Genomic DNA, 565,774 nt, shown 5'->3' with positions numbered 1-565,774 from the left:
GACGAGGCTCGAGCTGCACGGAACTCGGTTCCCAGAGTGAAGGCCAGACGCCGGAGAGCCCAGGTCACCCCCAGCGCCTGGCTCATTCACTCCCGGGGTGGCATATCCGCCCCCCCCACCACCATCACCACTGTGCCCCCTTTGAAGGGAGCCAGTGCAGGGTCTTGGGCCTGGGCAGTCTGAAGACTGACCCCTCCCCACCGCCCTCTCCCACTGCACCCGACCCCACAAGCAGCTTGATTCCTGAGAGCACAGCCCCCACCCTGGTCAGGGGCCTAACCTCAGCCTCACCCTGCATCCCCATCCCCGCTGCATCCCCAGGAACCAGGGGAGGGGTGGTGGCCAAGCCATTTTCTGGGATGAGGTTTGACTTTGAGAGGAGCAGAGGAAGTCCTGCCCTTATGATTTCATGCCCGCATGTTGGGCACTGATTTTAAGGGTAGAGTGAATCCTCTGTTTCTTATATCCCTGCCATGAAGGGGTGCTCTGGGCAGGTGTATGGGGGGCTGTCCTGTCCTCCTCCACCGCAAAGCAGTGTCTGGTCGTCTCTTCCTTCTCCACCCAGGGTCAGTGAAGGGAGAGGGGTTTGTCGATGGCATGGGGGGACTGTTGCTGGTCACCATATTCCCTGGGAGCTGAGGCTTATGCCCCCAAACTGAAAAGAGGCTCCATGCCCTTGGTCTTGAGTTGGGGGGCTGAGGTGGGCATGAGGGGACCTAGACCTCCACCTCACCGTCACCCCTGAGCCCCCCTCCCAGCTGTCCATGGGACAGAAGAGGCCCAGCCCTTTTCAGGGTGGATTGTTACGCATGTATGCATGTGGCTGTGTGTGTGTGTGTGTACACATGTGAGCACATGTGGACCCATCTGTTGTCTGTGTACCACTGTGGTGGGTACATCTCTGGTAGGAGTGTGTGCAAATATACATCTTTGTGTGCAATTATCTGTACGTGAGGCTGGGTCTCACCCCCCTCTGTGAGTGCCTGCGGGTGTCAGCACGTCCGTCTTTATGAATGAATGTTTGTGGAGCGTTGGCCAAGTATGCCACTTCAGCTCTATCGTGCAGTCTCGAGCACCCTGCCGCCACCTGAAGTTCTACCTTTTATCCCCTATGGGAGACGAAGCTTACAGATGACCCTGTGGCAATGAAGGCCGCTTTGGTGGAGGTGTCACGGGGCTCCTCCTGGAGCATTTGGTGGGAACAGCTGCAGACGAGAGGCAGCACTGCGATGCCAGGAGGCAGGCAGGAAACTAAAGCAAACGTGCCCATCTCCGCTCTGCCAGGCCTGAGTTATCATCATCACCAACAGCGGGTGGGTGGCCAGGCCAGGGCTGGAGCGGGGCCTCCTGATACTAGACCAGCACGGCCGCCTTTCCGGCCCCGCCAAGGCCTGTGCTAGATGAGTGTCTCCGGGTTCCCAGGGCATGCTTCCATCGTGTCTGTGGGTGTTGTTCCTTAATTGTCCCATCTGTGCAGGATCTGCTGCCCCAACTAGACTGTGAGCTCCTCCTCTGAGCCTTCCAACCCTCCCGCGACCCCATCCCCACCTCATACCCAGCACAAGTGGGCCTGTTACGGAAACCTCTCAGCTTTGCCCAGTGGGATGGATTATAGAAATCAGTGGTTCCCGGCCTGGCTGCAGAATAGAGTCATCAGAGGGTCTTTTAGGAATCGCCAACGCTCAGGGCCCCCTCCAGAGGTGCAAGTTTAATTGGACTGGAGTGCAGCCTGGCGTCAGGAATGTTTAAAAGCTCCTCAGGAGAACCCGAGAGTGGGAACCACTGATCTGTCACCTGCCAGGTGCCTCCTCCCTGCCCTGGCTGGGGTGGGTGCTGAACATTCAGAGCAGCTCCTCCTTGGGGTTCCATGGTGCCCTGTGTCTACTGCCCTCAGATGACCTTTGAATACATCTGTCCCCGCCTCTGATTGCTCCGTGATGGGGAGCCAGTCTCCTTCGCTCACCTCCACATCTGTAGAGCTGAATACACAAAAGGGACTTGGCATATGTCAGCTGAGCTGAACCTCCCACTCATGGCCCCCGAGTTCTGGTCTGTGTGGAGAGAGGGGACATCTGGGTCACACGGACAGAGAGTGCAGGGTTGGGGAGAAACTGGGAACCGCCAGAGGTAGATCGAGGTGGACCGTGGCAGCCCTCACTGGAGGGCGGCTTGACCTGGGCTCACAGAGCGCCCAAGGGGGCCGCTGAAGTCCTTGGTCCTCGCATGTCTGCGTGTCCCAGCAGATCTGTAGGGGATGTGGGTGTTAGTGTGTGCCGACATGAGCAGTGTGTGATGTGTGCACCTAGGGGTGTGCTAGCCTCTGTGCATGTGTGTGTCTGTGTGTGCATGTGTGTGAGGGGTCTGCAAGGGATGAGTGTCAGTGCATGTCCCTGGGTAACTTGTGAGTCAGCACCTCTGTGTCAGTGTCACGTGTGTCATGTGTGTCTGTGCCAGTGAGTGTCAGCATCCATGTGTTGGTAGGTGGCCCACGAGGACCCCTGGCCCGGGGGAGACCAGACTGGCTGGATCCAGTGCATCTCCCCAGTGGCTGTCTTGGTCAGGGTGGCTGAGGCATTTTGTGGCCTTAAAATGGGGAGTCCAGGGTCCGTCCTCAGGGTGTTGGGGTCCTTCACCGCTGTCCCATCCAGGTTGGTGTCTGGGGGACAGAGGGACTTCTGGGGCCAGGTGTGGTCTGGGTGGGAGAGAGGGAGTCTCAGCTTGGCTGTCCTGCCCCGGGACGCTGTCCTGCCCTGCGGAGCTAAGCCTGCTGAGCAAGCCTCCTCCTGCTGGGACACGCCTTCCGCCTCTGCTCTTTCTGGGACGCCCTGACTCCTCTTTCTCATTCACTTTCCCCTCTCCTTGTGCTCAATGAAAGCCCCCGGCTCAGGCCGTCAGTGCTGGAAAGAGCCTCAGGGGTCCAAACTCTTCAAGGTGTGAATGAGAGTGAAGCCCAGGGAAGGGGAGGGACTTGGCCCAGCTCACACAGCCAGCTGAAGTGGAGCCGGCCTTGGAAGCCAGGCACCGCAGCCCTGGGGTTGTCACACCTGTGGCCACTGCCCTGCCAGGCAGCCAGGAGGAGCTTGGTCAAACATCCCTGTCTCCGGGTGCTGCTACAGATGTTACAGCTGTTACTAGGCCCTGCACTGGGAGGGGTACCTCCTGCCTGCCCTAATTCTGGCCTGAGTGCCACATGGAGGCTGCCACCACCCGTTGCCCACCCTGGCTACAGCTGCTGCAGCCCCCTCCCCAGGCTCCCACATGAAAGGAGCTCTGTCTCCCTTCCGCTGTGTCTTCACATGAACCTGGGCTGGGAATGAAGGTCAGTGTGTCCTGGTGTCCTCGTCCTGTTGACTTCCCCCTAAGGATCAGGGGAGCCTGGCGGGGGGTAGGCAGGGATAATCCTTGTGTTTTCTTCTCTGGACAGCTCAAGGGGGAGAGGGGGTATTTCCAGGGTCTGTCTTCAGGAATGGGATGGCTGACCCTGCCCTGGAGAGTCACCGCTTGTTGAGTTTCTGGGTGCAGGGAAGCCCTCCTCAATTCCAAAGGCAGGCTAGCACCCCCTCCCTGTTGGCTCAGCGCTGCTGTGTGTGTACCCCTGCAAGAGGATGTGTGTGTGTGTGAGAGAGAGAGGGTGTGTAAGAGTATGTGTATGTGTGAGGGTGTATGTTGGGGCAGAAGGATCCCACTTTTCTTGGGGATCCCTTGACCCTTAGAGCTGGAAGGGACCTTAGAGGCCACTTAATCCAGTGCCCCCACTGTACAAGTGAGAAAACTGAGGTCCAGAAAGGTGGCCCTTGCCCCCCCCACACCCCCTCTCCTCCTGTCTCCTGCCTTCATTTCCAAAGGGCCCCCCTGGGAATGCCCTGCCTCCTGGCACGCCCCCCCCCCCAGCCACTCACATAATCATCATCTCAGTCCAACTCTGCTGGCCCTTCTGCCCTGGTGGCCTCTGAGCATCCTTCCTGCCCCAGGGCAGGCAGCTCACCAAGGCCTTTATCCCCAACCCAGGAGAAAGCGCAGGGGAAGGAGGGGACTGCCCCAGCCCTGAGGCCTCAGGGACTCGGGAAAAAGCCAGCCCCTCCGTGCCCAGGCCCACCCCACCACCACGGTAAAAGCACAACTGGAGACCCTCATTCACGGGTGGAACGGATCGGGGTTGTTTCAGTCACACGACCCCATCCTCACCCCTTTGCCTTGCTCTCTGTCTCCACCCCAGCCTCTGCCCCCATTTTGTTCCCTGTTCACCCCTCCCCCCAGATGTAACCTCTAGTTGCGGACGCGGTTGTTTCAGTCAATAAAGCTGCAGTGTTCTAGCATCTGGGGTCAGGCTGTGTGTGTTGGCAGCAGGTGAGCCAGGCCTGGAGGGGGTGTGGGTGGGAGGCCAGGGGTCCTGCTCAGGCCCCTTCTTCCCTTTGGCCTCTGATTTCATAGATCCTGCTCTGTGGCCTGGACAGTGGGAGCCTACTCCTTGGTCTCTAGCCCAATTAACTCGGGTGCCCTTGTTCTTAAGTTCCTTCCACAAATGCTAGCTAAATGCTGCCTTTGTGGGAGCTCCTGTTTAGTGGGGGAGATGGACACTAGGTTCATAATTAAATACACTGGAAAATATATCCTTATGAACACAATTAGTGTTGTGACGGGAACTGGTACTGTGGGAAAAAGGTAAGAGGGGGGTGTTACTTGGGTTAGGGCTTCAGAGGACACTTCTCTGAAGAAGAGACACTTAGAAGACACCTAAAGAAGGATAGGAGTTTGCGTTTGGGGACAGAGGGAATCTTCCAAGCAGAGGAAACAGAATATGCACAGGCCAGGAGGGGTGAGAAAACTTAGAAGATTCAGAACTTGCTTGGTGGTCCAGTGGTTGAGAGTCCTCCTGCCAGTTCAGGGGACACAGATTTGATCCCTGGTCTGGGAACTAAGATCCTACATGCTGCAGGACAACTAAGCCTGTGAGCCACAGCTACTGGAGCCTGTGTGCTCTGTAACCACAATGAGAAGCCCGGGCACCGCAAGGAAGAGTGGCCTCTGCTTGCCGCACCTAGAGAAAGCCTGCGCTCAGCAACAAAGGCCCAGCACAGCCAAAAATCCACAAAATCTCAGAAGGGTCAAGGAAGGGGAAAGAAGCCAAAGAAAGAAATAAAGTTGACCCACTACCTGTACCAATGCTGCCCTTTCCCTTCCTGGCACTGAACCCCACCACCCCCCCTACAGGCTCCCCCTCCCTCACCCCCGTCTCTGTGTTCCCATCCTGCCCCAAAGCCCCACTCTGCACTCTCTCTGGGACTGCCTCCCTTATTCACCGCCAGTTAACTGCCTCATCCCTCAAATAATTTGGTGCCAACCTTTCCTTTTTTCGGGCTTCCCTTGTGGCTCAGCTAGTAAAGAATCCACCTGCAATGCAGGAGACCTGAGTTCGATTTCTGGGTTGGGAAGATCCCCTGGAGAAGGGAAAGGCTACCCACTCCAGTATTCTGGCCTGGAGAATTCCAAGGATGGTATAGTCCTTGGGGTTGCAAAGAGTCGGACACGACTGAGTGACTTTCGCTTCACTTCCTTTTTTCCAGACCTCTCAGAATCCTAGAAATCCTATGCTTTCCTTGAGAGAAGCAGGCTTGCCAAGATCATGGGGGCAGGCAGGGATGAGGAAAATTCACTCTCCTGTGAAGGTTTGTGAAGTGACCCCAGATCAAGGGCACATGTGTCATGAGATGACATATTAGGAGATAAAGCAAATGACGGGAAGAGAGGTGATCATGCTACTCAGTAGTAACAGGTAGAGCAGAGAGATTCATTTCCATGTTTCAGATGGGGAAACTGAGGCTCAGAAAAGTGACGAGATGGTGGGCTCCATGCCCCAGCCTTATCAGCTCACACCTCGGGTAACTTCTTGCTGCCACACCTGGGATTTCTTTTCCAGAGCTTGGAGGTTGGCTCATTGGGTACAAAGAAGAGAGACTCCCTGAAGCCCATTCATGTTCAGGAGCATTACTGTGAGGCTCTGTGTATCGAAGGGGACAGACATGCTCAGAAAGCTGAACACAAGAGCTGTTAGAGGGGTGGATTTCTTCAACCAGATGGGTATTCTGGATTCAAGGTAGTTTTGGGAGATTATATGCTCCTCACCTGGCACGGTAAGTGAAATTGAAAGCGACAGTGTTAGGCACTCAGTCGTGCCCAACCCTTTGTGACCCCATGGACTGTAGCCCACCAGGCTCCTCTGTCCATGAGATCCTCCAGGCAAGAATACTGGAGTGGGTTGCCATTCCCTTCTCCAGGGGATCTTCCCAACCCAGGGATCAAATCTGGATCTTCTGCACTACAGGCAGATTTTTTACCATCAGAGCCACCAGGGAATGGCTGCAAACCCTTTGTTATCCTACCTACTGGAAAGGGGACCCCAGCTCCCCTCCCCTCAAACCTGGGTGGGCCTTAGTGACTTGCGTTGCCCATAGAATGTGCCACTCTGAGTTGAAGATGCCTTGCAGCATCACCTCAGGCCTTCTGGGATGTTCTCTCTAGGAGCCCTGAACCGCCTTGTAGGACACCCCACTTCCCCTGAGACTGACCCCCCAGAGGGACTGAGTGAGGGGCACCAGTTAACCATCTCAGACCAGTCGAGACATCCAGCCATCTCCTGTAGAGACATGAAAGTGAAGTTGCCTCGGACCTCCCAGACCAACCCACCCACGAACTGAACACCTCTGTCAATGCCACAGGGAACAGAAGATTGTGGCCCAGCCCCAGCTTGCCCAGATTCCTGACCCACGGAGTCATGGGGTAGAATAAAATAAAATAACTGTTGTTTTAAGACTCTGAGGTTAGGGGTGGTTTGTTAGAACAGAAATCGAAAACCACCCTCTCATGACTCTGCCATTTCCCAGCATCTGCATCTTTTTACCCACACAGCTCTGTCCTGACTCAGTGTCAACTCCTTCATGACTTTCGCTTTGCAGGTACCTTCAGCACCTTCCAGGGATAGTTCCCAGCCTTCACGGACTCAGCTTCTCTAGAGAAAGAGCCCACTGGACTGGCTCCTTATTTTGTGCCCAGTCGTACTTACCTCATTGGACAACCTGCTGCTTGGTTGCCCTTGGGTAAAGTGCACCCTTGATCTAATCAGATGAATTGGAGGAAGGGGCCATGAAGACTAGAAAACGTGGAGGCTTAGGGGCTGTGGTGGACCCACTTCAGAGGGCAGGGAGCTGGCAGGCACCATGAGCGTACTCTCGTGGTTCTTCCCTCTTTCACTTCTCCTCTAAGAACAGCCTGTTCCCAGGGGCACAGTTATGAAGCAAGAACACAGTTATGAAGCATGTGCACCATGAAGCTGATCCCATCCAAGTGCAGATCTCAATGCAAATTGTACAATGGGTCAGGTAACTGAGATAACAACCTAGGAACAGAGTCTTATGTTACGCACTTCCAGTGACTCAGATATTTCTCTTCTTAAGCATTTATTTACTTGGCTGCACCCACCAGGTCTTAGCTGCAGCATGAGGGATCTTAGTTTCCTGACCAGGGATCGAACCCGGACCCCCTGCAACTGTAAGCGTGGAGTCTTTGTCACTGGACCACCAGGGAAGTCCCTCAGATATTTTTATTTTCCTGTTTACGGATGAGAAAACTGAGGCTCATAAAAGTGCTGTGATTACCCAAACTCATATAGTTACAAAGAGGAAGAGCCTGGAGATGAATCTAGATTTTTTACTTTGGGTGCAGTGTTTGTTCATGTCAGCCAGATCCTCTCCTCTTCCTCCCCTTTGGGATCACTCTGCTTTCTCTCAGCTCATCCCCAGGAGCTGGGAGAAGCATGGCCCTTTTCCTGTGTGGCCCTCCAATTCAGATGGAAATTGTCCCTGGGCCTGATTTTCTATTTCTAGCTGCCTGACCTTTTTGCATATGTCCTTTGTGGAAAGCCACTATAACACCTTTTTAGAAAGAGGTTGGGTATAAATAAATCCAAGAAAAAAGTCGAAACCCTTCTCCTTGAATTCACCCCAACACCAGTTGGAGGCATGCCTCCAGACTGCTTCTTGAACTGCCTGCTCCCAAATGCATCTTCCCTGGGCACGCAGCCCCATCAGACCCAGAAGGGGTCCCTGCTCTGAGCTCATTTTGGCAGGACCCCCCTCCCCCAGTGAAAAATTCTACAACTGGATCCATTACCCTGACTCTCTAGCAGTTTTGATCTTAAAAAATTTTTTTTGCTTTTGACTACACTGCATGGCATATGGGATCCTAGTTCCCCAACCAGGGATGGAACCCACTCCCCCTGCAGTGAAAGTGCGGAGTCTTGAACAATGGACTGCCAGGGAAGTCCTTCTTTAAACATGTTTTGAGTTTCCCGTTTCTCTCAGGCCTCATGAGGCCAGTCAAAGTTCAACCGAATGGATTCAGCACTTTGCGGGGCCCTGTTCCATCTACACGTGCTGCGCTAAGTAGAGACCCACTCTTAGCACCCCCTCCCCCACCCCAGGACACCCACCAATTCACTCTCTACTGCGAGGCAGTGAGAAGTAGGGTAAACCATGAATCATAGAGGCTGAAAGTGCCAAATGTGCCCACAGCGGGAGTTGCTGCTGCCATTTAGAGATGTCTATAATATACTGTTGAGAGAGAAAGGCAGACCAGAAAAGAGCATGCCTATTGCTCTGGCATTTTTTATTTAAAAATATCTGTGTGTACTTGTGTGTGTGTGTGCATTTTTTTCAAGTCCAGAAGAATATTCATTGGGTTATCTGTTGTTATCTCAGTGGTGAAATTTCAGATGCTTCTGACTCGTATCTTTAGACTTTTCTGTCATTGTCTGAATATTTTTACATGAACATGTATTATTTTTAATAGCCAAGAAAAAAAAAATCTATTTTCTCGAGAAAAGAAAAGCCAGAAGTCATCAAGGACTATAGATTAGAAATAAAGGTCACTTTCTATTCTTAGCACTATTTTTATAACTATACATCACAAAGATGGGGAAAGGGCTTTGAACTTAGGCCTTAAAAATCTTTTTCCTGCTGATTTATTCAAATGAAAACACTCAGTTGGGAGGAAAGGGAGAAGAATTGGCCTGCGTTGATTTGGAGTGAGGAGGGGGTATGTTAAGCTGAGTTTTGACTAAGAGAAATCCCAAGGAGAAAGGATAACACTCCTTGCAGCAACAAACACTGACATTTGAGGAATGCCCAAGTGCTGTGCATGTGTGAGTGTGTGCACGCGTGCATGGGGCAGGCACACAGGTGAGTGCATGTGCGTGTCCTGTTTTGGACGCTGCAGCATTGGCAGCCCCTGTTCAGTGCTGGCATCTCCCTCCCTCTCGTGAATGCAGGGCCATGTACTGAGCCCTCACTCTAGCCAAGGTGAGTGTGTGGGCAAACACACTCCACTGGGAGGGAAGCCTGTGTGGGCTGGGCAGGGCCTGGAGGGGACAGGCAAGAACTGCCTTTGGTCCCTTTGCAGACTCCTTTCTGACCCAGGCAGCAGAAAGCTCCTTGGAAACTTTCAGGCCCTTGACTGGAATCATCCAGGCCTCTGCTGACGTCTGCCTCAAGACTAGGGTGGGAGAAGGGGTCCTGATTCCACGGGTGGCAGGGAGAGAGGGGCTGAGGAGAGGAGGAGAGAGACAGAGTCCAGGGAGTGGAAAGAGCCCCCGGAGGAGGGACAGGGATGCTGGGCCCCAGTTCTGGCTTGTGACCTCCAATAAGGTAGCCCCATCTGGGCCTCCATTTCCCTGTAAATTGGGGGACAGAATGGGGAGGTTTGAGTTCAAAGGGTCTTCCAGCTCTGGGATTGAAGGAAATGAGGGGGGTGTGGTGTTCCTGAGCAATGCAGGGAAAGGAGTCTCCTTCAAAGGGCTTAATGGAAACCACAGAGACAGTCCTCTTTGGGGTGGGACTGAGCATCTGTCTGTCTCTGTCCCCCTCCCCAACACCGAGGACCCCGTTAGCCAGGTCCACCCTCCGTCTCTGAACTGGGCCCCATCTCCCCAAGAGGCAGGCAGGAGTCCTTGCGGGGCTCCAAGCAGGCAGGTGGCGGGCTCCATGCTTGGGGCAGGGGGCTGCCTCCTGAGTGCCAGCGGCATGGCTGGAGGTGAGCGGGACCCACCAGGTCTGGCCGAGTGAGTCCTGAAGCAGGGGTCTTAGCGGGGTGGGGTGGACGTCAGTATCGCTGTAGGGCTGAGCCACAGACAGAGAGGAAAGAGCAACACCCCTCAGGGAGGATGGCTCCAGAGCGGAAGGTGGCTGCAGGTGGACCCTGGAGGGTTTCAAGGGTGGCAGCTACTAAGATGGGGGAAGGAAGTCCTCCCCTCCATGGCTCCCCAGAGACAGCAGAAAAGCCCTCTTCAGCCCCACCTCTCTACTCCAGTGGTAGAGGCAACTTAGTGAATCCAGAAGTTCTCCAGGAGGTCATTGGCCAGCCCTGGATATCATATCCTGGAATGAGGGTGCAGGTGGGTGGGAGGTAGGGCCTAACTGGGTCTCAGAGATGTTCCTTCACCTCTTCACCTTGGGTCCAGAGGTGGGGACAAAATGGAGGAGAAGCAGGGTGGAGTGGAAATCCCCCATTTCCTCTCCCCCTAAGACAGGAATTTGAGGCCCTTTCCTTTGTCTAAAGGGCTTCCCCCAGTGGCTCAGGGGTAAAGAATCTGTCTGCAATGCAGGAGCTGCCGGAGACACAGGTCCAATCCTTGGATCAGGAAGATCCCCTGAAGGAGGGCATGGCAACCCACTCCAGTATTCTTGCCTAGAGAATCCCGTGGATAGAGGAGCCTGTAGAGGCGGGCTACAGTCCACAGGGCAGCAAAGAGTCGGACACGACTGAAGTGACTTGGTATGCACACAGCGTTTGTCTAAATCTTGAAAAACAGAGAAGGTCCCGGATGGGTCAGTCCCCCATGTCCCCCTCCACACACACGGACACACACACACACACACACACAGAGGCTGCTGGAGACTCTGGCAGGAGGCGGGCGCAGCATCCTGGTGAGTAGTGATGGTGCGGTTGGGGCGGGAGTCCCGGTCTCCATCCCTGTGTCCAGATCCCCAGTCTCTGAGGAAGGGGAGCCCCCTCCTCTGTGGGCCTGAAGCACACCATGCCTTCAGGGCCTGCGCAGCACAGGGCCACACCTCTAGAGGCCTCCCTGCCTCGCTCCTCTTGCCTCACTCTCACCCGCCAGTCTCCATGGGAACAGCCTCCAGGGCTGGCAGAGGTGTCTGCCGCCTCCAGACCTGAGCAGGGCCCGGCCACTCATGGCGGTGAGAACCGAGTCAGTGTGGGGATCTCAGCACTCCGGAGAGTCTCAGGTCACCCCCACCATGGCTGGCCGGAGTCATCCCTCCAATATCCCTTCAGCTCTGCTTGAGCTGTTCTAGTGACCAGGAGCTCAGCACTTTGCAGGCAGGGGACTCCTTCTTGGCCAGCTATTGTCCCCTACTGGCCCTCGGCGTCTTGTGTGATGATGAGGGGAGGCCGTGGCAGGATGGAGGTGAGGGCTTGCTTCTCCACGCCAACATTTCCTGGGGAACCCCAGGCTATCTGCCTTGAGTCACTCCTTGGAGGCTGTGGCTCTGCCTTGAGAAACGGTGTAACGCATTTGGGAGGGGCGGAGCCTGGGGTCCTGGGGTCTGAGTTCTGTTCCAGGCTCTGCCATGCACTTTCTTTAGCTCCTGTCTTTGAGCCTCAATCTTCCCACCTGTAAAATGGAAGGAGTTTGGACTGAGTGATTTCCTTATGCTCCTAGATCTCTGACTTCCAGTGTTTATTTGCTATTAGGGTAAAGAATTGGGCTTTCCTGGTGGCTCAGCAGTGAAGAATCTGCCTATAATGCAGGAGATGCAGGTTCAATCCCTGGGTGGGGAAGATACTTTGGAGAAAGAAATGGCAACCAACTCTAGTATTCTTGTCTGGAAAATCCTATAGATGGAGGAGCCCGGTGGCCTACTACAGTCCATGGGGTCACAAAGAGTTGGACACAACTTAGTGACTAAACAACAACAAAGAACTGGATGTGAGAAATCATCACTAATAGCCAAAATCAGTGATTATTTGTATCTCTGGGTTAGCAGAGGATAGATTCCTCACATTTAACCTGAGGGCCACTGCCCACATCCCAGACTCGGTACCCTTATCTGTCCCCCAGGCTCTGTCCAGGTCCTTAGGTTTGACTGAGTCCTGTTCCCTTTTCTAGGAACTGAATCATCTCCAGGCCAGGGTGTATTGCTCTTTCTCCCCTGTTGTCCTGTGGGTCATCTGCCCAGCTACCAGGTTTCCTGTTCAATCTGGACTCATCCAGTCAATTCTGAGCCTACTTTTCTCTCCACCTGCTCTGGCTCCAAAAACTCTGACCTCCTTCTTGCCTCTAAGCCCCAGGAGAATTTCGATTCATTTCTCTCCATTGTCTGCTTCTCCCTTCTTAGATTCTGACCCTGGAGGACATAGTAGCATTTTTTACTGTACAGTATTTTTTCATTTATTCATTCATTCACCTACTTAGTCACTGTGGCAGATGGAAGGGGCAGACATTGCTGGTTTTTGATGCCACGTGCATGTTAAATCGCTTCAGTTGTGTCCAACTCTTTACGACTCTATGGACTGTAGCCTGCCAGTCTCCTCTGTCCATGGGGATTCTCCAGGCAAGAATATAGAGTGGATTGCCATGCCTTCCTCCAGGGTATCTTCTTGACCCAGGGATTGAACCCGTGTCTCCTGTGTCTCTTGCATTGGCAGGTGGATTCTTTACCACAGCACCATCTGGGAAGCCCCAGACATGCCACAGTCTCTCCCTTTATTCTTTTGCCCACCTCCCATCATGGAGTTTGAAAAACCAAGGTACTCATTTCTCAGCCTCCCTTGCAGCTACCCGGCCTATTGACACAAATATGACCAATAAGATAAAAGAGGAAGTCCACTGGGAGCTTTTGGGAAAGGTTTTCCTCTCTATTGAAAGAAAGAAACTTGGGAGAATAATCCTATCTTACCACCCTGGCCCTTGCCCTGTTTCCTGCTCATGGGCATGATTGTGTGAGGTCATGATGCCTGGAACAGTGGCAGCTGTATGGTGACCATGAGGTACCAGGTAGAAGGATAAAACCCAACACTTTGAAGATAGTGGAGTGGAAAGGTATAATGAGTCTGGGGTCTTTAATTATTGTTTTAACTGTTGAATTATTCATGAAAATACACCTTCATACTTCTTGTTAAATAAACAAGTGTTATAATGGTTAAAGCTTTATAAATAAAATACCACTATTATTATTATTTTGCTGTCACCATGAAGTGAAGTGAAAGTCTCTCAGTCATGTCTGACTCTTTGTGACCCCATGGACTGCATAATCCATGGAATTCTCCAGGCCAGAATACTGGAGTGGGTAGCCTATCCCTTCTCCAGCAGATCTTCCCGACTCAGGAATCGAACCAGGGTCTCCTGCATCACAGGCAGAATTTTTACCAACTGAGCTATGAGGGAAACCTAACAACAACAATTTAGACATTCATTCAGTTGGTCATTTACTTACTCATGAATTCACTCATGCATGTATTCACCTTCTTGCTGAATTAATTAGGATAGTGGTTCAGATGTTCTAACAGAGACCCCACATTACAATGGCTACATTAAATAGGAATTTATTTCTGTCACTCATAATAGTCTGAGTGTAAGTAGTCAAGGGCTGGGGTGGCAGCTCTGAGAATTCAGGGACCCAGGATCCTTCTAGCTTGTTGATTCACCAGCCCTGGGGTGTTCTCTTGTCCACATGCTCCAAGATGTCCCCACCATATCACATCTCAGCTTGAGGGAAAGGAGAAAGGCAAGAGTCTCTGGTTCTTTCTTTTAAAGTTCTCTCTGGAAGTTAACATACCTCACATTTTTGTTCACATCTCTTTGGCCAGAACTAGCCACAAAGTTCTGGCCATTCCTAACCAGAAAGGAGGCTGGGAAATGCATGCGGGTCAGGAAGCAACAGTTAGAACCCTGTATGGAACAGCTGATTTGTTCAAGATCAAAAAAGGAGTACAACAGAGCTGTCTGCTGTCGCCCTGTTTAACGGATACACTGAGCACATCATGAGAAATGCTGGGCTGGATGAGTTAGAAGCTGGAATCAAAATAGATGGGAGAAACATCAACAACCTCAGATATGCAGATGGTACCACTGTAATGGCAGAAAGTGAAGAGGAACTAAAGAGCCTCTTGATGAGGGTGAAGGAAGAGACTGAAAGAGCCACCTTAAGACTAAATATTATAAAAGCTAAGATCATGGCATCCGACCCCATTACTACATGGCAAATAGAAGGGGAAAAGGTAGAAATAGTGACAGATTTCTTCTTCCTGGGCTCCAAAATCACTGCAGACAGTGACTGCAGCCATGAAATCAGAAGATGATTGCTTCTTGGCAGGAAAGCGATAGCAAACCTAGACAGTGTGTTGAAAAGCAGAGACATTACTCTGCTGACAAAGGTCCATATAGTCAAGGCTATGGTCTTCCCAGTGGTCACGTATGGTTGTGAGAGTTGGACTATAAAGAAGGCAGAATGCCAAAGAATTGATGCTTTCAAACTGTGGTACTGGAGAAAACTCCTGAAAGTCCCTTGGACAGCAAGGAGATCAAACCAGTCAATCTTCAGGGAGATCAGCCCTGAATATTCACTGGAAGGAGTGATGCTGAAGCTGAAAGTCCAGTATCTTTCACTTTTCACTTTCATGCACTGGAGGAGGAAATGGCAACCCATTCCAGTATTCTTGCCTGGAGAATCCCAGGGATGGAGGAGCCTGGTGGGCTGCCGTCTATGGGGTCGCACAGAGTCGGACACGACTGACACAACTTAGCAGCAGCAGCACATCCATCTGATGTGAACAGATGACTCAGTGGGCAAGTCCCTGATGCTGGGAGAGATTGAGGGCAGAAGGAGAAGAGAGCGTCACAGACGAGATGGCTGTATAACATCACCAATGCAATGAACATGAACTTGGGCAAACTCTGGAAGATGGTGAGGGACAGGGAGCCCTGGCATGCTGCAGTCCATGCGGTCGCAAAGAGTCAGACATGACTGGGCCACTGAATAACAACAACAAGCTACAAAGTTCTGGCCATTCCTAACCACAAAGGAGCTGGGAAATGCATGCTGTGTTGTAGGTTGCTATGTGTCTAGCAATAAATTATAATTTTTGTTTTACTGTAAAAGAAAGTGAAAACAGATGTTGGTGGGCAATTGGCAGTCCTATTGATTTTTTCACTCATTCATTCATTCACCCATTTATTCATCAAACATGTATAAATACATACTTTGTAGAAAGCACTGTGCTGTGTGCCAAGGCCCCAGATCTCAGGATCTAGTTGGAGAATTAGGCAACTCTAGACATTCAACATCCAACAAACTTCTGTGAGCACCTGCTCTGCCCAGACAGGCATCCAAACCAAAAGGCAAAGAGCACCAGTGACATTACATTTAGGGGCCATATGTCAGTCCACCTATCCTCCTGTGGTGCGACCACTTTTGAGCCCAGGAATATGGAACGAAGGAAGGGAGAACAGTGACAATGGCAAGTGAGAGCATGTCTCTTTGAACAAATCTGTGCTTAGAAAAACCCTACTGAAAAAAAAAAAGAAAAACCCTCCTGAGATTCTAATGAGAATCCTACCTGCTGAAACGTGTGCTCTCCCTTTGCTCTTGGGTGTGACAGGCATCAGTACCGGCATCTCCCTGGGGTCCTCTCCTGATGCCTCTGAAGACAGACTGTCAGTCTCTCACACTTGGGGGCAGCGAGGGGACTCACTTCCTTTGGTAAGCAGAGACTCTGTATGCACGGTCCACTCTCTGTGCTTGGCCCTCCTGGGCGCCACAGGACATTGGTAAATGGATGAAGAATCAGGGATGTGTGCAAGATTGTATTTTCCAAAATTGGCTTCAGAGGTATTTCTTCCAGAACCTGACCACACCTCATTAAAAGTGAATCTATTGTCTCTCGTCTTCAAATCGGGCAGATTGTGACTGCCTCTGTCAAGAGAACGCGACACAGCTCTGCCTGTGTCTGTCTGTCTGCCCCTCTCATTCTGTCTGTCTCTCAATACTCTCCCTGGGAACCCATCTCCATGCTGGGAGAAAGCACAGTGCAGGGAGAGACCACATATCGGTGTCCTGGACAGCAGCCCCGGGTGAGGTCCCAGCTGAGAGCCAACCTCAGCCGTCAGTCACCCTGAGTGAGTGAGTGCATTTCAGATCACTTCACCACCATCCTTCAAGCCACCCTGCCTGAACCGCTGGGTGCAGTGGAGGTGATCTGTCCCCACAAACCCTGCCCGAAGCGAAGATTCACAAGTATCATTGTTTTAAGCCACAGAGTTTTAGAGGGGCTTGTTATGCAGCAATAGATAACCATATTTTGTTGTTGCTGTTGTTTAGTCACTAAGTCGTGTCCAACTCTTTTGAGACCCCATGGACTGTAGCCCTCCAGGCTCCTCTGTTCATGGGATTTCCCAAGTAAGAATACTGGAGCAGGTTGCCATTTCCTTCTCCAGGGGATCTTCCCAACCCAGGGATTGAACCTGCATCTCCTGCATTGCAAGTGGATTCTTGACTGATGAGCCACCCACAAATTCTTTGGAGCTCCTCTGATCAAGAGTTGGAGACTACTTCCCCCACCTTGAATCTGGGCTGGCTTTGCCCAGTAGAACACAGCAGAAGTCATGGGCAATGGCCGAGCCTAGGCCTCAAGGGCCTTGCACATTCTCTTCTCACTTCTTGCTGCACAAAAATGCCACGAGAAGTAGCTGAGCTAACCTGCTAGATGCTGGAGACAAGGCCCAGCTGATAGGCAGCACCAACTTCAAGACATGTGGAAGTGAGTTCACCTGAAAGCCTCCTGTCCCAGTCAGACCACTGGCTGCAGCCACATGAGGGATCCCTGGCAAGAATCCAGCCCAAACTGCTGACCCCTCCCCGGATTGAGAGTAAATATTCTTGTTTTAAGCCCTTGAGTGTGTTACATACCTGCAGATACCTGATAATATCACCTTCCTGTTTCCGAATCAACCTACAAACTGAGAGGGATTTTGAGAGCCCAGTGCTGTACCAGGTGTGGCACAGGTGAAGTGGGTGAGATTGTTGCCCCAGAACTGATTGCCTGGTGGAATTGCAGGGAAAATGAAGTCTCACTGGAGTTAGATTGCTAGCTGACAACTCAAACCACTCTTCCCCAGTCATGGTGAGGGGATGGTATCCTGGAAGCACATGGGCTGCTTAGCTGCCAATTGCTCTCAGCCTCCCTTGCATCCATGGGACACGGGAGGAAGTGACTGAGGCCACCAGACTAAAAGCCTATAGGACAGTTGGGCTGCTTTTCACCCTGAGGGGTTTGAAGGAGCCAGGGTCTCCACGTCCCTTTTGGAGAAGAGCTTCTTACCACTCTGACATTCAAACTGCACCAAGGAAGCTACAACTCTCCTATTTGTATTTTGGGTTCTCTCTTACAGGAGTTCAGTTTTAACCGCTTTTATACAACCAGCTTCTCCTGCAAGGCAGCTTGAAGTGGCCCAGGTCTAAAGACTTGGAACTGGATGTTGGGAGAAAGGGGACAGTGTTTATTTTTAATAGAATATAAGCTTCATGAGGGCAGGGCCTTTATTCTTTTGGTTCAGACTTATTTCTCGAATCCAGTGCTAGAAAGGGAGCATGACTCCCATTAGATGCTCAATAAGTATTTGTCAAACAGGTCAGTGATCCTGAAAAAAATAGCATTTCCACATCCAAGGATGGTGCTTATGTCTCCTCTTCAGATGGGGGCTCCCGGAGGGCATGACTGTGACTTCCCCTCAGACCGGGGCTTGCCGAGGACAGTTCTGTTTCTACCTTCAGACTGGGGCTCCCCGAGGGCAGGGCTGCGTCTCTCCATAGACTCAGGCTCCCTGAAAACAGGTCTGTGTCTCCCCCTAGATGGGGGCTTCTCAAGGATAGGTCTGTGTCTCCCCTCAGACTGAAAGAAAGTGAAAGTGTTAGTCTTTCAGTTGTGTCCAATTCTCTGCCACCCCACGGAGTGTAGCCCGCCAGGCTACTCTGTCCATGGGGTTCTCCAGGCAAGAGTACTGGAGTGGGTTGCCATGCCCTCCTCCAGGGATCTTCCAGACCCAAGGATTGAACATGGGCCTCCTACATTGCAGGCAGATCCTTTACCCTCTGGGCCAGCAGGGCTGTGTCTCCACTCACACTGAGGCTTCCTGAAGGCAGGGCTAAGTCTCCCTTCAAATTGGTGCTCCCTGACTGGCTGTGTCTTCACTGATACTGGGTCTCCCTGAGGCAGGGCTGTGTCTGCCCTCAGACTGGGGCTCCTCAAAGACCTGAATACATGTGTCTGTTCCGACTGGGGCTCTTGAGAGCTGGGCTATGTCCGCCTGTCAGACCACGGGTCCCTGAGGGCTCACAGGGACTTCTTGGGCAGGGATGTTTTTCTCCCTCTGACTGGACTCCTTGTTCAGACCTGGTTCTCCTGTCAGATTAGGTCTCCCTGAAAGCAGGGCTGTGTTTCCTCTCAAACTGGGGCTACCTGAGTCAGGGCTGTGTCCCCCACCCTGCCTGAAACTCCCTGAGGGCAGGGCTTTATCTCCCCTTCATATTGGGGCTTTCTGAGGGTTGGGCTGTATCTTCCCACCTCTAGACTGGGTCTTTTCTGAGGCAAGGCTGTCTCCTCCTTCTGCTCAGCTCCATAAACCTGGAATCCCCTGAGGGCAAGTCTCCTGGTCCCTTTATTTTCTCAGGACCAGAGCAGCGCCTGGCTTCTGATACCAATGCAGGCAAGAATATTTGGTGTTCCTCCCCTGCTCCTAGCCTCCTCTAATTTGGGCAGTGACTGTAGCAGGGGCTGCAGATGGCATCCAATGATGGCAGAGGGTGGTTAAGCACCCTTGGAATGAAGCTTAGCCTCATTACAGCTTGTTTGAGAGAAGAGCCAATTAGGGAGGCAATTTTCCTTAAGCAGTCTGGAGAATGGAGTGAAACGATACCCAGACAGGAAAACAGCAGGCTCACCTAGGCTGGCTCCATGGAGGCCCCTGCCTACCCCCTCGCCTCCAAGGAGTCCCCCCGGCCACTCGGATGTGGCCAGTGGGTAGAGAGGGGCAATGAAGCCCCACTTGAGGTCAAGGTTCCAGAATTCTACATGTCCAGCTCCTCCCCTATGCTGCCCTCCACTAACTTAACATCTCACAGGAATAAATAAACACCCCCAGCTTCTGAGCTTCACGCTCATGGCATTGGGAAATTTTTCTTGATCCCTAATCAGCCTTCTTTGGGGCTGCAGTTTCTTTCTGTTATATCCTTTGTGAGGAAGGAAAACAGGAAGCATTCTCAGGAGAGGCTCAGAGGCCCTCTCGTCTCCCGGTCTTCATTCACCAAGTCCTGTCTCTTTTGTTCTCCGGCAGATTCAGGGGCGATGGTTTCCCGGGAGTTCTGTGTTGGCTGGGACTGCATGGGGAACAAACTACAGAAACCCAGCTTAAATGATGGAACTAAGGTGGGGGCGGGGGGGGACTTAGGGGAAGGATTCAGAATACCTTTCATAATCAAAGGAAGGGAGGGAGGAGCAGGCGGGAAAGCCTTGGGAACAACTGGAAGCCAGGACTCAAATGCTAACACCACATTCTCTCATTTTCCCTCTGGGTTCTTCCCCTCTGCCCGAATTCTCTTGGATTCTCTACATGAGAGCCACTATGGCTTTCTCTCTTTTGTCTCATAGCGTCTCCATCAGGGAGGAAAGGAATCTCTCCTGGCTTCGATATGAAGAACTCCCCGGGAGAACTCTGATTGGCCCAGCTTTGGCTCACTCCTCAACTGGTCATCTATGGCCAAGGGTGGGGGACGGCGCATAATATACTCTCTCTACTAGGATCCCAGAGCTGGACAAGTTGGGTGTATCCCCTAGAAGACGGGGAAGGAATGCCAATCCCAGGAGAGGGGTGGGGGCTGGGAAGACCATAAAAGAGGACTCAATTATGGGGGCACAGCTGTCACCTTCCCTCGCTGCGTGGCGACCTGTCAAATAGTTTATCTGTCTCCTTCATTGAAACCAGCATAAAATAAGTTTCTATTATTATCACTCATGGTACACAGATGAGGAAACCAAGGCTCAGTGAAGCTAAACAACTTGTCCCAGCTCACACACAGCTGTTAAGTGAGAAAGCCATGACTTGAACCTCAAACTCTGGGTGATACAGATCAGGGAGGAAGGCAAATTCAATCTATATGACAAGCTGAAGTTGGACATGTGAAGTAGAACTCCTAATATCGGGCAGATTGTGCCAGGTGTCAGCAGGGTTTACACAGAGCTGAGGGGAGCGATTCCAGGGGGCAGAGTTGAGCAGGCTCCAGCAGTCAGGACACGCTTCCCAGTGCTGTGCTGCGCTCAGACACTCAGTCATGCCCGACTCTCTTGCAACCCCATGAACTGTAGCCCTTCAGGCTCCTCTGTTTATGGGATTTTCCAGGCAAGAGTCCTGGGGTGGGTTGGGATTTTCCTCCTTCAAGGGATCTTCTGACCCAGGGATGGAACCTGCCCCAGGCTTCCCAGAGGAGGTGTCATCTGCGAGCATAGTGGGATGGTTTGGGCTGCTCCAGAGAGGGAGCACAGGCAAAGAGCTGCAAGTGCTGGCAGTTGGGAGTCAAGTGGTGCCCATCCTGTGGCAGCACAGGCATTAGACTTGGAAGCGAGCCCTTTAACTAGCTGAGCCACTCTGGAGGCACAGCTGAGCACTGTGACAAACACAGTGACAGGCACATAGTAGGTGCTCAATAAGGGGTGGTAACTATTACCCAGCTTAGGTGCTGACCACACTGCCGGCATTCCTCTGTCAGCCTGATGATCGATGGAGGCTGTGAGAGAGAGCATTCTCAACTACTGAGCACCTACTGTGTGCTATGCACTTTACCACATTCTGCAGAAGGTAAATCCTGAGAGCAGGGATTTTGCATGTTTGTTCTGTATATGTCCTGCACATAGTAGGTGCTCACTGCATACCTGATGAATCTGCAAGATAGGCCTCGTAACCCTCATTTTACAAACGGAGAAACTGAGGCTCAGAGAATTAAAGTGAACTTGTCCAAGGTCACGTGGCTAGAAAGTGAAGGAAGCAGGTTCTCTTAATTTCCCAAAGCTATTTTTTTCAGTAAGCAACCCCAGCTGCCACCTTGGGAAGAGGTGGTTTCCAGGTAGAGGAGGTGAGGTTGGGGTCCTGCCCCCCTCCCCACCCCGCCGTCAGACTCACTGATAAGAGGTGTGCTTCGCTCTCTCTCTGCCCTTGCTGGGCCCTGCTCAGAGTTTAAGCTCTTCAGACCTGGAGGAGCGGCAGAAGAGAGAGGGGACTGGCAGAGGCTTGAATGGTCTGGCGCCTGGGGATGTACAAGCTGCTGCCTGGGGAATCTGGGGAAGGCGGCCTTAGCAGCAGGGCAGCCTGCTAATTAGGACATGGTTTTTATGACTCACTACTCCAAGATGTCATTTTCTAGGCTTGGGGTTTGGGGTGGGAGTGGAGAAGGCACACACGGAGTTGTTTTTAATTACATTTGGTTTGCTAATTTCTGATAGAAAATAAATATTTACCGAGAGCCATATTTCTTCATTTCACGCCAGCTGACTTCTGAGTTTATCGGGAGCCCTAACTGGCACTTCCAGCTCACCTCCTGCCCCCACCCCACACCTCCCACTGGAGTCACACACTCAGGCTCCAGCTCCAGCTCCAAAGATGGCCCGGGAAGGGGGAGGGTTGGGAGGAGATAGAGAGATGGGAGGGGATGGAGAGATGGGAGGGGATGGAGAGATGGGAGGAGATGGAGAGATGGGAGTGGATGGAGAGATGGAGGAAATGGAGAAATGGAGAGATGGGAGGAGATGGAGAGGCAGGGGTGAAGGTGGGTTGTAGGGGAGGCCCTGCTCCTGTGTGTGGCAGATCCACTATTAGATGTAGACAGAGGGACAGGGGTCCTGAGGACGGGCGCTCCTCACTCCTGAGGCTCATGTAGCACAGTGGCTGGAGCAGGAGCAGGGGCTCTGGAGGCGGCTGGCCCCAGCCAGGAACATGCCCTCTCTTTCCACCTGTCAGGATGATCTTTAAGGGCACTTCTGGCTCCCACATCCTAACAGGTGATGATGGATCTCTCCAAGGACTGGCCTTGGAGGGCTCTTTTGAGAGATGTGAATGGCAGAGAGCTTTGAGAGGTCATCCTGTCCACTCCTCAGCCTCCTGATGGGCCCTGGGCTTGGGAGTTTGGAGTGAGGGATGGAAGTAGAAGAAGGGGAGAAGGGAAAAAGCTGTGGGAAGAGAGGAAGAAAGTCAGGGTGAAGTCCCCTAGTGGGGAGATAAGTGGTTCCCATAAAGTAAGGACATCTGCCCTTCTCTCTGTTGAGGGTGAAGGTCTTAGAATTTACATAAAATTCTAACGGGGACACATAACAAGGGGGTACCTTCCTGATGCTGAATATGGGAGAGGAAACTAGAGGCCCCTTAGCTGAAGGCTGAGCTGAGGCAGAGTGGAGAGCTAGAGTAGGGCAGAGTTTCTCACCATCGGCACTACTAACTTCTGGGGCTGAATAATTCCTAGCTGGGATGGGGGGTGGGAGTGGGGAAGGGACGTTCCTATGCACTGTGTCCTTGGTCTCCACCTTCCAGGTGCCAGGGGCCCTGCCCCACCACCCACTGTGACAGCCAAAAATGTCTCCAGACATTGGCAAACATCCCTTGGGGTGTGTATGTGTGCAAAATTGTCCCGTTTGAGAAGCACTGTCTAGGGTGCCTGGGGCTGAGGGTGGGGAGAGAGAAGAGCTGCAGGAAGATAGAGAGGAGCTCGTGGGGACTCAGGGCTGAGAGGTGACGGGGTCCCTGAGGGATGGGGAAGAGAGAAGGAGATTTGGGGACTAGAAAGCAGAGAGGCCCCTGCCCCCAGCCTGGTTTCTAAATCCACGTTAAGCCATGATTGTGTTGTTTTTTTCTTTTCCAATTACATTTCAATTTAGCTCAATTACTTTTCCATTATTGTTCAAGCCACTCGGTTTTAATTGAAGCTGCTGGTTCTTATCTCTCTCATTCTCCCACATAGAAGAGGGGGAGGGAGGGGGACGGCTGGGGTTAGAGGAAGCCCAGAGTGGTGGTGTTCCGGGGGGCAGTGGGCATCTTTAGCCAAAGGACCAAGGCCTGGAGGCGTGGGACACACCCAGGAGCTCTCTGGGGTACCCCCAGTGCTGCAGGAGGAGAAAGGGAGAGCTGTGATAGTAACAATTATCAAGTACTGGACATTTTTGTAGCTAAAACCAATGAGGTAACTACTACTGTCAAACCCATTTTATAGGTGAGAAAACTAAGGCACAGGGACATTTAAAAATGCCCTGATTCACTTACCTGATAAGTAGCAGCGATGGAAGGCAATCCAGCCCTTTGCTCCTGAGTTTCGGTGCTTAGCCTCAGGCCTTACTCCTTCTCCCTTGTGGCTGTACCCACTGACCCCCTCTCAGCTCCTGCCCCATCTCCCTGACCCTCCTCCCTCCTGCCCAAGCTCTGAGGCTCGCTCAAACTCAGTTCCCTCAAGGGTGTTTGACTTTTTGTTGTTGTTCAGTCACTGAGTTAAATCGGTCAATCCTAAAGGAAATCAACTCTGAATATTCACTGGAACATTCATTCAGCATCAGCTGATGCTGAAGCTGAAGCTCCAATACTTTGGCCATCTGATGCAAAGGGCCAACTCCATTGGGAAAGACTTTGATGCTAGGAAAGACTGACGGCAAGAGAAGGGGGCAACAGAGGAAGAGATGATTGGATGGCATCACCAACCCAAAGGACATGAGTTTGAACAAGCTCCGGGAGATAGTGAAGGACAGGGAAGCTGGGCATGCTGCAGTCCATGGGGTGGCAAAGAGTTGGACGCGACTGAGTGACTGAACAATAACAGTCACGAAGTTGTGTCTGACTCTTTGCCACCCCATGGACTGAAGCACACCAGGATCTTCTGTCCTCCACTATCTCCCAGAGTTTGCTCAAATTCATTTCCATTGAGTCAGTGATGCTATCTAACCATCTCATCCTCTGCTGCCCCTTTCCCTTCCTCTTCCAGAAAGTCTTCCCTGATTGTTTCTGGCCTCATGTACTCCCGCCAGCCCTGAGTTGCCCGTCATGATGAGGACAGGGTGTTGGGAAAGGCAATGATTTGGAGTTGGGTCGATCTGAATTAAGCAAACTAAGTTACTTAAGAGCTGTGTGATTTGGGCAAGTCACATAAACTCAGTGAACCTCTGTTTCCATGTCTGTAAACTGAGTATTAATAACACAGGATGTAGGTGGGTTAAAGTAAAAGAGATGAAATGCGTGGAGTAAAAGGCTTAAGAAGGATAAGGAGTTTTCTCAGGCAACCTTAATGTTAACCCTGAGCCACAGGTAGACCAGGGATCAACCTCCCCACTTCACAGAGCAAACAAATGAGCCTTAGAAATGCATTCAAATCCTGCAGGAGGTAGAGCAGAGACTGGGACTGGGATCCCCCTCTTAATTTTGACTTTAGCAACCCTGTGGCAATTGAGATGAAGTTTGAGTAAAAACAACTGTTAACTTCCTGAGCCTAGGAGGGTGAGGAATTTGGATTTTTATTCTCCCACCATCTTTGTCCTTCTCGAGAACCCAGTGAATTCACAAAGGGGCTGTCCCTGAAACCCTGAGGGTGGGTAAGAAATGGAGGTGAGAGCAGGCAAGCCCCTGCCATGCAATTGTGTGTACTTGGCTTTCTCAGGTAAGAGAGGTGACTTCCATTAGAAGGAGCAGAATATTAGACTGAAAGTAACTTTAAATGGTTTTTCTCAAAGAGCAAAAACTCTGGAAGTGTGTGGTTCCAAGGCTGGTCGATAACTGGGCTCTTCACAGATCCCTCTGCTCTACCACCTTCAGCGTATTCATAATATCTGCCTCATGGTCACAAGATGGCTGCTAGCGCACCACATCACAACTTCCCAAGACAGTATCCTGAGCTGTAGGAAAGAAGGGAGAAGAAGGAGGACTCCCCTCTTTAACCTCTCCTTCATCAGGAAGAAAAGTCATTCCCAGAAATTGTCCCACAGATTTCCTCTGTGTCTCATTGGTTAGAGAACTGAGTCACGCATACAGTTGTCTCAAACTGCAAGGGAGTATGGGAAAGTCAGTCTCTGGCACCTTTCCCCAGGGTAAAGGGTACACCCTTTGGGGTGAAGCCCCAGTCTCCTGGAAGCTCCTGCCACCTGGGCCGTGGCAGACCTTGACGTCTGTGCCCCTCATCTGCAGCCTCCCCTAAACCAAAGCCCAATGAGTAATGTCTACAAAGAACCTCAGGATAAGCAGTGCTGGTGCCTACCTCTCTGGTTATGAGATTTCATCTCCAAATTAGCTCGGTATTCCCTACTGTCTTTTCATCTTTTTGGAAGCTTTTAAGTTTAGTTCTTAAAATATACTTTTTCCAGTGCTTTTTGTTGTTTTTAAAAGGAAGGTTGATCTGAAAGACCTAGCAAGTCATTGCCTGGAACAGGAACTGCAGTGTCTCACAAAGAGGAGGGGGCTGTCACACTTGGCTTAAACTAGTCACTCACCCTCAAGCCTGAGCACACTGCTGAGCTCCAAGAAAACTGGGGTCTTCTGAGAGAAGGACAAGGAGGAGTGGTTGGCGTGTGGGTTATCCATAGCCCACACCACAGCAGTGATAATTATTGTTGAAATCCCAGGGGCAGGGCGCAGGAGACACAGACACGGCTTGCCTGTGAAATATGTTTTTTTTTCTCATACTTTGAGATTTATTGACATTTTCCTCCAACGAGTATTTTATTTTTTAGATTGAGACAACCACAAACTCACAGAAGGGTTGGAAGTATGTTACGAAGAACTATTTATTTTCTGAATCGTTTGAGAATAAGTTGCAGACCTGCTGTCCAACCACTTCCAAATGCATTAGTATGGCCTATACACAACAGCATTCTCTTGCATTGCCACACCACAGCCATCAAAATCAGGAAATTAAAATTGATGCATTACTACCATCTGAGCCTGACACTCTGTTCAGGTTTTGACAACTGTCCCTCTAATATGTTTTATAGCAAAAAGATGCAGTCTTTTTGCTATAAAGAGTCACGTATTGTGTTTAGTTGTCATGTTTCTGTCATGTGAATTTTCCTTCACTCCAAAACAGTTCTTTGATTTTTCCTTGACTTTTATAGCCTCAACATGTTTAAAGATTACAGGCCCGTTATTTTATACAGTGTCCCTCAGTTTCTATGTGTTTCCTCATAATCAGTTTCAAGTTATGTATCTTTTGCAAAAAAAATCAAAGAAGTGATTGTGTGCTCTTATTGCATCCTAACAGCCTTCAGTATGTGCCATTTCTGATGACGCTCACTTCCAACAAGCTTTTTTTGAACATATGTACATAAATCATGGTCTGGACTTCTCAGTGTCCTGTAACTGCTGTCTGAACCATCACTGATAAAACAAACTGAGGGCCAAGACTACCCCTGTGCCACATTGCCTGTTTTGGGCAATTCCATGGTTAATTCAGGGAAGAAAGCAATCAAGGAGAGCTTCAAGGAAGAGATTACATATGGCCTCCAAGAATGGGGAGGATTTGGCAGGGACTGAAGGAAAGCACTCCAAGGTACATGCAAAGCCTCAGAGATAAGAAAAGTAAGGCATGTGTGCCAGAGACAATGTCATGTACTCAACAAAGCAATGCCATTTCTCTCTTGGGTACTCAGAAAGACTATATTTCCCAGACTCCATTGCAGTACAGTTGGCCCATGTGACTGAGCTCTGGACAACAGAGTACAGATGAAACCAGTGAGCACTGTTTCTAGGCTTCCCATAAATTCTTCTGCTTGATCCTTCACACTCTCCTCCTCTTGCATGATAACCATGCAGACTATGACTTGAGGATGGTGATGTTACCGGATGACAGAGCCTGGCTCCCTGAATGTGTGGGACAGAACTCCACTCCTCTCCCATCAGATTGTAAGATGAGTGGGAAGTAACCTTGCTAATGATAACCCACTGAGATTTGGGAGTTATTTATTACAGGAGCTGTCATACCCTAAGCAAGAAGGTTATGTGATGGAGACCTCAAGTAAACCAGTAAGTACAATAAGCATGTGTGAAGACTATGAGACAAGATGAATCCAGTTACTAGTGGGACCTTGAATGTCAGGCTAATGAATTTGGAACTCTTTTCAGTAGAAAATGGAGAGCCACTTAAAGTTTATGAGTTGGGGAAAGACTTGAGAAAAGTAATATTTAAAGAAGAGGTAGTTTCCAGAATAGCTTAGGTTGCAATGAAAGAAGCGGGAAGGGCATTTAAAGGTTCTTGTGGTCATCCAGGTAAGGGGGGGTATTAAATAGGATTGACAGTAAACTCCAAATAATAGTAACTGTATCAAAGTGAATATTTATTTCTCTCAGACAAAAGATGTCTGAGTGTATCAGTCCAGGGCTGACCCCCAGGCCCTTCTTGTTTTGTTGCTCTGTCAGCTTTAGCAGATGGCTTCTGTGTCATGGAATGAGATTGCTGCTTGGATACCAGCAGTGAGTCATATCCACCTTCCAGTCAACAGGAAGAAGAAAGGGGCAAGGAAGGTGGTGCTCCCTCCCTTTGAGGACACCACAAAGCTACACATATCGATTCTATTTACGTATTCACCATGTGTAGCTGCCAATGAGACTGGAAGATTTAGCCTTTATTCTACATGACCCCAGTGCCCAGCTAAAATTGGGAATATGGGCAGAGTGGATGTGGAGGGATAATTAACAGTCTTTGCATGCAGGTGGTGGTGCCTAAGCCCCAGGGATGGTGCTGAGATTGCAGAAGCAAAGGGAGGACCAAGAATACTGAACAACTGAAACAAATAGTCCTCAGTTCAAATCCTGGATTCTCCACTTTACTTCTTAAGTTATTTAGTCAAGTATGTTCCTTAACCTACTTGTGCATGTTAAGTCACTTCAGTCCTGTCTGACTCTTTGTGACGCTATGGACTGTAGCCCATCAGTCTCCTCTATCCATGGGATTCTCCAGGCAAGAATACTGGAGTGGGTTGCCATTTCCTTCTCCAGGAGATCTTCCCATCCCAGGGACTGAACCCACATCCCCTATATCTCCTGCATTGGCAGGGAGATTTTTTACCACTAGCACTAAAAAAGATCTTAATGACCCAGATAACCATGATGGTGTGATCACTCAGCTCGAGCCAGACATCTTGGAGTGCAAAGTCAAGTGGCCCTTATGAAGCATCACAATGAACAAAGCTAGTGGAGGTGATGGAATGCCACCTGAGCTATTTCAAATCCTAAAAGATGATGCTGTGAAAGTGCTGCACTCAATATGCCAGCAAATTTGGAAAATTCAGCAGTGGCCACAGAACTGAAAAAGGTCAGTTTTCATTCCAATCTCAAAGAAAGGCAATGCTAAAGAATGCTCAAACTACTGCACAATTGCACTCATTTCACATGCTAGCAAGTTAATGCTCAAAATTCTCCAAACTAGGCTTCAATAGTACATGAACTGAGAACTTCTGGATGTTCAAGCTGGATTTATAAAAGGCAGAGAAACCAGAGATCAAATTGCCAATATCCATTGAATCAAAGAAAAAGCAAGAGAATTCCAGAAAAACATCTACTTCTGCTTCACTGACTATGATAAAACCTTTGACTGTGTGGATCACAAAAAACTGTGGAAAATTCTTCAAAAGATGGGAATACCAGACCACCTTACCTGCCTCTTGAGAAACCTGTATGCAGGTCAAGAAGCAACAGTTAGAACTGGACATGAAACAATGGACTGGTTCAAAATTGGGAAAGGAGTACATCAAGGCTGGATATTGTCACCCTGCTTATTTAACTTCTATGCAAAGTACATCATGTGAAATGCTTGGCTGGATGAGGCACATGCTAGAATCAAGATTGCCAGGAGAAATATCAATAACCTCAGATATGCAAATGCTACCACCCTTATGGCAGAAAGCAAAGAGGAACCAAGGAACCTCTTGATGAAGGTGAAAGAGGAAAGTGAAAAAGCTGGCCTAAAACTCAACATTCAAAAAATGAAGATCATGGCATCCAGTCCCATCGCTTCACTGCAAATAGATAGGGAAATAATGGAAACAGTGACAAAATTTATTTTCTTGGATTCCAAAATAATTGCAGATGGTGACTGCAGCCATGAAATTAAAAGATGCTTGCTCCTTGGAGGGAAAGCTATGACAAGCCTAGACAGTGTATTAAAAAGCAGAGATATTACTTTTCTGACAAAGATCCATCTAGTCAAAGCTGTGGTTTTTCTAGTAGTCATGTATGGATGTGAGAGTTGGACCATAAAGAAGGCTGAGCACTGAAGAATTGATGCTTTTGAACTGTGGTGTTGGAGAAGACTCTTGAGAGTCCCTTGGACTGCAAGGAGACCAAACCAGTCAATCCTAAAGGAAATCAGTCCTGAATATTCATTGGAAGGACTGATGCTGAAGTTCCAATACTTTGGCCACCTGATGCGAAGAGTCGACTTACTAGAAAAGATCCTGATGCTGGGAAAGATTGTAGGCAGGAGGAGAAGGGGATGACAGAGGACCAGATGGTTGGATGGCATCACTGACTCAACGGACATGAGTTTGAGCAAGCTCCGGGAGATGGTGAAGGACAGGGAAGCCTGGCATGCTGCAGTCCATGGGGTCTCAAAGAGCTGGACACGACTGAATGACTGAACAACAGCAACAACCACCACCTGGAAAGCCCAAGTTTTTAGTTAAAGAGAATGATACCACCTCCCCCATTGGGAAATTAAATGAGATATTAAATGTAAAATGTATGGCACATTGAGGATGCCCAACAAATGGTAAACTAATTTAGCCCTTGAGAGGCAAGAAAGGAGTGGAGGAAGGGGGACCAAGGGTAAAGAAGTAGATCATAACAAAATTCATTCATTCATTTACACAACCACTGATCATCTCTTTATTGACATGCTAGGCACAGTGCTGGACTGTGGAGATAAACAGAGAACAAGGCTCTGGCCCTTTTGAAGAAATTCTCCAGCCATAATGACAGACAAGTAAACAGGTGATTAAATCATGATGGAGTGGAAAGCCCTGCCTCACAGGCTCAGCCAGGTTTCCTGGTTTGTCTTCCTCCTCCCCAGGAGCGTGGCAGGAGCTCTCCAAGGTCCTGGCTTGGGTCCGCCACTCCTGCCTGGTGGGCCCTGCCAGCCATCAATCAGGGAGAGTCACTAGCAGGGGGAGAATCCTCTTATGTCTCACAGTGAGGAAAACTTGCGCTTTGGGCACACAGGAAAAGGTCAGGAAGGGCCTGAGTGGGGACGAGGGGAGAGCTGGGCACTTTCAGCAGGTTGTGCCTTGGGTTGTTGTGGGGTATAGATTGGGTATAGGTAACATAGTCCTTTAGAGGTAAACTGGCAAAATGGCTGCTGTTGTGATGGGCTTCTCTGATGGTGCACTTTCAGACATCAGCCAAAGCAGATGGGTTTTTCCTTTTTAAAAAATAAGAATTTGGCTTCTAATTCTGAGGAGATGGAGCAAGCATACCCCTTGCCTTGTCTCTCACTGCCTAAAACTATAAATCTTGGTCATGGAGCAGGTATCAGAGGATCTGAAAAATAAATGGTGGTCGGTGAATTAAGTAAGAATTAGAATTTTCACCTCTCTGATAATGCCCATCCTGGACTTAAAGGTAGCCTGAAACTCAGAAGTGCTCATTGGGTGTGGACAGAAAGAGACCCCATGACAAGCTCCTATTTCTGGACCAGGGAGTGGGAAAGGGGACCCCTATGGGCTACTGAGAGCAGGAGACATTCTCTGATGCTTTTATGTCCCCCCATTTTTTCTGACCGCAGCCTCCAGCAACACTGTGGTGGTAGTGGTGACGCTTGCACAGTGATGGAGATTTAATCAGCAGAGCAGGTGTCCCTCTCTGAGTTTATCTCTCACCAGAGGAGCTGTGATCCCAAGAGCGTAGGGCAGACTCCCCAGATTTCTGTCTGTAACTTTGGGAAGGGAGGCTGCAGGGATTTGAAAGTGTCAGGTGAATCATGGAGAAGAGGGAGCTAGAGAGAGGAATCCCATAACAGTATGTATGAATGCCAAGCCTCACTTCTGGGCTGTGTGTGCCTGGATCTGATCCTAAACAGCTTATCCAGGCTTTGAGAACTGAGCTACAGTGCAGGTCACTACCTAGATTTCAGACTGGCCACACATGGGACTGTCCCTCAAAGCACCGCAAACACTTTAAAAACTAAACTGATATCAGAACCACAACACACAGGAGGCAGAACAGAACTGAACTTGCAACCTAAACTTAACTTGGTTGATTACCGGCTAACAACAGCAAAAGCCCCCAACACAATTCTTAGGATTTAAGTACAACCCAGAATATCTAATATAAAAACCAAAATCGCTTGGCATGTTAAGAACAAAGAAAATCTTAACTCACAAGGAAAAAGAAAAGCAACAAATGCCAACCCCAAGATGACACAGATGTTGGATTATCAGGAAAACACTTTAAAGCAGCTCCAAGAAGTTAGTGTGAACACTCTTGAAATAGAAAGTTAGAAAGACTCAGCAAAGAAACAGCAGATATAAAGAAGAAGAACCAAACAGAAATTTTAGAACTAAAAAAAAAAAAACTGAATTAAAAATTCACTGAATGGGCCCAATAACAGTGTGAAAATGACAGAGGAAAGAATGAATGAACTTGGGTGACTGGTAGTTATTTAATTTGAACATCAGATAGAGAAAAAGACTTGGAAAAAAAGATGAACAGAATTTCAGAGATCTGTGGGACAATAACAAAAGCTGAACATTCGCATTAACAAATTTTTAGAAGTTGAATTCAAGGTATATTTTCTGATAGTGAATTAAAGTAAAAATCAGTAACAAAAAGGTAATTGAAACATCTCCAAACACTTTGAAATTAACACACTTCTAAGTAACTCATGAATCAAAGAGGAAATCTTAGAGAGAAAATATTTTGAACTGCATGAAAGTGAAAAATGCCAAAATATGTACTATCAGTTGAAGAAATGCTTGGAGGAAAATTTATTATTTTATTTATTTATTTTATGCATTTATTAAATACTTATATTAATAAAGAAGAAAGGTCTCAAACCCATAACCTAAGCTTTTTTCGTAAGAAACTGAGGTGGAGTGGGAAAGTATAAAATAAACTCAAAGTAAGCAGAAGGAGTAAGTAATAAAGATCAGAACAGAAATCAATGAAATTGAAACCAAGAAGAAAATAGAAAAGAATCAATTAAATTAAAATCCGATACTTTTAAAAGATCACTAAATTGATAAACCTATAGCTAGACTGACAAAGAAAAAAAAAGAAAAGGCTCAAGTTACCAATATCAGAAATGAAAGAAAGAATGTCACTACCCACCACACAGACATTAAAAAGAAAATACTGCAGACATCTCTATGTCCTTAAGTTTAACAACCTTGGTGAAAGGTCAGCAGATCAAGGCCCATGGATCAAATCAGGCCCACCACCTACTTTTGTAACTAAAGTTTTCTTGGAACATGGTTCTGCTGCTCTGAATATTACCCCCTCCCCCAAATCATGTCTACTTAGAAACTCAGACTGTGACCCTATTTGGAACTAGGGGTTTTGCAAGCACAGTTAGTTAAGATGAGGTCTTACTGGATGAGGATGGGCCCTAAAGCAAACATGACTGACGTCTTTATCAGAAGAGGAGTGGAAAATCTGGATACAGAGATACAGAAGGACATGGAGGGAAGAAGGCCAGGTGAAGACTGAATTTAAGATGGAAGTTATATTGCCACAGTGTTTCTTCTGGGGCTGAAGAAGGCTGGGAGGATTCTTCCCTAGAGTCTTTAGAGGGAGCATAGCCCTGCTAACACTTTGATTTTGGACTTCTAACCCTCCAAACTGTGAGAGAATAAATTTCTGTTGTTTTCAGCATCCCCAGGAAATGCTAAAATACGATTATGTAGACTTAATCATCGAATCTGTCTGCAATGAAAGAGACGCAGGTTCTATCCCTGGGTTGGGAAGATCCCTTGGGGAAGGAAATGGCAACCCACTGCAGTATTCTTGCCTAGAGAATTCCATGGACAGAGGAGCCTAATGGGTTACAGTCCATGGGGTCGCAAAGAGTCAGATACGACTGAGTGACTACACTTTCACTTTCAGGAAACCCACACCACAGCCATTGCTCATTCATTTATATATTGTCTATGGGCTTCCCAAGTGGTGCTAGTGGTAAAGAACTCACCTCCCAATGCAGGAGACGTAAGAGACTTGGGTTCGATCCCTGGGTCGGGAAGATCACCTGGAGGAGGGCATGGCAACCCACTTCAGTATTCTTACCTGGAGAATCCCATGGACAGAGGAGCCTGGTGGGTTACAGTCCACAGGGTCGCAAAGAATCAGACACGACTGAAGCAACTTAGCCAGCATGGTTGCTTTTGCACTGTAACAACAGAGTTGAATAGTTGTAACAGAGCTGGTATGGCCCAACGGCCAACAACATTTTCTATCTACCCTTTTACAGAAAAAGTTTGATGACCCTTTATGTAGATGAAATAAATCAAGTCCTTAAAAGTCACAAACTACCAAAAGCCACCCAATAAAAATAAAGAAATGGATTTGCAGTTTAAAAACCTCCAAAAAATCTCCTGGCCTGCGTGATTTCTCTAGTGAATTCTAACAGACATTTAAAGAAGAAATAACACCAATTCTACACACTCTCTTCCAGAAAACCGAGAGGGGAAAACTCCCCAACTCATTTTATGAAGTAAGCATTACCCTGTGAGCAAGCCAGATGAAGAAGGAAACTACAGACCAATATCCCTCATGAACATAAAAGCAAAAATCTTAAACAAGATACTAGAAAATTGAATACAGCAATATATATATATTAAGAAGAATACCCCATGACCAAGCGGAGTTTATTCTAAGAATGACAGACTGGCTCAATATTCAAAAATCGTTCGATGTAATCCATCATATTAACAGACCAAAGCAGAAAATCCACATGATCATTTCCAACTGAGATAATAGATGTATGTGGTTTTAAGATGTATGTGGTTTTGTGATAATTTTATACTCAGAAACAGCTAATTAATATTAGCAACACAGTTAACATTAATATTAGCAGCTCATCTAGTCCCCCTTTATTTCTTCTCCTACCCATCTCATTCCCCAAGAGAAAATATTTTGGTAACCTCTTGGGAACCACTAACCTGAGAGTGTTATCTGTCTCAGACTTTTAAAAATATCAGTACTTTTACTTAAATGTATACATGTCCGAACTATACATGGTATATTTTAATGTTTTCATATATAAATGGTATCACATTGTGTGCAATTCTTCTGTTACTTGTTCTTCTCTTAATATTGTATTGTGATATCCATCCATGTTCTGTGTGTAGATCTTATTCATTCATCCTTTATGCTTATAGTATTCTACTGCAGGATTATGCCACAGTTTATCCATTCTTCTGCTCATGGGCAAATATTTAATTTGTTCCCCCCCCTTTTTTTTTCCAGTGTTGCTGGGAACCTTCTTGTCTATGTCTCTCTGTATGAATTTCTCTAGGGAGGGGAAAAGCTTGGTCTAATCCCTTGGTGTTAAGGCTTCTCCCAGAGATCATAATGAAGTGGTCTCAATCCAAGTGTGTGATGAGTGTGTGTTTGTGAGGGTCTGGGACAAACAGTCACACCGTAACAATAAATGACAATGACCGGAAGTCGCTGAGCCTCATCTCTGTACCTGAACTAAGCATTTGAAGTAGTTACCATAAAATGTCTCTTCCAAGAGGATCTAGATGCTGTTTATCAAACTTCCTGAGAGCCTCCGACTCTCTCTCAACTCCTGCCTTGCTTGCATAGCTTCTTCCTCACTAACTTTCCCTATCCCAATCCTGCAACTTTTGTCAAGAGCTCAAGAGCAGGCGTTAGGGGCAGGTGCAGGAGGGAAAGAGAGCCACATGCCCAATCTCTGCTATGATGAGGGGCTGGGAGCTGCCAGTGAGACAGACAGAATGAAGAAAGGGCCCCACGTGGGAGAGAAAAAGGAGAGGCAGAAACGGGGACGCAGCATGGAAGTGAGGCAGAACGCCCTCTTCCTCCACAGAGCTCGGCTTCTGTCCGGACCAGCATCGCCCAAAGTGTATGTGAGCATCATGGGTTCCCTGAGATGCCACAACACGTGCACACTCACAACATACACTCACCCAGATAAGTAAGCACACACACCATGCACATACAACAAGCGCACACAGCATGCACACAGATACGTATAGAAACACATGTATAATACATACCCCCATGTACACAGCAAAACATATATGCATGTAGTGATACACACATAACACCTACGAATATCTCGTGTGTGCACACACACAAACATACACTCTCTCTCTCTTTCTCTTCATTAAATAATAGTAAGAAATGCTTTATCCCCTAACCCTCTCCCATAGATTCCCAGTGCACATCAGAATATCAAGGGCTTTAAGAAGTTGGGCATGAGAGAATCCCACTCTCTTCTGTTTAGGACCCTTCACTTGTTTCTTATCATTTACTTCCTAATTGTGACTTTCATATTGCCATTTGTTTTTCAAGATAGAAATGGTTTGTGTTTCTTTTTAATTAAGAAAATAATGAATGCCCAATTGCAAAAAAAAAAGTTGAAAAATCATTAGAGCAAACACAAAGTAGAAAGCACAGAGGGGAAACTATTTTAGTGTATATCTTTCCAGTATTTTTTCTCATAAATATGCACATGCTTTTCTCTTTTTCATACATTTTTATATCTTTTTTATTTGATAATATACGTTAAAATCTCTAAACGATTACATGGCATTCCACATTACATGCTGTGGCAGATTGTATTTACCAAAGATGGCTGGAACACTATCTCTCATCTCACAAGCTCACTTTGATAAATGGAGTCTGAGTCTGTCCCCTGGAACCTGGGCCAACTTTTGTGACTGCCTTGAGCACTCAACAGTATGAGGTTAGTCAAAAACATTTCCACCTTGTGCTTTTGAAATTCTGGCTTTCAGAACCAGACACAGTGCTGTCAGGAAGTCCATGAAGAGGTTCCTGAGAGAAGCAGAGGCCCCAGGGCTACAGTCCCAGCTGAACCCCTGCTTGGCAGTCAGTACCAACTTGCCAGCCAGGTGAAGAAGTCACTTTTAAGTGACTCATCCAACCTTAACTGAGTTGTCCCAGCTGGTGCCACATAGAACACACAGCTGCCTGGCTAAGCCCAGCCCAGATAGCAGATACGTGGGGAAAATAACTGATTATTGCTGTCTTAAGCCACTAACTTTTGGGGTGATTAATTACCCAGCAACAGATAACTATAGCATGGGTATATCATACTTCATATATGCATCACACTATAGATGCATATTTAAGTTGTTTCCAAGCCTCTTATTGATGTCCAGCTTTCTTCTTCACTCTGTCCTGTCTCCCAGTTGACTGCAGCCCCTTCTTCTTCTTTTTTTTTTTTTTTAGTATTCATTTATTTTTATTTATTTATTTGACTGTCCCAGGTCACAGCTGCAGGACGCAGGATCTTCCACCTCCATTGCAGCACGTGGGATCTTTTAGTTTCGGCATACAAACTCTTACTTGCAGCATGTGGGATCTAATTCCCCAACCAGGGATCAAACTGAGCCCCCTGCATTGGGAGTGTGGAGTCTGATGCATTGAGAGTGCAAAGTCATAGATGCTGGACCACCGGGGAAGTCCCTGCAGTCCAAGGGGCCCAGTACCGGTTCGGATACATGCACAGGGACTCAGGGTGTGCCCACTACAGGGGCTGGTGAGCAGACATGGAGGATCTCATGGGGATCTGGGAGGGAACATGCCTTCCTGGTCCTCTGCTCCTGGGCTGCAGCTTGTTGTCTGCTCCTGATAGAGCTCCTCTCTCACTGCACTTAGCACAGGCCCCCATGGGTCCCTGGGAAGGACAGGCAAACACAGGGGGACAAAGGCGGCTTGGGGGGATGATAGAGAGCTGTACTCCTCCAAGGCAGCAGAAACAAACCTGAGAGCCCACAGGCTTACTCTGGAGTCTGGTCTCCTGGGGTGAGCTGAGGGCTGAGTGGTGCAGAGCCAGGCTGGTGGTGCAGAGAGAGGCTGCAGCTGTGGGCAAGGATGCCCGTAGACCTGCTGAGGGGTCCTCTCTCCTCAAAGACAGTGACCCTCTCCTCACAAACACAACCTGCTGTCACAGGAAGGCGGGGGCACTCTGAGCTGGCCTGGGGGGGTGGGCAGCGTCTCTGGCCATGCTGGATCTCCTGCCGGCCAGGCAAAAGGGCTCTTGGTCTGCATTGAGCTGCTGAAGCGGGAGGCGATCCGGGAGTGGCTGGTGGAGACACTGCCCTCGGGAAAGGCGGAGCGTGAGTATCTGGGAGGAGCTGCAGGGTCCCCAAAACACAGGCACCCTGGGTGGACCACCTGCCTCTGGAATCTTAGAGGTTGGAGGAATCTCTCGGCCAGTCCAGAACCACACCCCATGCCTGGGTTCAGATCGCTGTTCCCTCTCAGTTTGGGGCCTTTCCCCACCCCAGTAAGAGTTCTCTAAAGCCAGATGGAGAAATCTGGGTGCTTTCTTCATTATAATCTCTAAAGCCAGCTCCCAGGGACTGCTATCAGCAGAGTCGAGAGTGACCTTGAGATTAGAGGGGGGCTTCCCTGGTGGCTCAGACGGTAAAGAATTCGCTTCAATGCAGGAGACCCAGGTTCGATCCCTGGGTTGGGAAGGTGCCCTGGAGGAGGGCACAGCAACCCACTCCAGCATTCTTGCCTGGAGAATTCCATGGACAGAGGAGCCTGGAGGGCTACAGACCATGGTGTTACAAAGAGTCAGACAGGACTAAATGACTAACAGTTTCACTTCTTTTTTCCCCCAAGACTAGAGAGTCCAGGGCTTTGCCTGTGTGAATGTGGACAGGAATCACTTGGGAGCTTATAAAAAGCAAATTCTGACCCAGTTAGTCTGGGGTGAGGCCCGTAAGTCTGCATTTCTAACCAGCCCCGCATGATGCTCGAGCTGCCCTCGGTGAGCCACACTTGGAGGAGCAAGGCTTTAATCCACTGCTTCAAGTTCAGGAACCCAGGGAGGCCAATGAACGGCCTCAAGGCCACACACAGAATTAGAACATGCACCCCACTTCACCCCCCACTCTGCACAGCCCAGAACAGGTACAACACTCCTTCTCAGCTACCCCTGCCAAGGGAGAAAGCGGGGAGCCCCGACTGTTAGGGGCAACATACTGACTGCAACCGCCGCCCTGACCAGGCCCTGTCGTGACCGTCCGTGTGAGTTATTTTACGACAGGAGGTCCTAGTAAGGAACGCAGAACTAACAAGCCACCACCAACTGGAAGAATTTGGGAAAGGTCAAAAGGAGAAGCCACATGTCCTTCCCCCTCCCAGAATCCTTGCTGGCATCCATTTTCCCTGAGCAACGTGTGTGCCACCAGGAAGGACCCTGAGTTAGAGTGATTGGCTAGAGAAGACCCAGAAACTAATCCCATCACTGTAAAACCCGAGACTACTAACAGAGCAGTTCTCCTGGGTTCCCTCACCCTCCTTGGTTCCCTCACCCTCCTGGGTTCCCTCACCCTCCTGGGTTCCCTCACCCTCCTCGGTTCCCTCACCCTCCTCGGTTCCCTCACCCTCCCGGGTTCCCTCACCCTCCTTGGTTCCCTCACCCTCCTGGATTCCCTCACTCTCCTGGGTCCCCTCACCCTCCTCGGTTCCCTCACCCTCCTCAGTTCCCTCACCCTCCTCGGTTCCCTCACCCTCCTCTGTTCCCTTACCCTCCTGGGTTCCCTCACCCTCCTGGGTTCCCTCACCCTCCTGCTCTCCGCTCAGGCGCCCCCTTCCCGATAAAGTCTCTTGCTCTGTCAGCACGTGTGTCTCCTCAGACAATTCATTTCTGAGGGTTAGACAAGAGCCCACTCTCAGGCCCTGGAAGGGGTCCCCCTGCCTGCAATACCAAGATGGCCAAGCTGGGAACACAGGCACTTGCTGGTAGGGGTGGGGCAGGCCAATGGGGAGATCTGTTGGGGCTGAGAAGCCCTTTCTACCTCCAGAACAGGAGAGGCAATCTTTCTGCACACAGAACACCATGCCTGGGATACCTGGTCTAAAGCAGAGAGGTGGTGAAAGAGCCTAGAGGCGCCCTCTCAGCCCCTGCAGGCCCTGTCCTCTCCCAGTGCCAGCCCACTGCAGTGCACACGTACACACACTCATATAGTCACGTCACTCTTCCTGATGAGGGTCATCTCCCATCGTTCACTCTTGGCCTAGCTGCCCCGTGCATGCATGCTAATTCGCTTAAGTTGTGTCCGACTCTTTGCGACCCTATGGACTGTAGCCCGCCAGGCTCCTCTGTCCAGAGGGTTCTCCAGGCAAGAATACTGAAGTGGGTTGCCATTTCCTTCTCCAGAGGATCTTCCTGACCCAGGAATTGAACCTGGGTCTCTATGTCTCCTGCATTGGCAGGCGGGTTGTTTACCAAAAGAGCCACCTGGGAAGCCCTCCCTAAATGCCCCAGCACAGTCTAAACGCTTACATAGGAAGAAAATCCAGACCCCAGGGCTGAGAGTTTTCTGCTCCGAGTGCGTGCAGGGTCTATGCAGCCCTGTGTGTTGGACTAAGGAGAGAATGTTGAAGAGCACAGCTAGGTTCTAGCCCTCGGTCTGAGGGAGGAGGCACAGTGCCTGCTCCTTAGGCAACACCCAGTCTAAGGGAGGAGGGGCAGCATCTGTCCTCAGGGAGCCCTCAGTCTGAGGCAGAGGAGCTCCCAGGCTGGCTGGTCATCAATCTGCACAAGGTAGAGATTGAAGACCCTGGGCCAGGAAAGATCTCTGGTTGTAGACCTAAGGTCTAGGAGGTTATTGTAACGTGTGAGAAGCCACTGATCTCTGCTTCTGCTGAGAATGTGCTGAAACAGCAGGAGAACTGGAGGCAGGTGGCAGGAAGGAGTTCCCACTCATAAGAAATGAGGGCCCTAGGACAGTGGGCTAGGGGTTTCCCAGGTGGCGCTAGTGGTAAAGAACCTGCCTGCCAATGCAGGAGACATAAGAGATGTGGATTTGATCCCTGGGTCAGGAAGATTCCCTGGAAGAGGAAATGGCAACCCACTCTACAATTCTAGCCTGGAGAATCCCATGGACAGAAGAGCGGGGTGGGCTACAGTCCATGGGGTTGCAAAGAGTCAGACACGACTGAAGCGACTTAGCAGCAGCAGGATGGTGGGGCTTGGTGCAGAGGGGACCTGCTCAAGCTGCAGGCTCTCTCCCCTGATTGGATGCTTACCCTTGAGACTCAGTTACCATCCCACAAGGAGGAAGGGGGAGGGCCGGGTTGCTTTTCAAAACTTCTTTAATCTGAGGGAAGTGTCATCCTTGAAAATGAAGAGGATCTAGCAAGAACCCCTGGCCAGGAGTCCAGGAAAAGCAGAACTGCTCACCACTCCCCCGAGCACTGCTGCCCTCGTCAGTAGCACCCTAACTCAGCATTTCCTCCACCACCAATCGCGCAATGGCCAGAACTCTGGGCTACCACCAGGAGGCCTGGGTTCAAGTCCTAGCTCTGCTGGTTTGCTGTGTGACCCCAGGCAAAAAGGCAAACTTCTCTGAGCTTATCCATCACAGAGGGAAGAGAGCCTAACACCAGGGATTATTGTAGGGTTAAATGCAATGGTTTCAGTGAAAGCAGCTGGTAGGTTGTAAATCATTGCATAAGCATGATGGCCTATTACTACAGTTAATTGTTATTATGTACCTTACTGGGGTAGCAGCATCTTGAATCCCCCGTCAAGGGTGATGTGACACCTGCCTGCCCTCTGAGGTTGCAGAGTCCAAGGCAGGAACATGGGCCTTAATGTATGGGCTCCTCTTAAGAGCCAAGGCTCATCTCCAGAAGGAAGCCAGTTAGGACCCCCTGGGCCCCGTCCCCAAAGATTTACGCAGTCTGGCCTGGAGGAGGTTGGGGCCCATGGAAGCCACGTGGCTCTATTCAGCCCTGTCCCCTAGGCCCCGGGAGCTGACAGCCCAGAACACTAAGCATTAGCTGGTCACAGTTCCTCTTTCTGAAAAAACACAACTCTATTAAAATAACAGCGTGATTTAGTTAATTATTCTCCATAGTAAGTGGGTAACTGTCGAAATACAATTCATCCAGCTCCCTGCTGCTTGATTGAGTTTCCTAAAATCCCTCTTTCCTCTTGTCACTGCATCCCCTCCCCTAAGAGTTTTTAGAGGCTCCCAAGTTTGCACAGGATAAAGTCCCAAATCCTAGCTCTGAGATTTTGGGACCTCCACCATCTGGGCCCTCCCTCCAGCCCTGCCTCACTACAGGACTCTACTTTCTGGAAAACTAGACCGTCTATCCTTTGCCCTTGTTTCTGTCTTCATCAGCTGAGCCTCCTAAAGAGTCTGGTCAAATCCAGCTTCCTCCACTAAGCCTTCTTTGACTGCTATAGCCCAGAGTTTCTCAAAGTGGGCTCACACCATTGGCCTCAGAATCACATGAAATGTATAGAAGGAGTGGGTTTAAGATGCTGATTCATGGGTCCCACTCTGGGTTTATTGGAACAGACGCTATGACGGAGGGGATGTCTGGGACTTCACTCAGTTAATCACCCCTACCCTTAGCCATCATCCACCACGGCCCCAGCTTTTGGTAGCCACCCGTCCTGCTTAAACCCCAGTAGCCCTTGTCCTGGACCTCTCACTTGATACATCACTTGCAGGAACATGACGGGTTAGACATTCTGAAGGGCTTTCTGACTATAAAACACTCAAATCCTTAACAAACCATATATAATGATGTGAGGTTTGGGAGCAGTCGAGGAGATCTTCAAGACCGTCCCAAGGGAATGTGCTGGTGTTGGCCCTGCAGTAGGGATAACTAAAGGGAAGGTAAGGAAACTGACCAGGCACTCCTGTTTTAAGTGGACAGTTGACCTGCAAGAAAAAAAGAAGTAGAGACTTGGTACTTCAAGACTGTGTCCCCTGGCTACCAGAAAAAGCTACCAAAAATCCCCTCCCAAGGAACATATACCAACTTATTACCCCCAGGATTCCTACAGATTAGGGTTAAGAAAAAAGTCTCATGAACAAAGTTCACCAAACACTTATGAAAATGAGCCACCATACCGAGAGCCAGCAGAAACAATAAGCAACAGATATGAATTCCCAGGAAGTTCAGATACCACGGTAATTAGACACTAGTTAAAAAATAATTATGCATAAAGTATTTTAAAATTATAAATAGAATTGCAAAGACAATCATGCAACAGGTCTGAAAAATGGCAAGGCAGATTTCTTTTTTTTTAATCTTTTGGCTGCACCACGTGGCATGTGAAATCTTATTACCCAACCAGGGATTGAACCTGTGCCCCCTGCATTGGAACCTCGGAGCCTTAACTACTGGACTGCCAAGGAACTCCAAGGCAGATTTTTTTTAAAGGACTGAATTCACCTCATAATAAAACAAACCCAGTAGATGAGTCGAATAGGAGATTAGATATAGCTGAAGAAAGAATTCATGAAGCAGGGACGAGAGCTGAAGACAGCATTTTGATTGCACCGCAGCAAGTCAAGGAAATGAAATATAGGAGAGGGGTTGAAAAGTGTGAAAGACTAGTTGGAGTCTCAGAAGAAGAGAGTAGATGGAGAAGAGATTGAAATGTTTAAAATTATAATGGCTAGTAATTTTCCCATTTTGATTAAAAATGTGGATTCACAGACACAGGAAGTACAGTGAAAAGGAAGATAAAATTTTAAAGCCTTATCTAAACCATCAGGCCAGGCTGCCTGAACTTTTTGGGATAACTGTCCTCCTGAAAATGCTCCTTGGCTATTAAGAGAAACTCATCAAAAGAATATCAAACAGAAAGAAAAAATTCTAAAAGCAGCTGGAGAGCAGACAGACTTCGTGTCATGCCAGCTTATAATGTCAATTGTCTGCAAATGAGTATGTCCAACCTCTCCTGCCAGATCCAGGCCCCTTAAGGCCCACACCCCATCATCTGCGAGCCTATTATAATCATTGAGTCTCAGGTTTTCCATTGGCAAAAGATGGAGGGGGTTGGTGGTTATGGCAGGAAAGAGTCCTGGCTTTAGAGTTGGGTGGGCCTGGGAGAAATCTCCAGCCCTGTGACTCACCACCTGTGGTCATTTTTGTTTTCCTGAGGCCAATGCTCACATCTAAGTCTTAAAAAAAATGAAGAGCAAGATAGCGAAACACCCATGGAAAGAGTCCTATTTTTTGAAAGATTTACTTAAATACCTGCTCCGCGCTCACATACATTCTCTCAGGAGGCCCTTGCAATATCCCGGTAAAGTAGTCATCACCGGGGGAGGGGATGTCCTGGGCCAAAGCACAAGAAAATCACCCCTAAGCCCATAGTGTGCTTTTGTTGGCCTGCGCAAGGCCCCCCATCTTCATTGTCTTTCTTTCATCCCTGACCCCCACTCTCGTTTTCTCCCTGACACCAGCACACATCCTGGTGTCCTTGATTATACATGCCTATTCTTATTAAATATGTAATGTTGGTTGCCTGAGAATGTGTTTCTAATTTCCACAAATGTTATTTTGCTATAGACCTTAATTTGTTTCTTTTTTCCCTCTCAACACTGGATGTTTAATTTCTATCCCTGTATCTGTCTATACATCTTTGTTGTTCAGTCAATAACTCATGTCTGACTCTTCACGACCCCGTGGACTGCAGCACACCAGGCTTCCCTGTCCTTCACTATCTCCTGGAGCTTTCTCAAACTCATGTCCATTGAGTCAGCGATGCTATCCAACCATCTCATCCTCTGCTGCCCCTTCTCCTCTTGCCTTCAATCTTTCCCAGCATCAGGGTCTTTTCCAATGAGTCGGCTCTTAGCATCAGGTGGCCAAAGTATTGGAACTTCAGCTTCAGCAACAGTCCTTCCAATGAATATTCAGGGTTGAGTTCCTTTAGGATTGACTGACTTGATCTCCTTGCTGGCCAAGGGACTCTCAAGATCTTTCTCTAGTCTGTACATTGGGCATGTTGTTTTTTCATTACAGCTTAGCATTCCATGGTGTCCCCACTTCTGAGGTGAGGCCATCAAGGTTCAGAGAGCCTAGACAACCTGGCCTTGATTCAATCAGGAACTGGCCTTGATTCACAGATTCAGAGAGAGATGCTCACTGCCTCGTCTCACTGGGTCCACTGACCTGCCTGCTCACTGGAAGGGGAAGGTCACTGGTCTGTCCTCTACTGGCATCTAAAATACCACTCACCCTGGTGCCTGGGTTCTGGGAAGCTCTATCCCTTCTTCTTCTGAACCTCTTCAGTGGCTTTCATTTACAGTATTTAATGGAACATATTTAATTAGGTAATATAATTTAATTGATTTAAATAGGTAATACGAGTGCATGTTTCAATATTCAGAAGATATAAAATGGGACACAGTGAAATCTCAGTCTCTGCTGACCACACCCACCAGGTTCCCCAAGCTGGAAAAACCCACTGCTCCCAGAGATATTTAATCCTTACACAAAAAGATGTTTACATGATGTTCCTATGCCCTCATTTTTATGCAAATGCTAGCACACTCTTTTTTTTTTTTTTTTTGTCTGCACTACTCAGCTTATGGGATCTTAGTTCCCCGACCAGGGATTGAACCCAGGCCCTTGGCAGTGAGAGCACAGAGAGTCCTAACCACTGGACCAGGTACTAGCATACTCTTCCCTAGCGTACTCTTGATACTGTTTTGTGAAGTGAAGTGAAAGTCGCTCAGTGGTGTTCAACTCTTTGCGACCCCATGGACTATAAAGTCCATGAAATTCTCCAGGCCAGAATACTGGAGTGGGTAGCCAGCCTTTCCCTTCTCCAGGGGATCTTCCCAACCCAGGGATCAAACCCAGGTCTCCCGCATTGCAGGTGGATTCTTTACCAGCTGAGCCACAAGGGGAGCCCTATACTGTTCTACACATTACTTTTGTCACTTCAGACTGTATCCTGGGAGTTGTTCCACATCAGTATTCTAATAGCTTCTGCTTTCTTTCCTGCTACATAGAATTCCACTGTGTGGATATACCATCATTTTTTTTCAACTAAATCCCTATTGAAGGTCATTGTCCAATCTTTTGCTAAAGAAATTGCTGCAGTAAACATCCCTGTGCACACATCACTTCTCATGCAGGCGAGTGGAATGGACTTCAAGATGCACTGCTCAGGATCCTTCAGGATCAGGACTTCGTGCTCATTCTCCCAGCTGCCTGGTCAATTGCTAACAGCTCACTGCTGAAAACCCCCTCAGGCACTGTCCTCTGCTGACGGTCACCCGAGGCTATGCCCCTGCCCAGGGGATGAACATCTATTAACCGGATCATAAAGGGCCCTGTCTCAATCTGAGACATTGCTGCAGGGCCATCCCAGCCCAGAGCTCCCGGGGGGACTGCAGGGCAGCTCAACTCTGCCCTCTGCCCACCCAGCCTCCCTCACTCCCCTGAGGGTGTCGTTTCCAAGAACGTTCCCCCAGAAAACTTCCTACGTGAAAAGCTCTGCCCCAGAGACTGTTTCCAGGGAATTCAGTCAAAGACAGAAAGTCTGTTGGTAGGATAAATTCCTAATTAGGGAATTAAAGGACCAGTGTGCTTGTAATTTGAGTAGTGAAAATGGAAAGTGAAAGTGAATCAGTCGTGTCCGACTCTTTGCGACCTCACGGACTGTCCATGGAATTCTCCAGGCCAGAATGCTGGAGTGGGTAGCCTTTCCCTTCTCCAGGGCATCTTCCCAACCCGGGGATCTAACCCAGGTCTCCCGCATTGCAGGCGGAATTCTTTACCAGTTGAGCCACAAGGGAAGCCCATAATCTGGGTAGAGCTCAACATAATTTCAAAGGACAGAACAAAAGCATATGGATGCACCTGAAGTTGGTAACCGTCCTGAATGGAGCCCTTCCACCTGACCCAGGGTAGAAAGCACTCGTGTGCAGATGGTCACATCGAGTTTTCCAGCATCCTTGTGTAGCAGGCGGGACAGATCATCCAAGGCTTTGCTGCCTTGGGGTGGCGGGGAGAGGACTGCTTGCCCTTAACGAGGCAGCTGACATAGCAAAGGCAGGGTCATAATGGTTTACCCTGGCCATGAGGATGCTGAAATGTTCGCTTTATCTGGGGACTGCAGGAAAGGGTGTTGCTGACGGGGAAAACATGCACGCAAGAGGGCAGGGGGAAGGCAGAGCTAGCAGACCTCCAGGGAGGGCCCAGCCCTTTTCTGATGTCCCCCAAAGTGCCCCAGTCTGGTCCAGCCCTCCCTCTTCTCGCCTGACCTTCCCTTCCCATTTAAACTCCAAAGGCCACTGAAGCTGTCAGATGCCTGAGTGAAAGTAGTTCAGACTCACACGAGGGCCTTGTGCAACCTTCTCCAAATGTCTCAGGTGTCTGCCCGATCTTCTGACTGTATAAAAATGAGCTCGCGCACTAAGATCACCTTTCTAACTCTTTACAGCAGCCCAGCTTGCCTCTGGAGCCTGACAGCTATATTTTGTTATCTTTTAAAAAATATTCGATTTTATTTATTTGGCTGCCACAGCTCTTAGTAGTGGCTGAGTGGGGTCTAAGTTCCCTGACGAGGGATCGAACCTGGGCCCCCTGCATTGGAAGTGCAGAGTCTTAGCCACTGGGCCAAGAAGGATAGCATGAGCCTCTCCTATATTCTGATATGAGCCCTCTGCCTGGATCGGTTTCCCATCTCCCTTCTACTTCCACCAGGCAGATGTGTCCCCTCCATGCTCCAGCTCTCACCCAGGCACCGCCTCCTTTAAGAAGCCCACCCCCAGGCTCCCCCTACCACAGACCCCAGTAACCGCCGCTCACACTCAGTGTGACAGGTTGAATTGTGTCCCTTCAAATTTGCATATTGAAGTCCTAACCACCAGTCCCTCAGAATGTGACCTTTTTTTGGGGGGGGAGTGGAAATAGGCTCATCACAGATTCAGTTAAGATGAGGTCATCCTGGAATAAGAGGGGCCCCCTAATCCAATGTGACTGGTGTCCTTAATAAGAAATGCCACATGCAGAGAAAGAGCCACATGCAGAGATGATGTGAACGTACCATCTGTAAGGAAAGCCAAGAGTTGCCAGCAGACCACCCGAAGCTGGGAGAGAGGCCTGGAACAGACTCGCTCACAGTCCTCAGAAGTCACCAACCTGCCGACACTTTGATCTCACAGCCTCCGGAGCTGGGAGAGAATGGAGTTGTGTTGTTGAAACCACCCAGCCTGTGGCGCTTTGTAACTGCAGCCCTAGGACACTAATGCCCTCACTGAGCTCTCAGCTGCGCAGACTGAGACTAAACTCCTCGCAAGGATGCGTGCGTTCCTGGGATGCTGCAAGGGGCTGCTGGAACCTTCGTCTACACTTTGGGAAACTGAGGCTTCAAGCTGATTAAGGGGTAGAGCCAAGAAACGGACTCAGGCTCCTGAGCCTGTGTGTGTGTGTGTGTCTGTGTGTGTGTGTGTGTGTGTGCGCGTGCGCGTGCTCAGTCGTTCAGTTGCGTCTAACTCTTTACGACCCCATGGACTGTAGCCCTCCAGGTTCCACTGTCCGTGGAATTCTCCAGGCAAGAATACTGGAGTGGGTTGCCATTTCTTACTCCAGGGCATCTTCCCAACCCAGGGATCAAACCCGCATCTCCTGCATTGGCAGGTAGATTCTTTACTACCACGCCACCTGGGAAGCTCAAGCCTGTATTTTTAATCACTAGCTTATATGCCTTTTAGTGGTAGCACTTACTAGTAGTAAAATTGAAGGAAGACCCACAGTACTACTCCAGGCTCTGGACTCAGTGCTGAGGCCTCCCACAGCCCCACAAGGGAAAGAAAAGAAGCCTTCCAGAGCCTCAGGGGGGCTTGCCCAGGCTCCCCGTCGGTGAGAGGCTGGGCCAGGATTTGATGTAGGGCCTTCTGTCTCCTAGAGACAGACGCGTGCCCTGGCCCGTGTGCACATCTGTCTACTGATGCAGGCGCCCAGCAGGGTGCCAGGCACACAGCAGGCGCTCCATAAATGTGGTGGGAAGAGTGACCTACACGTGCCTCCAACGCAGAGGCCTCCTTGGGTCTCATAACATTTCATATACTGCTCCAGGTATCGACAGAATTCTCATCTCAGCCTGCTAAATGCCTGCCTAATTTTCCACTCTATTGACAGACTCCATTTTACTTAACTGGCCCCTATTGTGTAGCAATTGGATGGTTTCTCATCCTTTCCTAAACTAGGGGGAGGCGTCAGGGACACCCATGCTGTGCTGGCGGTGGCTTCTGAAGGAGCCGGCCTAGGAGAACGTTTCTGTGCCCGCAGCAGCAGCAGCGGCTGGCTAGGGAGAGGCTTGGGGACACGCTTGGGCTCAGGAGGTGCCAGCCTGTCCCCGGTCACCCTTGAGTTCTGTCCTCAGTCCCTGCTCACTCCTGCTGACCCCCTCCAGGGAACAAAGGACAGAGCTCCCCCACGGATCCCCCTGTCCTCTCTTCTCCTTCTCTGACCCCTCACTCTCTTGCCCACCCTTCTCTGAAGCAGAATCCAGGAATTCTTTCCAGAATGTTCACTGAGCACCCACCCAGTGTCCAGCCCTGAACTCGATGCTGGGGATACAGCCATGAACACAAGAGACAACATCTCTGCTCTCGAAGCTGACATTCCAGAATGGAGGGACGGACTCCAGACAGAGAAATGTCAGATGGGGACATTCACTTTGGTAACAGAGGGAGAGAGGTGATCATTTAAGCAGGGTGGTCCAGGAGGGCCTCTCTGAGGAGATAACAGGCTCCTCTGTCCATGGGGTTCTCCAGGCAAGAATACTGGAGTGAGTTGCCATGCCTTCCTCCAGGGGATCTTCCTGACCCACGTATCGAACCAGCATCTCCTGCATTGGCAGGCAGACTCTTTACCATTGTACCATCTGGGAAGATCTGAGATAAACAGAGATTAGAACAAAGAGAAGGAGCTGGCCAGGCAGACCTGTGGAGGAAGAACTTTTCAAGCCAAGAAAACAGCAAGTGCAAACGTCCTGAGGTGGGTGAGTCTGGCGTGTTCCAGAAGCAGTAAGGAGGTTGGTGTGGCTGCAGTGGGTGGACCCCGGTGGTCACATGGTGGAGGGTTTCGGGACCTCCCCCTCAGCTCTGGCTTTTGGGCTTGGGGAGATGAAAGGATTTACACAGACACAGGCTTGAACTGGCTTGTCTGAAAAGATCCCAAGAGGGGATGAGGTAGATGCAGAGGCAATAACCCAGGCCAGAGACAGTGGTGGCCCCTACCAGGGTGGTAGCAAAGATGCACACACAGACACAGACACACTCACACACACAGCATCATTCTAGATCAGTTTTGAAATTGGGACTGACATCAGATGTAGAAGGAACTTCAGTGGTCATCTCTCAGCCCCATTTTTAAAATGTATTTATTTGTTTGGCTCTGCCAGGTCTTAATTGAAGCACGTGGGATCTTTAGTTGTGTTGCGTGGGATCTAGTTCTATGATCTGGTCAGGGATCAAACCTGGCCCCCCTGCATTGGGAGAGCAATATTAGCCACTGGACCACCAGGGAAGTCCCTCCCAGCCCCCTCTAATAGACTAGGCCCAGAGAGGGAGGTGACCTACCTGTGCCACACACACCCACACACGATCATTCTAGATCTAGCTTGGAATTAGGATTGATATCAGATCTAGAAGGAACTTCAGAGATCATTGCCCAGCACCATTTTAATAGACTATAAAACTGAGGCTCAGAGAGAGGAAGGGACTTATCTGTGCTCTTCCCCCCACACACACCACTGGGAACACAGATCTGGAATCTGGTCTCGGCACCTCTGCTCCCTTGCTTCTGCCCCAACATCTCTCTCCGCCTCTTGAGCGTTTGTGTGTCTGCTCCCCTCTTTGTCTCTCTCTGCTCCCAGCCTCTGTCTCCCTATCTCTGCGGATGCCTTCACATTTGTTTCTCCTCCTGTCAGGCCCAATTTAGAACATTAATTAGTGATGAATTAGCAACGTAAATCCCAGCGGTTGCTGTCGCCTGGTGCCCACGGGCTCTTGGAAGGGACCTTGCAAATCTGATCTTGATACCTCTCGCCTCCTCTCCTAGGGCAATTACTTCTCACATCATTTGTCTGTGGAGACTGTGGCCACCCACCCCCCTCCACCCTCCCAGCCCAGCTGAGGACAACAAGTTCATCTTTGTCAATTAATTATTGAATGGTTTATTTTGCACTGGAAGGTGATAAGAGAAGGGAAAGCCACATGTTGTGAAGTCATCACCGTAATTATACAGACACTGCTGCAGGCCTAGCATCACAGCACTGCAGGGGCCAGTGGGGGCAGGGAGGATAAAGGGGAGAGGCCCACCGGTGGGCAGGAGGCCTGGCTGTGTGGCCTTGGGACAACCCCTGGGCCTCTCTGGATCGTGATCAACAGGCACACCCACACTGGGCTTTCAGAGTCCCATTCCAAATGCGGAGGGGGAGCCAGGGAATTAAGCAGAGTTCTAACCATAGATGCAGGTCCATGCTTCTTCATCTAGGGCGACCTGAGGGTGGGAAGGCTGAGATTATCCTTAGAGTCCTTTCCATCTGGGCTTAGGAGCCCCATAGCATGCTCAAAATATGTTTGCTTGGTGGAGGCACTGGAGGGGGTTTCTAGCAAAGGACTCCTACAATGGATTGCAAAGCCTGGAGCATCTGTCTTACCCATGCCGCCTCATTACCTACACCCCGCCTCTGACTCCTCTCCCCTTGGCTCACTCCACTCCAGCCACACAAGTCCTCCTTGCTACTCCTTGCAAATGCCAGGCACATCTCCACCCCAGGGCCATTGCATGTACTGCTCCTTCTGGCTGCAGGGCTCTATGCTCAGAAATTTGTTTGGCTCATTCTCACCTTCTGCAGGTCATGAGCAAGCATCGCCCTACAGTAAGACTCTCCCTGAGCACCTGATTTAAATATGCACCCACCCACCAACCATCCACCCAGACACAAACATTCATTTCTCTTCCTGCTTTTTTTCCCAGAACATTTCATCACGTTTGACTCATGATGTGTTTTACTCATTTATTTGTTTATTCTCCATCTCTGTCTCTCGGCCAAGTACAAGCTCCACAAGGAGGGCTGGAGTTTTTGTCTGCTTCCTCCCTGTCCCTGACCCCTACCCCCACCACACACACCCACCAATATCTGCTCTGTGTCTGTGGCACTAGAACGCTGCCCGGCACAAAATAATCATTAGCATTATCGATATTCCTTCAATAATGATTAACAAAGAGCTAATGCATGAATGAGTATCTGTGTGGGATGCAGTCTAGATGTGGAAAGGTCAGGGGTCATTTTCTTTTCTGGGAATAGGCTGGCAAGATCCCCCGCGGCACCAGGAATTTAGGAAGATTCTCAGCAGAGATGGGGGGGCCTGGCCAGGGAGGAACACTGCTGGAAAACTCATTTTTAAAGCGAGAGTTTCAGTGGATTTCATGTCTGCGCACGCTTGGCATGTTTGATGTTGCCCCTGCATCGGTCACACACAGAACGGTCCCGGCCCTCCTTCCAGTTCTCCCAAGGGAGGGGACAAGAATAGGAGAGGCTGTGGACACTTTGATTAACTCCCCAGCAAGAGTCCCCACGCCTGTCTCCTTCTCTCCCCAAGGCTGGAATGGTGGGGGGGCAATGCACTGAGGCTGAGACCTGGGGGGTGCATCTTCACAGTGTGGGAGAAGGGGGAGCTGGAGCCTTAAAGGCAGGGGGGCACTGAGGAGCATTTGGGGGACAAGGGATGGGCTCTGCCCATCAGGGAGAGATGGAGGGGCAGTGTAAGGATACAGAGCAATAGGTAGGGAAGGAGGCCGGTTTCTCTTTGGGGCAGAAGGAGATGCAGAGAGAGTCAGGCACAGGAAGGGGCTTCGGGCACTGATAGGGGTAGCAGTGGGCCCTTGGGGGTCCCTGGTTCTTCTTCCAGGACACTGTCACCCTCAAGCTCCTCTCCCCTCCATGGAGCTATGCTGCCCTCCCCGCTTGAAATGGAGATGGTGATTTTTTAAAGCCAGTTTTCCCCCAAATCTCTGGAGATGTCGGAGCTGCTGTTTCCATGGAAACCTTCCCCCACCAACCTCCTCGGGAAGGAGGAGCTGGGCAGCGGCCCCCGCCGCCCCCGCCCCCACACCGCCCCTGCTCCAGCCTGCAGGGGAGCCCCAAGCTGAAAATAATCCCCCTCCCCCAGGTTTTCCCAGCAGGGGCTCCGCTTCTTCCCTGAGGGGAAGGTAGGTGGTTCTGTCTCTTGGCTGAGGACTAGATGGGGGGGACACTAAGACCGAGGCCAGAGAGAAATGGGGCTGCATGGAGAGGGGGCGGTGCACGATGCAGAGCAAGGTCCGCCTTCCCGAAATGACCGTCCAGGAAACCAGTCCCCAGGGACCGCCCAGGAGCAACATCTCTCCTCCCAGGAAATCCCCAAAGATCCCGTTTCTCTCTGGCCCTGAGATCTCTGGGGACTTTCCCTCCCCAGACCCCAGACCACAGACCCACCTGAACTCATCAGGGATCACACTGCAAACTGTACAAAGCAAACAAACAAAAACCTGTCCAACTCAGGCGAGGAAGGAATTTATTGGGAGAACATATCCTAGCTTCTTGAATTGATGAGAAGGCTGGAGAGGCAGGCTCAGAAAACTGGTTAGAAGAAAGAAAGGCTAGTGAAGAAGATGCAGTCAGAGTCACGCCCAGGGGCAGCCCGCCTCGCGCAGGGGTCGCTGCTGCCTCTGGACACTGGCCACCTCTGGAGGCCCACGTATCCGGACAGTGGCGCATTGTGAACAGTTTGTAATGGTCCCACTTCTCCTGATTGTGGTGGTGGTGATGGTGGTCACAGGAGACAACACCTGTGTTAAAATTCATCGAACTGTACACCAAAAAGGTTAAATCAATTTCACTACATGTCAATGTAAAAAATGAAACCCTGGGCAAAAACACCCTCTGGCCCAGACGGCTTGTGTGCCTACAGCCCTGCTGCCCGGGCCAGGGTGGGGGCCTGTCTGCACCCCTTTGGCTTCCAAAATGGGTCAAGGTTCTGCCTCCCAAGACTCACATATGGGGAGAGTCCACCAAGAAGTGGGGAGTTTGGGTGCCGAGTGGCCAGCAGATGGGAGATATCCACTTTCCCAGAGAAATATTTGGGTTCTTGGAGCTTCCTCAGAGGCCCCTGCTTCAGTCAGACCAGTCCCCTCCCAGAAGGAAGGGAGAGAGGAGGTTTCTGATGCAGTGACACACCCCACAGGCAAACGCCAGAGAAGACACACACTCAGCTCCAGCACACGCCTCTAAAGCCCCCATGGCTAGTTTGATCAGCAGGAGTGTGTGTGTGTGTGTGTGTGTGTGTGTGTGTGTGTGTGTGTGTTTTAGGTGCTCAGTTGTGTTCAACTCTTTGCGATCCCATGAACTGTAGCCCACCAGGCTCATCTGTCCATGGAGTTCTCCAGGCAAGAATACTGGAGTGGTTAGCCATTCCCTTCTCCAGGTGATCTTCCTGAACCAGGGATTGAACCAGGCTCTCCTGCATGGCAGGCAGATTCTTTACCATCTGAGCCACCAGGGAAGCCCATGATCAGCAGGAGACTTTGGTCCTAACTTTCTGCATGATCGTGAATGAGCCCCTCTCCACTCTGTGCTAAGCCGCCTCCTCTGTAGAGTGGGGGCTTCTCCGTGGGGCTGTCGACTCCAGCACGCTGAGCAAGGAGGTGGAGAATGAATGTGACTGCACTTAGAAAGCATGGGTTTCTAGTGTTAGTCTGTCCTGCTTCTGTCCTGGACCCCAGAGTGGGTGGAGGGAATGGCCCCGTGTCAGGGAGAAACCCCCTGAGGATTCCCCTGAGAAAGAGCACTCTCGTGTCAAAGGATGAGGCCCTTGGGACCAGGAGGACCCTCTCACTCCAGCTGATAGGAAAGCAATGCCTGGGAGAGCCTGCCCACTGCTCTGGAGCTTCTCTGGGAGCCTGGGTGCAGAGGGGCAAGGCGCAGAGCCTTCCCCAGGCTGGGCCCAAGGGGGGCTATGTCCCCTGAAACCCAGCCCTCAAGGGTAGTGGAGGGGCTTTATTACAGAGCTTAGGGCACCCCTGCCCTGGGCTCCACACACTCCAGCTCTCAGGGTCTTAGGGACTCGGGGAGGGAAGCCCCCCGCAATCCTCCCCCAGCGGTGCTCCCCTGACCCACAGTGAAAGTGAAAGTCACCCAGTTGAGTCCGACTCTTTGCAATCCCTTGTCCATGGGATTTCCCAGGCAAGAATACTGGAGTGGATTGTCATTTCCTTCTCCAGGGGATCTTCCCAACCCAGGAATCAAATCTGGATCTCCTGCATTGCAGGCAGATTCTTTACCTTCTGAGCCACCAGGGAAGCCCACACTAACCTCCACCAATTCCACCTGTGTCTGGGGTGGGAGCCTGGTTTCTGATGGGGAGCATCCTGAAGGCTTGTGGACAGTGCCTTCCCTGGGAAAATGTAATTCCTGACTCTCCCTGCAGGCACCTTGCCTCCTACCTCCGCCCCACCGGGCTCTAGGTGGGAGTGTCTGGGGAGGCTGAAGGCCAGGGGAACAGCCACAGAGTGACTTCCTGCACAAATCTGAGAGTCTGGACCAGATGGCTCAGCTTCTGGACAGAGCGGGCTGGGGGTGGGGTGGGGTATGTGCGTATGGGCGTGGGAGGCACACAATCCAAGTCAGGCCGTCTCTCTTCCCTTCAGTGACCCTTGGCCCTGCTCTCTCACCTCCCTGGCCTCCATCTGGAGCTCTGCTTCCTGGGCCAGGACCCCAGACAGGGAGGAGGGGAGGGAAGGCAGCAGGGGGCCCATCCTCTAGGAGGTGAGGGGAACATGTCGTGGGGCGGTGCAGGGCTTCTGGGAGCGCGTGCACCAAAAACAGTCTTTTCCACAGTTGTAAAGGTCACACATTGACTTGTCCTGTTGTTAAGACTGCATGAGAAAGTCGAGTGACGATGAGAACAAGAGACACAAAGCTGACGGTCAAAGGGGGCACCTTTTTCTAGCCAGCTCCCCCAGCAACCACAGGGCACAGCCACCTGGCTCCACCAGCTCAGAGAGGGGTTGGGGGTCCAGGAATCTGAATCTGCGTGGTTCAGGGGAATGGAGAGGGGACGAGGGTGAAAACGTCCCTAGGAACCATCATTTACTGAGGTCTCTGTGGCCTCTCTGGCAATAGAGATAAAGGTACATCTCAATTCCCTGGGATGCTCCTGGCTTGTGGAAAAGCACATGAAGAAGCCGTTAGAATCCAGTACATGGCTACTTCCCTGGTGGTCCAGTGATGGAAAGTTCACCTGCCAGTGCAGGGGACATGGACAGGTTCAATGCCTGGTCCTGGACTAAGACCCCACACGCCTCGAGCAACTAAGCCTGTGCGCCACAACTACTGAAGCCTGTGTGCCTAGAGTCTGTGCTCCACAACAAGAGAAATGACCGCAGTGACATCTGCAGCAACATGGATGGACTGAGAGGTGTCATACTGAGCAAAGTAAGTCAGACAGAGAAGGAGAAATATTGTACGACACCCCTTATGTGTGGAATCTAAAAAGAAATTATACAAATGAACTTACAAGACAGAAAGAGATTCACAGACTTCGAGAACCCACTTATGGTTGCAAGACACGGGGAAGGGAGTTTGGGATGGACATGTACCACTGCTATATTTAAAATGGATAACCAACAAGGTCCTACTGTATAGCACATGGAACTCTGCTCAATGTTATGTAGCAGCCTGGATGGGAGGAGAGTTTGGGGGAGAATGGATGCATGTGTTTGTGTGGCTGAGTCCCTGTGCCGTTCACCTGAAACTATCACAACATTGTCTGTGAATTCGCTACATCCCAATACAAAATAAAATGTTTAAACAAACAAACAAAAAAGAAACCACTGCAATGAGAAGCTCGAGCCCTGCAACTAAAGAAACACTGTGTGCTGCAAGGAAGACCCAGTGCAGTCAAAAATAAATTTTAAAAAAAGAGAATCCAGTCAACACAGTTGGGAGGGTGACCTCAGGGTCTGGAAGCACCCAGGAGGGATACCCCAGGAAGGCAGGAGACAGACCCCGAAAGTCAGGGGAGGCAGACAGGAAGGGAGAGCAAGCGGTACCTGGGAGACTGGGAGGGGGAGGGCCTCAGGATTAGACCAGCTCAGTAGGAAGCCACTTTGGTGCCCTGTGCAGCACTTCCGCCTGCCTCATATTAACTGACTCTTGACACAAAGAATGACGGAAACATTCTAGATGTGTCCCTCTCAGGCAGGTAGCCACCAGCCACACGTGACTTCCAAGCACTAGAGATATGGTTAACATGACTGAGGAGTTGAGCTTTAAGTTCCATTTCATTTTTAAAATATTTATTTATTCGACTGTGATGAGTCTTAGTTGTGGCATGCAAACTCAAAGTTGCAACATGTGGGATCTAGTTTCCTGACCAGGGATTGAACCTATGCCCCCTGCATTGGCAGCATGGAGTCTTAGCCACTGGACCACCAGGGAAGTCCCAAGTTCCCATTTATTTTAATGTAATTTACATGTAGAAGTAAACAGGCACCTGTGCCTCCTGGCTCCTGGATGGTACAGTATGGAGACACGGGGCTACATCTGTGATATTATGTCCAGTTGGAGAGACAGGCAATAAACAAGTACCTAGGCAGTCTAGGTTATGATCAATGCTATGGAGAAAAATCAAATTACAGAGGGATGTAGTGGGCTGCTAGTCTAGAAAGGTGGTCAGAGAAGGCCCCTGGAAGGAGGCGAACTGTGCAGAGACCTTAGAGAAAGGAGGGAGAGAGTCGCATGTCATGGGGAAAGGCATGATGGCTTAGGGGTTAGGGGTTGTAGCTATAAAGGCTTGAGATGAACGTTCTCAGGGGTCAGAGTGGCTGGAGCACTGTGGGTGGGTGAGGGGGTGGGGACAGGCAATGAGGCCCAGGCAGAGCCTGGGGCCCAGAGCTTAGGCCTGACAGGCCACCAAAGGAGCACAGGTTTGAGGCTGTGATGTGCAGCTCTTGTCATGGCTACGATGACTTAGGAGTTAGTAAACCTGCTGTGCCCTTAATCTGCCTGCACACGCCCCTGTTTCTGTTCTGATAAAGGAAACACACGTGCTCAGTGCTCAAACTCCTGCTGCTCCCTCCCCCCAGCTCTGGCTCTCGGAGTCTCTACCCTTGCCTATTCCCCTCTCCCTTGCTCCTCACCTCTGCCCACCTCTTGGGCTGGTATCAGTCAGGTCTCCCCAGGACTTGGTCCCCCTCTCCGGCACACCATCTGCTTACCCTGGTGGCTCAGCAGAGACAAATGTCCCTTTGGGTGCCATCATTCAGCTCCCACGGGGCCCCACAGACGGTGTCCTGCTGCAGGCTCCAGACTGAGGTCCCAGAGGTGGGAAGCTTGTCCTTTGTTGCCTCTGTCCTTGCCCTCCAGAGTTTGTGCAGCATCACAGGATCACGTGGGCTCAGGATTCATTCCTGGCTCTGCCTCTTCCTAGCAGTCATCCCTGGCGAGTCAAATTAACCTCCTTGTGCCGCAGTGTCTTCATCTGCAAAATGGGAATAATAGTAGTCCTGGCCTCCAAGGGGTTTTTTGGATGAGTATTCAGTGTCTTAATCCACATAAAGTGAAAGTGAAGCCACCCAGTCGTGTCTGACTTTTTGTGACCCCATGGACTGTAGCCCACCAGACTCCTCCATCCATGGGATTTTCCAGGCAAGAGGACTAGAGTGGATTGTCATTTCCTTCTCCAGGGGATCTTTCTGACCCAGGGATCGAACCTGGGTCTCCCGCATTGCAGGCAGACGCTTTACTGTCTGGGCCACCAGTAACCTCACCTGTCTGTTAATAAAGCGCTGGGATCAGGGTGCACAGCACACAGTGAACAGGTAAGCTGCCATCCCTGTGGCTATAATTGGTGTTACCGAGCCTCCGACAGGCTCAGCCCTATGGTAGGCATGTGGGAGCTGAGGAAGAAGGAAGAAACACATCTTGTTCTCAAGGAATTTACCATCTTATTGGGAACACAGAGGCTTACAAAAATATAGAACTTTTTATTCTGGAAGGACAGCTTCAAAAAGTATATCAGAAATGTTTATGCTGTTAATGTTTCTTCGTGAGCATCTGTGATGCATCTGTCCTTAGAGCAGCTGGTCACATTTTTCCAGTTCTCTGCCTTCTGGATATGTGGCTGAGTTTTACTCGGAGGCCTCAGTATGGGAAGGTGGGCGGATGAACTTTGGGGGCTGGTTCTAGCCAACGATTTGGGAGCAGGAGTGAAAGTCTCATTTCCAGGCCTGAGCATTTAATTATTTGTTCAAGACCCTCCCGAGTTCACTCTTTACCCCTGGCACGGCTTTTCTTTCAGTTCGATTACCCCAGTGACTACAATGAGCAGAGCCTCCCGATGAATACAAAGATTGAGTGAAAATTAAATTTGGTTGTTTTAATCCCTTGCAGTTTAGGAGTTACTGGTCACTTCAGCATAACCCAGGGCTTCCCTGATAGCTCAGTTGGAAAAGAATCCGCCTGCAATGCAGGAGACCCCTGTTCGATTCCTGGCTCGGGAAGATCCGCTGGAGAAGGGATAGGCTACCCACTCCAGTATTCCAGCCTGGAGAATTTCATGGGGTCGCAAAGAGTTGGACTTGACTGAGTGACTTCCACTCACTCAGCGTAACCCAGCCTCTCCTGACTGATTCAGCAACTGAACTGGTGGAGAGGGGAAAAAAAAAAAAAACCCAGTCAGCATCATCACACTATCATTAATGAGTCTCCCCTCAATCATGATCTCTGCGCTGACATATAGCTTACATAGTTCTGATCCATGAAGAGCATCCACTCTACTGTCCTACTTTTCCACTAAATATTTTCTCCCTACATGTATACATCAGTGGGAATTCAGTTTGGCTACTAATAACAGAAAACGCAAACTAAGAATGACTTATATACTGAAAAGAAGAAGCAAAGTCGTATCTGACTCGTGGACTGTAGCCTACCAGGCTCCTCTGTCCATGGGATTTTCCAGGCAAGAATACTGGAGTGGTTGCCATTTCCTTCTCCAGGAGATCTTCCTGATCCAGGGATTGAACCCGGGTCTTCCGCATTGTAGGCAAACACTTTACTGTCTGAGCTATAATCTCTCAAGTAAAACCTCTAGAGGGAGGCAGTAGGCGAGGGGGGCTATTGTGGCGACCCCATGTTAAAGAGGGATCCAGGCTCCATTTGTGTTACTCTGCCACTCTCATCCAGCGGCTCCCTCCAGATGACTCAAGATGGCTGCTGAGACTCAAACAATCACATCTGCATCCCAGCCAGAGGGGAGGAGGAAGTTATGGGGTGGAGGGAGGCGAGACACTCTCTCTCTATAATGACATGTCCCATATGACTGTCCTGATTATGTCCCAGTGGCTAGAATTTGGTCACAAGGCCACATCTAGTTGCTAAAGAGGTTGGGAAATGAAATTCTTATTCTGGGCAGCCAGGCTAATTACCTAAATTAGCTAAATTACCCTGCTAATTTTTTTTTTTCTAAAGTAGAAGAGAGGTGGTCCCAGGCAGGCCACTAGTGATCACTGCCACCGTATAGGGTGGTATTCTGGCACATATAAATTCCATGATTTGATAAACGCTTTGGACCTTTTCTAATTTTTTTCACATTCCAGATAACCATATTAGTGCAAATTGCTTTTCTTCCTTTGTGTTATTTCCTTGAGACTTATTTCCAAATGTGCAATAACCTGCTAGGCTGAAAGGTGTGATTTGTCCTCTCTGGCAATAGCTGCTGTTACCTCTTGCTGGACTGGATGCCCAGACATCAGCTCACACAACCCCAGAGCTGTGGGGGGTTGTGAACCAACGTTCCTGCTTCTTCCCTGTCCTACCAACATCTGCTTGTGCAATTTTATTTTTACTGATTTAATAGACGTGTTGTTTAAGGATATTTTTGTTTTCTAAGGATATTTTTGTTTTCTTGTCATTCGTTAGCAGCCAGCTGAGGTTTGGGCCTGGGCTGGTTTAACATCTATATTTTCTCAAATAACAACTGTTTGTTGACAACTGGAAGGGACACTTAAAAGCCCATTTTAGAGTTAAGAAAACTGAAGCCCTGAGGCTGAAGTGTCTTAGTCAGTCAGTCACGCCCAACTCGCTGTGACCCATGGATGGGAGCCTACCAGGCTCCTGGGTCAGTGGAATTCTCAAAGCAAGAATACTGGAGTGGGCAGCCATTCCCTTATCCAGGGGATCTTCCCAACCTAGGGACTGGATCTAGGTCTCCTGCCCTGTAAGGCAAGGGGCTAGTCTCTCACTCAACTGTACAGCTGAGGAAGCTGAGATGAGGGGGTTATGACCTCACTTAGCATGAAGGAACTGAGCCTGGGCTCTCAAACCTGTCTACTCTGCTGTTGGGCCCCAAGGGCTCCCCCAAATTCTGGCTCCGAGACTGTGTGGACAGCAAACCTCATGCAAACACTTCAAGGAATGGGGCGGGTGAGTGGTTCCAGGAGAGCTAGGGGCAGGAATAGAGAGTTAAGATTAGAAAGGTCAGGAAGAGAAAAAGAGAGAGAAAAAAATAAGATAAAACCCTAGTTTGAAAGACAGAAACTGATCAAAAAAAACTTAATTAAGCATTGATTTTTCTCTACTTTTTCTATGGTTTTTCATACATATGTATGCATATGTGTGTTTGTGTGTATATAAATGTAGAGTAGTGTTAGTTGCTCAGTCTTGTCCGACTCTTGCGATTCCATAGACTGTAGCCCTCCAGGTTCCTCTGTCCATGGAATTTTCCAGGCAAGAATACTGGAGTGGGTTGCAATTCCCTTCTCCAGGGGATCTTCCCAACCCAGGGACTGAACCCAGGTTTCCCACGTTGCATGCAGGTTCTTTACCATCTGAGCCACTAGGGAAACCCATATATAAATACATATGTATGTGCTCAAAATTCTCCAAGCCAGGCTTCAGCAATACATGAACCGTGAACTTCTAGATGTTCAAGCTGGTTTTAGAAAAGGCAGAGGAACCAGAGATCAAATTGCCAACATCTGCTGGATCATCGAAAAAGCAAGAGAGTTCCAGAAAAACATCTATTTCTGCTTTATTGACTATGCCAGAGCCTTTGACTATGTGGATCACAATAAACTGTGGAAAATTCTGAAAGAGATGGGCATACCAGACCACCTGATCTGCCTCTTGAGAAACTTGTATGCAGGTCAGGAAGCAACAGTTAGAACTGGACTAGAACAATAGACTGGTTCCAAACAGGAAAAGGAGTACATCAAGGCTGTATATTGTCACCTTGCTTATTTAACTTATATGCAGAGTACATCATGAGAAACACTGGGCTGGAAGAAGCACAAGCTGGAATCAAGATTGCCGGGAGAAATATCAATAACCTCAGATATGCGGATGACACCACCCTTATGGCAGAAAGTGAACAAGAACTAAAGAGCCTCTTGATGAAAGTGAAAGAGGAGAGTAAAAAAGTTGGCTTAAAGCTCAACATTCGGAAAAGCTAAGATCATGGCATCTGGTCCCATCACTTCATGGGAAATAGAGGGGGAAACAGTGGAAACAGTGGCTGACTTTAGCTTTTGAGGCTCTAAAATCACTGCAGATGGTGATTGCAGCAATGAAATTAAAAGACGCTTATTCCTTGGGAGGAAAGTTATGACCAACCTAGACAGCATATTAAAAAGCAGAGACATTACTTTGCCAACAAAGGTCCGTCTAGTCAAGGCTATGGTTTTTCCAGTAGTCATGTATGGATGTGAGAGTTGGACTGTGAAGAAAGCTGAGCACCAAAGAATTGATGGTTTTGAACTGTGGTGTTGGAGAAGACTCTTGAGGGTCCCTTGGACTGCAAGGAGATCCAACCAGTCCATCCTAAAGGAGATCAGTCCTGGGTGTTCATTGGAAGGACTGATGTTGAAGCTGAAACTCCAATATTTTGGCCACCTGATGCGAAGAGCTGACTCATTTGAAAAAACCCTGATGTTGGGAAAGATTGAAGGCGGGAGGAGAAGGGGAGAACAGAAGATGAGATGGTTGGATGGCATCACCAACTCAATAGATGTGAGTTTGGGTAAACTCCGGGAGTTGGTGATGGACAGGGAGGCCTGGCGTGCTGCGGTTCATGGGGTCGCAAAGAGTCGGACATGACTGAGCGACTGAACTAAACTGAACTGATGCATATATATATTTCCATACACACAAATACATATAGTAGATATGTCAAATGACATTAGGGATTTAACTTTGAAAAAGAAAGGTCAGGAGGAGAAGGACAGGCTGTTCAGAGCATGACAAAATTCTGCAAACTATTTCATATAGACTGGATAAACAAGGGCCTACTCTGTAGCATGGGGAATGGTATTCAGTATCCTGTAATAAACCACAATGGAAAAGAAAAAAAGTTTAAAATAAATAAATAAAAAATAAAGAGGGGCACTTCTGACCTGAGTCCTAGAGGGAGGGGAGGGAGGCCCACAGCCAATTAGCAACCCAGGGTCAGAGCTGCAAGGGGCCCTTCCCTTAGCTTCTCCTCCCGCCTCCCTGGGTGCCCCTCGGGGCCCCCATTGCCCCATGAACCCACCTCCTGGCCCTCTGACACTCCAGTGCTGGGCTCAGTCCCTAAATCCTTTCCCTGCTCTGTCTGCACAGCGGTCCCGCAGTCTCCTGTTGTAAATGTGTATCAACTCTTAAATTTATTGGCACCGCTCAGACCTCCTTCCTGAACTCGACTCAAATGTGTGTTTGCCTACGACGCAACATCTCCACTCGTCTGTCTAATGTACGCTGCAAACTCAGCGTGCTCGAAACTGAGGCCCTGGTTTTCCCTCCACAAACCTTTTGCACTCAGAGTGCATGCACTCTTTCCCCGCTCAGTGAATGGCAACCGCATCCTTTAGGTTGATTGCAAGCAACTGTGGAATCATCTTTGACTCGACTCTCTTACAGTCCCCTCAATCCATCAGCAAATCTGACAGGCTCTACCTGCAACATTGAGCCAGAACCCACCCACTTTGCATACCTCCACCGCTGCCCCTCACCCCTGGCCCAGTCCCCATCACCTCTGCCCTAAAGGACTCCAGAAGCCTCCTCACTGATCTCCCTGCTTCTGCTCTTGACTGCCTATCATCCACTCTCAACACAGCAGCAAGGGAGATTCTTTAAAAACACAAGTTAGCTCATGTCCTTCTTGTGCTCAGAAGGGCTGCCCATTTCACACTGAATAGAAGTACAAGCCCTCACAGTGGGCTACAAGATGTATACAATCTGGCCCCTCACCTCCTCTCTGACTTCACATCCTTGCACACTTCCCTTCGTTTAGCACACTCCAGCTTCCCTGACCTCGCTGGTGATTCTTCAAATATATGGGTACTCTCCTACTACAGGGCCTTTGCACTCACTGTTCCCCGTGCCTAGAGAGCTTTCCCCCAGATGTCTGCAGAGCTCGCACCCTTACCTCCTTTGGGTCTGCTCCATGTCACCCTCCATGACTCTATTTAAAATTTTGACTCCACCCCCATTCAGAGTTGTTGGATATTCCTCTTGCTGTTCAGTCACAACCCCATGCAACTGCAGCATGCCAGGCTTCCCTGTCCTTCCCTATCTCCTGGAGTTTGCTCAAGCTCCATTGAGTCAGTGATGCCATCCATCCATCTCATCCTCTGTCACCCCCTTCTCCTCCTGCCCTCAATCTTTCCCAGCATCAGGGTCTTTTCCAATGAGTTGACTCTTAGCATCAGGTGGCCAAAGTATTGGAGTTTCAGCTTTAGCAAAAATCCTTCCAATAAATACTCAGGGTTGATTTCCTTCAGGATTGACTAGTTTGATCTCCTTGCAGTCCAAGGGACTCTCAAGAGTCTTTTCCAGCACCACAATTTGAAAGCATCAATTCTTCAGTGCTCAGCCTTCTTTATGGTCCAACTCTCACATCCCTACATGACCACTGGAAAAACACAGCTTTGACTATATGGACATTTGCCAGCAAAGTTATGTCTCTGCTTTTTAATATGCTGTCTAGGTTTGTCATAGCTTTCCTTCCAAAGAGCAAGTGTCTTTTAATTTCATGGCTACAGTCACCTTCTGCAGTGATTTTGTAGCCCAAGAATATAAAATCTGTCACTGTCTCCGTTTTTTCCTCATCTATTTGCCATGCAGTAATGGGACTGGGTGCCATAATCTTAGTTGTTTGAATGTTGAATTTTAAGCCAGCTTTTTCACTCTCCTCTTTCACCTTCATCAAGAGGCTCTTTAGTTTGTCTTTGCTTTCTGCCATTAGAGTGGTATCATCTGCATATCTGTGGAGAAGGAAACGGCAACCCACTCCAGTGTTCTTGCGTGGAGAATCCCAGGGACAGCAGAGCCTGGTGGGCTGCCGTCTATGGGGTGGCACAGAGTCGGACACGACTGAAGCGGCTTAGCAGCAGCAGCATCTGCATATCTGAGGTTGTTGATATTTCTCCCAGCAATCTTGATTCCAGCTTGTGCTTCACCCAGATTGGCATTTTGCATGATGTACTCTGCATATAAGTTAAATAAGCAGGGTGACAATATACAGCCTTGTCATACTCTTTCCCAATTTTGAACCAGTTCTTTGTTGCATGTCTGGTTCTAACTGTTGCTTCTTGACCTTATCCCTCTTACCCTGTTTTCAATGTTTATTTTATTTTTTATTTTTTGTCTGTGTTAAGTCTTCATTGTGGTGCGTGGGCTTCTCTAGTTGTGGTGCGGGCTTAGTAGTTGTGTGTGGGCCCATTTGCCCTGCAGCACATGGGATCTTAGTTTCCCGACCGGTGATGGAACCCACATTCTCTGCATTGGAAGGTGGACTCTTAACCACTGGTGCTGTGCTTAGTCACTCAGTCATGTCCAACTCTTTGAGACCCCATGTACTGTAGCCCACTGGCATGTCTGTCCATGGGGATACTCCAGACAAGATTACTGGAGTGGGCAGCCATGCCCTCCTCCAGAGGATCTTCCCAACCCAGGGATCTTCCCAACCCAGGTCTCCCACATTGCAGGCAGATTCTTTATCATCAGAGCCACCAGGGAAGCCCCCTTAACCATTGGACCACCAGGAAAATCCCTACCCTGCTTTATATTTTATTGTACTCATAGCCTTTAATGTAGGATGTAGCACAATCATTTCTTTTGTCTCTATCAGCTATTCTCCACTAGATGTGAGCTCCATGAGGGGAGGGATGTTTATTTCTTTTGTTCACTGACATCTCCCCAGTCCCTACGGTGATATCTGGCACACAGTAGGCATGCAGGAGATATTAGCTGAATGAATGAATCTAGTCCAGCCCCTCATTTCACAGATGAGGAAACAAAGGTCCAGAGAAGTGGGTGGTTTCCCTGAGACACACAAATAAAATCAGTGTCAGGACCCAGGAGCAGACCAGGCGCCTGCAGACTCAGCCCAGTGCTCCTCCTGCCCCTCCAGGCCGGGTAACGCTGAGAGTGGCAGACACTGGTGGGACCCCCTCTGCAGTCACCCTGGATCCCTTTAACCAGTGTGTGTTCATTGCCAAGTTCAGTGCACTTTACAGCTAATGTCAGACACTGTGACCTTTTCCAGAAGTTTCCCTCAGGCTATTGGAGGCACCTCATCTGTAAGGAGAGCTGGAAGTGTCTGGGGGTTTGCATTCCTTCCCCTCCACACATATCCAGCCTGTAGACAGTGACCGATGAGAGGAAGAAAAGACCAGGAATCTCGCGTTGAAGCAGGACTAAGCCTGAGTGTGAGTTACACTCCGGCGTTCCCGCAGGATCAGTCTGATTCACCTTCCTGCACATCTATCTCCCTGTGCTTGGCTTTTTCCTCTTTCCTCCCCTGCTTCTTCCTCCCTCTTCCCAGATTCTCAAGTGAGCATTCTCATAATATATCACCTGTGTATGAATCCTCAGCACGGGGTCATTCTGGAAGAACCCAACTTAAGACACGGGCTTCTGTGCCAACCTGGGATCAGCTTGTGAACAGTCAGGTGTAAGAGAAAGACCACAAGGTTTAGAGACCCTGTTTCAAATCCAAGCTCAGCCCTTGACCTAATGCGAGATTTGGGGAAAACTACTGGGCTCTCTGACCCCAATTTCCCCAACTGGAGAAATGACATGGATCATATCTTTCCACAGATTCGCTGTGAGGATTAAATGAGTGAATATGAGAAGGACCCTGGGCCGTGGCCAGTACATAGTAGTTGCACAATAAACACTCGTTCCTTCTCGGTCTGTTCAGTCTGACCGGTCTTCTCGGTCTCCATCTGAAGTCTGTTTGTGACCCCGGTTGCCTGTTTGGCCCTCCGGATTCCTCCCCAGCAGCTGAGCAAATGCTGCATAGCTCTGAGTGTGATGAGTTAGAAACCTGTTTTTAAAATTTTTCATTAATTTTGGCTGCACTGGGTCTTAGTTGCAGCACATGGGTTCTTTGCTGTGGCACGCAGGCTTCTCTAGTTACCGTCCACGGCCTCTAGAGCACAGGGATCAATAGCTGTGGGGTCCAGGCTTAGCTGGCCCGTGGCTTGTGAGGTCTTAGTTCCCCGACTAGGGATCAAACCGGGTCCCCTGCATTGGAAAGCGCATTCTTCCTGGACCACCATGGAAGTCCCAGAAACTTGTCACTTCAGGGAATACTGGGGACATAAAAGAAGGGTATCCTGAGGCCACTGGAGCATCTCCCAAAGGACAGTAGAGTGAGGTCCAGGCAGAATAGGACTGTTCAGGAAGAAGGGTGGAAACAACACATACACACACACACACACACGCACACACACTCGACAACTCCCCATGGGTTCCCGCACTTTGCCAGCAGCTGAGTGGTATCACCAAGCAAGGAAACATTGCCAACCCATTCCAGATCATAAAAGCTGGTCCTCAGCTAGGTGGGCAGCCTGCCTTTGGGTGACATAGCGGCACCTGCTGTGGACAGAGGTGAGACCCAGGAGCCCTAGAAGCCTGGTGGCTTGAGGTCAAGGAGGGCTGTGTGACTGCACGAGCCTAGGAGGCTCCTCTGCCGGTGTCCACTGCCTCCCACGTGCAAACAACTCCAGGCTGGACGGCTCCCAACCTGCTCGGCATACTCTGCTCATCCTGCCCCTCTCCCGCATTGTATCTGTAGCCCACAGCCCTGTCCCCACGACCCCACTTCTGTTCCATGTGACCAGGCCTTCTTAGAAGCCAAGGTCAAGTTTATTTCTTTTGAAGGACAATATATTGCATTTTAAAATTATTTTATTTTTTGGCTGCTCTGGGTCTTTGTTGCTGCACCTGTTTTTGGGGGTTTTTTTCCCTAGTTTTAGAGAGCGAAGGCCACTCTCAACTTGCAGTGTGCAGGCTTCTTGTTGCCGTGGCTTCTCTTGCCGTGGAGCGTAGTCGCTCTGTGTCGTGGTGCACAGGCTTCAGTTGCTGTGGCACATGGGCTTAAGAGCACAAGCTCAGGAGTTTTGGTGCCCGGGCTTAGTTTCACCTCGGCATGTGTGATCTTCCCAGATCAGGGATTGAACCTGCGTCTCCTGCAGGCGGATTCTTTACCACTGAGCCACCAGGAAAGCCCAACAGATTGTGTTTTATAGCTAAAATTTCAATCCCTCATCAAATCCAACCCGCCCCTACGTTTTGTAAACACGACAACGGAAGCACAGAGAGGAAACACTGGCTTTCTCGGGGTCTCACTGTGAGCTGGTAGCAGAGCTAGGATAGAGTCCTGGATGCCATGCTATTTTATTTTGCCTCCACAGGGACCAGTGAGGGCAGTGCCAGAGACACACTCATCCTGCCAGGGCAAGACCCCTGACACAGCCTCTCAAGAGGCCATCTACTGAGATGGCCAGAAGTATGGACCACACAGAGAGCTATCCTCCACCAGCGCTGGGGTGGAAAAAACCTCAAGGAAGACAAGAGACCCTTACAAAGCACCTGCCAGGCATTGGGCACTGCACACACCCCAAAATATTAAATCTGAGTTTTCACTGGAGTCACCCACATAATATTAGAGGTGAAATTCCAAAGTCAGATCTTAAATACAGAGTTTACCAAGGAAGTGTTCAAGGTTTCATAACTTGCAGTGCCCTCAGCCAAGTCAAGTGCATGTTAAGAGGACAGATAGTAGAAAAGAGAGAATTTGCTGAAGAGATTACTTTGGAGAGGGCTCTTGCTGTGTGTGGACCCCATGTCACACCCACTATGATGACTCTAATGAAAAAACACAGGTAATAATAAGTGTTGGAGAAGATGTAGAGAAACTGAAACCCTTACACACTGCTAGTGCCAATGTAAAATGGTCTATTTGCTTTGTAAAATAGTCTGGCAGGCCCTCAGAAAGTTAGTTACCCTTCGACCCAGCAATTCTACTCCTGCATATATTCCCAAGTGAAATGAAAATATGTCCATGCAAAAACCTGTACATGAATGTTCATTGCATCATTACTTATAAGAGCCAAAAAGTGGAAACAACCCAAGTGTCAATCACTGATGAATGGACAAAGAATGTGGTATATCCTCACGATGGAATATTATTCAGCCATAAAAAGGAATGGAATATTGACGTATGCTACATCATGGGTGCACCTTGAAAACATTATGCTGAGTCAAAGAAGACAGCCGCAAAAGTCAACATGATTCCATTTATATGATACGTCCAGAGTAGGCAAATCCATAAAGGTAAAAAGTAGATGAATATTAATAGTTGCCCAGGGGATGGGTAAAAAGTAGATTAATATTATAGTTGTCTAGGGCAGAGGATGGGGTGGAAAGGGGGAAATGGGAAATGACTGTTAATGGGGACAGGGTTTCTTTCTGGGGTGATGAAAGTATTCCAAAATTGATTGTGGCAATGGTTGCACGACTCTGAATATAGTAAAAATCATTGAATTGTATGCTCTAAAAGGGTGAATTTTATGATGTGTGAATTATATCTCAATAAAGCTGTCATTTAAAAAAAAGTGACTGCAGAACCATCACTTACCTAAGAGGGCAGAACAAATCATAGGCCTGCCAGTGTTTTTATTTGTGCCTGGGGAAGACAACCCCCACCGAATAAATCTGAAAGACACTCTGGGACACATTTTTTAAAAGTTGCAGTATTTGTTCATCACCCCACTTATATATACGCTATCTTATTTAAGGTGCTTATCCAACCTGCTCAGGACTGAGAGCTGCTGGAATCCAGTGTTGAAAAGACCTTGACAGACTGAAATGTAAAGGAAGAAAAAGACTGGGGGAAAAACCATCTGGTATTTAATATCTACATAAATTCAGAAGAGGGTGAGGGTATTATATTCAATAGAAGTTTGTGTGAAAAAGACCTGACTTTAGTCAACCATAAGTTTGAGTTCAGTTCAGTCGCTCAGTCGTGTCCGACTCTTTGCAACCCCATGAATTGCAGCACGCCAGGCCGCTCTGTCCATCACCAACTCCCGGAGTCTACCCAAACCCACATCCATCGAGTCGGTGATGCCATCCAACCATCTCATCCTCTGTCGTCCCCTTCTCCTCCCGCCCCCAATCCTACCCAGCATTAGGGTCTTTTCCAATGAGTCAACCCTTCACATGAGGTGGCCAAAGTATAGGAGTTTCAGCTTCAACATCAGTCCTTCCAATGAACACCCAGGATTGATCTCCTTTAGGATGGATTGATTGGATCTCCTTGCAGTCCAAGGGACTCTCAAGAGTCTTCTCCAACACCACAGTTCAAAAGCATCAATTCTGCGGCGCTCAGCTTTCTTCACCGTCCAACTCTCACATCCATACATGACCACTGGAAAAACCATAGCCTTGACTAGACGGACTTTTGTTGGCAAAGTAATGTCTCTGCTTTTAAATATGCTATCTAGGTTGGCCATAACCTTCCTTCCAAGAAGTAAGCGTCTTTTAATTTCATGGCTGCAGTCACCATCAGCAGTGATTCTGGAGCCCAAAAAAATAAAGTCTGACACTGTTTCCACTGTTTCCCCATCTATTCCCATGAAGTGATGGGACCAGATGCCATGATCTTAGTTTTCTGAACGTTGAGCTTTAAGCCAACTTTTCACTCTCCTCTTTCACTTTCATCAAGAGGCTCTTTAGTTCTTCTTCACTTTCTGCCATAAGGGTGGTGTCATCCACATATCTGAGGTTATTGATATTTGTCCCAGCAATCTTGATTCCAGCCTGTGTTTCTTCCAGCCCAGCGTTTCTCATGATGTACTCTGCATAAAAGTTAAATAAGCAGGGTGACAATATACAGCGTTGACGTACTCCTTTTCCTATTTGGAACCAGTCTGTTGTTCCATGTCCAGTTCTAACTGTTGCTTCCTGACCTGCATACAGGTTTCTCAAGAGACAGGTCAGATGGTCTGGTATTCCCATCTCTTTCAGAATTTTCCACAGTTTATTGTGATCCACACAGTCAAAGGCTTTGGCATAGTCAATAAAGCAATAAGTTTAACAGCTGCTAACCATTTGGCGTGATAGCCATACAAGCTTGCTCTATTTTCAGTTCAGTGTAGTCGCTCAGTCGTGTCCAACTCTTTGTGACCCCATGGACTGCAGCACACCAGGCTTCCCTGTCCATCACCAACTCCCGGAGCTTGTTCAAACTCATGTCCATTGAGTCGGTGATGCCATCCAACCATCTCATCCTCTGTTGTCCCCTTCTCCTCCTGCCTTCAATCTTTCCCAGCATCAGGGTCTTTTCCAATGAGTCAGTTCTTCGCATCAGGTGGCCAAAGTATTGGAGTTTCGGCTTCAGCATCAGTCCTTCCAATGCTCTATTTTAGATTACGTAAAGAGAAATAACGGAGAAGGCAATGGCAACCCACTCCAGTACTCTTGCCTGGAAAATCCCACGGACAGAGGAGCCTGGTGGGCTGCAGTCTGTGGGGTCGCTAGGAGTCGGACACGGCTGAGCGACTTCCCTTTCACTTTTCACTTGCATACGTTGGAGAAGGAAATGGCAACCCACTCCAGTGTTCTTGCCTGGAGAATCCCAGGGACAGGGGAGCCTGGTGGGCTGCCATCTATGGGGTCGAACAGAGTCGGACATGACTGAAGCGACTTAGCAGCAGCAGCAGCAGCAGCAAAGAGAAATAAAGCCACTAGATCAAAGGAGGTGATGGTCTCAGTGTGGTGAGAACCCAGCTCACCTGTTGTGTTCTGTTCTGGGCATCATATAAGAAGTGCACTGGGAAACATGAAACAGTTCAGAAGAAAGTGATCAGAAATGTAAGTGCCTGGAAACTGTGTCAGATGAGAACAACAAAAATATCTGAGTGTATTTAACCAGAACACAGAAGATATATTGCTGCAAGCCATGTAACTGTCACTTGAAAGACTGAGTGGACTGGCACTCTGCCATTCTTTAGGAATGAGTAAGGATCGTGTTTGTAACTTACAGAAAGGTGGTTGATGTTTAGTCGATATGTTATGTCTGCCAGGCTCCTCTGTCCATGGGATTTCCCAGGAAAGACTACTGGAGTGGGTTGCCATTTCCTCCTCCAGGGGATCTTTCTGACCCAGGGATCGAACCTGCATCTTTTATGTCTCCTGCATTGGCAGGCAGGTTCTTTACCACTAGCGCCACCTATAGAAAGGTAGGTTTGGGTTTAATATAAGGAGCCAAACTAGTTATCAAAATACACTACCTCAAAAAGAAATTAGGCTAGCTATAGTTCATCACAAATAAGTGAAGACGCTTTTTAAAAATATGTACTTATTTGGCTGCTGCTGCTGCTAAGTCACTTCAGTCGTGTCCGACTCTGTGTGATCCCATAGATGGCAGCCCACCAGGCTCTGCCGTCCCTGGGATTCTCCAGGCAAGAACACTGGAGTGGGTTGCCATTTCCTTCTCCAATGCATGAAAGTGAAAAGTGAAAGTGAAGTCGCTCAGTCATGTCCGATTCTTCGAGACCCCATGGACTGCAGCCTACCAGGCTCCTCTGTCCATGGGATTTTCCAGGCAAGAGTACTGACTGGAGTGGGTTGCCATTGCCTTCTCCTATTTGGCTGCACCAGGTCTTAATTTTGGCAACTGGGATCTTCGATCTTCGTTGTAGCATGCAAGATCTCTTAGTGGCCTCATGCGGGATCTAGTTCCCTGGCCAGTGATCAAACCCAGCCCCCCCGCATTGGAAGCAAAGTCTCAGCCACTGGACCCCCAGGGAAGTCCCCAAAGGCACTTGTTTTTATTTGCTTGTTTTGAACTGGTAATACATTCACATGGCTCAAAAAACAACCCAACACAGAAAGGTTTACAGTGAAAAGACTTATTTCTATCCCAAGTTATCCTATACTCGTGCATACAGCTTTTCATCCTTCCAAATCTCCCATAGACGAATAAAAACATATATTCTTATCCCAACACCATCAACAGATGGCTGGGTAAAGAAACTGAAGGAATATTATTCAGCCACGCAGAGAAGGAAATCTTGCACTTGTGACAGGATAGATAGAACCTGGGGGCACTGTGCTAAATGAAACATCAGACAGAGAGAGGCAAATACTGCGTGATATCACTAATATGTGGGATCTTAACAAACAAACAAACAAAAACTGGTTCATGGAGGGACTTCCCTGGTGGTCCAGGGGTTAAGACTTTGCCTTCCAGCGCAGAGGGTTCAGGTTCAACCTCTGGTCAGGGAGCTGAAGCCCACAAGCCTCACTGCAAAAAGACCAAAACAGAAAATAGAAACAACACTGTAACAAAGTATAATAAAGTTCAGCAGAGGAACTCCCTGAACTTTTTCATGTTTAATCTTTTCTTCTGGTTTCTTGAACATATCAACCACAGCTGTTTTAAAGTCCTCCATATCCAGATCACTTGTGAGTCTGTCTCTATTTTGCTCATAATTAAAGTGATCTGGTCCTGTCTCTTGGTATGCCTGCTGCTTTTTACTGAATGCCATACATTGTGATTTTAAAACTTCATAGTATATCTTAAAGATCTGTTCGTTCATATATTGATATATAGATAAACAGATAGATATAGACATAGATATATTGAAAATTCTTCATTCTCTAGATAGGCTTTTCATTAACAGTATCTCCAAACCATACTGCAATTCTGCAAGGCACGCATTTTGTGCCTATCATACCAATCATGAACACGGGGTGCAAAAAGAATACATGACTTGCAGAGAGAAATTCCCACAACTAAAACCAAGAAGGATGGGGTTCCATGTCCAAGTCTGTCTAGCTCCAAAGTGAGCACCCACATCAGCTGTGAACAGCCATCACAGGAGGGACTCGAGGATCCCACAGGGTCAGCTGTTGTAGGGACAGTCCCAGCCAGGCTCTGCTGGTTATGAGACCCATTCAAGTCAGCTCAGGAATAAAGAGTCATATCAGTTAAGAAGTCTTATGGCTATAAAAACCATGTGTTAGTCAAGACCTCACTAGTAAGTAGGTAATTCACTCAAGTTAGGATAATTTGAGGAGGGCTTATGTACAAAAAATTAATTTTGCACCTAATAATTAATTATGTACAAAAGTATGGGTATGATTTAGGGAGACCACAGGGGAAATCAAAGAAACCAGGACTGGCAGCAATGGGGCCCAAAGCTCAAAGGGATGAGGGTTACTGGAACTCAGAGAGAAGAGAGTCATGGAGAACAGGCCACCTTAAGAGGAGCAGTGATCTCCCTCCACTCCAAGTTGACCTCAGGGGTAGAGAGCCAGAGGAGTAAACCACCTCAGGGTCACTGTTCTCCCTCTTTCTGGTCTCTATTGGCCAGGGCTTCCCAGGTGGCTCCGAGGGAAAGAATCTGCCAGCCAATGCTGTTGCTGCCAGAGACTCAGGTTCAATCCCTGGGTCAGAAGGGATCTTATGTCTCTTATGTCTCCTGCATTGGCAGGCAGGTTCTTTACCACTAGTGCCACTTGGGAAGCCCTTGAAAGGGGCTAATTCAGTGCAAAACTGACATAAAACCCTCCTGATGGTTACCTTGGTGGTGCCCCCCCCATAGGCTGACAGCTTGGCACCAGTGTCTCTCTGTCTTCCCCTCTAAATACCTCTGGGACAGACTCAAACCATGGATACCTAGTAACAAGGGCATTCTGGGGGAGGCAGTGGGTGCCATTGATGCACGCAGATCGCCTTTATCAAGCTAGTACATCCAGCCCCAGCTGCTAAGGGCTTGCTCACAACTGCTCCTTTTTCAGGAGAATGACTCTTGGTCAATAGATCCACCCTGGGCTCCAGGCTGCCAATGACTGCCTGCTTGGGGAGGAGGTGATAAAAAAACGATGCCCAGTGGTCAGCTCCCCGGTGCTGCTTGTGGGCCAGAGTCTCCTGTGGGTTACCCCTCACCCTGACCTGACTTTCTCTCCTAGCCTTGGCTACCCCTGCTCTCCTATCCCCACGTTAAGCCATCCACAAAGAACTTTTGTCTTAGGTTCCACTTGTGGGGAGACCTCAGAGAAGACATCCAAGGCCCATGCAGCATGAGATTCAAGGGGCAGGAGTTCTACATTGCACAGAGCTCCCCAGGGGCAAGAACGGCGAGCTCCTGTCTCCTCCATCTCCTTCCTCCTCTGGTTACTGCACAGAGATTCTTAGAGTGCCCTGTCTGTGCTACATACACTGCTGAGCTCTGCAAGAAGAGGCACAAGAACGAGCTTCTGCTTTCAAAGGGTTTAAATTCTCATTAGTGAGGCAGGAAATACCTGTAAAAAGGGAAACAGTCTTAGCGCAGAGCATACACCAAAGCCCAATTGTCGGCCTCCACAGACAAGAGTCCAGCAGGTATCCAGAGAACGGAGATGTGGCTGCAGTCAGGGAGGGCTCCCTGGAGGAGATGCCCATCTGGTGAAAACTTCCAGATGCAGGAAGGAGGTTGGAGGAATGAGCTAGGGGCCCAGGAGGTCCCAGGCATTAGTGAGCCATCTGGCAAAGTGGAACTCTCTGCAGTGAAACCCAGGAGATAAGATGGGAGAGGTAGGTTGCTGCCTGGGGCAGTCGGAGGGATAGGATGCGGGGGTGTGAGCAAGGTTCAGAGCTAGAGGGATTGGGAGGAGGAGCCTTAAAATAGAGGATCCACTTGTCTTGGTCATTGTTGTCCCACTTCTTCCCCCACAACACCTAGTGCTGGGCACAGGGCAAACAGGTTGTAAGTGTTTACTGAACTGGGTCCTACACAAGGAGACCCCTCACCCTCTTCCTGGGACCCATGCTTCTCTGAGCAGGAGCGAGGGCTGTGGTGTGGGAGTGGGGAGTGTGGGTGACGGATGCAACCTTCTGGATCAGCAAAACCTGGTCCCCAGAGAATCGGGGAACAGGAAAGCCCGCCCCTTCCATCCCAGCAGGAATTTAATTAGGAGAGCTAATTAGTGGACGAGAGGGAGACACTGGTGCCTGTGTGCATGCGGGAGTGTGAGCGCTGGGGATAATTTCAGGCCTGTCTGTGAGGGGGATGAAACCTGCAGGGACTGAGGCTGCTATAGATGGATAAGAGCCAGGGCTCCTGTGCTGGGCTGGCTCCAGCTCCCTCTACTAGGAATGGGCCCCAGGGGCGTGCATGTGCAGGCCTGCACCCACGTCAGACACTGACACACCCATGCACATACAGTCATATACACCTTCATACATGTGCCCTCCTCCGACATCTCCTGTGCACTCACGTACACACATAAACACACACAGAGATGCACGGGTGCAGGAAGACCAGTTTTGACCTCCATGGCTTCCCACCCAACTCTTAACTGTGTTAGAATGTTCTCAGCTGGGCCCCAGGGCCATTAGCAGAGCTGGCACCCTGCACCATACAGACACCAGCCCTCTGCCCTCACACCAGGCCCTCCACAAGCTTCTCTCCCTCTGCTTGGCTTTTTTGAAAGGAAAAGAAACTTCTCAAAGGAGATGTCAGTCTCCCTTGTTTCCAAGTCCTGCATGGTGGCCCAGTGTGAGGAAGTTCCTCCTCCCAGCTGGCATCAATCCTCTGCAAAATCAGGCAGGCCAGCTCCCGAGGACAGAGTATGTTCCCATCTGATGGCATAGCTCAGGTCCCAGGAGGGCCTGAGCCACACTCCAGAGACAGGTTACACCAAAGGGCTTTGGGTCTGGGCTCCGAGGGTTCTAACCCAGCTGTGAGTGACCTTGGATGAGTTACTAAACCTCCCTGAGCAACAGTCTCTTTGTCTGTGTTGTTATTGTTTAGTCGCTAAGTTGTGTCTGACTCGCTTGCAACCCTATGGACTGTAGCCCACCAGGCTCCTCTGTCCATGGAATTTCCCCGACAAGAATACTGGAGCGGGTTGCCATGTCCTTCTCCAGCTCCTTGTCTGTAAGTGAGGACAACTATGGTTCCAGGGTGTGCAAGGAGTGAGAGAAATTATACCTGTAACATGCTTAGCACAGAGCACGGCATTAGTATGTGCTCAACAAATTTAACACTCATCATGGGAGCCCAACCCCAGCACTCCTCACTTCCCACTCTCCAGCCGGGGTTTACTCTTGCCCCCTGGGCCTGGCACTTTCTTGCTTTCTTTCCCTGTCTCCGAATAAGAAGATAGGTTATTAGTACAAATTTGATCAAAATGACACATGGATTAGCATGTACGCTGAAAAGTCTAATTCTGTTAACTGTTCTAGGAGAGCATGCAATTATTATGGGAGCTGGGACAGAGTGTTTTTAATAACATTTCTTGTTAAGATTTAATTACAGGAAATTGTATTTTCTTAATCACTGAAAACTCAACTGGCTAGGAAAAGAATCGTGATAATTTTGTTTGCAGTTTATTAAATCCTTAGGATCTTCTTTCTCTTACATTTGCTTTTATTATGTGCTGCTAAGTGCTTTTTAACCCTTGGAGCTATGAGGAGGGAGGCCCACACGAGGCCATCCCCTATGTCTCTCACCCTCAGGCCCTCCAACCCCTGGCAAATTTGGATGCAAATAACCTCATAAACTAAAGCAACTTAGGGAGTTGAGGTGTTCAGTTTCCAGTCAGGCAAAAGGGAACAGGTACATTCCCATCCTTGATTGAAGCTGGGGGGCTGAGGGCCTTCCCTGGTGGTTTAGTGGTTAAGACTCAGAGATTTCAATGTAGGAAACTCGAGTCTGATCCCTGGTCAGGGAATTAAGATCCCACATGCCATATGGAGTGGCTAAATAAAATAAAATGAAGTTGGTGGACTGAAAAACCATCTTCTGAATGTCTGGCCCCCCCACCAGTCTGCCCTGGAAATCCGGGGTACTGCCCTACCAAGAACCCCCGAGGAAGATGACGAGAGTGATAGTGTCACCCCTTCTTCACTCACGAGGTGATCCCAAGCACCTCAGGAGGTTCAGGGCCTGGGGCGATGCCCTGAGAGCCAGATGCCTGCTGGAAAACTCTGGGAGAAGTCTCAGTCCTATAGCCGGCCTTGCCTGAGTTTCCTGACAGGACTAAGCTAAGAACTGAAGGCACAGAAATGGATGTGACAAAGCTCCGCCCAGGGTCCTCCTGCTTCCCTTTGCAGCTTCTGTGTGTGCGTCACGGGGGCACAGGGAGGCAAGGCGTGCTGGAGGGGACGGGAGGTATGAAAACCAGAGGTGCAGAGGAGCTGTAGTCTTACCAGCTCCTCCAGTTAACCACGCTCAGGGGAAAAGACATAGTATTACCCACAACATGAGGAGTGATGCTTATAAAACCAATGTGAGATGCTGGCCCACAGGGATGTGTGCGGCTGTGATTAGGTGAGTATTCCTCAGCCAAAGGAAATCATCCCCTCCTGCAAAATCCTGTGACCCCAGAAGTGTGTGCCACATGGAGGTGGGGGCAGAGGTGCGTCTAGCCTAGGGCTGGCTGTCTTGGCCCCAGTCACAGCTTCCTCTGCACCTGACCCTGTGACTAGCCAGATCTGGACCGTCTCCATTCTGCCTTTCCTCCAGAGAGCTCCTCCCTTTCAGCAGCAAGGGCAACTGTGTCTAGCCTAGGGCCCTCCTGCTGCAAACCAAACCCGTGCCCTCTCGATCCTTTGGGAGAGGTAGGAGAGAGGGACAGTGAGACAATGAATGGAATTCCCAGCAGATCAGCCTCACCTGATGCAGCTCCACGTCTTTCCACTCTCCTCTAAACTCTGAGCACCCCCCACCCCCACCCCCAGTGAGGCCTCTCTGTTCCCTCCACGTCCCTTTGTTCTCTGGGGTTTGGGGGAAGCAGGTCTGACAACCTTAACCCCTGATGGCAGAACACACCACATCAAAGAGGTGGCAAGAGAGGCTCTGGATAATAGATGGCTGGAAGCATGAATGATACATATGCAGATAAATGATGCATAATGGGCCCACATGATGTATAGGCGGCCACCCGAGTAATAGATGTGTAGATATGTATAGATTGATGGAGAGAGACAGTTTTGGAGACAACACAGGGCAGTTGGAAGGACTGATCCAGGAGCCACGATAGATGCCCTGACCTTAGATGGGCAGGGAAATGAGAGGCAGGATCGGTGCCTAGTGATACAAAGCAGAGGGATATCCTGAAGAAGGGCTTTCTGAAAAGAAGGGACTAGAGAAAAGACAACCGGCTCAGGATGGACACCCAGATGCTGCTGTCATCCTGTGGGTCACAGGATACAGGGAGCGAGGTGAAGGAACCTGCACACATGGACAAGTGATGGATGTGCCAGGAGATGACAGATGGGCAGGCCCATAGGTCAGGACACTCATCCCTGTTTCCCTTGGCCTCACTCAGCTGCTGGGTTGGGCTCCCAGACCCCTGGTGCAGACCCCTGCGGCGAGGTGCTGAGCCACTGGTAGCCGCGCGGGGGCGCCCACGGCCGGGGTGCTCGCGCGAAGGGGCGGGGCGGGGCTGCAGGCGGCTGAGGGTCCAGCACCCTGGAGCCTGTTTCCATGACGGCTGGACCCACGTGACCCGTTCCCAACTCCTCCCTCTCCATGCCTTTATAAATAATGTCCCTGGTTGAAAACTGCTCCCCAAGGCAGGGCAAGAGGAAGGCTTCTTGCTGGGCTGACTTCCCCAGAATCGAAGCAAGTCTTTGAAGGCCAGTGTCTCTGCCTTCCGGAGCTGCCCAAGTCAGTTTGTGCCTTTCCCCAGTCTCTCCCTCTGCCTCGCCCCTCTTCTCTGTTTTAAATCGTCTCCCTCCCCTTCCCCCTAGTGCTCAGGGTCTTTCCAACCCCAGCTCCTCTCTGGAACCAGCTGAGAGAGACAGTGAGATGACGCTATTGTTCTGGAAAGGCCAAGGCAAACTCCTCGGAGAACGGGGTGCTTGGGGGTGGCTGGAGCAGATAAGACCCTCTGTCAGCTGAAGCAGGGATGAAACCTAGCTGGGGTACGGGCCTGTCACAACCTGAGTCAGCAGCCCCTCCCTGGCCCCGCCCCCCGCGCCCCACCCCCAGATTCAGAATAAATGGATCTGGGATGGACAGCCGTGGATGCCCCTTCCACAGCCCCAGCTCAGATCTGTCTGCAGCTTTGATGGTAGAAAACCGCAGAGAAGGAGATAGGAGGAGCTGAGGCCCGTAGCAGTGGCCTCTGGGAGAGTTGGGTTCCTGGAGGTGGAGCTGTGGCCGCTGGAACAAAAGATCTCTTGCCTAAACCTCTGGCTCATTGTGTCCACTGTGAGCCGGAAGCACAGCCTCAAGCCCTCCAGAGGAGAGAAACTCTGCTGCTTCCAAGTCAAGCCTTCACAGTTCTTTTCAGCAACTGCTTATTACCCGACCCCAGGGCCCCTGGAAACAGAGCACCATGGAGAACCTTCTGCAGAGAGGCCAACTCGAGAGGCACAGAGAGGTTAAGTGACTTGCTCAGTGTGCTACAACCTGGAAGCTGCAGGGCTGCAGCCACCATCAAACCTGGGGAAGTCTCAGTCTTGGAAAGTTGCAGAAAGCATCAGGGAAGGAAAAGTGCAGAGAAAGCAGTCAAAATGTGGGTTATTTTTCATGTGCTGGTTCCCCACCCCCGCCCCTGCCAACCAATGGCCAAGTGCCCATCTCTGCTTCACACACCCCCTCCAGTTCATTGCCACTGAGATTTTATTTTTTTAATCTGGTTACTTTGCCTCTACCAAAGGTGACACCAAAACCGTCTTTAACAAGCAGCGGGGGGATTTCCCTGATGGTCCGGTGGTTAAGACTTCTGCCTTCCGATACAGGGAGTGTGGGTTCGATCCAGGGTCGGGGAGCTAAGATCCCATATATCTTGCGGCCAAAAACACAAAACATAAAATAGAAGCAATATAATAATAAATTAAATAAAAAGTGAGTGAAGTCACTCAGTCGTGTCCGACTCTTTGTGACTCCATGGACTGTAGCCTACCAGGCTCCTCTGTCCATAGGATTTTCCAGGCAAGAGTACTGGAGTGGGTTGTCATTTCCTTTTCCAGGAGATCTTCCCGATCCAGGGATCGAACCCAGGTCTCCCGCATTGTAGGCAGACGCTTTACCGTCTGAGCCACTGGGGAAGTCCAAAATTAAATAAAGACTTCAAAAAAAACAAGCAGTGGGGGTTGTCCAGGCTAGGCCAGAGTTGCAGGGGTGGGGGTGGGCAGAGAAGGAATTCCAGGCAGAAGGGGACAGCATAGCAAAGGCAGAGAGGCATGGAGGGTGGGGGAGGCAGCTCTGTATTTCTGGGGTGAAGTTTCAGCAGGAGCAGAGAGATTTCAGGAGAAAGAGGCAGGGCTCAGATCACAGCGGTCTTGTTCTCTATCTAATAAGCTCACGGTAGGGAACCACTGAAAGGTTTTGAGCAAAAGGATGTAACAACTTTAGATTTGTAATACGGGATGGATTGGAGGCAGGGGCTATGGACAGAGACTGAGAGGCCACTTAGGAGGCTACTGCAGTCCAGGGGAACAGTGGGGAGCCTCATCAGGGTAATAAGGACTGGGCTGGGGAGAAGGGAGGGTCAAAAATATTCCGGTGCTCAAAGCCATCAGGACGTAAGAGAATGAAGACAGAGTGAGCAAAATTGAAGTCAAGGCTGATTCCTGGGTGTCTGGCCTGGGTGTTGAGGGTACGGTCTGGCCTCTCTCCAAAGGATTAGGTGGGAGGAAAAGCAGACCTAGGAGAAGAGGTCCAGTTTGGAGCAAGTTGAGTTGGAGGTACCTGAGAATGCCTAGACCGACTATCTGGGGGTAGTTGGCTATTCTGGCCTGAGCCCCATGGATGAAGGCTGGACCAGCAATGTTTTTGGTGACTGAAATCCCTAGAGGGAGTAGAGGCAACTGTCCAGGAAAGGCTGTCCAGCAAGGGCCAAGGTCAGAAGGAGCCAACAAGGAATTGTCAGAATAGAGCATTGTGTTGGGGAGGGAGGAGAGGGGAGCTGGAGAGGTGCCAGGTCAGGGGCAGCAGAAAGACCCAGTGAGAAAAACACTGAGGCTGGCTGTGGACTTGACACTTATTCCTATTTTAAAATTTTTTATTGAAATATAATTGATTTACATTGTTGTATTCATTTCTGCCGTACAGCAAAGTGATTCAGTTATATACATATATTCTTCTTCATATCCTTTTCCATTATGGTTTATCACAGGATATTGAATAGAGTTCCTGCGCTGTGCAGCAGGACCTTATTCTTTCTCCATCCTATACATAATAGTTTGTGTCTGCTAACCCCCCACTCTCAATCCATCCCTCCCTCACTCCACCCCTTGGCAACCACAAGTCTGTTCTCTATGTCTGTGGGTCTGTTTCTGTTTCATAGATATGTTCATTTGTGTCCTATTTTAGATTCCACATGTTAGTGATATCGTACTGGTGTTTGTCTTTCTGACTTGCTTTGCTTAGTACGATCATCTCCAGGTCTACCTATATTGTGGCAAATGGCATTATTTCATTCCTATTTATGGCTGAGTAGTATTCCAGTGTGTGTGTGTGTGGGCACATGTTGTTCCCATGTCTTGGCTATTGTGAATAGTGCTGCTATGAACCTAGGGGTGCATGCACCTTTTTGAATTATAGTTTTGTCTGGATATATAGGCATCTAATTAATAATCAGGGTCTAGCTGGAAACGGAGGGGACTGCCAAACTGAGGAACTCAGAGAGAGTTTTAAGAAGGCGTGGGCAAGTGCAAAGGTGTAGGGAGGGTCTAGGGGAGTAAGCAAGGGGTGGAGAAGCTCCAGGGCTGGTGACGGTGGGAGCCAGGCCTGAGGAAGGAGAGCCATGTGGAGGGGTGGCTGGACAGGAGCCACAGTCAGTGTGGAGGGATGCAGCCAGCCCTCCACATGGCTCACAGGGAGCAAGTCAGGAGGCTAAACACCTCAGCCTCACTCTTAGCCCTCCCTCGGGCTCCTGTGTGGCTCCGCAGTGCTGGGGCCTACCCTAAGCCAGAGAGCAGGGAGCCTGGGCCAGGCAGTCCACACAGTTCAGCCCTGGAGCCCACACACCAGCCACTGGGCTGCACCACCTTGCTGAGCAAGCAGATAAAACCCTCCCTGGGTGTGACTACGAAGGGGCAGCAGCCCTGGATCTTGTTTCTTTGTTTCAGCTCCACTTCCTTCCACCCGGCTATCCCTTCCTCCAGAGCCAGGAGAGCTCCCCACTTAAGCCCTTTCTGTGTCCATCTCCCCATAGAGAGGAGGGGCTCCTTTCAGCTAGCTCCAGCAGCCAAACCCCAGAGCAGTGGTCTTGGGTCCCCTGCCCATCGCAGAGCCTGGACTGGGGGAAGAGGAGAACCATGCCAAGCAGTAGCCATCCTGGAGCCCACAGGCAGGGAAGAAAGTGGCCGCTGCTAGGAAGAGGAGATGCGGATGAGAGCTGGAAACGTGACGAGGAGAGAAGCTGGGACCAAAATGCAGCCCTTTGTGTTTCTAAATGAAACAGGAGGTGAGAAGACAGCAAGGGAAACTTTCCTTCTTTGCCTACGGCTGGGCATGGACCAAAAATACAGAGACTTGTACTCCCTCACACCCATAAACACACACGCTTGCATATATATAAAGCTCCAAATATATGTAGGCACGTACACAACACTTAAACAAACATGCTTGCTCACTTTACACTCAGGTACAAACTTATACACAGTCACCAACATATATACATACGGTAGTAGTCATGGTAGGTAAGGTTACACTTCATTAACAAACAACTCCAAAATCTCAGTGGCTTCAAAACGCAGAGACTTCATTCCTGCCCATCACAGCCTCTGCTCCTCATAGTCACTCTAGGAGCCCGACTGATGGCCCCCACTGGTCAGTGTCAGCGAGAAAGAAGACTTCTGAAAGATCTCAACACTGGCGATTAAGTCCTTCTGCCCAGGACTTCCCAAAGGTTAAGACTCCACATTTTCACTGCAGGGCACGCGGGTTTGATCCCTGATTGGGGAACTAGGATCTCACATGCTGAGGGCTGCAACCAAAAAATAGTTGTTTTTTTTTTAATTTAACAAAGTACTTAGAAAAAAATCCCTCTGCCCATAAGTGGTGCACTCTTTTCTATTCATTGGCTAGAACCAGTTATGTGATGCCACCCAAGGAAGCCAGAAACCTAGAACTTGATAGCAAATAGCACTAATTACTACAACAGAGCTCTCACACACACACACCTACACTCACTCACTGCTCTTCCCATGGGTTTCTTATTTTATCCTTTTGTTATCTTAGATTCATAACAGCTCCCTGTTCCCAGCAATCAAAGTCCGCTGCCAGAAACCAGAGGTCATGGAAACTTCCATCCCCTTTAATTTCCAGTCCTGTTTGCTGCCCCCAACTCCCTCCCTCTCACCTGGGCCTTGTCATCTATCTCCTTCCATGCCCACTGTTCCTTGCCCCACACACACACACACACACATCCCACCGCCCCATGCTTCTTCCTGCCCAGGAGAGATACAAGGGACAGCTGCGTGTTTACTCAGCATGACTTCACACACCCGGCCCACCACTTGCTTCCATTTCCCTGCTTCCTCCCTTTCTTCTTTTCGAGATTGCCTTGGGAGCTTACAAAGGGTGAGCTAGTGGCTCACAGACAGACAGGCTGCTATGGAGCTAGAGGGATGGGGAGGTGAGGCCCAGAAGGCCCCGTAGAGAGGGGAGAGCCGGCAGAGGCAAACAGAGACTCCAAAATGAGAGAAACATACAAATGGACAGTGGCAGAAGAGAGACGTAAGATAAGGCGGAGAGAAGCAGAGACACAGACGGTCATAGAGGCAGAGGGAAAGAGACCCAGACTGACAGAGACAAAACCAGAGAGAGGGGACTGAAATAGGTGGAAACAGAGACACAGGGAGTGGGCCAGAGAGGTGCGCACAGAAAAGAACAAAGAGGGACTTCCCTGGTGGTCCAGGGGTTAAGACCCTGAGCTCCCATTGCAGGGGGCCTGGGTTCGACCCCTAGTCAGGGAGCTAGATCCCACATGCTGCAACTAAGACTCAGATGTGCTCATTCAGTCATGTCTTACTCTTTGCGACCCCATGGGCTGTAGCCCGCAAGCCTCCTCTATCCATGGGATTCTCCAGGCAAGAATACTGGAGTGGGTTGCCATGCCCTTCTCCAGGGAATCTTCCCAGCCCAGGGATCGAATCTGCCTCTTTTGAGTCTTCTCATTGGCAGGCAGATACTTTATGACTGTGCCACCTGGGAAGCCCATGGAGCAGCCAAATTAAAAAGAAAAGAGAGAAAGAAAAAAAAAGACAGAAGAAGATTGCTGAGCTCCACGGTGGAAGTAGGGATGTGTCCAGGGTGAGTCTGTGTGTGTGTGTGTGTGTGTGTGTGTGTGTGTGAATTATCATACAGCTCTGGTTTTTAAGCCATGTTATGTTTCATCGAGGTGGATGCAGGAAAGTGAGCACTGAGATAGTTTTGAAGATAGGAAGAAAATGTGTCCTTTTTCAAACAAGTGGCTGGGGGTTGAGGCCAAACTCAGGGCACTGGCAGGGTTTTCTTGGAGGTTTCCTGTGCTGAGCATTGGCTCTGTTGGTTAGAGGGTCCTGGGGGTTCTGATCTACGAGCACACCCCCAGCTGTCTGCACCCCCTGTGTCCTATGCTCCAGCTCTGACCCTGGGGGAGGACAGAGGGGCCAATGCAGTCCCCGCTCTGGGCAGGGCTGGAGGGTCCAAGGCTGAAAAGAGTGGTGAACTCCTGCCTTTGGGAGCCTGGGACTGAGGAGAGATTTAAACCTCCTTCATCCATTCACCAAATAGTCATGGAACCTGTGTCAGGTTTGGTACCAGACCCTGGAGATGCAGTAGAAGACAAAAGCCACAATCTCCCAGCGTAGGTTGTAGTCTAGTGGAACAGACATACCCCAGACTAACTGCAGTTACATGATGATGTGTGCGTGCTTGCTGAGTCACTTCAGTCATGTCTGATTCTTTGTGACCCCATGGACTGTGGCCCAGCAAGCTCCTCTGTCCATGGGGATTCTCCAGGCAAGAACACTGGAGTGGGTTGCCATGCCCTCCTCCAGGGGATCTTCCCGACCCAGGGATCGAACCCACAACTTTTATGTCTCCTGCATTGGCAGGCAGATTCTTTACCATTAGCACCACCTGGGGCGCCCTTACATAATGACAGATCGGTTAAATGCTGCAAAGGAAAGGAGCATCATACAAGAGAGAGTGTTAGCAATAAGAGCCTCCTTGGGCTGCGTGTTCAGGAAGTCTCTCAAATGGGGATATTGTGACCAAGACCTTCCTGTGAGGAGCCGACCAAGAGCAAGAGGGAGTGTGGTGGTGGGGGGAGTGGGGAAGCAGGGCCCAGGAGGAGGGAGCGGCCCCAGCACAGGCCACAAAACAACACCAAGCTTGGGAGCTGTGCCAAGTCCTAAAGAGGGCCTGAACGGCGGGAGCAGGGGGCCCCCGGGGTAAGATGGGCCAAGCGGCCAGGAGCCTGCAGAGCACCCTCCAAAGAGCATGAATTTTATTCTAAGAACTGTGGGAGAGTTGTGAGTGAGTGGTGTCCATCCACACGCTTCATGCCCTTGAGTCAGGGGCTGGGACTCAGTGAAGATGTCAGCATAGAAGTAAGAGGGTTGGGACATCCCTGGCGGTCCAGTGGCTAAGACTCCATGCTCCCAATGCAGGGGGCCCAGGTTCGATCCCTGGTCAGGGAACTAGATCCCACATGTTGCAGCTAAGAGTTCACATGCTGCTGCTAAAGATCCCAAACACAGCAACAAGGGTCAAAGATCCTGTGTGCCTCAACTGAGACCTGGCACAGCCAAATAAATAAATGAAAATAAAAGGACTTTTCCAAAAAAGAGAGAATAAGTAAGAGGATTGTGGAGCAGAGGAAACCAACACATCTGATCAGGTCACCACTTTTCTTAACTCCCTTCAGGGGCCCCCCTCCACCCTCAGAAAAAGGTGTAGACCCCTTAGCGGCGCTAGCTCGGCCTTCCCAGCCTGTCCCCCGCTTCCTCCCCATCTCCTCCCCTCTGGCCATTTCTCTGCTGCAGGCTCCATGCTCAGCGCTGTGCCCTCCGCCTGGAACACCCTCCCTGCTGCTATGTCCCGCCACCTGCTGAATCCTAGCCAGGCTTCAAGACTCAGCTCCCGTCTCCTTCCCCTGCGTGAAGCTCTTGCTGAGCCTGGCTCCGTCCTCAATGAAACCGCACAGACTGCTCCCCGCTACACCCCACCATGGGCCTCAAGCACCATGTGCCCAGGTACCCTCTGCTGCCCTCAGCTGCCCATGTGCCCATCTCCAGGAAGGAGTCCTTGAGAGCAGGGCTGAGAAGGTCAGAATTCCCAGGTGAGTGACCTACCCATGGTTATGGATCTGATTAGACGCCAAGCTCTTGGTCCGGAAGGAGTTGGTTTCAACTCCTCCCGCACAACACCGTATCAGGGTAATCGGAGCTAATCCTCGGTTAGTTGGGAGAAGAGACTGGAAACCAGAGTCTAGAAGGTTAGTCAGAGAAACCTTTCCAGCCTTTTGCTTTATAAATGGAAACCCGCTCCAGTATTCTTGCCTGGAAAAATCCCATGGACAGAGAAACCTGGCAGGCTATAGTTCATGGGGTCGCGAAGAGTCAGACACGACTGAGCGACTGAGCACATCCCTGAAAACAAGCTGGGTTGCCAGCAGCTTTACTGGAGAAAGTTGGGCTAGAGTTCTCACTCTTGCCACAGTTGCTCAAACTGGCACAGTCTGATCTGGAAATATAGCTTCCACGTGTGCCAAGGTTTCTGGCAGTGCACAAAGTATACAGGCATCATTAAGCTGGATGGAGCGATCCTCCTTGAATGGATCATGTGATGCTAACTCTTCATACATAAAATGTTTTAAATGTTAAAAACTTTTTTTTGGACTTCTCTGGTGGTCCAGTGGTTGTGAGTCCACCTGCCACTGCAGACGACACTGGTTCAGTCCCTGGCCTGGGAAGATTCCACATGCCACAGGGCACCTAAACCCATGGGCCACAACTACTGAGCCCATGAGCCCTAGAGCCCGTGCTCCGCAACAAGAGAAGGCCCCAAAATGAGAAGCCCCTGCACCGCAGCTAGAGAGTAGCTCCTGCTCACCCCAACTAGAAAAAACTCGCACTCAGCAACAAAGACCCAGCACGGCCAAAAGTAAGCACATAAATACAAAAAAGCCACTTTTTTTTTTTTTTAGAAAATGAATACAGATCAGAAATCATAAGAAAGGGCAGGTCATGGTCTGGCAAATAGGGGTCAGGGGCTCCCAGCTGGGAGGGAGGTGACCAAGGGGTAGAGGTGTGCTGAGGGCTGTGGGTAACTGAGGCAGGAGCCTGGGGAGAAGGCCAAGGAGGGAAGACACCGCCCACTAGCCATCAGGTACGGGTAACTCAGGGCGGCCTCCGGGGTGGGCTAGCATGAAAGTCTGCCTAATCCTAGGAAAGCGAATCTGCCACAGGCAGATTTTTATCCAATTTGCCACCGTCTCCTCCAGGGATTGCATGTGTTGCCAGGGTAAAGGCCAGGAGAAAGCCTGTCCCCCAGGAAGTGACCTTTCCGAGACTCTTGCTGTGCTTCTATTTCAAGGAGGACATGGGCATCGGTGCCATGGAATCCCCTTGGGAGGACCTTGGGGGTGGGCAGTGGGAAACAGAGATGAAAAGTCAGGCAGAGGTGGGGAGAGGTCAGGAAAAGCAAGGCAAGGGACAGGTGAGTCAGGGAAGAAAGAAGTATCACAGAAAATGGTGAAAATTCACGAGGCCCCAGCCCATAATTGCTGGGAGGTAACAGGAGGAGCCCATGGAGGCTCTGCCCATGGAAGATGGAAAGTTGGGAGAGAGAGGATTTGGGGGCCAAGGCTAACCGCCCCCATGGCTGTTGGCTCCCCTCTCCCTGAGGAATAGGAGGGAAAATGGGGGTTTCTGAAGTCCAGCGTGGTTTGGGTGTCCATAAACCAGTTCCCAGAGGGCCGCACAGCCAAGCAAGAGCCCTAGATGGCCAGACCATCCTATCAGCATCCACTGGGGCTAGGACTGCACTTTGTACCTGAAGAGAAGGTCCCACTCTGCCCTGAGCCTGACAGTCAAGACACCTGCCTTCAGGCCCACGGTGGACAGCAGGAGAAGCAGGCCTGAAGTGGGCAGAAAGAGGGTTAGAGGGCCTGAATGGAACTACCTGGCCTAGAGGGATGTGGCAGCCTCACTTCCAGGCAGAAGGACGAACAGGAATAGAGAGAAGAGCCAGGAGGAAATAGAACAGCGAAAATAAGATGAGGCAATGGAAGCTGCTGTAACAGGCAGATCCCCACAGCTCAGTAGCCTGACCTATAAAAGTTCACTTCTCCCCCGTCGCAGTCTATTGCAAGCATCGCTCTTGAGGTGGCCTGCTGTGTGACCACAAGGGCCCAGCCCCCTCCCTCTTGTGGCTCTTCCCTCCTTTAAGCTCTCTGAGTCCTCCCTTCAGCCAGCAGACTGGAGAGACGCTTAGGAAGGTGCTCCCAACTCTGGATCTCTCTGCCTGGAAAGGGCCCTGCACACTTTCCGCTGGTGAGAGCTGGAAGTGTGGCCCCACCAGACGCAAAGGGGGTCTGAAAAGTGGGGTCACTGGCTGAGCACCTGCTCCTCAGACAAAAACTCTACACCATGGAAAGGGGGTCCTAGACTCTGGTGGATTGGGGTCAACTCTGCCTCAGTCACTAGTACTTCTTGGACCAGTATTCTGGGCCAGGTGTTTTATAAAGTGTGATTTATTCTATTCTTTACAATAACCCTTGAAAAGTAAAGACCATTAGACCTGTTTTATATGAGGAAAGGGCTTCCCAGGTGGCGCTAGTGGTAAAGAACCTGCCTGCCATTGCAGGAGACATAAGAGACGTAGGTTCGATCCCTGGGTTGGGATGATCCCCTGGAGGAGGGCATGGCAACCCACTCCAGTATTCTTGCCTGGAGAATCCCACGGACAGAGGAGCCTAGTAGGCTACAGTCCATAGGGTCACAAAGAGTTAGAGATGACTGAAGTGACTTAGCATAGCACACACATACCAGGAGAAAAGGAAGCTCAAGAGAGGCTGAGAGGCTTAGCCCAAGGGGGTGAGGTCTGGATTTGAACCCAGGTACTTAAGTATTAGGGCCCATGAATCTCCTCTTCCCAGCTCACCAGGCCGGTTCTCTAGAAAATGACAGAGATGGAGACAGACAGAGAGGCAGGGTTGGGGGTGGGAGGAGCGCGGTGGTGAGAACTAAAGGAGAGCGACCAGGGAGACAGGACAAGCAAGTTCAGTTCAGTTCATTTCAGTCACTCAGTCGTGTCCGACTCTTTGCAACCCCATGAATCGCAGCACACCAGGCCTCCCTGTCCATCACCAACTCCCAGAGTTTACCCAAACCCAAGTCCATCGAGTCGGTGATGCCATCCAGCCATCTCATCCTCTGTCGTCCCCTTCTCCTCCTACCCCCAATCCTTCCCAGCATTAGGGTCTTTTCCAATGAGTCAACTCTTCGCATGAGGTGGCCAAAGTATTGGAGTTTCAGCTTCAACATCAGTCCTTCCAATGAACACCCAGGACTGATCTCCTTTAGGATGGACTTGTTGGATCTCCTTGCAGTCCAAGGGACCCTCAAGGGTCTTCTCCAACACCACAGTTCAAAAGCATCAATTCTTCGGCGCTCAGCTTTCTTCACTGTCCCAACTCTCACATCCATACATGACCACTGGAAAAACCATAGCCTTGACTAGAAGGACCTTTGTTGGCAAAGCAATGTCTCTGCTTTTAAATATGCTATCTAGGTTGGTCATAACCTTCCTTCCAAGGAGTGTCTTTTAATTTCATGGCTGCAATCACCATCAGCAGTGATTTTGAAGCCAAAAAAATGAAGTCTGACTCTGTTTCCACTGTTTCCCCACCTATTTCCCATGAAGTGATGGGACCAGATGCCATGATCTTAGTTTTCTGAACGTTGAGCTTTAAGCCAACTTTTTCACTCTCCTCTTTCACTTTCATCAAGAGGGAGGGACAAATACAAGGGTTCTGCTGAGATTCTCACTAAGAGGGAGGAAGCAGTGAAGCTGAAGAAGAGCAAGCACTAAGGACAGAGATCCAGGAGGGCCAGGCCTCTCCCCTCTTCATACCACGTCTGGTCTCCAAGGGGGCTCAAGACTGCATGTTCTGTGGGCTTTCTCTGCCTGGCCTCACCCTTCGGGGGAAGGGTCTGCTGTCTCCCACAGGCCTGCATTTGAATCCTGCGTGTTCTAGCACCAGATCCTGAATGGTTGAGCGCTCCCTGAAGACGCAGTGGGTAAAGATGCTTTGTCAACAGTGACAGAAATGGTTCTGGGGTGTTTGCCAGAAAGAGCCACAGGATGGGGAGTGGCCGGGGCCCTGGGCAGCAGCACGAAGCCCGGCTGGAAGGAGAGGAGGGTGGAAGCAAAGCCTCTGAAGGCAGCAGTGTCTCCTAGCTGCTCTATCAGGAGCAGATCTTCCTGACGGGAAGGGTGACTCATGAAATGAAAAGTGAACGAGGCTGCTAAAATGCTTTACTTCCTGATTGCATCCCTGCGTTTGGCATGGGGCTCTAATGAGGGAGAGTGCATCACTTGACCCTCTGGCTCCGGCAGCTGATAGAGGGTGGCTGCCCCCCCCACCCCCGCCTTGCAGTCCCCAGAACAACCTCCACTGCCTGGCTAGTAAATTGTTATGGCTCATTGAAGAGCTTGCCCTTAAATGTCACTTACCCGGGGAATTAAGGTGAACACAGGCAGAGGGACCCACCTTTGGCACAGCCCGAGGCGAGGGCTGACGGGTGGTGGTCAGCCTTTTTGGGAAGCGCAGTTGGATACTAGGTCTGGAGTTAATTTTAAAAAATGCCCTTGTCCCCCAGGGGATCGTTATGTCCAACAATTATTCCTGCTCCTGAGGCAGGAGGCAGGGACAGGCTTGGAAAGCTATCATTTGAGTGGACTGATTCAGAGTATAGACCTGCACCTTGATCTGGGGGTCCCCTCCCCACCCGCCTCCTCTCTCACTCCCCACCTTTTCCCCATCCCTCCATCTCCCCAATCTCTTGCTTCCAATTTTCTCTCTCACCCCAGGTGTCTGCACGGTTCCTGGGTATCTCTTTGCCCTGCTGGACCCTGAGGGCCGAATTGAGGAGGATTTTAATGAATCTAACCCAGGCCAGAGGGCCCTGGTCGGGGACATCACCCAAGAGGGACGAACCAGCTTCCCTTTCTAGCTTCACTTGTCTACCTTTGGGGGCAAGGAGAGGTCAGCTTCCCACGACTCCCTGGAGGCCCTTCTCTGCAAGAAGGTAGACCATGAGACCAGAGACCCTGGTCCCTCCCAAAAACGACACTTCACGCTTCATCTCTCTCCTGTGATCTTTTTTTCGTTATGAAACAAATCTCACATTCAGAAAAGGGCATAAGACAAATGTTCCATTTAACAAATTATTTTAAAGCAAACTCAGAATGGTCACCCCCTCAGCCAAGGACCAGGATGCAGCCAACACCCTCCGACCCCACAGGCCCTTTCCTCCCCATCTCCATCTTCCCCCAGGTCCTGGGCAATCGCTTCTTGCTTCTCACTATAGTGCATGAGCTCCCTCAACAGTAGGGTATGGTTTTTCTGTTTCTGAACTTTACATAAATAGAATCGTGTGTTACGGATTCCTTCACGTCTGGCTTCTCCCTGGCGACCTGACGGTGTTTGTGCATCTCACCTGTGTGGTTGGCGTAATCACAATTCATTCTTATTTTCTGGGAGAGGTTGTCGCTGCCCATGTGCCCCAACCCCACCACCCGTCTCCCCAGCCCAGCTCTCCCCAGCTGCAGCCCCTTATTGCTTTGTTTTTTTAACGTTTTATTTTGTATTAGGGTATAGTCAATTAACAATGTTGTGCTGGTTTTGGGTGAACAGTGAAGGGACTCAGCCATATACACACATGTATCCATTCTCCCTCAAACCCCCCTCCTATCCAGGCTGCCACATGACATTGAGCAGAGTTCCTGTGCTATATAGCAGGACTTTGTCGGTTATCCATTTTAAATATAGCAGTGTGTACAAGTCTGTCCCAAACTCCCTAACTATCCCTTCCACCTGGCAACCAAAGTTCCTTCTCGAAGTCTGTGAGTCTCTTTCTGCTCCCCTATAGCTCTGGGGAGAAGGCACTGACCATCCTCACAGCAGATCTAGGGTCATCTGCAGACAGAGCACACAGTGAGGAGTACTGGGGTCACACTGAACCCCAGCTTCTGGACCACGGGCCCAAGCTCTCACATCCTGCTGGGGGTGCTGGATATTAGCAGGGAGCTTAGGGAGAGTTTGGTACCCGCAGAGAGAGGTTCTAATGGCATCCCAGGCATTGGCACCAGAAGCTGGGGAGAGAACTTCAAATAGCATTTGGTACCTAATTGTTGCCTGGCAGATGTTTGCCGAGTGAGTGAATGACTACCCTCCCGGGAGCCCTCAAACCAGGCTGCTGGGTGGCCAGCCCTTCTTGCCTTCCTCCCAGCTGCTGCACAACCAGTCCCTGGCACTTGCCTCTCTTTCTGAGGCTCTGCAGGCCAGCAGACCCCTCCCAGACTCATAACCCGCCTCCTGCCTTCCCTCTGGGTGAGGTTAACTGCTCTACGCTCGCTCATCGCCTGCTCCCAGGCCCAGGACGGAACTCTGTGGATGCCACCTGTCACCTGTTACTGCCTCCCACCCCCTCCTGCCTCCCACTCCCTCCTCTTAGGTCTGATCTCCAGCCCTTATCCAACTTTGCTGCTTTGCTGGCTCTGATGAACTTCAGGGAGAGGGGAGGTGTGGCAAAAATAACACATCAATTGAGTTTGCAAGGCAGTTCTTAAGGTAAAAAGCACTTCCTAATACACTAATTGAGTGAGTTGGCTACTATCATCCTGTTCTAAGTATTTTACATTTTTAACTCATTTAACCCTCAGAACCACCCCTGCAGTAGGTACTATTATTATCCCCGCATTATAGAGAAAGGAACTGAGAAGTTAAGGAGCTTGTCCAAGGTAGAGACGCCAGAGAAAATACAGAATGAGCAGTTAAATTTGAATTTCAGATAAACAAGGAATGTATAAAAGTATAAATATGTCCCAAAAGTTGCATATTAAATTCAAATAGGAACCTTGTATTTTGGATCACTAAATCTGGTGACCCTAGTCCAAGGTCACTGAGCTGGTGGTGGGCAAGTCAGATTTGAACCCCAGCTTGCCATGCTCTCAGCTCCAGTGGGATCTGCACTATGGCCCCGATAGCTGGCAAGAGAGGCAGATGGATTTGAGACTGTTTAGTAAATCAAGCCAGCATGGCTATGAAACAGATTCGATATGGAGGCTTAAAAAAGCCCAATTTCTGGCTCCTGTAGAGTCAGAGAGGAGGCTTCTTGTTGAGGATCTCTCCCGTTAACAGGAGGCAGAGCCTCCAGAGGCCAGAGCCAGGGTTTCTGGAGGGTCCAGATCACCTGGGAAATGAATGGCCACACCCTCTAATCCTGTTCTCCACTTTATCACCAAGGGAGATGGCCCAGGCCTGCCCGGCTCAAATCCAGGCGCTCCAGTCCTTCCAGCTCTCCTGCAGCTCCCGTCGTTGTTTTTCAGTCCCTAAGTTGTGTCCAACTCTTTGTGACCCCAGGCTCCCCTGTCCTCCACTATCTCCTGGAGTTTGCTCAGACTCATGTCAATTAAGTCGGTGATGCCATCCAACCATCTCATCCTCTGTCATCCCCTTCTCCCCCTGCCCTCAGTCTTTCCCAGCATCAGTCTTTTCCAGTGAGTCATCTCTTTGTGACCCCCATTTCCAGCCTTAAAACCCACAAACAAACCGTCTCATCCAAATGCCAGGTTGTCAGTAGGGCCTGCCCTCTGCCTTCCATCCTGCCTCCCACTCCCCCAGGGCTAATTGCCTCACTTAGATGTGACGTAGCCCTAAGACTCCCCAACTGTAAAAACTGCAAAAATGAATGTGACAGTGTCTGAGGCTGCAGATGCAGATATATGCTGTTATTTTGCACTAAATAACACATTTAATTACTTCTTGGCGGGGAGGCCTGTTTGGCAGATAGTGAAGGCAATGCTAATAATAGCACTTTGCACTGAGGGCCTCCAACACAGAGGAAGAACCATGAAAGGGTCCCGCTTCTGTTCCAGACAACTTGAAAGCTCCACGAACACTCATGCCTCCTTCCTCAAGAGCAGAGGGAATTGTGAAGAAAATGCTGTGGGTTTTTGCTTTTAACTCACTGTTTTGATCCTTTCCAGCCATCAGAACGTAGGACCCCTGGAGAGACTGGAGCAGGGGCCATTGTCTGGTAGAAAGAGAGTGTGGAGGTGGGGGTGTACCCCTTTTCTCCATATTTCTACCCCATCTCAAAAGGCAGGGTCGGAGGGAGCCCCCCCCAAGACAGTGCCTACCACGGCGAGGACACAATTTTGTGCCAAGAGCATAGAACAGTGAATCAGGAGAAACTGTTTTGCCAGTTTGGGCAAATTGCACTCCACATCCAGGTTCAGTCCTGCTGTGAGAAGTTGGGCCTCATGTTCCTCACCTATAAAATGGGGCTTATGATGTCTACAGTACAGGGTTGTTGTAAAGGTTAGGTCTAGGGTCCCTTCTACCATTAAAAATCTCCATGATTGGGACTTCTCTGGTGGTCCAGTGGTTAAAAATCTGCCTGCCAATGCAGGGGACAGAGGTTCGATTCCTGCTCTGGAAAGTTTCCACATGCCACGGGGCATCTAAGTCCGTGCACCACAATTTCTGAGCCCGCACTTACAGAGCCAGCGAGCAGCAACTACTGAGCCCATGTACCCTAGAGCCTGGGCTCTGCAACAAGAGAAGTTAGAGCAATGAGAAGCCAGAGCATTGCAGCTGGAGAGTAGCTCCCACTCACCACAACTAAAGAAAGCCCACGCACAGCAATGAAGACCCAATGCAGCAAAAAAAATAAATAAATAAGAAGAACATATTTAAAAACCTCCATGATTTAGGTGGCAGAATGCTCCCCTGAGCACCTGGGGCACCACTACCTACAGACCACATTCCTAGTGTACCCAGCATCTCATCTTCTCTGGGCTATTCCATGGGCAGGCTGCAGTTGGCCCTGGCCTGTCTGCGGAGTGCTGGGCAGCTGTTCCTGCAGGCCTCGGTATAGCACACAGCCAACAGGCCCAAGTGGGGTTGCCTCCCTCCCTGGCAAGGGGGTCAGCTGGAGTTTGAGATGCTGGTCCCCAGGAAGATGTCTGTCAGCCTCCTGGAGAGCTGCCTCACTATCTGCTACCTCCTGCCCAGACTGGATACTGGGGCCCCAGGGCCTGTGTTTCCAACCCAATTCTGCAACTATTTGTCTAGCTGGTGAGTGAAGGGGATGAGCAGGGTGGCAAGAGGGTCCCCAGATTCAGTGCACAAACTTACTAGGCATCCACTGGGAGAATCATCACATACACAATCTCTATGATTTATCCAGCCTCTACCATCCAAACATAGAACTACAAGTTGCCTTAGATCCCATCAGATCCAGTTAAATCCCTAACCCATTTTATAGATGAGGAAACTGAGACCCAGAGAAGGGGAGTTCCTTGTGAGCTGTATCAGTGCTAGGAACCAAACCAGGCTGCCTCTTACCCATGCAGGGCACTTTCTCACACGTATCCTGGCTTACTGCTGTGTGTTTTTGGGGAGGTCGCTGGACCTCTCCAGGCTCCATTTTTCCTTCCCTGTAGAAGAAAAGTCTTGGATTAGATGCCAAAATACTGAAGGGGATTGAGACTGAGGGGCCTGGACATAAATCCTGGCTGTGTGACCTGGGAGAGTAAAGTCAGCTTCCTGAGCCTCAAGTACTGTCACCTTCACCAACACTGTCACCCCACTAACCCCCCAAAGGGCTTGCTGTGTGGAGACCTTATGTGTTCTAAGTTGCTTTTCTTGGACAAACTCATTTGTTCCTGACAACAGTCTTGGGAAGTGAGTCCTATTGTTGTCATTGTTCAGTCTCTAAGTCACGTCCGACTCTGTGATCCCAGGCTCCTTTATCCTCCACTATCTCCTGGAGTTTGCTCAAATTCATGTCCATTGAGTTGGTGATGCTAGCTAACCATCTCATCCTCTGCTGCCCCTTTCTCCTCTTGTCTCCAATTTTTCCTGCCATCAAGGTCTTTTCCAATGAGTCAGCTCTTCAAATCAGTGGCCAAAGTATTGGAGCTTCAGCATCAGTTCTTCTGATGAATATTCAGGGTTGATTTCTTTCGGGTTGACTGTTTTGATCTCCTTGCTGTTCAAGGGATTCTCAAGAGTCTTCTCCAGCACCACAATTTGAAAGCATTAATTCTTCAGTGCTCAGCCTTCTTTATGGTCCAATTCTCACATCCATACATGACTGATGAAAAACCCATAGCTTAGACTGTGCAGACCTTGTCAGCAAAGTGATGTCTCTGCTTTTTAATATGCTGTCTAAGTTTGTCATAGCTTTCCTTCCAAGGAGCAAGCATCTTTTAATTTCATGACTGCAGTCACCGTCCGCAGTGATTTTGAAGCCCAAGAAAATAAAAACTGCCACTGTTTCCACTTTTCCCCACCTATTTGCCATGAAGTGATGGGACTAGATGCCATGATCTTAGTTTTTTAAACACTGAGTTTCAAGCCAGCATTTTCACTCTCCTCTTTTACCCTCATTAAGAGGCTCTGTAATTCCTTTCCATTTTCTACCATTAGAATGGTATCATCTGTATATCTGAGGTTGTTGATATTTCTCCTGGCAATCTTAATTCCAGCTTGTGCTTCATCCAGCCTGGCATCTCACATGATGTACTCTGCATATAATTTAAATAAGGAGGGTGACAATATACAGACTTGTCATATTTCTTTCCCAATTTTGAACCTGTCAGTTGTTCCATCTCTGGTTCTAACTGTTGCTTCTTGACCCTCATACAAGTTTCTCAGGAGATAGGTAAGGTGGTGTGGTATTCCTATCTCTTAAAGAATTTTCCAGTTTGTTGTCATCCACACAGTCAAAGACTTTAGCAATGAAGCTAATAGTCTTTGAAGCAGAAGTAGATGCTTTTCTTGAATCCCCTTGCTTTCTCTGTGACCCAGTGAATGCTGGCAATTTGACCTCTGTCTTTTCTAAACCCAGCTTGTACATCTCAATTCATGTACTGCAGAAGCCTAGCTTGAAGGATTTTGAGCATAACCTTGCTGACATGGGAAATGAGCTCAACTGTATAGTAGTTTGAACATTCTTTGGCATTGCCCTTCTTCAGGATTAGAATGAAAACACCTTTTCCAGTCCTGTGGCCATTGCTGAATTTTCCAAATTTGCTGACATATCGCAGCACTTTAACAGCATCATCTTTTAGGATTTTAAATAGCTCAGCTGGAATTCCATCACCTCCACTAGCTTTGTTCATAGTAATGCTTCCTCAGACTCACTTGACTTCACACTCCAGGATATCTGGCTCCAGGTGAGTGACCACACCATCATGGTTATCTGGGTCATTAAGATCTTTTTTGTGTAGTTCTTCTGTGTATTCTTGCCACTTCTTAGTTTCTTCTGCTTCTGTTAGATCTTTACTGTTTCTGTCCCTTATTGTGTCCATCCTTGCATGAAATGTTCCCCTGATATCTCCAATTTTCCTGAAGAGATCTCTAGTCTTTCCCATTCTGTTGTTCTTTCCATTGTTCATTTTAGAAGGCCTCCTTATCTCTCCTCACTATTCTCTGGAACTCTGTATTCAACTGAGTATATCTTTCCCTTTCTCCCTTTGCCTTTCGCTTTTCTTTTTTCCTCCTTAGATAGCCACTTTGCCTTCTTGCATTTCTTTTTCTTTGGGGTGGTTTGGGTCACTGCCTCCTGTACAACAGTACAAATCTCTGTCCATAGTTCTTCATGCTTTCTGTCTACCAGATCTAATCCCTTGAATCTGTTCATCACCTCCACTGTATAATCATAAGGGACTTGATTTAGGTCATACCCGAATGGCCTAGTGGTATTCCCTCTTTCTTAATTTAAGTCTGAATTTTGCAATAAGGAGCTCATGATCTGAACTAGAGTCAGCTCCAGGTCTTGTTTTTACTGACTGTACAGAGCTTCTCCATCTTCAGTTAAAAAGAACATAATCAACCTGATTTTGGTATTAACCATCTGGTTATGTCCATGTGTTATCTCTTGGGTTGTTGGAAAAAGGCATTTGAGTGTTTTCTTGACAAAACTCTGTTAGCTTTTGACCTGTTTCATTTTGCACTCCAAGGCCAAACTTGCCTGTCATTCAGAGTATCTCTTGACTTCCTACTTTTGCATTCTAATCTCCTTTGATGAAAAGGACATCTTTTTTTGGTAGTTCTAGAAGATGTTGGGCTTCCCAAGTGGCACTAGTTGTAAAGAAGCCACCTGCCAATGCAAAAGAGTAAGAGCTATGGGAAGTGGGTTTGATCCCTGGGTTGGGTAGATCCTCTGGAGAAGGAAATGGCAACCCACTCCAGTATTCTTGCCTGGAGAATCTCAAGGACAGGGGAGCCTCGTGGGCTACAGTCCATAGGGTTGCAAAGAGTTGGACACGACTGAAGTGACCCAGCAGCAGCTAGAAGGTGTTGCAGGTCTTCAGAGAGTCCTATTATTATCCCCAATTTATAGGTGAGACAACTGAGGCCTGTGGGGATCAAGCAACTTGCCCAAGGTCATGTACCTCTTAGGGATGTCACTCGGAAGGATTCAATGTCCATTGCGTATCCCAGTGGCCAGCACGTAGTGGGCCAGGCACACGATAAGCATCATTGCTCCACTCCCACCTCTAGTCTAGTCGGTACTTCCAGGAGTTCGTCATCACAGTCAAGACTCACAGGGGTCGGGAGACCTTGTGCACACCATATGACTATAGATTAATAAAGTGTTGTAACCAAAGATTGGAAAAGAGATTAGGGAACTCAGCTCCTGAAGCAGAACTATTAAAAAAGAAAGAAGCTCTCAGCTCTGCAGTGGAGGAGTGGGAATGGGACCCAGGCCTCCTCTTACATGCTGGGCAAATACCAGCCAAGGGAGCATCCCTAACCAGCTCAATGTGACTGCTGTCAGCCATAAAGATGCAGCTTATTGGCGTTATGGTGACGGGAGAACCGAGGAGTAACAAAAGGACCTCTTTGCAGTGGATAAGGAGGCAGGTTTATTACCCTCAGCAAAGAGGGATACTTGGGGCTGGAACACCCACTCTGATGACAGAAGACAGCCCACCTCACCAGGCCTCAGGGCTGCGACCCTCCACCAAACTTGGTCCCAGGTGGGAAGATGAATCGGACTCAGCAGGGCCTTTGCTCCTCGTCCTGGTCCTTCTAGGAACATGTCTACCCTTCATCACAATCGCAGAGACCAGAATGAGTTTCCTGACCTTTGCTGTCATCCATCCTCACTTATCTAGGCAGAACTCTTCCACCTTCCTCTGTCCTTCCTTATGCAAAAGTTGACTGCCTGGGTCCAAATCCCAGTTCTGCCTCTTGCTGGCTGTGTGAGCTTGGGCAAGTTACTTCACCTCTCTGGGCTTCAGTGTCTTCATCTGTGAAATGGGTATAATGACAGAAACCACCTCATGGGATTGGTGTGGGGATTAAACAAGGCTTGTGAAGTGTTTACTTAGCCCAGCCTGTGACACTGAGTAAGACATCACTAAATGCTGCTATTATTATTATTAAGACCAGTTTGTCTCTTAAAAAAAATATGTGTGTTAGTTGCTCAGTCCTGTCCAACTCTTTGCGACCCCATGGACCTGCAACCTGTCAGGCTCCTGTGTCCATGGAATTGTCCAGATAAGAACACTGGAGTGGGTAGCCATTCTCTTCTTCAGGGGATCTTCCCAACTCAGGGATCAAACTCAGGTCTCCCACACTGTAGGCAGATTCTTTACCATTGGAGCCTCCAGTTTGGCTCTTACCATATTATAATCTGATCATGAGTCTGTCTCTCCAACTAGACCTTGGGCTCTCGACCTTTCACATCCTCCTAACAACCTCATAACATAGTTATTATTGTCCCCATTGTAAAGGTGATGACCCTGAAGCTCAGAGCTATTAGCCAGCCACACAGTCAGTGGACAGATCTCAAAGTGGACTTTATGGCCCTTACACTTTTCTCCCAGGGACTCAGCCTGGGTGACCTCCAGAGGCTCTCAGTTCTGCTGCCTCAGCCTGTGGCTCTGTGCTGGCCTGTTAGACAGTTAGTAATCGAAGATGCTACCCTAGACTTCAGACAAGAAATAGTTAAAGAACAGCAGTCTCAGCTCCAGAGGGAACAGAGGCCAGAAGCTGGGTCTTCAGGCCCCTGGGGAGTGAGGTGCGGGGAAACTGAGCTGATCTGAACTCTGAAGGGCAGCTGCCACCACTCATACAGAAAACACCAGCCCAAGGCTTTTCATAACCAGAAAGATGCTGCTTCTGAGAGCATGTGTACACGTGTATCCAGAGACATACACAGACACACAGACACACACACACACAGAGTGATACACACACAGACACATGGGAGCACACACACACACTCTCACACATGTCCACTGACTCCCCTAAAGCCTTGTCAGAGGGAACCATTTAATTTGCTGTCTAAGGAGAGAGACTAAGCGTTGCAATGGAGATACCTGAGGCTCCTTGTCATACAGGAGGATTTGGGTGATTATGGGAAGTATAACTCAAAGACTGGCACTGCAGTGAGGGGAGGCAGGGTCACTAGAGTTGTCCTCAGCAGGATTTCAGTGTGAAAGGGTGAGAGGTCAGAGAATCACAGGATTAGCAGATCTGATCTGCTGTGACTGAGATCCATCCAAACCTCTCCCTGCAGAGGTGTCAGGTTTTAGTGGATATCAGATCCACCTGGAGAGTTAAACGTTCAGATTCCTAGGCCACCCAACCAGAGATTTTCACCCCCGCTTAGCAAGTGTGGCAACTGAGGCCCAGCAAAGCTAGATAACATGTCCAGGACCATGCAGCAGTGCTGAAATGGTCCAGGATCCACACTCTGAACCACCATGCTGAGTTCTGTCTCAGGCATCTGGAGACTCAGGCGCGAGCATCATTTAATCCCTGCAGTGGATCCTTTGGGGGAGCAAGAAGAGGAGCAAGGGGCCCAGCTGAGGGAAAAGGGTCAGGACCCCCGGCTCAGAGGCTGGAGTTCCAGGTAGGGCTCTGTTTCCCCTGGGGGCTGGAGACCAGAGAAGAAACTGAGGCTCAGGCGCAGCTGTGTGGGCTGGCTCAACTAGGCTGCAAGATACATCCCTAGTGGTCAAGGACACTGGCTCTGCAGTTTGCAGAGGCTGTATGACATCGGGCATGCGACTCAGCCTCTCTGAACCTATAGAGAAACTGAGATAACGGCGATCCCCACTACACAGGGCTGATGTGAGGACTGAATGAGCTAAGGCACACATCCCAGCCCCAGGGAGGGCCTGAGTCAGTGGCAATTTAAACTCCTACAGACTTAACCATGGGTGATTCCTCTGGCAAGGGCAGCGTACACAGCCTAGAGGCTGCCTGATCCACTCCTCCTGGCCCAACCTGGGCCACCTGGAAGCCCACCCTTGACTCACCTTCCTCTCCAGCAGGAGAGCAGAAAGGAAGTCGACCCTGGCCCCAGATACAGACAATCCGGAGCTCCTTATAGAGTTTCTTGCCCCTGCCCTGGGCTGCCATCTGTGCAGGGCTGGGTGGACCTGCCAGTCTCGGAGGGCGGTTAATTTATGACTCTCCCCACCCCTCGTCTATACCAGGCCAGCGGGGCCTCAAGCTCCAAACCTCAGCCTCTCAGAGGGAGGAGGGGAAACGGAATCTGAATGAGTTCCGGCTTAAAATCAATCCTTCCCAGCGACAGACAGCCAAAGGGGCAGAAAGGAGATGCCTGCCTCCTTTTATTTTTTTCATCTTTATTTTTTAATTTTTATTTTTTTCATCACCAAAAACATTTTGTATTGAGGTATATCCAATTAACAAAGTGTGGTAGTTTCAGGTGAACAGCCAAGGGACTCAGCTGTACATATACATGTATTCATTCTCCCCCAAACCCTGCTCCCATCCAGGTCGGCGTGTAACACTGAGCAGAGTTCCATGTTCTACACAATAGGTCCTTGTTGGTTATTCATTTTAAACACAGCAATGTGTGCGTGACCTTCCCAAAGTCCCTAACTATCCCCTCCCCCCACTTCCTAGCAACCGTAAATTCATTTTCTAAGTGTGTGAGTCTCTTTCTGTTTTGTAGGTTCACTTGTATCATGTTTTTTTTTAGATTCAACATATAAGGGATGCCATATTTCTCCTTCTCTGTCTGACTTACTTCATTCAATATGACACTCTCTAGGTCCATCCATGTTGCTACAAATGGAGGCCTGCTTCCTTTAACTCCATCTACCAAAGCTTTTGTCTCACATCTACCCCTCGTTAATCCACACAATTTACCAGGAGGCAGAAGGGTGAGCTAGCAAGAGCAGAGGCTGCCAGGGTCCAACCTCGAGTGCTTACAGGCTACGCAACCTTGGACAAATGGCTTACCCTCTCTGTGCATCTGTTTCCTCATCTATAAACCAGAGATAATAAAAGAAACCATCTTCTAATGCTGTTGTGAGCATTAAATAATAATAGAGACAGTGATTTCAAACAATCCCAGGCATATGGTAAATGTCAGTTGTCATTATGAGCTGCTGGTCCTTCTGGTGTCATTGTGGGCCCTGGGGGAGGGGGGGTGTAGATATCGAAAACGAGGCAGAAGGACTACATGGTGGTGAAGGGGAGGGGCAGAGGGTGTCTGGAAGGAGCAGCAGCAGAAGTCTTGGGGGACGGGAAGTTTCTGGAAGAGGAATTCTGGGCTGCGGCTGCCCAGCTAGGCTCCCACCTTTGTTAGTGCTCGGTTGCTCAGTCATGTCCGACTCTTTGCGACCCCATGGACTGTAGCCCGCCAGGCTCCTCTGTCCATGGGGATTCTCCAGGCAAGAATCCTGGAGCTGGAGTGGGTTGCCATTTCCTCCCTCAGGGGATCTTCCCCACCCAGGGATCAAACCCGTGTCTCCTAAGGCTCCTGTATTGGCAGGCAGATTCTTTACCTCTGAGTCACCTGGGAATCCTGGCTCCCACATTATCCTCCTTCATTCTTCACCTTCTTCCCATTCTGCTACCCTCCTGAGAGAGAAACAGACACAGAGAGAAGTCACCTGCTGTTGGGCGTCTTTCCCTCATGAGGCTGGCCTCAGGCCACCACTGTTCCTTTAGGGTCTCTGCCTTCTGGACGGGGTGGTCACTCCTGCTGGGGACAGTGGAGTGTTGAGTGGAAACCAGAAGTCACTATTCACTTCAGAAGTATCCCAGCAGGGCTGCTGATCAGAGAGCATCTGGTCCTAACCATACATGGGGGTGAGTCTCACTCCTTATGGGTATTTTCCCATTCAGACTTCCAGCTTGAAGAAATGGTGACTATTCTCTCCCCTCAGACTGGGGCTCCCTGAGGGCGGGGTTGTGTCTCCTCTCAGCCTGGGGCTCCCTGAGGCAGGGCTGTGTCTCCCCTCAGACTGGGGCTCCCTGAGGCAGGGCTGTGTCTCCTCTCAGCCTGGGGCTCCCTGAGGGCAGGGCTGTGTCTCTCCTCAGCCTGGGGCTCCCTGAGGCAGGGCTGTGTCTCCCCTCAGCCTGGGGCTCCCTGAGGCAGGGCTGTGTCTCCCCTCAGCCTGGGGCTCCCTGAGGGCAGGGCTGTGTCTCCCCTCAGCCTGGGGATCCCTGAGGCAGGGCTGTGTCTCCCCACAGACTGGGGCTCCCTGAGGCAGGGCTGTGTCTCCCCTCAGCCTGGGGCTCCCTGAGGCAGGGCTGTGTCTCCCCTCAGCCTGGGGATCCCTGAGGCAGGGCTGTGTCTCCCCTCTCAGTCTCCTTCCTGGTCGTCACCTCACTTCTCTTCTGGAACAAGACTTAAGCTTCATGGCTGCTCTAGGGAGGGAATGTTGGCTGTTTCACTTCAAAAATTCCTTTCATCCTCTCTGGGTGGGTGGACAGCAAGATAGAGAATTAAAGTCCTGCCAAGCAGTGGAAAGACCCATTGAGATCCAGAGTCCGTGTTTGGGTGGTGGAGGCTGAAGGAGGTTCTGTCCAGGCCACACCCTCTCTCCAGGTCCGGCCTCAGGCTCGGGCAGCAGCTTTCACAGGCCTGTCTCTGGCTTCAAGAGCACGGAGGAGCGTGGATGGCTCCCCACCACCCAGCCTTATCCCAAGCCCCAGAGGGAAGCCCCCAAGCTGTGGGAGCCGTAAGGTCCATCTCTGCATATGAGCTACACTGATTGCTTGAAATTGAATTTCAACTAGTGCTTATTGAATGAGTAATTGCCAACACACCGGCCAGTTATTCCCCCCAGCCTAGAAGGCTCACATCTACCAGCTTCCATCTTTCCAAATTCTCCACATTCCCAACCAGCTCAGCTGCAAATTCTCCCAACCTGCTCTGACCCCCTGTGGCACTCAAGTGTGCCCTTGGGTCTGGCCCACTAATAGACTCACTAGTGAGTTTTTCTAAAACAGTAATGCCTGGGCTCCACCACCAAGGAATTCTGATTTAATTGGCTGTGGGTGGGGCAGCAGGGTATTGATTCCATTTAACTCCCCAGGTGGTGCTGACATGCTGCCGTGGTCGAGAACCAAGGGAGCAGGCTGTGGTCTCCTCCATAGAAAAGAGGAGCTGTTGTTTATCACTAAATCCCGGTGTCCTGCACTGGGCCTGGCTCATAGCAGGGGCTCCTTGTCATTGTTCAGTCACTAAGTCATGTCTGCCTCTTTGTGACCCCATGGACTGCAACACACCAGGCTTCCCTGTCCTTCACCATCTCCCAGAGTTTGCTCAAACTCATATCCATTGAGTCGATGGTGCCATCCAACCATCTCATCCTCTGTCATCCCCTTCTCCTTCTGCCCTCAATCTTTCCCAGCATCAGGGTCTTTTCCCCTGAGTTGGGTCTTCACATCAGGTGGCCAAAGTATTAGAGCTTCAACTTCAGCATCAGTCCTTCCAGTGGACATTTGGGGTTGATTTCCTTTAGGATGGACTGGTTTGATCTCCTTGCAGTCCAAGGGAGTCTAAGAGTCTTCTCCAGCAGCACAGTTTGAAAGCATCAATTCTTCGGTGCTCAGTGCTCAGGTGCTCCATGCTGCTAAGCTGCTAAGTCACTTCAGTCGTGTCCAACTCTGTGCGACCCCACAGACAGCAGCCCACCCGACTCCCCCGTCCCTGGGATTCTCCAGGCAAGAACACTGGAGTGGGTTGCCATTTCCTTCTCCAATGCATGAAAGTGAAACGTGAAAGTGAAGTCGCTTAGTCGTGTCCGACCCTTAGCGAACCCATGGACTGCAGCCTACCAGGCTCCTCTGTCCACAGGATTTTCCAGGCAAGAGTACTGGAGTGGGTTGCCATTTCCTTCTCCGACTGGTCACACAGTATTTTGCAAAAAGAAGACAGACTATCCTATTCTGCTAAAAGTAAATGTGATAGCATTTTCACCTTTTATGATGCCTGCATGCCAAAATTTATTTGATACAAAGAACTTTACTCCCTTTAAATTCTAATTAAAATTCCTAAAAGTCTTTCATCATCCCTTTATTCTTACTTCTGTACATTATTCATAAAAATGACTTAAAATATAAAAATTATGAATACCCACCATACCTAGGTGGTAAATGGTGATTGGTTCCAACCTACCAGAGATTCAACATCAATTTTCCTCATTCTGTCATCTATATTCACTCTCTTGAAGGTTGCTACACAGCTTACATCATTTATAAATACAAAAATATATATAATTGGTTCAATTTTTACTATACAATTCATGTTGACTTTCTACAAAGAAGAAATTTCAGTTATCTTTGTATATGTTTATACTGAATAAACATAGTTTACAACAGTGAAATACTGTAAGCATTTCTCAGCTTCTTTCATTAAAAAAATAAGTATTTTAAACTAAACTGGAATTTAACTTTTGGTTTAAATAATAATCCTACACTAACAACTGGCATTCCAGATTATCTACCTACCCATGACCAAAATCACAAAAATACCCATCTTATCTGCTCCCATATGGGTAAAATGTTAGCTTTAAAAAATTCACAGAAAAGCATCATTCAGTCTTAATTTTGAAATAATGATAACAGCTTCTGTTTATTCCTGAGTCCTGACTATGGCCCTATCCCAGGTGCTCCATAAATGTTTGTAAATGAAAGATTTAGTGACAGGTGGGCCAGTCCCCTTTCTGGAGGTGCCCAAATGTACCAGGACTGGAGCCAGTCTTCCTCTGCAGCAGGTGAGGTGATGATTAAGAATTTATCTCTGTTGATGGGTAGTCTGAATTCAAATTCTGCCAGCTTTTTGGCCTTGGGCAAGTTGAGCCACAGGTTCCTCATCTGTAAATGGGACTAATCACAGCCTCTACCTCACAGAGCTGTTCTGAGGAGGATGGAGTGCATATCTGTACAGGCTTAATTCAGGCAGTTTGTGTTCATCTGGGTCTTGGCAGGAAACAGATGGTTTATTCAAACCACTGAGGAGAGTTTACCAAAGGGGGAGTTTGCAGAGAGGTGGGTAGAGTAGAGGAAGGCAGTAAGGAGGGAGTGTAGAGAACCCCAGGGCTAGCAACACTGGGGCGCTGTTAGCACCCATAGGCCTAGAGAGGCACAGAGAGGAAGCAAGAGCCCAGAGATAGAACCATGCTATGGGAGAGGAGCTGAGACAGGAGCCATGAGTACTGAGGAGGCAGCTCCTGCACCCCGAAATCCCTACCTCAACCCCACTCCCTTCCCCATCTCCTAGTGGTGCCTCGCACTGGGCAATGCCAACCAGAGTTCGCTTCACAAGGAGCCCTGTGATGCAGTCCGCGGAGGGAGGCTCCAGAGCACAGGGCAGAGGGTGGATTGGGAGGAAAAGACAGATCTCCAGCCCCTTGACATCCGGCAAACACTGATGAAATAGTATTACTATTATTACTGTTCGTGTGACTTGTGTGGACTGTCTTGTGACCTTGTACCTCGCTATTGAACAGGATTGTTGGCGCCTGTCTGGTCTCCTGAGCATAGCAAATGGCCCAGGACCCCAGCCCAGCTCCTCAGCCACCCCATCCCAGGCGCCCCAGACACACTGGGAGGGGAAGGACGGAAGGAAGGAGTAACAGTGCAGCTCCACGTTCAGCCAAGGGCTTCAGCTTGTTTGACAAGCCATCAAAATGGCTTTGCGAGAGCAAGCTTCATTAAAATGGAAGCACGGTGCTCTAGTATGCAGATGGGGCCACTTTATTACTTTTTAATTTGTTTACAGAAAGCCCATATTTAGCATACACCATCTTTGCAAATAGTAACAAATGGGCATGTTTGCTGCCTCCAAAGCCGTGTTTCCCTGGATAAATAGACTGAAACTGTGTTTGAACACTGCATTCGGTTACTCTTAATAGAATCTGACATGCTCCTCAGATTGTGTGGGAGGCTGGAGGGAGGACCCGAAGTGTGGGGGGAATGTGTGTTGTGTATGTGCGGTGTGTGATGTGTATGTGTCATAATTGCTCCAGACTTGCTTTCTTGGTCCGCATGATAAGTGACCTGGGCCAGATGGTCTCCGCAGCCTTTGAAGCTTTCCTACGCCACAGCTTCATGATTTCTCTGCCACTCTAGAAACTACAAACCTCTCTGAACCACCAGCCTTCCAATTAATTCCCAAGAGAAGCCCTCTTCACTAAAATGAAATAAAACCTACAAATTACCAAATGCATTTTGAAAATGGGTCAAATTAAATGAAGAATACTTAATGGAGTGTAACTATTCCAGTAACAGTTCAAATGCTTATACTGTAGCCCCCCAAGAGCAACAATATTCATAAATCCATTAGGACTCTCAAATGCTGGTTTCACTCATTCTTAGCTGTGTGATGTTGGGAAAGTTACTTAACCTCTCTGTGCCTCAATTTCCTCATCCATAAAGAGAGGATAACAATACCTTCCTCATGGGGCTGTTGGAGGGATTAGATGCTTCTTGCAGCCCATTCAGAAGAGGTGTGGCACCAGCAAGAGCTAAGCCATTGTTAACTACCATCGTTCTTATGCATGGTAGTGTGTTTCTATTAAAGAGAAAGAATTTAGGACAATCTCTGTTACATAAGTTGCCCATTCAGAATCTGTCCTGACCTGAGGAAGTGACCTAGCCCCCAAATCACTCCCCATCACATCCGCATGACTTACCTATCTCACAGCGCTCTTCACAACCTAAACTCCCCCTTCTTGTATCTCTCTGTGTATTATCAGTCTCTTCACATCTGGGTGTTTGGTCCACAAGGGCACGGACCTTGTAAGTCTTATTCATGGCTATCTCCCTAGCACCTAGAACATCATCTACTGGTTCTCCATAAATTCTTGTCCAATGAATGAACAACTACATCGGTAAAGCACGCGATGTTGGCCAGATGTAAGGATGAACCCTGGAAATCTTGGTCAAGGTTGGGCCCGGAGGGAATGCCACATACATACATTTCATGTTTTAATGCACACATCCAACCTGTAAAGTCTCTGTTCACGGGATTGTTCATTAACTTGATTTTTATTTTGACTTAGGATAAAGCAAGATCGGGCTTCCCCAGTGGCTCGGTGATAAAGAACCCGCCTGCAATGTAGGAGGCACAGGAGACGCAGGTTTGATTCCTGGGTTGGGAAGATCCCTTGGAGGAAGGCATGGCAACCCACTCCAGTACTCTTGTCTGGAGAATCCCATGGACAGAGGAGCCTGGTGGGCTACAGTCCATAGAGTCACAAAGAGACACAACTGAAGGGAGTGAGCACAAAGCAATATCAGAAAAGAACACAAAAAAGGAGCAAAACAACATCCTGTTTCTTGGGGTGAAGTCCCCGGGCCAGCACCCTTAGGCCATCTCCTGGGCCTCCACTGGAGAGGCCTTGGATGGGGTGACTTCTTCTCTTAGAAATGGGTTCCCAGGGGGAAGAGTCTGCCTGGAGAAAATGAGGCATACTTTTGGGTACCCAGAGCTTTAGAGTTTACAAAGTTCTCTTGGAATGCCATCCCACTTGATATCTCCTTGTGAGAAGGGAAAGCCCAGACTCCCTCCAGGCCTCATCCCCTGCTCCCCAGTTTGACAGATGCAGAAACCAGGGGTGAAGGCAGAACAGACTTGTCAGCCTTCCCCCAGCCTAGCCAGGACTCTTTCCAATAATACCTGGAGGCCTCCACACACCCTGCTGACTAAAGCAAGGAAAGAGGTTTGTGCATTTCAGATAAACTTTTCAACTACAAAGGCAATGAAACTAAAAGGAATAGTTCCTCTCAGCTGACCAGAATATTCGATTAACCAGGAGCACACCCCCCACCCCCTAGCACTCTAGCTGGAAGCAGACCTTAAAGATCAGTTCTTCTCGGGATTTTAGAAGCTGTGTTTCTAATTGATCACTGTAGCAAAGATTCAGAAGCCAGCATGATGAAAACAAAAAGCGCACCTTTCCTGAGAAGTGTTTAAAGGCATTCTGCATTGCAATTATAATCTCCAATATGTATTGACTATGCCTTTATTATGCTCCAGACACTGTTCTAAGCCCTTCAGATCACACACTTATATCATGTTCTGCTCTTTATACGTGAGGAAACTGAAGCACAGAGTGGTTAGGAACACGCTGAAAGTCAAACAGCTGGTAAGTGACAGAGCCAAGATTCATGGTCAGGTAAGTAATCAGTGTCCTGAGCTACACTCTTCACCATTACATCTGGCTGTATCTCCAAGGGGGAAAAGAAAATCTTAGTAAATGTTGAAGTAAAAAGATACAACAATATTGATAGGAATCAAATTTTATTGACAAGGTTTTAAATCACAAATATAGCAGTTAGTAGTGAAAAATCATGACTGTCCCATTGGATGTAAAATTCCCCTTTTACACGATCAGTGTGAGGCTTCAGCAGACAGCACTTTGGCTGGTGGGCCCAGCACAAAGTATGTTTGAGTTGCAGTGTGATCCACCGTGATTACTCCCAGGAATGCCATGCTCATCTCACCAATGTTCTTCTTTTATATATGAAAAAAGAGAAGCCCAGAGAGGTCAGGTGACTCGTCAGAGGTCACACAGCAAATTAGCAGGCTAACCTAACCTGCTCAGTGCCATGAACATTTCCATAACATCTGCCACATGACTGAGTCCTGTTCTTTGCACCACAAGCCAGAGAGGAAGGCAGAGTCCAGATCGCGGTGGGCCAACTGGTTAGCCAGCCGAGGGCTAGAACCAGCTCCCTCCATCATTCCAGCCACAGTTGGGGTCTATTTTCTGCCTAAGTGAAGCTGCCACTGCGGGGTAGTCACTTATGGGTTTTAGCCTTTGGTTCTACTCAGGAGAGGAAAAAGGAGAGGCCAGACGCCTACTGATCCTTTTATATGGGGGCCAATGAATCCCTTTCACTTCTCAGAAACTTCCAAATAACCCTCTCCCTTCCAGTAATTCTAGGAGAATGAAAATTGACTTCCACCTGCTTCTCCTACCACCATTCAAGCTAATCGCTCAGGGAGAGGCCAGGGACTGTTTCTTTGTGTGCCCGTGACCTCGCCTCCTTCTCCCTACGGGCCCCGGGGATATTGATAATCCTCATCAGTGATGTCACGGGACTGGGTTGGGGGGAGCTGGTGTCCTGCAGGGGGAACCTGAAGACTGAGGTCTCCAGATAAGTGCCCAGGAAATGAAGAGAACAGAGGAAGGGGACCAGGAGCCCCTCTGAGGGCCTGTGGTGGCAGCTTTCGAGTAAGGCGGCAGCGGCTTATTACAGCTAATTACCTTTTCCTTGCTGGAACCGCAAATCCACAGGGTTTTCACAGCATATTTGTGTATCTGGCACTCTCAGCTCGCCTCCCCTCGGGGACCATAAGAGATGCCAAGGAAAGAAACAACATGGTCCCCCATAATTTCAAAGTCAGTTCCAGAGTTAATAATAAATTAAGAGCTGCAGGCGGGTGGAGGAGGAGTCCACACGGAGGGCCCACTCTGTGCTGGGGCAGACCGGCCCCTCCAGGAACATCTTCTAGGAATCAGGAGAAATAGTGGAACACTGGCATCTCAGATGCTGAGGAGGTTTCTCCAAGGTCCCAGGCCCACTGACCCCAGATCTCTGTGGCACCAAAGCCAGTGGGATCCCCACCCCCACCCCCCCGTGATGGCTGTATGAGGGAGGGGAGAAGTGAAGACCATTCTCTCCCCCAGTTCCTTTATCCCTCCCAGGGGACAGTGGGAGCACTTGGAGAAAGGCAGAATAGTTTTTTAGAGAGAAATGGAAAATTCTTCCTGGCCAATGACTAAACCCATTCACCTCTGAGGAAGTTTCTAGACCAACAGCCACATCAGTTGGAAATCCAACAGTCCCAAATATCTGTGTAATTTTGTTATTCATTGTTTGGGTTGTAGGAAGACTATCTCCCAGACTGGAAGCTCCCTGAAGACCAGGGGCTCTGCCACCAGGCTGGAAGTGTCATCAGCTTTAGTCAGAGCTAAGATTGTGAAGGGACTTGGAAGTGGCAGTGTGAGGAGGCCAGGCGGGTTTAACCCTGAGAATACAGGGTGTGGTATGGACAAGATAGCCGCCCTGAACTATCAGAGGGGCTGTCCTGTGAATCCTACAGAATCCACTCCTTCTGTGTGTTAGTCCCAAGAAGAAGAGCTAGCATTAAGGGGAGGTGACTCAGGGGACTGGACTTTGGTTCCAGAAAAGGATGACCTTTCTAAGAGTGAATCAGTGAGAAATAGTGAGCCTCCTACTATGAGAAGTGAAGCTTCTGAGGAGGGGCCAGAGTACCAAGTGGCTGCTGAGCCAGGGGGCCTTTAAGATTCTTTCCAAGCCCAAGAGAAGCAGTCAGTGGTAGTGGAGGTTCTAGTCTCACCACCCCCCACCCCGCAGCAGAGCTCCTCCTGATAACCTCAGGGAGGGGCCAGAGGCAAATGAGCAGGAGGGCACAGGGAAATAAAGTGAAGCGAAGTTGCTGTCCGACTCTTCGGGACTCCATGGACTGTAGCCCACCAGGCTCCTCCGTCCATGGGATTTTCCAAGCAAGAGTACTGGAGTGGGTTGCCATTTCCTTCTCCAGGGGAATCTTCCCAACCCAGGGATCGAACCCAGGTCTCCCGCATTGCAGGCAGACGCTTTACAGTCTGAGCCACCAGGGAGGCTGGAGGACACAGGGACCAGCTCCATCCAAAGAAGCCACTCAATAAATTAATCAGGCGCTCAAACGCAACAGAGAAGGATGAACACGGTGGTGGCTGTTGTAGGCTTGCAAGACTGCCCGGAACGGACCGGCTGAACAGATAAATAAGTAGAAAAATAAGTCCTCCTTGCTAACCAGGGTAGTGTTCTGCCCTCACCTGCAGGGGGCACGGAGGCCTCGACTCACCCAGCACGCTCCCGGGGATCCACTCACTCTTCACCAGGGAACCAGCATCGGGGCAGGGAGTGACTTGCCCACAGTCACAAAGCTAGAGAGGGGCAGGGCCCCGGCAAAGCCCTAGAGCTCGAAAGCCAGTGCCCTTTCTCCTGCTCCCAGCTGCCCCCACAGCACCACCTGCTCCTGCAGTAGCTGGGATCCCTTTTAAAAATATGTTCATCTCAGACAGGCCCCAAAGTGGACAGAGATGGTATGTATTACATGTTCTCTGCTGGCCCGGGAAGAGCAGACAGAATGAGCTCCTGACATTTCTGGGATCTACTCCGGTCTTCACACTTCCTCTCACAGTCATGTTCTCTCCCAAGCAACTGCGGAGTACCTGTCACCCTTCACCTTCCCGAGCCCGCGGGCTTCCTCCCAGGAGCCCCTCCACACGCAGTTCCTCCAGGTGCTCCTGAAGGGCTGGTGAACTCCTCCACTGGAAGGCAGTGAAGATTCAAAGTATTTTCCCCCACCCAGGAGAATTCGCATTTTAAGCCAGGCTCTGTAAGAGGGAGAGGCTTAACCTGGAGTCTAAAGCATGGACGTTAAGGACTTTCTGGATGCTGGGGAGAGATGTGGGGGTCAGAGACGCCTTCCCAGGGCTCCCTGATGGGAAAGGAAGGCCAGGGTGGAAGTGGGGGTCACCATCCAGGAGGGGAAGCAGATAACAAGAACCCCGGGCGCTCTTCGCAGGGCAGGGGACAGCCCCCTCTCCACCAAGTGTGTCCTGAACCAGGCATGTCCTGCAGGGAACGATTACCTCTCCTAAATCCTAGAGAGCAGGAACTACGATGTTAACACTGATCCACAACTGGACAAATGAACCACCAGGACACACTGCAGACTATCCTCCTTCACCCCACAGAACAGACACCTCCAGCTCACCGGCTCTGGTCCCCTCCTCGGGTTCATTGACCAGACACTGGGTGCCAGAGACCCGATGCACTGACCTCTAGGGGTTCCCACAGAAGACTTCGGCTCCATCAATCCCAAGGAGCTGGAAAGACAGAGCAGATTCTCTGTAGGGGACTTGTACAGATACCAGCCAACCGGAGCTTGTTCACAGGCTCCCCGTGAGCAGGGCTCCCGGCTCCTGTCTCCTCCCCGCCAACAGGCACACCCCCGACCCAGGGCAATTTCCCCAGAAGAGCGCTCACGCTGCGCCCTGCCAGCCTCAGCACCAACTGACTGGATTTCAATCAGAAATCCGTCTCCCTTAAGGACCGCTTTGGATACAAGCAGAAGAAACCCGCAATCTAGATGCTGATGACTAGCCATAATGGGGGGAGCCGGAAGGAGGCCGCCTGCCCAATCCCGGCGCTCAGCGAGGATGGAAACCGTCCTGGGCTGCAGCCGACTCAGCTTCCCGGGACCTAGGAAGGGGCGAAGCCTGCTATCCCTGTGTCCTCGACACTGGCGGGCACAGCCGGGTCGCTGAGTCTGGCCGAGGAGAGTTAATGCGCCGCTGCAGTTAGCCAGCCTCAGGGAGCCAGCTGCGCGCTCTGGGCGAGCCCTCCGCGGGGGTTCCCTGGACGCACCGGAGAAAGGCTCTCCTAGGACGGCTACGAGGGACCAAAGGTTTCTTTCCTTCGGAGCAGGAAAAGCCGCGGGCTCGGCACTTCTCCCCCCACCCACCCCCCACCCCCAACCTCATCGCCAGCTGCCACTGTCACTCGTCCCTCTCCCGGCCTGTACTGCGGTCAGGAAAGGGTCACGCGGAGCCAGGGTGGCTGCTCCACTCCTCTCCCCACCCCAGACCCCGCACCGGGCGAGCGGAGGCGGGGCTGCGGGGATTGGAAAGACCCCGCGGAGCGCTGGCGGCTCTGGTGCGCGGCGCGGGCAGCCTCCCTGGTAAATAATGCACGCCTCCCAGCGCCGGCTGCAGCAGGTAGTGTATCAAAGTAATATCGCGCCGCGAATTGCAGTGTAATCGCCGTAATTTAGTGCCCCGTGGGTGAGCCCGTTTCGGCAAGGCTGCGCGCCCGGACGGCCAAGGTGACTGGAGCGTCTGCTCCGGCTTTGACCTCTGGATTTCCTCCAAGCTAAGTGAGGCCATAAAAAATTCAGAAGCCCAGGCTGTCTCCTAGCAAATGGGGTGTGGGCAGAGAGATTGTATTATCTATCTAGACCCAGCGAGACGGATGCACCCGCCAGAAATAAAGCGATTTCGCCGATCGCGGTTAGGCGGGCCGGCTGGGTGTCCCGTGCCCTGAGCCCATCCTCTCCCGGCTGGTCGGCTGGTCGAGCAAGGCCCAGGCAGTGTGTTGGGGGTGCCCAGACCACAGGGGGGAGACGTTTTTCATTAGACTCGGGCTGCCCCTGCCGCGAGCCAGCGGATCCGTCTCTCCCGTGGGCTGCACAGCAACCAGACCCTCCCAGGACCGGCGGGGCCGCCATGGGCCTCCCGGCTGCGCTAGGGAGTCGTTTCGGCATTAATATTCCTGCCCAGGTCCTCCCGACGGGCCTGCCGCCCTCCTGCCCTCCCCCAGCCCCATCAGGCAAAGTCTTTCTGGGCAAGAGAGATGATAACAGGAAATGCATTTGCAGGCTCCCTTCTAACTTCTTGATGGGAGCCAGTTGGAAGCGTGCAGAGCTGTGCTGTCCCTCTGAGCTCCGCTCCGCTCCCGGTGACCTCGAAGGTGATAATCATGAGCCTCTCTCAGGAAAGACAAAGAAATGGAAAAACTCATCAGGCCCTGCAGCTCTGTCACATTGCATTAGCCGAGAGCCTTTGTCTGTGGCCCCAACTCGGTGTCTGAGGGGCTGTTTTCTGTTTTCAGGAGCTCTCCACCCCATGCCTTACTCTGAGCACCCAGGAGTTCTGTCTCCTTCTCACCCCTCTCTGAATCATTTTCATCTCCCAGTGAAGAGATGTGACAGATGGCAAGCTTTCTGGAACTGACACTCTGCTGATCGTCCCCAACCCCATCCCGCCCCCCTGGTTGTTTCTCTTGCTTGGGCTGTGAACTTGGGAGCCAGGAGGGCCCTAGAAACCAGCGGTTCTGATTAAACAAGCCGTGGGGCATTCTGACAACAGAATGTTCTACAGCCCAGCAAGAAAGGAGATCTGTGTGTGAGGAAAGATGTCCAGGATATATTGTTCAATACAAAAAGCAAGTTGCAGAACAGCATACAGCGAAATATCTCATTTGTGTTACATTTTAAATAAAGGCTATATATACTCACAGGCCTGCCTGTGCAGAGAAAATGTCTGAGAAGAAAAAGAGACTGTTAATGGCGGTCCCTTGGGATAAGGAGGAGAAACGGACTTTAACCTCTCACTTTGAAATTTTTGTTCTGTTCGATTTTTTTCAAAAACAATTGCATTACTTTCACAATTTCAATATAAATTTTTTTCCAAAAAAAAATAGAAAGAAAGAAAATAAAAATAAAAAGAGACCTCCAGTCTAACTTCTTCATTTGAAACGGAGCCCAGGGAGGGAAAGGCACTTTTCCAGGTTGCACTGTGCTCACAGCTTGGCCTCAGGCCCTATCCTACGTGTCCCTTTACCAGGCTTCTTCCCAGGCACACAGCCTGGCCAGCCAGGCTCAACAGGCCCACAGGAGAATCAGGGACCCCCTTCCCAGAGCAGGAAGGGCCCCTGAGAGGAGTGTGACCTGATTTGAGGGAACAGTCTTTGATTCCAGAGACAGGAATTGAAAGCAGATTTGGACACCTGGCTGGGTGGCCTGCACTTGTCCGTGACCCTGCCTTTCTCCAGGCCCCACAGGCCCAGTCTTCTGATGGAGATAGCTTCTCTTGGTCAGGCTTTACCAGGGGTGGGTATAGAAGGGACATGCCTGGGGTGACCAACTGCTGTGATTTGTCCAGAACTGAGACAGTTCCCAGGATTTGGCCCGTGGAATTCTCCAGGCAAGAATACTGGAGTGGGTAGCCATTCCCTTCTCCAGGGGACCTTCCCAGCCCAGGGATCGAACACAGGTCTCCTGCATTGCAGGCAGATTGTGTGCTGTCTGAGCCACCAGGTAGCCCCAAATTAGGACAGTCCTAGGCTAATTGGGAAATAGTAACCCTTCTTGTGCCAGTCGTGTCTATGGCAGCCCACTGACAGTTTGGCAACTCAAGGTTGAAGATTCTAGAAGGCTGTCTCCAGGCAAGGATAGCTCGTCCTTGTTCTGACTTTTCTGAAAAGTGTGAAGCTATAAGGGTTAATTTACTTGTCAATTATGATTTCCTCTCAGTTCAAGCACACACACAAGTGTGCACGTGTACACACACACACACACACACATACACACACCACCACGCTTCCTTACCTCTCAGTCTGTCTAAAGGCACATCAGCCAGGACCCAGCAATACCCCCCTCTGTCTCTTTGAGCAACATAATCCTCAAGAAATTCTGGAGCCTTTAATTACACACGGGGCTCATTGCAATTTCTCATCTCTCCCTCCCCACCTCAGGAGACAAAAAAGAAATTTCACACCCTAGTGAGCCCAGCTCATCTTTTCCTCTTTGATGCCAGCCTGGGGTTAAAAAGCAGGGACAAGCGACACACACCTCCTCTGGGTTCTGATTCCTTTGCTGATTTTGAGATTCCAAGCATGCATCCTAAAGATCTAATCTGATTTTGCCATGCCTGCCTTACCAGCCGATTAATGGCCTCCTGGTTTCCGCACTGCAGCACCCAGGATTCTGCAGAAAGCCAACTTCCACCACCCCTCTCACCCTCTGCTGGCCCCATCTGAGACTGATAGCCCAGAGGAGCAAGGGCTAAGATTGAGAAGGTGGTGGTTGGCAGAGACCGGAGTGGGGCATAGGGTGGGGTGGGTTCAAGTTTCTGTTCTGGTGACTGTGTGACTTTGGACAAATTGCTTCTCCCCTCTGGCTATCTCATTCATAAAATGGAAAGGGTTGACCTAAGTGGTCTCTAAGGTCCCTTTAAATGCTGTATGTGCTTAGTTGTCAGTCATGTCTGACTCTTTGCGACCCCATGGACTGCAGCCCACCAGGCTCCTCTGTCCATTGGGATTCTCCAGGCAAGAGTACTGGAGTGGGTTTCCATGCCCTCCTCCAGGGGATCTTCCCAACACAGGGATCGAATCTAGGTCTCCCACATTGCAGGCGGATTCTTTACCATCTGAGCCACCAAGGAAGCCCAAGGTCCCTTTAGACCTAATAAACCAGACTTCTTCAGTTTAAATCTTGGCTCCGCCTTCTAGCTGGGGGAACTTGAGCAAGTTATTTAACCTTTCTGTGCCTTGGTGTTTTCATCGACTTCACTGGATTGTTGTTGTTGTCAGTCGCTAAGTTGTGTCTGACTCTTTGCGACCCCCACGGACTGCAGCACACCGGGCTCCACTGGATGGTAGTAAGAATTAAATGAGTTCATATTTGCAGGGTGCTTAAAACAGTGCCAGGCACATGCTAAACCCCTCATGACAGAGAGATCGGTGCCCCTGCCACCTGCCCTCAACACTTTCTAGTCCCATGTGTAGCACTTGGACTTGCTCCAGCTCCAAGCACCTGTGTCTCTCTGCCTGACAGCTTTCTCCACCCACTCACCCCCTCCCAGTCTGCTTGCCCTGAGCTCCAGGCAGGCTAGAAGTACAAGCAGTTCAAGTGCCCAGAGAAACATTTAACTGGTGATCTTAAGGCGTTTGCGTATACATACCCCAGCAAGCTTGTCCCTCATTGAGATAACCCAGGCTCATTCTACACAGTCTCCCAGAGAGTCCAACAGGACTGCGCCTGAGACCCTGGGTGGTGACTGCCCTTCAATGCACCCTTTATTATTGGATTTCCTCCTTCCCTGTCTCCCTTGTCCAGTGCTTCTCAAGATCACCCACCAAATAAACAACTCTGCACTCAAATCCTGGCCTCAGTTGGTACTCTGTGCTAGTACACCTGAAAGACAGGGTCTTTGCTCATTGCAACAAGTGAGTGTGGTCATTCCATGTCACCGATATGGAAACTGAGGCCCCACGGAGGCTCAGTGCCCTGCCCAAGATCACACAGTAGGCACGTGGCCCAGCTGGGATTTGAACCCAGGCGTTCAACCCAAGTTGACTCCATTGAATCTACATCTCCACCCGCCTCCCTCCTCTCCCTCTGAGAGGCTGAATCCTATTCCACGGTGGACACCTCATTCCTTCAGAGCCAGAGCGGCAGCTCCTTCACTCCAGGAAGGGGTGCAGAACCAGGCCGTCTGTGAAACTGCCTCCCTGGCAGACCAGAGAGGCCACCCAAGGCCTCTTTTCCAATTACATGGACACCCACAGAGCCCTGGGGTGATGCAGTCCTGGGCAGAGCAATCAGGCTCTTGGTACCACAGCCTCAGTTTAAGTGCAAACATGTGGGGACCCTTGGGGGAAAGTGGCCTCCCAAGGTGCCGGGGGTGTACTCAAACATTGCCAGTCCCGAGGGGGCACCGACCTTCTGGGCCTCCAACCAAGCCCCCTGTCTTGGCCTCTGGAAGTGTGCACTGCCAGCAAGAGCAGTGGACCATATGCTTGAGACAGAGGGAGCCAAATCTCACAGTCACCCCCAGCAGAGGACCTCACTTCAGACTTGGGCTCATTACGGTTCCTGCTGTCCTGAGTCAGGTTTTATACTTACCAATAGCTTTTATAGGCATATTGTTCCACATTCACAAAAGCCTTCCTTCCTTCTCTGCACCCTTCTTTCCCTCTCTGGAGACAACAGCCACTGTTATTGATTTACTGTGGATCCTTCCAGAGATGTTCTATGGATAGATAAGCACATATATGTAGGCGTTACAGCACCCTGTTTTTTTTCCTCCAAAACAATTTATCTTGGAGATTCTTCTTTAGGGGTATGTGAAGAAATTCCTCATTCTTTTTTACAGTTGTCTAGTATTTCATAAGCATTTATGTCTCATAACCAATTTAAACAGTCCCCACTGGATGGTTATTTTGAGTTATCCCTAATCATTTGCTAATACAAACCTTGTACCTGTGTTTAGTTGTACACTTGGAAGTATATCTATAGGAGAAATAGCTAGATGTGGGATTTCTGGGATGAGAGATACATATATATATTTGTAATTTTGAAAGATGTTGCCCAACTGACCTCCAATTACTTCAACTCCCACCAGTTGTGTGCCCTGCAGAGGGCTAACTGTGCCAAGTGTGTACAGACATTGCTGACTTTGCCCTCATGACAGCTTGGGGAAGGAGGCATTATTATCCTTGTCTGATGAGAAAATTGAAAGAAATTCAGTTTTGCCCAAGATGACCCCCCCCCAAAAAAAAAAACACTTTTGAGCAGTATTACCTGCCAGGCTCTGGGCTAAGTGCTTTATATTTGTTATCTCATTTAACCCTTCAAGTAACAGTATGAGGTGGTTACTCTTACCACCACCATTCATTCAGATGAACCAAGTGTTGGAGCTCAGAGAGACTGAGAAGCTTTCCCAGAATCACACAGCCAGTAAGTGGTAGAGTCAGATTCGAAATTTCTTAATGTGCCTCCAAAGTCTGGGCTGTAGCTGCTCCCAGGAGGCTCTTAGAGACTCCCTGTTTAGTGCCTATCAGGTGACACCAACTTTTCTAGGCACTGTGGTGCTTAGACATGTCCAGCTCTTTGTGATCCTATGGACTGTAGCCTACCAGGCTCCTCTGTCCATGAGATTTCCCAGGAAAGAACACAGGAGTGGGTTACCATTTCCTTCTCCAGAGGATCTTCCTGACCCAGGGATCGAACCCACATCTCTTGCATCTCCTTCTTTAGCAGATGGATTCTTTACCACTAACGCCACATAGGAGGCCGAGGCACTGTGGGGGCGGGGCATGAGCCAAGTCCCCGTGAGGTGTGAGACATATTCTTCAGTAGCCAGAGAAAAGATCAGAGCCAGAAAGGATTACAAAACTGTTTTTCAGGGACTTCCCTGGCAGTCCAATGGCTAAGACTCTGTGCTTCCACTGCAGGGATCCCTGCTAAGATCCCACATGCTGCAAGGTGTGAAAAATAAATTTAAAAAAAAAAGGCCAGGACTAGAAATTGCTCTGCTGACCCCCAGACTGGGGCTCGGCACTCTGAACACTGCATGGTTCTGCCTCCTGCACACAGTTAAACAAAGAGAAGCTGACCAAGCAACTTAGTGTAGCAGTAGGGAGGAGAGGTGGGCTCATTTATTAAGCACCTGCTGCATACACATAACCATAGGTCCCACAATAACCCTTTCGTCTTACAGTCCCCAGCTGAAGCGGGGTGCTAGGAGTCAAAAAGCTTGAGGGTAAGTGGAAGCAGATTTGCAAGAAGCATGAAACCCAAGCAGAGGGCTTTACATCCACTACGGCGTGAACTGCAGTGAGTGAGTGAATAGGGCTGATTATAGGTTATGAACCAGACCATGACTTCTATCAAATTCATGTTTTAGGACACTGAGCCTGGTGGCAATGTTTGGCACTTGCTATTCCTCTGCCTGGAATGCCTTTCCTAGGCTTGAGAGCTCTCTGTGAAGCACTCCCTGATACCCGGGGAATTTGACCAGGTGCACCCACACCCCCTTTGCTGGGTGAGAAATGCCCCAAGGCAGTGGCTGTCTCTGGTCCAGTGTCAGGCACATAGTGGGAGCTCCACAAAGACTTATGGAATGAATGAATGAATGGAGTGATGAAGGCCTGACTGAGACAGTGGCAGCAGGAAGAAAGAGGAAATGTGAAGCCAAGTTGAAAGAAAACGGACAGGGCCTCTTGAGTGGTTAGATCTAAGAATAGCTTGCACTTACATAGTAAGTGCTGTTACTGTATAACAGGCCCCATAAGGGAAGCACTGTTTTTTATCCCCATCTGACAGATGGGGAAACTAAAGCTCAGTGAGATTATTCAGCCAGTAAGTGCTTGAGGGCACAGCTAGTAGGTAGGAGAGTTGAGCTTTAAACTCAGTCTGGCTGAGGGTGCAAGCTCTAAACCTCTCATTTATTTTATACAGTTTTTACAAGAGTTAACTTATATGCAGAGTACATCATGAGAAATGCTGGGCTGGAAGAAACACAAGCTGGAATCAAGATTGCCAGGAGAAATATCAATAACCTCAGATATGCAGATGACACCACCCTTATGACAGAAAGTGAAGAAGAACTAAAGAGCCTCTTGATGAAGGTGAAAGGGGGGGGGTCGCTCAGTCGTGTCCGACTCTTTGCGACCCCGTGGACTGTAGCCTACCAGGCTCCTCTGTCCATGGGATTCTCCAGGCAAGAATACTGGAGTGGTTTGCCATTTCCTTCTCCAGGGGATCGTCCCGACCCAGGGATTGAACCCAGGTCTCCCGCATTGGAGGCAGACGCTTTAACCTCTGAGCCACCAGGGAAGTCCGAAGGTGAAAGAGGAGAGTGAAAAGTTGGCTTAAAGCTCAACGTTCAGAAAACTAAGATCATGGCATCTGGTCCCATCACTTCATGGGAAATAGATGGGGAAACAGTGGAAACAGTGTCAGACTTTATTTTTTTGGGCTCCAGAATCACTGCTGATGGTGACTGCAGCCATGAAATTAAAAGACGCTTACTCCTTGGAAGGAAGGTTATGGCCAACCTAGATAGCATACTTAAAAGCAGAGACATTACTTTGCCAACAAAAGTCCGTCTAGTCAAGGCTATGGTTTTTCCAGTGGTCATGTATGGATGTGAGAGTTGGACGGTGAAGAAAGCTGAGCGCCGCAGAATTGATGCTTTTGAACTGTGGTGTTGGAGAAGACTCTTGAGAGTCCCTTGGACTGCAAGGAGATCCAATCAATCCATCCTAAAGGAGATCAATCCTGGGCGTTCATTGGAAGGACTGATGTTGAAGCTGAAACTCCAATACTTTGGCCACCTCATGCGAAGGGTTGACTCATTGGAAAAGACCCTGATGCTGGGTAGGATTGGGGGCGGGAGGAGAAGGGTACGACAGAGGATGAGATGGTTGGATGGCATCACTGACTAGATGGACATGGGTTTCGGTAGACTCCGGGAGTTGGTGATGGGCAGAGAGGCCTGGCGTGCTGCAATTCATGGGGTCGCAAAGAGTCGGACATGACTGAGCGACTGAACTGAACTGAAAGCTCCATTACTTTGGGCACCTTATGCGAAGAGCTGACTCATTGGAAAAGACCCTGATGCTGGGAAAGATTGAGGGCAGGAGGAGAAGGGGATGACAGAGGATGAGATGGTTGGATGGCATCACTGACTAGATGGACATGAGTTTGAGCAAACTCCAAGAAATAGTGGAAGACAGGGAAGCCTGGCATGCTGCAGTCCAGGGGGTCTCAAAGAGTCAGACACGACTGAGCGACCAAACAGCAAGGGCTGAAAGAGGTGAGTCAAGTCAAAATCATCCATCCTGGTAAACTGGGATGATAATGCTCAGAGACCCCAGGTATTCTGACCTGTAATCAGTTGCTTTATCCTTGCCTGCTCACCTTCTTCTCATTTATCACCTCAAACATTCCGACAGGATCCAAGCTTCCGTCCCTACAGACTGAACAGCCTGGACAGAAGGGGCAGAGTCCTCTCCTCTTCGAGACCCAGAGTGCAGAAGTGGGGGCTGGGGGGCCTGGCGGAGTGCCAGCAGGAGTCAGCGCCCCGCCCAGCGGCTCCTTGCCCGCCCCAGTGGGCTCTGGGCGGACCGCCAGTCCAGCCCCTGGTGCCATCTCCGCTGCGCCTCCTCTCTCACCCAAGTCACACTCTGCACGCTCAGGTTCCTTTGTGGTGGGTGTTTTGATTAATTTTATTCTAATTAATTCAGTAATCTCAAGCTGTTTGCAAAATCTGCACCGAACGCTGCTCCGTGATGGATTTGCAGAAGGGGCTGCAAACACACGATTCATTTCTCCGTTGGCTCTGTATATATCTTACGGCTGGGAGAGGGTGGGCTGGGGAAAGAAGCAAGGCCGTTCCCTGCCTGCTGGCTCTCAATGTCATTTCCCAAATGCTGTCTCTTCCCCGGGCTGGGCTTGCTGGCTGTGGTCCCGCTCCTGCTTCTTCTTTTCGGTGGGGCCTGGGGTGGTTTGCTTAACCTCACCGACTTCAGCACCCTCACCTCAAAACTGGAGATGAAACGCCTGCCCTGGCTACCTCATAGATGCTCAGAACCAGCTAGAGTATGAGGACAGGCTTGAGAAGCTGTACAGAAACCTGAAGGGCTGCTGATGTCCTTAATGGAGAGGCAGGAGAGGGTGATGGCTGAGACGCAAATTGGATTTCCTTGATCGACGTCTTATTAGCTGGGTACCTTGGAGAGATGACATCACCTTTCTGTACCTCAGTTTCCACATCTGTAAAATGGGAGGGAGTGAAAATAGCACCCTCCTCATAGGGTTCTTGTAAAGAGTAAGTGAATATGGGTTTTTAGAACAGAGCTTGGCATGAAGTCAAGCGTTAAACAGAATATTATCACAGTTATCTTAGTCATCTTCATCCCTTTAAAATCTTTGACATGCCACCCAAATGCTCAGTTATGCAAGAAGCCTTCTCTGACTAACCATAGTGAAACTTGTCCCCGATCCCAAAGAATGCATCCTTCCCTCATTTCTCTGAATGTGCTGAAGTTTTCAGCCCTAGTCTCTGTATCTTCTTTGGGTGGCCCACTTTTCTTCTAGCTCAATGGAACACCTCAAGTTACGGGGCTCATCTTACTCTAAGTCCATAACTCTTACCAGGGTGGGATTAAAAGGGCTTGGTCCATGGCTGTTTCAGAAACCCCACCTAAAGGGATTTAGAGGCAGCAAGATAATTAGAAGTGAACTGGCCTTGAAGCTGGGTTTGCTAAGTACACACAGTGATTTTAATGTAAATCTAAATAAATATAGAGTTTTTGAAATTGAGGCAATGTCAACTGTCTATATAAAGAATGATCCTCTTTTATATGGAGGGAAATTTGGAAATGATAGAGAATAATCCTTCCCCATACACCTTTGAAATCTGTACTAGTGCTATAAAGAGGAAAACCAACCAACAAACCAACCAACCAACAAGGTAAAGGAACAAGGATGGAGGTGATGCTTTAGAGGAGTGGTCAGGGAAGGCCTCTCTGAGAAAGTGTCATCTGAGCCAAGCTTGAGAAATGAGAGAAAGCCCATTGTATGGCCATCTGGGCACCAGCACTTCAGGTCGAGGGCACAGCCTTGAAAAGTCCTTGAGACAGGAATGAGCTTGGGGTATTTGGAGGAATGTGATAGTGGCTGAGGAGGATGGCAGGATAAATCAGAGAGGCAAGGCTGCAGGTGCAGACCAATAGGCCTTGTGGGCCAGGGAAAGAAGTTAGATTTCATCCTAAACGCAGTGGCAGCCCCGGGAAGATTTTAAGCAAGAAAGTGACACAATCTTATTTATATGTACATTTTTTCTGGCTGTGACATGCAGCATGTGAAATCTTAGTTCCCCAACCAGGGACCGAACCCCTGGCCCCTGCAGTGAAGTGCAGCATCTTAACCGCTGGACCACCAGGGAAATCTCCACAACCTTATTTAGATTTTAAAAGGTCATATTAGCTGCCTTTCCAGAATTCATCCATCCATCCTTCCATTAATTCATTGACAATATTTACTGCACACATACTGTGTGCCAGTCTGTGCCAGGCACTGATGATTCAGAGTTGAGCAGGACATTACCCTCCCCTCATGGAGTTCAGCTGGAGACAAAATGAACACAGACATGCTTTAAAGGCAGAGTGGCAAGTGGCATGGTAGAGCTGTGTACAGGATTTGTCCCTAGAGGTATGGACTAGGGGTCTGGGATTGGGAACAGGAAAAGCTACTGGTTAGAGCAGTGGTTCTCCAAGTTGAGTGGCATCAGAAACCACTGAGCCCTTGTTTAAAACAGATTGCTACTGCACGCACCCTCCCACCACTGATTCTGATGCATTAACTCTGAAGTGGGGTCTGGGAATGTGCACTGCTAGCTACTTTCCAGGTGTACTGATGCTGCTGGTCTAGGGGCTGCACTTTGAGAACCCACTGGACAGGAGGCTGTCAGCTCCTGTGACCAAAACAATGCTAGTTCCAGGAATCCATTTCAGAACTGGAGGCCTGGACAGCTCCCAGCACCTCCCTTTAGAGTTCCTCTCCCACCCACGCCTGAGACAGGGGAACTCACCGAGGACAGCCATCTCCCCACCATCTCCCTCCATCCACTGCCCCCCTGGATTCCACTCACAGCCCCTCTTTCCCCTCTCCCTCCTTGGGAGGCAGGTCTTCAAACTTTGTCCTGAAACTGAAGAAGCAATTTCACTCTCAGTTGCCTCCATTGATTCCTTTCAGGATGCAGAAGACCTGTTACCACTCATCCCAGCTCCCAGCCAGCCAACCAACAGCCCTCATCTCCCTCCTTCTCAACTCAGTGCCCTGGACTGGGGAATTCCAAGTCCCTCAGCCTTCATCTGCTTGTTGCAGCCTTATTCACCTCACACCCTAGTAATTCTGCCCCCTGCCTTTCTCTGTGCCCTGAACGTCCCCTTCTCTCCCTCACCAGCCCCCACCTCCCTCACCCCTTTGCCTATCCCATCTGTGCTAAATTTGGCAAGCTCTCCCATGGAAACCTAAACTGCCAGTTTCCTGGTAACCTCAGCCCTTAGTCCCTCAAATTGATAGGGCTAAGGCTTCTAACATCAATCAGAGCCCCAAATTTCAAAATTTGCAAAAAATTCCTCAGTTGGGGGTTTTCCCAACTATCCTTCAAGACCAGGGTTCTCCTTGGATTTTCAGCAGTCAGCTGACCCTGCTCCGCACTCCCCCCACCCTCACCAGATTGTAAACTCCCCGAGAACAAGGAGCTTGGGTTGGCCGCTCAACCCTGAGATAATAATGCTCAGCACAGCACTGAGTAAATGCTCAGTAAACAGCCCCGTTATCATTACTGTTGCCATGATTGTATTGCTGTCGTTTCTGTCACCTCCTCCCCTTGTGCCTTGCCCAATGCCTGGCACGTAGGGTCTCAAAGTCTTCCAGGTAAACACGTAACAGAATGCAGAGTTGTCATTCTCACCTCCCCGGTCTCACCTCCTACTGTCTCATTCATCTGTAACAGCTTCTCCCTCATTTGCCTTTTTTTTTTCTCACTGCCTCTGTGTTCTAAGCTGGAGCCTTTGAATGATTTTTGTGCAATAACTCCCACCCCAAACAGCCAGATCTTGGAGGCCTGGGAGATGAGTGTCAGGAGATTTTGGTGGGTAATGTGTTCTGGGCAGTAGAAAACACCCCCACACCCCCCCACCGCTTACAGAGATGCAATTATACAGGTTACACTTCCTTAGCTTCAGGCACAGCCACAGAACCCAGGAAACCTGGAGTCAGCTCGGATGGTGCATGGGACCACATTATACAGAATATTCTCCTCTTGCTGTAAAGCTGTTGACAAATATATAAGAAACGAGATGGTTTTCTTTTTCTCCTCCCCCCCCCCAACACTTTTTAGCCAAACACTGCAGGCCCTCGTGAGTCACAAAAGTTTTGAGATATTACTCAGGAATATAGGAGGAAAACTCCATATTTTCCCCTGTCAAAGGTTTGGTTTTCTTATTTATTTACTAGTGTGCCACTGGGTAAATTGAACTCTGAACAACATTAAAAGGAAATAAACATATCTCTCAGCTGCTCACGGACTTGGTGCTCGCCAGGGAGTTGGGTTATCAACAAGCCTCCCCAGCCAAGGATAAACTTGCAGCCTGGAGGTGGGGTGGGGGGCCTGGGAGCATGCAAGACGGGGGACCTTCCACTGCCCACTGCGGGCATGATGGAGCTCCTTTTCCATCCACCGGCTTGCAAGACCCACAACAACCACCTTCATTCAGTGCCCACAGTAGCTCTGGGCAGGCAGAATGATTCTCTTTTATCCCCATCTTTCTAGATCTTGTGCTTCTCACCAACCCACTACACCACACACACACACACACACACACACACACACACACAAGCAATGACAAACAAGAACCACAGGAGGAATGTCATCTCAGAGTCATATCTTCATGGTTGAAATCAGAGGGTGGGATGCCTGAGAGCATTCTTATGACCTGTTTACAATCACCGAGAATCGATACTTACTTTTGGGAAAGAAAAAAAAAATATATATATATATATATATACACATACACACAGATATATATTTGTGGTGGATGGATGGATCCCTCTCACTCTGAAAACCATGACAGATGAGTTTTGTTCACCTCTCTATGCATTTTAAAGGTGCCTTTAAACTCACTAAATTAGAATCTGGGTTGGTGGTAGCACCCATCCAGCCCTGACCTGGTCTCCGCTCTTGCTCAGCAGAGTGGGGGCAGCCCACCGGGCCTCATTCGGAATTCTATCTTGCCTGAGTGCTGTGACGGCTCCTCTCTCTCTCCACTCAGTTTCCGTGATGAGAAAAGCTGGGTCCTCTCCCCAGGGGTGCAAGCTAGGCTAGGTGGGTTTACAGGGGTGAAGGCAGCAGCCCCACTGTCCCGTGGTCTTCCCAGGCCCCGGTCCCACCACAACTGTGACTCACAGTGCTTGGGATCAGGGCAAGCAGCCCCCGCAGGCTCCAGGACTACAAAACATATTCTAACACTCATTCTCCTGCTAAGGAACATGCAGTGGCTCCCATTTACCCACAGCAACTAAGTAGGCAGGGACCTCCTGAAGCTTTGGGTTGAAAAGGACTCTTAGACCGCTGTCAGGTTCAGCAGGGAGAGTGCAGTGATTGACTCGTGAATATCTGCCGTGAATGGAGGCAGGAGGTTGGAGGCACTCGTGCTGAAGAGCTATCTTCCCCGGCTTACAGAATCAAGTTCAAATACCTCTGCTGCTTGTCCACGTCTCTCCATTGTCAGGCTTCTCCAGCACCATTGCTTACTCCTGTCCAATAAGCCTAGTTAAACCAGGCTTCACTGCACACCTGGCATGTGCCACCTCGGTCCAGCCTCCGTATCTCAAGCTGATAGCCCTCTCCTCCTGCCCCTTCTCCATCTCTTATGTATGAGTTTAATTTTTACTACTTCTTGAGGTTCAGCTCAAATCCTCCTCTCCCATTAAGCCCTCCCTCACAGGGACCACAACCCCGTTCTCCCCCTCCACACATATAGCTGTTCTGCCCCGCCCTCCCCCCTGTGGCCACCATGAATGGTGATTACAAAAATTACAGGAAAATATCTGTGGCACAGTTCAATGCAGAAAGCAGGGCACAGCACAGCAGAAGCAGGAAGAGCACCATCATGTGAGAAATGCTGAGAGACCACATCCAGTAGAAGCTGAGGGGACAGACTCTGAAGCCAGACTCCCTAGGTTTAAACCTCAGCTTTGTCTCTTCTACTGTATGAGCTCTACAAGTCATGGAACCTTTCCATGCCTCAGTTTCCTCATCTGTAAAATGGAGATGACTAATATGAGTACCCTTTCAAGCGAGTTAATCTTCAGAAAGCATTAAACTCAATGCTTTGTATCACTACAGACGCCACTGAGATGTAAGCTCAGACTTTTGTGTCTTTTATCCACTGCTTTAGCCCAGCACCTAGGGTAACACCCAGCACCTAGGAGGCATCAACAAGTGTGTGTGAATGAGTGAAGGGGGGATGGGGGAACAACACATGGACCAATCAGAGGCTGCCACACATCCATTCTGATGGGAGAGGCAAACACACAATGTGACTGTCTACACAAGTCTATCCACAAACACTGCGCACTGAGCACTGGCAGGGGCACAACACACGGATGAAGGAGGCCAGGGCCCTGGGGCAGAGGTTGCTAGTTATCTTCCTTCCATTCTTCCCTCTCTCCCTAGTCCTGGAACTTTTGGCTGGTCACATAGTCAAACAGAAAAAAGACTACATTTCTCAGACTCCCTTGCAGCTAGACAGCCATGTGACTAAATTCTGACGTAGACAGTGTAAAGGGAGATGTTAAATGATGGCTTCCGGAATTCTCCTTAAGAGATAGCTGATATTCACTCTTCCTCCAGTTGACTGGAAAATGATGTAATGGCTGGAGTAGGAGCAGCCATGTTAGACTGTGAGGGGACCTTGGTCATGAGAGCCGCCCATCATAGAGCCACAGGACAGTGGAAGCCTGAGTCCCAGAGGACCATATGGAGCAGAGCTATCCTATCAGCCCTGAACTCCAAAAACTTCTAATGTATGGGCCAATATTTGGGAGTTTGCTATCACCTGCGGACCATCTCAGTCCTAACTGATACTGACTCCATCACTGGAAACTCAGTCAGCTGGGTATAGCACAGAAGGAAATAGATCTACTCGGCCAAGTATGGTGGTAATGGCTCTGCACAAGATACTGTAGGAAAAGGCTCAGAGGAGCGAGGACCAAGACCCAACTGGGAGGGGGATGTGAGGGAAGGGGATCCAAGAAGGCTTCCTGGAGGGAGTGACACCTACACTGAAATCCAAGGAATGGGAGGAATTTTCAAGATGGTGGGATGTTGAGGGGAGGAGGGGTGAATGTGGTGAGAAGGACTTGGACAAGCCAAGGCTGGGAGGAAGGGCATTCCTGGATGAGGCACAGCAAGTGCAAAGGCAAAGAGGCCGTGACTGAACAACAGGGATAATCTGGTGTAGTCTGAGCTCAGTGTGCACAGGGGTGGGGTAGGAACAATGAAGGAAGGAAGATGACTTATGAATGTTTTCATCCTTGTGTGGACGAAGACTTGGAAGCTGGGCATAGACGCCTAGTGTGTAACGTGTATGCATGAGTGCACAGTTGCTTCAGTCGTGTCTGACTCTTTGTGACCACATGCCAGGCTCCTCCATCTATGGAACTCTCCAGGCAAGAATACTGGAGTGGGCTGCCATGCCTTCCTCCAGGGTATCTTCCCAACCCAGGGATCGAAACTGCATCTCTTATGTCTTCTTCACTGGCAGGCGGGTTCTTTACCACTAGTGCCACCTGGGTGGCTTAACCTCACAACAACTGTGTGAGACAAGTACTTTTATAATCTCTTTTCGAAGATGCAGAAACCAGGCACAGGGAGATTAAACCTCTTGCCCCAGGCTTCACAGCAGGGAATGGTGGGGCTTGGTCTGGAGGCTGGGCAGTGGATTCCTCAGCCTGGTGCTCCCCTGAGCCCCTCTGCACTCTCACAGGAACATGGCTATGCAGAAACTACTCTCAGCCCTTTCCATCTACCCACCCTGACCCTCTTTCCCCCATTTGGTATCGTCTGCGGGCAATATTAGTGCCTGGCTGGCTTACAGCAATACTGTTGCAGTGGGCTCTTGTCTAGCACTCGGAAATGAATTGTCCAAGGAGACGTAAGTGCTGACAAAGCAAGAAACTTTATTGGGAAGGAGTGCCTGGGGAAGAGAGCAGGAGGGTAAGGGAGCCCAGGAGAACTGCTCTGCCACACAGTTCAGAGTCTCAGGTTTTCTGGTGATGGGGTGAGTTTCCAGGTTGTCTCTGGCCAATCATTCCGATCCAGGGTCTTCCCTAGTGGTGTGCTGATCGCTCAGCCAAGATGGATCCCGGTAATGAAGGACTCTGGGAGGTTGGTAGGACATATGGACTGATGTCTCCTACCCCTTTCGACCTTCCTTGAATTCTTCCAGTTGGTGGTAGCTTGTTAGTTTTGCATTCCTTAACTGATGTGGGTGGTTACCATGATGCCTGGACAGGACAAGCTGTTTTGGATAGTGGCTCCCTTAACAATACCAGGAGATTTTGATCTTGGTCCTGAGGGAAAGGGAACTGAAGGGGCTCCAGGGAGCAGAGAGAAAGTCCAGAGCAGCCAAAGAGAAAGGCACATCTGAAAAGCGGACACCAGATTCATTCAGGCTGGGTCCTCCTTTCATTTTAGAGGAAAGATTTCCATCAGGAAGCTTCATGTCTCTAATCCTTGTCTATAATAAGGAGATAACCATCATCCATATATCAGTGTGTTTCTCAGGTTATCTTGGTGTTTCCCCAGTGGCTCAGACAGTAAAGAATCTGTCAGCAATGCAGAAGACCCAGGTTCAGTCCGTGGGTTGGGAAGATCCCCTGGAGAAGGGAATGGCAACCCACTCCAGTATACTTGACTGGAGAATTCCATGGACTAAGTCTGGAGGGCTACAGTCCATGGGGTCACAAAGAGTTGGACGCAACTGAGCGACTAAGTACCCATGCACGTATGTTATCTTATTTTTACCCTCCCATCAATCCCATGAGGTTGACACACTTACCATCATTTTACAGATGAGACAATGCACAGAAATGCTAAGTAACTTGCCTGGCTTTGCTCGGCTCATAAATGACAGGGCCGAGAACTGCCCCTGGTCTGCATGACGCCCAAGCCCACACCCACAGTCGCCTGGCTCTTCCAAGTTCTCAGTCAGAGATCTTTCTCTCCATGACAGAATTCTGTTCAGACGCAGCTGCCTCTTCCCTCAGAAGCTCCCCTCCCCCTCCCATCCTGCTCCCACAATCTGTAGTCAACATATGCCTTGAAAAGGCGACAAAGCCACAGACATCCTCAGAGGTTTTTTTAAAATGTAGTATTATTATGCAAGAGCTGAGAGAATTGTTGCTAGAAACACCCTTTGCCTTACTCAGTCCAGGCACGTTCAGAAAACTCTTCCTAAGACATGAATCTGAGCGCCTTCGGGCACCAAAGACCTTGGACTGGCTCTCCTCTATCCCCTGCCTCTGGGAGGGAGGCCTCTTAAATACTGCTCGGATGGAGAAGGGCCTTTTCCGAGATGGAGATGTGGGCTTCCTTCCTTTTGGCCACGAGTCTGTAATAACCTCTCCACAGACAGAGGCTGTGCTGCACAACCCCAGGGGGCGCCGTCCCCATCGAGCACAGCGCGCTTCCGTCCTGGAGCTGCGGGGGTCTGCCCACCTCTTCAGCAACTGGCCTCAGCCCTCCAGCACCCCACTGCCCATCCCCTCAACCCTTCCGGGACGTAGCGCTGGCCTGAGGCCTGCTGGCTCCAGGCTCTGAGGCACCTTAAAGCCCAAGCTTGAGTCAGACTGATGGCTGGATGCTGGGCAGCCCGCGTGTCTGGAGTTCTTCCCAGGAGAAGCCCCAACTACAGCCCAGTAAATCAATAAACAAATTAATAAGCAAATACTGCTGTCTGCTGAGCTGGACTGGGACTCCTGGGCGAACAGATTTCAAATCAACAACAGACGGCCACAGGGCATGCTGGGAACCGGAGCACCATTTCTTGGTGGAATTTTCAAAGCCCCCCAAGACTCCCAGGACTAAAGCAAGGTTGGGGGGCAGGGGCCAGCAGGGAGCAGTAGGCTGTTGTCAACGAAAACGCCTTTCCATCCTCAGCGTCATCTTTCATCCTCACTTGCTCCAGTTCACTGTTCCCTGCCGAGAGCAGGGCTCTGTGCACAGCTGGCAGGAGTTTTGATTTGGGTACCAGGAATGATGATGTGGGTGACAAAGGAGCCCCGAATCACACGAGGCACCAATTAAGGGAGTTGGCCCTTTATCGCTGATAAAGGCCCTTTATTGCTATGGCAGTAGCAACCGTGTAGCTGCTTCTGCTAACTTCTGAGTGGGTCTGGCAGGTCGAGGGAGGCTGGTAGGGAACTGATCTCTATGGATGCCACCCCCATCATCCCCTTAGCTCTGGGCAGCCAGCATCCGGTCCTCCAGGCAGGGAGACCCTGGCAGAAACCTCCCTGCCAGCCCCCTCCTCCCCTCCACTCCCCGGCATGCAGAGGCCCAGGGGCCAGGGTCAGATGCAAACAGAAGTGCCTGGCCGGCTGAAAATAGACCCAACTGGACCTCAGGAGAATCTCCAGCCAGGAGGCCTGCAGCGCCCTTTTCTGAAAGGGCCTCCTGAATGCCTGCGTCCTCTCTTTTGTGCTCACAAATGCCACCCAATCGCAGCAAGGCCGCTGAAGCTGAATAATAAGAGAGAGAGAGTGTCTGCCTGGGGGGCTGGCCTCTGGGCTGCCTGCCAGGGCTGTCAGCCTGCCCAGACTTCAATACCAACAGAGTTAAGGGACAAGGAAACAGCTCCGGTAAAGGCTTGGAAGTCGGGGAGGGAAATGACCTCTCTTGTGAGGCAACAGAGTTCAGTTGCCCAGGGCTTTCTGACACGAGGCTGTCGCGAGGCCCCGCGCAGGCAGGCTCCCCTGGCCGGTGGGCGCAGACGGTGCCCGCAGTCAGTGGAGCCTGTCCCAAGGCCCTGCCCCATCTGGCTGCCCAAGGCTCACACGGCTAAGGAGCCTGGGCCCACCATTTCCTTTCTGGCCATCGGGAAAGGGGTCCAGTCAAGCTGCCACAGCTCTCAGCAAACACACTTCAGAAAGAGGGGACGATGCCTCCCCTCCCCAGACACCCTGGGACACCTGGAGAATTCTGGTCATGAAATGCATGTGCTGAAAAACCTCTGATGGCCCGCTGATGGCCCACAGAACAACATCAGGACTCACAAACATCCCTCCGTTCCTTCGCTGCTTCAAACAATCCCCGGGTGCCTCTCCGTGCCAAGCACCTTTGAGGAAGGTGTCCAGCTGGTGACAGTGAGCAGGACAGACAGACAATGGTTCCTACCCTCTCTGAGCTGGCAGTGGAAAGGGGAGCCTGGCTCTCAAATTCAAAAGGTGGGCTCATGTGGGCAGGGGGGAGATACTCCCTAGAGCAGTGGTCCCCAGACTCTGGGATCTAGTGCCTGATGATCTGACGTGGAGCTGATGTAATAATCATAGAAATAAAGTGCACAATAAATTATCCCCAAACCATCACACATACACACACACCCCATTTTCCTTGGGAAAATTGTCTTCCACAAAACTGGTCCCTGGTACTAAAAAGGTTGGGGACAGCTGCTCTAGAGGGAGGGTGAGATTTCAACTGGGCCTGGAAAGCCAGCTAGGCTGGGGGCTGGAGTGCATTGCAGAGGGTGGGGAGGGGATATTGGCTGGGGGCAGAGGTCGGGAGGATCTAATCAGCCAGGGACGGAGAAGAGGAGGCCCACTGACTGGAGGGCGAGGCTGGGGCAGACACACACCTATCCCTCTTCCATGCTGGGTGGGCGTGCAGAGGGCCCGGCCCCAGGCCTGACTCCCGCCTCTCAGGCCACTTGCTCTCAGGAGTCACCCCACTGCCGAGCCTCCCACATGACCACCGTCAACCACCATCAGCATGTGAGGGGAAGAGAGAAGGGAGCTGGAGACAGTGAGAGAGAGAAAGAGACCAGCTTCAGGGGCACAGGCCAGGTCCACTCCCTTCCCGGCCCCACGGAATATCTAAGAGAAGCCCCCACAGCCTGGGGCCAGAGCGCAGACCCTGGGGCCACGCCCTGACTCTGCCCCTTCCTAGCCGTGGGGCCTCGGGTGAATCGCTTCCCCTCTTCATGCCCCCTGTGTCACTTCTCCGTTTGGAAAAAGAAGGTAAAAATAGTATCAGTGTTCTGAAGGTTGTTGTGGGGATTAAAGGAGTTAAATGCATATTAAGTGGCTGGAGCAGCTCCCAGTTCCCAGCAAGAGCCCTGCAAGCGTGACTCTATTATCACCCGGGAGAACAAGGTGTCGGCCTTCGCCAGAGGGAGGTGCCCCGGCCAGGCCACTTCAGCAGTGTGGGGACCCAGGGACACTAGTGAGAGGAGCAGAAAGGGAGAGAAATAGCCCTGGAACAACAGGCCACTCTAGACTCCGGAGCAAACTGGGGAAAACTGGGGGCCTCTGGGCCCAGATGTGTGTGTGTGTGTGTGTGTGTGTGTGTGTGTGTGTGATTTACAACCAGGCAAATGCATTCGTCTCTAAGTGTCCAGCTTGATCAGTTTTTACACATTGCCATCACCCCAGAATGTTCCTTCAGGGACACTGGTCCTCCGCACAGGCTTCATCACAGCAGGGAGCCCACACCCCAAGGGGGATGGAATAATCTATCGGGGCTCTACTTCTATCTCTTGCATCTTATTCTTTTCAACTTCCCCTCTTGTAGGTACTTCATAATGTACATAACGTATTACCTCAGTTGTGTGTGTTTAGAATTTGTTAATAAATACACTTACATTTGCTGGGGTTATGAACGTACTATTTCCTGCTTGTCCCCTCAGCCCACCTTCACCCGGTCCTGAGAATCCCTGCCCTGGGACGTCAGGGAGGATTTGGCTAATGGGAGACTTAATGGGAAGAGGAAAGTGCAGTCAGGGGATTTATTCCCATGGCTCCCTCCCTGCAGGGCCATCGGGTGGCTGTGTCCCTCCAAACCCGGGTGCTCCACTCGCTCCCTTCCCCTGTGGACTGAGGAGTGGTCACAGCTCTGCACCACCCCTTGTAGCTTCTCTACACCCACAACTTTATGAAGAGGTTCTGGGGCTTCGCAGGTGGCACTAATAGTAAAGAACCTGCCTGCCAATGCAGGAGACATAAGAGACGCAGGTTCGATCCCTGGGTTGGGAAGATCCCCTGGAGGAGGGCATGGCAACCCACTCCAGTGTTCTTGCCTGGAGAATCCCATGGACAGAGGAGCCTGGTGGGCTACAGTCCACGGGGTCGCAAAGAGTCAGACACGACTGAAGCAACTCAGCACACTCGCACGTAAATAAACTTGCTTGAATTACGCTAAGTTAAATAGGACATCTGTTTCCTGCTGGGACCCTGACTGATATACAGACTCATTCTCAAAACTGTTTTACCCTCAGGGGTGTGTGATCAAGATATTTGGAGATCACTGTTTGCTGCACAGCAGCAATGGGTCCTGTGGGTCAGGACTCATCGGATCAGTCTTCTCCAGGCTTGAAAGCAGCAGGCATTCAGATAGTCCGCTGTGCAGGTGGAGTTGACTGGACTCCCACTCATAGCTCTCCGGGGGTCCCACCCTCTCAGAGACTGATGGCCAGGGGGTGACGGCAGCGCCCTTTTGCTCAACCAGCCTCTCTCTCTTGGTTCCCGCCATTTCCTGCTGGGGATTCAGCTGTTTCTCAAGTGGCTGCTACTTGATTAGTTCAAGGTCTTGGGAGCAATGAAGTGACAGCCTCACCTCGAATGACATGAGGAGAGTTTAATAAAGAGCTTGTTTGCAAAGGTGTATAGGCAAGGCTTAGTGAAGCTGATAAGGGGTGCTGCAGTACCCAGGGCTGGCGAGTGTGGGGAGCCCCGGAGAGAGCTGCAGTGGAGGGAAGGGCTGCCTGGCGGTGGGTAACCGTGGGCAGAGGGACGTAGCCAGCCGTGGTGACCTTGCGGAGAGGAAGCTGGGGTAATAGAGTCCCTGTCCTCACTGCCTGCATTCCTGAAGCCCAGCTGGAAGCCAGAGGACCAAGGAGCCCTTGCAGGCATCCAGAGAGGCAGCAGTCATCCCGGCCAGGGAGCCAGGCGCTGTAAACTCACATCCCTGCAGGCAGAGACAGGCAGGCAGCTAGCTAAGCAGCGATGTGGCTCACCCCAGGCTCCAGCCTCACCACCGCCAAAGGGAATCCAGGCAGGTGGTGGAAGGAGGGGTGCTCCTGCTCTCTGATTCCTTACAACCTCAAAGAGAGGAGGCGAGGGAGACAGGAGGCCATAGATAAAAACACTGGTGCCTCCAGCAAAGCGGTTTAGAAAGAGCTCCCGAGCCTTTGTTCACCGCAAAACACACAGATCAGGTTCTCGCTTCCTCAGGAGCAGGGGGAGCCTGAGTGAGAGGGGAGGGTTTCTCTCCCTCATCCCTGGGAAAACTCAAGAATCCTCAGACCCGGCTCTGCCTGTGTCTAACTGTAGCTCCAGGCAGGATCCCGTGTTTCTCTGGATCGCAGTGTCCTCCTCTGGAAAGTGGCAATAACAGCACCCGCTTCCTGGGGTTCTTGGAGAAGTGAGCGTGACAACACTTGGGGAAGCATATGTTCCTCACCAGAAGAGATGGGGGATGGCAGGCACGTGCTACTTTATGGAATACCCCAAAGGAGCACTCGTCTCTAAATGTAGCTAGTTGAAATGACAGGACCTTTCCCTCGGCCCCTAAGGGTTTACTGAACACCACTGCCTCGTGGGCTCCTGGAGAGAAGGAGGGAGTGGGAAATCAAACACCGACATGAAACAATGGGAGAACTCTGGGCCAGGGACAGGCAGGGTTTCAAGGTAGTATAAGGAATTCCGAAAGAAATATTGTCGCTCAGTCGTCTCCGACTCTTTGTGACCCGATGGACTGTAGCCTCTCAGGTGGAGCTAGTGTTAAAGAACTCGCAGAAGAGACTCAGGTTTGATCCCTACATCAGGAAGATCCCCTGGAGGAGGAAATGGCAACCCCCTCCAGTATTCTTGCCTGGAGAATTCCATGGACAGAGGAGCTTGGTGTCTACAGTCCATACTGTCACTTTAGTTGTGTCCAACTCTTTGCAACCCTTGCACTGTAGCCTGCCAGGGTCCTCTGTCCATGGGATTCTCCAGGCAAGAGTACTGGAGTCGGTTGCCATTTCCTTCTCCAGGGGATCTTCCTGACCCAGGGACTGAACCCACTTCTCTCACATTGCAGGCTTGTTCTTTACCATCTGAGCCACCAAGGAATTCTGAGCAAGGGGAAATTGGGCCGGGGGAGGCAGCTCTGGAAAGGTCAGAATTCCAGCTGAGAGGAGTCACCTGGTAGAAGCAGGAGCCTGGAACACAAACAGCACCCAGGGGGAAGGCAGGGCACAGGCTGCCCTGTGTGCTCTTCCTGTTTTTCCATCCTGACATCCTCAATTATGTCTCCTCATGACACAAGGTGGCTGCAGCAGCTCCAAGCCTTGCATACATTCTCAACAGCTTCCCAAGTAGAACTGAAGGAGTCAGACAGAGAAAAATGTGGGTGGACTTCCCTGGTGGCTCAGACGGTAAGGTGTCTGCTTACAATGTGGGAGACCTGGGTTTAATCCCTGATTCGGGAAGATCTCCTGGAGAAGGAAATGGCACCCCACTCCAGTACTCTTGCCTGGAAAATCCCATGGATGGAGGAGCCTGGTAGGCTATAGTCCATGGAGTCGCAAAGAGTCAGACATGACTGAGCGACTTCACTTTCACTTTTCAGTGGGAGAAGAGAGGATGACTTTCTTCTCACATAGGTCTCTTATTAAGGAAAAGAATTTCCTAGAAGTCCCTGTATATTATTTCTTATGTCTCATTGCCATAATGAGGCCACATGTCTACCCCTAAGCCAATTACTAGAAGAGGGAGATGGATGGTCGTCATGGATTTGCACCAATCATGATTCATCTGGGGGCTGGGCACATTGACTCCTGGAGAAAATTGAGCTCTCCTAGCAAAGAAGAAGGAATGCTGTGGGATAGGCGATGGACAGTGTCTGCCACGTCCATCCCAGTTCCCGCTGCGCCCTTCTTGGAGCACAAAGAAAACACACCACTTCAGGCTCCTTCAATCACCTGCCTGTCCTCCCACTTCATCTATCATCCTTCCAGCTGCACCCTGGAGCCCAGCTCTCAAGGCCACTGCCCCACAGAACTCACCAGTGTTCTTTCAAAACCTGCCACTCTACTGTTGGCTTTCCTGTCCCAGAAAACAGCAACACCATCCATCGGTCGAAGGCAGAAAGGTGGGTGGCCTCCTAGAGTCTACCCCCTTACTTCCTCTCCACGTTTCCTCTTTTCCTCATTTTGCCTGTGCTGGGTCTTCGTTGTTGTGTGCGAGCTTTCTCTAGTTGTAGTGTGCGGGATTCTCATTGCAGGGGCGTCTCTCGTGGAGCACAGGCTCTAGGGTGTGTGGAGTAGTTGTGTTGCACGCGCTTAGTTGCCCCGGGGCATGTGGAATCCTCCCAGACCAGGGATAGAATCCATGTCCTTTGCATTGGTAGGAAGTTTCTTAACCTCTGGACTACTAGGGAAGTCCCACATTCCCTCTTTAATCACCTCCTTCCTAGGTCTTCAAGATGTCACCCCCTTCCCATCCCTCATGTGATTGCGTTGGCTCAGGCCCTGGGCCACTGCCACCCCTCTTAACCAGGTCCCTGCCTCTAGTTTCACCCCCTTCCAGACCAGGGCTGGGAGTAAAGTGAGACAAGCGAGGCACCTGGGGGGCAAAATGTTGTGCGGTAACCCTGCTCCCCACTGTTCTCCACACTGCAACAAGCTAATGCTTCTAAAACACGAATCTGATTGCAATGCAATTTACTCTCAGACCTGCCCAAGAACTCCTCTCTACCTTGGTAAGCAATCAGACTCCTTAGAACGGTCTTCACCCATCTTCTGTTCTCCCCTAAATCTTTTTTTTTTTTCTTTTATGAGATATTTAAGACCTACACAAAAGGTGTAAATCATAATAAAATGAATACCCTTATATGAGCACCATCATTCAGCTTAAGAAACAAAATATTACCAAGTAGAAACCCCCTGGGCACCTTCCCCCAGTCACATCCATCTCCCCAAATATGGAGATAATCACTAGCCTGCTTTTTTTTTTTTTTAAGTGCAGAGTCTTAACCACTGGACTGCCAGGGAAGTCCCTAGCCTGCTTTTTTCTTCTTTTTAATAAATCTACTTTTTAAAGTAATTCTACTTATTTATTTATTTTTGGCTCTGCTGGCTCTTCATTGCTGCGAGAGCTTTTTCTCTAGTTGCAGTGAGCAGAAGCTACTTTCTAGTTGTGGTACACAGGCTTCTCACTGCAGGGGCTTCTCTTGTTGCTGAATACAGGCTCTAGGGTACTCAGACTTCAGCACTGCAGTTCCCCGGCTCTAGAGCACAGGCTCAGTAGTTGAGGCACACGGACTTAGTTGCTCTGTGGCATGTGGAATCTTCCGGGATCAGGAATGGAGCTCGTGTGTCCTGATTGACAGGCAGATTCTTTAGCACTGAGCCACCAGGGAAGCCCCTCAGCCTGCTTTTGATGTTTGCTATTTAAACAGCATATGTTTGAGCAGTGAAGCAATATATAGTATTATTTTGAATATTTTGCATGTTTTAAAACTTTAGGGAAATAGTATCATATGGTTTATGTTTCTCTGCAACTTGTTTTTTTCAAACAACATTATGTTTTCGAGATTTATCCACATTGGTGTGTGTAGCTCTAGATCAGAGGTCAGCAAACTTTTCTGGAAGAGAGACATAATAAATATTTTAAACTTTGTGGGCTGAACAGTCTGTTTAAACTATTCAGCTCTGCCACTATAATGTGAAAAAAGCCATAGACAATATGTAGATGGGCAAATGCAACTGTGTTCCTATACAACTGTAATTACAAAAACTGTAATTACAAAAAAAAAATCAAGAAGCAGGCTGGATTGGGTGTACTTTGCTAATCCCTGCTTTAGACCATCATTGCTATATAATTTTTCATTGTATGACTACACTGTAATTTATTGATCTTTTTTTCTACTGATTGATATAGGTGATTGAATTATTTTCCCAACTCTTGTGTTCACGACTACATAAAACTATATATGCACATCCTTTGCCATGTAGAGTGAATGGAGGACCTATACCTACCCCATTAACTTTGAGTTTGGCCTAATGGAATTTAACCAATAGAATGCTAGAGAATGTGATGCAAACATCATTTAAAATGATTTAATTTGGCCTCTTGCAGTCCTGCCATTTGTCATGAGAACAGCTTGCTCCCAGCAAACTGTTATCCCTTCAGCCTGAGTCCCCAGATGAGAGATACAGAGAGCAGAGGCAAACCTGGGCAGACTCACCCCAGCTAACCTGAAATCCTGTGGGCAAGGAGCACTCCCTGGGCTATGACCTGCCCATGGTGAAGGAATGGGAGCCCGACCCCATGTTCAAGGCCATTCTGGACACTGTGGATCCAAACAGGGACTCTGGACACTGTGGATCCAAACAGGGACAGCCACATCTCCCTGCACGAGTACTTGACCTTCATGATCAGCTGTGAGACCGAGAAGGGAGACTGAGAAGGGAGACCAAGAAGCTCCGAAGGGAAGCCTTACGTGACCAAGGGAGGAGCTGTACCAGAACCTGACTCGGGAACAAGCCGACTATTTCATCTCCCACATGAAGCCCTATGTGGATGGCAAGGGCTGTGAACTCCCCACTGCTTTTGCCTATGTCAAGTGTACCCACTCGCTCTTCGTGAGCTGATCCTCTGCTCCTAGGTTAGCCTGGCGCACACTGCTCACCTTGCTGTTGACTTGCTGCCTGTCATCTAATCTCTGTGCTCTTAAGAAAAATACTCCAGACAGTGACACTTTCCAATGTAACCTTAACCTGCTTAGCTTCAGATAACATTTAGTAGAAAATGGTGCTTTCATAAATTGCTTTTGGTCTAGTCACCATTGCCATGTTGCTGTGGGGACCCAATTCCTGTCTTAATGCCAGCTGACCCTTTTCAACTGCAGAAAAATCTAAGCAGTTGGCTGGTTCCCCTCTTGTTCTCCCTCTCCCAATTTTCTGTTTTCATGTAAAAAGCAAATGACTTGACTGCTCCCCCAAAAAAGGAAGTAAATATTTGTTGTTGTAAGTCACTGAGAATTATTTGTTACACAGTATGATTACAGCAGTAGCTGACTAATACAATGGGCATTTAAGTTGTTTTCAAATCTTTGCTATTACAACAAAGTACATGATTGTAATATGTCAACTGATGCACCTTCAACTTTTTTAGTTAATGCTGATTTGTTTTCCATAGTTTTGTATCAACTTACACTCCACTGAGAGTGTATCAGAGTTTCCCTGATTCCACATCCTTGTCAGTGTTTGGTTTTGTCAGATGTCTGCTAATATGATGGGTGTGAAATTGTATTCCCTGTTTAACTCTTACTCATCTTTCCTTATCTCTGAGCCTCCTTCCCTAACTCCCCAGTGTGACCTAAGCCCAACATTCTCAATGAATCCATTGCTCCTTCTGCTGCAAAGCATGTGGGATCTTAGTTCCTGGACCAGGGATTGGACCTGTGCCCCCTGCATTGGAAATGCAGAGTACTAACCACTGGACCAGTAGGGAAGTTTCAATCCATAGCTCCTTAAGCGTGCCTCTCTCACAGTGTTGGAGCATGGCATTGTATTTATCTTTTAGCCTGTCACCATACAGAGATCCTGCATCCCCCAGCCCCAGTATAGAGCTCAGAACATAATAGGCACTTAATAAATAATTGTTGAATGAAGGTTTGATGAGAAACTTTAATCGGTCTGATCAGCTCCCGTCCCAGGGGAGAGTACAAGCTGAGACAACAACTCATCACAGGTACAACACACACATCAAGGTGTGTAAAAGGTCAGAGACTGATTACTTTTCATGTGGTATCTGACCTGGGCTTTGAATGCTACTTGTTTTTATGCTAAGAATGTGATCAGACCAAGGTGGATCTCAGGGGACTAGCAGTAGCTGGAGAAGTGAGTGAAAGCTAAACCCTAAGGGTCTGGGAATGTTTTGTGAGCAAATGCAATCTAAAAAACAGGTTGCTTGCATAGTAAATAACTAGTGTTTGTTGCACACTATTCCAAGCACTTTATACATGTATGGAATCTTATGATAACCCCATGAGGGTGAATATCAGAGAAGGAAACTGAGAAAAGCAATTTGCCCAAGGTACACAGCTAATGAGTGGAGACCAGGATTGATTTGAACTCAGACAGCCTGGCCTCAGTGGCTGAACTTTTAATCACCATCCTCTCCTGCTGTTCTGGAAACCTTCACATACACCCCCAAGGCAATTGCTCTAGAGATCAAGGGACTTGGCACCTCCCAGAAACCCCTGCTCTGAACCGTGAGAACGCCTTTGGATGGTATGGTTTTGCGTGGTGTACCCAAAGGCCAGAGTTCTGAGAACTCCTTGGGAAGCATCTCGGCTGCCAGTCAATGTGATGGAAATAACACAGGTCTGGGAGCCAGGAGACAGGTTTTAATCCAAGTTCGGCCACAGTCTTAGTTTACATTATTTTTTGTTGCAAGAAGAAAGAAAAAAAAACACAATAATTTCAAAATTTCCCAAATGAAGAGGGAAGAGATAAAAAATGGGCAGTGCTGATAGAACACCCACGGGTTGATCCAAGAGACAGACCGTGGATATGACCATGCATTCATTCTGTCCCTTTCTCTCTGGGCTGAGAACAGCATCACATTCCAGGGTCAGATTTCTGGGAGGTGAAATCTGATTGGCCCAGCTTCTGTCAGGTATCTGATTGTTGTCTATTCTGGCCCAATCAGCTGTGACGAGAAAGGTGAGTTCACATAAACTTCAGAAAAGAGGGGCTGCTGTGAACTAGGCAGATAGCTCTAGATGTCTAACAAAGTTACTAACTCACTGTAGACCTTAGGGAAGCCATCCTCCTTCCTGGGACTCAGTTTTTCTCACTTGTAAAATGAGAGATTTGATCTGTGTCTTGTTCACCATAACATCTACTATGCTTGACACATAGTATATGTTTAACAAATGTTTGTTGAGTAAATGAATGGACTCGAATGACCTCTACATTACTTTCTGATTCTTGTAGTATCTGTCTTGTAGAATTCTTATATGTGAGATGCGGGGTGCTGGGAGCTGCCAGGGAGGAAGAGGAGTGCAGATAAGCACGTGCTGGAGGTGACCAGGGAAGCCAACTTAAGCAGTCTTTCCTCTGGACATCTTTCCAGTACCAATCCTCTGTCCTCAGCAAGCTGTCTTCTGGACGGAATTTGGCTTCTCTAATGGACCTTGTCCCTGGAGGGATAGTGCCCTTTACAAGCTGCTAAACTGGCTTCCTGAGAATAGCCAGCACAGAGCCATTTGGTGATAAAATCCAAAGGAGAGAACCCTGGATTTGACTCTAATAGCTAGAACCCAGACTCTTCCACTTATTTTTTTTTTTAATATTTATTTATTTATTTGGCTGTGAAGAGTCTTAGTTGCAGCATGAGCTTAGTTGCAAAATCTTCATTGCATCATGCAAAATCTTTCGCTGTGGTGCACAGACTCTCTAGTTGTGCCACGTGGGCTCAGTAGCTGTGGTATGGTGGCTTAGTTGCTCCACAGCATGTGGGATCTTAGTTCCCGGACCAGGGATCAAATCTGCATCCCCTGTACTGCAAGGTGGATTCTTAGCCACTGGATCACCAGGAAGTCCTCAGACTCTTCCACTTATTAGGTGATATGAATGGATCGCTTAACCCCTCCAAACATCAGAGTCTTCATCAGCCAAACAGATATGAGAACATTTGTTCTGCTTCATTCATAGGAGTTCTCAAGGGATAGTACATGTGAAATTGTCCAAAATACTTGAACCATATTTATGGTGTGCTAATGAGGTCTGAGGGCTTCCCTGGCAGCTCAGCTGGTAAAGAATCTGCCTGCAATGCAGGAGACCTAGGTTTAATCCCTGGGTTGGGAAGATCCTCTAGAAGAGGGCATGGTAACCCACTCCAGTATTCTTGCCTGGAGAATCCCCATGGACAGAGGAGCCTGGCCAGCCATAGACCATGGGGTCACAAACAGTTGGACATGACTGAGCGACTAAGCACAGCACAATGAGGTATGGGGCACAGCATTATGTGCTGAAATGCATTATTTTATATAATCTTCACAAGAATTGCATGAGATACCTACTATTTATTTTATCCCCATTTTACAGATGAGGCAACTGAGACTCAGAGGTTAAATAACTTTCCCAAGGTCATACAGTTGATGAGCAGCCGAGTCAGTTGCCATGCCCTGAACCACCAAGCTCTACTGCCTCTGTTTATGTTCCAATGATAGATGCCTGACAGTGTGCTGGTAATTATTATTCTTACTTCCTAGGGCCCAAGCTCCCTCGCAGAAGCTAAACACTGAAATTTAAACACTGAGTGCCCAGATGTATGAACATCCAGAAAAGCAGAACTTCAGCGTTCTCCCAGAAAAAGCAAACAAAAAAACTCAGTCTACAAATTATATGAAGTAAGAAATTTCTGGGCAATAAGTGAGAGAAACACAGCTCAAACTGGCTTACTCAAAAGGGGGGATGTGTTGGCCTCTGTCCTGGTCGGCCTCCATCCTGGGAGAGGCAAGGGCGAGGCACCTGGAACCTCAGGTCTAAACATCCACAAGGCACCATCTCTCCCACAGTCTCTCACTAGCGGCTGCCTTAAGCATTCTGCCTGCCTCCCCCCATACTCCACAGGAACTTCTTTTCATGGAAGGCAGCACAGCTAGTCACAATTCCAGGGTCACAGCACAATAGCTCTGCAACCAAAACTTAGACGAGGTCTCATTTCCCAGCTAGAGATTAACAATCTCAGTGAAGATCTCCTATCAGCCCCACTTGAGTCATGAGTTCTCCCCTCTGCACCAATCATTGTGGCCAAGAGCATATGGTTCTACGACTGGCTACCCCGCTCAGGGGGCTACATGGGCCCCTATGTGACCAGTGGGAGTGGGTTTGTTACCAAAAGTGGGGGCAGTAGAGATGGCAGCACAAATATGGACTCTGGAGGAATCTCTGAAGCCAATGGTCACCCCAATTTGTGTCCTCTCCACCTTTTCCTCTTTCTCAATCCACATCTACTAGTAAAAAGTCACCTAGTGGGCTATTAGTTTCATATTCCCATCTCCTTCAGAAGGGCTCAGGCCATCTTCTGTAAGGATGGAAGAGTGGGTCTGTCCTCCTCTGCAGGCCGTTTATCCATGGATGTACCTCAGATCCCTTGTCTGCAAAGGGCTTACAGAGCTGTGTGAGGACCACAGAGCTAATGGATGTGAAAATTTGCCTTAGAAAGAACAAAGTGCCATATTTACAAACACAGGATGTATTTATTGATTTATTTATTCTCCTTTGTGTTCTAAAAAAGGATTTGAGGTAGTTTACCAAAATGTACACAATACAGTGGGATAAAAATAAAGTGAAAGAACAAAGAGAAAACAAGGGTAGAAAAAGAAAATAAAGCCAAGGAGAATGCTAGTACATGAAAATCTATGCTTAAAATCCCTGAACAAGTTCAGATCTGAGCTTCGTCGTGAGTGCAATAGTGAGAAGTATAATCAGTTACAAAAGGTACAGTAGCCGTGAGGTAAAATCCTATTAGCATACCAGGAAGGGCCACATAGCTTATCTTGGTGCTAATATCTGATAGAAATTTCTTCTTATCAAGAAAACATTATGGAATTCCCTGGTAATGCAGTGGTTAAGAATCCACCTGCCCATGCAGAGGGCACAGGTTAGATCCCTGGTCAGGGAAGGTTCAACATGCTGAAGGGCAACTAAGCCCGTTTGCCACAACTACTGAAGCCTGCTCACCCTAGAGCCTGTGCACCACAACTAGAGGAGGGCTGCATTCAGCAACGAAGGCCTGGCGTAGCCAAAATAAATAAATTAGTTTCTAAAAATATTACGGGAAGGACTGGTCTGCATATTCAACAATATTTAGATTCCTGTCCTTTTATTTTCGTGATGTCCCCTGACATCTGCTTCAGGGTGTCAGGTGGGTTCATCATCTATTTATGATTTGCTTTAATTTAGCTAACATCACTGGATACCAACTAGGTAGAAAGCAAAAACATTTCTTTCATCTATTTTGTTTTTTCTATTTATGGGAAAATGAGGTTAGGTGCAGGAGTGGTACATGAGTTCCCCAGTGAAGTGTGGGACAAAAAAGTTTGAGCATCTTGGCTTAGCTGAAACGTATAAAAATCACTAAGACATAAAACTGATCCAAGTAGGCTATAAAGACACGGCTGCCTTTGCCTCAGAACCTGGGCTATAATCTCCTGTCCTGGAACAAAATTCAAACATAAATCAGCCTCCACTGTATTTTTAACCACCTACGAAATTCTTCATTTCCTGCCTGTGATACTTCTAACAATGAAAGATTTCATTCTCCCCCACTCCAGCTCTGAGAGGGTGCCCTTAGGGCAGTGGTAGGGGTCCAGGCCTGGGCCCTATGGGTCTGGCAAGCCCACGATGGGGCTGGGATGGAAGAATAGATCTAGGGGTCTCCATGACAAATCTGCCAGGGCTGTGCCTAGCCAATACAGTGCTTTACTGCAGGGTTGAAAAGGGCACCCCCAGCACAGGAAACCCTTGGGTTCCCACCTGGCGTGCCCTCTCCCGTCTTCCCAACTTATCCAATCTCATTTATCCTCCAAGACCCATAGCCTCCACAAAGCCACCCCGAATATGCATGCCATTCTTTTTTTACCCTGAGCTCCTAATGCATCAACAGTAAGTACCAGACAGCTGGCTTTTAATTATATGTTGTCTGGCATTCACTATTTCATGTTGTCAGTCTGTCTCTCTAACTAGATTGATGGTATCTTGAGGGTAATGACTGCTTCTTATTTTATATGTCCGCCTTACAGTCAACGAGGGTGCCTTATATCTGGGCACTTTACAAGTAACAAGGCCGTTAAAAGCAGAATCCTAGGGTGTCTAAGCTGTCTAGTCTCCCCAGTGTGCCCATTTCACAGATAAGGACATTGAGAGCCAAAGAAGAGGCTTGACCTGTGCCCAAGGTGAGGAAGTGAGAACCTGACCTGGCCGGGAGTGAATCCAGTTCTCCTGTTTGCCAGTGTGATGCTTGATTTCCCTTAAAAATTTAGCTACAGAATTCCCAAATAGACAGTTCAGGACCCCAGCTCACTGGAGAACAAAGACAGACAGACAGACAGACGGCCAACAGTAATCCATCTGCATGTGGGCAGAATTTCCAGCCCAAAGCCAGGCCAAGCTGCATTAGGCTCAGCAAACAGCCCCCATGGGAATCAAAGCTGGTCTTTGTACGTACCAGGGAGGTGAAAGGACCTCAGTGGGTTACCTGGGGTTCTTTCAACCTCCCCAGCACCACCGTTTGCAATATCTGGGCACATGAAACCCACAGTTGATGATCTCAGCAGGAAGGATGAGTAGAGAGGTGAAGAGGGCATCTCTTCTCTGAATAGAGTGTACGTTAGTGGCTGCCTTTTGCAGTAAACTACACATCCTTAATAACAGGAAATAAACCAAGTATTTGCCCCAAACTCCTAACAGCAGATGGTTTATAATAATATCAAAATTGACAGAAACTAGTATCAAAACAATAGCAAAAAATATGAATGGCAACAACTGCTAAGCAAAACCCTATAATGAAAAGCTGGAAGCAGGTGCCTTAGTCTTGCTATCTCTCCTGGTCACTCACAAACCACAGTACAAACCACTTAGTATTTCTCATAACAACTCTATAAGTCTGACATGACGAGCTTATTTTATAGTCATGGGAATCAAGGCTCAGCAAGTTTAAGTGTTTTGCCCCAAATCACACCACAGCTAAGTGGCAGAGCTGGGACTGGAATCCAGATCAGCCTCACTCCAAAATTCCCTGTTTTACTACAACCCACGTAGGCTCTCATTCCAGCTTCAATTCAAGCATTTTGTCCCATTAGCAGATAAATGGGACAAGCTCTGCTTTGGAAAATCCAAGGCTCCTTGGGGAGAAGGATGACAGCTCACCCATCAGTTCACCGGGAGTGGGGAAGAGAGACAAGGGACTGACATGAAGCATACCCATGACTTTTTCTTGGTGCCAAACAAATGCAGAAGGAATCACTTTTAAAAGAACACAGTGTTTTTCTTTCTCTTCTCACCTCCCCTGGGCCTGTGCCTATGATAATTGGGAAGCAGAGAGTCTGGTTTTTCTGGGATCAGAACCAAAGCTATGAAGAGTGTTCTGACAATAAATGCTGTTGATTGACAGTTGATGGACAGTGTTCTAGAGTCGGTTTTTCCTGGGCTGGGTGTTAAGCTAAGAACGGCACTAAACAATTGCTCAACAGCCTGCTTCCTATTCAGATAGAATTTACTACAATTTCCTGCTATGGGCCTCAGTCAGGCAGCCAGGCGAGATGGTATCTCAGGTTCCCTCCAGCTCCATCATTCAATGACTCTATCAAGAAGAGAAAACAGATCTGAAAAGACTTTTCCCCCCAAACACTGTCAAGGTTATTATTCACACACAGAAATACAGACTCCAACAGAGAGATAACTGGTCAGAAAATAAGAAGCTGCAATGCCGTTCTCATACTCTTTGACCCAATAATTCCACTTGTGCGAATTTATCTTAAAGAAATAATTCAGAAGGACAGAGCTATGTACACAAAGGTATTTGCTTTAGCATAATTTGGTGGTAACATCCAATAAAATAATACAAGAATAAGATGCATTCACTTGGTGGCAATATACCCCACTGCAAATGTTGATTTCAAAACATGGGAAAGTGGGACTTCCCTGGTGGTCCAGTGGTTAAGAATGCCCAGCCAATGCAGGGGACACAGTGGGGGAAGTGGGGGGATGGGCGGGTTTGATTCCTGGTCCCGGAAGATTCCACATGCCATGGGGCAACTAAACCCACATGCCACAACTACTGAAGCCTACACACCCTGAAGCCTGTGCTCTGTAACAAGAGAAACCAATGCAATGAGAAGCCTGTGCACTATAACTAGAGAAAACCTGTGCTCAGTAGCAAAGACCCTGTCTAGCCAAAGACGGATATAAATTAAAAAAAAAAAAAATTTAAGCTTTAAAATAAGCACATGGGAAAATGTCTATTTCAAATATCCATTAATGAGTCACGAAATAAACTTAATAGGTCTCCTGCCACTAGCTTTTTTCAGTTAAACAGACTGGATTAAAAGATATTTGAGTGCATCATAGGTGGTAAAGGTGTTTCTCAGGGAACATTAGTTTCAGTTATATGGGTAACTGGGTTACCATACAAAATTGGATCCCAGTCAAAGCATTTCAAAGGACACGGGTCTACAGCATACTGTATGGACAGGGGTGAAAGTGAAAAGTGAAAGTCGCTTGAGTTCAACCCTTTGAAATCCCAAGAACTGTAGCCTGCCAGGCTCCTCAGTCCATGAAAGTCTCCAGGCAAGGGTGCTGGAGTAGGTTGCCAATTGCTTCTCCAGGGGACCTTCCAGACCCAGGGATTGAACCCGGGTCTCCTGCATTGCAGGCAAATTCTTTAGCGTTTGAGCCACCAGGGAGGTATGATAGGACTACAACAGCATAAAATATGATGTCTGAGACCAAGCCCGGACCAGAATACACCAAGACAGGAACTGCACTGAGTGGTAGGATAAAGGAAGCTGCTTTTCACTTAAAAGTCTTCTCTGACGTTTGTAGGCTGTTGCTGTTAGAATAAAACAAGAAAAATAAGAACAAGGCGAAAAGGAGGAATAACAACAGATCATTATCAGTTCCCAAAGGACCAAAGGGCTCAAGATGGGGCTTCGAGGTGAGGCAGTGCTTCAGCATGGGCCTTGAAGGTCCATACTGAAGAAATGACAGAATTGAAGGGATGGGAGCTGGCTTCCTCAAACAGCGCAAAGTGGTCCCTAAAAGGCTGATGGACACAAATGACGATGCGGTAAAAAAAAAAAAAATAGCGTCTCTCGCGCTGTAAAGCGGCTTTGGGTAAGTAAGGAAAGGGATAGCTCCACCCCTGGGCGGGCCATCGTTCCTTCCGGACCAATCCAGGTACTCTCTCCCCACCGCCCTCTACGCTGAGGCCACAAAGAGATGTTGCCCCTCATAAACATGGCCGCACCAGGTTGGCCACGCCCCTCAGCTAGACGGCGACCGCCAGTAGTCCCGCCTCCCGCCACCTCGGCAGCCAATGAGGGAGAAGCACGAGGCTTTGCACATGCGTGGCGCCACCAGTGGGCGCGTCCAATAATGACTCCGGGAACCCGTCGAGTAACATGACTAAAAAGAAGCGGGAGAATCTGGGCGTCGCTTTAGAGGTGAGGGGAGAAACGGGGGCTACAGCACTTCGTGAACTTCTCCCCGCGGCGGGTAGTGGGTCGGCCCGGCTACTGGTTGGAGGAGGGGGTGAGGAGAAGAAATGAGGGCGACGTGGGTTTGGGAGAGGGACGCGAGGGTGAGAGACGGCCCGCTGGGAGAATCGAAGGTTGCAGAGCCCGAGGGGTCACGAGAGGTGGGAACAGAAGGTGAGGGGACTTCCAGAGGGGAAGAGACTCGCGGATAAGGGGAGCCCCAAAGAGGGCGCGGCACGGAAATTAGGCCCTGAGGGGAAACGTTTAAGTGAAAGGGGGAACCCAAAAGGGGCGGGTACTCGGAATTGAGGGGGATCCCCAAGGGGTAGAAATCTGCAGATGAGGGGACCCCCGAAGGTGAAGGATCCCTTACTGTTTAATATATTACTGGTGGCTTAGCTGTCCCCTGAGATGGGGAATTTTTCTTCTGGGGTGCTGAAGCATGGAGCTTGAAAACTACTTTGTGGGAATCTGCAGAGGATTCTGGAATGGTGGTGTTCACAAAGAGCTTACAAATAACTACATACGGAAGGGAAAGAAAATTGATGCCTATTGAGCAATTGCTATTTGTTACTTCATTTGCATTCCTGGTTAATCCTCACCACAAGCCTGTGAGATTTTTACAGATGAGGAAACTGAAGTTTCAAGTAGAGCCCCAGTGGAAATGGTTGAAGTGCCCAAAATCAAGCACAGGTGATTTGCCTTCTGCTGCATCTTGTTTCTTCCGTTTTATGGTACCCTTAGATCACCCTCCCAGTGGTTGCAGGAAAAGTACTGGGTGCTTGTCTTCTTGAACTTACTCCCAGTTCAGTGGTTCTCAGTCTTAAGAATGCATGAAGGATCATTTGTCTTGTTAAAAATGGGGAGTTGAATTCTCCCCCATCCCGGTAATTCAGTAGGACTTGGGTGTGTGTTCTTAACAAAGAATCTGTATTTTTAACAAGCTACACCCATGCTTAATGCAGGAGGTTTTAGTACCACTGCTTGAGAAATATTGGCCTACTTGGTAGGGAACAAGGTTGGTGAAAATGTGAATCTTCTTATATTGGGATGGCCGAAAATTTTGTTCAAGTTTTTCTGTAAGATGTTGTGGAAAAACACAAACAAACTTTGGGGAGACTGGGTTCAATCCCTGAGTCGGGAAGATCCACTGGAGAAGGAAATGATGACTCACTTCAGTATTCTTGCCTAGGGAATTCCACGGACAGAGGAGCCTGGCGGGATACAGTCCATGGGGTCGCAAAGTGTCAGACACAACTGAGCAAGTAACACACAATAAAATCGAATATAGATGCTGAAGTGAGATGGCACTCTGAAATGGGAAGAGCCTAGACTTTGCTGCTGTAACAGAGAAATCCCAAAATTCGAGGTTTTGTTTGTTTGTTTATAAAGGATCAGATAGTAAATGTTTTCGGCTTTATGGGCCATATGGTCTCCATTGCAACTATAGTTGACCCTCATTGTTCACAGATTACGTATTTGTGCATTTGTCTGCTTGCTAAAATGTGCTTGTAACCCCCAAATCAATACTTGAAATGCTTTTGTAGTAACCAAACTGACTCAAAGCATTGAGATTTGATTCACCTGAGGCACACATGTCCGATTACGGTCAAACAAGGCAATAGTGTGTCTTTATTTTTAAACTCTTCAGTGTGCTATGAACAAGTGTCCTTTTTCTGGTTTATTTAGTGCCAAGTTTCTTGCATTTGTGTGCTTTTTGTTGGTGATTTTGCAGTTTAAAATGGCCCTCAAGTGTAGGGCTGAAGTGCTGTGTAGTCTTCCAAAGTGCAAGGCTGAGACATGCCTTATGGAGAAAATGTGTGTGTTAGATTAGCTTTCTCAGGCATAGTTATAGCGCTGTTGGATGTGAGTTCAATGTTAATTAATCAACAATATATATTAAATAAGGTCTCTTTAGACACAAACACACAGGGTTTTGTATTGATCAGCTGATAAAAATGTTGTGACCAGAGGCTCTCTGGAACCTAACCTGGTTCAGTATTGGCTAATTTTTTGTTGGCGACTTTATAGAACATAACTACCAAAATAATGAGACTCAGCTATACTCAAAAAAAACAAACAACTGAACACAAAAGCAGCCATAGGCAGTATGTAAACTAATGAGTGTTCCGATAAAACTTTACTTACAAAAACAAGTCATACACCCAATAAAACTTATTTACAGAAACAAGTCATGGACCGTATTTGACCCACAGGCCATTGTTTGCCAACTCCTGGTCTAGGGTACCAAGACAGTAGTGGTTCTAACATATTCCTTCGGTCTTGTGGTTCTGCTGTCTCCCAGGGCCTTGTTGTCACCTCATGAAGTGTTCACTGACGGGAAAGATAGAGTGGAGGAAGTACACTCAGTGTCTTAAGAATACTGGGCCCAAAGTGCCCTCTTCGCATTGGCAAAGATTGCAGCTAAGATGCAAGGCCTGTAAGGGACGGCTCGTAAATACATTCATCACCTAGGAGACCATGTGCCCCGCTAGGGCTCCATTGCTGTTTAAGAAGGTGTAGGTGTATTTTACAGGACAGCCTGAGTCTCCTCAGCAGACTTCATCTTACCTCACAGGGTAGTTTTGAGGATTAAATGAGAGAGTATTTGTAAAGTAGCACGTGTGACACAGAGTGGATAATCAATAAACAAGGCTTTCTTATCGGTAGCCATCCTTCCATTGTAACCAAGTTTGGACTTTATAGTTTCCTCATTGGTAACATGAAGGACTTGACCATCACCAGGGGTTGCAAACTCGGTGACGGTGGTCCACATATAGATCATAGATGCTCATAGATGTCTTTTGTTTGTCTAACATGGGTTTTATTTATTTATTAGAGATGATACCTTTCCTTTTTTAATATTTATTTTTATTTACTTTCTTTGTTTTGGCTGCTTACTTGTGACAGCTGGGATCTTACTTTGGGTCTTTCTTTCGACAAGTGGATTTTTTGTTTTTTTTAGTTGCAGCCTGTGGGATCTAGTTCCCTGACCAAGGATGGAACCTGGGCCCCCTGCATTGGGAGCATGGAGTCTTAGCCACTGGACCACCAGGGAAGTCCCTGATGCGAGTTTTAAAAGTGTTTTGAATATGGTGATGTGCCTGCTTTCCTAGTGCCTTATACCAATCAGTTTTGCTCGTTTTTTATTAACCTGTCAATGTCAATATAAGTGTTTACACTGGTCATCTTGATGACTAGGTTACTTTCGTTTGGATATTCTAAGGTTTGCGCTCTGCAACTGTGTGCGTGAGAAAAAACTTGGCTTCTGGCTGTCTCCTCACCATGCTCTTCCTTTGCCCCCTGCAGATCTGAGTATTGAATGTGCACTGGTGTTCAGGAGCAGCAGATATTGTCCTGTTATTAAAAGTCGTGTGCTCCGAGCCAATGAAGTAGTGATTTAATCAAAAATGTTTGTTAATCTGACGAGTGCAGTAAAACCCCCACAAGTGAGTGATTTCAGCACCTGCAAACAGTCTCCACTTGCTGTAATGAAGCAATTACTGAGCAGGCAGCACTCCCCCTGAGGGCTAGCTTGGACCAGCTGGACTGGGCAGTCACCTCCCAGAACACCAAGGCATCTCTCACCCTCCCCCACTTGTGGCTCCTTTCAAAGCCTTTTTATCCAACTCATTTGCCACCTTGTGAGATCTCAGATTTGGGGAAAAACTGGCTACCGAGTTTTATTCTGAATAACAAGAGAGAATTAGAATTCAGATGAGAAATCACCAGCTCTGGTACTGATTTTCAAACTGTGTAGGAGGAGGGAAAGATTATATTTCCATCTAAACTGATGGAAGTATTCTGGCTGAGGAAAAGGTTGCATTTCAGTCTCAGTGGATAGGATTTTGGCTCACGTAAAACCTGTTTGTTTCTTAATTTCTGATAGTAATGACCTGTTATTTGGTCGTTGTACTTTCCTGCCACAGCTGGACCATTCACCTTGGTGTCTTTAAATGTTTCAACAGTCTTAAGTTAACAGATGTGCAGTGTCTTGGCTGACATTTAGAGAGTTGGATCTGGTGCCCAGTACAGAAGTCTATCAGTTTGGAAAACTTTTAAGCTACAAGTTACAGAAAACTGACCTCAGTGACCTAAAAAAACAAGAATACACTTTTTTCCCCCCATCACAATAAATTTGGAGGGAGGTAGCTACTGACTTTGGTTCAAAAGGTCAGCTATGTCAGGGCTGGTGTTTCTGCATTTTCTTAGCTGTTTCCTCTATTCACAAGATAGCTGCCACAGCTGCAATCATCATATTCAACTTTAAGTCAGGGAAGAAAAGAAAAAGGAACTGTAACACTTTGTCCTTTTTATCAGTGAGGCATAAGCTCTCTTGGGAATCTCCCAGCTGACTTCTGGATCATCTCATTGCTTAGAACTGGAACATGACCACTTCTGGCCACATAGAGGCTGGAAAAATATCTTTAAACTTTTCTAACTTCGTTGGTGGCATGCAAAGGAGGAGGGGTTGGGAATCAATGTTGTGTTGACCAACTAACAGTATCTGCTAGAGGGAATAAAAGTGAGTGGTAGTCACTTAAAATTCACTGGAATTCTTATCAGAAAAAGAGGCCAGCATCAGTGATGGTGAAAGACAGGTGGTAGGATGAGAGGAAAAATTGACCAAGGCAGGATGAGCACCAGGAGGAGAGGAGCCTGGACATTTGGGTTTGTGTAATGTCAGCCGCCGCTGTGAACTCCCTGAGGGTAGTGAGAGACCACAGCACCAAGTGTGGATGAAGACGGTCTCGATTCTGGAACAGGCTGTGTACAAGGCTGATGGGAACCTACCAAATTTCTAAGACAAAGGTTAGAAGCAGCCTAGTGGGCCATCAATAAATATTTACTAAATTGGCCTTGAGAGGCTAGAGGAGGCATTGAACCCTCACCTCTGACTTCTGGGCCCAGTTGAGTGGTTCATCAGTCAGAGGTCAGGAGGCCACAGTGGAGCAGGCAGCTGGATACCTTGCTGGCTGCCGCCCAGCCAGGGGCTGGGAGAAAGGCTTGAGGCCTGTGGACACAGTTCAAGGGCGACTGACCATTAAATAAGCCTCACCTGCTGCCAGGCACAAGCGACAGGTCACCATTGGGCAGGTGATTTCTCTTGGGCAGCCTGTGTCTGGCTCCACTCCACTTGACGGGGGTCAGGAGACTAAAACCTCATTACCTAACGCGGCTGGATGTCCGCATGTGTGGAGTGGCTGTTTGCCAGCATCTTAATTAATGAATTCATAAGGCACGGGGTGGATGCCAATTCTTAAAAAGGGCTCTGAGCCTTTCAGCGATGAAGAAGCTTTTGCTAATTTATCAAAAACTATATATTGGGGGAAAGAAGAGAAAACAAAGCTCAGATGGTATTCTGGCCCAGACTGACATGGCTCTGCTTGTGAGCTCTCAAAGGCCAGAGGGTCTCAGAAGGCTTCAGAGCTCGCAAGGGCTTCAGCCGGGCCCCCAAGTTCCTGACCTGGGGCAGAGAATGACTCTCCAGAGAAATGACAAGCCCCTTAGCTCTCTGCTTTTCCTGAAAATTGTTCATTGATTAAAAAACTGGGTGGGTTTGCTGTTATCTGCCCAGCCTAGGAGAGAAACTTCTGATGATTTGGGAGCCGTGGTAGAGGTTTTTGTTTTCTACCCTCAGAAAACAAAAGAGCCTCCTACACAGAAAAACATCCCTTAAGGAGTATCAGGGTAATCCGTCCTCTGGGGTTTGAGGCTGATCACCTGGAAAATCAGGGCCTGTGACCCCCATGTGACTTGGCTGTGTGGCCTCAAGGCCCCAGATGGGAAGCCAGAGACCATCTGGGCTGGCGGGCTGGCTTCTTTACCTATCATAATAAACGTCCTGGGGCTTCCCTGACGTGTGAGAATGAGTGGATTTCCAGAAATCCAGTTCCCTGACTGCTGGGGCTGGAGATGAAACAGTTGACCCCACTCTTTGGGCTGTGGGTTGTTAACAAGTAAGAAGAAAGTCTATGGGGAAAGAAGAGGTTTTCAGGCCCAACTAGCCCACCTTTTTCCTTCTCAGACACATATTTGTTCTGTGCGCCTTGTCAGGGTGCTTTGGCAGCATAGGTCATTTGGGGGAGGGTGCCTCAGATGTCTGAAGCTCAGAGTTGGAAGGTAATAATTGCCTTCAGTGTGAGGACACGCTGGGCTCCCATCTCACTGTCTCCAGGCAAACAGATTTCAGTCAGGTTCTTCCCTCACAGCGAGTATCTGTTATGTGGACAGAAACCAAGCAAAGCCCTTGTACAAGATTATTCAGAGCAGAGAATCTGTTAAAGCCAGATCAACAAGCTTAGATGGGCTTCAACAGGGATGTGTAATGATTTTGTTCCACAGAACCCTTCTTTGTCATGAATGTTTTCATGAGGGATTTTGCTGAAAGAGCTTGAAGTGGTGGAAAGAGCATGAGCTCTGAAGCAGAAAAACACCGATTCAGACCCCAATTCTGCCACTTCCCAGTGCTGTGACCTAGATCGGTTTGCATAAACGTGTGGGAGTTTGCTCCTCTGTTAAAAGGGGAAGGTCCCTTTCTTGCAGAGTTGATGCAGACATTGGGGAGCATGCGGGAAGCTGCCCACAGACTGGCCCACGGTGAAAGTGGAGGTTTCGCCTAAGAGCTGCAAGTGGCCCCAGGCTGGTGGCTCACAGCGCTGATTCCCACCACCACTCCCTCAGGTACCGGCTGTGTGACCCTGGACAGGTTACTTCATCCCCGTGGCCCAGGTTTCCTCATCCGCACGATGTGGATACTGACACTTCTCACTGCCCAGGGTTATTGTGAGCGTCCTGTGAGGGAGCTGTGTGAGGCGTTTAGAGCAGTGCCTGCTACCCAAGTGTTGGCTCACAGAGCTGCTGGTATTGCTGTGGACCCTGGGCTTCCAGAGGCTGCTCTGACTGGCGCGCTGCCATCCAGACACGTGGAAGTCCATGATTTGAGTTGGGCTCAGGTCCCTCGACACCATGCTTGTTATTAGGTCTTGGTGCCCATGAAGGATCTGGCCAGGCGGGTGCAGGATATGCCCCGTGACCGCTGCTTGACCCCTTAACTCATTCTCAGCCCCTTGTCACTCATAGCCCAGAAGCTCCCAAGAGCAAGGCCAGCAAGACCAGAAACGACTTCCTAAACCGGAAAGCACAGTGACTTGCCTGGCAGCACCAAGCCCCAAAGGTGCCTCTGCCCTTTTCCAGAAGAAAGTCTGCCCTTTTCCAGAAGAAAGTCTGGCCCTAGACAGTGGCTCCTTAGGAAGTGGGTGGGGGCCACCTCCCGGGCTGTCAGGTTGCTTCTGGGAGTACCACTCAGCACCTTCAGTAGGAGAATCTTCAGTGGGACAGCCACAGCCTACAGCTCGTGCTTGGCAGACTTGGAAATGGCCCCCCGCGGGCTTGCCCTGACCAGGGTGCTGGTTGCTTATCCTTCCCTGCCCCCAAAAGGGCCGATTTTGGGGCTTCAGTACCAGGAGGCTCCACACTCCTGAAAAGATGCCCCCTGGGGATTCTGGGAGAATTTTACAGTTTCTCTTAACACAGTGGTTTTATAGCATATAGGACCCCAGGGAGACTTCCCTAAAGCTGTGAGAATAGGGTGTTATTCCCCAAGTCAGGCGGCAGAGGCGGTTTTGCTTAATACTGAACTGCCAGCAGGGTGCCCAAAGCTGCTTCTGACAGAGGGGCCCTGGCCCCGATGATGGCCAGCAGGAGCAGTGGCCCCACTTGGCTGGGGCCAGGGCTCTTCTGACGGTCAGTCGGCCATCAGAACTCTGAGATCTGCGGCAGGAAACACCCCCGTCTCTGGGAGAATCCTTGATCTTACAGTTCTCACTGAGCCTGCTGCTCTGCCCACTCTCCAAGCCATTGCCCAGCCTCCAATCAATCCCCCAGCCCGAGCTTGGGTAAGAAGGGCAGCAGTTCCCATTCTGACTGTGGAGGAATCCCTCATGGGCCTTTCTGGTTAAAATACTGAGTTGGCCAGAAAGTTCATTCAGATCTTTTCATAAGATGTTATAGAAAAACCTGAACAAACTTTTTGGCCAACACACTATAGACTCGGGCTCCCATCTCCAGGATCTCCCCCGGGGCCCTCAGCTCCCTCCTCCTTGAGAGATGCTCCCTCCCACATCCTACCGCATTATCCTTTCTCCCCCTCCCTCCTTCCCCACCACAGTCTCCATGGGCAAGTTTTAGCCACTGCTGGTCTTGGGTCAAGAGCATACTTTACTATCAGGACACGCTGCCTGTTCACCACCTGTTTCCCGGCCCCCTGAGCTGCTTGCACACAGGTTTACACAACACCTTGTGGGCGCTGGGCTCTGTGTGACGAACCAGAAGGCAAACAGTGGTATGGAGCTCACACCACTGCCTTACTGATTCCTCGGGCCCCTGTGCAGCCACGCTTCGCCTACTGACTTAGACACACTGTTCTTTTCCCCTGTATTAAAACGGACACTTGGTCTGAGTATAAATGTAATGCGTGGACACTTCTCTCATCCATATTACTGTCCACCAGGGGCACCCACTCTCTGCTCCCACACAGCCTGAATGAGTGCCTGTCTCAGTGCCTGCTGTAGCTGTTACTGTGCCTATGACAGTCACAGCCAGCAGTGCCGCCCCAGACCGCTCCAGGGAAGTCCCAGAACTGAACCAGTGGGGCAGCCACGCTCTTCCTGCCGAATGCCTTCTCTCTAGCCTGTTGGGCAGGAGTCCTGGGAGCCTCCCTGGCCTCCTGAGTGTTATCTTCCCTTCCCGTCACAGTTGGTCGGATCTCTGATGGAGCTTCTTTCTACCTGAAGTCCTGGGCTTTGCATTCCTGCTCCCAGTTTAGCTGAGCACCCGGCCCCAGAGAGCCGGGGCTTCAGGGAACCTGGGCGCCAGCTGCCAGCCGCCCCCCCTGCTGTTCCGCATCTTCTCAGATGCCCACTGGGGTTCAGACCACACGAGTCTGTTCTGCCCCTAGCCGCTGCTCTTGGCCTCTAGACCTCTGCTTCCACCAGGCCCAACCTTTACCACGTGGCACTGGCTCCAGACCACCCCGGGTGCATCCCAGGGCAGGGTCGTAAAGTTCCCAGCGTGCCGTGTCCCAAGCCAGCCAGGAGGCTGGTCTGGAGGCATCGCTGTGCTGACCCTCCGAGGGCAGGACGGCCGTGCCGGAGCCGTGGGGCTCCCCTCCCCGCTGCTGCCGGCCAGTGACCGATGGGGAGTTCGCACCATCGCACAGCCCCGTTTCTCGCCCCTCTTACTCTTGCCACAAATTAACTCAATTTTCTTTTTATTCCCTAAAGATCTAGTTGAAAACCATTCTCTAATAATGATAGCAAACACTTGTTAAACCGTCACTGTGTGTGTGAGGCACTGTTCTCATATTAATACCTTACATGTATTGCTTTGTATCATCTTCACAACTCTTGGAAATAGGAAACATCATTACCTTTGTTTTACACACGAGTAAACTGAGGCACAGAATTAAGGAAGTCACTGGGACACACAGCAAGTGACTGGCGAGCTAAGTCACCAGATGACAGCCCATACTCCCTATTACCACACTTCTCAGGAACTACAGCCTCAGGCCTCTGGGCACTTGGTCTTCCAACTGTTCACCCAGCTCTGACCCTTATGCTTCCAGAATCTTCTTGACATTTGTCTCCTTATCCTGGTCCTAACCCATGTTTTCTCCTCTGGTCCTGGCTGTCTTGTCCTCTGTTCCCTTCAGCCTCGTGGCAGAGAGGAGGCTGATCAAAGACTATAGATTTGTTTGGGGGAATCTGCAAAGTGTGTCACCTATGTGCTTGTCATTGTTGACTGAAAAACCAACTAGAGGCTTATTTTAGGTCTACTTCCTGGGTGCTCGCCCCTATTTCAGGTTCCATCTTGCTGGACTAGCTCTGCTCTGTGGCCATCACTCCCTGACCCCAGTCACAACTTAAAAGATGCATCTTGACCCTTCCTCCCTGCCTTATCGGCAGCCAGTAGGTCACCAGAATATTTATTTATTTGTGCCTGTGCTGGGTCTTCGTTGCAGTGAGTGAGGGCTACTCTTTGTTTCTATGTGCTGGCTTCTCGTTGCGGTGGCTTAGTTGCCCCACAGCACGTGGAATCTTCCCAGACCCCAGGGATCGAACCCATGTCCCCGCATTGGCAGACAGATTCTTAATCACTGGGCCACCAGGTTAGTCCCTAGGTCACTAGAACTTTTGCACCCATTATTATGGCTGCTTGAGAACCGGCTTCTGCTTCAGCAAATGCTGCAGGGTGTTGGACTGCGGGTGGGGCACCTTCTGAGGATGGGTCTGTGGCCTGCTGAAGAGCCTCCTGACAGTCCCAGACTGCCCTCCCTCTGCCCACCTCAGGCAGCTGGGTTTAAAGGAGAACTTGATGTTTAGAAGGGGATCAGAGAGAGCTGCAGCAGGATATAAATATTCATGGAGGGAGGCTAGAACTTGAGTCCCTAAAACCTTGATTTGTGTTAGTCTGTTTATGCTCATTAAAAAGTGGTAAGTGAAAGTGGGGTATTCATGGAACTGCAGATAAATTGGACTCGTTCAGATACAGGCCTCCAGCTGCCAGCTCCACAGGCCCTGCCTAGAGCGTGACAGCAGACTGGTGTGCCCACTTGTGGTTTGCTCACCTCAATTTAAAGATTTTGCTTAGCATGATGAGTTCCTGGCCCCTGGTAGCCTTGTACAGGTGTTCAGGGATGGAAAGCTCCAAAATTCCTCCGCAGAATGACATGCAAACCAGGGCTTGACCAAAGGGTGGCAGGGAGAAATCTCACCTAGCACTAATTGCATGGGGTGGTCCACAAAGTATATAATCTACGTGCGTGTACCACTGCTTCTCCTAGCTTCTTTCCGCTTCTGTGGGCATGAGAGGAGGGTTTCAGACCCTGGTGCTACATGAGGCCCATTCCTCCATGGCTACAAACACAGGGACTGCAGCAGGCCGGGCCTTGTAGTGGCCACAGAGAGGAGACAGATGGCCACCACGCCTTCTAGGGCTGGAGCTACGCAGTCAGCCTTCCTTAGAGGCCAGGCATCACACATGTAAGTGGAGTGGGTTGATCTAGGCTAGATGTGACCCTGGGGTGCAGATTTACATCATCTACCCAAGGGGCTCCTGGAGTTTGGCAAGATGAGGTTTGGACACCCACAGCTGGATGACATAATATGCGCTTGGCTTCATGAGAGAAGGATTGGCTAATCTGCCCAGGGAAGGAGGCAGTACCTCTCCAGCCAAGGGCCGCAGAAAAGGCCTCATGGAGGAGAGAGCGCATCAAGAATTAAGCTTTGTGTGGGACCCAGCACAGAATTTGGTGCCCTGATTTTGGTATCTGCACCAGGAAATGGAAACCACAGTCTTAGGGCCCGAGGGGCGGCTGTGTGTGTTGGGGGTGTTGCTATGAAGGGCAGGCCTCACGGTGGCCTGTCACCTGTTCCTCCTGGCTCCACTAACCTTCACATCAGGCTGTTTCTGTTCCCTGGGCCTGGCTCCCCGGCGCTGGTTTCTCTACAGCGCAGGTTCAGGACGACCTTTGGCCTTCCCAGGCACAGGCCCCATCTCCTGGCTAGGGCTGTTCCCAGGACAGCCCTCCCTTTGGTACCCATTAGCAGGAAATGACACAATTAACCAAGCAGTTAACTCAAAGCTCTGCAGTGGCTCCCTCCCACAGAGCCCTGCTTCCAGAGCTGGAGTTGGCAGCAGCTGGGGCTGCAGGGAAGGGGGTAGATGGTGTGTCATTTGGGCTGAGCATTGGGACCGGGAAGGGAAGAGGCTGACCCAGAAGGACCGGGGTGAGTGCGGGCCAGGAGGAGGGGCTGGCTGAAGGCCCAGTCTTCAAGGGCAACTCTGACACTCCCCAGAACACCAGGGATGCTGGGATTGGTCTGCACAGTCATTGATTTCCATCTGTACAGGGGCCACTCCAGAAAGGACTGGAGCAGAGAACTGGCTGAGACCCTTAAGGAGAGGGGCGTTCTACCCTGACTTCTCAGTAAAGTCTTTCCATTTGGGGGACCCATTCTCCCATTTGTGAAATCGAAGTGGTATTTGCCATCCCTCCCAGGGTTGTGGTAACAGTGAGTGAGGTCATACGGAAAATCAAGCATGAGCTGGACCCAGGGCCCTGTTCAGTCAGCTGCTGGGAGGGACATGGGGCCCTCTGAACTCCCACCCACTGCAGTCTAGGCTCCACCAGCAGGGCAGAGGCACAAGAAGAAGCAGGCCCAGACCCAAAGAGGTGTCCGATAAGACACCTGGAGACAGATGGACACAAATGAACTTTCAAAGCCAAATGTGTGACACCAGGACCTTGGATGATCCAGTCTAGTATTTCATAAAAAACATTTCCCCGTAGTTCAGATTGTTTTTCCAAGAACACATCTCTGAAACAATAATCAAAATAAATGGGAGAACTGCCACCTTTGGCATGTAGCCTTTCAGGAGCTTAGCTATTTTACCCACGTGTTACAGCTACCTTGATGCTGGTCAATGCATTTGCACAAAAACCAAGTCATAAACTTTTGATCTGTACTTTCAGTAATTTTTATTGACTCTCATGGGAGAATGTGTATTATTACAACTTGGGTTACTTGAAGTGTACCAGTGTGAAGAAAGGCCTCTGCTTTTTGGCTCCTAGATGTCTAATCATGCATGGAGTGCTTTGGAAAGGCAGAGGCTTTCCGTATCACCTCATTCATTCTAGGGTCTGCCTGTGTAGCAGAACCTGCCACATTCAGGTCTCTGGTTGCTCCTGCTGTGGGGCCCAACTGGGGCCTGTGCTGGAGACACAGCTGACTGAGGGGCTGCTCCTGTCTGCCCCATCCCATGCTTGGCCCAGTGGGTCAGGGCAGCTCGGAGACCCTGAGCAACGCTCACAGGTGTTTCCAGCCGGGCTCAGGCTGTACCACGTGGAGGTAGAGGACAGCAAAGCCTGGATTTGGGGTGCGGATGCTGTCCTAAGACTAGAGACTCCTTCCTCTTCATCCCAGGATCCCAGCTGTCTTGAAAACTGGAAGACTCTGCCACCCATCTCTACCTGCTGGGTGTGCTGTGTCTTTCAGATCGATGGGCTGGAGAAGAAGCTGTCACAATGTCGGAGAGACCTGGAGGTTGTGAACTCCAGGCTCTGTGGGGCGGAGCTGAGCTCAGAGGCCAGGTGATGCTCCTCCCCACGTCTTCCACCCCTTCGTGTCTGTCCCAGCCCCGACCCTCAGCTTCCATCCCTCCCTTCCCCCACCGCCAGAGACCTGTGCCCTTGTTCCTCTTGTCCACCCTGCCTTGGGGCCCCCGCTGCCCCTTAGGTGGGAAAGAGGCTCGAGCTATTTTGACCTCTCCCCCCGCCCACCCCCCCGCCCTCCAGGAGGTCTCTGGAAAAGGAGAAAAGCAGCCTGATGAACAAAGCCTCCAACTATGGTAAGAAAGCTCCTTCCCATTCCCAGCCCCCCTTCAGTCCCAGGGTCAGGAACGGGCAGACAGCCGGGGGGCCCACAAGGTGACGGGGTCAAGGGTGCACTTCAGGAGGGGCAGCCCTCGGGAGGCCGCAGGAGACCGGCAGCCTGGGAGAGGAGCAGGTTTGCTCTTCTGTTCCAGGAGACGGGAGAGGCCAGAGGGTCTCTTCTCCCCTGTGCGATGGAGGAGGTGGCTGTAGCCAGGTTGAGATCCCTCCCATTCCCCTGACTGGGGAGGCCTACTCTCCTGGCCCTCTCCTTGCAGACCTCCATTCCCTCCCAGGAAAACCTTGCAGTGGGAGCGATGGTAGTAGGGTCTTTGGGGTCCAGGATGGACAATGAACCTCCCACGTGGGTGCCGTGAAGGGCTGCTGTGGGTGGAGCAATGCTGCCACCTTCTGGGTGCTGGGCGCTGCGCCAGGAGGAGCCCACACCCAGCTCAGAGCTGGAGGGTGGCTCCTGCCCCCACCCCCCACCGCCCGCCACCGCCCTTCCCAGCGGCCTGGGAGGTGAAGGGTCTGCAGAGGCTCCTGGGCTCTGTTCTATTCACCCTGGGGGGCCAGACCTGGCCCAGTATCAGCCCTAGAATAGTCTATACGTCAGGAAACCTCCCGGAGGAATTTGAATCAACACTGTAAGCATAGTGTGCGTTACATGCCCCTGCCCGGGTCCTGTCTGGCCTGCCCATGGCTGGTTTGCACGTATCCCCACTCCCTCACACAGGGAGAAATGAGACATCAGTTTCCCCCTCAAAGCTAGCGGTTTTCACACAAAATTGTAGCATTTATCACTCAGTTTAGCCCTCAGAGTACCAGCCACCTGTGTGTCATGAATGGACACAGTGTGGCTGTAGAATAGCTGGGCTGGTGTCCTCCAGAGGCTGCCTGACCACCCTGTGAGCACAGACTGCCTCCTCTTAGCATCACTAGTTCCTGTTCAGCGGGGCATCCAGCAGAGGGCAGACAAGCGCTGGTTGTGTGGCCCTACCTTGTACCTACTCCCCAAGGAGGGCCCAGCTGCCCTCAGTCTGCTTGACCAGATGAGACACCCTGGAGGGAGGAGCACCACGGGGCCACTCAGGGACGAGCTGGAGGACTCTCCGGGGAGGCCATGCCACCATCTCACCCGGCTTTCAGGCGTAGCCTTTTTGGTGACTCCCACACATGCTGTCTTTGGCTGCATTTGGAGAGAAACAGTTGAGCAGCATTGGGGGTTGGGGCTTTTTTGGGCCCAGCACCTATAGCCAGAAGGTTGTGAGGATCTGGGCAGATCGAGGACACCTGTCCACCACCCTTTTTCCTCCCAGAGAAGGAGCTGAAGTTGCTTCGGCAGGAGAACCGCAAGAACATGCTGCTGTCTGTGGCCATCTTCCTCCTGCTGACCCTCATCTACGCCTACTGGGCCCTGTGAGGCTGCGATTTCTCTGGTCAGCCCTGGCTTCCTCTCAGCTCCGTGATCATAGCCAAGCAGGCCCTTCAAACCTCAAGAGGACCAAGGTACAAGGGTCGTTTCTCCCTGATCCAGACACTGGAGCAGGGCTTCCTGTTGGCCTGGCCCCTCTCGCCTCCCATTCCCGCTGTGGGGCTTGGGGCTCCAGAAGGACTTCTTGCTGGCTTAGCCCAGGGGAAAGGCAATAAAGAACCTGTGTGCCGAGGAAGTGTCATGACCTGATGGCAGTGGGGTGGCATTCAGGATTCAAGGGAGGAGAGGGGTTGTGAAGGTAAGCCCCCAACCCAGCTGGGGAATAAGGCAGTGACAAAGTGCCTGCTCAGGCGGAACCACGGTGGGAGCCAAGTCGAGGGCTTGGGCTGCTGGGGCTGAGGCCGACCTGGCACCTCTTGTCCCTGTGCCCTCCAAACGCGGTCTGGCATGCCAGTCGATGCCTGCCTGTGATCACAGCAGAATAAGCGCAGCCTGTGCACTGAACCCCGGGACTCGTGCTTGTGTGGTGGCCCCACTGGAGGGCAGAGTTAATCCATGGTCTTCAAGAGGCAGCAGGCCTGGTGAGGCGTGGCAGAGCCAGTGGGCAACCGGGGCCACGGTCATGACCAGACAGGCTCACGGTGAGTGGCCAGGAAACCTGGCAGGGTTTGCAGGAGGGGCGAACGCAGACCCCCACCCCCCACCCCCCGCCCCTGCTCACAGCCTCTCCTCCAGCACAGGCGCGGGAGGCTGGAGCAAGGCCGAGTGGGGCAAGCAGAAGGATGCAGGGGCTTGGGAGCCGAGATCACACCCATTAAGTCAGAAAAGCAGGGAAAGGCATTGCCCTGGGTGCTCAGGCCGTGGAACATGAAGGGAGGACCCAAGCAATGTGCAGGCAGAAGGCTCTAGGGGAGGACCTGCAGGGTGACCGGACCGATGGGGAAACGCACACCTAGAGCAGAGGGGGAGAGGCACCCGCGGCCTCCAGTGCAGGCGCAGAGAGGGGAGGCTGGCGGGTCCGTGGAGCCGTGGCTCCCTCCCCATCCAGTGGCACTAATTGGTCTGCCGCCTCTGTTATTTTAGTCACACAGACTGATCCTGAGTTGTCACGGTGCCACTGGGAGTAGCTGTGTGATTCATGTGTGGGGGGAGGGGCCTCCTGACCTGCGGGTTCTCTCATTCTCCAATCCCTGCTTCTCACAGGAGCCACATCATTTTCTGACTCTTCCTTGGGTCCCTCTTTGGCAGCAAGCAGCAGCCCTGGGAGCCCTGAGTGCAGAGACGGCGCTGATTAAACCAAGCCTCTCTTCTCCCCTCTTCGCTGAGGAGAGCTGCTTCCCCTTCACCTCCAGCCCCAGACCACAAAGCACAGAGGACACACAGCAGCAGCCCCAGCACAGAACCACACAGGCGTTAAAAATATGTTTGTCTTTAATGATCCAAGGTTCTGCAAGACACACTGATACCCAGAATTGGGTGGAAATACAGCATCTCAGCGGTGCTGCTGACAACCTGGGGGGAGGGGCTGGATGCTGGCTGGAGACCCCTGAGGTGGAGTCAATTCCAACCTCATGGGAAGCCTCGGTGCCCTCTATATCTCCATGGAAACCAATCTAGTACTGGGATGGGACCCTAGGGAGCCCCTGTGAGCATCTCCAAGAGGTATTTCCCATTAAAAACAACCACAGGTTCCCTCCCCCACCCAAAGCTACTGCCCAGCTTCTCCCTCCGCCCGCCAAGATAGAGGACATGGAGTGACCACGTAAGGACAAACAAAAGCAACTGTGCCTCCTGTCAGGGAAGAAAACAAAGGATGGGAGAGGGTGGCAAGGTGTCTAGGGCAACCAGGAGAGCCATGATCGCCAGAGGACTGAGTGCCACCCAACCCTGGAGGACCGTGTTACGGGGAGCCACCACTGCTGGCCATAGAAAGCACAGGTCTTCAAGGCTGCATCCTCCCCTTCTAGAGCTGCCCAAGGTTTGCACTGAGAGGGGTGGGACACAGGCTCCACAACCCCAGGAAGCAGTCACACCCACCCCTGGACATGCCACCTGCATCCTAATCAGACGGGGTCCACATGCTTCCCTTCCCGGCCTGCAGGTTGGTCAGAGGTGTGGGCTGGGAAGAACTCCAGGGAAGGACAGGGCAGGGGAGGAGGCAATCTTCTCCAACTTGGCATCAAAACAGAACAAGTTCAAGGAAACAAAACTTTGATTTATATAGCAGCTGCTCGAGCCAGCTCACAACAGTGGGCCTCCTCCCTCTCAGGGTTTGCCCAATAAAAAGCTGGGCAAGGCAGGGGCACGGGCGCCCTCGGGGTGATGCACAGAACTCAGAAAAGTGAGTGTGTTCTACAGGCGAGAACAGCAGAGCCCGAGCCCTGCTGCCCCCGACATGTCCCCCACTGGCCCCAGGTGCCCTGACCTCGACCTGCTGCAGGAGCTGACGGAGTCCTGTCCTGGCAGGGGAGACAGCTTCCAGGCAGCGCTCCAGGGAGGGAAGTTCAGAGTGTCCCACAGAAGGAACATGTGTCCTCTAAAGGCTCCAACTGAGCTCTTCAGAGGAGCTGGAGGGGCCACCTTGGGAACGACAGGGAGTTGGGCAGGGTGGGCGCGCCCCAGGCCCTCAGGCGCTGTGCGTCTGGATGAAGGAGAGGACGTCCTCCTTGGACAGCTTGTCCGGGTCCTGGGGCTTCTGGGATTCGTGCACACGGATGCCATCCCCCCACTCCCAGAAGAGCCGGCCGTAGTAGCAGATGCTGGGGGGAGAGGGGAGGTCAGAGGCTGCACCCAGGGGAATAGGACCAAGAGACCCCCGCCCACCCGGCACCTGTGGTGGGAACGATTCCCTCTGGCAGCCAAAACATACCCAGTAAGCCCCGCTCTTCCTGCCTTCCAGAACCCGCTTTTCCCAACAACACTTAGCGTCTGCTGCTAACAGCGTCCTATCGGATCCTCTAATTACTGATGTTCCTGGCTTATCTGTCTGCTGCTCTAACAGAACAGTATTAGTGTGGTGGCACTAATTACAGGCACATTAGGGCTACTGCCGCTGTTGAACCATGACCAAGAGTCTGGCAAACAGACACGGGGTCCGAGAGCAAGGCTGTGGGCCTCGCCACGTTCCCACGCCCGGGCCAGGGTCGGCCCCTCACACCCAGGACGCCCACCAAACCTTCACAGCCAGTCCTGACGTCACCCGCCTCTCCCTGAGCTCACCGCCCAGTCCCAGACACACCCTGCAGAGACCACCATCCCACCCACGGGGGAGGCCCCTGCCTGGGCAGCAGTGGGTCTCAGGGAGCAGGTGTGCCCCAGGAGGCCGGGCTGGCATCCTGGTAGGAGTTCCTGGGGCTGCTGAGGGGGCAGGCCTGGAGGAGGCCTACTTACTGAAATGGAGCAATGGCATCTGCAGGGAGGTCAAAGGTAGAGTTCTTGGTTTTCTTGTTGTAGAAGAACTTCCTCTTGAAGCTTTTGCTGAATCCCATCGTCCATGGCTCTGATGGGAGGAAGGAGAGAGAGGCTCAGAAAGGACAGACAAGACCCCTGGGGGATGGGTCAGGCCTGCCTCCCTGGTTCCTCCATGCCCTCTCCCCCAGACAGCAGCAGAGAACGCCCGGGAGGACACAGCCCTCATCATCAGCCCAAAGGGGCTCCAGGAGGACGCCTAGGGTGACTACTCAGCAACCCAACCTCCCACCAGGGCCCCATCTCTGGGACCCTGGCAGAGGGAACAGGATTCTGTTAGCCAGAGGGAAGAAGATTCAACAGGAGATACAAATGGCCAGGTTTGTCTTTCTGGATCTGCCACTGCCCACGGGGAAGGCCCTTCTCCTGCTGTGAGGACACCATATGTACATATACAAGTTGGGCCCCACTCTCCAGCCCAACCCCCAGGACCACCAAAGACACAAAAGCTCAGGGAAGACAGTCCCCCTCAACATGCACCTAGCTCTGCCCACCTCAGCAGGAAGCCCTGAGCTCCGGCCCAGGCAGGGTCTGGGCCAGTCACCCTGGCTGAGGGAGGGGCTCATCACCCACCGTTCACCGTCCTGACGATGTAGAGGCCAGTGGGCACAAAGTGCCGGTCGTCCCGCCCTGTGTAGCTGAGCTTCGGGGTGCCACTGGAGCCCTTGATGATCTTCATTTCTAACCTTGATTTTCCCGAGCAGGCGTGCAAACAGGAAGTGTGTGTGAGAGAGAGCGAGTCCTGACGTTAATCTCTGACTAATGTCAAAACCAGCCGACTCAATACTTGAATCTTGGCTCAACGTAAGAGACTGAGGCAGAAACTTAAGTTGCTCCAGGTCACACAGTGGGTTGCTGGGTTTAGAACTGAGCCTCTGAACTCTCAACTGAGCAGTGGAGGCCAGGCAATGGCACACGCCTCTGCTATGTTGCTGCTGTTTGCGGGGTGTCAGGGTGACACCAGTTGGGGTGAGATCTGAAACCCCAAGTGCCACTGCCCTTCGGTTCACCAGTCACGGTCTCAGTGTGGCCACTAAAGAGTTAATTAATTCGGGAACACTGAGACCAGGTCTGGCTCCAGTGGCCACAGCAGGCACACCCAGGACGAGCCCCCCAGATCCGAGCACCCCACACGATGGCTGAGAACACGAGGAAGCACTTAGACCCCTCAGCCCCCAGGCTCAACCCTTCTCGGCAGCAGGGGCTTGGATTTACAGTGTTTCAGGCAGCTTGCGCTCTGCCTCTCATAGGGACAATCTTAACTGTTACAGCATCAATGAGCCCGTATTTCTGCCTGACTTGCACCCACCCTGCTTCCTCCTGACGGTGCTGAATCCACTCAGCCGGGGGCCACTCAGCACTGTGCCCCCAACCCATCTCTACAGAAAAGCAGAGGAGGAGTCCTGGATGCTGCCACGCACCCCACCCCACCTCATCTCAAATCCTGAGCTCCCTGGCTGAGCCACTCACCTAACAAAAATCTTCTCCATCTCCTCCAGCCGGTACACCTCCTTCACCCTGTGGAGAGAGGCGCAGAGATGACGAGGCCTTCCCGGGGCACCTGTCTGGGCAGCAGGGGGAAGCAGGAGGCTGCACCTTCAGGCCCCGCACCACCCGGCCCACCAAGAACAAGGACCCCAGCCTGGCACTGCCTCCACAGACAAGCCCTAGGGTTCCCAGCTGCCAAGCACCCTGGAGCCTGGCCCAGGGCAACTGGAGAGCAGAGCCATGGCTGAGGAGGACAGGAGGGAGAGGGAGGTCCGGAGGCGACATCCCTGTCAGTGTTCCAGCCCCACATCACCATCACGAGAGGCCAAGACACTAAAGGCCAGGCCTTGTCCAGGTCTGTCTACATGGATTTTAGGCCTTCGGGTAGCAGAGTTACTTCCAAATCGTCCTAACAGGCCTGTTTCCATCTCGGGTGAGGAGGCCCCCCACCCCTGGGGGCCGCTGAGCACGCCTTTGAGCCACTACTGGGTAAGGTGCCCGAGACTGAGCAACCAGATCCCACACAACAGAGGCAGGGTCCCTAAAGCAGCTTCTCAGGACCTGGCAGACAGGACATTTTAAAGCACAAGAAGAAATTACTTTTTTAGACTTTCAGAAGACTTCTATAAAGTGCATTCTTAACTACTGGATTTAATTCTAAGTCAATTTGTATTAAAAAGAATAATGAAGATTATTTTTTCAGTCTCTAGACACACGAAGCCCCAAAGATAATAACATCAGACCTTAGCCCAGACTGGAAAAGTCTGTTCTCCATCTGTCTGCTCCCTGACTGTTCTTATCCTCCTCGCCTCCCACAGGGCCTGGACCTTTCATATCACCTCACATGGCAACAAACCGTGGCCGCCTTTCCATGCACCAAGGATCCCATTACGTCAAACCACCCTTCTCTTCAAAACCCTTCACGTTCAAAAACTCCCATTCCCTCAGCACCCTTTTCTTACCTGAAAAAAATGAAAAGGCCAGGGTTGATATGCTAATGATACCCAAGCACGAATGTGTGGCTCACAAGGTGTGTGAGCGCCCTCAGAAGCACATGCATCTGAAATGAGAACACCTGAACCCCGAGGAATGAATCTCTCCTGTGGAGGTTGGCCTGCTGTGACAGGCGGGACCGGGAGATACTCTGGGGCAAGCGGGCACCTCGCCAGGACCCCCAAGCACATCACTCATCAGTGGCAGTCTGATCTCTAACGCTGGCCTGGCCTCCCCTGAGTCCTCTCCCACCTCACAGGACAGGGGGGCAGGCACTAGCCAGAAAGAAGCAACGGGGAAGGAGGATATGGCGAGGAGAGGTGATACACTCACCTGATGGGATTCATGTCAGGCCGACTGGGCTTAGAAACAGCTTTCACAAATTTCTCAGCAAGCTGAATCCTACAATCCAACAGAGTCTCTCAAAGGCAAGTTAAGGGTACCTCTACCAGGACCCCTGCCCCCAGAGCATCTTCATGGCACCGGTGGGAGGACACTCCTGAATCTGCAGCAAAGCGGCTCTTAAGAGGCGGCACCCACGTCCCCCTTGAGGCCCCCTCCTGCCCTTCCCCACCAATGTCATCAGGGAGGCCCGCTCCCCCCTTTGGATTCTGACCTCTAATTTTACTACATCTTGGTTGGTATTCCTCAAGTGTAATTTCAGCTGTGCTCAGTCACCTCCAGCAGAACTTCAAGTCCATCTTAATTGTAACCGTCTGCTCCTTCACCCCATACCACTGATCCCCCAGTGCACCCACTCAGATGAGCCAGCTTAGGAGTGATGTCAGCGCATGGCGGTGTAAGGGTGTTCTGTAACTCCCTTTAAACAACTGATTAGCATCCATCCACGAACAAAAGTGGGAGTTGTGGGACCCAGGTGAACTGACTTAGGTGGGGCCACCAAGCACAGAACACATTCTTCAGGGGAGAAGACACTCATTCTCCCCACAAGCACCCTCTTGCTCAGCCTTAAAGCAAACATCACGCCTGATCTAAACAGCGGCAAAGTGGAGTGTGCTGGTATCTGTGAAATCAAGGGCAAGCCCTGATGAATGAAAGTGCCAACACCAACTTCTCACCCTGCCCTTGGAACCAGCTAGTGGGTAGAAGAGGGAAACTAAGGATGTTCTTAAGCAGAGAAGACCTGAGTGAGGAGCCAAGCCACAGAGGCCGCTGCCATAGCGCTGCCCTTGCCCACCTCCCCCTCTGTCCCCCAGGGCCCCGGTCAGACCGTTGGTTAAAGTGCTGCTCCCGCACGTCACTGCCATTCAGCACGAGGACATCAAGGATGTGGATGGCACTTATCTTCCGCTGGGCCTTCCCCTAGAAGGACAAGGACACTGCCCACCCTGCCAGGCACTGGCCTGGGGCCCACTCCGCCCAGTGTGGCCTGCTGGCCTCTGTTCTACCTAGAGCTGGGGGAAGGGAGGTGCTCTCAACACATTTCTCTCACCTCCCTCCCAGTTGATGCTCGGCACCAGACTGGCCCAGGCTTCTGGGCAGACAAGAGATCTGAGGTGCTAGACCAGCCCCCTTAAATCTCAGCCCTAGTGAGACTGCTGCCACGGTGCTCCAGCAGGAGCCGGCTTCTCGCTTTGCCCACTGCTCCCACTGAGTGTTCTGAAAGTTATGTGTATGGTGGTAATACCCAAAGCTCAAGGGAGATAACAAGTTGCTTCTTTCCCAGGGGATCCTCGGTCAGTAACAATCAATAGCTAAAAACTACACAGCAGGTTGATTAGGGCCTTTGCTACCCAAAGATGATCAAGATTTCCTACACAGAAGGAGACTGTGAGCCTTCCTACCTGAATATACTGTGGCTTAAAGCAACTATTGGAGGAGGAGGAATAATTACAAAGCCTTCATTGGGCCCTGGGCCCTGTCAACAAACACATACAGTGTAACCCAGTTAACTCGGAGTGGCGGGGGGGGCGGGGCGGTGAAGGGCCAAGCCCAGCTGTGCCTCAGTTCCCTAGACGGCAGAGCCACAACACGTGAGCAGAACCACCTCTGACCTCCCCTTTCAGCTCATGGACAATCTCCACAGAGAGCAGAGTATCCCGGGGTAGCTCTGTCTTCAGGTCCAGCTTGACCCAGCGGTCTGACTGGCGGCCATCCCACGTGTAGATCTGAGACTTCTATGGGCAGAGAGAAAAGGTCAGGTCAGGCAGAACAGAGACTGAGTGGTGAGAGGCTCAGTTCTCAAAAAGGCTTTCAGTTGGTGGCTCCAAGCTGATGGGGCTGGAAATGCCAGAAGAAGAGGTCTGGAGAAAGGAGCTGGTGATACTTCATACAGGACAGTGTTGTCCTCCGCTGCCTCAGTGGAAGAGGAGTGCTCTGACTCAGTCCCGCTGGGGGGAACGGGCTCAGGCACCATTCAGGAGGCCTGAGTCCATGATCAGAGGCCCTCAGGAAAGATCCAGCTTGGTGTATGTGTGAAGAGGGTTTAGTGAAGGATCCAGAGAGCAGAGTGGAGAGGGTGAGGAGAGAAAATGAGAAAATGAGAGAGGACACAGAGAAAGAAGTGAGGAGGAAAGGAGAGAGAGAACTATACAGGAAGACCAGTCAGAGTGGGAGGAGAGAGCGGTGAGGACTTTACCCAGTTAAGATACAGAACTGCCGAGGCTTTCCCTCACCTCATGTTAGACTCCAGAGGCACCAGAGTAAGGATAGGTGGTGTCTCTGCAAGACAGGGGTTACAGGGGTGCGGGCAGTGCTGCAAAGAAACGGCTGCAAGGGCTCAAGCCAGCCAAGCCTGCTGACCATCCTGCTACCCCAGGAGGTGCCACATCACCAGGAAAGAGGCAGGGTTTCCTTCAGCAACGCACCAAAGTGAATAAGCAAATACATGAGTCAATGAAAGAATGAATGACACATGGGTAACTCAGAGGAAGAAAGGAAGGGAAGTTTCAAGAAATACCTTCCCTGGGGTCAAAGCTCCAGCTCCTCAGTGCCAAACAAACGCACCAAGTGTGGCAGGCGGCTGTCCAGGTCCCACCGACAGACAGCACGGTTCCACCATCCAAGCCGGGTAGGAAACCAGCTGCAGACTTACCCCCAGGCCGATGAGGAACTTCTGCTCGCTGCCAGACACCATGCAGCGGTAGTCGAGCACCGGGCGGATCTTCTCCAGGGTCTTGGCAGTAAGCAGCGTGGGCTTATAGCTGAAGATGTCAATCTCAGTGCCCTGCAGCCCCGGGTCAGAGAAAACACGGCTGGGTTGGGGGAAGGGACAGGCGCTCAGTACGGGGGCCTGGGGGGTTGAGGGCAGAGGGTTAGGGCAGGCTGGGGGGGACAGGAAGCACTTGCTCTCTGAAACATGCCCCCTGTTTTAGCTAACCAGGAACAAACTGGGAGCTAATTCCATCTGCTTGGAGTGTTCCTTTAGGACCTATTAGAAGAGGCTGGAAAAGGAAAGAACACCGAGTCTCTGAGTACAGATCGATTTACCAGAGCTATAAGGAAATGTCACCAGAATATAAAAGCCTCCCCTTCAATAAAACTGGAAGCAAAGACTTGCAAGCAAGTTGATGTGAAAGCAGTTAAGTGATCTCTCCACCTGCTTCAGAAAAATTTACACATGCTGTTTTTTTGAGGCCATCATGAACCTCGTTTTCCAGTCCCTGACCTGCACAACAGCTCAAGATTTGAGCCAGATTTAAATGAAGCCCAGGGAAAAGCTGGAATTCAGGTGGTAGGAAAACACAGGGCAGAAGAGTTCTGGAGACCACTCACCAGAAACAGACCAGGGAGCCTAGGTCTGGGCCGCTCCACTATGGAGCTCTCCTGGCACCCTCTCCTGACCCTCTGCCCAGCTCCCGGCCTAAGGTCATCTCACACTTCATGCCTCCCCTGCAGGCACACGGCACCCTGAACTTGCCGGGGAGGAAGAGCCAGCACCGCCCTTGGGGCAGCAGGAACGCTGATCACAACACATCTCAGGCCAAGAATCCTCACACAGCCTGGTGGGCTCTGTGGGAACTCAACACCCTCACCAGAAGTCCCCACCTGTAGAAGGTCTCAGCCCACCCCTGAAGCCCACGTGGTACCTGCACAAGCCCCCTGGAGGCCAGGCACCTGGGGGTCTCAGTGATACCACCTCTTACCAGGCCTCTCTAACTCTATTGTCACCAGACACCAAGCTTACCTGGATGAGCTCGAAGAACTTAGATTTTGGGTCTGTGGAAGAAGGAGCAACTCGAGCCTGGTCCGGGATCTGAAATGAGAGAGCAAAGAACTTTGGTTTTCAAGCGCACTTTTGATCAAGGTTGTGTGTGAGCCTATGCATAGGCTCAGAATGGGCAAGAAGAAATGGCACCCAAGGAAGCTGGAAAGGGGGACTGGGGTGGCTAATTCAGTCACTGCTCCCTTCCAGACCTTGTGGTAACACTCCTTCAAAGCCATTTACCTTTCTCTGGCACTCTCTGTGGTCAATACTGCTACCCAGGGCCACCAGCAGGAAACTGAGGCCTGTTCACCCACCACCCTTGTCCTTTCTGACCAGTCTGCGGGGCTATACTAGGAGTGAAAGAGCCAAGGAAGTAACTCCCAACAGTGCTGAGACGTCCAACTCTTGAGTGCTGTGGGGGCCAGCCAGGTTGGGAGTCAGTCCCAGTCTTCTTGAAAGCTTCCCTGCCTTGGAGCAAAACTGGGTGGGGGGGACACTCACCCCCCAGAGCTGGAGGCACTCTTTCCGGATCTCTGCCTGCCGAGGCTCGATCAGGGTCCTGGGAAAACGAAGCCCGTAAATAACTGAAACCTCTGTACAAGGAGTGTGCCTTCTGCACACCCATCAGAACCCCAGGGAGAGGAAGTCGTGTGAATGAACGTGTGCATGCCCACATGAGGCCAAGCTGCCATTACCCAAGGTGCTTGTAACACTCACACGGCTCTGCCTCCGGGAGGTGAGAGCAAAAGGGCACAGAAAACGAGATGATCTCCTTGTTCAACCACAAAGGGAAGGGAGGAGCCACCCTCCTGACCACCCTGGATGGCAGGGTCCCCAAACATCCTTCTTCCAATTACCCATCAGAACATACTGGTTCCTTCCCCGACACAGGCCACATTAAGTCCATCCCGTGGATGTCACCATGCCCGAGAAAGCTGAATTAGCTTCTGCTCACCCCCTACCAGACGTTTTCCTTGACCAGTCCTCCCTCTCCTCGCCTGATCACTCTTTATGTCTCCTGAACATTAGATATTCTACACATGCCCCTCTACATTCTCTGATGCACTGGTTAACAACTTTTCCTGTATCCTTTGCCTGGGTTACTCTTATCTGTCCAAAGACAATGGCCGAGGTTCATGCCATATGCTTCTTTGGCATCCTTCACAGAATACGGTAAAGTATGAGATAAAAAAGTAGGTATTTTTAAATGTAGAAATGAAGTAAAAAGCTCGGGTTGGGGGATGGGGAACAAAACATAAAGATCTTCCCTTGAAACAGGTGGATTCTGGAAAGGGCAACACTCACGTGTCTTGCACAAAGGCACGGATTTTGGCCAGAGCTTTGATCTGCAGACTACAGTGGCTGGAATAAAATTAAAAAAAAAATTTTATCTCAGAAGGATTACCAAAAAAGACAGCCTACGGTCATCAGGACAGAGAAGTTTAGCCAAGCAGTGGCCATCTATGTTTGGGGAAGGGCTTAAAGTCAAAAGAACCCCTTCAACCACACCCTTAAGGTACAGTTACATGGGACCTGATGAAGGCTTAGCGTAAAGCAGAACTGAGTCAAACCCACCAGAGACTCAGATCCCAAGCCCAGCCAAATGGAAGGCTCTGATCTCATCCTTAAAAATTTGAGGAATTCCCTGTGGTACAGTGGATAAGAATCTGCCGGCCAATGCAGGGGACATGGTTCGATCCCTGGTCTGGGAATATCCCACATGCCACAAAGCAGCTAAGCCTTTGTGCCACAACCACCAAACCCAAGCTCGAGGGCCTGCAAGTCGCCCTGAAACCTGTGTGCCTGGAGCCCGTGCTCTGCAACAAGAGAAGCCAAAGCCACCGCAACGAGAAGCCCGGGCACCTCAACAGAGAGTAGCCCCCTCTCACCACAACTGGAGAAGGCATGCTAGCAGCAACAAAGACCCAGAGCAACCAAATAAATTATTTTAAAAAACCCAAAAAACTGAAAGCCGTAGTGAAATGGTGTTTTTTGGCTGCATTGTGCAGCTTGCAGGATCTCAGTTCCCCAAGCAGGGATCCCCAAACCTGCAACCTTTCAATTAGAGTCCTAACCACACGACCACCAGAAATTCCCTGAACTGATTCTAAATGAAGCAACAACACAGTCCAGACCTAGATCAACTACACACTAAACTGACTTACCTGCACTAAGAGCCACCCTTACTACCTTAGCCTCCACGACTTGTAGAGACAAATTTTTTCATTTAAAAAGTGAGACATGATAAAGCAAGAAAATGTGACTCACTGACAAGAGGGAAAACAGTTCAACAGAACAAGACCAAGAGATGATCCAAATGTTGAAATTATCAGACAAGACCTTTAAAATAACTGAAAAATATGTTAAAGGATCTAGTGAAAAATGTATAATATACTTAAAAAGATGGAAAATACTGGCAGAGATATATAAAAACTATATTTTTCAAAAGCAAAAATTCTAGAAATGAAAAAGAGATAAATGGTATTATTTATTAAGCTAATTTATAGAAGTATAGTTGATTTACAATGTTAGTTGCAGGTATACAACATAGTGAATCAAATTTTTATATATTATACTCTATTTAGAGTTATTATAAAATACTGGTTATATATCCCTGTAGCTTATATATTTTACACATAGTAGTTTGTACCTCTTAATCCCCTATCTTTTCCCTCCCCTCCTCCCTCTCCCCACTGGTAACCAATAGTTTGTTCTCTAAATTTATCAGTCCATTTCTGTTTTATTATTCATTTTTGATTCCACATATAAATGATAACTTATCTATCTGACTGATTTCACTAAGATCCACTGCTCTAGGTCCATCCATATTGTTGCAAATAGCAGAATTTCATTCTTTTTTTTTTTTAATGACTTTGTAATATTTCAGAGTGAGTGTGTGTGTGTGTGTGTGTGTGTATATCCATCAACAGTGTACTAGGGTTTCCTTTTTTCCACTTCCTCATCAACATTTGTTATCTGTAGACTCTCTGATGATAGCTATTCTGACAGGTGCAAGGTGATCACATTTAATTTGCATTTCTCTGATTATTAGTGATGTTGAGCATTTTTTCATATACCTGTTGGCCATCTATATGTCTTCCTTGGAAAAATGTCTATTCAAGTCTTCTGCCCATTTTTTAATTGGGTTGTTTTTTACTGATATTGAATTTTATGAATTATTTATATATTTTGTGTATTAACCCTTTATCAGTCTTATCATTTGCAAATATTTCCTCCCATTCAGTAGGTTATCTTTTCATTTTGTTGGTTTCCTTTGCTGTGCAAAAGTTTTTAACTTTAATTAGGTCTCATTTCTCTATTTTTGCTTTCTTTGCCTTAGGACCTGATCTCTCCACCTCTAAAATTTCTCTTTATCAGAGTGTTCTGCCCTTGTTTTCTTCTAGATTTATGGTTTCTGGGCTTACACATAGGTCTTCAATCTATTTTGAGTTTATTTTTGTATATGGCGTGAGAAAATGTTTTAATTTCATTCTTTTACATGTAGCTCACCAGTTTTCCCAGCATCACTGTCATAGAGACACAAAGACACAGAGACCGTTTTTTTCTCCAATGTATATTCTTACCTCCTGTGTCATAGATTAACTGACAAAATGTAAAGGGAAAATTTTGAAAGCAGTCAGAGGATAATGGACACGTGACACACTGACAAAGTGTATCCCTGTGACTAGTTTATCCCTATGACTAGTTTATCATTATTACTAGTTTGCGAGTTTTTAATTATGAGTAGATGTTTAATTTTATTGAATATTCTTTCTGTATCTATCAAAATTATTACATTATTTTTCCTCTTTATTCCTTTAATACAGTGAAGTACAAAAAATGGTTTTCAAAAGGTACACAAATCTTGCATTTTTAGATAAATTCCAGTTGGTCATGAGCATTACTCTTATACACTGCGAAATTTACTAATTTTTTAAAAATTGTATTTATTTAAAATTTTTGGCTGTGCTGGGTCTTTGCTGCTGTGCAGGCTTTTCTCTAGTTCCAGAGAGCAAGGGGCTACTCTCCAGCTGCGGCTCCTGGACTCTAGAGCACGGGCTCAATAGTTGTGGTGCACCTGCTTAGCGGCTCCGGGGCTTGTGGGATCTTCCTGGATCGGGGATCAAACCCATGTTTCCTCCATTGGCAAGCGGATTCTTTACAACTGAGCCACCAAGGAAAGATTTTTATGTATAGGCTCATGAGGGGTATTAATCTATAAATGTGTAGTCTTTTGAAGTTTTGGTGAGATGGTTGGATGGCATCATCAACTCAATGGACATGAGTTTGAACAAACTCTGGGAGACAGTGAAGGACAGGAAAGCCTGGCATGATGCAGTCCATGGGGTCGCAAAGAGACACAACCGAGCGACTGAACAACAACAACAAATATATATATTTAAATGCTATCAATTTCCCTTTATTAGTCCTTTTTAAATTCCTTTAGGTATATATATAAAGGACATATATATTTATCTATTCATCTGTCAATGGACATTAAAAGACATTCAAATTGGAAAGGAAAGCAAAAAATTATTTGCAGAAGATATGGTTATATATGTAAAAAATCTTAAGGAATCTACCAGACTACTAGAACTAATAAGTAAGTGAAGCATTCACACAAAATATGTAGTCAATATACAAAAATCAATTGTATTTCCATATACTAGTAATGAACAATTAGAAAATGAAAATTTTAAAATACCATTTACATACCCATAAAATTCTTAGAAATAAATTTAACAAAAGATGTGTAACATCTCTATACTGAAAACTATAAAACTGCTGAGAAACATTAAAGAACCTAAATAAAACTTCTAGATGAAACTTCTGACTGATATTCTAGTCAGACTATTTTCATTACTTTAGTACAGTAAAAGTTTTTAAGAGCAACAAGAATCACCAACAAAAATAAAAAATTGATAAATTGGATTTCAGCATCAAAATTTAAAACTTCTTGGCATCAAATTGAAAAGGAAGAAGTAAAATTATCTCAGTTTGCAGATGACATGATCTTTTATGCAAAAAACTCTAAAGATTCCACAAAAAGCTGTTATAATAATCAGTCACATTTCTATACACTAACAACAAACAATCTGAAAATTAAGTTAACTACTCCATCTACAATAGCATCAAAGAATAAAATACTGAGGAATAAATTAAATCAAGAAGTGAAAGACTTGTACACTGAAAGCTGTGTAACACTGCTGAAAAAAATGAAAAGAGATAGAAATAAATGGAAGGGCATGCTGTGTTCATGGACTGGAACACTTAATATTGTTAACATGACAACACTACCCAAAGCAATCTACAGATTCAATGCAATCTCTACCAAAACCCCAATGGCAGTTTTTGCAGAAATAGAAAAACTCATCCTAAAAATCATGGAAACTCAGGGGACCCCAAATAGCCCAAACAATACTGCAAATGAAGAACAAAGCTGGGGGCCTCACATATCCTGAGGTCAAAACAACTTACTACAACACTATAGTAAAAAGTATGGTACTGGCATCAAGACCAATGGAACAGAATAGAGAGCTCAGAAATAAACCCTCACATGTACAATCAAATGATTTTCAACAAGAGTGCATTCCATGGGGAATGCATATAGATAGTCTTCAACAAATAATGTTGGGAAAACTTGATATCCACATGCAAAAGAATAAAGTTAGACACCTACTTCACATTACCTATAAAAATCAATTCAAAATGGATCAAAGACCTAAACATACGAAATAAAACTATAGAACTTTTCTCTCAAAAGAAAACACGGAGAAAAGCTTCACGACACTGGATTTAGTGATGGATTTCTTTAATGACACCAGAAGCACAGGCAATAAAAGAAAAAATAGATAAACTAGACCATATCAAAATATAAAACTTCTGTGCAAAGGGCATAATCAATACAGTAAAAAACAAAAACAAAACCCCACAGAATACAAGAAAAAATTTTCAAATCATACATCCAATTAAGGGATTAATACCCAGAATGTATTAAGAATTCCTATAACTAAACAACAAAAATCAAGCAAATCAATTTAACAATGGGCAAAGGGAGGTCTGTCCAAGATGGCAGAGTAAGACCCTGAGCTCACCTCTTTACATGGGACACCAAAATTACAGCATAGGAACCTGGAATGTTAGGTCCATGAATCAAGGCAAATTGGAAGTGGTCAATCAGGAGATGGCAAGAGCGAATGTCAACATTTTAGGAATCAGCGAGCTAAAACGGACTGGAATAAGTGAATTTAACTCAGATGACCATTATATCTACTACTGTGGGCAAGAATCCATTAGAAGAAATGGAGTAGCCATTATAGTCAACAAGAGTCCGAAATGCAGTACTTGGATGCAATCTCAAAAACAACAGAATGATCTCTGTTTGTTTCCAAGGCAAACCATTCAATATCATGGTAATCCAAGTCTATGCCCCAACCAGTAATGCTGAAGAAGCTCAAGTTGAATGGTTCTATGAAGACCTACAAGACCTTCTAGAACTAACACCCAAAACAGATGTCCTTTTCATTATAGGGGACTGGAATGCAAAAGTAGGAAGTCAAGAAACACCTGAAGTGACAGGTAAATTTGGCCTTGGGGTACAGAATGAAGCAGGGCAAAGGCTAATAGAGTTTTGCCAAGAGAATGCACTGGTCATAGCAAACACCCTCTTCCAACAACACAAGAGAAGACTCTACACATGGACATCACCAGATGGTCAACACTGAAATCAGACTGATTATATTCTTTGCAGCCAAAGATGGAGAAGCTCTATACAGTCAGCAAAAACAAGACCAGGAGCTGACTGTGGCTCAGATCATGAACTCCTTATTGCCAAATTCAGACTTAAATTGAAGAAAGTAAGGAAAACCACTAAACCATTCAGGTATGACCTAAATCAAATCCCTAACAATTATACAGCGGAATTGAGAAATAGATTTAAGGGACTAGATATGATAGACAGAGTGCCTGATGAACTATGGACAGAGGTTCGTGACACTGTATAGGAGACAGGGAGCAAGACCATCCCCAAGAAAAAGAAATGCAAAAAAGCAAAATGGCTGCCTGAGGAGGCCTTACAGATAGCTGGGAAGAGAAGAGAAGCAAAAAGCAAAGGAGAAAAGGAAAGATATACCCATTTGAATGCAGAGTTCCAAAGAACAGCAAGAAGAGATAAGAAAGCCTTCCTCAGCGATCAATGCAAAGAAATAGAGGAAAACAATAGAATAGGAAAGACTAGAGATTTCTTCAAGAAAGTTAGAGATACCAAGGGAATATTTCATGCAAAGATGAGCTTAATAAAGGACAGAAATGGTATCGACCTAACAGAAGCAGAAGATATTAAGAAGAGGTGGCAAGAATACACAGAAGAACTGTACAAAATAGATCTTCACGACCCAGATAATCATGATGGTGTGATCACTCACCTAGAGCCAGACATCCTGGAATGTGAAGTCAAGTGGGCCTTAGAAACCATCACTACGAACAAAGCTAGTGGAGGTGATGGAATAAATTCCAGTTGAGCTATTTCAAATCCTAAAAGATGATGCTGTGAAAGTGCTGCACTCAATATGCCAGCAAATTTGGAACACTCAGCAGTGGCCATGGGACTGGAAAAGATCAGTTTTCATCCCAATCCCAAAGAAAGGCAATGCCAAAGAATGCTCAAACTACCGCACGATTGCACTCATCTCACACACTAGTAAAGTAATGCTTAAAATTCTTCAAGCCAGGCTTCAACAATATGTGAACTGTGAACTTCCAGATGTTCAAGCTGGTTTTAGAAAAGGCGGAGGAACCAGAGATCAAATTGCCAACATCTGTTGGATCATCAAAAAAACAAGAGAGTTTCAGAAAAACATCTATTTCTGCTTTATTGACTATGCCAAAGCCTTTGACTGTGTGGATCACAGTAAACTGTAGAAAATTCTGAAAGTGATGGGAATACCAGACCACCTGACCCGCCTCTTGAGAAATCCATACGCAGGTCAGGAAGCAACAGTTAGAACTGGACATGGAACAATAGACTGGTTCCAAATAGGAAAAGGGGTACCTCAAGGCTGTATATTGTTACCCTGCTTATTTAACTTATATGCAGAGTACATCATGAGAAATGCTGGGCTGGATGAAGCACAAGCTGGAATCAAGACTGCCGGGAGAAATATCAATAACCTCAGATATGCAGATGACACCAACCTTATAGCAGAAAGTGAAGAAGAACTAAAGACCCTCTTGATGAAAGTGAAAGAGGAGAGTGAAAAAGTTGGCTTAAAGCTCAACATTCAGAAAACAAAGATCATGGCATCCACTCCCATCACTTCATGGCAAATAGATGGAGAAACAGTGCAAACTGTGGCAGACTTTATGTTTTTGGGCTCCAAAATTACTGCAGATGGTGACTACAGCCATGAAATTAAAAGACGCTTACACCTTGGAAGAAAAGTTATGACCAACCTAGACAGCATATTAAAAAGCAGAGACATTACTTTGCCGACAAAGGTCCATCTAGTCAAGGCTATGGTTTTTGCATTAGTCATGTATGGATGTGAGAATTGGACTATAAAGAAAGCTGAGCACTGAAGAATTAATGCTTTTGAACTGTGGTGTTGGAGAAGACTCTTGAGAGTCCCTTGGACTGCAAGGAGATCCAACCAGTCCATCCTTAAGAAAATCAGTCCTGAATATTCATTGGAAGGACTGATGCTGAAGCTGAAACTCCAATACTTTGGCCACCTGATGTGAAGAGCTGACTCATCTGAAAAGACCCTGATGCTGGGAAAGATTGAAGGCGGGAGGAGAAGGGGATGACAGAGGATGAGATGGTTGGATGGCATCACCGACTCAGTGGGCATAAGTCTGAGTAAACTCCATGAGTTGGTGATGGACAGGGAGGCCTGGCATGCTGCAGTCCATGGGGTTGCAAAGAGTTGGACACGACTGAGTGACTGAACTGAACAGACCATCTATCTATGAGAACCACGTGAAAACTAGCAGAAAAGATTTTCCAGATATAAAGAAGAAATCACAATGAGATGGGTAGGAGGGGCAGAGATGAGGTACAGACAACACCCACAACCCTGGGTAGGTAACTCACAAATGGAAAGAGAACCACAACTGCAGGTAGTTGCAAGGACTGAGGCATCCAAGCCCTGGATGGGACTCCCCAGCCCAGGGACTTTGCACCAGGAAAACGAGCCCTGTAATGTCTGGCTTTGAAGGTCAGCAGGGCTTACAAGCGAGTTAGAGGGTTGTAGAAAACAGAGTCTTAAGGGGCACTTGCAAATTCTCACATACTCCCAAGTCCCAGTACTCAGATGGTAATTTGAAAGGAGCCTGGGTGAGACCCACCTGCTGATCTTTAAATTAGAGAGCCTCCCTGAGAGCCAGGAGGCCACTGGGACTCCTCCTGGGGACATATGGTTGGGGAACTAAGATCCCATATGCCATGAGGTGCGGCCAAAAAAAAAAGCAAAATTAATAAACTGAAATCTGTTGCATTTCTATACACTGACAACAAACTATCAGAAAGAGAAATTAAGAAAACAATACCATTTACAATTGCATCAAAAAGATAAAATACCTACAAATAAATCTAACTTAAGAGGTAAAAGACCTGTACTCATAAAACTATTAGACACTGATTCATTCAAGAAATCGAAGATAACAAAAACAAATGGAAAGATATACTGGAAGATACCAGAAGAATATTGTTAAAATGGCCATACTACCTAAGGCAATCTACAGTCAATGCAAACCCTATCAAAATATCATGGCATTTTTTACAGAACTAGAACAAATAATTCTAAAATCTGTGTGAAACCATAAAAGACCCCAAATAGCCAAAATTATCTTCAGAAGAAGGACAAAGCTGGAAGTGTCATGCTCCCTAATTTCAAACTAGGAAATATGGACAATTAAGCTATGACCAAGGAGGCAAGAATGTACACTGGGGAAAAAGACAACCTCTTCAATAAATCTTGTTGGGAAAACTGGAGAGCTACATGTGAAAGAATCAAACTGGCCTACTTTCCCACTCCTTATACAAAAATAAACCCAAAATGGATTTAAGACTTAAATATAAGTAATACTTGAAATCATAAAACTTGTAGAAGAAAACTCAGGTAGTATACTCTTTGATACCAGTCTCAGCAATTTTGGGGGGATATATTTCCTTAGAGAAGGGAAACAAAAAGAAAACTAAACAGATGGTACTACATCATAAGCTAAAAAGCTTTTGCACAGCAAAGGAGACTACCAGCGAAACAAAAAGGCAGCCTACTGAATGGGAGGGAGGTAGTTGCAAACAATATATCTGATAAGGGGTTACAATACAAAACATAAGAAGAACTCAAAACATAAAAAGAACTCAACATAAAAAAAAAAATCCTAGATAAATGAAGATGTGGTGTGCACGCGTGCGCGCGCACACACACACATACACAATGGAATATCAGTCATAAAAAAAGAGTACAATAGTGCTTCCCAGTGGCTCAGTAGTAAAGAATCTGCCTACCAATGCAGGAGATACCGATTCAATCCCTGGTCCAGGAAGAACACAAATTCTGCGGAGGAACAAAGCCCATGTGCCACAGCTCCTAAGCCTGTGCTCTGGAGCCTGGAACCACAACTACTGAGCCCACACGCTGCAACTACTGAAGCCTGCACGCCCCAGAGCCCTGTGCTCTGCAACACGAGTAGCCACCGCAATGAGAAGCCCGCACGCTGCAGAGAAGAGTAGCCCCCTCTGACTGCAACGAGAAGAGCCCACACAACAACGAAGACCTAGCACAGCCAAAAATAAATACATTTTTTAAGTTATTGAAAAAAAAAAAACGTGGAGGGGAGAGGCTTCCCACACCAAGTGATTCTCTGTAGACAATTTTAAAAAAGAATGAAATAATACCATTTGCAACAACATGAATGGACCTAGAGATTATCATACTAAGTGAAGTAAGTTGGACAAAGACAAATATCACACAATATTACTTTGATGTGGAAACTAAAAATGATGCACAGGTACTTATTTACAAAATAGACTAATAGAAATTGACCCACAGTCACTGAAAACAAACTTATGGTTACCCGAGGGGGAAGAGACAGAGAGTGATAAATGAGGAGTTTGGGATTAACAAATACAAACTACTACATATAAAACAGATAAGCAGTAAGCTCCTACTGTATAGCACAGGAAACTATATTCAATACCTTGTAATAATGGAAAGGAATCTGAAAAATAATATACATACATAAAACTGAATCACTGCTATACACTAGAATCTAACATAACATTGTAAATCAACTATATTTCAATTTTAAAAACACTTAATTAAACTATAATTTTCAAAAAACTGATTAGGCAGTTTTTTGAAAACTGGAAAAAAAAGACAGAATTCTTTTTTGAAAAAAAAGAATAGGCAGAGGATTTCAATATTTTTCTGTGGAAGACATATACAGATTGGTCAACAAACATGAAAAGATGTTCAACATTACTAATCTAATCAGGAAAATGCAAATCAAAACCACAATATCACCTCCCCCTGTCAGAATAGCTATTATCAAAAAGACAAACAAATAACCGTTGGCAAGGATATGGAGAAAAGGAACTCCCATGCAGTGTTGGTAGGGCTGTAAACTGGCACAGCTACTACGGAAAACAGTATGAAGGTTCCTCAAAAAAATTAAAAATAGAACTACCATGTGCTGTGTTGTGCTTAGTAGCTTCAGTCATGTCTGACTTTGCGATCCTATGGACTGTAGCCCACCAGGCTCCTCTGTCCATGGGGATTCTCCAGGCAAGAATCCTGGAGTGGGTTGCCATGCCCTCCTCCAGGGGATCTTCCCAACCCAGGGATTGAATCTAGGTCTCCCGCTTTGCAGGTGGATTCTTTATGGTCTGAGCCACCATGGAAGCCCAAGAATACTGGAGTGGGTAGCCAGCCTATCCCTCTCCAAGGGATCTTCCCAATCCAGGAATCGAACCAGGGCCTCCTGCATTGCAGGCAGATTCTTTACCAGCTGAGCGGTATACCAGGGAAGCCAGAATTACCATATGATCTAGCAATTCCATTTCTGGCTATTTTTCTGACAAAAATAAGATATGTACCCCAATGTTCACTTCAGTATTATTTATAATAGCCAATATATGGAAGCAATCTAAGTGTCCATCAATAGATAAATAAAGAAAATGCAGTATATATACACAAAGGAATATTACTGAGCTATAAAAAAGAATGAAATCTTGCCATTTGCAACAACATGAATGGACCTAGACAGTATTATGCTAAGTAAAATAAGTCAGAGAAAGATAAATACTATACAACTTCACTTATATGTGGAATCTAAAAACAAAACAAATGAACAGACATTAACAGAGGAAACAGATTCTTGGATATAGAGAACAAACTGGTAGTTGCCAGAGGGGAGGGGAATGGGGAGTACGAGTGAAATCACAGAGGGAGATTAAGAGGTACAAACCTCAAGTTATAAAATAAGTAAGTCACCAGGATGTAATGTACAGTACAGGGAATATAGTTAATGATATCTTAATAACTTTTTATGGTGACAGGTGGTAATCAGACTTTGGTGAACACTTTCTAATGTATAAAAATATCAAATCAGACTTTCTGGTAGTCCAGTGGTTAAGAATCCAACTGCCAATGCAGGGCACAAGGGTTCAATCCCCGGTCCGGGAAGATTCCACAGGCCTTGGGGCAACTAAGCCTGTGGGCCACAACTGCTGCCTGAGAGTCCTAGAGCCTGTGCTCCACAGCTAGAGAAGCCCCCGCAACTAGAGGCCTGAGCACCCCAATCAGCCTCTGCTCATTGCAGTTAGAGAAAAGCCCGTGTGTAGCAATGAAGATCCAGCACAGCCAAAAACAAATAATTAAAAAAAAAAATCAAATCATTATGCTGTATACTGAAAACTAATACGATACTGTAAGTCAATTATACTTCAATAAAAAATAAAATTTTAAAAATAAAAATGTGGGACTTCCCTGCTGGTCCAGTGGTTAAGAATTCGCCTTCCAATACAGGGGACATGGGTTCAATCCCTGGTCAGGGAACTAGATCCCAAGTGCTATGGGACAACTAAACAAGCCCACATGGTGCAACTAAGACCTGACAGAGACAAGTAAATAAATATTTAAAAAATTAAATTAAAAATAAATAAATAAATAAATAAAAATGGACAAAGGACTTGAATATATTTCTTCAAAGAAGATATACAAATGGCCAATTTGCATATGAAAACATACTCAACATTATTAGTCATTAGGGAAATGCAAACCAAAACTACAATGAGAGCCAGTTCAGACCCACTAGAATGGCTATTATGAAAAAAAACATCAAAAAATAACAAGTGTTGGTGAAGATATGGAGAAATTGGAACCCTGGTGCGTTGCTGGTCGGAACGTAAAGTGGTGCAGCAATCCCACTTCCAGATGTATACCCGGATGAAGTGAAAGGAAGGACACAGTTACTTTTCACACCAACATTCACAGAAAAATTCTTCTCAATAGCTAAAACGTGAGGAAAATCCCAATGTCCATCAACAGCTGAATGGATAAACAAAATGTAGTATGCACACATAATGGATTATTACTTAGCCTTAAAAAAGGAATGAAATCCTGACACATACTACCATATAATGAATCTTAAAAGCATTATGCTAAGTGAAATAGCCAGAGGCAAAAGAACAAATATTGTATGAATGCACTTATATGCGGTACATGCAATAAGCAAATTCATAGAGAGAAAATAACAGAGGGTACCAATGGCTGGGGATGAGGGGAATGGGAGTTGTTATCTCACAGGTACCGAGTTTCTGCTTTGGATGATTAAAAAGCTCTGGAAATGCATCATGGTGATGGTTGCAGAACTGTGTGAATATATTTAATGCCACTAAATTTCACATTTTAAGAAGAGCTAAAATGATAAACTTTGTTATGTGTATTTTACAATTTAAAAGGGGACAAAAATTTTAACTTTTGCTTATCAAAAGACATTATTAAGACAATGAATAGGCAGACCACAGATTGGGGAAAAACATTCCCAATATGCCAGACACAAATCAATTTACCAGGCTGCTTAAACACTCTGCAGCTGGGAGCTTTGAGAAGACCAGTTCTGCCATGCATCCACACACACCCATATGAAACTGCAGCACGGCTCAACAAAAAGAAGTCCAGAAATGTGACAAAGCCTTGGCTTTGCTGATTTCCAGTCCCGGGCCTGCTTCCTCATCTACAACATGCTGAAACTTAGTATGGGCTCCACCTTGGTGCCGATTCTTATATCAAGATGAGAGAGCTTATGTAGCAGTACCACAGAATGGAAAGTTAAAATACTGAGAGATGATGGATAGAGACTTCCTCTCCTATGTTTCCCTAGGGCCACCTATACATTCAACCTTCTCTGGGAGACTTGGGATTCCACTCTTAGAAGTGACCTTTCCAGTACATGTTTGGCCCCCTAAGCGAGCACTTCTGTTGATTCATTGCTACTATACAACTCTCCAAGCTTCCTCAGAAAACTGTTCAATGAGGTTTGCCCACTTACAAAACTGAGCCAACTGTCACAACTTTAAATTATCACCACTAACAAGGAGGGGGAAAACAATTAATGAAGGTTAGAACAAAAACAAAACCAGCATTCAGATGGCCTATTTGAGAAACTCATGGTTTGGCAAAAGTTTTGATACCAGAAACTTCCAAAAGCATGTTATATACTTGCTTTCCAGCCATCTCTTGCTTCCAATTAAGGGACTTCACGGGACAGCAAACTATGATGGCCTTCTACAAATGGAAGCAATTAAAGGGAGATTATTCCTTCCTCCAAGGACACAAAACAAGTCTGCCCTCTAGATTCACTATCATACTCAGGCTCCCATGGGCAGGACTATGCCAGCCAGGCTCCCACCAGCCCCACTGTGACAGGGCATGGGAGCAGGATGAAAGTCCTCAAGGTACCCAAAGTCATAGGGAGCCCTGGAGCAAACAGACTGATCTCAGCTACAAATTTTTCAAAACTGACAAAGTGATACCAAGAGCCAGTCATCCAGTCCTTCATTCTCTTCATCCCTAGGGCTTTCCTGATACCGTAGGGATGCCAGCAAACAACGACAGCAAAAAGAAATGAAGGAAAAAACACATTGGTCTGCTTACCCCTCGTTGGACCGTATCATGTAGTCAGTAAATTCATGGTCTCCCTTGATCACCTCCAAGGGGACCACAAGGTTGACGTCAGAATCAGTGTTCCGCAGCTGGTTGAGTTTAATGTTGACTGAGAAGAGGTAATCCCGCACTTCATCTATGCCCACCTTCAGGCCCTTGCACACCACATACCTGAGAGGAGAGACCCTGTCAGTCCACTGAGCAAGGGCTTCCCCGGCATAATTCCTCTTCCCCGAGCCCCCTGCTGAGTCACAAAACCCCTGTCTACGTACCAAGAACAGTGTGCTGCAAAGTTCACCTCAAATCCTTCCTTTTTATGTTGGGCTGTGTTTCTACTCTCTATGGCAGTGGTTCCCAATGACCCAGGCTGGCTGAGTCACCATCAGCTGGGAAGTCTGCTAAGTTAAGGGCAATCAGACTCTCCAGGGGTGGGGCCCAGAAATCTGTTTTTAACAAGCCACCTAGCAATTCGGATTGGCTGCATCTTCTCTCACAAGATATATGGGCACTGTGTCCCACCTGGGATGCAAACGTGACTCTGGTTGGTGGCCCATTTGTCCTTCAGGTAACCTTCCGTTGGTCTCCTTCAGCCTCCTGGGCCAAGCCAAGGATCACCCACAAAAGTGTGGTGAACAAGGTTGGTGGAAGAGGCAGAAGCTGAACGGTACGTCAAAAAACCAGGAAAATCCAAATCCTCTTGGCTCCAATCCCTTTTTTTTAAGTCAAGGTTTTTTAATGTAGCTTGAGTGCTCATGCCAGAGATGCACCAGATTTTCTGTTCTGACATTTAGCCAACTAGTCGGATTCGAAGGGAGAGGAAAGGCTCACCTCTCTGAGTTGGCAGGCCGGCTGGTAATTGGCTTAAAGAGACACACTCGCTCAAAGCAGCAGTACAGCAGGTAGATGAGCCCCACGCTGAACGGTGTGAAGAGGTCGAAGGTTTTACAGATGAAGTGGCCCCCTAGGTTAAGAGAGAACACCAATGACAGTCGGCAGCTTCCACTCCAGGAAGCGGGCTGGGTCATCTCAGGGACCATGACAAAACAGGGCCCCAACACCTGGGCCCATTAAAAGTCACAAGCCACAGAAGGGAAAGAGTTGTAGAGGGGACTCTGGGGATTCCATAGTACTTTCCCCCCTAAATTCCTCATTCCACCACATGTCATCTCATACAAGCAGACCATTATTTAACTTTCAAGCCAACCCCAATACATGTTCCTGTCCAACAGGGCCTCCGGTGGGTCCTGGGTGGGGAGACAGCAGAGAAGTGTCACCTGTCCGGACAACAGACAGCGCCATGAGGAACTGACAGAGCAGCAGCTGTTTGCTGAGGATCTCCTGCAGGATCTCCTGTCCCTCCACTGAGAACCCCTGAAACGAGAGCACACGGACCAGCGTAGAAGAGAGAAGTGACGAGGGCTGAAGAGAATGCTCCCACCTCATCCTCCCTGAGATTTCTTCAGGTGTTTCCAGTGATCTCCACCAACTAACTGACACAGGCACAGTCTGATGTTTAGATACCTTGGCGTGGTCATGTGGCTCACTGTGGTAAAGACAGCACCTGGGACCTGGGTCTGCCTACTGAGCCACTGCTGTTTTCCTGCTCTGTCGCTCCTGGGGATAGAACCAAATCTGCTCCTCCAAGGAGATGGTCCAGAAAATTTTAAAACTCATGCTGGAATCCAAGGGAAGGATACAGCAGAACAGAGGCAAAATACACTAGTCACAAGCCAACTATAAGACAGGAAACTGAATGCCCTGGTGAGTCCAGTGAGACCCAGGGAGCACGTGTGGCTACATACTCTGTATGGGCTCCCTCAGTCCTGGGCTGGCCACTGAACAGGCCCCAGTCTGGTGACAGGAGAAAGTCTGCCTGACAGTCACAAGAATCTTTCTTTCTCTGCTGACCACAGATTCACTCACAAAACCCCCGCTCCTGTCCCAGGACCATGGAGCCTCTCCCTCCAGCTGGCAGAGTCTCTGGGCAGGCTGTTTGTATGAAGAATGTATGTCTGCTGTTCTTGGAGTGGTCTCCCTCCCTGTGAGATCCCAGCAAGGAGCAGAGAGCCAAGCTCACAGGAGAGTGAGGGACGCCAGGCACTGTGATGGGAAAAGAGGCGAGTTGTTGTTTATTGTGCATAGCGTTTCAATTTTGCAAAATGGAAAAAGTTTTGGAGATCTGTTTCATGAAAGCATGATTTTATTTAACATAACTGAACTGTAAACTTAAAAATGGCTGCAACGGTAAATTTTATATTATGTGATTTTTATCACAATAATTAGGAGAAGCAAAGAGGCTGGGCTCCATTTAACTTGCCCAGCCTGGTCTCCAGAAATAAAAATGTTCAGTAATGTCTTCCAGATTTACAGATGCTTCTTAAAATGCATGGCTATTTATAGGGAGAGGGGGAAAAAAACACATACACACAAAAACCCCTCATGGGTCACCAGTCTATGTTGCCTAAGTCAGAAGGACAATCCTTGAGTTTGCCACTTGAGCTGATGCCCTGCACAGCTGCCTCCCAAGTGTATCAGACCCCAACAGGCTCAACAGAAGCAGCCCCTCCCTCCCCTCAAGCCTATCTGTTGTCCTCTGCTAGGCACCAACCTGTGGGGACTGAGGGAAAGCTCAGATCCTGACATCCTAAACATTTCTTCACCTCTCCACACAGCTATTGTTTGAGAGGCTGCCCAAGGGGCTCCAGAAGCTTTTCGCAACTCTGCCCATGTGACTCTAGAGCAACTGCCATGTTCTCTGACCCTCCTCTACACTAAGTTGTGGCTCACAACTTTTCTGGTAGTCCAGAAAAGACTACCGGCAGCATCAGATTACTAGGGGAGAAAGCTGCAGGGGGCTCGCCTCTATGCCTCAGGCAGCTGCCCAAGAAATGGGTAACCTGAATATCTTCTTCAGCTCAGCCACTGACAGAGCCTCTTGTGGAGTCTTAATATGGAGTCTTAATTAATATGGAGCAGCTCCGTTTGGTTACGTGGTCACCCATCACCTGCTCCCGAGGCTTAGGAGTGGCCGTGTACAGACCGCCTCTGCCAAGAGCAGCACCTGGGTGACAAACGATGGAAACGTTCTTCCCGTCGGCTCTGCTGAGTTCATCTCAGTCACAGTGCCCCCTCACCAGGCCTCCACACTCACCCGAGGCCCTTTGAGGAAGTGAGCTGAGAAGATCCACCTGCCCCAAGCAAAGATGCCCACAATAGCACAGCCTTGACAAAGTTACAAACTGAAAAGATGTACAAAAAGAATAAAAACATACATCCCCACCCCACGAAGAGCAGGTCACCTACCCCATCGGCCATCAGAAAGTGGACACCCTTGTGATCGGTGTTATCCAGGACGAAATTCCGAAAAGCATTGATGTTCTCCGGGCGGGTGATGTCTCCGTCTCCATCAATACCACCCTCACCTGACAGACAGGACACAAGGTTCACAGTTAGCTCGTCTGCCCTGTGCATCCCTGGCACTGGGACACAACCTCGCCAGGGCTGTGAACACAGGTACCAGGCAGACCTCAAGGCCCAGGAGAAGAGCCTCTGTGAGAAGCAACTCACTGAAGGACCCGTCACACAAGGCTGCCCTGCAGTGATGGACCAGGAGGCAGAAACAGGGCCCTGCTACAATAAAGGAGTTCAGGAGGAGTCAACCAGCCGTGAGCCATCAACTGAAACAGAAGGTCTTCATGTTCAAGATCAAATGTGTGCTTAAAGCACCTACATTCAGGAAGCAGTATCAATTTCTTAATAAGTTCGGTTAACAAAAGACTGCCAAATCACAAAGAGCAAGACAGAGTGGAGGGAACTGCTAGGGGGTTGCTGAGCATCTGGCATACAGGGCTGGGGATGGGTGTGGGTTTGTATATGTTAATAGCCCTGCCAGTTCTCAGCCAGGGATCAAACAGTTTTATTATCTCCTGTCACCACAAGAGAAGGAAGGAGAAATTAATATGGATCTGCTGAGAGTTTGCCTACTGGAGGGTTTAACCTGGATCTCACGGGCCTGGGGTAAAAGGGACAGTCAAGAGGAAACTGAGACCATCATGACATGGGCTGGGAACCCGGGGCTGAGAGACCTGGGACAGAAAACATGGCGCGTGCATAGTAACTCCTCCTGACAAGACCTTGCCCTCTCAGTCCCTGGGGGCCTCCTCCACGTCCCTACCGTAGTAGGGTTCGAAGAGCTCACTGGAGGCAGAGTAGAAGTCTTCCAGCTTAAAGTCATTAGGACCCTTCAGAGTCATTCCAAAGCCCTTCGCGTGCCACTTCTTCCTCCACAGCACATACTCCGAGAAGCCACCCGGGCCTGCACAGACGTCAGCAAAGTACAGAAGCTCAGCTTCCCGGTCCTTCACCAGTGGCTTCTGCAAAGGTAAGTGGAAGTCAGGGGAGAAAGAGGAAAAAAAAATGGCTCAATGGGGAGCAGGAAAGAGAAGAGCAGGGGAGTAAAATAAGCCTTTCAGCAAGCACAGTGCAGAGTTCCTGCTAGAGCCACAACCGCCAGGAAACGTGTCCTCTGAGACCATTGCTTTCAGTCACCCATCCCCACCTCAAAACACCGCTAATGCCTTTCACACCACCATGCCCAGCTCAGACTCCTAATAAAACAATCTAATGGGCACCCAAGTGTGCATGTTTTATTTCTCAGCATCTTTTCCCCACCGCTTCCTGCCTTATAAGAGTCCCAACGAGCGGAGTAGATGTTCTAGCCCCCCACATGACAGACAGGGAAAGAGAGACACCAAGACACAAATCGACCTGCTCACAGTCTGCAGCACCGCTTAGTCAGCATCCCGTCACCTTGACCAGGAGATGCAGGTTTCTTGTCCAACCAGAGTCTGAGGGGCTCTCATATCACTTCCTCCCAGCCACAGGGCCTCTCCTTCCAGATGACAGCCCCTGCATCCCTTCATCCCCTCCTCCTGGACGCACCCTTTTTTTTCCCCTCCAATTAAGTTTTTATCATGGAATAATTTTAAACGTATAGATAAGTTGCGAGGATAAAATTCGCACATATCCTTCACCCAGCTTTATTAACATCTTACATGGTCAGTTGTAAAAATTAAGAAACTGACATGCACAGGTGCTCTACTATGAACTAAATCCCAGATTCAGATCTCACCAGACCCCTTGTTCTGTTCCATGACTCCATCCAAGACACCACAGTGTCCTGTGTGTCCTCCTTTTTGGCATACCTCCCCTCCTGCCTTTGCCCCTCTGCTGACCAGGGCCTGCACAGGGCAGAGCTGGAAGCTGACAAGATTGAGAGAACAGGAGACACTGATCTAGGTAGCCATCAGAGCACCCACCCACCTAAAGAATAACTGAATTACACTATCATTTGTATTTGATGATTAATTTTGGCCACTTAAGTGGCTTTAAATTCTTAATCTAAAATGCTGGGCATTTCTTGGTGGCCTCGTGGTTAGGATACTGGGCTTTCACTGCTGTGGCCCAGGTTCCATCCCTGGTCGGGGAACTGAGATCTCACAAGCCACACATCTTGGCCAAATTAATTAATTAAATTTAATGTATGCTGAATGCAGATCTAGATTGTGTTTACACTTCTCTTCTACACACCTGGGCCCTCGAGGGTGAATTCTACTTGTCTCAAGCCTCCACGGCAGAGACGTGCCATCTTCACTGGTGACAAAAGGCTGAGCTCCAGAGGGGTGACCGCAGGGGACCCTGATGAACATCCAGCAGGAAGGGCTAAGACAGCTCAGCCTTCTGTCCCTCAAAGTCTGGCACGGCTGGGTGCTTGTCCAGAGCTCTCTAACTGCCAGATAAATATTAGAAGGCTTCAGGGGAAACAGTTATAGGAAAGAAATGGAAATACTAATGCTCACAGTCCAGTCACTTTTGAGGTAACAAGGGCTTTGCATCTGATGATGGTTATCTAGCTTGATCACAACAGTGGAAAAAGTCTCTGGAGAAAGGGACTATAGCTAAAAATACATTTCATCACCCTGTGGCAAGCCCACTCAGTGTGCTTGCTGGGACATATCAGTTCCTTCTCCCCTTCCTCTGCTCCACCACCCCAACCTTCTTGTTCCTGAGCCATCAATTATTCATATTTTCTTATTGTATTCATTTGCACACTAAAAAAGATCTAATGGCATACGCCAAGAATATTATGCAGCACTTCCCAGGCTGCAAAGCGGTAGTGAGGCAGGAGTCACAAGTTTAAGGCCTGCACACACTGGAAAGAGTGAAAACATTGTTCCTCACCACAGGCCATGCCCTAGCCCCAGGCGCCAGCTTCTCCAGGTGAGAGGCTGGTCCAAAGAAGACTGTGAGAAGAAAGGAGAATGAATCAATGAAAGCATCTCACCTCCAAAAAGACAACATAAATATGACCTGTTCTGTAATTTCAAGCCGTATCACCCTTGCAGGCCGTGGCCAGAGGCCCTTTCACAGAAAGGACGGCCGGGGTTCTCACCTCTGCCACTTACTGACTGTGCAGTCAAAGGCAAGAACACGATTTATGTCTTTAAGCTTGAGCTTCCTCAACAACAAACTGGAACTAATGCAGGCTATCTCTTAAAGCTGTTGTAGGATTGAACAAAGTACCTTATGTCGAAGACCCTTAAAAACTGTACAATACTGAACAAACGTTAAGACGACACTAAGTTCGACTAGATCAGCCAGCCCCGCGAGTCAAACCCTTGTCCCTCCCCTCCTTTTCTCTCTGCAGAGTCTGGGGCAGTGCTCCACAGGCAGCAGGGACTTTGTAAGTGCTGTCTAATTTCTTCTAAGACAGCACTGAAGCTTAAAGATCTACATTCAGCTTTTGTATCCTGTTACGCTTCACAGCCAATGCTTTCTTACCACAACGATAACCACAGGCACACAAGTCCCTCATGTAACGTTTATATATAATACGCTTCCATATACCCAAAGAGTCTAAACGCGCTTCTCTTCCTGGCCCCTTCCAGTTCTTGTTTACGATCTCTTTATTTCCCTAGCCTCTTTTCTCCTTTTACCACAACCTGTAGAAGCAGAAACATGCTGAAAAATCTCAGACCCTCCCTCCAGATTCCCATCTCCAACCTCCTCTTGCTTTCCCAGGCATCACGGTTTCCGCACTGCACTCTAATTTCCCTGATCCAAGAGCCAGAGACTCTAGCAAACATGGGCGTGTGCCTGGGGCTTCGGCCACTCCCATGTCTGCTGGGACTGCTCTAAACACAACAAGCCTGCTGGGCTCGGCTGTCCCTCCAGTCCTTGAGGGGAAACAGGGGTGAACAGACAGAAGCAAACACCAGCAGCTGAAGAGAAATCACTTTTTATAGTGGAGTGTACAAGAACTTCTCTGGAAGGGCAATTCTCCATGGCCACTATCAATCAGCGCAAGTCAAGAAGCTGCCTGAAGCATCGCAAACACAGCCACCTTCTCCTATGTAACATCTCCACCCCCCACCTGAATGGTACGACCCTGATGCCCACTTCATTTTCCTGACAGCAAAAGACAATAACCAGATCCCAACTGCTGGAGGCGTTTACATTCAGAAGCCCAAAATGACGCTGTGATTTCCCATCAACCTGACAGAGTTCCTCTGCCAGGCAGGGGTTTAAGGGAAATCATTCAGAGCTCAGAAAATTAAATCAACATTTTATCAATGTAATTTTCTCAAGATGCTAATTCCAAGAGGCGTTTTGTACAGCTTGCTGGTACTGTAAGGTGGGGAGGGAGACCTGGGAGAGAGAAATAACTAAAGGCTGGAGGGGTCTACCTGCCATTCTGCCAGCATGGAGGACACAACCAGGCAGGTGAGGCTGAAGCAATAAAGAACTTGGAAAACAAATGTCTTTAAGCAGTGGATAATCAGGGGCCTAGCAGAAGGAGGGTGAGTGAGGCAGAAACTGGACCGGGAACAGCTGGCTCCTGGCCCCTTCACTCTCAGAGAAATAACCTTCTAGGACAGGGTGAAAATGCTTTGAAACTCTGAAGGGAAAGCTAGAATGAAATTTCCTTTTTTCTTTCGCTATCATATGGAGGGTCTGTGTTCAGAAAAATGAGAGTAGAAAGTAGAAAATCATTCCGATCCACCACTTGTAATTAAGATCCCACACAAAGCTTGTTCAGAGAAGCAGAAAGGGAAAGTGGCCACATTTGAAGTCACAGATTTTAGAGCTAGAACAAACCTTAAGAGTCTCTTGGTCCTACCCTGGTCCTCTGGCAGGTTAGTAGGGCTAATTTCAGAGATGAGGTAGCTGAGACCCAAAGAAGGTGTGAACCCGAGTGACGCCACCTGTGACTAAGTGCTGCACTTCCTACCTGCCCCCAACCATGAACACAGACCTTCAGACATGATACTGATTGTAAACAGACCAGTGAAAGAACCCAGATGCCCACATTTCATTCAACACTCAGACATTGCCCAGAGTACTGCCCTCTCATACCAGAAACAGCAGCAACCAAATCAGATGATGTCACAAGTTTCAATTTGGAACATTAACTCACTGTAAGGACTGCACACAGTCGTCCCTCAGTATTGACAGGGGATTGGTTTCAGGATCCCCCCACAGACACCAGAATCCACAGATGCTTGAGTCCTTTATATAAAGTGGTGACGTACAACCGGCCCTCTGTATCCGCACAGTCAACAGACACAGCGGGCTGACTGCACTCGAACTCCACCCCACCCTGTGAGAGGGCAGGCTGAAGCTCCCTGGTGGCAACTGGCCTCTCCACGTAGACGAGCATGGAGAGGCTTCACACACACCCAACCCTTACCCTTATCTGCTCTCAAGTCCCCCAGAATGTCCAGAACCTAAGCATCATGGGGAAAGGGATCACAAATATGTGTTCCTGGTGCCTAGCACTGTGCCTGGCATGACGTAGGGGCTGGATAAATACGCGTTTAATCAGTGCAGCAGGGAGGCCTATGCACTAACTCATGCCCTCACCTCCCTGCTCCCTTGGCCTGTGGAGGCCACACCTGCTGATCTGGTCAGGAATGCCCCTCCTCCACTGCTGCAAGCCCTGCGCGCCTCCACCTGGAGTGAAGAACAGGATCTGCCGAGTCGGGAGCTGGGGCTCCAGGCCTGAAGCCCTAGAGACAGCTGCTTACTAGGGCACTCCTGGGACCACAGGAAGCACTGTGGAACCCTAGCTGAAGAGCTCAAAGCAAAATATACCTCATCACAAAATGCATCTCCATCACCCAGCAGGAATACACTCCTAGCATTGCACAAATGGCAATTTCTGAGCCACTGAAGCTGAAGCCTATTTAGCACTATGAATTCAGAACCAAAGTTTTGTTCTCACCCCATAAGAGTCCCTTGGATTTGTAAACATGCGATCGAACACAAAATCCATGTTAGCCATCTTCATTGCTGCCCTGCAACAAAGCAAGACAGAAAAGCATACCTCAGTACCAGACAGATGGGAGGGCTGAGGCCCAAGTGGAAACATAGACCAGTGCACATCGGGGGAGGGGAGGGAAGGGAAATGCCAGCAAACCTGTTGAGGAAGAAGACTCCTCGGATCATCTCGTAGGGATTGGCCCGGGTCCGAGCTCGCCGCATCTCCTCCCCATCCAGGACATCAAACACGCTCTGCCCGGAGAGAGTCAGAACCACAAGGTGAGCATCACCCTCGGGGATGGAGCTTGAGGAGCCGGATTCACAGCCCTCTGAAGAGCTAGGCCTCTGCTGTATCCCAGCTCCGAAATGACCAGATGTGTGACCCCAGACAGGCGGCTCGATCACTCTGCCCCTCAACCACCTCACTTGTAAAATGGTACAAAGTAAAAGGGAAGCAAGCACGTGCCTGCCACGTGGTAAGTGGTATTAATCCTACTGGCACTGCTAACCCTCACAGCAAGCCTGCTTCTCCACTCCAGCAGCAACTTGGCAGGGACCAGAGTTTTGCTATGAAGGGTGTACCCAGAAAGAGGGCAAGCAAACCAAGACCAGGCTTTTCTGAGGGTACCTGCCTCACAGCAGGGAACCCTTCTCTTTTCTCTAATTCTCTCTGGAAAAAGCAAGCCTCACTTTACCTGAGGAGAATTCCAACACTCTACCTGCCAGAAAAATAAGCTCCGTGAGGCTCCTCTCAGGCCTTGCTTCTCCTCCAACTCATTTTCTCCTCAGTTTCCCTGGCTCACCCTGCCCCAGGCAATGCGCCTCCTGACCAAAGTCAGGTCAGCAGACATCAAGGGGAGAGTAACACCAACTATCTCTTTTAACTCTCACAACAACACTGAGTATTTTTTTCTTCCCAATTTATAGATAAGGAAACTCAAACTCAGAGAAGCTAAAGCAAATGGTCCAAGGTCACTGAGCAAAGAAAAACCAAAGCTGCAAAACTAGGATTTGAATTAGCTCTGATACTGAAGAATGATTCCAAATCTTCCACTATCCCAGCCCCCTTCAGGATTACGATGAACCCACCCACTGAAATTAAGTGGTTCCCTTCCTGGCTAGTGACCACAGGGACAGAACGACACTGCAGGGCAGGGTGGTCACCAGGAAAAAGGACGCCTCACAGAAACACGCCAAACTGACACCTGCTCTCCAGGAAAAACATCTTACCTAAATTTCAGCTTCCCCACAACCGACTCAGAAGAACAAGAAAAGCCCAGCACAACCCCACACCCAAAATCTTCAGCGCCAGCTCTAGGCACGAAGCCTTACCTTACACTTCAACACACTGTGAAGCAGGCCTTCCGCACAAAACTCTGTTTCATCTTCAATAATCATCTTTCTCTACAGGGAGAAGAAAACAATCCATAATGACCACGTGACTGCATTTGGGGGGATGGATGGAGAAACTAGGGTTCTGAGTGAGCAGAGCAAAAGGGGGCTTGAGTCCCTGCCAGAAAACATCAATCCCTGAGGGACGGGAAAGAGAAAAGCCTAAATCCCTCTGGCTCGGCTCCAGACGGCTGCGAGGAGCAGCAGCCTCCTGGGGGCTCCCATGAAAGCACCATATGGATACAAGACTCATGAATGCTGAGGCTGCGAAAAGCAAACAGGGAGGAGACACCCAAGCTGTCTGTCCGTAGAGCGTGGGGGCAGAAGGACGGGGGATATTTGGGAACACGCCAAATGACAGAGGCTGTCCCTCAACCAGGAAGCCTCCTGCTCCGTGATGAGTATGAAGGCAGGACCTCAGGCACCGACTTGGCAGCGTCACAGAAAACAAGGGTGTGGGAACCTCATGGGGATGTTGAGTTCAGTGTCATGTATGAGTGAGGCTGCCTCTAAATCAGTGGTGCTCAAACTCGGGATTCTCAGGTTTTACACTCTTTAAGATCACTTAGGATCCTGAACAGCTTTTGTTTCTGTGGGAGATATATGTGTGTATGTGTGTTTGTGTGTATTTATATACCTTATTATCAGAAGTTAAAACCGAGGTGTTTAAATCTTTACTAGTTCAGTTTAAAAGAATGTTATATTAATATAAATAAACGTGTATGAAAACTATATTCCAAAAAAAAACGACTGAGAAGAGTGGCACTGCTTTCCATTTTGGCAACACTCTCAGCGTCCGGCTGACTACAGACAGTGAGATTCTCCTGTCCACGTGTGCATTCGACATGTGATACCATGTCAGAGCTTCCAGAAGACTTCACAGGACACTTGTAAAAGAATAAGAATGAAAAAGGCAAATAACTTTTCAGAATCATGAAAATAACTGATCTTGCAGACCCTCTGAAAGGGTCATGGAGATCCCTGGAAGTCCCTATATTTTGAGAACTGCTCTCTGGAACATGCTGATCTGGTAAAACTATATACTTAATTCTTACAATTTTACAGAAAGAGAATAAACAAATTCCTTTTGTAACAACTCCCTCATTCCTTCCTGAGGACAGAGGTAGTCTTTTTTATCTACCTGGAACAGTGCCCAGCAGTGACCAGAATATACACAGATGTATAATAAGCTACTTTAAAAAGCATCCAAGGGGAAGACAGAAGTTATGCATTTTATGCTGGCTTGCAAGGTAAATGACTAGCAGGAAAAAAGCCCTGTGTGCCACATCTCCCAGGGGCATATCCATGAAACTCTTGACACCCTCTTGATGCAGCTTTATTCCTGCCAGAATGCTCAGATTCAGTTTTCTTAAACTGTGAGTATACAGATACACACACCTGATTTGAGGAGGAGAAATGTCAGAAGTGTGAAGAATTCAGAGTACATTTTCCTGAACTCCTACCTTCCCCACAACCATCCAATCGCTCATTTCCTGGGTGTCAGGAATTTCAGTGGTACATTCTGGGAACCACGACACCTGCTCGCAGGCACTGGGCTACGAACAAAAGAGAGGCAAGTAAGTCAGGTAAGGCAGACCCTCAGGGCCATGCCCCAACTCACCAGAGCTTCCCCCAAAACGATCAAGAGGGGCTCAGAGTGAGAAGTGTCCAGGAAGCTGAGGCCAAAGGCAGTGTCAGACCTAAGAACTGAGCCAGAATTCTGAAGTTCAACTACTAAAGGCCAGGGCCAATTCTGGTTTGAATGCTAAGAAACTTCTCCAACTTTCAAAGTTTCTTTCATTTGTTCCAATATTATTTGATGAACACCTACTGCGGACTAAGTGCTCAGTACACAGAGGTAAAAAGACATGGTCCTTAAGTCAGGTGGCCTATAGTCAGAGCAGTGGGGACGCAGAGAACATAAGTCTACAAGGTAATTACATCAGGAAGACAGTGCAATGAGTCTCACTTCCTGATGCTTTTTATTGCAAGACACAGTAGAAACTGGCTTCTCTAGTGCTGCTTCCTCTTAATTTTTCAGTTACTTTCCTTACCAAGCTAAAACTGTGGTTTTCATCCTGGCCACACTTAGCATTATCTGCTGACCTTTTAAAAAGTACTGATGCCTGGGCCCCACCCTCAGAGTATATGATTCTGTTGGTCTCAGGTGGGAACTGGCTACAAGGGCATTTTTAGAGGTCGCCAGGTAATTCTAAAGTGCATCCAGAACCAAGTTCACAGGGCTGAAGAGACAACGATTATAAAACCTAAATATGTGGCTAACCTGCATTGGTAGCTCCACATTTTCCCTCCAAGCAAGTGTGGAGAAGAGATTCACCATTGCGAATTGAAGCAATGAGATTAAAGGTAATATTACATGCTCTGAAAGGCATAAAATGGTATCTCAATGCAAGGTCTTGAGGGCAAGCCAACTACCATCAACAGAGAAAAAGTTTAAAAGAAAAATTACTGAAAACTTTGTCAATGAATCTAGCAGTGAATCACGGTTCCTCCTCCTGGTCAAGTCCAGTCCCTTTAGGTATAAAAGTTGTGAATTATAACCTCTAAAAAGAAGCTCATACACAATATGGATGCTCTTTTGGAGAGGAATAGCAGATTCAACCTCCCCATGGAAGTCTGAACATTACAACTACCTATAAAGGGAACTCGGAAGCTCCACACCTTGCACTCCATATTCCTGGACAGCAATGCCACTGAGCATTCTCCATGCGGTGACTCCAGGAATCAGACGTTCACCTCAGGCCACCCAGACTCAACTACCTTAAAGAATTGGGACTTCCCTGGTGATCCAGTGGTTAAGACGCTGTGCTCCCACTGTAGGGGGCACAGGTTCGATTCCTAGTTGGGAAACTAAGATCCCACATGAGCTGGCATGGTCAAAAATAAGCAAACTGAATTAAATTTTAAAACAAAAACAAACAAAAAGAAGTGGCCACCAACAAATAGTTGAGGCAAACTCTTAACCAAAAGAGCACCTTTAAGAAAAAAAAAAAAAGTGAATTATGGTAAATGGTGATTAGGTGAACCTTGCCTCAAAAAAATTTTTCATGGAATTCCCTTGTGGTCTAGTGGTTAAGACTTGGCACTTTCATTGGCATGGCCAGGGTTTAATCCCCAGTCAGGGAACTAAGATCTCACAAGCCATGTGACAGGGCCAAAAAAAACTCTTTTTTTTTTCAATAGCCTGTCTCTATTAAAAACAGATTTTATGAGCAAATTTCAGATTCCAAGTTTAGCAAAGTTAGTTCTAATTCTGCCCCATTGAGAGGGTGGGGACTTTTCACTCACTTTAGATAAATGAGGACATGGAAAGTACCAAGGAGTTTGGAGGTAGAAACCTACATTTAGCCCCAATTACAAATATTTGCCTATTCTTAATTGTTGCATCTCCTTACAACTACAAGGCAACACAGCAGGACCATTCTCAGAATCCATCAACTTCTGGTTTGTTAGCACCTTACTCTGACACTTTATTAGGCTTTTATCATGCACAGGTTCACAGAATTTCTTTGCTGAACTGGAACATCAGGGAGACAAATAAATAAAATATCAATTTTCCAGAGTTCAGAGCAACATCTGAAGCTCAACTTACAGCAACTATATGGAAGGCTAGACATTTGTGTTTTATTTTCTCTAGTTTCAATGCTATAATGGTAACATTTTACCATTATTTTGGGGTACTTTTATTATACCCACTTCACATCCTCTGTGGAATAAGACAGGGCATAAGTAAATGGACAAAAATAAAATCTCAACATTATCTGTGCCATCAAAAGGATATCCTTTTGATGTTTAGATATTCAGGATTAAAACAAACTCACACCCAAGGAGATAAGCAGAATAAACCCACAAGAGAAAAGCTATTTGGCATAAACAAACACCTATTTAATATCAGGATATCATAAACCTGAGGAGGTGTAAGGACCTTGGCGGGTACCTGATCCAGTTACTCACACAATGGGAGAGTGGTCCTCATTTGGCTCACATGAATCCTTTCAGCAGAGGGAGCTCACTACCTCCTTAGGCATGTTCATCACTGGTGAAAAGCTGTATCTATTCAAGTTCTTTGTGGAGACACACTCTGCCTTTCTGTATCTTCTACCCACTGGTCTTAGACACAGTCTTATATGAAGCAACAGGAAACAAATCCATATTCCACCATATCTCCCCCCGGCTCCTCTTTTCCATTTGGGACACCCCCATACCTTCCATGTAAGAAACTAGTTCCAATCCCCACCAACCACCCTGATCATACTGCCTCTGGGGACTTCTAGTTTGTTAATATGGTTTCATAAAGACATAAATGGCCTTCCCGTCTCCTCTCCACAAGAGGTACCTCTGGCTCATCTCGCCAGTTCACATTCAGCTCTTGGTCAAAGCCTTGCAGTGTCAGACCCAAGCCTCGTCGACCTTTCTGATTAGAGGCCTCAACGATGTCCTTCCGACCCTGGCTGTATTTACCCAATCCTTCACCTTCCTTGAAGCCCATCTTGGCCTGAAAAAGATAAGTAAATGGTGCATTTATATAAGCAAACAGAAGTGGAGCACCTACATAAATAGACATGTATTCAGTCCTTCTACTGTGTCAGACACTGTATTAAATTGTGAGAAATATAAATGAGTAAGGCCTAAAGTTTTCCTTCTAGCCTAATAACTGCAGTTTGATTGTGAGCCCTGTGGCTGTCTATCCTGGGGATGAAAGTCTAGGGCAACCAGAAGTTGGATAAATGAGAAGGGACCTCATGGCTATAATTAAAGGCACCAAGAGTACATAATGAATCTCACTGGACATTTGCACAACTACCCTTCCAGCTAATTTGTCTGATTAAGTGAGAAGTAGATCTAGAGCAGAGCTGATAAAGAGAACATAATTTAAAATGGAACTGCTTCCAGCGGCAACTTCTAAACCTTACCCTTAACCAGTCAAATGGCCTTACTAGGGAAGGACAATGAGGGCTTGTAGGAGCCCACTTAATCAAGAGATTAATTGAAAAATCACTTCATGTAAAACTGAGGTATGGAAGGTACTGTAAGACTGGACAGAAACAACTTTTTAAATGTCACAACTAACTAAAAAGCTTACACTAAACCCTAGAGTCCTGGGCCCAGTTACATATCCCTAAAACCAGAAACCTCAAACCCATATACCCTTGTCTAAGAAAAGAACTCCAACCCTAAAGACCTGTTTCCTCTAAAGGCCTGTATTCCCTGTGGAAGGGGCACTGCAGGCTCAGCAGCTGGATGAAATTCCTACAGTAGCCACAAATCTTTCCCCAGGTCAGTCTGAGTCACCAACCTTCCCATCTCCCACTTCCCAAAAGTTTTTGGCCCCCAAATCAGAATCCTGACTACGACTTCAGAAGTGGTAGTTGTCATTCTTAAATTACTCCAACAGACAATGGAGATGTCAACTATGCTATTTGTGAAGCTAGACAGAAGACAACCTTCCCTAACCTTTGCACATATACTGAAGTCTGATAAGAAAAGTAAGCAAGTCTTTTTCTCCACCTTCCTCCTGTGGTATATCAACAGGGTACCGAAGCTAGAAAGGAAAACTGGGCCCTCTCTTGGAAGTTAACACAGAAGACAGCTCTACTCCCATTTATTTTAGGAACCTGGGAGTGAGCAGGATTTTAGTCATTTTTTTTTTTTAAGATCACTCACTAGAGCAAAAACCTCAGCATGAAGCCTCCTTACCCACCGACACACATCCATGCGCTCACATATGCTCATAAGAACTCACTACTAAGGAGACCAAAGGCTGCCCCAGCTCTGGACAGGAGAAGCAGGCTTGAACAGCCGCTCCCCATGGATGATTCAAATGTGATACGTGTATCAAGAAGGGGTTGCACTCTCTCTACTGAACTACAGCAGCTGGTAAGCAGAGAGAAACTTTATGCCCTCGCTTTGCTTCTCCTACCAACATAGTTTCCCTCCTCTCATTCTGCTGGTAGAGCTTTAGAAACCCAACCCAAGCGCTGACATACCATGAGCTTCTGGGACACACTGTTATACATGGAGTAGCGAGAGGAAGTTCCCTCCACAAGAGAGTCTGCTTTGAATGCATCGTCGAAAGAGTCTGAGCTGCGCTGCTTCCCCTCAGTCTCGCTGTCAGACCCACTTAGGCTTGTAGCAGATGCTAGGAAAGAAAAAAAGAGAATGTTTTGGTGTGTTTACAGCACAATACAGCCTCTAAAGGTTCAAGTTTCATTTATACAACTAGTGTTCGGTATATGCATTGCACACACCCAGTTCATTAAGTGACCCAGGTCAAATGTATTCTCTACCTCTTACAAACTGTGTAATCTTGGGCAAGGCCACTGAAGGTTCCTAAGGGTATCTGACACACAATGGGAGTTCAAAATACCCGTCTTCCTTTTCCATCTCTTTACAAAACTGGGATGATAATATCTCCCTCATACAGTTGTTTGAAGATTAAGTGAAAAAATATATTTGGGAGTACACTTTCCAATAAAAAATTAACGATATGATTATTATTTCTGCTATTTATTATTTGAACATCAGTTTCCAAATACTGATACCTGTTTTCATTTTCAACAATCCTATCATGGGGACTACTAGTTTGTGATTGTCTAACCTCCTAGCTTTCTGTTTTCATGGTCCTTCAAACTTGTGGAGGTAGGGTCTACAGCACAGCCCCAGAGAAGAGCTGGCTCACAGAGTGAAAGTGGGGGGGGGGGGAGAAGGGAAAAAGTGAAGGGGGAGGTGGGGATAGGAAAGGAAGAGGAGGAGGAGAGAGAAGACAGGGAAGACGGGGGCTCAAGCAGCCGCACTGAGTTGGGGAGTAGAGGAGCTGTCGGCCTGGGTGAGTCAAGCCATTAGTGTCATTTGTCAGCAATTTTGTTGCCCAAAGACTCCAAATAAGACCTACCTTAGCAGCTACTAGAAGTGGTGGGTTACCTGTCTCCTGGCCAAAGGTGGGAGTCACAGTCTAGATAATCACTATAACTGCATCTTTCCTTCTCTTTGATAGATACGTGAATCTCCTAAGATTTTAAGGAATTCCCTGGCAATCTAGGAGTTAGGACTCAGTGCTTTCATTGGCCAGGTTCGATGCCTGGTCAAGGAACTAAGATCCAGCAAGCTGCACGGCATGGCCAAAACAAAGAAAAAGGTATCTCAACCCAATATAGTTTTATTCAGGTAGTTTCTTAGGCAAACCCACCCAAATCTGGAAATAAATTCTATCTCAAAGATCAGTTCAACAGGGACTTCTTTGGTGGTCCAGTGGTTAAGACGCCATGCTTCCACTGCAGGGGGCGGGGGTTCGATCCCTGATCAGGGAATGAAGATCCTCCATGGTGCACAGAGTGAACAAAGAAAAAAATCTGGTAAACAATTTCTGCCTATTCCCACTGAAAATGGTATAAACCGCAAGCCAGGAGGAATGCAGAACAGGACATGACAGTGGTAGTGTTCAATCTGATCCCAAGGTTAAAGAAGCTGTACTGTGCTCAAGAGTATACAAATCTCATTAACAGGCAACTGTGCTCATTTAAGAATAAAATTCTGGGGACTTCTTTGGTGGAATAGTAGATAAGACTCCCTCTGCCAATGCAGGGGTCACAGGTTCGATTCCTGATCTGGGAAAATTCTACATGGTGCCAGACAACTAAGCCCCTTCATCCCAGAGCCTGCGCTCTGCAACAAGAGAAGTGACTGCAGGGAAAAGCCCTTGCATTGCGAGGAGGAGTAGCTCCTACTTATCACAGCTAAAGAAAGCCTGCGTGCAGCAAAGAAGATCCAGCGCAGCTCACAATAAAAATTTTTTTAAAGAATAAAATTTTTAAATTTCTTCAATTTATGAATATTATTCTTGCAAACATCTGGTAGTTATTAGGATATAAATGCTTGCTATTTAGACCTAAATACTTAACAAACCTGTTAGGTATTTCTTTTGGTATTTTAAGGGCATGGTGAAAAAAGTTAAGGCAGCACCAAGAGTGTCAAGAACCAAGAAAACTTGGGAACCTCCACTCTATGTACTGAAATGATGAGACCACCAAGACACACTGTCAACCGGAGAAGAGAAGACCCAGGCCATATTCATGAGCATGGCATCCTAACTTTCGGGTTCTCAAAAAGGACAATAAGAATAAAATAGAATAAAATTTTTATTTCTTGTAATTACAAAAAGAGCTTTTGGAAGGCAAGATACACAAGACCAATTAAAGTGATTAGCCACACATGTGGGGTTGAGGCATCGAGAAAGAATACCAAAATGATTACCTGGAACGAGTGGAAAAAGTGAAGCCTGATTTCTATTTTTATATCACTAGAGTTTATAGTGGCTATCTTTTTATATTTTTTGATTTATGAGCCATGTGAATATATTAGCTATCAAAATTTAAAATAAATGTTAAAACAAAATCCTAACTTACCAACGTAGCACAATTCTTTTAAGAAAGAAAGGAGGTCCTTGAGAAGAGATGTTGACTCAAAGTTTGGCTGCTTGTGGGAGGTATTTGAGGAAAGGCACTAAAGACAGCCATTTAAAAAAATTCTCTATATACCCAAAATGGGCTTTATACAGGTATACATAACTTGAGGATTACATTCTTAATTCTAAAGCCTGTCTGCACCAATCCATCCATTTCCCTGTGAGAACACAGAGTCGCAAAGGGTTGACATTCAGAGAAGAGCGAAGTCTTCCCTAGCACCCAGGCCTGACTTTCTCTTCCATGGAGCTCCAGTAGCACCAGTATTCACACCGTCAGCACAGCATTCATCACACTGCCTGATAGCTAGTTACCACATGCCACCCCACGGGACACAGTCACTCCGAGGGAGCAAGGACTGTGCCACAATTAACCTCTATCTCTCACACTTGAACTGAGGTTTTGCATTAAAACAAATAAACTAGGTACTCACTGTAGTGAATTTAAAGAACTGGCACCCAGTTGTCATCTTTGCTAAGCAACTACTGAGTGTACAACTCCTTAGGACATTCCTTCTTATAATACCTCAAATACGTGGTGTAAGACGTTCAGCCCTCAGAAATACAGGAAGGATACCTGTCATTATATATTAGGTTGGGGCAAAAGTGATTGTGGTATTGGACTGTGAATTTTAAAACCGTTATTAACTAGGCTCAGACACATCTTTATTCATCAAAATAGGAACCATTACAATCAACACATTTTTGCCAATGAGAAGTTAGTTAGTTTATTCCTGTAGCATAAAATGGGGTTCAACAAACTCTTGGAAAGCATTTTTGCCTCCCACTGGCTGTGGAAGCATTTTCCCTGCAGAAAGTCATTGAGATGCTTGAAGAAGGGGTGTGGTGGAAGGGGTGTGGTGGATGAGGCAGAACTTGGGAGCCCAATTTGTTCAGCTTTTGAATCACTGGTTGTGTGACATATGGTCGGGTGCTGTCGTGGGAAAGCATAAGGCCCCTTCTGTTGACCAATACTGATTGCAAGCGCAGCTTTCAGTGCATCTCATCAATTTGCTGAGCATACTTCTCAGATTTAACAGTTTCACTGGGATTCAGAAAGTTCTAGTGGATCAGATGGGCTGCTGACCACCAAACAGTGACTATGAGATTTTTTTTTGGTGCAAGTTTGGCTTTGGGAAGTGCTTTAGAGCTTCTCAGTCCAACCACTGAGCTGGTCATCGCCGATTGTCATATAAAATCCATTTTTCATCACACCTCACAATCCGATCAAGAAATGGTTCACTGCTGTTGCATAGAATAAGAGAAGATGACACCTCAAAATGACAATTTTTTTGATTTGCACTCAGCTCATAAGGCACTCACCTACCGAGCTTTTGTACCTTTCCAATTTGCTTCAAATACCAAACGACCATAGAATAGTGGACGCTAAGTTCTTTATCAACTTCTTGTGTAGCTGTAAGAGGATCAGCTTTGATGACTGTTCTTGGGTGGTCGTTACCAATTTTCAATGGCCGGCCACTGTGATCCTCGTCTTCAGGGCTCTTGTCTCCTCTGCAAAACTTCTTGAACCACCACTGCACTGTACGTTCACGAGCAGTTTCTAGGCCAAATGCGTTGTTGATGTTGCGAGTTGTCTCCACTGCTTTATGACTTTGAACTCAAGAAAATAGCTCGAATTTGCTTTTTGTCTAACGTCATTCCCACAGTCCAAAAAGTAAAGATAAATAGCAAGTAATAAGACATTAGCAAAAAAAAAAGCGAGAAATGTGCATTAAAATGATATATAATATCACATTTATTAAGAATGTATTCCAGTATCAAATGACAAATTTCAACAATACAAAAACTGCAATTAACGTTTGCACCAATCTAGTATTTGTCCAAATAACAGACTGTACAACATCAAGAGTGAACCATAATGTTATGTCAGCATAGGTTAATCAATTGTAACAAATACAGCACTCCGGAAAGAGATGCTGCTAATGGGGGAGGCTGTACACACAGGGGTGGGGGTGTAGGAGGTCCCTTTCTACTTTCAATTTTGTTGTGAAACAAATTGCTCTAAAAAAAAAATAAAAGGAAGTCTTAAAAAAATTTTTTAAGGTTCATCAAAAAATTTAAGCATGAAGATGGAATACCTATATCCTAACAGAGAACTGTGTCCCCCTTGGACTACTCTTTAGCACCTGTACCCCAGAAGGCCAAAAAAGAACACCTTATACTGTTTAATAGATCAGACAACAACTTTGGTTCAGGGCCTGTTTTTATAAATGGTCCATGTTGTATACAATGGAGTAATATCAAAAATATCAATCCTACTCCCAGAGAGCTTAAAAACCCAACAGCTAAGATAAACATACGTTTTTAAGTATATATAACATTCTGCAAAAGAAAAGCAGGTGAGTATGTGTGAAAAAATTAGAATAAACTTCAAACCAAAATTCTGGCTTCTGAGGAGGAATGTTGGCTGAGAAAATCCCTGAATGAGAGGCACCAAATCGGCCTTCGTCCTCTTAAGGTGACTCTCCAATTCCCTCAACAAGGAGCCGACGTGCTTACGTGGGCCAATGCAGCACACATCACAGAGTGATGTGCAGAAGGAAAGACCCAGAACGCTAACAACGAGTAACCATGGAAACTGAGAGGCATGGTGATATTTATTTTCTGTTTTGCCTTTTCTGCATTTTCTGTGTGAGAAATAAGAATATATTAGGTTCAAAATTAGGGTTAAAGAAAAAAAAACAATAAAGAAATAAAGTCTCATTCAATAAGCCTGGTGTAGAATTTGTTTCCAGAGTAATCTTCAGAGGACAGCAGATATGAGGGAAAAGACCCGAGTAGCTCAAGACTAAGCCTGGGCCTCTCATCGCTCACCGTCCATGCAGAGCTCCCACATGCTGAAGAGCTGTGCTTCCCAAGGTGCAGCGTCTTTCTCCTCAGTTGCTTCCCTGCCTCTAACCTGCACAGCTCAGTAGAGGGCAGCTCCCTGCGCAGGGCCCTAAAGTTTCCCAGGGAAGCCCAGGGATCCTGGGACCAGACTAGCCTAGAAGCTACATTACATCAGTTGTTATTTCTTTCACCAGCTATCTGGAGACTCAGGCGTCTATCTATATAAAGGTTAGGAAAGTCTGGTATCCTTCTCACAGGACAATGTGCCCTTGGTCCAGCTCTAGGGAGCTGCCAGGCTGTTAGGTTTGCTTAAGGATCCATCAGTGGGCACCCATCAACAGTATGATTACCATTCCTAGGCATGCAGGGTTCCTGCCACCCTCAGATCCCAGAGAGAGATCTTTTGTCTTCATAACATTTTTGGACCAAAATAACAGGGAGAACCAAATTTGGGTGCAGGGCTCATTGGGCAAATCCGTGGTGGCTCGAGTGCAATATTCCTGGACTGGACTCTGGCACAAAGATCTTTCCACTCCATTCTTCTTTCCAAGGTGTCACCTAGAGTACAGCTGTCCCGCCCAGGGTCCGAGAATGAGGTTGATGGGAGCTAAAATATCCGACTAGGCTTTTCTTTGTGAGATGGAGAAGTGTGCTGGATTAGCAGATAAGCCTTATTTCTCTATTTCATGAGCTATTTAAAGCCTGTTCTTAGCCTGACACCATTGAACCCAAGTTCCCTGGAACAGTCTGGATGTCCAGGCGGCCACGGCCACTACTCATGTTCGCCCCTGGGGCCACTCTTTTCAGATGAAAAGACGACACCTGTCTTGGCTGCAGCAAGAGCTAAAGAGGAAGTTTAGCCTCCCAAGACTGATAAGAATTTAGCAAATATGGAGCAGACAATCTTATAATGAGGATATAAATTAACAGGAGTAATAAGGTCGGTCTATTAAAATCATGAGTTTCATTAAGAACTCGCCAAAGCTGGATGGCATTCCTATTTACTCCCCAGGAGCGTCCCTTCTAAAACCTACCCGAGAGCCCAAGACATTCTTCTGCGTTTTCACTTACGATTTCTTCTCTACCCGATAGAAATCATTACTCTTAAATCATTTTAAAGACAAGAGGTTTATTTTAGAGAAGAATCAGATTTCTCAGCTACTGACAAAATTTTTCATAATAGAACAGTAGGTCAAACATGTCAGGATTAAAAATGACAGTGACAACACACACGGAGGACAGCTCTAACCACTCCTGGTCAAGGTGAAGGGCACACAGATGCAGAAGAATAAATTACGGACTTCAATAAACATCGCATCCTGCCTAACACTGCTGTGGAATACACTCCTTCCTGTTTAAAGACTCAATTTCTCCTTCATGCCGGACAAATGGTAACTCATTAGAGCAATTTAAACAGATACCGATAAAGGAAGTTTTTGATTAAGGTCATGAATCTGGGCTGACAGGAAAACGATGGTGTTTCAGGGGAAATAGCCTATTTAGGAAAGAATTAAACCTGGTGGAGGGGAAGGCACTTTCGGCTGAAGGAGCCCAGTAACTTCCAGAGCAACACGCTGTGGGAGGGCTGGGAGCCCACATGAGATGAGCAGCTGAGGAGAAAAAGAAATTGTCTCAGGGTCTAGACCAACTTATCCAGGATAAGAACAAAATGACTGCCATCTGCCTCTCCTTGCTTAATTTCCAAGAGTTTATTTAGGCTTGAAAATGCCTTCAAACTCCTCTCAAAATACTCAAAAGAACACACGATGACCCAGTAGCCATGACAACAACATCCCTTTTCTTCTTTAGTCTGGTTAGATGTCAGTCTCAGACTGGCAATGCAGCTACCCTGTCAATAATGCAAAATAAACAAACTGATTAAACTAAACAGACCTATTAATGAGTCACATTGATCTAGCAAAAGAAGCACAGACAAGTCCCAGACAGACAGAAACAGCAACTACCGATTTTTTGTTTTTCTATCCGAACTCCCTAAAGAGCATTTTTCAATCATCTATTCAACAGTGTGTCCAAGTAGAAGTGGTCGGAGAGGAAACACACCTGCTTTAATGCAGTGTCTTGAACAGGAAAGCCACACAGAGCTCTCAGGGGATATGAAGTTTCTGGGGAGACAGAAAACTACCCGAGCACACTGTCCAGGGGATGCCTGAGAGAAGTCAGCACAGAAGGAGACGATAGAAACGCAAAGTGCTTAATGAAACGATGCTCTGCAGACTGGAGGAGGGGCAGGCACAATCAAAAGGTGAAGATACCACTGTTGCCCTCCATCAGTTCTATTCAGTAAATAATTCAGTTCAGTTGCTCAGTCGTGTCCGACTCTTTGCAGCCCCATAGACTGCAGCACACCAGGCCTCCCTGTCCATCACCAACTCCCAGAGCTTACTCAAACTCATGTCCATTGAGTCGGTGATGCCACCCAACCATCTCATCCTCTGTCGTCCCCATTTACTGAGCCATTTATTCCAAGCCAGGCATGGGGCTGCAGGCAGAGGGGCACAGACAGCAGTCAATCTGATGAAGACACCAGATCCTCGTCCTCAGAGTTTTCTGTGGAGCTGCCCCTCCCTAAAATTAGCTGACCGGGAAGTTAACAATGTTTGCCTCTGCCTCATTTTTCTGCAAATCAAAGGGACCAAATGGCCTACTGCCAGACATATACCATGTACTGGCCACCTCTAGATTTCCATTCTGTACACATAATAGAAACAGTCAAACCTGACTGAGTCATATGGTGCCACTTCTGAAAAGGTTAAAGCCATTTGGCAGAATTAAGGGGAGTTTGTGGGAGAATGGGAGGGAGAGGAGATAATCTCAATTCACAGCCACATTTTTAAAAGCTTGAAGTTTAAATTAGACTGGTTCCCTTGAAACAGTCTTAAGTACACACCTTCATCTCCTGGGAGTCATTCTCTTGAGAACAAATGTCCCCCGAGATCCACTTAGGACCAGATACCTCCACCACCTAAGTATTCCCCTAGGTACACACTCCCTTTCTCCCTTGCAGGCCATTTCTCCTGCTCAAGACTGAAGATTCTACCTTCAAGTTGCTCAGATCCCAGGTGATAAGCAAAATTCCCTTCCTCAACAGTTGCCAGAACCGATTCGCCCAATATATATTTGCCTTCCCAAATTAGTAACCTCAATGACATTTCCCACCCACCCTAAAATCCACTGTGACAACTTTAAAGGCGCACCTATCCCCACACAGAAGGTTATAAGAAGAGTCTCTTATCTAGCGGGGATCATGGCCACACCAAATGCTTCATTAGCTGTCTGCAAGGTCTGTCAAGCTCCTCCCTTCTGGACCAGCTACTAAGAACACCTGATGAGTAACCACCCTGCAATCACCCAGCCTCTTGAGAATTAACTGTATTTTCTATCACCCTCAAGGGGATGCTTCACACTATTTCAGTCACCAATCTGTCACCAAATTTCATTCCAATTTACCATTGATCCAGCAAAGGATACAAAATGCAAGACTGCTGGGGGTACTGGGTGTCCAAAGAGTCATATCTACCCAGCACTGAGACCATGGCATTTGGAAACAGGGTCTCTGCAGATGTAATCAAATTAAGATGAGGTAATACTGGATTAGGATGGGCCCTCATCCAATGACTGCTATCCTCCTAAGAAGAGGGAAATTTGAACACAGACACACAGAGGCAGAGACTGGAGTTATGCTGCTGAAAGAACACCAGGAATCACCAGCAACTAGCAGAAACGATAAGAGGCAAGGCAAGATTCCTTCTTAAAGCCTTGGGAGAGAGATTGGCCCTGCTGTAACCTTCATTTTAGACTTCTAGCCTCCAGAAGTCTGGAGAATAAATTTCTGTTGTTTTAAGCTACCCAGTTCACGGTACTGTTAGGAAATTAATACAGCTGGCAACTCAAGGAAAATGCAAACAGAGCTACTTCTAATTGGTATTTCAGGCAAGCTCCACGACAGAAAGCTTCACAGAAAGCACCTGCGGAAACTGTGAACATCTGTAACCCTAGAAAACAGGCAAAGTAAAATGGTAGTTTCAACCAGATCAGTGAAAGCCTTAAAGCTTAATGCAAACAGTGAACATAGGGATGCTCCAATGCCTTCGGGTGTTTCTGACCATAACTGCCAAGGGAACTGAGAAAACAGAATGCAAAAACCTGAGGGAAATTAAGCCAGATCACCACAGCAAAGAGCCCAGCCCTGTGAAAGAGCCCCAGAATCATTACCAGCTGAGAGCAAGGGGGCACTCAAGGCTCACCACTACATCCACCTGGCTGAAGGCAGCAAGAGTGCCATGCACTGAAGGACCACAACAGAACTAAGGCACACCTGTAAAAAGCCCAGGATTTTAGTTATAACACATTCCCAACTCCCAACAGGAGAACGGCAAAAGAGAAAGAAGTCTACAGCCAATATATCTCAGTAGAATTTGCCAAATTTTCCTCATGGAGCAGTGGACTGTATTCTGCCCAACTGAGGCATCAGGGATTCAAGCAGCCAGATGGTCAGTGGCCTCTGATCACAGAGGCAAGCTTACCTTTTGCTGCATGATTGACAGAGGAGGGAGGCTCATCATCAGATGTGGAGCTGAGGTTCAAGGCAAGCTCAGCAACTCTTTTCTTCTGTTTCTTGAGAGGGGCAGTGCATTCTGAATCATTTCTCCTCTTCATTGTTACTGCAACCATAAATCCAGATAGTCAGCTGCCCTGGTCAGAGCCACTAGGATCACAGCAGGGGACTCCAGAGAATAAACCATTAATGGGATGAAAGCTGGCAACTCTAAACAGCTGCCAGTGCTTGAACAGCTTCTTCCTCAGATCCAGGAAGGCGGCTAGCCAAGTTCTGGTTTTCAATAAGAGCTGTCAGTTTTACCGGAAAATGTGATGCTCACAGACCCAGAGGTCTCTGGGCCACTGGCGTCAAATACTAAAAAGTCATGGATCAACTCCACAAGCCACAAGGGAAAAAAAGGCCTTAGGTACTTGCTATTCTATAGTTTTGATGCAACAAGGGACACGTGTGACAATAAGGTACACTTGAAATTAATCATGAAACCAAATGAATATCAACAAATATTTTCAAGGTGAAAAGACCATCCCAGAAAGACTACTCCATCGCCATTATTATTTCACCAGGAAAATTAAGAGATCACACAATATGATACAAATACTGGTTTTTGGTTTACTTCAGGATGTTTGAAAACATGGGAGAATTGGGAAAGTTTTTAAATGGAGTAAGGAATGAAAGCAGTGGTTGCCTTGACTGAAAAAATTAAAGAGTGGGAAAGTTGGCAGGACCAGAGTTATCATATCATAGGACTCAGGTACAAAAATGGAAATTTTAAGACCCGCCTTCACAAAAAAGAACGGAAGGAGGCGAGGCACGGTGTCACCACCATCCATGCCCATGGGTAAGCATGAGAAGCAAACATGAGGGGGGGAAAATGAGATGGAATGAAGTAATAATGAGATTCCTGAAATTTCAAGGAATGATTAGGTTGAAAAACAAGCAAGAGTAGGTGAAAACAGAGTGGTTTATACACAACTGTTGGCTATAAGAGGACTCAGCAAAGAGAAAGTCCTCAAAAATAAGAGCAAACAGGTGGGTGCTCAGCTGGGCTGCAACCCTTTGGGTAAGGCGAGCTGCAGGGGCACAAGAGCAGGCGAACAGCATGGGTCACGGCAGCAAGAGAGTGCTGAAATCCAAAGATATCACTGATCCCTCATGATTCAAACATGAATCACGTTTCACTTCTCTCCAGCTCAAGGATGAGCCAGCCAACCCAACACACAATCTCCTTCTTTCTAAGGAGGCAGCCTCTTAACTAGGTACGGGCACGAGCTATCCTGAGTAAGAAGGAAGAACAGGAGATGCTGAACAAACAGAAAGCAAAACCAGGCTGAGCTACATTTAACTTTAAAGCACGGTCTTAAAAAGCTCCCCCCCATCACCTCCCCACCCCACCCCACCCCACCCCGCAACCACCACCACCACCACCTCCAAGGCCCATAACCTAAGCACAAAGGACCCTCTGATTCCTAGCACCTCTGGGGGAGACTGGAAGCACAGGAAACTCAAGAACTGTGTTGAGATGGATGCAAGAAAAGGAGTGGAAATAGTGTGCGAAAGGAGATGCTGGTGCTCCGCCCCTACACATCCTAGATTTGGACCTTCCAAACCACCTCATCCAACCCTCTTTCCTTCGCCACTGCAAGCAACTGAGGCCCGAGAGGGGAAGGCCGCGCAGCCAACCGACCTACCCACCACAGCTCAAGTGATCTACACATCCAAAATAATGTGCCCTGGCAGGGAACTCCTCAGAGGAAGGCAGAAGGCCGGGTTCGACTCGCTGCTCTCCCAGGGAAGGGGTTCAGATCCCCTCTCCATCTCCCCAGGCCTGGGTTTCGCACCGCCACCCCTTATCACAAGAGGGAAGAGATGGCTCGCGTCCCTCCCGGCCAGCCTTCTCATTTGTAGACACCGTTTGAGTGTGTGAAGAATATGTGCGCAGAGACGTGTGTCAGTAGCGGCTGGTGGACTGGAGACAGGGTGCGGGGGAAGAGACGCGGGGTATGAGGGAGGAGGGGAGAGAAGGGGCGGCGAGAGTCACGACCGCCAGCGCGGGGGCCGAGGCGGCGGCGGACGTGAGGATGCTGAGCCCCGCGCGCCCGCCCGCTCGCCGCCCCCCCGCCCGGGGCCGCGCGTCGGCACTCACGCTGAGGGAAGAGGGCGACCTGCCAAGGAGCGGAGAGGGGGGAGCGGTCAGGCCGCCGATGCCGCCGCCGCCAGGCCTGGCCCAGCCGCTGCCAGAGCCGCCGCCTCCTCCCTCACTTTCGCTTCCCCACTAGCCCGCCCCGGTCCGCTGGCCGCCTTGTCGCGCTCGGGTCCCGCCCTGCGGGCCGCGCAGCCTGATGACGTCAGAGCAGCCCGCTTCCCTCCACTCCTCGCGGGCCCTGGCCCCGGGGAAGACCTGCTCGGCTTCGGGCCCGCCCCCACCCCCACCCCCACCCTGCCCCGGGGCGGTCCAGGGCGCCTGCGCAGAAGACCCGACGAGGAAGGGCTGCAAAAGCGCGAGTGACTGGGTATCTTGTCTTCTGGCTCTAGAGGACGAGAAACAAAGGTGAAAACCAGAAAAGGCCAAGTGGCATCACATCAGCTCCTCTCTCAATCTCATTATTGTCTTAATTTTACAGATTAAGAACAAGTTTAGAGAGGTAAAGGGTAAAATAGTTTGAAGGCGTACACACCCAACCTTGTTCACTGCTGTTATCTCCAACATAGAGAAAAGGTGCAACCTCTACAGATATTGAAGTAAGGTCCGGAGGACAGAAGGAGAGCTGTCTATGGCCTCTTACCGTATGGACACAGATGGCTTCCCATGCCAAGCTCCTCTTCTGATCTTCAGACCAACGGGGCCAGAAGTTTGCTGAGCGTCCTCACTGCCACCTTGTTATCAGAGTCCAAGCTTGCACTGCTCGCCAAGAAACAGGCCAGTGACTGGAGACCAGGGTTTGAGGCAAGGAATACAACTTCATTCGGAGAGCTGATTGAGAAGCTGGCAGACTATTATCTCAAAATAACTCTCTTCTCCAGGTCTGGATGCCAGGTTTTTTTTAATAGATCAGCGATGGGGGGAGGTGAGGAAAAAAAGTAAAAAGGCCATTGGTCTTGCAAAGATCTCCTAGAATAGCAAGCTTCGGGCAGGGGATGTGTTAATTTCTTCTTGCCATCTACAGGAGGACAGGGCTCTGATTAAAGGCGCTTTAACAGTCAGGCAGAGGAGCAGGATTCTCTGAGGCAGGGCTTACAGATGATTATAGTAACAAAAACAATGAAAAGCAAGTCTAAGAAACACCTCCAACGTGCAGTCAGAATGGGCTTTTCCCTGCAACAACCTCACACCCATAAATTCAAGTCTGACCTTATGTTCTCCCATAAGCCTGCTCTTTTTCCAGGGAATGGCACTGAAGTAGGAGATGGATGGGCCCCTGGGCTGGACAGCTGGTGTTTTTCAACTGGAGTAAAATTGAAGCTTTGCTTTCCCCAGATGCTCCAAGGACAGAAGCTGAGCTGTGCTGAAATAAGGAGATAAAATGACCACTCCTGAGATCAAGGAAAACTTCCCTGTCTGCACATGTGCAGGAAGGCTCCTTAGGGGTCAAAAAGGGAGGGGCACCACCCCATAGTAAGTGTGGACAAACCCCTACAGGTTTCTGTAGTGGAATCCATCTTAGCAAAAAGTTGTGCACGCATGTTGGGGAGGGTTCTAGAACAGGTCAAGTGTGGGAAAAGAAAAGAGATAACTGACCAAACGTTAAAAAAAAAAACGAGAAAGGACTTCCCTGGTGGTTCAGTGGCTAAGACTCCATACTCCCAATGTAAGAGGCCTGAGTTCCATTCCTGGTCAGGGAACTAGGTCCCACAAGCCACAACTAAGACTTCACAAACTGCAACTAAAACTCCTGCATGATGCAATGAAGACCAAAGATCTGCATGCTGCAACTAAGACCTGGTGCACCCAAATAAATAAAAATGAACTTAAATATTTTTTAAAAGATTTATTTTTGCAAATAGAATTAAACCTTCAACAATTTTTTGAATCGAGGCAAAAATAATGCTTTTTCAAAGAATACTAGAATTCTTCCAGTATGTTTGAGTTAAAACTTCAGTTGTAGTTTTTTGTTCTAAGATCAATGAATTCATCTTTGGTTAGATCAACATCTTAACATCTTTGATTCAGTTTATTTAAGAAAGAAATGGACTGCATATCTGTGGTTCAACTTAGAAGCCATAAGATAGAAATAACTTTTGAAAGACTGTCAAAAGTGTTCCAGAAATTTGCAGATTTCTCTTTTCAAAGAAATTTGACCGAATTTTATATTACAACTCTGTCTTAGAAAAACATATTTTCCAGTTTCTTCCTTATTAATTACTTAACTGAAAATGTTTTTTAAATTTTTTAAGAAGCATTTATACCACTGACCTCATAACATTGAATTGAAAGGTTTAACTCATTCACATGATCAAAAGTATATGTCAGGTAAGCCAAAAATGAAAAACAAAACTCTCATAATGTCCCAAGAGTGGATTTTCTTTTCCTTCTTTGTTTTTAAACTTTCTGTTCAAGTAAAACTTCTGCCCTTAATTTGAAAATATGCTTGAAGGCGTATCTTTATGAAAACCAGCAAACTTCCATGTGGTACAGAAGGAATTTATATTTTGCTCTCATATCTTTACAAAAAAAAATCTAAATGCATTTGACTTAAAGATCTGCCTCTGATAAAGTTGATGGCATTTGTGGCTATTGGCCAAACCTCTTTTTCAGGGCTGTTAGAAGAATCATTTTGCCGGTGCTTGTCTAAGTAGAAAGACAATGAGTGATGTGAAGAGTTTCCTTTCTTATGAAAGTAGTAAAATGAGATGCTTTACCAAGCGTCTCAGGGGCTCCATCTGTGCAGAACACAAAGTTTTCTTCCCAAAAGTTTTATTTGGTAAACAATATGTTTACTCTTTTCAAAATGTCCATAGACTTTGTAGTTTCCAAAAGGACTCACAAGGTAAGAATTCATCCTTGATGGCATCAGTATGAGTATAGGATACAAAAAGAGGAAGCTGGTGACATTGAGAGCCACATCTTATTTAGATGCCCTTTTAGGCAGGGAAAATGTAAGATGCTCTTTCAATTTTGCTTACATTACACTTCAGTTCACATTCATTTTTACACATGCACACACACCATTTGTGTTCTAACACACTGGATAATGCAACCAAAACAATATAATACAAGGCTGTCATCATCAATTACTTTTCCTTGACATTTCATTTTAAACTGGCTTTGTGAAAAATAGCTGGCTTGAAACTCAACAATAAAAAAACTAAGATCATGGCATCTGGTCCCATCACTTCATGGAAAATATAAGGGAAAAAAGTGGAAGCAGTGGCAGATTTTATTTTCTTGGGCTCCAAAATCACTGCTGATGGTGCCTTTTAGAACTAACACGCCAAAAAGATGTCCTTTTCATCATAGGGGACTGGAAGGCAAAAGTAGGAAGTCAGGAAATACCTGGAGTAACAGGCAGATTTGGCCTTGGAGTACAGAATGAAGCAGGGCAAAGGCTAATAGAGTTTTGCCAAGAGAACGCACTGGTCATAGCAAATACCCTCTTCCAACAACACAAGAGAAGACTCTACACATGGACATCACCAGATGGTCAACACCAAAATCAGACTGATTATATTCTTTGCAGCCAAAGATAGAGAAGCTCTATACAATCAGTGAAAACAAGAGCGGGAGCTGACTGTGGCTCATATCATGAACTCCTTATTGCCAAATTCAGACTTAAATTGAAGAAAGTAGGGAAAACCACTAGACCATTCAGGTATGACCTAAATCAAATCCCTTCTGATTATACAGTGGAAGTGAGAAATAGATTTAAGGGACTAGATCTGATAGACAGAGTGCCTGATGAACTATGGACAGAGGTTCGTGACATTGTACAGGAGACAGGGATTAAGACCATCCCCAAGAAAAAGAAATGCAAAAAAAACAAAATGGCTGTCTAAGGAGGCCTTACAAATAGCTGTGAAAAGAGAGAAGCGAAAAGCAAAGGAAAAAAGGAAAGATACACCCATCTGAATGCAGAGTTCCAAAGAATAACAAGGAGAGATAAGAAAGCCTTCCTCAGTGATCAATGCAAAGAAATAGAGGAAAACAATAGAATGGGAAAGACTAGAGATCTCTTCAAGAAAGTTAGAGATACCAAGGGAACATGTCATGCAAAGATGGGCTCAATAAAGGACAGAAATGGTATGGACCTAACAGAAGTAGAAGATATTAATAAGAGGTGGCAAGAATACACAGAAGAACTATACAAAAAAGATCTTCATGACCCAGATAATTACAATGGTGTGATCACTCACCTAGAGCCAAACATCCTGGAATGTGAAGTCAAGTGGGCCTTAGGAAGTATCACTATGAACAAAGCTAGTGGAGGTGATGAAATTCCAGTTGAGCTATTTCAGATCCTAAAAGATGATCCTGTGAAAGTGCTGCACTCAATATGCCAGCAAATTTGGAAAACTCAGCAGTGGCCACAGGACTGGGAAAGGTCAGTTTTCATTCCAGTCCCAAAGAAAGGCAATGCCAAAGAATGTTCAAACTACTGCACAATTGCACTCATCTCACACGCTAGTAAAGTAATGCTCAAAATTCTCCAAGCCAGGCTTCAGCAATACATGAACCGTGAACTTCCAGATGTCCAAGCTGGTTTTAGAAAAGGCAGAGGAACCAGAGATCAAATTGCCAACATCCGCTGGATCATCAAAAAAGCAAGAGAGTTGCAGAAAAATATCTATTTCTGCTTTATTGACTATGCCAAAGCCTTTGACTGTGTGGATCACAACAAACTGTGGAAAATTCTGAAAGAGATGGGAATACCAGACCATCTGACCTGCCTCTTGAGAAACCTGCATGCAGGTCAGGAAGCAACAGTTAGAACTGGACATGGAACAATAGACTGGTTCCAAATAGGAAAAGGAGTACATCAAGGCTGTATATTGTCACCCTGCTTATTTAACTTCTATGCAGAGTACATCATGAGAAACGCTGGGCTTGAAGAAGCACAAGCTGGAATCAAGATTGCTGGGAGAAATATCAATAACCTCAGATATGCAGAGGACACCACCCTTATGGCAGAAAGTGAAGAAGAACTAAAGAGCCTCTTGATGAAAGTGAAAGAGGAGAGTGAAAAAGTTGGCTTAAAGCTCAACATTCAGAAAACTAAGATCATGACATCCAGTCCCATCACTTCATGGCAAATAGATGGGGAAACAGTGGAAACAGTGTCAGACTTTATTTTTTGGGCCCCAAAGTCACTGTAGATGGTGACTGCAGCCATGAAATTAAAAGATGCTTGCTCCTTGGAAGAAAAGTTATGACCAACCTAGACAGCATATTAAAAAGCAGAGACATTACTTTGTCAACAAAGGTCAGTCTAGTCAAGGCTATGTTTTTTCCAGTAGTCAAGTATGGATGTGAGAGTTTGACTGTGAAGAAAGCTGAGCACCGAAGAATTGATGCTTTTCAACTGTGGTGTTGGAGAAGACTCTTGAGAGTCCCTTGGACTGCAAGGAGATACAACCAGTCCATCCTAAAGGAGATCAGTCTTAGGTGTTCATTGGAAGGACTGATGTTGAAGCTGAAACTCCAGTATTTTGGCCACCTGATGTGAAGAGCTGACTCATTTGAAAAGACCCTAATGTTGGGAAAGATTGAAGGCAGGAGGAGAGGGGGACGACAAAGGATTAGATGGTTGGATGGCATCACCGACTCAATGGACATGAGTTTGGGTAAACTCCGGGAGTTGGTGATGGACAGGGAGGCTTGGCCTGCTGTGGTTCATGGGATCGCAAAGAGCGGGACATGACTGAGCAACTGAACTGAACTGATGGTGCCTGCAGCCATGAAATTAAAAGACGCTTGCTCCTTGAAAGGAAAGGTATGCTAAACCTAAACATCGTATTAAAAAGCAGAGACACCACTTTGCGGAAAAGTCCCTATAGTCAAAGCTATGGTTTTTCCAGTAGTCATGTACAGATGTGAGAGCTCGACCCTAAGGAAGGTTGAGCGCAGAACTGATGCTTTCAAGCTGTGGTGCTAGAGAAGATGTGACAGTCCCTTGGACTGCAAAGAAATCAAACCAGTCAATCCTAAAGGAAATCAACCCTGACTATTCATTGGAAGGACTGATACTGAAACTCAAGTTCCAATACGTTGGCCGCTGATGCAAAGAGCCGACTGACTGGAAAAGACCCTGATGCTGAGAAAGACTGAAGGCAAAAGGAGAAGAGGGTTACAGAGGATGAGACGGTTGGATGGCATCAGTGATTCAATGGACATGAACTTGGGTAAACTCTGGGAGATAGTGAGGGACAGGGAAGCCTGGCATGCTGGCATGCAGCAGTCCATGGGGTCGCGTGGTCGGATGGGACTTAGCGACTGAACAATTGAAAAACAATATAAACACATTGTTTTTATGAACCATTTGAAGTAAACTGTAGCCATGATACCTCTTGATCCCTAAATACTTAAGTGTTTATGTCACAAGAATTAGGATAGTCTCTTTCTTAACCATAGTCTAATTATCAAAATCAGGAAGTTAACACTGATATATTTTAATCTCCAGATCTTATTTATATTTCACCAATTGTCCTATAATGTACTTTGTAGCAAATAATTTTTTTGGATAAATGAATAAAGAAAATGTGGTATATTAGAGAACAAACTTATCATTACTAGGGGGAAGGGATCATTAGGGAGTTCGGGATGGACATGTATACACTGTTATATTTAAAATGGATAACCAACAAAGACCTACTGTATAGAACATGAAAATTTGTTCAAAGTTATGTAGCAGCCTGGATGGGAGGGGAGTTTGGGGAAGAATGGATACATGTATATGTATGGTTGAGTCCCTTTGCTGTTTACTTGAAACTATCACAGCATTGTTAATCAGCTATACTCCAAATCAAAATAAAAAATTTTTTTAAAAAGATAGAAAATGTGGTATTTACTTACATAATGGGATAAAGAAGTCTTGTCATTTGCAGCAGCATAGGTATAACTAGAGGGCATCATGCTAAGTGAAATAAGCCAGATAGAGAAAGAGAAACACTATATGGTATTACTTATATCAGGAATCTGGGGGTTGGGGGGCAGTCAGTCTCATGGAAACATAGAGTGGAAAAGTGATTGCCAGGGGCTGGGAGGTGTGGGGGTGGGGGATATAAGGAGAGGTTGGCGAAAGTGTACACAAGCTGCCATTTTTAAGATGAATAAGGTCTGGGGATCTAATGTATAACATGGTGACTATAGTTGATAATATTATATTGTATAATTGAAATCTGCCAAAAGAGTAAAACTTAAATTTTCTCACCAAAAAAAAGAGGGTAAATATATGAGGGGATAGATGTGTTAACTTCATGGGGAGGGCGACTCATTCACAATGTTCACATAAATCATCACATTGCACACTTTAAATAGCTGAAATTTAATTTGTCAGTGATATCTCAATAAGCTGGAATTTTTTTTTCTGGTCCAGGGACCTACCCAGTATCATACATCAAATTATATAATGTCTCTTTAGTTCTCTTTAATCTGGAACCGTTTCTAAAAGTTTCTAATTTATAACCTTGACATTTTTAAAAAGCTGTTTCATGAAATGCCCCCAAATTGGAAACTAATGTTTCCTCATGATTAAATTGGAATCATGTACTCTTGGCAAGGATAGTATAGAAATGATATTGTGTCCCTCTCATGGAGGGGGAGGAGCATGATGTCTATCTGTACTATTACTAGTGACAGTAATGTTGATCACCTGTTCAGCTGTTTAAGGGGGTGTCTAAGTTTCTCTACCATGACATTCCTATTTCTTCATTTTCCATTAACAAGTATTTTCAAACTATCTGCATGTTCTGTTCCTCATCAAACCTTTACCAACTAGTTTTAGCTTTTGAGGATGACTCTTGCCCAAATCAATTTTCACTGTGTAATCTACTAAATGGTAGCCTTCTAACTCCATCATTCTTTCTGACTTTATTGGTCAGCATTCTATTGTAAGAAGTTTTTCTTCTCCCTAATGCATGCATGTATATATATATGTGGTTATAATAGCATTAGATCATTATATGTTACTATTGTTATTTATTTTAATGCTCCAAGTGACATTTTTGAAAGAATTTTTGTATGGTTTTTAAATAAATCGCTTTTATGAACCTATAGATAAATAAGTAATTTGTATGTTAAGTAAAATGATATTCAAGAAATATGTATAGTAAGTTGTAGAAGATGGCAAGTTTTACACTTTATCTGGTTTCATCACCTTTAATGACTTTTAATCCTCAGACGCAGCTTATAGCAGTAGTAGCTCAAAAATTGAGAGATTGGTTCAAGATGGCAGAGTAGAAGGACACGTACCCACCTCTTCTCATGAGAGCACTGAAATCACAACTAACTGCTGAACAACCATCAACAGGAAGACACTGGGGCCCACCAAAAGAGATACCGCACATCCAGAAACAAAGGAGGAGCCACAGTGAGGTGGGAGGAGGAGAAGGAATCCCCAGAGAGTGTGACTTTGAAGGTCAGTGGGATTTGATCACAAGACTTCCACAGGACTGGGGGAAACAGAGACTCCACACTTGGAGGGCACACGCAAACTCTTGTGCACACCAGGACCCAGGGGAAAGGAGCAGCGACCCCACAGGAGACTGAACCAGACCTACTAGCACTGTCAGAGGGTTTTGTTCCTGAAAGCTTGGTCTCACTATCACTGGTCCTGAATCAAATCCCGGAGACAGAGTTTTAGATGAAGTAGAAAAGGATAACTTTATTGCTTTGCCTGGCAAGGGAGGCTTCTGCTATGTCTCAACCCCAGAGGATATGATGAAGGGTTTTATAACAGCGGTTCAAAGGTGGGGTCTCTGACAAGATTACGGTGTGAGCAGGGTTTACAGTCGATTAATCTCAGGTGGCCATTTCCTAATCTTGATAAGCTTCTCTGGTCCCTTTAAGAGAGTCCCTTGGACTGCAAGGAGATCAAACCTGTCAATCCTAAAGGAAATCAACCCTGAATATTCTTTGGAAGGACTGCTGCTGAAGCTGAAGCTCCAATACTTTGGCCACCTGATGTGAAGAGCCAACTCATTGGAAAAGATCCTGATACTGGGAAAGATTGAAGGCAGGAGGCGAAGGGGATGACAGAGGATGAGATGGTTGGGTGGCATCACCAACTCAATGGACATGAGTTTGAACAAGTTCCAGGAGATGGTGAAGAACAGGGAAGCCTGGTGTGCTGCAGTCCATGGGGTCGCAGAGTAGGACAAGACTGAGCAACTGAACAACAAAAATCTCAGGTAGTCATTTCCTAATCTTGATAAGCTTCTCTGGTCCTTGTATCTTGACTAGGGTGGTTTCTTGGCTGCCCCTATTTTTTTTTTTTTATTAAATATTTATTTATTTTTGGCTTGGTCTTCATTGCTGTGTACAGGCTTTCTCTAGTTGCAGTGTGCTGGCTTCTCATTATGGTGGTTTCAACTCCAGAAGATGGTGAAGGACAGGGAAACCTGGTGTGCTGCAGCCCATGGGGTAGCAAAAGTCGGACATGACTGAGTGAACAACAACAACAATTCTTGTTGAGGAGCACAGGCTCTAGGGCATGAGGGCTTTAGTAGTTGTGAAACTATAATTGTTGCACACTGTGTTGAATGGTTTTCTGTCCCTTCCTAGAAATACTGGTTCTTGTTTTTCATATCATTCACAGTTTTCTCACAAAGTTTTTATCATATATATCACATAGTAATACAGTGTTATAATCTTGTGGATTTTAGAATAGTTAAGAAAAGAAGGAAAAATACAGTCTTTCATATTAACCCATGTATATTCAATTTCCGGTGCTCCTCATTTTTAGCTATGGATTTGGGTCATTTTCTGGTGTCATTTCCTTTCAATCTAAATTATTTCCTTTAGTCTATCTTATAAGGGAGCATAGCAATGCTTCCTGTTTTTACCGAGTATTGTCTTTATTTTGGTTTAATTTTTGAAGGACAGTTTTGCTGGATATAGAATTCTTCATTCAGCATACTGAGTATGTCAATCTACTGTCTTCTCTGATGTTTTGGATGAGATTCAGCCAACAATTGTATTAATTAACGCTCTCTATATGTGGAGTTATTTTTCTCTTGCTACTTTCAGATTTTCTCTTTGTCTTTGAACACTAGACTAATATGTGTCTAGGAGTGGATCTCTTTGTATTAATCTTACTTAAGGTTTGTTGAATTCATGGATATATAGACTCGTGTTTTCATAAGATTTGGGAAGTTTATGACCATTATTTTAAAAAAAGTTCTGCCCTTTATTCTCTCAATTCCCATTTGGATACAACCATTAGACATATGCTGTATGTCTAATGTCTGTAGAATGTTGTCCCACAGGTCTTTGACCACCGATTATTGTTTTCAGTTAAAAAAAAATCTTCAGATTGGGTAATTTCTATGAATTTATATTTGTGTTCAATGATTCTTTTTCCTGCCATCTAGAATCTGCTGCTAAGCCCCTCTAATGAAGTTTTCATTTAGTTGTTATACTTGTTGTGGTAACTCATACATTACATATAATTTACCATTTCTAAAGGTATATAATTCAGTGGCATTAAGTACATTCATATTGTTGTGCAACCTTCACTACTATTCACCTCTAGAACATTTTCATCTTCCCAAAATTGTTACCATTAAACAATAACTCCTTATTCCTCCTCTCCCCTTAGTCCTTGGAAACCACCATACTTCTTTCTATCTGTATGAATTTGTCTATTCTAAGTATTGCATACAAGTGGAATCATACAATATTTCTCCTTTTGTGACTCTCTTTGCTTAGCATAATGTCTTCAAAGTTCATCTATGTTGGAGCATGTGTCAGAATTTCCTTCCTTTTTAAGGTTGAATAATATTCCATCATACATATATATATACACATATATATCACATCTTGATTATTCATTAATCCATGAATGGGTGCTTACATTGCTTCTACCTTTTGGTTATCATGAATAGACTTCTTTGAAAATGGATATACAAGTATCTGCTCATGTCCCTGCTTTCAGTTCTCTTGGGTATATACCCAGAAATGGAATTACTGGATCATATGCTAATTCTATGCTTGATATTTTTAGAAAATGCCATACTATTTTCCATAGCAGCTGCACCATTTTACATCCCCACTAGCAATGCACAAATTTCTCCAATTTCTCCATATCTCCACTAACACTTGTTATTTTCTGGGGATTTTTAGTGTGTTTTTTTTTCCATAATATCTATCTTAATGGAGGTGATAATGAAGTGACACTGCAATCTTATTATGGTTTTTATTTGCATTTTCCTAATGACTGGGGGCTTCCCTGGTGGTTCAAACAGTAAAAGAATCTGCAGGAGTTCCAGGTTTGATCTCTTGGTCAGGAAGATCCCTTGGAGAAGGGAATGGCTACCCACTCCAGCATTCTTGCCTTGAGAATTCCATGGACAGAGGAGCCTGGTGGGCTACAGTGCACGGTCTAACAAAGAGTCAAACATGACTAAGCAACTCACAATGATTAGTGATGTTGAACATCTTTTCACGTGTTTATGAGTCATTTACATATCTTCTTTGGAGAAATGCCTTTTTCAATTGGGTCTTTGGGGGTTTTACTGAATTATAGGAGTTCTTTATATATTCCAGATATTAATTCTTTATCAGATATATGATTTGCAAATATTTTCTCTCATTCCACAAGTCACCTTTTCACTCTGTTGATGGTATCCTTTGATGAATTAAAGTTTTTGAATTTTTTTTTTTAGCCTCCAGCATCTTTTATTTTTCTCAGAATCTGTATACAATTAACTCTAGAAGGACAGTACTCAATACTGTTTAAGCCTCACATTTTAGATTAACTACTTAATATTATAAATGTGAATGCACATCCTCATAGCTGGGAAACTAAATGACATAGATTTACTCATTATTTATGTAACCATACAAAGTTTTATATGCAGGGCTTCCCTGGTGGTCCAGTGGTTGGGAATCCTGCCTTGCAATGCAGGGGACACGGGTTCCATCCCTGGTCCAGGAGGATCCCACATGCCACGGGCAGCTAAGCCACAACCATTGAGCCCACATGCCGCAGCTACTGAAGCCCTCCCACCCTAGAACCTGAGCTCTGCAACAAGACCAGCCACAGCAACGGGTAGCCCTTGCAGCAACAAAGACCCGGCAGAGCCAAAAATGAAAATAAGTAAATAAAATTATATTAAAAAAAAAAGTTTTATATGCAATGGGAGCTTTTATACTATAGAATCTGACCTTACAAACTAGCTTACATATAAAACATAGTTATTCTTTCCTCATCTGTCCTAACTTAGAAAGTGTTGCACCAATGCTTAAGATGTTATTAAAGCAGGTGAGTTCTCAAAATAAGATTAACAAACCTGAAGCTCCACCCTAGAAATACAAACCTACAAATCAAAAATTGTTTCACCAGAAATAGGTTATGAGCAACTCTTACCAAAGTAGTACTATAGGGAGTTACAATGTTGACCCAAAGACGACACAGGTTTCTCATTAAACATTTTTAAATGGGTCTCAAATTTTCTAACAGATTTTTGGTCAAGTTGTTTTCATTAAAAAGTACTAATTTTTAAAAACTAATAACTTAAACTGCCACACACAAAACATATAGTCCACAAAACATTCCCCTTTCCTTCTGAAGGTTTTACAATGCATTGTTATCATTAACCAGTCTTTTACTATTAAACTTAAATGGCCAATTGAGACAAACAGTTCTGAGACCGTCCTTCCACCACTGATTAAGACTGGGGTGGCAGATATTGGGGATGGTATTTATTTAGCCTTCTGAGCTTTCTGGGCAGACTTGGTGACCTTGCCAGCTCCAGCTGCCTTCTTGCCCACTGCTTTGATGACACCTACCGTGACTGTCTGTCTCATATCACTCATAGAAAAATGGCCCAGGGGAGGAGAGTCAGAGAAGCTCTCAACACACGTGGGCTTGCCAGGAACCATATCAACGATGGCAGCATCACCAGATTTCAAGAATTTAAGGCCATCTTCCAGCTTTTTCCCAGAACAACGATCAATCTTCTCGTTCACCTCAGCAAACTTGCAAGCAATGTGAGCTGTGTGACAATCCAGCACAGGTGCATATCCAGCACTGTTTTGGCCTGGATGGTTCAAAATAATCACCCGAGCTGTGAAGCCAGCTGCTTCCACTGGTGGGTCATTTTTGCTGTCACCAGCCACATTGCCACGATGAACATCTTTGACAGACACGTTCTTGACATTGAAGCCTACATCGTCCCCGGGAAGGGCTTCACTCAATGCTTCATGGTGCATTTCTACAGACTTCACTTCAGTTGCCACATTGACTGGAGCAAAGGTGACCATCATGCCAGGTTTGAGAACACCAGTGTCCACATGACCCACAGGGACAGTGCCAATACCACTGATTTTATAGACATCCTGGAGGGGCAAACGCAAGGGTCTGTCAGTTGGGCGAGTTGGTGGCAGGATGCAATCCAGAGCTTCAAGCAGGGTGGTTCCACTGGCACTGCCATCCTTTCAGGTGACTTTCCATCCCTTGAGCCATGGCATGTTAGCACTTGGCTCCAGCATGCTGTCACCATTCCAGCCAGAAATGGCACAAATGCTACTGTGTCGGGGTTGTAGCCAATTTTCTTAATGTAGGTGCTGACTTCCTTTAACAATTTCCTCGCATCTCTTCTGGCTGGAGGGTGGCTCAGTGGAATCCATTTTGTTAACTCCAACAATTAGTTGTTTCACACCCAGAGTGTAAGCCAGAAGGGCATGCTCACGGGTCTGCCCGTTCTTGGGGATACCGGCTTCAAATTCACCAACACCAGCAGCAACAATCAGGACCGCACAGTCAGCCTGGGCTGTCCCTATAAACATGTTTTTGATGAAGTCTCTGTGTCCTGGGGCATCAGTGATGGTAACATAGTACTTGCTGGTCTCAAATTTCCACAGGGAAATATCAATGGTGATACCACGCTCACTTTCAGCTTTCAGATTGTCCAAGACCCAGGCATATTTGAAGGAGCCCTTTCCCATCTCAGCAGCCTCCTTCTTGAACTTTTCAACTGTCCTCTTGTCGATCCCGCGACATTGTGGATCAGATGGCCGGTCGTGGTAGACTTCCCTGCATCTGCGTGCCCAGCGACAACGATGCTGAAACAGGTCTTTTCCTTTCCTGTTTTTGCTTAGGTTTAACGGTGGTTTTCACAACACCTGTGTCCTGGCAGCAAACCCGTTGCGAAAAAGCTGAAGTTTTTAATTTTGATGAAGTCCGATTTATCTATTTTCTCTTTTGTTGTCTATATTTTTGACATCATATCCAAATAATTATTGCCAGGTATAATGGCATGAAGATTCTCTCCTATATTTTAATATTTTAAGAATTTTATAGTTTCACTCTTACATTTAGGTCTTGAATCCATTTTGAGTCCATTTATGTAGGTGATGTAAAGGTCCAACCTCCCTTTCTTGCATATGGATATTCAGTTTTGCCAACACCACTTTTTTTTTTTTTAAGATTTATTTATTTATTTTTATTTTTTTGGCTGTGGTGAGTCTTTGTTGCTGCACATGGGCTTTCTCTAGTTGTGGCAAGCGGGGGCTACTCTCTAGGTACATGTGTGGGCTTCTCACTGAGGTGGCTTCTCTCAGCGGAGCATGGACTCTAGCTGCATGGGCTTCAGTAGTTGTAGCACGTAGAGTCAGTATTTGTGGCTCATGGGCTCAAGAGCACAGGCTCAGTAGTTATGACACACAGGCTTAGTTGCCCCATGGCATGTGGGATCTTCGGGATCAAACTGCTGCCCCTTCCATTGCAAGGTAGATTCTTAATCACTGGACCACCAGGGAAGCCTTCCAACACCACTTGTTGAAAAGACTGTCCTTTTCCCGTTGAGGTCCTTGCATCTTTGTCAAAAATCATTTACAATCATTTGACCATGGAGACTTCCCTGGTGATCCAATGGTTAAGGCTCCATGCTTCCACTTTAGGGGACAGGGGTTCAATCCCTGGTCAGGAAACTAAGATCCCACATGCTTTGCAATGCAGCCAACAATTAAAAAAATTTTTTTTTAAAGTCACTTGACCATATGGGTTTATTTCTGGGCTCTCTATTGCAGGGGTCCCCAGTCCCCGGGCCACAGACCGGTACTGATTCGTAGTCTGTTAGGAACAGGACCACACAGCAGGAACTGAGTGGCAGGCAAGTGAACAAAGCTTCATCTGCCATTCCCCATAGTTCACATTACTGCCTGGCCATATCCCTCCTCATTCCACGGAAAAATGTTTTCTATGAAACTCATCCCTGGTGTCAAAAATGTTAGGCACCACTGCTCTATTCTACTCCATTGGTTGATATGTCTGTCTTTATGCCAGTACCACACTGTTTTGATTGCCAGAGATTCCATATGAATTTTAGCATGGATTTTCCTGCTTCTGCAAAAAAACAAAAATGAATGTTATTGGCATTTGGATAGGGATTGCATTGGTTATATAGATTATTTTGGGTTGTTACTGTATTCTTCAACTCCAGAATATCCTTGGGTTCTTATTATTTCTGTCTCCTTATTGAGAATCTCTATTATTGATTCATTGTGATCATAATTTCTTTGAATTCTTTAAACATAATTTCCTCTAGTTCTTTGAACATACTTATAACAGCCTCTTTGAAGTCTTTGTCTGCTAAATGCAGTATCAATAGTCACTCAGAGTCAATTTATATTAACTGTTTTTTTCCAAGTATGGGTCATGCATTTCCATTTCTTTGTGTGTCTTATAATTTGTTGTTGTTGTTCTTGTTGTAAATTGGACATTTTAGATAAAATCTTGTAGCAAGTCTGCATTCTAATTCCCCCTGCAGGTTACTGTTATTTCTATTTGTTTATCTGTTTATTGTTTCTCTGATTAGTAACTTGTCTGGGCTAAATCCATGAAATCTGTCTCTCCCGCGGAATACAGCTACAACTTCTGTCATTTTTTGTTATTTTTATTTCTGTCTTCCTGAAGCACTTGCCTCATGTACTTCATAACTGAGTGACTAGCCACTGATCAAACAGAGCTTGTGTCCAACTACCTCAAGCCACTAAACCTTCTGTCCTCTACTGACAGATCTGTGTATGGGGGGGGAGTGTATTCATAGTTTAGGCCACCATTTTCACTCTTATCCAGCTTATTGTTATGCCCTTTTGTATTTTCTCTGCACGTACACTAAACCTCAGGGCTGGCCAGAAGCATGTAGCTGATTGGGCCCTCTCTTCTCTCTGTGCACGCATGCAGCTTCACCCTGGAAGCTTGCCCCAACCAAGACTACAGCCTTAGGATGGTAGAGCTACTGGCTCACTGCTGCCTCTGAGACTGTCCCTTCATCAACAACACTGTTGGGTGTTTTTGATCACTATCCTCTGTTCCCACTGACCAGAGCAGAGAAGGTGCTGGTCCTGACTGTCTTAAAATTTAGAACCTCTGTATCAAATAACTGAGGGAGAGTGTGATGGAGCAGCCTCAGGCCAGAAAGTCACAGATTCCCACTATTCTTACCTGAAATTCAGCAGTTTTTCAAGCATAAATGCTTCTCAGATTGTTGTATGATTTTGTTTGGTTTCTGGGGAAATGAAATGGGTGTTTTTGTCACTTTTTTTCTATATGTCGACTATTGCTTTTGTCCCAGTTTCTTTTGGGGTAAATGAGATGCCAATCTCTTCACTTGGCCATACCTGAACATCTTGCCTCCAATTTTCTTATTTTAAATGCCCAGGGGAATTCCTTGGTGGTCCCCTGGTTAGGACTCTGAGCTTCCATTACAGGGGGCGCTGGTTCAATCCATGGTCAGAGAACTAAGATCCCACAAGCCACACAGCTAGGCCAGACAAATAGACAAAAGACCTCTCAGTATTTTCTAAGGAAAATTAATATGCAAATACAGCCTGTACAAATATTATGTGTTCGTTTATACCTTTACTTCAAAACACAAGACAATGTACAAAGAGAGTTTACAGTGCAAAACAAAAGAACCTCTGCTACTTGCAGAATGTGTAACTCTATACATGGCCTATATCGTGCTAACAATACTAAATTATCTTAAATAATATCCTGTAAAAGTTACTTCAACCATTAGACATGTTTGAAGACACCTAGGCCACACTTCTAGACTGCACACTTGCTCACATTACCAAAGGTCAAGCTGCCTTATGGAGTGTTAAGAATTCCCATTTGAACCGTCTGGTTTGCAAAACCTGAACCAACAATGGAAACAACTTACCTCCTCTGTTTGATCAACAAACAATTTTTGATAGAAATTCCTCAGAAGCAAGAAAGATATCAGAGTTATCAGTGTGAGAAACCCATTGATCCCTAGGTCTAGAGTTGCCCAGTAGCTGGCCAACTACATAACACAAAAATGCATGACCGTAATCATGTATTATTGTCATTGTTCAGTCGCTAAGTTGTGTCCAACTCTTTCTGACCCCATAAACTGCAACATGCCAGAGTTCCATGTCCTTTACTATCTCCTGGCATTTGCTCAAACTCATGTCCGTTGAGTTGGTGATGCCATCCAACTATCTCATCCTCTGTTGCCCCCTTTTCCTCCCGCCTTCAGTCTTTCCCAGCATTAGGGTATTCTTCCAATGAGTCAGCTGTTCGCATCAGGTGGCCAAAGTATTGGAGCTAAAGCTTCAGCATCAGTCCTTCTATAAATATTCAAGGTTGATTTACTTTAGGATTGAATGAATCCTAAAGGAAATTGTGTATTATCTAATAGTAAATCTAATAACACTGTAATTCTGAAGGAAGGATGAGTAGAAATAATATTTTTAAATGTCTACAGCAACTTAAATATATTAAAACAGCTATGGTTTCTATTGGTGACAAAGATTATCTAATATTCTGAGGCTTGTTGGCTACTGTATTAGTTATGGATTGCTGCATAACAAATTGCCCCAATGTTTAGTAGCTTAAAACAACACAATCTCACACCATTTCTGAGGGTGAGAAGTCTAGGGGCAGCTTAGCTCAGTAATACTGGTTTCTCCTGAGGTTGAAGTCAAGCTATTGGCCATCTGAAAGCTTGGCGGGGCTGGAAGATCTACCTCCAAGCTCATTCATATACTTGTTGACAGAATGACTTCATGAACCCTATTTCATTCTGAGTGGCAATTTGTCCAGCTGAAAAACTTTAATTCTAGTTTCCCTTGCAGCTAGATGTGACTTTATACTACATGCTGGCCAATGATGTGTAATTAGAAGTTGTTGGGTGGAAATTCCAGGAAGTCTTTTAAAACTTTTGCTGTCATGGGCTACTGGGCAACCCCCAAGGATGGTGAAGGACAGAGATAGGAAGAACTTGAGTCCTTAATAACAACTGAGCCTCCCTTCAGCTTTTATGGGGGTAGGGGTAAAATGGCTTGTTTAGGGCCCTCTATTAGCCTAACCTAATTCTGAAATGCATATACTATCTCATTTCACCCTCACAGAAACCCTGAGCAGAAGGATTTTTATTATCCTCATTTCATGGAAAGGAAATGAGGAGCGGTAACCTGACTTGCCCAAGCTCATATGAATAGTAAAGACAGAGCCAGCTGTGTCTGACTCCCTGGCAAGCGCTCATGACCACTGGACCAGACGGCTGTGTATCCCAGGCAATAGTGGTAGTAATAGCAACAGCTAACACAGGAACTCTTGCTGTGTTCCAGGCACTACGCTCCAGGCTACATACTTAGCATTTCATTTAGTCTTCACAACAACCCCCATGACATAGGTATTATCATCCTCATTTTATAGATGAGGAAACTGAGGCTTGAAAATTTTAATTCATTTGCCCATGACTCAAGGAGACATATGGGGCCAAGACATGACCTCATGTATACTTTAGAAAGACACCTTGGGATAAGGTATGGGGCATGGATTAGAACAGAAAAGAGCAAAGACTAGGCACTTATTTAGAAAGCTTATAGAAGGATTTTGAGAAGAGAAGAGGAAGGGCTGAGCACTGGTGCACTGGACCTGGCATTTAAGACGTGAAGTATGTTGGCTGAGGAAGCTCCTTGTAAGAAGCCATCTGCAAGACGATAATGTTAAGGACACATCTGTCTCTCCTCCCTGAGCTTTTAGGGAGTTCCTTCCATTCCCTTTAGTCTCTCATCTCCTTTAACTTCCAGAATGTCCACTGTCCCAGTCTCACCCAGTGTTTCTGAAGGGAAGACAACGAATGGAAGAGGTGATAAATCTATTTGCTTTAGAACGTTATGAACTTAAAATAGAAGCTTCCAGGGACCTCCCTGGTGGTCCAGTGGTTAAGAATCCACCTTTCAATGCTGGGGACATGGGGGTCGATCCCTGGTCAGGGAATTAAGATCCCACATGCCAGGGGGCAACTAGGCCTGTGACCCACAACTCCTAAGCCTGATCACTCTAGAGACTGCGTGCTGCAACTAGAGAAAGGCCTGTGCTCCACAACAGAGACCCAGCACAGCCAAGATAAAATTTAAAAGAAAAGACAGAGAGAGCCTTCCACGGGCAGGGGGGAGGGTGGTATCAACAACCAGCAGTTCAACCTGTCCCTCATACTCAGCACAGACCTTTGAGGGAGGGGTCACCCAAATCCTACAACCAGAGCAGGTCAGAAGGAAGTGCCCTCTTATCTTTTAGAGCTAGTAACTGAGACTTCCGCTTCATTGACTATGCCAAAGCTTTTAACTGTGTGGATCACAACACACTGTGGAAAATTCTTAAAGAGATGGGAATACCAGACCACCTTACCTGCCTCTTGAGAAACCTGTATGCAGGTCAAGAAGCAACAGTTACAATCAGACAGGGAACAACGGACTGGTTCCAAATTGAGAAAGGAGTACGTCAAAGCTGTATATTGTCACCATGCTTATTTAACTTATATGCAGAGTACATCATGCGAAATGCTGGGCTGGATGAAGCACAAGCTGGAATCAAGATTGCTGGGAGAAATATCAGTAACCTTAGATATGCAGATGAAACCACCCTTGTGGCAGAAAGCGAAGAGGAACTAAAGAGCCTCTTGATGAAGGTGAAATAGGAGAGTGAAAAAGCTGGCTTAAAATTCAACATTCAAAAAACTAAGATCATGGCATCTGGTCCCATCACTTCATGGCAAATAGATAGGGAAACAATGGAAACAGTGACAGACTTTATTTTCTTGGGCTCCAAAATCCCTGCAGATGGTACCTGCAGCCATGAAATTAAAAGATGCTTGCTCCTTGGAAGAAAAGCTATGACAACCTTAGACAGTATATTAAAAAGCAGAGACATCACTTTGCCAACAAAGGACTATCTAGTCAAAGCTATGGTTTTTTCAGTAGTCATGCATGGATGTGAGAGTTGGACCATAAAGAAGGCTGAGCGCCGAAGAATTGATGCTTTTGAACTGTGGTGTTGGAGAAGACTCTTGAGAATCCCTTGGGCAACAAGGAGATCAAACCAGTCAATCCTAAGGGAAATCAACCCTGAATATTCATTGGAAGGACAGATGCTGAAGCTGAAGCTCCAGTAATTTGGCCACCTGAGATGAAGAGCTGACTCATTGGAAAAGACCCTGATGCTGGGAAAGATCGAAGGCAAAAGGAGAAGGGGGCAGCAAAGGATGAGATGGTTAGATAGCATCATCAACTCAATGGGCATCAGTTTGAGCAAGCTCCAGGAGTTGGTGATGGACAGGGAGGACTGGCATGCTGCAGTCCATGAGGTCGCAAAGAGTTGGACATGACTAAGCGACTGAACAACTGAGACCCACAGAGGTTGGGTAACTGGCTAAAGGTCACAGAGCAAGTAAAAGGTAGACTCAAAGCTCAGACTCTTCCCCACCACATCTGCCACCTACACAAGTAATAGAACCTGATGTAGCCAACTCAAACCAAAAGAAAATGTTTTGGAAGGATACAGGCCAGCTCACAGGACTAAGGCAAGGGTGGACCAGGCTGTGTCAGTTTTCTGACTCAGGTGTACGCATCAGAAACAACTTCTGGGTACAGTAATTAGAAAAAGAATATATTGAAAGGATTAAAAGGATATATCAGAAAGAGGTTTAGCAGCTACACGGCTAGTAATAACACCCAAAATTGTACTACATAACCAGTTTGGTGGTTCTATAGTCACTACCGCCCCCAGCACCTGGGCACACACACCAGAGCTCATATGGCAGATACCCTTGACCAGGGACCATCCTGCAAGCACCACTGTCACGACTGCTTCTGGAAATGACTCCTTAGCCACGTCTCTGACAGAATATGATTCTGCTGGTCCCAGCCTCTTTGAATCCCATTCCCAGTTCAGAGGTTGAGTGTGCCAAATTAAGGCATCCTTGTTATGCATGTAGCTCTAGCCACAAGGAATTCTGGGGAAGCAAGTAATGGTATTTTCAGCTTCTTTGTGGGGAAGTGGGCTTTGCTTCATAAGGAAGGGAATTAGTTATTAATATGAAAGTAGTCTGGGTGATGAATAGTCAAAAAAGACAAATGTAGGTGAGATAGATGCAAGAAGCGGACAGGAACCAAAGATTTTTGTAACAGCATCTTAAAATAACGCTTAATTTGTTTTGACTGTTGCAGCTGGAGATTAAGGTGGAAAAGAAAGTGGGTGATAAGTAAAAATATATCCTCAAAAATGAAGCTCTTATATATTATTTTAAAATATGCTATTTTCAAATGAATATATCTATAAGAGTATATCCATAAGAAAAATGTATCAACATATAACATAGAAATATATAATAAATTATAATTTTATTATTTAAACTTATTGTATAAATAAAACAGTAATAATTATATTAATAAAATACATGTGATCTATATAATTAAAGGGGATTCCCTGGTGGCTCATATAGTAAAGAACCTGCCTGCAATGTGGGAGATCCAGGTAGGATCCCTGGGTTGGGAAGATTCCCTGGAGAAGGGATGGCAACCCACTCCCGTATTCTTGCCTGGGAAATTCCAAGGACAGAGGAGCCTGGTGGGCTACAGTCCACGGGGTCACAAAAAGTCAGACATGACTGAGCAACTAACACACATAATTAAAACAAATGAGGTTACCTTCATGAAGGAGAGTGCTCATGAAGCAAAGCCCCATCATTTTATTTTGAGATAAGAACATCATTGTTTGGTTGTAGAACTGTTCCAGTCTTTAAATACTAAATCCACACATCAGTTCTCCAACTCCCAGCTCTCTCTTTCAGATACTGTTCTTTGATCCTGTGGTACCTCCTGCAGGCACTGGACTCATCTATAGTCTAATTATCACCTCCCTCCTGTCTTCATTTTCCACCCTAACCAGGCTTGAATCCAAGCTCCACCACTTCAACCTCTCTCCATCCCCACAGGACCCCCTTATCCAAAATGCCATCTCTGGAAATGTGTGGATGAAGGCACACCCACTATGCTGGCAGTACTGCTAAACCACTCCCAGAAGATCTGATAAAACCTTTGTGGGAAGCTCTTGATCTTTTGACCCTTTACTAGAATGTAGCTTACAATGGCTTTTTTTCTTTTGTTTGGGGCATAAATACCTAGAGCAGGACCTAGTTAAAAATGGGCATCCAACAACTATTGCTGAATTGAATTGGAGACATCCAGAATTCAATAAGCGACTAGATGACAGAGAAGTCACTCGAGATTCAAGTATTCACAGGTCCTGGGAAAGATGGACAGCAGGGAGAGTGGGTCTGGAAATTGGACTTGACGTGGGTATCCGGATTAGACTCTGGTAAAGCAACAAGCCGAAAATACTGCTTGGAGATTAAGTTGATGAGCTCGAGCAACCCCTAGTGGGCATACTGTTTGGGGATGCTACAGACAAAGGAATTCCAGCATCTGGGTATTTATTGTGCAGGATTCATAGGCTCATCTAAAATGAAAGAATCAAATAAACAAGACAGTTCATTACTTTTCATCAACACAAGGTCCCATCTTCTCCTGGGGAGCTCCTACTGCTTCACCCCTCCTTGATGGAAACAGTTAAAAGAGTTGACCAGCTGGGAAGCTTTCTGGTGTTCAGAAGAACAAGCGCTTGGCCTCTGGTTACCAGCGGCCGCATTCTGCTCAGATCAGGCCCTGCACCTGTTAACAAGACTGCTTTTCTGGGTAAGAGACAGTGATACTAGGATTGTAACCATCTTAGATTCTTCTTAGGTTAGGACCACCGTGCAAGTTAGACATTCCTTCCTTTAATGTCTATATCAAATAGATTAATTGTAGACTTTTTTTTTTAGAAGCCTAGGGGAATGAGTTGTTGAGACAGACAAACCTAGGGCACCCCTGATTTATCTTCAGATAGCAAGTGAGGAGATTCTACACAGAGTCAGGCTATAAAAAGCCAAACAGGCAGTTGGAAAGAGGTGCCCATCCCAGGCGCTCTTGGAGCTGTGGTGACTGCCTGGGTGGTCGTTCACAGAGCAGAAAGGAGTGAGAGAGAAAGGCTGGAGATAACGAGGGGATTTAGGGCCTTCTATAAAAACAGCAGTTTCCAATCAGAAAATCAGATGACAGGTATCCAGCTATCCAACCCACAAAGGGCAAAGTCCCCCACCCTGGCAGAGTCTGATTGCTGGCATGAAGACTGCCTAGAGGTAGAGCGAGCCCTTTCTAGGTTAACATAATCAGATGGATACAGGACACCTGCCACTCACTGCAAAGCGCTTCACAGAGCTCGCTGGCTGCATTCATCTGCTTAATAAAGCCAGAATCTGAAACAAACCCTCTTTACCCAGTTTCTCAGAGCCCTGTTGCACAGAACACGCCTTTAATTAGAGACAGAATGCACAGTGGTGGGGTTCAGCTATACTGTGGTTTGGTGCTGCAAGGCAGAAAAGTTACCACGTATCTTCCTAGGCAAGCAAAATGGAGATGGTGTTTCATATCAGATATCGCCTCAGGAAAAGAACATATTGTGGCTGAGAGAAAGAAGGCAAAAGTTTGGGTTAATTTTTGGAACATTTAAGTTTGTTTCTGAGCAGTGCAATAATTGGAATATTTAGACCTCACAATAACAGATCAGGGTGTTTTAGATATGAAGAAACCAAGGCTCAGAGAGGTTGAGTAACTTGCCCAAGGTCACATAGTTACAAATAGTGGACTGGGATTCAAACCCAAGTTTTTTCTTTTTTTTAAAGTCTTTTTTATTTAAGAACTCACTTTCTGAACTTGTGTGCACCCTTGAAACATGTGTTTTGGAAGAAGAGGTTGCAAGTCACTGTGTCCAACAGCCAAGGAAGAGAAGAGAAGGATGATTCTGTGAGATCAGTCTCTGCAGACAGCCTTTAGGCTCTTGAGTTGAGATGTGACTCCTTTGAGGATCTTTCTTCCAGTGATGTATAAGGGTGTTCCCTGAAGCACTGTTTTAAAACAGAGTAAAAAGAGGGAAGCTACTTGTCCCCAACATGGAAAAAAAAAAAAGTCAAAGTGTTAGTCACTCAGTCGTGTCCGACTCTTTGTGACCCCCCTGGACTGTACCTCTGTCCATGGAACTCTCCAGCAATGGTAACCACTTGACTATGCAGGAACCAGTTAACTATCATTTTAACTATACAGCTCACTCGTAGTCATCCAACACAATTATATACCATGCAACATAAATTATAAGGATTTCAGTGGAAATGACACAAATCTTACTAGAAATGAAATTGATTTTCTCAAGCCTGGATCTTGTCAAAATGTAAATGGCTATTCATACCAAGTGATATCTTTTTCTTGGTTGGTTGGGAGCAGACTGATTTTGCCTTGGTTTTACTGAAGTTTTGTACTGTAGGGTTTGGTGAATTGGGAGCCTAATAGATTCTGTTCTTATTTCAGTGTAGATTATTGGAACTGCAGATGGAAATAGTCAGATTACCATGGAACCAGACTTACTAGACCATTACTAACATTTAGAAAAAGCTATATCCATAATTTTTTTTTTTTAAAGATTGCATCATATACCACTTTATGGGGTCTATGTCATTTTTGTTGCCATTATTTTGTTTGTTTTAGTTGAAAGTATATATTCTGAGATATATTTAATAGGACTTTGAGAGTTGTATGAAGAAAGAGTAAAGAGTTTAAAGCAACTTAGATTTAAAAAGAGAAAAACTGGGAAAACAAATTTATGGTGCAAACACATAACAGAGTAATAGGCAGCTGTGACACAGAAAGAGAAGATTCCATACGTTCTGACATGGACCAATCATCAAAATGTAATTGAAAACGGCAGAGTACAAAGCACTGTATAGTTTGTTACCATTTGTGGAAAAGAAGGGAAAGAAGGCCTACATGTATGTTTTTGCTTTATAGAAGAGAACATCTCTGGAAGAATATACAAGGAACCAGCACTACTCATCACCTCTGTGCAGGGATGTGTCACTGGGGGACAAAGGTGATGGGCTTTTCACCTTAGGTCCTTTTGTACCTTCTGATTTCAAAACATGTAACCATATTACCAGATGATTTCAAAACATGTGACCCTATTACCAGATGATTATATGCAGATGACATGATTTTTTTTTCACATTGATTTACTGATCTATTTTTGGCTGCACTGGGCCATTGTTGCTGAGTGTGGGCTTTCTCTAGTTGTGGCAAAGAGAGGTTACTCTTCAGCTGTGGTGGCTTCTCTTGTTGCAGAGCATGGGCTCAAGACGTAGGCTCAGTAGTCGTGGCACACAGGCTTAGTTGCTCCAAGGCACCCAGAGATCTTCCCGGACCAGGGATTGAACCGGTGTACCTGGCATTGTGACATGAATTCTTAACCACTGGACCACCAGGGAAGCCCGGCATGATTCTATACATAGAAAACCCTAATGACTCCACGGAAAAATAGTAGGACTTATAAAGAATTCAGCAAGGTAGCAGGATACAAGATTAACACACAGAAATCGGCTGCATTTCTTTACACTACCAATGAAATATCACAAAGGTGATGTAAGAAAAAAACACAATATCTTTCAAAAATCACACTCCAAAAAATAAAATACTTAGGAATAAACCTGACCAAGGAGGTGAAAGACTTCTACACTGAGAACTATAAAACATTAATAAAGGAAACTGAAGATGACTCAAAGAAATGGAAAGATATCCCATACTCTTGGATTGGAAGAATTAACATTGTTAAAATGGCCATACTACCCAAATCAACGGAGAAGGTGATGGCACCCCACTCCAGTACTCTTGCCTGGAAAATCCCGTGGATGGAGGAGCCTGGTAGGCTGCAGTCCATGGGGTCGCTAAAGAGTCGGACACGACTGAGCGACTTCACTTTCACTTTTCACTTTCATGCATTGGAGAAGGAAATGGCAACCCACTCCAGTGTTCTTGCCTGGAGAATCCCAGGGATGGCAGAGCCTGGTGGGCTGCCATCTATGGGGTCGCACAGAGTCGGACACAACTGAAGCGACTTAGCAGCAGCAGCAGCACCCAAATCAATCTATGAATTTAATGCAATCTTTATCAAATTACCCATGACAGTTTTCACAGAACTAAAATAATCCTGAAATTCATATGAAGCCATAAAAGACCCAGAATTGCCAAAGCGATCTTGAAGAAAAAGAACCAAGCAGGAGGCATAACCTTCTCAACTTCAGACAATACTACAGTATATTAAACCAGTGTGCTATCTGCACAAAAAACAGACATGTGAGGCTCAATGGAACAGAACAGACTCCAGAAATAAACACACACATCTACGGTCAATTAATCTTCGACAAAGGAGGCAAGAATATACAAGGGGAAAAAGTCTCTTCAGCAAGTGGTGTCAGGAAAGTTGGAGACCCACATGTAAGTTGATGAAGTTAGAACACATCCTCTTACTATACACAAAAGTAAACTCAAAATGGCTTAAAGACTTAAACATAAGACAACACCATTAAACACCCAGAAGAGATCATAGGCAAAACATTCTCCGACATAAATTGTACCAATGTTTTCTTACGTCAGTCTCCCAAGGCAACAGAAATAAAAATTATGCAACCAGTAAGGGCTTAACTTTCAAAATATACAAACAGCTTATACAATTCAACAACAACAAAAAACCCCAAACAACTCAATCAAAAAATGGACAGAAGACCTAGTTGTTTCTCCAAAGAAAAAATACAAATGGCCAATAGGTACATGACAAGATGGTCAACATTGCTAACTATTGGAGAAATACAAATCAAAACTACAATGAGTGGAGAAGGAAATGGCAACCCACTCCAGTGTTCTTGCCTGGAGAATCCCAGGGATGGTGGACCCTGGTGGGCTGCCATCTATGGGTTCGCACAGAGTCGGACATGACTGCAGCGACTTAGCAGCAGCAGCAGCAGCTAGCGTTCAGGAGAAGGACCTCCCCCAAGTCTTGAAAGAAACTAATTTATTTTCTATTTCTGTAGAGTTTACATGATTTCCCACTGCTTACACTTTAGAATGTTTATTTTATGGGGGCTGAGGGATTAAAAGAGTGTGAACGAACAGGTAACATTTTCCATGATGGGAAAAAAAAAAAAAAGAAAAACTACAATGAGGTACCACTTCACACTGGTCAGAATGGTCATCATTAAAAACTCTACAAATAACAAATGTAAGAGAGGATGTGGAAAAAAAGGAACCCTCCTACACTGTTGGTGGGAATGTAAGTTGGAACAGCCACTATAGAAAAATGTGTTGAGGTCCCTCAGAAAACTAAAAATAGAGTTACCGTATGATCTAACAATCCCACTCCTGGGCATATATCCAGACAAAACTCTAATTCAAAAAGATACTTGCACCCCTTATATTTATAGCAGCACTACTCACAATAGCCAAGATATGGAAACTAAATATCCACTGACAGATGAATTGATAAAAGATGTGATACATACAAACAACGGAATACTTCTCAGTCATAAAAAAAGAATGAAATAATGCCATTTGCAGCAACATGGACGCAAACAGAGCATCATACTAACTGAAGCAGGTCAGAAAAAGAAAGACAAATACCATATGCTATCACTTATAGGTGGAATCTAAAATATGACATGAACAAATCTATCTACAAAACAGACTCAACCATAAACTCACAGATTTATGGTTGCCAAGGGGAAAGGGGTTAGGGGAGGGGCTGAGTGAGAGATTGGGATTAGCAGATGTAAGCTATAATATATAGAGTGGATAAACAACAAGGTCCTACTGTACAGCACAGAGAACTATATTCAATGATAAAATAAAATGGAAAAGAATATTAAAAACAAAAAGTATATATAACTGAAGGAAATGGCAACCCACGCCAGTATTCTTGCCTGGAAAATCCCATGGACGGAGGAACCTGGTAGGCTACAGTCCATGGGGTCAAAAGAGTTGGACACAACTGAGCGACTTCACAGCAGAAAGTAACAACACAGTTATCAATTGTACTTCAATAAAAAAATAATAATACTAAAAAAAAAACAAATACAAATAAGCTGTCACAGCTAACCAGAATCTTTGGAGTTGGTCTCTGGGCATGAGTCTACCATCTCCCCAGATTGTCAGCTTTTCTGATAAAAGCACCTTTCCTTTCTAAAAAAAGTATCTGTATAATTCTAGAAATATTTATATCCCATGCAGTGTATTAACAAAACACATGGACAGGGTAGATAAACTGGAGACTGTTACATCAAGATAGTAGTAATCTTCCTTCTATTTCTCCAGAGTTTCTTGATTTGGTTATAATGGCTATTTTTTTTTTAAGGTTTTTAAAAAAATTTTTATTTATTTATTTGGAGGATAATTGCTTTACAATGTAGTGTTGGTTTATAATGGCTATTTTTAAAGTATTATTTTCTATGTTTAACTTACTTCTTCCTTGACAGCACCAGTATTTCAATCAGTAGTCCTGTTGAGAGAGTTGGAAGTGAAGACTAGGGACACCGGAATCCCAATATACAGAAGACTCAGTAACGGAAAAACCTACCATTGCTATGAAATGCCTGTAATATAAATAAAGAACTACAAAGAACGGTTCTACAGGCAGGCAGTAAAAAGGGAGAGGAAAATACTTTTCCATCTGGAAACAAATCACTGAATGACATAATGCACAACCAGTTTCCTACTGGAGCTCCTTGTTTTAAATAACTACTCTGCAGCTTCCTGTGTTTTCCTTCCTTCTCATCACCGGTAACCAAGGATACCACAGGTTTTCCTAAGCTTCTGTTTCCCCAACATCAAACTAGTTTTGTTTAAAACAGTAAAGCAGCAAAAGAGAAATGGCTTTTAATTTTTTTAAAAAAAGCATATCAAGTTCTCAGACAATCACTGCCTGTGTTTTCTGACATTAGGCAAAACAGATTACTTTGGAACTCCAGCTGAAAGAAGGGAATTCACTCCATCCCAAAACCAGGAAGCAGTGACTCATCTCTGAAACGAAAAGGAGACACGCCAGTCAGGGGCTTAACAGAGCCATCTGCTGTGGTCATGATCTTGGGCTTGGCTTCTGAGGCAGACATTCACTTGAGTATATCATCTGATACAGTGACTTTCTTGGTTGCGATTTATGAGCTGCCAGTGTTTACTTGTGAGACTGTCTGGAGCTGGAAGGGAAGGAAGATAAATATACCAAAGCCCAGCTGAGCAACTGATCGGTTTTACATTTTATTTTCAGGAAATGACATCTTGTTTTCACAAAGAAGAGGTATGCTATCCTCTCAAATAGAGGCTGCCTTCGCCTTCAGGGGCAGCAATAGGGGTAATACTCAATTTGTCCCAAACAAATGTCAACAGAGGTGCTTCTGAGGTACCAAAACAATAACAACAACAAGTTTAAAAAGTACAACAGAAATATATAACCCATACAACATGTAGTGAAACAGAGTCTCTCAAGTACCCTGAAGCAGTCGGGGCTTCAGCAATCGTGAAGCAGCAGGGACGGCACAGGCGGAGGCTCGTGATGGAGGGTTTCCTAACTCAGTCCCAAGTGGCTCCATCCCATGCTCTCAGAGCTGCCCAAGGCCTGTCCAAGAGAATCCCCCAGACCATCCGAAGTTCCCAGTGCCTGGCAGTCTGTCAAATGCCGCTGGAGCCCTGTCTTCAGAACAATCTCTTTGCTTTGGAGAGAAAAAATAAAAGAGAGAGAGAAATAAAGGAGGAGCCTGCATTTCCCTCCCTGGCCTCCCTGCTGCCCTCCTCAGTCCTTTCCCCACACAGCAGCCGTGGTGAATCAAGACACAGATGTGAGATCACATCACTCTTACAGCCCACCACCCCTCTCTTCCTCCAGAGTAAAAGTTGAAGTCCTTCCAAAGGCCTATAAATCCCTACTCAGCCTGCCCTCTGTCCAGCCTTCTGACCTCACTTCCTGTTCTCCTCCCCATTGCTCACTCCACTCCTGCTACGTCGCCTCCATGCTGTTTCTCCGAAACCCTTTCCCCAGACGGCAGCACGGCCACCGCCTTTAAAACCTCACTCAAATACCACCTTCTCCTCAGTGACCACCTTGACTACTCTGTCAAAAACTGCCAACACTCTCCCCATCACTCCTGGCCCCATTCTGACTTTACTAGAGAGAAAGCACAAATCACATCTAACTAGTTAGATTTTCACTTCTCCTTCTAGTCCTCATACCTAGAAGAGTGCCAGGCACAAAGCTGGTCTTCAGTTAATACCTTTTGGAGGAAGGAAGGAAGTACATACACAGCAACAGGCAGGGAGAGGTGCACCTTCCAAGTCCGTCCAGAGAGGGGGGTGGGAGGGGCTATTCACTGGGCTCTAGTGTTTTCCATTGGCTTCTGCTTCCTTGATCCCAGAGAAGCAGGGATCTTGGCTTACACCAAAGGCAATCTCAAGACTTTCTTTGAGATTAAGGGACTGAAAGGGTTATTACATTTATATATAAGGGAATAATAAAGGTTATGGAGGAGACATCCACCAAGGGACAAGGCAAGGAATGACAATAAGTAACAAAAGAGAAGGGAAGGAAAAAGTGAGGGGCAAAAATGAGAGGGTGGTGATGGAGAATTTTTTTTAAAAAAAGCTTCTATTAACAAATCTGCTAATTTTTGATCCCACGATAATTTTGCAAAGGATAGATTTTTAAGAGTCCAGCATTATAAACTGTGTGAGTGCATGTATGTGAACACCCACTGCCACCCCACGCCAATCTTCCTGAGAGCCACTTTATCTTAGACAAACACTGCCCTTATACCAGGTGGGCATGCTGACTTCATGCCCGTGGCCCTCTGGATTCCTGGTGCAGGACTGGGCACTTGCTGGGAATCCCCCAGCGTCCTGCTGCTGCTGCTAAGTCGCGTCAGTCGTGTCCGACTCTGTGCGACCCCATAGACGGCAGCCCACCAGGCTCCCCTGTCCCTGGGATTCTCCAGGCAAGAGTACTGGAGTGGGTTGCCATTTCCTTCTCCAGGGCATGAAAGTGAAAAGTGACAGTGGAGTCGCTCAGTTGTGTCCGACTCAGTGACCCCATGGACTGCAGCCTGCCAGGCTCCTCCGTTCATGGGATTTTCCAGGCAAGAGTACTGGAGTGGGGTGCCATTGCCTTCTCCACCCCAGTGTCCAGTGGTTAGGAAACTCCGAAATTCCACTGCTGTACGCACCGCGTTCAATCTCTGGTCAGGGAATTAAGATCTCATCTGCAACCCACACGGTAGAGTCAAAAAAACATAAAACATCTTGCTAACAAGTGTTCTCTCTGGATGAGGTCAACGTGGCAGACATTGTTACTGCTGCCATTCCCTACACAGTCCTTTATGAGGCTCTGTCTCTCAACAGGTGATGATGGGTGATAACCAGGGACAGCCTTCCCGGTGCTCTCTTCAGAGACTGAGAGTTTCTCCTGTCCTTGTCTGGACCACCCTCCTCCTAGCCTATAGGAAGCTGGCAAGAGCCACAGGCTATGTGATCTCACCTGGGCCTTCTTAGAGACCACCAATCTCTGAAGGGACATCTCTCGCATAGATTTACGAAAGCTGCGGTTCATAAACCTTTCTCCCCACCTCAACACCCCTGAAAGGCCACAGACAACTCCCACCGACAGCCTCACTTTCATATTATAGTACCAAGGGAGCTGGGAACTGAAATTTGAAAAAGTCTCTGGACTGAAAATCACTGTTCTAAAGGACCAGCAAGATTTTATTTTAGATAATTTGCTTTCTTCTTTTTTGAGCACAACCCAAAGAAACTCCAAGGGAAAGCTTAAAGTGAGAATGTTAACACTTATGTAAACCAACCAACACTTAATGAGAATAGAACAAAGGGGGAAGGGGGAGCAACTGACAGAAGACTCAGCTCCAGCACCTCCCCAGCTCATGTCACAAAACGTCTTTCCTTCAGAAAAAGCTCATGTCAATATCCCAGAGGGCTGCAATTACTCATGCAACACATACTCAACATTCATTATCTGCCCCAGCTCCAGGGCACCCTTTCTCCAACACAGGATCTGGCACCCTAACACTCTCCTCCTACTCCCCTCTTCTGGATAATCTGGCCTCACAGACTTCACTGAGGATCTATGGCTAATCAGTCATGAGGCATTACTCCTCCCGTGGGGATATGGGCCTTGAAGACACCAACCAGTCAGGCAGGCCTGGAGTAGCGCTACTCTTGGTGAAATCAGACAGGCAGACCCTCCTCTCTGAAACTGTGATAAGCACTCCCCTACCCAGGAGGAAAACGGCCCTGCCAGTGTCAGAACTGTGACAGTTACAGGCCTGCCAATTCTAGTTCCCAGATCCTACATTTTGTCCTTTAAAAATTCTCATGCACTGGGGATTAAACCAGCTTTCAATTGGCAAAGAGGGTTGGTATCTGAACTGAGAATTTCCTCTAAACTCCACACTGCAGCCCACTGAAGCTGCTGATGGTTCTGGCACCTGTTTCCCTAAATCAGGCCTCAGCACCTCCGTCTGTCTCTGGAGAAAACCTCAAAGCTGCACTCGCCGCGATAACTGCAGAAACAGACTGGTGCCAGAGCTGCTCTCAGCCAGTGCTTGCCCCAGGGGGGCCGATTCGGTTTACTTCCTCGGGTCCCAGTGTCACCAAAAAGGCAGCAAAGTACCTGCTTTAGCCTTTGGAGAGAAAAGAGGGGTCTGATATTATCCACCTTGCAGTATTAACTCTGTGTGAGGAGAGTCAGAGATGAATTTAGGACACAGGATCCTTCTTTCTCTTTCCAATGGCTGCATGCATCTACCATGCTTGGACTTTTGAGAAGAAACCTAGTCAGTGGGCTGGGTGAAGAAAGTCTATGTGGGTGTGTGGAGAGAAAGGATCCCTCCTCCACTGTTGGTGAGAACGTAAACTGGTACAGCCACTATGGAGAACAGTATGGAGGTTCCTCAGGAAATTAAAAACAGAGCTATCACAGTTCAGTTTCAGTTCAGTCGCTCAGTCATGTCCGACTCTTTGCGATCCCATGAATCGCAGCATGCCAGGCCTCCCTGCCCATCACCAACTCCCTGAGTCTACCCAGACCCATGTCCATCGAGTCGGTGATGCCATCCAACCATCTCATCCTCTGTCGTCCCCTTCTCCTCCTGCCCCCAATCCTTCCCAGCATTAGGGTCTTTTCCAATGAGTCAACTCTTCACATGAGGTGGCCAAAGTATTGGAGTTTCAGCTTCAACATCAGTCCTTCCAATGAACACCCAGGACTGATCTCCTTTAGGATGGACCTGTTGGATCTCCTTGTAGTCCAAGGGACTCTCAAGAGTCTTCTCCAACACCACAGTTCAAAAGCATCAATTCTGCGGCGCTCAGCTTTCTTCACCGTCCAACTCTCACATCCATACATGACCACTGGAAAAACCATAGCCTTGACTATACAGACCTTTGTTGGCAAAGTGATGTCTCTGCTTTTAAATATGCTATCTAGGTTGGTCATAACCTTCCTTCCAAGGAGTAAGCATCCTTTAATTTCATGGCTACAATCACCATCAGCAGTGATTTTGGAGCCCCAAAAAATAAAGTCGGACACTGTTTCCACTGTTTCCCCATCTATTTCCCATGAAGTGATGGGACCAGATGCCACGATCTTAGTTTTCTGAACGTTGAGCTTTAAGCCAACTTTTTCACTCTCCTCTTTCACTTTCAGCAAGAGGCTCTTTAGTTCTTCTTCACTTTCTGCCATAAGGGTGGTGTCCTCTGCATATCTGAGGTTATTGATATTTCTCCCGGCAATCTTGATTTCAGCTTGTGTTTCTTCCAGCCCAGCGTTTCTCATGATGTACTCTGCATAGAAGTTAAATAAGCAGGGTGACAATATACAGCCTTGAAGTACTCCTTTTCCTATTTGGAACCAGTCTGTTGTTCCATGTCCGGTTCTAACTGTTGCTTCCTGACCTGCATACAGGTGTCTCAAGAGACAGGTCAGATGGTCTGGTATTCCCATCTCTTTCAGAATTTTCCACAGTTTATTGTGATCCACACAAAGGCTTTGGCATAGTCAATAAAGCAGAAATAGATGTTTTTCTGGAACTCTCTTGCTTTTTTGATGATCCAGCAGATGTTGGCAATTTGATCTCTGGTTCCTCTGCCTTTTCTAAAACCAGCTTGAACATCTGGAAGTTCACAGTTCACGTATTGCTGAAGCCTGGCTTGGAGAATTTTGCGCATTACTTTACTAGCATGTGAGATGAGTGCAACTGTGTGGTAGTTTGAGCATTCTTTGGCATTGCCTTTCTTTGGGATTGGAATGAAAACTGACCTTTTCCAGTCCTGTGGCCACTGCTGAGTTTTCCTATCACACAACCCAACAATTCCACTTCTGGGTATTCATCCAAAGAAAATGAAAACATTAACTCAGAAAGACATATGCACCCCCAATGTTCACTGCAGCATTAGTGACAACAGCTACGATATGGAAAGAACTTAGGTGCCCATCAACAGATGAATAAAGAAAATATACATACATAAATATATATATACACACACACACGGGGCTACTACTCAGCCATAAAAAAGAATGAGATCGTCCCATTTGCAACAAAATGGATGAACCTATAAAGTACTCTGTTAAGTGAAATAAATCAGGGAGAAAGGCGAATTCCATACAATTTTACTTAAATCTGGAATCTAAAAAACAAATGAACAAACATAACAAAACAGAAACAGACTTATAAATACAATCTACAAAGAACAATCTGGTGGTTGCCAGAAAGGAGAGTGATAACAGAATGGGTGAAACAGGGGAAGGGAATTAACTTCCACTTACAAAATGAATTAAGTCACAGGGATGTAATGTACAGCACAGGGAATATAATCAGTAATACTGTAATTGCTTTGTATAGTGACACATGGTAGCTAGACTTATTACGGTGATCACTCTGTAATGTATAAAAATATCAAGTCACTAGGTAGATCAATTTTACTTCAAAGAAAAAAATAAAAACAGTAACCTCCAAAAAGCAAAAAAAAGAAAGTACATGGGTATCCCCACTCACACACAGACCCAGCAAACTTAAGCTCACAGGCTTGGTCAAACCTGGATTCCCACGTCAGCATTCCTCTCAGAAAGGGAAGAGAGAAGAGAACAGAAGGCAGTCACAGCACCTCAACAGACACTTCCTAAGCCTCGGCTGTCCTCATGTTCCTCTGGCACCAAGCAGACATCATGTCCTGTTTGGGCGACCAAGCGGGGCCCTGCGAGGAACGAACAGCTCACTGCTTCTCACGCCTCTGTGCTTGTGCCGATTCCTCTGCTTGGAAAGCATCATCCCTAGAGCCTTTAGAACTCAGTTCAAATGTCACTTCTTCTGTGAAGCTTGTTCCCATACCTCCAACCTGTCCAGGTCAAATTGAACGTCCTCGCCTCTGCAGTTTTCCAGAACCCTAGTATGGAACTTGCACAACACCTACTTGCTTTCTGTCTCCTCCACAGATGGTGGGAGCTGAGACAGTACTTTCTGTCTTTATTCCAGTGCCTAGTGTAGTGTTCCTATAAATGGTTAAGGACCGATGAGCGGTGGAGAGAAACAACAATGGATTCTGCCAGAATCAAGAGGCTACTAGGAGGTAAAAAAAAAAAAAAAAGAAAGAAAGAAACCTATGGGGACTCAAAACTGGACACAAAGTCCAACAGCACAAAATTGTCAAAAAAGCAGAAAATACTTTGATTTCAAAGAACCACCTGAGAGCTGCCCTACCCTCCCAAAGGTCAGAATGTCTTCCTTGGGCGTAACAGGCTCAACACCTGCCCTGTGACCGGTTTGCTGCCCATGCAATGGCTCACCAACCAAGGGCCAATTCCATACTACAACTGCTTACAAGTTAGCATCAGATTTCTGGCCTGATTCAAAGAGGCTGATACTTGCTGAAGGGCTAGGAGAAAGAAAGCAGTAGACAGAAGATCCTGTTCTTAGCAGTGTGGCATTTAAGCCTTTGGCTTCTCTTAACTCAGAAAAAGGTACATCCAAATACATACATGAACAAGGCTTCCCGATGGCCAGGTGGTGGGAAGCGCCTGGAAGGGCAGTGAGCTTTTGGTTCTTCTCTGACTGGCCTTTATGTGCAACCAATTGCCCTCTCAGTACTCTGGCTGTGAGCTTTCCCAGAGGGTAGAGCTGTACAGGATTTCTTAAGGGACTGAACATGATAATCAGACCCACCCTCCTCCTCTGAACTCTCATCCCTGCCTAATAACCAATCCCTCTGATCCACTAGTTTCCTTGTGCTTTGCCCCAGGACACATTCCTTTGCAACAAGGACATTTAAGTCTCAAGCAGAGTGGCTCTGCAATCCTCAGCAGAGAAGGCCCCAAGCGTGATGAGATCACTTGGGTTAGAGGAGCAGATACTCACTGTGGAAGTGTGGTTCCTTGAGGAAACTCACCCACCCCCACACTTCCCTAATCTCTTTATTCAAACTCTCTCTGGGAAACTTGTTTATTAGGACGCCCAAAGTTAACACAGTAGGATTAAATTCATCTCTTTTTGGCTTAACGTTACGCCTGATTTGTGTAGTTAAGCTGTGACTCTTACAGATAGAACCTATATATGTTTTCTTCACAGTTTTTGGCATTTTCCAAGTTGGGAACCTTTGACTTGTACACATCCGATTTACAATTTATTGTGTACCCAACCCAAGGTTTCTGCAACCCACCGAGAGCACCGGACAGCAACTAAACTGTCTTGAACAACAGCCCCATCTAGTGACTAGCACTGCAAGTTGTCCACCCGTGTGTTTTTCTAATCACATCTTTTCTTATTGCATAACTAAGACACGAACACCTAAGCCTCCCCATTCCCTGCTGCTCAAATATTTCATTCTGCCTCAGCTGTTTCTTACATGTTTATTACCTTCAGCTTCTTTTACTTTCCCCCATTTCTTCCACCTCCTTCTTAAGCTCAAGAATCATTTACCTGACTCTTCTGGATCCAAAAAACCCTTTAAGTGTGCTGAGGGGACCTACCTCTTTTCATACTCACTCACCTTTTCGTTCCCTGATGAGGACAGTTCGTCGTTCTTTCACTTCTGAGTTCAGATTGTCTACCATCTTATTAATGCAATTGTCCAGAACCAGGGAGCGGGTTTTGGACTTGATGTCCTTCCGACAAATGGGGCATTCTACTTTCCGCTTCATCCACTCATTGATACAGTAGGAGCAGAAACTATGGGCACAGTTCAAGGTGACAGCCTATAATGGAAATGTGAACACATACATCAGAACTGTGACACTTACTTCCCCAAGGCAGTTGTGATCTCAGAGTTAGGAAAGGAGTTAGTTCTCAAGACCAAATGGAAATTTAAACATAACTTCATCTAGAGGGCTTACAAAGGGTATCAGAATCACTCCTAGGAACGGGAAATTTTAAGGTTCATGTTAGATGGTTTGTTTTCTCTCTCAAAGTTAAGTTCATAAACTCAGGCTCCAGGCAGGCTGATTTGTCTTATTTTGTTCCACCAACTCAGTTCACACTGCCAACGTGGGTTAGCTACCCTGCAAATAAATGTCACTGGACTTAAGTAGGACTAGAAAGCATGTGAATGTCTGCTATAAATACATCACTAATTCTCTCATGAGAAATAAATTTATGTCCTAAAGGTGAATTAGAACTTCAATTTAAATTCACACAGTGAATACTCAGTATACAGAATGGTAGGAGGGCCTTATCTCTACTCAAAAGAAGCTTTAAAAAGTATATGTAAAAGAACTTAGGCTAGGGAAAAAGAATCTAAAAACAAAATGGGAAAAAATGCAATGGCTTCAACTGACAGTGCCTTAAGTAATATCAATAAGCCTATGAGAAGAGAGAAAGCAGAAAAAGGCCCGTATCTGAGGGGCTCCTAAGCAACCCCAATGGTCAGCTTTCTGCCAAGGTCCTTATCACTTTTCAAAACATAAACCATACTCTTCGTTACTCTTGTTTTTGTATATCTCCTAACATACAATTTTTTCTGGAGCTCAGAAGTTTTCTTTCTTGCTTTTAGGAAAGCAGGGGGAAATAACACAAACTTTGTATTATTTTCCAAATGCCAAGTGGAGGCCAGAAGGCCAACTAGGAGACATTCTCAGTCAAGAATGAGACATACAAAAATAGAAAAAAAGTAAAAATAAAGAATGAGACAAAATTCTCATAAACAGGACTAAAAACCTGCTTGACTAAAATGAAATCTCTTCCCCAACACTGATTTTAAGAGATGACCAACAGGAAAGGTCAGCACATGCTGTAAACCAAACAAAGATCAAGTTATTTGTCTCTTACATGTCGTGCAGATGCTCCGGGTTGGCTAACTCATCACCCATTCCAACCCCTTTCTTTGTCTTCTTCTATTACGGTGCGTAAGTCATGTCGAAACAGTACTGAGTTTCTCCAAAGCAAGGAATCAAATGACTAAAAACTATGGGGGAAATTATGATCTGAAGTTAAAGTAGATCCAAAGCAAAAGAAACAGGTCTACCCAGGACAGATTTTTCAGGAGGCTAATAGACCCAAACTCCCTAAAGACCACCAGAAAAAAAGGAAGCTGTGTGTGTATGCGTTTTCTTTTTAAATGAGCCTGAAAAGCACTATCATTTAACAACTTTAGTTTAACACTTATTGTGTAAGATTAACTGGACACAAATGGTAGGATTTGTGAAAATCTGCAAAAACAAGACAGGATAACAAATGAAATCCTAGGCGTGATGTTTCATTTTCATAAGGAGCCTCAGAGTCCCTGAAAAATGTTCTATTTGGCCACTGAATCCTGTGATCATACCTCAATGACATTTACCCCCTTGTTCAAAGGCTGCACTGCATGCCCACTCTCAGCACTGTGTCCATTCAGAGAAAAGAAAGACTAGCTTTATTGAGTAGCTTTATTCTGATACTTCAAATTTCTAATGCCATCTAATTCTAGAATCTGCCAGAATCAAATGGCTCCCAGGAGGTTAAAAAAAAACCTGCAGGAGCTCAACACTAGGCAAAAAAAAAAACAAACCCAACAGCACATAGTTGTCGGAAATGTAGGAAACATATGACATTCTGACCTGTGGGAGGGTGGGGCAGACCCTAGATGGTTCTTCAAAACCAAAGTGTTTTTCCCTCAACAACAAAAAGATAAAGGCTTTATTATAGCCCCAAACACAGATTCTGCCAAAAAAAGAACTCAAGAACAAATGAAGTAAGAAAAAAGACAGTGGAGGTAAAAAAGACCACAAAGACAAGTGCGAAGTGGCCACCACCAGCAGCCACTTTGAAGTCAAATAGCTACAGTAAGTTCCTGGAGGAAAAATCTCTTCAGAATGTTACCCTAGAGCAGAAGCAGTCTGTGTAGCTGAGGCTCCATTCAGGGGTGGGAGAGTGAGAAGGCGTGAGCCACTGCTCATCATTACCTCAACGAAGTATTCTGAGCAAATAATACACTGGAGCTCATTCTCTAGCACGTCATTCATGTGGCTAAGAACTTCCTCCTTCTGTGCTTGCACCTTCTCCTTCTCTTCCTGCAAAGACATATAACCCCACCTGTCATTCGGGAGAACTAACAAGAATGAAAAACAGGACAGAGCAGGATTAATAGTCGGCAGTAGGATTCAGAAAGAATCTAAATTAAAAATTCACCCTGGCGTAGTAACACAAGAATAAAATTCTTGCCCCAAGGATTACTGCTTCTCAGAACTGCTTTCTAATATAGAGCACTGTCATCCTTTTTTTTTTCCTTTCTCGACTTTATGAGTATGTACTGGTGTTGCAGTTTCGGTCTCCTTCCCAAAAATAACCAAATGAAAAAAACTGAAGTCAGCATACCAACCCCACCAACCATCCGAGGCCAGAACGAGGCATTAGGTATTCGATAGCACACTGCAGTTCAGAGGGGATACAGAATCATCCTAAGCAGCCAAGAGCTCACTGGATAAGAAAGAAATGAGGAAGAGTCCATAAAGGCAAGAAGCTTGAATTAGTGTATAATGTCCTCTGTGTTCTCTGCAGCTGTCTCTCCTACAAAATAAGGATAATACCCAAGGTGCCTGGAGGCAGGAGGCTGGAGAGATGGCCTGCTGAAGTATCTCCAGGCCTCATGCTCTGTAACGCTTGTTACCTCCCACTCCTGCCGTGCAGTTTCCCTGTGCTTTCCCCGAGAGACAGACTGCTTGTGGACACCTTTTTCAAGGAGGATCTGGGTGTGCTCTCTTGGAGTCAACGTTTATTAAGTGCCCCTAGGGGGAGAGGAAAAGCCAAAAGAGGGTATATTTGAGAGGTTATTTTTCATGTTTTATTTTCTCTTCTTATCAAAGCAAAGACTGTGAAACTAATCAGGACAGTGAAGAGGGAATGGACTCGTTTATAACTAGAGTCAAGTTTCTTAAAAATTTGAATTGCTGGATTTAAAAAGATGTGGTGGCGTCTTGGAGGCTGGGGAATAAAGTACTACGTGATTTAAACAGAGGATAAGGCTAGCAAACCAAGCGGAAAAAGAGTCCCCTCCTTTCTGTAATCTGCTCCAGATGTGTACCTGAGGAAGAGTGGGCTGAGAGATGTAGTCAGACTCAGGCATTAATTTCCCATCAGAGGATGCAAATTGGTGGCCTGTGGACTACATCCAGCTTATTAGACTTATTTATTTAGTTTGGCATTCATGGTATCAAAAAACTGAACCTGTTGCTACTACTTGAAAATTGGGACACTTCACGTAAACATCTGGATTTCCATTTTCTGTGGAAAACTCAGATCTGACAACACTGGGCCTGTACTTCTGGTTGGCAACAACTGGCTGCTGCAGAGAAGAGCTGCCTCTTGGGGTATGGGTGAGGGTGGAATTCTGCCTCACAGCTCCCCACTGTGTTCTTACACCCAGGCCACTTCATTCACTTCTATTATCAGTCTGACTCCAGGGGGAATTTGAGTCTACAACCCCTAATTTAAGAGTGTCATTGATTTGATGTAAGAAATAACTACAGAAATGCATCAAGATGAACTACTTTTTATTTTGACTACACCACCCCTTAGCCTATGTGAGTGAGACACTCTGAAGGAGGATCAACCACAGACAATGAACTAGACTGCAGGATGTATCATTCCCAGCATTTCGCTTCTGAATGAGGGAAGGAAACAGATGTTGTCTTACAGGCAGAACGTTCTACAGGCCTAAATAATTTTACAGATTATTTCCCTTGAGGCAGGGAATAGCCATACCTCTCCTTTCATTCACCAAAGCAATCCTTGCACTGTTGAAAATGCTAAGTTGCATGTACTAACCAAATTCTAAACCACCTTCTTCTTTCCAGTACCTTGGTCTGCTCCAATTCTTTGTCCTTGGCTTGAATGATTGCTTCAAAGTTCTTCTTGCTGCGACTTAGCTCTTCCATCAGAGCCCGATACTGCAGAAACACAGCAGATACATACTCAAGATGCATAGCACTATATTGTTCCCTTCAGCCACCATGCCTGTCCCTCCCTCTGTCAGCAGCTTTGGTTCAAGAGATTAATGGATTGGGCAATTTCAAAAATAACGTTTTTGTTTCTTCAGGACATCCCAGTTACATGCTGCTTTTTTTTTTTCAGGGAAAGGAGCAGATAGGGAGGGAAGCCATCAAAAATATTAATCCCTCTGGAAATAACCCAACCTTCATGGTCATCCAAAGCTAATGAAGAACTTCCAGAAAGTCTGACTTTGTGGGTTTGGCTTGGGGTCCAGGGATGTGCATTTAAAAAAAAATTTTATTGGAGTATAGTTGATTTATAATGTTGTGTTACCTTCTGCTATACAGCAAAGTGAATCAGTTATACATATATATGGGATGTGCATTTTTTAAAAAGCCACCTAAGTGACTCCCAGAACCAATGCTGAAGAACTAGTAACTAACTCTAAGGCTACCCAGCACTGGGAGCAGCTTTTAAGAAATCATCAGGGATATACAGGATTCAGGAAAACTAGATAACTGCTTTCATTGAAATTAAAAAAAAAGACCTTTAACTTATTTACTCTATAGATCACATACTATGTGCTGATAAGGCAACATCACCTGAACCCTGCCTTGGTATTCTGGAAACTGGCATGCCCAAGAGCTAATGGCTCATTTACCATGACTCACTGCCTACATCAAATGTCAAGTTCCACTTCTACGAAACCTAATTTCTGAGCTCCCTAATACTTAAGTATATATTTTAAATTTCATTTCAGATCCTTTTTTAAAGAAGGTGGTTAAGTGTTCTGAAAAGATATTACTCAAGAAATACATTTTAAAATAAGTGGGCTCAAAAAAAAAGGGGCAGTTATATCAGAAGTCCTTGGTATTCACCTTGACTACTAATTAGATGCCTGTGCCTTAACTTTCCCATCTATAAAATGGGAAAACAGGTGCCCCTCCTACATCAGGGTTAGTAAGAAAAAACAAAGACATACATGAGAGCACTCAAGAAAGTTTTAAAATCTCTATGTAAAGGCAAGTTGTTATAATTATAGGTCTGGAAAATGAAAAAGAACAGCTTCAGAAGGACCATCAAGTGGAACAAAAAACCACCATGTTTCATTTGAGAGTGGTAAGTCCCCAGGTATGTTGTCAGAGAACCATGACCTGAAAGTATCCCATTTTAGGTTAATGAAGGGAGACGGGCCAAGGGCCTCATGCTAAATGATAGTGTTTTCCAGTCTGTCTCAGAAGAGTGTAAGGTGTTGGGGGTGCAGGGTACTTAATGACCCTTCAAGGATTTTTAAGAGCAGAACCTTCCTCTTTTCCAGTCAATTTCAAAATGATATCTGAATATTAATTTAATAATCCTCTAAATGGGAAACATGCCCACCCTCCCAACCTAGAAAATACACAAGCTTAGAAAATAAAATTCCAGAAAGATTGAATTTTTCACCTAATTCTTCCCAAGGCTGTTTGTGAACCCAAGAAAATCAAAGTGGGCAAACTCCCAAGCATGCAGGAATATGTGACTGTTAGCACTGTGAGAAGGTTGACAGATAGGTAAGCAGTAAAAGAACCAAAGGATAAATTCGAAACAAATTCTAACCCGACTGCTCATTTTTCTCAAGAAGATATGAACACTAACCTCCTGACTTAAACTACTAATCATCACACATAATTGACAGAAGACAAAGCAGGTTTTTAAGATGCAAAAGAACTCATTAAAAAATAAACAGAGCAAGGTACTAAAGTTAAATTAAATAAGTAACAGGCAATCTTCTAGGATAATTTTATTCCTGTGAGTCTTGCCCGTTTAGTAAATTGATATGTTTCAGTAGCTGGTAAACTGCAAATTCTCAACCTAACCTAAAATGTTTAATTGGAACGTTCTCGAATGGTTTCAGAATGGCTTCAGCTCAGGAATAGTGAGGTAATGGAGGCATTGCATGCCCTAGTGGCCAAGTCACGGCTCGCAATTTCCCTCTGCTGCCCTCACCTTTCTGAATGTGCAGCCATTCTCCCAGAGAGCCTCCTAATTGCTACAGGCTCTGTTTCATCTTCACTAGAGCATCTCATGCTCAGATGAAGATGTAAGCTTTCACGCTGAGGTCTGGCATGTCTGTGAGGTTCCAAATCTCAGACCTTATGGTGTGAGCTGCTGCCACCTGCTCTGTCTACAGACTGGAGATGCTGCAGAGGGGTGTGCTAAGTAGCAGAGGGAGCCAGTGGGCACATGAAGCCTGGCTGCCCCCAACTCTGTCGCCCACTATAATCTCAGGACAATAGCAAGACATAAGTCACCTCCTGCAGAGCCTGGGCCAACTGCTGCTTCAGGTCCTCTTCTCCTTCTTCTTTCTCCAAACCCTGCAAAGCCAAAAACAAAATGGAAGGCTTCCCTGTAGAAAGGGGGGGAAGGGGCAAAATACAGTAACAAGCAGAGCTGACCTGATAGCAGAAGCATCTGGAAACAACAGGGGGCAGGGAGGGAGTGGAAAATCTCCCATTCCACTTCAAGCTGTTGGCAGTAAGGGATTTAAGCAGAGTTAAACTGCTCAAACACTGCACATCTCAGGGCTGCCACCTTCTAGTCACAACTCAGGGTGTTCTGGAGAAACTCTGGATTAATACTCCAAGTCCCCTTCACTGGCTAATGCTGTGACTCAAAAGGATGAAAACAAGAGTTTCTGCATCACCAAGTATCTAAACTGAAATACAATCTCCTGGGCTGGTACTCACAGCTCCGCCGTGTTTCCTTCCTCAGTTCTGGCCACTCTGTCTCTCACTCCAAGTCTTCACCACCTCTGGCCCATAAGCTGTTCCTCCTCTGCCTGCCTTGGCTGCATTTCCTCCAAGGGCCCCTCGGGTGTGGAAATCTTCCACATCATCACTCCCCTACACCCAGCACCCTCCACGAGAACCTCTGGGTCCTTCCCTCCTTAAGAATTACCTATCTGCTTAATACACCAACTGGAAACTGTTCTCTAATTTAAATCTATAGACTTTTGAAACCATATTGTGATTATTCTGTGTGTATCTTGTCTCTTCAACAAGATCTATTCCTTAATGACAAAAACCATTTATTAAGCATCTTTATAACCACCCAGACCCAAGTATTGTGCCAGGCAACCTGGGTGCTCAAAAAATATTCTGTGTGGGAATTCCCTGGCTGTCCAATTGTTAGGACTCTGCACTCTCACTGCTGAAGACCTGGGTTCAATCCCTAGTCAGGAAACTAAGATCCCACAAGCTGCACAGTGAACCCCTCCCCTCTCCTTTCCACCCCCCCTAAAAAAAAATCTGTGTGAAATAACAAGGGTTTGATGAGCTTCTGAGCAAGCAGCAAGGGTAGGATAAATTCTTAGGGCTTGGTGACAGAGGAAAATGCAGCTAATAATAAAGGACTAGATACACCTCACTATGAGCAATTTATAGATGACCCTCTCATTCCTAGAGAAATTCCCTAAACGAGTCCTTTTTGCCTTTCTTTACCCTTTTAGTAAGGAAAAAGATTTTACAGCTAGCTACATCTTGAAGCATGCCCAGAGCAGCCACAAATATTATTTAACAGTAATTCTTGTTATTGAACACATAAGCATTTAAAGAGAGTTCTTCTCTGGTGAAGGTGTCATACACTAAATATGTAGAGACAAACCTCCCTCTATTAATTTCAAGAACCAGTCCAGGCTGGAAAAGGGCAGCAAAAAAGTACACATCAACGAGCAATGTACACCCTGAGACAGACCTACTTAATCCATGGCCTTTGCCAAGACCATCAGTTCAAGGGGATGGCAGAGCTTAGATGAAATCTATAAATTGTTCAGAAATAAGCCAACACAAGTGGTTGTTTCTTACCCTGAGCAAAAGAAAGGAAAGATAAAAGTTTATTCACTTCAATCCTGATTGGCCCTTCTTAGTTCTAAGTCAACAACGGGGAATTCTTGACATTCAGTCTTACCTGAGGAAGTGGGTGGGAGCAAATCATGTGGTTCTGGCCAGATGGGAACTGACATTTTGAGCAGAACCAGGATTAGCCCTAGCCGAGAAGCTCTGTGCAAGAGCTTATCACCTAAACAAATGACTCAGGGATGCAGACACATTTACTCTCACCTTGACACATCTAAGACATCATTATTTTATCTACTGAAGAGGTAGATATCCTATGGAAGGTAGCACTCAACCCAGCAACTGAGTGATGGTGCACCTGCCCCCTCCCGTGTTGGCTACTCAGGACAGAAATAAACCTTTTTGCCTTTCTAGCCTCCCACTTCCTAGGTTAGCTACAAAGCTAACAAGTAACAGGTAAATCAAGGGCAGAGTAACCAGCTGACCTCTACCTGCCTTGGGTACAGGAATTTGGCCTTGACCTCAGAGCAGAGGAAGATTACTCATGAAAACAACTAATGCTTTCATTGGGGGTGTACTGTAATTTGGGGGTATCTTGACCTTCATCCAGCCTCTCTCTAAATTTACCTCAGCTCTGAGATGCCTCAGCTTTTACAACCTCACGCATCTTGGCTGGTTCTGCCAGAGCCCTTCCCCCATGTTGGCAACCCAACTCTGGCTCCTGACCTGATCATCATGCAGACCTCAAAGTTTTCCGATCACATTACATCTCCTGTCCCTGGCACTAAACATACGGTCCCTGATCTAGAAACAGGGAGCTCTGGTCACAGGCTCACAAAGGGCCTGCCCACCCCAAGGTGCATCGTGTCCTTCCCTCCTGTGTGGTACCTGGAGACGCTGCTGCTCTTCCTGGATGGTCTTCTCCAGCTGCTCCACTCTGGCCTGCTGTTGGGCCTGCTCTGCACACAGCTGGGACTGTAAATCCTGCAGTTCCCGCTCCATTTTCACAATCTTCTTTGAATTCCCTTTTTTGGTCTGCTTTTTCACATTCAGAACAGCTACCTGTTTTTCCTGCATCTGTGTTTTCAGCATTAGAATCCTGGACATGGTTACCTTAAACAGTTCTAAGTTGCTCTGAGATGCTGAAGGATTTGAGGCTTTCTTCTTCTTACGATGAAGCTCTATAACTTTTCCAGGGCCTGGGTTAACATGAGCCTCTGTGGTCTTCCCACTTGGCTCAAAAGAAGTCAACTCAGGATCCAAATATTCAGAAGGTTGACTGGCCACTTCACCCTTCCCATGTGACTTCACTGGCTGACCAGGTTCACAAGACAATTTACTTATTTTGGATTTCAAATTTGAGGGGCCTTCAGCTCCAGAACCCTCTAATTCATCCAAACTAAATTTCCTTTTAGTTCTCAAGCCCTTATTTTTTTCCATCATCTGGTCACTTTTGGGGGGAAGACAAGGATAAATCCTCTCCCAATCTTCTTCGGTAACTTCATATTCATACTCTGCTTTCTCCTTATTTTCCAGAGGTACCCCAAGCTGGATGTGATCTCCTTTATGGATACAATAGACCTTTAAAGGTTCTAGACGTTCTCTGTTCAGCCAGACACCATTCAGACTCTGGGGAAAGGGAAAGAAAGACAAAATAAGCTTCATGATTTTCCTCCTCTTAATGGAACTTTTCTCCTGCTGCTGCAAAACCTTCTGTCTTTTTAGGAAGAAAACCCTTGAGAACAAATAGAAAGAAAAGAAAGGTTCATAAACCACCATTCTTAGAAACAGGATTCTTCAAATAGTGCTTTGACTTATTACCTATATGACATTCATGTCTTCAGAGAACTGCCTGTATAATAGGCAGGAATCACATTATTACTGGAGGATGAATTTACTCAAATAAATGCAGTAGCATTAAAAGAAACTGAAATCAAATAGCTCTATTGACACAAACTAGGGGCAAAGGGCCAAGACTGGAAAAACTGCTATTAGTAAAGGAAGTAGCATTCTAATGATGAGGTTCCAAGAAAGTCATGCAGGCACTATCTCTGGATGTGTGTGACCCCTGAGCACATTGGTGAATTGAAAAAACACTGCCCAGAACTCACAAACCAAGAAAGAAAGTACCGACACTTAGCACTGTGGTCAAATTGAAGGTGGGATCTGACCCAAATAACAGTCCCAGAGAGGAGACCCAGGTTTGATTCCTGAGTCAGGAAGATCCCCTGGAGAAGGGAATGGTTACCTACTCTAGTATTCTTGCCTGGAGAACTGCATGGACAGAGGAGCCTGGCAGGCTACAGTTCATGGGGTTGCAAAGAGTTGGACACAACTGAGCAACTAACACTTTCACTTTCAATGGGTAACAGAACATAGAGGTTAACAGCCAGAGCTCTGGATTTATACAAACTTAGGTTTATGGCTCAAAAGAACCGCCTTGGGCTTCTTAATTGCATGGCCTTCAGCAATTTACTCTTTGTATCTCAGTTCTGTCTGTAAAATAGTACAGTTCCTATCTCATACTGCTCCTGTGAGGAATGACTGAGATAATTCATGCAAAACACTTAGCACAGTGACTCGCATATAACAAATGCTCAATATGTACTTTTGTGGTTTAAATCATAGTGTGGAGATTAAGAGCATGGGCCCTGAAGTCAGGCTGCATGGGTTTGTAATCTGGCTCCATTACTTTACAGTTGCATGACTCAGGCAAGTTTCTTAACTTCTCTAGGCCCCAGTTGCCACATCTATCAAGTGGAAGATAATAACGGTCTCCCTCATGGTGTTTATGTGGATTTAATGAGATAACATATGTAATATACTTAGAAAAGTACCTGGCACATGGTAAGCATTATGTAAGAGTATATGCAAGTGCTCACTACTATTTTCTGGCTCAGCTGATTTATCAACAAGCACTTCAACCCTATGCTCAGCATCTTGCAAGGTAAACATACCAAGTGCAAAAGCAGAGATATGAAAACAACTTTTAGCAGCTGACTGTGGAAAGAAAAACACAAGGGCATATTTAAGCAAATGTGGGATTACACAGAACAGCCTATAAATGCAAAGGAATATCATGTAGAGCTGAGTTAGCTAAGAGATGTTAAGTGGGGATGACAGGTCCTAAAATAGACTTGAAGCAAATGCAGGATTTAAAGTTTAAAGAGACAAGTGGGCATTTTAACCCATATCAAGGACTTAACTTTGGGGGACAGGCTGGAGATGAAATTCACATCTAAACTGGGACTAAAGGTTATATTTATTAACAAAGGAGAGGAATGAAGACCAGAAGAAGAGTCAATTTGAAATTATACAAAGGAAAACAGCCTCAGGGAAAGCAATATGACACAGGTGGCCACCTAATGCCAACATTTAAGAAAAACTCAAAGGCAAAGACAAGGTTAATAAATAAAGAAGGTTACAGGAGTAGCCTAAGACGAGAGAAAGCAAGGATTCCCTAAAAAGTGGGGGCAAACTCTTAAGACCTTTGGCAGCCCTCCACTAGATCCTCTGCATTAACTTGCCTGCTTCAAAGCCCTTTAGGTCTGAAAAATAAGCTTTCAAAATTTTCTGATCACATTTTATCCTTGGATCCCTCTGTTTACCCATTAATCACTCCTTGGTGACACCTAGTGGTATAATTTGGACCAAAGGCCCAAATCGGGTTTGTTCACAAAGAGACTATAGAAAAGATGAAAACACCACAGCTATATAGAACAATCAAGTACTGCCCAGGATATGATCTCAAACTCAATGGTTTAAATAAATCAAACTCCTGTCAACACTTTTTTGATGCTGGTTTTCATAATCACCAGTTTGAACAATGTCAGCAGCAGCAAAGTAATAACCAAAGAAAAGCCTGCCCAATGTCTGAGTCATCAATGGAATAAGGGTAGAATAATCCTCAGCCCCTTAAATGCTAATTACTTCACTTGATGCTCAATCTCTGTCTAGAGTTTTAATCAGCTGTTGAGAACAGTGGAAACCCAAAGCCAATGTTTCTGTGCAGTTCCCTAGATGATTTTTGTAGCTCATAAATGGTTCTCAGCCCTAACTGTATAGAGTGAAATCACCTGGAAATGTTTAGAACAAATAGCAGTGCCTGAGTCTCATCCTCAGACTGAATTAATTGGTCTGAGATGGGAACTAGGCATCAGGATTTCTAAAGCCAGGTTTAGACACAAACACCGTGTAGAATCATATCAAGACACAAGGCACCATTGCAGTCAACCCTTCGCCCATTCCCAGGCATCTATCTACTCATACGGTCTCTCTCTACTCTACATAGGTTTGCCTTTTCCAAATGTTGTATAAGTGGAATCATACACAGTATGTACCCTTTGGAGTCTGGCTTCTTTGGCTTAGCATGATGATTCTGAGATGTGTCCACTTGGTTGCATTACGGTAGTTTGGTATTTTTATTGCTGAGTAGTAGTCCAGGGTCGGAGAAGGCAATGGCATCCCACTCCAGTCCTCTTGCCTGGAAAATCCCATGGACGGAGGAGCCTGGTAGGCTGTAGTCCATGGGGTCTTAAAGAGTCAGACACGACTGAGCAACTTCACTTTCACTTTTCACTTAAATGTATTGGAGAAGGAAATGGCAACCCACTCCAGTGTTCTTGCCTGGAGAATCCCAGGGACAGAGGAGCCCGGTAGGCTGCCATCTCTGGGGTTGCACAGAGTTGGACACGACTGAAGCGACTTAGCAGTGGCAGCAGTCCAGGGTACGGGTGTACGAGCTTGTTTCTCCATTCCCTAGTTGTTTCCTCCAGTTTTTGGTGATTATTAATAAAGCCACTAGAAACATTCAGGTACAAGTTTTTGTGAGAACTTAAGTCCCTATTAATTTGGGATAAATACCTAGAAATAGAATCACTGGTTAAGTGACTGTTTAACTGAAAGAAACTGCCAAACTGTTTTTCAAAGTGGTGGTACTATTTTGTTTTCTCACCTGCAGTGTTTGAGAGTTCCAGTTACTCTGCATGCTCATCAGCACTTAGTAATGTATTATTTTAGCATTTCTAATAGGTGTTCAGTTCAGTTGCTCAGTCATGTCCGACTCTTTGCGACCCCATGAACTGCAGCACCCCAGGCCTCCCTGTCCATCACCAACTCCCAGAGTCTACCCAGACCCATGTCCATTGAGTCGGTGATGCCATCCAACCATCTCATCCTCTGTCGTCCCCTTCTCCTCCCGCCTTCAATCTTTCCCAGCATCAGGGTCTTTTCAAATGAGTCAGCTCTTCGCATCAGGTGGCCAAAGTACTGGAGTGTCAGCTTCAGCATCAGTCCTTCCAACGAATATTCATGACTGATTTCCTTTAGGATGGACTGGTTTGATCTCCTTGCAGTCCAAGGGACTCTCAAGAGTCTTCTCCAACACCACAGTTCAAAAGCATCAATTCTGCGGTGCTCAGCTTTCTTTACAGTCCAACTCTCACATCCACACATGACCACTGGAAAAACCATAGCCTTGACTAGATGGACCTTTGTCGGCAAAGTAACGTCTCTGCTTTTTAATATGCTGTCTAGGTTGGCCATAGCTTTTCTTCCAAGGAGCAAGCATCTTTTAACTTCAAGGCTGCAGTCACCATCTGCAGTGATTTTGGAGCCCAAGAAAATAAAGTCTGTCACTGTTTTCATTGTTTCTCCATCTATTTGCCATGAAGTGATGGGACCAGATGCCATGATCTTAGTTTTTAAAATGTTGAGTTTTAAGCCAGCTTTTTCACTCTCCTCTTTCATTTTCATCAAGAGGCTCTTTAGTTCCTCTTTGCTTTCTGCCATAAGTGTGGTGTCATCTGCATATCTGATGTTATTGATATTTCTCCTGGCAGTCTTGATTCCAGCTTGTGCTTCATCCAGCCTGGCATTTTGCATGATGTACTCTGCATATAAGTTAAATAAGCAGGGTGACAATATACAGCCTTGACGTGCTCCTTTCCCAATTTGGAACCAGTCTATTGTTCCACGTCTGGTTCAAACTGTTGCTTCCTGATCTGCATACAGATTTCTCAGGAGACAGGTCAGGTGGTCTGGTATTCCCATCTCTTTCAGAATTTTCCACAGTTTGTTGTGATCCACACAGTCAAAGGCTTTAGCTTAGTCAATAAAGCAGAAGTAGATGTTTTCTGGAACTCTCTTGCATCAAAAAATTGCTTTTTTGATGATCCAACGGATGTTGGCAATTTGACCTCTGGTTCTGCTGCCTTTTCTAAATCCAGCTTGAATATCTGAAGTTCACGGTTCACGTACTATTGAAGCCTGTCTTAGAGAATTTTGAGCATTACTTTGCTGGCGTGTGAGATAAGTGCAATCGTGCAGTAGTTTGAACATTCTTTGGGATTGGAATGAAAACTGACCTTTCCCAGTCCTGTGGCCACTGCTGAGTTTTCCAGATTTGCTGGCATAATTGAGTGCAGCACTTTAATAGCATTATCTTTTAGGATGTGAAATAAGCTGAACTGGGACTCCATCACCTCCACTAGCTTTGTTCGTAGAGATGCTTCCTAAGGCCCACTTGACTTTGCATTCCAGGATGTCTGGCTCTAGATAAGTGATCACACCATCGTGGTTATCTAGGTTATGAGATCTTTTTTGCATAGAAAGAGCAAGACCCAGCTGAGCAAGACCCAGTTTTTCTCACTGCCAGTCCCTCCCATGAGGAAGCTTACACAAGCCTCTCAGCCTCATCCACCAGAGGGCAGACAGAAGAAAGATGAACCACAATCCAGCAGAAGCTAGAATGAAAACCACATCACAGAAAGTTAATCAGAATAAAAAAAACAGAGGGCTATGCTCCAGATGAAGGGACAATACAAAACCTCAGAAAAACAACTAAATGAAGTGGAGATTAGGCAACCTTCCAGAAAAAGAATTCAGAAGAGTGATAGTGAAGATCATCCAGGATCTTGGAAAAAGAACAGAGAAGATGCAAGTAATGTTTACCAAAGACCTAGAAAAACTAAAAAAACAAGCAAACAGAGATGAACAATACATTAGAAGGAATCAATAGCAGAATAACTGAGGCAGAAGAATGGATAAGTGACCTGGTGGTCACTTACGGATGTCTCACATCCATAAGACAGAATGGTGGAAATCACTGCTGCAGAACAGAATATAGAAAAAAGAATGAAGAAAAATGAAGACAGCCTAAGAGACCTGTGTAAATGAAAAGTGAAACTGTTAGTTGCTCAGAGACCCCCGGGACAACATTAAAAGCAACAACATTTTCATTATAGAGATCCCAAAAAAAGAGAGAGAGAAAAGACCAAAAAAAATATTTTAAAAGATAATAGCTGAAAATTTCCCTAACATGGGAAAAGAAATAGTCAACCAAGTCCAGGAAGCATAAAGAGTCCCAGGCAGGATAAACCCAAGGAGGAACACACCAAGACACACAGTAATCAAACTGACAAAAATTAAAGATAAAGATAAAATATTAAAAGCAACAAGGGGAAAATGACAAATAACAGACAAGGGAACTCCCCATCAGGTTATCAGCTGATTTTCTCAAAGAAACCCTACAAGCCAGAAGGGAATGGCATGATATATTTAAAGTGGTGAAAAGGAAGAACCTACAACCAAGAATACTCTACCCAGCCAGACTCTTGTTCAGGGAGAACCTAAACACAAAAATAATACTTTACCCAGCAAGACTCTCATTCAGATTTGAAAGAGAAAGAAAAAGCTTTGCAGAGAAACAAAAGTTAAAGAGAATTCAGCACAACCAAACCAGCTTTATTTGCTACAAATGCTAAATGAACTTCTCCAGGCAAGAGTCACAAGACAGGGAAAAGACCTACACAAAATAAACCTGAAACAATTAAGAAAATGGTAATAGGATCCTACATATTTGAAATTACCTTAAGTGTAAATGAATTAAATGCACCAACCAAAAGACACAGACTGGCTGAGCAGATGAAAACATGTGCATGTACGCACTTCCACTTACCATATCACTCTGCTTGACCCCCCAAATTGCATGTAATTATTTTAACATTGTTAGGTTAATCATGTTATCATTGCAACTTGCGACTGTAATTATCTTTAATTTTTTGTCTGGCTACTGATTGTGAAAACTGATAAATATCTTAAACTATTGTAAAAAAGAAAAGGATAGTGAAGCAAACAAAAGTGAAAATGACAGGGCCCCTCAAAATATTCATGTTCATCATTTCATAATATCCATCACAGCTTTACTCCACAATCTGAAAAGGAGAAAATATAAAACAAACATCTTTTCCCAAGAAAAGAAAGAAAAGAATATTCCATAGTTTATTTATCCATTCTACTGTTGAAAGATATTTGGGTTGCTTCCCTGGGAGTGAAAATATTGTGTGTGTGTGTGTCTGTGTGTGTGTTTATGTGTATGTCAGAGCTTCCCAGATGGCTCAGTGGTAAAGAATCCACCCGCCAATGGGTTCAGTCTCTGGGATGGGAAGATCCCCTGGAGAAGGAAATGACAACCCATTCCAGTCTTGCCTGGGAAATCCCACGGACAGAGGAGCCTGGGGGCTGCAATCCATGGGGTCACAAGAGTAGAACACTACACAACAACAATGTATGTATGCATGTGTATACACATATATACACACACAACTTTAATAAATAATGACAAATAATTTTCCAAAATAGTTATACCTATTTACATTTCTATCAAAAGACTACCTGGCTCCATACCCGTATAAATATATGGCATCATTAAAATGTGATTATAGTCACTCTGACTACAGGGTGTGTCATGGTATTCCATCATGTATTTCACAGATCATTAATGACGCTGAACAATGTTTCATGGATACCGAACAATCAGAAAGAATCTTTTGTGAAGTGCCTGGTTCTTGCCCATTGTTAAAACTGGTTATCTTTCTTTTTCTTATTGATTTGTAGTTCTGTATACATACTTTGGCCACCTCATGTGAAGAGTTGACTCATTGGAAAAGACCCTAATGCTGGGAGGGATTGGGGGCAGGAGAAGGGAACAACAGAGGATGAGACGGTTGGATGGCATCACCGACTCGATGGACATGGGTTTGGGTAAACTCCGGGAGTTGGTAATGGACAGGGAGGCCTGGCGTGCTGCGATTCATGGGGTCGCAAAGAGTCGGACACGACTGAGCGACTGAACTGAACTGATACATCCAGTGGCTCAGATGGTAAAGAATCTGCCTGCAATGCAGGAGACCTGGGTTCAATCCCTGGGTTGGGAAGATCCCCTGGAGGAGGGCATGGCAACCCACTCCAGTATTCTTGCCTGGAGAATCCCCATGGACAGAGGAGTCTAGTGGGCTGCAGTCCATGGGGTTGCAAAGAGTTGGACACAACTGATAATGAAGCGCGTGCACACACACACCCCCATTCAAGTATAAGCCCTCCACTGATTATATCTTTAGCAAGTATCTTCCACTTTGAGCATGCTTTCACTCTCTTAATGATTTATTTTGGTGAAAGGAAATTCTTAATTTTAATGTGATATCATTAAAAAAGTATTTTTAAAAGTATTTTTAAAAAGTATCCCATGTATGGGCAAAATTGGAAACAGTTGAGAACCACTGCTCTAGCTGCTGGGAGGCAGAAAGCTGAATTGCCGCAAGCAGCAAGGTTTGTTCAGACTCTAGTGATCATCTCTAAGGTCCCCTTTCCAGTGCCAATTTCTATTCTGCTCACAGCGCCTTGCCAAGAGTGCCGAAACAATTTCCTTAGCATTTATGCTCTCCTTCAACACCATGCCAACTCAACTTAATCCTAGTGCAGGAAGATACTTTCTCCAACAGCTTAAATCTAGCAGTTTTATGCATGCAAAATGAGGCTGCTGGGCAGGCCAGCAGGATACTTGTGATACTATGAATTATAATAAGAAATATATATTTGGTATTCATCCCCATTTCTAGCAGTTTCTAAAACCCTTGAAATTTCCTAAGTGGTAAGAGAGATCAAGGTATCCTTTGTTATGTTAATGAGGTGACTTTTGGAATGCCCCAGGGTCACCTATGAGTTCTGGCTGCCAGGAGAACCAATCTGGTGACTGGAGGGCTGGAACTCTCAGTCTGTCTTAGTTAGCATCAGATTTCAGTCCCACCCCTCAAGCCATAGGAGGGGAGAGAGGCTAGAGGTTGACCATCACTGGCCAGTGATTCAATCAATTACACATATGTAATAAAGTCTCTATAAAAACCCAAAAGGATGGGGTTTGAGCATGGAAGCTCTGTGTCTTTTCCCATATACAATCCTAAAGGAAATCAGTCCTGAATATTCATGGAAGGACTGATGTTGAAGCTCCAATACTTTGGCCACCTGATGCAAAGAACTGACTCATTGGAAAAGACCCTGATGCTGGTAAAGATGGAAGGTGGGAGAAGGGGACGACAGAGGATGAGATGGTTGGATGGCATCACAGACTCGATGGACATAAGTTTGAGTAAGCTCCAAGAGTTGGTGATGGACAGGGAAGCCTGGTGTGCTGCAGTCCATGGGGTCACAAAGAGTCAGACACAACCGAGCGACTGAACTGCACTGATGCATCTTGCATCTTTTTCATGAGGATGTTCACCTGTATCCCTGACCATATCCTTTTACAATAAACCGGTAAATGTAAGAAAATGTAAGAAAATGTATTCCTGAGTTGTGAATCATTCTCAAGCTGATTGATTAAATCCAAAATGGGAGGTGGGCATGGGAACCTCTGATTTAGCCAGTCAGCCAGAAGTACAGGTTAAAACCTGGACTTGCAATTGGCACCCTAAGTTCAAGGACAGGGTCCTTGGAACCTCCATCGTATAGCCAGTCGGAAGCACAGATGTTAACCTGGGGTTGTGACTGGTATCTGAAGTGGAAGGCAGTCTTGTAGGACTAAGCCCTCTACCTGTAGAATCTGATGCTATCTCAGGTAGATAGATGGGGGGCGGGGAGGGGACTCCCCCACACCTGTTGGAATTGGTCTCAGAATCATCTTAACACCCTTCCTTCTAATAGGTATCTTTAAAATCCTTTCAACCAGAGCAGTGCAAAGTGGTGTCAAAAGACATTTCGAACTTCCTAATCCTTAACTGGTTACAGTGTAGAATTTCTCTCACTTCACAGTCTATCTTTTCACTGTAGGTACAAATTTCACATATGCACTTTTGGTACTTCCTAATTGCTGGGTCTATACATTATTTCAACTTCCTTAGTATTTGTGGTTTTCAAATTTGTTTCAAGAAAAAAAAAAAAACTTTAATGAAATCTTCCTTAGAGCACTAATACATAAAACATGTTGAAAGTGAGGGATGGGGTTTGCCCTGAGGGAAAGGAGTGGGAAAGAGAAGGAGCAAGTGTAGCCAGCTCGGTTCTTCCCGTTTCCCATGCCTTGAATCACAGGTATACCCTAGAATCTTCATCAGATTCCCAAGGTCTCTGGACCTCTGACTCACAAGAGACCAAATTCCCTAGTAACTTAGTCTAGTTTCTGGAACAGGACCTATTGCCCCAACATAGGTGTTCCTTTGTTGTTCAGTAGCTAAGTCATGTTTGACTCTTTTGTGACCCCATGGATTGCAGCCCCCAGGATCCTCTGTCTGTGGGATTTCCCAGGCAAGAATACTGTAATGGGTTACCATTTCCTTCTCCAGGGGATTTTCCTGACCCAGGGATCGAACCCTCATCTCCTGCACTGGCAGGTGATTTTTTACCACTGAGCCACCAGGGAAGCCCAGATGTTCCTTACAAAGTAACTTATTTTGGCATAATCTAACCTCTGGCAGCATAGAGAAATAGTCATCTCTGGGGAAGACAAGTGAGTAGCTATGGTAGAAGAAATATTTTTTTAATATTTTAATTTTGTACCATGTATTACCTTTGGGGAGGAAAAAAATCCTAACCTAAAAATAAATAGGCAGGAGGGACACGCAAGAGGGAGGGAATATACATATACCTATGATTGATTCACATTGATATATGGCAGAAACCAACACAATACTGTAAAGCAATTATCCTCCAATTAAAAATAAATCAATTTAAAAAAATCCAATAAAAGTAACTAGGCTTCTGTGGATTACTGTACCTTGTTGTCCATAATTGTCCACTGACCCTCAGCATTCTGCTTCAAAATACAGTGGTTTCGGGAAATCATCAGAGGGCAGATTTTTGATACCAACTGGTATGTAACACCAAATCCTCGCCCTACAGTCACCTAGGAAGATAATAACAAAGTAAAGACACAATCAGCCACTGCACTGAAAAAGGAGGTCCTTTACCATCTTGTCAACCAGCAGTATCCACAAGTCTTGACTTACGAAACCAGACTCCCACGAAACCCAAATAGATCGTTGGCCATCTCCTCCCTCATTTGCCACTGGAGCCACTGAGTAGAAAAAGCCAAAAAGCTGTGACAAGAGATGGTTGAACAGAGTTAGCCATGGAGTACTAGGGTTGGTAATGAGAGTCAATTCCTAGGCAGGTTGATAAGAAGTCGGGGTCCCTAAGGAGGAGAAAGGGGTCTGGGGCTCTTGAAGCAGAGACAGGGGTCTAGGGTTCTTAAGGAGGAGGAAAGGACAAACATTTTTTTCCCCCTACATTCCTTAGTCTTAGTCACATAAAACATTTTTTCCTTTAAGCCCAGAACTGATGATTACACAACAAACAACTCAGTTTAAACTCTGCACTAAGGATTATAGAACAACAATGTATTCTGCTTGAGGACAGTTTCTCCTTCCTGAAAACCTTCTGGCTAATCCTGTTATCTTAAACTGTAAATTATGGGAGTGGGTCTAGTAAGATCTTTATAACCTTGAAACATTCTTTTGATTTATTGTAATAACTAATTAAAAAGTATATAACTCCCTTGCTAACACTAGGGAGGGGGGCATTCTCTGCCCCCTTCTGATGTCTACGTCAGAAGCTTTCCTGTCCCTTTTCACTTTAATAAAACTCTGCTGTACAAAAACTCTTGAGTGATCAAACGTGGTCCCTGGTCCGGAAGTTAAATCTTCGGATTCTGAAAGGCCACTTGTAGGATGGAGGGTTCCTTTCTACACACCCCTGTCAACTCGTCTTAAACACTGCCAACAACTATAGCTTCTATACAAGACAGTCTCTCCAATTTTTAATGGCTCTGACTTGGCCTCTTTCTTCCTATAAATTCCAGTCTTTGGCCCAGGCTCTGCTCTGGGCACCACCAGAAAAATCTCCAATCCCCCCTTTTCACATGGCAGCTATAAAGTATCTATCGAATCTTCCCTTTTCTTGACCCTGTGTTTCCAATTACTTCGACCTAACTCCATGGCATAGGTTTGAGTCTTTTTGCCATCCTATGGGTCTGTGAAGAGACCCCTGGTTTATTTTTATTCTTGGATGCCACAGCAAGAAAAATAAACCTAATTTTTATTACATAGCCGGATGCAAGTATCACTTTCCCAGTCCTAGATATTATCACTGGAGCATATAAAATGCATTAGCTTTCATAGCAGATATATCGCACTGTCAACGTATCCTTAGGCTTAGGAATAATTAAATTTCTTGGTCTAACCCTCCCCTGAAAGAAAGAAAGAAAGCTGAGCACCAAAGAATTGATGCTTTTGAACTGTGGTGTTGGAGAAGATTCAAGAGTCCCTTGGACTGCAAGATCAAACCAGTCAATCCTAAAGGAAATCAGTCCTGAGTATTCATGGAAGGACTGATGCTGAAACTCCAATACTTTGGCCACCTGATTTGAAGAACTGACTCATTGGAAAAGACCTTGATGCTGGAAAAGATTGAAGACAGGAGGAGAAGGGGACCACAGAGGATGAGACGGTTGGATGGCATCACTGACTTGATGGACACGAGTTTGAGCAAGCTCTGGGAGTTGGTGATGGACAGGGAAGCCTGGCATGCTGCAGTCCATGGGGTCGAAAAGAGTTGGACATGACTGAGCGACTGAACTGAATCCTCCCCTAAGAATTTGTATGCTAAATCATCTCTTTTCTATCCTATATTTGACTAGTTGGCAAATCTGGATTCCAGTGCAGGACCAATTGATTCCTATTAAATTTCATCTTGTTAGTTCAGCCTATTATGAGCTTGTCAAGACCTTTCTGAATTTTTCATCTGCCATCAGACATACTCAGTGTCTCTTCCAGCTTTGAGTCACCCACCAAATTGATATGATGCTCTCTGTACCTTCATTCAAGACACAGATAAAAAGATCAAAATAGGCTGCAACCAAAGGCAAAGCTCTCAGGACAGCCTAGTAAACATTCTACCACACAATTTAGCAATCATCTTCAACAGTTATAGTTCAACCAAAAGATGAGAAAGTTCTTATTTTCCATCTTATCCATAAGGACAGGTTGCAATGAAGTCCCATTTCACATCTAACATATTTTTTTTGACAAACCAGTCAAGTTCATAATAACCCTGTGAAGGAAGGAAATAAGATTCTTCTGGAATCCAGATCACAGAATTCACTTTTTCTTGTTGGTGCACAAGTCACCTCTTTAATGATCTATAACCCCAACCTTACCTGGAAATATTAAGCCAAATAGTCTGTTGTTTTCTATAAGCTGTCCCTTTTGTTCCTCTTGAAATTCTTTCAAAATCATGCCTGTCCTCAGTTCCTCAAAAACCACCACAGCTCTCTGCCCCAATCTATTCCTCCCCCCAAACTCTCATCTCAGTAACTCACACTACCACCCAACCCACTGCTTAGCCCTAAACCCAGGAGCCATCCACGTCCCTCATCCGGATCCACATTCAAATCATCAGCAAAATCTACTGGCTGTAATTCAAATATGCCCTAGATCTATTCACTTCTCTCTATCAGTGGCCACTATCTTAATCCAAACCACACTGCTTCCTCTAGTTATGCTGTTTTTTGCTCCTGTGCTAGCCCCTATTCTTTACACAGTAGCTGCTGCTAAGTCGCTTCAATCGTGTCCGACTCTGCGTGACCCCATAGACGGCAGCCCAACAGGCTCCCCCGTCCCTGGGATTCTCCAGGCAAGAACACTGGAGTGGGTTGCCATTTCCTTCTCCAATGCATGAAAGTGAAACGTGAAAGTGAAGTCGCTCAGTCGTCTCCGACTCCTAGCGACCCCATGGACTGCAGCCTACCAGGCTCCTCCATCCATGGGATTTTCCAGGCAAGAGTACCGGAGTGGGGTGCCATTGCCTTCTCCGTACACAGTAGCTAGAGTAGTAATATAAAAACCTTACACCAGGTCTTCCCCTTTCTTAAAATTCTCTAATAATCCAAACTTCCTTCCACAGTCTCTAAGGCCCTTAGTGTCCTACTCCCTCTCTCTTCAGTGTATCTCACATCATGGTTAGAAACACTGACTTCTACCTGAGGGTACTTCACCTGTCTCCTCTGATTAGAACATTCTTCTTTCAGACATCTGCATGGGCTCCTTCCCATGTTTCAAGTTTCAGCTCCTCAGAGGCCTACCCTGATTACCTGATCTAAAGTTGCTGCCTGCTGTCTCCCTCACCATTGCATTCCTTCACATTATTAGCATGTGCTCACCACAATCCAAAATTACTTTGCTTGTTTCATTTATTTTTGTCTACTTTTATGTATTTTTCTAAATTTATATTTAGAATTTAAATTTCATGAGCAGGGACCTCATCCATCTTGTGTACCACAGTATTTCTGTACTCCTTAGAGCCTCTTTCTGCTCAGTAAATATCTGTAAATAAATGCAAGAATAAAGAGATTTTGCTTATGAGTCCTCCTGGATTCCAGGAGATGGGTGTTTTTTAGGTCAGAAGTTGGAAAATGGGTTATTACCACTGGAAACCAAGGAGCAGCAGCCAGGAACCTTACAATCTGACTTGTTTGCCTTTAAAATGTAGTGATCACCTCGACCAAAATCCTGAGTCTGAAGTTTCTCAATGCTTTGACAGTTTGCCAGAAATTAATTATAGAAGTTCCTCTGAATACACATATCCTTTAAAAATGGAATGTTAAGGATTTATCTGTCATCCAAATTCAGTAGGAATTTCCATTTAGGTAGCCTTATTTCTAGAAAGAAAGTATTCAATATTCCACTTTAATATTTGAGGGGAGACAGGCTGCCATTATGGGTAGCCTGGAGAAAATAATACAAAAAAGGGAATAATGAGAGCTTTTTCTGAAATTGCCTACGAACTCTGAATCCAGGAAAGGAAGGAAACACTTTTTTGTCTTTCCCTTCACTATCTGGTCCTAGAATATATCCTGATATACTGATAATTCATCTACACCATGGTTAGAGTCTGCGAATATCCCATCATCATTCATAACATAACAACAAACTATCCACTATGGCTATGGGTTGTTTCCATTTACAGAGTTGTGCCAGTCTCTTCACTTACTGACAGTATTAGTCTACAAGTTAATCCTGTTCTTACCCACCTTTACTAATGCTTTCCTCCTAGACACAACTCGCTCATGCGTGTATGCTAAGTTGCTTCAGTTGTGTCCAACTCTGCAACCCTATGGGCTGTAGCCTACCAGGCTCCTCTGTCCGTGGGATTCTCCAGTAAGAATACTGGCATGGGTTGCCATGCCCTCCTCCAGGGGATCTCCCCAACCCAGGGATCAAACCAGTGTCTCCTGCAACTCCTGCATTGCAGGCAGATACACTGAGCCACCGGAGCCCAGGCATGTCTCCTACTGCATCCCAAATGACCATCAACTCCTCTCAGATGATCCTTTCCCTTTTAACAACTCTCTTAGGGCTTTCCTGGTGGCTCAGCTGATAAAGAATCTGCCTGTAATGTGGGAAACCTGGGTTCAATCCCTGCGTTGGGAAGATCCCCTGAAGAAGGGAATGGTTACCCACTACAGTATTCTGGCCTGGAGAATTCCATGGACTATAGTCCATGGGGTCACAAAGAGCTGGACACGACTGAGTGCCTTTCACTTTCACTAGGGCAAAGAGCTTCGTGAAAACCAAATACAAGAGAAGAAAAAAAGAAAAATGAAGATACTGTAGTTTTACCCAAAGGCGTAGATATTTATAGGGCCTGGGAACTAGCTAATTTGCAATAAATCTATCTGTTTTTCTACCAAGCTCTCTGGATTGGTTTAAGAAACTTAAACACACCCATTCAGGCAGACAATTTGCTACAGTATTTCCTTCAGTGAAATGAGAGGAATTTTCATTATTACGGCTGAGACTTTGGGGGAACTGGGAAGGCAAGAAACTGACCTTACTCTGCTGTTGTAACTAAATGGTATCAGCATACCTCCTAAAATTTTGTGTGCATCATCTTGTGCTATGGTTTGGAGACTGTTACAATTAGCAAGACATCACGTCTTGGCTTGGACTCAAGCTCTGCTCATACACACTGTATGCTGTGTACGAACCACATCTTAAGATCTGACCTTGCAGATGGCCAGGCCTATGAGGAGAGTCCCATTAGAGATAGCCTCACAAAAAAGTATCCAATAGTTTAAAATATGTATAGGAGCACTTTATAGTCCCCTTGCCCTTGCTGCAGAGGCTTTAACTCTTTCTGCCTGCACCCTCCCCAAGACTCTCAGTGCTACCAAGCTATTCAGAAGCAATGAATTAATGCATCACAACTAAAATTTTTTTTTTTATGAGGGGGAGGTTGGGTGGGCTGTGCAGCATGTGGAATCTTAGTTTCCCAACCAGGGATGGAACCCGTGCCCCATGCATTGGAAGGGCAGAGTGTTAACCACTGGAGTGTCAGGGAAGTCCCCATGGCAACTGAGTCTTAAAGAATGAATTAACATGACTACTAAATTCCTTACAGGGTTGTGTGTGGGTGTGGTACACGTGCAGGGCTTGCATTAAGTGATGTATGTGAAAATTTGGCCCTATAGAAAATAAGGCAGAGTTACTATTATGCAGGTGTTAGTATCATCATTTGTTAAACTTCGCAAAAGTAGGGACTTCCCTGGTGGTCCAGTGGTTAAGAATCTGCCTTGCAATGCAGGGGATGTGGGTTTGATCCCTGGTAGAGGAACTAAGATCCCACATGCTGTGGAGCAACTAAGCCTGCACACCACAACTACAGAGCCCACATGCCACAGTGAAAGATCCTGCATGATGCAGTGAAGATCCTGCATGCCATAACTAAGATCAAATAAATTAATTAATTAAAAAAAAAAAACTTCCTCAAAGTATATGCTTTTGTAAAGGGCCATGCAGGGAAGGTCAATGCTCTCAAACTGAAAGAAAGAATGCCTAATGTGGACTTTTAGGCACTGATAACATGGGTGGAAGAGAGATCTGGGGGCACAGGTATCTTCCTGGTGTTCTTCAATTCACAGCATACAAGTAATCCTTCATAATCACCAAATCTAGCAACATTTAAGGCTGAACTTGAATCCCTCCTCTGACTGTTCTTAGGATGTTGTTGTTCAGTCACTAAATCATGTCTCTCTCTTTGTGATCCCATGAACTACAGCGTGCCAGGCTTCCCTGTCCTTCACCATCTCCTGGAATTTGCTCAAACTCATATCGATCGAGTTAGTAATGCTATCCAACCATCTCACCCTCTGTCACTCCTCCTCCTGCCCTCAATCTTTCCCAGCATCAGGGTCTTTTCTAAGGAGTAAGTTCTTTTGCATCAGGTGGCCAACGTATTGGAGCTTCAGCATCAGTCCTTCTAATGAATGCTCAGGGTTGACTTCCTTTAGGATTGACTGGTTTGATCTTGCAGTCCAAGGGACTCTCAAAAGTCTTCTCCAGCACCACAATTTGAAAGCATCAACTCTATGGCGCTCAGCCTACTTTATGATCCAACTCTCACATCTGTACATGACTACTGGAAAAACCATAGCTTTAACTGTATGGACCTTTCTGGCAAAGTGATGTCCCTGCTTTTTAAGACGCTGTCTAGGTTTGTCACAGCATTCTTTCCAAGGAGCAAGTGTCTTTCAATTTCATGGTTGCAGTCACAATCCGCAGTGATTTTGGAGCCCAAGAAAATAAAATGTGTCAATGTTTCCACCTTATCTCTATCTACTTGCCATGAAGTGACGGCACTGGATGCCATGATCTTAGTTTTTTGAATGCTGAGTTTTAAGCCAGTTTTTTCACTCTCCTCTTCACTTTCATCAAGAGGCTCTTTAGTTTCTCTTCATTTTCTGCCATTAGAGTGGTATCATCTGCATATCTGAGGTTGTTATTTCTCCTAGCAAACTTGATTTTAGCTTGTGATTCATCCAGCCCAGCATTTTGCATGATGTACTCTGCATATAAGTTAAATAAGCAAGGTGATAATATACAGCCTTGATGTACTACTTTCCCAATTTTGAACCAGTCTGTTGTTTCATGTCAGGTTCTAACTGTTGCTTCTAGACCTGCACACAGGATTCTCAAGAGACAGGTAAGGTGGTCTGGTATTTCCATCTCTTTAAGTATTTCCCACAGTTCATTGTGATCCACACAGTCAAAGGCTTTAGTGTAGTCAATGAATCAGAAGTAGATGTTTTTCTGGAATTCCATTGTTTTCTCTATGATCCAACAGATGCTGGAAATTTGACTCTGGATCCTCTGCCTTTTCTAAATTTACCTTGTACATCTGGAAGTTCTTGGTTCATGCACTGCTGAAGGATTTTGAGCATTATCTTGCTAGCATGTGAAATGAGTGCAACTGTACAGTAGTTTGAACATTCTCTGGCATTGTCCTTTGGGACTGGAATGAAAACTAACCTTTTCCAGTCCTGTGGTGGCTGCTGACTTTTCCAAATTTGCTGACATATTGAGTGCAGCACTTTCACATCATCTCCTCTTAGGATTTGAAATAGTTCAGCTGGAACTCTGTAACCTCTACTGGCTTTGTTTGTAGTAATGCTTCCTAATGCCCACTTGACTTCACACCCCAGTATGTCTGGCTCTAGGTTAGTGACCACACAATGGTGTGGTTATCCGGGTCATTAAGATCTTTTTTGTATAGCTGTTCTGTGCATTCTTGCCACCTCTTCTTAATCTCTTCTGCTTCTGTTAGGTACTTACTGTTTCTGTCCTTTATCATGCCCATCCTTGCATGAAATGTTCTCCTTGATATTTTCAATTTTCTTGAGGAGATCTCTAATTTTTCCGATTCTATTGTTTTCCTCTATTTCTTTGCACTGATCACTTAAGAAGGCTTTCTTATCTTTCCTTGCTATTCTCTGGAACTCCACATTCAGTTAGGTGTTTGTTTCCCTTTCTCCCTTGCCTTTTGGTTCTCTCCTTTTCTCACCTATTTGTAAAGCCTCCTCAAACAACCTTGCTGCCTTCTTTTTCTTAATACTAAATAAACCACAGCTTGGCACTTGATTAGCACCTGCATGGATGTTCTCAAACTGCTTCATTGTATAAAATCCTCCTTTCCCCATTCAAGCAGTAAACTCTTTGAGAGTAGAAGTCATTATTTATCCCTCTCTTACTACACCAAACAATGTAAGTACTCAATAAATACCCAAGAGACTAAATTGAGATTACCTAACTTACAGGAAAAATTTAATTAAACATACAAAATTACCTAAAGACTTCTTTGTCCTTCACACAAATGTTTCCAAAACCAAAACAGTTCCCAGTCACCCCCAAATGGTCCCTGATCTAGCCATCCTTTCCAAGTAGACTGCATTCTCTCTTCCCTCTTTTCCATCATCTGTAAAACCACCACCCCAGTCCTAGCGGCCCCCAACTGAAACCGTGCCTCATCTCTAAAGTGTTTTTGTTTTGCATTTATGACAGCATTAGAGAACGTCATAAACGGTCTCTGGAGAGAATTCTCATACTTCTGAAGCCCTACCCCAACTCAGGAGGTGCCAATGGGGCAGTACCGAGACTCACAGGAGAATTGTGGCCCACATCAAAGCGCCAATTCTCCTCATGAACTGGAAAAGAAAAAGACACTTTTACGTTAAAGCCTGGGTATTTTAAGGGATACTACCCCAAACTCGCAATCGTTTTCAAAATAAACTTGAGAAAGTTTCCTCTTTCCGCCCGGGGGAACCTCAGACCCCGGGCGGTCCCATGACTCTTGCAAGTCCTGGCAGCTCCACCTCCCAGTTTCGCCACCCGGGCGGGCGCCGCCGCGCTCCATGAAACCCACAGTCCTTTCCCCTCGAAACCCCAGCAGTCCTCACAGCCTCTATGCTCACCACTCGCTCTGCCCCTCGACCAGGCTCCTTCCCGCAACCCAGACACCTGGCCCAGCTCGCCCCTCGGGCCTAGGGCGCTGTCCAAGGGGCCATCTTTTCTCCCGCACGGCCCTACTTCCCCCGGACACCTCCCACCTGAGGACCTCACGCACCCAAACCGCTCGCACCAGGCCCCTTTCTCCGTTCAGGACCCACCCCTCACCGCTCTCCTCTACTTCTCCCACCTCCTCTTTCCGGTTCACCCCTCCCGCCCGGACGCGAGACCTCCCTCGGACCCCGGCCTCTTCCAACCCCCTTCCCCCGCCTCAAGAAGACCCCTCCCCCTCACCTCGTTTCCATCCTCCAGCAGCAGCCACTCGGCGTTCATCCCCACTCGCCGCAAGCACCAGCTCCGTTCACCCGCGCGGCCTTCCGTGACCAGGGAGCCGGGATCCCCCATAGTCCACTCGGACCAGGGTCGCAGTCAGCACACGGCGAGACCCTGACGTGGGTTCCCGCCGACTCTTGGCTTCCTCGCGGGCGCCATACCTACACCACAGACAGAAGCAGTCGCTACGGGCTCACGATCGATGTGAATGTTCGCTTGGACTCCACCCCCAGCCCGCCCCCGCTAGCGAGCGGGAGTCACTGCGCCTGCGCGAGAGGAGGGCGCTTGGCGGCCGGTAGCCCAGGTGAAGGTGGTCTAGGCCAGGTGAGGGTGGTCTAGCCCAAGGTGCGGCATTTGCCCCCACTCCCACCCCGCCCCAGGCACTCTAATGCTCCTGTCACACCTTGCCCACCCTTTGTAGAACCCTTACCCCAGTCCTAGCCTCCCCAAACTGGAGTCTCTTCTCACTTTTCTTCCTTTTTAAAAATTTTGCTTTATAACGCTTTCTAAGTTATTTAAAATTATAACCTACTTTTAAACAACTTTTAACTTGTGATGTTTTAAATCTATTAAAGTTGTGTTAAATAGCACCTCTTTTGCACCATCTCCTTTAACTATTTTTTTTCAAACTTAGACTGAAAAAAAAAAATTTTTTTTTTTTTAAAGAAAGAAAGGAATCCCCTGGCAGTCTAGTGGTTAGGACTCCTCGCTTTCACTGACAGGGTAGCGCAGTTCAGTCCCCCGTCGGGGAATTAAGATCCTGCCAAAAAAAAGAAATAGATCCTGCAAGCATAGCAGGGCGACTCACCCTCCCCTCCCCCCCCCCGCAGAAAAAATATTTTAAAAAACTTAGATCTTATTAGGCAAATCTATCCATCACCGACTCGATGGACATGGGTTTGTGTAAACTAAACTCCGGGAGCTGGTGATGGACAGGGAGGCCTGGCGTGCTGCGATTCATGGGGTCGCAAAGAGTCGGACACGAGTGAGCGACTGAACTGAACTGAACTGATCCAGGCAGAAAGCAGTTACCGCTGCTGAGTGTGGAAGCCAGGGGGCTGAATGAAATGGACTTAAGAGAATTTTCTGAGGTGATAGAATTGTTCTAAAACTGGATTGTGGTATACACTGGAACATAATATTGTACATCAATTATATTTCAATTAAAAATAAGTAAATAAGTGAAAATGAAACTAGATTGTAGTGATCAGTATAAATTTACTGCAAAATCCTTAAAGCATGGATTCTGATGGATTTTTTAAATTTTTATTGACATATAGTTGATTTACAATATTGTTAATTTCTGCTGCACAGCAAAGTGACTCAGTTATACATATATATTATTTTTCATTATGATTTATCACAGGATACTGAATATAGATCCCTGTGCTATACAGTAGGACCATGTGATTTATTCTATATATAGTAGTCTGCAGTTGCACATCCCAAACTTCTAATTTATCTCTCTCCCTACCCTTCCCCTTTGGTAACCATAAGTTTGTTTTCTAAGTCTGTGAGTCTGTTTCTGTTTTGTAAACATTTGTGTTATTTTTTTAGATTCCACATATAAGGGATATCATATGGTATTTTTCTCTTTCTGACTTACCTCACTTAATATGATCATCTCTAGTTTCACCATGTTGCTGCAAATGGCATTATTTCATTCTTTTTATGCCTTAGTAATATTCCATTGTATATATATACACCACATCTTCTTTATCCACCAATGGATGAATTTTATGGTGTGTGAATTATCCTCAACAAAGCTATTAATTAAAAAACAAACAACTTCAGACTCTTTCCTTTGATTCTCCAGTATAGTCTGGTAAATGCTCCCTGTAGTAACTATGTCTGTTAATAACTCAATGCCCCCTTTCATCTTTTAATTTTTCAGTATGTGGTTAACAATTTTCTTAAATTCTGTTGGCAGAAAATATATATACTAAAAATGAATCATACAAAATGAGATAGTAAATGGCTAATATTTATTGTCCTTTTATACAGTTCATGAGAGTCTCATAGCAAGTGTACTGGGGTGGTTTGCCTTTCTCTCCTCCACTGGATCATATTTTGTCAGAACTCTCCACTGTGACCCGTCCATCTTGGGTAGCCCTACACAGCATGGCTCATAGGTTCATTGAGCTACAGCAAGCCCCTTCACCATGACAAAGCAGTGAAGGAACTAGAGATCAAATTACCAACATTCGCTGGATCATAGAGAAAGCTAGGAAATTCCAGAAAAACATCTACCTCTGTTTCATCAACTACACTAAAGCCTTTGACTGTGTGGATCATAATAAACTGTAGAAAGCTCTTAAAGAGATGGGGATACCAGACCATCTTACCTGTCTCCTGAGAAACCTGTATGTGGGTCAAGAAGCAACAATTAGAACCCTGCATGGAACAACTGATTGGTTCAAGATTGAGAAAGGAGTACAACAGGGCTGTCTGCTGTCATCATGTTTGTTTAATCTGCACATCATGAGAAATGCTGGGCTGGATGAGTCAGAAGCTGGAATCAAGCTAGGTGGGAGAAACATCAACAACCTCAGATATGCAGATGATACCACTCTAATGGCAGAAAGTGAAGAGGAACTAAGGAGCCTCTCGATGATGGTGGAGGAGAGTGAAAGAGCTGGCTTATGACTATATTAAAAAAACTAAGATCATGGCATCCGGCCCCATTACTTCATGGCAAATAGAGAGGGAAAAGGTGGAAGTAGTGACAGATTTCCTCTTCTTGGGTTCTAAAATCACTGTGGATAGTGACTGTAGCCATGAAATCAGAAGACAATTGCTTCTTGGAAGGAAGGCTATGACAAACCTAGACAGTGTGTTGAAAAGAAGAGACATTACTGTGCTGACAGAAGTCTGTATAGTCAAGGCTATGGGCTTCCCAGTGGTCACGTATGGTTGCGAGAGCTGGACTGTAAAGAAGGCAGAATGCCAAAGATTTAATGCTTTCAAACTGTGGTGCTGGAGAAGGCTCCTGAGAGTCTCTTGGACAGCAAGGAGATCAAGCCAGTCAATCTTGAGGGAAATCAGGCCTGAATACTTGTTGAAAGGACTGACTGATGCTGAAGCTGAAGCTCCAGTATTTTGGTCATCTCATTGGGAAAGCCCCTGATGCTGGGAAAGATTGAGAAGGAGAAGACTGAAGGAGAAGAGGGTGTCACAGGATGAGATGGTTGCATGGCATCATTGATGCAATGGACATGAACTTGGGCAAACTTCAGGAGATGGTGAGGGACAGGGAGGCCTGGTGTGCTGCAGTCCATGGGGTCACAAAGTGGCAGACAGGTGATTGAACAACAGCAATAATATTTATTGAGAGTTAAGTGTGAAGTACTAGGCCAAGCACCCTATGCCCTTTATCCTGTTTGCTTCTCATAAACAATATAATGATGGTGGCTACAATTATAATTTCTACTTTAGGAATGATGAGAAAAGAGGCACAGAGAGGCTTAATAATCTTCGCAGGGTAACAGACTACATAGTGGTGGAGGCTGCCAGTTCAGGTCTATTTCTAGAAACTAGTTTCCTAACTAGGTTGCAGTCCCAGCCCTGGAACATTTTGTCTGTGTGCCTTGAGTCAGGAAGATTGGTGGGAGCTGTATCTGCGCTCATGGAGATGCTTCCCTAAGCTTCGGATGAGTGTTCTGTCCCAGGAGCAGCAAGTGCACCTGAAGGCCATCCTGACATTTAGTTATCACATCTCCTTAGGCTCTTCTTGGCTGTGACAGTTTCTTGGACTTTACCTGTTTTTGATGAATTTGACAGTTTCGAGGAATATTAGCTAGGTATTTTGTAGAATATTTCTCACCTGGGACTTGGCTGATATTTTTCTCATGATTAGATTGGGGTAATAGGTTTTGGGGAGGAAGACCACAGAGATAAATTGCCATTCTCATAGCACATTAAGGGTACATGCTATCAACATGAATTATTACTATTGATGTTAATCTTGATCACCTGGCTGAGGTGGTGTTTGTCACTTTTCCCTACTGTGAAGTTACACTTTCCCTTCTTTTCCATACTTGTGTTCTTTGGAAGGAAATCATTGCACAACCCACACGAGTTGAGAGTTACGCTCCACTTCCTTAAGGGCATGGTATCCACATAAATTACTTGGAATTCTTCTGCAGGAGAAATTTGTCTCTTCTCCCCCGCTTATTTATCAAGTCATTTATGACATCAGTATGAACTGACGAATACTTATTTTATACTTTGTGCTGTAATCCAATACCACTTTGTTAGTCAAACTATTCCCACTTTGGCTGTTGAGATCCATGGCTACATTGTTCCCTTGGCACACTTCCATTATTGTGTTTTACTGAGCACTTTCTTACTTTCTAGCATAAGATGCTCACAACCTGGTATGAGCCATTTCCCCAAGGAGCGCTGGTTCCTTTTATTGGAAAATGGTATTAGAAACCAGGATCTAGGCACCAGGTATGCTCATTGCTACTGGAATGTTCCTGCTTCTAGGTTCTCTCAACTGGCAGAGCAATGAGTATATGTCCTAGGAAGCCATACATGTGAATACCAACCCTTTTATATCCATATTGGCTTCCCTGATAGCTCAGTTGGTAAAGAATCTGCCTGCAATGCAGGAGACCCCTGTTCGATTCCTGGGTCAGGAAGATCCCCTGGAGAAGGGATAGGCTACCTACTCCAGTATTCTTGGGCTTCCCTTGTGATTCAGCTGGTAAAGAATTTGCCTGAAATGTGGGAGACCTGGGTACGACCCCTGGGTTGGGAAGATCCCCTGGAGAAGGGAAAAGCTACCCACTCCAGTATTCTGGCCTGGAGAATTCCATGGACTGTATAGTCCATGGGGTCGCAAAGAGTCAGACACAACTGAGCCACTTTCACTTTCTTTCACTTGCAGCATCCCTGGCTTTTACTCACTAAATGCCAGTAGCACCTGCCCTTGTCATGGCAATCAAAAATGTATCCAGTCATTGCCAAATATCCTCTGGCATTCAAAATCACCCCCAGTTGAGAACCACTGTTATATGGGAAGATATAGGGGAAGTGGGCTTCCCTTGTGGCTCAGCTAGTAAAGAATTTGCCCGAACTGTGGGAAACCTGGGTTCAGTCTCTTGGTTGGGAAGATCCCCTAGAGAAGGGAAAGGTTACTCACTCCAGTATTCTGGGCTGGAGAATTCCACAGACTGTATAGTCCGTGGGGTCGCAGGGAGTCAGACACAACTGAGCCACTTTCACTTATATCCATATATCAATGAATATGTATGTATGCAAGCATGTATGTTGTGTGTCTATGTAATAACGTGTATATACATAAATGTACATATAAACATATATCTCCATCTGTGAATTAAACATGTGCATATTGATGTCTTACAATGCTAATGCATTACTGCTGGATCATTCTTGCTTACCTGTGACCTTCCATAACTCCAAAAGTGAGAAGCCTGGCTCCCACCATTTGCCATTTATTTATTTAATCATCATTTTCAGTATACATGTACAGTGGTTTCAAAATAGTTAACCCATTCACCCATGGAAAACAACTTTATCAGTTACACTACACAACTTACATGCAGGTCTTCTGTCTTTAGTCTTAAAGACTTAACTCATTTCCAAAGTTACTTAGCACCCTCTTCCCCCACCCCCTTCAGAGAGGATGTTTCATACAGTTAGACTCTTTTGCCACCATCTGCATTCTATTTGAAATCCCCTGACTGCCTAAATGATTTTTTAAAATTTATATACATTCGAAGTTTCACTCTTTTGAATGCAAAATTCTACAGGTTTTGGCAAATGTCTAGTGTCATGCATAGTATCACAGAGAATAGTTTCATCACCCTAAAAAGATCCCCCTTGCTTTATGCATTCAACGTCTCCCACGCCTGCACCTTGTCTTATTTAACCATATATCACAGCCATCACTCCATAGCAGTATATGCATATAGTCCTCCTTCCCCTTTGCAGATGTATGTTCCTCCACTGTGCTGATGTACCACTGTTGATTGAACCAGTCCCTTACTGATATACAGTTGGGTTCTTTTCAGTCTTTCACTATCACAAATAGCCCTACAATGAATCAGTAGGTACATTTTTGAGTACCTACTACATGATTTTTGTATATTATCTTACTTGATTCTCATTTACCATCCTGCATCCATTTACCTGTGAGTAAACTGGGGCTCCTGGGTTGCCCACGATCTCATTACCAGGAGCTTCTTGAGGGGTTATGTCTTGTTTTCCACTGCATTCCTGGCATTTTTGTTGAATCAATGAGTGAAACTCTACTAATAAATGGCTGCACAGGGGACTGAAGCCAGGGTTGTGAGACTGGATCTATCTAGCCCCAAAGCTGCATTCATTACAGTCCAGCAGCAGTCTCTAAGGTGGGATGTCCATATCTCAGGGAGTGCACAAGATGGGCTCATTTGCTTGTGGAAAGAATATATCAGGATATCTAATTAGGATTTTATCCTGTTCTTTTAAAAATGTCCACTTTGGGGACTTCCTGGTGGTCCAGTGGTTACGAATCCGCCTACCAGTGTAGGGGACACAGGTTGTATCCCTGGGCTGGGAAGATCCCATAGTCATGGGGCAAGTAAACCCCTGTGCCACAACTACTGAGCCCGCACTCTAGAGCCAGCAAGCCTCAACTACTGAAGCCAGTGCACCTAGGGCCCGCGCTCCGCAAAAAGAGAAGCCACTGCAATGAGAAGCTCATGCACGATAACGAAGAGTAGCTCCCTCTCGCTGCAACTAGAGAAAGCTTGCACATGCAGCAACAAAGACCCAGCACAGCCAAAAATGAATAAATATTCAAAATGTCCACTTTTGTGAATACTTTTTACTTACATACAAGAATGTAGAGAATATGTGTAGACTTTACATGAATAAATAAATATTCATATATCAGACTGTATGCTCAGACTTTGTTCTGATGCTAAGAGTGCATGATGAAAATAGTTTGGAGTTACTGCCTTCTAAGATTTGAGGAATGTATTAATTCCACTCCTGTGAAGTGAAAGTGAAAGTGGCTCAGTCGTGTCTGACTCTTTGTGACCCCATGGACTACAGTCCATGGAATTCTCCAGGCCAGAGTACTGGAGTGGGTAGTCTTTCACTTCTCTAGGGGATCTTCCCAACCCAGGAATTGAATCTAGGTCTCCCACATTGCAGGTGGATTCTTTACCAACTGAGCCACAGGGAAAGCCCAGGAATACTGGAATGGGTAGCCTATCCCTTCTCCAGCAGATCTTCCCAACCCAGGAATCAAAACACCCTAGAAATCACAAGATAGTCCCCACAATAAGAATTATCTAGTCCAAAATGTCAGTAGTGGTAAGGATAAGAAATTTTTCCGTATACTCATCCCAAGAGGGAGAAATGGAGACAGCAAGAGAGCAGGATGCAGATAAGGAAGTAGGGTGTTATCTATATCTATGGGTCTATGGATCTATGTTATCTCTATCTATGGACCTGTCCCATTACATACACCAAGTTAATGTTAGTTGAACAGAGCCGGGGAATGTTAGAGCTGGCAAAGGAGAGGTTTGGGGAGTGGGAAAGGAAAATGACAAGAAGAAGAGGAAGCACAGAGCAGGAAGAAGAACAGGAAAAGGAGGGAGAAATATGGAGAAAAGTGCAGAAGATTGTTTTCCAAGATGATCACAAGATCGCCCATGCCCTGCACTTCCACAATGTCACACTGACATTCTTCACATTGCAGGATGACATCTCTATTTCCTTCCCTTGAATCTGGGTGGGTATGTGACTCCTGCAGAAGTGATGCTATGCCATCAAAGGTGATACAGCTTCCACCTGGCTTTTCGGGATGCCCTTAGAATCCAGTCAACCATGAGCAAGTGGAGAGGTCACCTGATGAGGCCACATGTACATGTTCTGGCCAATAGGCTGAGCTCCCAACTAATGTGCCAGACACAGGAATGAAGTTACCCCCTAGAGGATACCAGTCTTTGAGTCATTCTGCTGAGGCCCCAGACATCATGGTCAGTCAGTCAGTTCAGTTAGTTCAGTCACTCAGTCGTGTCTGACTCCTTGTGACCCCATGGACTGCAGCATAACAGGCTTCCCTGTCCATCACCAACTCCCGGAGCTTACTCAAACTCATTTTCATTGAGTCAGTGATGCCATCCAACCATCTCATCCTCTGTCGTCCCCTTCTCCTCCTGCCTTCAATCTTGCCCAGCATCAGGGTATGCGGCCAAAGTATTGGAGCTTCAGCTTCAGCATCAGTCCTTCCAATGAATATTCAAGACTTATTTCCTTTATTATTGACTGGTTTGATCTCCTTGCAGTCCAAGGGACTCTCAAGAGTCTTCTCCAACACCACAGTTCAAAAGCATCAATTCTTCAGCACTCAGCTTTCTTTATAGTCCAACTCTTACATCCATACATGACTACTGGAAAAACCATAGCTTTGACTGGACAGACCTTTGTCGGGAATGTCTCTGCTTTTTAATAATCTGTCTAGATTGGTCATGGCTTTTCTTCCAAGGAGCAAGTGTCTTTTAATTTCATGGCTGCAGTCACCATCTACAGTGATTTTGAAGCCCAAGAAAATAAAGTCTGTCACTGTTTCCGTTGTTTCCCTATCTATTTGGCATGAAGTGATGGGATTGGATGCCATGATCTTAGTTTTTTAAACGTTGAGTTTTAAGCCAGCTTTTTTACTCTCCTCTTTCACTTTCATCAAGAGGCTCTTTAGTTCCTCTTCACTTTCTGCCATAAGGGTGGTGTCATCTGTGTATCTGAGGTTGCTCATATTTCTACCAGCAATCTTGATTCCAGCTTGTGCTTCATCCAGCCTGGCATTTTGCATGATGTACTCTGCATGCAAGTTAAATAAGCAGGGTGACAATATACAGCCTTGACATACTCCTTTCCCAATTTGGAACCAGTCTGTTGTTCCATGTCCAGTTCTAACTGTTGCTTCTTGACCTGCATACAGATTTCTCAGGAGGCAGGTAAGGGGGTCTGGTATTCCCATCTCTTTAAGAATTTTCCAGTTTGTTGTGATCCACACAGTCAAAGGCTTTGGCATAGTCAATGAAGCAGAAATAGATGTTTTTCTGGAACTCTCTTGCTTTTTCTATGATCCAGTGGATGTTGGCAATTTGATCTCTGGTTTCTCTGCCATTTCTAAACCCAGCTTGAACATCTGGAAGTTCTTGGTTCATGTACTGTTGAAGTCTAGTTTGGCTATTTTTGAGCATTACTTTGCTAGTGTGTGAGATACGTGCAACTGTGCACGCATCTTTGTTCTTTGATATTGCCTTTCTTTGTGACTGGAATGAAAACTGACTTTTTCCAGTCCTGTGGCCACTGCTGAGTTTTCCAAATTTGCTGGTATGTTGAGTGCAGCACTTTAACAGCACCTTCTTTTAGGATGTGAAATAGCTCAAGTGGAATTTCATCACCTCCACTAGCTTTCTTTGTAGTGATGCTTCCTAAGGCCCACTTGACTTTGCATTCCAGGATGTCTGGCTCTAGGTTAGTGACCACACCATCATGGTTATCTGGGTCATTAAAACCTTTTTTGTATAGCTCTTCTGTGTATTCTTGCCACCTCTTCTTAATATCTTCTGCTTCTGTTAGGTACATACCATTTCTGTCCTTTATTGTGCCCATCTTTGCATGAAATGTTCCCTTGGTATCGCTGATTCTCTTAAAAAGATCTGCAGTCTTTCCCATTCTATTGTTTTCCTCTATTTCTTTGCATTGATCACTTAGAAAGGCTTTCTTATCTCTCCTTGCTATTCTTTGGAATTCTGCATTCAGATGGGTATATCTTTCCTTTTCTCCTTTGCCTTTAGTTTCTCTTCTTTTCTCAGGTATTTGTAAGGCCTCCTCGGACAACCATTTTACCTTTTTGCGTTTCTTTTTCTTGGGGATGGTCTTGATCACAGCTCCTGTACAATGTCACAAACCTCCATCCATAGTTCTTAAGGCACTCTGTCTATCAGATCTAATCCCGTGAATCCATTTGTCACTTCCAGTGTATAATCGTAAGGGATTTGATTTAGGTCATACCTGAATGGTCTAGTGGTTTTCCCTACTTTAATTTCAGTCTGAATTTTGCAATAAGGAGTTCATGATCTGAGCCACAGTCTGCTCCTGGTCTTGTTTTAGACATCATGGAGTAGATCTAACCATCCCTGCTGTGCCCCATTTGAGTTCCTGACCCACAGCGTTTGTGAGCATAATCCAATGGTTGTGTTAAACCATGTAGTTTTGGGATAGTTTGTTATACAGTAATAAAAAATTGGAACAGGAAGGGTGTGTGAGGGCTACCTTAGGAAAGTGGTCTGCTTTATATAGGCTTCCCAGGTGGCACTAGTAGTAAAGAACCCGCCTGCCAATGCAGGAGATAGAAGAGATGCGGGTTCAATCCCTGGGTTGGGAAGATCCCCTGGGGAGAGGGCATGACAACCACTCCAGTATTCTTGCCTGGAGAATCCCATGAACAGAGCAGCCTGGCAGGCTACAGTCCATGGGGTCACAGAGAGTCAGACATGACTGACGAGACTTACCGCACACGCACCGCTTCATATGCTAGTTAGGGTAATGCTAGCTGCTGTAACATACAAACCTCAGATTTCAGTGGTTCTGCACAATAAATTTTATTTTTTACTCAAATAATTATTCAGTGCAGTGTTCCTGATTGGTGGACAGCCTTCCATTAAATCACCCAGGAACTCTGACTACTTTCATTCTGTGGCTTCCCTATTCCCCAGGGCTTGGGTTCATTTGCATCTGGAAAGCAAAACAGGGGAGGAGAAAATGGAGAAGGCACACCTGCTTCTTAATTGTCTTGTCTCAAAAGGGACATATATTTTACTGGAGAGAACTTGTCACATGACACCATCTACATCCAAGGAAGGTTGGAAAATGTAGTCCCTGGTTAATCAGCCAGTTTCCAGAAACAGTTGTATACTCTGGGAAGGGCAGCATGGATTTTGGTAGGCAGCTGTCGCTGCAGGCTTTAGAACTCAAGTTAATGAATTAAAATGATTTGATCATGATGATCAAATCTTTCTCTTTCTCTCCATCATGTCCTTTCTTTTTATCTCCCTGGAATAGAGGCGGCGTAAAAGAATGGTGTGTAAGTGATTGCCTTTTGTTCTGTGTTTTTTTGTGAGGCCAACCCCTACTCAATTTCTTGGTAAATCAAAGGCTACTACAGCATGGTAGTGAGGTGTGTGGAGTCTGGAGTCAAGTTGCCAGGGTTCAAATCCCAGTTCTGCTACTTATTAGATGTGAGATCGTGAGTAAGTTACCTGACCTCTCCAAGCCTTACTTTCCCCATTTATAAGATGAGGGTCATGAAAATGATAGCATTAAACTTATAGGGTTGTTGTGAGAATTGATTTGGTTTTGGCTGCACCTCCTTACAGTAGAAGTGTGGAGTCTTAACCCCTGGACCACCAGGGAAGTCCCAGAATTGATTTGGTTAATACCTGTAAGATAATTATGCTTGGTACATAATAAGTACCAATAATTGTTAGCTGTTGCTGTAGAAAATGGGTTACCCAGGTGACTCAGTGGTAAAGAACCTGCCTGCCAATGCTGGAGATGCAAGAGACTCAGGTTTGATCCCTGGGTTGGGAAGATCCCCTGGAGAAGGCAATGGCAACCCACTCCAGTATTCTTGCCTGGAAAATCCCATGGACAGAAGAGCCTGGAGGGCTGCAGTCTTTGGGGTCATAAAGAGTTGGACACAATTGAGCTGTAGTAGAATGGTCAGTTTCTGCAGAACCCACCCCCTGCAGGTAAAAACTACCTCCCTACACCTTTTCTATGCTCCCTTGTCCAGACATGAAAACAAGATGTTTTCTTCTAATTGGCAAGTTATAAATCCCTTCAATCAAGCTTACGCTCTTTTATTACCCATCTCCAGCATGACGGGTTTTTTAAACGTCTAAACCAAAAGCGTCCCCTCTGTGAGCAAGGGTTGATCCATTCTGGGGGCATAGCTCTGCCAACTGATTTGAAGCATGGTTCTCCTTTGAGAGGTTCAGTAAGGGTGAGATGGGACCTTTTCGTTGAGTTTTCAAAAGATAGAGCAGAGAAGAAAGGTGTCTTGATGTAGTATCTTAAGTGAGGTCCTGTATTTCTCCTTAAGGACTCTCTAACCTTGAGATCACAGGTCAGTTTTTCAATAGACTGCTACATTTAGTCACCTTGGGGATGGGGTGAACAGTGAGTGCACAACTGGGTCTCCTAGACTTGGAGGAAATCAGGGTGAGTGACTGTTGAATAAATAAGGCCCCAGATGGGGTGATCCAGCCTTTGTCTCTGGGGGTAGGGGGGCAGGGGTGGAGAGGTGGGGCTGACAGCTCTACGTTCTCTTTCATTCTGCTTTTTTCTTATTCATTTATCCTCCCATCATCTCTTCTCTGCCCATCTCCAAAATGGAAGACTCAATGCTGAAAGAATCAAGGAAAGATGTCTTTTATTTTTGAAAGGGAACTTTTTAGAAAACCCGAAGTAGGTGAGGAGGGGGAAAGGGACCATCTGCTTTGGGTGGCTTGTTTACTAAGTGCTATATTATGTAAACATGGGGTTTCAAGTATAGAGTTGTAATATATTTCTGAAATCTTTAATCAAGTTTATTATATTTTGGAAGTACTTAGGAGTCATTGAATTTATTATATTCTGCAGTTATCTGTAATCAGTAATTAGGGTGGATGATTTGGAGGTACTTGAAATTAGTACTGTAGGAAACAAACTTCTTCCTTTTTTGTTGGGGCCCTGGCTGTTTCTTTAAGCATTTACATCCTGGTTCAAATATTTATTACCCATCTGATTCTATTAAAGGGGGGTGAGGAGGTAGGCGAGAGAGAAGGAAAGAAGGCAGTGAGAATCAGGCATCAATAATTACTGCCTTGTTTTCCTCTCATTGCACAGTTGGCTTCAGACTGTTTATTTTTGGAAGTAACACATGGTATCAAGCATCTAATATAAAATTAGGCCTGGGGTGACTTACAGTTGAATCATATCACTCTAAGTTGGCTACTCTGGGACTACAAAAATCACAAAGACTCATACCTTAATGCACCTTTGTTCAGAGTGGGGCTGTTTCTCATTTGCAGAAGCTTGAGTTCTACAAACCAAGGTAATAATGCAATTTTCATCACGTGTTTTTGGACTCATAAATTTATTGCACTATCAGCTCTAGTATTTATTATTCAGGACTTATTGAAATGTGCTTACATTTATTACAGCTAGTAGCAGCCTTCTCTCTTTCATTTCCATAATATTTGGAGTTGTTTCAAACAACTCCAAATATTTGGTGTTTTTCAAACAGGTTAACACTCAGTAATGAATCTTTTAAAACTAAATATTAAAAAAACTAAAGATATGGCATCCAGCCCGATTACTTTATGGCAAGTAGAGGGGGGAAAGGTGGATGTAGTGACAGATTTCCTCTTCTTTGGCTCTAAAATCACTGTGGACGGTGACTGCTGCCATGAAAGCAGAAGACGACTGCTTCTTGGCAGGAAAGCGATGGCAAACCTAGACAGTGTGTTGAAAAGCAGAGACATTACTCTGCCGACAAAGGTCTGTATAGTCAAGGCTATGGTCTTCCCAGTGGTCATGTACGGTTTTGAGAGCTGGATCATAAAGAAGGCCGAGTGCCAAAGAATTCATGCCTTTGAACTGTGGTGCTGGAGAGGACTCCTGTCCCTTGGACAGCGAGATCAAACCAGTCAATCTTGAGGGAAATCAATCCTGGATACTCACTGGAAGGACTGATGCTGAAGCTGAAGCTCCGGTATTTTGGTCGTCTGATGCGAACAGCCGACTCATTGGAAAAGTCCCTGGGGCTGGGAAAGACCAAGGGGAGAAGCAGAAAAGTGCGTCAGAGGATGAGATGGCTGGATAGCATCACTGACGAAATTGACATGAACTTGGGCAAACTTCAGGAGATGGTGAGACAGGGAGGCCTGGTGTGCTGCAGTCCATGGGGTCACAAAGTGTCAGACAGGACTAGGTGACTGAACAATGAAGAATCTTGACTACTATTTTTGAAAAATGGAATACAATAGAACAGGTCAGAGGCCATCACACATAGTGAGGGCTGGTACTCTTTGTGAAATGTTGCTTATATTTGTGTATGTATCTATATGGGTCTTAACGTAAAATGTTTTTTTTTTTCCCCACTAAAGGTTGGAAGGGTTTTTGGTTCTGGACAAGATGGAATAAGCCCACTGTAGTCTCTCTGCCAACAGTTACAACTAAATATTCTGGACAAAATACAACTACCTAAGAACTCTGCAAAGTAAACAAGCAGGCAAATTAGGGAGCTTGGAGAAGCTATCTGTATTGGGTGAGTTTCTCAAAATTTTTTTCCTTTTTTCTCTCACAGCTTTGACCAGAGAGTAGGCCCCCTGTAGGGGAGTTCACAGGAGCAGAGTCAGCAAAAACTTCAAGAGAAACCGACAAGAAAACAACTCTTGTTTCTTCTACTCTTCTCACAGCTTTACTTCTGACACCAGACGTGTGTGGGTTTTTTCCACACCAAACACTTTTCTTAACTCTCCAGACACCAACTGGGTGTCCTGCAGTTCAGTTGAGTTAGTGCAGACCTCAAAGGTTCAGGGCTCATTCCCACAAGGTTGTCCGTTTCACATGCCAGTCACACAACCCAGGATACCACTTTTACTTCTGAATAACTAGCTACAAATCAGGGGTTCCTATAACCCACCTCTTCCTCAGGTTGGATAATTTGCTATATCAGAAACTCAAGAAAACAGAACTCAAAGAAACACTTACCTTTACTGGTTTATTATAAAGAAACAGCCAGATGAAGAGGTACATAAGTGGAAGTCTGGAAGGAAGGGAGCTGAATGGAGGAATTTCTGTCCCTGTGAAGTTGGGGAGCACCACTCTCTAAGCACATGGATATGTTCAACTGGAATTTCTCTGATCCTCTCTGGTAAGGATTTTTTATGAAGGCTTCATCACATGGGCATAATTAATCATTAATTCAATCCCCAATCTTCTTCCCTTCCCCAGAGGATGGGTGGTGAGGCTGAAAGTTTCCAAGCTTCTGATCATGACATAATCTTTCTTGTGACCAGGACCCCATCCTGAATCTATTCAGAAGCCCACCAAGATTCTCTGTGTTAGAACAAAAGATGCTCTTACCACTCTGGAAATTCCAAGGGATTTAGGAGATCTGTGTCAGAAACTGAGAGGTCAAGATCAAATGTCAGGAAAAAAAGATAATCCTAACACCCCTTGTTCTTTTTCGGTTGCTAAGTCATGTCTGACTCATTGAGACCCAATGGACTATAGCCTTCCAGGCTCCTCAGTCCTCCACTATCTCACAGAGTTTGCTCAAATTCATGTCCATTGAGTCAGTGATGCTATCCAATAACATCTCATCCTCTGTCATCCCCTTCCCCTTTTGCCTTCATTCTTTCCCAGAATCAGGGTATTTTTTCAATGAGTTGGCTCTTCACATCAGGTGGCCAAAGTATTGGAGCTTCAGCTTCAGCATCCATCCTTCCAATGAATACTCAGGGTTGATTTCCTTTAGGATTGACTGGTTTGATCTTCTTGCTGTCTAAGGGACTCTCAAGAGTCTTCTCCAGAAACACAGTTCGAAAGCATCAATTCTTTGGGCTCAGCCTTCTTTATGGTCCAACTCTCACATCCATAAACGACTAGCGGAAAAACCATAGCCTTGACTATACACAACCCTATCTCTCAAAAAATTAATGACTTTAGGAGCTCTGTGGCAGGAACCAGAGGCAGAGACCAAATACGTATTTCTTTCACAAACCCCATCTCTCTGACCAGACTTGGGAAAAGGGTCGTTCCAAGTCAGAATTCTCATTAAATTTTTTTTCTCTCTCTCCTGGACCAATCCCAAGGGTAGCCCTCAATTCTGGAGCAGTGGTGGCAGCAGTATGGGCAGCTGAAATTTCAAGAGAAACACTGTCATTCTGGTTAACTGACCGGGAAATGAAGCCTTGGTGAACCAAAGAGGATAGGGAGAATCCCAGAGAGGGGCCAGCTAGAGAAGGGGGGGTCCTCTAATTCTGTGTGTGAACTGGCACGACTTTTGCATCATCCGAACAAATCCCAAATAGCCGAGCAAAGCCTCTGAAAAACTGAAATGACATTGGAACAACAGCCCACAGCAAAAGAGACAGAACTTGCAGTTTGAACCTAACTGGATAGATTGCCTGCTAAAACAAAACAAAATCACTGTTTTCTAGAGCAGGGGTCAGCACACTTTTCCCATAAAGGGACAGATATTACATAGTTTAGGCTTTGAATCATAGTCTATCACAACTACTCAACTCTGCTGTTGCTATGCCAAAGCAGCCATAGGTAATATGTAAATAAACAGGCAGGGTTGTGTTCCAAGAAAACTTTACTTATAAAAACAGGGGGAGGGGACTCCCTTGTGGTCCAGTGACTAGGATTCTGCATTTTTCACCAGGTTTAACCCCTTGTCTGGGAACTAAGATCACAAAAGCCTCGAAGTGCAGCCAAAAACAAAAAAGGACAAAACAGGAGAGCTGGATTTTCAGTAAACCCAGAGTCTCATATGGTAGCTCAGCAGTAAAGAATCCGCCTGCAGTGCAGCAGACGTGGGTTCAGTCCCTGGGTCGGGAAGATCCCCTGGAGAAGGAAATGGCAACCACTCCAGTATTCTTGCCTGGGAAATCCCATGGACAAGAGTCTTGCAGGCAAGGAATTAGACATGACTTAGTGACTAATGACAATAAGAGTCTCATACACAGTACTCAAAATGTCCAGGATACAATCCAAAATTGCTCAACATAAAAAAAAAATTAAGAAATGTGAGAACCCAAAACCACAATATCTGAAATTAATATTCAGTGTATGGGTTTAATAGCAGAATGGAGGTGACAGAAGAGGAGTCAATGAACTTGAAGATAGATGAAGAGAAACTATCCAGTCTGAAGCACAGAAAGGGGGAAAAAAAGATTAAAAGAACCTAATGAATAAGAGTGTTAGGGACTGTGGGTCCAACATTCTTTAGAATCCCAGGGGAGGAGTAAGAGAGTGGTGAAGGAAAAAAAAAAAATTGAAGATGTAGCTGAAAGATTCTCAATTTTGGTGAAAGACAAGATTACAGATTCTTGGGACTTCCTTGGAGGTCCAGTGGTTAAGACTCTGTGCTTCTACTATAGGGGGCACAGGTTCAATCCCTGGTCAGGGAACTAAGATCTTGCATGCTACATGGTGTGGCAAAAATTAGAGAGAAAAAAAAAAAGTACAGATTCAAGAAATTCAGTGAATCTCAAACAGGATAAATGCCAACCAAACAAACAAACCCTCCAAAAACCAAAGAAACAAAATAACCCAGTCAGACACATAATCAAACCCAAAGGAAAGAAAAAATATCTTAAAAGCACTCTCAGAAACAAAACAATACTGTGGTTCCTCAGATAATTAAAAATAGAAATTACCATATGATCTGTCAATTCTACTTCTGGGTATATACCCCAAAGAATTGAAAGCAGGGTCTCAAATAGACATTTATATACTCATATTCATAGCAGAATATTCACAATAGCCACACACAAAAAAAATGGAAGCAAGCCAACTGGTGATGAATGGAAAAACAAAATATATTATATGCATACGATGGACTACTCAGCCTTAAAAAGGGAAGTATAACATATGCTACAACATGAATGAAACTTGAGGACCTTATGTTAAGTGAAATAAGCCAGTCACGAAGAGACAAGTACCGTATGATTCTACTTATGTGATGCACCTAAAGTGGTCAAATTCATAGAGACAGAAAGTAGAACGGTGGTTGCTAGGGCCTGGGCACAGGAGGAAATGTGGAGCTAGTAATGAGTACAGTTTCAGTTCTGCAAGATGAAAAGAGTTCTGGAGATGGATGGTGGTGATGATTGTACAACAGTGTGAATGTACTTAACACTACAGTACACACACATACATACACACACACCCCTGGAGAAGGAAATGGCAACCCACTCCAGTATTCTTGCCTGGGAAAGCCCATGGACAGAGAAGCCTGGTGGGCTACAGTCCATGGGGTTGCAAAGAGTTAGACAAGATTTAGTGACTAAACAACAACAATACCATATATATAGCCACGCCCTGTGGTTTGTAGGATCTTAGTTCCCTGAAGGGATTGAACCCGGGTCCTGGCAGTTTTAACCACTAGACTGCCAGCTCATTCCCCAGAAATGATTAAGATGGCAAATTTTATAATATATGTATGCACATTTTGCTACAATTTAAAAAAAGCCAGTCTGATAAAAATGGTTAATTAGATATAGAACAATGATTTCAATTGCTATGGATTTCTCATCAGAAACTGTGGAAGTGAGAAGACTGGGACATCGTTAAAGTTCTGAAAGAAAATAACTGTATCTAGAGAGAACAAATTCAGGAATGAAGGCAAAATAAAGTCAATTCTCAGATGAAGGAAAACTAAGAGGACTACATAACTTCCTCTAAGAGAAGTGCTCAAGGGAGTTTTTCAGGCTGAAGGGAAATAATAGCAGAGGGAAACTTGGAGCAGAAGGAATCAAGGAAGAACATAAATGGTAAATGTCTCCTCTTAAGTTCTTTAAAATATGTGTAACTATTAAAAGCAAAAATTATAACAGTATCTGGTACGGTTTTCAATGTATCCTGACATAATTTACATAACAACTCTAATATAAAAGGGGGAGAATATATGGTTGTGAGGCATCTACATTTTACTCGAAGTGATAAAATATTAACTGTAGGTAGTTATATTTGTGTATTATAATTCTGAGAGCAATGTCTTAGAAAACAGAGATATAACCAAAAGTGAATAGACATATTACAATACTAAAAAATATGCAAATAATCCAAAAGTGGCAGGAAAGGGGAGAGAGAGAAACAGAAAACAAAGAGAACAAACAGAAAGCAAATAAAATGGTAGACCTAAAAGTGAATAAATAAAGTAAAATAAAATGGTAGACCTAAAAGTGAACCGACATCAACATCACTTGTAAATGGCCCAAATGCGTCAAATTAAGAGACTGTCAGACTGGATTGGAGATCAAGGCCCAACTATATCCTGTCTCTAAGAATCCCACAATAAATGTAGACATAGGTTAAAGGGATGGAGAAGAAGGTTGGAGACCAGTGGCTTGAAGAGAAGGTCTGGGTTCTCCTCTCTCAGACAGCTGGGTGGGGTAGGACAGGTGTGTTAGGGTCCCTATAGAGACAGGCTTGGTATCCCCAGAGCAAGTAGTGGGGCCTCAGGGTCTGGCTTCCAGATTCCCCACCTCCAGCTATCAGTTCAAGAAGGGACTTTCACATTCATCACTCAGAAGCCACAGCTCACAGATCACCTGCTGAATCAAAACCAACATGGATTCTCCTTGCTTCTAAGAATGCTAACTCAGCCTTTGCCAAGATAAGGAGATGCTCTGATTGGCTGTAGCTGCAGCTATCCTGGCAAGTTGGCACAGGCTCTGAAGAGTCTGGTCATGTACAATGTGCTGGATGTTCTCTGATCTGGTGTGAATCTCACCTTTTTCATCATGAGTCTAATAAATTGACTCCTTGGTGTCTGTGGCAGCTTTCAAAACGGTCTCCAACCAGGAAGGAAGAACTGGAAGTCCTGAGGAGACGGATGAAGGGCTCAGTTACTGGGTCTTAGGTTCTGACTCCAATCCTTGAAGCTTTACAAAGCTGTCTCTGACGTGCAAAGTCCAATCCAAGACAAGCCAAACTCTCAACATGAGATTCACGCCTCTAGGAGCAACAAGGTCACTAGCTGAGGAATGTGTGCCACTCTTCCCTCATGGATGAATAAAAACAGAAATAGGGCCTAGTTAAGTAGAACTATAGAGGTTCTGATTGCAGGAAGAACAGATAAACTGCAGGTCAGAGTATGCCAAGATTCATCTGAAAAGTTTTCACCAATTTCATAATCATGATTAAACATATTTCAGAAAGTGCTTAACTTTCTACATAAATGAAAAACAGCATTTTTGAATGAAGCCAAGTCTAGGTCAGTTATTTTCTCTACCAGCCTCAGGAACAATTAATGACCTCAGTCCAAATAATATCATATAGAAACACTGTCCATGTTTCATGAAAAGAAGTTAATTCTAAGTCTGAACATGAACAATCACTTGAATTTCAGTCAGATCAATCCCCTACCCCAATATGCTTATCAGAAAGTCTGGTCTCCATTTTCAAAAGTTCTTATTGTAAATAATGCTACTCAAATCCTAGTATCTGTTCTTCCTTTCCTCCATGGTTTCGAATCCTGCTTCTGAGCCAGGCATATAGTGTCCTGGAATAGACTAATCCCCCAACCTAAGGACTAAGTCCTAGCCTGTGAGTTGTAAGCGGAGATATTATGGAGCGGCCTTCAGGAACCTTATATAAAATACTGCTCACACATTTCCTGCACTTTTTCTTGTTTCCTTTCTTTAATACATCTTGTTGCTTGGAAAATGGATGTAGTAGCTGGAGTGCTAGCTATCACCTTGGCCAAGAAGACCCGGAGGAGTCCAGGTTCCTAAAGACTTTGTGAACAGACTCATCATACCAGCCCTGGGTTGCCTACTTTTGGACACTCATGGTAGCGAAAAGTAAATCCCCATGCTGTGTAAACCCAGCTGTTATTTTTGGTTTCTGTTACATGCAGCTGAATCTAATCCTAATATAGCTCCTAATGACTGAAACCAAGAAACACTCTCCAATGAATCCTAGGGAGATGTTCTCGGTAGAGAAACTACCATTCCAGTCCATTTTTTGTAAAAGAAAAATGCAGTCAACTGCCTTTAAGACATTTCACAGTAAGGTTACCAAGAGAAAAACTACCTACCACCACTGAAACCTCAAAAAAACCCAAACACAAACAAAATAACCCCAAACCAAAACCTAATTAAGACCCTAAGTGAAGGGCCAGTCTGTGGAAGGCCTGTCCTCTAGTCCTCGCTCTTGACGACCCTTCCTTGGCCTTGGCCTGGGTTGGGTTTTCCTCTGTGAACAATGAGGGTGTTGAACTAGATGTCTCCAGGCTTTCATCTAGCGCTGAAATTCCAGTCCATTTTCTAACCTCCATTAGATTATATACTCCTTTTGCATAAATGAAATAAGCCTCCAAGTGCTCTTCACAATGCTTTGCACACAGCAAGGTGCCCTATACACATGAGCGATGAAGAAATCACGCATCACGTTACTCGTTTGTGTCCACAGTATCCGGCACAGAGGAGGCACTCGCAAGCATTTCCTGACATCCTCTGAGGCTGCCTCCCACCCTCCTGTTGATCCTGTGCGTGCCCTACAGAAAGCTCATCCCCCATGCTTACAGGCATCGGCACGAAGAGCCTGAGAAAAGATGTTAGGTTTGGGGTTACGCAAATCCATGGCAGAAAAATCAGCAGTGGAGGAGGAAATACACTATTTATTTACAGTTCTGTCACTTTATCCACAATTTCCCATACAAACATAAAAACTAAAAAAATAAAACCACCACTTGGGAACATAAGTGTCTTTCTTTAATTAGTCCAGTTGAGGGAGGACCACAGCCCTCTCACTCTGTGAAGGAGGCTATTGAGGCACTCGGAAGGGGAGAAGGAGAGGGCTGGAAAGAATGCCTGAGAAACAGCTCCCGGTGAGAAATGTAACATGCCAGCGCCGTGGGCGCCACTGGGAGACTCAGGGCCTCATCCACAGGGGACATTGCCCGGCTTCCCCAGAGGGTGCCGGCTGCCTGCCACCTCCCCCCTCCACCTCTTCGCTGCTGAACACCCAGCATCCAACACAGGTCACCCGTCTCGTGAGCTGCGTGGGGTGTGATGGTGACAGTGGGGGGACACCGAATGCCTCTCTCTGGGAAGAGCCCCAGACCCCAGGAACACACAGGAAACCCCTCTCCCTTGGCACTGACAGTCAGTCACAGCTTACCTTGAATACAATGCTGACTTGTAAAAACCACGAAAACCAAAGCCCTCCCCCAGTTCCAGGGGAAAGGCAAGGGGGGCTAGAAACATGCAGAGGGGCTTCTGCCTCTGCAGTCCTGTCCCTGGGGGTGGGGGGAGCAGCTGGGGTGAAGGGAGGGGAGCTCTGAGTGCTGAAGACAGGGAAGGAACAGGGCAAATGTGCCATGGAGGCCTGGGCTGGGGAGAGAGGGGGAGGAGAGGAAGAACTCGGAGACGCTGATGCTGGGGAGGGCTCCCGCCGATCATCAGAGCAGCTCCATCTGTCGGCTCTGCTCACTCTGGCCGGCACCCTTTCACTTCCCTCACAGGAGGGGCGTCCAGGAACCAACCTGGAGGCGCTGAAGCCACCTGCCTGGCAACTTCATCTGTGCTAGTGACCTAGATTGCTTTCACATGTTGATGCACGTTATAAATATAAAAATCATATCTGCTACAAAGAAGACATATATTTATACATCTTTACCCATATACATAATAACACAATTTACACATAATAATATCTTGGAGTGGGTCATCACGGAAAAAGGAGGGGGGGTTCGGAGAGGTAATAAGCCCCTTCTCCCTCCCCTGACCTGATCCTTCTCAAGGGATGTGTGGATACTTGGTCACTGGGGCCCTTCCCAGCTGGCTGTTTGATGGGGCTGGTCCAGACACATTCGGACATTCAGACGTGTAACTAAATGTTAATGGGTGTGTACACCCACATACACACACAGACGCAGGCACACGTACAGACATCTGTGTGAGAAAAGGAAAAATAAAATCCCTAGCCCTTGGGTGTAGGTCTCTCCCCAGAGCTATAAGCATCAGTGCCTCCTCCGACTGAGAACAACGCTCTTAGGAAGCTGCCCCTCACTGGCTCAGACTTGGGCAGAAGGGGAAGGGCTAGGAGTTGGGGGTAGAGGGGAGGGTCCAGGAGTCTTCTGAAAACATAAGGCATTTTTGACCTATGATCAAATCAAACTATGTCACAAAAAAGCAATGGTGTCAGTTGGGGCCGGGACAGCCAGTCCACTGTAGGGCAATGTGAGCTGAGACCCTGAGCCTTCCCCTTCTTCCCTCCAGTTTCTCTTCAAGGGGCAGACAACCCTGTTCCTCCTCTTCTGTCCTCTCCCAGAGCTGAGCCCATCGACGTGCCATGGAATACTGACAGTGGTCCAGGAGACCCGTCCGGAGACATGGAGTGGTGGACAGGCACGCCAAAAAGTTAAGACCTGGGCAGCGGATGTGAGCTTTTTACAGCAGGAGTGGTTCCTGGCCGGAGTCCACGGCTCGCACAGTGGCCACAGTGATCAGATTGCCATCAGAGATGGGGGGCAGTCTGGGTCCCCCTGGGGAGACAGCACCTATCGGCGGTAGTGATTGGGGGCGTCGGCGAACATGTACTTGAGTCTATAGGCCTCGGCGAGGAGCAGCCCAATCTCTTCGTTGCCCCAGTGTATCGTAGGTAGGTTTTGCAGCAGCATGAGGAGACCCTGGAATGCAAGAAAGGACTTTTATCATTTGATCACTGCAGGACTACTGACCAAGGGACCCGCAGGCCCTGGGACGGAGCCCCTTCCCCCTGGGTCACCCATCCCAAGGGTCTGGCCCCCTCCTCCCAGGTGGCACACGGCCTCGGCCCCTAGTTCTCCTTCAGGAAGCCTTGAGAAGCCTCTGCTGAGTGTCTGATCCACTAACACCTGCCTCTTTAAAAATATTATAAATAGAGGATGACAACAATACATAAGCATCTTTAAAGGAGAAAAACAATCACTCGTCCAAATACACCTCTCTTAATTTCAAAGTATTCCGTTTCTGTCTTTTTTCACATGCACATTTCTTTAAATAGCCGTAATCATAATTATGATTTTGCATACTTTTTAATCATCCTTTTTTACTATAATTTTTGTGTTTTTCCATGCAGCCTTCAAAAATGAATATTCTCAATGTTAGTACTCCATCATGTGGCTATACTCTAACTTACTAAAACATTTCCCTTTTATTAGATACTTCATTTATTTCCTTAAAGGAAAAAAAAACACCAACACCTTTATGGGGAAGACTGCTATGCACCTTTTTGCACTGGACAATCTTTCTCCTAATCCCAATGTTTGCTTGTTAATCATTGTATTTATCCTCTGCTCTGTTCCCCAAAGACTGTCCTCAACCTACCTGTCCAGCTTATTTCCCACTATTCCCAAGGTATGAGCCTCATCCAGCCAGGTCCACTTCAGCCATATTTATCTGTGCCTCCAGGGTTTAATTTAGGTTGTTCCTTTTGCTTGGAACACCTCCTCTTTTTCTTCTCTACCTATCTAAATCCTATTCAGTTTTCAAAGCCCAGGCCCTCAATCAGCTCCATGCAGATAGCCTATTAAAGAGGATATTAGAATAAAGAATGAATGTGGAATTTTAGGTTATCTCTATAATTTAGTTACCCTTGCCTTTGCTGCCACTTTGTGTTCTTTCTCTGCCTCTCTTTCTGAACTGGATCTTCTTATTTTTCTGATTATAAAAGAAACAGTAGCAAGACAAAACCCAGAAAGAGAATGACAGATTTGATATAGTTTTGAAACCTCATTATGTACGAACAAAGCTAGTGGAGGTGATGGAATTCCAGTTGAGCTATTTCAAATCCTGAAATATTATGCTGTGAAAGTGCTGCACTCAATATGCTGGCAAATTTGGAAAACTCAGCAGTGGCCACAGGACTGGAAAAGGTCAGTTTTCATTCCAATCCCAAAGAAAGGCAATGCCAAAGAATGCTCAAACTACCGCACAATTGCACTCATCTCACACGCTAGTAAAGTAATGCTCAAAATTCTCCAAGCCAGGCTTCAGCAATATGTGAATTGTGAACTTCCAGATGTTCAAGCTGGTTTTAGAAAAGGTAGAGGAACCAGAGATCAAATTGCCAGCATCCGCTGGATCATTGAAAAAGCAAGCGAGTTCCAGAAAAACATCTATTTCTGCTTTATTGACTATGCCAGAGCCTTTGACTGTGTGGATCACAATAAACTGTGGAAAATTCTGAAAGATGGGAATACCAGACCATCTGACCTGTCTCTTGAGAAACCTGTATGCAGGTCAGGAAGCAACAGTTAGAACTGGACATGGAACAACAGACTGGTTCCAAATAGGAAAAGGAGTACGTCAAGGCTGTATATTGTCACCCTGCTTATTTAACTTCTATGCAGAGTACATCATGAGAAACGCTGGGCTGGAAGAAACACAAGCTGGAATCAAGATTGCCGGGAGAAATATCAATAATCTCAGATATGCAGAGGACACCACCCTTATGGTAGAAAGTGAAGAAGAACTAAAGAGCCTCTTGAGGAAAGTGAAAGAGGAGAGTGAAAAAGTTGGCTTAAAGCTCAACGTTCAGAAAACTAAGATCATGGCATTTGGTCCCATCACTTCATGGGATGTAGATGGGGAAACAGTGGCAACAGTATCAGACTTTATTTTTGGGGGCTCCAAAATCACTGCTGATGGTGATTGCAACCATGAAATTAAAAGACGCTTACTCCTTGGAAGGAAGGTTATGACCAGCCTAGATAGCATATTTAAAAGCAGAGACATCACTTTGCCAACAAAGGTCCGTCTAGTCAAGGCTATGGTTTTTCCAGTGGTCATGTATGGATGTGAGAGTTGGACGGTGAAGAAAGCTGAGCGCCGAAGAATTGATGCTTTTGAACTGTGGTGTTAGAAGACTCTTTAGAGTCCCTTGGATTGCAAGGAGATCCAACCAGTCCATCCTAAACGAGATCAGTCCTGGGTGTTCATTGGAAGGACTGATGTTGAAGCTGAAACTCCAATACTTTGGCCACCTCATGCAAAGAGTTGACTCATTGGAAAAGACCCTAATGCTGGGAAGGATTGGGGGCAGGAGGAGAAGGGGACGACAGAGGATGAGATGGTTGGATGGCATCACCGACTCGATGGACATGGGTTTGGGTAGACTCCCGGAGTTGGTGATGGACAGGGAGGCCTGGCGTGCTGTGATTCATGGGGTCACAAAGAGTCCGACGCGACTGAGCAACTGAACTGAAACCTCATTATATCAAGGCACAAAAATAAGGTTAAAATACAAGAAAATTGACTACAGAAAAATATTTATACCACTTATAAAAGACAAAAGGTTAATATCTACAATAAAAAAGGAGTACCTACAAATCAGTAAGAAGAAAAGGAAAACCAGTAAATGGAAAAAAAAACGGATGCAAACAGGTAATGTACAAAATGCCAACAGCCCATCAATATGCTGTAACCCTGCCACTGGCCAATGTGTGCCCTCTAGCAATGTTTTGTAGTTTTCAGTGTAGAGGTCTTTCATATCTTTTATAACATTTCTTCCTTTAGTAACAGAAGTTTAGCTCGGCACAGAGATACATGGGAACATCACTGCTGTGTATGGCCAGTATGATTAAGTTCTGGCCAATCTGGGGGGCAGTGTAACTCCTGGGTTCTGCCTTAAACGACTCCTCCCCTTCCTAGAAAACAGTGATGAATGGAGGAGTTTGAAGCAGTCATCTTAGACCCTAAGAATAAAGCTATGTGTTGAAGATGGCAGAATAACAAGAGAGAAGAAATCCTAGTCCTTGCCACCCTGGGGCCACGTTAGCCCTGGACTCTTACACTCAGCCTCTTAATGGAAGAGAAGCAAACAACTACTTTGCTTTAAGCCACTGTTCTTCTCCGGTCTTAGTTTCAGGAGACAAGTTTATATCATCTTAACAAATTCAGGCCACATCTGTCAAAACCAGAGATGCAGGGACTTCCCTGGCAGCCCCGTGGTTAGACTCAGTGCTGGCACTGCCGCGGCCTGGGTTCCAGCCCTGGTTGGGGAACTAAGATCCTGCAGGCTGCACAGTGTGGCCAAAAAAACCCCAACCAAACAAACAATATCCCTCCCCTACAAAACAGAACAAAAAAACAAAGGGAAAAAAATAAACCCAGAAACACACATGGTCTCTGATCCAGCAACTTAACTTCTTAGTACTTCTCCTTGGGAAACACTTGTACTCCTGTACAAGGGTCAGCACTGCACCACTGCTTCAAATAATGGGGAAAAGGACACGAAGGAGGTGTCTGTCACTACCAGGCACTTAGAGAAAACAACTGTCCAAATTATGAAATACAAGCAGCACCTATAAAATGAAGCAGGACTACATGTGTAAAGGTGCAAAGATATCAAAGACATTTTTAGGGGCGAAAACAAGCAAGTTGCAGAAAAATAGAGTTATGATCCCACTTAGGTAAAAGAGAAAATATAACTATGTTTGTATATGCACGTATGTATGTAGAATTTTTAAAAGGCTAGGTGGTGAAGTTGTTAACACTGGTTACCTTTGGGGATGCAAGATTTTTGCTTTCTCTCATTATATTTCCCCTCGTTTTCAATTATTACAATAAAGTCGTTGTATATTACTTATGTTACAGAATATTTTCCCCCTAGTAATACACATTTTCTGGAAGTTTACTTTGTTGAAAATAATAGAGCACAAAATAAACCATCTTTAACTTCATAATCAAGAGGAAGCTACTTTTAAACATTTTGGCATATTTCTTTCCAGTCCTTTTTCTGCACATTTTTACACAGATGAAACATCTTCTCTAAATACTTTTGAATCTGTTTAGCACTTAACATAAGCATTTCCTCTAATATTAAAAACTCCTTTTAGACATTTTCAATGGTCAGAGAATTTTCCATGATGCAGAAGTACCCTAATTTACTCAGTATCTTCCTGTTTTGAGCATTTAATCATTTCTGGTTTTTCACTATAATGTAATTATAATGAACAGCCTTGTGCATAAAGCCGTATTTTAGATTATTTCCTTGGGCTAAATTCCTAGGAATGAAATTACTGTGTCAAAGGGCATGAACACTTTAAAGGTACCTAAGACTCATCCAGAAAAAAATGCTCATATCCCTGGATCTCTACCAGGGCTTAATATTCTCATTCAACAAACTTGGTTAATTGTAAACGCTGTCCCTGGATTTCCAAGTCCGAGAATCGAACTGAAAGCCACAAGTCAAAGAAATTTCCTGGCAGTCCAGTGGTGAGGACTTTATGCTTTAGCTGTTGAGTGCAAAGGTTCGATCCCTGATCAGATACAGCAAGCTGCACAGTGTGACCAAAAAAAAAAGCAAAAAACAAAGATAAATCTGTAAAATGGAATACCCTACACTCAAGTTATTAATGCTTTCACAATTTTTGTATGAGCATGTACTCATGTAACGTGCAAAGAATACAAAAATGGGAAAAATTATACTCATCTATGCGTTCTGACATTATGGAACATCTACTCTATTTTGTACCAATGATAAAAAGAGGTTACAAAAACAACGTATTTCACAACATCATACAGAAAAATCTGAACAGGACTTCCCTGGTGGCGCAGTGGACGATGAGAATCCGCCTGTCAGTGCAGGGGACATGGGTTTGATCCCTGTTCCAGAAAGAGATCCCACATGCTGCAGAACCAACTAAACGTGAACGCCACAACTACTGAAGCCTGCACACTCTAGGACCTGCGAGCCACAAGTGATGGGCCCCTGCACTGCAACTGCTGAAGCTGTGCGCCTGGAGCCTGTGCTCTGCAGCAAGAGAAGACACCACAATTAGAAGCCTATGCACAGCAACTAGAGACCTGCCCCCCCGCCTCCGCTCTCCACAACTAGAGCTGTGAGTGTGGCAACAAAGACCCAGCACAGCCAAAAATAAATAAATGAAATACAGAGGTGTGTACATGTCAAATAAGGAAATTAATAAAAACCTTAAAAAAAAAAAGGCAAATCCAAACAAACTTTCTGGCCAACCCAATATACAGAATATTTCCATTAAGGGTTATGTACAGACAATATGTATTTATTCATATAGATCTGCATGGCAAAATGTCTGGAAGGAGATATATCACCTTTGTATGGTAAGATTTCAAGTACCTTCTTTTTTCTTATTGGTATTTTCTAGTTTTTCTATAATGGTTTTTGTTAGTCGCTCAGTCATGTCCAACTCTTTGCGACCCCATGGACTCCACCAGGAGGACCCCACCAGGCTCCTCTGTCCATGGAATTCTCCAAGCGAGAATACTGGAGTGGGTATCCATGCCCTTCTCCAGGGGATCTTCCTGACCCAGGGATCGAACCTGGGTCTCCCGCACTGCAGGCAGATTCTGTAATGGTTACATACACTTGAATAACTCACAAGCAAAAACAACCAACAGTTGATGTGTCTAGAGAAGAATATTTTTTGCTAGGAGAGAATCTACCTGTAATTTCCAGTTTTTCTAGTCTTGCTAGAAACTTCCCAGAAGCCCTGAAATAATTCTACCCTTGAACATGTCAACTTCCTACTACCTCTGCCACCAACACTTGAGGCTTAGGTGGGAGGAACCATTCTGCCACCTGGTGGCCGTACCTAGGAACTGCACCTCCCACACACAGCGCTGTAAAAATGGGAACCCTGTCCACGCATTGATAAATCAGGGATAAAGAAGTAGAAACTGAAATATCACAGGTGGGAAAAGACGCTATCAATTACAAATCAGGTACGTTAATCAAGGGGGTAGCGAAGAGACACTGGTGAGGTGGGGAACAAGTGAATATGTGTTACAAAGCCAGCTCATGGGAGCACTAAGCATTAATACACAGTCAGGTGAAAACACTACAGGTGTGGGAAGACAGCTTACGGGGCAAGCAGCTGAGAGTGATTCCAAGTGAATGAGAAGAGGGAATGGCTTTCAAAGAAAAGCTTGAAATGGCTGGAAAAGATACCCGCTAAGAATCCAGATTCCAAAGGAAAAAGAGGAGGAAGAATGAGTCATGTGTGAGGGGGTTGGGGGAAGACAACAATTAGACAAGGGGGCCGAAGGAAAAGGGGTAGCGGGTGATAAGCAGAGTCCTTGGTAAGAAAACGTGCAGGGGAAACTCATTAGAGAATGTTCAACAGATAGAAGAATTGAAGAACAAAAAGGGGACCATCAAGGATAATCACCAGCATAGTGGTAATTACTTCAGCTCAGTTCAGTCGCTCAGCCGTGTCCAACTCTTTGCGACTTCATGAATCGCAGCACGCCAGTCCATCACCAACTCCCGGAGTTTACCCAAACCCATTTCCATCGAGTCAGTGATGCCATCCAACCATCTCATCCTCTGTCGTCCCCTTCTCCTCCTGCCCCCAATCCTTCCCAGCATTAGGGTCTTTTCCAGTGAGTCAACTCTTCGCATGAGGTGGCCAAAGTATTGGAGTTTCAGCTTCAACATCCGTCCTTCCAATGAACACTCAAGACTGATCACCTTTAGGATGGACTGGTTGGATCTCCTTGCGGTCCAAGGGACTCTCAAGGGTCTTCTCCAGCACCACAGTTCAGAAGCATCAATTCTTTGGGGCTCAGCTTTCTTCCGGAGAAGGCAATGGCACCCTACTCCAGTACTCTTGCCTGGAAAATCCCATGGACAGAGGAGCCTGGTAGGCTACAGTCCATGGGGTTGCTAGGAGTCGGACACGACTAAGCGACTTCACTTTTCCCTTTCATGCACTGGAGAAGGAAATGGCAACCCACTCCAGTATTCTTGCCTGGAGAATCCCAGGGACGGCGGAGCCTGGTGGGTTGCCGTGTATGGGGTCGCACAGAGTCGGACACGACTGAAGCGACTTAGCAGTTAGCAGCAGCTTTCTTCACCGTCCAACTCTCACATCCATACATGACAACTGGAAAAACCATAGCCTTGACTAGACGGACTTTGTTGGCAAAGTAATGTCTCTGCTTTTAAATATGCTATCTAAGTTGGTCATAACCTTCCTTCCAAGGAGTAAGTGTCTTTTAATTTCATGGCTGCAATCACCATCTGCAGTGATTTTGGAGCCCAAAAAAATAAAGTCTGACACTGTTTCCACTGTTTCCCCATCTATTTTCCATGAAGTGATGGGACCAGATGCCATGATCTTAGTTTTGTGAATGTTGAGCTTTAAGCCAACTTTTTCACTCTCCTCTTTCACTTTCAGCAAGAGGCTCTTTAGTTCTTCTTCACTTTCTGCCATAAGGGTGGTGTCATCCGCATATCTGAGGTTATTGATATTTTCCCGGCAATCTTGATTCCAGCTTGCGCTTCCTCCAGCCCAAGCGTTTCTCATGATGTACTCTGCATATAAGTTAAATAAGCAGGGTGACAATATACAGCCTTGACGTACGCCTTTTCCTATTTGGAACCAGTCTGTTGTTCCATGTCCAGTTCCAACTGTTACTTCCTGACCTGCATACAGGTTTCTCAAGAGACAGGTCAGATGGTCTACTCACCAGATGGGGGTCTTTACATGTACTCTAGCACATTTAAGCCCCACATCAACTCTATGAGGCACATTCACCCCCACTTTACATACGAAGAAAGGGAGGGTGAAACTTGCATAGGATCACAGAGTAGTGCTGGGCTAGGATTGGAACCTAGGTTCAAATGGGCTGGTTCTGGGCCTCCCTGGTGGCTCAGACAGTAAAGAATTTGCGTGCAATGTGGGAGACCCAGCTTCAATCCCCGGGTCGGGAAGATCCCCTGGAGAAGGAAATGGCAACCCACTCCAGTATTCTTGCCTGGAGGATCCCATGGACAGAGGAGCCTGGTGGGCTACAGTCCACGGGGTCACAGAGTCGACATGACTGAGTGACTAACACTAGACTCATCTGCTTCTACAGTTTGTTCTTATAACCACTATGCTAAATACTGTGTGCCTGAAACAAGAAGAGAAGTGGGGCACGATGCAGAAGGAATGAAAAGAAAAGAAGCCACAGAAGAAGCTGTTTGAAGGAAATCTGCAAGAGCGGATTAATTTTGCTTGGTAATAAAGGCCAAGGACAACCAAATAAGACGTGAAATAATTAATAACAGAGAACTTAAAGGTCACAGAAAATATACACTATTAAATATGACACTGTGGGCGGAATCACCCAGGAATACTGGAACATTCTCTGCAAATGTTAAGTGTATTCAGGCATGTAAAAACACTTTCCTAGTCACATAAGTTTTCTCTGTGTGTGTGCACACTCAGGGTTCTTTACTTCTCATTGTGAAAAATCACTTCTGAGGAACCGAAACCCCGGTAACCAGGACAAAAACATGTTATGTGCATTTTTTTTTTCTTTTTCTGAAAATGGTGACTCAAAGGCAGACTTGTAGACTTGTAGCTCATAAGGAGACAGAAGGAACATGCAGTCTCTGAAGGGAACTGTTCTAATTATTGCCTAAAAAAGTAAAGTTATACAACTATATTCAAGGACATAAGACAAAGCACTACTTTAAAACGAGGATGACTGAACAGTTAGGTGAAAAACAGCTGAAACAGGAAAGGGAGACGGACTTAAGAATAATCTGAGTTGGGACAAGGACCCATCCGTCCTGGACGCGTCTGTTCTCTGAAGATCTTGAATCACAGGGTTTCCTGTTTTGCCTTCCACAATGTCTTTGCTGAAATCTCAAATCAGCCTTCTCACAGAACTAAATAACCCTGATCATTTTGTTAGGATTCAAAATTTCATTCCAGAAGCCGTCAGGATTGTGAATAAATGCCAGGCCTTTCATTTTACGATCATCAGGTTTCTTTACACACTGGACTCCCAGTTTTTCAAAACTTTGACAAGCCCAGTGAACGTCAGGAACAGCAATTTCAATGTGACCAAATCCCCGAGGGTCTGAATCGCCATTGTGGTAACTCTGGTCTCAGCGTCTCCAGTGCTCCAATTGTGTGTCAGCTCAAGGGCAGCTTTTCCGGAGATGGTCCATGATGCATCTTTTATTTTTGGCCACACCACGTAGCATGTGGTACTTCCCCGACCAGGGATCAAACCCATGCCCCCAGCAGTGGAAGCATGGAATCTCTACCACCAGGGAAGTCCTTTCATCTTATCTTTTGAGTGTCTTTTTTACCTTCCTAAACCAAGGAACAGTCAAAATTTCCTAGTGGGAAAACCTAATTCTGGGAGTAGTCTCATTCCAAGAATTCTAGCACAAAAATCCAATGACTTCTTGGGATCCCTAATTCGCAGCATGGTCTGCTGCAAGAGGAAATCCTCCATGCTGGGATCCGGGTCGCAGCAGCAGCTGAAGGTGGTCTTGTCGGTGAGGCTGCCGGATGCGGGCTGTGGTTCTGCCATGGCCACGCTGCTGTATCGAGGTCCCTAGGAACGCTGCAGCCACCCACACTCATCCAGCCCCTTAAATAAGTATTTTGAAACAAATCCCTCTTGTTTTGAGAATCAGTGAAACAATTCCCTTGGTCTCAATAAAAACTTCCAAAGACATGTCCTTGTAGGTAAACTTTTTCAGCATCACACTTAATTTGTAGTTTTCCCGGTGTCAAAAGTACCTAGGATATTTAGTATAAGACCCCCCTAGAGAAAGTCGAGTCCCCCTCCGATGTTTGTTTTGCTTCTATGTTGAGGAATCGTGTCCTTTCTCACACCTGCCTGCTCTGGGTGGAAGATCTTTAGTTCCCAGGGTACTAAAATCTGGGCACTTTCTGGGGATGATTCAAACTGGCAATTTACTGGATGTCTCTGAAGATGGGGCCTGTGTTTGGGCAATGTTCCACAATCCCACCCTTGAGTTCCTGCAGAAGTGGTGGGTGGATGCCATCTGGTTCAAGGGCTTTATTTACTCTTAGTTGGGTATTCAGGCGTGGAACAGCCCATGGGCCAAGCACTATTTCACTTAACAACTCTGACCTGTCTCCTGCAAAAGTCACTTTCAGGGTAGGAATCTCTCAAGGTTTTCTTCTATAAGATGAAAGCAAAGGATTGAGACCAGCTGCTCCTCTGGTTGGAGAAGGCAATGGCACCCCACTCCAGTACTCTGCCTGGAAAATCCCATGGGCAGAAGAGCCTGGTAGGCTGCAGTCCGTGGGGTCGCGAAGAGTCGGACACGACTGAGCGACTTCACTTTCACTTTTCACTTTCATGCACTGGAGAAGGAAATGGCAACCCACTCCAGTGTTCTTGCCTGGAGGATCCCAGGGACAGCGGAGCCTGGTGGGCTTCCGTCTATGGGGTCGCACAGAGTCGGACACGACTGAAGTGACGCAGCAGCAGCAGCAGCTCCTCTGGTTTAAGAGTCATCAGCAGGTTCCACCAACTCCTCTGCCAGTTCCCTTTTTATGTATTTAAAGGAACTCTGGTTATTAGTCTTGGAGCTCCCTGCACAGGGCTTCTGAAGATCACTTCTGAGCCATCTGAGGGCTTGTCGACACCTGCCCTGACATCTCTGTGGGGTCCCATGCTCTCCTGGACTCCCAGAGATGCTGCTCTTCCCTGAGGGGAATTTTTAGGTTACATGTGACCAGGCATTTGCTCAAATGCCTGTTCTCTCTGACTTACATTAAATAATGTATCTAGGAAATCACTACCTCCATAATAATGGAGGAGGGGGAAGAGGATGTAAACTGAGCTCCAGTGGCCTAGGAGGTCCCTGGCCAGGCCCTGAGGGAGCAGCAGGACACACAGTCCACGCCCAGAGCCCAGCTTCGGGGTCTCCACCATTTGAGACAAGCCAATACTTGACTCCCTGGGTGACCTTGGCTTAGTCACTTCATCTCAGGCGTGACCAGGCACACACCGTAGTCATACTCACCATGACTCAGCTTCCCCATTTGTGAAATAGGGGTAGTTATTACAACTTTTCCTGTGGGACGGCTGCAACGAGCTAACACAGAGAAGCACTTAGGATAGTGCCGGCTACACTAAAAGTGCTGCACAGTCGCTATTATTAGACTGAACCTTATTAAACTGCCAATACCTGTGTGACTTGTAGACAATTTCATAAAATACAACTGGACGTTATCATCATTATTCTATTCAGCCAGCCCAGGCTGAGGGCCAGAATCGCTGAGGCCCCCTCTACCAGGAAAAAGCCTTGGCCCAGCTCTGCTGGAAACCCACATTTCAAGCAGCCTACGGCCCAGAGGACCAGGACATTCTGCCCCTATGGCCCCTGTGCACGGACACGCCTGAGGGTTCCCTTGCTCAGAGGTCTCAGTAAGGAAACCTCTTGGAGTGATCCTCCTGTGTCCATTTTCGGTCCCCTACCCTAGGCAGTGTGACCCCAGACAACAGCTCAGCCAGGGAGAAGCGGGCATCCTTCCCTCTGGGGGCTCACCACGGCCGGGGCACTGCCCTTTGCCCCGTACCCTCTGAATACCTCCTCTCCAGCCCCATTTGGTCATCAGCTTGGTCTTACCCAGGATTAGCTTAGCAGGGTTTACTCAGGGAAGTTCAAAAGACTAAAAGACTTGGGTTCCTGAAGCTATCTTCACTTCACTGCTTCCCAGACTCAGTACACTGCAGGAACTAATAATATTAGGGTTAATAAGCTCACTGCTTTGAAGGCCACAGGCTAAGTATACCATTCTGACAGTTTCAAGTGCAGCAATTTGTATAACCCTCATTAACAGCTCTAGAAGGTAAGTACTCTCATCCCATTTTACAGGTAAGAAAACTTACAGGGCCATGTTAGTCTGCTGAAGGTTGCAGACCTAGAAAAATGGCAGAGCTAGGATTCGACCCCAGGCAGACAGGTTCCAGAGACGGTGGCTTAACCAGTGGACTATTCTGTGTAGTCCCCAACTTTAGAAGGGGGCAGGGGTTGCTGGTTCCCCTGATATATGCTCCACTGGCTCCCTTTACAGCTGGCTCCCTTTCCCTGCTCTTTAAGAGTGATAAATGCCTGGTCTGCTGAAACTGCCACAAACTCATTTATTTCTGCAGCTACTTCACCTGGTTCTTCTTTGAGTCACTCAGCTTTTAGCCCTAAAACCTTTTCTCTGGTGGGCTGGGCATGTGAGGCTCTCTGGGACGCCTGTATTCATGGACAGAGCCTCTTCTGCAGTGTTTTAACTGCAGGCGGCCCGTCAGCAGTTGGGCAGAGCGGGCCATCTTTCTCTGCAGAGGTCATGGGCCCGTATCTCCCAATGCCACACGATGGTCTCCTGACCTTGCTGTGTCTCCTAAGGGACACGGCTGGTCTATCCAAGCACAGCTAGGGGCCCTTCTTTCATTATTCATAGAATTATAGATCTGTGGAGTTGTGGAGAACTCTGCAGATTATCATTTAATCACCCATTCCCTTCTGTCTCAAGGAAAGAGGGGAGATTCCTCTATTGAGAAGGACTAGCTGAGGTGTTAATGAGTCAGCAAAAAGCCCATTGTCATTCTGTGGGTTACTGCAGAAAGGCCACAGATGCATCAGATAATTGAATGTGCTGCCCAGCACAGAACATCTCCATGTCTAACATAGTTTTAAAGTTACCGACTATGGTCCTATGCTGTTGATGTCGTGAATTGCTACGCACCATTCCAGGAGTCACCTCCACCCCCCCTGAGCTAATCTGGGAAGCGCTTCTATCACATGTGACAAGGCCCTCCAAGCCTGGCTCATGATAAACCAAATTAGACTGTGGGCTCCCGATAGCTGCGCCACCTCAACCACAGTATCGAAACTGACAGCTCACCCAGCGCATGCCCAGTCCAGCCCCTTGTTCATCCCAGGCGCCGCACACACTTCTGGCTGGCAGAAGCCTCAGTGCTTTACCCGCTGCCCTGGCACCTACCCACAGAGGCCCACTCCTCCCTTTTTCTCCCAAAGCCCTTCCTTGAGTAAGTCGGGTCCTGTCTTTCCACCTATTTGCTGGACAGGTCTCTTGTGCTTTAACCACTTAACACCAGTTTCAGAGTGGGCCTGCCTGGGAGTCACGTGGAGAGGCTGCAGTTCCTGAGAATGCCCACGGTATTAACTAGAACTTAGAAAATACCCAACCTTCGCTGGCTTTCCACCCTCCTCGCATTTTTAAAAGGAATATATGCCTATTAAAACAAAAACACCCCCAAGCCCCTCAGTTCAGCAACGCACAAAACAGAAAAACAAAAGCCCACTGCCGCTGCCCCCAGAGATTATGATTATCAAGTGCCCCCCCCTACCCCCAGGCCTTCCTCTCTGCAGACGGCAGCCTCTCTCCTCAGTCCCCACCCCCGACCCCTGCTCCTGGGCCCCTGCAGCAGCTGCCTGGCTTTCACCGCCTCTTCAGTCTTCCTTGCATCCCTTCCTCGGGTTCCAGGACACTGCACTCCCACTGGCCACCCCTACCCTCTCCTTGCCCAACCACCTCTCCTCCTTGACTTCCTTGAGGGAGGGCGCCGGGGCTCAGGCCTGGCTCTTGTGTCTCTTCTACTCACTCCCACCTCCTTTGGATTTCGTCCAGGGGCCCGGCTTCAAGGACCAAATAGCCAAAGACTCCTAAACATACATGTCCAGTCCGGACTCCTCTCTCTTTCAAGCTCAGACTCCCAGGATTTATCTCCCTACTTTACCTCTCCATTTGGATGTCTAACGGTGTTTAAAATTCATCACGCCCCAAAATGAACTCCAGATCTTCCTCCATAAACCTGATCCTCCTTCAGCCTTCTCGCAAACTGTGGAGTCACCCTGACTCATCCCTTTGGTATACTCTATACCTGATTTCTCAGGAATTCTTGTTGGCTCTGCTTACAAAGTACACTCAAGACCTGGCCACTTGTCACATCTCCACTCCCCCATCCAGGTCCAGGCCACCCTCGTGTAGCCTTCGGGGGGGGGCGGCCAGTGTCCGCTGGACCCACCTGAAGTCCACACTAGAGAGATCCCCTGAAACTGTAAGTCAGATGATGCCCCTCCTCTGCACAAGACCCTCTTCTGGATCCTCTTCCACTCGGAGTAAAAGCCAAAGTCCTGACTGGCTACAAAGCTGCCATGACCTGAGTCCCCTGTGACTTCTTGGGCCTCTTTCTAACTCTTTCCTTGGGCCACACTGACCACCGTCATGTTTCCACAGACAACTCAGGCACACTGCAACCTTACTGCCTCTGCATGACTGCTTGTGCTGCCTGGACGCTCTCCCTGTGGATCCCCAGATGTCCACGTGGCTCCCTTACCTTCTCCCAGCCTTTGCTCACGTCACCTTCTCAGTGAGCCTATCCTGACTACTTTATTTGAAACTGCAACCTGTCCCTTTCCTACCACCTAGTAATCCCTTTATCCTTAAAAAAAAAACTTATCCACCTCAAAAAAAAATGTATCACCCTCTAATATTCTTTTTAATTTACAATGCTTTTGTTTACTATGTCTCTCTCCAACTAGAACATAAGTTCTACAAGAATAGAGCTCTCTGTTCTTCTTTCCACCTGTCTTACTCCCTCAGTGGTGCTGAGTACACTGTAGGCATTCAATAAATGCTTGTCAGTGAATGACTGGAAGGCCTCTTGGACCTGAGCAGGTGCTCTGCAGCCTTTCCAGTGCTAAGACCCTTTCACACTGAAGAACTCTGGGCCCCCAAGGCTTCCTGCTACCTAGGAGGGGCACCCTCTTCTGAACATCCCTTCACCTCTCCTCTTCCCAGCCAGGTGCCTACTGTGGCACCTTCTACCTGGACAGCCCTGCGAGCGGGGTGATGCCCCCTCTGGCGCTCCTCCCCAACCCCCGCATAGCCCCACGAGTGGGATGACGCCCCCTCTGACGCTCCTCCCCAGCCCTGGCTGACCTCAGGCCCCTCACCTGAAAGTCCTCCTCATCCAGGATCTCTTTCCTCCACTTGATCAAGAAAGCCGCACACACATAGAGATGAAAGTGGGAGAACCCTTCTGGTTCAGACTGAAGGGGAAAAAAACAAAACGAACAGAGTTAGGCCTCCAAGCCCTGACGAGAAGCTGGCTCCAGCCCTCTCAGACCACTCCTTCTCTGAGGGGGGCAAGCAGAGCAGAACCCCTTCCGTGGCTGGGTGCACAGAGGCCCTGCCCTCGAGGATAAGGCAGGCACGGAGGCAGAAAGGAGGTGGGGGAGGACATCCGAAAAGCGGCAGCCGGCAGGGAGCCAGGTGCCCCAGGGACAGCCTGGCGTGTTTGTGGGGGGAGGTCTCCCCTCAGGGACAGCCTGGCGTGTGTGTTTGTGGGGGGAGGTCCCCCCTCAGGGACAGCCTGGCCTGTGTGTTTATGGGGGGAGGTCTCCCCTCAGGGACAGCCTGGCCTGTGTGTTTGTGGGGGGAGGTCTCCCCTCGGGAACAGCCTGGCCTGTGTGTTTGTGGGGGGAGGTCTCCCCTCGGGAACAGCCTGGCCTGTGTGTTTGTGGGGGGAGGTCTCCCCTCGGGAACAGCCTGGCCTGTGTGTTTGTGGGGGGAGGTCTCCCCTCGGGAACAGCCTGGCCTGTGTGTTTGTGGGGGGAGGTCTCCCCTCGGGGACAGCCTGGCGTGTGTGTTTGTGGGGGGAGGTCTCCCCTCAGGGACAGCCTGGCCTGTGTGTTTGTGGGGGGAGGTCTCCCCACAGGGACAGCCTGGTGTGTGTGTCTGTGGGGGGAGGTCTCCCCTCGGGGACAGTCTGGCGTGTGTGTTTGTGGGGGGAGGTCCCCCCATACCTGGTACGTGTCCCACAGGCGGATGGTGCAGCGAAGGGGAAGCTCCCGCATCAGCAGGTTGTTCATCCAACGGAAGGCAAACTGTAGATACTCTACCTCGTACCTCCTGAAGTGATTATGTACCTGCTCTGAAACAGAAAGGGTCATTGGCCCCCTGAGGGCAACCTAGGGGATCGGACCCTGACTCACATAAACCAAAAAGGCAGTTTCTGTTTCCTTTTTTTTTTTTTTTTTTAATATTTATTTAGCTGTGTCAGATCTTCACTGTGTCACGTGGGATCTTTCGTCATGGCGCTTAGGCTTGGTTGCTCTGTGGCATGCGGGATCTTAGTTCCCCGACCAGGGATTGAACCCGTGTTCCTTGCATTCCAAGGCGGATTCTTAACTGCTGGGCCACCAGGGAAGTCCCAGTTTCCATTTCTTTTCAGCTCTTCTCCCTGGGGAAGCCCGGGACAGGGGCCAAACTGGCACCTGACTGTCCGGTGTTGGATCCCACCACCCCACAGCAATGCTGCTTGGTTAGCTCAGCCCTGCACATAGGAGAACTGTTTGAACATCCCACAGTGACGTTCTGGGGGCCTTTCTTCCTTTGCAGGGCTGCTCGAGCCATCAAGCAAGGGAGACATAAGGCTCACATGGCTGCTTGACCTTGTCAGGCATCACAGAAGGAGACGCAACGGAAAAGAACTGTGTGGGTCACCTTGGCCATCCTCCCACCAGTGAGGATTCCTCTTCAGCATCTCTGACAGATGGCAGCCAGCAGGGACTTAAACAGCCAGGGAAAGAGGTTCACCCACTCCACTCAAGGGCAGCCTCTCCCACTGACTGACTGGAAAGTGCTTCACCAGCTCCCCCCACAACTCCCACCCCGTGGTGTGGGCGTGGTGTTAGCGACCCAAACACACCTGACCCCTCCTGTTCCATACAGCAGCCCTTCAGATACTGCTTGATAGGATTTTCAAGGAAAAAATCACTAGCCTCCTCAGTTTTCTAATCTATAAATGGGGACACTCATTCAAACCTCAGTAAGTCCGGGGTGAATAAAATGAGAAAATAAAAGTCTCTACAACAGCACCCTCCTGTGGTAAATACTACAGCTTTTGAAAGAGTAACTATCAATACATGGTCATTTCTAGGGAGCAGAATTTGAAGAAGGGGGAGGATTTTTACTTTTGGTGTTTTTTGGGGTTGTCTAAATTTTTGTAGTGAGTATTACTTCTATAATTCAAAGCACAAAGATATATACATTAAAAAATACACTATATCCTAACATACTATGTCTTTATTTATCAGATATTTTTGATGGCAGAAGAGGGGGAAAAAAGGCCAGATCAGACAGTGGAAAAAACTACAGCACAGGCCCTCTGGAAGCCAGCCCCTGACAGACAGCTTAGCATACGTCCTGTCCCCTGTCCCCGGAGCCAAGCGAGGGAGGCAGGAGAGCTGGGTGTGGGCTCAGCATGGAGCTGACCGCTGGGCCAGGCAATGAGGCAGAGAGAGAAAAGCATCCCACATGCAATGCATGGGGAAAGAGCAGCAAATAATCCAATAAGCTCTAGGGACTGAAATCCTAAGTTGTAAAAGGAAGCTGTAGTGAGTGGAACAAATCAGGGAAGATTTTCAAGGGAAAAGAACCTGGGAAAGGAGAAAGATATGTAATCTCCATATGGGGGCGGGGGGGGGAGGGCAGGGAAGAGGAATGCGCTAGTGAAGCAGAAAAATCCATGATGGAAAACCAGATAATGGGACTTATTAGTTGTGTAGCAACTGATAGAATTAATTGGTGCTAGACATTTCACTTAACAGAAGACCTTGCTATTAGACCTGTACGTGATCTTCATGAAACTTAATTTCAACTTCTCTCCCCGGGCCTCAGTTTCCTCATTAATCTACAGCAGGGCTTCCTGACTTCCCTTCAGTTCTAACACTCCAGGATCCCATGGTAGTGCCAAGGACTTACTGCAGGGCTCCTGTTCCTCAAAGACATTCTGCTTTGAGAGGCCACGACTCCTGCTCCCCACCCAGACAGGTCACAGGGAGCTACGGGATGTCCTGCTGGGGTATCAGGCACACCCGAGGACCCTGCATCGAGCCCAGAAATCCTGAGTCACATCACAGCGTGAAGGACAAGGTGAGACTACAGACTTGATGCTAACAGCAATGGAGAACATGGGAGGGTTCGGAGAAGTGGGATGTGACTGGAACAGAGCTCTGGAAAGACGGAGGTGTGTGACAGACATGTGCAAGAGGGACGAGGATGGAGGAGGCGAGTCCTTCTAGGAAGGAGCTGCAGAAACTCAAGCATGGCTGGACCAGAGCTGCGGCTAGGGCCATGAAGAACAAAAGGGTGAACTGGAGGAGAGATGCTGAAGGAGGACTGGCAGAACCTGGTGACAGAAAAACAAAGGCGAGAAAAGAACGTGACCTAACAGCAGAGTTCTAGCCTCACCTTCCCAGTGAGATGTGGAAGGATGTCAGAGCTGCCAACAGCACCGAGTGAACTGGACAGGGGCCGGGGAGACGCCCCCCACCCACCCCGCACCAGCATAACTGGCTTGTGTCCGAATCACACTGCTGGAGAGTTCTTCCTCTGAACCTACCATCGATCCGACTGACAAGCTCTTCCAGCGCCTTGACCTTCTTCTGGATCCCTGGCTGTGCAAAGGTGTAGTTATCCTGCAAACGACACAGAACTCAGGCCCAGCAGGAATGCCACGCCGTCAGGCCACCCCTCCCCCATGGTCACTGAAACATGTTTTAAAGCTTAAGCTGTTTCTCCAAAGCTGCTGCCAGTGTTTTGGGGAACAAAGAAATCTCATAGAACAGCAGAGTGTGGGGGAAAGGCATGTGCTTTGGAGGCAAACTGCATGACTGGGAGCACAGCAGAATGGTGGGGACAGAGTCTACTGAGAAAGGCAGAGCAACACGGAGACTCCCCTGGACTCCAGGGGACATCAGACCATTGCCTTTTTTGTTTTTTTGCTGCACAGCACAACTTGCGGGATCTTAGTTCCCCGACCAGGGATCAAACCCGTGTCCTCAGGATTGAAAGCACAGAGTCCTAACCACTGGGCCGCCAGGCAAGTCATCTAGGATCACTGCCTTTTGAAAGCTGTAAAGCTAATGAACGAAGTAAAGATGGATGGACCAAAAGGGGAGGAGCCATGCTGGAGCCAGGGGGGTTGTCTGATGCAGAAGAGCAACAGGAACCCAAAGGGAGCCCCAAGCAGGGCATCCCGAAAGGGCAGAGTCGCTCACCTGGATCCCGTCCAGCAGTTTGCTCATGCACCAAAAGCTGTCAGCTTCTATGCTTCGCAGCATGTCCTGAGACAAATTGGTCACGTCAAAGTTCTCCACATCCTCTTCTGTAAAACAAAAGGTGAAGAAAGTCCAGAGGTTTTGTCTAAAAAAACGGAGAAAGAAAGAGCCAAGTATCTTCAACGGGGTCCTTAAGGCCTGGAGGGAGCCAGGCTCATGTGCGGCCAAGGAACACGGGCCTCCCCTCCTGTCCCCTTGTCAGCTGGGCAGAGGTGTCCCAGGAAGGCACTCGAGAATCTCATGACAACACTGCACAGGCCATTTCTCACACCGGGTTGGCTGGGTCCAACATATCTTTCTCTTCTACTGCATTTTTCATTTAGTTTGAGAAAAAAAACAAAAAACTTCAGGCCTCATGTTCAATGAGCTATATCCAGGCCCCTGGAGATGGTCTGGAAAAATTCTTTGATTTCAGAAATTCAGTGAACTAACACACTCACTCTTACGGGCAGTGAGAACAGCTGGGATGAGGGAGCCTCCACGGTCCTTTTAAAGACAGAATCCCCCCATTCTGACCAGGAAGACCCAGGGCCTCACGCCTCAGAAGTGAGAATGAGTTGTGTGAAGGAAGATGGCCCAAACCCAGATAAGCGTCCAGGATTTAATTTCAACCAAGATGGCAGTTATCAAGCTGGGTTCTGCAAAACCCTCAATCCTATAGGATCAGTTCAGTTCAGTTCAGTCACTCAGTCATGTCTGACTCTTTGCGACCCCATGAATCGCAGCACACCAGGCCTCCCTGTCCATCACCAACTCCCGGAGTTAACCCAAACTCATGTCCATCGAGTTGGTGATGCCATCCAGCCATCTCATCCTCTGTCATCCCCTTCTCCTCCTGCCCCTAATCCTTCCCAGCATTAGGGTCTTTTCTAATGAGTCAACTCCTCCCATGAGATGGCCAAAGTACTGGAGACTCAGCTTCAACATCAGTCCTTCCAATGAACACCCAGGACTGATCTCCTTTAGGATGGACTGGTTGGATCTCCTTGCAGTCCAAGGGACTCTCAAGAGTCTTCTCCAACACCACAGTTCAAAAGCATCAATTCTTCGGTGCTCAGCTTTCTTCACAGTCCAACTCTCACATCCATACATGACCACTGGAAAAACAATAGCCTTGACTAGACGGACCTTTGTTGGCAGAGTAATGTCTCTGCTTTTCAATATGCTATCTAGGTTGGTCATAACCTTCCTTCCAAGGAGTAAGTGTCTTTTAATTTCATGGCTGCAGTCACCATCTGCAGTGATTTTGGAGCCCAAAATCACTGTTTCCCCATCTATTTGCCATGAAGTGATGGGACAAGATGCCATGATCTTAGTTTTCTGAATGTTGAGTTTTACGCCAACTTTTTCACTCTCCTCTCTCACTTTCATCAAAAGGCTTTTTAGTTCTTTTTCACTTTCTGCCATAAGGGTGGTGTCATCTGCATATCTGAGGTTATTGATATTTCTCCCACCAATCTTGATTCCAGCTTGTGCTTCCTTCAGCCCAGCATTTCTCATGATGTACTCTGCATAGAAGTTAAATAAGCACGGTGACAATATACAGCCTTGACGTACTCCTTTTCCTATTTGGAACCAGTCTGTTGTTCCATGTCCAGTTCTAACTGTTGCTTCCTGACCTGCATACAGGTTTCTCAAGAGGCAGGTCAGGTGGTCTGGTATGCCCATCTCTTTCGGAATTTTCCAGTTTATTGTGATCCACACAGTCAAAGGCTTTAGCATAGTCAATAAAGCAGAAATAGATGTTGTTTGGAACTCTCTTGCTTTTTCGATGATCTAGCGGATGTTGGCAATTTGATCTCTGGTTCCTCTGCCTTTTCTAAAACCGGCTTGAACATCGGGAAGTTCACGGTTCACGTATTGCTGAAGCCTGGCTTGGAAAATTTTGAGCATTACTTTACTAGCGTGTGAGATGAGTGCAATTGTGCGGTAGTTTGAACATTCTTTGGCATTGCCTTTCTTTGGGATTGGAATGAAAACTGACCTTTTCCTGTCCTATGGCCACTGCTGAGTTTTCCAAATTTGCTGGATATTGAGTGCAGCACTTTCACAGCATCATCTTTCAGGATTTGAAATAGTTCAACTGGAATTCCATCATCTCCACTAGCTTTGTTCATAGTGATGCTTTCTAAGGCCCACTTGACTTCACATTCCAGGATGTCTGGCTCTAGGTGAGTGATCACACCATTGTGATTGTCTGGGTCATGAAGATCTTTTTTGTACAGTTGTTCTGTGTATTCTTCCCATCTCTTCTTAATATCTTCTGCTTCTGTTAGGTCCATACCATTTCTGGTATCCTATAGGATACTCAAGTAAAAAAGGTTCCATGGACAAACATGGCTGAGAAATGTTGCATTATATATCCTCCTCTTGGAGATTCATAAAAGGATTCGAGAAGTTATTAGGAATTCTACATTAAGAAAATCTCCTTCATCTGGCTTACTCAGCGTTTCCCCAGTTTCTTTAGCCTTGGCACCTCTTTTAAAGAAGCCTACCTATGAGCGTGTCATGGAAACCCCACACTAAGTGACAAGAGTGAGAGGTTGTCTATCTGGTCTGAAATGCAAGAAGGGGGAACACAGGCGTCTTCTAGAAGAAGGAGTGTGTGATGTTTCCTTCCTGCGGGAGACAAGGTGGACAAGACAGGCCACCTTAACCCACAGGCCCCTGCATGCCCATCAGAGGCCACACATGGAAACGTTTGGGCCCTTGTGTTCTGTGTCAAAGGCAGCTTCTCTCCTTGGAGCCCTGTTTGAAAACAGCATGTTCACTGCAGTACCTGGTGCTGCAGAGACACAGGTATATGACAGAATGTATTCAGAATCCAGCCCTTTCCTTTATGAGAATTATCACTCTATCAAGACTTACAGCTGGACTTTCTCAGGATGCTGTGGAACAACTCTCCGATTCTCATCCTATATAAACAGCGTTTTTATAATGGACCTCAAGGGCTGTAAAAACCCTTTTGGGGAGGGCGGGGGCTTTGTCAGAAAAGCTATGAGCCTGGAAACAGTGTAAAAAGTCCACAGTTAATACAAGAGTCGACAACAGTCCCTGGCACACAGTAGGCATGATATAGTTTATTTTAGGTGAGGTTTATTAGGAATTTGTAATGACGTGGGGAAGCATGTCAGAGCATTGAGGGAAAGAAGTAAAGTACAAAGTTATTTATGGTTTACTCTCAACTACTGTACATACAATATTTATGTGTTTGTATAAGCACAGAGGAAAAACAAAATATATCACAAGGGTTTACAATGCTTATTCCCAAGGTAGTAGGGATAAAGAATTTTTATTTTCTTTAAGCCTTACTATTCAAAATTTCTACAGTAAGTATAACTTTTAGTCAAGAAAAAATGTACATGATTCTAGAAAAAAGGAGCTACCATGGACTACATCTGCCTTTTACTACCAAAAAGAGAATAAGATCTTGTAAAAACAACACTAAGCCTGCAGAAATGAAGACTTGAAATCATATATAAAGGTCTATTTGAGAAACCACACAAAAAAATCCTTCCATGAAATTATCATCTTTCTTTTTTTTCTAACTTACTTACTGCCATTTATGTAGTGGGTGTTTTGCCAGAGTGGGGGGTGGCCATATGTGTACTATTAATTTAATCAAATGATACTGGGCTCCAAGACCCAGCTCAGAATCTTCCTTTTTCTTTTTGCTTCATCTTACATTTCTAAGACCCCTCTGTGTTGCTGTTCAGACCTCTAGCTCACTGCCCCACACAGGCCACCACCTCTTTACCTATCTGTTCCCCACCAAGGATGGATACCCAGGGGCCTCCAACACCCACTACCACAAATAATGGCTGGAGGAACCATACGAGAACTATTGTGGGCCAAAGGACCTAACCACGGGTACCAGCAGACCACTCCAGAGCAGACTCCCAGCAGTGCGCTAGGGAACCACGTGGGCTCTCCCCTTTAGTGAGTGCAGCTGATCACACTAACCAGCCTGGGCAGTAGCTTCCCTTCCTCTGTAAGAAAAAACAAAATGAAGCCCATAAGGAAGGCTCGAGATAAAAGCTCTCCCACTATTTGTACGTGTTTCACAAATGAAGATCCCGAGCTCCACAATAACGTGAAGGGTCTTGTCCTACCTGGGCATGCTACCATTCCAGAACACTGCAGCAGAAATGTCACTGGGAATGGCAACCACACACAGCAGAGTAACTGGGAGAGAGAGCCAGGCTCCCTGAGTACGACGGGGAGCATGGCTACCACGTGAGCCCTGGTGACCTGTGGCTTTTTTTGTCAGACAGAACAGTAAGTGGTCAGGAGCACAAGACTCTGAAGCCAGACTGTGCGGCTAGAATCCTGGCCCTGTCACTTGCGAGCTCTGTGACTTTCGGCAAATGACTTTACTTCCCGAGCCTCAACGCTTCCGCTCTGAAGGTGGTAACATCCTACCACCAGCGGGGCACACTGTAAGGATTAAACAAGTCAATACATGAAAAGTATGAACGGTGCCTAGAATAAAATAAGCATTACGCAAATGTTAAGTATTACTGTTATTAAAGCCTCTGTTATTTTAGTTCTCTGTTATTTGCAGCCAAACCTAATCTAATTCCAAATGTACCTTAAAAATAAAAGACGAATTTCAAAGCTTTCCATTCCCACCTTTGGCTCTTAAGGAAGAAAATCGAACAACATGAGGTTCAAGTTGATAAGAACCTGCTCTCAGTAACTGTGCCAGTTCCCAACCTTAGCTGTCCCGGGGAGAAGGGGGTGAACAGAGGACGCTGAACACTCTCTTGGGGCCTCGCGAGCTGGGAGCTGTCCTTTCCCCCTGTTCTGCCCTCACGCCCCGCCTGCCTGTTAGCTCTTGGCTTTCACAGACAGTAGGGGAGCTCACCAGCACTTCAGAGAGTGGGAGGAGGGCTTAGTCCTAGTGTTCTGCCTGCTGGGACGATAAAATTCACACATTCAGTCAAAAGCTGTGAGCTAAGTGCACCAGCAAACAGCAGCAGAGAAAGGGAGGCCCACATGCTCTCGGGAAGGGCTCCATTCAGCATCGACAGTCTGTTCAGAAGGATCATTAAACATCCCACTTGAGAAAACTCAACATATAACTGAAGCTGGAATGGGAAGGCACGCCAACAATGCCGTCTCAGATGAGGGCAGCGTCTCTGGTTGTCATTATGGAGCATTCAGCAGCCAGGACTCAGGCTGGAGGGAATGAGATTTTTAAGGGATATTTTATGGCTGTTTTAAGAGGCAAAGCATCCAAAAAGAGGAAACTCAACAGCTCTTTATAAAAATCGAATTGCCCACTCTAGGCTCGACAAGAACATGCTGTCAAGCTCAGCGTTATTACCCGATAAATGTACCTGAGTGGTGGCCCCAGTCAAGTGTTCATTTTTCTCACAACTCCAGATCTCGGGCCTAAAACTAGCCTCACGTGTGCCTCCAACGCTCCCCAAGAGCTTCGGGAAGAACTGGTTTTGCTAAAACTGGAAATAGTAACTTGTCCATTCAGTGCTCGAGGCATTTCCCAGAAAGCATCTGTGATCGCAAGGCAATTTCTAGATTTTGTCATCTGTTGGGTCAGAATCAACTGGCCCGACCCACAGACACCAGAAGATTCAGGGCACCAGACTACAGACAGCCCTTCTGTTTTCCAAGGCCTCTGGCTTACCTGATTTCTGTTTTTTTTTAACAGGACTCATGAGAAGAGCTTACATAATATTTTCTAACCACAAAAGTAAACTGCTTGGGAAAAGGAAAAAAATAAATCTTTTCAGCCATACATCTGAAGAACCTCATAAAATAGGAATTAAATCTTTCATCCAGAAAAACACAGTTTTAAGAAAAGTGCCAAGGAATTCATCTGATCAGCTGAATGCAATAATTTTAAAGCGGTTCAAGTGCTATAGAAACTTGTTGGGTATTACTCATCTGGCATTTTTCAGGCAAGTATCAGTGACAAGGCCACCAGAGCCGAGTGTGGACAAGGCAGAGGGACCCCTTGGTTAAACCCAGCCAAGTCAAACCACTTGACAAAGGAAGGACAGTGAGGACAGGGAAGACGTTTCTGCAGAGCAGAAACCCACGGGAGCGGGTGATTCTGTTTCATGAGAACCCTGTTCCAGACCGTGTGAGAGGAGACACGCTGTTTCCAAGACAGAGAGAAGCAGCTGACCACGGAGCCCTTCCCGGCACGGTGCCAGTCAATCAGGGCAGCGACTAAAAGGTAAACGCGAACTCAGAGCGATCTCTGGCCATCCACTGCTCAGTGTGGGGCACCTGGCTAAAACGAATTTTAAAAACCAGCACACCATCAAACCGACTCTACTTTCCTGGGGTTCTTGGATTCCTTCTACTTTTATTTAACGAACACTAATGGCTGTTGGTTAACTCAGCCTCTTGGTGCCCAGATTACAGGAACCCAAACTGTATGAGTATTCAGGTTAGAGGGGCAAGGGAGGGGTCAGGTCCAGCACATACTTAGCCTTCACCTTCTAGGACCTGCCCAAAGACCACCCAAAGAGCCAGGCAGCATGTCACTGAGACTCGTATGCCAACAGGCTCTGGGAAGTCCAGGGTCCCCAGAGCTGGTGGTCAGCTGCCCAGAGGTTCCTCATCCAGGCTCAAACATCTTGACTATGTTGGCTACCTCAATTTCTCCTCTGTCACAGTGTCTCACTTATGCTTGGATCAGATAAGAGAGACAGCAAGTGAGCATGCACACGTCACTTGGCTCACCGCCAGAGAGATGGCAAGCCACAGCCTGCCCTTGGAGAGCTCACCTCTAGACGGGAGGAGATCCAGCCCTGGACATCCCACCAAATGCTCACACTGCTCTCGACTGCCAGCTGAAAGCAACCCTGCTCAGCACTCTGACTGGGCGTCTCCACATACATATCTGTTGCTGGGAAGAGCCTCAAATATTCCTCAACTTTCTTAGCACGTACGAGGCTGCTTTGTCTATGAAGATGGGGCCAGGAGGCACCTTGAGGAAAGGGGTAAAGTGCCAAACAGGGTGAGGGCTAAAAATTCAGCATCAGCCCCACTCCCCAGTTCCCTCCAAACCCAGAGCCTGAGAAAGAAAGGTGGAATATCCTTATTCTAATGACTCAATTTATATAAAGTTTAGAGATAGGCAAAACTAACTGAGATGTCAGAAGTCAGTAAAATATCCATAGTTACTCTTGTGTGGGCGAGAAGGACAATATGCTTTTATTTTCTGTGAATTAATATCTAGAAGTGGTAGGCAGGGATTTTTGTCCACTTTGTTTATGGTTGTATCCCCTGTGTCTAGAGCAGTGCCTGGTCCGGTGTAAGACTCAATAAGTAACTGCTGAATAAGTGATGGTGCTCCATCTCCATTCCTTACGAAAGAGAAGAGACAAGAAAGAACTTTTGGCTAAACCAGCACAGTATCAAAATGCTGTGATTCACTGCCCTCCAGTGGCCAAGGCCAGCAAAGCTGTACTATTTCCTGAATATCTTAAAACACTATGAAATTTTCATTCGCTCATTCATTCAGTGCTAAAGATTCTGCTTGCCAATGCAGGAGACACCAGAGATGCAGGCTTGATTCCTGGGTCAGGAAGATTCCCCAGGAGTAGGGAATGGCAACTCGCTCCGGTATTCCTGCCTGGAAATTCCATGCACAGAGAAGCCTGGCGGGCGACAGTCCGTGGGGCTGCAGAGTCAGACAGGACTGAGTGACTGCGCACTCAATCTAGACACATATGGAATATATGGACACCAAAATGAAAGCACTGGGAACGGTAAGATGTTTCAAATAGTCTCTGGCCTCAAAGAATCATAAAGACCGGTGGCAGATGGCAGGAGGGAAACACACAATCGTTGGTGTGGTAGAGCCCTTCAAAGGGGAAACGCACAGGGTTATGGAAAAAGTGCCACTGGGGTGCTGGTGGGAGGAGGAAGGGAGGAAGTCTCAAGGCAGGCTTCCAGGAAGAAGGGGAGCCTTAAAGAATGCACATGGATTAGCCCAGGGATAAGGAAGTGGTACAGGACAAGGCTTTAAAGATGTCAATTTTGGATTCCTGCCTTTAAGAGGTGAGGCAGAAGCAGAGGACACAGGGCCTTGCACAACAAGCTACAAAACGTGGACTTTTTTTGTCTGTGCTGTGTGGCTTGTGGGGATCTTGGTTCCCTGACCAGGGACTGAACCCAGGCCATGGCAGTGAAAGCCTAGAATCCTAACCACTAAGCCACCAGGGAACTCCTGAGAATCTGGACATTTTTAACTGTAGGTGATGAGACACTAGTGAAGGGTTTTAAGCAGAGGGGCTGAACAGGCAGGTCTGTGTTTAAATGGTGTGAAAGATGGTTTTGAAGGGGATAAAAACCAGAGATGGGAAAACACACTTGGCCATTTCAGCAATCCAGGCCTGAGCTAGAGTAGTCACAGGAGGAATGGAGAGAGAAAGAGATTCAAGAAACAGAACATGAAACCATCAGAACTTAGTAACTGATTGGATATGAAAGAATGAGAAAAAAGAATTATTAATACAAACACGTCTTAGCATTTCTGGGCTTCCCAGGTGGGGCTAGGGGTGAAGAATCTGCCTGCCAATGCAGGAGACATGAGAAATGAGCGTTTGATCCCTGGGTGGGGAAGATCCTCTGTAGTAGGAAATGGCAACCCACTGCAGTATCGTTGCCTGGAAAATTCCAAGGACAGTCTGGCAGGCGACAGTCCATGGGGTTGCAAAGAGTTGGACATGACTAACTACGCACACACACTTAGCATTTCTGACTTAAGAGACAGGAAATGCTGGCAACTGAGAGAAAAGGGTGGCTGGGCATGGGGAGAAGACAAATTAGTCAAACACTGAGTCTGAGGGGCCAAAGGATAGCAAAGACCGTTGTTGTCTATAAACACCTACTACCACTTCCTCCTCGATGAAAGGACCCTTAAGGGTACTGGCCACCTGGGATACAGACTGTGTTTTCCAGGCCCACTTGCAGATGGGAATCACCGTAAGACCTAAGTTCAAACAAGAGATACAAAACCAAGTGTCATGTACTTGGGAAGTGTCTTTCAATGGAGAGAGTATGTCTTTCTTCCTTTCCCCCCTCCATATTGGCTGGAATATAGATGTGATGGCTAGAGAACAAGCAGCTACTTTGGATCACGAGTAGGAAAACAGATGCTGAGAATGGCAGGACAACAGAGGCTGAATCCCTGATACCATGGAGCCTCGGACTACTCACCTCCTGACTCTTAATGGGGGAGAAATAAACTTTTCTCTCTTGCTTATAGTACTGGTATTTGGGGTTCCCTCTCAAAGTAGCCAAGCTAATCCTAATTGGTCATTTATGACATGTTATTGTTGTTCAGTCACTAAGTTGTGTCTGACTTTTTGTGACCCCATGAACTATATGGCACACCAAGCTTCCCTGTCCTTCACTATTTCCCAGAGTTTGCTCAAACTCATGTCCATTGAGTGAGTGATGCCATCCAACTTTCTCATCTTCTGTTGCCCCCTTCTCTGGCCCTCAACCTTTCCCAGCAACAGGGCCTTTTCCAATGAGATGGTTCTTTGCATCAGGTGGCCAAAGTATTGGAGCTTCAGCTTCAGCATCACTCCTTCCAATGAACACTCATGACTGATCTCCTTGCAGTCCAAGGGACTCTCACGAGTCTCCTCCAGTACCACAGTTCGGGCTTCTTTATGGTCCAATACTTACATCTGTACATAACTCCTAGAAAAACCATAGCTTTGATTAACCATAGCTTTGAGCTCTGTGGGCAAAGTGATGTCTCTACTTTTTAATATGCTGTCCAGGTTTGTCACAGCTTTTCTTCCAAGGAGCAAGTATCTTTCAATTTTATGGCTGCAGTCACCATCCACAGTGATTTTGGAGCCCAAGAAAATAAAATCTGTTACTGTTTCCACTTTACCTCCATCTATTTGTCATGAAGTGATGGGATTGGATGCCATGATCTTAGTTTTTTGAATGTTGAATTTTAAGCCAGTTTTTTTCACTCTCCTCTTCTGCCCTCATCAAGAGGCTCTTTAGTTCCTCTTTGCTTTATGCTATTAGGGTGGTATCATCTGCACATCTGAGGTTATTGATATTTCTCCCAGTAATCTTGATTCCAGCTTGTGAGTCTTCCTGCCCAGCATTTTGCATGATATATTCTGCATAGAAGTTAAATAAGCAGGGTGAAAACATATAGCCTAGTTGTACTCCTTTCCCAATTTTGAACCAGTCTGCCGATCCATGTCCGGTTCTAACTGCTGCTTCTTGACCTGAATACAAGTTTCTCAGGAGACAGGTAAGGTGGTCCGGTATTTCCATCTCTTTAAGAATTTTCCAGTTTGTCGTGATCCACACAGTCAAAGGGTTTAGTCAATGAAGCAGATGCTTATTTGGAATCCCCTTGCTTTTTCTATCTTCCAACAGATGCTGGCAATGTGATCTCTGGTTCCTCTGCATTTTCTAAATCCAGCTTGCACATCTGGAAGTCCTCAGTTCACGTACTGTTGAAGACTAGCTTGAAGGGTTTTGAGCGTTACCTGTGACATGTCTGAGCATAAATGTCATGCAGGGAACACGAGTCAGAGATTTTAAGACTTCCCTTCTGGGACTTCAATTGCTACTGTGCTTCTAAGTAAAACCTGAAATGAAAATCCTGCTGCGCTACTTCATGCAGAGGAGAAGGGGGAGAGTTATTCATTAGTGTTCCATTTTGCAATGAAAGAAATCACCAGGCGTCACTCTTCTTCTGAAAACAGGACATGTCATGGGTCCCTCTCTTCCAGATGATTCCTCGTTCACATCACTTACACAGCTGCTGTTATGCAGCTTATTTTGGTGATGACTATATTATCAATTACATTATGTTCTGAATTCGATCAATAGTGCCATCTAAGTCCAAAAGGTTTTGGAGAGTCTGGAGGTATTTCACTGTCTCAGCGGTCACAGTCCCGAGACTGTATCTCCCCAAGGGTGACCCTCCAGCACTGTCACCGCTGGACCCATACACAGCTGGCTTATGCACAGAGGACCCACTTTGATGCGAGCTGTGGGTTTCAGCAGAAAAAAGCAGGAACTGAGGGGGAGGGGAGCTAAGTTAGGTACAGAAAAATTCTCTCAACAGAGGGGAGTCCCCGGATCTCCTCATTTTCAGCTGTTTGACAACAAACGTGACACGAAGCATGAAGCAAGCTCAGGTGCTACTTTATAAAAGTAATGGAGAATAGGGGCTTCCCCTGTGGTCCAGTGGTTAAAAGTCTGCCTTTCAACACAGGGGATGAGGATGACCCCTGGTCAGGGAACTAAGATTCCACGTGCCGTGGGCAACTAAGCCCGTGCGTCTCAATGACGGAGCCTGTGTGCTCTAGAGCCTGATGCAGCAAAAAATAAATAAATACATATTAAAAAAAATGTTTTTGAAAAGTAATAGAGAACAGATAGCGGAGGAGATAGGAGAGAGGCCAAACAAGGTCCTGTGGGTCCCACAGCTCTACTAGGGCACACCCTCCGTGCTACAGCTCAGGGAGATGAGGTGGCGGGCGAGGCTGCCTGGGGACACCTGCCTGGGATGACAAGGCCAGCTGCCTGGCCTGCTCCCCGGGTGAAGGATCCCGGAGGCCTTTCATAGTGGGGAGAGTCACAACAGAACACCTCTCACAGCAGCTGCCTTAGAGAATGGGAGAAAAGCAGCATTATTACTCAGACAAGAGAACTGTTCTTGGAGGCCACAAACAATGTTGAGCCTGTGTTCAGGAAAGGCCTTGAGGCTGGAGAGAAGTCCATATGCCTTGTTTCTTTGAAGTTTAATTTATATCCAGCAACTGATGAACAGGAAAATAAAATGTGCTATGTTCATACAATGGAATACTTATTTGACCATGAAAAAGGAGTGAAGTACTGATACAGGCTACAACCTGGATGAATCTCAAGAACAAGCTAAACGAGAGAAACCAGACATAAAAGATCACATATTATAGGATTTCATTTTTATGAAATGTCCAGACAAGGCAAATCCATCGAGACAGAAAGGAAGAGCGAGTAGGAGTGGGGAGGGAGGGGACTTGGTGCTGATGGACATAGGACTGATGGACACAGGGCACAGAGTTTCGTTAAGGGTTGATGGAAGGGGGGACTTGGTACTGATGGATATAGGGTACACAGTTTCTTTTGGGGTTGATGAAAATATTCTAAAATTGACTGTGGTGATGGTTATACAACTCTATAAATATACTAAAAATTATTGAATTGTACATGTTAAATGGGTGAATTATATGAATGACATCTCAGTAAGCTGCTATCAAAAAAAAAAAACAACCCCACAAAACTAATTTGTAACTGTCCCTCCAATAAAAATTCTTCTTACTTCCTGAAGTAGGTAGGTTCCCTATTTCCTGAACTTGGCAAGTTCATCTGGAAGAAGAGTCAAGACAATTTTTCAAAAAGGATGATGAAAGAGACCAGCCCTGAAATAATAATAAAATACACTCTAAAGCTCAAATATCCAAGTTGTGTGGTACATGCATAGTACGTGTGTGTGTGTGTGTGCTCAGTCATGTCTGACTCTTTGTGACCCCGTGGACTACAGCCCGTCAGCTGTCCATGGAATTTTTCAGGCAAGAATATCGGAGTGGGTTGCGATTTCCTACTCTAGGGGATCTTCCTGACTCAGGGATTGAACCTGCACCTCTTGAGCCTCCTGCTTTGGCAGGCAGATTCTTTACCACTGAGCCACCTGGGGAGATGCACAAAAATGGAGATAAATGGAATAGAAATAAGCAAAACCATGTAAATAAAGGAGTTTATACTATATTATGAAGAGAGATTTCATACCAGTGAAGAAAGTATGTACTATATATAAACAGTGATAAATAATGAAGTATCCAGTTGGAATAGTAACTTTAAATATCAACTCCACTGTAAAAGAAAATAAATTTTACTAATAGAATTTAAAAATCTAAATGTAAAATCAGAGCCACAAGAGAACTAAAAGAAAACGTGAAAGAGCACCTTTATAATATTGAGGCGGGGAAGGTAAAGCTTCCTAAGCGTTACACCAAACCCAGAAGCCACAGAGGGGGAGGCATTTCCCTCGTGTCACGGTTTGCAATGACTTACTTCTCTGTGGGCCCCTCAACTCCCCATGAGATGATGTTCCATAAGGGGGCAGGGCCCACACCTGTTATCTTATTCACTCTATCCTCTGGCATAGAGTAGGAGCTCAATAAACACCTGTTGAATGGACAGATTTGATTACATAAAAATTAGGAAGAGCTATATAAGGAGACATAATAAAAGTTGAAAAGATAAATGATGATCTGGGAGAGAAAAAATACTAGGTTCAACCATAAAGAATTCCCATGGAGTGGGTGTGTCCAAAAAGGCTGAATACTAGCAACACATAACAGGTGAAAAATGAGTGTATCTGACCCACACAAAGCTCTTAAAAGACGAGATCAACAGTGCAACAGAAGAAAAAAACACGTGTAAATATCTGAACAAGCAGATGAAAAAAGAAACAAATGCTAATACACAGAAGAAAAGATAAACCACCTTGCTGACGAGTAAGTGGCAATAAAAACTGAAACACAGACCGTGGTTTATCTGCCAGACTGGTGAAACACAATTAGACTTCCTAATAAGGATGTGAAGAAAAGTGCACCTAACCATTAGTGGTTGGAGTACAAACTGCCATAAGCCTCTCTGGAGTGTAAGTTAGTGGTATCTATTTGGCATGCTTTTAGACTAGCAGTTTCACTTCTATGGACTCTCTTTCAGAAAAACACGTATTTCAAAACAAAGGTATAGAAAATATGCATAAGGATATTCATTAAAATGTTGTCTATAATGGCTAAAAATTACAGACCATTTAAATGCCCTACTATAAAAGAACCGTTCACTACACTATAGTAAAGCTAAATGAAAATAGATGGAATTGCTGAAAATGATGAGGCAGACCTGTATGCCTGAACCTGGAAAGCTGGCCAGATACTTGTGAGTGAAAGCAAGAAAGACTGAGAAAAGTATGGATAGTCTGATTCGATTTTTCTGGGCAAAACAAAGAAAAATAACATAGGCAGGTCTGTTCTCACACAGGAAAAGGGCTGGAAAAATACACATCAAAGGGTGTTATCTCTTGTGGTGGAGGGTACGGGTGAGGTAATAACACTTCTTTATTGTTTTGATCTTTTTTTTTAAATAAGCAAGTACTTCTACTGTAATTTTTTGCTTATTTTGGTTTTTTGTTTGAGGCAAGGAGTAACAAGAAATGTGCCACACGCTTTGCAGCAGAGAATGGAGAAGATACATGTAAATTGCGATACCACCAAGTCATATAAAGAGCATAAGTGAAAGTGAAAATCGCTCAGTTGTGTCTGACTCTGCGACCCTGTGGACTATAGAGCATGGAATTCTCCAGGCCAGAATACAGGAGTGGGTAGCCTTTCCCTTCTCCGGGGGATCTTCCCAACCCAGGACTGAACCCAGGTCTCCTGCATTGCAGGCAGATTCTTTACCAGCTGAGCCACAAGGGAAGCCCAAAGAGCACAAGTATTCAGGTCAAAAGATGGAGGTTTGAGTTCGGGAAGCTCATTAAATCTCTGAGTCTTTGATTTCTCACTTGTAAAATGGGTTCATACATCTACTTTAAAGAGATATTGGGGGCTACTAAAGGAAACCAGGTCAAAGTACTTTGCAAATGGTAAAGTGTTTTAAAAATTATGGTAATATTACTGGTTGGCATGGCAAAGTTCCAGTTTGAAAACTGGGAAAATAAGAGAGATGGATGGAAATTGATAGATTGAGACTTAAGAGACATAGCAACAAACCAGTAGAATGTGTGGACCTGATCTGAACCCTGATTCCAACAAAATGTTAAATATATTTATGAGAATCAAGAAAATGTGAATACTGCTGTATATCAGAGTATATTAAGGAACTATTATATCTTCTCAGATGTAATAATTACATTATGGCTGTGAGTTTCTTTAATCATGATCTTCGAGTGACACATATAGAAATATTTATGGATAAAATTATATGTTGCTTGACACTGAGATTTGCTTACTCACAAAGATGAATGAGTGAAGAATTGACAGAGGTGTGAAGTTGGGTGGCAAGTGTATGAGGATTTATGGTATTATTTTTTCTACTTTTACATATGTTTAGAAACGTGACATAATTAAAGCTTTCATAAAACGTGAATGGGCCCCACTTTCCTAGCCCTGGGAGGAGGTACCAAAGATCCATCTGATGGCTGCTGCAGATGTAAGGCTGACTGCAGCCTTACTCAGAAAGGCCTCCTTGCTGACGAGGGGCAGAGGAGCCCACACTTTGCTGTGTAAACGCTGTGGGCGAGCAGTGATTTCACTGGTCAGCAGGTGGGGCTGACAAAGCAAACACTCAGATCAGAATGCAGTCATATCTATCAGAGAAAGGCACAGTGCACAGTGGGGCTGACGGAGTTAAGGTAGTAATGGGATGGGTGCCTATAGAAGGTGGAGGAAAATCGGGGACAAAAAAGCCAAATGACAGCTCTCAAGATAATTAACAGCCAACTAGAACCGCAGCTGCTGAGGATTTCCTAAACTGGCATAGTAACTGGCAATGCTGCATGCCAGCCTCTAGACCTCAAATGTAGATTAATGAATGGATTAATATCTTCCTGGGCTCATCTTTGGGTTCCCCTGGTGGCTCAGTGGTAAAGACTCTACCTGCCAATGCAGGAGACCTGGGTTCAATCCCTGGGTCGGGAAGATCCCCTGGAGAAGGAAATGGAAGCCCACTCCAGTATTCTTGCCTGGAAAATCCCATGGACTGGTGAGCTACAATCCATGGGGTCACAAAAGAGTCTGGACACGACTTAGCAACTAAACAACAACAAGGCTAATCCTTTAATACCATTTCAGAAAAGTACTCCTGCAAGAATCAAATCCCAAAGCATCAGCTGCACTGCTCTTTATAATTAAGTTAAAACACACAGAATGAAGGCACTTCCAAAAACTGATCAATTGATAAGAGGGGAAAATAAAAGTTCTCCAGCAAAAGCTTTATTTATATGCTTTTGCTTGGGGTCACTTGACAGCGTGGACAAGAGCGTGACTTTCCACCCTCACTCCCAGTTCTGCCCTGGTCTCCGTCACTTAAGGGGAACTAGGAATGACATCATGTGGTTGCCTTCCTTTTTGAGTCATTAAAAAAAAAAAAAGCTGCCTCATGAAAGACCAAAACACCATCCCTTTGGTCCCACCAGAAAACCCGCAAGGGAAGGATCAAGTGAGACATCTCTCATGCTCCCCAACTCCAAGGGGCTTCACGACAGCCCCCTTCTCATGACCGTCCTACCCCCTGCACCATCTCATTACCTACCACCCCCAGGGCCTGAAGAGAAGGGTTCTAGTCCCAGGCCTGCCACTAATGAGGCAAGAAAAGGGGCAGAGGAGATGGACAGTTTCCTAAAATCCTTTCCCACATTCCAGTTCCCATATGAACTTCTCTTTGACCGACTAAGAGAACAAAAGCATCAGGCTGCATGACAGATGGGTTTTCCTGTGAATCTTGAAGCACAAGTGTTAGGGAGATTAAACGGTCTTGTTTGGCTTCAGAGACAAAGCAGAGCAGGCCTCTGACCTTGTGTCTATCCTGCCTGGACGCTGCCCTGACTGCTTGCTGTGAGTGCCAGCCCGGCAGCACCACAGATATGACAGGGGCTGAATTTTGAGACTGTTGAGCCCCTGCAGGGGGTCTGGCCAACCAAGCCCCAGGCTTAAGGACATTCCAAGTTTTTCACAGCAAAACAAACAGCATTAGCATGAAACCAGAGCTGAAATTGGCTCACAGATTGATGATGATATCCATTTGCATCCTGGGATTATAAGTAGAACCCCGAACTGCAATTTTTGAAGTCTCACCTGTGCAGGGGATACGCTGCCTGGACCTTTGCCCAACTGGGACTCCAGATGTGCTGTGACACGGGACTTCCAGGGCTGTTTGAGTTTATGGATGTTGGTCAAAACCCAATTTGATGATGTATCCTCTGCTGTTCCTATTTCTCTTTTATTTTAATGTTAGTATATTGAAAGTAAGTGACATAATTATCTAATAAATATTGAAAGTGAAAGGCACTCAGTTGTGTCTGACTCTTTGCGACCCCATGGAATTCTCCAGGCCAGAATACTGGAGTGGGTAACCATTCCCTTCTCCAGGGGATCTTCCCAACCCAGGGACTGAACCCAGGTCTCCCTCATTACAGGCAGATTCTTTACCAGCTGAACCACCAGGGAAGCCCAAGAATACTGGAGTAGGTAGCCTATCCCTTCTCCAGGGGATCTTCCTGACCCAGGAATCAAACCAGGGTCTCCTACATTGCAGGCTGATTCTTTACCAGCTGAGCTACCAGAGAAGCCTAATAAATACTGATATTGTTTATTTGAATATAACGAGTGGCTTCTTTTGTTAACAAATCCTTTGAACCTGAGACAAAACCGAAAACTTTCTGCAAAACAACAAGAGATTAAGGGAACCAATAGGAAAAGTGGAGAATCTTCAATGCCTTTTGAGACTGCCTGATTTAGGCCTGGCTGGAGTAGGTGACTGGCACTGTAAGAAAACCTAACTGCCGAGGACTTCCCTGATGGTCCAGCGGTTAAGAATCTACCAGCCATTGCAGGGGACATGCATTTGATTCCTGGTCCAGGAAGATTCCACATGCCGTGGGGCAACTCAGCCCATGAGCCACAACTACTGAGTCCACATGCCGCAACTACGGAAGCCCCTTGCGCTAGAGAGCCTGTGCTCTGCAACAACACAAGCTCCTGAAATGAGAAGCCTGTGCACCATAACTGGAGAGCAGCCCCCACTTGCTGCAACTAGAGAAAGCTCACGTGCAACAGTGAAGACTCAGTGCAGCCATAAATTAGTTCTTTTTAAAAAGAACTATCTTCCTTTAAAAAAAAAAAAAAAGTGACAAGAACCCAGTGAGGTATGGGGTGAAGAAGAAAGTGGGAGAAACCAAGATCCTGGAGCTGTCCTTGGCCCATTTCATCACCTCCAACGTGAGCTACAACCTGGCACCACCCTACCTCCTCTGCAGGCCCATACCCTGCTCCTAAGATACAGCATGTGAACTAAAGCATGGAGGCCTGATGTATAATCTGAAAGTCCAGCTTTCACAGATGAGGGCCTGTGTTAGAGCCGAGTTCAAAATAATCCTAAAAGAACCTCAGATAAAGCATCAAACCATCTGTTTATGGTGGAACATAAATATATCAATTTGGCCCTTCTTGTGGCAAAGCAGGTCTTTTTAGGTGAGATCTGTGACCATCTCAAGAGATAAATTCCAGGCTGCTGTTGCTGTTACAACAGGTTCAGCCGTGTATTCTAACGCCACTATCTCTTTTTTAGCAAGATGTGCCCACTGGCTGCACTCTTGAAAAACAAACAGACCACAGATAAAAAACAGCAATAGCTTGTTCAACTTGGTACTCATGCTTCTTACCCACATATTCTGAGAGGAAGACGACAAAGAACGGAGTGACCAGGTCATTAATTCCCTGGACATACCCACTGGCAGGGTGTCGGATGGCCCAAATAAATAGAATTCTTTCGAAGATCTAGGAAAATGAGAAAGAAAGATGTCATGACGTTAAATCATGGGGATACTCTCCCTCCCTCTGTTTACCTCCCTCACAATTTAACTCAGCACTGCCGCAGAATTTGTAGGAGAAATTTAAGAATTACTGTGGGACAAAGGAAGTCTGTGAATACAGAAAGTTTCTAAGATACAAATTGCTTTTTAAACAGCGGGTTGGTAAAGAATCCCTCCGCCAATGCAGGAGATGCAGGTTCAATCCCTGGGTCGGGAAGATCCCCTGGAGAAGGGAATGGCAACCCACTCCAGTATTCTTGCCTGGGGAATTCCATGAACAGAGGAGCCTGCGAGGCTATAGTTCATGGGGTTGCTAAAGAGTCAGACATGACTTAGCAACTAAAAAACAACAACAACAGGTACTTCTTGCCCTTTACTTCTCTTTCTAGTATCTAGTCATCATGATATAAACTTGGGAAACAGAAAGGAGAGTGACATGGGTGGCTTAGGGAAAGGGTTGCTATGGATGTTATTAATTCAGGCCACCGTGCTCATTTATACATGCTGTTTCTCTATTTCCAGGAGCACGATATAGGAATATCTATGTTCTGATACATTTTCTAAATCTCTTTTGCTTATTACAGTACATAGAGAGGAAATCTCTTCTCTACCACCCTCTTCTTTCTCCCTGCTGAGATGAAAGGAGACCTAGATCTGAATTTACTTCTAACCCAGCCTGACAGACAATACATGCAGGAAGTCGTTTCACACATCAGGATGCAACCCAGACATTTGCTGGGGATAGGAAGTCAAATGAACCAAATCCTACAGCTGGGAAAGCCTCTGGGGTTAAGTATATTAGGCACAAGAGGCCAGAGGCTTAGTCTGGAGAGAAAGAAAAGATCCTTATGGTCCCTTTACAGAGTCCCGTCCTACTCCTTTCTCTTACCGTCCTCTCTGCTTTCACTAGACCCTCAGGGCTTCCCCCTGTCTTCTCTCAGCCTGCTGGCACTCGTCCTGACTTCACCCTGCTGACCACAGCTCCTGGACCCAACACACCCCTCAGACTGGCTCTGCCTGGACTGTCTCCTGACCACACTAGAGGGATGACAGAGGTGACAATGACCACGTGCAGGGGGGACAGAAGATGAGGGGGCCTCCACCGCACCTGTACTCCGCGGAGCCCCATCAGTCAGCTCTGCGGGCAGACTGAGGCAGCCTCCCGGAGCTCAGGTGCGAGAGGGCAAAGACTTCCCAAGGAGAAAAGTAAAAAACAGATGGTTGTATGGTTATGGAGTTGGTTAGGTAGCATAGGAGAAACGTGGAGAATCTAGAGACACAACAAAGGATGTTTCCCAGCCCACATCCCGTGCTGAGTCGGCCTTATAGCTGGCCAAGCCAGCTGAGAAACACTCCCATCGTCAACACTCCTGTCCTTGCAGGCAGTGTGAGCAAGGCCCTGTCTGGAAGGAGCTGGCCTCTCGGCCTCCCCTAGAGGGGCCTGCTTGCTCCCTGGGGCTGAGGGGAAGGGCGTGGCATCCTCATTTGTGTTAGGCCCAGCATTCCAACGGGGCCCCTCTGACATTCTTTCCTCTGCTGCTTAATGCCCTCCTCCCACCCTTGAAACTAGGCTCAAGCTTCCACATGTCCAGGAAGCTCTCAAGAGTTCCTTGCCCTACTCTGTCTCCTCACACCTCCAGTGGCCTGTGTCTGTCTGGACGTCTCTATTAAAAGCTCCTCCAGGTCAGCCCTTCTGAAGGACTTATCAGCGCTTCTATTTCAAACTATCAGTTCCTTGTAAATACACACATCTCTGGTGAGTAAGGGCAGGGAAGCTAGCCATTCAGAATCAGGAGACTTCCAATAATCCCTCTCTAGTAAGGATGGGACAAGCAGACATACTCACGCCATGCAAGAGGAAATGCCAAAGAGATGGGAATCGAAGAGCACCAACCCTGTGGCCTGGGGAGGCCATGGAATCTTCACTACAGAAAAGGTCTGGGACAAGCCTCTCTCTCTCTGAGACGCGTCTGCTACTAGTGTGGGTAATCCTCACTATTCTCAGTTCTCAAGTATCTTTCAGGTTTGTAAAGCAAGTCTCTCAATATTCAGTGTTACTTAATTTTCTGCTCCCTGGTTGGCAATTTATTCTGTTTATGATGATTATAGTCTGCTAGATGGAAAGGTGATTCAAGGAAAATTGGAAAGACAGCAGTTTGAGTTTCTTTCTCTGTATGCCGGTTCCACTGCCTGGAGAATCCTTTTAAATGAAGTCCTTTGTCCTATCTCCAAGTTTAAAGGAAGCACGCACAGGTGAAAGATCTGAACATCTTCAAGTTAAAATGAGGAATAAGTAGGGCTGAGCCAAGGGAAACTGAAAGGGAGACACAAAGGTATCCTGAGTGGGTTTTTACTTTCCTTTGAGCTGATTCTTACAGGTAAAACAAGAACATGACCCTCAAAACCTTCTTTACGCTACTGGTAAGTTATGAGGGATCCTGTCATTAGACACATATATATTTAAACAGAATTATGAATATAATCTAAAGTCAAAAAGACATTATTTTGAGCATTTAAAATCACATTCTTTACTACAAGGATGAGTGAAAACATAATTCAAAGAGCACTTCCACCCAAAGTCCTAGCTACTATTAAGTTGTAAAGGAAATCCCTCATCTCAAGGAGTTTATACTTCCTGCTTGGTCAAAAGATAATAGTTTCAATGAAACCTTTCATGTGCTTTGCTAACTGCTAAATTGTTAGGTCTCAACATATCACTACTAATTTGACTTCTGGGTATATATCTGAAAAGAATTTAAAATAGGGACTCAAGATACTTGCACAGCCACGTTCATAGCAGCCCTACTCACAATACCCAAAAGGTGGAACCAACCTAAGTGTCCGCTGACAAACAGCAGATCAACAATGTCTTACATGCATACAATGGAATATAAGTTCGTTTTTAAAAGGAAGGAAATTCTGACAACATGAATGAACCTCGAAGGTATTATGCTAAGTGAAATAAGCCAGTCACAAAGGGACAATTACTGTATGATTCCATTTATTTGAGGTACCTAGAATAGTCAAATTCATAGACACAGGAAGTAGAATGGCAGCTGCCGGGGAATGGAAAATTACTGCGTCATGGGTACAAAGCTTCGGTTTGGGAAAAGGAAAAAGTGTTGTAGAGATGAATGATGATGATGATTGAACAACAATACGAATGCACTTAATGCCACTGAACTATATGTTTAAAAATGGTTAAAACAGTAAATTTTATGTTATGTATCATTACCACACACACACACAAATCCCTACTCCCAGCTTTATCACGTACAGCAAACACAAGACTAGGAATTCTATCAGCTTCTAGTCTTCATTCAGTCACCAGGTAGACTCTGACTCTGGGCAAGTCCCTTAACCCCTCAAAGCGCTACTCAGTCCACAGGTTTGTTATGAGGATCGAATGAGAACCCACAAGAAAGTGCTCTGAAAAACCAAAGCTCCATCTGCGAACGCAAGGTACCCTCATGATTAGCCATAAACCTGCCGGAGGCTGGAGGCGGGGCCAAGCACTCACCCACACCGACAGTGCTGCAGAGGGGTGTGGGGGTTAGGGGGAGGGCCGACAGTGTTAGGTACTTCTCTCACCTCCTGTACAAGTGGCTGCTGGAACAATGGAATGAGAGGATTCGTCCTTGGAATGTCAATGTGAATCTGAAAAAGAGAAGGTGTTATCCAAAAACACAAATGCCAGTTTGTTCTTTTGAGAAGTTATTTTCTTAGGATCTGGGAATCAAAGGGAGTAAGAATGAGAGTCAAATTTATCTTTAGACAGAACTTTAGAAGGCTTTAGAAACCTACCTGTCCATGTGGAATACATTCCCACGGCAGCAACAGCTAACTGAACAGTAATGAAACCTCCCCGAACAAACCTCTTAACACCAAACAGCAATAGGCTTCACGACTTAGGAGAACCAGCTGCTTTTCCCTATTGTCTGGCATCGGTTTTACTCTTGGCCTGTACTTAAATTTAACAGGAAGGATCAAAATGTGTACGCCTCTTTCAGATTCTTAATCTTCAACAGTCCATAAGAACTAAGAGCTGGGAAAGCTGCAAAACTGTACCGGGATAGGGAACCAGAGGGAGTTGGCGTTGAATAACTGGCACTGAAAGTTCTGGTTTCTATTACCAAAGATGTCACAATGATTGGTTTTGGCCTTGGGATTTACCAATGTCTAAAAACCCACCAGGCTTCCCTGGTGGCTCAGCGGGTAAAGAACCTGCCTGCCAATGCAGGAGACACAAGTTCAATTCCTGGGTTGGGAAGATCTTCTGGAGAAGGAAATGGCAACTCACTCCAGGATCCTCACCTGGAAAATCTCATGGACAGAGGAGCCTGTTGGGCTACAGTCCGTGGGGTTGCGAAAAGTCAGGGACATGACTGAGGGACTAAACAACAGCAACAACCCTAGGGACTGTATCATCAGCAGCTGAGGCTACTTCAGCTCTTGGGGCCCATTGTAGACAGCTGCCCACACCAGCATCTTCCCCTCTGCAACCATCAGGCTCCTTTCCACACCTTCCACCTTTCCACAGGCTGTGCGGACCACTGTGGGCAATGGTAGGGCTCTCCAGGCTAAGCCTGCTGATGGCTATGGCTCCTAGAAGACAGACACACAAGCCAAAGAGGCACTGCAGCTGTCAGAAGGAGACACTGATGTCACAGGCCAGAGGGATGGACTCACTGAGCGAACTCATCCTTCGTCTTGTGTCCCACCACCCTGACTATTCGCAAGGGTCGTTTGTGGGCCAGCAGTGTTGGCATTGCCTGGGAACTCACTGGAAGCAAAGGGCTCACCCCAGATCTCCTGAATAAGAATCTGCATTTTACCATAATCCCGAGTTGAGATTTTATCAAAATCCTAGGTGATTTCTATGCATATTAAAGTCCAAGAAGCAGTGCTACTGACAGGGACTCCCCAAAATCTATCTACTGAAAATTTCTAGGGACTTCCCTGGTGGTCCAATGGTTAAGACTCTATGCTTCCGCTGCATGGGTTTGATCCCTGGTTGGGGAACTAAGATCTCACAGGCTGTGTAGCACAGCCCCCCCCCAAAAAAAAGAAGGCTAAAATCAGAGCTACTGAATTAGAAAGAGAGGATATAGTTCTGGGAATAAATTTAATTCCTAACCACTGTAGCCTGAAGACTTGGCAAACCTGTACCTCGAGAGCACTTTCCAGGAGCCACGTCTGAGGATTATGACTAGTGGGCAAAAGGGCAGCAGGTGATGACGTACCTGTCTATAGGTATCCTGGTGATGTTCCTCATTTCGAGAGTCATAATACTGTTCAATGAAGCCAAAATACTCCTCCCGCTTCCGCTGCAAGGTCAACTTCCTCCTCTCAGTGTTTGCTGGGAGATAACCCTGTAGACAGGACCGCTTGTCAGATGGGGACAGGCACTGGTTGGATGAATCCTTAACTTTTATTTTAGCCTGAGCAGTGGCTTTGAAACTTTCAAAGGAAGGGAAAGAAAGCTGCCAAGAGGACAAGGGTAAATCTCTTTCTGGTTTTGGCCACCCAGGGTTTGCCCTTTCCTCATTCAATGAGATGCACGTGTGGGCAGATGAAGCCTGGCCAGGTTTCTTGGGGTTTTTTACTCCTGCAGCCCTGGGCACGGGTCCTGCTGGGGAGCACTGCAGAGCTCCGGACTTGGCACAGTAGAGCAGCAAATGCAGGCCAGTGGGAGGGAACTGGACCCAAGTCAGGACTCCTGGGGCTGCGTGTGGGCGAGGCAATCCTTCCCAGGGTCACAGAGAGGTGGCCGCCTCCACGGCACAGCTGTGGCGTGCCGTGTGAGCCTGTGCTAGTTTCATAATTCTTTTCCGCAATAATGTTGAGAATTACCAGCTTAGGAGGCTGAATGGAATCTGTGACCCAGCAGCTGCAACGTCCAGACACAGAACTTCTGGCAGCAGCCCCTCGCTCCTGGCCCCAGCTCCGGGCCATCTCTGGTCTCGATCCCACTCTCAATTCTGACATCTCCTGTTCCCCTTCCATTCTCACCGCAACTACTTCTAATAGCATTTGGACTTCTTAGAAGCAGCAGGGGCAGTGACTCCACGGCTGCGAGAGTCGGGGTTGGGGGCCAATTAGGAGCGAGAGTCGTCCTCTTGCAGGCAGGGAAGGGACATGTCCATAGAGCAAGCGAGCGCCTGGCGAGCTGGAGCTGTGCTGGGCCCACCTCTGTGTACCCTCACAGCGCCTGGCATTGTGCCCGGTAAACAGCTTGCCCTCAATAAATCCTTATGAATGAATGGATTTTACGGGCTCAGGAGATCAAAGCATTCCTACCACAGCGGCTGGCACAGGGCTCCATGACTTAGTGAACGTGGGACGACTGCAGGCTTCTGAGGGAGGCCCGTTTATCAACTCTTCACAGTTGGAAAGTGGGTTTCAACCCACTGAGTCATTCCTACTGAGAAAGGAGGGAAGCACAGGGAAAGTGGGACCTGCCCACAGGAGAGCTGGCTCACCCAGCCTCACTGTACTCCTCCTCGGTGCTAAGGAGGAGAGATTGGGACTATACACACAAACCTGTGCTCTTCTACACGAGTGGGAACAAACTCTTGAGGATGTGATTCCTTATGCAGAGACCGGACTTCAGTCCCACAGAGTTGCCATATCGGGTAGGACCAGAGAAGTCTACAGGGCAAGACCGATGTGCTCAGACCAGCCCCCGCAGGCAGGCGGGGCCATGTGAGGCTTGCACTTCTCTACCCAGTGGGCAGAACTCACCGACAGGAGTCTCCAGGTTACAGGTCGAACCTCCCTGGGAACCCCCGGCCAGCTACACTTCCTCAGTTCATCTGCAAAAAGATGAAGGTGTGGTTGGACTTAGCCCTTCCCATGGGTGCCCTGAAATGAGCCTCAGCCAGTGCTGCCTGGTGCCTCCCAGCGTTTCAGTAGGATGACTGCCGTCGCCACTGCTACCACCAGCACCGCCAGCTACCAACAAGCACAGGTGAAAAGCCCAGAACAACCGCCCTGAGCAGCCAAAGTCATAGCTCTGCAGCAGTGATCCAGTCAGCTCAGAGATTAGAGTCAGAGGGAGGAATGGCCTGGAGGGAGGGGAGACGGAAGCCAGAATAGGTGCACTAGGGTCTACAGGCCACGGAGTCCAGTCCTGCCTAATTTGGTCTCTGAGAGTTCCAGTCGTCGAGAGGTCTGAGCTTGCCCGGGGCTCAGGGCGGGGACTCACCCAGGTCGGTGTTGTGGCTGGAGAGAAGCTGACGGAACTTTTCCAGGCGGGTTTTCTCCCGGACGGTCATCGGGGGCGCCCCAGAAGCGTTCTGGTCTGAGATGCGGGCGACGAGCGGGATGACGGGTCGGAGAGGGAGCGACTGCTGTTTGTGGAGGGGGTTCCTCAGGCACGAGTCACCTGAGGTCGTTTGAAAGACAAAGAGGACAGGCTGTGCGAAGAGCACAGATCCAGAGACACCTTAGACCTGACTGCTGGGCACAGGGCTCGGAGCCGCGGCTGCCAGGTCTGTGCGCAGCCTGAAGGCGCCCAGGGAGGGGCTGCCAGCAGGGGGTGGAAACCCAGCAGGGCTCCTTTGCTTGCTCAGGGGAAGGGCTGAGTTTTTATCATATATACCAAGGCACTGTCTGCACAGAGACTCCACTTACTGCAACAAATCTGACAAATTTTTTGTGACTTCAGGGGAAAAATCTTTTGTTTTCTTTTTATCCCAACCTGGAACTTTTCTTGGGTGTCTAATAGCGAGTTTGGGGGGGCAACATAGTCAAAGGCAGTATTTGCCTTCCCTTTCCACGTCTCAGAGCAGATAGAAAACAACACTGTAAAAGCACACCACAAAAAAAAAGGTGATGGCTGCTCTCCCGAAGCTCCAGGCCCCAGCCAGCTGCCCCGAGGGCTAAGAGGGTCAGGATTCCTCGCACAACTCTCACCTATTTTTGGCCCAAGCGTGAGAAGCTCTGGCCTAAGGTGGGTCCTCTGTGCTTCGACATTTCTCACCAAAATGAACCGGCTTTTAGTTCTGCCGGGATATGACTGAAGTAACAGGCACACGGACTCAAGCTGAACTCTACTGTCTGGTTTCTAGACACTTCTGAACAAGATGGTAGGTAGGAGAAATGAGCAGGATAACGCTAACATTTACTGACTGCTTACTAAGGCACTGAACTGGTCACAGTTACCTATGTTCTCTCATTTGATCCTTACAACATACTACAGCAGGAATTTATCACGATTTTGAGGGAACTATAGCTCAGAAAGGTTAAGTAATTTGCAAGGGAGAGCTGAGTTATCTTGGGTCTGACGCCAAAACCCTTATTTATTTTACTTCCCAAAACAAAACTCAGTTTTAAATTCTGACCATCCTTTCATGACTGTTTCATACTCTTTACATATTTGGGCCTTAACAAGTAGTTGGCACAAGAAGAGTTAAACAGGGAATCCTCATCAATCAGCAATAGGAGCTTTATAGACTCAACGGCCACAGGGTACTTGGTCTGGATGCCCAGTGCGATATGGGGCTGAGGAAATGCAGACCACATGGTACAGAGCTGAGACTGAAGCCCGCTTCCGGTTATCAGTGACTGACCGACGCTCACAGGAGGAAACCCACAACCGGAGTGCTCTGGATGGTCCTCACTGCGCAAGGGCAGCTTGTCAGGGACCGTGGTGGCGCCTTCTCTCACACTGGGACCCTCTGGAGACCCTCGGTCTCATGTGAAGACACTTTCCATAGCCAGGAGCTGTGGTCACCTGGCCAGTGGGCACTGAATGCCTGTCTGGGCGCGTCACTGGGCCCCAAACCAGAGATGCGAAGTGACTATGGAATGATTTTCAAGGCCTCACAGCCTCATTTCCTGAGCACATCCTCATCTGAAACTGTAAAAGTTCTCCTAGAACAGGAGCCAGGACACGCGCCAGGGCTCTGACATTCCACTTCCTTTTCACTCTTTACCACAGTCAGCTGTTTTAACTCTCACTAGCATGAGGGCACTTCCCCTTCCAGCTCAGAACAATTGGCTCCCATAAAACGCTTTAGGGCAACATCGGACACAGCAATGGATACTAAAAAGAGTACACTGAATTGTCTCCAAACATCTGCTAAAACCACCACCATCTCAACCGGTTACTGCTGCCAGGTTCCTGAGAAGAAGGTAGGAGCTCCTCCCGCCCCACCCAAACCTGGCAGGCAGGGAGCTGTGACACAGGGACTCCGTTCCTGAGGTACAGCAGAGAGACGGCCTGCCGCTAGGGGCTCTTCCCCAGAGCGGAGGAACGGTGCCAAATATCTTTGAAATTCAGCCACTAACAACTTCGACTACATTTCGTCAACACACTTCAACCTGACCAGGCCCAAAGAAATGTGAGGCAACCGCACCATTAACATTCTGGACCCCAGCACAGGGAAAGGAAGCAGAGAAGGGCAGGCAACACGGGGGTGTCAGCAGTGAAGCCCCGGGTCCCAGGGCCAGGCAGCCGTCGGGCGGGAGGAGCGAGCACAGCTCCTGACCAATGAGGTTCCCTGAGGGCCCTCAGGCTCCAGCTTGCTTACTTATCATCCAGTGGACGACCTGAGGGATGCCTCCCCCGCCCAGAACCTGTTTTTATTTAAAGTGAGCTCTGCTGAAAAGGCTGAGCCTATGGCGGGGAGCTGGACAGACTTACTGGAATTTCTGGACAGCTGGGCGTCACTGCTGGACTTTATGACCTTGTAGCTGGCAGGTACATCAGATGTCGTTGACTGGGACCGTTCTGGTTTCACTCTCAGCTTGCTGTGGTTTTCCAGCACTTGGGCAGCAGTCGCCAAAGCAACTTTTGAGTTCAAAGTTTGGAAAGCAGGGGATGAAAAGTCCTCTTCCTCGTCATCACCAATGTCCCAAGCGTCACTGGTGTTCCGGGCAAACTCGTGAAAACTGGAGGCCTTCTTACTCTTCAGAGGAACCGTGCTGACTTTTGACCGTTCTTTAATGAAGCTTTAAGAAAGGAGACACTGTTACCAAGGAACAGTCTGACATATCCGACCACTTTCTCTTAACAAATTATTAATAGTATTACAAATTATCTCATACACAATCACTATCCTCTTCAAATAAAAAATATCCATATCCATTCCTTATCTAGAAGCGCTGAGACCAGCATTATGCTGCAGAACCAGAAGAAACAAAGACAGCATCACTCTCCAAATATTCCACGTTCTCCTCTATACCTCCCAGCCCCGGCACTTAGGTGAGGCTACTGATTCTGGCCAATGGGCTGAGGAGAGAAGTGAGGCAGTCCCTGCTGAGCCAATGTGTAAAGAACAGGTGTGAGTTCTCCCTCTTTTTTTTTTTTTTGCCATACAATGTGGCATGCAGAACTTCCCCGTCCAGGGATCACACTTGTGCCTCCTGCAATGGAAGTGCAGAGTCCTAACCAATGAACCACCAGGGAAGTCCTAGGTGTGAGTTCTCTATAAGCTTTCTTCTGTCGTGATAACTGGCGAGGCTGCAGGTGGCGGCACCACCTTCAGCCTGCATGACAGAGTGACTAAGTGGAGCAGAGCCTGCCCTCCACACCCTCTTTACCCTACCTTGGTCCAGAAGCATGAGTGAGAAATAAGCCTCTGTTGTGTCAATCCACTGAGATTTCAGAGTTAATCTGTTATGGCAACGTACCCTAAAATATTTTCTAGAGCAGGACATCAACTACTGGTAGAACAGGAGATAATTTTAGGTAGCCCACCTGTATTATTATTAAACATTGAGTTTCAAAATGAACAAGTTGTTGTCTTTTTATTCTGTTAAAGTCCTGCTGCTCTTGAGGAGGGATCTGAGTTTGACGCCACTCTGTCTTTAGGATTATTTTTTAACAAAGTGAGGGCAGCCTCAGGTTCGACATTTTGTAAGCAACAGGATCTGGCTTAGAATTTAATTAATAAGACTGTTTTGTGTTTCACTGTATTTCTGAGGTTATTTTCTATTTTGGGCAAATGATACTGGTTTTCCACTTACAAAACTAGTAGGATTTACTTTAAAAGTAAATCTAATTGAATACACAAGTTTATTTTTTCAAATGCATTTAATAATAATAGTATAAAATATCGCAAAAAAGTCGTGAAGACGATACATGACTTGAGTTTGGGAAATACTCAATTAACTTGTTGAGGAAAGAGAGCCTAGTCCTAAGAGTCAGGCAGGCCATTCCAACTTTCCTGAACGTTTCCTCTTTTTTTTTTGGCTGTGCCATGCAGCATGCAGGATCTTAGTTTCCCAACCAGGGATTGAACCCACGCCCCCTGCAGCAGAAGCATGGAGTCTTAAACACTGAACCGCCAGGGAAGTCCCCCTGAAGTTTTCTTCTTTCTGTGAATTCCTTAAGGTCTGGTGGCCCTTATTCTGGTTCCAGGGGACCACGTGGTTGGGATGTTTCTATAATTTAGTCTTATCTAGCATCCCTCATACCCCAAGCAAGGAAACAAAGAATACAGCCTCGTGTAAGTTTACACCTGAGGACTGGAAAGCAACATCATTAAAATGCCTCACTATTTCCCTCGGCAAGGCAGGGCAACTCTAGTCTAAAAATCAAGCTCTGCCATAAGAGCTGAAGTTCCCCATTTCCAAGAGATATTCTTCCCTTTAGGTAGAGGTGGCTGGTCTAATACCTATCACACCTCCTGAGATATGTCCAACAGTCATTCTGAAAGATAACTGTTGTTAGTATTGATAAAGAGACACTGGTAACTCACACAGCTCATCAGAATGACCCTATTATTAACACCAAAAAAGGAGTAAGATATGACAGGCATATTTTCAAACACTAGCCTCACATAGAGTAAAGGAAAACGTATCACACAAGATGCAAGAGATAACATGAGATTACACGATGTAACAGCTCAAACGTGATGGAAACGAGAAACCATTTTCCACCCACTAAATCAGCAAAGATTCAAAGATGCATCCTCTTGGTGACGACCCAGGTGTAGTGAGACCAGCTCTCTAATAGCACAGGTGGGGGTGTGTGTCGTACCACCTTCCGGAAAACAACATAGCCTGAATAGCTATTCAGGCTGTATTCACATAGCCTGAATCTTAAAATGCCTCATAATCTCTGACCATAAGAAAACAATCAGACAAGGACCGACTGTGTAGCACATGGAACTCTGCTCAGTGTTATGTGTCAGCCTGGATGGGAGCGGGGTTTGGGGGAGAACGGATATGTGTATATGTATGGCTGAGTCCCTCTGCTGTTCACCTGAAACTACCGCAACATTGTTCATAGGCTATACTTCAACCCAAAATAAAAAGGTTAAAGTTTGAAAAGAAAAAAAAAGAAAAGAATCAGAGAGTCAAACAAAGGTGATCTGGAACAGTTTATAATGGTATTGTGTATTTTGGTTAAAAACTGCAAACATAAACATCTAGAAATTACAAATGATGAAATATACTACGGTTCAGCCACCAGATGCCACTGAAAATCACATTGTGAAGGCTATTTAATAACACTAGAAAGTGAGCTCAATAAAGTGAAAACTGAACCAAAATTATGTATTTTTTATGATCTCTATATTTCTTAAAAAGTATGTGCACAGAAAAGACCAGGAAGAAAATGCATCAAAAATGTTAACACTGCTTATCTCTGGGCTGTGGAATGATAGTTGACACTTAATTTTTATACCTTCTCTGAATTATTCATGTTTTCTACAATGAGCATATTATTTTTATTAATCACTGGAAAAGGTTGTTTTGTTGGCTCTCGTCAATCACCAAAGAAAGAGTACTTCTAAACCTACTGAAAAAAAAAATAAAACTGAGGTAATGCAGCACAAAAATCTGCTCGTCAGAAACCCACCCAGGAGCCAGAGGCAAATTACTCCCCGGTAGACCCGCTGAGGCTGTACGTTCTGGACCCGCCACTATGACGGCTTCTCCTCTGTGAAAGGGGACCCAGATCTGCAGCCTGCAGTACTCACCTCAGAGGGTCCGCTGTCAAGAACAAACAGGCAGATGTATCAGAAAGAGCTGCCATCAAAAAAGAACGGAAAAAAGCACAGGAGGATATTGTTTTCCTCTTTGGAGACCACATGAACCTCAAGATTGCGCATGATGAATCCAAAAGAGTGATATGAAGTGCTTGGGAGGGCAAGGTTATTATTTGTTTTTCTCTTGGTTGATGTTTCCTAAATACCCTCTTGAAGTCTTAAGGATTCTGTAGGGATATATGGCTGAGTCCCTTCATTATTCACCTGAAACTATCACAACACTGTTAACTGGCTATACCTCAATAGTCTTAAAAAAAAAAAAAAGAATTCTTTAGGGAATTCCCTGGCAGTCCAGTGGTTAGGACTTGGAGCGTTCACTGCCGTGGGCCCGGGTCCAATCTCTGTTAGGGAACTAAGATCCCAAAAGCTGCTCTGCCTGGGCCAAAAAGAATTCTTTAAATAAACCACGAATCAAGAGGATCAAAATCAAGCTGAATTTTAAATCAAGTCAAAGAACTGACTGGATACTGTTAGTCTAACACTGGATGAAGCAATATGCACACCCTGGATGGATTAAAACACTGCACCAAGAGATGGGTCATGCTGGGCATTGGGTTCTGACAGATGCTGAGCTTTCTACACAAGTGAAGAAGGTAAATTATCTGAGTGGTGGGTACATGAGCGTTTGTTATCTTTATCCTTTAACCTTTTTATGCATTTAAAGTATTTCATTATATTTTTGAAGCAGATGAAGGTTCAAAATAAGTGCACTAGAATAAGAATTGGAATCACTCAGATGAACGCTTTGCAAATAGACATTGGAAGGAACTATTCCAACACAGTGGAGAGGAGAGAAGGGAGAAAAGGCTGCCTTTCCCTGTAGTGAGAAGTCACGCGAGAGTCCAAGCTGCCCATTTACATTCTGCTAGAAATTAGAGATCCCTACCTCACAAAAGCCCACACTCAGTCATCAGCCAGTTAAAGAAGTCAGCTCTGTCCTTAGGAAAGAGACCTTCATGGAGGAAGGGGTTGGCATCACCTATAGGGGAAGGAGTCTGAGGACAGAATAAGGTTGTAAGAACCACTCTCAAGAATGAAAGAGGAGGGAATTCCTTGGTGGTCCAGGGGTTAGGACGCTGTGCTTCCACTACAGGGGCTTGGGTTCACTCCTGGTCAGGGAAGTAAGATCCTGCAAGTCATGCAGCATAGCCAAAAACAAACCAAAAAAAAGGAGCGTGACAGTGAAGAGATACCTCTCAGAGGAAGCAGAAAGAGCGACAGACCTGCAACAGTGAGGGGAAGATCTAAAAGCTTTGCAGCTTTTCTGTTGATTGATATTGTTCTCCACGGGGAATAATGTAAATTCATACACACATGGTTTTGTTGTTGTTGTTTAGTCGCTAAGTTGTATCCAACTCTTTTTGCGACCCCGTGGACTATAGCCCGCCAGGCTCCTCTGTCCGTGGGATTTCCCAGGCAAGAACACTGGAGTGGGCTGCCATTTCCTTCTCCAGGGGATCTTCCTGACCCAGGGATCGAACCCGTGTGGCAGGCAGATTCTTTACCACTGAGCCACCAGGGAAGCCCTTATATACATGGTAGTTAACATTTATTGGCTGTTCACTAGGTGCCAGGCTCTGTACTACTATTTATATATACCCATTTTTCTTACTCATGCTCATTCATAAGCCTATGGAGGTACTATTATTATTATTCCTATAGACAGATGAAGAAACAGAGGCTTCCTGAGGTCATGAGCAGGCAGCGAAGTCTGGGCCCAAATCCAGGTCTACCTGACTGTAGAGGCTGCCTGTACTTTCTAACCACCCTGCCCGGAAGAACTGGTTAAAAAGATGAATCGAGTTGAGGACGACTAGGATCTGCAGCCTGAGAAGAGGAGTTACCAAGCAAACTGAGCACATTGCACCACAGCAGTAATTTCCACATGTCCACAGCTGACAGCCCTAACTCTTTGTAGGGAGACTCTCGCTCTACATGAAACAGGCTGTGTGTGTTGGTAGCCAGAATGGGAAGAAGCCACATTTGAGGATGTGATCCTTGGAGGAGAAATGTCTCTCTTCCCCTTTGACCCCAGCAGTCACAGTAAAAAGTGAATCCAGGTGATTCTAGCTGGGGGTGCCTCTGGCATACAGGCTGCCTCATTTTAACATGGTCCCAACTTAACCTATAACTAACCCAAGGCACAATAATGCCACAGTGTGGCTTCAAGTTTAACCAAAATTATTTAAACAGAACTACACCAAAGTTACAACCAAACTGGCCTCGTACAAACACCTCCTTACAGCTGTATGCCAAATTATAGTTTAAAAAGCACTTTCAAAAATAAATAAATAAATAAATAAATAAATAAAAAGCACTTTCACAGATACCTCATTTAATGCTCACAACAACTTTGTGAGGTAAGCCTTATTATTGCTACTTCATGGATGAGGAATCTAAGGGTCAGAGAGGTTGAGTAATTTGCCCAAGATTATGGAGTTAGTAAGTGATGCATAAAAAGAGATTCAAGAAGTACAGGTGACACTCAAAACTCACAAATACATAATGAATGACCCATTAAGAGAAACTCAGTTTTTGATGATTAATAAGTTGTTAGACGGTAACACAAACCAAAGGATATTTTGCAGAAGAGTGGCTACAGGTTATAGGGGTTAAGACACAAAAGATCAATCACTCTGTAATTGGATTAATACTCTACTGTTTTTACTGATATGGCTATTCACTTAGTAGAAATATGACAAAAATTTATTTGACACTGGTAAGGGATGTAAGCAAGTGGGGAATTCAGTAAATCCAGTCACATCAGTAACTAGAGGGGCTTTGCGTGAACTAGAATTATAACTCAGAACTAGAATATCAATTCAGAAAACAATAAATTTAGAAGCCTGTCATACCATCAGGTGGCCAATGGGGCCACTCTGCGGTAAGACTAGTTTTTTCTGAGCAATAAAAATTATTGCAGGCAGTATTACCACTAATGGCAATAATTTGGCAAATGGAAGTCAATATACACAGACGGGGGTGACTGGTTGTGCTTGCGCAGTTTAGATGATTGAAGATCCAACATAAAGGCTTCTGCTGTGATGAGGATTAACCACTCAGTAATTAACGGCCTAAAGTGGGACGATAATCATGCATCAGAGAAAGTAATAAAAATGTCCCAACAAAGGTACTAAAATAAGGGCAATAAATGTTTTATACTAACAATCTGGAATTGTAAAATGGTCCAGTGCAGACCTACTTGTTGTCCCTTACTGTAGAGTGCTAATACCAAACCTCCATGTGCACACACACAAAAAAGGGTATGCAATTTATTCGGTGACAGTTATACTCCTCCCAAATCACAGAGCTAAACAACTACTTCTACGGGTCGCATGAATGCAATTCTGCTGAATGACCAGTGGAAACATTCATGGTTTTATATTGTTAACAGGTGCAAAACAAGAGTGTATAAAGTTTGCCTTTGCAGTTTGTGATATGGTGATATTTTAAGACCCATCCTAAATACAGATTCAAGGAAAACTCTGCTGATGACAGGTGCAGGCAAGGTATGGTGACTCTGAACCAAACATAAAATAGGATAGTACATCCCACTGCCTTACAAACATGGACAAATCCTGGCTGTGAACAGAATTGGCTAGAAGGAACAGAATACTCAACTCTGACACTTAAATTGTAAAGACCATGACGTCAGGGTACTAAGCTGGTGTTTCTGCAATTCTCTTGTCCTTCCCTCACGTTACAAGTTAACTGTTAATAGTTTTTGGCACCTTATTTTCACATTAACACATGCAAAAGCAGGAAATGTGAGTGGAGGCAGAAAGTGGTTTTCTTCACAAAATGATGTCTTACTGATTGGAAAAGAAACTCCTGCTAAAAACTCTCCTTTAGACTCTTCTTTTACAGCTCACTGGCCAGAACCAATGAGATGAGCCCATCACAGATTAGTCACTGGTATTACTGAGGAATTATTATAAAAGCCTTAAACTAACCCAGATGCCTACTCTAAGTACACTGTTGCCTGTTCAAGAGCTGAATGAAACTATGGTCTTGAGCAAGGAAGAAGCAGGGGCCGGGAAGGCGGCTGGGTAGGTAATTAACAGCGCCTGCCCCACTGGCCAACAAACCAGACAGTCCCCTGTGAGTAAAACTGGGAAATAGAACCCATCATACTTAACGGAAATATCACGCAAATAGCACAGAAAACATGTATCCCCTTGAGAAGATCTAATACAAGATACATACTAAGAAACGTTAAAGAAAAACCCACTGTCTAAGTAAATGGAGGGATTTCATTCCTTCTTTCCATAAATATCTACTTAGTACTTAGGACCTAAAATAAGGGCAATAAATGTTTTACAGTAACATTTACTGAATTTTCTTTTCGCTTGTCTGGGTGTTAAGACACACTGGTGAACAAAACAAAGTCCCAGCCCTCGGAGAGCTTACACTGGCGACTTCTGATTAAAAAAAACCAAAAATTGCATTTTACAGAAATGAACAGCAGTCATGCTTCACAGTATTTCAGAAGACTGTACTTTCTACATATTGGCCAAACTGAAAAAAGAATGGGTTGGTGGAATTAGAGAAAAGTTCACCACACATTCAGTTATTAAAAGAATATTAAAATATTGATAATGCACATTTGTAAGGTATTTTTCTAGGTATTCAAAATACTTTAATGTATATTCTCTTTACTTCCCCACTGACTATGAAGGAAGAAAGGGTGGCTATTATGACACAGGCCCCAGAAGGATGAAAATCTAGGTCTCTTGTACCTCTTAAATCATTCAGCTTTCACTATGAATGACAGCTTTCCTAGAGGTAAGACTCTAAGATTAAACCTGCAAAAAGAGAGAGGCCAAAGTTCTTAGAACATGTGAGAAGATGACCCATCATTTAAACTTATTGTGGCTGAACGATGGCCTATGAGAGAAAGGTGTGATAAAGTGATAACTGGGGGTATGAATACACACCCATACAGCTGGGATTTAACTAGGGCTCTTCTGTGTTTGAAAATAATTTATTAGTATTTTACTAGAAGAAATAGCCCCCAGGGATCTTTTAACTCCACTGTCTGGCTGGGTTTCCTTACGTGTGTCAAAGAGAAAAAGGACCTGAAGAATGCCAGCTCCATAGTTAAGTTCTATTTGCCCCGGTTCTCAGAGAGTAAGTAAGGAAGAGCGTGTGTGTGCATAAGGAAGAGGGGAGGTGTGTGTGTGTGTGTGCGTGCGTGCGTGTGTGTGTGTGTGAGTGATTGAGAAGCATGGGTCAATCAGTCAATTTTAAGACAATATTTACCAAGTAAGCCCTTCTCACAGAACAGAGACAAACCCTATATAAACCAACTTCCAACATAAGAAAAAGATCTCTGATGTAACTTAATTTTCCACTTAGTAACAGACTGCTTAGAGGTAAGAAGACTGTTCATCTTCTGATCCAAAACAGAACAGAGAAGCCAGAAAAGGGCAAAGCGGAAACTGTCACTTCTACAAAGTAGGGGAGGGTTCCACGGGTTTTAGAAGAAGTACATGCATGAGAGGAAACATATTTTGACTTACTTTTTGGTGAGCCGAGGGTCCAGAGGAGGGTGCTGTGCTCCATACACGGGCTGGATGCTAAAAGCAAGGAAAAAAAAAGGAAGACACAAGTTGTCAGGAAGGTAGATGTGTTGGGTGAGTATCACCTGCATCACAACATTGGAAGGGACTCTGAGAAACAGGTTACCTCCAAGAACAACTATGCCCAAGCCAAAGGAAAGCAACCTACTCTTAAAAAAAAAAGTTCATCTTCCCAGGTGAGGTTTCAGCACCCTACGCAATTATCAGGAAGTTCTATCCGTAAAGGCAGCATGGGAAGGCTTACAGTTGGAGAGAACACAGTTCAAATGTAGGTTGTGGCATCCACTATAAACCTTCACTAAATTACCTGACCACCTTGAATATGCTTTCTTATCTGTAAAATTGGAATATCGCCTACCCCAAAGGACCACCTGGACTACACGACAGTGAAGCAGCACCACAGATCAAGAGAGAAGTGACCCAAGGGAGTCTCACAACTGCTGGTAGGGGTATAAACGGACACAACCACTTTGAAAAAGTCCGGCTATATCGAGGAAGAACAAAATACACATACCCTAAAACTAAAGATATGTAGATATATATCTATAGATATATGTCGATATATATCTATATATCTTTAGAGAAACAGATAGATATGTGTAACAGGACACACATATAAAAGTGTTCATAATCTCTGATATGCAGATGACACCACACTTGTGGTAGAAAACAAAGAAGAACTAAAAAGACTCTTGATGAAAGTGAAAGAGGAGAGTGAAAAAGCTGGCTTAAGACTCAACATTCAGAAAACTAAGATCATGGCATCCAGTCCCATCACTTCATGGCAAATAGATGGTGAAACCATGGAAACAGTGAGAGACTTTATTTTTGGGGGGCTCCAAAATCACTGCAGATGGTGACTGCAGCCATGAAATTAAAAGACGCTTGCCCCTTGGAAGAAAAGCTATGACAAACATAGACAGCATATTAAAAGCAGAGACATTACTTTGCCAGCAAAGGTCCATCTAGTCAAGGCTATGGTTTTTCCAGTAGTCACGTATGGATGTGAGAGTTGGACTATAAGGAAAGCTGAGCACTGAAGAATCGATGCTTTTGAACTGTGGTGTTGGAGAAGACTCTTGAGAGTCCCTTGGACTGCAAGGAGATCCAACCAGTCAATCCTAAAGGAAATCAACCCTGTATATTCATTGGAAGGAGTGATGCTGAAGCTGAAACTCCAATACTTTGGCCACCTGATGCGAAGAACTGACTCATTTGGAAAGACCCTGATGCTGGGAAAGATTGAAGGCGGGAGAAGGGGATGACAGAGGATGAGATGGTTGGATGGCATCACCAACTCGACAGACGTGAGTTTGAGTAAACTCCAGGAGTTGGTGATGGACAGGGAAGCCTGGCGTGCTGCAGTCCATGGGTTCACAAAAAGTCAGACACAACTGAGTGACTGAACTGAACTGATAGCTCCAAACTAGAAATAACCCAATTGTCTATCAACAGAGAAATAAACTTCCATGTGTTCATATAATAAAATACTTCACAGCAATGTAAATAAATGGAATAAGGCTGCAAGTAATATGAATCTTACAGATGTCACACTGAACAAAAAAAAACAAGCAAAGAATAAAAGAGTAAATACTATATAATTCTATTTATACATACTTCACAAACTGGCAAAAATGATTTCTATCACTTAGGGATCATCCATACTGCTGCTGCTAAGTCACTTCAGTCGTGTCCAACTCTGTGGGACCCCACAGACGCCAGCCCACCAGGCTCCCCCGTCCCTGGGATTCTCCAGGCAAGAATAGTGGAGTGGGTTGCCATTTCCTTCTCCAATGCATGAAAGTGAAAAGTGAAAGTGAAGTCACTCAGTCGTGTCCAACTCTTAGCGACCCCATGGACTGTAGGCTACCAGGCTCCTCCATCCACGGGATTTTCCAGGCAAGAGTACTGGAGTAGGGTGCCATTGCCTTCTCCTCATCCATACTAGCAACACAATAAAGGAAGCACGGAGTGATTCACATAAAAGGATGTGGTTATCTCTTGGGGGAAGGAAGGAGGGGTGATAGACAACAGACACGGGGGATTCCAGGGAGTTCACTCTCTGATTATTTATCAAGTTTATCAAGTTACCACACCACACAATTGTTTTATGTACTTTTACACAGTAGTTCACAGTTTAAAAAACACACACAAAAAAGAGTGACCTGAAATAATTGTATACTAAGCCAAACTGTTAAGTACAGAGGCAACAGAAAAGCATGCTTCAGCATGTAAGAACTCAGGGAATCTGGTTTCCTTGACTCGTTCCTGAGGAAACTACTAGAGGAAAAACTTCAATTAATAATACAATAAATGGAGAAACAAGCAAAGGCAAAAGGCTGGTGGTGGACAAGAATCCGCCTGCCAATGTAGGGGACACGGGTTCGATCTCTGTTCTGAAAAGACTCCACATGCCCTGACGCAACTAAGCCCATGTGTGCGCCACAGCCACTGAGCCCAAGCTCTAGAGCTGGCGAATGGGCAACTACTGAGCACACATGCTGCAACTCCTGGAGCCCGCCTGCCCACCTAGAACCTGGACTCTGCAACAAAAGAAGCCCCGCACCACAACTAAAGAGTAGCCCCCACGTGGAATCAAGACCCAGTGCAGACAAAAGTAAATAAGCATGTACATTTTTAAAACTTTGTAAAGCTTGAGCCTTAAATTTGAGGCTTTCTGGTTGCAGAAGAGAATGCAAAAATAATGTAACTGGCAAATGTTAAAGTGGGATGGAGGAAAAGTGGACTGAAAGAAGTAGACTGATTTCCTCATCTTTTACTGACAAGGCTCAAAAGATACTTATAACTGGTAGCTCAAGGAATATATAGGTATGTTGTTGTTGTTCTCTCAGTCGTGTTTGACTCTTTGTGACCCCATGGACTACAGAATGCCAAGCTTCCCGGTCCTTCATCATCTCCTTAAGTTTGCCCAAGTTCATGTCCACTGCACTGGTGATGCCATCCAGCAATCTCATCCTTTGACGCCCTAATATACAGGTATGTTTAAAGATATAAAATAAAACTAAGAAAAATAACTATTATAATCAACTAAAGGCAGGTGGGAAGGAGGCAGGAAATAGTACTAATTTCATCATTACCCATGGTAGGGAGTCAATAGACTGTCTGAAGAAACATGGTATAAAGTTACACACAATCACTAGAATAACAAGATAACTCTTTCAAATCATCAGAACCTACACCAGAATATACCCACCTCCCAAAGCAAGTACAGTCCTGATAGTGAAAGTTTTTTAAAAGAAAATATTAAAAATAGAACTAAAACCAAATATATCAGTCACTCCAATAAATATATATGGGTCGAACTTACCTATTAAAAGAAAAGGGATTTTTATCAATGGGACCGGTAAAAATCAATTACAGTACATCTATATCCACTGACATGAAACACTCGTTGAAAAAAAGTTGCAGAATTATATGCAAAGTAATAACTCCATTTTGTGTAAAAATCTTTAAAATAAAATATATGATTATGTTTATGTATTTACAGCATATTTCTGAAAGAACACATAAGACATCAGAAGCAGTGGTATGGAAATGGAACTGGTGATTGGAGGGGCCTGTGGCAGAGACCAAGTTTTCAGTGCAAACCTTTTTATACCTTTCTCAATTAGTATTGTATACATGATCACCTTTCTGCTGCTGCTACTGCTAAGTCGCTTCAGTCGTGTCCAACTTTGTGCGACCCTATAGATGGCAGTCCACCAGGCTCCGCTGTCCCTAGGATTCTCCAGGCAAGAATACTGGAGTGGGTTGCCATTTCCTTCGCCAGTGCATGAACAGGAAAAGTGAAAGTGAAGTCGCTCAGTCGTGTCCGACTCTTAGCGACCCCATGGACTATAGCCTACCAGGCTCCTCCATCCATGGGATTTTCCAGGCTCTTGTACTGGAGTGGGGTGCCATTGCCTTCTCCAGATCACCTTTCTAAGAAATAAATTAAGCAATCTTTTTTTTTATTTTAAATCAGTTTATTTGTCTATTTTTAAACTTTACAATATTGTATTTGTTTTGCCATACATTGACATGAATCCACCATGGGTGTACATGGTTTCCCCTTCCAGAACCCCCCTCCCACCTCCCTCCCCATCCCATCCCTCCAGGTCATCCCGGTGCACCAGCCCTGAGCACCCTGTATCATGCATCCAACTAAATTAAGCAATCTTAAGAGCACTGGGAAGTTTAAATGGGATAATGTGTAAAAAGTCCTTCAGCACAATTCCTACAGGTAGTTAAGCAATAATAGCAGGTGATGAGGTAAATGCTGCCTGACACACACTCAGTGCTTAAGAAATGTTGGTGTTCTTCCTCCTCCTGATTTTTGTAATTTATTCCATACTAACATTTAGAAAACAGAACAAGTTAACCAAGTACCTACTTTGACATAAAGATGTGATCCTAAAGTTGCTTTTAAATAAAAATGTAGTCAATATGATTATTTTCACATTGATTTCTACTAAGATCCCAAAGGGAATATTCTTGTATAAATCTTTAGCTATGACTAGGGCCCTGACTTTTTAGTAGTAAGATTTCTGAACATCTCTGGAAGGTTGTTAAGTAATTGGTAAACAAACCATCACATGTACTACTACAGAAATACAAACAATGCTACTTGAATGTGTTTACAGTTTCCCAGGCAGAGGAGAAGAAGAGAGAAAAGAAGGATTAAAGAATACAGGAAAGTTTGGCTTAGAGAGAGAAAGCTTAGACAAAACAAAAAGCACAAACTAGAAAACCCAAAGGGCCACTGATTTGTATTTCAGTATTTGCAAATACTCTTAACATGAGTACACTTGAACTCTCTAAGTCCATAAGCTTCTATGTTAGCAAAATATAAAGATCAGAGAATAAACTCTACAGGAAGATATTAATGGGAAAGTTGGGTTGGGAGACTGAATAGCAGAATAAGAAAGAATCCTTAGATTCTCTCCATAAAAGAGTATTACCATCTGCCAGTAATATAGCAGAAAAAAAAGCAATCCTAATGGTGCAAGTTTAGGAGCTTTAAAGGCCATCAGTAATCTCCTAGGAAAAGGACCTTAACATCACTGTAGACTATTTTTTAAAGACATCAGCCCAGAGTGCTGGCATAGCCAGAAAGGCCAAGATAAATGGTGGACTTCATTAGCAAAGGTATCAGAGCCTAAACTGAACTTATGTCTGAACTAAAACCATAACGTATCTGTTAACATTTTTAATTAACATATTCCTGAACTAAACCATAATGTGTCTGTACCTGGAACTCTCTGGATAATGTATCAGTTTACTGAATCTCAAAAAGGAGAGGCAAGAAGTTAGAAAAGGAAGAGAAGCCCAGATGACTAAATGAAGACAACCTGAAAGAGCCTGGTGATTAAGGTGCTCAATTTCCCGGCATGTATAATTCACCTATCAACCTGTACAACACACTTCTACTAGACAAACTCAACTCTAGAGTAGGCTGGTCTCCACACACCCTAACCTCAAACACTAAGCTGGGCTCTTCTACCCATTGCATTTAAAAAATCTTATCCATCTTGAAACATTCCTTCAAATTCTACACCCTCTGCCCCATGAGCCTTTCTCTGAACCTATCCCCAGCATACACTAACCCATGCCTTTGCTGATCCCCTAAAACACAGAAATTGAGGCTTATACTGCTTTTAAAGAATAAACTATTTTTTAAGTAAACTAGATTTAGAGCATAATATACAGTATACCCAGGTAGGTGCTCAACACCTACATAAGAAATAAAACATTATGGAGTCGAAACCCCAGCACAACCCTTCTCAGGAAACCATTGAGTCTGGCATTTTTCATCTTCATTTTTGTTTTTATATTTTCTATGCATGTATCCCAAAACAATATAGAGTATTGTTTCGCATGTTTTAAAAACTTCATATAAATGGCATCACACCATATTTACGACTTATTTTGATGGTAAATCATAAATGCTACTTTAAATCTTAATTTCATGGCTGGCTGGCTGATTTCTCCAACACACATTTAAAAAACATTTGCTTTACCAAAAGAGTAAAAGGCATTTAGTTCACATTTTCAAAAACAAAGAAAAGTATGGAGAAAGATATAACAAACACCCATGAACCCATTACTCTGACTTAACAAATAATTAACACCTGTCACATTTCTTTTTCTTTAAGAAAATAAAGTGTTCAAGAGGCTTCTGAAGTTCCAGTTGCAGTCCCCAGCCCCATTCCCCTGCCTCCCCAAGAGATAACCACTATCCTGAAGTGGATACAAAATCCTTCCGATCTGTTTTTATACTTTTACACATATTCATGTATCCATAAACATGCAATATCTTTTTTTATGTTTTAATACTTTTATGTGAAAGACTGCACACTGTACATGTCAGTCTACACCTTGCTTTTCTCACTCAACAATGTGTTTTCACCCAGCTCCGCTTTTCAGGTTTTCTGATTACAAAAGTAACATATGCTTACGTGGAAAAACCAGAAAGACAGTAACACTGAGCATCCTCTCCATGGGGAAGCTGAGCTGCCAAGTACTTTCCGATCCTACAGAGCGGTGGTGGGCCACGTCTGTTTCTGCGGTCCCCTCACCACCTGGCGGAGCATGACCCACGCCAGCAGGCACTTAACAGTCAGTGACTCAAGCCCGGAACGATGAGGAACCCCGGCCTCTGTGTAAGCTGACTCCTGTCTAGCTACACCTAAAAATGACGAGGCAGTCACACTGTATCTCAGAGAAACCAAACCGCATATACAGAGAAAAGAAGGCCACGGGCTGTGCCACAAGGAAGGAAAAAAACGAAGCAAAAGTCTCGGTCAACCTCCATTGTTCCCTTCAATAAACCAACACCGCAGAACGTGTTGGCATAGCTGGTTTACGTAGTTGGAACAGTGCAAAAATCCCGATAGGAAAAAAGATCAACAGGTGTGTTTGTTCAGCACTGGAAGAGGAGCTAAAGCAAACACAGGCAGAGCTATTCACTTGGAAGCCAAACACGCTGGCAATCAACGCAGGGTCACACGCTCACTCCATGGAAGTCTTCCAGAATTGGGGATCCACGCTGCTGGGGTGATAATTTAGTATCTCCTAGTCGCTGACTTAATCAGTAAAGCATTTCCAAGCTAAGAATAGGTTGTAATGTACCTGCCCAGACAGGCTGGGACCATTACACTGAGTCTACTATCAGATTCTTTAATGTTATGAAAAATGACCAAATGACAGAGAAGGTTTCAGTTAAAAATCTACAGGCTCCTAAGTAATTCAAGGGATCAGACACTTCTTAGCGTCACTGAATATTAAAAGAGCTCCTTGACTTTAATAATAAACGCACATGTGTGCTAAGTCGCTTCAGTTGTGTCTGACTCTTTGCGACCCTATGGACCGTGGCCCACCAGGCCCACCAGAATCCTCTGGGATTCTCCAGGCAAGAACACTGGAGTTGGTTGCCATGCCCTCCTCCGGGGGATCTTCTGACCCAGGGGTTCAGCACCCACCTCTTATGTCTCCTGCATTGGCAGGCAGGTTCTTTACCACTAGCACCATCTGGGAAGCCCACTTTTGCTTAAAAAAGAGGGAGAACATGGACTGTGACTTGAGCGTCCGACAGAGACAGTCAGAGCTCTTCCAGTCTGCAGGTGGCATTGCCACAGCTAACTTCGGGATTGCATCCAAGAGGCCCTGAGTGGGGTGGTGTTTAGATTGATTGGTTTGATGTTGCACACCCCTCGCCCTCGTTCTTTCTGAGGATCCTTTCAGAGAAAGGATTCTTGTTTTTTCTTCATTAGATAGTGACTTCCAAGCAAGCTGACTTCTCCCCTGGCATACTCCAACCTGATTGGACAAAGGAAGCCCTATGGCCTGGGAGAGGAACTTATTTTTAATTTTTCTTTCTTACAAAAACGGATTTTTTCCCATAAATATTTTTACTTCAGAGGACTAGGACCAGTTTGTTTTGGGCCTTTCTGCTGAAAATTTGTCTCGTTTAAGAGGCAGTTAGGATCTTTACCATATGTATGAATTTGTATAATTTCATTTTGGATAGGGATAAACTTCTGCTTCTGATAAAAGCCCGGAATTTCATCTGGTTCCTCAGAGCATTGCGTGTGTGTCTTGCTGTGGCCCCGAAAGGTTTTGTCTAAAGATTCTGGAACGGCAAGTTGCTGGCTTGCCTTTTCTGAAAAGAGAACATGCAAAACCTGACCATCTTTTAAGACCTTCATCCGTGGAAACCACTAAACAGGAGATTCCCGTGGGATGGAGGGGACGGGAGAGAGAAGCCTGGTTCTGGCCTCGATCGTGGCCTCCTAATACCCCTTCACTGCAAATATAAATGTATTCAAGCCCTATTTATAAGCAAATACTCTTCCTGCCTCCGCCAACCCCCCACAGAACATCACCTGAAATTGCCAATCACACTTTGGTCTGCAGCCACCGGACCATCTGTCCCCGCGCAAGAAGTGCTGTGGTTCAGGCGGCTCCTGGTCGAGCGCCTTCCCTTTCTGACATCATGGCCCGAGGAAGGCTGGAGTTGCTCTGAGAGCAGTTTGGTTTGGGATGATTCTATTTGGTTTCTGTTTTTATTCTTTTGGATCAGCATTCTCCCTATCCCTTTTGGCCACCCTCCCTCCTAAACATGTACAATAACTATACAGAGACTGCTACAAACTTGTATATAGTTTTTGGATCAAACAGCATGAGGAGATGGGAAACCATTAAAAACTGGGGCTCTTGCTCTCCTTTGCTTTGTAAATTCACAAGTGGGGGTGGGGAAGAGGGACAGTTAAGATGTTTACAGAACTTTAAGCTCCCTCGGAACTTTTGCCAGTGTGGAGGAAAATAAAAAAGACCTTAAATAAAAAAAAAAAAAAAGAGGGAGAAGCCCTTCCCAGAAGGATTGGGGATGAGATTGTGGGGAATTAGCCAGGGTTTGGCTCACATTTCTCTCTCCTTCCAAGTCTCATCCACATTTTCACTGGAAGCATCCATACCCTTGAACCAGATGAGGTGCTTGGACAGAAGGTTATTTACATCTTAACAGAGACTGAGGGAAGGGGGAGGCAGCAACAGAGTGTGGACCAGGAGTCAAGAAATTTGCAGTGTGATTTGGGGCTACTTTCCCTCTCTGGCCTCGGTTTCCTCATTGGCAGTGCTCTCAGGGTTGAATTATAACATTCTATAATTTCATGACACTCAAACGTGCTGTGGGGCCAGAAATTCACTCCTTTCAAAAGCACAAGACAGAAAAACCCACCTTCAGCGCTCCCCGCCACCTCCAATCTATTCTTACTTATCAATCATGCCTCTGTGACTGACAGAGCAGAAGATAAAACATCCAGTGACATGAGCTGGAGTTGGCAAGTTTAACATTCAACTGCAGAACCGGTAAGAGCCTCAGAGCTCATTTAATCCAGACTTCATTTCATAGATAAGGAAATTGAGCATGGAGTAGTTTGCATGTTGTCCTAAACTGTGGCTTTTTCTGAGGCTAGGACACCACAATCTTACCTGACAACCTAAGCTAGAAACCTGAGGGTAACACCCCTTCAGCCCCTCTTTCTCCCTTACTCCCCAAATCCAGTGATTTACCAAGTCCCAAACTTGTCCTTTATTGCCATTACTCTAGTCGAAGCCCTCATGGCCTGTCCCTGTACTAACTGCAGCAGACTCTTAACTACAGCTGATTTGAACAACAGGGGTTAGGGGCACCGACTCCACTCACAGCCCAACCCAGGGATCGAACCCAGGTCTCCTGCATTGCAGGCGGATTCTTTACCAGCTGAGCCACAAGGGAAGCCTCTACTCACAGCAGGGAGACCAATGAGGAAGGTACAGCAGTGGTCCAGGCAAGAGAGGACTCAGTTTGATCCTGGAAGTAGGGAGTAGAAGTGATGAGAATTGCTCATATTCAGGATATATTCTGACAAGCCAACACAGAACCTGCTAATGAACTGGATGTAGAAGGAAGAGAAAGAGAACGAAAGACATTAGGATTTTTGGTCTGAGGGACTTGGTGAATGGGTTTACGTGATACTGGACAGAGTAGATTTGCAAGAGTGGGCAAATGTGGAAATCAAGAGTTCTGCTTGGATGTGTTACTTGGATGTGAGAGATGCTATTAGACAGCAAAACAGAGATGCATTAGTCGTTCAGTATCCAGGGACTTCCCTGGCAGTCTAGTGGTTAAGACTCCGTGCTTCCACTGCAGAGGGCACAAGTTTGATCCCTGATCCGGGAACTAAGATCCCACAGGCCGCATGGTATGGCCAAAAAAAACTGTTCAGTATCCACTGGGGAAAAGCATCCAGCATCAGAAATCAGGTTTCCTTCCATCTAATTCAAGGCTCTCTTCTCAGTGGTTCTCACAGTGCAGCTCCCAGATTAGCAGAGTGGTGCCCTTTGGGAACTTCTCAGAAACTCAACTTCTGATGCTCCACCTCAGATGGACAGAACTGGAAACTCGGAAGTGGAGCTTGGCAATCTATGTTTTAACAAGCCCCTCCAGGCGATTCATTCAAGTTTGAGAAGCACTGCTCAAAATCATACTCCTCATTGCTGCCCCTGCATTAGGCTCTTTTGTGTTCCCATAAACCCTCTGCCTAATCAACAACAGGCAGTATTTTTGCCACCCAGGACTCACTGGGGAGCTCCAGACACACCACTGATCAAAGTTCTTCAATTTGAGTTTCTGAAACTAGAGCAAGGAGGAGAAACAAATAAAAATAGAAGCTACTATAATCACAACTAGCATTTTCATAATGGCTCATGTTATTGAGTACCTTCTATGTACTTTCCATGCATTACCTCATTTAATTCTCATAACAGCCTTATAAGGTAGACACTCTGTCCTCATTTTAGAGGAGGAAACTAAGGCACCAAGAGGTTAAGTAACTTGCCCAAGGTCACACAGAAAGCGGCAGAGCTGAGATTTGAAACCAGGCAGTCAGGTTCCAGAGCTTGCATTCTTATTCATTTTTTCTCCCTTTTTGGAGATATAATTGACACATAATCTTGTGTAAGTTTAACATGTACATTCTGTTGGTTCGGTACACTTTCAGTCTCTCTCTGAAGTTTCGTCCGCAGTTGGTTGAATTTGTGGATGGATGCAAAATCCATAGATATGGAGGGCCAACTGTACCACCACCTCATATAAAGCACTTGAACACCTGCAGATCTTGGTATCCAAGGGGGTCCTGAAACCAATTCCCCCAGACACTGAGGGACAGCTCTACTGCAATATGATTACTACTGTCGCATTGGCTAACACTTCTATCATGTCACATAATTAACATTTCTTCTTTGTGGTAAGAACAATTAAGATCTAGTCTCCTAGCAACTTTGAAGATTAGAATACAGTGTTGTTGACTATAATCACTATGCTGTCCACTGACTCTCCAGAACTTATTTATCTACTAGTTTGAAGTTTCCAGAGCCTGTATTTTTAACCACATGGTACATACTGCCTCCTGTCTTCCTAGGCATCCACACAAGGACCATTTGATATATTAAGCACATGGGGCTCTTATGAATAACTGAGAGCACTTATAAAGATGTTTAATTCCATCAAATTACTATATGAAGCAATTCCACTTCTACACATAGTGAAAGGATTGGAAAACATACTTTCACACAAAAAACCTGCATACGGATTTCACAGTTTTATTCATAAGAGCCCCAAACTGGAAACAACTCTAACGTCCATCACCTAATGAATGGATAAACAAAGTGAGGTACATACATACAAGGAATATTATTCAGCCGTAAAAGGAATGAAATACTGATACATGCCACAACAAGAATAAGCCTTGAAAACACTACACCTAAAAGAAACCAGTCACAAAAGGCCTCTTACTACATTATTCCATTTATACAAAATGTTCAGAATAGGTAAATCCATATAAACAAAAAGATCAGTGGTTGCCAAGGGCCAGAGGGAGGGAGGGAGGAAGGGGGAGTGACTACTAATGGATATGAGGTTTCTTTTTGGGGTGATGAAAATACTCTTGAAATTAGTGTTGATGGTTGCACAAAACCATTTATACGCTAGATGAATATACTAAATACCACCAAATTATACACTTCAAATGGGTGAATTTTTATGATATGTGAATTATCTCAATAAAGCTGTTATTTTACAAAAGGATGTTTAATTCATTTTGAACTTGAGGCTATTTTACTACATAAAATTCCTATTTGCTGTAATTAAGGTTGCTGGATCATGATCAAAGAAACTGAAAGTCATCTGCTATCGTTCTGAATTTTTACCTTTCAATTTGCAAAGAGGAAGCTAGCTAGTCTCACTTCTAAGTTGCCATGGACCTAGACAGTCATCTGTGCCATTTCTCCACCCAGACAAAATTTTTCTTCACTATGACCGAAAGAGTACAAATGCAAAAAGTTCTATTCTTGAGAAAATGTACTAATATTTTCCTTACATCAAAGCACTTTCTATCTAAAAGAATTTTGATTTTCTTCCATAACCAAGGTCCCCTAGGGCTTCCTTGCTAAAAGCCCAAGTTGAACAAGATGCTCTTCAACAAGCAAGGCACTAAAAACCATTATGAATCATGGCAATATTTTAACGTCTTAAGATAAACAATGAACATACATACCTCCTACTGGAATAAGGATCAGAGAAATATTCTTTAAATGTATACTTTCTCTAATAATAACAGAAATATTAATAAATAGTATTTACTGAGCAACTATAATGTGCTAAATATAAATAAACACTGTTTTAGGTTCTTTTCAAATAGGCTGTTTAATTCAGTCCACACAGGAATCTTGAAGAAAGTATTTTTATCCTCTTTTCACAGATAAGGAAACTGAGGCTTAAAGAGATTAATTGTCCATGATCACATAGATAACACTCCAATAATAATCCAAAGCTTTCAGAACTCAAATGTTTTCTCCTCTATCTTTCATATTCCTCTTCAAAATGAAAAAGGAAGCCACAAACTTGAAGAAACTGAAAAGATTCCTCTTCCTATCTAACAAAAAATAGTGCTCTGCAAAAAAGATGACTGCTTCTACAATCCAAAAGAGGAAATATAGAAAATAAAAACTGTTAGTAACAACCAGCAGTTGGTAGGCACAAAAAGACTATGCCATGTCCCACATCTCAAATACTGCTTCCTGATTTAACAGTTTTCCCATAGATTCTGATTATAACTTTTGATGTCAAAATTTAATGATCTCACCATGGAAAACCCCGGAGAACAGCAGTTCGTGAGACTGGAGAGCTCCCTAGACCAGGAAGGAAAAGGAATCAGTAGGCAGGAAGTGGTGCCTATCTAAAAACATAGAAGTCTTTAGCACTAATATTAACACTGTTATCCCACAACATTTCAATCTGAAGTTATTTTTGAATTCCCTTACCCTATTTTTTTACTATATTACAAAAAACTGACCCCCGATTGTCTAACAAGATCCTATCAATAAATAAGTCCACTACATAGCCACCACTGACCCTGATTTCTCTCTTGCTATTGATAAAACAAACCAAAAAAGCTAACAGGTTTAAAGGATTATCCCTTTATCAATCAGCTAGGAAGGGTAGCACATGGGGTACAATCAATCATGAACCTCGTTATCAAACAGACTGTGGCTGGCCAAAATCTTAAATTTAAGATTGAAACATACACTCCTTTTACTTCTCAGCACTACCCCCAAACAAATTGAAACTATAAACCAACAGTAGACTGATGAATGGACAATTGTTAAGAGTCTCAACGTATACCAAAAAGGGGTGGGGCGGGAGTGGAGATTATCTTAGAAATAATCTGTTCTCCACCTAAACAAGTCTAGAATGAAAGAATTTAATGCATTTGCACAAGAAGCACATCACCAGGCAGAGGAGGACACTGGGGTATGTCAAATCCTTAGAAAATGCTAAAGAAATCATCTCGATTCTAAGTTACCCTGTAACAATTCCTAATGGGAAAGGACCAACTCAAGATATCTTAAATGAGGTCGAGTTTTCCTCACTTTTCTTGTCACCTCTCTCCCCTCCCCCAGATGGTCTCAAGCTCCCACCAGAATCTTTCCAGGAGTCCAGGAGAAAAATTCGTACGTGCAGAGGCGGGGGAGCAAATGAAGGGGTCATCCTCGTGCAAACAACCACCTGTGCGTGGTGAAGACCCCCGTCCCCTCAAGAAGTTCTGTTTCAAGTGAGAAGCAGCTCTGAGGATAGCCTTTCAAACCCAAAACCGACACTGATTACTCACCCAACTCCACTGTCCCCTATGCGCGAACTCCGGCCACCTCCCGGCTGAGGGAAGACCCTCAAGAGCCCGACGCCCCCAGACCCGGGTCTGCTCCCACACCCAACCATCTCCAAAGCTCGCCGCCCACTCCTTTGCCTGACAGCCGTCCCGCCGCCACCAGGCAGTCCCAGCTCCCCCCCGCCCCACGCCCAGGTTCTCCAAACCAGCATTCTTGGATCGCTAGCGCCCCAGGCCCACGGGATTTAGGGCTTAGGATTTAGAAGGGTTTGGTCCAATCTCCTCTTCCTCTCAGCGTCCTGGGCTCACCTCCCCGGCAGCTTGGCGCTCCTCTTCCAAAACTGCTTGCTATTCTCGGCGGCCATTGCTCCGGCCTGGGGAAGGCCTTGTAGGCGGGCCAGGGGGTTATCCAGCGAAATGCCCCCAGGACCCCGCAATCGCAGGGCCAGCTCAGGCCGCTTCCCCGCTGCTGGTCACCCGCTCCCAGCTCCCGGGGGCGCCATCTTGGATGTGGGCACCCCCCAACCGAGCGCCGCTGCCATTGGTGAGCTGCGCAGGCTGCGGGAGACGGACCAATCGGAAGCCAGAATCCTGCAGGCCGCTGAAGCCGAACGGTGACGTCAGGGGCTGGGCACACAGGTGAACCGAGAAGGCGGAGCTTGGACTAGCTGGGAGGCGGGACTGAAAGTTCCTTCGCCCGGGCCGGGAAAGAAGCAGGTAAAGAAAGGGACCTATGGGAAGAAGGAGAAGGCGCTGTTTTCTTTGGGGGTAATGAGATTCTTGAGTCAAGTATTTTTTGAAAAGAGAAAGCATATATATTTATGTATAAAAATCTTTGACCTAAATATAAGGGCCCATGTATTGGTTGCTGCCCATTTTTAACATCTCCCAATTCAATGACACTCAGGTTATTATCCTCCCCACTCCCTTCGTTCCTTTCGGACTCTAATTTTTTCAATCGGTGGAGGAAAATCAATAACTGACCTGACGGTCCAGAGTTGCTAACTGTTCAACACAACACGTAACTAACGGTTGGTTCATAAGAGCATCTCTCTCCTCAGATAATTGATCCCTGTGAAAGGACTTGTGCCGTGCCTGAAATTCAGATGATCAAATCTCTGTTTCAACCAATAACCGTCACTTTCTGACCAAGAGAACCTAGATGCGGACAAACTGTTTAGGAAATATTCTTCTTTTATCTATCCAATTCAGAACGCCAACGGACATCCTTAATCCCTTATTAATCTATTATAAATCTTCACCCTTGATTTTATTTTCGATCTAGTTTTGACTCAGAATGAGATTTAATATTAGCATTTTGAATCCTTTGAAAGTCTTGTCAGTGTTTTTTGCCCTTTTTGAGTTTCTGTGCTGTATACCACAGGGATGGGGGGCCGGGAGAGGGCAGGAAGCACACCCTAGTCCACAGTAGTTTCTGTCCCATCAAAGGACTCTTGAAGTGGGATGATTGTTCCTCACCCCCTTCTCCTGGTTATTGCTAGCACAGTCCTTCCACATATTGGAAGGTCTAAAGGACCTTTTTTAATAGGCCCGCTAATGGCTTCTTTCTACATAGACATTACCCCCGTTTTTAAGCTGTTTTTGTCCCCTAATTTCACAATCATGAGATGGCATGAAAAGGGCTATTTAAATTTTCTCTGAATTTCTCATGTTTTTGTAAACGTTCATCTTATTTTGTCTCAGATATTCATATTTATAGACATAGCCTCCATCAAACAAAAGTCCCTCTATCCTTTTAATCATTTTAGTGGCCTTTCCTTGGCTGTTATTTTTCATAGGATGCAGTGACTAGCACTGCATACTGAGGTCCATGAGAGAGTTCCTGAGGTTTTTGTTGAAGCTGATGTTTTTATCATTATTCTGAAACCACCAGAACTTTTACTGGCATTTTGGATTTTACAAGAGCTGATGTCCTGAAGGAATAACGTACAGGAGCTTCTGATCCCTTTCCTTGGGGGCAGCTGGCAGTTCAGAGTTCATTATCTTAAAGTTGTCACCTAAATTGTCTCCTCCTATGTGAACTGCCTTAGACTTGTCCACAGGGCAAGTCATCTGCCACTTTCCAGCCTACTCATATAGCTTTAGAAATGTTCCAAGAGACACTCCCAATTGACTTGACATTTCACTATGTGGAAAGCAGAGTATAATTTGTGTACCTAGAAAAGTCTCAAAGTATTCCTTTTTCTTAATCATTTATGAAATGTTAAATAACACTGATTCCCAGAGGATGCTATTAACATTGTTCAACCCTGAGAAGCCATTAATATTCCTACTTTTTATTTTCTACTTCTAAGCCAGTTTCCTATCCAAGATTAAAAAAAAAAAAGTTGTCTAGTGATAACTTTTAAAATTGTCTTTGTTAGAGAAGTTGAAATCCTTGAGCCTTTTTCCACCACCACCACTGTGACCAACCAATTCTAAACCACCCACATCCTTACAGCAGCCTGCTAGCAGGCCTCTTTCTTCCACTCTGTCCCCTTAGAGTCTATTCCCCACACAGCAGAGGGGGAGAGAGAGAGCCTGTTAGAATGTTAGTCAGGTTATGTCACTCTGCTCAATACCCTGCAATGGCTCCATCTCACTTGGCATAAAATTCCAGCTCCTTAAAGACTCTCTGTGGTTTGGTTCCACTCTCTTCCTTGCTTAATCTGCTCCAGCCACACTTACTGGCTTTTTGCTGTTCAAGCATGTTCCTACCTCAACACTTTTGCATTAGCCACTGCCTCTGCTTGGGATTCTTTCCCCTCAAATATCTATTTTTCTTTAAAGTGTTACCCATACCTGCCATATTTTATACCTGTTTCTTGTCCTTCTCCATCCCCTAGAATGTAAATTCCACATTTCCAGAATGTAAGTGTAAGGCAAGGATTTTGTCAGTTCTGTCTCTGCCCTTCTCACCTAGAATAGTGCTTGGCACACAGTAGGTGCTTAATATTTGCTGAATAAGAGAATGAAGAGTATAAACTATTCTTGTCTTTTGGTTCTATGTTGTTCATGTGTGTTTTTTGTTGAAAAAGATGATAGAAACCATGTTTCTAATCCCTGGCAGGTGTGTCCGCCTTACCAAAGAGCCTATAAGCTTATTTATGCTCTTTGTTGAAAAACAGCCTTCCTTTCCTGGGAAAGAATGTCCTCTTCAGACCCTTTTGCAGCTTCAGAGGGATGAACCTGTACCTAAAATGATGAGGGACAGAGGTCATCCGCCTAGCCACCTGTCCATCAAAAGGTGACAGCAGTGGCAGCAAGACCACCCTCACACCAAACTTAAGGTGAAAATCATTGGTGTGAGGTTCCCAAGGGGTGCTTGGAGCACTTTTGGTAGAGACTCTTAGTGATACGCACTGACTGGTCCATTATACTGGTGCTTCTTATACTTGTATAAAAAAAGTTGATCTATTTTTGGTTGTGCTGGGTCTTCATTGCTGCACAGCAGGGGCTACTCTTTGTTGTGGTGTGATTGCTTCTCATTGCAGTAGTTTCTCTTGCTACAGAGCACAGGCTCTGGAGTGCCTGGACTCAGTAGATGTGGCCCAAGGGCTTAGCTGTCCCATGGCATGTAAGATTCTCTTGGACCTGTGTCCCCTGCATTAGCAGGTGGGTTCCTAACCACTGGACTACCAGGGAAGTCCCTCTCATACTTTAATGTACATGTGAGTCACCTGGAGATCATGTTACACATCTAGATTCTGATTTAGTAGGTCTTGGGTGGAACTTATGTGATAGAGGATGAGATGGTTGAATGGCATCATTGACTCAATGGACATGAGTTTGAGCAAACTCTGGGAGGTGGTGAAGGACAGGGAAGCCTTGCGTGCTGTAGTGCATGGAGTCGCAAAGAGTCGGAGATAACTGAGCAACTGAACAACAGCAACAGCTGCCTCCCAGGTGACCCTGATGCTTGTAGACCTCACTTTGGAGGCCTTCTGCTCATGGAACAGAGTGACCTATGATCCTTAAATTTATTTCAACTGTTCCCTCTTTAACTTCATCTTCATTCAGAAGAGAGTAAAACAACTTAGATTGCAGCAAAGTGGAGTTTGGAGCAAAGGGAATGAGCTATGTTTGGATTGTGTGTGGACTCAGAAGAAGTGAGCCTATCTCAATCCTTAAAGAAAGTTCCATGGAAGAGGTAAATCGTGAGTGGAGACACGCAGGGAAAGAAATAGACCCAAAGGACCTTTCAGAGTAGCAGCTCCAGAGAAAGATAAAAATCAAGAAAAAAAGCCTTTGGACCAAGTTCCAAAGAGATCACTAAAAGTGAAAGTGAAGTCACTCAGTCATGTCCAACTCTTTGCGACCCTATGGGCTGTAGCCCGCCAGGCTCCTCCATCATGGGATTTTCCAGGCAAGAATACTGGAGTGGGTTGCCGTTTCCTTCTCCAGGAGATCTTCCCAACCCAGGGATCGAACTCTGGTCTCCCACACTGCAGGCAGACTCTTCACCATCTGAGCCACCAGGGAATCCCAGAGATCACTAGCAGACTTGAATCTCAGCGTAGGAGTCGAGTGGACCCTGTGCTGAGAGAAGAATTAAGAAATGAGAGCAAGAAGCAGCCCTCACAATGTACTGCAGAAAGTTGGACCCCCAAAGGAATGGTGAAGTCAAACTGGGGTCTAACAGCAAAAAGGCTTTTCCAGCACTTAAACAACCACTGAGTCAACTGAGAGAGATCAGTTATGTCAAGGAAGGCAAAAGGCTAAGCAAAAAGACTGAAGAAGCAAGAGGCTATAGGAGTAAAGAAAGAGAGAGTCTGAAGGGGTGGGAGGAAGATAAAGTATTTCTTTCCTATGAATTTATTCTAAGAAAGTCAGTTAAAAAGAGGGAGGGGAAAAGCTCTGTATACAATGGTGTCCTTTGCCTTGTAACCAATAACGAACAGGGTAAATCAAAAGATTACAAAGGTTTAAACATGAGAAGGTGGTTATACAAATTATGGCGTGTGGTTTGTAAGCTTGAACCAGGCTAGGTCATTAAATCATGCAAATTTGCATGCTACATAGCGCATCAAAAAGGTTTCTGAAGTGATGTCCAGCAGGGAAAAGGCAGAATGCAAAAAAATCTTTGCCTGATTTCAATAAAACTACATTTGACTCTTTTGTCAAAGAGAAGAAAACATGGAAAATTTTAGCAAGTTTTGTTAGTAGAATTATGCATCTTTTTATTTCTAGAATTCTTCTCTAATGCTACCATATTTATATCATTATAAAATATATGTCATATAATAAATTAGGGGATGTTGAGACTTCCTTGGCAGTCCAGTGGTTAAGACTCTGTGCTTCCACTGCAGCAGGTATGGGTTTGATCCCTGGTCAAGGAACTAAGATCCCACATCCCACATAGTGGGGCCAAAAAGTATAAGGAAGCAAGTAAATAAATAAGTTAGAGGGTGGCAGACTTTTTCTATTAAGGGCCAGGCTGTAAACAGTTTTCAGCTTTGCAAAATTAGCAAGGCTGTGTTCCAATAAAACTTCGTTTGTAACTACAAAAATTGGAATTCTATATGATTTTCCCAAGTTACAAAATATTCTTTCAATTTTTTCCAAATATTAAAATATGTAAAAACCATTCTTAGTTCACAGACCGTGCAAAAATACTGTACCAGATTTGGCTATGGGTGCAGTTTGCCAACCCTACAGTAAAGAATAAAGAATAAATAACATTTGAGAATAAGATTAAGAAACAAAAAAACCTTCCAAGTCCCCATTTTGCCCCTCCTTGATCCCATTCCCCTCTCTCTCTCTCCAGTGGAAACCACAAGCCACTCTCTTCCATGTTATACACTTTTACTATATATGCATGTATCTATAAACAACATGTTTTTCATGTTTTGAAACTTTATAAATAGCAAAACACTGTACATATGCTTCAGCAACTGGCTTTTTTCTCTCTGCATTCTGTTGATACAAGGAGCACTAGTTTGCTCATCTTAACTGCCCTATTGTGTTCCATAATGTAAATATTCCTCAATTGTCATCACCAGTTATTTCTATTTTAAGCTGTGCTCAATTAGCATTCTTTTACACATTACCATGTGCACAATTTTCTCTAGTGTGGTGTTTTTCAAAGGACAGTTTGTCAACTGTTACAGTGAGTTGAAATACATTTAAAAGTTGGAATCTTTAATGAAATAGAATAAATGGGGACATTTATACCTGATACACAAAATTGACAATGTTGTGTCAATTATATCTCAATTAAAAAAAAAAAGAATAGGATTAGAAAAGATCAGAGTGTTGCATGTAATAGGAAAAGGCATTATTGTGCAAAAAATTTTATTTACGCTTTTTACACACTTATACATATGTGCGTATGTACTTGATTGTAATGTAAAACATATATCTCAGTAAGAGATTGTTGTCACAAAGTTTGAAAAACCACTCCTTTAAGGTGCTGAGGGATACCCAGGAAAAACATGCTGGATCATAGAATATGCACAGTTTCTACATAACTGGATACTGAAAAATGCTCTGTAAAATGGTTTTTCCAATTTATACTGGTCCTCACAGCAATGGGTAAGAGTTACCATTGCTTCACATCTTCACCAGTAGTAGGTTTTTCTCATGGGATATTAAATATACAACATACACAAAAGATTGTATAACACTAATATGTATAGTTTGATGAATAATAGTAACATTTCCCTGAATGTCACCCACTCCCCATGCTATGCAACAGGACATCACCAGTATCTTAGATGCTTCTTGGGAGGCATCTTCCTATGGGCATTCTCCTGCCTTCAAGTGTAACCACTGTGCAGAATTTTGTATTAAACATTCTCTGTATATGTATATTTTTTACCTGTTTTTGTAACCTTAAATAATGTATTGTTGATATTAATGATTTAATCATATTGTATGGTATCCATTCTCCTGTTGCTTGCTTCTTTTAGACAACAGGATGGTTTTGAGATTTACCCATGTTGATATAGCTATAACACCACTTACCTATGTTACTACCGGTGACTATTTAACCGTTCCAAGTTGACCTGCAGCCTGGTTGTAAGCCACTGGATTTTGCATCATTTCCACAGCTATTTGTAAGGCCTCCTCAGACAGCCGTTTTGCTTTTTTGCATTTCTTTTTCTTGGGGATGGTCTTGATTCCTGTCTCCTGTACAATGTCACGAACCTCCGTCCATAGTTCATTAGGCACTCTGTCTATCAGATCTAGTCCCTTAAATCTATTTCTTACTTCCACTATATAGTCATAAGGGATTTGATTTAAGTCATACCTGAATGGTCTAGTGGTTTTCTCCACTTTCTTCAATTTCATTTGAATGCAGAGTTCCAAAGAATAGCAAGGAGAGATAAGAAAGCCTTCCTCAGCAATCAATGCAAAGAAATAGAGGAAAACAATAGAATGGGAAAGACTAGAGATCTCTTCAAGAAAATTAGAGATACCAAGGGAACATTTCATGCAAAGATGGGCTCAATAAAAGACAGAAATGGTATGTACCTAACAGAAGCAGAAGATATTAAGAAGAGGTGGCAAGAATACACAGAAGAACTGTACAAAAAAGATCTCACGACCCAGATAATCACGATGGTGTGATCACTCACCTAGAGCCAGACATCCTGGAATGTGAAGTCAAGTGGGCCTTAGGAAGCATCACTATGAACAAAGCTAGTGGAGGTGATGGAATTCCAGTTAAGCTATTTCAAATCCTAAAAGATGATGCTGTGAAAGTGCTGCACTCAATATGCCAGCAAATTTGGAAAACTCAGCAGTGGCCACAGGACTGGAAAAGATCAGTTTTCATTCCAATCCCAAAGAAAGGCAATGCCAAAGAATGCTCAAACTACCGCACAGTTGCACTCATCTCACACGCTAGTAAAGTAATGCTTAAAATTCTCCAAGCCAGGCTTCAGCAATATGTGAACCATGAACTTCCAGATGTTCAAGCTGGTTTTAGAAAAGGCAGAGGAACCAGAGATCAAATTGCCAACATCCGCTGGATCATCGAAAAAGCAAGAGAGTACCAGAAAACCATCTATTTCTGCTTTATTGACTATGCCAAAGCCTTTGACTGTGTGGATCACCACAAACTGTGGAAAATTCTGAAAGAGATGGGAATACCAGACCACCTGACCTGCCTCTTGAGAAACCTGTATGCAGGTCAGGAAGCAACAGTTACAACTGGACATGGAACAACAGACTGGTTCCAAATAGGAAAAGGAGTACGTCAAGGCTGTATATTGTCACCCTGCTTATTTAACTTCTATGCAGAGTACATCATGAGAAACGCTAGGCTGGAGGAAGCACAAGCTGGAATCAAGATTGCCAGGAGAAATATCAATAACCTCAGAGATGCAGATGACACAACCCTTATGGCAGAAAGTGAAGAAGAACTAAAGAGCCTCTTGATGAAAATGAAAGAGGAGAGTGAAAAGGCTGGCTTAAAGCTCAACATTCAGAAAACTAAGATCATGGCATCTAGTCCCATCACTTCATGGGAAATAGATGGGGAAACAGTGGAAACAGTGTCAGACTTTATTTTTTGGGGCTCCAAAATCACTGCAGATGGTGATTGCAGCCATGAAATTAAAAGACGCTTATTCCTTGGAAGGAAAGTTATGACCGACCTAGACAGCATATTGAAAAGCAGAGACATTACTTTCTCAACAAAGGTCCGTCTAGTCAAGGCTATGGTTTTTCCAGTAGTCATGTATGGATGTGAGAGTTGGACGGTGAATAAAGCTGAGCGCCAAAGAATTGATAGTTTTGAACTGTGGTGTTGGAGAAGACCCTTGAGAGTCCCTTGGACAGCAAGGAGATCCAACCAGTCCATCCTAAAAGAGATCAGTCCTGGGTGTTCATTGGTAGAACTGATGTTGAAGCTGAAACTCCAATACTTTGGCCACCTCATGCGAAGAGCTGACTCATTTGAAAAGATCCTGATGCTGGGAAAGATTGAAGGCAGGAGGAGAAGGGGATGACAGAAGATGAGGTGGTTGGATGGCATCACCGACTCAATGGACATGGGTTTGGGTGAACTCCAGGAGTTGGTGATGGACAGGGAGGCCTGGCATGCTGTGGTTCATGAGGTCACAAGGAATCTGACATGACTGAGCAACTGAACTGAACTTTGCATCATTAGGGTGGCCATAACTAATTATTACAAAGTGAAATGGAAAAAAAGTAGAATGGGAAAGAGAGCTGGGAGTACCCTTTCAAGAAGCTTAGCTGTGGGGAATCCCTGGCAGTCCCATGGTTAGGGCTCAGCACTCTCAGTGCCAAGGACTGTGTTCAGTCCCTAGTTTAGAAACTAAGACCCCATAAGCAGTGCAGTGTGGCAAAAACAAACAAACAAATGAAAAGCAGCTTAGCTGTGAAGAGATTGAGAGGCTAGTTTCCTCCTCTTCCTCCCCCTCATCATTGTTGTTCTGTTGTAGTTCTTTAGATGCTTATAATATAAACCCCTTCCCTCTGTATGGAGAATTTTTCACTCTATGAAACCTTGTGGGAAGCAGAACCCACCTACCAGTATTGTAGCTAAAAATGGCAGGTACTTACTTTCCCATCCTTTCTTGTGAACTAAGTCAAGTGCACATGTCATAGGCTCTGCTAATGAAATTTTCCCAAAGTATACTTTGAATCAGGAGGAGCTTATGGTGCAAAGAAAAAAGAGAACAAGAGAATTCATTCTTGGTGAGTGGTACCAGTTGTGACAGCAACACCCAACTTAAGGGAAAAGCTCTGGCAGCAGCAATACCTAGAGTCTTGTGCCAGAAGGCCTCTCAGTGTAACTTTGGCATCAGATGCTCACCACTGGCAGCAGCAGTGTCTTCAGTGGCCCAGCTCTGTGGCATGATATTGGCTGCCGTCCTGTAAGCAAAACCTCTGAATGTGGTGTGATAGATGATGGTATTAATGCCCCAATTCTTCACCTTTCCCTGCATCTGTGTTCTCTTGTGGGACCTTCTCATTCTAACTCTGGACTCAGTCTTGTGACTTGCTGTGATCAAGGGATTTTAGCCAGCATTATACAAGCAGAGGGCTTCCCATGTGGCACTAGTGGTAAAGAACCTGCAGGCCAGTGCAGGAGACATAAGAGACTTGGGTTCAGGTCTGGGATCAGTAAGATCCCCTGCAGGGGGAAATGGCAATCCACTCCAGTATTGTTGCTTGGAGATTCCCATGGACAGTGAGCCTGGTGGGCTGCAGTCCATAAGGTTGCAAAGAGTCGAACTTGACTGAAGTGACTTAGCGTGCATGCACGCATACAAGCAGAAGCTTGGACAACATTCATGTGGCTGCACTTGCTCTCTGTTTTAGTCTGTGTGCGATTATATAACAAAATTCTACAGACTGAGTGGCTTGTAAACAAGAGGTGTTTGTTTCTCACATTTCTGGAGGCTGGAAGTCTAAGATCAGAGTGCCATCATGGCCTGGTTTTGGCAAAGGCTGTCTTCTGGGTTGCAAACTGCCAACTTCTTGCCATGTCCTCACACAGAGGAAGGAGCAAGGGATCTCTCTGGGACTTGTTCATTCAGGAAGGCTCCACCCTCCTGACCTAATCAGTTCCCAAAGGCCCTACCATCTAATACCATCTCATTGGGCATTAGGTTGTCAACATATGAATTTGGGGAGAACAAAAGCATTCAGTCTGTAGCACCCTCACTGCTGGCCTCTGACATTGCAACATGTCTAGGCTAGCCTGTTGGATGATGAGAATCGCTTGGACCTAGGCCAAGTCTCTCTGAGTTATCCCAGCTGAGGCCATCCTAAGTCAGCCAACAGCCAGTTGACCCTCAGGCATATGAGTGAACTCAGCCAAAATCAACAAAACTGTCTAGTCAACCAACGGTTGACCCCAGATGTCAAGTGAGTCCAGCTGAAATCAGCCCAGTTCAGCCCAGCCCCAGAGAAACTGAACCTCACAGACTTGTGAACTAAGTACTGTTCATTGTTACACGCCACTGAGGTTTTGTGGTTATTTATGTAGCATTGTTGTGGCAGTAAATGACTGGCCCTTTGCACACATCTATGAGCTATGACTCTTCTGCTTAAATCAGCCAAGAGCCAGTATTTGTTGCTTGCCCTAACACCAAGACTGAATGTAAATGAGAGAGAAACACAGGGTCAAAGAAGAGATTGTTTGAGCTGGGAGAGACTTTGGCATGCTTACAGGCAAAGGATTGGAGGCAGTTGTGTTTATTAGGACATAAGTTCGGCTGCAAAATAACAGTGCTTTAACCATGCTAGAGGACTTCCCTGGTGGCTCAGCTGGTAAAGAACCCACCTACCAATGAAGGAGACACAAGAGACAAGGGTTCGTTCCCTGGGTTGGGAAGATCCCCTGGAAGAGGGCGTGGTTACCCACTCCAGTATTCTTGCCTGGATAATTCCATGGATGGGGTGCCTGGCAGGCTACAGTCCATGAGGTCTCAAAGAGTTGGACACGACTGAGCGTGCATGTGCACACACACACACACCCATGATTGAAGTTTATAGTTTCCCTCCGTCTCGTAAGAGCCTAAGGAAGAGTGGCAGGCCTGCTCTGTGAATCTTCAGAGGCCTAGATCCTTCTGTGTTTATCATGTCCTTGCCCAGTTGGTCCAAGATCACCCGCTACTCCCCCTACTCCATCCACATTTCAGCTGTTGGAAAGAGGGAAAGGAAAGACGACTATCTCCTTAATACGTGGTTGTGTGCATGCTTAGTCATGTCTGACTCTTCTCCACTTGATGGACCATAGCCCTCCAGGCTCCTCTGTCCGTGGGATTCTTCAGGCAAGAATACTGGGTTGCCACGCCCTCCTCCAGGGGATCTTGCCAACCCAGGGATCAAACCCATGTCTCCTGCATTGCAGGCGGATTCTTTACCCCTGAGCCACCAGGGAAGCTGGTCCCATTCATTGCTCCCCCTTTTAACTTATTCTCAGGAATTGGTCGTATGGCCACACTCAGCTGCCAGGGAGGCCAGGAAAGGCAAACCTTATTCTGGCCAACCATGTGTATATCTAAAAATCCTGCTTCTGTGGAAGAAGGGGAAAACAAATAATAATAGTTCTTGCCATGTCAGTGAGGAAGAAGGGATAATTAATGGAACAGGATCTCTGTGGTTGACTTATTAGCCATTTCCTTCCTCCTTCCTTGGAAAAGGGACTCATTTTTTTTTGGAGAGGTGGGGCAGCTGTGTTCCCAGTTGACATAAATCATGATATCTCTTAACCAGTTATGGCAATCCTACTGAGCTTGTCAGAAACTGATTTCCACAGCCTCCCCTGCAGTGTTGGGTGACCATGTGACCCAGCCCTGGCCAGTGAGCCAGGGAAAGAAGGCTGCTGGGGGGTTCTGGGAAGTGGTTTCCTTCCTATGAAAGAGACAAAGGCAGAGGAGAGCTTGTTGGTGCTCTCCTGCTTGTAGTACCCACGTGAGACTTCTGACCACAAAACAAAGGTCAAGAGAATCACAAACGCCAAACTACAGCCCTGACACCTTCTTGGAAATTCACATGACCTTGAGGGATGAGTATGAGCAAGCCAGGTGGAGAAGGGGAGGAAAGACATTGGAGGAAATGAGAGTATTACATACACAAGAAGGAATGCACAGAGATATTCCTGGAAAGTTGGACTGGAGTCAGATGGTGAGGACTTTGTAAGCAGCAGTGTGATTTATTGTCCGAATTGCCTCATTCATAGCTGGGGCTGGTTTCCTGTTTGTTGACTTATTTACCACAAAGCATGACAGTCATCCTCCTTTTGTAGGTTTAAGAGGACTGCCCATCTCTTCCCCTATTAGAGAGTTAAAATACTTTTGTTTTGGAAAATCTAGGCTCTCAAAGGCAGAGATCTTGATTATGTGGGTGGGTAGGGTATAGATCTGAAAAGATGAGTGAGCAGGGAATCACTTCCGACTCCAACAGCGAATGGCGTTTCCCTACCCTCGGAGAATGGAGAAGTGCCTAGTTCTGCCCACCTTGGGACCTGTGTTTGACCCTGGAGCAACAGGATGATTGATGGGTTGTCTGCGTGGACCCCAGGCTGGGGACTGAGCTGTGAGCCACAGCCTTTGGGGCTATGAGCAGTGGGACCACTGAGACTAGGACATCAAGCCTTTCACACTCTCACGTAACTGACCACACAGCCTGAAGTCCAGAGCCCTTCCATGAGATTCTAGAATTGGGCGAACCTAGGAATTCAACGTGACTCCATCAAGAGGAGAGAGAAAAACACATTGGGATAGAATTTCTCTCTAACTCCTTGAGGAAGATGACTGAGTCTGATTTTATATTATTTTTTAAAAATAAAAGAATAGGGGGATTGCCTGGTGGTTCAGTGGTAAAGAATCTGCCTGCCAATGCAAGAGACATGAGTTCAATCCCTGGTCCAGGAGGATCCCACATGCCACAGAGCAGCTAAGCCTGTGTGCCACAAATACTGAGCCTGTGCTCTAGGGCCTGGGAACCACAACTGCTGAGGCTGTGGGCCCTAGAGCCCGTCCACAACAAAAGAAGCCACCACAATGAGAAGCCTGTCCTCTGCAACTAGAGAGTAGCTCTCACTTGCCGCAACTAGAGGAAAGCCCACACAGCAACGAAGAGCCAGCATAGGCAAAAATAAACAAGTAAATAATTTAAAAATAATAATAATGAAACTGCTTTCTCGTACAAGAGTGTCCGATCATGATACAAATTCCTTCTGTGGCGTACAAAGCCAAGGGAGAGGGAATGAGAAGTGTTCCTAAATTATCTCAGCAGCTCTTTTTTTTTTTAAGTTGCTAGATTTATTTTAAAGAGAATACAGAAGATGTATCTCAAAGAACTCAGGCTCCTATATATGCAAAGTATCCATTTTCATTTTTTAAAATCTAATAAAACTGGCCTGATACTGCCAGGCTAGGAGGAAATCCAACCTCCATTATGACCAGAGCTCCTCTGGCCCTCAGGGATGACTCAGAATCCAGAGGTAGAACCTAGTGCCAGAAACAGGGGCCAACCTCTTACCCATGGCCATCATGGGGCTGCTGGCAGCTGCTTTGTGCAACCCACAGAACGGAGACTTGAAGCCCACCAGCCCCTGTTTCAAACCCCACATAAGGTGTAGGCATTTTTACTGAGGTGTTAAAAAAAAAAATTCTTGAGGGAATTCCTTGGCTGCCCAGTGGTTAGGACTCTGCGCTTTCACTGCTAAGGGTAAAGGTTTCCCAATCCATGATTGTGGAACTAAGATCCCACAAGCCGCGTGGCACAGCCAAAAAAAAAAAATTATGACAAGTATGTTCTAAACCAGGGATGTACATTTACTTTTGGTGGGAGAGTGAATTTGTAACAAGCATTTGGTGTTTTGCTTATACCTAGTATTTTTATAATTATATATGTATATGTATGTATATATATATATATATGTATATATATATACATATATATATATATATATGTATATATATATATATAGCTCTGGGACTTCCCTTCCTATACAGAGTATGCAGGTTTGATCCCTGATCAGAGAGCTAAGATCCCAATGCCTCATGCCAAAAAACCAAAACATAAAACAGAAGCATTATTGTAACAAATTCAATAAAGACTTTTTGAAAAACTGGTTCACAGGGACTTCCTGGTGATCCTTGCAGCGCTGGGGACTCGGGTTCAGTCCCTGGTCGGGGAGCTAGGATCCCACATGCTTCAGAGCAACTGCGCCTGAACGCCACAGCTGTCAAGGCGGCACGTCTCAGTGAAGGACCTTGAAAGATGCAATGGAGATTCCAAATGCCACAGCTAATGGTTCACATCAAAAAACAAAACAAAACAAAACCCTGTAATTGACACAGGTGACTTAGGCTCTTTTTCTTTTTTATTTATTTGGCTGCATTAGGTCTAAGTTGCGGCACGTGGGATCTAGTTCCCCGACCAGGTATGACCAGTTCCCAGCACTGGGAGCACGGAGTCTTAGCCACTGGACTGCCAGGGAAATCCACTTGATAATGTGCTCATTGCCATTGTTATTTCCCTGCCTCAACCCAATAATGCCAGAGATACAGCTGAAGGGAGCTGCTAGCAACATTTTCTGTTAGAATCACAAGTCAAATTGTGAAAGGAACTAAAAATATTGAGGGAATTCCTTGGCTGCCTAGTGGTTAGGACTCTGCGATTTCACTGCTAAGGGTAAAGGTTCAATCCCTGATTGGGGAGCTAAGAACTAAGATTCTCCAACTAAGAACTAAAGTTCTTACCATAATTGTGTAAGTCTAAGATATTATCAAATGCAAGATGCATTAATATTTCAGATATCATTGAGAGAAAAATACTATTAATTAAATTATGCCTTCATGCTTTCTTACCACTTTGTATTTTTATTTTCTACTTATCAAAATGATTTTAGACTTATTTATCTTTTATTTATTTTGGCTGCACCAAAGACCTGCATGAAAGGTCTTGGTTCCCTGACCAGGGATCAAACCCATGCCCACTATATTGGGAACGCAGAGTCTTAACTACTGGACTGCCAGGGAAGATAGTTTTAGACTTATTTAGATGTAGTTTTTTTTTTTTTTTACTCCACTGGGTCTCTGTTGCTTTCAAAGGGCTTTCTCCAGTTTGGGTGAGTGGGGGCTCCTCTTCATTGTCATGCACAGACTTCTCAATGTGAAGGCTTCTCTTGATGCAGAGCCCAGGCTCTAGGTGGGTGGGCTTCAGTGTCTATAGCTCACAGGCTCTAGAGTTTGGGCTCAGTAGTTGTGGAGCACGGCCTTAATTACTCCGTGGCATGTGGAATCTTCCTGGGCCAAGGATTGAACCCATGTGCCCTGGGTCGGCAGGTAGATTCTTATCCACTGAGCCACCAGGGAAGTCCCTAGACATAGATTTTTAAATCACATATTGATATTTATAAAAACATTCAACTTTAGAAGTAATCAATAAAATACAAAAAAAAAATGCTCTCTCAGTGTTGACATCCTTAGCGTATTTGCTTTTGTCCCCATGCCTGTTGCCTCATGGTAACAAAACAGCTGGTGAGGTTCTAGGCTTCATACCACATTCAAGCTAAGAAGAAAAAAAATGCAGAGATAGTGTTACCTAAAAACTAAGTTTGTTTCTTGGTGGGTGTCAAACCAATAGACACAACCAAGCCAAAGATCGGGAGAAAGAAGGATTTATTATTACTGGCAGCAAATAAGAACACTGGGGATCTTTTCCAAAGCACTGTCTCCCTGAACAGCGAATTGGGGAAGTTTTAAGCTCAGGGTACATGCATATTCATGAGAGGGCTTGAGCAGAGGAGAATTCAGCATAGAATTGGGGCCAAGGTTGACAGAGACCAAGCTTTAGTTGACCTAAACTAGACTTCTGTTAGCAAAGAAGAGGAAATGGGTAATGGGAAGGAAGCTGATGATATCTTCTGCAACACAACTTAATAAACAGTAGTTTTACATGCATAATAAATAGTAGTTACCTCTTGGCATAAAGCAAAAATGACAATAGCAAAAACTCTTATATAGTACAATGCTTACCATATTCCAAGCACTGTTCTGAATGTTTTAAATATATTAACTCATTTAAGCCTCACCTTATGAGGTAAATACTGTTATTATCCTTGTCTTATTTTAGTGTTTTTTAATCATACTTTATATGCTCATGGTTAGACTTATCATAATCTTTGGTGCATGACATAGCCCTAACTGATCCATGCATAACTCCTTTATTTACTTTAAAAATATTAGTTATTTTTAATAAAGTAACATTTACCCTCAAATCCTCTACCCAAAATAAAATTAGGATCTTGTCAGTAAATCAGATCTGACTATGTGATCTCCCCAGCCCATTTCAGTTCCTCCCCTGACCCAAGGTGATGGTCGTTTAGAATCCTAAGTTCATCATTCCTTTATTTTCCTTGTATAGTTTTATAGTTTTATTGCATCTATATACACAGTCCAAAAATTGTGTATGTATGTGTATAACATACCTATAGTTGCTTTTAACTGTATATCTTCTTTTGGTACTTTTTCACTTGCTATTACATTACTAAGATTCATTCTGATTGTTCTCTGTTGCTACAGTAATTCATTTTGGTGACTGCTTAACATCCCATCGTGTGAATATGTAACAGTTTATTCATCTTCAAACCATTTCTTACTGAAGTACCTATTACCTTCTTAGTGATTTTTTTTTTCTGGTTATCAACTGGACTAACTCTATCATATCCAGGATTGCTAAAGGCTTCATGTAATTTGAGCAGTTTTCTTCATCATTTTTAATCACTGCAAGAGATCTTGCAAGACTCGCAATGCTGCTTTGCAAATTATTCGCTTTGTGTCATCAGTTATTTACATTGGGCTCTCAGAGAGAAGCTGAACAATAAGGACTTGATTTGGTGGGCTTGGTGCACACGGAGAACCCTTAGTTTCAGCCTAGAGGAATGTTGCAGTGATAGGGGAAAATGGGGAACATCAGTTCATCGGTGAATATTCCCTTGTTATGATCACTTTTCCTTCCCCGGTCAGCCTGGCAAATGTGGAAGTTTGGATTTTGACCACTGAGATAACAAGAATCCCCTGCACCTCAGAAAATTCCCTAACACTCCTGACACAAAAGGTAGAATCCATTTCTCCTCCCTCTGAAAATGGCCCAGCCTTGGTGATTCACAAGAATAAAGTGCAGCATTATTTACAATAGCCAAGACATGGAAACAACCTAAATGCCCATCAACAGTTGACTAAGGAAAATGTGATGTATATATGATATATACATATGTATCATATATATAATGGAATACTGCTGCTGCTGCTAAGTCACTTCGGTCGTGTCCGACTCTGCACGACCCCACAGACGGCAGCCCACCAGGCTCCTCCATCCGTGGGATTCTCCAGGCAAGAATACTGGAGTGGGTTGCCATTTCCTTCTCCAGCGCATGAAAGGGAAAAGTGAAAGTAAAGTCGCTCAGTCGTGTCCGACTCTTAGCGACCCCATGGACTGTAGCCTACCAGGCTCCTCCGTCCATGGGATTTTCCAGGCAAGAGTATGGAGTGGGGTGCCATTGCCTTCTCCATAATGGAATACTATTCAGCCATAAAAAAGAATGAAATGATGCCATTTGCAGCTACATAAACAGACCTAAAGATTATCATACTAAGCAAAGTAAGTCAGACAGAGAAAGACAATACCATATGATATCACTTATGTGTGGAATCTAAAATATGACACAAATGACCCTAGCTACAAAACAGAAACAGACTCACAAACGTAGAGAACAGATTTTTGGTTGCCAAGGGGGAGAGTTGAATTGAGAGTTTGGGATGAGCAGATATAAACTATTCTATATAGGATGGATAAATAAGGTCCTACTGTATAGCACAGGGAACTCTATTCAATATCCTGTAATAAACCAAAATGGAAAAGAATATGAAAGAGAATATATATATACACACACACACATACACACATAACTGAATCACTTTGCTGTACACCAGAAACTACACAACATTGTAAATCAACTATATTTCAAGAAAAGAGAAAAGAACCGAGTACAATAGAAGCAACACTGTGCAGCTTCCAAGGCCAAGTTTAAACAAGGTGATACAGCTTCCCCTGGTTCACGCTTCTGGGGACATTCACTCTGGAGAAGCCAGTCAGCAAGAGGTGAAGAAACCCAAATGAATCCACACAAAGAGACCACATGAAAAGTCCTATATGGAGAGGGACTGAGACCCCCCCAACTGACGGCTGGCAGCAATTGCCAGACATGTGCGTGAACAAGTCTTCAAGGAGAGGTTCCCCCAAATTCATGAGTGGTGACAAGATCTCCTGGATGTGTCCCGTCCAAATTCCTCATCATGCACAGAGTTAAGCTAACCTCCAGAGTACTCCACACACAGAATCCACATGCATAGTAAATAGTTGTCTTATTTGTCTTATGCTACTAAGTTTTGGGGTAATTTGTTATGTTGTTGTTGTTTGGTTGCTGAGTTGTGTCTGACGCTTTGGCAACCCCATGGACTGTGGCCCACCAGGCTCCTCTGTCCATGGTATTTCCCAGGCAATGATACTAGAGTGGGTTGCCATTCCCTTCTCTAGTCAATGATACTAGAGTGGGTTGCCATTTCCTTCTCCAGGGGATCTTCCCAATACAGGGGTCCAACCCTCGTCTCCTACATTGGCAGGCAGGTTCTCTACTGCTGAGCCACCAGAGCAGCCCATAATTTGTTATGATAACTAGTAAAATTAGAGAAACAGAGAAAAGTAACCCGTACATCCAATTTTAAAGATGTGGGGACTTCCCTTGGTGATGCAGTAGTTGAGACTCTGAGCTCCCACTGCAGGGGGCATGAGTTCAGTCCCTGGTTAGGGAGCTTGGATCCTACAGGCTGTGTGACACAGCCGAAAAAGAGAAAACATGGACCAGGGATTGAAACTGTATGTCCTGCATTGGCAGGCAAATTCTTAACCACTGGCCCACCAGTGAAGTCCTAGGACTAAGCTAGATTTATTAAGCTAGATTTATTACTTAAAAGTTTTTTTAAATACTTCATGCAATTTGGGCTACAAATCTGTAAAAAGTTAGTTACAATGACAGTGTCTCAAGGCCATCAGCCTGGGACTGCATCATCCTTCCTCCCCACTCAAACTCCCAAACAATGTTAAACAGCCTCCTGTCTTCTCCAAGCTGTTACTGCCTGGTGTCCTTATTTCTCTCTATTGTTTCTGCAGGTGAATTGGGGGAAGGAGGCAGAAGCCCTGGGTAATGTACCACATTGGCAGGAATCAGAATTATCCCTGCCCCGGCCATTATTTGTCTTCACAGGAGATCTCAGCATGAAACAGCAGCACTGGTGTGGCATGACTGCCAAAATGGGCTCCCTGTTGTCAGGGGTCTTTACCATCACCGCCGTGGACTTGTACCTCATCTTCGAACAGAAGTACTTAAAGAGAAACAATTGCACTGAGCAAATGTCACAGATCAAGAACACAGGTATCCTGATAAAACTGTTCATCATCTGCTGGAGCCTGAATATCGTCTTCTTCCTATCTTTCATCACCATCCTCATCAGCTGCTTGCTCCTATACTCAGTGTACGCCCACATGTTCAGGGGCCTGATAATCTACATTGTTTGGATCTTTTTCTACGAGACTGTAAACATCGTGGTACAATGCCTTACCAATGATGATTCTTCCATTGGAGAGGTCAGAGTTATGCGCTGGTTTGGTCTGGTGTCCCGTATATGCATGCACTGTTTCTGGATGTTCTTTGTCATCACTTACGCCTACATGATCTACAAAAATAAAAGCCAGGGCAACATCATCTCCTACAACAGACGTATTTCTACCAGCAGTGGAGACTTCCCGCGCCGGAAATCCAAGATAATCAACTTTTCCCGCCGCTACAGTGAGTAACATGGCCCTGTTCCACGATGGCAGGTTCTCAGAGTAGCTCATTTTCCATCTCATTCACTTTTCAGCAAGTAGAGACTCTACTGCCACTCTTTTGGGGGAGATACGGTGAGAGAAGGGATTACCATCACAACTGGAACACCTTGCTTGTAGAGGATGTTTCATTAGAGGACATTGTTATTTATCAAGCTCTCCCTGACTTCCTCTTTCCTTTTCTTGTCAGTACCACCTTCTTGGTCAAGATGAAGAGAGGGAGGGGTGAGATGAAGCTGAACTTCAGTCTGGCAATCCTTTCATCTTGGTGTGTCTTCATCAGCCTTCAACCCACAGCTCTCTGATGTAACCCTAGAATAGGCAAACCTGTATTTATATCTCAGATTGTTGTAGCAAAAAATATATCGTTGGGGTCTTGAGGTGGTTTTTTGCTGTTTTTTCTCCCTGTGTCATCTATACTATATAATTCCAGATAAGTAAAAGAATAAAAATAGAGACAAATCATACTTCATTTCCTGTCTCGACCCCTCCGTCCTCTCCCCCAATAAAAACTGTCAAGGAGCACAAATGCACCTGTGATTAATCAAAAGCTATTTGTTAAACTCTTCTGTCTGTCACTGCGCAGGGTGCACTGTGTATATCTCCACTGCAGGAGGATACAAAAAAGTATAAGATATAATTCCTGACCTTGAGGATTTTGCAGTGTAGTGGGAGAGATTCAATCATGTTTATGTTTATGAATCGGTTAGCCAACCACATAAGATGGTACAAGATTACACATTATCACATATCAATAAACTTCACTTTGAGCTCAGGGGTCAGAAAATGTCAGAAGCAGTTTAAGCCAGGATGGAAGACACACTGAGGAAACCACTACTTCAAACATTATAGACATTATTTTAGAGGTTTACTAATAGCTTTCTCGAGGTATAATTGATATACAATATATAGCACAGGCTTCCCTGGTGGCTTAGATGGTAAAGAATCTGCCTGCAATGCAGGAGACCTGGGTTCAATCCCTAGTTTGGGAAGATCCCCTGGAAAAGGAAGTGGCAACCCACTCCAGTATTCTTGCCTGGAGAATCCCCATGAACAGAGGAGCCTGGAGGGCTGCAGTCCATGGGGTCGCAAAGAGTCGGACGTGACTGAGCAACTAAACCACAACCACAACAAATACGTGTTTAAAGAATACAACTTAATAAGTTTTGGCATAAGTATATCCCAGTGAAACCATCACCATAATTGAACACATGAGCATCTGTATCACCCCCAAAAGTTTCCTCTTTATCCCTATCTCCTGTCCCTTCCTGCACTACCACCCCCCACCCTGCCACCACAAAGCACTGATTTGCTGATTTTCTCTATATGTTAGTTTGTACTTCCTAGAACTTTACATAAATGGAATCATACAGTATATAATCATTTTTGCTTGACTTCTTTTGCTCAGCTGAAGCCCTTGAAGATTCATTCATGTCATTGTGTGTATTGGTAGTTCATTTTTTTTTAGTACTTATTTATTTGGCTGCCCTGAGTCTTGGTTGTGGCATGTGGGATCTTTAATTATGGCATGTGAACTCTTAGATGCTGGATATCGGATCTAATTCCCTGACCAGGGGTGGAACCCAGGCCCCCTGCGTTGGGAGCTTGGAGTCTTAGCCACTGAACCACTGGAGAAATCCCTATAGCTCTTTCTTTATTGCTGAGTAGTATGCCATGGCAAGACTGTACCACAGTTAATCCATTTGCTCACTGAAGAACATAGAATGGTTTGTAGTTTGGGGCAATTATGAATAAGAACAGTATAAACACTTGTGTATAAAACTTTGTGTGGACTTAAAATTTCATTCATCTTGAGTAAAGGTGGTGCTAGCGGTAAAGAACCCTCTGGCAATGCAGGAGATATTAGAGATGAGGGTTCAATCCCTGGGTCCAAAAGATCCTCTGGAGGAGAGCATGGAAACCCACTCCAGTATTCTTGCCTGGAGAATCCCATGGACAGAGGAGCTTGGCAGGTTACAGTCCATAGGGTAGCAAAGAGTCAGATATGATTGAAGCAATTTCAGTTCAGTCGTGCAGTTGAGTCCGACTCTTTGCGACCCCATGGACTGCAGCATGCCAGGCCTCCCTGTCCATCACCAACTCCCGGAGTTTACTCAAACTCATGTCCATCGAGTCGGTGATGCCATCCAACCAGATCATCCTCTGTCGTCCCCTTCTCCCGCCTTCAATCTTTCCCAGAATCGGTCTTGTCAAATGAGTCAGTTCTTCACATCAGGTGGCCAAAGTATTGGACTTGCAGGTTCAGCATCGCTTCTTCCAGTGAACACTCATGACTGATCTCCTTTAGGATGGACTGGTTGGATCTCCTTGCAGTCCAAGGGACTCTCAAGGGTCTTCTCCAACACCACAGTTCAAAAGCATCAATTCTTCGGCACTCAGCTTTCTTTACAGTCCAACTCTCACATCCATACATGACTACCGGAAAAACTATAGCTTTGACTCCACGAACCTTTGTTGGCAAAGTAATGTCTCTGCTTTTTAATATGCTGTCTAGGTTAGTCATAACTTTTCTTCCAAGGAGCAAGCGTCTTTTAATTTCATGGCTGCAGTCACCATCTGCAGTGATTTTGGAGCCCCCAAAAATAAAGTCAGCCACTGTTTGCACTGTTTCCCCATCTATTTGCCATGAAGTAATAGGACCAGATGCCATGATCTTAGTGTTCTGAATGTTGAGTTTTAAGACAACTTTTCCACTTTCACTTTCATCAAGAGGCTCTTTAGTTCTTCTTTACTTTCTGCCATAAGGGTGGTGTCATCTGCATATCTGAGGTTATTGATATTTCTCCCGGCAATCTTGATTCCAGCTTGTGCTTCATCCAGTCCAGCATTTCTCATGATGTGCTCTGCATATAAATTAAATAAGCAGGGTGACAATATACAGCCTTGACATACTCCTTTCCCGATTTGGAACCAGTTGTTCCAAATTGTTCCATGTCCAGTTCTAACTGTTGCTTCTTGACCTGCATACAGATTTCTCAGGAGGCAGATCAGGTGGTCTGGTATTCCCACCTCTTTCAGAATTTTTCAGTTTGTTGTGATCCATGCAGTCAAAGGTCTTGGCATAGTCAATAAAGCAGAAATAGATGGTTTTCTGGAACTCTGTTGCTTTTTCGATGATCCAACGGATGTTGACATTTTGATCTCTGGTTCCTCTGCCTTTTCTAAATCCAGCTTGAACATCTGGAATTTCACAGTTCATGTACTGTTGAAGCCTGGCTTGGAGAATTTTGAGCATTACTTTGCTATCGTGTGAGATGAGTGCAGTTGTGCAGTAGTTTGAGCATTCTTTGGCCTTGCCTTTCTTTGGGATCGGAATGAAAACTGACCTTTTCCAGTCCTGTGGCCACTGCTGAGTTTTCCAAATTTGCTGGCATATTGAGTGTAGCACTTTCACAGCATCATCTTTTAGGATTTGAAATAGCTCAACTGGAATTCCATCACTTCCACTAGCTTTGTTCGTAGAGATGCTTCCTAAGGCCCACTTGACTTCACATTCCAGGATGTCTGGCTCTAGGTGAGTGATCACACCATCGTGATAATCTGGGTCATGAAGATCTTTTTTGTATAGTTCTTCTGTGTATTCTTGCCACCTCTTCTTAATGTCTTCTGCTTCTATTAGGTCTATACCATTTCTGTCCTTTATAGAGCCCATCTTTGCATGAAATGTTCCCTTGGTATCTCTGATTTTCTTGAAGAGATCTCTAGTCTTTCCCATTCTATTGTTTTCCTCTATTTCTTTGCATTGATCACTGAGGAAGGCTTTCTTATCTCTCCTTGCTATTCTTTGGAACTCTGCGTTCAAATGGGTATATCTTTCCTTTTCTCCTTTGCCTTTCGCTTCTCTTCTTTTCATAGCTATTTGTAAGGCCTCCTCAGACAACCATTTTGCCTTTTTTGCATTTCTTTTTCTTGGGGATTGTCTTGATCACTGCCTCCTGTACAATGTCACAAACCTCCGTCCATAGTTCATCAGGAACTCTGTCTATCAGATCTAATCCCTTGAATCTATTTCTCACTTCCACTGTATAATCATAAGGGATTTGATTTAGGTCATACCTGAATGGTCTAGTGGTTTCCCTACTTCCTTCAATTTAAGTCTGGATTTGGCAATAAGGAGTTCGTGATCTGAGCCCCAGAGGAGCTTCCTAATTCCCACAAGCCTGACACCCAAAGGAGCACCCTTTGTGCCACCTTAAAGCACAGATGCCACTGGAACAGCAGAGCTACCTGAGAAGTATCCCAGGTCAATGATGCCCCCACTTCCCAAGGATGTGCTCACCTTTAGCTAGCGAGGCCAGCACCCATGTGACTCGACTTCCAGCCTGTTGCTTGTTGCTTGTTCGTCCATCCCTATTACTGTTAGCTCTTCCATTTACGTCTAGTGGCTTGAGGATTTGCCCCGGGGCCTGCTCTGCCATCTCATCGGGTCTCTCCACAATTTTTTTTTTCTTCCCTGCAGCCGATGTCTCTGGTAAAACAAGTATAAAATGAATGACAGGAAGTACTCGATTGTGATAGGCACCTTCTGTTTCCTCAACACTGTCCAGTTCCTCATCTTTGAATTGAATGAGACTGCCTTCTTTGACTACGAAGAGACGTTCGGCATCTACCAGAACACCAAGTCTGAGATGGTCTCTTGGATCGTGACCTACAAGAAAAACATCAGCATCGGCCTGTCCACCATCACCCTCCTGGTCTGCTCCTTGTTCCTCTACTGCATCCACACCAGCAACTACCTGGGCGTGCTCTGCTACGGCGTGTGGATTATCATCTATGAGCTGCTCAGCTTCTCCATTGTCCTGCTCACCAACGGGGCCATCAAAGGGCAGTTCAAGGAGCTGAGGTACCTGCACTTGACCTTCCAGATCTTGCGGATGCTCCTGTACTTGTTCTGCCTGCCCTTCGTCACCAAGTACGGATACTCCGTCTTCAAGGAGCCCAGGGCTGTAAGCAAGACTGGCCAACGCAGACGCTCTAGCCTCAGCACGGTCGACTCGTGGACACCCGTCGGGATGGGAAGCTTGTACTACAAGCTGAACTGAACCGTGCCGGTCAGAGGGAAGTGAGGGCAGCAGCACTCCCCAGCGGTGGCTCCCACTTCCCTGCCAGCCTCGGGTTGATTCTGCTTACCTTTTCAGGGTTGTTGAGTTTTAAGTGCTTAAGAATGGCTCTTGGGGGTGGGGGTGGAGGAAGGGAGGATTGCTTGGATCAATTATCATACATGTGTGTGTTTGTGACTTGTTTCAGCATTTAACTGTAGACCGCCTTTGTGCTTATTTAATCATCTCTCTGGTGTATGCTGTGGTCTCTCTCGGTACCCTGCTCTCTGCATAGCCTTAGTTTCTAACTTTTCTCTTATGGATTGCCCCACCGATGCCTAGTTCTGCTGAGTCGTTTATGAGCAGTGCTGCTCGATAGAAAAATCTGTGCTGATGGGACTGTTGGATATCAGTGCTGTCCACTGGTCACATGTGGCTATTGAGCACTTGGGACGTGGCTAGTAAGATCCAGGAATCAAATTTAAAATTTTATTCCACTTCAGTTAGTTTCCATTGCAAGAGCCATACGTGGCTGGCTTGTGGCCACCATATCAGGGATTTGCAGTAATCTGCAGCCTCATTTTACTCCTGAGTATAACCGTAGACCCCTTTTCCAGCTTCATGCATCACTCTGCTTTCCTCATGATGTTCAGAAAGCAGTTCTTTGTGTTGGTTCATAACATGGCAAGAAGAATCCCCATTTAAGAAAGTTCCATGATTTCTCAACTTAAGCACTGTTGACATCTTGGACTGGATAATTCTGTCTCATAGAGGGCTGTCCTGTGCATCGTAGGATGTCTAGCAGCCTCCCTAGCCTCCATCTACTAGATGCTGAAGCATCCCCCAGCCTTGTGACAAACAGAAGTATCACCAGGCATTCCCAAACATTCTCTGGTGGGGGGCAAAACTGCCCCCAGTTGACAACAAGTGTTTCAAGAAATGTACCCCAAGCCCGCCGAGAGCTTATGCCACTACTGTAATAGAGAGCATCTTTTACTGAGAGCTCTACGTCACCACTGTGTATAAGTTTAACCCTAATGTTCCCATTTTATGATTTGATGAAATTTGAGACTCAGCACTTAACTGACATGATCAAGATCATACAGTATCAAAAATCAGCATTTGAATCTAGATCTTGTAACTTCTCACGTGAATGTCCTACTTGGTTCCCTGAAGCACTCTCCAGTTTCAGTTTCAGTTCAGTCGCTCAGTCGTGTCTGACTCTTTGCGACCCCGTGGATTGCAGCACGCCAGGCCTTCCTGTCCATCACCAACTCCTGGAATTTACTCAAACTCATATCCATTCAGTCAGTGATGCCATCCAACCATCTCATCCTCTGTCACTGCCTTCTCCTCCTGCCCTCATTCTTTCCCAGCATCAGGGTCTTTTCCAATGAGTCAGTTCTTCGCATCAAGCGGCCAAAGTATTGGAGTTTCAGCTTCAGCATCAGTCCTTCCAATGAATTTTCAGGACTGATTTCCTTTAGGATGGACTGGTTGGATCTCCTTGCAGTCCAAGGGACCCTCAAGAGTCTTCTCCAACACCACAGTTCAAAAGCATCAATTCTTCGGTGCTCAGCTTTCTTTATAGTCCAACTCTCACATCCGTACATGACTACTGGAAAAACCATAGTTTTGACTAGATGGACCTTTGTCAGCAAAGTAATGTCCCTGCTTTTTAATATGCTGTCTAGGTTGGTCATAACTTTTCTTCCAAGGAGCAAGCATATTTTTATTTCATGGCTGCAGTCACCATCTACAGTGATTTTGGAGCCCCCAAAAATAAAGTCTGTCACTGTTTGCACTGTTTCCCCACCTATTTGTCATGAGGTGATGGGACCAGATGCCATGATCTTAGTGTTCTGAATGTTGAGTTTTAAACCAGCTTTTTCACTCTCCTCTTTCACTTTCATCAACAGGCTCTTTAGTTCCTCTTCACTTTCTGCCATAAGGGTGGTGTCATCTGCATATGAGGTTATTGATATTTCTCCCGGCAATCTTGATGCCAGCTTGTGCTTCCTCCAGCCTAGCGTTTCTCATGATGTACTCTGCATATAAGTTAAATAAGCAGGGTGACAATATACAGCCTTGACACACTCCTTTCCCTGTTTGGAACCAGTCTGTTGTTCCATGTCCAGTTCTAACTGTTTCTTCTTTCTTACCAAGCTAAGAAGGGGGATCTCCTTTTAGAATAATTCCTTTTCTTTCCAAAAATGTAGGAGTGAAGTTGGGGACACTGTTTTGACCACACTCCTCCAAACCGACAGCAGCCCACTTTTACTGAACACAATTTGCCTGGTAGGATTTGAACAATTCGCTCAGTTCTTCCCACCACCCTGTGCACAGATTTAGATCCAGGTCAGGTCCCAGAAGGGTTTCCCAGGTGTCACTAGTGGTAAAGAACTCACCTACCAATGCAGGAGATGCAAGAGATGTGGGTTCAATCCCTGGGTTGGGAATATCCCCTGGAGGAGGGCACGGCAATCCAATCCAGTATTCTTGCCTGGAGAATTCCATGGACAGAGGAGCCTGGCGGGCTACAGTCCCATGGGGTCTCAAAGAATAGGACACGACTGAGGCAACATGCGAAGAGTTGACTCATTGGAAAAGACCCTAATGCTGGGTAGGATTGGGGGCAGGAGAAGGGGAAGACAGAAGATGAGATGGTTGGATGGCATCACTGACTCGATGGACATGGGTTTGGGTAGACTCCGGGAGTTGGTGATGGACAGAGAGGCCTGGCGTGCTGCAATTCCTGGGGTCGCAAAGAGTCGGACACGACTGAGCGACTGAACTGAACTGAACTGAACTGAAGCGACTCAGGATGCAGGTCCCAAGATGACCACCAGAAGGCAGTCAGCAATAAGCTTTTGCTTAGCGCTGTTTGCCTTCTAAACCATATCCTCTAAGGGGTGGCAGATCTGGGACTTAGGGAACCTCAAGCTGATGACTGAGGATTCATAGTGTGTCTCTGCTCTAGTCTTACAAGGTGTGTGGTGTGTGTGTGTGTGTGTGTGTGTGTGTGTGTGTGTGTGTGTGTGTGTGTGTGTAGAAGTTGTGGAGCAAGAAGCAGAGTTCTAAGAATCAGCTCAACAAACAGTCACCTGCTGCCTCAGCTACAAGGCTGTGCTCCTCCTTGACACCAAGGGTCCTTGGAAAGTGTTGTGTCCACCTCCACTTCCCAGCTTCCCGTTCTCTCCAGAATCCCCTCCACTCCACTGTAATCACTCTTGTTTTTGTTTTCTAATCTTAATCTGTTTGTTTGGCTGAGCTGGGTCTTAGTTGGAGCACATGGAATCTTTCATCTTTGTTGCGGCATGCGGGATCTCAGTTAAGGCATGTGGATCTAGTTCCCTGACCAGGGCTCGAAACCAGGCCCCCTTCAGGGATTCTCAGCCAGTGGACCACCAGGGAAGTCCCGAGACCACTCCTGTTAAGGTGATCTCCACACTCCTCAGTCCTGAGCTCAGCCTTCTCTTGCCAGACCTCTCCATAGCTTTTGACCAGCTGATCCCTCTATGTCCTGCAAACAGGTTTCTCTCTTGCCCTGTGAGACACCAGGGTCAGCTCTCTCTGTTCATCACCTACGTCACTGGCCCTTCTTCTCCGTCTCCTTTGCTGGCCCCTCTGTACCTCTCTCACCTGCAAGCATTGCCTCCATCTCGGTCGTTCCCAGCTCTCCTTGTCCAGGCCCGTTGTAAGTAGCCTCCATACACACATCTCTAGTCTGACCTCTCCCTGAAACACGTACTTGTTGGTCCCGTTGCCTCCGTGCTGTGGCAGGTGCCTCTACGTGGTTCCCAAAGTTCCCTGCCAATTGATATTCACACTCATCACCTCCCCTTGAGTGTGAGCTGGACTAGCAACCCTCTTCTAACCAATCAAACACACCAGAAGTGATAGGATGTCATCTCTAAGATTAGGTTACAAAACCGCGATGACCTCAGGGTTGTTCACTCTCTCCGAGGGAAGCCAGCTGCCGCACTGGGAGCATCTGGAGAGGCCAGCATGGTCAGGAAGGACATCGCTAACCAACAGCCCCCAGGGACCTGAATCCTAGCAACAACCTCCTAAGTGAGCTTGGCAGCAGACCCTCCCTTAGTTGAGTCTTGAGGGGGCCACAGCCCCAGCCAGACACCTCCACTCCAGATGAGAGCCCCCAAGTCAGAAGACCTGTGCCAGCTGCCCTGGGTTTCTGAGCCACAGAAACTGTAACATAAATGTGTGTTCTCTTAAGCTGCTACATTTGCAGGTTATTTGTTACCAAGCAATTGATTACTAATACATGCGCCCAGGTGGTGCTAGTGGTAAAGAACCTGCCTGCCAATGGAGGGGACATAAGAGACTTGGGTTCGATCTCTGGATCAGGAAGATTTCCTGAGGAGGGCAAGGTGACCCACTCCAGTATTCTTGCTTGGAAAATCCCAAAGACAGAGGAGCCTGGTGGGCTGCAGTCCATAGGGTCACACAGAGCTGGACACAACTGAAGTGACTTAGCACACACACACACATATCTCAAAACGTGTCGAGGGCTTCCCTGGTATCTCAGCGGTAAAGAATCTGCCTGCCAATGCAGGAGACAGTTTCCATCACTGATCTTGGAAGATCCTACATGCCTCAGAGCAACTAACCATTGAGCCTGTGCTCTAGAGCCTGGGAGCTGCAACCTCTGAGCCCACGTGCTGCAACTGCGAAGACTTCGCGCCCTAGAGTCCATGCTCTGCAACAGGAGAAGCCAACTCAACGAGAAGCCACGCACTGCAACTAGGGAGTAGCCCCCACTCACCACAACTAGAGAAAAGCCCACGCAGCAATGAAGACCCAGCATAACCAAAACTAAATAAATAAAGAAGTGTCACAATCCATGCTGTGGTTTTCCCCCTAAAAGCTGCCTTAGCTCCCAGTCTTTGTCACCTTCACCCTTCTAGTTGCTCAGGTCAAGGACCCAGGAATCATCCTTGGGTTCTCTCTCTCTCAGCCTTTATCCAACCCCTCAGCAAACCGTCCCAGCCCCACCTTCAATGTGCACTCAGCTCCCACCGCTGCTCCTCACCTCCACTGGCACCGTCCCAGCCCAGGCTGGCACCATCTTTTGCCCAGGTTATTGCAGGAGCAGCATCCTCACTGGCCTCCCTAACACTACTCTTGCTCCTCTGCAGTCAGTTCTCCACCCAGCAGGCAGAGGGATCCTGTTGAAACCCAAGGCAGATCACGTTCCTCCTCTACTCTGCTACTCACATCCTACCAGGGCCCCCTGCCACACTCGAGGAGAACTCCTAAGTCGTCATCATAGTGTGTTGAGAGCTAAGTGATCCATTTCCCCGTCATCTGTCCAACCTCCTTCCTCACCACCCTTCTCTCCCTCCCTCTGCTCCAGCTGCCCGGGCTGCCTTGCAGTTCCCCTTACACACCCAGCACACTCCAGCCCCAGGGCCTTTGCACCTGTCTCTTCAGCCTGGGATGCTCTTACTCCAGGCATCCACGGGCTTTCTTTCTTGTTTCTTTCGGGAGTCTGCTCAAAAGCCATCACGGAGGGCTTCCCTACCAACCCCTGTGAAGCGGCCCTTCCCCCACCCCCTCTAACCCACTTACCCTGCTTTACTTTTTTTTTTTGAAGATTGCTTTATTGTTTTTGTTTGTTTGCCTCATGACTTATGGATCTTAGTTCCCCAACCAGGGATTGAACCCTCGCACTCAGCAGTGAAAGCACAGAGTCGTAAGCACTGGGCCACCAGGGAATTCCCTACCCTGCTTTACTTTTTCCTCAACACATATTATCACCTGCCTTACTGTATATATTGGGTTTGGTCAAAAAGTTCTTTTGGGTTTTTCCATACGATGTAACAGAAAAACCCAGATGAACTTTTTGACCAGCCCTGTAGTTATGCTACCCCCAAAATATAAGTGCTGTATTTTCTTCATTGCCATTTTCCCAGCACCTAGAACAATTCCCAGCACACAGCAGATGCTCGATAAATATTTGTGGGATCAATGGACCCACACCCTCAGCAGAAGAGGGTGTTCCTTGATTTTCAAATGATGCTTATGGTAGCTGGGCTGGCGAGGGGCAAATTATGGCTCCTTTGACCTCCTCTTCCTACTCCTTCTTCTCTTCTCACTCACATCTGGAGACCACGGTGAAGACTGTGGATAGTCAAAGAGTTACAGGTGGGGAAATGCCCACAAAGGATACAAGAAGTTCAGCTTCCTTGTCCCTTTCCTCCTCCCCTAATCCTCTCCCTGTACCAGCTGCTGGCACTAGAAATACCACCTCATCTCCCAGCCTTTCACACAATGCAGGAGTCCCTGGGAAGGGCGGTGCCCTGAGCTCTGTCCCCCACCTCCGTGACAATCTCTGATTTTCCATCTTGGCTTTCTTCACCATGTTTACCGAGTATCTACTGCATAGAAGGCCCTGAGCTAGGAACGGGTGATGCCCTGAAAAGCAAGTCACAGTCCAAAGGGCTGTGGACACATTCCAAAGGACTCCCAACCTATTGAGGGGTCCTTGAGGGGCCCTTTGGACCCCCAGTATGATCAGTACTGAGGGGGAAGCACTGGGGGCCACAGGGGGAGTCCCAACTCTTAGAGGTTGGAGAGTCAGGGAAGTCTTCCTGCAGGAGGAGACCTTTAAGCTGAGTCCTGGAAGAAAGTTTGATTTAGCCCTGAGAAGGGAGGAGAGGAAATGGGAAGGTGGGAGCCTGAGGAGGTGCAAATCCCCCTGGGATAGTAGAGCTGTGCTCTCTGACACGGTTTCCACATCAGGGTGAAGGGTAACAACGGTGTCAAGAGGAAGCAAGCAGGTCAGAACTTCCCCAGAGAAAAGAGGGTCTCCCCTTTTCCCATGGCCTCTGCTGGCTGCTCCCAGGGGCGCCTGCTCTTAAGCATAACAACCGCGGAAGATTTCTGAGTGTCTTTCCCACCTCGCTGCTGTCACCTGTAAGTCCAACATCCTACGGAGGACAGACTTCATTCTGTGTTGACTTTCCCCCACCAGTTTCAAGATGTGTAAATGTTTCCAAATGTCATTTCTTTTTCCCTCCCAGCCCTGGGTCTCCATTTCCCCTGCTTCCTTTCACCCCAGGAGTCCCCACATCGAGCGTTACCGTTCTTGGCCTTTGAAGCCCTCGTTTTCCCCTTTCTTCAGTCTCTTCTGACTATCACGGGTCTTGATGCACAGGCTGATGCTATACTTTGCTTGTTCCAATTACCCTGCCCCCCAGCAAGTGGTTAACGAGGACCCCTGAGAGCCAGCCACCAGGTGAGGCTGTCCTGGCGACGAAGGCTGAGCGCCCGACCCTTGGGACAGCATTTCACTGAGCGAGCTGCCCCATGAAACCCTCCTCAGCTTCCTTCCTCTTCCCTCTGCCCCTCACCACTTGTTAGTAACACAGATTTTTTTTTTTTTTTTAACCATTGAAGTGTTTAAATTAAAAATAAATAAATTAGGATTTTTCCTCCCTGGGAAACAGGTTTTTACAAATAGCTTCTGACTGTATTAGTTTTGTTTCATAAACAAGGGCTTTGCTTTAGGTGTGCCTATTTGTGCATATGATTGTATCTGTGTATCCGTGTTTGTGAAGGTATGTGTTTGTGTATGTTGTGAGTTTGCATATTTATTTATGGAGAAGGAAATGGCAATCCACTCCAGTATTCTTGCCTGGGAAATCCCATAGACAGAAGAGCCTGGCGGGCTACAGTCCACGGGGTGGCAGAGTCAGACACGACTGAGCAACAAAAACCAACAAAAAGGCTGAAGTAAACAGTTATTTGGTGATTGTCAGAAATAACTTGTGTATTCAAGATACAAAAAGATTGAAAAAACCTTTAAGGCTTTATAGTTTTCTAAAATCTTCTGCCTCCTACCAATGCTTCCTTTCCTTTCCGAAATACATGCTACAAGGGGCAACACTGGATGCATCTTATTTACAAGGGGATGTTTGGGGATTTCCCCGGCGATTCAGTGGTTAGGACTCCAAGCTTTCACTGCCATGGCCTGGGTTCAGTCCCTGGTTGGGGAACTAAGATCCCACAAGCTGTGCAGTTATGGCCAAATAAAAAATGAAAAGGGGACTTCCCAGGTGGTTCAGTGGTTAAGACTCCATGCTTCCAACGCATGGGACACGGGTTTGATTCCTGGTCGGGAAACTAAGATCCGACATGCTGTGTGGCACAACAGAAATAAATAAATAAAACATATGAAAGGAGGTGTTTGTTTTTCCTCGTACCCCGACAGCATGACACACGAGTATTTTATGAATGATGTGGAGAATGGAACTTCCATCTGTCTTGCTTCTCAAACAATTGGGAACAAAAGGATCCCATTCAAAAGAATTGGGAGAAAGCAATTGTAAAAAGTGTCCAAGCAACTAGAGGTCCTATGGAGTCCGCTAGTAGACACTTGGCAGCTTCTTTTCAAGGATTCCCAGCTTCTGGCATTTTCCTCTGCCCAGGCTGAGCCTCCTACTGGCTACCTTGACTCAACCTGACCCCACCTGCCCCTCACTCTGATCCAACAATCACTTGCATTTTCTGGCTTGATTGAGACAATTTTATTTAGCATTGGATCACTTTTGCCCAATAGCCACCCTCCTTCTCCACATTCTGACAACTTGGAACATACTTTTGCTTCCTAAACATGTGCATTCACGCCTTCTTTCTCATTTATCCATTCATCAAAATGCAGGGCTTGTCAACTATGTGCTGGGCTTTGTGCTAAGAAGTGAAACAAAAATAAAAAACAAGATACAGTCTTGGCTCTGAACCAAGAAGGGTACCTGTGAGGAAGTAATTACAACATTATATGATAAATCAGGTAACAGAGGTAAGTCCAAAGTGCTATCTTCTCTCTATTTCTCAGTGGTTTATTCAACAAATGTTTATTGAGCACAGGTATGTTAGATGTTGGCACAGGAATGAAGAAAACGTAGTTCCTACTCTCATGAAACTTGCATTCTGAGGAGGGAAGACAAGTGATAAGCTGGTGAACAGCTAAGTGTGTATATATAATAAATTCATGGGACGTCCCTGGTATCCCAGTGGTTAAGACTCCAAGTTTCCAATGTGGGGGCTACGGATGTGATCCCTGGTTGGGGAACCAGGATCCCACATTATGCGTGGCATGGTCAAAAAAAAAGTATAAATAATAATTTCAGCTAGTAATAGTTACTAGGAATAAAATTAAGCAAGGTGATATAATAGAGTTTTATCCCAGATAGTGAGATTTAGCCATTCTTAGTAATTCTATCCTCTTGTGATTGACTGTTTTAGAAACAGGCCCAAGACCCAGTAGAGGCGGCATCTAGGAGGTCTTCGAATGACGAATGTCTCTCTGGGGAGGTGGTGCTTTACAGGATGGGGAAGATCTGTGAGAAGGGCCTTCCAAGCAGAGAGGACAGCAAATGCAAAGATCCAAGCACAGGGAACAAGTTTTGTTGTCAACTCATGTCCATTGAGTTGGTGATGCCATCTAACCGTCTCATCCTCTGACTCCCCCTTCTCCTCCTGCGTTCAATCTTTCCCAGCATCAGGGTCTTTTCCAATGAAGAGTAGGGTCTTTTCCAATGAAGAGTCGGCATCAGGTGGCCAAAGTATTGGAGTTTCAGCTTCAGCATCAGTCTTTCCAGTGAATATTCAGGGCTCATTTCCTTTAGGATTGACTGGTTTGATCTCCTTGCTGTCCAAGGGACTCTCGAGAGTCTTCTCCAACACCACAGTTCGAAAGCATCAATTCTTCCACTCTCTACCTTCTTTACGGCCCAACTCTCGCTTCGGTACATGACTACTGGAAAAACCATAGCTTTGACTAGATAGAGCTTTGTTGGCAAAGTGATGTCTTTGCTTTGAATATGCTGTTTAGGTTCATCATAGCTTTTCTCCCAAGGAGCAAGCATCTTTTAATTTCATGGCTGCTTAGCATGTTTTAGGAACAGCCAGAAAGCCAGTAACCGGAGCTCAGTGAGTGAGGGGATGGGGATATATGGATCAACTGGTCCAGCTTCCCTCTCAAGCTCTCCATTGTACCTTCCTGAGTATCAGAGGAGAAAGCTATAATCAAATGCCTCCCTTGTGGCTGTGGTCCTAAAGGCTAGATGTGGATCGTGAACTTGGGAAGGCAGAAGTAAGGTAAAGGCCATCTTCTTGCCACCTTTGACTGCATCTGACAAAAAAGATCGTGAATCACCCTCTTTCTCTGCAGCCAAGTTCCAGTGATCTGTCACTAGCTTGTGGGCAGCTGTAACCTCTTGATCCCTGGATTCCTATTGTGGTGGAGTTTTTTGGAAATCAGTAGTTCCAAAAATGGCCTCCTGATTGCCACCTTCCAGAGGAGGTTGGTGGCAGCAGCTCTCCTGGTAGGCAGGTTCAGCAACGTTATTCCAGAGGTCATCCCAGAGACCTAGCACAGAGCCTCTTGTCCTCTTCCACAGATTTAGAAGAAACCGGTTCCTTATTCAATCCCCTTTTGCCTCAAATACCTGGAAAGGTCTCTGCTTTCCTGCATTTGGTCCTGAGATACACGGGGGTTTGGGAAACCCCGGCTCTCAGCTTTGGGATGTGTGTGTATGGTAGTCACTCAGTCGTGTCCGACTCTTTGTGACCCCATGTACTGTAGCCCTCCAGGCTCCTCTGTCCGTGGAATTCTCCAGGCAAGAATCCTGGAGGGGGTTCTCCAGGGGATCTTCTCGCCCAGGGATCAAACCCAGTTCTCTCACATTGCAGGCAGTTTCTTTACCATCTGAGCCACCAGGGAAGCCCACTTTGGGATCAGTTCAGTTCAGTCCAGTCACTCAGTTGTGTCCGACTCTTTGCAAGTATCACCCCACATTTAAACAGAGAAGTACCCATTGAACTCTACTTTCTGTTTCTCAGGGCAGATTCAACTTCATATTCATAACAAAATATTTTTCCTCACTACCTCAGGGTAGTTTAAACTTGGTCAAACAATTGTTGGCAGTCTTAATAAACAACTCCACCAGTTTCCCTTTGTCTGCCATGCTTGATGAATTGCTCAGAGAATTTAAATACACATGGCAGGCTTGCTTCCCTTTGGCTCTGTCTCCCTGAATAGGTTACACTTGACTAGGTGTTCACTGACCTGCCCTTTATTACAATTCCCACGGGTTAGCCAGATACGGAAATGACACTGGTGTGGATTTCCAGGTGACTTGCCAATTAAAGTCAACATTTACAGAGTGCTGCTTTGAGCAAGCGTTATACAAAAAGCACCAGGGGAGATGTGAAGCTTCCCTTTAGGACTTCCCTGGTGGGCCAGGGGTTAAGAATTTCCATGCCATTGCAGGGGACATGCGTTCAATTCCTGATCTGGGAAGCTTCCACGTGCCACAGGGCAACTAAGCCCATGTGCCACAACTACTGAGCCCTGTGGTCTAGGGCCATTGAGCCGCAACTACTGAACCCAGCTAGGCCATGACTGCTGAAGCCTGAGCCCTAGAGTTTGTGCTCCACAACAAGAGAAGCCACTGCAATGAGAAGCCCAGGCACCTCAACATAGGGCAGCCTCCACTCACCACAAGTAGAGAAAGCCCATGCACAGCAACAAAGACCCAGCACGACCGAAAAATAAAATAAACAAATTACATAAAATTTAGAAAAAGAGCTTCCCTTTAGGTGCTGACAGTCTAGTAGAGAGAAATAGATAGACCATAATAACTCATGCTGATTTAATTCTCGCAACAATGCCATGGACTAATCTTACTGTTTTCCCCATTTTACAGAAGAGGAAACTGAAGCCCAGGAAGGTTATGTCACTTTCCTAGAATCACACACCAAGTGGCACTGCTGGGAATTTAACCAGGCAACCTGGCTCCAGACATCTGCAGTTAATTCCAACTACTGTGTGAAGCTCAGGGAAAGCATTAGGGGAGGGGAGGAAAGCAGAGTTCAAAATAATTCAGTCTAAGGGAACCCAGGCAGGTTTCATCACCCCCCAAGAGAAATCTCCCATTTATGGTCAAGTTCAGCAAACATGCATTGGACCTGGACTTTGTGCTGGGTCTTGAGAAAGGTGCTGGTGATATAAAGATGAATGAGTCCTGCCTTCTTGCCCTTGAGGGCTCACAAGGTAGGAGGAGAAGCCAACAGGTAAGAACATTAATTGTGAGAGAGCTGGCCATGATGACAGAGTAGGAAGACCCTGAGCTTACCTCCTCCCACACACACACCAAAATCACAACTATTTACAAAGCGTGTGAGAACCACCTGAAGATTAACAGAGAAGATCGTTTACAAATAAAGACATAGAGAAGTAAATACCGTGAGATGGGTAGAAGAGGTGGAGATGCTGCATGGTTGGGACCTGTACCCCTGGGCAGGCAAGCCACAAACAGGAGGACAGTCACAACAGCAGCGGTTCTTCCCCAGAGGTGAGGGTCCAAGCCTCATATGAGGTTCCCACTCCAGGGCTCCTGCACTGGGAAGATGAGCCACCAGAATGTCTGACATTTTACTTATTTATTTGTATTTGTTTTCAGAACATGTGACTTTAAAAGGTAGCAGGGCTTGCTTTCAGGTGAGCCGGAGGGATGTAGGAAACAGAGGCTCTGCTCTTACAGGTCGTGGGTGAAGTCCCACTGTGCATTCCAGGGCACAGGCAGTAATAGGAAAGGAGCCTGTGCCAGACCCGCCTGCTGACCTTGAGAGACCCTGAGAGACGCAGGAGGCAACTGGGACTCCCCCTGGATATACAGACACTGGTGGAAGTCATCTGGGGGAGATTGTTCTACCACAAGCATGCTGGTGCTTGGCAAACACCAGCTTGTCCTCTCTCTAGTCTACCAGTACCAGGTGGTGGGGCGGGGGACGGGCAGCACCAGCTCTGAGACCCTCCAAGCCATGTACTCAGCTGCCCAGGGATCCAACCCCCTCACCCACAACCGCAGGCCAGCAGCCACCGCATGAGCCAGGGCCTGGCAGCCAATCAGGCCAGGAGCCAGCCCTAACTACCAGCATGCCAGTAATACTCAGTCCCACCGCAAGAGAAGGACACATGCCGCCCACATAAGGGGCACCCCCAGAGCATATAGACTTGATGACCAGGGGGGAGTGTGCAGCCGGGACCCACAGGACATCTCCAACATAAGGCCACTGCTCCAAGATCAGGAAATGTTAACAGCCCCAACACATAGAAACTAGGCACAGAGAATCAGACAAAACGAGGAGACAGAGGAAACATGTTTCAAACAAGACAAAAATCTCAGAAAAAAAAAGAGCTGAAAAAAGTGGAGATAAGCAATCTACCTGATCCAGAGTTCAAAGTAATGACCATAAAGATGCACAATGAACTTAGGAGAAGAATGGATGAACACAGTGAGGATTTTAACAACGAGTTAGAAATACAAAGAAGAACCCAAGAGAGCTGAAGAATGCAATAACCGAAATTAAACAAACACTGGGAGGAATCAACAGTAGATTAGATGATACAGAGAAATAGATCAGCAAAGTGGGGGACAGCAAAGTAGAAATCACCCAAACTGAATAGAAAAAAAAAGAAAGAGCAAAGATTGCTTAAGAGACTTCTGAGACAACAGCAAGCATACTAAAATTTGAAATACAGGGATGCCAGGAGGAAAAAGAGAGCGAGAAAGGGACTGAGAACTTTTTAAAAAAATTACTTAGTTTTGATTGGAGGATAATTGCTTTACAATATTGTGTTGGTTTCTGCCATACATCAACATGAATCAGCCATAAGTATACACATGTCCACTCCCTCTTGAAACTCCCTCCCAGCTCCCACCCCATCCCACCCCTCTAGGTTATCACAGAGCACTGGGTTGAGCTCCCTGCATCATACAGCCAATCCCCAATGGCGCTATCTATTTTACATATGGTGATATATATGTTTCCATGCTACTCTCTCAGTTCAAGGGACTGAGAAATCTGAAGAGATAACAGCTAAAACTGTCCTAACCTGGGGAAGGAAACGGGCATCCTAGTCCAGCAAATAGAGTCCTAAATAAGATGAACCCAAAGATGTGCATGCCAAGACACATTGTAATTAAAATGGCAAAAAAAAAAAAAGGCAAAAATGAAAGCTAAATAGAGGACCTTAACAGCAGCAAGAAAAAAAGCAATTAGCTACATACAATGAAACTCTCATAAAACTATCAGCTAACTTTTCAGCAGAAACTTTGCAGGCCAGAAAGAAGTGGCACAATATATTTCAAAGTGATGAGAGGGAAAAATTTACCACCAAGAATACTCTACCCAGCAAGGCTGTCATTTGGATTTGAAGAAGAAAGAGTTTTACAGACAAGCTAAAGCTAAAAGAGTTCAGCACTACTAAACCAATTTTATAAAAAATGTTAAAAGGACTTCTCTAAGCAGAAAAGACCACAACCAGAAGTATGAAAATTACAGTAGGAAAAGTTTTATTGGTAAAGGCAAACATACAGTAAAGGCAGTAGATCAACCACTTATGAAGGCACTAGAAAGGCTCAATGACAAAAGTAGTAAAATTAGCTTTATCCACAATAAGCAGTTAAGGGACACATGAAACAAAATGATGTAAAATATGAGGTCAAAAAATGTTAAAGTGAGTGAGGAGGAGTAAAAATACAGCATTGTTAGAATGCATTTGAACTTATGAGATCATAAACTTTAAATAATCATATGTATATATATGTATATATGTTGTTGTATACAAACCTTGTAGTAACCACAAACCAGAATAGATACACACATACAAAAAGAGAAAGGGAACCAAACATAACACTAAAGATAGTCATCAAATCACAAGGGAAGAGAACAAAACAAGAAGAAAGGAACCAAAAAGAGTTACAAAAACAACCAGAACACACAAAATGGCAGTGAGCACATACATATCAATAGTTACTTTAAATATAAATCGACTAAATGCTCCAATCAAAAGACATAGAGTGGCTGAATGGATTTAAAGAAAAAGACCCACATATGTGCTGCCTACAAGAGACTCACTTCAGATCTAATGACACACAGGCTAAAAGTGAGAGTATGGGACTTTCCTGGTGGTACAGCGGATAAGAACCTGCCCGCCAAGGCAGGGGACGTGGGTTGATCCTTGGTCCGGTAAGACTCCACATGTCGAGGAGCAACTAGGCCCGTGGTCCACAGCTGTTGAGCCCAAGCTCCAGGGCTCACGTGCTGCAACTACTGAAGCCTGTGGGCCTGGAGTCTGTGCTCTGCCACAAATGAGAAGCCGCCACAATGAGAAGCCCATGCACTGCAACGAAGAGTAGGTCCTGCTGGCTGCAACTAGAGAAAGCAATGAAGACCCAGCACAAACAAAAATAAATAAATTATAAACAAGCAAACAAACAAGTGAGAGTATACAAAAAGGTATTCCTTTCAAAAGGAAATGAAGAGAAAGCTGGGGTAGCAATACTTATATCAGAAAAACTTGACTTAAAAAAAAAAGACTGTAGCAAGAGACAGAGAAAGATATTACATAATGACAGAGATCAATCCAAGAAAAAGAGGTAACAATTATAAATATACATGAACCAAACATAGGAATACCTAAATATGTAAAGCAAATATTAATAAACAAAAGGAGAAATTGACAGTTAAACAGTAATTGACAGTATGGTAATTGTAGGGGACTTTAGCACCCCACTTACATCAGTAGATACCTCTTCTATACAGAATCGATACACAGTGGGCCACAAAACAAGTCACAATAAATGTAAAAAGATTTAAATCATATCAAGCACCTTTCCCCATCACAATAATGTGAGACTAGAAATCAACTACAAGAAAAAAATTGAAAAACATAAATGTGGAGGCTAACAGCATGTTACTAAAACACCAATGGGTAACTGAAGAAATCAAAGAGGACATCAAAAAATACCTAGAGATAAGTGAAAATGGAATCACAATGATCCAAAACCTATGGGATGCAGCAAAACCCGTTCTAAGAAGGAAGTTTATAGTAATACAAGTCCACCTCAGGAAACAAGATAAACCTAAAAAAAAAGAAGCACACCCAAAACAAAAACCAAACACAATCGAATCTCACACTTAAAGGAACTAGAAAAAGAAGAGCAAATAACACCCAAAGCTAGTAGAAGAAAAGAAATATTAATAATAATGATCACATCAGGCCAGAAACCTGCCATAAGGCATTGCTGTGGTAGATTTCTATCTTCTAGAGGTCTTCAAAATACCAAGATTCCTGCACCTGCCTGAAGAGTCTTTCCCAGTCACTTGACAAGGCTGCACGGAATCCAAGAGTCTCCAATTTCTGGGGGGACCAGGCAGAGAGAAGATAAAAATGTTTCAATTTTACCTATAGGTATAGTTTACAAAATTGCTGTTAAGTCAAAACTAACTTGAGGGAAAGAGCTTCCCTATATCTGGGAAACATAGATCAAAACCAGTAAGATTCCATGAGACTTCCCTGGTAGTCCACTGGCTAAGACTCTGAGATCCCAATGCAGGGGGCCCAGGTTCAATCAAGGAGATCCAACCAGTCAATCCTAAAGGAAATCAACCCCGAATATTCATTGGAAGGACTGATGCTGAAGCTGAAGCTCCAATACTTTGGCCACCTGATGTGAAGAGCCGACTCATTGGAAAAGACCCTGATGCTGGAAAAGATTGAGGGCAGGAGGAGAAGGGGACGACAGAGGATGAGATGATTGGATGGCATCACCAACTCAATGGACATGAGTTTGAGTAAGCTCCAGGAGATGGTGAAGGACAGGGAAGCCTGGCATGCTGCAGTCCATGGGGTCACAAAGAGTCAGACACAACTGAGCAACTGAACAACAACAGATTCACTGCTTATCTGCTGCTGCTAAGTCGCTTCAATCGTATCCGACTTTGTGCAACCCCATAGACAGCAGCCCACCAGGCTCCCCCGTCCCTGGGATGCTCCAGGCAAGAACACTGGAGTGGGTATCTAGTCAGGGAAATAGATCCCACATGCCACAATTTAAAGATTCCACATGCTACAACTTAAAAAAAAAAAAAAATTTTTCAAGAAAAATAATTAAAAAAATAAATAAATAAGATCCCATATGCCACAACTAAAACCTGGCACAGCCAAAAAATAAAAACCCCAAAGCCAATAACATTCCAGATAAAAACCATAAAAATTATAACCAAATCCACCAGTTCACTCACTGACCAATCTTTTTGGTAATTTTTTATGAAGCATTCAGCTCTTTCATCAGGATTCTTTAATTTCTTACCCAGTTCAGCAGAATGCTCTGAAATTTATCTGAGACCTGTACTTGTAAAAAGATCTTTCCTATAAATCTTCTTAAAGGTGAAGCGCTTTTCAAATCAAAAACTAGAATGAGGTACCAACTCACACTGGGCAGAATGGCCATCATTAAAAACTCTCCATCCCCTTCTCCAGGGGGTCTTCCTGACTCAGGGATTCAACCTGGGTCTCCTACACGGCAGGCAGATTCTTTACCATCTGAACCATCAGGGAAGCACATTAGAAACTCTACAAATAACAAATTCTGGAGAGGATGTGGAGGAAAGGGAACCCTCCTACACTGTTGGTGGGAATGTAAGTTGGTACAGCCACAGTGGAAAACAGTGCAGAAGTTCCTCGGAGAACTGAAAACAGAATCGCCATATGACCCAGCAATCCCACTCCTGGGCATATATCCAGAGAAAATCATACTTTGAAAAGATACATACATTCCTATGTTTATAGCAGCACTATTAGCAATAGCCAAGACTTGGAAAAAACCTAAATGTCCTTTCACAGATTGTGGTACATATATACAATGGAATACTACTCAGCCATAAAAAAAAGATTGAAATAATAATATATAGCAACAGGAATGCAGCTAGAGATGATCATATTAAGTGAAGTAATTCAGAAAGAGAAAGACAAATACCATGTGACACCACTTATCTGTAGAATCTAAATTATGACACAAATGAACCTAACTACAAGCAGAAACAGACTCACAGACATAGGGAACAGACTTGTGACTGCCAAGGGGGAAGGGGTTGTGGGAGGGATGGAGTGAAAATTTGGGGTTAGCCGATGTAAGCTATTATATATGGAATAGATAAACAACAAAGTCCTACTGTATAGCACAGAGAACTATATTCAATATCCTATGATAAACCATAATAGAAAAGAATATTTAAAAAAGAATGTGTGCATGTATATGTATAACTGAATCACTGCAGTACAGCAGAAATTAACATAACATTGTAAATCAAGTATACTTCAATAATAATTAAATTTTTAAAAAGGTTAAGCACTTTGCAACATCGTCAGAGTACAGTAAATGTCTATAAATGACAAAAGACTTAAAAAGGCACAAACACCTGATTACAGTGTAATCAATGAAGAACTGGGTTATAGTAACTAGAATAATGGCTGATAATAATCTTAACTCTTAAAAACCTTAATCTCACAAAAACCAAGAAACAAGTTTTTGTGAACTCTTTGTCATACTAGCATTTCCTTATTGGAAAACTTGTACTTTAGTTTTCCTCCTGTAGAAAGGCAAAGACCAAACCAGCAATTAATGTTCCATTATTTAATGTTCCATTTCCTATTCGAAATGACCCAGGCATCTCAGTTTTCCTACTAGAGTGTGAAAAGGCCTTTTTTTTCCCCCTTCACTATTAGCGAATATGATTATATTAAAGTTTCTGAGAGCACAGTTCACATCTCAAAGGCACAGAAAGAGAAATGCCAATTCCTTCTAGAAAGCCAACTTTCTCTAATGGTATATTCAAAAACTAGTTTTAGAGCAGCAAAAGATTCCCATTTTGGCTATTTTCAGGGATTTTTTTTTTCAGTTTCTAAATAGCCAATTCAGTTTAAACAAATGACAGTAATAGACAATAATATATATTATCATTCAATCACATTTTTCAGAGGAACAAGAATCAGTACTGTAGTCAACCTTCACCTCACTTGTTAGCTCAGCACCTGCAGCCTTTCTTAACATAAAAAGCAACAGCCAGCCCACAGCTGTGGCCACTGCCTTATTGTTTCACTTCTTTCTTCCCAATTTAATGGTGGTCAGTATCTCTGCAACAGCCTTAGGGGTGTCTGAGTTCTCTGTACTCTCTCGGCAGCCCTCATTCATCAAGGACACCACCACAGGGCCCCACATACTAGTGGACAGCCACCCCAGGATTCCACCTATAACTTTGGGGTTCCACATACTGCTGTATGGTCCCCAGAACTTTCCATTCTCCATTCTTATTTCCCAACGTCTCAGGCTCACAGGCGTTTCCTTGGTCTCTTGGCTACTTGGGCAATTGTTGGGCTGCACCCTGCAGACCTGCAAAGCCTATACTTGCCCAGATTCAAGACCAAAGAAAGAGCCTAGAGTCAGCGACAGAGCCATCAATGGTTTAATGGATGAGAGGAGCTTATACTTCCAAAGCAAGGTCCTGGAGCAATTCCCCACCCCGTGCAGCAGACGACAGGCAACCAGGACATGGTGGCCGCCTTTGCTCCCAGGATGGGGAGGGAGAGGTTCCTGGCTGTTGGGGAAATTGATGTCAGGTTGGCTCATCAATTGCCAGGGAAACTAACAGAGGAGCATGTCCCTTGCTGCCCCTTTGACAAGCTATCATGGTGGAGATGTTCTGATTTAAAGGTCAGAACAGTTCGATGCATGATACAGGGTGCTCGGGGCTGGTGCACCGGGATGACCCGGAGGGATGGGATGGGGAGAGAGGTGGGAGGGGGGTTCTGGAAGGGGAACACATGTACACCCATGGTGGATTCATGTCAATGTATGGCAAAACCAATACAATATTGTAAAGTTAAAAAACAGATAAATAAACTAATTAAAAAATAATAAAATAAAGGTCAGAACAACCACTAGCTGGGGCAGGAGCAAGTACGTAGGAAGGTCAGTCATATGAGCAGGGTGTAGTATATGGAATATTATTTAGCCATAAAAAGAAGTATTGTCATTTGCAACAACATGAATGGCTCTATAGGGTATTATACTAAGTAAAATGTGTGTGTGTATGTGTGTGTGTGTGTGTGTGTGTGTGTGCGCACGCGCGCGCGCTCAGTTGCTAAGTCGGGTCTGACTCTTAGCAGCCCCATAGCCTGCCAGGCTCCTCTATCCATGGAATTTCCCAGGCAAGAATACTGGAGTGAGTTGCCATTTCCTTCTCCAGGGGATCATCCTGACCCAGGGATCGAACCCGCTTCTCCTACCTGTATCCCTTGCATTGGCAGGTGGATTCTTACCACTTGAGCCACCTGGGAAGCCCTGCTAAGTGAAATAAATCAGAGTAAAACAAATACTACTTAATCTCACTTAAATGTGAAATCTAAAAAACAAAACAGGGACTACTCTGGCAGTCCAGTGCCTAAGACTCCATGCTCCCAATGCAGGGAGCCCGGGTTCAGTCCCTGGTCAGGGAAATAGATCCTGCATGCCGTAACTAAAAGAGTTCACATGTCACAATGACGATCCCATGTGCCGCAACTAAGACCCAGCACAGCCAAACAAATTTTTTAAATAAATTAAATAAATAAATGAAAACAAACTCACAGATATAGAGAACAAAGAGGTGGCTGCCAGAAAGGAGGGGAGCAGAGGTGTGAGTGAAATAGGAGAAGGAGATTAAGAGGTATAAATCGCCAGAGGAGTTCCCTGGTAGTCCAGTGGTTAAGACTCCTTGCTTTCACTGCAAGATGTGATCCCTGATCAGGGAACTAAGATCTGCATTTGTGTGGGAAAAATAAATAAATCTCCCATTACATAATAAATAAATCACAGAGGTATAATAGACAACATAAGATATGTGATCAATAATATTGCAATAACTTTGTATGGAGACAGATGGTAAATAGACTAATTGTGGTGATCATTTCATCAAGTTTGCTATTGTCGAATCATGTAGCACACCCGAAGCCATCATAATATTGTATGTCAACTCTATTTCAACTTAAAAAAAAAAGAAAGCTATTAGAGCTAGTTACTCCTCCCCCCTCCTACCAGCCCCAGCACAGCTAAGTAAGAAGTCAGTGCAGCTGTCCATTAGCATACCCGAAGTCCACACTCGTATGACTTTCCATGGAGAGGGTGAGAAAACTAAAAGCTCACAATTAAACTCTTAAAAGTGAATATCTTTGTCCCTTTTAAAAGTGCAATTTTCCTAATATCATAATAAAAATCCTCCCTCCCCTCTCCCCCTAAAACCTTTAATTGCGATATGGGATAATAAGGAATTCAGAGATAGCACCAAGGTAGCGATCCGCTCTGCAGGTAACTCATGGATAAGAAAACACTTCTTCCGGATTCTCTGGTGGTCCAGTGGTTAAGACTCCACCCTTCCACTGCAGGGGGCAGGGGTTCAATCCCTGGTCAGAGAGTTAAGATCCTGCATGCCTTGTGGTGTAGTCAAAAAAAGAGAAAGAAAGAAAAGACTCCCTAGGGGAAGGGCCTCACAAGTTAGGCTTTGAACAATGAAGATAGTTTGCTGTGCCGATAGTTTGGGGGGTTGGTGGAAGATGAGGATGGAGGAAGGGCAGAAGGCATCCCAGAAAGAGGGGCCAACAAGTGCAAAGACAAGGAGGTGGGGGACACACACAGTGGTGTGCCTGAGGAGGTGGGAACTCAGCTGTGTTGCCACAGCACAGGTGGGCAGCAGCCAGAAGGGAGGCTGCAGAGTAAGCGGCCACCGTGTCTCAAAGAGGCCACCACACTGGGTCAAGGAGTTTGCACTTTGCTCTGTGGATGTGTCTTTCAAAATAATTTATTTTTGTCTTATTTGGCTGCACTGGGTCTTAGTTGTGGCATGTGAACCTTGAGCTTCAGCTTGTGGGATCTAGTCCCCTGACCAGGGATTGAACCCAGCATTGGGAGCAAGGAGTCTTAGCCCCTGGACCCTGGGGATGTGTTTTTCAAATTGAGGGTTATAACTCATTCAAGTATGGTGTCAATGGAAGTCAGTTTAGTAGGTCAAGACCAGTGTTTTAAAAAATAAAAAAGAAATGAAATGGAATAGACTAGAATAAAACATAATCCTTTTTGTAACAAGTGAAATAACATTTCACTTTGTGAAAATGTTGCTTGAGTTTTGTATGTTGTGGCAGATACTACCAATTTTCCATCAATCCATTCTCCTCTTTTTCAGTTTAACATTCAGATCCCCAAGTGCTGGCATGTGACCGCCAGCAGAAGACTACGTTCTCCAGCCTCTTTTGCAGACAGGTGTGGCCATGTGCCTAAGTTCTGGCCAATACAATGTGAGCAGGGGTGGTGTGCCACTTCTGGGTCCTGCTCCTGAAGAACTGGTATACACTATTTTGTGTGTTTTCCCACTGGCTGGGATACAGACTTGATGGTAGGAACTACAGCAGTCACCTTGGGCCCAGAGTTTGAAGCTGTGGTTCAAGTGTTAAAGCCTTGAAAAGCATACCCCCAGACTATAAAAGAGAAGTCAAGTTATGCAAAAGATTAATTGCTAACTTAGTTAAGGCATACTCACATTTCTGTTACATTATCTCAAACCAATCCCTAATATACAGGCATGTGTGTATGTATGTATCAATATGTACATATGTGTGTGCTCATATATGAACATGTCTTTACACATACACACCCCTCAGGCCATATATAAATTATATAAGGATTGTGATTTAAAAAAATAGAGAAACTGGGGACTTCCCTGATGGTCCAGGGATTAAGAATCCACCTGCCAATGCAGGGGACACGGGTTTGATCCCTGGTCCGGGAAGTTCCCACATGCCATGGAGCAACTAAGCCCTGGAGCCACAACTACTGTGCCCACATGCTCTAGACCCTGTGGTCCGCAACATGAGAAGCCCGTGCACCGCAACTACAGACTAGCCCCCGCTCACCACAACTAGAGAAAGCCCTTGAGCAGCAACGAAGACCCAGCACAGCAAAAAATAATTCATTAAAGCAAAACAAAACAAATCTATCACCTCTCAGGCATGACTTGCCTAACATTGCCACCTAAGGTAGGGCCAGGTGACACTGCCTTCTTGTTTCAGCAGACACACTGTAAACAAGTGTCCTTCTGCGGTAAATTTAGTGCCATGTTTTTTGCATTTTTGTGCTTATTGTTGGTGACTTGGCTTTTTAAAACTGCGCCCCCTCCCGCCCCACCGTGTGTTAGATAAGCTTCCCCCAGGCATGAGTTATAGGACTGTTGGCCATGAGTTTAATGTGAATGAGTCAATAATATGTATTAAATAAGATGAAGCGCACATGAAATGTTTGTGCCCAGAGGCTCATAGGGCCTAACCTTGTATTTCCCCTCAAAGCAGTTGTTCAGTATTCACTAATTCAACGTTTGCAGCAACCATGGCACCCCACTCCAGTACTCTTGCCTGGAAAATCCCATGGATGGAGGAGCCTGGTAGGCTACAGTCCATGGGGTCGCTAAGAGTCGGACACGACTGAGCGACTTCACTTTCACTTTTCCCTTTCATGCACTGGAGAAGGAAATGGCAATCCACTCCAGTGTTCTTGCCTGGAGAATCCCAGGGATGGCGGAGCCTGGTGGGCTGCCGTCTATGGGGTCGCACAGAGTCGGACACGACTGAAGCGACTTAGCAGCAGCAGCAACAGAACACAGCTATTGTGAATGACAAAATTTGACAGCATTTAATAGCACCTTCTACGTACCTGGCCCACCCTATACGTTCTTTGACATGATCTCAAATATTCCTGACAACATCTAGAAAAAAGTTTTTGTCTTAGGCTTCTACCAGTCATCTAAATGCTGAAGTTGGCTGGCTCCTCTATCATTTTCTAACCCCTGACAGATGTCCGATTAACTGGATATTTTGTAGTCACATTTTTTTTCCCAAGTAGATCAATAATATATCTTTTTAAATTTATTTTTTAAATATTTATTTTTATTTATTAATTTGGCTGGACCAGGTCTTAGTTGTAGCATGTGGGATCTAGTTCCCTGACCAGAGATCAAACCCAGGCGACCCGCATTGGGAACATGGAATCTCAGCTACTGGATCAACAGAGAAATCCCCCTATAATTTTTCTTGATTACTATATTCAGTTCTTACCAATTTCAGAGAGAAAATATTTACTGAGGTGAGAGACATGAACTTTTTTCTCAAAAATTTCCTGTGACTTCTTATTGGAATAAACTTCAAAAGTTGAAAAAACAGTAAAATGAACACCCATAAACCCTTTGAAGACTTGTCATGTGGGAGGGTGATCAGTTTCACATAGAGTCAGAGAGTGGAGCTTGGGGTACGGAAGGAGAGGTAGCAGAAGACAAACTTAAAAGCTTGAAACAGGGAAGAATTTTCTCTCTTGGAGAGAGGATGGACTCAGCTAAGGTAGAATGCCTGCAGACAGGGATGTGGGGGAGCTGATCCCTGCTCTGGGTAGGAAGGAGGTCTAGACAACAGGTTAAGTTGTCCACGAATCCACAATCCACTGTTTTGTCTGAGCTGTAGAACTGCCACAGGATGGTTTTCACAGCCGCTGTATAGTGTTTCAGCCCCTTCGTGTGTTAACTCAGCCTTTGCGGGCACCCCTGAGAGCCCAACCTGCATTTGTAATGCGGCTTCTCTGGAAGGGTGTGTCGAATTTCAAACAAGTGATACACAAACAAACCTTTGAATCATGACCCTGTAGAAGCTGGAGAACTGTCTGTTCTTTTGACTTGTCCTTGAACTCTTTGAAGCATCCCAACTGCCCTCCTAGTGGTACTCTTCTGGGATTGGGGGAACTCTGTGTTTGCCTTGTGATGGTTTTCTAAACTTCAGATTCCAACAGAGATTTGACCAGACAGGAACAAAGAGGACCTGAGATCTGGCCCCTCTGAGTTATGTTCTCCCAGCTCGGCTCCATGATTTTGTCTGAAGTAAATGCCTAGGGTGGCAGACAATCCTGCTCACTAGGAACCTGCCAGTGATGTCTTCAGCCAACATTCTCTTCTTAGGCCTCCAGTGGCTATTTGTATCTGCATAAGAAGACTCCTGAAATTCCCCTGGACAGCAAGGAGATCAAACCAGTCAGTTTTAAGGGAGATCAACCCTGAATATTCACTGGCAGGACTGAAGCTGAAGCTGAAGCTCCAGTGTTTTGGTCGTCTGATGAGAACAGATGACTCATTGGAAAAATCCTAGATGCTGGGAAAGACTGAGGGCAGAAGGAGAAGAGGGTGTCAGAGGATGAGATGGCTGGATGGCATTACTGATAGAATTAACACGAACTTGTGTAATATCTGGGAGATGGTGAGGGACAGGGAGGCCTGGCGTGCTGTAGTCCATGGGGTCACAAAGAGATGGACAAGACTGAGCAACTGAACAAAAACAACAACAAGTAGACCACATATTTTTGGTGCTTGGTTACAATGTATTTTAACATTTTATTATGTATTGTCTTGTCAGTTCTCCAGCTGTTCCATGTGACTCTCACCTTTTCATAAGATTGTAAACTTCAACCTTACATCTGCCCCTAATATATTCATCATTTAGGGCCTCTGTAAAGCCAAGGGCAGCGGCAGTGTGGTGTGTAAGAAGGACCATAAGCTTGGAGACAGATAAACTTAGGGTTCTACTCATTTACAATTGACCCTCCGAATCCACACCTGCAGATTGAAACCAACCAACTGCAGATTGAAAATATTCAGAAGGGGCTTCCCTGGTGGTCCAATGGCTAAGATTCCATGCTTCCAAAGTAGGGGGCCCAGGTTTGATCCCTGGTCAGGGAACTAAGATCCCACATGCCACGACTAAGACCTGGCACAGCCAAATAAATAAATATAAATATATATATATATATTCTGAAAAAAGAAATTCCATAGATTTCCAAAAAGCAAATCTTGAATTTCCCACACTGGCAACTATTCATATAGCATTCACACTGTATTTGGGCTTCCTAGGTAACATTAGTGGTAAAGAACCTGCCTGCCAATGCAGGAGACATAATGAGATGCAGGTTCGATCCCTGCAGGGTCAGGAAGATTCCCTAGAGAAGGGAATGGCAACCCATTCCAGTATTCTTGCCTGGAGAATTTCATGGACAGAGAAGCCTGGTGGGCTATAATCCATGGGGTTGCAAAGAGTCAGACACAACTTAGAGACTAACACACACATATTGTATTTACAACTATTTACACAGTATTTGCATCATATTAAATATTATAAGTACAACAGACTAGTTCCAAATTGGGAAAAGAGTATACAGTCAAGGCTGTATATTGTCACCCTGCTTATTTAACTTTGTCGCAGAGTACATCATGCGAAATGCCAGGCTGGATGAAGGACAAACTGGAATCAAGATTGCCGGGAGAAATATCAATAACCTCAGATACACAGATGACACCACCCTTATGGAAGAAAATGTAGAGGAACTAAAGAGCCACTTGAGGAAAGTGAAAGAGGAGAGTGCAAAAACTGGCTTAAAACTCAACATTCAAAAAAAGAAGATCATGGCACCTGGTCCCGTCACTTCATGGCAAATAGATGGGGAAACAATGGAAACAGTGACAGACTTTATTTCCTTGGGCTCCAAAATCACTGCAGATGGTGACTGCAGCCATGAAATTAAAAGACACTTTCTCCTTGGAAGAAAAGCTATGACCAACCTGGATAGCGTATTAAAAAGCAGAGACATTACTTTGCCAAAAGATGTCCATGGAGTCAAAGCTATGGTTTTTCCAGTAGTTATGTATGGATATGAGAGTTGGACTGTAAAGCTGAGTGCCAAAGAATTGATGCTTTTGAATTGTGGTGTTGGAGAAGACTCTTGAGAGTCCCTTGGACAGCAAGAAGATCCAACCAGTCAGTCTAAAGGAAATCAGTCATGAATATTCATTGGAAGGACTGATGCTGAAGTTGAAACTCCAATACTTTGGCCACCTGATGCGAAGAACTGACTCATTGGAAAAGACTCTAATGCTGGGAAAGATTGAAGGCAGGAGGAGAAGAGGACAACAGAGGATGAGATAGTTGGATGGCATCACCAGCTCGATGGACATGAGTTTGAGCAAGTTTTGGGAGTTGGTGATGGACAGGGAAGCCTGGTGTGCTGCAGTTCATGGGGTCACAAAGAGTTGGACAGGACTGATCGACTAAACCAACTGACTTAAGTATTATAAGTAATCTAGAGATGATCAAAAGTATATGGGAAAATGTGAGTAGGTTAAATGAAAATACTATGCTGTTTTACCTAAGGGACTTTAACATCTGTGAATTTGGGTATCTGAGGGGTATCCTGAAACTAATCCCTCACTCCCGTACCAAGAGCTGACTATACTAGCCATGGGATCTTGTTAAATTATTTAACTTCTTAGTTTTGGTTTTCTTAACTCTAAAAGGGAAATGATTATATACTAATAAAGTGTCTGTCACATGCTAGGCAACCAATAAATGGTCATTGTTACAAATGATATCTGTATAACACCACTGAAATGAAAGTCTAGAACAGGCAAAACTAATCTAGAGTGACAGAAATTAGATCAGTTGTTGCCTGGGGCCGGTGGGGGTCGGATGGGTAATCAACTGCAAAAGGCCAAGGAAACTTTTGGGGGGGTGGAAATATTCTATCTTGATTGTGGTAGTGGTTACATGGGCATGCACATTTGTCGAAACACATCAAACCATGCACTTAAAATAGGTGCTAGTTAGTGTATGTAAATGATCCCTTGATACAGTTGGTTTTAAAAATAACATTCATTCCCTTCCTCTCTCCATCAATGAAAATGTGTTAGATTAAGACACCCATTTCAGAGCCAAATACGTACTTTATTTTTAATTTTAGATTATTCATATTGCCGTATAATTTCCCCCATGGATTCATGTAAATAAATGTGACTTGGCTTGATATCAAGTTTCACTTTTTCTACTGACTATAAAAGTAGAGAGATGTGTCACAAGGAGCGTGAGAGGGCAGACTCTCGTCGTGAAAGTACATTTAGAACTTCCCCGGTGGTCCAGCGATTAAGACTCTGCTCTTCCAAGGTAGGGGGCACAGATGCGGGAACTAAGATTCCACGTGCCGCATGGTGTGGCCAAAATACAAACAAACAATAACAAAACTAAACAAACAAAAGAAAGTATACTTAAAGACCATACAGTTGTTAAACAAATCACTATCTTTGACTTGCCTCGTGGTCCAGTGGCTAAGAATCTGCCTACCAATGCAGGAGACATCTGTTCAACCCCTGGTCCAGGAAGGTTTCAGATGCCACAAGGCAACTAAGCCTGTGTGCCGCCAACTACTGAGCCCTGCTCTACAACAAGAGAAGCCACCTCAGTGAGAAGCCCACACACCACAACTAGAGGCTAGTCCCCACTCACCGCAACTAGAGAAAGCCTGTGCGCAGCAATGAAGACCCAGTGCAGCCAAAAATGAATAAATAAACAATTTTTAAAAAATCACTATCTTAAGGAAAATATATTTTTCTGGTGAAATAGTAAAAGCTTGCCATAAAATAAATGATAATGAGAGAGCTGGGATGAATGGAGTGACCTGGGGGAGCTTGTTACTTTTACTTATTCAGCATGACCCCACCCCACCACTACTACCCTCTTCTCATAACGGTACCTCCTTCCTTCCAAAGGGGATACCAGATACCTCTCAAGGAATTTCCTTGGAATCTGCTCCCAAACACTTCTGCTTCCTTTTCACTGGGCATAACTTTGTCATGTGTCCACAGCTAGTTGCAAGAGAACCTGAGAGATTCAGTCTTTAGTCTTAAAGAAGCCCATGTTGCTGTTGTTATTTAGTCGGTTAACTGGTGTCTGACTCTTTTGTGATTCCATGGACTGTAGCCTGCCAGGCTCCTCTGTCGATGGGATTTCCCAGGCAAGGATAGTAGAGTGGGTTGCCATTTCCTTCTCCAGGGGATCTTCCCGACCCTGGGATCACACCCACACCTCCTGCATTGGCAGACGGGTTCTTTACCACTGAGTCACAAGGGAAGCCCCAAAAGAAGGCCAAATGACTAGCTAAAAATCAGAGGTCCCATTACTAAGGAAGAAAAAAGTAGATGTTGACATAGGCAACAATTCATCTCTGCCCAAAGCCATATCTAGTAACAGAATATTTCATATATAATGGTGGAAAATTAGAAATTACCAAAATTAATAAAGCACATCCATACTATGGCTGTATCAAAATGATTATGTTTGCCCAGTTCTTGAAATGGAAGCATTTCAATAGGAATTGTTAAGTGGGAGAAAAACAGGTTACCAAAAATATGAGCTCTGTTCCATAAAATTATATATAGATCATATGTGTATATATATAAATATGGATGTGCTAAAAATATTTCTCTCTGGGTGGTAGAATTACATCATATAACTTTAATTCATCTTATACCATTACTTTTACTAAAAAGAATGTATCATTTTTATAAGCAAAAAAATATCTTTTCACTTCAAAAATACGTGGGCATCTGTGTCTCTTAGGAACTTCATGAGCGGAGATGAGAAGCGAGGAGTGGCAGAGTGGGATTAAGGGCTGGGGAAGCTCGCCATCGTTTTCCACACAAGTGATATTCCATTGCTGGTTTCCTGGGAGCCCCTGGACAGTGGTGTCCAGGCGGCTATTGATCCCCACGCCTAGACTCAGGAAAACGGTCTATGCTGAAGTGCTGGGAATCACCATGGAGAAGATGGTGTGTAAAGCTGGGCGAGGAGGCACAATAGAGCAGAAACCACCCCGGGCGTCTCCCCTCGGCCTCCAGAGCCACTCCTTGCCCTTCTCAAGTTTGTTCCGTGCCTGGAAAAGTTGACCTACGTGAACCGTATCACACCAGACTCCCTGCCTTCTGGCTTTCAACTGGGTTCAGTCCATTGAGGCCCTGGTAGGAGATCAGAGGGTGGGAAGAGAGAAGCAGGGGCATTTCTTCCTTTAGCTCCCTCCATGCAGGGCTAATACAGGCTGACTGTCTCTCCCAAATGGAGGTTCAGCTCTTATCAAGCTGGCTTCTCCTCCAGCCCTCAGGCCCAAGTGAGGAAGTGTGCCCACTGCTGCCAGCCCCAGGGCACAGAACTGCCCTGTGCGGTTTCCGAGCACCTGCCTCACACCTTTGTAAATAGCTCTTTTTTCACACTTGCCCTGCATTACCCAATCTGAGTGTGCCATCTGTTTCCTGCCAGGATCCCGGCCAACACAGAAAGGGCTCCGGGGTGAGGACAGGAAAGAACACCCAAGTTTAAAGGGCAAGGAGAGGGAGAGGACATGGGACCCTAATCGACAGAGGAGTTCAAGGCAAACCAGGGTTTATGAAACCAGGGGAGCAGCCAACAGTTTTATGAAGATTGCAAGGAGGTTAAATAAGGATGAGATCTCAAAGGTATATTGGGATTGACCATCTGGAGGAGGAGCTGGGAAGAGGAAGAAAGAGAATTGGGTGGGTGGTTCTGGGAGGAGGGATCTGAGTTGGAGATGGAGCAGAAGATAAGAGATGAAGAGAGGTGAGAGAAGAGGGTGGGAGCAGAGGAGAGAGAGAACCAGGGCAAAAGGAGGAGGAGGAGGAGGCAGCCTGGCCACGGGGTGAAGAAATCTGACTCTTTAGTCCAGGTGAGGAAGCAGGTAATAACTCCAAGAACAAGTGTGTATGTACCAAGGTACAACACATACCTACGAATACCCAACACCCACACGTGCACACACTATACTGTACACTCACTACACCACCATGCTTCACCACACACACCGAAGACACACATACTAGCACACAGACACACACCTCACCACCTCATTATCCCTCCACCACACCACCCCACGAACACAACAGCCGTAACAGTAGCTGCCAGATCCATAGATCTCACTGGAGCCCACGCAACATCGGATCTTTGCTTTGCTGCGACACTTGTCTATTAGCTGGCATTCACGTTAAACCCTGAGAAAAACCTGCTTCGGTCTACCCATGCATGAAAAAGGAGGAGTTCTCAGTGTTTCCAGCATGGTACCTGGGGCACAGTAGGTGCTCTGTGGGTAAACCTGGAATGGCCCCATGGTCCCTGGCTCTCCCCTGTAGGAGAACTGGGCAAAGGCTACACCTGGCTGTATGTTCTGACCTCCTAAATGATTTAACCCAGGGGGGCCCTAAAGACTGGCCTCCAATGACCGCAACCCAAATGCCTGTCCATCCAATGGAATATTCCAGAGTGAAAATGAACCATGTACTACAATATCCATGAATCTTTATAACGTAATATTGAATAAAAAGAGAAAGTTGCAGATCACTACATACATGTCTGATAATCAACATTCAAGAACAGCAGAAACGAAACACTACATAATTTAGGAACACATGCCTATAAAATAAAAACTTCTTTTTAAGGACTTCCCTGGTGGCTCAGTTGTTAAGAATCCGCCTGCCGATGCAGAGGACATGAGGTCATTCCCTGATCCAGGAAGATTCCACATGCCATAGGGCAACTAAGCCCTAGAACCTGTGCTTCACAACAAGAGAAGCCAGCACAGTGAGAAGCCCCCACCAAGCAACTAGAAAGTAGCCCCCGCTCACAAAAACCAGGGAAAGCCCAAGCCCTGCAATGAAGACCCAGCGCAGCCAAAAGTAAAATAAATAAATAAAATGCCTGTTCTTTAAAAAAAAAAAAAAATTAAGAAATGTAAAAGAATGCTAAACAAAATTCAGGACATGTTACATGTGGCAGAAGAAAGGATGGGACTAAGAAAGGATCATGTAGATAAATGAGTGTCATTGTGAATGACTGCTTCTTGAACTGCATGCTGGATTCACCCCCCAGTATCAGTTCAGTTCAGTCGCTCAGTCGTGTCCAACTCTTTGCGACCCCGTGGACTGTAGCACCCAGTATAATATAATATTAATAACAGGTCATGCTTGGACCAATGATGAGAATATATCATGAACCAAGGATTAAGATTAATCTAATTCTGTACATCGGATGTCCTGTTACAGTAAATAAAAATAAAGACTGTCCTCTTAGCTTGACCCTAGTTCTGCTTATTTTTGTACTTCCTCCCACAGCAATGCTGAGGGGTCACTGCAACCTTGTTCTTGGCAATCGGGGTTACTAGCGCAAGGCTGGGCAGGAAATGAACTGGGGGATGAGGCCATATCTGCTCTAACACTGTTCTTGATGGGTCCTTTGTGGTAAGGGTTTCCAAGAACCAGCAGAGCAGTTGAGGGAGCTGAGTAACATTTACAAGAAATGTGCCCCTGCCGCACCCCCTCACCACCCCGCCCCATCCCCTCTCTCCTCCCTTTACCGCCTCCAACTCTTCCTCCCCACTCAGGCCCAAGTAAAGGGTAACTCACAAGAGCCAATAATGAATATTTCCATAGAACCAGAACTGCTTACCTGACTTTCTGGAGTCTGGGGAAGAACTGCCCTGACCTCCATTCAGATTCTGGGCCCTGAAGGAAACTTGAGAGGACTAATCCACACAAACACTTATTAAGTAGCCGCCAAGTGATACTGAGCATCAACCACCTGGGTCCAAATTCTAACCTGGCCACTTCTTAGGTATGCAACTTTTGATACTATACTTAGAAGCCTGCACCTCAGTTTTCCCCATCTGCAAAATGGGGATGAATAATAACATCTCACTCATGGAGAGTTGTTGTAAGACTAAGATATGCAAAGCATGCAAGACAGTGCTGGGCACTTAGTAGGTACTGAATGAGTGTTAGCTATTGTCACTAAGTGTTATGAAGGATGCAGATGAATCAATGAGACCATGGTCTAGGGCAGGAGTTTGCAAACTTTCTTCTGTAAAGGGCCAGAGAGTAAATATTTTTGGCTTTGCTGGCCATAAGGTCTTTGTCACAATGACTCAACTCTGCCATGAATGGAGTCATAGACAATTCGTAAATGGAGGAGCTTTATTTATTAACGCTGACAATTGAATTTCACATAATCTTTACCTGTTAAGAAATATTATTCCTCATTCAGTCTTTTTTTAGCCCTTTAGAAATGTAAAACGCAGTCTTAGCTTATAGGCCATATAAAACCAGGTAGTGTGGCAGACTTGCAAGCTGTGGTTTGCCATCCCTGGTCTAATGGGGAAAAAACATTAGCCCCTCTGAATTTCTTTGTTTTACCTGTATGTTCTGTGACTTGCTTTACAGATGAACAAACTGAGGCACGTTCTTCTAAGCCCAGTTGAAATGCTGCCTCTTGGAAACCTTCCCAGGTCACTTCAGCCAAGGGCAGTAATAACTCCATCTGCTGCCACCTTTGTGATAAGCACACATTTATTTCATTACTTTTAAAATTTTATCATGAAACATTTAAGGCAAACCAAAAATTTTAAAATATAATGCCAGGACTTCCCTGGTTGCCCAGTGGTCAAGACTTCAAGACTCCTTCAGGGGGCACAGATTAGATCCCTGGTCAGGGAACTAAGATCCTGCAAGCCGTGAGGAGTGCAAATACTTCTTCATCATCTGGTTTATGAAATAAAGCGTTGCCCAAACAGTTGATGACCCCCATGCAGATACCCCTCCCTAAGCTACAATCACCCTATATCTACCCCAGAGAAAAGAACCACCATCCTGACTCTGGTAATTTATTACCATGTACTTCTTAGTGGGCTTCCCTGGTGGCTCAAACAGTAAAGAATCCACCTGCAATGCGCGAGACCCGGGTTCGATCCCTGGGTCGGGAAGACCCCCTGGAGAAGGAAATGGCTACCCACTCCAGTATTCTTGCCTGGAGAATTCCATGGACAGTGGTGGGCTCCAGTCCTTGGGGGTCACAAAGAGTCAGACTAGGTGACTAATACTTTCACACTTCCTTAGTACTTTAACTAAATATAGAAGCATTCTTAATCAGGAGGTAGTATTTTTTTGCACATACGTACACCCTTTATTTGAATGGATTTTCTTAATAATCCAATCAAAGAATATCTCTACTATATTCAGAGATTAGTCTCAGAGAGTATAAAAAGGCCCTGAAGCATCCAGTAAGAAATGGTGGTAGTATCAACATCTAGGGTTGACTTCCAAGTCAGCTTTGACCATTGCTCCCCTCTATATTCCTGGGGTTATGCCCGATCCCCTCTCCACACTAGATTTTAAACTTCTCTGAAGAGACTGATCTTTCATCCTTCCTATACAACCCCTAATATCTTGCACCTACTATCTTGTACTCTTCTTCAAAGAGACACTATTTCCTATCATCATCCCTGGAAGTCTCCATAGAGGATGAGGAAACTGCCAGAAACTTCAGGGGAAAAAAGGGTGGGGCTTGGATTTCGTTAGACGTTTGGAGCAACTTTTAGGCCAAGTGTCAACTTTACTGGAAAGGATGAGGTATGTAACCCTCATACTGCAAGAGACTGGAGTTTCTGCATGTGTTTGGGTGGGGGGCGAGAGGGGGGGGGGGCGGACAAGGGGGGATAGAGAAAAGGGGAATTGAGAAAATTAGCCCCCTAGAACCAAGAAATCCTTCCTTCCTCTCTGATGGCCACGTGGGGGCTGAGCCAGGGTTTGGGATCTAGTCCAAGCTTAAGGGTAGACAAGAGGAGTAGTGGTATTTGTGGCCTGGACCCTCAACCTGACAAGACGGCATCTGGGCCAGTGGTCAGAAGGTGTGTGTATGCACCGGCGGTAGGGAGCAGGATGACCCAAGGGGAAGTCTGCTACTGATGGCTTCTAAAGAAACAAGAAAACAATACTTTACAAATACTTGATATGCACATTGACAGTGGTACTGTGGTGTACTTTCAGCATTTCAGGTGGTCAGGCCATGTGCACTAAGCGCATGCATGGGTTCTACCGTTTAAACTCTCACATAATGAAAAAGGGGCTTAAACAGATCCCTGCAAACAAGCCTTGGACTGAAAATGCTAATTATCCCAGCATAAGCAGTAAGAAAATGGCAGAGCTAACATTTCAGTCACTCCCATTATAAGCTTTTTGGGCTTTAGAGCACACATGCTTAGGTTCCCACGTCTCGTTACAAAACTTTTTGTCAAGCACATTGGAGAGGAATGGGCTTCCCTGGTGGCTCAGATGCTAAATAATCTGCCTGCCAATGCAGGAGACATGAGATATGGGTTCGATCCCTGGGTCAGGAAGATTCCCTGAAGGGAATAGCTACCCACTCCAATATCCCCGCCTGGAGAATTCCATGGGCAGTGGAGCCTGGCAGGCTCTAGTCCTTGGGGTCACAGAGTTGGACATGACTGAGCAACTACTGGAGGAAAACTCTTGCTTATTGACTGTTGTCAATGACTAAACCCCACACTAAAGGTAAAGGGAATTTGAATCAGAACTTAGAATAACACAAGTACATCGTATTCCAAGTAAGCTCAACATGTATCAAGGGCACATGCTCAAAATGGCTTACTAGTGGGAGAGACAATTGCAAAAAAGCCTCAACTGGTAGCTTAGCAAGATTTCGGCATCTCTAGGTCTGCCTTGTCCAGTGGAACTTTCCAGCAGTGATAGAAATGCTCTACAGTTCCATGCCTACGAACTTCCACAGCTACAGAACTTCCACAGTGGCCTTTCATGAAATCTGACTAGTGCTGTTTTAGCCCAGCCCTAATATAATTCATATTGGGAAGAGGTTGGGATTTCATTGGCCCCTCCAGCCAAATCTTGTCCACACAAGAATTGGCCCACATACTCTTTGGGCATACATTCATTTCAGAAAAGTGTGTATCCCAGAAGCCCTATGGCAGGCAACCAGATTTAGGCAGACAACTCCCCCTTTCCTTCCCAGGATAGATTTTGGCACTTACCAAGTGCACATTAGCATGCCTCTACATGGATAACACGTAAGCCACAAGTTAAGACAAAAAGTATTTTATTCAAAAAACGCCAAGTATAAAAAAAAAAAAATAAGATCTCTTTTATTCCCCTGTACAGTATTTCACTCAGATAAAACCAGCAGGCTACATGCTGCTCAGAACACAGCCCCAGAGAGGATCCGGAAGGCACACCATCCAGAACTGCTTTTCATATATCTATCCTATATACACAGTCAGCAACACCCCCCCCATCACCCACGGACCCCACGCCCACTTGGGTAAGCTGGCAAGGGGGCCCCCGCAGCAGTCAGGGAGCTGCGGCAGCTGTCCCGCCTGAGTCCCGTCACCCTACAAACCAACAGAGCAAGCATCGCAGCCCTCCCCAAAAGGTCCCCAAGTCAGAGGAGGAAAGGAGAGAAAAGGAAACGATGGCGGCAGCCGTGGAAGCTTGGAGCAGGAAGGGAACCAAATAAATAAATAAATAAATACATAACATGGACCTCCAGGTTAGAACGCACATCATCTTTCCAAGGAAAAAAAAAACCCAAAACAAAATAGGTAAAATAAGTTAAAAGGCAAAATTAAAAAAGAATTAGATCAACTACAATCCTTTTGTACACTACCATGCCAACTGTACACACATTTACAGTTTTTCTGTTGATTTGCATTGTTTGTGCATTTGTGTGTATGTGTGTGTATGTGTGTGTGTGTGAGGTCTTGGCTTAGAAACAGTTAAGTAAAAACCAAAAAGGAAGACCAGTTCACTTGGGAGTTTTACTAAAGGTGGAAAAAGGGCAGGTGGCTCAGCGTTTGGCCCTGTAGCCTCTTCCATGGCACCTTTCATATGAAGGATGGGGGAGAAGGGGGAAGGGAGAAAGAGAGGGAACCAAACCCAGGCAGATTTTTGGAGAAGCAGCAGGTAAAAGAGGCAAGTTCAAGTATTTCTCCCAGCACAGCCGGAGTCCCCACAGAAGGCACTCAGAAAGTCGGAAGAGGTGACAGGGACTTAAAATGGTGCTAGTCCTAACCCACCCCAACCCGCGCGTCCCACCCCACCCACCCCCGCCCGACCCGTCGCGGCATTCAGCAGAACTCTTGATGAAGGGAACAGTTCCATGGCAGGATCCCAACCTACTCCCACCCGCCTCACCGCCGCCCACCCCTGGGATTTTGCAGAGTCCAGCAATGCTGGACACCGGTGAGAAGGAGAGCTTCTTCTATGGGAGGAATGGAGGCCTAGGACGCCTGGAGTGGAGTCTCTTCCTCCTTTTTGGGAGGCAGCCTCCAGGAGCCTGGGGTCTGGAATGAGTTGTAAATGTTGTTCCTGTATCAAGCACTGTCCTGCTTGGAGATAAGTGTCACTGGTACTCGGGAAGCTGGAGACAAGACACTTCCCCTCCCTTGAGCATCTGACCGGGAGGGAAGAACCTGTGGGAGAAGCTATTTGCTGGGCCCTGGCGACAGGCTGTGGAGATGGATCTCAGCAGTTTCCTGGGGCAGAAGGACGTCTTGCATCCACGGATGGTTCTGGATTTCTTCGAAGGTTGGCCGATCTGATGGTCTCAAGGCCAAGCACCATCTAATGAGATGTTGACACTCTGGAGAAAGACAAGAGGTTACGAATGACTCAACTTGCTTTCGCAATGTAAAGGTCTTCCCATGTTGCTTCCCAGGGGCCCACAGGTCAGGGATCCAACCAAGACACCGGTTCTAGAAGGCTGCTTCTTCAGTGAGAAGGTATTAACTAACATCTAGATACTCCAGTTTGCTTTCAGCAAAAAAAAAAAAAAAACGGCTCCCCTCTTAAACCTGTGGTTTTCAAACTTCAATAGCTGGGACCTTTCCCACGACGCCCACTCACCAGAAATAGGAAGGACGATGACAAGGGATTTTGATGAGACATCACTAAGCATAATGAGGTGATTCAATTCACCTACCGACTTACAAATATGAACACCACCCACAATGAGGTCACTGGAACCGCAGTATTTAGAGGGCCTGGCCTGCCTGAAAGGAGAAGGCTCAAAGAGCCCTCAACTTCTTACTCCCGGGCAAAACAGCCAGGAGTTAAGGTATCAGGATTTTTGGGTACTCAAAAACAAACAAACAAAAATCTTCCAGTGATACTAAATGGTCTTTTTCTAATATTCTCACAGGTGCTCTTCCCCACAAGCACCCACAAATGCACATCATTCGATACCTGCAGACTGGCTCTCAAGCGTGAATCACTGGCCAAGAATCCTGCTAAGCCAAGGGTCACAGCCTCCCCTGGGAAGTAAAGCTCTCCAAGCTCGTCGAGGACTATCAGCCTCCTGATTCCAGCCTCTCCTCAACAAGGGGTTTCCCAGAACTTACCTGAGGAGACCCGCTGCCTGAAGAAAACTTGGCCCCTGACGATCTCCTCATCGTGCTCAAAGGGAATATCTCCACAGACCATGTCATACAGCAGGATCCCCAGAGACCAGACGGCTGCCGACCTACCATGGTAGCGATGGTAGCGGATCCACTCTGGAGGACTATACACTCGGGTCCCTGTGAGTCAGGGGGATAGGAAGGAAAACATGCTTTTAGCAAATATAAAACTCAAAAGCAACTGAGAGGTATGCTGAGTAACTAAAAAAAAAAAAAAGGCACCACCCTACTTCTGTCAGCAGCTGAGTGAACTCCAATCCCCCCTCCCCAGGGCTAACAGAAGCGGATGAGCAGCTTACCGCAACTCTCCAACCCAAAGCATCACTGACTTCTCTATCAGCTCAGACCATAAACAAACAGCTCCAAGAAACAAACAGGGCCAGCCACAGCCCCAAGCACTGGCTTGTATGTGGGAGGACCACCCACAACTGGAGGAGGAGATAAACATTCGCATAAACAAGGGAGGTATCCCCACAGACTACCCTTCAGTTGCATTCAAGGTCCTTGCCCAGGAGCGGCTTAGAGTGCCACCTCAGATACGACCCAGGCAACAACACTTGCATAATATCCCAAATCAGGGTGCCCTTTAAGAGGCCTTCCTCTCCACCCTCTGAACGCAAGGGCAGACACCCACACCCCTTCCTCCATCCACGGGAGAGGCAGAGCTGCGGGGCTGGCTTCAGACCACGTGATTCCTGTTTACAAACTTTGAGTTGTAAAAAAAAAATGTGGCGCCATCCCGCTGGCGCTCACCAGGGGGCAGCAAAGACTGGAAGGAAAAAATATGGGAGGACCCGGCCAGCCATTAACTGTTAAATACAAAAAAAAAATGCAGCCCAACCCAGCGTCCTCCAAGGGCAAATAAACACAAACCACAAGCCCCAGTCACAAGTTTTGAAAGGCTGTCGTTTGTTAGGTTAAGCCGCTCAGATGATGACCCACCCTCCTCTGCTTTGATCTCTGAGCTCTCCATTCCATCTTTTCTGAAAGAACCCGCTCCAAGCCCCTCCCTAGGATAGGTTTTCATCCTCTCTGTGGAGACACCCAACTAATTTTCAAACCAGCAAGAGATCCTATTTCACAACATTCATTCCCGACTCCCTCACTCCACACCACCACCAAAAAATAATAACAAGAATCAATAAAATGAATTATTTAGCGAAACTACTCTTCTCTTCCTTATTCGTCCCTAGATCAAAGGGGAGGAGAAAAAAAAACAAAAACACACACTGCAGCTCTAAAAACTACCTCACCGAAAACTCCCTTATAAATCAAAACAAAAATGACAAACCCGGCAATCAATTTTCATCTCTCCCGCTCTCTCCTCCCCCTGTCCCCCTCCCTCTCATCCTTCTACTGGCGGGGAAACTGGGTCAGACTTGAGAAATCTGGGCTACGGCCGGTTGCCCACAACCTCTTATTCATGGGGAAAGCTTGGAACCCACTGAATTCCACTTAAAAAATAAAATCATGCCAGAGACATTACAGGTTCAGCTGGCTCGAAATTCCCAGCTTTCCTACCCTGGGAAGCCTTCCTTCGCCCCACCCCTGCTAGCATCGAGCCAGGCGGCCCGATGACCTTTACAAAGGGCCGGGGAGGGAAGCCTGCCGAGGCCTCCAGGCCAGGCCGAGTCACCTGGGCAGTTCCCCTCCCGGGGAGCTCCCTCTCAGGCCTGACTCACCATCGAAGTCCGTGTAGACGGTGTCCTTGAGCAGCGCCCCCGACCCGAAGTCGATAAGCTTGAGCTCGCCGCGATTGAGGTCGATAAGGATGTTCTCGTCCTTGATGTCGCGGTGAAGCACCCCGCAGTCGTGGCAGTGCCGCACCGCCTCCAGCACCTGCCAGAAGAAGCTGCGGGCCAGCTCCTCCTGCAGGGCCCCCCTTTCCGTGATAAAGTCGAAGAGGTCTTGCACCGGCTCCGGCCTCTCCAGTATCAGGACGAAACTGTCGGGCCTCTCGAACCAGTCCAGGAGCCTAATGACGCCGGAGAAGCCCGAGCTCACCTTCTTCAACAGAACCACTTCCATGGGCACTCGGGTGCCATTAGGCTGCAGAGGGGCGGGGGGGGCTGCAGTTAGGGCGGGGGGAGTGTCACAGCGTGCCCCACTCCACCCATCCCGGGGGGTCGCTCCCTCCAGGATACTCACCAGCTCTCCCCAGTCGGAAATCCGGTCCTTCTCCACGTGCTTGATGGCCACCTGGAAAGCCCCCCCCCCGAGTCTCTGTTAGAGATTCCCTCGCTGGGGGCCAAACATACCGGCGTGCCCCCGGCCGGCGCGCCCTCCCCGCAAGCCGGGCGCCCACTCACCGGCAAGTTGTCGGCGACACGGATGCCTGAGTACACGGAGCCGAAGCCGCCGCTGCCCAGGAGCGGGCCCACCTGGTACTGCGACTCCAGGGGCTCCTTCTCCTTGCCTAGGAAAGGGAGAGTCCCAGGAGACTCAGTGACGGCCCGCGAGTCCCCCAGCTCCCACCCTCGAGGTCCAGCCGCCTCCCACCTCCATCCAGGGTTGGGGGGAGCGAGGCGCTTACCCGGCGCCAGCTTGGTGGCGTGCAGGTCGCTGCAGGGCGCGGCGCGCAGGTGGGCAAGCGAGTTGATTTTGGACAAGAGCATCCCCACCTCCAGGGTGTCGGCGCAAAGGCTGTGTCTGGAGGAGCTATTGCAGTAGGGGCTAGGGCTGCGCCGGCGGTTGTGCCTAAGGCCGGGGCTGAGGCTGCGGGTGGCGTTGCGGCTGCGGCTGCGGCTGGCGCGGAAGGCCGAGGGCGAGTCGGAGGACGACTGGGGGCGCTGCCGGGGCTGGCGGCTGACGGACACGCCGGCAGGGTCAGGCAGAGCCGCGGGCGGCAGGGTGGGCGGCTCGAGGGGCTGGTGTGGCAGCGCTGCGGCACAGGGAGTGTGTAGCTGTAGCTGCTGCTGTTGCCGGTCCCGCCACCGCCGCTGCCGCCAAGTCCTCTCAGGCCTCCTCCGCCACCGCGGCCGCTGCAGCAGACGCCCGGCTCGCCCTGCCGCCAGGAGTAAAAGGGGCGGAGCGCGCCGGCGGGGAGGGGGCGCGCGAGCGGGCGGGGATGGGGCGGGGCCTCTCCGGGAGGCCTAGGCGGGGGGAAGCCGGGCTGCTGGGCCGGTGGAGGGAGGAGGCGGGGTGGGGGAGCGGCGGGACGGGGCGACTCCCCTCCGCACCCCCCCCGCACCCCCCCCGCGCTCTCAGTCGCCGCGCCCCAGCCCCGCCCCCGCCGGCGCGCCCCCAGCCAACCAGAGGCCGGCTCATCTGCATAACCCGGCGCGCGCCCCGCCCCCGCCCCGCCCCCGCTCTCGCGGTCAGAATGGTCTCTACGCCGCCACGACGTGGCGGGAAGGAAAAGGCGCCAAAATGGAGGGGGAGGGGCGCGGGGCGTGCGGGGAGGCGGGAGCCGGGTGTTGAGCCGCGAGGGAGGAAGGATGGGGAGGGGCGTATCGATTCAAACCCAAACAATAACAAAGCCATCAAAGGCCGCCCGAGGCCGGCTCTGCGGCTCTCCATTTCTCGGGGTTTTTGGGTCAAGGGCTAAGAGCTGGAGCATAACAAGTTGCGCAGAGGAGACAGGCGTTGGTGTGTCAGGCCCCGGGGCCCGGCGGCCGGCGCGCCGGGGTGTCAGCGACTGTGGGGGGGGTGGAGGGGGAGGATGCCGACGAGGGTGGTCTTTATGTGTGACTCAGACGCGAGACCTCCAAGTCGGCTTGGGCGGGTTGACCACGCGCTGTGGGCTCGGGCTGGATTCTCTGGGGTTTGGATGTTGGGGGCGCAGGATCTGCAAGATGTGAGTCACAACGGCGGCTTCACGGAGGTGTCACAGGCCTGGAATAAAACCCAGAGAGCTCCGCTCGCTCGGGGGAGGGGTCCAGATCGCGATTGTCACAGCCGGTGAAAAGATCGGCCCCCAGATTCCCTGGCAGATGTTTATTTTTAAAAAATGCAGAAAGGTTCCAGTGAATCCTGATGCCGAAGAAGTGATGTGTGTCAGAGTGCCCAGTAAAGAGGAAATCACGAAACAAATGTTAGTATTGTGATGCCAGATGCTGTCTCAGCCCCTTCTGTGAGGGCGGGAGAGAGAAGAAAATGCCTCATCTGAAAGCGGGGGTGGGAAGGCGCGCTAGATGTAATCAGAGTTTTCACGTTGTATTCACCTTCTCATCAGCCTGTTATTACCAGTCAGACAATATTAGCAATTATTGGCTGCCCCCGAGTCTTGATTCAAAGGAAATTCCCCCCTCACCCCCACTCCATGCCCCCTTGGAAATAACACGGAAACTGACCAATTCGACTTTCATCCTTTGTCCTTTTAAACTTCTTGTAGAGTTGATAACGACGTGTGAAATGAGTAAATTAAAATTCTTTGTAATCCGTAAATTGAGTTGTCAGGTCCTCCTAAGTAATTGAAAGCTAACTACATCCTCTTTTTATTTTTTTTTACAAGTTTCTGCCACTTAAAAAATGAGGAGGTCTGAGGATCTGTATAGCTGCACTCATTAATGAATTTAAATGTTTCATTAAAAGTTTTCTACAGTGCTGTTATATAAAGATGCTCAGATATTTCACAACTTTTAATATCTTATGAAATATTTTCCTTTTGTTTGTGTACTGTGGCCTAATTCATTCATTTTTGATGACTAGGAAAAACCCCCAAGGGAACAAGAATTATTCCTTTTTTACAGATAGGAAAATGAAACATAAATAAAATGACACAGGGTCATACAACAGCTAAGAGAGGAAGAGATAAAACAACACAAATTCAACTCCTGACTATCCAAAATTTTCCTCTTGTTGGGCTCTAAAACTGTTCTTGGTACTGAGTAAGACATCAAGTATCAATCAGTGTATGTGACCCCCACCTCCGTCCCCTCTTCCTTTCCTCTCATAAGCCCTACTGGACTATTCTCACTTGTTCCCACTTGTCTAGCCTTTGTAGAGTTGGACTTTATGCCTTTGTAGAGGTAGTTTACTTGTTCTGAGAATGCCCCCTCCTCTACACTTTCATTTAAAGTCTTTCCAGACTTCAGGACACAATTAAAATAGTTCCACCCCAGATTGCTAGGCAAACTGTCTCTGCCACTTAATCCTGTATTTGTTTCTTGGTTTGTTGTTGGTTTTTTTTAATCTATTAACTTTTCAGTTATTTATACCTTGTCTTCCTATTCCTTGAATGAATACTTTATCCAATATTCATTGATGAAGGGAAAAACCAAAATGGGTCCCAACAAAAAGATCATGATTAAAGTCATTTTATACTAAAGTGAATTAAGTGGGCTTAGGCAAAGTAAAATAAAGGTTAGGAACAATCTTTAACTGGGTTAGCCTGTTTTCAGATCTGAGATCTGGCACCTACTAGTTATGTGACATTCATGAAGTTGCTTAACCTTTCATCAGCTTGATCTTTCCTCAAATTGCTTTAGTCTCTTAATGGAGATAATGGCACCTCACTCATAGGACTGTTGTAAGGAGCAAATGAAGTTCTATACATAAAACTCGTAGACTAACACGAAGTAAACTTCCAATAAATATTAGCTATGATGGCAATGATGCTGATTATGATTATAACGATGATAAAAAGGAAGAATTTGAGGATGGTCTTGCACCTTGGAAGTTTCAAAGAAAATGCTAGCTAGTTAGATTATAATCATCTTGGGATAGAATATGATTCAAACTAGTTGTATACATTCAATCAAATTCACTTTCTCTAGATCTTTGTAGGGCTGAATCTTTAATTAGCTTTAGCTAAAGTGATTAACATCTAATATGTCTGCTTCATATGATGGGTACTTCACAGCTGGAAGTTATAAAACATGGATCTTGCTTGGAAAAGAGCTTTTATTTACTTAAAACCGCTTTTAAAGATGATTATTAAACATTCAAGTATGTTTTGCGTTAAAAGTTACTCTTTAAAGGTAGAGAATTTGATGTTTTGATTCATCAACCTGTAGTTGTAATAATAAAAACAAGCACAACCTGTAATATCTCAAAGATTCTAACAAAGAATCAGAAAAATCACACTAATAATTAAATGACAAGTGCTTTTGGAAAGATGAAGGCTGTAATTATGCTAACAATTCTCTGGAAAGGGGAGAATTGTTTTATGTTTATTTGAACAATAGCCAAATTAATCGTTAGGTGGTTTCCATATTCTACCTGATATGGATTTAATCAAGGTATTGTCAAAAGAATGACTTCAGCAATTTCTGTAATCACAGTTTAGAAGAGGTTTGAAAGGGAGGCCTATTCACTATCTTTTAAAGTACCGCTGGAGAAGGCAATGGCACCCCACTCCAGTACTCTTGCCTGGAAAATCCCATGGACGGAGGAGCCTGGTAGGCTACAGTCCATGGGATTACTAAGAGTCGGACACGACTGAGCAACTTCACTTTTACTTTTCCCTTTCATGCACTGGAGAAGGAAATGGCAACCCACTCCAGTATTCTTGCCTGGAGAATCCCAGGGATGGCGGAGCCTGGTGGGCTGCCGTCTATGGGGTCGCACAGAGTCGGACACGACTGAGGCGACTTAGCAGCAGCAGAGTCTACTTGATACACTTATATAATTAGGTCTCTATCAGTTTTTCTCTGTAAATTATTTGCAATTAATTGAATAGAAATATTTTGGATATTTTTGATATATTGAATAATTGAATAGAAGTATCTCTTATTTCTCTCCTAAATAGAAGGATTACTGAATTTTTAAATTGAAAGTTTAATTTTGAAAAAATTTACCATTATTTTTTATTTTACTCCTTGTTTGGTAAAATAAAAAGAAAGAGGAAAATTTGGGAGAAAGTCAGCTGCAATACCCTTCTTTCTATATCTTAAAACATCTCCGATTATCTCAACGGTTGTAAGATTATTTAGAAAAATTTAAATTTCACATGTGTGGAATATATGTGAAAACTCCCTACAAATCATAAGACATGAAACAGTCTAGATTTAAAAAGACTGATGCCTCTGGAAATTCCTTAGCTGTCCAGTGGTTAGGACTGCGCTTCCACTGCCAGGAACCCGGCTTTGATACCTGGTCAGGGAACTAAGATCCCAAAAGCTGTACATGGCATGCCCGCCCCCCCCAAAAGAAGACTGAAACCTTGATGGCCAACAGGCACATGCAATGATGCCCATCATCTCTAATTATTAGAGAAATGCAAGTCAAAACTACAACGAGGACTTCCCAGGTGGCCCAGCGGCTAAGATCTGCCTGCTGGTGCAGGGGACACTGGTTTGATCCCTGGTTTGGGAAGATCCCAGTGCCATGGAGCAACTAAGCCCATATGCCACAACTACTGAGCCGAGCTTTGGAGCCCTTGAGCTGCAATTGCTGAAGCCTGAGAGCCTAGAGCCTGTGCTCTGCAACAGGAGAAATCACTGCAAAGAGAAGCCCACACACTGCAACTAGAGAAAGCACTCACAACAACGAAGACCCAGCCCAGCCAAAAAAAAAACTACCACCATCAGGTATAACCTTACACCAGTCAGAATGACCATCATTAAAAAGCCTAAAAGTAAAAACTGTTGGAGAGGGTGTGGAGAAAAGGGAACCCTCCTACACTGTTGGTGGGAATGTAAGTTGGTGCAGCCACTATGGAGAACAGTATAGAGGTTCCTCAAAATACAAAAAATAGAGTTGCTACGTGATCCAGCAATCCCACTTCAGGACATACATAGGGACAAAACTATAATACAAAAAGATACACGCATCCCTTTGTTCATAGCAGCACTATATAAAATAGCCAAGACATGGAAATAGCCTAAATGTCCATTGACAGATGAATGGATAAAAAAGATATGCCATAAAAGAGAATATATTATAATACTCAGTCATAAAATAGAGTGTAATGACGCCATTTGCAGCAACACGGACGGACCTAGAGTTTATCATACCAAGTGAAGTCAGAAAGAGAAAGACAAATACCATATGATATCACTTACATGTGGAATCTAAAATATGACACAAATGAATCTATCTATGACCAGAAACAGATTCACAGACAGCCTTGTGGTTGTGGGGGGAGCAGATAGACTGGGAGTTTGGGATTAGCATATGCAAACTATTACTTATAGAATGGATCAACAACAAGGTCCTACTGTATAACACAGGGAACTATATTCAATATCCTGTGGTAAACCATGATGGAAAAGAATATGAAAAAGAATGTATATATATGTATGTATAACTGAACTACTCTGCTGTACAACAGAAATTAACACAACATTGTAAATCAACTGCACTTTGATACGATAAATTTTAAAATAAATAAAAAGACTGAAGTTTCTTTTTTAAGTTGTAGTACTTGTGGTAGTGGTGGACAGCTAGGAAATCCAGAATGTCCCAACAGCAGAACAGTCAGGAAATCTATGAAGTCAAGTTAGAACTGGTTCTTGTCATTGATAAGATGTGACATTTGTTTCAAGTTTATAAATCTCCCTTAGTCAGCTTCCAGTTTTCTCAGCAAGGTTGGAGAAAGAAAGGGTTTTTGTTATTCAGTAAAGTATATGTAAATTTATTGCCAATTCTTTTTTTTTTAAGAAATAAAAATAACAGATTTATTTTTTATTTTTACGCATTTAGTACTGACAGTTTGAGTAAAATTAATTGAACGTGCTATACACAAAGATTTTATAGTTCCTGGGTATTACTGGATAGGTAAAAACAAAAAAGAGCAGCTTAGAATGTATAAAGGCTACAGGAAGCCTGGAGACTGTTATAGAAATACCTTATTAGAAGATGAGGAAAACGTATGCTTCAGACCAAAAACAGGCAAATGCACCAAAACTCTGTATGTTTAACTGATAAAGTAGAGGGGCTGTGTGTGAGAGAGAGAGAGACAAAATTCGCATGTATGAAAGCTGATGAGGGGACTGTCTGTCATTTTCTAAAAAATAGAATAAAATTGTTGATGCAAGACTTGGAAAAGCCACAATGTGCACCTAAGTAAAGAAAAAAAAATTCACTCAAAAAGATTTCATGGAACATCGAAACACTAAAAAGATGGCAATGAAACATTTGTTTATGGTATATCTCATTTATCATTGAATAATATACAGCTTTACTTTTTTGCATTTGTTTAGTCTCTATAACTAGATTATAAATGTACTGAGGGCAGAAACCATTCTTCCATTGAGCATAAAGGCTAAAGGCTGACAGTGGGTCAAGTGAGAGGGGCAAGAGAGACTGTGATAGCAACCAAAATTGAGCATCAGAGATATGCCAGGGGACTTCCCTGGTGGTCCAGTGGTTAAGACTCCATGCTTCCAATGCAGGGGGCGTGGGTTTGGTCCCCAGCCAGGGAACTAGGATTCCCGCATGCCCTGTGGTGCGGCCAAAAAAACAGGCAATTATAGTAAATGACCAAGCCTATTAATAAAGCAAATATTTAACAAACAAAGCAAAACCAAAGATGTGCTGGGTTTTTTTCTAAGCGCTTTACATGAATCCTTATATAAATCCTGTGACATAGGCAGTTTTACTCTCTTCACTGGCTTATAGGTAAGAAAACAGAAACGGAGAGAAGTAATTTGCCATAGCTAAGTGGCAGAGCCATCCCCTCCCCATCATGCCAAACTGCTTTTTCAAAGAACACAAGGTGAGTTTAAGGGATTTAACAAAGTAAGCTATGATTAAGTTCTAACTGAGGGCATATCATCCACAAGAGCAGGGTTCAGAGGAGGCTGAAGAAGTCAAGGAAGGCTCATGGAGGATATAGAACTTGATATGAAATCTTGAAGGATGAATAAGATGAAAATAGATAGGAGAGACAGGGGACTTCCCTGGTGGTCCAGTGGGGATTTTTTGTGCTCTCAATGCAAGGGGCATGTGTTCAACCCCTGGTTGGGGAACTAAGATCCCGCATGCTGCACGGCGCAGGCAAAAGATGCTTTGTGTAATGTTCTCTGTATTCCCCTATACTTGGAAAGTGAATGAATAAAAGTGTCTTTAAATAAATGAAAAGCAGAAAGACAGAGGGAAAAATCAGTCGGACCTCCTGACGTCATGAAGCAAAATGTGAAAGAGATGAAAAAGATGACAGATTTTATTTCAGTCTTTATTTAAGGAGAAACTAGGAAGATTCTCTGTTCAAATCATCTCTTGAAGCTTACAGTTTGGGAATAGTAGCTTACACTGTGGTTAACACATAGGGTGTTCAAGATTCAAATGACAAAGAAGACATGCATTAACATGATTGGATGAAATCCACTTGATAATTTGGAGAAACTTACATTTTCAACATACACTTCCTCTTTTCCAACTCTGTTTTAGTTCTCTTTTTAGGTTAGGTTCTGCTAAAACAAATATGGACAGCTCACCACAGCCAGAACTAGAAAACTATACTGTAAACACGGAACCATTTTTTATGGCCTTGGCCTTCAGTGTATGTCAACATTTCTTTGAATGTCCCAGTTCAATCTTGGGCCCAATTTAGAGAGCAAGTGAGCTGTGCTGTCCTCTTTATAGAAACAGTGTTACTTTTCCCCGATAGGTTAAGCTTGTTTCAGTTTTCAGTGATGCTACATTATTAGAGGGACACCCACTCACTAAATGAAAATGGAACTTATCATTGGCAGTCATCAGAATTTCTCTGAAGTCACTCTTATGAATGGGAGTTGTGTTGGCAAAGAGCCCGTCTCCTTGTGCAGGGCTGTAAAGACAACACAGATTACATACTTTAGCCCAAATTACATATGTATCCCCGAGTTCAGTCTGTCTTTACAAACCAACACAAAGCCATTTGGACTTCTTGCAGCTCTCTGATCGTTGCAGCCAATAATTTTTAAACTCACAGCAATTAGTGTACTAGTATTTTGCCACAATCATACTCTTCTGTTATCTAAGTGCTCACTGTCTTCATAGCACCATCTTTAAGGGCAGCAAGCATTACCTGAGTGTTGGCCATGAAAAGATTCATATTTCTCCAATGAGACCATAAGCTCTTCAAGTGCAGAGTTTATATTGTGAATTTTTTAAGATCATGTAGCTCCCTTTGGTTGGAGAAGGCAATGGCACCCCACTCCAGTACTCTTGCCTGGAAAATCCCATGGACGGAGGAGCCTGGTAGGCTGTAGTCCATGGGGTCGCTAAGAGTCAGACACGACTGAGCGACTTCACTTTCACTTTTCCCTTTCATGCACTGGAGAAGGAAATGGCAACCCACTCCAGTATTCTTGCCTGGAGAATCCCAGGGATGGCGGAGCCTGGTGGGCTGCCGTCTATGGGGTCGCACAGAGTCGGACACGACTGAAGCGACTTAGCAGCAGCTCCCTTTGGAAGGTACTAAACAGTTGTTTTTTTTTTAACGGAATTTAATTAAACCCAAAAGCGAGCACATTTAAGATCCTGCGTGTCCCTTGCCTTAATCTTTGCTCTTGCTATTTTTATTGTATGTATTATAGTGACTAAACAAGTGGCTATTTGCACTTTCAAAAATTAAGACTTCAGAACAATTTTTTGCCTTTCCCAGAAAAGTACTTAAATTTTTTTTATTTTTAGCTGTGCTGGGGCTTCATTGCTGCGCTCAGGCTTTCTCTAGTTGTGGCAAGTGGAGGCTCCTCTCTAGTTGCAGCGCTCGGGATTTTCGTTGCAGTGGCTTTTCTTATTGCAGAGCACAGGCTCTAGGGCTCATCCACTTCAGTACTTGCAGCACACAGGCTCAGTAGTTGTGACACATGAGCTTAGTTGTTCCCTGGCATCTTCCCGGACCAGAGATCGAACCTGTGTCCCCTGCATTGGCAAGCGTATTCTTAACCACTGGATCACCAGCGAAGCCCAGAAAAGCACCCAAAGCTTAGAGAATTAGGTACAGTCTAATTTATAGGGATAATACTTAATATTAATTGAGCACTATGTGCTAAGCACTAGTCTAATTAATTTTATGGGCGGTATATACTCACATACACATTAATATAGATATTCATATGGCATATATTTTTTTTTTTTCTTCAATCCTCTTGATTATTATTATAGCCAGTAAGGTAAAGAACTTGCCCAAGGTCCACAGGTGAGAGAGGCACAAGCCCTGATACATAGAACGTATGCTGATTAAGAGATAGACGTATGCGGTAGCTCTTTGTGTGTTAGAGGTCACACTCAGAGCACAGAAGGCCACAAGCCAGATCAAATAAAATCAGGAAGCAAGGTAATGAATGGAAAGACAATAGAGCCACTGGATAATTTCCTTCGATACTGTGCCCAAGAGAAATGAATGGGGATTGGAACAATGTTGCAAGTTAACGGTGTGAGTGAGTGGTGACAAAGAGGAATGACAGCTGAAAATGAGAGCTTCTGGTAGCCAAGCATGTGGGATAAGGGTTAACCTTAGGGTGAGGGAAAGCTATAATCTATGGCTGTGAGACAAGTATCTCTTGTGTCTTGCCGGAGTATTGACTGATACAGTCAGTTCATCTATAAATACTTACTGAACAGCTACTATCTTCAAGGTACTGTGCCATGGAGATAGGTAGAAGCAAAAGACACCGTCCTAGTTTCTTCTCATGAATCTTTTTATCCTGATAGGGCAAGACATATAGAATCATGAAGATTGAGCTTGAAGCATAACGCTTGAAGCATAAAGATGAGCTTAAAGGAAACGTAAAGATCTTCTCATCTAATCTTTCTAGTTTTACAGATGACCAAAACCAAATCTCAGAGGCAGGAAGTGACTTGCCAAAGTTCCCATAGACTTTTTAGAGCAAGGGTAGAAGCCAGACTTGATTACCACTCCAGGCTCTTTCTATTTTCTTATATAGATGTAATTAGTAATGAAAGGTAGTATTTGCCAAGTAGAAAATGAATGGTATAGGCAATGCATTGTTTCTTACAGTAATATGTTTACAATTAAATGCTAAAATTTTTTCTGGGGAATTTTCAGGTGCAAAGGGACTTTCCCAGTTGTCTCCTCAGCTGCTTTAGCATGAAAACAGAAAAAGGCCCTCTGGCGTGCTCCCGGAGCACCTGTGCCACCTGAGTCATGTACGTCACACGTGATCTTGACCCATCTAGTCCAGCAGTTCTGAAAGTGTGTGGTCTCCAGATGAGCAGCACCTGGAAACTTGCTAGAAATGCAAATTCTTGAGCCCACTCCAGATCCACTGAATCAGAAACTCCGGGGGTGGGGCTCAGTGATTTACGGTTTAACAAGGCATCAGCTTGCACTGATACGCTTTTTTTAAAAAATGTATATATAATTTTTATTTATTTTTGGCTATGTGGTCTTCATTGCTGCATGGACTTTTTCTCCAGCTATGGCGAATGGGGGCTACTCTCTAGTTGTGGTGCTCCGGCTTCTCATTGTGGTGGCTTCTCTTGTTGCGGCTTCGGGGCTCAAGAACACAGGCTCAATAGTTGTGGCTCATGGGCTTAAGTGCTCAGCAGCGTGTGGCATTTTCCTGGATCAAGGATTGAATTCATGTCTCCTGCCTTGCCAGGTAGGTTCTATACCACTGAGCCATCAGGGAAGCCCCAATGATGTGCTTTTGAGCTTGAGAAACTCTGGTCTCTCTAAATGGCTCTTCGGAGAGCTTGTGAGCTCCTTGAAAACAGAGACCATGTCTTCCATAGTTTATATTTTCCTAGATTAGTACCAAACCTTGAATGCACTGGTGAAAGTGAAAGTGTTAGTCTCTCAGTCATGTCCGACTCTTTGTGACCCCATGGACTGTAGCCCACCAGGCTCCTCTGTCCATGGGATTTCCCAGGCAAGAATACTGGAGTGGGTTGCCATTCCCTTATCCAGGAGATCTTCCTGACCCAGGGATTGAACCTAGGTCTTCTGCATTGTAGGCAATTTCTTTACTAATTGAGCCACCAGGGAAGATGGCCCTGGTGGATGTTCATATGAACACAGTGGATGTTTATAAGTATTTCTGAAACAACTATGGGAGTGCACATGATAAGGCAAAGCATGCCCTTATCCAACTTCCTTCCTGTAATGATTAGCACCTTTCAATTCACTTCATGTTATGGGCTGATTAGCATCTCTCGGACCCTCAAATTCATACGTTGATGACTTAATTGCCCCTCTTCTGTACCTTGGAATGTATATTTGGAGATAGGACCATTAAAAGAGATAATGAGGAAAAGCCCCTAGTGGTCCAGTGGTTAAGATTCTTTGCTTCCAAATCAATCAATGTGATACAGCACATTATCAAACTGAAGGATAAAAACAATATGATTATCTCAATAGATGCACAGAAAGCCTTTGACAAAATTCAACACCCATTTATGATAAAAATTCTCCAGAAAGTAGGCATAGAAGGCACATACCTCAACATAGTAAAAGCCATATATGATAAACCCACAGCAAACATTATCCTCAATGGCAAAAAATTGAAAGCATTTCCCCTAAAGTCAGGAACAAGACAAGGGTCCCCATTCTTACCACTACTATTCAACATAGTTTTGGAAGTTTTAGCCACAGCAATCAGAGAAGAAAAAGAAATAAAAGGAATCCAGAATGGAAAAGAAGAAGTAAAACTCTCACTGTTTGCAGATGACATGATCCTCTACATAGAAAACCCTAAAGACTCCACCAGAAAATTACTAGAGCTAATCAATGAATATGGTAAAGTTGCAGGATATAAAATTAATGCACAGAAATCCCTTGCATTCCTACACACTAACAATGAGAAAATAGAGAAATTAAGGATACAATCCCATTCACCACTGTGATGAAAAGAATAAAATATTTAGGAATAAATCTACCTAAAGAAACCAAAGACCTATATATAGAAAACTATAAAACATTGATGAAAGAAATCAAAGATGACACAAATAGGTGGAGAAATATACCATATTCTTGGATCAGAAGAATCAATATAGTGAAAATGAGTATACTACCCAAAGCAATCTATAGATTCAATGTAATCCCTATCAAGCTACCAACGGTATTTTTCACAGAACTAGAACAAATAATTTCACAATTTGTATGGAACTACAAAAAAACCTCAACTAGCCAAAGCAATCTTGAGAAAGAAGAATGGAACTGGAGGAATCAACCTTCCTGACTTCAGACTATACTACAAAGCTGCAGTCATCAAGACAGTATGGTACTGGCACAAAGATAGAAATATAGATCAATGGAACAAAATAAAAAGCCCAGAGGTAAATCCACACACCTATGGACACCGTATCTTTGACAAAGGAGGCAAAAATATAAGTGGAGAAAAGACAATCTCTTTAACAAGTGGTGCTGGGAAAACTGGTCAACCACCTGTAAAAGAATGAAACTAGAACACTTTCTAACACCATACACAAAAATAAACTCAAAATGGATTAAAGATCTAAACGTAAGACCAGAAACTATAAAACTCCTAGAGGAAAACATAGGCAAAACACTCTCCGACATAAACCACAGCAGGATCCTCTATGACCCACCTCCCAGAGTAATGGAAATAAAAGCAAAAATAAACAAATGAGACCTAATTAAACTTAAAAACTTTTGCACAATTAAGGAAAGTATAAGCAAGGTGGAAAGACAGCCTTCAGAATGGGAGAAAATAATAGCAAACAAAGCAACTAACAAAGAATTAATCTCAAAAATATACAAACAGCTCATGCAGCTCAATACCAGAAAAATAAAAGACCCAATAAAAAAATGGGCCAAAGAACTAAACACACATTTCTCCAAAGAAGACATACAGATGGCTAACAAACACATGAAAAGATGATCAACATTACTCATTATCAGAGAAATGAAAATAAAAACCACAATGAGGTACCATCTCACGCCAATCAGAATGGCTGCTATCCAAAAGACTACAAGCAATAAATGCTGGAGAGGGTGTGGAGAAAAGGGAACCCTCTTACACTGTTGGTGGGAATGCAAACTAGTACAGCCACTATGGAGAACAGTGTGGAGATTCCTTAAAAAACCGAAAACAGAACTGCCATACAACTGAGCAATCCCACTGCTAAGCATACACACTGAGAAAACTAGAATTGAAAGAGACACATGTACCCCAATGTTCATTGCAGCACTGTTTACAATAGCCAGGACACAGAAGCAACCTAAATGTCCATCAGCAGATGAATGGATAAGGAGGCTGTGGTACATATATGCAATGGAATATTACTCAGCTATTAAAGAGGATGCATTTGAATCAATTCTAATGAGGTGGATGAAACCGGAGCCTATTACACAGAGTGAAGTAAGTCAGAAAGAAAAACACCAATACAGTATATTAACACATATATATGAAATTTAGAAAGATGATAACGACAACCCTATATGTGAGAAAACAAGAGAGACACAGATATAAAGAACAGAATTTTGGACTCTGTGGGAGAAGGCGAGGGTGGGATGATTTGAGAATAGCATTGAAACATGTATATTACCATATGCAAAATAGATGACCAGTCCAAGTTCAATGCACGAAACAGCTGGTGCACTGGGACAACCCAAAGGGATGGGATGGGAAGGGAGGTGGGAGGGGGGTTCGGGATGTGGGGGCACATGTACACCTGTGGCTGATTCATGTCAATGTATGGCAAAAAACCCCACACACCACAATATTATAAAGTAATTAGCCTCCAATCAAAATAAATAAATAAATTAAAAAAAAAAAAAAAAGATTCTTTGCTTCCACTACAGGGGGCACAGGTTCAATCCCTGGTTGGGGAACTAAGATCCCGCATGCTGTATGGGGATAATAATAATAATAATAAAATAAATAATATAATACTAGTAATAAAATAAAATAAATAAAATAAAGAGGTAGCGAAGGTAAAATCAGGTCATATGGGTGGCCTCTAATCCAGTGTGAGTGTTCTGCTTATAAGAAGAGAAGATGAGGACACAGAAGGGATGCGCAGAGAGGGGAAGACATGTGAAGGCAAAGAAGACAAGCAGAGGGACTTCAGAAGAAACCAATCCTGTCAACATCTTCATCTTAGACTTCTAGTCTCCAGAACTGTGAGAAAAATTGATTTCCATTGCTGGGGCCACCAGACGGTGATATTTTATTATGACAGCCCTAGCACAGTGAATACAATTTGTTAAAAAGCTTCTACAAAAAACACTGGAATCCAGAACTTCCACCCAAGCCTATGACAAGACAATCTTATTTATAGATGACTCTATAACCGTCTTTAGATGTTAACCATTAAAGTGTTTGTTTAAGAAATTACTCTTTCATGCTCAATATGAACATGAATTTTGGAGTCAGACAGAGGTGGGTTTAAATCCTGACTCAGTCACTTGGAAGTTGTGTAACCTTGACCTCTAAAGACTCAGTTTCCTTGTCTCTAATTTGGGGCTAATAATAGCTCCCTCCTAGACATAACTCAATAATTGGCAAGTATACCGTAGGCACTCGGTATCTGGTGACTTAAAAATGATAATTAACCAACTTATTCATGCTGGGCTTTTCTGGGAGATGGAATTACAGCAAAATTTTACTGGAATACTTGAATCAGTTCAATAAACATAGTACTATGGTGACTTCTTAAAAGTCTGGATGAAATGACAGATTATTTTTCAGCAGAAATGTATTGAGTCAAGGGGAATAAAAGAATAAAAATGTCATGAATGCAACAGAAAGATAACATCCAAGAATAGTTGAATTGTCTCAAACTGATTAATAATTAGAATGTATGAAGGTAGGAATTGCTGATTTTTGTGTGGTGTTCCCAGAGTCTAGTATGACACCTGGCACTTACTATAAGCTCAAAAACTTGTGGTTGAATCAAAAAATGAGCTGCCTTCTGCAAGGACAGTTGTACAAATTATGTAAAGATAATTCAACCCAAGAACATTTACGCTGAACTGGTGGTTCTGTAGCATTTTGGTGTCATGGAATCAAAACTTTAATTTTAATCTGGGAATTCCTCTTTGGGGAAATAACCTAAGAAAATAACCCCAAAGGGGAAACAAGTTTTTTTCTTTTTAATGTCTACAATTGTAGTAATATGCAAATTCCTGCTTCCCCTAAACCACTCTGTCTTCACAGCCCCTCTCACCTGAGTGGCCCGGTGCCTCTTACTTCTGAGGCTTTGGGATCAGCTTCCCTCATTAAAATCTATTTGTCTTTTGCTTGCTTATCTTTGGGGCTCTACTCAACCAAGGAATCTGATAAATTGACATACTGAGGTGCTAGTGAATGATAATGGCTGAGTGTGAGTCCCCTCCTGGATAACAATTACATTTCAGCAGTACCTTACTCTGAAGAATAAGTACTACATTTCAGGCATGTGTCATGGCCATTGGGGGAAGATATTTTAAGCAGGGGGATTTCCTCAAACCCCTCAAATTACACCATGTAGACAGCTGCCTATCCCACATGATCTGGCCAACTCCTTGGGATCCAGTTATCAGCACTCGGGGGACACTAGAGGAAACAGTTCTGTTCCTCTTCTTAACAGAGCTTGGAAACAGTGGCTGGACTATTTATGTCACTTAAAGGAAAAGGGCATTTACTCTGGAACCTATCCAGAATGCACACATTCCCTGGGCTTAGGTGTAGACTCTCCTCTGCCTAATCTCTGGGAATGGCTGAGTGGTACCTATATTAACCAAAATGAGTGAGCTCAGATGTGGAAACACTGAGAAGGGACTGGAAACGTATCATTAAGCTTCCTAGGTGAAAAAGTTTCTAGACATTGATAAGAATTTACATGAGCATACCTATGAGAAAACGTTGAACCTGATAATAAAAAGAATTACCTTTTATCAGGTGTTAACTATATTAACTGTGCTAAAGTAGTTATATATTTTGAAATATTTAATCTTCTGATATTGAGGAAAATTGGGTTGCTATCCCCATTCCAGATAAAGACACTGAAGCAAAGATAGGATAAGTAGCTATCTCAGAGTAAATCTGGGATTTGAAGCCAAGTCTTTGAACTCTCAAGTTCTTGGTTACAGCAGAACCTTAATTGTTGTTCAGTCCCTCAGTCGTGTCCGACTCTTTGTGACCCCATGGACTATAGTACACCAGGCTTCCCCATCCTTTACCATCTCCCAGAGTTTGCTACAACTCATGTCCATTGAGTCATTGATGCCATCCAACCCCCTCATCCTCTGTCATCCCCTTTTCCTCCTGCCCTCAATCTTTCCCATCATCAGGGTCTTTTCCAGTGGGCTGCCTCTTCACATCAGGTGACCAAAGTATTGGACCTTCAGCCTCAGCATCCATCCTTCCAATGAGTATTCAGGGTTGATTTTCTTTAGGATTGACTGGTTTGATCTTCTTGCTGTCCAAGGGACTCTCAAGAGTCTTCTCCAACACCACAGTTTGAAAGCATCAATTCTTTGGTGCTCAGCCTTCTTTATGGTCCAGCTTTCACATCAATACATGACTATTGGAAAAACCATAGCTTTGACTATATGGACCTTTGTCAGCAAAGTGATGTCTCTGCTTTTTAATATGTTGTCTAGATTGGTCATAGCTTTTCTTCCAAGGAGCAAGCGTCTTTTAATTGCCTGGCTGCCGTCACCATCCACAGTGATTTTGGAGCCCAAGAAAATAAAGAAACTTAATAGCCTTCCATATTTCAGGATCAAGAATCTTAAAGCTGAGATCCTAGATACATCATTCTTGATTATCTAGACCCCGAGTATTGCTACTAAAAGGGAGTTTGCTGCCTCAAGACCCAGCTGGTTCCATACAACTATACTTGTTTGGAAGCTTTTAAATGTTAAAATAAAATCTATTTCTTTGTAACTTTAACTTGCCTTCTTTTGATCTTAATCTGCACTCTTGGAGAGCTCAAAACAAAGCTACTTCTCTCCAAGAAGCCCTTCTGATATGGAGACAGATCCTGTGCTACTTCCTCTGCCCTGTCTCTGGGGGACTCTCAGTCCCAGGAGATCTCACTTTGTGCTGCTCATCTGCTCAACTGTTAGACTCATCAGTAACACAGGAAAGCTCCAAAGTGCCACCGATGTCTTTCAGAGACTCGGGGTCTGAATTTGGATAACAGGTTTGATCCCAGTCATTTACTCAGGTGCCTATGAAACATCACCTCAGTAAGCCAAGTGACACCCACCCCTGCCGCAGATAAAAGGGTGGAATTAATGTAATATAGCAAATAATAGCTAGCCTTCACTGAGCCCTTTCTATGTGCCAAGACCAGTGCTAAGTGCCTTATATACACTTTCCCTGGGACCCCTCCATGAGGCAAGTACTGACATTATCCCAGTTTTAGAGATGAGGAAACTAAGGCTCAGCTATTCTGAGGTCTTCTGCTCATAACTGCATATCTTTCTGTCCACATTAGTGTGAGGGGTGGATCAGAACAGGATAGAACTTGTTCCCAGAATGAGACTTGTATTTTCCCATCTCTCTTTGCTTATATATTACTGGCCTCTTTCTTCACAAGCATTTGATGAGCACCTCACAGAGTTTAACACTTACCCAACAGTGACTGCATTAAGGACAACGTATGCAAAGAAAGCGATGACACCTTCTAAATCTGAACTTCATGGTCAAGGAAGGCTTTCGAGAGGAGGTAGCAACAGATGAGGGTCTTGAAACATAAACAGGAAGAAAAGAGTCAACCAGTCAAAGGACAGGATGGGGAAATTCAAATTTCAGCAAGAAGGAACAGCATATGTCAACACTCAGAGGCACGCATTTGCATGGACAGGAAAAACACATCATCTGGTAGTAAGCAGGGTCCAAAAATTTTGTAAGCTTAAAATCGAGGGAAAGCTTGCACTTCCGTGAGGTTAAAGAAAAATCGTTGCTTTTCAGTTCGATCTGTCCTGCCACAAAGAGCACACGAAGTGAGGACAGTGAAACACTATGTATACAACTGACTGCTCACTGCAGTGAAGTCCAACAGTTCCAGCTGCCCCCTACAATACTCCCTTCCAAAGAGATCTGTAGTCTGCCCCTGTTTGAGAAAAGGGAAGGGGGCTCTGTAGAGGATTGATAGTCAGTTGCAGTTACATCTGAAATCCACATGATCACAGACAGACTTTTACCTTGTTAGTATGGCCCCTGTGGTGAAAAAGGAATGGAAAGAAATCCAACTGGACAGATAAACACAGGTGATTATAAAGAACTGTGTAGGGCTTCTGTGGTGGCTCATAGATAAATAACCCGCCTGCCAATGCAGCAGATGAGGGTTCAATCCCCCAAATGGGAAGATCCCACATGCTGCAGAGTAACAACCAGTGCTCCACAACTACTGAGCCTGTGCGCTAGAGCCCAAGAGCTGCAACTACTGAGCCCACGCGTTGCAACTACTGAAGCCCGTGCATCCTAGAGGCGGTGCTCTGCAACAAGAGAAGGCATCGCAATGAGAAGCCTGGGCACAGCAACTACGAGTAGCCCCCATTCTTCATAACTAGAGAAAAGCCCATGCAACAATGAAGCCTTAGTGCAACCAAAACCAAAATGAACAATAAATAAAATTTTATATATTATATTTTATATATATATTCTATATATATAAAGAGCTGTGCATGCCATTCGGTCGAATATCGATTTTATCAGAAGGATGATAGGAAGCCATGAAAGGATTTTGAACAGATCCAACAAAAGTGCCGCTTTCTGTAAAAGCATTGCCTGGCCACCACATTTGGTGGGGAGTTCCTTTAACTTAAGTGGCTTGTGTTTTTCGGTCTCATCTCTTGTTAGATTCAAGGCCCTGTCTTATATTGATGTGTTTGTGTCTGCACACTACTCATGGATACAGTGTGTGCTGCAAATATGTTTGTGGTCTGAAGGAAAGAAACAAAGGGAAAAGTGTCATTTGGGTTTCTCTTATTTCACAATTTCATCTGTCAAACTTGAATTGACAATGTGGAAGAGCTAATGAAGTTGGATAGAGACAACACAAACTTTTTAATGTGTTTATAAATATGAATGTGAATTATACAAGCATATTTGTTTAAACAAAACCTTTACTTCCTTTTTATTTTGGCTGAGCCACACCCGGCTTGTGGAATCTTAGTTCCTGACCAAGAATTGAACCCTTGGCATTGAAAGCGAGGAGTCCTATCCACTACACTGCCAGGGAATTCCCAGAAACGTTTACTTTTTAATTTGCTTAATTCTGCTGAACTCAAAAGTACTTGAGACTGTGAGGGATGCAAAACAAGTGTATGCACTCTTAACTGTAATGTTAACCATGAATGGAATTGACTTATCCAGTAAATATGTTTTGTAAAATAAGTCACAGTGCTAAGATTCCTTTCCAGGGCTAATCCCACCTTCAGAATCCCAGTCATAGCTCTTAAACCTCTAAATCTCCATACCTCATCCCAAGGGAGGATGCTTAATTTCTACAGAAGTCAAACCAAATTGTAGAAAGACCCCACCCTCCAGGCCAGTGGTTCTCCAAGTGTGGTCCCTGAACCAACAACAGCGGCATCTGAGCACTTGTTCAAAATGCAGAAACGCACATTACCAGGCCTACACAACCCCAGCAAGCCTACACAGTGAGAAATTCTGGGGTTGAGACCTAGCAGTTTGGGTTTTAACAAGCCCTCCTGGCAATTCGGATGAGGGAAGCTTGGGTTTCAGAACCTCAGCTTCCGGTCACTCTGGCTGGGTGCCCTTTGCCAGGGGAGAGTGGAGATGAGGAGTATGGGAACCTATCCCCAATTCTTCAGGGAACTTTATTATCTATTGGTTTCCTTTGCCATTACCCTAATACAGATGGAACATAAGGCCTATTAGACAAAACATGAACCAGACCTGTTCCACAGAACTGTGAAGTCAGTTTTCCTTGGCTTTGCCCGTGGTCATTTAAAAAAAAAAATTGCTTCACGAGCCACTCTTGTCTCTGAACTTTTCCCTTTTCTAGTAAAAGTACAAATTCCAGCTGGAGCGCTTGACCAACAACATCTTTCTACAGAAGTTGCTGCCTTCGATGCTTTGCTGAGTTCCAGAGATAAGATAAATAATTTACCAAATGTAGGTTTCTGATTACTCACTCTATTAGCATTTAGAGCAGAGAGCTCCGGCCCCTAGGGAGTTTCACTCGTTCAGATGCAGCCCATCTGCTTTTGTTTTCTTGTGGGGAGTTTTTTGGGGGGTGGGGTTGCCTGGAAAAGCCAGGGAGCTCCCAGCATCCCACACATACTTTAAGGATGAACTGCTTAAATCTTATGGGTTTTACTGGAAATTCTGGGGAATGCTATTTTCTTATTATTTAAAAAAATACACAGCTGCTAAGACTCTTTTCCCCCCTCCCTCTCCCCTCTATTTTTTTCTAAATGCTGAGTAAAAACTAAACTCCACACTTCATTTTCAAATATTATACAAAATACGATCGCTTCATGAAAGGGTATTTTCAATATTGTGCAATTTATTTATCCTAAACCCATACTGCACACTGCAAGAGTAATTTCAGAGAATTTTTAGAAGGGATTAAGTAGAGTTTCTTCTAAATCAAACAAAACTGGAGAACAAAAAGGAACAGCCTGTTACATCAAAGCATCATTCTTCCCTTATATAATTCCTGAAGTATATAGTACCAATATCGGTAGAGATAGATACAATATGGGAAGTTTGCATCTGTAGTTATTTCATGGACTCTTTACTTTATGGTAAAGACATGTCATTATTATTTTATACAGGTCTTAAGAGTAAACTGGAGTAACAGAAGAAATCACAGCAAAAATAGCAGTCTGTGGATGGTCCATTACAGATATAGAGGAAAAGCTTGACAGAAACCCAAGAAGTGATGTGTTGGATATGCTTAAAAAAAAAATGCTTTATTAATCCCTTTAAGATAACTTGATCAACAAGTTACTTTATCCCTTTTGAAAAGAAATACTGAACCCTGTGTCTGGATGGTATTGTGGGTCTTAGTTTGGTAATCTCTGTGAGATAGAAATTGCATTTCATTTCCCAGGTAAGATTTTTGTATTTTCATGGATTTTCTTAATGCAGAATTAAGACTGCACATCTTACTTCCTATAGTGAGCACCCTGTGAGTAAGTTAAACAATAACATGATGACATCTGCCTACAAACCTGTTTGCCTGAGAGTGATTTAGCACTAAGGTGATCGGCTCCCAGTACCAAGTTACATTCAAAGTCCCTTGCATGAAATGAAAGTTGTTGGTTGGTTTGGGGACAGCACCTCGCTGAGCAAGTTAGCTGGGATACAAAAACAATGTCTTAGAACAGGGGACACCTCTAAAAGGCGAGGTGAAGTAAGGACACAGAAGGAATTCCTTGTGCTTCACAGCTCTGGGTTTGAAGCAATTAAAGTGTGAAAGGTACACCTTTCCAACTCGCTACCTATTTTGTGTAGGTAAAATCCAACTTGCTACCTATTTTGTGTTTCTCTGGGAGATTAACCTACTTTCTTGGCTCATTTTCTTCTTCTTCCTACATCAGTTGGTATAAAAACTGTGGTAGCTGGCAGCCTCAGATGACTCCGTCTGCATCTCTTAGCATAGTTCTGGGTCTCTCCAAGACGCAGAGAGTAATTTACCTCTATTTCCTTTGCTTTTTCCCCACAGCAGGTAGAAAGGCTGTCCTGTGACAGCCTGATCCATTCTCCCCTAGTCCTAACAACTTGCAAAGCTAAGGGCAGTGAGTTAACAGTCGACGTGTATGCTCCTTCTCGATTTTTCCTGTCTTTTGACAGATTCAAGAAGCTGTAGAGGTAAATCTGAGAAAAGTGGCATGTAAGTACACACACACACACACACATACACACACTAAGCAAGAACTCGCACCCAGCCACTCACTCCAGCTTGCCGTACGCTGCATTTTAGAAGGTTTCATGTTGCTCCTGCAACATTTTTTTGGTTGGTTGGATGGCTGAATGAAACACAACCTTCTCCGCAGACATCAAAGCTTGTCTCCAGCATAGCAAACCCTCCATCCAGCCTTTCGTCTCTCCGGCTACATTCCAATGTAACCCCGGCTGCCTTGCATGATAATCAGGCCTAATTACCGCTTCATCCCCTGATTGTTGTGCTGAGTTTGGGGAACTGCAGAATTCTCGCCTCAGTTTGGTCCTGCCATCCCTCACTCTCTCCTGGTCTTCAGTTCACCTCTTTGAGTTCTCAGCTCTAGCCTTTCTAATTAGCAAATAGGTGAAAACAAGGACTCTGCCTTTGGATATGGGCGCTCCGTCCACTTAGTAAAACGAATTCCTTTCACAACTGTGGGAAGACCTCCCTGTGTCCAGGATCTTCTGAATACCACAGGAGCTTTAAGAGATTTATTACTAGGTTAAAGAGTAAAATAAAGGCCGTGAGACAATCTCCTCATTCCCCAGAGGTATTTCCCTACCTTCTCTCTTAACACACACACACACACACACACACACAATCTTTTTTAAAGTGTTGAGACCAGAAGGAAAGTGAGGTGAACCAGGACTTGTGGAAACTTTCTCCTGATTCTTTCACTTGGTAGGATGCATTTGGATGCCGTCATTTCTCTAACTGAAAAAGGAATCGTGGGAGAAGAATTGAAAAAATGAGAGATCAGATAATCTCCAGTTTAAACCGTCCAGCTTATGTTTTACTTTAAAATTTTTTCACGTATTACTGTAAGCATTTACTGAGTGCCTGCATGTACCAGGCCCGGTGTTAGGTACTGGAGATTCAAAGACAATATGACACAAGTCTTGCCCTTAAGAAGAATAAACGGAGCTTTAAAAGACTGGAAGCAGCTAAGCGAAGGAAATGGAGAAGAGGAAGGCAATTAGATGCCAAAGTTTTTCAAACATAAACTGAATGAAACAGAGTCAACCTGCAGTTGATCTTTGCTGTGGCTGCTATTGAAACTTGCTGGGCATTAGTACTATTCAGTCTATTGTTTCCATGTTTAAAATTTTCCATAATGAAAATTTTAAATATTTAAATATCTGGGGACCATTAACTGTAGAACTACTGGGAGGAAGCTGGCTGAAATACAGAACTTCTGGCTCCACCGCAGTCCTACTCCGAGCATGTCTTGATTTCACGGGGTTCAGGAATCTGCATTTTAAAAAAGCTCCTCAAGCAAATCTCATGAGTTCAAGGAAACACCAAGAGATAGTGAAGGACAGGGAGGCCTGGCGTGCTGCATCCAGGGGGTCTCAAAGATTCAGATATGACTGAGCCACTGAACAACAACTGAAACTCGAGTTTCTTGGCAGAGGAAGCACTAAGTGCCTGGAGGGGAGACGTAAGCAAGAAGGGAAATCATTTATCAGAGAAGAAAATCTTCCTTGGGAAACACTTGATGGGATCAGACAATTTCAGAACTAGAAAGAGGACCTTAAAGATCCTGAGCCTAGGCCAGAGCATCTCAACTTGTACTGTGCACAGAGATCACCTGGGGATTCTGTTCAAATGCAGCGGGTTTCAAGGATGGGGCCTGAAATCCTACATTTCTAACTAGCTCCCAGGTAAGGACCACACTTTGATCAGCAAGTGAAAGTGTTCGTTGCTCAGTTGTGTCCGACTCTTTGCGACCCCAAGGACTGTAGTCCACCAGGCTCCTCTGTCCATGGGATTCTCTAGGCAAGAATACTGGAGTGGGTTGTTATTCCCTTCTCCAGGGGATCTTCCCAACCTAGGAATCAAACCCTGGTCTCCTGCATGGCAGGCAGATTCTTTACCGTCTGAGCCACTAGGGAAGCCCTTGATCAGCAAGGATTAGTATTTTATAGACAAGGAAACTGTCAGTGCATCTTTTTGTGTTGCTGTTGTCTTGGAAGGCTGAGCCCACGTAGGAGCCTGCTACCAGCTGGATATGGGCAGCAGGCTGCTCTTACATGCAGACTGCCGACGTGAGCCAGTCCTGGAGCTGAGCTATGGTACAGATTTCTCCTCAGCATCATAGGGATGGTCTGAGGAGCGACCATGTGGCCGTTCTGCCACAGTCTGTTATTTCTTATCATCCTCACTGTACCTACCAGGTCTTCTTGGGATTCCAGGAGACTTCCTGGGCAAGCATGAGATCTATTGAATACATGACTCAATGCACTCACAATGGACCCAGCCATTAGCAAAGTTTTGGTCCAATGCTAGTGCACTGAGCAAGTTAGCTAACTTTCCTGTGAATTGCAAAGACAGTATGGATTAATAAACTGCTAAATATACTCTGTAATATCAGGACTGGCGAGCACTCCTTGATACAGGAAATTATGTTTCACACGTTGATTAGTAAGTTCAGGGAACTGATTATCCCAGAGCTGGTAGAGATTCAAAAGAGCTTTCACACCCTCCCTAAAGGATGGAAAAGAAGCTAGTTTACCATCTTTAATGAAAGGGGATGCTTGCGGGGAACTTCCTAACCTTTGAGGTTGAAGTCAAAGAAGCTGCCCCGCCCTCTTTTCCCTATCAGTGATAGAACTCTGGAGGAGTCAACTAAATAACTGACCCGGGGGACATGATTTGTAATTGCTAATTTCCAGGTAGTAAAGAGCTACAATAGGATATTTCAACTCAAGAAATTTATTAGCAAAAATATTACCAGAACTACCTCCCTCCACAGACACACCCACCTACCATCCACCCCATTCTTTGCCTATCACCTCAAATAAAGCTTTTTTTTTTTTTTTTGATCACACTGTTTGGAATATAGGATCCTAGTTCCCCTGACCTGGACTCGAGATCGAATCGGAGCCCCAGTGCTTTGCAGGGGAAGCAGAGTCCTCAAGTCCTAACCAGTGGACTGCCAGGGAATTCCCCAAATAAAGCATCTTTTCTTCTGGCCTCAGCTCAGTTTCTGTCAGAAAGGAATGTCTCTGGGTTAAAACGCTCTGGGATCTTTCCCAAAGACACACACTTGTCTCCTTGAAACATCACATGTTACATTTTTATCTTTTCCCCCTGATCCAATGACACATTTTGCCTAAGCCTTCTTATCTAGAAACGCCTAAGAGGGCACAGAATAGTGGTAGAGAGAATCTCCTAGCCTTCGCAACCCCCGCAGAGTGAAGTCTGAAAGCTTTCCTTAGGGGCAGAGTCCAGGGAAAAGTTAATTTTGGGTTCTGGGCCTGTGGACTTGGGTTTCTGCGCCCGCGAGGAGTTGAGGACGTGGACTGAGTAAACTCTTTGGAGGCCAGGAGTGGAGAGGTGGGGTAGGGCCTCCCTGGAGCCTCCGGGCCATTGGTAATCTGCTTTGTGAATGGAGTTAAAGGGGGAGGGGGATGCACATACTTGGAATTCCTTTATCTGGGTGGGCTCCTTCTCCACAGACTTTCAGGATGTGGGAAATGGAAGATGAAAGAAGCTGAGTTTTCAGCCTATCAGGTTACGGCGTGTAAAATGGAGAGGGAAAGCGGGGGAGGAGGGGAGAGGGGACCAGAGAAGGCCGCTCGGGAGAGGCACCAGGGAAACCCAGTTTGGGAACTGGCCGGGGAGAGTGAGAAAGAAAGAGTGCTGGGCGTGCAGATCATATTTCACATCACATCAGAGCTGTGGAATTTCCTCTCTTCTAGGGGGAGGCCTGTGAAGAGAGAAGTTGGTTTAAGGTTAGTCGGTGATGAATAATAGCCGAGAGGCGACGGATTGAGGGTGTTACTAAGTGACTGGTGTTTACAAGCAGAGATTTTTGTGGTGGGGAAAGGGAGGTGGGAGCCGGGGCCATCTTCAGTCTGAGTTGTTAACCAGATTCTGTGACCCCAGAATGGAGTCCATGTATGGATTTTATTTGTGTCTGACCCCTGTGGTATGCAGAGCCTTGAGCTGCGGGCTGAGAAGGGGAGCGAAAGGAATGGGATGGTAATTAGAAAAAGCAGGTGAGGGAATCTGGGGACCTGCGGGCACCTTGTGAGTCCTCCTCTGTTGGGGAGTCCCTGGGGCGGTCCCGGCAGGACTGTTTCTGTTTGTATCAAGCCACGTGCTCCACGCCACTCAGCTGTCGTGGCCCCACTCTCCGAGGACCCTACCTCCCAAGAGAGGAGTCTATTTTTAAAAATTCCACCCAGGCACTGTCCTTGTCTGTTATGAGAGAGCACCCACCTTAGAACCTCCACCCTGAGTATGAAAGCTATTCAAGTGAGGGTAAATGGTTCCTAAGGCCAGAAACACCTTTCATTTTTTTTTAGGGAAGAGTAAAAATAGTAGATGACCATCGGGTCAAGTCTGGACCGAAAACAAAATCCTGCTGTGGTAGAGACAGGCATAAAGGGTAGGTAGGGGTGGGAACATGAAAAGAAAGTGCTTTTAGAGAAAGGAATGCTTCTTAAACCCCGATACCATCAACAGGCAATGTATTGTTCTAATAGGATGTTGGGTAGAAAGTTGTTAGATGGCATATAAATTACCGCATACATAGATGACAAAAATATTGCTTGTTTTGGAAAAATTAGAATACAATAAAATGTGCTTGTCACAAACCATACCAAGCTTCATTTAATCTTTTTCCTCTTATTTCCAAAAGCTGTTTGGGATTTTTCAGTCTATCGGGGTCATCATTTTCAAACACCTATTAGTGCCAATACTGTAGTCACCTGAGAGGCTCAGTTAATAAAGATTTCTGGCGGATAGATAGCTGGAGCGGACTTTTGCACCCTTCTTTGAATGCGGCTTTGGGTTGGGAGAGGGAGAAGGAAGAGGCCACCGACTCCAGTATTCTGGCCTGGAGAATTCCATGGACTGTATAGTCCGTGGGGTTGCCGAGTCAGACACGACTGAGCGACTTTCACTTCACTTCAACTGTAACCACACTGAATGCACTTTAAAAATATCATTTTACAAACCATACACTCACATTTTCCCTCTCCTTTCCAAACACCCTGCCCTCAGCTATTTTATAAAAAAAGAAATATAATACTATTTCTTTTTCTTTGTATTATCTGCTCTCAGCTACCTCTCCAACGTGAGCTGCAGCCGTGACTGAGCTTCCCTAATCCATGCTGTTCCTTTCTGATGGCCACAGTCATTTTCTAAGTCTAACTTTTTTTATTTTTGCAAGGTGTATTAAGTTGGGGATGGGTGCTATTACTTGAACTGGTCCTTCTGGATTTCTTAGTGGTTTCCTAAGAACAGGTAAGGGTAGTCACTCAAGAGATATTTCCTTTGTGCCCAAGTGCAATAAGCCAGCAGCGTGTTTTTCTATTGTTAGTTGAAATGAGAATTAATTTTCGAAAGTCCCATAGTCAGCTTAGTCCATCGTAACCTGCTGTTGACCTTAGTGGTGGAGGATCTAAGGGCTTGAATGTTAAAATTAGAACTGACTTTGAGTACTGGCCTTATTTACCATCTGGGCACCTTATTTTTATTTAACGAACACTTACACAGCATTTACTATGTGCCAAGCACTGTTGTAAGCGTTTTATAAACATTTGCTCGGCTAATCCTCATAGTAGTGTTATTATTATATAACGCTATTATAAAGTGTTATTATTATCCTTACTTTACAGATGAGGAATCCGACACACGGAGATGTGAAGCAATCTGCCACTTAATGAGCAGGAGTTTACGCTTGCCTCCGGAGCACGTCCCCTATTAGGTGGGAGCTCTTTTTCTACAATCATCAACTTGCAACCTAGGACAAGTCCTTCGGCAGTGCTGGGGGCATGTGAAGGGTGTGAGACCGACCGGGCAGCAGGGAAGACAGGGCCTTCCACATGTGAAAAGTCAAAGAGCAAAGCCAGAAGGAAGGGAGAGTTCAAGGGCTGCCCCACCCCTCCCATCCCCGCCTAGCACAACGCAGCAGGTCTCCAGCACCTTGTAATTCACTTCGCAGTTTCAGTGCCCTACCGTTTCCGTTTCCTTGCACTGCATCTAGACACGACTCTGGTCCCCACCAGCTTCTGACCTCATTACTCATTCTGTTTACAGCGTGGCCTCACCCTGCAAGCTGCTCTGATTTCCCAGATAGGAATTTGGCTGCCCTCATTGACTATGATTCAGATTTTCGCCCCAGCCACATTGCACCAGCCCTCCTGTGTACACAGCCCCTCTGGTTAGACTGGTACCCTGACATCACCCTCCTCCGTCCCTCCCTGAAACCCCTGTCATGGGTAAGGCAGGGCTCTGGGACTCTCTCCACTCCAGAGAGCAGAGGCAGGGTTAGGAAGCCCTCGAATGAAATTTGGGGGGAAATCACTGAAGGGTTTGGAGCTGAGGGGGGGTTAAGGTGATGAGGAGGGCTTCTGAGGAAGGTGAGGAGGCTGTGCAGAACAGAAGGGAAGGCTGGAGGCAGGGGCATCCGTGAACAGATAGGGTGACAGACAAGGAAGGCCTGAGGTGACGTGCCCGCTGGATATGGGAGACACATGACTTCACAACCCTTGGTCATTGCCTGGATGTGAAGGGCAGGAGGGTGGGGAGACTCAGGCACTGTGCTTCTCCCAGGTTTCTCATCGGAAGCTTCTGGAAAGCTGATGCCTCAGCCCACAGTAATGAGGTAGTTGTGAAGCAGAAGAACGTAGAATAGGGCCTGGTAATTTTTCTTTTCTGTGTGTGGGGGAGGGGTGGGTTGTGCTGCATGGCACGCAGGATCTCATTTCCTGGACCAGGGATCGAACCTGTGCCCCCTGCAGTGGAAGTATACCGAGTCCTAACCACTGGTCTGCCAGGGAACTCCCAGTGCCTGGTAATCAATTATAGATTCAAGAAGTGTTTACAAGGACTTCCCTGGAGGTCCGGTGGTTAAGAATCTGCCAGTGCAGGGGTCATGAGTTCCATTCCTAATCCGGAAAGATCCCATATACTGCGGGGCAACTAAGCCCATGAACCACATCTGCTGAAGCTCGAGCCTAGAGCCCAGGGTCTGCAACAAGACAGTAGTCCCTGCTCGCTGCAACTAGAGGAAGCTCGCAGGCAGCAAAGAACCCCCAGCAAGCGCAGCCAAAATAAAATAAATAATTTTTTTAAAAAAAGGAATAAAGCTTTGCTACAAAATAAAGGGAAAAAAATGTTTACAGAATATATTTATGTTGGATGTCCAGATATTGTCATTTAAATATTAATGTCCCGTGGAGAGAGAAAACCTAGAACCTTGAACGCATTTGTCTTAAGGGAAGGAGGTAATACTGGTGGGAAGAGGCTGAGGAGGGGTGAAAGCCGGGAAGGAGGTGTTTCCTGTTTGAGTGCACCTGTTTGGGACACTGGGAGAGGAGCCCAGAAGCAAAGCCAGTGTTTACCTTTATTACAGCTCATCTAGAACTTCCCTGTGTCAGGAGAGGTGAGGATTCAGGGTACCAAGGCAGAGAGAGAGGCAGAGTCGACAGCTGACTGATCTAGCGGACAGCCTTCAGTCAGTCCGTGATGCAGGAGTCTGGGGGGCGCTGAGGGTGCCCCAAAGGGGGACCCGTAGAGAGCACGGTGTGGGGTTGGGGGGGGACAGGGAGCCTCGCTGAGCAGGCCATGGCTGTGGTTGCCATTGTCTTCCCAGATCTGTTCCTTACAGTTGAAGTAGACAGCTAGCCTGTGGTCCCTCCCAACTCTAGAGAAATCCACTGCTATCTTATTACTCAGTTATTTCAGCCTCCTCCCCCTGCGTCACTTCATTTTCCGTCGGCTGTCTCCTTGCCGTCACCCCGTTAATCCTTCTGTCTTACCCATGGTAACTTTTCCTTTTCATCTCTCTCTTCTCCCTAGAAACTTTGGCTGGAAATAAAAATGGTCCTCCAAAGAGGGAAAGACTCATTTTTTAAAAAATGTTTTGTCCATGTTTGATCACATGCATGTTTTTCATATGTCTCATCTTTTAACCCTGAAGTATGACTTGTTGAGAACCAAGGACAGTGTCAGGCTCCGAGAAGGTGTTGTATTCATGAGTACGCTGAGCCTTCTCTATAGATCGCAGTTTGATTGATGGAGACAATAGTCCCAGCAGTCACCGTTTATTTGTCCCATGCTAGGTGCTGTGTTAATTGCTTTCTATTCGTTATTGAATCCTCACAGCGACCCTGTCAATCACACATCAGCCTGTCCCCATTGGACAAATGAGGAAATTAAGACTCGGAGATTAAGTAATGTGTCCAGTTAAAGCTGTGAGTATTGGTTCCAAGCTGACATTTATTGAGCACTCACTACACTCCAGGGTCTGTACCCATGGTTCACACTGAATCCTCAAATACCACGAGGTAATTATTCTTAGGATCCTCATCTTCCAGGTCAGGAAGCTGGCTCCAGGAGGTTAAATAACTTGCAAATATCACACTACCAGGAAGCAGTGGAACCAAGGTTGTCACCATGGGACTCCTAGTCTTTGCTCTTTGACCACTGCATTTAGTTGCTGAAATGCCAAAAGAACCTCCGTGCAATTTGGTTTTAACTCCTGCAGTGATCCTGGGGAAGGACCCTTGGGACAGCATTGTATTGAGGTTTAAGGTGAACTCTGTCTACAGAGAAGCCTGGTGTCAGGAGAGGGCTGGGAGGACGAAGTGGTTAATGTCTGAGAAAGGAAGTGCAGAAGCAGCGAGTGGAGTTAGCCCTGCCTCTGTGCGTGCCCTGGAAATGCAAACAGCCCTCGGCTTGGCTTCCCCAGGGCTGGCCCCGGTGGCTGGCAGGAAGCCTGCTGGAAGGGAAGCCCCGTCCGTCAGTCCGAGGGAGCAGCCTAGGGACCCTGGAGCCGTGGCTTCCCCCTCTCTGACCTTTAGCTTGCGCTGATGAATTGGCAGCAACTGTGTGACATCAGGGAGACATTTTCTTCTCTGTGAGCTCAGAGCTTCCATTTAAAAATTCCTCGGTCACAAGACGGAGGTTGCAGAAGCCCAGGCACACTTGTGGGGGCGGCAGGTGATTGTGCACTTGCTCCAAACCTTCCACAAGTCTGCGTAATCCCAGGGATTCCGGGCAGCCTTGGGGACGGCCATGTAAGGTGCGATCGCTGGCCTGATTTATCCTGTCGCGCTGCCAGCTCCTAGGGGCCCTGCAGGGACTGGCCACACCAGGCAGGCGCCCGGGAGCTACCGGCCTCCTCTGGCAGTTTCTTCCATGTGCCTGATCTCTTCTTGTCCTTACCCCTGCTGAAAATGAGCAGTGGGTTAAAATTAAGTGAATTCAAGGGTTATCCAAGTATGCTTTTTGCTTGACTCGTGTATGAGATGGGGTATGTATGTGTGGGTGTATTTGGTGGGGCAGGGGTGGGGGCAGTGAGTAATCTGACGTCTAAAATTTCAGAGTGATAAAATTTCAGAGGGGAACCATTATTTTAATACAGCAAAGGTCAGAGTTGAAGGGAACTTAGAAACTAAATACAGCAAACCCCCATTTTACAGAAGAGGAAACTAAGCTCAGAGAGGCAAAGTGACTTGCCCATAGCTTCACATCTCACTAGTGGCAGGGGCAGGACTAAGAACCGTGTCCTTGGGCAAATTAGTCTTTCTCTGGGCCTCAGTTCCTTCACTGATGAAACGACCCAGTGGGATTTGATGATGTTCAAGATTTCCTCCGTATCTTAAAATGTAAAACCATAATTGGGTGACTCTCCCGGGCTCCCTGGGGGATCCTAAACAAGGGTCCTAAACAAGGCAGGATGCATGCTAGGAAGGTGGGAATGGTTAAATGACTTTGGGCCAGATGATTTCATCACGTCTAATACCACCTCTCCCTTCAGCTCCTCCCCTTGCCCTTGTCTTTGGAGACCAGCATTCATCCTCCAGCAGACACCCTCCCTGCTCAACCCACAGACATACATATTCCCTGATTTCTAATTTACTGGACCAGTGTTACTCCAGCTTACGTGTCTATAGCTTTTCTACTGCCTTTCATTGAGGCATCACTCACTTCACAAAGGACTCCATACTTCACGTTATCACATTTAATCCCCTTCCCTCCATCCTCTGACTTAGGTTGTCTCATTATGTTGATGATAAAATCAAGGCTCATAGATTTCGCTACTTGCATATTCCAATAACTAGTAAGTGGTGAATCTCTAAAAGTGACTTAAGTCTGACTAGAGACTTAAGCTTCATTTCTTATATTACCGTTCCCATGTGGCCCACCCTCTACCCCCTGACATTGCCTTTCTGGCTGCCCTGAAGCTCTGACTGTGACCTCTAAGTTCACCTGGATATGATCGGTGCTAACAAGACTAAGGTCATTGGTGAGACTTCCCTGGTGGTTCAGTGGCTAAGACTCTGTGCTCTCAATGCAGGGGGCCAGGGTTTGATTCCTGGTCAGGGAAATAGATCCCACATGCCACAATTAAACATCCTGCTTGCCGAAACTTAAGACCCGGCACAGTCAAATTAATTAATTAAAAAGATTAAGATTATTGGCTTTATTCTTGTAAAGACCTAGTCTTTGTCCTATATCAAAACCACAGACTGTATGTACCCTTGAATTTGACCCGTTGTCTCACAATGAATACTTGGGATTGGGACTCAGTGTAGAGAGAAGAGTGAGGATCCTTCATATCTTTTTATTGGACAAAAATCTGAGTAAACAGTTATCATTTTGTTCCTCTGATCTTTCTAGGAACTAAAGACAATGAAAGCCCACCAAGTCGTTATCATTGATAAACTACGTCACACGAATTGATTTTGTAAAAGTTTCCTAGAGTGGCAGTTGGAGCACTCATCTATAACTGAATTCTGTAGTTTGGGTATTAAAACTATCTTCTGACCTCGATGAGTCATGTTCCTGTGGCATCTCCAGCTGACCAGCAGCAGGTCACGTGAGGTGGTGTGGACTCAGCAGCTGAAAATGCAATAATATCCTGTTAGGCTCCAGGGATCCTCCAGGAGTGGTGATTCTTCTCAAACAACTGTTGGCAAGAGTCTGAGAGTTGAGAAGCTCGGTGGGTAGGTTTGGGTGTGAACTATGCTGGTATCCTCAGGGACAAGCCATTCCTTTGTACATTCTTTGTTCATTTCTTCCCTAAACACCTATTAAGCACCCTTATGGGCCAGTTAGATCTGGGATTTCATTGGACACTGAGAATTTTAAAACTGATAATGAAGAAGTTAACATTCTAACTGGAGGCTACCATGTACACAAGCATTATTATACAACGTGAGAAATACCATCAGAACACTGTGGTTTCTTAATGGAGGAATAATTTTGCTGGGGTGGGGGCTGCTCAAGGAAGCTGTCTTCTGAGCCAAATCCTTAGATCTGAGGAGGGGACAGTACATTCCAGACCCAGAGAGGAGCTGGAGCAAAGTGCAAAGGCTGGTGTGAGCACACCTGGGTCAGGGGGTTGGAGCAGGTTCCACAGAGAACCACGTGGTCTCTTTATGCAAAGAACAGCTTTTGCAGGTGTCAGCCTATCTCATCCCCATCAGCAAAACTAACATGTATAGAACTGACTATGTGCCAGGAAGTCTGCTTAGTGCCTTCCTCAATTCTTTTCTTTTTTCTTTTTTTAAAATTAATTTATTTTTATTTTATTTTTTAAAATTAGTTTATTTATCTATTTTTAACTTTACAATATTGTATTTGTTTTGCCATACATTGACATGAATCCACCATGGGTGTAACATGTTTTCCCCTTCCAGAACCCCCGTCCCACCTCCCTCCCCATCCCATCCCTCTGGGTCATCCTGGTGCACCAGCCCCGAGCACCCTGTATCATGCTAATTTATTTTTAAACTGGAGGCTAATTCAATTCTTCTTTTTTAATACAAGAACCCCAAGTTCAGTTCAGTCGCTCAATCATTTCCGCTCTTTGTGACCCCATGAACCGCAGCACGCCAGGCCTCCCTGTCCATCACCAACTTCCGGAGTCCACCCAAATCCATGTCCATCGAGTCGGTGATGCCATCCAGCCATCTCATCCTCTGTCGTCCTCTTCTCCTCCTGCCCCCAATCCTACCCAGCATCAGGGTCTTTTCCAATGAGTCAACTCTTCGCATGAGGTGGCCAAAGTATTGGAGTTTCAGCTTCAACATCAGTCTTTTCAATGAACACCCAGGGCTGATCTCCTTTAGGATGGACTGGTTGGATCTCCTTGCAGTCCAAGGGACTCTCAAGAGTCTTATCCAACACCCAAGAGATAGGTATTATTCACACCATTATTACAGGTGAGGAAACAGGTTTAGAGTTCCCTCTACAAGGGAACTAACCCAGGTTAGGAAGCATCTGTGATCTTAAACACTGTACTCCATCCTCCCCCCCTTTTTTTTTGGAGGGGAGCACTTTTTTCTTATCCCTGGTGGCTCAATCGGTAAAGAAACTGTCTGCAATGCAGGAGACCCTGATTCAATCCCTGGGTCGGGAAGATACCCAGGAGAAGGGAACGGCAACCCACTCCAGTATTCTTGCCTGGAGAATTCCATGGACAGAGGAGCCTGGTGGGCTACAGTCCATGGGGTAGCGGAGAGTCAGACACGACTGAGCAACTAACACTTTTTTCTTAAGTGTACATGCACATCCAGGCCACCACCTGTCCAAGGGGGCACTCTTGGTGTGTGCCCAACACACAGCAAGGCCAAACAAGCCAAAGTGGAGTTTGGAACAGAGAAAGTTTATTGCAGGGAGTATGGCCCAAGCCCTACAAAGCTCTTAGCTCCCTGAAGGATTTTGGCAAAGCATTTTTAAAAGCCAGATGACGGGGGAGTGGGTTGAAGGGTATGTGATCAGCTTGTGCACAGTTCTCTGATTGGCTGATGATGAAGTAACAGTGTGATGTCACAGGGGTTAACATTATCAGTTCTTAGGCTCCAGGAGGCCTGGGGCTATGTATATGCTCCTGGTTATCAAGAATTTAACATCTTCCATTTGGTGGGGGGTGTTCACATCTGTAAAACAACTCAGGGAATGTGCATCAACTACTGTTATCTAGGTACTTCAGAGAGGAGATTGAAGGCAGGAGGAGAAGGGGATGACAGAGGATGAGATGGTTGGATGGCATCACCAACTCAATGGACATGAGTTTGAGCAAGCTCCGGGAGTTGGTGATGGACAGGGAAGCCTGGCATGCTGCAGTCCATGGGGTCACAAAGAGTGGGACAGGACAGAGCGACTGAACTGAAAGCAGAGGAGGGGGGAAGGCCTGTCCTGGGAAGGCCCAGTTCGGTCCTCCTGTTACACTGGGAGGTCACCCATTTGGCCTTGACCTTCTATCTCTCCACAGGGTTCCAGCAAGTCATTTCTGCCTAAACCAAATCAAGCCTGAAGTTCCATTTGTTACTTTTTTCCATGAGAAATTGAAACTCAAAGCAAAATCAAAACATACCCTTAGAGTCTATTGTGTCCCTGCTACTGCTCTAGGCATATGCCTTGAGTCCATGTTAGCAAAGCTGTGGTTATTATAGGAAAGTGGTCTTTTAAATATGTATGTGGGAGGAGGGTTCAATGGGGGTGCCTACAGATGGATGTTAAGTAGGTTCAGATTTTGGAGAGCTTTAAATGCCATTTAGGTAGTTGGAATTTCATCTTGCAGTGACGTGAAGAAGAAGGGGAGGGAGAGGGTGCCTGCTGTGCCCAGGCTCTAAGCTAGCATACACCTCTTCACACCCCAACTTGGTCAGCAGTGAAAGTTTTTGAGCGGAGCTTGGATACACTCATGAGGATGCCACCTCATGTGAAGGGTTGACTCATTGGAAAAGACCCTGATGCTGGGTAGGATTGGGGGCGGGAGGAGAAGGGGACGACAGAAGATGAGATGGTTGGATGGCATCACCGACTCGATGAACATGGGTTTGGGTGGACTCCGGGAGTTGGTGATGGACAGGGAGGCCTGGCGTGCTGCAGTTCATGGGGTTGCAAAGAGTCGGACACGATTGAGCGACTGAACTGAACTGAACTGGATACACTTAGTTTGAGAAGATAAACCTGTATTGGATGCTTGATAAATTGGAAGGGAAACAGTTTAGCAGTGAAGATTCCATTGGAGAAGGGATAGTAAAATCGCAGTGAAGATTCCATTGGAGAAGGGATAGTAAAATCTGGGGATGAGGGATGGAAATTAGCGCCTGAATTATGGTGATGGTGATAATGAACTGAAAAGAGACATTAATTTATAAAGATGCTAACACATGAGAAACAGTTTTATAAATAAATTCTGATTCTGAAACATTTTAAAAATAAAATCAATTTTCCAAATTTGATTCTTAGATATTTGTTGTTTTCTTTCTTTTAAAAAATTTTACCGTGGACCCCATTTACATGGCTACAATAGGTTCTCTTGCAAATCTTTTCTGTGAGTGCACTTGTTGCCTGCACCTGAAAGAAACTCACATACAAGCTTGCATCTGAGTCTAAACTTAGCCCCCTACCGACTTGGAAAAGAATCTAAACTTGGCAAAATGCCTCCATCTCTCTTCCAGCAGCAGTCTTAAAAAGTAGTTCTCTTCCTACCCGCCTCCCCAACTAATGAACTATATCTAATAGCCTCTCTTTAGAGAGTCCTTTGAGAAAGAGATGGCGTTTGTTTTTGACCTCATTATCCATTTCAGCCTGTCCTTGATGAAAATAATCGCCCCTTAGGCAGGTACATTCCTCACATGCCGCTCTCGGCTGGCGGCTGAGACGTTGTTAACCCCGGCGACCATGGGAAAATGCTGCTGTCGGCCTCGGAGAGTCTAAAGGGAGTTGGCACAAGATAACGAGGGGTGAAGAGGTCAGAGTGGAAGCCCCTTTCATCTTTTCAGGCTGTTTCCAACCCAGACAAAGGATGCCGTCCAGGGGTGCAAGGCCCACGCGGCTTTATTTTACGGTCTGGCTCTGGAAGGGGGTTGGGAGGGCTTTGCGGTATCTGGATATTGTTTTGGAGGCGAATGCCTGGGTCCCGGGAAGTCCTCGACTCCTGGGGGAATGCTAAGTGGAAGGAAGGGCAGGCAGCCCCCGCGTCGGCGGAAGAGACCACCCAGCTCCTCAAAGCAAGAGTGTGAAGGGTTTGAATGGAATGAGCTGTCCTGCAGGATTTATCACTCAGAGACAGTGAGATTAAGGGTGTGAGGCTGCTTAGCGGCTTCGCATCGCGGTGGCTCCTGGATTTGCAGTAGGAGAGGAAAGGGAGGGGGGTGGGAGGTGGGGGGGAGGTGAGGATAAGGAGGTGGGAGGTGGGGGGGTAAGGATAGGGGGGTAAGGATAGGGGGGTGGGCGATGGGCGGGGGGTGGGGGAGGCGGTGAGGATAGGGAGGTGGGAGGTGGGGGGGGTGAGGATAGGGGGGTGGGCGGGGGGTGGGGATAGAGGGGTGGGTGAGGGGCGTGGTGGCGGCAGGGGACGGCGGGGTTGGATGGAGAGGTGAAGACAGGATCCAGATGTCCTCCAAGCTTGTTCACTCACTTGCTTTGTGACTTTGAACAAGTCACTTGTCCCTTTTGTGAAATGAAGCGACTGGAAGGATACCAGAAGTGCCTCAAGAGACTGCGTTGGAATAACGGGGGTTCCGCTGCCCCACCTCCTGCCCCATAGGTTTTTTCAGCTTGCTTCATTGATTGATTGTGTTTTATTAGAAAAGCAACATAGCCACATTATCAGTAATTGAAAGTCAACTACTCTCAGTCTCACCAAACTCCCCCTGCCCCGCTCCCGAAAACCTCATACAATAATGATTGGGGTGGATTTCCCTTTGAACTTATTTCTAATATATATACTGTGTATGTGTGTGTCTGTGTCTGTGTGTGTTAGTCGCTCAGTTGTGTCCGACTCTTTGCGACCCGCCAGGCTCCTCTGTCCATGGAATTCTCCATGGCAAGAATACTGGAGTGGGTAGCTGCTGTTCCCTTCTCCAGGGGTTCTTCTCAACCCAAGGATCAAACGCAGGTCTCTGTGTTGCAGGCAGATTCTTTACAGTCTGAGCCACTGGAGAAGCCCATATATACTATATATAATATATACTTACCTCTCCATAGTACGCCTGCAATTTTGCAGCATGGTTTTCCTCCCCCAGTAAGTTCGCGGTGCTGGATATCTTCTGTTTGCCCCTGCAGATTTTCTCCCAGTAGCCTTCACCCCGCTCTGTGTCCCCAGAAGGCTGTTGCGTGCTCCTTTGCCTTCCTCTGGCTTCTGACTGGGTTGGAGGGATGTTTCCTCTCTGCCTCACTCCCTTCCGGATCCCCGCTGTCTAGCTGAGTCCCTCTGTCAAAGGCACAGGGAACCTTCTCCATGTTCCCGTGGGCCCCACTTACCCTTTCAGGTCCAGCCTGGAAGCAGACACAGCTTCCTCTGCTTTTCCAGTGCTGCCCACACCTTTGTAAAAACCCCTTCATTCAACTCTCTTCAAATTTTCCAGTTTTGAGTGTGTCAGCTCTCCTGCTGAGACTGTCAGGGAATATATATTATTAGTACTTTCCAGATTCCTACACGTAATCTATGTGGACTATAGCTGCATAGCAGTGTGTAGATATATATTGCTGTGTTGTTCAGTTGCTAAGTTGTGTCTGCCTCTGCGACCTCATGAACAGGAGCACACCAGGCCCCTCTGTCCTCCACTGTCTCCCAGAGTCTGCTCAGGTTCTTGTCCATTGAGTCAGTAATGCTATCTAATCATCTCATCCTCTGCTGCCCCTTTCTTCTTCAGCCTTCAATCTTTCCCAACATCAGTGTCTTTTCCAATGAGCTCTTCGCATCAGATGGCCAAAGTTTTGGAGCTTCAGCTTCAGCAGCAGTCCTTCCAATGAATATTCAGGGTTTATTTCCTTTAGGATAAACCTGTTTGATCTCCTTGCAGTCCAAGGGACTCTCAAGAGTCCTCCAGCACTGCAATTTGAAAGCATCAATTCTTTTGAAAGCATCATTCAGCCTTCTTTATGGTCCAGCTCACACCTGTCTGTAACTACTGGAAAAATCATAGCTTTGACTATACGAACCTTTGTTGGCAAAATGATCTCTCCTTTTTAATACGCTGTCTAGGTATGTCATAGCTTTCTTTCCAAGGAGCAAGCGTCTTTTAATTTCAGGGCTGCAGTCACCATCCACAGTGATTTTGGAGCCCATATATGGTGTATATACATATACCACAATTCACTTAACCATTCCCTCATTTAATATGCTTCCTGTTTCTTCAGTATCAAAATCTCAGTGAACTACTCCCCAGACAAGAAACCATGGTTTCTTTTTTTTTTTTTTAAAAATATTTATTTGTGTTTGTTTGCACTGGGTCTTTTCGGGCTTTCTCTAGTTGCAGGGAGCAGGGATTGCTCTTCCTTTCAGTTCATGGAGAGAGAAGCACTGCGTTGGCTTCTCTTGCTGCAGAGCACAAGCTCTAGGGTGTGCGGGCTTCAGTACTTGTGGTGCAGGGGCTTTAGTTGCAAATTACTAAGTAATACAGCTAGAAATTCAAAGACAGAGGAGGGATGGAGATGAGGGATGGTTAGTTCGAAGAGGCCTGCTAGCAGGCAGGTCTCAGGATCAGACGGTGTAATTGTCACCCTGGTTGATTTATCATCCTCCAGAAGTGGGCCTCATCTGATTTTGTTTGATTAGTATATAAAATAAGAATGCCAGTTTAGCTTACGAAGAGAAAAATGCCTATCAGCTACATCTGAACCTTTGCGTCGATGTGTCCGGCACATTATGTCCAAGCAGAAGCCAGGTGGTAAATGGAGTAATATTTGGGGAGCACCAATTTTTCTGCAAGGAATGATCAGATGACTTGAAAGCTTAAGGACATCAGGCTGGCTATCCAAACTCACTCATCCACAGTAGGGATGACCTTGCCTGTGGGCCTTAATATTCCAAAGTCTGTTGGCCAAGACTCCCTTTCTTATGTCCTGATAGTGCTCAGGTATACACTATCAACTCAAACCTTTGTTAAGCTTCCTTTCCTTGTCCTTGCCCTTTTCTTTAAGGGATGATTTACAATCACAACCTGCGCAAAAATCCTGTTAAATTGTTAAATCTTGTTAAATGCAGATTTGGATTCAGTAGGTCTGGGGTGGGGCTTGGGTGTTGGCAGTTTTAATGGATGCCAAAATACCTTCAACCTAGTCTTCTAAGCCACTGAGTCCTTCAAAAGAATGTCTTTCTTATCTCTACTCTAATCTCCATGTCTTGGTAATTTATAATTTAATATTCAGATGGGCAATGTTTCAGACCCTGGGTGAGGAGCGGGCACTTGGTGGTAACTCCCTAAAGCAGCAGGGGGAGATTTCTGAGCAGATGGGACCCCCACCTGGGGGTGGAAGGACTGAAGGTCAACTGGCTCCATCTCTGTGGTTTCTTGCTACTTCTCATCACCCAGAACCTGCAGACCAGCGACTCACCCTTCACTTTCATTTAAAGCAGGAAAATCCAATTTCCTCTTTTTACAGAGAAAGCAAAACAAAACTTATATGTTTTTGTGAAATGACTTATATTGAGCCTTCAAAGTCAATTTTTAATGAAGAGTTGAATCAGTTCAGTTCAGTCACTCAGTCCGACTCTTGGCGACCCTATGGACTGTAGCACGCCAGGCTTCCCTGTCCATCACCAACTTCCTGAGCTTGCTCAAACTCATATCCATTGAGTCAGTGATGCCATCCAACCATCTCATCCTCTGTCATCCCCTTCTCCTCCTGCTTTCATTCTTTCTCAGCATCAGGGTCTTTACTAAGGAGCCAGTCCTTCACATCAGATGGCCAAAGTATTGGAGCTTCAGCTTCAGCATCAGTCTTTCCAATGAAGAGTTGAATAGGATCAAGAAATTAATCACAAGTATATTATTAACACTTCTTAAATTTTTAAAAATATCTGACAGTTTCCAAATTATTTGAATATCCACAAGCTGATCCTTTCAACAACATTGGAAGGTAGAGTAGGCACTAGCATCTCTTTTCCAAAAAAATTAATTTTGATATTTATGTATCTTCAGCTGCTTTGGGTCTTAGTTATGGCACATGGGCTTAGTTGCCCTGTGGCATTTGGGATCTTGGTTCCCAGGCCAGGGATGGAACCCACATTTCCTGCATTGGAAGGTGGACTCTTAACCACTGGACCACCAGGGAAGTTCCTATTACCTCTTTTTAAGTCTCCATTTTCTAGATAAAACAGCTTCAGAGAAGTCAAGTGACATATCCAGATTCAACCAGCTACTCAGTGGTAAAGCCTAGGTTCAGAACTTTACATTTTCCTTCTGTACAACATAGTGATTCAATATTTTTATGCATTACAAAATGATCACCACGAAAGGTCTAGCGACCATTTGTCATCTTCAAAGTTATTACAGTATTATCGACTATATTCCCATGCTGTCCATTATATTCCTGTGACTTACTTATTTTATAACTGGAAGTTTGTGCCTCTTAATCTCTTTCACCTATTTAACTCAGCCTTCCATCCACCCTCCCCTCTGGCAACCAACCACCAGTTTGTTCTCTGTTTCTTGGAGTCTGGATTCAAAGGTTTTAGATGCTCGGCAAGCATTCACAACTGTTACCTTGTGTACTATCTGCCCCCATCCCTGACATGCGTACCACATTTGCCCACAAAACGATTAAAAAAATTAAAAATTACCCAAGGACCAGGAGCTGGGAGCAGACTTGGGACTCAGACCCGTATTTTCCCTCTTCGCCTGGGTCATTTGTTTTCTTGACTTTTACCTTAGAAGAACTGCAGCAGTTGCTGCTTCTGCCTCCAGGTTGCCTGTGGTTTGACTCTGCAAATCCTCACTGCCCCTGTGCCCACCTGGACTTCCCCACCACACACCTGAATTAGTGCCAGAGCATCTCTCCAGGGTCTTCCGACTGGAACATGATGGAGCCCTACTACATGCCAGGCCTTGTGCCAAGTTTTGAGAGTAGGGAGGACGTGCCCTCAAGGACCTCGAGGGAGACGGGAGACCAGATACAGGTCTCTGCAACGGTGCAAGGAAAGTGTGGTGATGCTGAGATGTGCAGGGACAACTGAGGGGGAGGTGGTAGGCTGCCCCTTCCCATTGGTCTTCTGGCTGCTGGATTCTCTCCCTTCACAGGCACTTAGCATCTCTGTGTTCCCTGGTCAAGGTCCTTTACTAATTTCAGCTTGACAATGATTTTTATTTTTGTTTATTGGGATATAGTTGATTTACAGTATTGTGTTAGTCTCAGCCTGGCATTTATTGTCCTCTTTTATCCAGCCCCTGCATTTTACTATTCCCCAGGACAACCCTCTGTACCCTCACGGCTTCCTGCTGACTGGCCCAGGCGCTTACTGCTGCATCTTCCTCTGACCTAGTCAAAGAATCATAGTAATGGACCCTAGCCCTACTTACTGCTTGACTGCGTCACCCCCCTCAAGCACTTTTTCACGTTATTTTTTTAAATATACTTATTTTGTTGATATGTTCTTTTCATTTTTATTCAGTATAAGAATTTTTTTTTTTTTTGGCCAAGAGGCCTGCAGGATCTTAGTTCCCTGACCAGGAATTGAACCCATGCCCCCTGCAGTGGAAGCCCAGAGTTTTAACCACTGGACCGCCAGGGAAGTCCCTCATTTATTTCATATAATCCTCATAACTCATTGTGGTATGTTATCATCTTCCTCATTTTGTAGATAAGAAAACTAAGGTTCAGAGAGCCTAAATAACTTGCCCAAGTCACACAGCTAGATCATGACTAAATAGAACTCACCACCCCCCACCTCAGGTCAAACCCAAAGTCATCCCACTCTTGCTGTCTACTCTACAGAGATAAGGAGTGGGAAAATGGCATATGTAAGGGGTTAGTAATCTTTCCTCACTCTTGCTGCTCCCACATCTGAAATACTCACTTTCTCCTTCAGGGATTCAGTGTCGTACTTCCTCAGAACAGCTCAGAGACTTTCCCTCAGCCCGAGTTCCCTCAGTTGTTGCTTCTCCCTTTATACCATGTGATCATAAACTACTGAAGCTTCCATTGCCTCCGAATCGTTCTCTAGTGATTTCACGGAGGTGCATCCGAGCCTGACTACAAACTGCTATGCCGACTTGACGGCCAACATCCGTAATAATAACTAACAATTAGTGTGGCTGAGAATGGAGACAATCTTTCAGAACAGCAGCAGAGGCATTAAGAAGGCCTCACAGTGTCATTAGTACAGTCATAACTCTGGGCTACGGTTTCCTCATCTGTCAAGTGCAGGGCCTCCATCTAGATGTTCTTCAGTCAAGAAATAATCATTGAGCTCCCCACACACACCAGGCATGCCTCTGGGCACCAGGGGTAAAACAGACAAAATCCTTGCTTTCATTCTAGTAGAAGGAGACAACAGACCAAGTAAATATGTGAAGTGTATATGATGTCAGATGGTGGTAAGTGTGGTAGAGAAATAGAAAGCAGGGAAGGGGGAAAGGAAATGCCAAGGAGTGACATTATCTGACTTGCATTTTAAAAAGCTCACTAGTGTTGGTGGATAATTGACTGTAATAGGATAAGTGAATGAGTAGGAGACCAATGGGGAGGTAATTGCAGGAATTCAGATTGGGCGGGGGTGGGGAGGTTGCTGCTTGGTGAGGAGCTGTGGTCAGAAGTGGTTAGATTTTGGATATATTTTGAAAGTAAAGCCAGCATAATTCACTGGAGGATTATATGTGTTGCCGATTCAAGGAGGTCTGCAACGTCTTTGTCTTGGAAGGAAGGAACACCTGAAGGATGGAGTGGCCATTAAAGACAAGGGGGAAGACTGTGAGAGAGGCAGGTTTTGAGGAGACCCCACCCCCCAAGAGGAAATATGGAGTGAGCAGTGGAGATACAAATATGAGGCAGGCATCAAGGTATAGATGATGTATCAGACACCTCTTGTAAGCGCATGCTTAGTCGTGTCCGACTCTTTGTGACCTCATGGACTGTATGTAGCCTGCCAGGCTCCTCTGTCCATGGAATTTTCCAGGCAAGAATACTGGAGTGAGTTGCCATTTCCTCCTCTGGGGATCTTCCCAACCCAGGGATCAAACGCGCCTCTCTTGTGTCTCCTGCATTGGCAGGCAGGTTCTTTACCACTGGTCCCACCTCTCCCTCCAGCTGATGTCATGCAGCTGATGTTGGCCAGATTTGCAATGGGCATGAACTGACAGCGCCTCACCCTTGCCTGCTCTGTGTACCTCTTGCTTCCTGCCCAAGGCTGGCTGTAGGACAACAGTGGGAATTCACTCAGCACTGCCACATGTACAGCCAGAATTATGGGAAAGGCGATGATCCTCGGGCTACCCTTAACCAGTGGTGCATGGAAGCTGGTGGATAACTGAAGATCCCTCTTTATCCTTGATAGACAGTTCTGAATCTCCTTAAGAGGATTCGGTAGAGTCATGCGTCACTCTCCCGCAGTGATGCTCAGCTCAGCAATGCATCCTTGAATTTGTTTCTGTTTCTTCTCTGTTTCTCTTAGTCTGTCCCTCACTTCTGCTCTCTAGAATTTTCATTCCCATATAAACTACACGCATGCAAACCTTTTATTAAGGTTCTGCTTCTAGGAGATCCTGGGATAAGACAAGCAGCATTTAACACGACGAGACTGAATGAGATCACCTATGGGTTAATGAAGACTGGGAATAGATCCAGGGCCTGAGCCCCAGGACCCTCCAACATTTCTAGATGAAGGAGATAAGGAGGTTCTAGCAAAGGAGACCCTGAGGAATAATCAAGAGAATGTAGTGTCATGGAAGCCAAGAGAAAAAAGTGTTTCAAGGAAGAATGAAGGGTCAGCTGATTCTTGCTGAGTAGTGGAGATGAAGGAGTCATGATCATTTGGTTTAACCACAGTGGAGGGAACTGGTGACTTGAACAGGCAACAGTTTAGGTGGACTTGTGGAGTGATCGAAATGGTTTTGAGAGAGAAGCTGGAAGGCAAGAAGGGTCAAGAGAGACTTCTTTTTTCCTTTGGATGGAAGAGACTATAGAATATTTATGTACATGTATATGCTGATGGCAAATGATTCAGCAAAGAGGGAAAACAGATGATGCAGGAGAGAGGAGGAAGCCTTGCTGGAGGGGGGAGGGGACAGGATCAGCGGCCAGGGCAGGTGTTTGCCTTAGATAGGAGCGAACGACAGCTTATCCCCAAACTGCAGGAGAGAAAGCAGGGGTGGTGGGCAAATGCTCACAACCCACAACTCACCGATTGCTTGAATTGCAAAAGGTCATTAAGACTTTGAGTCTGTACCTCCCACCATCCCCTTTCACAGAGGAGACCTGGAGAGGACAGACCTGCCACGAACATACCACTGAGTAGAAGCCAAGGCTCCTCTGCCCTACCCAGTCCCTTAGGGCTCTCCCCTTGGGTGGAATCCTGACCATACTCTGTCACTCACCCCATTAGTCTGGTCGATCCTAGGAAGGACCCTGAGAGGGAAACAGAGAAACAGGCAAGCTTCAAATAGGACCAACAGGCCACAGGGGTGAGATAATCTGAAGATCTATTGATGAGTTCATGGGGTTTCCCTACATGTATGTTGGAGTGGTAATCACTGCAAGGAAGGAAGCTATAAGCTTGCAAACTGGGTTGAGAAAAATCTGCCAAAATGCAGGCAGATATGGGACTTCCCTGGCAGCCCAGTGGCTAAGACCCCGAGCTCCCAGTGCAGGGGGTCTGGGTTCGATCCCTGGTCAGGGAACTAGATCCCACGTGCCGCAAACTAAGACCTGGTACAGCCATATATAATATATATGTGTGTGTGTATATATATATATATATATATGTGTGTGTGTGTGTGTGTATTTAAATGCAGGCAAATATAATCAATCCCAGGGCAAACAGAAGGGCGTACATCCTTCTGGAATATAGATTTCTGGTTTCAAATAGTCCTTCAAGCCTTGTTTCCTAATTCGGGATTTGGAAATATGGGCCCTCTCAGCTTAGAGTAAGCACAGCCTGAGGAGGGGGCAGTGAGGTTACGGGCTGGGCAGGACCTGCTGGTCACCTGGAAGGGCCACACCAGCCTTGCCTTGACTTCCAGGAAACTTGTTTTTCTATTTTTTTTCTTGACTTCCAGGAAACTTGTAAAACCACTACATTCTCTTTCCCCTAATTCCATTCATTTCACAAATACTCTCTGCTTTTTGAGCTAAGTGCTGCTGGTATGTGGGGGGATGGTGGGGCGGGGATATTTAGAACAGATGCATTGAAAGAGAGATCCTACCTACAGATGATTACAGACTTATAAGAATAAGCTCTTTACACGTTTAGCTGTGATGTGATTCTGGACAGTCTCTGTTTTCCTGTTATTTCCTTCTTGGACAGAAGGGGTGTACAGTATGGGATGACTATGTCTCTAGCCATTAAAGGATAGCTCCCTGGCTGTGGACTCAAAAATATAAATTATGAACTGCTCTTGGGTACAAATTACTCCCATGTGAGCTTGCTGAGTGTGATCCACTTATCTCCAGGGTTGATTGCTAGTTAAATCCTGCCCAAGTAGCTGAAAGCCTGTTTGTTTTACAACAAACAGGAGAAAGGAGCCCTGCTGCAATTCGGGCCTGGGGGAGAACCCTAAGCCAATGCGCTACCCTCTAACGTGTTTGTTCAGGAAATCCTTAAGCTGGCACAGTCTGACGCCTCTCGTCCCCCTTCCCACCAAAGCCATATCCGAGGAGACACCCCGGCCCCGGCTCAGAATTCTGCCGCTCAGGTGTAGAGGGCAAGCCGAGGGGACAAGGAGGTGGATGTCAGCACATCATAAGCCAGGGCTGCTTCTCCTCAGAGACGATCAGGAACCCTTCATTTCGGTCTCCCTTTGCAGCTGTTTCCAAGCACCTGCAGTATCAGTGATTTCACAGAATCCTCACGTGTTCCCTGTGAGGGAGGTGGGGCAGGCTTTATTTTCACCAAGCTGCTGCTGAAGAGACTGAGGCCACAGGACTCGGCCCAGGTCACACGGTTAATAAGCAGCTGAGCTGAGACTCGAGTCCAGGTCTCCTGACGGTGACTCGGACACCCCTGTGCCAGGGAGTTGCTGCAGTCCCTCCCCTCCCCCAGAGGGAGGGGTGGCCTTCCCTCCCAGGACAGGGCGACCTCTTTGAGCCCCAGCTCTGCCTTCAGCGGCTGTATGACTTTGGGCAAGTTGTTTGAGAGTCTCTGGATCTCTTTTCTCCATGTGCAAAATGAGCAGAACAATAATACCAGAGTCAAAGGAAGAAACGAGATGCTACAGCCAGAGCAGGACACAGTGCCGGGCGCAGGGCAAGCACCCAGAGGTGTTAGAGGACTTTCCTGCTGGCGGAGTGGTTAAGAATCCGCCTGCCAGTGCAGGGGATGTGGGTTCATTTCCGGTTCCGGGAAGACTTCACATGCTGTGGAGCAACTAAGTGTGTGCACCACACCTACTGAGCCAGGGCTCTAGGGCCCTCAAGCCCCAACTAGTGAGCCCGCCTGCCCTGGAGCCTGTGCTCAGCAAGAAGAGAAGCCACCGTGATGAGAAGCCGGCACCCTGCAACAAAAAGTAGCTCGCACTCATCGCAACTAGATAAAGCCCGTGCAAAGCCGTGAAGACCCAGCGCAGCCAAAAATAAATAAAATTATTTTTAAAAATGGAAAACAGAAAGCTCTAGCGCCTCTTTTTCCCCCCTCCCCCAAAAGTCTTTTCCCCTAAGGCACAACCTAAAGGCAGTTAAGAACCTTGGAGAAACCTCTGTGCTTCCCTCCGTCCTCTCCCGCCTGCTCTTTGATAATGCTCCCTCCCATTTGTACAGCTCTTCTAACTTTTCAAAGTGCTTTCCCTACCAGCACCTCTTGAGATCCTCCTTACAACCCTGTAAGATAACAGAACCCGAAATCGTCTTCCGGATAAAGGGCAACCAAGGTAGGAGAGGAGGATGGGTTGCCCTGAGGCAACGCCTCTGTTACCTCTGGAGCTAGGACTCTCCCCACTGTCTGACCTTATCACTCTGGGTTACTGGGAATCCTTAATCGTGTGGGTTTCCTTTGCTGCGTTTGGAAGTGGCAGGAAGGGACCTAATTGAATCTCTGTGAGCTCAGGATTACCCACAAAAGGAAAACAGTGCAGTAGAAAGTGGTTGGGAGTCTGGAATCACCCCAGGCCATTCAGCCTCCCTGCCCTTCAAGACCTGGGCCTGCAGGTTGGAAAGGCAACCCAGGCTAATGAGTAAATTCCAGCTGACTCCCTACCAGTGGGTGAGAGTTGAAAAGGTCAAAGGGCACTGTTCCTGCCTGAGATTCCAGCATTAGCTCTGCCCCAGGCTATCTGAGAATATGATATCTGACTATACCTGACTCGTTCAAGGCGCACCTCAATTTCCTCATCTATAACAGAAAGGCTAGATTCATTAGACTGGACTTATAATAGGTAATGTCTCACCTGCCTTTCTGAGAATATGAAAGGGACTTGCTTGAGGACAGCTGTGAACAATTTTTTAAAACTTTTTTTATCATGAAAGTTCCTAAAACAATTTCAGGGTCAACAAAACAGTATTGTGAACCCGAAGGTACCCTCTGTCCTGCTTAGATGATCATCTTTCTTGTTGCCTCTCTACCTTTACGCTTTGCCCACTTGACGGTTATTTTGTAGAGTTCTTTTTTTCAGGTGAAACTTATAAACATGGACATGCAGAAATCTTAACTGTGTAACACTGAGAAATTGATCTGCCCATGCAAGCTACACCTGTATCATGACATAGAACCTTTCCACTTTGCTAGAACATTCTCTCGTGTCCATCCTGGGCAAATGTGGGTTTAACACAAAGGGTTAGCAAATGGTCTCTTTTTGGGGCTGGCCTGGTCAGAGTCAGATCTGTTGTCTTAAACTGTTATTCTGCTTCCTGCTTCTGTTCATTTCTGTCAGCTGTGTGTCCCTGGAGGTCACAGGCTTCTCCTGCATGCACTCTGTCCAGTTCTCCTGTTACGAGGACTCTACTACCCTGGCTTCAAATGCTTAGAAGCAGTTCTCTTTATTTTTCCTATATACTTAATCTTCTCTGGGTGTTTGCTTGTGTTCTCCTCCATTTTCATTCCTATGACTGCTTTCTTATACCAGCTGCTATTTCTCTCCTTTGGAATATTCTCACTTGTTTGTGTTCCGTCCATCTTTTCTGAGCTCACTGTCCTTTTTCCTTTTGGTCAAGTCCTGGATACTTGATACTGAGCCGTGATTTCAGGGTCCAGCCCAAGGCACTTAGTCAACAGTGAGTGAGTGAATATGCAAAAGGCCACATGGACTGGAAGCACCTGAGTCTAGTAACTGTAACGTGGTCCACTAAGGACCCCAACCTGTCAGCCTTGCCATTTTTGGATCACATCTATCTCTCTGTATCAAGCATACCACTATTTATCTGCCCCTTTGGAAGCCCCAGCATTTGAAAGGAAGGAGGCTGATTTCCTGGCAAAATGTGACCCAAAGGACCATCCTCCTCCCACCGCAAGCACCCCCCCCATTCATTAAAATAAAAAAAAAACAGCAAGCTGGGCTATCAGGGATACTTCCTGTTTTCCTCTCTTGAAAGCATCCTGGATAGATGAAACTGAGGGATCAAAGGGACTGTCTGCCTCTGGGGCTTGGGGACTGGCAGGATGGCTTTAACCCTCTGCTGTCTCCTACTGTGAGTAGCATAGGCAGTTTATGCCTTCTATTTCCTGGGAAGATTCAACTTCTTGGGGGCAAGGGCCTTGTTAGTCATTCATTCATCAAGTACTACTGTACCTACCAAATGTCAAGCTTTGTTTGAGGATCTGGATATTCAGTGATGAATATGACACAGTCCCTGGTTTCTTTCATCTCACAGCAAGGACAGCGAGGGCTAACATGATTAAGCACTTTCTCCATGTCAGGCACTCACTACATGCTTTTCATACATAAACTCACAACAAGTTTATGGGGTATTATTATGACCATTTTACAGATAAGGAAAGCGAGGCTTATGGAGGTTAAATAACCTGGTATGGGCACATGACTAGCAGATGTTGGGGCTAGTGTTCGAGTCTGACAGTTGAACCCACCTTCTTAGCAGATACACTATGTCTCACCCAGAGAACCTACTTCCTCTCTGAAACCTGGTAGTTACTCATGGCTAGTAATTTCTGCCAATGCAGTTTATCTCTAGGCGTGGTCAGGTGGCTTCTGATGACCAGGATTCTTTGCATTCCACTTACTGTACTAAACTAGAATGAATGTAAGTCAGCCTGTGGCCCCTGAAACCTGGAAACAAGGCTGAGAAACCAAAAGGCCACGTTTGACCCTATTTGGGGGGCAAAAAGCATGCCAGGCTCTTGCTTGCTCCCCTTCTCCAATTTCTGGAACAGATCAATTCCCCTAGGGTTTTTTTTTTTTTTTTGGCATGGGGGGTGGTGATGGTGGTGTATTTTCTCCAAAGCCCTGAAAGAAACTCAAGGTGATGTTAGTAATAATAATGACCAAGTGAACATATACAGAGCAATTATTCTAGGTCTTTTGCATCCTTGCAACAATAGATAGTACTATTTTATTTATTTATTTCCATTTTCCATTTCTGCGGAGGATCAGAGGCTCAGAGTGATTAGTTAACACATCCAAAATCACACAGCTAGGCAGAGCCAGGATTTGATCCTAGGTTTGACTAACTCCAAAACCTACACTTGAGTCATTGTGTCCCTGATGCCGAAACTTGGCAGAGGGAGGAAGGAACTCCCTGCTGAGGTTCCTGACAAACCATAAGAGGCAGGTGAGGATACAGAGTAAACTTGAGATCCATTGGGCAGGGATGCCTGGCACAAAAGGATCTTAAAGTGCTTCCGACTCTGCAATTCTATCTCTTTAAGACCCAGAGCTCCCATGCCAAGCCTACACCATGATCCTCAGAGATTTCAGGGGTGGGGAAACTGGATTGAACATGCTGACATACAACAAGCGAAAAAAGACCTCAGCATTTTTGCTTCGCCTGGGTGGCTCCAGCCCTCTTTTTTTTTTTTTCTCCTCTCGCTCTCATTTATTTATTACTATGCTATTCCCTGGCCCTGCTGCTGTGTCAATACTGATAAAAGCAAATCGCCCCACAAACAGGTGCAGCTGAAGCTGCCCCTTGGACAGCTGCCAGGGAATGTGATCGCTCAGCTGGGGTGACCTGCCCCTGCCCAACCCCCTTCTCAGGTTCCAGTCCAGGCCATGTGTCCTTGGGCAGTTAATGTCAGTCTGCGTGTTCAGAGCCTGGCATCTCAGTTGGCATCGTGGACTCAAGCTGGTGGGTGTGGCAGGGTGGGGTGGGCGTATGCAGGACAGAGGGAGCCTCTAAGAGTTATCAGCCTATCTATTTATTTCCTCTTTCTGTTTCTTCCAACAAATTCATCATCTGATAATCCTATGTCACCAAGTCCCTCTTGCAACTATTTGAAAATATTTTCTAAGAATATCACTGTCTGATTTTTCTAGATAAGAAATATTTTTTTTCAGACCTACCCACTTCCAAATTCACACATAACACTTGCAATTTAATGATCCAAAAGACATCTTCTGAGTACCTCCTAGGGCTGAGCTGAGAGGTCACCTAAACAAACATCTTGTGAGCCAACCTTGTTATCCAGAATGCGTTCTGATGCTTCCAAGCCATGTGACTTGGACTCGTTTGAAAAAGATTATATTTCATCCCCCCTCCCCCATACCCGTGTTTTGTCCCTAAGCATCTTTTCCCCACTTCCCTAGGGCACCCGCCTTTCCGGAAATGCCCTAGCCCAGCGGGCAGCCTCCACATCCCGGGGAGGTAGGACTGGGACAATAAGGCGGTGGCCGGCGGGCCTGGGGCCGGGGCTGGCTGGGTGGAGGGCAGGGGCTGGAGCCGCCAGGCCGCCGGGCAGCCGGGCAGCCGCAGAGCAGCGCAGCTCGGGCCGGGGAGGTGGTTGCCATGCAAATAAGGCGGCGCCGTGGTGGTGGTGGTGGGGGAGCTCCCCTTACCCAGGGGCCCTCCGGTTGCCAAAACAGACCATTCCCCAGAACAGTCGCCTAGAAACGGGCGCTGTCATAGCAGCCTGTCTAGAGGCCAGCCAGCCGCGCTGGGGAGGAGCTGGGTCAGGGTGTTCAGACCTCCGCGGCACCCCCTCCCCACTGAGTCTCTACCTCAGGGAAGGGAGTGGTGGCTTGGGCCTCTCCTTGGAGCTAGGGGAGGGCGCTAATTGGATTGGAACACTCCAGAAACACATCAGCTGCTCCTCCCTGGGGGAAACGGGTGGGGGTTGCGGGGTGGGGGTTGCGGGGTGGGGGGCGGGGGGAGGCTGCAGACTGTCTTTGTGATGACAGGTCTCAGCCTCACCCTCCCAGCTGCCACGCCCTGACCTGGTCCTCACCAGCCTCTGCCCACCCAGAGCCTTTCTGGGGCACAATGGCAAGCTCTTCGTGGAGTGGAGGATGTAGGCGTGGGATCAGAGAATCGCCAAAGTGGAATCAAGCCATGATAAAGACAGGTGCCTGATGCTCTCGGAATTCAGGATGGTGATCTGACCTGCTGTGAAGCAGTCAGGGAGGATGCAGGTTCGCTGCTGCTGCAAGGCCAGTACCTTAGCTACTTGGTCCTTCAACACACTCTTTCTCAGCAGGCTTCCCCTCATCTGACCCATCCTATGCTGATATGCCGTTCTGAACCTGGGAGCAGTGACTTTCCTGTCTCATTTGTCACTAAGAGACCTTCTTGTCACTTAAGTGTGCTTCTTGCCTCTTATCAGTTAAACTATGGTATAAATTTCTAAGGGGGTTCCCTGGTAGCTCAGATAGTAAAGAATTCTCCTGCAATGCGGGAGACCTGGGATCAATCCCTGGGTTGGGAAGATCCCCTGGAGGAGGGCATGGGAACCCACTCCAGTATTCTTGCCTGGAGAATCTCCATGGACAGAGGAGCCTGGCGGGCTACAGTCCATAGGGTAACAAAGAGTTGGACACGACTGAGCGACTAAGCGCAGCACTGCACATAAGCTTCTAAAAGGCAGAATCCATGTAATTCTGCAATGCCACACCTTGACCATGAAGAACAAGATAGATTTTAACAGATCCCTTTGAATTTAAGTGCCAGTGATCTTTATCATCCTGAGAGGCCTCTAAGATTGCCTTTGCAGTAACTGTTTTAGATTGCTTTCAGAGAATACTTGTTGATTAATCGCTCAGTCCTATCTGACTCTTTGCGACCCCATGGACTGCAGCCCACCAGGCTGTTCTGTCCATGGAATTTCCTACTCAGGAATACTGGAGTGGATTGCCATTTCCTTCTCCAGGGGATCTTCCTGACCCAGGGATCGAACCCATGTCTCCTGCATGTCTCCTACAGTGCAGGCAGATTTTTTTACTGCTGAGCCACCAGGGAAGCCCATCTTTCCTATGTTTGTGGATTTTCCCCAGATCATAAATCCCACTTCTCAAAGTAAAAGCCAGAAATGTGCTTTCTTAGACTCCCTTGCAGCTAAGATATAGGTGTGTGACCTAGGTTCCACCAATCAGATGCAACAATGTGAGACTGATTTGGAAGAGAGCAACTGAGGAAGCAGGGACCCAGAAAAGGGGGCGGGGGAGGCACCTGGCCTTTAGAGTAACAGAGGAGATGCTTGGGGATCCACTCAGTTGAAGGGGGTGAGATGAGGCAAGTTGTAGAATTCATGCTGATTTACAGCTGCTATGGTAGCTTTACTGAACAGTACCTCTGGGTGGTCTGGCTGTCAACTCTGAATACTGGACCTTTGTAGCAATCATCCCTTCTGGATTCTTGAGCCTCTTAATCTTTTTAAGTAAATTCCTTTTCTGTTAAAGTGGATTCTGTGATTTGCAACTAAGATCTCTGATACAGATGGTTGGACTGATGAATGAGTAGGTGGGTGGAAGTGTGGGTGAAGGGTGGGTGGATGGGTGGGTGGGCACCAAAATATTGAGTGATTTTTCTGGGGGAGAAGAGATTATAGGCTATTTTTTCTCTTTGGTTCTCAGTTTCTTCTTCTTCTTTTAAACAATGGAATAATGTTACTAGTATAATAATAAAAAAGCTCTCAGAAACCCAGACCTAGGAGAGCTCAAAGTCCAGTGCAGTGCAGATCAGCACAGTGAACGTGGAAGCCAAGTCTGAACACTGGGTGTTCCAAGCCAGGATGAGCTCTGGAGATGCCATGACTTTGGACTCAGATCCCGCTGTCTCAGCCTGCCTGCCCTGACCACCAGCAAAAAGCCTGCTTTCTCTTTCTTCCCCCCTCTGAACCCCACACCAAAGGCTGTGCCCACCACTCAGAGGCATGCACTTGGCTCATCCTGCCTTGTGACATTGTTCCTGTTGTTACCCAACAATCCCATTTTACCATGAGCAAGGATGACAAGCACATTTGTGATTCATCCCATATTGTTTTGCCCTCTCCCCGCTCTGGACTCCCAGCGGCACTGCCTGTCCCTTGGCTGGCAAGTAGCACAACCTTGCTCTGCAGCTCTTTTTCACATGGGCACATCCCGTCGCCCAGCACAGACTCAGCTCCGTGGAGGCTGAGACTGCAATTAATGTGATTTTTGCACAGGTTTGCAGGATGAAGGATTTTATGATATGTCTATAGAAGGTGAGAATCATATGGTTTCTTTTCACTTTGATGACTTCACCATAGCAAAATTATAAGCTTTTGCAGACAGAGGCCTTTTCCTTCCTTCCTTCCTTCCTTCATTTGTTCATTCATTCAGCACATAGTGAGTAACTATGATGTGCCAAGCACTGTGCTGTGTGCTGGAAATTTAATAAGGCATAAATCCTCTTCTTAAGGTGTTCACAATTTAATAGCAAGAAACAGATATATTGGCAAATAAACAGAAAAAAAAGTGATAGAAGAGTTCAGATGGGCAAGTGTACAAGGTAGAGAAGAGAGTGACTGGTTGAGGACAGAAAGAGCTTTTCCATAGGAATATCAAGTGCTCTCTCTAGGACAGCTCTGTCCTCAGTACAGTACTTGACCTATGCTCATTCACTTAATCCTTACAATTCGAGGCAAGTGCTATTATTACCCCCATTTTGCAGGTGAGGAAACTAAAGCCTCGAGAGGTTTAATGTCTTAGAAGTTTGCATGCTGGTGAGCTGCAGGGCCTATTTGTGCACCTAGGGCTCTCTGCTCTAACAGTGAGTGTAATTGTTGTGTCATACTGCCCTGAGCGAATTCTGGAAAGGGGAGTAAGTGATCACCAAGCATGGTGGCCTTCTACACAGGCCAGGGCACGGAGTGGCTCATGCCCGTTCTGCTGTTCTGCTCGGGTGGGACCTAGGCACACAGGAGAATGATGTAGCGCTGGGATGGCCACTCAGTGATGGGTGAGAACTCACTGCCATAGTCTTGGGCTTCGGTTGTTCCCTTTGTTTCTTGATGGTTAATTGCAGTGCTGAAGAGTGGCGACCTAAACAGAATTGTGAGGTTGGCAGAATGGGCTTCTCCTCCTCAGGACTGGGATCGAGGGGACCCTTGGCTTTGGAGTCACAGGGACTTGGCATTCGGTCCCAGCCCTGCAGCTAACTGGCTGAGTGACTTTGAGCAAGTCACTCAACATCTCTGAACCTTCTTGATTGTTAATTGATGATAATAACCTCAGTGCTGACATAAGAGGAAATGAGATAATGCATGTAGATCAGTTTAGAACTACTGCCTAGCATGTAGCAAGCTGGCCAAAAATGGAATCTAAGTTCCAATCCCTTATCTACAGCTCCAAAACCTAAAAAGCTCTGAAAAGGAAACACATTTGGCAACAAAACCTGTCCTGAACCAATGCAAAGTTAAATCTTTCTTTAGTTGCACCTAGTATCATTTGCATTTTCAGAAAGGGAAGCGCAATTGCACCTAGTATAATGATCCATGATCCATATACTTTATTACAGAAATATCAATGTATTTGAATATAGAATGCAGCCCACATCCTTCTAGAGGCATTACAAAATATATACTACAGACACCGTGTTGCTTTTCTAAAATTAAAACCAAAAGCCCTGAATTACAAAGCACATCTGACCCCAAAGACACCAGATAGGGGGTTCAGATTGGCATCAGCTTCCCTCTGAACCACTCTAGAGAGTGGTTCTACTTCTGATCTACTTCTTAATCCCAATTGCTCAAATGGTCCTTGGCATCTAGAATCAACCGTTGGTTCCAACAGAAATACGTATCCATCTACACACCCTTTGGGCTTCCCCAGGCTTACCTCTTGCAACCAAGTTCCTTTGCTCCCAGTGACTCCTCCACTCTACTCTCTGCCAACTCCATAGAATTCGGGGGCTCTTTTCTCCCATACCCTGGTAGAGAAGATGGACTTTGGAACTGCATCCTCCTCTGACCTGTTGTGGCAGTATGGTCTCAGCAAGTTATTACCTGCCCATGAACTGCAGAATTATTGCTGGAAGTCCCTATTTGGGCTCCAACTATTGTCTGCTGACTGTATAAGCAATGTCTGGGATATAACTGTGCTGCCCCTTTTCAACTGTACTGAAGCTTTGGTCATTTTCCTTCTACGAGTTTCCCCCAGTTGACTAAAGCCCAAAATAACAACTCCCCTCCTGTGCAGGATCACAGTAATTTCTGATGGGGAGAAAGAGCCCGCGTGTTGGAGCAAGTTGGAAACCCCTGAGCTGGGCTGTCAAGACCTCATGTCATTTCCCCTTTAACAGAGTGGGAGTCATGAGACCTGAGGTCAGGTTCCAGCCCCTCCCCTGGCTGGCTGGCTGATCTTGGGGGCAGCCCATGTGACTTGCAGAGCTTTGGTTTCTCATCCTGGGGCAGAGATCATAGAAATTATTTGGCAGGATTGATAAGAAGATTAAATGAGATAATGAAAGGGCTTCAAAAGCTGATGTGTTGCACAAACATAAGGACTGTTGTTGTCATCTTCTCACACATACTGTCAGCTTCTTAAGGGCAGGGGCAGTGTCTTCTGTTTTTATCTTCAGTTCCCTCAGTGATGCTCCCCCTGACCCCCGCCCCAGCCACTATCTCCTGCCCTCAACACAGGACTATGGAGATGACCTCGTAAAAGCACTGTGAAGTGACTAGCACGGTGGCTTAGCACTTAGAAGTTGCTTAATACATGGCAACTGGTCCCTATGCGTGCGCTGTCGTACAGACAGGCAGTAGAGGGCAGAGGTTCAGTGCATGGACCCTGGTTCGAGTCCTCTCTCTGCCATGTGCTGAGTTTGGGCAAGGTTAGCCCTTACCTGTCCTGCTGGCCTCATCCCTCACAGGTGGCTGATGAAAACAGCAGCTCGTTCTTGAGGTGGTTGTGAGAACTGAAGGAGTTGCTGCTGCTGCTGCTGCTAAGTCGCTTCAGTCGTGTCCGACTCTGTGCGATCCCATAGACAGCAGCCCGCCAGGCTCCGCTGTCCCTGGGATTCTCCAGGCAAGAACACTGGAGTGGGTTGCCATTTCCTTCTCCAATGCATGAAAGTGAAAAGTGAAAGTGAAGTCGCTCAGTCATGTCTGACTCTTTGAGACCCCATGGACTACAGCCTACCAGGCTCCTCCGTCCATGGGATTTTCCAGGCAAGAGTACTGGAGTGGGGTGCCATTGCCTTCTCCACTGAAGGAGTTGAGACTATGCCAAACCAGGCGCAAATCAACCCTTGTTGGCATCAGCTGTTGTTATTATTATACTAATTATATTCCCGAGGTGGTGCAAGAAGATCATGAGAAGAAATCTAGCTCCTGGGTTTTGTTTAGAGTTGAAAAGGCCTTCAAAGATGGTCAGAAGCTCAGGGCAGGCTCTTATGGTCAGCACAAACAATGTAGCTGTGAATAATACACTTGAGCATTATTCCCCCCAGGTGTGGGCTAGATCCCTAGACCAGACATTGTTGGGTAAAAATTGTGCGTATTTAGCTTTTGGGTAAATATCACAACTGTCCAATACACGGATGTTTCTGTTTGCATTCCTTTCCATCAGAACAAAAGAACCTGTTTCCTCATACGCCAATGCACCCATTTTTAAGTGTAAATCTTATTAATTTTTGACTTGCTAATATTTGCTATATGCACAAAATTCAAAGAGGTACAAAGGGGCATACAGGAGCACACAGGGGATTTCCTGTCCAGTGGTTAGGACTTTGTGCTTTCACTGCCACGGGTGATGGTTCGATCCCTGGTCTGGGAAGTAAGATCCCTCAAGTCATGGGTTGAGGCCAAAAAACAAAAAAACGAAAACCGCCCGAGTCCGCTCTCCAGAAACACAAACGTTGATCTCAGCCTCTCTGGTAAGTGGAAAGTGATGTCTCACTAAATAAATCTCACTGTTGTACTTATGTGAAAACAAACTGGGATGTATTGGAGTAGAATGTTGTATTTGAATGAACTTGAAGATAAAACTGGAGACTTCAAAGACATGCTCAAGGGTATGGCAGGGTGGGGAGCTGCTTCCGGCTGTGCCCCCACCTGTTCCTGGGGGAGAAACTTCGTACAACTCTGAGTTAGTCTATAAAATGAAAGTCTGAGGATACCCCCTGCTCCCTTGGATTGTACTGGGGCTTTCCGCATCACCCCAGTCACCTGTTGGCAATCCTTCCCACTTGGCCACCACCTTGCCATCTGACCCTGAGGCAGTCGCCTCTGCTCTGGGCTTCAGTTTTCCCTGAGGGTGGAATGATTTGAGAGAATAGCATTGAAACGTGTATGTTGGTGGTTTAGTCGCTAAGTCCTGTGCGACCCCTTGGACTGTAGGCCGCCAGGCTCCTCTGTCCATGGGATTCTCCAGGCAAGAATACTGGAGTGGGTTGCTATTTCCTTCTCTGAACATGTGTATTACCATATGTAAAATAGATGACCAGTCCAAGTCTGATGCATGAAACAGGACACTCAAAGCTGGTGCGCTGGGACACCCCAGAGGGATGGGATGGGGAGGGAGGTGGGAGGGGGGTTCGGGATGGGGGAGGAAACGTGTGTACACCTGTGGCTGATTCATGTCCATGTATGGCAAAAACCACCACAATATTGCAAAGTAATTAGCCTCCAATTAAAATAAATAAATAAATAAATAAATATATATATATATATATTTTTTTTTTTTTAAAAAAGAAGGGTTGGACTAGGCCCCCATTTCAGGTGTAATATTCCAGGGCTGTTCAACTAATTCACATTGACGTGTAGATGACTGATAACAGCTTAATGTATTACCTCTCCTGTGGGTGGGACCATTTTAAGAGATGTAATTTCTCATCCCCAAAGAATGAATGTGCCTGTTGCAATTTCAGGCATGGTCACAGGTGAGCGGGGAAGCTGTCCGGGAGGGGCACCTCTCCTGGCATTCCTCCAGCGGTCACTGGTTTTGGGCGGAGGCTGCTCCGGCCGTGGCGGGGGTGTCGGCCCTGAGGGGATGGATGTGCCCTTTGGTTTCCCTCCAGAACTCACATCACACTTGTTTCTGTCTGGCGCTGGCCAAGAGTAGGGTTTTGTCATACAGAAAAATGCTTCATCAGGGAAACCCTCGTGTGTGGCCTGGAAAGCTACCCTATCCCCTGGGGCAGGGGGTGCAGCGGGCGGGGAGGCGTTTAGCAGCTTGACTTCCAGGTTCGCAGGTCAGTTCCCATCCCGGGGGGAGTGGGCCGTCCGCGTTCTGCCAGAGCAGGTGGTCCCTCCACACCTGGATCCAAGACATCTGCTTTTCGCCCAGAGAGAAAGAAGGTGCCAAATGCTGTCTGGTTTCATTTTCTGTAAGGAGGTTTGGTTTGGCTTCTGAATTTTCAGGGAGGGTGTGAGAGAGGGGGTGGCCTGTAGCCACCACAAGCCCATCAGAAATAAGAGAAGCGTTTCTCTGAAGTCGAGGCCAGCTGGCCTAGTACAGCGTACAGTGCCGTACGTAGCCCAGCGCATCTGCCTTCCAGTCCCCTCTGGGGTGCCACTTTGTCCCCAGCCGCTGTCTGGGGCTCCCTGCAGTGGAAACAGCTGGGGGAGTCCGTCTGTGCTCCAGCCAAGGCTGCGGTAGGTGGGGATGGAAACTGAGGACACTGGTCAGTAGCCCGACTCTCTTGGCAGCACTGAGAGGTCTGGACCAGGCCCCGGGGTGGACGTCCCTCGCTCTCCGTCAGAACCCCAACCTCCACATCCCTTCCTCTTCTCTGAGCAGGGCAGTTTCTTAAGCCCTGTTGATGCTTAACCCATGAGCCTCACCGTGGACAAGAGAGCTCCAGGCCCTCCCTACTTAACTTCGGGTCTGTGACTAGCAGTCCTGGCCTCACTTAGGAGCTGGTTGGAAAGGTAGCATCTCAGGACCCACCCTAGGATACAGAATCCGAATGTGAGATGTTACAAGATACCAAGATGGCATGTGAGTGTTTGGGAAGGCTTGTTTCAGATGCTACGCGTCCTGAGGAGGCAGGAAGGAGAGAAGGAAGTAGAAGCCCCCTGGGGAGACCTCCTCTGAGGGGCAGATACCCCCTCAGATCTGTTCAATGGCCGGAGGGGCGGTGAGGGGTGGACTCAGGAAAAGGCTAAGGAAGGCCCTCTAGGAAAACATGCTGAAATAGGTAGCTGCCTTTAATGACTTTGGTTTTAACTTCATTTTTACTAGGCAATTCACTTACACAGTTAAAATTCTAAGGTGCAGAAGGGTATGGCAGACACAGTTTCTTTCCCACACTTACGTCCCAGCCACTTCCCCTCAAAGGTAACCTCTGTTACTAGTCTAGAGATATGAGATATGATGCAATAAAAGCACATGTGCGCGCTTGTGCATGTGTATGTGTGTGTTCTTAATCATCAGATCCTTTTTTAAAAATTCAAATGGATGATGATAGTGCCTAGACCTTGCTTTCTAAACTTATCTTTAAAAAATTATTTATGTATTTATTTTTATTTTTTGGCCTCACCACGTAGCATGAGGGATCTTAGTTCCCCTACCAGGTATCTAGCTCTCGCTCCCTGCCTTGGAAGCATGGAGTCTTAACCAATGGACTGCCAAGGAAGTCCCAGTATATCTTTTAAAAAAGTTTTTAATCTTTTAAAAGAATTTTGGCCTCTCCATCTGGCTTGCTGGATCTCAGTTCCCCAAACAGGGATTGAATCTGGGCCAAGGCATTGAAAATGCTGATTCCTAACCACTAGACCACCAGTGAATTCCCGTACTTAATATATTTTGGAGCTCATTCTACATCAATATGTGAAGAACATCCTAGATTATATTTCAGCTGAATATTATTCTACTCTAAGGATATGTGCTAAGTTGCTTCAGTCGTGTCCACCTCTTTGCAACCCTATGAACTGTAAGCCCACCAGGCTCCTCTGTCCATGGGGATTCTCCAGGCAAGAATACCGGAATGGGTTGCCATTCCCTCCTCCAGGGGATCTTCCCGATCCAGGGATCGAACCCATGTCTCTTGCTTCTCCTATACTGGCAGGCAGGTTCTTTTATCACTTGAACCTTACTTTATATTGCCATGCCCCACTGATGTACTTTGAACACTTTTGTTTTGTTTTAATGTAGCTTAATCTTAGAGTCTTAGAACCTGGGAGGTTATTCAGTCCTAGCTTAGAAATTTTTTCATAGAATCCTACTCCACTTCTGAGACTCAGGTCAGTGTTGCCTCCTCTGGGGAGCTCCATCTCCTTCTCCCATCATCCTGGCATGTAGCTTTGCCAGAACTCTAATCACATGATATTATTGAGGGAAAGGCATGATAACATTTCCTTTTGTATTCTCTCACCCTGTGTTCCAACAGAGTAGGTGCTCAACAGATGTGAATGAAACTGAACTGATCATCCCTGATAGGGAAACCCTCCATATTCTGCTTCTTGAATACCTCTAGTGACAGAGATCTCACTTCCTCAAAAGTACATTCTGCCTTTGAGAGACTGTATCAGAAGCAAAGTACGTTTCTTCTGTTAATAATACAACACAGAAATTTAATTCTTCTTCTAGATCTATTTAAGATCTTTCTCCAAACCACTCATTTTCTCTGTGGGTCCTGCTTCCAGACCCTGCTCCTTCCAGTAATTTCTTCCATACATTTTTTTTGGCTTATAATATAACCCTTAAAAAAAAAATGATGGGTGATCACTACACACTTATTAGAATTTGTTGTTGTTATTTAGTCACTAAGTGTGTCCAACTCTTTTGTGACCCCATGGACTATAGCCTTCCAGGCTCCTCTGTCCATGGGATTTCCCAGGCAAGAATACTAGAGTGGGTTGCCATTTCCTTCTTCAGGAGATCTTCCCGACCCAGGGATCAAATCCGAGTCTCCTGCTTTGGCAGGCAGATACTTTAACACTGAGCCACCAGGGAAGCCTGTGAGAGAGTGTGTGCTTAGTAGCCCAGTGGTGTCAGACTCTTTGTGAGCCTTTGGACTGTAGCCCACCAGGCTTCTCTGTCCATGGGATAGAATACTACTCAGCAAACGGACTAAATTAAAAAAAATAGGTTGACATACTTAACAACTTTGAAGAATCTCAGAATAATTATACTGAGTGAAATAAGCTGGATGAAAAATAACAAGAGTTAGTGCTAGGTGATTTCATTTATTTAAAATTCTGAAAAATGCAAACTGATAGTGACAGAAAGCACCTTAGTGGTTGCTTGGGGATGTGTGGAGGTGGGGAGGAGCAAGAGGAAGGATTATGAAGGGCACAAGGAAACCCTGTGTAGTGATGGTTGTGTTTACTTGATTCTTGAGTCAAAATGATCAGATTGTATATTTTAAACATGTGCAGTTTATTGTAATTCAATGATACCTCGAGAAAGCTTTTTTTTTTTAAAAAAAAAAAAAAGCCTAAGGAATTCCCCGGTGGTCCAGTGGTTTGGACTTGATGCTTTCACTGCAGTGAGCTGGTTCAATCCCTGGCTGAGGAACTAAGATCCCATGAGCCTTGTAGTGCGACCGAAAATTAATGTCTGGAGTTGGCCACATCCCCTTATTGACACTGATTGATGTGGTGCACAGTAGGACAGCTAGCTCCTTTGATTTTGTCACTATATTCTGTTGATGAAGCCCAAGTTTATGTGAGGTTTTTTTTTTTTTTCCAAATTTTATTTATTTATGGCTGCGTTAGGTCTTCATTGCTGGGTGCGGGCTCTCTCTAGGTGCAGCGAGCAGGGGCTACTCTCTAGTTTGGGTGCTTAGTCTTTTCATTGCAGTGGCTTCTCTTGTTGCAGAGCATGGGCTCTAGGGCTCACAGGCTTCAGTAGTTGCAGCACTCAGACTCAATAGCTGTGGCTCTCGGGCTGTAGAGCATGGGCTCAGTAGCTGTGGTCCACAGCCTTTGTTGCCCCTTGGCATGTGGAATCTTCCTGGACCAGGGATCAAACCCGTGTTCCCTGCATTGACAGGCGGATTCTTAACCACTGGATCACCAGGGAAGTCCATATGTGAGTTTTAGGAGTGCTATCACTGTCCTCTAAGTTCAGCAAAACTTATAGGACGTTGACGTCATCAATGCTGACAAGCCAACTCGCCTCCAACTTTTTTAAATTAATTTATTTTTTATTGAAGGATAATTGCTTTACAGAATTTTGCTGTTTCTGTCAAACCTCAACATGAATCAGCCATACATATATCCCCCTCCCTTTGGAAACTCCCTCCCATCTCCCTCCCCATCCCACCCCTCTAGGTTGATACAGAGCCCCTGTTTGAGTTTCCTGAGCCATACAGCAAATTCCCATTGGCTATCTATTTTACATATGGTCTCCTCCAATTTTAATGTGAATTGTGTCAATTACCCCATTCGATGCTCATTTCATTTTTTTAAATAACAGAACAAGCGATGGCATGGAACAGTGAAAAGTATAATATGAACTTTGGGGTCAGATTCCTTTGACTAGATGCTCAGGGTGGGTGTGCTACTGAGCTTCTCTGAGACTCAGTGTCCTTATTTGTAAAGTGAGTCAATATTTGTGATCTCTTAGAGGTGTGACAATCAAATGACACCTCTAAAGGAAATGAACTTAGTACTTGGTCCATTAGGGCACTCAGTGAAGAGAAGCTAATTTTATAGCTTTGAGATAGAAGGGAAGGGGGCAGGGCACAACCTTTAAAAGAATGAAAACAGTCATTGAAGATAGGGCAAAAACCGGCTAGAACACACTAGGTTCAAGATGGCAGAAGATTTGACTTTCAGGACACCTTGAGCATCATACACCCATTGTAATACATTAGCTAAATCACACACCCCCAGGTGCCAGGACAGTTCCCAGGTGGGCCATAAAAGACCAAAAAGTGAGCGGTGGTCTAATTCCTGGAAATACCTGCCCCTTCCCCCAAATAGTTGGAATAACCCTTCTACTCATTATCCCATGACATTACCCAGCCCATAAAAATGAACCACCTCATATTTCAGGGCTTCTCACCTTCTGAGATGGCTCACACTCTCTCTGTAGAGTGTGCATCTCCAAGAGCCACTCTCGCCTTTTGAGACAGACTGTGTTCTGCCTATGGAATGTGTAGCTCTCGAAATAAATCTACTTCTTATGTATCACTTTGACTTTCACTGAATTCCTTCTGCACTGAGACATAAAGAACCTGAGCTTCATTAAGTCCTGAGACCAGCTGAACAGTTTCAGCTGGCAGATTGTGAGTTCGAGGCTCCATCACCCTGCCCATCACAGTATTTTAAAATCTTCGTTCTGTGTATGTCAGACTTCTCACCTTTGTAACATCTCTGTATCTAATTAGCTGACCTACACACCTTTAAGGGCTTTCCAGGAGGCACTAGTGATAAAGAACCTACCTGCCAATGCAGGAGACATAAGAGATGTGGGTTCTATCCCTGGCTTGGGAAGATCCCCTGGAGGAGGGCATGGCAACCCACTCCAGTATTCTTGCCTGGAGAATCCCATGGACAGAGGAACCTGGTAGGCTATAGTCCATAAGGTCACAAACAGTTGGACATGACTGAAGCGACTTAGCACGCACACACCTTTATCAGACTTTCTAATATGAACGTTGAAATGGGCCAGGTCAAAACCAGCCTCACGACATAACCACCACTGAGTTTCTCCAGACTGATCTGCACTCCTTGGGTTGGAAGTGATTAGGGTAGCCCTACATTTTTAAGTGTGGTGGCTAATATGCTGGCTAATGTAGGAGCTGTTAGAGGAGTGCGGCGTGAGAGTAAAAGAGTAGCATAAAACAGAATGACGGCTACTCAAAAATCAAATGTGGAATTATCATAAAATCTAGCAATCCCACTTTGAGGCATATACCTGAATGAATTAAAGCAGGGAATCTAACAGATGTGTGTACATCCAAGTTCGTAGCCAAAAATCACAGTAGCCAAAACGTAGGAGGAGTCCAAGTGTCTACTGACAGATGAATGGATAAGGAAAAGATGACCTAAACCTATAGTGGAATATTATTCAGTCATACAAAGAATGAAGTTCTGCATGCTGCAACCTGGATGAACCTTAAAGACGTGCTAAGTGACATAAGCCAGATACAAGAGAAAGACATTGTATGGTTCTACTTATATAGGTCTGTAGAGCAGTTAAATTCATAGAGATAGAAGGTAAAATGGTTGGTTGGTAGGCGATGAGGAGAGAGGAATAAGGAGTTATTATCCAATGGGTACCATTCAAGTTGAGAAAATGAGAGTTCTGGAGATTGATGATTGCACAGCAATATGAAAGTACTTAATGCTACAGAACTGTATATCTGGAAGTGGTTAAAATAGTAAATTTTATGTTACGTTTATTTTTCCACCTTTTTTCTTGTTATTTATTTTCTTTCTCCTTTTTGGCCATGCAGTGAGGCATGTGGGATCTTAGTTCCCCAACCAGGGACCAAACCCACACTCCATGCAGTGGAAGCTCAAAGTCTTAACCACTGGATCACCTTATTTTACTGGAAGTCCTTATTTTACCACGATTTAAAAATAAAGTGGAGTAGCAGGCTGTTCAGTGGTGGGGAAAGCTGGCCGGTGAGCTGGAGAGACAGCAGAGTTGGGATGAGCTGGAGTGGGGGTTGGCCTGGTCAGAACTGGGACAAGATGGGAGAGGAGGTCAGCATGCCCTAGTGAGCCCTGAAGGCCAGCTGAGAAACTGGGACTTGAGATCCTCACTGAGTCACTCCTTGGAGTCAAACCTTTGCCTCCTGGTTAAAATGAACACTTTCCTGGGGGTGAGTTAACCCAGGGACTCTACAGCTGGCATATCACGTTAATGCAGATGGGTTTGCAAGCCAGCCACTAGTGGTGGGTTTACGGTCAGAGTGGGGACAGGTTGTGCAGCCCTCTCGATGGGCAAGTCTCGAACAGAAAGACACCCCCTCGTTGTCCAGGACTGTCGTAGCTCTGGGCTTGTATTGTAATTCCTCCATTCAGGGTAGGAGGAATGTGCTCTGAACTGTTCTGTGCCTCAGTTTCCTCATCTGTAAACTGGGGACAATGTAACCTTGTGGGTCAGGGATAAAAAGAAAAAAGGTCCATGTGAAGTTTGCCATTTTTGTCTTCTCCTTCCAAGGAAGAAGGCTGGCCTGTTGGCATGCCATTTCAGAGGAAGTGAGACAGGGCAAAGCCCAGAGTGGGTCAGATTTCTTTAAATAAGTAAGAATAGGGCTTTCCTGGTGGCTCAGATGGTAAAGAATCTGACTGCAGTGAAGGAGACCTGGGTTCGATCCCTGGTTCGGTAAGATCCCCCCAATGAGGCAATGGCTACCCACCCACTCCAGTATTCTTGCCTGAAGAATCCCGTGGACAGAGGAACCTGGTGGACTACAGTCCATGGGGTCGCAAAGAGTCAGACATGACTAAGCCGTTTATCACTAAGTAAGAATGAAGAGGGAGGGAGGAAGAAGAGACTCATAGAACCATTCCTAGGTGGGGGCTGTGGGAAGAGAGAGGCAGAGGTGACGACGGGCTAAGGAGTGGACTTGGAGAGATATAAGTCCCCTTGTTTCATAGATATACTTTTCCCATGGCGCTTGCTTCCTCGGGAGGTTTTCAGAAAAGATCTAATGTGTTAATTTTCAAGCTGTCTTGGTATTCTGAGCTTCTTTTAAAACAAATTTTATTTTTTTAATTTAATTAAATTAAAAAAAATTGAGGGGCCACACTGTGTAGCATGCAGGATCTTAGTTCCCCGACCAGGGATAGAACCCGGGCCCCCTACATTGGGAGCACAGAGTCTTAACCCCTGAATCACCGAGGAAGCCCCTCTGAGCTTCTTTTGAACATTGTCCTGGGACTTGAGGTGACCCAGTATGTCTGGTTTACATTTGCAAAACACCCAGGGCATTGTAGGGGTTCCACAAATGCTCCCAGTTATTTTGGGAGAAGACAGATCTGAGCGTTGGGGAGACAAGGGCTGGGTAATTTCAAAGAGCAGAACACTTCCTGAGAGTCCAGGCCACTAGGTGAGATCAAAGGAATGTTAGGCCCCCAAACCCTCCCTTCTCTTTAGAGCTGCACCACCAGTATGGTGGCTACCTGTCACATGTGGTATTTAAATTTAAATTTTAAAAAAAGTTAAAAAAACTCAGTTTCTAAGTCAAACTTCCTAAGTCAAGCACAAGAGGCATTCAATAGCCACACGCAGCTAGTGATTACCACACTGGCCCACGCAGCAGAGAAGACTTCCATCAGCATGGACTTTTCTATTGAGCCGCCTGCTCTAGAAAGATGAGGGAAAAGCCCAAGTAGGTTGATCTGTTTGTTTATACCCTGACTGGTTCCTAATAGGATCTGAAGCAGCTGAGGACGCCCGTGGCCCTGAGCCCAGTGCCCTCTGGCTGGAGATGGGAAGGCTGGCGTGTGGGCTGAACTGGGTGGAGTAGCAAAGAGAAGAGGCCCCCGTGGGCTGAGCCCCAGGGCCCAGATAGGAAGTGGGAGGGAAGGCAGAGGTGGGGATGTTGTGGGAGTGAGTGTCAAAGGACAAGGCCGTGAGCAGTCAGATATTGAGCAATTCGAGAGCCAGGGGAAAGATCTCTGTTCCTCTTAGCAATATATGGTTATCTCACTAGTTTAATCAAGGAGTCCCCGATGCCCTTCTGTTCTCAGATACAAATTCCAAATTCCAGCTAATCAGAGGCAATTACAGGATATTGCTGGCTGGGTGCAAGTTCTGACTGGCAGTACGCTGGGTAGGATGCCTGAATTCGTGTTCACCGCCGGGCTGGTGTGTGCGAGCAGCAGTCCCAGAGGCGGCAGGGCCAGGAGACATCCTTCTCGGGGTGATGTGAGTGGAAGGTTCTCATGGAAGGGGGCCAGGCCCTGAGTGTTTTCCTGTGGCAGTTTCAAAGCAAAGACACCCTTTTAGGGGGATGGATTCTTTTTGAGGGCAAATCAAGAGCTCAAAAAAAAAAAAAAGTTCACTCGATTTGACTTTTGTGTTAAACTCATTTCTTGGGATTAAGACAAGCCAAACATATATTAAGATGATTTTAATTTAAGCTTTGTTGGAAAGTTCAAAGACATCACAGGGTGAGAAGGGGTGCCAAGGCAAGCAGCTTCTTATTGCTTAATTTGAGATAATATATTCCCATAGATTTAATTTTTACTTTTATTTTGAGGTGTAACAGACTTACAGCGAAAAGCGCTCATCTTTAATGTAGAGTTTGGTGAATTTCTGCATATGTATGTACCTGTGTAGCCTCCACCCAGAACAAGATTCAGAATATTTCCAATACCCTAGAGAGTTCTCTCACGCTTCCTCCTGGTCAATTCCCCTTCCCAGAGGTAATTTCTATTCTGATTTCTACGGCTGTCAGTTTAGCCTGTTCTTTTATTATTTCTTTATTATTTGGGGCTGCACTGGGGCTTCGTTGCTGCGCTTGGGCTTTCTCTAGTTGTGGCGAGCAGGGGATACTCCTGGTTTCAGAGCACGGGCTCTTGGCACACGGGCTTCAGTAGTTGCAGCACACAGGCTCCGTAGTTGTGGCTCTTGAGCTTGGTTGCTTCTCAGCATGTGGAGTCTTCCCAGACCAGGGATGGAAACTCACATCTCCCATATTGGCAGGCAGATTCTTATCTACTGCACCACCAGGGAAGTCCTAGTCTGTTCCTGAACTTCATACAAATGGGATCATATAGTACATATGGTCCATGTCTGGCTCCTTTCACTCAAAAGTCCATGAACTTTTTAAGGAAAATTTTATGAATACAGATCTACAATCCTTTGCTTAAGACCACGGGGGCCTAATCGGTTTCAGAAATGCAGGATTTTTCATAGCTTAGGAAGGTGGCTTGATGAGGTCATTTACACTGTATATATTATAAAATGCCCTCAGCAGGGTCTAGGGCAGCACTGGGTAAACATACAAACATTTCTGAGCAAAGTCAATGAATATTCACACACTAAGTAGTGTAAATAAAGGCTGTAAATAGCCCCCCCTCAGTTGAGTTTGGTTTTGCAGCCAAAGAAGTTCACATCGGGTCAGGCTTTGCAGTCAAATGCCTTAAGATAAGACGTTTTCAGAGGTTTGGGGTTTTTGAACAGAAAAAAAGAATAGTGAACCTGTTAGTTCCCGATGAGCCATCGGCTCTGTGGGAGGCAAGCACCCGGTTCCAGGGCTGATAGAAGGTTACAGAAAGCAGTCTCCCCCAACCCCCTGAAAGTGTGGACCAAGCTGGGTCCATCAGGAACAGACTTTCTTGGCTAGGGCTGTCGGAGGGTCCACACATGAGCTTCTGACGCTGAAAAAGCACGTGTCTTGGGCATTTTTCTGAGATCTCTGTCTTTGCTTAGATTTTCAAAAGAAATCTACACAAATAAGGCTTCGAGCTCAGTTAGAGCGTGCCCTTGAGGATCAAAGTGGTGCTTAGTTAGAGCTCCTCTGCTTGGACCTGGCTGTCTTAACAGGCTGCGTCTCTGATGACAGACTCTCAGTGACTGTCAGGTGAGGTGGTGAGAGGGGGCAAACATACAGAGAGGTTGAGGTGTGGAGGAGGAGCGGGAAGGAGGAGAATTTAGGGTTGGAGTTAGGGATGCATGTGAGGGGAGCCAAGAAGAAAATACACACAGGATCCCTCCCGCCGCCTGTGTATATCGTGTGGGTCTGAGCCCAGGAGAGTTTCTCCCTGGGGTTGGGGGTTATGTCTTGAGTTTAGGAGCCTACATGGAACATTTACTTTCTGTTCAGGGCTGAGGATACAAAGACAAGGAAGAACTTCTCCCTGCCTGTAAGCCTGTGGGAGCTACAGTGTACCTGTTTGATGGGTTCCCCATTGCTCCCCTCTCCACCACTAAAGGAAACACACACACACACCAGCAGTGACCTCACAATGCAGGCCTCAGGCTCTAAACCTTTTGGGCTTTTCCCTACCCTCCTACCAGAATGCTCGAGTCCTAGGTCCCATGTTGATAAAGCCCAGTCAAAAGGAAGGAAGGCTTTCTTTGCTGACAGCAGCATGCAGCCACTAAGGTGATGAGTTTCTCAGAGGTGTGGAGTAGTGTTGCTGGCATTTTAATTCCTTTCCAATATCCTTTTTTTTTTTTTGCCGTGCCACATGGCATGGGGGATTTTCGTTCCCTGGCCAGGGACTGAACCTGTGCCCCCTACAGTGGAAGCTCAGAGTTGTAACCACTGGACCACCAGGGAAGTCCCATTTTCCCCACCACTTAGTTGTGCGACCTTGGACCAGTGCTCTGCCCTGCGTCTCAGTTTCCTCATTTGTAGAATGACTTACTAGGTCTACTACTTCCTACTTCACAGGATGTTGTGACGATCAAAGGAAATAGTATGGAGGAAGACATCAATGCGGCTTGCACAGATCTGGACTATGCTCACAACGTGGGTACTGTGTTCCCAGTCTCACAGGCGGCCCGCACTCAGCACCTTAAGTAGCAGCATGTTAGGGGTTTTCGTTCTACCTGATAGGCACCCAGGGGTGCTATAGGGCTGTATGGCCTCATGGGTGACCCAGTAACGGGTTCTCTGCACCCCTAAATGTGGTTTTACTCTCTGGTTGCAATAGTTCTTTGGAAAAGAGTTGCTTGTTAACAGATGTTGATAATAGCCCAAGAAAAGTTATTTTTCATTATAGTTCCCAAGGCTCAATGCCTACAAGTGCTCAAGAATTGCTCAAGCTAAAGATTTGCAAGGACTTCCCTGGTGGTCCAGTGGCTTAGACTCTGTGCTCCCAATGCAGGGGTCTGGGGTTCAATCCCTGGTCAGGGAACTAGATCCTGCATGCCACAATTAAGATCCAGGGCAGCCAAATAAATAAATAAATATTTTAAATAAATAAATAAGATTTGCAGATCCCACCCTCATCCTCTCAGATGCCCACTGTTGTGGGAGTGGGGTAAAACCCTTCCCCACCATATAAGGGCTGGATAAGAGCCACCAGCACCCCAGAACCTGAGAGTTAGAAATCGTCTTTCCCATGGACAATAGTCCTGCTTTTTGGAATGTTTCTTTACAACAAAGTGGGAAAGTACAAAGGTGATCATCACGGAGTTATTTTTAATAGCAGCTGAGTTGACAGCCACCATAATGCCCACCCCATGACGGATGCTGGGATAAATGATGGTGCCCACGCAAAGGAGGCTTCCGGGCAGCCATGACGAAGAATGTCACAGAAGAGCACTTCCTACATGAGGCTCCACAGACCCGAGCCCCAGGAGGATCCCTCAAGGGACTTCACAGTGAAATATGTCTCGGAAACGCCAGTCTCCTCCTGATGATTCAGAATATGCATTAGTAAATTAAAGACTCTGAGAAGTCCTCCAGGAAAGAAGTGCATTTAAGCTGGCATGAGCCAGTGCCTCCCAAACAGTCAGCGAAAGCCACACCTATGGAAAGCGAAATGGCCCTGGTGCCCTGTGAGAGCCGTTTGGGGAACGCTGGTTATAGCAGACTCGCACGGGAAGAGCTGGCTGAAACATGCAGGTTCTGAGAGTTTCTGCAGGATGATTCAAACTCACAAACCAACCGACGGTCTATCTGTATTTGGAAAAAGTCTAGCAGGACACATCCCAGAAAGGCAAGGGTGGTTGGGGTGGCGAGATTATCAGTGATTTCAATCTTCATCTGTTCATTGATTTGGGTTTTCTAAACTGCCTTTCTTTCCTGTGTATAGTTTTTATAATGAGTTAAAAAGAAAAAAAAAATGTTAAGACGACGGAGTGATGGCTGAAGGCCCGTGCAGGGCGCTGCCCCACCTGGAGGAGCTGAGCGTCCAGCTTGGCTGGCGGCTGGCGGCGAGGCCAGGTCCTTATTTAGGCAGAGCCACCCGGAGCTCGCATTCCAACGGGGATTCTTCCCGGCGCATTCCTCCTCCAGCACCGCGCGTCCAGCTGCAGCCCGGCTCCTCCCTCCCAGGGCCTCCCTCGCCTTTGGTAGCGGCCGCCGCCGCCGCCGGCCCAGGCCAGGCCAAACATCTGGACCTCATTAGGAGCCGCCAGCACCAAAGCCCGCACATCTGGCCGCCGCGCGGCGGAGTGCGCGTCAGGGCAGCAGAGGGGAAGGGGCACGTCAGGACAGGGCCGCCCGGAGCGCATCTGGACGTGGGAAGGTGGTGGGCGGCTGGCCGCAGACAGTACAGTACACTGCGGGCCGGGGTGGCCCCGGGCCCCGCCCCGCCCGGCAGAGAACCTCCCTCCTTGGTGGTAGAGCCAGGGGGCCCCTGTGACCTCCCAGACTGAGCGGGGCAGGCCTGGAGGAGAGGCGGGGGTCTAATCCAGGCACGGTGCTCTTGCCCTTGGGCGGCCTGAGGCTGGGTTCCTCGGGGAGCTTGCCAGGGCAGCTTCAGACCCCTTTGCAAAGCAGAAATGGATAGGAATGGGGCCTGCCTAACTCGGTGGCTGAGCCCTGGGGTTGCAGGTCCAGAGGCAGGGTCTTCTACATCAGGACCATATGAGAAAGGAGGGAGGTGCAAGGAGACAAGATGGAAACAGCATCCCCATTGCCTTGTCCAGGACACGCCCAGGTACCCAGCTATGCCCCTTTGTGCCATTATTTGCCCCTTTGGGCCCAGCTCAGCCAAGTCTTGAGCAACCTTGCTGGTTCTTTCCTTGAGACAGAGGTGGATACTCCTGATGTTCTTTCCAAAACAAGGCAGAGATTAAAGGAAACAGCCAGTCAATGAAACAGAAGGTCCATCAGCTCAGTTGTCACTCATCCCCTTCGTCCTAGGGCCCTGGACCTTGGCTCCCACCTGGACAGTCCCTTTGCCCCAGGAGCCCCCAAATTCTCCTGCTTCTGCTCTCCCTCTCTCCGCTGCCTCTCACCCACCAGCCCCTGCCCACTGCAGAGAGTGGCTTACCCATGGGTCCACGTGCCCTCATGAGTACCCTCGGAGGAATCCTCCGAAAGCCCTAGTGGGTGCCAGTTGTAGAAGAGGAAGCCAAGGAGTACAGCAGAAAGTTCAAGCGCTTCAAACCCAACAGACACAGTCCCAGATCCTGCTGACTAACCCCTCTGAGCACTGTTTTTTTTCAGCCATGAGATGAGGATAGTATCTTTTAGAGAACAGTTTGTTTGTCTTAAATTTTCTTTATTTGTTTATTTTTGGCTGTGCTGGGTTTTCTTTGCAGCTCAGGCTCTTCTCTAGTTGCCGTGAGTGGGGACTGCTCTTTGGCTGCAGTGCATGGGCTTCTCACTGCGGGGGCTCCTCTCGTTGCGGAGCGCGAGCTCTAGGGCGCGTGGGCTCAGTAGTTGCAGCTCCCGGGCTCTGGAGCACAGGCTCAAGAGTTGTGGTGCATGGGCTCCGTTGCTCCACAGCCTGTGGGATCTTCCCAGATCAGGGGTTGAACCCATGTCTTCTGCATTTGCAGGCAGATTCTTTACCACTGAGTCACCAGAGAAGCCCTGAGAAATGTTTTAAGCTCTGTGATAGAAATTGTTTATTGCATATTTCTCCAGTAGAAATATAACGTCAACACACATGTAATGGGAGAGGGTATTTTACACTTTCATTTTGGAAGCATTTTAGATTTATAGAAAAGTTGCAAAAATTATACTGGGAGTTCCAGTAAACTCTTCACCCAGCTTCTCCTAAGGTCAACATCTTGCATAACCACGGTACATTTGCCAAAACTAAGAAATTAACAATGGCACATCAACTTTATTCAGATTGTACTAGTTTTCTCAAATCAAATGTAATTTTATACTTTCTACTAGCTACATTAAAAAAAACAAACAAACAGGTAAGGGAATTCTTTGGTGGTACAGTGGTTAGGGCTCCTCGCCTCCACTGCAGGTGATCTGGGTTCAGTCGCTGGTTGGAGAACTAAGATCCCACAAGCCTCATATCAAGACCAAAAATCAATCAATAAATAAAAATTCAAATTAAAAGTTTAAAAAAATAGGTAAAGTTAATTTTAATAATGTATTTTAAGCCAGCGTATCCAAAATATTGTCACAGCAGCATTAATCAATATAAAAGACATTATGAATGAGATAGTTGACATTTTAAAAATACTAAATCTTTGAAATCAGTGTGGATCTTATAGCACATTTCAATTTAGAGACAATTTTTTTTGCTTGCTGTGTAGTAAGACTTCCACAAAACATATAGTTGAAACAGTACATTCACATACCAAAGTTGCTCCAAACATACTTGCAAGTTTTCTGATAACTGAATTAAAACTGAGTTAAATTAAAAATTTAGTTCCTTAGTTTCACTAACCACTTTTCAAATGCTCAAGAGCCATGTATGGCTAGTGGCTTCAATGCTGGACAGCTCAGATTTAAAGAAATAAAATGACAATGTATGAAGGCTGGTGTCTATCACATAGTAGGTATTTAGTAAATAGTGTCTGTTGTTATTATATTGGATTTTACCTAGAGTATCTAAAGGTAAAATCCAATTTTTTTAAAGGTTTGTTTTATTTTTTGACTGTGGTGGGTCTTTGTTGCTGCACCCGGGCTTTCTCTAGTTGCAGAGAGCAGGGACTACTCTTTGCTGTGGTCTTAAGGCTTCTCACTGTGGTGGTTTCTAGAGCTCAGGCTTAGTAGCTGTGGCCCACGAGTTTAGTTGCTCGACAGCGTGTGGGATCTTCCCAGACCAGGGGTCGAACCGGTGTCCCTTGCATTGCAAGGCAGATTCTTAACCACTGGACCACCAGAGAAGCCACCAAAATCCAATTTCTAATCGTGTCATCAAGACTATGTGTCTATCTGCCAAGTGTAATTAAAGGAAACAGAGAGAGATTGAGGGTCCAGGTAGAGGGACCCCATACTCTCTCCCCTCAGTGTTCTGGGTTCTTGCTACACTGGCCCCATCGCCTGCCTTACATTCAGTGCTTCTGACAGTCTTCAGAGTAGGTACTAGGTCCTGATACCTATGTTCACATGTGAGGAAATAAGATTGTGCGGGTTGAATCAAGAGAGGAGCCCTGAGTTCCCACCCAGCTCCTCTTCCTCTTGTTTCCAGATCTGGGTGCTCATTTTCCTCTCTGGGTCTCAGTTTCCCCAATGGGTTAAGTAAATGAGAGGGAGGTTGGTTTGGGTTACTGGATCCACTTAGAACATTTTAGAATTATTTCAGGGAATTCCCTGGTGGTCCAGTGCTTAGGACTCTGCTCTTACTGCCTAGGGCCTGGGTTCAATGCCTGGTTGGGGAACTAAGATTCCACAAGCCATGCGGTACTGCCAAAAAACAACAACAAAAAAGAATTATTTGTGCAGGCGACATTTGGCCACCCTCACTTCTCAAAATTCACCCAGTGCTAATTGGTCAATAAGGAAATAGATATGATAAAAAAAGAGGACTTATTTTTCGATTCACGGTGTGGGCAGGGGACCTGCCACTGTAGTTCTTAATACTTGTGTCCACAGATTGGGACACCCTCTCCCAGTCTCGAGGTGCCTAGGAAACCTAATTAATTATGGAATTATGGAGCGACACTTGTGCTAATATAGAATAGGGCTGAGGGAGTTAGGTGTCTCGTGGGATATTTATAACAAGCCATGGCAGTCTGGTGAGTCATGGCTCTGCTCTCTGAGAGGACACACCTGCCTCCCAGGAGGGGAAGCTGCTGCTTTCGGGTCAGCCCCCCACTTCCCTGGCCGGATTAGAGACACACACACTGTCGGTGAGCCCCCCTCCCTTCCCTGGGCTCCCCTGGGACACTGATTACTGCAACCCGTCCCCCTCCCTGTTTCAGCAGCATTTCCCAACAGCCTCCCACTTCCCAGACTAAGGGTGTGCTGTCCATTGATGATGCTGCAGACTGGCTGCACCCTGGGAACATCTTATTCCAGAGGGATTCCTTCCGGGAAGGCTTTCTACGGTCAAGCCCAGCTGCGCAACCAGGCTCTTGAGCAGCCTCCATCCGGGGCCAGTTCTTCTCGGATGCAGAGAGGCAAAGGCCAGAGTGGAGAGCAGAACACTGAGCCCTTTCTCTGTGCCAAGCCCTGGGAAGGGCACTTGGCACCCCTCAGCTCACTGAAGTGACGCAATAAGCTGAATGATAAGTTCCATCAACCTGTATTTCCCAAACTAAGATTTACGGAAAAGCAGCTGGAAAGGAGCACACGGTTAAAAAGTTCTAAAGCCAGGGTTCTAACCCAGGTCTGTTCTAAGTCCTGTCTTGTTTTTATTAGATCATCTCAAGCTATTGGACTAATGGTACAAAATATGCATATATCACGTAACCCTTGAAATATTGAAAGGAGGGCCAAACTGAGAAAGTGGAATACCTTCCAAAATAATAGAAGGAAGCATTCAATGGCAATATATATAAAGAGGGAAAAAAGAATACAGGACTGATGGAACCAATAGAAAATAGATTTAATCCTAAATATATTCACACCTGGGTCTTGCCAGGTGGCACAGTGGTAAAGAATCTACCTGCCAATGCAGAAGACACAGGAGATGTGCATTTGATCCCTGGGTTGGGAAGATCCCCTGGAGGAGGAAATGGCAACCTTCTCCAGTATTCTTGCCTGGAGAATCCCATGGACAGAGGAGCCTGGAGGGCAACAGTCCATAGGGTTGAAAAGAGTCAAACAGGACTGAATGACTGAGCACACACATAGGAACACACATTTACAGTTACATTAAATACAAATGGATGAAATGTTCCTGTTATAAAGGTTGTCAGAGTGGATAGAGGACAGAGCCTGACTCTCTGGGGTTTACAAGAGATGCATCCAAGGCACAAATAAGGATTCAGAAAGGTGGAGGGCAGAGCCTAAGTCTACATCAAAGACCTCTGAGGCTGCAGGAACTGCCCTCTCTCCCAGATCTCAGCCTCCCAGCTGGTCACTTTCTTGCCTCTGCCTCAGTCATCCTGTGAGCATGTGGTGTAGTAGAAGGCACTTAGGCACTGGCATTAGATGAACCAACCATGTGACCCTGGACTTTCTAGGGCTACCTGGGCCTCGGTGTTCTCCTCTGTAAAATGGAACAATAACTAATACCTTAGCAAGCTGCTGTAAGAGCTGGAGACAATAGGTTCATGGCAAGTGACACACTGGAGCTCTTACTATGTTTACTTTTTGTTCATATGGTGATCATTTTACTTGTGCCTATGTAATTGATAAGACCCTACGTGTTGCCCTGACAGTGTGATAGAATTATGAAAACCTCTCCTTTGTGTTTTTGGGTGGTTGGGAGAGCGTGGTGGGTGGGGAGTAGGGGTGAGCCCACTCTTTCTTCTATGCTGGGAAGTTCCCCGGAGCCAAGATGCCCTGTTCCTACCTGTTTGCAAGCCTGACCAACTTGTTGCTCTGTCTTTGATTAAGTCACACTCCTGCTCAGGCCCTAATCTTGGTGATGTCCTACCATCCATGTGTCAGGGTCCCTCTTGTCTCCAAGACCTTTGAAGTCTTGCTTTCTGCCCTCTCCTTCTGCCTGTGGACTCACCGCTGCGTTAAACAGCCACTCAGCCTTTCTGCTTCATGCCCCTCTGAGCCTGGCCCGGGCTACCCCCCTCCTCTGTCATTCAGGCTCACACTCCCTTGTCTACAATTCTGGAATCCAAAAGCTCTGAAAATCAGACTTTAAAAAAAAAATAGGTTTGATATAAACTGATTTGGCTACGAATCTGGTCTGCCCTGATGTGAGGCTGTTTAAAGTCTTTATTATGTCTCTTACCGCTCATACATCTTGCCGCAAAAGCTTTGCTGGGTTTAATTGAGGGTACTGTCCAGACCCTGCTGGGTGTTCTGTAGCATCAGCACCCGCATCATGTGACCTTTCTGAAATCCGGAAAGCTCCGAAAACCCACAGGCATCTGGCCCCAGGGCTTCGGGTGAGGAGCTGTGAGCCTGCAGTAATGACAACCCGCTCGCTGTACGCAGGCGCTTTACCTGTGTATCCATCTCTCATCCTGGTCAAAGCCCCGTAAGGCGGGTGGCCCTCCATCTCCCGCATGAGGGTACTGAGACCCAAGGTCATCTGCCTGGGAGAGTGGCTGCCCACGCTGTCTCCTTTGCGTCTAGTTCCTCGGTTTCCTCAGGAGCTAGTCGCCCGCCGCCTCTGCTCCCTGTTCCTGTCTTTCTGACGCTCCTAGGATTTCTGTACATACTGATGCCTAGATTCACTCATCCGACAGTATTCATCGAGGGCGTCTCATACTCTGATGTGCCCACGAAATCTTAAGATGCTGACTCCGAATAGGTCTGCATGTGATAGTCTACATTCCTAACCAGCTCCCAGTTGCTGTCGGATCCCACTTTGAAGAGTAAGCGGCTAAGGGAGAGGTGGGGACACAGAGTTGAATAATATGCAATCCCAGCAGGACTTCCCGGGTGGTCCAGTGCTTAAGGATCTGCCTTGCAAAGCAGGGGGCTCAAGTTCGACCCCTGGTCGGGGAACTAAGATTCCACATGCCACAGAGCACCTAAGCCCACAAACTGCGACTAGAGAGCCCGCGTGCCACAGTGAAAAATCCACATGACGCAACAAAGATCCTGCGTGCTGCAACTGAGACCTGACCCAGCCAAATAAATAAGTAAATAATAAATGAATTGATTTAAAAAAAGAGATTCAATGGCTGCTGTTATTGCTCCCATCGTGGGTGAGTTCTCTATGTACCTGGTCCGGAGGTGGGTGCTATAATTATCCTCATTTGACAGATGAAGAAATAAGCACAGAGAGATTAGGTAACTTGCCTAAGGTCACACAGCTCATAAGCTGCAGAGTCAGAATCTGAATCCAGTGAGCCTGTCTCCCGAGTTCATGCTGTTAGCTACTACACAATGTACAACTTGGAGCGCTGGACCCTGTCAGTGCAGTGTGATGAAACAATCATTGCAGGCAGGATTGGCAATATGAGAGGGGAGGGTTAGGCTCCTTCTTGGCACATGGTCAGTTTTCAGGGTAACTGAAACCTTCCCCTTTAAACATCGAAACCAATTTTCTTTACAAGATCTTTCTAAAATGGATTATACATCTTCCTGCTGTACGTAAGTTGACCTTTTCTTGATAACTCAAGACCACTATTAGAATTACTGATGTTTGCGACAGCTTTGTTTCTCACAGCTATTTCTGTGTGTGCTTCCAATAAACCGTGGGCTGAGAAACCAAGTGACCAACCTTGTTAGAATGATGTGTAAAGTAAGGGTCTGGAGATGCAGAGTGAGGCTAGAGCAGGTTTTTTTAAGATAAGTATGTTTCATCTTTTGTGCATAACATTTATGAGATTCAGTTTGGTTGCTCACTTACATATTTTTGCTTATTATCTGGGTCATGGTTGTTTTTCTGAGAGTTGAAGGGGCTGATTAAACGTCCTCTATACCTGATTTTCAACCTGGAATGTGATCAGACTTCCAGGGGAATTTTTAGAGCTGCCCAGAGTCCTGTTTTGTACTCTGAGGCGGGATGTGGGCCTCTGCATTTTGAAAAACTGCATTTGGAACCATCAGCACTTATTGAGCACCTACTGTATCCTCGCAAGTACTGAGCACTCTGGACAAGAAAACCTGCAAACCCAGTCCTCATGCATTACAATGAGTTGAATAGACAAGTTGAAATACACGAAATCAACTCAGGCTAGTTCACCTTCAGAGAGAGGACTCGTGACAGCAGTATTGCAGCATAGTGAGGCCATCCGTGGGGAGGGAACAAGAGGCCACTTGGTGTGGTAAGAACAGCTTGGATATGGAGTCAGCAAAGCTCACTCTGAGCTCCCTAACCTGCCAGCAGACTCAGATCCTCTCTGAATAACAGTTTCCTCATCTTTAAAATGGGAATAAGCTACTCTCCCTCCCACAGTTGTTGTGACAAGAGAAAGCCTAGGGAAGAATCCTGTAAGCTGTAGGATACCACCCATATATGTGGGATAAGACTCCTGCAGCCTGCAGGGGACACAGACCGACTCTGGTTACTTCCAGCCTTGATTGTCAGACTGCGTGGTAGCCCAGGAGAGGTCTTACCAGACAAAGAGCCGCCCTCGGGGACAACTGCGTCCTCATTCTGGAGTCCTTGTATGCCTGCGTGCCAAACCGGATTGTGAACTCTCTCTGCCTCGTGTCCTCTGCTGCCGCCTCGTTTCTGTCTCCTGGTCCCTGCCCACTCCCTTCTCCCCACAGAAACCTCACCTTCTGACCACTTAATGCTGGTCTGGTTTCCAAGCATCCTGGTGAGCAAGCTGGCTTGGTGAGCCACTGTCCAATAGAGACAGTCCCCACTGGGCAGAGTTTTAATGCTCGGAGGGCCCTCTGCACATCCAGCCTGTGAAGGGCTGCCTTTGTGTCAGGCCGAACCTTGGCCTGGGCCGCTGTGGCTGGGGTGTGGGCTCCTATACCCCAGCGGTGCCAGGTAGCGTCTGTGGGGGCTGTGGACGCGGCTTGCCCTCAGAGAGGGTAGCGCGGACTGTCCATCGCAGAATGTGAGCTATTTTTATGGTGAGAGCACAGCACTAAGGCTGTTAATCCAGCCAGCAAACAGCACCCTCCTGCCCACTTCTCATGGGCCCCTAGGAGAGGGCCAGCCTCAGGACACACCGTGCAGCCTGCGAAAGGCTGTGGGGTCCTCGGTCTCCACCTTCTACAGGTTTTCAGTGGATGACACTTTCTTTTCAATGGCCTCTTGCCCTCAGACACGGGCATGTCTGTGTGCTCCCTAATCCCATGATTAAAAACTGCCTGCAGCATTTCTACACAAGAATGGTCACTGCGGTGATGGATAGCGTAGTGAAAAAATTAGCCCCAGTTTATTGTCTAGCAGTGGGGGAACTAGTTCCCTATTTGGGTATATTTATATGACAGTGTGCCTGTATAGGTTAAATTATGGTATCAAAGAAAATTTAATGACGTGGTGTAATATTAAAAGAAAGTGCCCATCTGGCGTTATTTGTATGTGTGTGTGGGAATGTGTTTGTGTACGTTTATCTACATGTGTATAAATCACATAGAAAAAAGACCCTGGCAGTCCAGTGGTTAGGACTCCATGCTTCCACTGCAAGGGGAGCGGGTTCGATCCCTGGTTGGGGAACTAAACCCCACAAGCCATGCAGTGCGGCCAAAAATAAAATTTTAAAAGAGCAGAAGATTTTTATATAAAAATGTTAGCTTTGTTATCTCTGCATGATATTCTAGAGCAAATTTTGTTTTGTTTTCTCATTTATATTTTTCTCTTTTTGCACATTTTCCACAACAAATGTGTTACTTTTATTATTGGGCTGGGGGGGAGGTGGGTAGAAATGTTAATATCTTTAAAACTAAAAACAAAAGCAAAACTCTGTCCTCAGGAAAGAAATTTAAAACTCATTTTGTAATCCATACTCTTAAAGGATTTGCAGTTCTCATGAGGGAGCTGTATTTTCAGGGAAAATGAAGCTTTCTGTTAAAGGTATAACGTCCTAATGGTGGAATTTCGAGCATCAATTACTTAATAGAGAAGTGTTTGGAGGCAGCAAGACTCCTGGTTGCCTTGAATCCGCGCCCAGAGGCCTTCTTTCCTGGTTTTCCTCACAGGGAGAGGTGGTAGAGGTGGCCAGAGGTGAGCAAGGGGCACAAGTGGCCAGGGTGGACAAAGCCAGGACACTTCCCAGAAAGAGATCCTTATCGCCAACATATTTCAAAGGAATTAGAATCAAATGTTTATGCTGTCGGTCAAAACAGTGACTAAGTTTTTGTTTCACTTTTTGGGAAAATCACTACCCGCTTCTCTCCAAAAGAAAGAGAAGAAGAGAAGGAGCCTTAACAAACATTATCAGTCTGCCATCAGTGATGACCCCTGGGTGTGTGGGGGAGCAGGGAGATGGGGGCATTTACTTTTTACCTTTTGTCCTTTATATAGTTAAAGAGAGAGAGAGCATTATGGGTGCTTTTTATTTTGTGCTTATGTGGGTTTTTTTTTTTTGGTAGCCTTCAATTCTTTTTTATTGTGAATACAAGATACTTTAGTAATCAGAGGGAAAAATGTCATAATGAAAGGACCGAACAGATGTGGTTGGCCACTGGGTGGGCATCTTGGCCACTGGGTGGGCATCCTGCTGCTCCCACTTGCAGGCCGCGACCACCCTCACTCTAGGGCCAGCATCCTCAGGCTTGCAGCTGCCCACCCTTGGCAGGGGTGGGGTGGGGTTAGGGGGTGGGAGATAGGTCAGAGAGCAAGCAGCCTTGTTTTCCTCCCCTCTGCCCACGCTGGCCCCTCTGAACAAGGCTCTGACCCCTGGGCAGCAGACCAGGTCGTCTCATATCAACGTCACAGCCTTAGCTACGGCCCCAAGTCTGACCCCGTCTGTGCCTCCATGCTCTGTGCCATCCGCCAGGCCTCCCTGCTTAGCTGGACTCCAGCCCAGCCCCTTCTGACCAGCCCTTTTCCGGGCCTGGAGATGCCCCAGCATTTCACTGACTGGCACATGGTCACAATACTTGGCTGGGTGTTCGATGCTAAAACTGCAGTCTCAAGAAAGGCATCTCCGGCCTTCACGAGGACTGCCTGCAATTTATTTGGCCTCGGAGATCAAGGCTTACCCTCTCGGTCAGCAGGTGAGCATAGCACAAGACTGACAGAGAAGGCTGAGCGAGACGGGGAGCCTGGCTGTAATTCATGAGGCCACCTGCAAAAGCATTGCAGGATGTGGGGGCCTGAGACACATGTCCAGTCGTGCCTCCAGTGATTGTAATCCCAGCTGGGGGACTTTGGACACATCTCTCTGAGTTGCACTTCCCTCTGTGAAATGCAAATGATAATGATCTCTTTTATCCAGGGATTCCATCAGGAGCAAATACCTTAATGTATGTGAAAACACTTTGTGAGCCGAAAGTGCTTAAATGGTATTTTTTTTTTAAACAGCTTTATTTTTATATTTTTACTATTTCTTTGTTTATTTTTGGCTGTACTGGATCTTCACTGCTGTGCCAGGCTTTCTCTAGCTGCGGTGAGTAGGGGCTACTCTCTTGTTGCGAAGCATGGGCTCTAGGGCCCATGGTCTCAGGAGTCGTGGTGCATGGGCTTAGTGACCCCGAGAAGCATGTGGAATCTTCCCAGACCAGGGGTTGAACATGTGTAGCCTGCATTGGCAGGCAGATTCTTAACCACTGGACCACCAGGGAAGTCCTTAAATGGTACTTTCTATGAAGATGTTACCTCACCTCCTTCTCTGCTGTGAGCACTTCTGTGAGGCTGCTTGATGCTGCAGTGGGACCTCTAACCACCTTGCTGACCGTCTCACGTTAAAGGTCTTGCACTAACGGCCCCGTGTCAGCAGTCACGCACCTGCCCCGCCCCTATGACAATTCCCCCTTTTCCTTTGATATTCCTCAATCTTGAGGAGAACACATGAGTATAATGTTTTGGATAGAGAGGTTAATCATAAACGTAGAAGAGGAACTTGGTTTTAGGAAGACTCAGTTTCAACCTCCAATCTTTTTTCATCCTTCCATAAGTCTTTCAAGAAATGGGGTGATGACCACTCTGGGTACTTCCTACCGAAATGGGGTACTGTCTTACCTTGATTTGGGGAATGGATACCTAGTTGGAAATATTCCTGAGTTCCAAGTCCTGATCCGAGCCTTGTATAATACTTTTATCTAAGGAGGTTTTAAACCTCTTGCTGTTGTCCTGTCACTAAGTTGTATTCGACTCTTTGCAACCCCATGGACTGCAGCATGCCAAGCTTCCCTGTCCTTCACTATTTCCCAGAGCTTGCTCAAACTCATGTCCATTGAGTCGGTGATGCTATCTAACCATTTCATCGTCCGTTGCCGCCTTCTCCTCCTGCCTTCCATCTTTCACAGCATCAGGGTATTTTCCAATGAGTTGACTCTTTACATCAGGTGGCCAAAGTATTGGAGCTTCAGCTTCAACATCAGTCCTTCCAATGAATATTCAGGCTTGATTTCCTCTAAGATGGACTGGTTTGATGTCCTTGGAGTCCAAGGGGCTCTCAAGAGTCTTCTACAGCACTCCAATTTGAAAGCATCAATTCTTCAGCGCTCAACCTTCTCTATGGTCCAACTTGGCACATCCCTACATGACTACTGGAAAAACCATAGGTTTGACTACACAGACCTTTGTTGGCAAGGTAATGTCTCTGCTTTTTAATATAGTGTCTAGGTTTGTTATAGCTTTTCTTTCAAGGAACAAGTGTCTTTTAATTTCATGGCTACAATAACCATCTGCAGTGATTTTGGAGTGATTTTAGCCTCCCATGTGGTATTAAGGTGTACATAAAAGAAGCTATTGGCCACTACACATGTCTCCTTTTTCTGCTAATGTTGCCAGAGGAGACCTTGAGGTCATCAGGTTGTGCCTCCCATCTGCCAGCAGATACTGCTTTGAGAATGGTTGGTAGCATCCCAAGCATGACATAGCTCGGGAAATTTAAGTTCTCAGCTATATGGGCATGAGTCTAAAATCACATCCACTATGGCTCCCCAGTTTTACCTTGGATGTCTGGACCACAGCTCTTCCATTTTTGACTTTCAAATGTACTCCCCTCCTCAAAGGCCAAGGCAGATGTACAATGCATGTCCGAAAGGCCATAAACAGGCTGCTCTGGTCAGTAAAGTTCAAGTTAGATCATGTATCAGCCAGAAAGACTTTCCATACCTCAAAATACATGCAGATTTTTCCATCATTTCCCTATATCTCTTCTTTTTTTTTTTTTTTTTGGCCATACCACATGGCTTGTGGGACCTTAGTTCTCCCACTAGGGATTAAATCTGGACCCTGGCAATGAAAGGGTCAAATACTAACCACTGGACTACCAGGGAATTCCCTGTCATCTCCATTTTTAATTGCAAATTCTTCAACAGACCAAAACATGTCCCTTGGTGTTAGGGTGACTTAGCTGCTTGCCCAGCTAAGGGTCTATATCATGTCCCTTGGTGCTAGGCCTCCTTTATATTGATATTTGCCTAGATATTCACATTGGGGGAAAACTGATCAGACATTGTGAACAGGCTCAGTGCTCTGCTAATGGGGAAACATTTTGTATGTCATACATTTTGTCACTTATTCCCAACTGTAACACAAGCATGTGCTTTTAGCAACAGAGTTAAAGCAGGACGTGTTCTCCACATATATGCCAAATAAAGACTAATTTGCTTGTAAAGTAAACCTGGTCAATTGATCGCTAGACCCCTCCAAAGTGGTTTCAGTGAAACACCTCAGGAGTCTCAGACAATTCCCCAAAGGCCTCTTAAGGCCAGGAAATCCATGCCAAAGGCCTGTCATCAGATTCTGTCTTAGTGGAATTCTTGCTCCCCCAAAATCAAGATTCCTGCACATGCTAGGAGACAATCTCTCCAATTCACCTGATAGAACTACTCAGAACCCAGGAGTCTCCAGTTTCTGGAAGGACCAGCCAGAGAGAAAAGAAAAATATTTTCATTTTACTCACAGAGGTATAATTTACCAAATTGCTGTAAGTCATGAGTAACTTGAGGGGGAGGGCTTCCCTATATCTGGAGACCATAGATCAAAATCAGTGACATCCCAGACAAAACCCGTAAACCTTATAACCATATTCAACAGTTTACTCAGGAACCAGTCCTTTTGTCTACCTTTTATGAAGCCACTAGATTTTCCATTAGGAATTTAAATTTCTTACCCAGTTCAATGGTATAATCTGAAATTTATTAGAGACCTGTACTTGACAAAAAGTCCTTCCTATGAAACTTCTTAAAGATGAAGTATTCTTGCAAAGCATCAGACCGACTGTCTATTAAAGACTTAAAAGCGCTTCCCAGCTGGTAAAGAAACCACCTGCCAATGCAGGAGACTAACAGATGTGGGTTCCATCCCCGGGTTGGGAAGATTCCCTGGAGAAGGGAATGGCAACCCTCTGCCATAATTCTTACCTGGAGAATCCCATGGACAGAGGAGCCTGGCAGGCTACAGTCCATAGGTTCGCACAGAGTCGAATACAACTAAAGCAACTTAGCGTGCACACACGCACAAAGACTTAAAAAGGCAAATTAAAGATCACAATGTGTTGACAAAGAAGCTTAATCAAGTACCTGTGATTTAACCAGAATTATGGCTGATAGATTATACCATGACATATCCGTATTTCAGAAACTTTATGTAATTTCTAGACTATCTATAGTAGTAGAATTTATCCATAGCATATAATCTGAGATTTATCAATCATTTGACAATGCTTCCCATGTAATTCACCATATCAAATAATACAAGTTAAATATTCCTCTCTGAGATGCCTCAAGGGTCCTCTAAAGCATCCCAAAGTCAGCTGGAACTAAAAGAAATATAATTAAAATTTGATATTTGGAACACTTGTCAAAAAGTTTCAAAACACTTGGTCAAATAAGATCATAGGTCACTGTAAAACAATATTTATTTCTTATCCAAAGTGAGAAGAGACCTCAAAAGCAAATACAGATTACTTAAAGGTAAGAAAGTTCATGTAATCTGTTATCAAATGTAGCATTCTAAGTAAACTTGTTCTCTTAGCAGAGAGGAACCAAATCTAGCCTCGTGCTGCCTAGTTTTAATAACAAATCCATTTACCTAAATTTAATCTAATCTCAGCCTGACCATACATAAAACTCCTTTTTTAACTCAAAACATATAAATAACTGTTTGTCATATTCGCATTTTCTGCTTGGGAACTTATGCTTTAGTTTTTCTCTCCTCAAAATGCAAAGGTAGGTAAACTTAGATTTGCCTAGCAACCAATGTTCCAATATTTTATCCTATTTGATTTTTTTTTTTTGGCTGTGCCATGCAACATGAAGGATCTTAGTTTTTTGAGCAGAGATCAAACTTGTGTTCCCTGCCCTGGAAGAGCAGAGTCCTAAACACTGGACTGTCAGGGAATTCCCTTATTCTATTTGAAATGACCCAGAAAGTCACTGAATTCCTGCCATTTAACTTGGTTCAGTTTCAAGTTACCAAAATCTAGAGAGGCTATTTTAATCTATTTTAGGTAGATTTAAAGTTTTATCATATCAAGTTATTTTTCCTTGCTGACTAATTTGCAACACATATGAAGTCTGAGTTGATCTCTAACATACAAGACTGCTGGGAGAAATATCAATACCCTCAGATGTGCAGATGACGCCACCCTTATGACAGAAAGCAAAGAGGAACTAAAGAGCCTCTTGATTAAGGTGAAAGAGGAGAGTGAAAAAACTGGCTTAAAACTCATCATTCAAAAAACTAAGATCATGGCATCCGGTTCCATCACTTCATGGCAAATAGATGAGGAGACAATGGAAACAGTGACAGACTTTATTTTCTTGGGCTCTAAAATCATTGCAGATGGTGACTGCAGCTATGAAATTAAAAGACTCTTGCTCCTTGGAAGAAAAGCTATGACCACCCTAGATATCATATTAAAAAGCAGAGACATTACTTTGCTGACAAAAGTCCATCTAGTCGAAGCTATGGTTTTTCCAGTAGTTGTGTATGGATGTAACAGTTGAACTATAAAGAAAGCTGAGCGCCAAAGATTTGATGCTTTTGAACTGTGGTGTTGGAGCAGACTCTTGAAAGTCCTTTGGACTGCAAGGAGATCCAACCAGTTAATCCTAATGGAAATCAGTCCTGAATATTCATTGGAAGGACTGATGTTGAAGCTGAAACTCCAATACTTTGGCCACCTGATGGGAAGAGCTGACTCATTTGAAAAGACCCTGATGCTGGGAAAGATTGAGGGCAGGAGGAGAAGGCAGTGACAGAGGATGAGATGGTTGGATGGCATCACCTACTTGATGGACATGAGTCTGAGTATGCTCCGGGAGTTGGTGATAGACAGGGAGACCTGGCGTGTTGCAGTCCATGGGGTCGCAAAGAGACACGACTGAGAGACTGAACTGAACTGAACTGACACCTAGGTACAGCAGAAATATTCCACTTAACAAACCAACAAGCTTAAGCTAACTCCAAAAGCAGATACCAATTCAGTACTGAATATTTCCAGAATCATGAGGGCCTGAAATTGATTTTGGCCCATTTTGTAAATATTAGGAAGCCTTTAATTTGTAAGCGCATACTTTTAAGTCAATCAAATAGAGCTCGTTTACAAGTTAACACAGCAATATTGCAACTGAAAGTGGTCCAGTTTGAAGAAAGGACTTCAAGGGGCTGCACTCAGGAAACAAATTTGAGTTTCCCAGAGCCAGCACACTTGCAGATAAGACAAATGCGGACATACACACAAAGAACAGAGTCTAATTCCTGAAGGACAAAAAAGAAAAAGGTGAAGTCTAACAATTTTGTCAACTTTTTCAAACAAGTATCCCTCTTTTTAAACAACAAACAACATGCAAATGAAAAGATGGGGAATCATGACTGCATGTGTCATGGCCATTCATCTGGCAAATGCAAAACCAAAAATGACAGTTGAAATAAGTTAAATTTACTTAGCTAACTTCAAGATTTCTCCTAGAAATATTTCTGTTTTCTCAGGGTCAGAATTCTGAAAAAAGTATTCCATCAAGCCAGCTTTCTCTAACTGCATATGCAAAAAGAACCAGTTTTAGAATTTCGAAGGAGTTTCACCTTAACTAATTTTCCTCCAGAGTCTAAAGAATATAGTAACCAGGCAGCATTTACACAAATCTTCCTGGGGACTCCCTGGTGGTCCAGTGGTTGGGACATCACCTTCCAGTACAGGGGGTGTGGGTTCAATCCCTGGTTGGGGGGCTGAGATCTCACACACCTCAGTGCTGAAAAACCAAAACATAAAACAGAAGCAATATTGTAACAAATTCAATAAAGACCTTAAAAAAAAAATCCACATTAAAAAAAAACAACCACCTTCTTTCTCTCTCCATTGGAAAAAAAACACCTTTCTCTAGGATCATACTAAAGATCTAGTTTTGCAAAATACACACTAGAAAAACTATAAGATGGAAAGAGGTCTGATTATCACGGCAGGTGTCATCAAATATCAACCAAACAAATGCACGAAAAGTGTCTCTAAGGATCACAGTTCTCTAGCACCAAAAAAGGGAGCTTTGCAAAGGGAACCATTGCAAAGGGAAAATCCCAACCAGCACTCCACCACAGGTGAAATCTGACACAAATAGGGAAGCATACCTGATGTCATTACACATGAGCTCAAGCTCCATTTTTCACCAAAGATGTCTCAGCTAGCCAATGCAAGTACTGATCCACACACATACAATATACAGATAACTAGCTTAGTCCCACAGACAGAAGCACAAACCTGTGGGCTCACAAGCTTACCCCAGGGACTTCCCTGATGGTCCCATGGTTAAGAATCCACTTTGCAATGCAGGGGATGTGGATTTGATCCCTGGTTAGGGAACCAGGATCCCACATGGTGTGGGGCAACTAGGCCTGCAACTACTGAGCCCAAGAGCCACAACCATAGAGCCCGTGGAAAGACCCTTTATGATCCAAGGAAGATCCTGCATGCTGCAACTAAGACCCAACACAGTCAAATAAATAAACATTAAATAAAATTTTTTTTTATAAAAAGCTTAACCCCAAATGATTCACTCAAAAACACAGATAACAGATACTACAGGCCGCACTGACAGACAATCAGAGGAAGTGTAGTCTACAATTCCACTTTCACTCCCAGACAGAGACCTCCACACCGAGTGGCCCAGCTTTCAGAAGAGAACGGGCCCAAAGTGGTCTACTGCCCACATGGGAAGCAACCCAATCGGAGTGGAGAGAATTCCCAGCCCAAGCAAGCTAGAGTGACTCACCCCAAGTGACACTGGATGTGACCACAGCTCTGGACGTTTCTCTGCTCCACACAGCCTCGTGCTGTGGGTGAGAAAAAAGATTCACTGCTGCTTCAAGGCCTAGGCCGGGCCACTGGGCGGCCGTGGTGAGGGCCCCGGAGCTCAGCAGGACACAGCCTGCAGCCTGTCCCCAGGCCCCCCGGCTCACCAGCCAGCCCAAGGACGGCGGGCCTGGAGAGAAGGTCACCGTCCACCTTTTACTGCACTCTATGCCCAGAGGACCACCTTGAGGCTGACCACCAACCGAGCAGGACCCCTTACCACCATGCTAATGGTCACGAACTAATGGTCACTTGTGCTAACGGTCGCCACACGTACTAATGGTCATCCGCTAAGTTTCGCACTAAGGGTCTCTAACAGCTCCGCGTGTTCCTTATCCGTTTTTCTAGCCCTTGGACAAGTTTAACAAAATCCACTCGTTCTCAAGTGATTTTTTTCCCCCACTAACAACGTGTGCTTAGCACTCGGCTTAATCTACCTGGCAAGTCAAGAAATAGAAGGTGTGTCGGACTCCTCACAGAGGACCTTGTTCTCAGTTTGGGGAAATGGAACGCTGAATGTTAGAAGTTTGCTTTCTGTCAATGACTGGGAGCTCGAATAAGGAGAACAGCCAGCCCGCAGGGCGATGAGGGCAAAAGGCTGCTGCTGCTGCTGCTACTGCTAAATCGCTTTAGTCGTGTCGGACTCTGTGAGACCCCATAGACGGCAGCCCACCAGACTCCCCCATCCCTGGGATTCTCTAGGCAACAACGCTGGAGTGGGCTGCCATTTGCTTCTCCAATGCATGAAAGTGAAAAGTGAAAATGAGGTCGCTCAGTTGTGTCCAACTCTTCGTGACCCCATGGACTGCAGCCTACCAGGCTCCTCCATCCATGGGATTTTCCAGGCAAGAGTACTGGAGTGGGTTGCCATTTCCTTCTCCGGGGCAAAAGGCAAAACCCCCAATTTGGAAGAAGAGGAGTCTGACTGTAGACTGGGGCTCCTGTCCTCCCTGAGTTCCCTGAGACTGTGAGTGAGTCAGTTTCTTTCACTGGGCATCAATTTCCCAGGCTGTAAACAAGGAACAGTGATGTCTACCACAGTTAAGTTGTGGTGAGAGTGAAAGAAAATGATATGCATAAAGCGCTTATCTTGGTCAGTGTTACAAATCCCTCCAAAATGAGAAAATCAACAAGGTCCCCCCTCCTTTTATTTGTTTATTTATTTGGCTGCGCCTTGAAGTTTATGGAATCTCAGTTCCCCGACCAGGGACTGAACCGTGAAAGCATGGAGTCCTAACCAGGACGGCTGAGGAATTCCATCCCTTCCATTTAAAATTTAATTATTGTAAAAAGGCACATATCATCTTAACCATTTTTAATCATACAGTTCAGTAGTGATAAGTATATTTACATTGCTGTGTGTGCAAGTTCTAGAACTTTTTAACCTTGCAAAACTGAAACTCCATACCTATTAAACAACAATTCCCCATTTCCCCTTTGCCTTGTGCCTGCTAATCACCATTCTACTTTCTGTTTCTATGAACTTGACCACTTTAAATACCTCCCATAAGTGGAATAATGGACTTTTTGTCCTTTTGTGTCTGGCTAATTTTATTTCTCATAATGTCTTTGAGTGTCATCCATGTTGTGGCATGTGACAGGAGTTCCTACCTTTTGAAAGCTGAGTAGTATTCCATGGTACGTATGTACCACGTTTTGTTTATCCATTTATCCTCAAGGGACATTGGCTTGCTTCCACCGCTTGGTGGAATTGTGGACAACACTACAGTGAACAAGGGTGTGCAAATATCTCTTTGAGACTCTGCATTCAATTCTTTTGGATGTGTATACACCAAAGTGGGATTGCTGGATCATAAGGTAATTTTATTTTTTGAGGAAGTTATGTACTACTTTCCATAGCAGATGTATCATTTCAAAATCTCAGCAATGGTATACAATGCTTCCAATTTCTCCTCATCCATGCCAACACCTGTTGTCTTATATATATATATATATTTTTTTTTTTTTCTTAAGTAGCCATCCTAATGGGTGTGAAGTAAACAGGGTCTCTCTTTGCAAAATTATTATCATTTCTTCTCATCAGTCCAGCAATTCTGCAAATGAGTATGATTGTAGGATTGACCCAGCACTTGGTCAAAGGAGTGTGGTTTCTCTTGGAGAAGCAAGCCAAGTGGGGCAGGAATGCCAGTACTTTCAGCCTGCTGAGAACTGTGCACCACAGCCTGTGCCTGGGGCAGGAGGTGGGGTGTGTGCCCACACACACTGCAAAGGCTGGCTAAGTTTACTACTATGCTTGTTTTGGCTCCAAAGATGCCGTCAAGGAAACAAGTGACCCTCCCGGGGGCCAGATCCCTTTGTACGGCCCTTGTCATCCTTCTCAGTGACCTCTCACCACTGTTATCTTGCTCCTGACATGTCTCCCGAGATTCCCTTTAGTGGAGACACTCTTGTTGAGAAGTTCAAAGCCAGGGCTTTCTGGCTCTATCTGATGAGCTGCGGGGGCAGGGCCTTGAGTTACGTACAGAGACAAGTAGAGAGGTAGGTTGCATGAGGAGCTGCACAGATGAAAGAGGTGCCCGCACTTGGGAAGCTACATCAGAAGCCCTAGGTGATGCCCAGGAGAGGGAGATGACCAAGAGGAAATTCCAGCCATGAGTCCCTGCAGAGAGAGAACCTCAGTCTATGAGGGGCGCAGCTAAGCAAGGATGCTGGTGCTTCCCCAAGAGACAGTGAGTGCACTGGCTAGACCATGGCTTGTGAAGTCAGAGGAGCCTGTGGTTCAAACTCAACTTGGCTCCACCACATACTGTGTGGTCTTGAGTGAGTTATTATGAGATCAGTATTATTTGTCACAGTAGCTACTGTTTATGAAGCCCCCCACCCCACCACCACCCTTTGTGCCAGGGGCTTTGTCAAGCACCTTCTAAGCACGCAGTGTGATAAAGAGCTCAAAGGTAAAGGCTCTTGGGAACTGATAGAGCTTGGTTAAAAGCCCAGACCTGCTACTTGCTAACTGCGGGAACCCAGGTAAGACTGTTAACCTCCCAAGACCTTGCCCTGCTCATCTTTAAAATGGGAGTGATAAATGGGAATGACAACACCTGTCTCCCCAGATATCACAAAGTGCCTTTATACAACAACATATCTTTGTCAGTTCCATCCTCCCGGTGCAAATGGGAGGGGTGGGATGGGGTGTCCTGAGGCTTTGAAACCGTCCTGGTGTTTACTCCAGCCCAGAGAAGAGACTCAGTGGAACTCATGATTGGAAAGACCTGCAGGAGATTGCATGTTCTGGAATGAAGATGCCATCAGACTGTGACACTGGAAGAATGTTGACCTGATGTCCGGGGGCCAGGAGCAAGGACAGTTGTCCTGTTTAAAGGGGTGGGTCTCCCAACGGACCCACCGCTGAGTGCTCAGTCCCTCATTCCCCCGGTAGAGTGTCCTGGCCACCTTTGTCCTCGCCTGCCTGCCAGCAGAGAGCTGGCCCCAGCTGCGGGCTACACAGCCACCTCCACCCAGCACCCCCTTGCCATCCAACACGTGCACGCCGCCTGCCTGTGGCCAGATTCCTGAGTGTTCATGCCCACTGCTTCCCAGCCCCAGGCGCAAACCAGTCCCTGTCACCAGAGACTTTTGAGTGAGCCTCACACAGGGAAAGGACACTGAGACGGTCTCTTGTCGTTACAGACAGAGCAGGAGAGAATAAGAGCTGGGGTGGGTGGGGGGCCTGAGCAGCTGGGCTGCAGAGCGCCGCCGGGGCCAACTCTTCTCCCCGCTTCCCCCCCCATTCCAGGGGGAGGCTCCGTGAACCAGCCGCCCAGTGTCTCCTCCTCCGGGCCTGTCACCGTTTCCACACACAGCAGGGTCTGTGGGGGCGGAGGCTTTTTCCAGACATGTATTTAAGTGAGGAGAGAAAACAAGGCGAGTCGCCCAGGATTTGCCAAGTCAGTAGGCAGGCACGCAACTCGAGAGGCCAAAAATAAGACGGCGGCGAGGGTCACCCTGCTCTTCTGAGCCGGGCACGGGCGACGGCCCATGCTGAGCATTCCACAATCACACTTCTGTCTGAGGGTGCCCCTTGATCCCGGGGCATCGGCCTCCTGGTTGGAAGGTGGCAGAGCCCTGATTGTGGGCAGTGAGTAACGGTGACTCAGGGAAATTCGAAAGGACACAGGGAACACCCCCAAAGTCATCTGGGGACAGGCCCTGGTTCCCCCTGCCGGTCAGGGAGCCAGGAGTTCTGGTCTCCCATTGTAAAGCAGGAATTTCTGAAGTTTTCTCTGGAACTTTGGCAGAATTCTGTGAGATCTTTCAGAGGAAGCATTACGCTTTGGGTGTTTTTCTGGAGGGGAAATTACTAAGATTTCTTTCACCTTTATAGCTATTTGTGAATTAGCTCCTTTTCTCTTTTAGCTTCAGATTATATTTGTCTCTTTATTCTGATGCGGCATCTGTTACCTTGTATGACGAACAGTACTCCAGAAAGCAAGTAATGACAATAATAATAGCTAACATTTATTCAGCCCTTATGGCATGCTAGGTACCGGTCTCTCTGTGTAATTTTTGTGGTTCATCAAATCTGAGGCTCCATCAGTCTTCAGGTATGCCATGTATGATGTACCACTAAAGAGTACTTGCCAATTAATCCATGACATGCCATTGATTTTAAGACTCACTTGGCTTTCAGAGATGTTAAAATGGGAATGTTAGAATCAATGAAATGCAGTAACTGATTCTCAGTTGTCATCCTTGCCTTACAGCCTTAAGGAGGAACAGAGAAGTTGAGTAAACTTGCCTGATACCACGGAGCGACTATGTGGTGGAAATGGGATGTGAACCCAGATTCAGGCTTCAAAACCTGGGCTCCTCACCACTGTGCTGTGTTGTGTCTGAGAAGTGGTTTCTGTCTATCCACCGGCAGGACAGAAAGAAGGACACAAAACACAAGAGGGAAAGTTGGACCCCACCCTCTGCTCCCTCTTCCTCATCGCCCCCAGGGCCAGTGTTGATGCTCCCCCCCAAAAAAAAAACTGCTCCTCCTCTCACTCCCAGCAGCTGGCACCCTGGTTCTGTTCTTCCTTGCCTCTCCCTTGCCCCCACTTGGACTGCTGCAGTAGCCTCTCAGCTGTCACCCTCCTCCGATCTTTCCCCCACACCTGCACACACACAGACACACACACCGAGACAGTCATCTTCTTAAAATGTGAATCTGGTCTTGTCGCTGTTCCAAAACCTCGGAGAGATCCAAATCCTAGCAAGCGATTCCTCACTCATTTAGCTATTTCAGCACCTACTCTGTGCCCCACTCAGAGGGTGCAAAGGTGAGCAACCCCCAGCGTGGTCCACAGCTACGGTCTCACCGAGAAGTGAGACTCAGTGGGCAGGTATGACTCAGTGTGAAAATGCTTCCAGGGGTGGGAGTGAAGAGCTGGGCTGGTGGGAGGAGCACCCGCTCTGGGGACTCAGCGACCCCTTCATGGAGGTTGAGTTCCCACTCACCAGGCAAAGAACAGTGAGGATTCCCAGGCTGAGGGAACAGCAGGTACAGTGGGCCAGAGCTGACAGAGAGGTTGGAGCAGAGTATCAGTGGGGTGTGTCCCAGATGAGTCTAGAGGGTTAGGCTTGGAGTGGCTGGGCAAGGCTGTCTCTAACTGCCAACACCTTTCCTTTTCAGCCTCTGCTCCCTTCTCCTCCTCTCCCCACGGTATCTCTCTGCAGTAGGTAGTTGATTCTGACAGGCATCTTCCTCTTACCCCATCCTCCACAGGCAGTGACATTCTGATCAGCAAACCTGTCCTTCCAGACCCTCCCTGGCAAAAATGACCCTGACCCTTGGCTTAGCTCTCTGGCCTCTTGAGCCAGTCAAAAGCCTGGAAAGCTTGTCTTGGGCTCAAAGGGGGGGATTTTGGAGAATTTTTAACAGAATTCAGCTGAGTAAAAGCCAAAGTTCTTACAAAGGCCTGTGAGACCCTGCACAGATTGGATGACCTGCCCCCCCAGCCTTGAACCTCATCTTCCACTGCCTTCTCCTCTTTGCCAGCTCTGTTTTAGCTACCCTTGTCTCCTTGCCGGTCCTCAAACACGGCCCCCACCCTGAATCCCTGCCCCACGTCCTTTGCACTTGCTGTTTCTAGTACATCTTTCCCCTTCCTTATTTGTACATCTTCATCTTCATCAGATTTTGCTCAGCTGTCACCTCTCAGAGCAGTACATCCTAATACCCTATTTAAAATTGCAACTCGTATCCTGCTCTTCCCTCCTTTTTGTCTGCAGCACTCACCATCTTCAAGAGCTTGTATGATTCACTTATTTGTTTACTGTCTGTCTTTTCCCATGAGAAGTGAGCTCCAGGAGGGCAAGGATTTGGGTCTGCCTGGTTCACTTGGTGTCCTCAGCACTAGCAACAGTGCCTGGTATACAGTAGGTGTGCAAATAAGTAAATATTTGTTGGTTGAAGAAATTAATTCTGAGTTGTGACTGTGTGCCAGGTAGGCTTGGCCCCGGCTGCCGTGGAGGCTGGACTGCTGCAGGAACAGGGTCTGGGTTTCTCCAAGGGTGCCGGCCAGGCTGGTTCTGTCGGGCAGTGGGACAGGTCCCTGACAGCAGGTGAGTCCTGGGTGAATCACAGCTAATGAGATGGTGAGGGCCACGCCAAGCTGCTTCCCACACGGGCAGCCGACAGGTCACTACCTGTCGCCAGGAAACTCCTCAATAAGGATTGAACAAGACCCTGGGCTGGGGCGGGAGGAAGTGCCCGACCCCCCCTCAAGACCCCACCCATTCCTGAGGACTGAGTCGGCTCACCTGGGCTCCCCCCTACCCCCCAGGCCTTGGCGAGACACTGGTTTCTCAACCTTGGCTTTGAGATTTCCTTCCTAAAAGGAGTTTCGCTCACTGCATCCCACGCCCCTCCCGGGTAGGGCCTGTTTGTCAGCTAAGTCTGTCTGGGTCATCCAGGCTGCAGAAGGAAGGCAGCTGGGCCTGGAAAACCCCAGGACCCCCCCTGAGCAGCCCTAGGGAGAGTCGGTTGACCAGAGTTTATTGAGTGGGGGCATAGGATCAATGGGGCTTTTAAAACCCGACTGAATAGTGTGGCGTGGTCTCCCTGACCAAATTCCACCAGGGTGCCTGCCTGAACCCAGGTGAGATGCCTCCCTGCCCCGGGTCGGAGCACTGAGTTCCCTGAGCCTCTGTTTCTTCGTCTGCAGAGTGGGGCAAAGCCTTCTATGGGCGGCCCGAAGGCCAGCATGAGATCATGGGTACACAGAGCAAGGAATGCAGGTGGGTAGCCAGGCCTCTGCCCCGAAGCCCAGAAGATGCGCTCGATGCGGCAGATGTCTGGGGAGGAAGCTGGCCAGGCCGTCTCCCAGTGTCACCGAGGCCGGTCCCTCCCACGTTTCCTCTTCAGTCGGGGTACTTGGTGTCCCTGCAGGCCCTCCGCCCAGAACCCAGAGAGCCCCTGGCTGGGTGGCCTCACCCCAGCCCTCTGTCTGGGTCTGAAATCCCCACCCTTATTTATTCATATCACAGTAACATATCTATCGCTTTCAATGAATATATTTGTTGGCCAGTCATCAGATGTCCAAGGGGCACTGCCCAGCTGCCGTGCACAGTGCCTTGCCGATAGATGCAGAGATGGTGAGGCCTGGCCCCGTCTCAAGGGTGCACAGTCTTAGTAAATACACCAGCAGGGCTCCCGGACACCCACATACCTACGCAGGGCTCCACAGGCACTGGGAGCAGGGAGTGGCTAGTGGGGTGACGGGTTGTTGGGCAGAGCCGCAGAGAGGAGCTGCAGCTTGACCAGGGCTGTCCTTGGGCTTTGCTGACCTACATTTGCCATTTAATCCTCACCACAGCCCTGTGATGCTGGCAGCACAGGTATCATCATACCCATTTTATGGATGACAAAACCAAGGTTCAAAGAGGTGAGGGGACTTGCCCAAGGCCTCTGTGATTATGAGTGGCAGGGGCTCATCTGGAGTCCCAGTTTTCCAGTGTCGGTGCAGCAGTCTCCTGTGCCTTGCCTCGAGTTCTCCTCCATCATGCGTTCATCTGTACATAAACACTACACGGGTGCTTAGTATGGGCCGGGTGCTGTCCACAAGCTGGCGACTTAGAAGTGGCAAGGTACGATCTAGGGGAGAAACCACACACGTACCCAGCTGCTGAAATCTTTCAGTTAGTTGTCCATTCAAGATCTCTCTGGTGGTCTAGTGGCTAAGATTCCACGCTTCCATTGCAGAGAGCATGGGTTCAATCCCTGGTTGGGGGAGTTTCCCATGCCTTCCCACTTAAAAAAAAAAAGTTGTCTGTTCAACAGGTTCACAGAAAACCAGACAGAACAAACTGGGCAAAGAGGACTGTCCTCGTAGAGATCTCCCTTCAGTAGGAACGCAGACAGTCAGGTGAGTGGGCAGTGCCCTGAAGGAGCGTCACACAGGGTGAGGGAACCAACACGGTGGTCAGGGAGGGGCTTTCCAGAATAGGTCACATTTGCCTGTGGTTGTTTCTGAGATGACATTTGAGCGGGGAGGCCTGTGGATAGCTGAGGAAGTGTGGCTAGCTGAGGCAGAGGGAACAGCAATGCTAAGGCCCTGAGGCAGGAGTATGCTGGGTTGTTCTGAGGAGCATCGGGCAGCGGAGCAGGTAAGGGAGGGAGCTGTGGGAAGTGAGGTCAGAGAGGTAAATGGGAGCAGGGGAGGCACAGATCCTAAAGGCCTTGGAGGTCATAGTGAGGTCTTTGCTTTTAATCCTGAGTGAGATGGGAGCCTTTGGAGGGTTTTGAGCTGAAGGGTGACCCAACTTGACTCAGGTTTTAAAAGGATCTCTCTGGCTGCTATGGAGACAGACTAACGCGGCAAGGGACGGATCGGGGTAGGGAGACAATGAGGGGCTACCGAGACCATCCCGGCGGAGATGGGTCAGGTTGGTGGTGGTGAAGTGGGAAGAAGTGGTCATTTGTTTTTGTTTTTAGGTCAAGCGGTGCGGCATGTGGGATCTAGTTCCCTGACCAGTGATTGAACCTGGGCCCCATGCACTGGAAGAACAGAGTCTTAACTACTGGACCACCAAGGAAGTCCCAGAAGTGGTCATTTCTGATGTTCTGAAACTAGTCCCACCCTGGCTCCAGGACAGGAGGGCAGCTCTGCCCAGGCCAGTTCCCATCAGAGGTGCCACACCCTCCACCAGAAGCATGGCATGGGGCATGGCACTGCCCAAGCAGCTGTGGAGGCTGGACAGTGCCAGGCCCTTCTTCCAACCCACCATGTGGCCACATGGGCCTCCTCATTTCATTTCAAACATTGTGAAATGGGCCCAGCAGCTATCATTCCCCTTCTGCCCTGGGCCGGGCCACCAACCTGCACAATGTTTTTGGGAAGCACGTGGTTCATATGTGTCAAGAGTCTTAAAATTTTCATGCCCTTTGACCCAGCGAGTCCCTTTCTGGGAGGTTCGCCTGGAGAAGTCACCTGAAACGCTGGCCACAGTTAGTACATCAAGAGCTTCACCTGTGCACTTGTGCTGCCCTTAAATTCATGTTTCCTAAGGATGTTCACGTCAAAGGACAATACTCATGCTACAATGTCAAGCGGATAGAATGTTGTGCAGGAGACACCTGTACAAGGAAGGAAGTAGACGGTGATTAACTCTGAGTGATTGGAACTTCCATTGCTATCTTCGCTTTCTTCTTTACACTTTTCTGCTTTGTATGGATGTTCTAAAATGGACATGCTTTGCCTTCATGATAATTGGATTTGAAAGCAGTATTAAAAAAGAAACAGAAAGGAAATGCGAGTTCCCAGAAGCTGAGGAAGCACAGCAGAGGCCAGGCCCAGAGCGGAGAACCAACTGACCCATCCCTTTCGGGGAAAGGCAGCAGCCACGTGGAGTCAAGCAAGCCTGGTGCCCCGCCAACCGGCCGGCCGGCCGCTGGGCTCACTTCCTCCAGCGTGGCTGCCCGGGGCAGAGCTGGGAACAGTGGTGGGAGTGAGCAGAGCCAGGTCCACTCCCCTTCCTACTGCCCAGGCCACAGGGGTCTGTCCCCTTTCCTTGGCCCCTCCATCACCTCTGTTTCCATTACATCTCACCAGAAGCCTGCTGCGTTTATAACCTTGTGTCTCCCCTAACTATGCACCCAGGGGTTCTCAAAATGTGGTCCCTATACCAGCGGCATCAGCACCCACCCAGGAACTTGTTAGAAATACAGATTCACAGGCCCCACCCCAGACCCTCCGAATCTGAGACTCTGGCAGGTGAAGCCCAGGAATCCGCATTTTAACAAGCCCTCCAGGGCTACCATTTGAGAGTATGATACAGCCCAGTCGTGGTCCTTGAGAGAGAGAGAGACAGAGACAGAGACAGAGAAGTCACTCAGTCGCTCTTTGCGACCCCATGGACTGTAGCCTACCAGGCTCCTCCATCCATGGTATTTTCCAGGCAATAGTACTGGAGTACTGGTTGCCATTTCCTTCTCCAGGGATCAAACCCAGGTCTCCCACATTGTAGACAGACGCTTTACCATCTGATCCACCAGGGAAGTAGGGACTTTGTTTACCTCAATTATGTCGTCTTACACGTTGCCATGATTTCCACTTAACAAAATAACAAGCTCAGAGAGGTTAAGGGACATAGCCAGTTAGAGGTAGAGCTGGGACTCTGAGACCATACTTTATGTTTTTTTATTTTTGAGCTCATACTTTTATTTCAACCTTTGTGCTCCGCAGCCACCCGGACTTCAGGCTCTCCTGTGGGGTCCAGGTTGGCGCTGGGCGTTCAGCGTGCCACAGACGTGGGTTGAACTGGAGTTAGCACACTGTGGCATCAGAGCCCTGGCTGCTCAACTGGAAGACCAAGACTGATTCCCCAGGAGACCCAGCGGGCCTGGCCCCCTGTAGGATGAGGGAGGCAGGCTCCCTCCGGGGATGACAGCCAGTGGCAGTCAGGATGGACACATGCTGCCGTGGAGGGGTACAGTGCCACCTGCTGTCCAGAAGGACATCAGCAGCGATGCAGGCTGATTAACGCAGGGACACACAAACACACACACATACACACACACACAACAGGGACACCATGACAAGCAAGCACGTGTCTCCTCCCACTGCATGGAGGTGGACACATCCACACGTGGATGTCTGGGCCTGTGGGCATGTGGGGCTTTCTGCCACACGGCCTGGCAGATAGCACTGACTTCACTCATGCACTCATTTCTTCCTTTACCAAACGTTCTTTCAGATATGCCAAGCCCACAGTTGCTATCCCTGGCTGGGTGATGATCAAGAGACTAGGCGGTAACTAGGCGGTGTAGGTAAGGGTCCCAGAAGGGATGCGCCCGGTGAGGTCGCAGAGGCAGCCCCTAACCCATCTAGACTGGAGTTGGGGGCAGGGACAAGTTGCCCAAGAGATCCAGACCCTGATGGGTCAAAGCATGTGAGCGGGAGATGGCTGGGTGAAGGAGGCAGAGGTCAAATAGAGCGAAGCCCAGAGGAGGAGCTGGAGGGGAGAGTTGAGACCCTGGGCAGAGGGCCTTACACACGGGCCACAGAATCTGGACTTCGTCCCCGCAGGCAGTGGGGAGCCATGGAAAGCTTCCAGCAGGGGAACGGCCCAGCCAGATTCTGGCACCATAGCTACTGACACGTCTGTACCAAAGCATAGGCCCTGAGGGTCTCTCAGCCCCTCCTAGGGCTGCGGGCCTTGCATGCGGCTTGTCCCTGTGTACTGCCTCTTCTCTCTGCAGCAGCAGCCCTCCGATGTGTCTGGGAAGGGGAGAGCCCCACCCCCTGCCCCAGTCTCCAGAGAGAAGCCTGTGTCCACTCTAGAAATGAAGCAAACAGCAGCCACCATTGAGGCAGGCAGCCCTATGTGCCCAGAAGATGCCCATTTTCCATTGACCAGGCCACCCGAGACAGCTCAGAGGGTGAGAGCTATTCTACAACATAGCTCCCTGGGCCCCCTCGGGCCCCCCAGGTCTCTGCAAGGATGGTAACTGGATGTCTGCATCGTGACGGGGGAGAACACGTTCACAGCAGGGGACGCTGGCGCTCTGACACAAGCAGGGGTCTGGGGTAGAGAGCCCGAGCTTGGCTGGAAGGGGACCCCGGGGCGGCTGAGGGAAGGGGAGCAGTGTGAGGACTCCCCAGAGGGGAGGTGGCAGGTGGAGCTGCAGAGAAAACCTTGGCGGCTTCCCAATTCAGCTGGGCCACGGCTTTGTCAATGGCCGGCTCTCCACCGGCCGGGCCCCTGGCCTGGCCCCGGGCCTGCGGTTTTCCTCAGTAGAGCAGCGGTGGCAGCTTCCGAGAAACCCCACCAAGACTTTCCTGTCAGGGCAACTCCAAGTTCCTCTTCAGGAAGGGGAAGTGGGGGAGTTTCTCCTCAGGGCTTTCAGTTTCTTTCTAAGAAGCCGAGTGTCCCAACCCCACAGTGCAGAGCCAGGTGTCAAGGGAAGAGAGGTCCCACGTCGGGGGCTTTCCCACCTCGGGTCCACGGGTGGACGTTCCAGAGGAGGAAACCGGACCCGAGTTTGGCAGGTCCTTTCCCACGCCCCCCTCCTTTCTTCCCCCTCCGGACACACCCCCCCCGCGCCCCTCCCTGCCCCCACCAACAGGAGCATGTGCACTGAATGTGGCCTGCCCTCCCTCAGGGAACTGCCAGGTGGAAATTTATTTCCTCAGCCCTCACAGCCAACCTCCTCGGGGCTCTGCTGGGCGACTCAACATCTAACCCAGACCAAGTACCAACAGGTGACACCAGCTTCTTGCCAATGCTGGGCCACGGAAGACCTCCAAACTTCTTTGGGGACACACTGTGGGAGTCCCAAGAACTGAGAGCCTGCTTTTTTTTTTAAGAAGGCCTGGCTTTGTGGCAAAGCAGAAGTCCTGGTGTGATTATAAACAAGAGCCACCGTTGAGACTAAGCACTTACCGTGTGCCAGCATTTTACACGAATATCCTCCTGTAACCCGCCCCGCCCCCACCCCGGGCAATCCCATGACGAAGACACTATTGTTACTCCTGAAGTCAAGCAACCTGCCCATTCACCCAGCCCTCAAGCCCGTTCTTCCCAGTAGACCTCTTCTCAGAAAGGCGGGGAAGAAAGACTATCAGGCCCTCAAAGGAGCTGGCTGGGAAGGTGTGATCTCCAATATCACCGATCCTCAAAGCAAGCCCTGAGTGGTGACGAGCCAGAGATCGAGTTATGCCCGGCTTTGCAGCATGGCCACGGCTGGGGGTCTCTGCAGGACATCACAAACTCCCGTCGCCTCTTCTATTTTCCTCTTACAGGCATCATTTTAGGGTTTCTGCTTTGCCAACACATGCGTGATGGGGACAGTGTGGGGATTCCCCCAAACCATGATGCTGTTATGCTCAAAAACATTTGCCTAGAAGTCCACAACTGTGTGACTCATGCTGTTGAGGTGTCAAGAAAACTCACAGCTGCAGGGCGGAGGGGCTGGACCCAAATGGAAGGGGGCACTCAGAGGGTGAGCAGTTCAGTAAATAAAAATACAGGACACCCAGTTGAGTTTCAGATCAACTACAACATTTGGGATGCCCTGATACTAAAAAAAAGTGTTGTTTATCTGAACTGAAAGTGTGTGTTAGCTGCTCAATCGAGTCCGACTCTTTGCGACCCCATGGATTGTAACCCAAACCAGGGACTGAACCAGTGTCTCTGACATCTCCTGCATTGGCAGGTGGGGGTTTTTTTGTTTGTTTGTTTATTTTTTTAACACTAGCGCCACCTTGGAAACCCCAAGGACCTCCTAGCCCTTGGCTTTTCTGACCTCCTTGAAAATCTGCTAGAAGCAAGAAGAGGTGGGAAGTAGCCAAACAGCAGGTTTAGAGACAAGGAAGAGACAGCTCTGCTTGGAAAAGTGCTGTCCCTCCTATGCTACAGCACCCAAGGAGACTGGGGCTCTGTGACTGGACCCGGGGTGCCTGGAGGGATCCTCGGGGGTCAGGCCACCCAGCTTTTCAAACACTCATGGCAAAACCTGAGCCACAGCTGGGATCATTGCTGGCTCCCAAATTAGAAAAGCATATTGTAAGGATGAAATGGCTAAATGGTCTACAAAATGTTAACTACGCAATGGTAACTCAGCTCCTGTACTTTATGTAAATTATACGTGCCGTGGCACGTGGGTCCATTTGAATACATTTGAGGGATGTTGTTGTTCAGTCGTTCAGTTGTGTCCGACTCCTTGCAACTCCGTGGACTGCAGCACTCCAGGCTTCCCTGCCCTTCACCATCTCCCAGAGTTTGCTCAAATTCAGATCCATTCAGTCAGTGATGCCATCCAACCATCTCATCCTCTGTCGCCCCCTTCTCCTCCTCCCTTAATCCTTCCAAGCATCAGGGTCTTTTCCAATGAGTCAGTTCTTCGCATCAGGTGGCCAAAGTATTGGAGCTTCAGCTTCAGCATCAGTTCTTCCAATGAATATTCAGGACTGATTTCCTTTACGATTGACTGATTTGATCTCCTCGCTGGCCAAGGGACTCTCAAGAGTCTGCCAGCAATGTAGCCTCCGAGAGGAAGATGCCCAGGGCTTTGAAGCTCCACATAGGGCCATTCCAGAGATGTGGAGACAGCCAATTCCTCCAAACCAACAGCCGTATTCCACGGTCTGATGGCAGTGTGAAGATGAATCTCTGGAGATAGAGATGAGGGAAGGGCAGGTCTGGGAGTTGGGGAAGCCCCTTCAGGGAGGGTCCCTCTGGTCAGGGACCGCTGAGACCCAGCAGAGGCCTGGGGGCCAAGCTGCAGCTCCTGGTAGTAGCGCTGGACAGGGAACTGGAGGTCACATCTTGGGGCAAGCCCTGGGTGCTTCCCAGGGGGGATGAGCACTGGAATTACTTCCTGACCTTTGTCTGCCAGAAAGGCCAGGGATGCTCACATGTAGCCTGCAGTGGTGGCACCTAAGGGCTGGGGTTACCCAAGGTCCCCCAGTCACCATCAACTCCATCTCTCAGAGCCACCACCAAAAGGTAATAGTCTTTGCTGTGGACAATGCATATTTTCTCAGTCTTGCGTAAAAGCATATCTTTAGGAAAATTAGTGAATTATAGTTTGTTCAGGCTGCTGAAGCACAGGACTCCTGCTGGGGAGGCTTCAACAACACAAATTAATTTTCTCACAGTTCTCGAGGCCAGACATCTGAAATCAAGGTGTCAGCAGGGTTGATTTCTTTTAAGGTCCCTCTTTTTCTCTTTGTCTTCACGTGGCCTTCCCCCTGCCTAGGTCCTAATCTCTTCTTTCTTTCTTTCGGCTTTTTTTTTTTGACCGCTGCACAGCTTTTGGGATCTTAGTGCCCCAACCGGGAATTGAACCCTCACCCTCGGCAGTGAAAGCATGGAGTCCTAACCACTGGACCGCCAGGGAATCCCCTAGACAAGGGGCTTTCTCTCTCTTTCTAATCTCTTCTTATAAGGACACCAGTCATATGAGAGTAGGGCTCACCTGTTGACTTCATTTTACCTTGTGTTTTGCTCAGTTGCTCAGTCGTGTCTGATTCTTTGAGGCCCCCTGGACTGTAGCCCACCAGGCTCCTCTGCCCGTGGAATTTTCCAGGCAAGAATGCTGGAGTGGATTGCCATTTCCTCCTCCAGGGGATCTTTCCAAACCAGGAATCGAACTCCCGTCCATCTCTTGTGTCTCCTGCATTGGCAGGTGGGTTCTTTACCACTAGCACCACCTGGGAAGTCCCTATTTTATACTAATTATCTCTTTACAGACCCAATATCCAAATACAGTCAGTCTGAGGAACTGGAGATTAGAACATCAACATACAAGTTTGGGGGAGGATACAATTCAGCCAACAGCACTTGGTGATTTTTAACTAAAATTGGAAGTGAAGACAGTGTGTTGGCTTTGGAAATGCAGGTTGGAAATTGGTCCCAAGAACACTCCTCAGAGATGACCAGCTTTCCTTAGACATTCTGGAGCCTCCCCTGCCTACCCAGTTGTTTTTTTGTTGTTGTTGTTTTTGACAAGCCTACCCAGTTTTGATCCTGGTAGTTTGGGGATGCAGCTTCTGGATGTGGCCCCCACTGGCCAGTGGCCTGGGAGGGGTCAGTGTTGTAACCAAAATGCTGGAACTTAGAATAGGGTGAGCAGCTCCCTACTCTATGATAAAGGTCTGGTAATCATCTGCTTGAACAGATGTGGTCTTTAAAAACAAAGTTTCAAACTCTCTACCCTGAGCTGCTATTTATAGGATCATTCAAGAGTCTCTTAAAAAAAGAGATGAACTCTTAGGCTTGTGTTTTCACAAAAGTTGTTTTTTAATCGCTAAGTCATATCTGAGCCTTTGTGACCCCATGGACTGTAGCCAGCCAGGCTCCTCTGTCCGTGGGATTTTCCAGACAAGAATACAGGAGTAGGTTGCCATTTTTTCTCCAGGGTATCTCCCCCACCCAGGAAAGGAATGAACCCAAGTCTCCTGCTTGGCAGATGGATTCTTTACCACTGAGCCACCTGGGAAGCCCTTTTACGTAAGTAGTACATGTTTATCATTAAAAACAGACAAAAAAGAAGGAAAAATTAATGATAATCAGTAGTTGGGCCTCCCAGAGATAATCACCGTTAACGTTTGGGTTTCTATATCTATCTGTATCTATTGATGTGTCATATTAATCTCTATCTTCATCTACATTTATATAGCTGAATTTAAAGATAAGAGTAAGCTGTGCCATTTCATAACTTCATATCCATTACTGTATCATGATCACTTCACTAAGCATTGAATTGTTTTCTAAAACACTATTTTAGCCATAAACTACTGAACAAATTTCCTATTGGTGAATAACTGGATCATTTTACCCTTTTTCCAATAATTGGTTTTTTTTTTTTTTACCATTTTTATGATATTGAATGAAGCTGCAACAACATCTTCATAGTTAAATCTTTGCCATGATTATCTACTATGAATAAATTCCTAGAGGTGAAATTTCTGAGTCAAAGAGAGAGCAGTGTTTAAAAATTTCAACTTTATTTTTTAGTGGATAGTATATTCACAAGGATATAGTATTATATCCAAATTTAAAAGGCATATCCCCATCTCTGTTCTGAAGTCAACCAGTTCTCCTACCCAGAGGCAATTGCCGTTACCAATGTCTTATGTTCTTTCCAGAGATATTTTACATATATATATACACACACATGTATGTACACACACATGTTTATGTGTATACACACACATAAAATAATATGCATATGTATCAAACCCAGGTCTCCTGCATTTCAGGCAGATTCTTTACTGTCCGAGCCACCAGGGAAGCCCTCTCTATAATGGTAGTATCCTCTATATACTATTTTGCAGTTTGCATTTCTCACTTGAATCATCTTGGAGGGCTGTCCCACATCAGAACATAAAGAACTTCCTCATTGTTTGAGCAGCTGCATGGTATGTCATTATATGTATGTGCTGTAATATATTTAAATAATTCCTTATTGATGGACATATAGATTGTTTACTAATTATATGTATTGTTTACTAATTATAGATATATTATAACAAATTACCCCCAAAATATATTGACATAAAACTACAACAAAAATTTATTTTCTCTTATGGTTTCTTTCTGTCAGAAATTTGTGAAGGACTCAGTTGGGCACTTCGCACTTGGGGTCTCCCATGAGGCAATAGTCAGGTGTTGACTGAGGCCAAAGTCATCAGATGACTCACCTGGACTGGAGCATCATTTCTAAGGTTACTCACTTGTATAGCTGGCAAGTTAGTGCCATCTGTAGGCTGGGTGCCTCAGTGCCTCTCCACGTGGACGTCTCCACAAAGATATCAGAACATCACGGCTGCCATGTCTTGTTGGTTGAAGCAAGTCACCAAGTCAACCTAGATTCAAGAGGTGAAATTGGAAATTCCGTCCAGTGATTAGGACTCTACATGTTCATTGTAAGGGGCACAGGTTCAATCCCTGGTTGGGGAACTGAGATCCTGCAAGCCAAACAAAAGAAAGAAGAGGTGAAATAGATTCCATCTTGTGGTAGCAGAAGCAGCAAAGTCCAGTTGCAAAGAGGCATGAACACAGAGGTGAGGGTAATTCTCTGGGGGGCCATTATTGTAACAATACTCCCTAGGGATGGTGCACAAAGTTCATACACTGGGTCAGCACACCCTATACATGCACCCGGAGATCTGAGAACTTTGACCTCACTCTTGGCAACAACCTGCTGCCTCCCAGCTTGCTCCTCACTCCCTTCTCAGCCAGTCCAGCTCAGAAGATCTGCCTGAATATAGGCTGTGTCTCTGGTTTGGGGCCCTGTTTATGCCCTTTGGCCTTGCTGATGCATGTGCGGACTTTGAATCAGGTTACCTGCCAGCCTTCCCGCTCAGCCTGGCCTCCACTCTGCTTCCTGGAACTCACAGCCCCACCCCGTCAGCTGTCCTCTGGCAGGGTCTGGTCTGCCTCCCTGCTGGGAAAGTTCATACACCTCCAGTGGATTCTGCTTGACCAATTTCCCAAGAAAACTGCTTAATACATCTGAAAGTACAGTATGTGTCTTTCATTCACCCTTTCATTCGCCCCAGCCTAATAAACTCGAGTAATTCAGACCATTGAGAAATTCCATAATTTATGCTCCAAATTTTACTTTTTTTTTTTTGTCCTTCAGAACTCATGAGTTATTGAGAATATAAACCCATGATGTTATTTGGTAAAAACTATAAAAGGAAAAGATAATACCAATAAGATAGAATCTCACAAAATGGTTTACTGGTTGGACCAAGAAGTTAACATGAATTGAATTTTCCTAATTGAATCATACTTTTGGATGTAGTAGCTGGACTTGTTGCCTAAGGAGCCTCAGAGGGCTGTAAGACAGAGCATAGAATTATTTAGTAATCAAAGTTTAGATTTTTTTTATAAGTCAGATTTTTTGTAAGGGGAAGCCTTTTGGTAAAGGTATTAATTTGCTAGTTGTTAAAATGATTTTAGTGTTTCAAAGAAACGAGGTGTACAACAATTGCAACATTAGTGAGAAAAGATACCTTTATTGTAAAAAGGGGGAGAATCTATACAACAAAACATAAAACATAACATAATGTGTGTGTATCTCTTTTCTTTGGAAATATCTATAAGAAACCAGTAATATTGACTCTTAGGAGAAAAAAAAAAGTGAGTGTGTGACAGCAGGGTGGGAGGAAGATTTTTCGATTTATCCTTGTTCCTTTTGAATTTTGTACCAAAATTAAACCGAAACTGTGGGAGCAGATATCACCTGGGAGGGGACGCAGGGAGTTCTCCAGGGTGCTGGAAATAGTCTGGTTCTTGATGTGAGTGGTGGCTATGTGGATGAACACACACGAAAGTTTGTCAATCTGTACACTTAAAATCAATGCACTTTATTATGTTATACTTCCAAGAAAGCGATGTCTATCAATGAAAAAACTTAAATATATTACAAATAATTTTTTCCTTTGTGTTTTTTTGGCAGGGCACATGACATGGCATGTGGGATCTTAGCTCTTCAACCAAGGGTCAAACCCATGCCCCCGGCAATGGAGGCACAGAGTCTCAACCACCAGGGAAGTCCCCAAAATAATTTTTTAAGAAGAAAAATAAAGCCAGACCAGGCAGGCTGCCAAAAAATAAAGTCAGACTTTGCCTTGCTCTACAAAAGTAGATGTGTTTCTGAAAATTTACTTAAGCCAGTTTCTATAAAGTGAAGCATAAATTCCAGCTGGCTTCCATGATAATGTCTGAGATGTGTTTGTGGACTTACTCTGGTGCTGGTCTTGATCTGAGCATTGGAATCCTGCCGTGGTAAACTCCCCACCCTCTGCGTCTGGGCTTGATGATTGTGAGAGAGGGAAAAGTGATGAGTCTCCCTGAAAGGCCTGAGAACCAGGAGCCCAGCAGAGAACAGAAGAAAAGGTTATTAACCGAGCGTCTCTGTGTCTGGGCCCTACACGCACTGGCACAGCCAAGGCAGACAGAGACCTCTTCTGAGAGGCAAGAAAGAAAATAAAAACTGGAAAACAAAACCACATATGAATAATCCACTCATACACTCAGCATGTTAACATTTTCAAAGTCCTTTGACACCCATTATTTCATTTAACCCCGAAACAGCTCTATGAATGGACAGGGCACATGCTGGTCACCCCGTTTTATGAAGGAGGAAGGAAGCCAAGGCACAGAGAGTGAAGTCACATGCAAGCAACACAGTCAGAACTCAAACCCGTGTTTTACAATTCTAAGTCCGATGTGATTACTGCCGCTTCCCAGAAAGGTCACAGAGCATCCGCAGTCAGTTCCGGCTTCCCTCACTTACCGGCAGTGTGATTTGGGGTGAACTGCTGAATCTGCACCTCCCTATTCCCATCTGTACAATGAAACAGGTTTGCAGATTAAATGCACTGGTACCCTGAAAGCATATAGTAAGTGTTCATTAAAGTTGAGCTCTTGTTTTTGTTCCCGGAGATAAAGAGACACAATTAAAGTGTCAAAGATGAGAAATAAGAGGATCATGGAGAGAATAGGGTGAGGAGAAAAAATCAGAGGCAGACATGGCTCCAGTGTGACAGTGACAAATGGCTCCAGCGTGTCAGTGACTCAGGCAGTAAGGACAGGAAGGGCGAGACCAGGTGGAGGCCAGGGTCAGGCCAGGAGCACCAGTCACTAGGTGCCCTCACCTCTACCTTGGCCTTCGACTTGCAGAAGCTCATTGTTTGCATAGGCCTAAGGCCAGCTAACAACTGGCCCAGGACAGAGTGTGAGGCCAGAGGAGAGAAGAGATGGCATCTGAACCACCTTGAGGTTTGGGCAGGTGAGCAAGGTGGCTTTGTTCAGCTACTTCAGGATGCCAGACCCTGTGGACAGTGGTGTGCTGGCAAAAAGTAGCAACCAGATCTTTGTTGAGAGGTGGGGTTGAAAAGAACTGGACATGACTGAGCGACTAGCACTAACACTGAAAGCAGAAGTAACTAGATTTGCTAATGGAACAAATTCTCCCAGGAATGTAGCTCCTGAACGGGCATGTTTACTCAGTTGTGTCTGACTCTTTTCGACCCCATGAACTGTAGCCTACTCGGCTCCTCTGTCCATGGGATTTTCCCAGCAAGAATACTGGAGTGGGTTGCCATTTCCTCCTCCAGGGGATCTTCCAGGCCCAGGGATCAAACCCACGTCTCGTGCATTGGCAGATGGATTCTTTGCCACTCTGCCACCAGGAAGCCTACACAAAGAGCATAGTTAATAACAACTCCCAGCTATTGAACTCCTCCTGTGGACTAGGAGCTTTCCCTGCATCATCTTTGATTTTCACACCAAGACTGCAAGAGGGCATTGCTCAACCTATTTGCAGAAATAATGGACGCTCAGAGAGTGATCTGCCCAAAGTCCCATAGCAAACCCACCACAGAGCTGGGATCTGAGCCTTTTAGACCGTCATGGTGCCCTTCCCAACATACCAGCTGCCCATAGGACTTTGGAAGGATTAGGATACTGTCTGGCACATAATAGACACTTAAAATGATTATGTTTGCAAAATATTTACTATTACAGGCCCTTATTTCATTACATTTATAAACTTCTGCCAGCTTTATTGAGGTATAATTGACAAAAAATTTTACAGATTAAGGATGTACAACATGATGTTTTTGATACATTCATAAACTTAAAAAGAGTTGTAAATACTACACACTCACCAGAATGATTAAAATTATGATGATGGGAGTGCAAAACGGTACAGCCATCCTGGAAGACAGCTTGGCAGTTTTTTTTTTCTTCTTTTGAATACTCCTTTTTAAAAATATATTTTTAAAATTAATTAGTTTTTTGGCCACGCCGGGTCTCTGCTGCTGTGTGTGGGCTTTCTCTAGTTGCGGCGTTTGGAGGCTATTCTTCATTGCAGTGCATGGGTCTCTTACTGCGGTGGCATCTGTTGCCGCAGAGCACAGGCCCCAGGTACCAGGCTTCAGTAGTTGCTGCTTAGCTGCTCTGCAGCATGTGGACTCTTCCCAGAGCGGGGCTCGAACCTGGGTCCCCTGCGTTGGCAGGTGGATTCTTAATTGCTGAACCACCAGGGAAGTCCCAGCTTGGCAGTTTCTGAGAGTTAAACATACATTTACCTTATGACCCAGTGATCCAATCCTAGGTATTTACCCTAGAGAAATGAAAATGTATGGTCACAAAAAAAGAATATGAATGTTTATAGTTCATAGCAACACTATTCATAATTGCCCCAAACTGAAAATGACCCAAATTTCTTTCCTTCAGCTGGTAAACAAACCATATATATCCACACAGAGGATTCTACTCAGCAATGGAAAGGAACAAAGTCCTGGTCCATGAACAACATGGGTGAGTCTCAGATACATGAGGCTGAGTAAAAGAAGCCAGACTCAAAAGTCTCCATACTGTGTGATTCCATCTATATGACTTTCTGGAAAAGACAAAACTATAGGTCAGGGAACAGAACAGTGGTTGCCAGGGGCCAGGGGGTGAGGGGAAGGGATGGCTACAAAGGCGCAGCACAGGGAAACTTCTCAGGGAGATAGAGTTGTTCTATGTCATTTTTTTAAAGGCCACGTCATGTGGCATGAAGGATCTTAGTTCCCCGACCAGGGATCAAACCTGCCTTCCCTGCATTGGGAGCCGGGTGCCTTAACCACTGAACCGTCAGGGAAGTCCCTATCCTATTAATAAGTCTTGATTGTGGTGATGGTTTCATGACTATACCTTTTGCCAAAACTCATAGAACTATTTTGTACAGGGTGGATTTTACTGTATGTAAATTACAGCTCAATATATCCTAACTCACATAGTGCCATAGTAAGGCCACTTCCCACACACCCCACCCAGATTCACCATTGCTGGGAACCCTTGGGGACCAGAGTCAGGGCTCCTGAGCTCAAGAACTGGCCCTGCCCTTTCTGAAGGAACTCTTCATCAGAACCACTGATGAACTTTAAAATGCTGATGTCACAGCCCAGTCTAAATCAGGGGATTCTCATTTAACAGCCTTGGGGTGCAGCCTGGGCACTGGGAGTTTTTCAAAAGCTTCCCAGATGATTTAAAATACCTAGACACTGAGCTCCTTAAGAGTAGGGATTACAAGTTATTCAATTTTGCATTCCCATGATGGAAATACACAAAGATACTCCATTGCAGCACGTAGAAGCAGACAGCGCAGCATGACACTGTGAAAGCCTGTGATAAACATGTGTGGCCACCACTGCTCTGAGTGTTGGACACATAGTCATTCAGTTGACTCCCCTGAGCTCCCCAGGGAGGTAGGATTATGGTCACCCCCGCTTTACCCCGCCCAGAGTAATGAAGTCTCACCCAAGACAGCACAGCCAATAAGTGGCAGAGCTGTGTGGAGGCCTGGGCCCACTAACCCTGGGGCATACTGCCCCCCAGTGTTGGCTAGGAGGAGACTTTGAGCCTGAGTTCATTACTTAGAGGCTGGGTGACCATGGATAAGGTATTGAGCCTTGACTGGTTTCACCGTCCTCATCTGTAAAATGTGGACAGCTGAACCGATGCCAAAAGGCTGTTCCTGAATGAATGAAATGACGTGTGCCAGGTGCTCACTGCAGCGTAAATACTCAGTAAGTCAAGCAATAATGAATGTGAGAAGCAATAATGAATGTGAGAAGCGATGAGTGAATGAATGAATGAGTGGATGCCATTCCCGGAGCCCTGGAGTCAGCCCCGGGTGCCGGAGGAAGGAGGATTCCCCAGGAGGGAAGGCAGGGAGAGACAACGTCTTCCATTGACTTGGGGCCCCCGAGGCCCCACAGAGATGCCCCCACCCTGGCCTCTGCCAGCCTTCCCTCCCCTTCCACCCTAGATCCCCTTCCACGGTCAGGGCACATGGGTACTTTGAGCCACCAGACTGCTAAGCAAGCCTCCAGCCTTTTAGAAGCAGGGAGCTTCAAGGTGAAAATCTGAATCCCTTAGAGTCATCCCTGCCTGATGCAGCCCATGAGCTGGGACAAACAGGGTCAGTGGGTGAGAGAAGCCAGAGTGAGTTCAGCCAGGAAGGTCAGGGGCTCCCCCTACGTCATAAGGGCCTCTCTGAGCTCTCAGGGGATGAGCCTTGGTGTCCCTGCTTTCTTGTGGGACTCTGAGTTCTGCCAGGTCCCAGCTCTTTTCTACTCCTTGGTCACTGCACATTTCCACATCTTCACACTCATTCATGGAATAATAAGTGACTCCATTCTAGCCGGGTGCCTCCAGCTTGCACTTCTTAGTAGCTGCGGGGGCCACTGGAGCACACAGTGGGAGTCACAGCCTTGGGTTCTGGCATTGATGCCCAGTAACCCCAAGCAGTGGCAGATCAGGTACCCTCCCAGCGAGGAGGGCAGGGTGGGTGAGTCTTCTTTTAGTCCTTCCTTTATTTTCCCCTTAACACAGGAAAGGCACTTTTGTTCTTATGATTATAGAATGATATCTCATGTTGAAAAAAAATTCAAACACCACAGACGCAGCTAAAGAAGACAGCAGAACAATCACTTGTAAAGTGTGTTGTGCACCCTTCAATTGGTGCAGATGTAAAATATCTTCACTCAAGCAGGACCAGAACATTCCACAGCCAGTGACTTGGAAAGGTGCCCCTTCCAACCCACTGTTATGTGACCACAAGCAAGTTCTACTCAACCAGTGACACTTCAGTTTCCTCATCTGTAAAATGAGGATTTGGATGTAGTATCTACTTCTAATGTTATTACAAATTAAGTGGGATTTCCCTAGTGGTACACTGGATAAGAATCTACCTGCCATTGCATGGACATCTGTTTGATCCCTGATCCAGGAAGATCCCACATTTGAGGAACAACTAAACCCTTGCACCACAGCTATTGAGCCTGTGCTCTAGAGCCCGGGCCTCAGTTACTGAGCCCATGTGTCCTAGAGCCTGTGCTCGGCAACAGGAGAAGCCCAAGCACTGCTACAAACAAGAGTCCTCACTTGCCAAGACTGGAGAAAGACTGCAAACAGCAATGAAGACCCAGTGCAGCCAAAAATAAAAACAAATAACTTTTTAATTGGAGAAGGAAATGGCAACCCACTCCAGTGCTCTTGCCTGGGAAATCCCATGGATAGAGGAGCCTGGTGGGCTACAGTTCATGGGGTCACAAAGAGTCGGATACGACTGAGTGATTGACACTTTCACTTTTCTTCCACCTAATGAGCTACTATTCAGTTCAGTTCAGTTCAGTCGTTCAGTCGTGTCCAACTCTTTGCGACCCCATGAATTGCAGCATGCCAGGCCTCCCTGTCCATCACCAACTCCCAAACCCAAACCCATGTCCATCGAGTCGGTGATGCCATCCAGCCATCTTATCCTCTGTCGTCCCCTTCTCCTCCTGCTCTCAATTTTTCCCCATCAGGGTCTTTTCAAATGAGTCAGCTCTTTGCATCAGGTGGCCAAAGTATTGGAGTTTCAGCTTCAACATCAGTCCTTCCAATGAACACCCAGGACTTATCTCCTTTAGGATGGACTGGTTTGATCTCCTTGCAGTCCAAGGGACTCTCAAGAGTCTTCTCCAACACCACAGTTCAAAAGCATCAATTCTTCAGTGCTCAGCTTTCTTCACCGTCCAACTCTCACATCCATACATGACTACTGGAAAAACCATAGCCTTGACTAGATGGACCTTTGTTGGCAAAGTCATGTCTCTGCTTTTTAATATGCTGTCTAGGTTGGTCATAACTTTCCTTCCGAGGAGTAAGCGTCTTTTAATTTCATGACTGTAATCACCATCTGCAGTGATTTTGGAGCCCAAAAAAATAAAGTCTGACACTGTTTCCACTGTTTCCCCATCTATTTGCCATGAAGTGATGGGACCAGATGCCATGATCTTTGTTTTCTGAACGTTGAGCTTTAAGCCAACTTTTTCACTCTCCTCTCTCAGTTTCATCAAGAGGCTTTTTAGTTCCTCTTCACTTTCTGCCATAAGGGTTGTGTCATCTGCATATCTGAGGTTATTGATATTTCTCCCGGCAATCTTGATTCCAGCTTGTGCTTCTTCAAGCTCAGCATTTCTCATGACGTACACTGCATATAAGTTAAATAAGCAGGGTGACAATATACACCCTTGACGTACTCCTTTTCCTATTTGCAACCAGTCTGTTTTTCCACGTCCAGTTCTAACTGTTGCTTCCTGACCTGCATACAGGTTTCTCAAGAGACAGGTCAGGTGGTCTGGTATTCTCATTTCTTTAAGAATTTTCCACAGTTTATAGTGATCCACACAGTCAAAGGCTTTGGCATAGTCAATAAAGCAGAAATAGATGTTTTTCTGGTACTCTCTTGCTTTTTCAATGATCCAGTGGATGTTGGCAATCTGATCTCTGGTTTCTCTGCCTTTTCTAAAACCAGCTTGAACATCTGGAAGTTCACAGTTCACGTATTGCTGAAGCCTGGCTTGGAGAATTTTGAGCATTACTTTACTAGCGTGTGAGATGAGTGCAATTGTGTGGTAGTTTGAGCATTCTTTGACATTGCCTTTCTTTGGGATTGGAATGAAAACTGACCTTTTCCAGTCCTGTGGCCACTGCTGAGTTTTCCAAATTTGCTGGCATATCGAGTGCAGCACTTTCACCGCATACTCTTTCAGGATTTGAAATAGCTCAACTGGAATTCCATCACCTCCACTAGCTTTGTTCTTAGTAATGCTTCCTAAGGCCCACTTGACTTCACATTCCAGGATGTCTGGCTCTAGGTAAGTGATCACACCATCATGATTATCTGGGTCGTGAAGATCTTTCTTGTGTAGTTCTTCTGTGTATTCTTGCTACCTCTTCTTAATATCTTCTGCTTCTGTCAGGTCCATACCATTTCTGTCCTTTATCGAGCCCATCTTTGTATGAAGAGAAACCCAAGTAAGACGGTAGGCAGTGAGAGAGGGCATCAGAGGGCAGACACACTGAAACCATAATCACAGAAAACTAGCCAATCTGATCACACAGACCACAGCCTTGCCTAACTCAACGAAACTAAGCCATGCCGTGTGGGGCCACCCAAGACAGACGGGTCATGGTGGAGAGGTCTGACAGAATGTGGTCCACTGGAGAAGGGCACGGCAAACCACTTCAGTATTCTTGCCTTGAGAACCCCATGAACAGTATCAAAAGGCAAAATGATAGGATACTGAAAGAGGAGCTACTATTACCTTTGACATTTTTACAGCAACTATGTTCAAAGGCCTTTTATATACTCATAAAACTACCTTCACAATAGAAGCTGCAGGACTTCCCTGGTGGCACAATGGACAGGAATCTGCCTGACAATGCAGGGGACATGGGTTTGATTCCTGGTCCGGGAACATCCCATATGCCACGGAGCAACTAAGCCTGTGCACCGCAACTAGTGAGCCCACACCTAGAGCCTGTGCTCTGCGGGAGAAGCCACCGCAGTGAGAAGCCTGAGCACCACAACTCAAGAGTAGACTCCACCCTCTGAAACTAGAGAAAGTGCCTGCAGTGAAGACCCAGTGAAACCAAGAAAACAAATTTATTTTTAAAATCCAGATAAAAAATAAATAATTTTTTTTTAAAGAATTAAGCACAATAATCCCCACCAGAGCCTTAACTCAGTGCCTGACATACAGTGAGTGTTTTAAAATGTTAGGTCGTTCCGTAGCTATTGCCCACTTATCGCCTCACAAGCATCTTCCCAGGTGAGCTTGTTAAGATGGAAGCTTCTCCCTGAAGAGCAGCATGGTTCTCCACTGTGTGGACACAGCACTTTGCCAGGAGTTCCCTCTCCATGGGCATAAGTTTACTTGCTGAGTCTCCTTTGGATGGATATTTACATAGTTTCCAGATTGGGGGACCACCATACACAACATGCATGAGTCTTGTGGCACTGATCTGCCTTCTTGGGGCAAATTCTCAGAATTGTCACTGCAGGTAAAAGGATTAGAATGTGTGTGCAGTCAGGACGTCAGGGTGCTAACACCTGGGGTGCCCAGGGCTCAGTCCGTGGACCCCTTCCTTCTGTTTCACACACTCTTTAAATCCCATCTAAGGATGACAGCTCTCACGGTACACTCCCAGCTCAGAACGAGTCCCTGGACTCAGATACCTGACTGCTGGCCGAGGCGGTGAGTGGTCACCTTAGCTGTAAACTGTGTATGTCCCAGCCTGCCGCTCCCGAGGTGTCCTCATCTCAGTTAGGGGCCACTCCACCCCACCCGCTTGTTCTCAGGTCAGAGGCTGTAGAGTCACCTCTGGTTCTCTCTCTCTCCCGTCGTAGTCACCGTGTAGGGGAGTCTCCACTCTACCTTCAAAATAAACCCAGAATTTGATCTTTTCTCACCACTTTTACTGCTCCAACCCTAATATAAGCCACCCCTCCTCTCACTGATACAGCTGTGACTGCCTCTCACCTGCTTCTGCCTGCATCCCTTTCAGTCTATTTCAGGGAGCAGCAGGACGGAGTCCGTTAAAACAAATCAGATTCCCCTCGAGACTCCTCATCTCATTCAGCCCTGCTCCCCAACC

General features: G+C 46.3%; 7 protein-coding genes, 4 long non-coding RNA genes and 2 pseudogenes across 59 annotated transcripts; 7 read left to right on the top strand and 6 right to left on the bottom strand.

Annotated features, from left to right (window-relative positions):
* Positions 1-10,513: 10,513 nt before the first annotated feature.
* Positions 10,514-15,601, top strand: LOC145517732 (uncharacterized). Its single transcript, XR_014062294.1, has 2 exons — positions 10,514-10,781; positions 12,557-15,601. It is a non-coding gene; the product is annotated as an uncharacterized LOC145517732 (long non-coding RNA).
* A 135,561-nt stretch (positions 15,602-151,162) lies between these two features.
* CCDC167 (coiled-coil domain containing 167) lies at positions 151,163-166,365 on the top strand. The gene is made up of 4 exons (XM_081520573.1): positions 151,163-151,234; positions 164,326-164,420; positions 164,625-164,677; positions 166,019-166,365. The coding sequence occupies exons 1-4, from the start codon at positions 151,193-151,195 to the stop codon at positions 166,120-166,122; spliced, it is 294 nt and encodes a 97-aa protein (XP_081376699.1). The 5' UTR covers positions 151,163-151,192; the 3' UTR covers positions 166,123-166,365.
* A 1,182-nt stretch (positions 166,366-167,547) lies between these two features.
* Positions 167,548-221,065, bottom strand: CMTR1 (cap methyltransferase 1). 8 transcript variants are annotated; one of them, XR_014062196.1, is made up of 24 exons: positions 220,186-220,331; positions 218,008-218,145; positions 208,143-208,294; positions 206,492-206,650; positions 203,598-203,690; positions 202,075-202,146; positions 200,900-200,994; positions 200,705-200,777; positions 195,596-195,794; positions 194,725-194,843; positions 192,696-192,792; positions 192,250-192,382; positions 191,413-191,592; positions 177,557-177,613; positions 176,753-176,810; positions 176,231-176,299; positions 175,139-175,270; positions 174,099-174,221; positions 172,700-173,406; positions 172,417-172,588; positions 171,069-171,120; positions 170,176-170,283; positions 169,525-169,633; positions 167,548-168,893 (listed from the first exon to the last, which is right to left on the bottom strand). XR_014062196.1 is itself a non-coding variant. In XM_081520532.1 (24 exons), exons 1-24 carry the CDS (start codon positions 220,848-220,850, stop codon positions 168,761-168,763), a joined length of 2,538 nt encoding a protein of 845 aa, XP_081376658.1. In that variant the 5' UTR covers positions 220,851-221,065; the 3' UTR covers positions 167,548-168,760. The 8 variants fall into 8 exon arrangements, 3 of the variants coding, with proteins under 3 accessions (XP_081376658.1, XP_081376660.1, XP_081376659.1); XR_014062195.1 differs by having other exon boundaries at positions 170,176-170,288; positions 171,073-171,120; XR_014062197.1 differs by having other exon boundaries at positions 172,417-172,485; positions 173,315-173,406.
* On the bottom strand, positions 220,826-287,322 carry RNF8 (ring finger protein 8). 32 transcript variants are annotated; one of them, XR_014062200.1, is made up of 11 exons: positions 287,104-287,322; positions 277,749-277,877; positions 266,594-267,334; positions 264,164-264,226; positions 261,740-261,829; positions 259,847-259,954; positions 257,461-257,665; positions 244,255-244,454; positions 236,818-236,960; positions 236,642-236,705; positions 235,170-235,540 (listed from the first exon to the last, which is right to left on the bottom strand). XR_014062200.1 is itself a non-coding variant. In XM_081520554.1 (10 exons), the coding sequence occupies exons 4-10, from the start codon at positions 277,815-277,817 to the stop codon at positions 250,111-250,113; spliced, it is 1,293 nt and encodes a 430-aa protein (XP_081376680.1). In that variant the 5' UTR covers positions 277,818-277,877; positions 277,981-278,070; positions 286,465-286,508; positions 286,971-287,020; the 3' UTR covers positions 249,663-250,110. The 32 variants fall into 32 exon arrangements, 23 of the variants coding, with proteins under 23 accessions (XP_081376662.1, XP_081376684.1, XP_081376670.1 ...); XR_014062204.1 differs by lacking the exon at positions 287,104-287,322 and adding an exon at positions 286,151-286,317; XR_014062201.1 differs by lacking the exon at positions 244,255-244,454.
* Positions 231,845-234,611, bottom strand: LOC145517619 (elongation factor 1-alpha 1 pseudogene; annotated as a pseudogene). The gene has a single exon (XR_014062209.1). The product of XR_014062209.1 is annotated as an elongation factor 1-alpha 1 pseudogene (transcript).
* Positions 287,323-287,401: 79 nt separating the features above from the next.
* On the top strand, positions 287,402-308,654 carry LOC145517623 (uncharacterized). Of its 2 annotated transcripts, none has more exons than XR_014062212.1 (4): positions 287,402-287,466; positions 301,323-301,483; positions 301,951-302,092; positions 308,368-308,654. It is a non-coding gene; the product is annotated as an uncharacterized LOC145517623 (long non-coding RNA). The 2 variants fall into 2 exon arrangements; XR_014062211.1 differs by lacking the exon at positions 308,368-308,654 and adding an exon at positions 303,041-304,496.
* On the bottom strand, positions 308,556-381,747 carry TBC1D22B (TBC1 domain family member 22B). 5 transcript variants are annotated; one of them, XM_081520561.1, is made up of 14 exons: positions 381,545-381,747; positions 366,969-367,025; positions 358,095-358,402; positions 355,653-355,832; positions 355,190-355,260; positions 353,689-353,817; positions 352,037-352,102; positions 348,296-348,410; positions 346,710-346,784; positions 329,773-329,879; positions 329,115-329,190; positions 326,515-326,642; positions 325,663-325,758; positions 308,556-310,588 (listed from the first exon to the last, which is right to left on the bottom strand). In XM_081520561.1, exons 1-14 carry the CDS (start codon positions 381,598-381,600, stop codon positions 310,460-310,462), a joined length of 1,593 nt encoding a protein of 530 aa, XP_081376687.1. In that variant the 5' UTR covers positions 381,601-381,747; the 3' UTR covers positions 308,556-310,459. The 5 variants fall into 5 exon arrangements, with proteins under 5 accessions (XP_081376687.1, XP_081376688.1, XP_081376691.1 ...); XM_081520562.1 differs by lacking the exon at positions 346,710-346,784; XM_081520565.1 differs by lacking the exons at positions 346,710-346,784; positions 381,545-381,747 and adding an exon at positions 380,213-380,252.
* Positions 319,225-320,240, bottom strand: LOC145517622 (lactoylglutathione lyase-like; annotated as a pseudogene). The gene is made up of 2 exons (XR_014062210.1): positions 320,014-320,240; positions 319,225-319,911 (listed from the first exon to the last, which is right to left on the bottom strand). The product of XR_014062210.1 is annotated as a lactoylglutathione lyase-like (transcript).
* Positions 381,748-381,868: 121 nt separating the features above from the next.
* On the top strand, positions 381,869-406,921 carry TMEM217 (transmembrane protein 217). 2 transcript variants are annotated; one of them, XM_081520567.1, is made up of 3 exons: positions 381,869-381,952; positions 400,901-401,576; positions 406,095-406,921. In XM_081520567.1, exons 2-3 carry the CDS (start codon positions 401,006-401,008, stop codon positions 406,124-406,126), a joined length of 603 nt encoding a protein of 200 aa, XP_081376693.1. In that variant the 5' UTR covers positions 381,869-381,952; positions 400,901-401,005; the 3' UTR covers positions 406,127-406,921. The 2 variants fall into 2 exon arrangements, with proteins under 2 accessions (XP_081376693.1, XP_081376694.1); XM_081520568.1 differs by lacking the exon at positions 406,095-406,921 and adding an exon at positions 401,805-402,143.
* On the top strand, positions 381,869-406,921 carry TMEM217B (transmembrane protein 217B). 3 transcript variants are annotated; one of them, XM_081520571.1, is made up of 3 exons: positions 381,869-381,952; positions 400,995-401,576; positions 406,095-406,921. In XM_081520571.1, the coding sequence occupies exon 3, from the start codon at positions 406,123-406,125 to the stop codon at positions 406,675-406,677; it is 555 nt and encodes a 184-aa protein (XP_081376697.1). In that variant the 5' UTR covers positions 381,869-381,952; positions 400,995-401,576; positions 406,095-406,122; the 3' UTR covers positions 406,678-406,921. The 3 variants fall into 3 exon arrangements, with proteins under 3 accessions (XP_081376697.1, XP_081376696.1, XP_081376695.1); XM_081520570.1 differs by having other exon boundaries at positions 400,901-401,576; XM_081520569.1 differs by lacking the exon at positions 400,995-401,576.
* Positions 406,922-442,379: 35,458 nt separating this feature from the next.
* Positions 442,380-447,758, bottom strand: PIM1 (Pim-1 proto-oncogene, serine/threonine kinase). Its single transcript, XM_081520531.1, has 6 exons — positions 447,286-447,758; positions 447,062-447,168; positions 446,901-446,951; positions 446,435-446,801; positions 444,696-444,872; positions 442,380-443,938 (listed from the first exon to the last, which is right to left on the bottom strand). The coding sequence occupies exons 1-6, from the start codon at positions 447,365-447,367 to the stop codon at positions 443,781-443,783; spliced, it is 942 nt and encodes a 313-aa protein (XP_081376657.1). The 5' UTR covers positions 447,368-447,758; the 3' UTR covers positions 442,380-443,780.
* A 25,266-nt stretch (positions 447,759-473,024) lies between these two features.
* On the top strand, positions 473,025-477,252 carry LOC145517613 (uncharacterized). The gene is made up of 2 exons (XR_014062194.1): positions 473,025-473,140; positions 475,034-477,252. It is a non-coding gene; the product is annotated as an uncharacterized LOC145517613 (long non-coding RNA).
* A 22,421-nt stretch (positions 477,253-499,673) lies between these two features.
* Positions 499,674-556,936, top strand: LOC145517570 (uncharacterized). The gene is made up of 14 exons (XR_014062159.1): positions 499,674-499,849; positions 542,056-542,616; positions 543,784-543,901; positions 544,504-544,576; positions 545,155-545,425; positions 545,619-545,703; positions 546,273-546,937; positions 548,534-548,606; positions 549,039-549,218; positions 552,793-552,968; positions 553,701-553,792; positions 554,620-554,703; positions 554,889-555,348; positions 556,752-556,936. It is a non-coding gene; the product is annotated as an uncharacterized LOC145517570 (long non-coding RNA).
* Positions 556,937-565,774: the final 8,838 nt, after the last annotated feature.

This window comes from Giraffa tippelskirchi, chromosome 8 (genome assembly GCF_054371585.1).
Source record: "Giraffa tippelskirchi isolate mGirTip1 chromosome 8, T2T-mGirTip1v1.2.pri, whole genome shotgun sequence".
NCBI classification, from domain to species: domain Eukaryota; kingdom Metazoa; phylum Chordata; class Mammalia; order Artiodactyla; family Giraffidae; genus Giraffa; species Giraffa tippelskirchi.
Note: the sequence above shows the minus strand (reverse complement) of the source record. Positions and strands in the feature narration are given on the sequence as shown.

What these genes read in the sequence shown, in the direction of transcription:
- CCDC167 (XM_081520573.1), top strand. Translation starts at nt 151,193, where the DNA reads ATGACTAAAAAGAAGCGGGAGAATCTGGGCGTCGCTTTAGAG. An exon ending in ATCTGGGCGTCGCTTTAGAG is followed by an intron (nt 151,235 to 164,325) that starts GTGAGGGGAGAA and finishes TGTGTCTTTCAG; the next exon opens with ATCGATGGGCTGGAGAAGAA. An exon ending in GAGCTGAGCTCAGAGGCCAG is followed by an intron (nt 164,421 to 164,624) that starts GTGATGCTCCTC and finishes CCCGCCCTCCAG; the next exon opens with GAGGTCTCTGGAAAAGGAGA.
- CMTR1 (XM_081520532.1), bottom strand. Translation starts at nt 220,850, where the DNA reads ATGGGAAGCCATCTGTGTCCATACG. An exon ending in GCTGTCTGTTGTCCGGACAG is followed by an intron (nt 192,383 to 192,695) that starts GTGACACTTCTC and finishes CTCTTAACCTAG; the next exon opens with GGGGCCACTTCATCTGTAAA. An exon ending in AGTGCCTCCAGCTCTGGGGG is followed by an intron (nt 176,300 to 176,752) that starts GTGAGTGTCCCC and finishes CTCTCATTTCAG; the next exon opens with ATCCCGGACCAGGCTCGAGT.
- RNF8 (XM_081520536.1), bottom strand. Translation starts at nt 287,214, where the DNA reads ATGGGGGATCCCGGCTCCCTGGTCACGGAAGGCCGCGCGGGTGAACGG. An exon ending in AAGAGCAGCAGCGTCTCCAG is followed by an intron (nt 264,227 to 266,593) that starts GTACCACACAGG and finishes TTGGCTTTGCAG; the next exon opens with GGTTTGGAGAAAGAAGAAGG. An exon ending in CCTCATCAGGGAACGAAAAG is followed by an intron (nt 221,546 to 257,460) that starts GTGAGTGAGTAT and finishes TCCTTATTTCAG; the next exon opens with CACAGCTCAGCTTCTGTCCT.
- TBC1D22B (XM_081520561.1), bottom strand. Translation starts at nt 381,600, where the DNA reads ATGGCCGCCGAGAATAGCAAGCAGTTTTGGAAGAGGAGCGCCAAGCTG. An exon ending in AGCGCCAAGCTGCCGGGGAG is followed by an intron (nt 367,026 to 381,544) that starts GTGAGCCCAGGA and finishes CCTTGCTTTTAG; the next exon opens with CATCCAGCCCGTGTATGGAG. An exon ending in GACCCTCGGCTCACCAAAAA is followed by an intron (nt 358,403 to 366,968) that starts GTAAGTCAAAAT and finishes CCTTTCTTAAAG; the next exon opens with CTTCATTAAAGAACGGTCAA.
- TMEM217 (XM_081520567.1), top strand. Translation starts at nt 401,006, where the DNA reads ATGAAACAGCAGCACTGGTGTGGCATGACTGCCAAAATGGGCTCCCTG. An exon ending in CAACTTTTCCCGCCGCTACA is followed by an intron (nt 401,577 to 406,094) that starts GTGAGTAACATG and finishes TCTTCCCTGCAG; the next exon opens with CCGATGTCTCTGGTAAAACA.
- TMEM217B (XM_081520569.1), top strand. Translation starts at nt 406,123, where the DNA reads ATGAATGACAGGAAGTACTCGATTGTGATAGGCACCTTCTGTTTCCTC.
- PIM1 (XM_081520531.1), bottom strand. Translation starts at nt 447,367, where the DNA reads ATGCTCTTGTCCAAAATCAACTCGCTTGCCCACCTGCGCGCCGCGCCC. An exon ending in GTGTCGCCGACAACTTGCCG is followed by an intron (nt 446,952 to 447,061) that starts GTGAGTGGGCGC and finishes GGGGCTTTCCAG; the next exon opens with GTGGCCATCAAGCACGTGGA. An exon ending in TTTCCGACTGGGGAGAGCTG is followed by an intron (nt 446,802 to 446,900) that starts GTGAGTATCCTG and finishes GCCCCTCTGCAG; the next exon opens with CCTAATGGCACCCGAGTGCC.